This window comes from Penicillium psychrofluorescens (genome assembly GCF_964197705.1).
Source record: "Penicillium psychrofluorescens genome assembly, chromosome: 1".
NCBI lineage: Eukaryota > Fungi > Ascomycota > Eurotiomycetes > Eurotiales > Aspergillaceae > Penicillium > Penicillium psychrofluorescens.
The window spans coordinates 5,226,369-5,756,596 of record NC_133439.1 but is presented as its reverse complement, the minus strand read 5'-3'; the positions used below and the strand labels follow the sequence as shown (position 1 = coordinate 5,756,596).

The 530,228-nt window shown below is 52.5% G+C and overlaps 203 protein-coding genes and 3 non-coding genes across 206 annotated transcripts in view; 96 read left to right on the top strand and 110 right to left on the bottom strand.

Moving 5' to 3' along the window:
* Positions 1–605, top strand: part of PFLUO_LOCUS2188 (uncharacterized protein) — a gene marked incomplete at both ends in the record, with an annotated part of 1,234 nt that extends 629 nt beyond the window's left edge. Inside the window, one exon of the mRNA XM_073779302.1 lies at positions 1–605. This exon is cut by the window's left edge and continues 160 nt beyond it. Coding sequence (XP_073636270.1) covers positions 1–605 — 605 coding nt within the window.
* Positions 606–781: 176 nt separating this feature from the next.
* On the top strand, positions 782–2,408 carry PFLUO_LOCUS2187 (uncharacterized protein; the record flags this gene model as incomplete). Its single annotated transcript, XM_073779301.1, has 2 exons — positions 782–1,063; positions 1,119–2,408. The coding sequence occupies 2 exons, from the start codon at positions 782–784 to the stop codon at positions 2,406–2,408; spliced, it is 1,572 nt and encodes a 523-aa protein (XP_073636269.1).
* Positions 2,409–3,021: 613 nt separating this feature from the next.
* On the bottom strand, positions 3,022–3,663 carry PFLUO_LOCUS2186 (uncharacterized protein; the record flags this gene model as incomplete). The annotated part of the gene is made up of 1 exon (XM_073779299.1): positions 3,022–3,663. The coding sequence occupies one exon, from the start codon at positions 3,661–3,663 to the stop codon at positions 3,022–3,024; it is 642 nt and encodes a 213-aa protein (XP_073636268.1).
* A 1,259-nt stretch (positions 3,664–4,922) lies between these two features.
* On the bottom strand, positions 4,923–5,764 carry PFLUO_LOCUS2185 (Ca(2+)-dependent cysteine protease; the record flags this gene model as incomplete). The annotated part of the gene is given in 2 exon segments (XM_073779298.1): positions 4,923–5,742; positions 5,757–5,764. The coding sequence occupies 2 exon segments, from the start codon at positions 5,762–5,764 to the stop codon at positions 4,923–4,925; spliced, it is 828 nt and encodes a 275-aa protein (XP_073636267.1).
* Positions 5,765–6,802: 1,038 nt separating this feature from the next.
* On the top strand, positions 6,803–8,737 carry PFLUO_LOCUS2184 (uncharacterized protein; the record flags this gene model as incomplete). Its single annotated transcript, XM_073779297.1, has 2 exons — positions 6,803–6,961; positions 7,016–8,737. 2 exons carry the CDS (start codon positions 6,803–6,805, stop codon positions 8,735–8,737), a joined length of 1,881 nt encoding a protein of 626 aa, XP_073636266.1.
* A 512-nt stretch (positions 8,738–9,249) lies between these two features.
* On the bottom strand, positions 9,250–10,708 carry PFLUO_LOCUS2183 (uncharacterized protein; the record flags this gene model as incomplete). The annotated part of the gene is made up of 3 exons (XM_073779296.1): positions 9,250–9,911; positions 9,962–10,386; positions 10,449–10,708. 3 exons carry the CDS (start codon positions 10,706–10,708, stop codon positions 9,250–9,252), a joined length of 1,347 nt encoding a protein of 448 aa, XP_073636265.1.
* A 593-nt stretch (positions 10,709–11,301) lies between these two features.
* Positions 11,302–12,177, top strand: PFLUO_LOCUS2182 (uncharacterized protein; the record flags this gene model as incomplete). Its single annotated transcript, XM_073779295.1, has 1 exon — positions 11,302–12,177. One exon carries the CDS (start codon positions 11,302–11,304, stop codon positions 12,175–12,177), a length of 876 nt encoding a protein of 291 aa, XP_073636264.1.
* A 204-nt stretch (positions 12,178–12,381) lies between these two features.
* PFLUO_LOCUS2181 (uncharacterized protein) lies at positions 12,382–12,786 on the bottom strand (the record flags this gene model as incomplete). The annotated part of the gene is made up of 2 exons (XM_073779294.1): positions 12,382–12,426; positions 12,478–12,786. 2 exons carry the CDS (start codon positions 12,784–12,786, stop codon positions 12,382–12,384), a joined length of 354 nt encoding a protein of 117 aa, XP_073636263.1.
* Positions 12,787–14,456: 1,670 nt separating this feature from the next.
* PFLUO_LOCUS2180 (uncharacterized protein) lies at positions 14,457–15,046 on the bottom strand (the record flags this gene model as incomplete). Its single annotated transcript, XM_073779293.1, has 2 exons — positions 14,457–14,888; positions 14,945–15,046. The coding sequence occupies 2 exons, from the start codon at positions 15,044–15,046 to the stop codon at positions 14,457–14,459; spliced, it is 534 nt and encodes a 177-aa protein (XP_073636262.1).
* Positions 15,047–15,527: 481 nt separating this feature from the next.
* Positions 15,528–17,022, bottom strand: PFLUO_LOCUS2179 (3- dioxygenase; the record flags this gene model as incomplete). The annotated part of the gene is made up of 2 exons (XM_073779292.1): positions 15,528–16,682; positions 16,732–17,022. 2 exons carry the CDS (start codon positions 17,020–17,022, stop codon positions 15,528–15,530), a joined length of 1,446 nt encoding a protein of 481 aa, XP_073636261.1.
* Positions 17,023–17,679: 657 nt separating this feature from the next.
* Positions 17,680–19,408, bottom strand: PFLUO_LOCUS2178 (cysteine desulfurase; the record flags this gene model as incomplete). The annotated part of the gene is made up of 2 exons (XM_073779291.1): positions 17,680–18,102; positions 18,296–19,408. The coding sequence occupies 2 exons, from the start codon at positions 19,406–19,408 to the stop codon at positions 17,680–17,682; spliced, it is 1,536 nt and encodes a 511-aa protein (XP_073636260.1).
* A 494-nt stretch (positions 19,409–19,902) lies between these two features.
* PFLUO_LOCUS2177 (BAR adaptor protein Hob1) lies at positions 19,903–21,202 on the top strand (the record flags this gene model as incomplete). The annotated part of the gene is made up of 2 exons (XM_073779290.1): positions 19,903–20,086; positions 20,142–21,202. 2 exons carry the CDS (start codon positions 19,903–19,905, stop codon positions 21,200–21,202), a joined length of 1,245 nt encoding a protein of 414 aa, XP_073636259.1.
* Positions 21,203–21,799: 597 nt separating this feature from the next.
* Positions 21,800–22,927, bottom strand: PFLUO_LOCUS2176 (pheromone alpha factor receptor; the record flags this gene model as incomplete). Its single annotated transcript, XM_073779288.1, has 1 exon — positions 21,800–22,927. The coding sequence occupies one exon, from the start codon at positions 22,925–22,927 to the stop codon at positions 21,800–21,802; it is 1,128 nt and encodes a 375-aa protein (XP_073636258.1).
* A 918-nt stretch (positions 22,928–23,845) lies between these two features.
* Positions 23,846–25,823, top strand: PFLUO_LOCUS2175 (Suppressor protein stp22 of temperature-sensitive alpha-factor receptor and arginine permease; the record flags this gene model as incomplete). Its single annotated transcript, XM_073779287.1, has 4 exons — positions 23,846–23,896; positions 23,945–24,053; positions 24,113–24,351; positions 24,405–25,823. 4 exons carry the CDS (start codon positions 23,846–23,848, stop codon positions 25,821–25,823), a joined length of 1,818 nt encoding a protein of 605 aa, XP_073636257.1.
* A 449-nt stretch (positions 25,824–26,272) lies between these two features.
* On the bottom strand, positions 26,273–27,695 carry PFLUO_LOCUS2174 (overproduction-induced pheromone-resistant; the record flags this gene model as incomplete). The annotated part of the gene is made up of 2 exons (XM_073779286.1): positions 26,273–27,579; positions 27,653–27,695. 2 exons carry the CDS (start codon positions 27,693–27,695, stop codon positions 26,273–26,275), a joined length of 1,350 nt encoding a protein of 449 aa, XP_073636256.1.
* A 1,763-nt stretch (positions 27,696–29,458) lies between these two features.
* On the top strand, positions 29,459–32,408 carry PFLUO_LOCUS2173 (class 3; the record flags this gene model as incomplete). Its single annotated transcript, XM_073779285.1, has 5 exons — positions 29,459–29,521; positions 29,570–30,071; positions 30,129–30,490; positions 30,541–32,220; positions 32,271–32,408. The coding sequence occupies 5 exons, from the start codon at positions 29,459–29,461 to the stop codon at positions 32,406–32,408; spliced, it is 2,745 nt and encodes a 914-aa protein (XP_073636255.1).
* Positions 32,409–32,984: 576 nt separating this feature from the next.
* Positions 32,985–33,779, top strand: PFLUO_LOCUS2172 (NEDD8-conjugating protein ubc12; the record flags this gene model as incomplete). Its single annotated transcript, XM_073779284.1, has 3 exons — positions 32,985–33,147; positions 33,273–33,562; positions 33,627–33,779. The coding sequence occupies 3 exons, from the start codon at positions 32,985–32,987 to the stop codon at positions 33,777–33,779; spliced, it is 606 nt and encodes a 201-aa protein (XP_073636254.1).
* Positions 33,780–35,214: 1,435 nt separating this feature from the next.
* Positions 35,215–36,319, top strand: PFLUO_LOCUS2171 (uncharacterized protein; the record flags this gene model as incomplete). The annotated part of the gene is made up of 2 exons (XM_073779283.1): positions 35,215–35,479; positions 35,535–36,319. 2 exons carry the CDS (start codon positions 35,215–35,217, stop codon positions 36,317–36,319), a joined length of 1,050 nt encoding a protein of 349 aa, XP_073636253.1.
* A 278-nt stretch (positions 36,320–36,597) lies between these two features.
* PFLUO_LOCUS2170 (uncharacterized protein) lies at positions 36,598–36,894 on the bottom strand (the record flags this gene model as incomplete). Its single annotated transcript, XM_073779282.1, has 1 exon — positions 36,598–36,894. The coding sequence occupies one exon, from the start codon at positions 36,892–36,894 to the stop codon at positions 36,598–36,600; it is 297 nt and encodes a 98-aa protein (XP_073636252.1).
* A 1,584-nt stretch (positions 36,895–38,478) lies between these two features.
* PFLUO_LOCUS2169 (uncharacterized protein) lies at positions 38,479–39,666 on the bottom strand (the record flags this gene model as incomplete). The annotated part of the gene is made up of 2 exons (XM_073779281.1): positions 38,479–39,257; positions 39,330–39,666. 2 exons carry the CDS (start codon positions 39,664–39,666, stop codon positions 38,479–38,481), a joined length of 1,116 nt encoding a protein of 371 aa, XP_073636251.1.
* Positions 39,667–39,920: 254 nt separating this feature from the next.
* PFLUO_LOCUS2168 (Bifunctional acetohydroxyacid reductoisomerase) lies at positions 39,921–41,117 on the bottom strand (the record flags this gene model as incomplete). Its single annotated transcript, XM_073779280.1, has 1 exon — positions 39,921–41,117. The coding sequence occupies one exon, from the start codon at positions 41,115–41,117 to the stop codon at positions 39,921–39,923; it is 1,197 nt and encodes a 398-aa protein (XP_073636250.1).
* A 481-nt stretch (positions 41,118–41,598) lies between these two features.
* Positions 41,599–44,091, top strand: PFLUO_LOCUS2167 (uncharacterized protein; the record flags this gene model as incomplete). The annotated part of the gene is made up of 1 exon (XM_073779279.1): positions 41,599–44,091. One exon carries the CDS (start codon positions 41,599–41,601, stop codon positions 44,089–44,091), a length of 2,493 nt encoding a protein of 830 aa, XP_073636249.1.
* Positions 44,092–44,441: 350 nt separating this feature from the next.
* On the bottom strand, positions 44,442–45,352 carry PFLUO_LOCUS2166 (uncharacterized protein; the record flags this gene model as incomplete). Its single annotated transcript, XM_073779277.1, has 2 exons — positions 44,442–45,171; positions 45,237–45,352. The coding sequence occupies 2 exons, from the start codon at positions 45,350–45,352 to the stop codon at positions 44,442–44,444; spliced, it is 846 nt and encodes a 281-aa protein (XP_073636248.1).
* A 459-nt stretch (positions 45,353–45,811) lies between these two features.
* Positions 45,812–46,318, bottom strand: PFLUO_LOCUS2165 (uncharacterized protein; the record flags this gene model as incomplete). Its single annotated transcript, XM_073779276.1, has 1 exon — positions 45,812–46,318. The coding sequence occupies one exon, from the start codon at positions 46,316–46,318 to the stop codon at positions 45,812–45,814; it is 507 nt and encodes a 168-aa protein (XP_073636247.1).
* A 749-nt stretch (positions 46,319–47,067) lies between these two features.
* PFLUO_LOCUS2164 (TFIIH complex subunit tfb5) lies at positions 47,068–47,393 on the bottom strand (the record flags this gene model as incomplete). The annotated part of the gene is made up of 3 exons (XM_073779275.1): positions 47,068–47,115; positions 47,165–47,316; positions 47,375–47,393. 3 exons carry the CDS (start codon positions 47,391–47,393, stop codon positions 47,068–47,070), a joined length of 219 nt encoding a protein of 72 aa, XP_073636246.1.
* A 331-nt stretch (positions 47,394–47,724) lies between these two features.
* On the bottom strand, positions 47,725–48,438 carry PFLUO_LOCUS2163 (uncharacterized protein; the record flags this gene model as incomplete). The annotated part of the gene is made up of 2 exons (XM_073779274.1): positions 47,725–48,256; positions 48,314–48,438. The coding sequence occupies 2 exons, from the start codon at positions 48,436–48,438 to the stop codon at positions 47,725–47,727; spliced, it is 657 nt and encodes a 218-aa protein (XP_073636245.1).
* A 1,596-nt stretch (positions 48,439–50,034) lies between these two features.
* Positions 50,035–52,396, bottom strand: PFLUO_LOCUS2162 (uncharacterized protein; the record flags this gene model as incomplete). The annotated part of the gene is made up of 3 exons (XM_073779273.1): positions 50,035–51,908; positions 51,961–52,109; positions 52,158–52,396. The coding sequence occupies 3 exons, from the start codon at positions 52,394–52,396 to the stop codon at positions 50,035–50,037; spliced, it is 2,262 nt and encodes a 753-aa protein (XP_073636244.1).
* A 311-nt stretch (positions 52,397–52,707) lies between these two features.
* On the bottom strand, positions 52,708–54,579 carry PFLUO_LOCUS2161 (uncharacterized protein; the record flags this gene model as incomplete). The annotated part of the gene is made up of 5 exons (XM_073779272.1): positions 52,708–53,445; positions 53,496–53,554; positions 53,613–53,917; positions 54,168–54,509; positions 54,572–54,579. The coding sequence occupies 5 exons, from the start codon at positions 54,577–54,579 to the stop codon at positions 52,708–52,710; spliced, it is 1,452 nt and encodes a 483-aa protein (XP_073636243.1).
* Positions 54,580–57,700: 3,121 nt separating this feature from the next.
* Positions 57,701–58,773, bottom strand: PFLUO_LOCUS2160 (uncharacterized protein; the record flags this gene model as incomplete). The annotated part of the gene is made up of 4 exons (XM_073779271.1): positions 57,701–57,856; positions 57,923–58,208; positions 58,263–58,559; positions 58,616–58,773. The coding sequence occupies 4 exons, from the start codon at positions 58,771–58,773 to the stop codon at positions 57,701–57,703; spliced, it is 897 nt and encodes a 298-aa protein (XP_073636242.1).
* Positions 58,774–59,308: 535 nt separating this feature from the next.
* Positions 59,309–60,335, bottom strand: PFLUO_LOCUS2159 (uncharacterized protein; the record flags this gene model as incomplete). The annotated part of the gene is made up of 4 exons (XM_073779270.1): positions 59,309–59,577; positions 59,638–59,677; positions 59,732–59,842; positions 59,898–60,335. 4 exons carry the CDS (start codon positions 60,333–60,335, stop codon positions 59,309–59,311), a joined length of 858 nt encoding a protein of 285 aa, XP_073636241.1.
* A 3,122-nt stretch (positions 60,336–63,457) lies between these two features.
* Positions 63,458–65,434, bottom strand: PFLUO_LOCUS2158 (uncharacterized protein; the record flags this gene model as incomplete). The annotated part of the gene is made up of 3 exons (XM_073779269.1): positions 63,458–63,609; positions 63,666–65,301; positions 65,360–65,434. 3 exons carry the CDS (start codon positions 65,432–65,434, stop codon positions 63,458–63,460), a joined length of 1,863 nt encoding a protein of 620 aa, XP_073636240.1.
* A 324-nt stretch (positions 65,435–65,758) lies between these two features.
* Positions 65,759–66,714, top strand: PFLUO_LOCUS2157 (uncharacterized protein; the record flags this gene model as incomplete). Its single annotated transcript, XM_073779268.1, has 3 exons — positions 65,759–65,841; positions 65,892–66,271; positions 66,323–66,714. 3 exons carry the CDS (start codon positions 65,759–65,761, stop codon positions 66,712–66,714), a joined length of 855 nt encoding a protein of 284 aa, XP_073636239.1.
* A 172-nt stretch (positions 66,715–66,886) lies between these two features.
* Positions 66,887–68,035, bottom strand: PFLUO_LOCUS2156 (uncharacterized protein; the record flags this gene model as incomplete). The annotated part of the gene is made up of 4 exons (XM_073779266.1): positions 66,887–67,022; positions 67,075–67,160; positions 67,208–67,684; positions 67,769–68,035. 4 exons carry the CDS (start codon positions 68,033–68,035, stop codon positions 66,887–66,889), a joined length of 966 nt encoding a protein of 321 aa, XP_073636238.1.
* A 498-nt stretch (positions 68,036–68,533) lies between these two features.
* On the bottom strand, positions 68,534–70,989 carry PFLUO_LOCUS2155 (uncharacterized protein; the record flags this gene model as incomplete). Its single annotated transcript, XM_073779265.1, has 4 exons — positions 68,534–69,868; positions 69,916–70,624; positions 70,703–70,846; positions 70,904–70,989. 4 exons carry the CDS (start codon positions 70,987–70,989, stop codon positions 68,534–68,536), a joined length of 2,274 nt encoding a protein of 757 aa, XP_073636237.1.
* Positions 70,990–72,669: 1,680 nt separating this feature from the next.
* PFLUO_LOCUS2154 (GAL4-like Zn(II)2Cys6 (or C6 zinc) binuclear cluster DNA-binding domain) lies at positions 72,670–74,905 on the bottom strand (the record flags this gene model as incomplete). Its single annotated transcript, XM_073779264.1, has 5 exons — positions 72,670–73,198; positions 73,251–73,580; positions 73,842–73,960; positions 74,052–74,601; positions 74,658–74,905. The coding sequence occupies 5 exons, from the start codon at positions 74,903–74,905 to the stop codon at positions 72,670–72,672; spliced, it is 1,776 nt and encodes a 591-aa protein (XP_073636236.1).
* Positions 74,906–75,662: 757 nt separating this feature from the next.
* PFLUO_LOCUS2153 (DNA-directed RNA polymerase III subunit C1 (rpo31)) lies at positions 75,663–80,082 on the bottom strand (the record flags this gene model as incomplete). Its single annotated transcript, XM_073779263.1, has 2 exons — positions 75,663–79,917; positions 79,988–80,082. 2 exons carry the CDS (start codon positions 80,080–80,082, stop codon positions 75,663–75,665), a joined length of 4,350 nt encoding a protein of 1,449 aa, XP_073636235.1.
* Positions 80,083–80,441: 359 nt separating this feature from the next.
* PFLUO_LOCUS2152 (Translation factor guf1 mitochondrial) lies at positions 80,442–82,495 on the bottom strand (the record flags this gene model as incomplete). The annotated part of the gene is made up of 2 exons (XM_073779262.1): positions 80,442–81,705; positions 81,756–82,495. 2 exons carry the CDS (start codon positions 82,493–82,495, stop codon positions 80,442–80,444), a joined length of 2,004 nt encoding a protein of 667 aa, XP_073636234.1.
* Positions 82,496–83,027: 532 nt separating this feature from the next.
* Positions 83,028–83,708, top strand: PFLUO_LOCUS2151 (Mitotic spindle checkpoint component mad2; the record flags this gene model as incomplete). The annotated part of the gene is made up of 4 exons (XM_073779261.1): positions 83,028–83,034; positions 83,087–83,232; positions 83,286–83,359; positions 83,414–83,708. 4 exons carry the CDS (start codon positions 83,028–83,030, stop codon positions 83,706–83,708), a joined length of 522 nt encoding a protein of 173 aa, XP_073636233.1.
* A 1,786-nt stretch (positions 83,709–85,494) lies between these two features.
* On the bottom strand, positions 85,495–88,513 carry PFLUO_LOCUS2150 (uncharacterized protein; the record flags this gene model as incomplete). Its single annotated transcript, XM_073779260.1, is given in 9 exon segments — positions 85,495–86,103; positions 86,157–86,392; positions 86,441–86,829; positions 86,884–87,395; positions 87,449–87,551; positions 87,614–88,112; positions 88,168–88,265; positions 88,320–88,489; positions 88,508–88,513. The coding sequence occupies 9 exon segments, from the start codon at positions 88,511–88,513 to the stop codon at positions 85,495–85,497; spliced, it is 2,622 nt and encodes an 873-aa protein (XP_073636232.1).
* A 1,556-nt stretch (positions 88,514–90,069) lies between these two features.
* PFLUO_LOCUS2149 (Vesicle trafficking between the ER and Golgi) lies at positions 90,070–92,334 on the top strand (the record flags this gene model as incomplete). The annotated part of the gene is made up of 4 exons (XM_073779259.1): positions 90,070–90,112; positions 90,163–90,388; positions 90,444–90,826; positions 90,875–92,334. 4 exons carry the CDS (start codon positions 90,070–90,072, stop codon positions 92,332–92,334), a joined length of 2,112 nt encoding a protein of 703 aa, XP_073636231.1.
* A 222-nt stretch (positions 92,335–92,556) lies between these two features.
* Positions 92,557–93,221, top strand: PFLUO_LOCUS2148 (uncharacterized protein; the record flags this gene model as incomplete). Its single annotated transcript, XM_073779258.1, has 2 exons — positions 92,557–92,754; positions 92,787–93,221. The coding sequence occupies 2 exons, from the start codon at positions 92,557–92,559 to the stop codon at positions 93,219–93,221; spliced, it is 633 nt and encodes a 210-aa protein (XP_073636230.1).
* Positions 93,222–94,241: 1,020 nt separating this feature from the next.
* On the top strand, positions 94,242–96,479 carry PFLUO_LOCUS2147 (carboxypeptidase Y-deficient; the record flags this gene model as incomplete). Its single annotated transcript, XM_073779257.1, has 5 exons — positions 94,242–94,511; positions 94,560–94,582; positions 94,643–95,133; positions 95,186–95,783; positions 95,837–96,479. The coding sequence occupies 5 exons, from the start codon at positions 94,242–94,244 to the stop codon at positions 96,477–96,479; spliced, it is 2,025 nt and encodes a 674-aa protein (XP_073636229.1).
* A 357-nt stretch (positions 96,480–96,836) lies between these two features.
* PFLUO_LOCUS2146 lies at positions 96,837–96,909 on the bottom strand. Its single transcript has one exon. It is a non-coding gene; the product is annotated as a tRNA-Lys (tRNA).
* Positions 96,910–97,218: 309 nt separating this feature from the next.
* Positions 97,219–98,250, bottom strand: PFLUO_LOCUS2145 (uncharacterized protein; the record flags this gene model as incomplete). Its single annotated transcript, XM_073779255.1, has 4 exons — positions 97,219–97,592; positions 97,660–97,724; positions 97,777–98,186; positions 98,245–98,250. 4 exons carry the CDS (start codon positions 98,248–98,250, stop codon positions 97,219–97,221), a joined length of 855 nt encoding a protein of 284 aa, XP_073636228.1.
* Positions 98,251–104,150: 5,900 nt separating this feature from the next.
* Positions 104,151–104,950, bottom strand: PFLUO_LOCUS2144 (uncharacterized protein; the record flags this gene model as incomplete). The annotated part of the gene is made up of 4 exons (XM_073779254.1): positions 104,151–104,448; positions 104,505–104,623; positions 104,682–104,740; positions 104,806–104,950. 4 exons carry the CDS (start codon positions 104,948–104,950, stop codon positions 104,151–104,153), a joined length of 621 nt encoding a protein of 206 aa, XP_073636227.1.
* Positions 104,951–105,239: 289 nt separating this feature from the next.
* PFLUO_LOCUS2143 (uncharacterized protein) lies at positions 105,240–108,586 on the top strand (the record flags this gene model as incomplete). Its single annotated transcript, XM_073779253.1, has 3 exons — positions 105,240–105,347; positions 105,393–107,981; positions 108,032–108,586. The coding sequence occupies 3 exons, from the start codon at positions 105,240–105,242 to the stop codon at positions 108,584–108,586; spliced, it is 3,252 nt and encodes a 1,083-aa protein (XP_073636226.1).
* A 151-nt stretch (positions 108,587–108,737) lies between these two features.
* On the bottom strand, positions 108,738–109,690 carry PFLUO_LOCUS2142 (uncharacterized protein; the record flags this gene model as incomplete). The annotated part of the gene is made up of 2 exons (XM_073779252.1): positions 108,738–109,119; positions 109,200–109,690. 2 exons carry the CDS (start codon positions 109,688–109,690, stop codon positions 108,738–108,740), a joined length of 873 nt encoding a protein of 290 aa, XP_073636225.1.
* Positions 109,691–109,937: 247 nt separating this feature from the next.
* PFLUO_LOCUS2141 (uncharacterized protein) lies at positions 109,938–110,958 on the bottom strand (the record flags this gene model as incomplete). Its single annotated transcript, XM_073779251.1, has 2 exons — positions 109,938–110,286; positions 110,339–110,958. The coding sequence occupies 2 exons, from the start codon at positions 110,956–110,958 to the stop codon at positions 109,938–109,940; spliced, it is 969 nt and encodes a 322-aa protein (XP_073636224.1).
* A 6,178-nt stretch (positions 110,959–117,136) lies between these two features.
* On the top strand, positions 117,137–118,543 carry PFLUO_LOCUS2140 (uncharacterized protein; the record flags this gene model as incomplete). The annotated part of the gene is made up of 3 exons (XM_073779250.1): positions 117,137–117,168; positions 117,242–118,106; positions 118,163–118,543. 3 exons carry the CDS (start codon positions 117,137–117,139, stop codon positions 118,541–118,543), a joined length of 1,278 nt encoding a protein of 425 aa, XP_073636223.1.
* Positions 118,544–122,664: 4,121 nt separating this feature from the next.
* On the bottom strand, positions 122,665–124,479 carry PFLUO_LOCUS2139 (uncharacterized protein; the record flags this gene model as incomplete). Its single annotated transcript, XM_073779249.1, has 4 exons — positions 122,665–123,257; positions 123,308–123,928; positions 123,978–124,164; positions 124,222–124,479. The coding sequence occupies 4 exons, from the start codon at positions 124,477–124,479 to the stop codon at positions 122,665–122,667; spliced, it is 1,659 nt and encodes a 552-aa protein (XP_073636222.1).
* A 1,166-nt stretch (positions 124,480–125,645) lies between these two features.
* Positions 125,646–126,098, top strand: PFLUO_LOCUS2138 (uncharacterized protein; the record flags this gene model as incomplete). Its single annotated transcript, XM_073779248.1, has 1 exon — positions 125,646–126,098. One exon carries the CDS (start codon positions 125,646–125,648, stop codon positions 126,096–126,098), a length of 453 nt encoding a protein of 150 aa, XP_073636221.1.
* A 6,430-nt stretch (positions 126,099–132,528) lies between these two features.
* Positions 132,529–134,847, bottom strand: PFLUO_LOCUS2137 (glutamate--cysteine ligase; the record flags this gene model as incomplete). Its single annotated transcript, XM_073779247.1, has 7 exons — positions 132,529–133,533; positions 133,584–134,169; positions 134,218–134,343; positions 134,393–134,535; positions 134,593–134,658; positions 134,708–134,780; positions 134,837–134,847. The coding sequence occupies 7 exons, from the start codon at positions 134,845–134,847 to the stop codon at positions 132,529–132,531; spliced, it is 2,010 nt and encodes a 669-aa protein (XP_073636220.1).
* Positions 134,848–136,302: 1,455 nt separating this feature from the next.
* PFLUO_LOCUS2136 (Transcription factor mbp1 (MBF subunit p120)) lies at positions 136,303–138,482 on the top strand (the record flags this gene model as incomplete). Its single annotated transcript, XM_073779246.1, has 3 exons — positions 136,303–136,344; positions 136,397–136,583; positions 136,639–138,482. 3 exons carry the CDS (start codon positions 136,303–136,305, stop codon positions 138,480–138,482), a joined length of 2,073 nt encoding a protein of 690 aa, XP_073636219.1.
* Positions 138,483–139,634: 1,152 nt separating this feature from the next.
* PFLUO_LOCUS2135 (uncharacterized protein) lies at positions 139,635–140,348 on the top strand (the record flags this gene model as incomplete). The annotated part of the gene is made up of 1 exon (XM_073779244.1): positions 139,635–140,348. One exon carries the CDS (start codon positions 139,635–139,637, stop codon positions 140,346–140,348), a length of 714 nt encoding a protein of 237 aa, XP_073636218.1.
* Positions 140,349–142,566: 2,218 nt separating this feature from the next.
* Positions 142,567–143,352, top strand: PFLUO_LOCUS2134 (uncharacterized protein; the record flags this gene model as incomplete). The annotated part of the gene is made up of 3 exons (XM_073779243.1): positions 142,567–142,573; positions 142,606–143,172; positions 143,222–143,352. 3 exons carry the CDS (start codon positions 142,567–142,569, stop codon positions 143,350–143,352), a joined length of 705 nt encoding a protein of 234 aa, XP_073636217.1.
* Positions 143,353–145,302: 1,950 nt separating this feature from the next.
* Positions 145,303–146,994, top strand: PFLUO_LOCUS2133 (uncharacterized protein; the record flags this gene model as incomplete). The annotated part of the gene is made up of 1 exon (XM_073779242.1): positions 145,303–146,994. The coding sequence occupies one exon, from the start codon at positions 145,303–145,305 to the stop codon at positions 146,992–146,994; it is 1,692 nt and encodes a 563-aa protein (XP_073636216.1).
* A 3,576-nt stretch (positions 146,995–150,570) lies between these two features.
* On the top strand, positions 150,571–151,560 carry PFLUO_LOCUS2132 (uncharacterized protein; the record flags this gene model as incomplete). Its single annotated transcript, XM_073779241.1, has 3 exons — positions 150,571–150,579; positions 150,642–150,760; positions 150,816–151,560. The coding sequence occupies 3 exons, from the start codon at positions 150,571–150,573 to the stop codon at positions 151,558–151,560; spliced, it is 873 nt and encodes a 290-aa protein (XP_073636215.1).
* A 2,614-nt stretch (positions 151,561–154,174) lies between these two features.
* PFLUO_LOCUS2131 (uncharacterized protein) lies at positions 154,175–156,832 on the top strand (the record flags this gene model as incomplete). Its single annotated transcript, XM_073779240.1, has 1 exon — positions 154,175–156,832. One exon carries the CDS (start codon positions 154,175–154,177, stop codon positions 156,830–156,832), a length of 2,658 nt encoding a protein of 885 aa, XP_073636214.1.
* A 1,139-nt stretch (positions 156,833–157,971) lies between these two features.
* On the bottom strand, positions 157,972–158,815 carry PFLUO_LOCUS2130 (uncharacterized protein; the record flags this gene model as incomplete). Its single annotated transcript, XM_073779239.1, has 3 exons — positions 157,972–158,533; positions 158,587–158,755; positions 158,809–158,815. 3 exons carry the CDS (start codon positions 158,813–158,815, stop codon positions 157,972–157,974), a joined length of 738 nt encoding a protein of 245 aa, XP_073636213.1.
* A 1,604-nt stretch (positions 158,816–160,419) lies between these two features.
* On the bottom strand, positions 160,420–163,998 carry PFLUO_LOCUS2129 (phosphatidylserine decarboxylase; the record flags this gene model as incomplete). The annotated part of the gene is made up of 6 exons (XM_073779238.1): positions 160,420–160,590; positions 160,639–161,390; positions 161,441–162,937; positions 162,988–163,399; positions 163,463–163,678; positions 163,855–163,998. 6 exons carry the CDS (start codon positions 163,996–163,998, stop codon positions 160,420–160,422), a joined length of 3,192 nt encoding a protein of 1,063 aa, XP_073636212.1.
* An 848-nt stretch (positions 163,999–164,846) lies between these two features.
* Positions 164,847–166,352, bottom strand: PFLUO_LOCUS2128 (Bifunctional purine biosynthesis protein PurH; the record flags this gene model as incomplete). Its single annotated transcript, XM_073779237.1, has 2 exons — positions 164,847–166,205; positions 166,257–166,352. The coding sequence occupies 2 exons, from the start codon at positions 166,350–166,352 to the stop codon at positions 164,847–164,849; spliced, it is 1,455 nt and encodes a 484-aa protein (XP_073636211.1).
* Positions 166,353–166,976: 624 nt separating this feature from the next.
* On the top strand, positions 166,977–168,366 carry PFLUO_LOCUS2127 (cyclin-dependent protein kinase; the record flags this gene model as incomplete). The annotated part of the gene is made up of 3 exons (XM_073779236.1): positions 166,977–166,982; positions 167,085–167,242; positions 167,295–168,366. The coding sequence occupies 3 exons, from the start codon at positions 166,977–166,979 to the stop codon at positions 168,364–168,366; spliced, it is 1,236 nt and encodes a 411-aa protein (XP_073636210.1).
* A 559-nt stretch (positions 168,367–168,925) lies between these two features.
* Positions 168,926–170,530, bottom strand: PFLUO_LOCUS2126 (uncharacterized protein; the record flags this gene model as incomplete). Its single annotated transcript, XM_073779235.1, has 3 exons — positions 168,926–170,269; positions 170,331–170,385; positions 170,439–170,530. 3 exons carry the CDS (start codon positions 170,528–170,530, stop codon positions 168,926–168,928), a joined length of 1,491 nt encoding a protein of 496 aa, XP_073636209.1.
* A 649-nt stretch (positions 170,531–171,179) lies between these two features.
* PFLUO_LOCUS2125 (MCM DNA helicase complex subunit) lies at positions 171,180–174,082 on the top strand (the record flags this gene model as incomplete). The annotated part of the gene is made up of 4 exons (XM_073779233.1): positions 171,180–171,184; positions 171,235–173,707; positions 173,771–173,940; positions 173,989–174,082. The coding sequence occupies 4 exons, from the start codon at positions 171,180–171,182 to the stop codon at positions 174,080–174,082; spliced, it is 2,742 nt and encodes a 913-aa protein (XP_073636208.1).
* A 501-nt stretch (positions 174,083–174,583) lies between these two features.
* PFLUO_LOCUS2124 (uncharacterized protein) lies at positions 174,584–174,988 on the bottom strand (the record flags this gene model as incomplete). Its single annotated transcript, XM_073779232.1, has 1 exon — positions 174,584–174,988. The coding sequence occupies one exon, from the start codon at positions 174,986–174,988 to the stop codon at positions 174,584–174,586; it is 405 nt and encodes a 134-aa protein (XP_073636207.1).
* Positions 174,989–176,142: 1,154 nt separating this feature from the next.
* PFLUO_LOCUS2123 (uncharacterized protein) lies at positions 176,143–177,564 on the bottom strand (the record flags this gene model as incomplete). The annotated part of the gene is made up of 3 exons (XM_073779231.1): positions 176,143–176,939; positions 176,994–177,459; positions 177,511–177,564. 3 exons carry the CDS (start codon positions 177,562–177,564, stop codon positions 176,143–176,145), a joined length of 1,317 nt encoding a protein of 438 aa, XP_073636206.1.
* Positions 177,565–179,967: 2,403 nt separating this feature from the next.
* PFLUO_LOCUS2122 (Mediator of RNA polymerase II transcription subunit 31) lies at positions 179,968–180,402 on the top strand (the record flags this gene model as incomplete). Its single annotated transcript, XM_073779230.1, has 1 exon — positions 179,968–180,402. The coding sequence occupies one exon, from the start codon at positions 179,968–179,970 to the stop codon at positions 180,400–180,402; it is 435 nt and encodes a 144-aa protein (XP_073636205.1).
* Positions 180,403–181,400: 998 nt separating this feature from the next.
* Positions 181,401–185,012, top strand: PFLUO_LOCUS2121 (plasma membrane localization protein; the record flags this gene model as incomplete). The annotated part of the gene is made up of 2 exons (XM_073779229.1): positions 181,401–181,615; positions 181,682–185,012. The coding sequence occupies 2 exons, from the start codon at positions 181,401–181,403 to the stop codon at positions 185,010–185,012; spliced, it is 3,546 nt and encodes a 1,181-aa protein (XP_073636204.1).
* A 669-nt stretch (positions 185,013–185,681) lies between these two features.
* Positions 185,682–187,571, bottom strand: PFLUO_LOCUS2120 (uncharacterized protein; the record flags this gene model as incomplete). The annotated part of the gene is made up of 3 exons (XM_073779228.1): positions 185,682–185,819; positions 185,878–186,977; positions 187,040–187,571. The coding sequence occupies 3 exons, from the start codon at positions 187,569–187,571 to the stop codon at positions 185,682–185,684; spliced, it is 1,770 nt and encodes a 589-aa protein (XP_073636203.1).
* Positions 187,572–189,715: 2,144 nt separating this feature from the next.
* Positions 189,716–191,185, top strand: PFLUO_LOCUS2119 (uncharacterized protein; the record flags this gene model as incomplete). The annotated part of the gene is made up of 1 exon (XM_073779227.1): positions 189,716–191,185. The coding sequence occupies one exon, from the start codon at positions 189,716–189,718 to the stop codon at positions 191,183–191,185; it is 1,470 nt and encodes a 489-aa protein (XP_073636202.1).
* Positions 191,186–191,519: 334 nt separating this feature from the next.
* Positions 191,520–193,526, bottom strand: PFLUO_LOCUS2118 (uncharacterized protein; the record flags this gene model as incomplete). The annotated part of the gene is made up of 4 exons (XM_073779226.1): positions 191,520–192,800; positions 192,851–193,103; positions 193,157–193,167; positions 193,227–193,526. 4 exons carry the CDS (start codon positions 193,524–193,526, stop codon positions 191,520–191,522), a joined length of 1,845 nt encoding a protein of 614 aa, XP_073636201.1.
* Positions 193,527–194,401: 875 nt separating this feature from the next.
* Positions 194,402–195,223, top strand: PFLUO_LOCUS2117 (serine/threonine-protein kinase bud32; the record flags this gene model as incomplete). The annotated part of the gene is made up of 1 exon (XM_073779225.1): positions 194,402–195,223. The coding sequence occupies one exon, from the start codon at positions 194,402–194,404 to the stop codon at positions 195,221–195,223; it is 822 nt and encodes a 273-aa protein (XP_073636200.1).
* A 105-nt stretch (positions 195,224–195,328) lies between these two features.
* PFLUO_LOCUS2116 (uncharacterized protein) lies at positions 195,329–196,326 on the bottom strand (the record flags this gene model as incomplete). Its single annotated transcript, XM_073779224.1, has 2 exons — positions 195,329–196,253; positions 196,304–196,326. The coding sequence occupies 2 exons, from the start codon at positions 196,324–196,326 to the stop codon at positions 195,329–195,331; spliced, it is 948 nt and encodes a 315-aa protein (XP_073636199.1).
* Positions 196,327–196,464: 138 nt separating this feature from the next.
* Positions 196,465–197,460, bottom strand: PFLUO_LOCUS2115 (uncharacterized protein; the record flags this gene model as incomplete). Its single annotated transcript, XM_073779221.1, has 5 exons — positions 196,465–196,617; positions 196,672–197,041; positions 197,113–197,294; positions 197,346–197,403; positions 197,456–197,460. The coding sequence occupies 5 exons, from the start codon at positions 197,458–197,460 to the stop codon at positions 196,465–196,467; spliced, it is 768 nt and encodes a 255-aa protein (XP_073636198.1).
* An 809-nt stretch (positions 197,461–198,269) lies between these two features.
* Positions 198,270–199,496, top strand: PFLUO_LOCUS2114 (uncharacterized protein; the record flags this gene model as incomplete). Its single annotated transcript, XM_073779220.1, has 1 exon — positions 198,270–199,496. One exon carries the CDS (start codon positions 198,270–198,272, stop codon positions 199,494–199,496), a length of 1,227 nt encoding a protein of 408 aa, XP_073636197.1.
* Positions 199,497–199,731: 235 nt separating this feature from the next.
* Positions 199,732–203,685, bottom strand: PFLUO_LOCUS2113 (putative cation-transporting ATPase 1; the record flags this gene model as incomplete). The annotated part of the gene is made up of 4 exons (XM_073779219.1): positions 199,732–200,191; positions 200,241–200,377; positions 200,429–203,586; positions 203,682–203,685. 4 exons carry the CDS (start codon positions 203,683–203,685, stop codon positions 199,732–199,734), a joined length of 3,759 nt encoding a protein of 1,252 aa, XP_073636196.1.
* Positions 203,686–205,451: 1,766 nt separating this feature from the next.
* Positions 205,452–206,162, top strand: PFLUO_LOCUS2112 (nitrogen catabolite repression regulator; the record flags this gene model as incomplete). The annotated part of the gene is made up of 1 exon (XM_073779218.1): positions 205,452–206,162. The coding sequence occupies one exon, from the start codon at positions 205,452–205,454 to the stop codon at positions 206,160–206,162; it is 711 nt and encodes a 236-aa protein (XP_073636195.1).
* A 543-nt stretch (positions 206,163–206,705) lies between these two features.
* Positions 206,706–208,157, bottom strand: PFLUO_LOCUS2111 (uncharacterized protein; the record flags this gene model as incomplete). The annotated part of the gene is made up of 2 exons (XM_073779217.1): positions 206,706–206,744; positions 206,805–208,157. The coding sequence occupies 2 exons, from the start codon at positions 208,155–208,157 to the stop codon at positions 206,706–206,708; spliced, it is 1,392 nt and encodes a 463-aa protein (XP_073636194.1).
* Positions 208,158–211,099: 2,942 nt separating this feature from the next.
* On the bottom strand, positions 211,100–212,293 carry PFLUO_LOCUS2110 (uncharacterized protein; the record flags this gene model as incomplete). Its single annotated transcript, XM_073779216.1, has 1 exon — positions 211,100–212,293. One exon carries the CDS (start codon positions 212,291–212,293, stop codon positions 211,100–211,102), a length of 1,194 nt encoding a protein of 397 aa, XP_073636193.1.
* A 1,920-nt stretch (positions 212,294–214,213) lies between these two features.
* PFLUO_LOCUS2109 (uncharacterized protein) lies at positions 214,214–215,236 on the top strand (the record flags this gene model as incomplete). The annotated part of the gene is made up of 1 exon (XM_073779215.1): positions 214,214–215,236. One exon carries the CDS (start codon positions 214,214–214,216, stop codon positions 215,234–215,236), a length of 1,023 nt encoding a protein of 340 aa, XP_073636192.1.
* Positions 215,237–216,749: 1,513 nt separating this feature from the next.
* PFLUO_LOCUS2108 (uncharacterized protein) lies at positions 216,750–218,849 on the top strand (the record flags this gene model as incomplete). Its single annotated transcript, XM_073779214.1, has 1 exon — positions 216,750–218,849. One exon carries the CDS (start codon positions 216,750–216,752, stop codon positions 218,847–218,849), a length of 2,100 nt encoding a protein of 699 aa, XP_073636191.1.
* Positions 218,850–219,383: 534 nt separating this feature from the next.
* Positions 219,384–219,723, bottom strand: PFLUO_LOCUS2107 (uncharacterized protein; the record flags this gene model as incomplete). The annotated part of the gene is made up of 2 exons (XM_073779213.1): positions 219,384–219,395; positions 219,481–219,723. 2 exons carry the CDS (start codon positions 219,721–219,723, stop codon positions 219,384–219,386), a joined length of 255 nt encoding a protein of 84 aa, XP_073636190.1.
* Positions 219,724–222,941: 3,218 nt separating this feature from the next.
* PFLUO_LOCUS2106 (uncharacterized protein) lies at positions 222,942–223,810 on the top strand (the record flags this gene model as incomplete). The annotated part of the gene is made up of 2 exons (XM_073779212.1): positions 222,942–223,436; positions 223,484–223,810. 2 exons carry the CDS (start codon positions 222,942–222,944, stop codon positions 223,808–223,810), a joined length of 822 nt encoding a protein of 273 aa, XP_073636189.1.
* A 492-nt stretch (positions 223,811–224,302) lies between these two features.
* PFLUO_LOCUS2105 (C-14 sterol reductase) lies at positions 224,303–225,921 on the bottom strand (the record flags this gene model as incomplete). The annotated part of the gene is made up of 3 exons (XM_073779210.1): positions 224,303–225,411; positions 225,475–225,779; positions 225,836–225,921. 3 exons carry the CDS (start codon positions 225,919–225,921, stop codon positions 224,303–224,305), a joined length of 1,500 nt encoding a protein of 499 aa, XP_073636188.1.
* Positions 225,922–226,353: 432 nt separating this feature from the next.
* PFLUO_LOCUS2104 (uncharacterized protein) lies at positions 226,354–227,766 on the bottom strand (the record flags this gene model as incomplete). Its single annotated transcript, XM_073779209.1, has 2 exons — positions 226,354–227,145; positions 227,206–227,766. The coding sequence occupies 2 exons, from the start codon at positions 227,764–227,766 to the stop codon at positions 226,354–226,356; spliced, it is 1,353 nt and encodes a 450-aa protein (XP_073636187.1).
* Positions 227,767–228,980: 1,214 nt separating this feature from the next.
* On the top strand, positions 228,981–229,051 carry PFLUO_LOCUS2103. The gene has a single exon. It is a non-coding gene; the product is annotated as a tRNA-Gly (tRNA).
* A 304-nt stretch (positions 229,052–229,355) lies between these two features.
* PFLUO_LOCUS2102 (uncharacterized protein) lies at positions 229,356–229,892 on the top strand (the record flags this gene model as incomplete). Its single annotated transcript, XM_073779208.1, has 1 exon — positions 229,356–229,892. One exon carries the CDS (start codon positions 229,356–229,358, stop codon positions 229,890–229,892), a length of 537 nt encoding a protein of 178 aa, XP_073636186.1.
* Positions 229,893–229,998: 106 nt separating this feature from the next.
* PFLUO_LOCUS2101 (uncharacterized protein) lies at positions 229,999–230,870 on the bottom strand (the record flags this gene model as incomplete). The annotated part of the gene is made up of 3 exons (XM_073779207.1): positions 229,999–230,065; positions 230,113–230,209; positions 230,264–230,870. 3 exons carry the CDS (start codon positions 230,868–230,870, stop codon positions 229,999–230,001), a joined length of 771 nt encoding a protein of 256 aa, XP_073636185.1.
* A 529-nt stretch (positions 230,871–231,399) lies between these two features.
* Positions 231,400–232,773, top strand: PFLUO_LOCUS2100 (uncharacterized protein; the record flags this gene model as incomplete). Its single annotated transcript, XM_073779206.1, has 3 exons — positions 231,400–231,530; positions 231,592–232,101; positions 232,155–232,773. 3 exons carry the CDS (start codon positions 231,400–231,402, stop codon positions 232,771–232,773), a joined length of 1,260 nt encoding a protein of 419 aa, XP_073636184.1.
* A 281-nt stretch (positions 232,774–233,054) lies between these two features.
* On the top strand, positions 233,055–234,119 carry PFLUO_LOCUS2099 (uncharacterized protein; the record flags this gene model as incomplete). Its single annotated transcript, XM_073779205.1, has 1 exon — positions 233,055–234,119. One exon carries the CDS (start codon positions 233,055–233,057, stop codon positions 234,117–234,119), a length of 1,065 nt encoding a protein of 354 aa, XP_073636183.1.
* Positions 234,120–234,799: 680 nt separating this feature from the next.
* On the bottom strand, positions 234,800–237,246 carry PFLUO_LOCUS2098 (uncharacterized protein; the record flags this gene model as incomplete). Its single annotated transcript, XM_073779204.1, has 4 exons — positions 234,800–235,495; positions 235,546–236,065; positions 236,118–236,747; positions 236,807–237,246. The coding sequence occupies 4 exons, from the start codon at positions 237,244–237,246 to the stop codon at positions 234,800–234,802; spliced, it is 2,286 nt and encodes a 761-aa protein (XP_073636182.1).
* Positions 237,247–237,810: 564 nt separating this feature from the next.
* Positions 237,811–238,843, top strand: PFLUO_LOCUS2097 (uncharacterized protein; the record flags this gene model as incomplete). Its single annotated transcript, XM_073779203.1, has 3 exons — positions 237,811–237,888; positions 237,944–238,314; positions 238,366–238,843. The coding sequence occupies 3 exons, from the start codon at positions 237,811–237,813 to the stop codon at positions 238,841–238,843; spliced, it is 927 nt and encodes a 308-aa protein (XP_073636181.1).
* Positions 238,844–239,321: 478 nt separating this feature from the next.
* PFLUO_LOCUS2096 (Calcium channel yvc1) lies at positions 239,322–241,412 on the top strand (the record flags this gene model as incomplete). The annotated part of the gene is made up of 5 exons (XM_073779202.1): positions 239,322–239,397; positions 239,460–239,787; positions 239,839–240,773; positions 240,831–240,971; positions 241,024–241,412. The coding sequence occupies 5 exons, from the start codon at positions 239,322–239,324 to the stop codon at positions 241,410–241,412; spliced, it is 1,869 nt and encodes a 622-aa protein (XP_073636180.1).
* Positions 241,413–242,249: 837 nt separating this feature from the next.
* On the bottom strand, positions 242,250–244,313 carry PFLUO_LOCUS2095 (Alpha subunit of the F1 sector of mitochondrial F1F0 ATP synthase; the record flags this gene model as incomplete). The annotated part of the gene is made up of 5 exons (XM_073779201.1): positions 242,250–243,500; positions 243,557–243,677; positions 243,731–243,787; positions 243,902–244,071; positions 244,242–244,313. The coding sequence occupies 5 exons, from the start codon at positions 244,311–244,313 to the stop codon at positions 242,250–242,252; spliced, it is 1,671 nt and encodes a 556-aa protein (XP_073636179.1).
* A 712-nt stretch (positions 244,314–245,025) lies between these two features.
* On the bottom strand, positions 245,026–245,780 carry PFLUO_LOCUS2094 (uncharacterized protein; the record flags this gene model as incomplete). The annotated part of the gene is made up of 4 exons (XM_073779199.1): positions 245,026–245,496; positions 245,552–245,611; positions 245,664–245,687; positions 245,748–245,780. 4 exons carry the CDS (start codon positions 245,778–245,780, stop codon positions 245,026–245,028), a joined length of 588 nt encoding a protein of 195 aa, XP_073636178.1.
* An 894-nt stretch (positions 245,781–246,674) lies between these two features.
* On the top strand, positions 246,675–247,367 carry PFLUO_LOCUS2093 (DNA-directed RNA polymerase II subunit; the record flags this gene model as incomplete). The annotated part of the gene is made up of 4 exons (XM_073779198.1): positions 246,675–246,923; positions 246,989–247,069; positions 247,132–247,301; positions 247,358–247,367. The coding sequence occupies 4 exons, from the start codon at positions 246,675–246,677 to the stop codon at positions 247,365–247,367; spliced, it is 510 nt and encodes a 169-aa protein (XP_073636177.1).
* A 668-nt stretch (positions 247,368–248,035) lies between these two features.
* Positions 248,036–249,785, top strand: PFLUO_LOCUS2092 (uncharacterized protein; the record flags this gene model as incomplete). The annotated part of the gene is made up of 2 exons (XM_073779197.1): positions 248,036–248,347; positions 248,403–249,785. 2 exons carry the CDS (start codon positions 248,036–248,038, stop codon positions 249,783–249,785), a joined length of 1,695 nt encoding a protein of 564 aa, XP_073636176.1.
* Positions 249,786–250,605: 820 nt separating this feature from the next.
* On the bottom strand, positions 250,606–252,474 carry PFLUO_LOCUS2091 (uncharacterized protein; the record flags this gene model as incomplete). The annotated part of the gene is made up of 5 exons (XM_073779196.1): positions 250,606–250,798; positions 250,880–251,049; positions 251,114–251,390; positions 251,456–252,315; positions 252,415–252,474. 5 exons carry the CDS (start codon positions 252,472–252,474, stop codon positions 250,606–250,608), a joined length of 1,560 nt encoding a protein of 519 aa, XP_073636175.1.
* A 286-nt stretch (positions 252,475–252,760) lies between these two features.
* PFLUO_LOCUS2090 (uncharacterized protein) lies at positions 252,761–254,503 on the bottom strand (the record flags this gene model as incomplete). Its single annotated transcript, XM_073779195.1, has 2 exons — positions 252,761–253,012; positions 253,070–254,503. 2 exons carry the CDS (start codon positions 254,501–254,503, stop codon positions 252,761–252,763), a joined length of 1,686 nt encoding a protein of 561 aa, XP_073636174.1.
* A 998-nt stretch (positions 254,504–255,501) lies between these two features.
* PFLUO_LOCUS2089 (uncharacterized protein) lies at positions 255,502–257,127 on the bottom strand (the record flags this gene model as incomplete). Its single annotated transcript, XM_073779194.1, has 4 exons — positions 255,502–256,512; positions 256,565–256,845; positions 256,899–256,943; positions 257,004–257,127. The coding sequence occupies 4 exons, from the start codon at positions 257,125–257,127 to the stop codon at positions 255,502–255,504; spliced, it is 1,461 nt and encodes a 486-aa protein (XP_073636173.1).
* Positions 257,128–257,737: 610 nt separating this feature from the next.
* Positions 257,738–258,881, top strand: PFLUO_LOCUS2088 (uncharacterized protein; the record flags this gene model as incomplete). Its single annotated transcript, XM_073779193.1, has 5 exons — positions 257,738–257,828; positions 257,879–258,307; positions 258,364–258,461; positions 258,516–258,587; positions 258,636–258,881. 5 exons carry the CDS (start codon positions 257,738–257,740, stop codon positions 258,879–258,881), a joined length of 936 nt encoding a protein of 311 aa, XP_073636172.1.
* A 223-nt stretch (positions 258,882–259,104) lies between these two features.
* Positions 259,105–259,579, bottom strand: PFLUO_LOCUS2087 (uncharacterized protein; the record flags this gene model as incomplete). Its single annotated transcript, XM_073779192.1, has 2 exons — positions 259,105–259,479; positions 259,535–259,579. The coding sequence occupies 2 exons, from the start codon at positions 259,577–259,579 to the stop codon at positions 259,105–259,107; spliced, it is 420 nt and encodes a 139-aa protein (XP_073636171.1).
* Positions 259,580–260,995: 1,416 nt separating this feature from the next.
* Positions 260,996–261,941, top strand: PFLUO_LOCUS2086 (uncharacterized protein; the record flags this gene model as incomplete). The annotated part of the gene is made up of 5 exons (XM_073779191.1): positions 260,996–261,457; positions 261,518–261,543; positions 261,605–261,699; positions 261,756–261,813; positions 261,869–261,941. The coding sequence occupies 5 exons, from the start codon at positions 260,996–260,998 to the stop codon at positions 261,939–261,941; spliced, it is 714 nt and encodes a 237-aa protein (XP_073636170.1).
* Positions 261,942–262,440: 499 nt separating this feature from the next.
* PFLUO_LOCUS2085 (uncharacterized protein) lies at positions 262,441–264,042 on the bottom strand (the record flags this gene model as incomplete). The annotated part of the gene is made up of 1 exon (XM_073779190.1): positions 262,441–264,042. The coding sequence occupies one exon, from the start codon at positions 264,040–264,042 to the stop codon at positions 262,441–262,443; it is 1,602 nt and encodes a 533-aa protein (XP_073636169.1).
* Positions 264,043–265,540: 1,498 nt separating this feature from the next.
* PFLUO_LOCUS2084 (uncharacterized protein) lies at positions 265,541–266,221 on the top strand (the record flags this gene model as incomplete). The annotated part of the gene is made up of 1 exon (XM_073779188.1): positions 265,541–266,221. The coding sequence occupies one exon, from the start codon at positions 265,541–265,543 to the stop codon at positions 266,219–266,221; it is 681 nt and encodes a 226-aa protein (XP_073636168.1).
* A 252-nt stretch (positions 266,222–266,473) lies between these two features.
* PFLUO_LOCUS2083 (uncharacterized protein) lies at positions 266,474–267,925 on the top strand (the record flags this gene model as incomplete). The annotated part of the gene is made up of 3 exons (XM_073779187.1): positions 266,474–266,507; positions 266,553–266,602; positions 266,651–267,925. 3 exons carry the CDS (start codon positions 266,474–266,476, stop codon positions 267,923–267,925), a joined length of 1,359 nt encoding a protein of 452 aa, XP_073636167.1.
* Positions 267,926–268,015: 90 nt separating this feature from the next.
* Positions 268,016–270,176, bottom strand: PFLUO_LOCUS2082 (uncharacterized protein; the record flags this gene model as incomplete). The annotated part of the gene is made up of 12 exons (XM_073779186.1): positions 268,016–268,361; positions 268,419–268,550; positions 268,608–268,665; positions 268,711–268,923; positions 268,975–269,002; positions 269,050–269,073; positions 269,126–269,313; positions 269,363–269,551; positions 269,601–269,777; positions 269,834–269,884; positions 269,938–270,018; positions 270,065–270,176. 12 exons carry the CDS (start codon positions 270,174–270,176, stop codon positions 268,016–268,018), a joined length of 1,599 nt encoding a protein of 532 aa, XP_073636166.1.
* A 967-nt stretch (positions 270,177–271,143) lies between these two features.
* Positions 271,144–272,784, bottom strand: PFLUO_LOCUS2081 (uncharacterized protein; the record flags this gene model as incomplete). The annotated part of the gene is made up of 2 exons (XM_073779185.1): positions 271,144–272,511; positions 272,575–272,784. 2 exons carry the CDS (start codon positions 272,782–272,784, stop codon positions 271,144–271,146), a joined length of 1,578 nt encoding a protein of 525 aa, XP_073636165.1.
* Positions 272,785–274,141: 1,357 nt separating this feature from the next.
* Positions 274,142–275,237, bottom strand: PFLUO_LOCUS2080 (uncharacterized protein; the record flags this gene model as incomplete). Its single annotated transcript, XM_073779184.1, has 2 exons — positions 274,142–274,614; positions 274,676–275,237. 2 exons carry the CDS (start codon positions 275,235–275,237, stop codon positions 274,142–274,144), a joined length of 1,035 nt encoding a protein of 344 aa, XP_073636164.1.
* Positions 275,238–276,136: 899 nt separating this feature from the next.
* On the bottom strand, positions 276,137–276,715 carry PFLUO_LOCUS2079 (uncharacterized protein; the record flags this gene model as incomplete). The annotated part of the gene is made up of 1 exon (XM_073779183.1): positions 276,137–276,715. One exon carries the CDS (start codon positions 276,713–276,715, stop codon positions 276,137–276,139), a length of 579 nt encoding a protein of 192 aa, XP_073636163.1.
* A 1,018-nt stretch (positions 276,716–277,733) lies between these two features.
* Positions 277,734–278,398, top strand: PFLUO_LOCUS2078 (uncharacterized protein; the record flags this gene model as incomplete). The annotated part of the gene is made up of 3 exons (XM_073779182.1): positions 277,734–277,771; positions 277,830–278,088; positions 278,150–278,398. 3 exons carry the CDS (start codon positions 277,734–277,736, stop codon positions 278,396–278,398), a joined length of 546 nt encoding a protein of 181 aa, XP_073636162.1.
* A 2,174-nt stretch (positions 278,399–280,572) lies between these two features.
* PFLUO_LOCUS2077 (uncharacterized protein) lies at positions 280,573–281,106 on the top strand (the record flags this gene model as incomplete). Its single annotated transcript, XM_073779181.1, has 1 exon — positions 280,573–281,106. One exon carries the CDS (start codon positions 280,573–280,575, stop codon positions 281,104–281,106), a length of 534 nt encoding a protein of 177 aa, XP_073636161.1.
* Positions 281,107–281,213: 107 nt separating this feature from the next.
* On the bottom strand, positions 281,214–282,524 carry PFLUO_LOCUS2076 (uncharacterized protein; the record flags this gene model as incomplete). The annotated part of the gene is made up of 1 exon (XM_073779180.1): positions 281,214–282,524. The coding sequence occupies one exon, from the start codon at positions 282,522–282,524 to the stop codon at positions 281,214–281,216; it is 1,311 nt and encodes a 436-aa protein (XP_073636160.1).
* Positions 282,525–282,891: 367 nt separating this feature from the next.
* On the bottom strand, positions 282,892–283,764 carry PFLUO_LOCUS2075 (uncharacterized protein; the record flags this gene model as incomplete). Its single annotated transcript, XM_073779179.1, has 1 exon — positions 282,892–283,764. The coding sequence occupies one exon, from the start codon at positions 283,762–283,764 to the stop codon at positions 282,892–282,894; it is 873 nt and encodes a 290-aa protein (XP_073636159.1).
* Positions 283,765–286,474: 2,710 nt separating this feature from the next.
* PFLUO_LOCUS2074 (uncharacterized protein) lies at positions 286,475–289,878 on the top strand (the record flags this gene model as incomplete). Its single annotated transcript, XM_073779177.1, has 2 exons — positions 286,475–289,303; positions 289,360–289,878. 2 exons carry the CDS (start codon positions 286,475–286,477, stop codon positions 289,876–289,878), a joined length of 3,348 nt encoding a protein of 1,115 aa, XP_073636158.1.
* A 465-nt stretch (positions 289,879–290,343) lies between these two features.
* Positions 290,344–291,850, bottom strand: PFLUO_LOCUS2073 (uncharacterized protein; the record flags this gene model as incomplete). The annotated part of the gene is made up of 5 exons (XM_073779176.1): positions 290,344–291,244; positions 291,295–291,372; positions 291,422–291,465; positions 291,516–291,641; positions 291,698–291,850. 5 exons carry the CDS (start codon positions 291,848–291,850, stop codon positions 290,344–290,346), a joined length of 1,302 nt encoding a protein of 433 aa, XP_073636157.1.
* Positions 291,851–292,454: 604 nt separating this feature from the next.
* PFLUO_LOCUS2072 (Transcription initiation factor TFIID subunit 2) lies at positions 292,455–296,322 on the top strand (the record flags this gene model as incomplete). Its single annotated transcript, XM_073779175.1, has 3 exons — positions 292,455–294,743; positions 294,792–295,160; positions 295,210–296,322. 3 exons carry the CDS (start codon positions 292,455–292,457, stop codon positions 296,320–296,322), a joined length of 3,771 nt encoding a protein of 1,256 aa, XP_073636156.1.
* Positions 296,323–296,798: 476 nt separating this feature from the next.
* Positions 296,799–297,213, bottom strand: PFLUO_LOCUS2071 (uncharacterized protein; the record flags this gene model as incomplete). The annotated part of the gene is made up of 3 exons (XM_073779174.1): positions 296,799–296,858; positions 296,920–296,994; positions 297,145–297,213. The coding sequence occupies 3 exons, from the start codon at positions 297,211–297,213 to the stop codon at positions 296,799–296,801; spliced, it is 204 nt and encodes a 67-aa protein (XP_073636155.1).
* Positions 297,214–297,447: 234 nt separating this feature from the next.
* PFLUO_LOCUS2070 (uncharacterized protein) lies at positions 297,448–298,716 on the top strand (the record flags this gene model as incomplete). The annotated part of the gene is made up of 1 exon (XM_073779173.1): positions 297,448–298,716. One exon carries the CDS (start codon positions 297,448–297,450, stop codon positions 298,714–298,716), a length of 1,269 nt encoding a protein of 422 aa, XP_073636154.1.
* A 152-nt stretch (positions 298,717–298,868) lies between these two features.
* On the top strand, positions 298,869–300,880 carry PFLUO_LOCUS2069 (uncharacterized protein; the record flags this gene model as incomplete). The annotated part of the gene is made up of 6 exons (XM_073779172.1): positions 298,869–298,942; positions 298,998–299,164; positions 299,215–299,567; positions 299,621–299,902; positions 299,950–300,669; positions 300,755–300,880. 6 exons carry the CDS (start codon positions 298,869–298,871, stop codon positions 300,878–300,880), a joined length of 1,722 nt encoding a protein of 573 aa, XP_073636153.1.
* Positions 300,881–304,398: 3,518 nt separating this feature from the next.
* Positions 304,399–305,673, top strand: PFLUO_LOCUS2068 (uncharacterized protein; the record flags this gene model as incomplete). The annotated part of the gene is made up of 2 exons (XM_073779171.1): positions 304,399–305,388; positions 305,437–305,673. 2 exons carry the CDS (start codon positions 304,399–304,401, stop codon positions 305,671–305,673), a joined length of 1,227 nt encoding a protein of 408 aa, XP_073636152.1.
* A 333-nt stretch (positions 305,674–306,006) lies between these two features.
* On the bottom strand, positions 306,007–307,147 carry PFLUO_LOCUS2067 (bifunctional AP-4-A phosphorylase/ADP sulfurylase; the record flags this gene model as incomplete). Its single annotated transcript, XM_073779170.1, has 2 exons — positions 306,007–306,945; positions 307,022–307,147. 2 exons carry the CDS (start codon positions 307,145–307,147, stop codon positions 306,007–306,009), a joined length of 1,065 nt encoding a protein of 354 aa, XP_073636151.1.
* Positions 307,148–307,481: 334 nt separating this feature from the next.
* PFLUO_LOCUS2066 (uncharacterized protein) lies at positions 307,482–309,443 on the bottom strand (the record flags this gene model as incomplete). Its single annotated transcript, XM_073779169.1, has 2 exons — positions 307,482–308,950; positions 309,005–309,443. The coding sequence occupies 2 exons, from the start codon at positions 309,441–309,443 to the stop codon at positions 307,482–307,484; spliced, it is 1,908 nt and encodes a 635-aa protein (XP_073636150.1).
* Positions 309,444–315,651: 6,208 nt separating this feature from the next.
* Positions 315,652–317,463, bottom strand: PFLUO_LOCUS2065 (woronin body major protein; the record flags this gene model as incomplete). The annotated part of the gene is made up of 1 exon (XM_073779168.1): positions 315,652–317,463. The coding sequence occupies one exon, from the start codon at positions 317,461–317,463 to the stop codon at positions 315,652–315,654; it is 1,812 nt and encodes a 603-aa protein (XP_073636149.1).
* A 440-nt stretch (positions 317,464–317,903) lies between these two features.
* On the bottom strand, positions 317,904–318,848 carry PFLUO_LOCUS2064 (uncharacterized protein; the record flags this gene model as incomplete). Its single annotated transcript, XM_073779166.1, has 1 exon — positions 317,904–318,848. The coding sequence occupies one exon, from the start codon at positions 318,846–318,848 to the stop codon at positions 317,904–317,906; it is 945 nt and encodes a 314-aa protein (XP_073636148.1).
* A 1,024-nt stretch (positions 318,849–319,872) lies between these two features.
* On the top strand, positions 319,873–321,585 carry PFLUO_LOCUS2063 (uncharacterized protein; the record flags this gene model as incomplete). The annotated part of the gene is made up of 2 exons (XM_073779165.1): positions 319,873–320,572; positions 320,621–321,585. 2 exons carry the CDS (start codon positions 319,873–319,875, stop codon positions 321,583–321,585), a joined length of 1,665 nt encoding a protein of 554 aa, XP_073636147.1.
* A 1,046-nt stretch (positions 321,586–322,631) lies between these two features.
* Positions 322,632–324,446, top strand: PFLUO_LOCUS2062 (uncharacterized protein; the record flags this gene model as incomplete). The annotated part of the gene is made up of 8 exons (XM_073779164.1): positions 322,632–322,816; positions 322,878–322,891; positions 322,949–323,021; positions 323,092–323,423; positions 323,476–323,831; positions 323,887–324,112; positions 324,182–324,297; positions 324,360–324,446. The coding sequence occupies 8 exons, from the start codon at positions 322,632–322,634 to the stop codon at positions 324,444–324,446; spliced, it is 1,389 nt and encodes a 462-aa protein (XP_073636146.1).
* Positions 324,447–325,289: 843 nt separating this feature from the next.
* On the bottom strand, positions 325,290–327,000 carry PFLUO_LOCUS2061 (poly(U)-specific 3'-to-5' RNA exonuclease; the record flags this gene model as incomplete). The annotated part of the gene is made up of 3 exons (XM_073779163.1): positions 325,290–325,823; positions 326,080–326,458; positions 326,537–327,000. The coding sequence occupies 3 exons, from the start codon at positions 326,998–327,000 to the stop codon at positions 325,290–325,292; spliced, it is 1,377 nt and encodes a 458-aa protein (XP_073636145.1).
* Positions 327,001–327,468: 468 nt separating this feature from the next.
* PFLUO_LOCUS2060 (uncharacterized protein) lies at positions 327,469–328,203 on the top strand (the record flags this gene model as incomplete). Its single annotated transcript, XM_073779162.1, has 1 exon — positions 327,469–328,203. The coding sequence occupies one exon, from the start codon at positions 327,469–327,471 to the stop codon at positions 328,201–328,203; it is 735 nt and encodes a 244-aa protein (XP_073636144.1).
* Positions 328,204–328,869: 666 nt separating this feature from the next.
* Positions 328,870–329,765, top strand: PFLUO_LOCUS2059 (uncharacterized protein; the record flags this gene model as incomplete). The annotated part of the gene is made up of 2 exons (XM_073779161.1): positions 328,870–329,107; positions 329,161–329,765. 2 exons carry the CDS (start codon positions 328,870–328,872, stop codon positions 329,763–329,765), a joined length of 843 nt encoding a protein of 280 aa, XP_073636143.1.
* A 335-nt stretch (positions 329,766–330,100) lies between these two features.
* Positions 330,101–331,979, top strand: PFLUO_LOCUS2058 (endoplasmic oxidoreductin-1; the record flags this gene model as incomplete). Its single annotated transcript, XM_073779160.1, has 2 exons — positions 330,101–330,196; positions 330,243–331,979. The coding sequence occupies 2 exons, from the start codon at positions 330,101–330,103 to the stop codon at positions 331,977–331,979; spliced, it is 1,833 nt and encodes a 610-aa protein (XP_073636142.1).
* A 133-nt stretch (positions 331,980–332,112) lies between these two features.
* Positions 332,113–333,830, bottom strand: PFLUO_LOCUS2057 (uncharacterized protein; the record flags this gene model as incomplete). The annotated part of the gene is made up of 4 exons (XM_073779159.1): positions 332,113–332,384; positions 332,459–332,667; positions 332,729–333,423; positions 333,480–333,830. 4 exons carry the CDS (start codon positions 333,828–333,830, stop codon positions 332,113–332,115), a joined length of 1,527 nt encoding a protein of 508 aa, XP_073636141.1.
* A 1,564-nt stretch (positions 333,831–335,394) lies between these two features.
* PFLUO_LOCUS2056 (Peroxisomal membrane protein PAS20) lies at positions 335,395–336,924 on the top strand (the record flags this gene model as incomplete). Its single annotated transcript, XM_073779158.1, has 3 exons — positions 335,395–335,446; positions 335,527–336,072; positions 336,125–336,924. 3 exons carry the CDS (start codon positions 335,395–335,397, stop codon positions 336,922–336,924), a joined length of 1,398 nt encoding a protein of 465 aa, XP_073636140.1.
* A 397-nt stretch (positions 336,925–337,321) lies between these two features.
* Positions 337,322–338,929, top strand: PFLUO_LOCUS2055 (uncharacterized protein; the record flags this gene model as incomplete). Its single annotated transcript, XM_073779157.1, has 4 exons — positions 337,322–337,417; positions 337,606–338,442; positions 338,498–338,643; positions 338,707–338,929. 4 exons carry the CDS (start codon positions 337,322–337,324, stop codon positions 338,927–338,929), a joined length of 1,302 nt encoding a protein of 433 aa, XP_073636139.1.
* A 910-nt stretch (positions 338,930–339,839) lies between these two features.
* Positions 339,840–340,945, bottom strand: PFLUO_LOCUS2054 (uncharacterized protein; the record flags this gene model as incomplete). The annotated part of the gene is made up of 4 exons (XM_073779155.1): positions 339,840–340,210; positions 340,282–340,392; positions 340,441–340,679; positions 340,731–340,945. The coding sequence occupies 4 exons, from the start codon at positions 340,943–340,945 to the stop codon at positions 339,840–339,842; spliced, it is 936 nt and encodes a 311-aa protein (XP_073636138.1).
* A 1,388-nt stretch (positions 340,946–342,333) lies between these two features.
* On the bottom strand, positions 342,334–343,958 carry PFLUO_LOCUS2053 (Vacuolar protein sorting-associated protein atg6; the record flags this gene model as incomplete). The annotated part of the gene is made up of 2 exons (XM_073779154.1): positions 342,334–343,823; positions 343,874–343,958. The coding sequence occupies 2 exons, from the start codon at positions 343,956–343,958 to the stop codon at positions 342,334–342,336; spliced, it is 1,575 nt and encodes a 524-aa protein (XP_073636137.1).
* Positions 343,959–344,148: 190 nt separating this feature from the next.
* PFLUO_LOCUS2052 (uncharacterized protein) lies at positions 344,149–345,963 on the top strand (the record flags this gene model as incomplete). The annotated part of the gene is made up of 1 exon (XM_073779153.1): positions 344,149–345,963. The coding sequence occupies one exon, from the start codon at positions 344,149–344,151 to the stop codon at positions 345,961–345,963; it is 1,815 nt and encodes a 604-aa protein (XP_073636136.1).
* Positions 345,964–346,021: 58 nt separating this feature from the next.
* PFLUO_LOCUS2051 (Cysteine synthase 2) lies at positions 346,022–347,452 on the bottom strand (the record flags this gene model as incomplete). Its single annotated transcript, XM_073779152.1, has 5 exons — positions 346,022–346,200; positions 346,256–346,869; positions 346,924–347,042; positions 347,091–347,150; positions 347,204–347,452. 5 exons carry the CDS (start codon positions 347,450–347,452, stop codon positions 346,022–346,024), a joined length of 1,221 nt encoding a protein of 406 aa, XP_073636135.1.
* Positions 347,453–347,595: 143 nt separating this feature from the next.
* On the top strand, positions 347,596–349,198 carry PFLUO_LOCUS2050 (uncharacterized protein; the record flags this gene model as incomplete). The annotated part of the gene is made up of 3 exons (XM_073779151.1): positions 347,596–347,893; positions 347,954–348,924; positions 348,989–349,198. 3 exons carry the CDS (start codon positions 347,596–347,598, stop codon positions 349,196–349,198), a joined length of 1,479 nt encoding a protein of 492 aa, XP_073636134.1.
* Positions 349,199–350,130: 932 nt separating this feature from the next.
* Positions 350,131–352,096, bottom strand: PFLUO_LOCUS2049 (uncharacterized protein; the record flags this gene model as incomplete). Its single annotated transcript, XM_073779150.1, has 5 exons — positions 350,131–350,597; positions 350,642–351,268; positions 351,324–351,481; positions 351,536–351,817; positions 351,870–352,096. 5 exons carry the CDS (start codon positions 352,094–352,096, stop codon positions 350,131–350,133), a joined length of 1,761 nt encoding a protein of 586 aa, XP_073636133.1.
* Positions 352,097–355,359: 3,263 nt separating this feature from the next.
* On the bottom strand, positions 355,360–356,025 carry PFLUO_LOCUS2048 (uncharacterized protein; the record flags this gene model as incomplete). Its single annotated transcript, XM_073779149.1, has 1 exon — positions 355,360–356,025. One exon carries the CDS (start codon positions 356,023–356,025, stop codon positions 355,360–355,362), a length of 666 nt encoding a protein of 221 aa, XP_073636132.1.
* Positions 356,026–356,278: 253 nt separating this feature from the next.
* On the bottom strand, positions 356,279–357,087 carry PFLUO_LOCUS2047 (uncharacterized protein; the record flags this gene model as incomplete). The annotated part of the gene is made up of 3 exons (XM_073779148.1): positions 356,279–356,529; positions 356,583–356,781; positions 356,848–357,087. 3 exons carry the CDS (start codon positions 357,085–357,087, stop codon positions 356,279–356,281), a joined length of 690 nt encoding a protein of 229 aa, XP_073636131.1.
* Positions 357,088–357,577: 490 nt separating this feature from the next.
* PFLUO_LOCUS2046 (uncharacterized protein) lies at positions 357,578–358,634 on the bottom strand (the record flags this gene model as incomplete). Its single annotated transcript, XM_073779147.1, has 5 exons — positions 357,578–357,786; positions 357,851–358,089; positions 358,173–358,243; positions 358,294–358,390; positions 358,447–358,634. 5 exons carry the CDS (start codon positions 358,632–358,634, stop codon positions 357,578–357,580), a joined length of 804 nt encoding a protein of 267 aa, XP_073636130.1.
* Positions 358,635–358,988: 354 nt separating this feature from the next.
* PFLUO_LOCUS2045 (uncharacterized protein) lies at positions 358,989–360,863 on the top strand (the record flags this gene model as incomplete). Its single annotated transcript, XM_073779146.1, has 6 exons — positions 358,989–359,201; positions 359,265–359,454; positions 359,512–359,990; positions 360,042–360,114; positions 360,173–360,540; positions 360,600–360,863. The coding sequence occupies 6 exons, from the start codon at positions 358,989–358,991 to the stop codon at positions 360,861–360,863; spliced, it is 1,587 nt and encodes a 528-aa protein (XP_073636129.1).
* A 552-nt stretch (positions 360,864–361,415) lies between these two features.
* PFLUO_LOCUS2044 (uncharacterized protein) lies at positions 361,416–362,852 on the bottom strand (the record flags this gene model as incomplete). Its single annotated transcript, XM_073779144.1, has 1 exon — positions 361,416–362,852. One exon carries the CDS (start codon positions 362,850–362,852, stop codon positions 361,416–361,418), a length of 1,437 nt encoding a protein of 478 aa, XP_073636128.1.
* Positions 362,853–363,641: 789 nt separating this feature from the next.
* Positions 363,642–365,631, top strand: PFLUO_LOCUS2043 (uncharacterized protein; the record flags this gene model as incomplete). The annotated part of the gene is made up of 7 exons (XM_073779143.1): positions 363,642–364,092; positions 364,144–364,256; positions 364,309–364,532; positions 364,601–364,878; positions 364,930–365,105; positions 365,161–365,455; positions 365,513–365,631. 7 exons carry the CDS (start codon positions 363,642–363,644, stop codon positions 365,629–365,631), a joined length of 1,656 nt encoding a protein of 551 aa, XP_073636127.1.
* Positions 365,632–365,965: 334 nt separating this feature from the next.
* Positions 365,966–367,654, top strand: PFLUO_LOCUS2042 (uncharacterized protein; the record flags this gene model as incomplete). Its single annotated transcript, XM_073779142.1, has 2 exons — positions 365,966–366,181; positions 366,233–367,654. 2 exons carry the CDS (start codon positions 365,966–365,968, stop codon positions 367,652–367,654), a joined length of 1,638 nt encoding a protein of 545 aa, XP_073636126.1.
* Positions 367,655–368,135: 481 nt separating this feature from the next.
* On the bottom strand, positions 368,136–370,151 carry PFLUO_LOCUS2041 (Peroxisomal membrane signal receptor PTS1; the record flags this gene model as incomplete). The annotated part of the gene is made up of 2 exons (XM_073779141.1): positions 368,136–369,926; positions 369,984–370,151. The coding sequence occupies 2 exons, from the start codon at positions 370,149–370,151 to the stop codon at positions 368,136–368,138; spliced, it is 1,959 nt and encodes a 652-aa protein (XP_073636125.1).
* Positions 370,152–370,455: 304 nt separating this feature from the next.
* PFLUO_LOCUS2040 (uncharacterized protein) lies at positions 370,456–371,150 on the bottom strand (the record flags this gene model as incomplete). The annotated part of the gene is given in 3 exon segments (XM_073779140.1): positions 370,456–370,888; positions 370,952–371,132; positions 371,147–371,150. 3 exon segments carry the CDS (start codon positions 371,148–371,150, stop codon positions 370,456–370,458), a joined length of 618 nt encoding a protein of 205 aa, XP_073636124.1.
* An 814-nt stretch (positions 371,151–371,964) lies between these two features.
* On the bottom strand, positions 371,965–374,760 carry PFLUO_LOCUS2039 (uncharacterized protein; the record flags this gene model as incomplete). Its single annotated transcript, XM_073779139.1, has 5 exons — positions 371,965–372,282; positions 372,339–373,049; positions 373,103–374,131; positions 374,181–374,598; positions 374,648–374,760. The coding sequence occupies 5 exons, from the start codon at positions 374,758–374,760 to the stop codon at positions 371,965–371,967; spliced, it is 2,589 nt and encodes an 862-aa protein (XP_073636123.1).
* A 2,942-nt stretch (positions 374,761–377,702) lies between these two features.
* On the bottom strand, positions 377,703–378,458 carry PFLUO_LOCUS2038 (uncharacterized protein; the record flags this gene model as incomplete). Its single annotated transcript, XM_073779138.1, has 2 exons — positions 377,703–378,278; positions 378,336–378,458. 2 exons carry the CDS (start codon positions 378,456–378,458, stop codon positions 377,703–377,705), a joined length of 699 nt encoding a protein of 232 aa, XP_073636122.1.
* Positions 378,459–379,414: 956 nt separating this feature from the next.
* Positions 379,415–380,626, bottom strand: PFLUO_LOCUS2037 (uncharacterized protein; the record flags this gene model as incomplete). Its single annotated transcript, XM_073779137.1, has 1 exon — positions 379,415–380,626. One exon carries the CDS (start codon positions 380,624–380,626, stop codon positions 379,415–379,417), a length of 1,212 nt encoding a protein of 403 aa, XP_073636121.1.
* A 3,001-nt stretch (positions 380,627–383,627) lies between these two features.
* PFLUO_LOCUS2036 (E3 ubiquitin-protein ligase hrd1) lies at positions 383,628–386,078 on the top strand (the record flags this gene model as incomplete). The annotated part of the gene is made up of 3 exons (XM_073779136.1): positions 383,628–383,651; positions 383,704–383,808; positions 383,862–386,078. 3 exons carry the CDS (start codon positions 383,628–383,630, stop codon positions 386,076–386,078), a joined length of 2,346 nt encoding a protein of 781 aa, XP_073636120.1.
* A 999-nt stretch (positions 386,079–387,077) lies between these two features.
* PFLUO_LOCUS2035 (uncharacterized protein) lies at positions 387,078–388,349 on the top strand (the record flags this gene model as incomplete). Its single annotated transcript, XM_073779135.1, has 1 exon — positions 387,078–388,349. One exon carries the CDS (start codon positions 387,078–387,080, stop codon positions 388,347–388,349), a length of 1,272 nt encoding a protein of 423 aa, XP_073636119.1.
* Positions 388,350–388,996: 647 nt separating this feature from the next.
* On the top strand, positions 388,997–391,014 carry PFLUO_LOCUS2034 (uncharacterized protein; the record flags this gene model as incomplete). Its single annotated transcript, XM_073779133.1, has 2 exons — positions 388,997–390,477; positions 390,531–391,014. The coding sequence occupies 2 exons, from the start codon at positions 388,997–388,999 to the stop codon at positions 391,012–391,014; spliced, it is 1,965 nt and encodes a 654-aa protein (XP_073636118.1).
* Positions 391,015–391,835: 821 nt separating this feature from the next.
* PFLUO_LOCUS2033 (uncharacterized protein) lies at positions 391,836–394,106 on the top strand (the record flags this gene model as incomplete). Its single annotated transcript, XM_073779132.1, has 5 exons — positions 391,836–391,892; positions 391,928–392,007; positions 392,073–393,320; positions 393,380–393,662; positions 393,720–394,106. The coding sequence occupies 5 exons, from the start codon at positions 391,836–391,838 to the stop codon at positions 394,104–394,106; spliced, it is 2,055 nt and encodes a 684-aa protein (XP_073636117.1).
* A 991-nt stretch (positions 394,107–395,097) lies between these two features.
* Positions 395,098–396,658, top strand: PFLUO_LOCUS2032 (uncharacterized protein; the record flags this gene model as incomplete). The annotated part of the gene is made up of 2 exons (XM_073779131.1): positions 395,098–395,772; positions 395,840–396,658. 2 exons carry the CDS (start codon positions 395,098–395,100, stop codon positions 396,656–396,658), a joined length of 1,494 nt encoding a protein of 497 aa, XP_073636116.1.
* A 333-nt stretch (positions 396,659–396,991) lies between these two features.
* PFLUO_LOCUS2031 (uncharacterized protein) lies at positions 396,992–397,926 on the bottom strand (the record flags this gene model as incomplete). Its single annotated transcript, XM_073779130.1, has 6 exons — positions 396,992–397,049; positions 397,105–397,328; positions 397,378–397,591; positions 397,645–397,671; positions 397,741–397,856; positions 397,912–397,926. The coding sequence occupies 6 exons, from the start codon at positions 397,924–397,926 to the stop codon at positions 396,992–396,994; spliced, it is 654 nt and encodes a 217-aa protein (XP_073636115.1).
* A 419-nt stretch (positions 397,927–398,345) lies between these two features.
* On the bottom strand, positions 398,346–399,400 carry PFLUO_LOCUS2030 (rRNA-binding ribosome biosynthesis protein rpf2; the record flags this gene model as incomplete). Its single annotated transcript, XM_073779129.1, has 2 exons — positions 398,346–399,336; positions 399,387–399,400. 2 exons carry the CDS (start codon positions 399,398–399,400, stop codon positions 398,346–398,348), a joined length of 1,005 nt encoding a protein of 334 aa, XP_073636114.1.
* An 813-nt stretch (positions 399,401–400,213) lies between these two features.
* On the top strand, positions 400,214–401,744 carry PFLUO_LOCUS2029 (Lissencephaly-1; the record flags this gene model as incomplete). The annotated part of the gene is made up of 3 exons (XM_073779128.1): positions 400,214–400,251; positions 400,319–400,469; positions 400,575–401,744. 3 exons carry the CDS (start codon positions 400,214–400,216, stop codon positions 401,742–401,744), a joined length of 1,359 nt encoding a protein of 452 aa, XP_073636113.1.
* A 901-nt stretch (positions 401,745–402,645) lies between these two features.
* PFLUO_LOCUS2028 (uncharacterized protein) lies at positions 402,646–403,511 on the top strand (the record flags this gene model as incomplete). Its single annotated transcript, XM_073779127.1, has 2 exons — positions 402,646–402,917; positions 402,974–403,511. The coding sequence occupies 2 exons, from the start codon at positions 402,646–402,648 to the stop codon at positions 403,509–403,511; spliced, it is 810 nt and encodes a 269-aa protein (XP_073636112.1).
* A 3,793-nt stretch (positions 403,512–407,304) lies between these two features.
* On the bottom strand, positions 407,305–407,981 carry PFLUO_LOCUS2027 (uncharacterized protein; the record flags this gene model as incomplete). Its single annotated transcript, XM_073779126.1, has 2 exons — positions 407,305–407,636; positions 407,690–407,981. 2 exons carry the CDS (start codon positions 407,979–407,981, stop codon positions 407,305–407,307), a joined length of 624 nt encoding a protein of 207 aa, XP_073636111.1.
* A 563-nt stretch (positions 407,982–408,544) lies between these two features.
* On the top strand, positions 408,545–409,596 carry PFLUO_LOCUS2026 (uncharacterized protein; the record flags this gene model as incomplete). Its single annotated transcript, XM_073779125.1, has 2 exons — positions 408,545–409,183; positions 409,240–409,596. 2 exons carry the CDS (start codon positions 408,545–408,547, stop codon positions 409,594–409,596), a joined length of 996 nt encoding a protein of 331 aa, XP_073636110.1.
* Positions 409,597–409,867: 271 nt separating this feature from the next.
* PFLUO_LOCUS2025 (uncharacterized protein) lies at positions 409,868–413,097 on the bottom strand (the record flags this gene model as incomplete). Its single annotated transcript, XM_073779124.1, has 3 exons — positions 409,868–410,874; positions 410,926–412,935; positions 412,995–413,097. 3 exons carry the CDS (start codon positions 413,095–413,097, stop codon positions 409,868–409,870), a joined length of 3,120 nt encoding a protein of 1,039 aa, XP_073636109.1.
* Positions 413,098–414,231: 1,134 nt separating this feature from the next.
* Positions 414,232–415,421, bottom strand: PFLUO_LOCUS2024 (Casein kinase II subunit alpha'; the record flags this gene model as incomplete). The annotated part of the gene is made up of 4 exons (XM_073779122.1): positions 414,232–414,321; positions 414,373–414,792; positions 414,843–415,216; positions 415,307–415,421. The coding sequence occupies 4 exons, from the start codon at positions 415,419–415,421 to the stop codon at positions 414,232–414,234; spliced, it is 999 nt and encodes a 332-aa protein (XP_073636108.1).
* A 394-nt stretch (positions 415,422–415,815) lies between these two features.
* PFLUO_LOCUS2023 (RNA-binding RNA processing protein rpp1) lies at positions 415,816–416,786 on the top strand (the record flags this gene model as incomplete). Its single annotated transcript, XM_073779121.1, has 2 exons — positions 415,816–415,891; positions 415,942–416,786. 2 exons carry the CDS (start codon positions 415,816–415,818, stop codon positions 416,784–416,786), a joined length of 921 nt encoding a protein of 306 aa, XP_073636107.1.
* Positions 416,787–419,489: 2,703 nt separating this feature from the next.
* On the top strand, positions 419,490–420,278 carry PFLUO_LOCUS2022 (uncharacterized protein; the record flags this gene model as incomplete). The annotated part of the gene is made up of 1 exon (XM_073779120.1): positions 419,490–420,278. The coding sequence occupies one exon, from the start codon at positions 419,490–419,492 to the stop codon at positions 420,276–420,278; it is 789 nt and encodes a 262-aa protein (XP_073636106.1).
* Positions 420,279–420,429: 151 nt separating this feature from the next.
* On the bottom strand, positions 420,430–423,551 carry PFLUO_LOCUS2021 (MutS protein 1; the record flags this gene model as incomplete). The annotated part of the gene is made up of 3 exons (XM_073779119.1): positions 420,430–422,159; positions 422,218–423,148; positions 423,204–423,551. 3 exons carry the CDS (start codon positions 423,549–423,551, stop codon positions 420,430–420,432), a joined length of 3,009 nt encoding a protein of 1,002 aa, XP_073636105.1.
* Positions 423,552–423,911: 360 nt separating this feature from the next.
* Positions 423,912–430,589, top strand: PFLUO_LOCUS2020 (Pre-mRNA-splicing helicase BRR2; the record flags this gene model as incomplete). The annotated part of the gene is made up of 1 exon (XM_073779118.1): positions 423,912–430,589. One exon carries the CDS (start codon positions 423,912–423,914, stop codon positions 430,587–430,589), a length of 6,678 nt encoding a protein of 2,225 aa, XP_073636104.1.
* A 312-nt stretch (positions 430,590–430,901) lies between these two features.
* On the top strand, positions 430,902–431,401 carry PFLUO_LOCUS2019 (RNA binding protein snu13; the record flags this gene model as incomplete). The annotated part of the gene is made up of 3 exons (XM_073779117.1): positions 430,902–430,923; positions 430,984–431,079; positions 431,139–431,401. The coding sequence occupies 3 exons, from the start codon at positions 430,902–430,904 to the stop codon at positions 431,399–431,401; spliced, it is 381 nt and encodes a 126-aa protein (XP_073636103.1).
* Positions 431,402–431,809: 408 nt separating this feature from the next.
* PFLUO_LOCUS2018 (uncharacterized protein) lies at positions 431,810–434,025 on the top strand (the record flags this gene model as incomplete). The annotated part of the gene is made up of 2 exons (XM_073779116.1): positions 431,810–431,841; positions 431,895–434,025. The coding sequence occupies 2 exons, from the start codon at positions 431,810–431,812 to the stop codon at positions 434,023–434,025; spliced, it is 2,163 nt and encodes a 720-aa protein (XP_073636102.1).
* A 1,580-nt stretch (positions 434,026–435,605) lies between these two features.
* Positions 435,606–436,631, top strand: PFLUO_LOCUS2017 (uncharacterized protein; the record flags this gene model as incomplete). The annotated part of the gene is made up of 1 exon (XM_073779115.1): positions 435,606–436,631. One exon carries the CDS (start codon positions 435,606–435,608, stop codon positions 436,629–436,631), a length of 1,026 nt encoding a protein of 341 aa, XP_073636101.1.
* A 92-nt stretch (positions 436,632–436,723) lies between these two features.
* PFLUO_LOCUS2016 (uncharacterized protein) lies at positions 436,724–438,739 on the bottom strand (the record flags this gene model as incomplete). The annotated part of the gene is made up of 7 exons (XM_073779114.1): positions 436,724–436,907; positions 436,964–437,293; positions 437,450–437,536; positions 437,585–438,048; positions 438,100–438,202; positions 438,259–438,275; positions 438,335–438,739. The coding sequence occupies 7 exons, from the start codon at positions 438,737–438,739 to the stop codon at positions 436,724–436,726; spliced, it is 1,590 nt and encodes a 529-aa protein (XP_073636100.1).
* Positions 438,740–439,057: 318 nt separating this feature from the next.
* On the bottom strand, positions 439,058–440,309 carry PFLUO_LOCUS2015 (uncharacterized protein; the record flags this gene model as incomplete). Its single annotated transcript, XM_073779113.1, has 6 exons — positions 439,058–439,194; positions 439,257–439,355; positions 439,409–439,480; positions 439,526–439,661; positions 439,716–440,167; positions 440,231–440,309. The coding sequence occupies 6 exons, from the start codon at positions 440,307–440,309 to the stop codon at positions 439,058–439,060; spliced, it is 975 nt and encodes a 324-aa protein (XP_073636099.1).
* Positions 440,310–440,574: 265 nt separating this feature from the next.
* Positions 440,575–441,987, bottom strand: PFLUO_LOCUS2014 (Serine/threonine-protein kinase env7; the record flags this gene model as incomplete). Its single annotated transcript, XM_073779109.1, has 3 exons — positions 440,575–441,125; positions 441,176–441,785; positions 441,868–441,987. 3 exons carry the CDS (start codon positions 441,985–441,987, stop codon positions 440,575–440,577), a joined length of 1,281 nt encoding a protein of 426 aa, XP_073636098.1.
* Positions 441,988–442,273: 286 nt separating this feature from the next.
* PFLUO_LOCUS2013 (uncharacterized protein) lies at positions 442,274–444,235 on the top strand (the record flags this gene model as incomplete). The annotated part of the gene is made up of 1 exon (XM_073779108.1): positions 442,274–444,235. The coding sequence occupies one exon, from the start codon at positions 442,274–442,276 to the stop codon at positions 444,233–444,235; it is 1,962 nt and encodes a 653-aa protein (XP_073636097.1).
* Positions 444,236–444,729: 494 nt separating this feature from the next.
* Positions 444,730–445,475, bottom strand: PFLUO_LOCUS2012 (3-hydroxyanthranilic acid dioxygenase; the record flags this gene model as incomplete). The annotated part of the gene is made up of 2 exons (XM_073779107.1): positions 444,730–445,276; positions 445,330–445,475. The coding sequence occupies 2 exons, from the start codon at positions 445,473–445,475 to the stop codon at positions 444,730–444,732; spliced, it is 693 nt and encodes a 230-aa protein (XP_073636096.1).
* Positions 445,476–445,541: 66 nt separating this feature from the next.
* Positions 445,542–446,753, top strand: PFLUO_LOCUS2011 (uncharacterized protein; the record flags this gene model as incomplete). Its single annotated transcript, XM_073779106.1, has 1 exon — positions 445,542–446,753. The coding sequence occupies one exon, from the start codon at positions 445,542–445,544 to the stop codon at positions 446,751–446,753; it is 1,212 nt and encodes a 403-aa protein (XP_073636095.1).
* A 764-nt stretch (positions 446,754–447,517) lies between these two features.
* On the bottom strand, positions 447,518–449,062 carry PFLUO_LOCUS2010 (uncharacterized protein; the record flags this gene model as incomplete). Its single annotated transcript, XM_073779105.1, has 2 exons — positions 447,518–448,970; positions 449,037–449,062. 2 exons carry the CDS (start codon positions 449,060–449,062, stop codon positions 447,518–447,520), a joined length of 1,479 nt encoding a protein of 492 aa, XP_073636094.1.
* A 379-nt stretch (positions 449,063–449,441) lies between these two features.
* On the bottom strand, positions 449,442–450,272 carry PFLUO_LOCUS2009 (uncharacterized protein; the record flags this gene model as incomplete). The annotated part of the gene is made up of 1 exon (XM_073779104.1): positions 449,442–450,272. The coding sequence occupies one exon, from the start codon at positions 450,270–450,272 to the stop codon at positions 449,442–449,444; it is 831 nt and encodes a 276-aa protein (XP_073636093.1).
* A 298-nt stretch (positions 450,273–450,570) lies between these two features.
* PFLUO_LOCUS2008 (uncharacterized protein) lies at positions 450,571–452,142 on the bottom strand (the record flags this gene model as incomplete). Its single annotated transcript, XM_073779103.1, has 1 exon — positions 450,571–452,142. The coding sequence occupies one exon, from the start codon at positions 452,140–452,142 to the stop codon at positions 450,571–450,573; it is 1,572 nt and encodes a 523-aa protein (XP_073636092.1).
* A 387-nt stretch (positions 452,143–452,529) lies between these two features.
* On the top strand, positions 452,530–453,864 carry PFLUO_LOCUS2007 (Protein phosphatase 2C 7; the record flags this gene model as incomplete). Its single annotated transcript, XM_073779102.1, has 1 exon — positions 452,530–453,864. The coding sequence occupies one exon, from the start codon at positions 452,530–452,532 to the stop codon at positions 453,862–453,864; it is 1,335 nt and encodes a 444-aa protein (XP_073636091.1).
* Positions 453,865–455,121: 1,257 nt separating this feature from the next.
* PFLUO_LOCUS2006 (uncharacterized protein) lies at positions 455,122–456,223 on the bottom strand (the record flags this gene model as incomplete). The annotated part of the gene is made up of 2 exons (XM_073779101.1): positions 455,122–455,725; positions 455,787–456,223. The coding sequence occupies 2 exons, from the start codon at positions 456,221–456,223 to the stop codon at positions 455,122–455,124; spliced, it is 1,041 nt and encodes a 346-aa protein (XP_073636090.1).
* A 3,109-nt stretch (positions 456,224–459,332) lies between these two features.
* On the bottom strand, positions 459,333–459,405 carry PFLUO_LOCUS2005. The gene has a single exon. It is a non-coding gene; the product is annotated as a tRNA-Cys (tRNA).
* A 726-nt stretch (positions 459,406–460,131) lies between these two features.
* PFLUO_LOCUS2004 (uncharacterized protein) lies at positions 460,132–460,532 on the top strand (the record flags this gene model as incomplete). The annotated part of the gene is made up of 2 exons (XM_073779100.1): positions 460,132–460,200; positions 460,251–460,532. The coding sequence occupies 2 exons, from the start codon at positions 460,132–460,134 to the stop codon at positions 460,530–460,532; spliced, it is 351 nt and encodes a 116-aa protein (XP_073636089.1).
* A 706-nt stretch (positions 460,533–461,238) lies between these two features.
* On the bottom strand, positions 461,239–463,159 carry PFLUO_LOCUS2003 (uncharacterized protein; the record flags this gene model as incomplete). Its single annotated transcript, XM_073779098.1, has 5 exons — positions 461,239–461,771; positions 461,821–462,022; positions 462,084–462,429; positions 462,513–462,957; positions 463,078–463,159. The coding sequence occupies 5 exons, from the start codon at positions 463,157–463,159 to the stop codon at positions 461,239–461,241; spliced, it is 1,608 nt and encodes a 535-aa protein (XP_073636088.1).
* A 2,911-nt stretch (positions 463,160–466,070) lies between these two features.
* On the top strand, positions 466,071–467,220 carry PFLUO_LOCUS2002 (uncharacterized protein; the record flags this gene model as incomplete). Its single annotated transcript, XM_073779097.1, has 5 exons — positions 466,071–466,277; positions 466,334–466,371; positions 466,424–466,461; positions 466,511–466,590; positions 466,648–467,220. 5 exons carry the CDS (start codon positions 466,071–466,073, stop codon positions 467,218–467,220), a joined length of 936 nt encoding a protein of 311 aa, XP_073636087.1.
* Positions 467,221–467,507: 287 nt separating this feature from the next.
* On the top strand, positions 467,508–469,763 carry PFLUO_LOCUS2001 (uncharacterized protein; the record flags this gene model as incomplete). Its single annotated transcript, XM_073779096.1, has 1 exon — positions 467,508–469,763. One exon carries the CDS (start codon positions 467,508–467,510, stop codon positions 469,761–469,763), a length of 2,256 nt encoding a protein of 751 aa, XP_073636086.1.
* A 1,399-nt stretch (positions 469,764–471,162) lies between these two features.
* PFLUO_LOCUS2000 (uncharacterized protein) lies at positions 471,163–472,400 on the bottom strand (the record flags this gene model as incomplete). Its single annotated transcript, XM_073779095.1, has 4 exons — positions 471,163–471,234; positions 471,258–471,594; positions 471,659–472,219; positions 472,270–472,400. The coding sequence occupies 4 exons, from the start codon at positions 472,398–472,400 to the stop codon at positions 471,163–471,165; spliced, it is 1,101 nt and encodes a 366-aa protein (XP_073636085.1).
* Positions 472,401–475,177: 2,777 nt separating this feature from the next.
* PFLUO_LOCUS1999 (cytoskeletal protein binding protein) lies at positions 475,178–478,826 on the bottom strand (the record flags this gene model as incomplete). The annotated part of the gene is made up of 4 exons (XM_073779094.1): positions 475,178–475,206; positions 475,258–477,054; positions 477,106–478,492; positions 478,629–478,826. 4 exons carry the CDS (start codon positions 478,824–478,826, stop codon positions 475,178–475,180), a joined length of 3,411 nt encoding a protein of 1,136 aa, XP_073636084.1.
* A 668-nt stretch (positions 478,827–479,494) lies between these two features.
* On the bottom strand, positions 479,495–481,052 carry PFLUO_LOCUS1998 (Protein OS-9; the record flags this gene model as incomplete). The annotated part of the gene is made up of 2 exons (XM_073779093.1): positions 479,495–480,886; positions 480,936–481,052. The coding sequence occupies 2 exons, from the start codon at positions 481,050–481,052 to the stop codon at positions 479,495–479,497; spliced, it is 1,509 nt and encodes a 502-aa protein (XP_073636083.1).
* A 1,043-nt stretch (positions 481,053–482,095) lies between these two features.
* PFLUO_LOCUS1997 (uncharacterized protein) lies at positions 482,096–482,482 on the top strand (the record flags this gene model as incomplete). Its single annotated transcript, XM_073779092.1, has 2 exons — positions 482,096–482,285; positions 482,349–482,482. 2 exons carry the CDS (start codon positions 482,096–482,098, stop codon positions 482,480–482,482), a joined length of 324 nt encoding a protein of 107 aa, XP_073636082.1.
* Positions 482,483–489,259: 6,777 nt separating this feature from the next.
* PFLUO_LOCUS1996 (uncharacterized protein) lies at positions 489,260–490,942 on the bottom strand (the record flags this gene model as incomplete). Its single annotated transcript, XM_073779091.1, has 2 exons — positions 489,260–489,388; positions 489,458–490,942. 2 exons carry the CDS (start codon positions 490,940–490,942, stop codon positions 489,260–489,262), a joined length of 1,614 nt encoding a protein of 537 aa, XP_073636081.1.
* A 590-nt stretch (positions 490,943–491,532) lies between these two features.
* On the bottom strand, positions 491,533–493,136 carry PFLUO_LOCUS1995 (uncharacterized protein; the record flags this gene model as incomplete). The annotated part of the gene is made up of 2 exons (XM_073779090.1): positions 491,533–492,324; positions 492,381–493,136. 2 exons carry the CDS (start codon positions 493,134–493,136, stop codon positions 491,533–491,535), a joined length of 1,548 nt encoding a protein of 515 aa, XP_073636080.1.
* Positions 493,137–494,274: 1,138 nt separating this feature from the next.
* On the bottom strand, positions 494,275–495,341 carry PFLUO_LOCUS1994 (uncharacterized protein; the record flags this gene model as incomplete). The annotated part of the gene is made up of 4 exons (XM_073779089.1): positions 494,275–494,460; positions 494,519–494,586; positions 494,675–495,039; positions 495,094–495,341. 4 exons carry the CDS (start codon positions 495,339–495,341, stop codon positions 494,275–494,277), a joined length of 867 nt encoding a protein of 288 aa, XP_073636079.1.
* Positions 495,342–495,479: 138 nt separating this feature from the next.
* Positions 495,480–496,265, top strand: PFLUO_LOCUS1993 (uncharacterized protein; the record flags this gene model as incomplete). The annotated part of the gene is made up of 2 exons (XM_073779087.1): positions 495,480–495,498; positions 495,709–496,265. 2 exons carry the CDS (start codon positions 495,480–495,482, stop codon positions 496,263–496,265), a joined length of 576 nt encoding a protein of 191 aa, XP_073636078.1.
* Positions 496,266–497,679: 1,414 nt separating this feature from the next.
* Positions 497,680–498,441, top strand: PFLUO_LOCUS1992 (uncharacterized protein; the record flags this gene model as incomplete). Its single annotated transcript, XM_073779086.1, has 1 exon — positions 497,680–498,441. The coding sequence occupies one exon, from the start codon at positions 497,680–497,682 to the stop codon at positions 498,439–498,441; it is 762 nt and encodes a 253-aa protein (XP_073636077.1).
* A 1,638-nt stretch (positions 498,442–500,079) lies between these two features.
* Positions 500,080–501,859, top strand: PFLUO_LOCUS1991 (uncharacterized protein; the record flags this gene model as incomplete). Its single annotated transcript, XM_073779085.1, has 3 exons — positions 500,080–501,444; positions 501,504–501,548; positions 501,725–501,859. The coding sequence occupies 3 exons, from the start codon at positions 500,080–500,082 to the stop codon at positions 501,857–501,859; spliced, it is 1,545 nt and encodes a 514-aa protein (XP_073636076.1).
* Positions 501,860–502,757: 898 nt separating this feature from the next.
* Positions 502,758–503,663, top strand: PFLUO_LOCUS1990 (RNA pol II transcription cofactor; the record flags this gene model as incomplete). Its single annotated transcript, XM_073779084.1, has 1 exon — positions 502,758–503,663. The coding sequence occupies one exon, from the start codon at positions 502,758–502,760 to the stop codon at positions 503,661–503,663; it is 906 nt and encodes a 301-aa protein (XP_073636075.1).
* Positions 503,664–503,891: 228 nt separating this feature from the next.
* On the bottom strand, positions 503,892–505,838 carry PFLUO_LOCUS1989 (UV-damaged DNA-binding protein rad7; the record flags this gene model as incomplete). The annotated part of the gene is made up of 4 exons (XM_073779083.1): positions 503,892–505,055; positions 505,108–505,650; positions 505,703–505,730; positions 505,789–505,838. The coding sequence occupies 4 exons, from the start codon at positions 505,836–505,838 to the stop codon at positions 503,892–503,894; spliced, it is 1,785 nt and encodes a 594-aa protein (XP_073636074.1).
* A 692-nt stretch (positions 505,839–506,530) lies between these two features.
* PFLUO_LOCUS1988 (DNA repair protein rad16) lies at positions 506,531–509,610 on the top strand (the record flags this gene model as incomplete). The annotated part of the gene is made up of 7 exons (XM_073779082.1): positions 506,531–507,355; positions 507,407–507,736; positions 507,787–507,895; positions 507,950–508,024; positions 508,073–508,131; positions 508,179–509,326; positions 509,379–509,610. 7 exons carry the CDS (start codon positions 506,531–506,533, stop codon positions 509,608–509,610), a joined length of 2,778 nt encoding a protein of 925 aa, XP_073636073.1.
* A 489-nt stretch (positions 509,611–510,099) lies between these two features.
* PFLUO_LOCUS1987 (uncharacterized protein) lies at positions 510,100–511,924 on the top strand (the record flags this gene model as incomplete). The annotated part of the gene is made up of 2 exons (XM_073779081.1): positions 510,100–510,875; positions 510,931–511,924. The coding sequence occupies 2 exons, from the start codon at positions 510,100–510,102 to the stop codon at positions 511,922–511,924; spliced, it is 1,770 nt and encodes a 589-aa protein (XP_073636072.1).
* Positions 511,925–512,349: 425 nt separating this feature from the next.
* PFLUO_LOCUS1986 (uncharacterized protein) lies at positions 512,350–515,971 on the top strand (the record flags this gene model as incomplete). The annotated part of the gene is made up of 4 exons (XM_073779080.1): positions 512,350–512,413; positions 512,476–512,606; positions 512,661–514,516; positions 514,573–515,971. The coding sequence occupies 4 exons, from the start codon at positions 512,350–512,352 to the stop codon at positions 515,969–515,971; spliced, it is 3,450 nt and encodes a 1,149-aa protein (XP_073636071.1).
* A 4,452-nt stretch (positions 515,972–520,423) lies between these two features.
* Positions 520,424–522,430, top strand: PFLUO_LOCUS1985 (uncharacterized protein; the record flags this gene model as incomplete). Its single annotated transcript, XM_073779079.1, has 4 exons — positions 520,424–520,532; positions 520,597–521,259; positions 521,321–521,871; positions 521,927–522,430. 4 exons carry the CDS (start codon positions 520,424–520,426, stop codon positions 522,428–522,430), a joined length of 1,827 nt encoding a protein of 608 aa, XP_073636070.1.
* A 763-nt stretch (positions 522,431–523,193) lies between these two features.
* Positions 523,194–524,018, top strand: PFLUO_LOCUS1984 (uncharacterized protein; the record flags this gene model as incomplete). Its single annotated transcript, XM_073779078.1, has 1 exon — positions 523,194–524,018. The coding sequence occupies one exon, from the start codon at positions 523,194–523,196 to the stop codon at positions 524,016–524,018; it is 825 nt and encodes a 274-aa protein (XP_073636069.1).
* A 448-nt stretch (positions 524,019–524,466) lies between these two features.
* On the bottom strand, positions 524,467–526,428 carry PFLUO_LOCUS1983 (hexose transporter hxt5; the record flags this gene model as incomplete). The annotated part of the gene is made up of 4 exons (XM_073779076.1): positions 524,467–525,216; positions 525,288–525,711; positions 525,776–526,032; positions 526,117–526,428. The coding sequence occupies 4 exons, from the start codon at positions 526,426–526,428 to the stop codon at positions 524,467–524,469; spliced, it is 1,743 nt and encodes a 580-aa protein (XP_073636068.1).
* Between the last annotated feature and the right edge of the window lie 3,800 nt (positions 526,429–530,228).

The following is a 530,228-nucleotide window of genomic DNA, read 5'->3' as shown; positions in this document are numbered from 1 at the left end:
GCACTGTGATGCCCGATCTGGTCGTCGGCTTTGTTCCCAACAACAACTTCTGCTGCCTGGCACAGTGGCTCGCTCTCTACCTGAGTCTGCATCGTGAGATCTCCGGCGAAGGCGCCGAGGTCGCCTTCCCCGGAAATCCGGAGACCTGGACGGTGAAGAGCAACGACAGCAATCAGGACGTGATCGCGCGATTTTCAATCTATGCCAGTCTGCATCCAGAAATCAGCGCCGGCGAGCGGTTCAACGTCGCCGATAGCGCGGAGCCATCGACATGGGAAACCAAGTGGCCGATCCTCTGTGAATACTTCGGACTGACGGGCGTTGCTCCGGACGGAACGTGCGTGGACCCGGTCCAGTTTCTCACCGAGAACAAGGACAAGTGGTTTGCGATGGAGGCCAAGTACGGACTGGAGACGGGACGGGTGGCCAACGACCGGAGCTTTCCTTATCTCCCGATCGGAATTCTCTCCATGATGAAGTGCGACCGGCAGCTGGACTCGACCAAGACGCACGCCGCGTGGGGCAAGGCGACCGAGGAGCTGGACGTGAAGCAGAGCTGGTATACGGCGTTTGATCGGTTCCGGACGGCCAGGATTATTCCCTAGTGGTGTCATGCCGGTGCCGGGGTTGATGTGGCGCGCGACCGGAGAAGGGGCCATCGATGATTGGTGAAGAGAAAGCGCAACCGGGCGACCTAGATGTAGTCTAGGTACTTCACTCAACCCATATTTCTTCGTCGGAAGAAAGTAACGATCCTTTGTACAAGTCTTCCGTACAAGCAATGCCCGACCCGGAGGACCAGATCATCGAAAAGGATCGCACAAGCGACAGCGACAATGCCACCACCCGCCTGGAGCCCGAGGATCGGCCCCGTCCCGATCAGAACCTGGAACTGTACTCGGCCTTCACCGTCGGCCAGAAGAGAGCCATCGTCGCCACGGGTTCGCTGGCTGCCTTCTTCTCGCCCTTATCCTCGAGCATCTACTTGCCGGCCCTCGACACCATCGCCCACTCCTTGCACATCTCCATCTCCCAGGTCAATCTGACCGTCACCACATACCTCGTAGGTTCAGGAAGACAACCGTCACGCTCATTAGTTGCTAATCGATCATTTGCAGATCCTGCAGGGTATTGCGCCCATGCTCATTGCCGGTTTCTCCGACTCGGCCGGTCGTCGACCAGCCTATATCATCTGCTTTACGGTTTACCTCGCTGCCAACCTGGGTCTGGGCTTGCAGAATAGCTACCCGGCACTGATGGTGCTCCGCTGCCTCCAAAGCGCCGGCAGCAGCGGTACTGTCGCGCTAGCCAACGGTTTGGTGGGGGACATGATCACCTCGAGCGAACGAGGCTCGTACATCGCCTTTGCTATGCTCGGAAGCATGCTGGGTCCCTCGCTCTCTCCCGTGATCGGCGGCTTGATCAGTCAGTTCGTCGACTGGCACTGGATCTTCTGGTTTCTTCTCATCTTGGCGGGTGTATTCTTTACCCTTCTCGCCCTATTCCTGCCCGAGACATGTCGCAAGGTCGTCGGCGACGGCTCTATTCCCCCGCCGCGCTTGAACATGTCAGTAGCCGATATGATCCGCCACCGCAGACGCCGCGAGAAAGGTCTCGAACCGGACCCGGAAAAAGTCGCGGAGGTGCGAAAGAACTATGCGCTCCGATTCCCGTCGCCCATCCCGACACTCAAGGTCGTTCTTGATTTCGAAACGGCGGTGGTTCTTTTGACGACTGGATCCTTGTTTGCGGGGTTTTATGCGGTCATGACGGGCGCATCGACCTCCTTCCATGAAGTGTATCACTTCAACAACATCCAGGCTTCCTTGATGTATCTTCCCATCGGCGCCGGAGGAGTCTTGTCGGCTTTCACGACTGGACGAATCGTGGACTGGAACTACCGCCGGCACGCGAAAAAGGCAGGGCTCCCTGTCATCAAAAACGTGCGATCGGACATCTCCAACTTCAACATCGAGCGGGTTCGGCTCGAAGTCGCTCTGCCCCTCTATTATCTCAGTAACATCAGCATGCTGGCCTACGGCTGGGTGCTGGGCCACAAAGTCAACCTAGCCGGTCCTGTCATTCTTTTGTTTCTGGCAGGGTGGACTCTGACCTCCACCTCGCAGGTGTTGAATGCTTTGATGGTGGATCTCTGGCCGGGGAAGTCTGCTACTGCAACTGCAGCAAATAACCTGTTCCGCTGTGAAATGGGAGCCGTGTCTTCTGCCGTGATCAGTCCCATGGTCTCTGCCATGGGCCAGGGGTGGGCATACACCACGCTGGCACTCCTCTCGATTGCGCTGTCGCCCACTTTGTGGCTGGTCGCGCGCAATGGGATGGGCTGGCGACAGAAGAGAAACAAGAAGGAAGAGGCGAGGCAAGAAGCGAAAGCCAACCGAGCCACGTAGAGACGACGACGATGACGATTACGACGTTTGCTTAGAACGGTACCTACCGACCTGCATAGCTTTTGATTGCTCTGTATGAAAAGACAATAATGTACATGACTTGCTCCTTTGATCCAGGTATTTTTAGCATGTAAGCAAGCTTGCGTCCGATCTGACGCACGCCCGGCCCACTCTTGGCTTGCAGCCGTGGCGTAGTTAGCGCTGATGAAGGCAAGAAAAAAAAAACGTCAAAACAATTCAAAAATCATGTAGATGTGTATTTCAACGGTCACTGTATAGAGTAGAGTCTATAAGGTTTAGGAAATGTATCAATGATTCAGTGTGCCGGAATGCACTTCCCAAACTCCAAGCTATGCACAACGCCCCGATCCGAGTCGAGAAAGAAAGAAAAAACAAATATTACATCTTCATCCAATGCATCCAATGCATCCATATACATAGTGACAGGCCGGATGCCGAATAGAAAGCAGAAAATTAAACAATAATGGGGCTCCGAACACCGTGTTCCCTTTTTGATGTATTAGATCGTCGCTGCAGCCGGTACATCATGCCGCCCTGTCGATCTTTGAAAGAAATTCTCCGTATCGAATAATATCAATCACATCGCCCACCCCTAGATGAAGGAGACCTGACTCCGGCCGGCCCGATGAAGGGTCGATGATCCGATCAGGTTGGGCGAGGAAATACTGGCTGTCGGAGGTGCTGGCGCCTTGGAGTGCCGCCAGCTGGAGATGCGGCGGGTCAGGCGCCGACTCAGCCGGCGAGACGGTGATGACCAGGCATCAGTGGACATGATGGACGTGGACCGGGACCGTGGTGGTGCACTCGCCGTCATGGCGGTTTGCGGGCGCGAGCCCGAATCCTCCGCAATGGTGCTGCCGTCGAACAAGAACAGAGTCGAGCGCCGCTTGAGCTTGTCGGCCGTGGCCCGCACGTCTAGCTGCAGCGAGTAGTCTTCCTTGATGTCATCCAGGGCGTGAGAGACTCGGCGCAGCAGTTTCGATGGTCTCTCGATGAAGGATGCAGGTCGTTGTTCGAGGCCATACATCTGTAGTGGTGTCGAGTCCATGCCCTCGTCCACCGGGCTGGAGTAGAAGCGGCGGCATTTGGGCGCCATTGTATCTCGGCGCGGGCCCTGCGAACCCAGCGATAGTGAGGAGACGGGCTGCGGGTGCCGGTAAGGCGAGCGCGAAGGCTCGCCGGAGGACGAGCTGGAGCTTTGGCTCGAGACATCGGTAGAAGATGATGTCAACATGGTGACGGACGCGATGGGAAGAAAGCGAGGATAGTGAGGGAAGAGTGAGAGAAAGGAGAGAGGGGAAAAGAATGGTCCGATCGAGTTTCAAAAGCTGATGTTGAATTCGGAATAAGACTAAGAGTGGATCTTGTCTCTAAGACAGCGCTGTTAGTTCAACTGAACTAGGGGCCCGTGTAACATGTAGATGACAGGTAATTTCAAACCTTCCTGAATCCTAGATGGAAAATAGGTGAAGGATTTTCTTCATCGATGATTTCGGGGCTGTTGGTGACGCGGCATCCTAGCAACGTGCTTCGTCCTAGCTCTCTGTGTGCTCCGTCGTCGGCGTTAGCAAATCAACCGGACTTTGGAGAAGATACGCTTCCGCGGTCTGTGCCGGGATCCCAGCGATGCCGGTGCTCATTAGGCCGGTTAGGGTCAGGGGTGGGGTTAAATGCAAGGTGTCTACGTGTATCTCGATACTATGTACGGAGCTACAACGCGAAACCGAGAGAAGATGCGTGGATCGTAATGACCACTATAGACCCAACCAACACTCCGGGCAACAATAATAATGAGTTTACCGCCCGTTGACATCCGAAACAGCGCCCGGTGATCCCAGTGATTTTTTACAAGTGGGGATAGTTCGCCTAGCGGGATGGGGCCGGATGGAGCCTGCAGGACAAACCAAACGCCGCAGGATGTGTCGTGAATATGGTGATCCGCAATTCAGGATTCAGGGGTCTCACCACGGGATTTAATTCTTGATTATTATATCCCCCATTGACTCTTATGTACATAAAACCCATGGCCCAGCAATAGTACCAACAATGAACCCAATAGGAAAATATAGAACATACACGAAGTGTAACGCGCATAGATAAGAGGCCCGGTCCCTGACCCTCGAACCCGACAGCGGCTGCCTGCATTAAAATTCTCCGGAAAACGCCCTCATCATGTGAAACATACTGCATTGGTTACATCACAAAGCGCAGGTTGGTGTCTAACTTTCAAGTTAGTCGGGGTCATGGGGCCACCGCAGGTCGCTTACCAAGGGGATGGCTGCAGCTCAGCTGCGGCTTCTGGGTATATTTCCCATCGAGCTCTGATCGGATGGTGTTCAACAGTTGTAAGTAGCTCTGCTGCGGCCAGTGCTGCAGTGATTTGATAAACGCCCAGCTCAAGGCGCCCCGCGCCTGTCCATCCTGAAACGTATCCGCCCTAGTAGTAGGGGGACCGTGAGTAAACACTTGACTTCTGGGCATGGAGGAATGTACTTACGACGTCTGGGTGTCCTTGGACCCCGAAAACATCACCACATCGGCCGGTGAGGTCTTGGTCTGGAGAGTGCGCTCGCGTGCAGATCCGCCGTTGGCGGCTTTCTTGAAAAAGCCAATGGCGGTCGACGCGACACTAGACAGATCACCCTGTCCGTACGAGGTCAGGACACTGAATAAGTCCTGGGCGGCCTCCTTGGCCAGGTTCGGCTCCTTCAGTACTCCCTGTGTGGAGTAGATGTACGGCAGGTCCAACGCGGTGCCGGAGTGACAGGAGTCAAAGATAGCCGTCAGTCGCACACCAGGCCGCAACGGGCGAACCATGATCGCATGCATATCGTCGTCCACAATGTGGCCGGCCACGCGGTAGTCGACCGGGTAGATCACATCATCGTACCCATCGTCTTCGTCGCCATCCAGATCAGGCGTGCGACCGCCGTGGCCGGAAAAGTGGACAAAGAGCGAGTCATGCGGCTGTGCATCCAGGACCAACCACTGCATGGCACGGATGATGTTGGCCTTGGTCGGGAGGCTCATGGGATTGCGCTGGTCGTCGGTGAGAATGACCATGTCCTCTCGGCGATATCCGAAGCGCTGGTTGAGGAAGGTTGACATGTTAGTGACGTCGTTGATGCATCCGTGCAGCGAACTAGGCTGTCCAAAGTAGTTGATGCCAATAAGCAGAGCCTTGCGGCGGCCCGTACAGAGCGAATACTGGAACTGGTAGTTGGATGGCGCCCCCGCACCAAAGTGTTGGTACCCCTGGGGCGGGCGCGGCGGCAGATTGGGTGATGAGGTCCGGGACGGTTCTGGGATGGTCCTGTTAGTTTTGACAGCGCCATTTACGGGGGAGAGTCATACCATAGCGAGGAGCGCCTAGATACTGTCGGGGAGGTGGCGGTTGCGGCGAGGGCGTATGGCCATACGGGGACGGAGGTGGCCGTGCAGGAAGGGGAGGGGGGTAAGCACCAGGAGGATAGGGACTCAGAGGAGGCCCCGGGGATGGTGGGTAGGGCGAATGAGGGGGCCGGTGATATGGCGATGGCGGAGGCTGGTAGGGCTGAGACGGAAGCCATTGCGGGGGAGGTTGTTGGGGAGGACCATCCCACCGTGGGGGCCCTGGCGGCGGATAATACATCAAGAACGAGACCAGCAGGATGCGAGTGAGACGTCGAGCAAGAAGAACAGTCGCATGGCGTGGAAAAGTTCACCAGGCTGGATGGTACACGGCTGGCTGACAGGTGGGTCGCACAAACATGCTCCGGCTATGAGGGCCGAACTTAGAGCTAGAGTCGGGGGGAAGATAAGAGTGTTCTAGAAGAGCCGTCGTCTGGTGGGCTTAAGACTGTGTAATCCCAGAGTCCAGTCAGAGTGGCAATTCACCAGTGCCTTGCGAGTAAACAAAGCGTGGCAACGAACCCATACTGTAGTTCGTAGGCCACGACAATCTCCGGGCCAATCAGGGACTGCTGACGTGAAGGGGTCCCGTGACTGCCAGGAACTACAAAGAGCAGAGAAAGTAGAACAGGAGGACCAAGTCCAGGTAGGATTGTATACTTCTCCTGGTTCATTTGCGACACTCAACCCGGTGAGAGGGTTGGTTGGCAGCCGCATTCTCAACATCCGTCGTTCAATAGGTGGTGGTGCCGGTAGTGAGGGCAGCGCCCGGTCCGGTCGAGCAGAGCCGCATGCCGGCCCCCAGACGTGCCCGCGCGCCACTCTGATACTTGCGTGACCAGGAATCCACGAGGCTCTGCGCACAGGCGGTTGGATCATACGTTCGAGTGAGGCTCAACTGGCCCGACATTCATTAAACCCCCCTTCATGCGCCAGGTAGATCGATCAGACAATGCCCGCCTTTCGTCTCCCTGCTCTCTGCAATGACGGCGTTCCCGCCACGCTTGGATTCTCTCCCCTTCGATGTTTTTTATCAGATCGCGACCTCGCTGGACGACCGCGACCTCATTCACCTGAGTCGCACGAACAGATCCCTCCATGCGTCCACCACCAGTGATCTAATTGCTCGCAAAACGGTCGAGGTAACGAAATTCCTCCAAAAAGGCCCCCATCTCCCGCTGACACGGGCTGCGTAGAATGTCTTACTACACAGCAAAGAAGGTCAGGCCGCCGTGGCCGCTCAGGCTGGCTTTCGCAAGGCTGTTGGGCACCGGTTCGACATTCACGAGGCGGTGGCGACTGCCTCGCCGTATTCTGTCTCAGTGCTAGCCTATGGGACGGATTTTCTCTACCGTCAGGGCGTACTCTGCTATCGTGTGCGCCAGGAGATCCGGCTTCTGGATGTCCATGGTGCCGCCCGCCAAGAACGTGTGTTGAACTTGCAGGAGGTGATTCCCCGCCTGTTGGGTCCAGAGTCGGCGGCAGAGACCCAAGTCTCGCTGCTCCACTATAACGATGGAATCCTGGTCTTCCGATTGCACGGAGCCGCACCGGATGACTCGCTGGTGGTTATCGATCTCGAGCGCCGTGCAGATAATAATACGAAGCGCCGGCGACTATTGCTCCACCGACGAGTGCCTCCATCCATTCCAATCGTGGTGCGTCACAGTCGGTCGTACCTTTGGTATGGGATGTTCACGGTGATGGGCAGCTCGGAAGGCGTCTGGTCCATCTTGGGGGTGAACTTGGCGACAATGGACAAGACCGAGTGTGCCCTTCCTCGCTTCATTGCCGGGGATCTCGGTCAGACGTTGTGTTTCGAAATGTACCAAGATCACCTCTACGCGGTTTCAACCCAGATCCAGCTGGATGTCGAGGAGGACTTCTCTTCTTTCTACCATTGGATCTGCCTCACACCGGGCCATCAGGGCCGCCCGTGGCATGGCCGTCTCTGGCGGCGCGAGCACCGCGAGGGCCCGATCAATGAAATGTGGACTGATCTCTCGGTGCGCACCGACGAGGCGACCGGCCGGCCGGTCATCCTCGAGTGCCGCCGTGAGTGGCGGGATGGCAAGAGCGAGAATCATCGCACGTACTACACACAGTCTCTTCCTAGTCCCTCCGAAGCGCTGGCCAGCCTCCCTCAGGGCTTTTTCACAGCCTCCTCCGACACCTCAGACTCAGACAACTTCGATGACCCACTTCTCAAACCCTTCGCTGTCACTCCCCAGCCCAACGATCAGCGGCCTGAAAAGCGGCTACGTCGACATTATCATCCCGAATACGATCCAGGCTCGAACCCTGCGAAGCGACATGATTTTATTGCCGCTCGCACAAAACACCGTGGCTACCATCTAGCGGGAGCTACCTTTGTGGACTTGGTCAATGACCCAGTACCACAGGCTGATGGCGTGCGGCCGCGCGATAGGCTGCGGTTGCGGACCATTTCTCGGAAACGCAGATGTCCGGTTGATGAGGTTGGCGAGGAGGGGCCTCCGGGTTTGCTGTTCCGGCCAACGCAGACCAACGCAACCGGCCTTCCAGTCGACGGCTCTGAAGAGAGGTATAGCTCTCGCGGTATGCACCTGTGGCCTGCCGATGACGCGCCGGCTGCGCTACACCAGCTCCTCTGTCCCAACCCGAATGCTGGCTCGGTGCGTGCTGTCTATGATGATCGCTCACTCCTCTACTCTGTCTCCTGTGAGGGTTTACCGCCAGACCACCAGGCCCTCACTCTCATCAGCTTCGACCCATCCATTCGCTTCCCCACTCTAACCTCTCTCCGTACCCTTCAAACACCTCCCTTTGGGCCTCTCTGTGCTGTAGATCCACCTCGGCCATCACAGTCTACTTCCTCTGGTGTGCATGAAGCGCCGGCTTTGTACCTTGCTCTTCGGCGGGGATATTGGCTGCGTTGATTGGTATAAATGATCTCATAGTGAGACGAGCAAATGTATTACTGGGTAGTAATACACCACTAGCTTCAATATAATAACCCATCAAATTCAGTCCGACAGAGCACCTATATGCAAACCCCTACGAGTAACACGCACACACATAGGGGACAACCCCGCTGCAGGATGTACACGTACTTGGCAAATGATAATTATCAAGATACTAGTTATGTATTTATGCATTATCTTCTGACCGTCTTCCCCGGATCGGGCATGCAGCATCCGCTCGCTTTCTATATACACAACACGCGAGCCCTACCCACGCACCCCTCACTCAGGGAGCAGAATGAACAGGAATAGGAACAAGAACAACCCCCAAGGAACTCAAAACCATACCAGTGTAACACAAAAAAATAAAAATAAAAGAATAACTCCGAAACTCAATCTGCCACGGGGCCATGCTGAGGCTCAGGCAAGGGGAATCACAAAAAGGGTCGTCTCGGCATCAGCGGCGCATCCTGACAGTCAAAATGCACTTACAGCTTGCGTGCTGCATTCCTCGAACGAATTCTGGCCAGAGTGTCGGTCACTATCTCGCGCTTGAGGTGCTCGCTTTCGAAGGTGTCGCGTACGGCCACGTTCCGCTTCAGGTGAGAGGTTAGGCCGGTCATGTTGAGTGAGCCTAGCAGTCCGCCACTGCCGCCCTTGAGTTCCTGCCCAATCGCCGTGAGATTCAGGCCGCCGTTGTGGCTGAGATTTTTAATCGTGTTCTTCAGGATGTCGGCAATGCCGACCACGGCCGTCAGGGGCAGTTCATGCATTGTCTTAGTGTAGTATGGCACCTCAGTGCCATTCCAAACCACGGATCGGGTGATGGTTTTCAGGGAGAGATTCCCGTTCTTGAGGGCCGCGGATTGCGACTTGAGCACCTCGGACAGGTTGCCCAGCACGGTGGACAGGTTGAGGACGCCTTTCAGGGGGAAAGTGTTGCTCCCAGGCACCAGCATGATGTCGTTCAGCGTGGCATTGCCAATGACCAGGTCGCCGCTGTAGATATCCAGCACGATGGTGCCGATCTCAAGAGTCAGCACTGACGGGTTGGGAAGCGTTGCGTTGCCGATAAGATTGGTGCCATCGGCTTCTGGCTTCAGCAGGAGTGCCGCATTAGAGATGCTGAACCCCTCGAACTTGTTGAGCGCTGCAGGACGGTCAGTATCCGTGTGGGATTGAATGCACAGTAGAACCTACTGGGAGAGAAAATGGTCTTATCCATGACGACGTGGGATTTCAGGACACCGAGGTATGAATTGGTTTCGCCATGGACGGACAGCCCCGCTTCCTTTTCAAACACCACATCGTGGACATACTGATTCCAAGTGCTCAAGTTGTGAATGGGTTCCAAGTGATTGGCGACGCCCAGAGTGGTATTGCCCTTGATAGTTTGACCCGGGATCGTGATGTCGCCCCAGTAGTTCTGGGCCCCGAGGTCGTGCACGTACAGGTTCAGCGTAATGGGTTCAATGCGGACGGGCAACGCAATCTTCAGATCCAGCGCGGACTGCAGGGTCAGGATGAAGGAGTCCGGCTTGGGTTCCTTGATGGCCGCATTGACCAGCAGGAGGTCGGACTTGTTGACCACGAGCTGCGAAATGGCGGGGATAGCGACGAGGAAGCTGGGCACGGAATGGTTAGTCCATCGTGATGAAATGAATTAGGGCTCCATCACGCGACTCACAAGACAGGTAGGAGAATCGCGAGGAAAATGACATTGCCGATCAAATACAGGCACCAGAAGCGTTTCCAATGGCGCTGCACTTTCTCCTTGCGCTTTAGCTTCCGCGTCTCCAATGACAGGCCGCCGGCCGAAGTAGTCTGCTCGAGCTTGGAGTTGTCGTCGGCACCTTTGGCAGGCAATGGCCCGCGATGCAGGCCTAGGGAGTACTTGGCATCATCGGAGCTCAGGTATGAAGGCCGGTCGTCGATATTCTTGCCCATGGTGACGGTCTGGCGATATCCGGCGGAGGGGAAGGGAGGGAGGAAGCTAGAAATGGGCCGGGGAGGGTAATATGTATACACTAACCGATGGGCTGGAGCCGAACTACTACCAAGCGAACATGAGAGCGAAAAAAAATCCCCCCGTCATTTTCCAGCAAATGATCCACGGGGAACTAACTTTCTCTCTCCTCGCCCCGTACTCGTTAGTTACGGTTAGTCCGGGGGGACCAGGGACTGCGGTGGAACCTGTTAGTGTCGGAGCAGGCTTCCCCTGTATGGCCAGACCCACGAGCAAGCCCAAGCCCCGGTGCCCAAAGCGACCGCGATCAGCAGCCTGGGAGATGGCGATCAACTGTGAACCGCGGCTAGTCGTCATGCCGGAGGATGGTGGGATTCATTCACATGGGCACCATCGCTTGGGCGGAGACTGATGCCGCTCCGGGATTTTTTGATTTTTTTTTGGGGTTTCTGGAGTCCGGGGTGTCGGGTGGGGGGGACAAACTGCCAGATGATGATTCTTCTTTTCTTTCGTTATATCTTCACGCCCCCAAGCCAGCCCGAAGCTCTACATAGTATTCACCTCTACTGTCGACATGGCTAATGTCTCGAACCCCCCATCGCCCCTGACCTCCCAGGAGGGCAACGAGGCGTACTACCCCAGCAGTGACTCCAGCCGCCTACAGGCCCTGGAGCAGCTGGAGATCCTGCCTCAAATTCTGCAAGAAGGCATCCTGTTCGCGGGATCTGGAGCAACACTCCTACTCCAGGCGGCCATGCCAGCAATGCGACAGGACAATCCCGGCCCGGAGGCCCTGGCGACGGAGCTGCTGGATGCTCTCCAGGCGAACATCAGCTACATCTCTTGCCTGGTTTTTGGCAGCCCGACCGAACGCAAGACACTCTTGGAAATGCTGCAACGCGGCGAGGCACCGCTCATGGGCGGCGGCCGCTCGAACCGGTTCGCCGACCATCCCGCCCTTCAGACGTGGATGGCAGCCACGCTCTACGCCACCTCGACCGACTTCTACCAGCGCGTGTATGGACGTGTCGACTACCCCACAGCTCAGCGCGGCTACAATGAGTTCACCCTGCTGATGAACTGCCTGGGCATTCCCTCGAGCTCCTGGCCGTCCACGCGGCAGGCTTTCTGGTCGTACTGGGACGACCAGGTTTCCAGGCTCACCGTCTCACCCGACGCCGCCCGTTTCGCGCGCGACATCCGTGAGAGCAAGGACATGCCGCCGTGGGTGCAGCGCTTAAAACCATTTCTGCGCTCGGTGACGATCGAGATGCTGCCGCCGCAGCTGCGTGACGGCTACGGCCTGCGCTCAACCGGCTCCACCCGTTTTCTGTATCGCACGTGGATGGGCTTCTCCGTGTCGGTCTACCCGGCCATGCCGACCAAAATGCGCTCGTACCCGCTCCGCTTCTATCAGGACCGCCTGCGCGAGAAGCTGAATGTTGTATGAAGGACGGGGATGGCAACTCTTGTGTGTTTCTGTATATACCCAATGCGTGACGAGATAGTGGAGTTTTGTAATCAAATGTTTTTCTTTTTTTTTGTGGATTTGTATATACAATCTTTTCCATGTCAATTATTACTATATCAACACAAAGAACCCCGAAGTCGTTAATTCATATCCCGAGTGACCAAATCTAGCTAAAGACCAAATCTAGCTAAAGATAGTGCCAAGAAGCTGATTCACATCCGCAACCAACTACAGAGACGATTAGCGGGAGATGGTGAGGAAGCCAGACAGAATACATACCGGAGTGGCATCACCGATCAAGGTGGTCGTGTTTTGCACGAATTGCGGGGTCAGGAGAGTGTTTGCATTGCTCAGGATATTCTGCAGGACATTGAGATTGTCGTTGGACAGCAGCTTGGCCGCGTTGCCGATGATGGTGTCGAGATTGTCGATGTTCGTTTGAGAGAGCAGGCCCTCCGCACTGCTCAGAAGCTGCAGCAGTCCCTCGGATGGCGCAGGGGCGGGCGCAGCGACGGGGTTAGGCCGGGCCTCAGGGGCAGCCAGAGCCAGCGGTGCCAGGGCGAGGAGGAAGAGTGGACGGAAGTGCATGATTGTGGTGATGATTCTGTTTGTTGTCGGGGTTGTAGAGAGAGAAAATCAGATCATCCGGGGTACTTTCTTTCTTTTCTCTCCGTCAAAGTCTTATACGAGGAAAGGGGCCGCGAGGGTACCGCGCCCCCGCCCCCCCACTTAAACTAGATCAATTCTTCCTTGGGTAGCAAGCCCGCCGAGTGAGCTAGCACAGACCGTTTGCCCGAGCCCAGTCCGGCCCACTAAAGGGGAATTCTGGCAGCTGGGTCGCGGGTGCTAGAGGAGACTAAAATGACCGAGGTCGATCGCGATCTCCCATGTGAATCCATTATTGGTGCCCCCGGAAAATGCTCGCTTGCAACAGCCCAAACCCCCCCAGCGGCTCTCCGCATCTCCACCAGACTCACCCCGGACGAACCCCGAACGGCAAAAGATCAACTACCAGCTGGCAATCCACCATCCCTTCGGGTTAGAACAGGACGCCACCCATGAAAAATCAAGGATCGGCGGAGCTATTCATGTGATGCGCTCGGTGCGGTCTCAAGTTCCGCTTAACGACCAGGGCCGGGGGTGAGTTAGTGTTCAGCAATTCTCGTGGCCAGGCCTGGATATTCTTGTTTCCGTCTCCTCTTCCAACTGGCTTAGGAAGACAGTCTTCACTGCGAGATGTGCACGGCTCCACATCGCTAGCCCTCCACCATCCTCTCTCCCCACCGGCAGGCCGAGGTGGATAGGAAAGCGACCAATCAGGGATTCTACAACTACGATCACATTCATCAGCTGAAGACAAGGCTTTATTCGGTGAAAATCTTGAAAGATAGACCCCGCAAATAATTGTGTGCACGGTGTACCAGTACGGATAGAAACCTCCACGTGTAATTTAACCCGAGAGCTTGTAACCAACCCACGGAGCTTGCCGATGACAGGCTCGATCGGATGTATAAGACTACATACAGGTGGTGTACTCTCTACAAAAGAGTCCATCACCGCATGTGCTTGTAACTACCCCTGCCCACCACGAAAACAGTCTTCGTAGCCTTCCTTTTTGTAACAGCCGTCTCTGGTCATGGGAAGAGACCAAATCTTCGACATCATATGCTACATCCTAAATCTCATACTTTTACCCTAACCAAGGACGCTAGTTGATCATTCAAGACACCTTGGCACAAAGATAATGAGACATTTGCGGGGTATCCAATTGAGTATCGGCGTGAGTCGTGATACCTTGGATGCTCCGCTGTGACATAATAGGCGTCTGGAGCAAGAATGCAACCGCTGACACCGAGGTCGGTTAGTTGACCCGAGGGTCAGCAGGGTCAGATGCATCTCGATCGGATGTGCGAAGCGGAGATGCCAGTGTTGCAACGGTGCAGCGATCGCCGTTGATCAGCAGTATGTCAATTAGGGCTACCGGGACAACAACACCGAGAGTCTAGACGGGCATGTTACTACTACGAGATCATAATGATTGAATGCAAGTTTCGCAACGATGCAGTATGTCAATTAGGGCTACCGGGACGACACCGAGAGTCTAGACGGGCATGCTACGACTACGAGATCATAGTGGTTGAATGCAAGAGTAAATTAATCTAGGTAGATGACCGTTCAAATTGGATATCATAGCTCAGGCCGTCATAATAATCATCGCAAATCCTCAAATCCCAAAACTGCAGCTCCCCAGACAACACCTATTGGCCGCCCTTCTTCGCCATATCAGCCTCCGCACCGCGCTGTCTCACTTTCCCTTCATCGTGCATGTCGCGCCACTTCTGTTCCTCCTCGCGGTCGCCCGTAACGGCAGCCTGGATGCCACCCACTGTGCCCTGCGCGCGGTCCGCGATACCCTGACCCCAATCCTTCAGCTGGCCCTTGGCCTCAGCCTCCTTGCCCGCAGCATTCTGCTCCACGCCCGCACGGCGCAGGCTCTCATTTCCGATCATGTTTCCCACGGCCTCCTTGGTCGAGCCGACGGTCTGGTCCCATGAGGCATTGCTGCGGCTGGGGTCGTCTTTGGCGGTTGCGCCGGTGTTGGGGTCTGCGGCAAAGGGGCCCACCTTGGCGGTTGTGTGCGAAGCAGCGTGCTCGTTTTCGGCTTTCTGGAGGTTCGCGTCGGCTTGGTTCTAGGCGGGGGGGTTAGTGGCTGTGGAAGGATAGAGAGGAAAGGAGGGGCATTTACGTGGGTGGCAGAGTCGCCAGTCGCGGCGCCCATGGCTCGCTGGGCCATACCGGTGGCCTGGTCCACGTAGGACTGGAGAGTGGAAGAGTTGCCGTCAGACATGTTGGTAGAAGATAGATCGAGTTGGTAGTGTAGATGTCAAGATGATGGATGAGGAGTTGTAGTTGTAGGAACAAAACTTCCAGGCAAGACAAACAGTACTTATAGACCCCCAGATACACAAACAACCCCCCCGTCATTGCCACTTCCAAGGCACCCCATTGTTTGGTGCTGGAGAAAACAATGATCCATGACATCATGGTCGTGATGTCATGTCGCGCTCTCCCGAACCGCAGCAAAAAGAAGCTTTCAAGAATATTCTAGACGAACAGCCACAGGGATCTACAGTATACAGCAATGATAATCATGATCAAGGAGCAAAAGCGTGAATCTATTCGGTAATCGTAGTCGTTCATGTCATCTTGAAACGCCGTACCTCCCACTGCGCCAGGCTCGAAGGTCAAAAATCCACACAGTCCAAATGCAATAACACGCTGAACAAGGACAACAATAAATAAGAATACAGAAACATAGAACTGTCTCTTCACCAATGGCAGATCCCTCCTTCACTGTCGTCCGCCGTCCAGGTGCCGCAGAGACCCACCACTTCCAGGTGGCCGTCTGGTTGTTCTCCGACTTTACTCAACGCTGCGGAGATGGCATCTGCAGGACCATTGCTCAGCAATCGTCGCGCCCATGCATCGATGGCCGGTTCTCCCGTCTCGTCCCGCGCCTGTTTCAGAAAAGGGATGAGCGCCGTGCCGCCCGTCCCTCGCAACTTCTTGCTGTCTGGCGGAGCAGCGGTAGCCAGGTTCGTGGCCGAGGGGCGACGGCCGGGACTGATGGATTGCGATGCGCGTCGCGCACCGCGCGAGGGCACTATAATGTAGCGCGAGACCATCTGTATGTGCTTGTCGCGCAATGCGCGCAGCATGGCCAGACAGGCATCGTAGGCCAGTCGCAACGCAGGGTCGGTCCGCCGGGCCTCGACGTACTCACGGAGGTTGGCCACGGAATCGATGTGCTCAAGGAACCGGCGGTGCGGCCCGGGCATGTATGCGCGCATCTCGTGAATAAACCCGTGCCGTGATTTCGGGCCATCATCATTCGTCGCTTGGTCGTTGCGGGAGACCCCCGTTGGTCGATGCTCCACTCCAAGGATGATGTCGAAGAACTGAATCAGCGAGCTTTGCGCATTGCTTCCACCGCCGTATTGGCGGTATTCCGGGACACCCCGGCCGTCGTCGTACAACAATCCCTTGGGCAGTCCGGCATCGGCCATGTTCTTGCTGCCAGCCAGATATGGTCGGATACGGTGGTAGAAGATGTATGGATCACAGCTGTCGTACATGCGCTGCAGCAATCCGCCAATCTCATCCAGCATTTCTGCCAATCGTTCCAAGCAATCGGTTACCACGCGGCTGTCCCCAATTCGCGCAGCCGCAATAGCCCGCAGCATCAGCGGAATAGACGGGGCGCCCCGGGCCTCGATGGCGACCGAGACCAGGTAAAACCATTGTTCATCGAGGGATCCGGTGAAGGTATGCAGACAGGCGAGGTTATCCAGGTCGTTGGCTGGCTCGTCGGGGAATATCGGCTTGTAGTTCCAGAGACACACGCCCGCGTATGTCGCAACTGGGGGCACTTCCAGGTGCTCACAGACTTCGAAAAGAGGGACCGTTAGTTGAGGAGGGATTTTCTATTCACCATTAGCATCTCTTTTTGTCATCTGTCCAAAATGATCATACCTCCGCAGGCCGGTCACCACTCCACACATATCCATGCAAAACAAAAACCAACACAACATATGCCCTCCGCCATTCTGCATCCGTGTGTAAATGTGAAGTGGAGAGAACGGGCAGGCGATCCACCAGCGACCGCAGACGTTTGCTCAAGATGAGCGGCTGCAGATTCTGGACGATGGCCTCCCACTTGGCGTAATAAGGGTCTGGCAGAAGTTCCAGCGGCGGCTCCGGAGAGAGGAAGCCGTGGTCCGACGAGATGCCGTAGTCGGTCGGCGAGGGAATTGGAGGCAGCATGTCGGAGAAGGCAGAAAACAGAAGAGAAGAGAAGCGAACGGGCGAGGGCGACGGAAAAGGCAAGAGAAGGCACGTGCCCGTCAGTCGTTGCCACCGGTCATGAATCAGATCGGTGATGAGTAGATGAGATGGGACTGTGAGAAAGATGAAGGCAGGGAATGGCGGAAGAGAGACAATGGAACAGTTGTTGGTGTCCGGCCTTCTCTTATTTGGATCCGGAGCAGAACGGAAGCGGGCGATGATGGGAAAACGTTATTCATCAATGTTTTATTTCTAAGCCGGAGGTATCGGCCGATGGGAGATTTCAAAACAAGGGCTTATACTATAGGCTTGGTCCGGACTCTGACAGCACGTCATGACATATTGTTGGTGAGGTCCGATATAGGAGTGGAATAATATACCGGCAGTCGGTAGCCGTGTCGTCCAGTTAGTCTCTCGTTCGGGTCTGCGGTGAACGGATGATCGACGGGGCGCTCGATCCGGAAAATAATGCCCCTCGGGTAAAGTACGAACAACCGAGGATGAAGTAATCAATGGCAATCTGTGATTCATTCTGTACAGGAAATCGGGCAATGCATGAGGGGTGGGTGTGGTGGTTGCTATTTATTACAGAATCCAACGCCGAACGGAGAGGGTTGCTTTTTCGCGAGAATCAAATCAGTGCTGGCTCCACTCGATCGTGTTCAGATCAATGCCCTCTTGCACCAGCTCCCACAGCGGGCTCAGTTCCCGCAGGAAGTGCACGCGTTCCTGCACCGCCTTGAGCACGTAGTCAATCTCCGCGTCGGACGTGAATCGCCCGATGCCGAACCGGATGCTGCTGTGCGCGCTCTCGTCGCTGCTGCCCAGGGCACGCAGCACGTAGCTAGGCTCTAACGAGGCGGAGGTGCAGGCGCTGCCCGAGGACAGTGCAATGTCCTTCAGCGCCATCAGCAGGGACTCACCCTCCACGTAGGCAAACGAGATGTTCACGCAACCGGGGTAGTGGTGCTCGGGATCGCCATTCAGCGTGGTGTGCTCCATAGACAATAGTCCCTCGCTCAGACGTTTCGACAGGCGCTCGATGTGCTGGGTGTCGTACTAGACTGACTGTCAGTATGGGCTTGTTCGAGGCTTCACAAGCATTTGGGGTTCATCTGGCTCATCACCCCTGCATTTTGCTTCATCGATGCGGGACACATACCCGATGGGTATGAAGCTACCGCCCGCACATCTCGGCTATACTTTTTGCAGTGTATAATCACGGCCAACAAGATAAAAGAATCGAACTTACTTCCATGTCCTGACTGGCAAGTCGGCATGCCTCGCCGAAACCCACAATCAGATGGGGCGCCAGCGTTCCACTGCGCAGGCCTCGCTCCTGGCCACCGCCAGAGATGATAGGGTCAATACGAACACGAGGGCGACGGCGGACGTAGCACGCGCCCATGCCCTTGGGGCCGTAAATCTTGTGGCTGGAGATGGACATCAAGTCGATGTTGAGCTTGTTCACGTCCAACGGGATCTTGCCGAAAGCCTGCGCGCCATCGGTGTGGAAGAAAACCTTCTTCGACCGGCACAGCCGACCAATCTCCTCCAGGGGCTGGATGACACCGATCTCGTTGTTCACGGCCATGATGCTGACGATGCAGGTCTCCGGGCGCAAGGCCGCCTCCAGGTCCTCCATGCGGATCAGGCCGTTGTTCTGGACGGGCAAATAGGTCACCTCGAAGCCCTCATCCTGCAGGTGACGACAGCTGTCGAGCACACACTTGTGCTCGGTCTGGGTGGTGATGATGTGCTTCTTCTTGCCGGAGCGGCCGAAAAACCGCGCCACGCCCTTCAAGCTCATATTGTTGCTCTCCGTCGCGCCGCTGGTAAAAATGATCTCCTTGGGATCGGCTCCAATCAGCTTGGCGACATGCTCACGCGCCTTTTCCACGGCCTTATCCGTTTCCCAACCGTAGGCGTGCGTGCGCGAGTGCGGGTTGCCGTAGATGCCGGTGAGGTAGGGGAGCATGGCATCGAGGACGCGAGGGTCGAGTGGCGTGGTTGCTTGCATATCGAGATAAATGGGCCGGGTGCCCTGGTCCATGACAGTGGCCTGCTTCAGGATGCCAGCTGAGGGACTCATCGCGGTATCCCCGGAGACCGCCGACCCGGGCAATTCGACATTCTGGGCCGCGACGCCGGCCTTCTTCATGAACGACTTCTGCTCCTCCTTGATGGCAGTCTCAACGTTGACCTGGGCCTGTCCGGCCTTGGTTTCGGTCACATAGGACCGGTTGGAAGCGCGGTGCATTGCGGTGGCAATGGGTCGGGAGAAGGGCGCCCGTTGACCGGACGAGGCCAGACGCCGGGAGCAGGCACGGGATGCCTGCCTCCAGGCAGCGGGAGCACTCGACATGATGTTGATGATGATAATGATGAGGTTGTTGGATCGGTTGTGTCGAGCGGATGGCTGGAAGACACAGGACCGGACTTTTGGTTATGTTATCTGATCTCGGCTCGGGGTTTTCCTCCCTGGTTAGTCCGGTGGGCGTGATGCCTGAGGCAGCCACCGGTTCATCATTACAGGCCGGTACCGTACCAAGGCTCCCCGATCACTCGCAAGCACAGTGCCCAAGGAATAATTATGCCCAAGGCTACCAGGATAATCATCATCATCATAATTGCCCAAGCACCGATGCCGCTGCCTGGTTATATTTCATAGAGTGAGACTGTTCCATATTACAGATTGATCGCTGCGCCACAACCTTCAAGTCCCGCCACAGGCATCATCGTCGCATCCCAGCCAAAAGTCTTATGTCATAGGAGGGTTCCCCAACTCTTTTCTTGCTTCCTTCCCTCCCTCCGTCACACTCTCACACACTCTCACTCCCACATTCACCTCCCGTCACCATGAGTTTCAAGGGCTTCCAAAAGAGCATCGCCCGCGCCCCGCAGCAGTTCAAGGTCAAGTTCAACATCGGCGAGCACTCCTCGGATGTCGTCTATTCCGATGCCGAGCGCCGCTTCCAGGAGCTTGAGAACGAGACCCGGAAGCTGCACGACGAGTCCAGGAAGTACTTTGACGCCATCAATGGTATGCTCGGCCTGGGATCGTACCCTCTCACCTACCACTGACATCCGTCGCCCAGGCATGCTGAACCACCAGATCGAATTCTCCAAAGCCATCGCCGAACTGTACAAGCCCATCTCCGGACGCGCCTCCGACCCCAACTCCTACCAATTCGAGGGCAACCCCGAGGGCATCCAGGCCTGCGAAGATTACGAGACCATCGTGCGCGAGCTACAAGAGGCGCTCACCCCGGAGCTGGAGCTCATCGACAGCCGGATCATCAACCCGGCCGACCAGCTGCTCGAGGTGATCAAGGTGATCCGGAAGGTCGCCGTCAAGCGCGACCACAAGAAACTCGACTACGACCGCCGCACGGCCACCTTGAAGAAGCTGGAGGAAAAGAAGGACAAATCCCTCAAGGACGAGAAGGCGCTGTACAAGGCCGAGAACGATGTCGAGCAAGCAACCCAGGAATACAACTACTACAACGATCTGCTCAAGGAGGAGCTGCCCAAGCTGTTTACCCTCGAGGCCGAGTTCATCCGCCCGCTCTTCCAGTCCTTCTACTACATGCAACTCAACGTCTTCTACACCCTGCACGAGCGCATGCAGGGCATGCAAATCCCCTACTTCAACCTGGACCTGGACGTCGAGGAGGCCTTTGAGCAGAAGCGCGGCGACGTGAAGGAGCGTGCCGAGGCCCTCACCATCGTCCACTTCAAGACCAAGGGTAACGTGCGTCGTTCGGACTCAAAGCTCAAGCCTGGCCTGCACAGCAAGGGCTCGGTTAACCGTGCCCGCTCTTCCTCCAATGCCGGCAGTCCTCCACCGCCGTACTCGTCTGCTGGCAGTCCCATCAGTCCTTCCGGTGCCTTTTCTGACGCAGCCAAGAGTAAGGGTGCTCCGCCACCACCACGGGCGAAACCCGCGCATCTCAGCCAGCCGGCCGAGACCGTGACTGCGTTGTACGACTACGAGGCCCAGGCCCATGGAGACCTTGGTTTTTCAGCCGGTGATGTGATCGAGATCGTTCACCGCACGGAAAATCAGAACGAATGGTGGTCGGGTCGGGTTGATGGCCGCGAGGGCCAGTTTCCAGGTGAATATGCAACCAACCTCTCTTCAAATTCGCCCGGCTAATGACTTCTTTCAGCCAATTATGTGCAGTTGAACTAGCATCGGGTATTGCGGTTCTTTCTTCCAGGTTGTTATTCTATCCTTTCTTTCTTTTCCTCTGGGCTGCTTCCGGCACATGTGCTGTTATACATAGAGCGTTCCATCTGTACATATTTCACCATTCCTAATTCGATGCACTGCCTCAGCTCGGCTCTACCGCTCATCATTTTCTGTCTCAAATATCGGCGACTTGAGACGAAAGCTTTCTTTGTCCTGTCACGTCGCATCAATTCCCGTCTTGCCTCCAGGCACCTCGTTTGGCGACTCAAGGACATCGGACATAGTATATGTCGCTAGTTTTCTACAAAGACCACGGCAGAGAGGCGAAATTTTCATGTATTAACTAACTACGCGGTTGCAGTCTCGCCTGTGCCGGACACAATTCAGAGATCTCCGAGTACAAAATGAAAAACTCTCGGAGATGATAGAATAAAGACAAATGAAACGAAGTGTAAGTAAGCATGGGTCTCAACCACTGGAATGAAAGAAGAAAAAAGACGGACGGACGGTGCGAGCCAGATACAACCATGCTATGCTACAGATCCATACCACTCTTTTTGATCAAACCACATCATGGTTCCTGCGAGCGCTCTCAATCGAGATATCATGCTCAACAGAAATCCCATAGGGGACCTCTGAATCCGCTGACTTGGCACTCAACTGCTGATCCGAGTAGCACAGGGTCTGCGCCGCGGTGCTGCCAGAGCTGTCCGATTCCATGGGTTTGCGGGGCACGGTAGTGACAGTCGTGTTCGTGTGGGCGGTAACACCAAAGGCCAGGGCCTGCCACAGATTGCGACGGCCATGGGGATGATTGCCCGTGCGGCGACTATGATGGTCGAGGGTAGCACCGGCCCAGATTGAAGAAAGAGGAAGTGAAATGGTGACGAGGGTGAGGACGTTGGAGGACAGTTCAGGGACGGTGATGGCGTATTGCAGGATCGAGAAGATGGCCGGCACCGCAAGGGTCTGGCAGCCCATGACGAAAATGACCTTCATGGGCCCGAAATCACGCACGCCCAGCCGATTACGCTGCTTGATAGCGTAGCCCAGCTTGGTGACAAACACCGCGCAGAAGAAGCAGATGCTGATCGGGATGACGATGTTGGTCGCGCTCTCCAGCCACCAGACTGGTGCGGTGCTGGCCGCCATCATAATGTACACCGAGTTCTCCACCATCCACCCCGTGCGGAATCCAATTGGCACCAGTGCCATCAGAATCGACACGCCCAGAAGAGCACGGCGGTAGCGACGGCGCAGGGTCGCGCACACGACGTGGACTTGCATGACCAGCGACACCTGAACACAGATCACCAGCAACGTCTCGAGAACGACGGAGATGATAGCAATAGCGTATGCGCTGGGCGGGACGGCAGAGTAGTCATAGGAGAAGTAGGGGTAGACCTTCTCAAAGCCGGTGGAGAAGTGAATCGTCTCGAAGAGCAGACGGAGGATGTTGAATATCAGCGCCAGGCCGTTCAGGAGGAAGACCGCGGAGCTACGCTTCTCGGGCCGGGTCAACAGCAACAAAATGACCAGCAGCACGATGGAAGCGCCCAGCTGGGATCCGTAATTGATACAGATGCGCACATTGTACTGGACGAACTCGTCCAGCATGCCGATCGGCACGGGGAACGAGGTACCATTGGCGTAGTGGAAGATGACGTTCTGCGTGTATGGGTTGATCATGTTGCCGAGCTTCGAGGGAAAAAAATCACAGAAAGAAAGAAAGAAAGGGATAGATGCAGCAGGATCCAGCAAACGGCAGCCGGTCAGAATAAGAGTTTTGTATAAAAAGAGACCGCATGTCGCGCGAGACGGGCAGGTCTCGGAGAAGAGATGTAGTAGGCATGGCGAGTGAATGAGCCGAAACAGACAATGTATATGGGAGTCTTGAGGTCAGCGATTCAATTTCAGACAAAGCAGAGTCTCGCTTTTGTGGCAAAGGTAATTGCATGGATTATGGTGAGGGTGAACAATACGAAGGGTTCGGGAGAACAATATCAAGACGGGAAGGACAAAGCCACACGTCGGGGGGCTCGGACGGGTTCCCGCAGGCAGGGGAGAAGAGACAGTTCTGGCCACGCTTACCTCGTGTTGTTCGAAGGGTGATAGCTGTAGGTGTGTCCTCGAATGGAGAGCCAGTCGACTTGGTTCATCATGGTATCATGTCACGTGGTGAGGGTTGACTTGGAAGCTATTAACTTATCCCTATGCAGACATGGCCAACTCTGAGTATGCTTCACATGATGAATAATTGGCTCGTAGAGAGCAGCTTGGGTATTGGAGACTATGACCAGCCACGGAAATAGCTTAGGCTAAATATGATGGTGAGAACCCTTCGTTGATGGTGGACCTCTAGATCAACAATATATATCGCAGGACCCAGCCTGGGAATAATCAGCATCGACCGGGGCGAAGCGAGGGTCATATGTCGTGTTAATGTATATGAAATCAATTATAATAATATAATCAGCTAATCATCACCGCGATAGTTATCCGCGTACAGGTCACGACCTCCTAGTATACTTCCTCCCTTCGCCAAGCGGCTGCGGGGAAACAAAGGCTAGGCATTTGTCCGACCTTCCTCTTCCTCCGCAACCCACCATGGCCGTCCCCCAGCGGACGCTGACCTGGCTGTACAGCGTCCTCTCCAAGGTAGAAATATATTCTTGCTTCCGGCAGAGTGCAAGCTGACTCCTGCAGGACCACTGCGATCCCCAACAAACCTACCACGACCCCAATCGCTCCTACCACGATGTTGCCAACGCGCTCGCCCAGTATCCATCGCTTTCACCCCGAACCGATGTATATAGTGAGTACCACTGTTCGCGAGATTCATTACCAATGGCTCTAACTCCATCCCCATTCCAGCCTACGAAAATGGCTTCTCGGCGCTCCTCCTCCACCTCGTGGGCACCTTGCCGGTCGTCTTTCGCGGCACCACCTACCGATTCCCCATCGCAATGTGGATTCCCAATACCTACCCGCGCGACCCTCCGATAGTGTATGTGACGCCAACACAGGATATGGCTGTACGGGTCGGACAACATGTAACGCTGGAAGGGCGCGTCTATCACCACTACCTGGCGCACTGGGCGGAAGCCTGGGAGGTGGGTGCTTCTCGCTGCTGGAAGCCACCGTTCAAGACTAACCATGGCTACAGAGGTCTACAATTATCGAGTTCCTCTTGATTCTCCGCGAAGTGTTCGCCAAGGAGCCACCGGTTCAGTATAGACAGCAGGGGCCGCCGCAGCCACAATCGCAGCCGACCAACACTGTGCCGCCGAGGCCACCTTTACCACCTGGGGTCGGGTCTGCGACAATGCAGAACCAGACGCCGCCGCCACAACCTGCAGCCCGTACTCCCCCACAGCCGCCTCCGAAGCCCGGTGCCGCGCTTGAACCGCGAGACCAGCAGCAGCACCAACAACAACAACAACCAGATCTCGCTGAGCGATATCGATCCCCCCCTCCACTCCCGCCAAAGGCACAGCCAGGCAGTATGACCCCCTCCAGCCCTGGAACTGCCGCACCTCCGTCGGGTGCACCTCTGCCGGGTCATACAGGCAGTTCGCTAAATAGCCCTCATCGACCTCCGCAGCCATCGGCCCAATCGATAGGACAAACAATGTCGCCTCCGTCGCATCAAGGTCCAGTGTCTTACCACCGAGATAGCGCTGGACCTGCGAGCCCTGGCTCTGAGCCGAACATACCCGGTCAATTTCCTTATCAGGCAGGGGTTCAAGGTCCCCAGCCAGGTCCGCAGGCTCAGCCATTTCATCAGCCACCGGGTGTGCCTCATCACCCCCCGGGATATCAACCTCGGCTTTCGCAGCAGCAGCCGCCGCCGGGGCCCGCATATCCCCAGAATTCTCACATCCCACCGCATTACCAACGTCCTCCCCCTGCAGCTCCAGCACCCAAGCCAGATGCCCCAGATCTCCTGACTTCACCGTTCGAGCTTGACCTCCCATCATTTGCCGCGGGACCTGCACCGCCGATCCCGCCAAACCCTGAGAAGGATGCACTGTTGCGCGCTGTCTCGCAAGCGTTGGCCGAGACATTAAGCACCAACACAGCACGATCGGATGCAGCGGCTCACTCCCTCATCTCTCAGTCCCAGTCCCTGCACGCCGCGCTGGCCACCTTACAGGGGGAGGTGACGGGACTGAATGCTCTTCATGCAACTTTGCAGTCCAACACCGCCGTCCTGCAACAATCACTCCACCGTGCCGACGCCGCCATCGCCGATGCAAAGACCCGCTCCACCTCCGTCTCCACATCTGTGCCTGTATCAAGTTCCACTGCTGCTGCCACAGCTACAGAGCCCCCAACAGGCCTCCCTCCTATCGACGAAGTCCTCGTCGCACCCACCGTGGTAGGTAAACAGCTGTACGATTTGGTCGCCGAGGAACAGGGTATCCAGCAAGCCCTGTACGCTCTACAAGCTGCACTGGTGCGTGGCGTGGTCGGGGTGGATTCCTGGTCGCGACAGACACGCGGTCTAGCTCGCGAGGCGTTCCTGAAACGTGCTCTGATCCGCAAGATTGGGAGGGGGATGGGGTTGGAGAGTGCGGCGTGAGAGTGGCCCAGATATAGAAATTAGATCATGCTCGTCGGACCAGTATATATACCCCTTTTTGTGGAGACTGAAAGAATGGCTCTCAACGCGAATTCGGGCTGGGCCGACGTTAGCTGGATCGGTCTTCTGCTCATGTAGATTGTGATGATGTCTCTGGATGTAGTTCTACTGTCTACGAGTCAACTTGGATAATGATCGTGCGAAAGATAAACTCCATTTCGGACTCCGTCTCCACGCATGTCATCACTAACTGTACACGACATGTAGGGTCGACGGAAGAAAAGATAATAAACACCATATATAACACAAGTCGCAACCATACATACAAAGAAACACAAGTAGAGTGTGTGTGGGGGGGAAGTGATTCCAACATCAACATAGACAACAGCAAGGAAAAACCAAAAAGAGATTGAGAAAGCCATTGCGCCCGGACCTAAGACACTTGCTCATCAAAGCTCATTTGCGTCAGAAAACGGACTTTCTACCCGCTTTGGGGCCGGCTGGTTGTTTCGGCTTGAGCTCGCGCTGTGTCGGTGGCGGTGACCCGATGTCGATCCGCTCTGATACTTCAGGCCCGAGGATGTGGCCTCCATTGGGATGGAGGCCTGGTCATGAAAGGGACCAGCACTTATAGCCTCGAGCTCAGCGATCGCGGGGGGCACGGGAGAGGGGGAGTGAGTGGGTGGTCGCACGTTGTGGTCACCCTCTTCATCGGAAGAATTGCCATCAAAGGTAGAAGTGTCGTGAGTGAATTGGTGGCTGGCGGGGGAGCTAGCACCGGAAATGACACCGCTGGACCCTTCGGTCGGGGCGCTGCGGTTCGTGTCCGGTTTGCTTCCTGTCTTCTTCAGGGAGGCGCCGCGCACCATCACCGGCTTGGCCATCATCGTGCGCGCGACAATTGAGCTGCTCGAGTTACTGGCGGGTTCCAAAGTGTTGGGAGAACCAACTGCCTCGGCCTTGGCCAGTTGAGCTGGTGTGATGGCCGGCACGGCGGGGGCGTCAGACGGTGTCACTACCACCGGTATCGAATCGCCCTGTCCGTTCCATCCTGGCGTGCTGGGGTTGGACGCGGTGTGAATGCTGACAACGTTGGCACGAGAACGGGCGACCTGCAGCGCCGGCTGTGCGCTGACAATGGCGTCGTTGCGGTAGATGGTCGTGGCGACACTGCTGCGCAGAGTCGGAGAGAAACTCTGGTGGCCGGTGGCTTGAGTCCAGGCCGAATCGCGCAGATCACCGGGCATGAAGAAGTGCTGGTCGGGCGTGGCACCGGGCAGTGGAGGCACCGGAGGCACGAGCGAGGACGGCGTCTCGGGTGGAGAGCGGTTGGTGACACCGGGGATGTAGGCGATCTGGATGACGTTCGAGGCACGCGTGAGAACAGTCGAGGCGATCGACTGCACGGACTTGCGCTGATCCCGTCGGGCGTCGAAGTCGCTGTTCTTTTCCGACTCGCGCTCCTGGCGCTTCTTTCGGATGACAAACCACCAGATCAGAAACACGATGATACCCACGGCGATCACGCCTGCGACCACACCGCCGGCAATGGCGCCGGTATCAGAGCCACCGCCGCTGCTGCTAGAGCTGTCGGAGGAGGTGGAATCGGACCCAGGGATCTTTTGGCAATACGTGCTCGCACATTCGTTGCATGTTCGTAGGATCATCTGGCACTGTGAACCGGAGGGACAGTCGGGACATGGTGGAGCCGATGTTCCGCAGGGCTTGCACTTGTCGACGGAGCGGCGCGTGAGGCCTGAACAGATTCATCGAGTCAGCGGTCGGGGGGCTATGGAGTGGAGACGGGAAATCGGGGGGGAGGGACATACCATTCAGCGTCAAAAAATCGCGATAAACCGGTTCCAGCAGCATGATGGGTGATAGGAGAGATATGAAAACACGACAGAGGATATAGATATATGCAAGAGAAAGGACCGGTCAACGGTGTAGTGAATGTGTACGACTCGGCAAAACAAGTCGAAGACCAGGCGAGAGAGAGGCAGAGCAAAAGCAGAGCAAAAAGGAGTGTGTGGGAGGCTCAATCGGCGTCAAGTCGTGAGCGTCCAGGCAAGATCATCAACTCCGAGCCGCACAAATGGGCGTCGGATGGCGAGGCGGGAAAACGAGTGTCAGGGTGGAAGAGAGAAGCGTCGACAGAGAAGATGGTCTAGCGGAGGGTCATCGTCTGCGACCGTGGGTAGAGGTGGAGACCGGAAGGCTCGAGTGCGGTCGGATCAGGGGCAGGGATTGACAGCACCGTGTCGACCGGTGGGATGTAGAGTATGGATGGAAGCTTGACGGGAAGAAGAAGACGAGAGGAGGTGAAGAGCGAGACGAGAAGGACGGATGACTTGGGCGCCGAGCGAGTCCGTGGGTTTCTCCTGATGGGAAAGGAGGAGGTGCAGCAATCCGCACGGGCTGGGCTTCGCACCACGACCCGTTGGTTTCTAACAATAGGTTGCACCGGCAAGGTACATCCGGTCCTTTCTTGGAGAATTCATGTCTAGACTACTGTCCTCGTACTCGGATGCTCTATTTTCTCATGGACTGACTGCTCTCCCCATCAGATCCGGAGATGTTTGTTATGCTCTGAGCCTGCGCGGGTGTGGCAGCAGCCCAGCCGGGGCCGTGGCTGTTGGCGGTTCGATGGTCTGGACTTCCGGATTATCGTGGGCCCGAAATTAACGACTCGCCCGATCAGGTGACCTGGGCAGATGGACAAGCCCGGGAGAGTATCGCCAGTGTCTCATCCCAGCAAGACTGAGAGGACGCTAGGCCGTGACATGGCTCTAGGTGGCGGGCCCCGCCGGCCGCCCGGCAGGATTTTGCTGAGACAGATTGTCCGTCTGTGTGCTGACATACCATCGAATCTGAAGAATGCGGGTGAGTGGTCGCGTTTCACTAGTGGGTGGTGGAGCGGGAGGGAGGGAGCTAGTGTCGCAAAGAGGAGAGAAAAGACAGCGAGCCACAAGGAACGAACAAGAGAGAGATGATCATCGAGAAGAAGAAAAAGAATAATGAAATGATGCGAATCAAGCAAATCCTCATCTTTGTTATGATCACCGAATTGTGGCGAGAGAATAGTTGTGGTCCAGCACCGGGTGATCCGCGGATTCCAACGCGTTTCCCAGTCCCTGATCGGTCCAGCTGAGATCGGAGGCACCTTACGGTCCCTGACCCAAGGGATGGCCGGCATGCTTATTGTATCATTACTGGCCACCACGGATGTTATTCGGTGGTAGGAAAGGAACCCGTCAAGGCGACCAAGAGAGCCATAGAGAAAAAAAGAGGCACTAGCCCGGGTTGAGGCAAGCCCTGTCTATTTTTGCCGCGACTCAGCCATACGATCTAGTTTCACTTTATCCTCCTTTTTTTTCTTTCTTTCTCCCTGTCCTCATTCTCTTTTCTCTTCTTCCCCCCCCCGTTCATCCCATCCCATCCCATCGCTCTCTAGTCCACCCTTTCGCCTGCCTTTCCTCACTCCCCGTGGGAAACCCTCCCTTTCCCATCGTTCGCTCGCTTCATCCCTGGATTGGAGGTTTATTCTTCTCATGCTCCCTGTTTCCCCGATACCCCTCCTCTGCTGCACTTGACTTTTTTTTTCCCCTGCTTCGATCACTGCTCCCACATAAACCATGGCCTACCAGGGCTCAGGCGCGCACTCGCCTGGCTACGACGGCAACCATCCCACCGCGCCGGTAAGGGTTGAGTAGTCTCACACGGCGACCATTCGCTAACCAGACCAGTATCGCGAGGACGAGGATGCCGCACACGGTCTGCTGTCCCATCAGCAGCAGGGACCCTTTGCAACACCGTTCGATGACCCCCACTCGCGTGGTGTCTCCCCCGTACGACCAGCCTCGGGCTACAGCTTGACGGAGACCTACGCCTCAGATGCCGCGCCCGCTTACAACGACCCCTATGCCACAGGCTCTGTCTACTCAGGCCAGGCAGACAACCCCGCGGCGGCCTTTGGTGTTCCTGGTCGCGTTGCGTCGCCCTATGCTCGCAGCGAGACCTCGTCCGTCGAGGCCTGGCGCCAGCGGCAGGCACCAGGGGGCGGCCCTGGCAGCAGCAATGGCGGTGGCGGCGGGAACCTGCGCCGATATGCGACGCGAAAAGTCAAGCTGGTGCAAGGTTCCGTGCTGAGCGTGGACTATCCTGTCCCCAGCGCGATTCAGAATGCCATCCAGGCGAGATACCGTAACGACCTGGAGGGCGGTAGCGAGGAGTTTACACACATGCGATGTAGGTGATGACTATTTGGCACATACAGAACAACACCCACTAACTCGGGGCTCTTAGACACTGCGGCGACCTGCGATCCGAATGAGTTCACCCTACACAACGGTTACAATCTGCGACCGGCCATGTACAACCGCCACACCGAGCTACTGATTGCCATCACCTACTACAACGAAGACAAGACCCTCACCGCACGCACACTCCATGGTGTGATGCAAAACATCCGCGACATTGTCAACCTGAAGAAATCCGAGTTCTGGAACAAGGGTGGACCCGCTTGGCAGAAGATCGTCGTGGCCTTGGTGTTCGATGGAATCGATCCCTGCGACAAGGATGTCCTGGATGTCTTGGCGACCGTTGGTGTGTATCAAGATGGCGTTATGAAGCGTGACGTTGATGGCAAGGAGACTGTGGCCCATGTGGTAAGTGGATCGACCAGACCCATCAGAACTCCACTAAAAGCGGCATCTAGTTCGAGTACACGACCCAGTTGTCCGTGACCCCAACCCAACAGCTCATCCGGCCCACCGACGATGGCCCGAGCACACTTCCTCCCGTGCAGATGATGTTCTGTCTCAAGCAGAAGAACAGCAAGAAGATTAACTCCCACCGCTGGCTGTTCAACGCCTTTGGTCGGATTCTGAACCCAGAGATCTGTATCCTGCTGGATGCTGGAACAAAGCCTGGCCCCAAGTCGTTGCTATATCTCTGGGAGGCCTTCTACAATGACAAGGATCTCGGGGGTGCCTGCGGTGAAATCCATGCCATGTTGGGCAAGGGATGGCGAAACTTGGTCAACCCTCTGGTGGCAGCCCAAAACTTCGAGTACAAAATCAGTAACATTCTCGACAAGCCTCTGGAGAGTTCTTTTGGCTACGTGAGTGTGCTGCCCGGTGCCTTCTCTGCCTATCGGTTCCGTGCGATCATGGGTCGCCCCCTGGAGCAATATTTCCACGGTGACCACACGCTGTCCAAGCAGCTGGGCAAGAAGGGTATTGAGGGCATGAACATCTTCAAGAAGAACATGTTCTTGGCCGAGGACCGCATCCTGTGTTTCGAGCTGGTCGCCAAGGCAGGCTCGAAATGGCATCTGTCGTACGTCAAGGCCTCCAAGGCCGAAACGGACGTCCCCGAGGGTGCTCCCGAATTCATCTCGCAGCGTCGTCGTTGGCTGAACGGTTCCTTTGCCGCCGGCATCTACTCCCTGATGCACTTTGGCCGCATGTATAAAAGCGGACACAACATCATCCGCATGTTCTTCCTGCACATCCAGATGTTGTACAACATCTTCAACACCATCCTCACATGGTTTTCGTTGGCCTCGTACTGGCTGACGACCACCGTCATCATCGACCTGGTCGGCACCCCCAGTGACGACAACAACCACACTGCCTTCCCCTTTGGCAAGGAGGCCACGCCCATTGTCAACACCGTTGTCAAGTACGCGTACCTGGGTTTCTTGTTGCTGCAGTTTATTCTCGCGCTCGGCAATCGGCCCAAGGGCTCCAAGTTTTCGTACTTGGCCTCCTTCGTCGCCTTTGGTATCATTCAGCTCTACATCATCGTTGACTCGATGTACCTCGTGATTCGCGCGTTCACCGGCAGCGCTCCCATGGACTTTGTGACCAACCAGGGCGTCGGAGCGTTCCTCAGCTCGTTCTTTGGATCGACCGGTGCCGGTATCATTATCATTGCCTTGGCAGCCACCTTTGGTCTGTACTTTGTGGCCTCATTTATGTACGCGGACCCGTGGCATATGTTCACGTCCTTCCCACAATACCTCATGGTGCAGTCGTCCTACATCAACATTCTCAATGTGTATGCCTTCAGCAACTGGCACGATGTGTCATGGGGTACCAAGGGCTCTGACAAGGCTGATGCACTGCCGTCTGCCAAGACAACCAAGGACGAGGGCAGCAAGGACGCCGTGATTGAGGAGATCGACAAGCCGCAGGCGGATATCGACAGCCAGTTCGAGACGACCGTCAAGCGCGCGCTGACCCCATACGTGGCGCCGGTGTCGCACGAGGAGAAGAGCTTGGAGGATTCGTACAAGAGCTTCCGAACGCGCCTCGTCACCTTCTGGATTTTTAGCAATGCTTTCCTCGCCGTGTGCATCACCAGCGAGGCCGCCAACAAGTTTGGTTTTACGGTATGTCCTTTCTCTTCTCCCATGATTGCACGTACTAATACCCATTCTAGAACTCGGCCACCAAGCGGACCGCGCATTTCTTCCAGGCCCTCCTGTGGTGTAACGCCGTTGTGGCGTTGTTCCGCTTCACGGGTGCTGTCTGGTTCCTGGGTCGCACTGGTATCAAGTGCTGCTTCGCCCGGCGGTAGAGTCGATGGCTGAGCAGCCTCGAAGGGGTTAATGAATGCTGGCGCTTTGTCTCTTTTTTTGTTTTGTCACGAACCACTACTCTTGGCATGCCTATTTTTGTTTCCTGCCTTTTCGCGACATGTATTCTAACTAAAGATGTCCGTCCCTTTCTTTCTCGCGTGTTTTTCTTCTCTCTTTTGGGATTCTTACGAGTATGTCCTGTCCCCGGGGGTGACCAGCATCCCCGGGCTGAATTTGTCCAGCGATGCAAAGGGAAGCATTCGGGGCGCAATACATGAGGAGTGAACATGGGATTTTGGTTTCTTGTAGTACAAAGTGTCTCGTAGTTCATCAACTGGTTAACCCACCCAACGTGGAGATGGATTACTCATAGCGGTGGCCAAGGCGGAGATGCAATCATCGATAACCCCGGCCAGCATCCGTCTTTTCTGCCCCTTCAACTCCCCCCCATTCGCCCCCCCAATCTAGCACTGTCGACACCTTCATTCTCGTCCAGCCACCTCTCGGCCTGTGATTCTGTTTTTCCCGCTTCATTCCACCAGGTGGGGTGGCGCCTCGCCTAAGATGCTGAAAATATGGTCGATGGTATGTACGGCGCCCAGCCATCTCCTGGCCCGAACACGAAGAAATGCTCACCCACAGTGCAGAAACAGCAACAGCAGCAGGCTGAAAATGCCGATGGCGGTGCCGGAAAGAAAAAGAAGAAGGTCACGGCGGCGCAGTTGCGCGTGCAGCGAGGTCGGTTCCCCCGACCTCTCACTCTGGTCTCGCTCTGGTCTCGCTCTGGTCTCTCCACACTCGACCATCGATCCAACCAAAGAGCCTGAGAGTGATTGATGATGGCTAATACTAACAACCAACAGATCTCCAAGAACTCACGCTGGGCAGCACGATGAAAATGTCCTTCCCCAACCCTGACGACATCCTCAACTTTACCCTGACCATCGAGCCGGATGAGGGCATGTACAAGGGTGGCGTCTTCCACTTCAGTTTCGCCGTCAACCAAAATTTCCCGCACGATCCGCCCAAGGTCAAGTGCACACAGAAGATCTACCACCCCAACATCGATCTGGAGGGCAACGTGTGTCTGAACATTCTACGGGAGGACTGGAAGCCCGTTTTGAATCTCAACGCCGTCATCGTGGGCATGCAGGTGCGTTTCCTTTCCTCTTTCTGTCCTCTCTCACTAGCTGACTGTGTTCCCTCGACGGATGTAGTTCCTCTTCCTTGAACCCAACGCCTCCGATCCCTTGAACAAAGAAGCGGCAGATGACCTTCGCACGAACCGGGACGCTTTCAAACGGAATGTGCGCTCCTCCATGGCCGGCGGGTCCGTCCGAAGCGTCTCGTATGAGCGGGTGCTACGGTAGAAGATTGCAGGGATTGATCACCACTGGCTAGCCCGACTATGACCAAGCGAGATATACGGAGTGGACGATCTACGGGGCTGCGCTTCTGGGAGGCCGGGGGGAGGGAGGATTACTGCAAGCAATTTCGCGCGTCGGCGCGCTGGTGTGCCACGTACATATATCGGCGTAATTAGCGACTGAATACAATAGATCTGATTCGATCAATATCGACCCGAGGGGAGGAAAGTTGAGATAGCAGATGGTCTGCCCAACACAAGAAAGAACTGAATCCAAGACTCAAATTGTGTGACCACAGGCGTATATGTACAATCGATTCCAGACCAAGCCTTCCTGACTCATACACAACCCGTCGATCCAACTACCCTGCGGAATCCAAGCACAATGGCAATTCCTCCGTGGCGTTGCTTTTTTTTTCTGGATACATTTCAAACAAAGGAAAAGGGAGTGATGATGCCGACGGGCACAGAGGAAAGGCGATCAGTGCCAGGGAACCGATTTATGCCCGCTGGGCAGCGCGCTCTGTCTCCAGACGGGCGTAGTAGGAGTCGCGGGCACGGACACGGGGGAGGTGGTAGCCTGACACGAGAGAATGTTAAGAGCTGGATGCGTATAGTGGGTTGAAGCATGACCACTACTTACCGTACCACCAGAGGTAGCCGAAGGTGGTGCCGAAACCTGATGGGATGCGTGGTTAGCCGACTGTTCTGGTTGCATAACTGTCCCCCCTCTCAATGGAATTGTAATCCATATTCAATGGTCGGTCGTTCCGCCACGAGGGAATATGATCACCACGCCACGACGTATAACCAGGCGACTCACCAAAAGCGGTGCTCAGGTCCAGAACCAGACCCCGGCGAAGCATCTGCATCAAGCCCAACACGTCAGTCTACTGCTCAGATTCTTGTCGTTGATCCGACCAGCCCGTTCGGGCGCAGCCGGAAGGGGGAGGACGGAACACCTACGCCGGTGATGGGGGGGATAGCAGCGGGCATTGTGACAGATCGATGTCGCCAGTCGATTCTCGAGGGGACAATTGACCGGGAAGGGACAGCTCTTCGACTGCCGGTTGTGTTGGTTGGGTGGTGGTGGAGGGGAGAGGAGAGGGATAGATGGATGACAGAGAAAGAGTGAGGTGAAGTCGAAGCTTGCGGGCTAAGCGAGGCGCCGGATTGGTCGACGGGGCCACCGCCTACAGTACAGACAGAGGGAAGAAAATGCGTGGGCGATTATTATTATTGAGGGTATAGTTAGGCATTATTATGACTATTGGCATGGTTGTTTTGATCATTGTCCCTTTCATCCCCCTCAATTCTTCCTGTTTCTCCGTCATGGTTAAGTGAGAAGAGATTCTCTGCCCGAGGCACTCACACGTGACCCCATTCTGTCTTGCCCGTAATCCGGTGAGCTTCCCCTTCACCCTGTGAACACATCGGCCATGGCATCTTCAGGGCCCTCCCTCAAGCGACCATCCTCCTCCTCGATGGGCTCTCATGACAACAAACGACCGAAACAATACTACCATCACCACCACCGCTTGCAGAACCCCTTCACGCTGCCGCCGGTAGCTGAGCCTGCCATGCAGGATGACGCCAGTGTCGACCACCTCATGAACCGCGCGATGGGGCAGCTGTTGCGGGACTCGGGGTTTGATATGGCACGTCCTGCCGCGCTGGCGAGTTTGCGCAGCGCCGCAGAGGAGTGTATGTGATGCGCAACAAGGCATTCACACGAGCAAGAACTAACGGGTCTTTCTAGATCTCTTTCGATTCACAGCCTATGTCCGCCAATCCATGGCATCTTCCCGACGAACTCAACCCATCCCTCAAGATTTCGAGCTTGCCTTGAATCGCCTCCGCCTCTGCATCGACGACCTTCACCCTTATCTCAAATCCCAACCACCCCTAGAACCGACAGCTCCGCTACTCCCCTCCCCGCCGCCCGAGGATGAGGATGTACGCAAGTTCCCGTTCTTGAGCTCGCTCAGCGGGGAAGACGACCGCGCCACCCGCTCCTACATCCCCAAGAACTTCCCAGACTTCCCCAGCAAACACACCTACTCCGCATCAGCGGTATTCACCGAACGGGAAAGCGACACGCGCAAGATCCGCGAGCGCGCTACAGAAGACGGACGCCACGGAGAAGAAGCGCTGCGCAAGTTGGCGCGCGCCGCATTCCGCGATAATCAAGTCGGTTCGACGGGTAACAAGAATCTCTGGGGTCGGCGGATGGAGAGTATGGAGGGCATGTTTGAGAAGACCGTCAAGGGTTTAACGAAGAAAGCACAGAAAGATTCACTGGCTTCTTCCAACGTCCCTGGTGCACTGAGCATGGCTATGGATGTTGACTCGGCACCAGTCCCGGCGGATGCCGATTCCAAGACTCGGTCGAAGATATCATTGAATCTGGAGCTGGGCCCGATTGTCAACTGCGAGCGAGACTTTTGGCGGCGGACGACATCCGCGAGTGCACGACGAGCCGAGGGTGAGGAGCCTCAGCCGACTGCCAGTGTTGAGCCCTTTGAGACTATTGGAGCCACATAATATGGGGTCATGGCGCATGGAAAAAGGTCGGCGTTTTTTGTGAGATTCGATTGGCGCTTTGTGTACACTTCAGGAGCATGATTTAGGAGTTAGGAGATACCCAGACAGTGACAAGCATGATCATTTCGTTCTGAATTGTAAAAGGAAAAACAAAAGACCCTCCACGCTGAACTCCGCCCAGTGCAATTGATCAAGCCACTTTCTTCTTTCAACGTCCCGTTTATGCGCCGCCTCTTCCTCCGCTATTCGTAGTGGCTCCCACGAAGTTGTCTCGACCGTCAATCCGCCAGCACATCTGCAGCCTCGTCAGTAATGTCCTTCGTAATCGAACCAGGAGTTTGTTCCGTAAAGACATACCGCCGGAATAAGCGCACAACAGGTTTGCAGACAACCGCCCCCGGCTGCGGAATACCATCTTGCGGAGGGTTGCACGAGTACTGCATCATCTCCAGCAGCGCGCACTCTTTCAGATCGATCGCGGGACCTTTGCGGCGCTTCTCTTGGAAATTGCGGCGAACGGTATTGACATGGTCTGGGAGGGTTTCGGCGGAGAAGACGGGGACGAGCGGCGCCATTGGTGGCGGTGGTGGTGGTTGAGGAAAGAAGTTGGAGAGCGGAAGATCGCCCGCTTTGGCTTTCTCTCTTCTGCACTTCCCTTGGTTACTGGCTGGGTTCCTCAGCTCAGCTCACCACACCACGCCATTTTTTATTATGTGAAATTGTACATCTTCGCTGATACAAATGATGTGCGATCCTTGATGCTTCTGGCTACTGCCGACTATGGCTGCCAATCTCGGAGCGAGCGCGCTGGCTGATGTGCATCAGGAGGGCCTGGACCAGGTACTCGGATCTGCTCTCCAATGTTGGATTCTCCCCGCGCTGACTTGCGTAGATTCTACATGAGTTGGTGTCTATTTATCCTGACCAGCAACAGCCGCTGGGGATCCCTGTTCTTGACTCTTTGCTCGAAGTGTTCACATCGAGACCACCACGCATCTCGGTCGGCGCTCAAGGCCAGTTTAGACAAGCTTCGGATGCATCTCTACCGGGAGATGGGGGAATACTGCTTCATGCAGATAACGAAAACCGGCCACCAATACAGCTGCCCCTAGCGCAAGGCGACAGTAACCCCGATGCCCGTTCCAGCCGCGGAAACAAGCGACCGGATACGGTCCTGGAGATTTCAAGCAGCTTGTCAGCCGCAGGCAAATCGCACCTGCTGTATTACCTGACTGCTCTCGCCATTTTGCCGTCGACGTACGGGGGTCTTCCAGTAGGCGGCCGGGATGCGGCCGTGGTCTTCATAGATACCGATGGCCGATTCGACGCAGACAGACTACGCACCGTGGCCCGAGAGATTGTACGACAGCGAATTCCCTCAGATGCAGACAATAAACCGGTGACCAAAGACCTCGAAACGCTTCTGGTTTCCTCCATTCAGCATGTCCATGTCTTTCGGCCGCATTCCTCTTCGGCCCTGCTTGCCACAATGTGCGCGTTAGATACCTACCTCTTTGATCTTTCGCGGCATCGCTCTGCTTCCAGGCCGTTGCAAATGATTGTCATTGACAGTGTCACGGCATTCTTCTGGCAGGACCGCCTGCGTGAGGAGGCCTCTCGCACCGAGACTATCGGACGTCCCCAGAAAGAAATTGATAGCCTGCGCGAGTCGAAACAAATCTTTCAGCTTTCTGATCTCTATGCCGAGCTCGTGAAAGAACTGAAACAGCTACAAAGTCGGTTTGGCTGTGCAGTTGTCTACACTGCAACAATCGCAAGTGGACGTCCTGCCAATACCAATGACGCTTCTGGCCCATTCGAACAACACACGTCGCGTCGACCATCACTTCGGCCTGCTCTCCCTGCGCCATGGGGTACATTTCCAGCGCTACGCCTGATCGTTGACCGTAGCCAGGTGCGCCCCTTTCAACCTGGGATGAGCACGCAGGACGCCGAGCGAGAGGCACCGCTGCGGCAGAGCGTGGTCGACCAGGGCAAATTCTCCGCCTGCGTGAATGCATGGGGTAGCGAAGAGTGGCCCCGGCGAGTGATGGAAGGAATTGCCGCCAGAAAAGGTGGGATGTTTACCTTCGTGGTGAGAGAAACCGGAGTAGAGATACCTCTGCCATGAAGGGATTGGGTTCTATATTCGTTTGAATCTACACTGAGCTAAACAGCTTCGCAATGGCTTCGACGGTCGTGTTCCCGCCGCTGAACACGACCGCAACATCCCATCCGTCCTCGCCGCCCTCCTGCTCGACTCGCCGTCGCAAGTCCTCGTCAAATAGACAAGCCGCCAGCCCGACGACCGCGCTCGGCTCAATCACCACCTTCATCCGCTCCAGTACGAGACGCATAGCCGCCTTGATCTGGTTCTCCGTCACGGCGAAGACGCCTTCCACTTTCTTTTTATTCGAGATCACTTCCCAATTGATGAAACCAACCGGCGTGCGCAGCCCATCGGCAATTGTCAACGTGCTCACAGCCTCCACCCGCTGTCCAGCCTGCAGCCCACGCCGACAGTCATCCGCGCCCTCGAAGCTGGGCTCGGCGCCAAACACCCGCGTCTGCGGTTTATCCGAAAAGAATGTCGCCACGCCGGAGTTGAGCCCTCCTCCACCAACCGGTGTAATCACGGCGTCCAATGTTCGAGAACCGGTCAGTTCGGCATGTTGCGCCGCCAGTTCCAACCCGCTCGTTCCCTGCCCGCAGATGATATTGAAGTCGTCGTATGGGGGAACGAGGATGGCGTCCGTCTTTGCCTGAATTTCTTCCACGACCGCCTCCCGCTCCACGCTTGTAGATCCACTGAAAATCACCTCTGCGCCGTGCGAGCGGGTGCCTGCGATCTTGGATGGCGTGCTGATGCGGGGCATGACGATGTATGCGGGGATCTGTAAGGTCGAAGCGGCGAGCGCGAGGGCCTGGGCATGGTTTCCTATGCAAGTTCATATCAGAAAGAGTTCCATTGATAGTTTGTATAAATCCTCGATAATAGTAAGTTACCTACCAGAGCTATGTGTAATCACCCCGCGCCGCTTCACCTCTTCCTCCCCGCGCTCCGCAACCAGTCGGAGCAGCGCATGGAAAGCGCCGCGCGCCTTGAACGCGCCGATGCGCTGAAGATTCTCGCACTTGAAAAAGAAGCGGAAACGCGGGTGTGCGGGTGATTGGCCCTCGAAGGGTGTTCCGAGCAGCGCATCGGGCGATTGCGGCGTGGAGGCGATGGTGTCGAGCGTGTGGCAGGTCAGTAGCGGCGTGCGGTGCACATAGGGTTGGATCAGGCTGTAAGCGGCCTCGATGGCGGCGGGAGTGAGAGATTGAGCGGTTTCTGCTGGGGAAGGCATGGTCGTGGCTGGGAAAAGCTCTAGACAACCAACAACATTTGACGTCCAGGTTGACCAACCCTGGGGTGATTATTAATCTCGACGATACCGGAGTGTACAACTATCGTGTCTGACCTTTCTATAGTTCCGTGCTAGTAGAACAGGGATGGGACAAGATAACTACAACGGCGACTAGACAAGAAGAAAGTCCGAAAGTGTTTAAAACAGTTCATTGTACATCATAGCTTTTGCAACCCTATCTATGGGTATATTATTTATTTCTGGTTCTCGGGGCGCAGGGAACGGACGGCCTTGCCGGCCCGCCAGATCTCCAGATCGCGGATCTCCTGCATCTCCTTCTCGTACTTCTCGCGGTAGTCCTTCTGCGAGTTGTAGTCGAGCGAGCGCTGGGTCTCGGTGCCGTCCCGGACGCTGCTGTAGAGCTCGTTGAACAGGGGCTTCAGGTTGTCCTTGAAACGGCTGGACCAGTCGATGGCACCGCGGCGGGCGGTGGTGGAGCAGGCGGCGTACATCCAGTCCATGCCGTTGGCGCCGATCAGCGGGTACAGAGACTGGGTGGCTTCCTCGACGGTCTCGTTGAAGGCCTCCGAGGGGCTGTGGCCGCGCTCGCGCAGGACCTCGTACTGCGCCAGGAACATGCCGTGGATACCGCCCATCAGGCAGCCACGCTCGCCGTACAGGTCGGAGTAGACCTCCTTCTCGAAGGTGGTCTCGTACAGGTAGCCGGAGCCGACGGCGACACCCATGGCGATGGCCTTCTCCTTGGCCTGGCCGGTGGCGTCCTGGAAGACGGCAATGGAGGAGTTGATGCCGCGGCCCTCACGGAAGAGGGTGCGGACGGTACGGCCGGAGCCCTTGGGGGCAACGAGGATGACATCGACGTCCTTGGGGACATCGACCTTGGTGAGGTCCTTGAAGACGGGCGAGAAGCCGTGGGAGAAGTAGAGGGTCTTGCCCTTGGTGATGAGGGGCTTGATGGTGGGCCAGGTCTCGGACTGGGCGGCATCGGAGAGCAGGTTCATGATGATAGTACCCTTCTCGATGGCGCTGTTGACGTCGAACAGGTTCTTGCCGGGGATCCAGCCGTCCTGGACAGCCTCCTTCCATGACGCACCGTCCTTGCGCACACCGACGATGACATTGAGGCCCTGGTCACGCAGGTTCAGGCCCTGGCCGTGACCCTGCGAGCCGTAGCCGATGAGGGCGAGGGTGTCGTTCTTGAAGAACTCGTGCAGCTTCTCACGGGGCCAGTCATCGCGCTCGTAGACGACCTCCTTGGTGCCGGCGAAGTCAATGGTCTTCAGGCCACGGGTGGTGGGAGCAGCCACCGACACCCGGGTCGCGGCCGACGCCGCGGCCAGAGCAGGCCGGGGAAGAGCGGCGGTGACGACGGAGCGCGGCGCGGCCACGCGGGCCAGGCGGAGGGCACGGGGGAGACCACGAGCAGCCATTGTGTATGTAGGAAAGAGAGGGAGGGGAAAAAAGTAGAGGGGAGAGGGTATGGAAGGTGAGGAATTGACGGAGAGAAAAAAGTTGGGGACGGAGGAGTCACTGGTCTTTTAAGTGGGCGAGGTGGGCAAGCTGTCACGTGAGGGGCTCCCGGACAAGTGCTATTGCTCCCCACCAATCAGAGGTGGTGTCGACTTCCAAAAATCCGAGGTCGAGGCCGCAGGGGCATTTTCAACGACGGAATCAGATCCCCTGGTAGGGTTGATTCAATCCATCCAGCAGTATATAATGGCTTTCAATTGAAGAACACTAGAGGAATGCATGTCTAGGCGGTCTCTTGGAAATGCCATAGTGCCAGTGATGATGTGGACTTATTCCGCCGTTGCTGCCTGAGGTGTCCTCCCCATGCTGCCCCCACTATTCGTGTTGACCTCACCGTGTGGACGCCCCACGCTCCTTCCCCTGCCATATCATGTCCTTACGATGAACATCTTCTCGTTCGGCGACCTGCCTACTATCCACACTCGCAAGGCCCTGCTGCTGCTGGATTTCCAAAACGACTTTGTCCGCCCGTCTGGGGCCCTGCAGGTCCCCAACAGCGCCGACATTCTCGAAACCTTGCCGGGACTTGCAGCCGCCTTTCGTCGAGTCGGTGATGTCGTCTGGGTGCGATCGCAGTTCGAGTCCTCCCAGTCCACCGTCGATTGGGACTTTGGGGACCGCATAGTTCTGGAAAAGGAGCCCCCGCAGCCACCGAAGACGGAGCCGCTGCCGGATATCATAGAAGCCGCGTCGGATCTCGATAGCCCAGAACCGGTCGACGACGAAGCGTTTTTGTCGGCGGACCCTTCGCCATGTTGCAACCCCCAGACGACCGGCTTTCAATTCCCCGCCCCCATTCTGGCGGCTATCGACCGCGACCGGGATACTGTGTTGGATAAAACCGGATATTCGGCGCTGGAGTCGGCCGGCCTGGTGCTGTCATTCCGAACCCGATTTGTGACCGAGGTATACCTGTGCGGCTCTTTGTCGAATGTTTCTGTGTACGCGACTGCCCTGGACGCCGTGCGCAACGGTTTCTCGGTGACACTCATTGAGGACTGCTTGGGATTTCGGGATTTCGGGCGCCACCAAGAAGCCATGCGCCGTATGGCAGACATCCTCGGAGCGACTGGTCTCAGCGCGGAGGAACTAACTCGGGAACTCGAAAACGACGAAACCGAAGCAATTGCGCGCCGAAGCCGGACTGCGCCGCAAACCAAAAAGCCGACCGCCTCTGCTGGCATTGAGAACGTCATGGATGGACTTGAGGTCCAGGCGTCTGACCAGGTCGCGAGTATAGATCCTTCACCGGACGGGGAAGGACGCAGTTTGGACGATCTCATTGGAATGTCACGAGCGCATCGCGGCTCTTCAGCTAGTTCACAGCCTCGAGCTGCTTCAGAGAGCAAGAAGGCAGTACGCGTAAGAGTACGGCGGCCGAAACGTCGCGATCCCACGCCAGATTCTACCATCACCGACGGAGGGTCTGTTGCAGAGTCTGTCACTTCTACCAGGTCTGTGGTATCGACCCCACCCACCGAGATAACCGAACGGAAAATTGGAGAAGGCGACTCGCGCATTGTGCATAACGTCGATCTACCTCCGAACGTCTTTGAGCGCATCCGGGCCGAGGTTGCTTGGCAGAAGATGTACCACCTGTCAGGCCAGGTGCCCCGGCTGGTGGCGGTTCAAGGACAATCTCATTCGGATGGTGCAATCCCTATCTACCGTCACCCAGCGGACGAGTCTCCACCGCTGAAATCGTTCACGTCGGCCGTTGATGAGGTACGCATCGCCACTGAGCGTATCCTCGGGCACCCATTGAACCATGTGCTCATTCAGCTTTACCGGGATGGACAAGATCGCATATCGGAGCATTCGGATAAAACGCTGGACATTGTCCGGGGATCCTTCATCTGCAATGTCAGCTTAGGCGCTCAGCGCGCCATGACTCTTCGCACCAAAGCCTCAGCATTCGAGTCCAATAAAGAGACAGAGTCCAGCCGAATGACGCAACGCATCCCTCTTCCCCATAACTCGCTTTTCGTTCTCGGTGAGAAAACAAACATGCGATGGCTGCACAGTATTCGAGCAGACAAACGACCAGATTCGGAGAAATCACTCGAAGAGCGAGCTAACGGCGGCGAGCGCATCTCTCTTACTTTCCGGAACATTGGTACCTATCTCAATCCGACCGCCAACACCATCTGGGGCCAAGGAGCTGTCAGCAAGACATCTGATCAAGCACGCACGGTCATACATGGCGATCCTGCAGAGACCGAACGACTCATCCGCTCATTTGGACAGGAAAACCACGCCACTGAGTTTGATTGGGATGCTGTCTACGGTGGTGGGTTTGACGTGGTTAATTTTGTCACTGCCTCGTCAGCACGTCTAGCGCTTAGCGGGGACCCGGTAGCGGATCTACGCGTGCTACTCTGTCTCGGGGAGAACGGTCTTCGATACGAAGTGGTTCCTGCGGGTCAGGACATAGGCATTGCAGACGCACCCTCCGAGACGCGGCCATTATATATGCCATCTGATGGAAAGATGGTTGCTGGCGACCATGCCATTCTCACCCATCTGGCTCAGCAAGAACCCACTCGGCCGGGAGTGGAAGTCTTGCGGGGTGGCAGTCGTCTCGCGCAGCTGGACGGGCTCCTGGCATGTTGGCGCGAACATCGTAGGCGCGAGGATGAGAAGCTGTTTGACACAGGTCTGGAGACGTGGGAACATGCGGTCGAAGACCAGCATTACCTGGGCGGCACGATTCTGGCTGTTGACGATTGTTCCCTCTGGCCAATTGTCCGCGAGATGGCGCAGACACAAGACGGATTTGCGGCACAATTTCCTAATCTGCACCAGTACTATCAACGTGTCGGGAAACGAGGAATCGTCCGGGTTATTCTCGAAGAGACCCGGGTGGACGGATGAGAGATATCCTTCGAGTATATATATGTGGTAGTTATAATAGGCAGGAGCAATTGCCGAGTATTCGTCATGGAGAGTATGTTTCTATGCCAGCGTTCCTCTAGGCGCGATCCCCATCATTACCGTCTCCTTCCTCCGACTGCCGAAAACGGACCAACAGTCCTCGGCCACCGGGCTGGCCGAATTCCATCAACTTGACCTGGTAGGAATGGCCCTGTTTGATGGTATGCTTCGTGTTGGCTCTGCAGTGCGGCGGCGCGGAGTATCCATGGAACAGCAAGCAGGTCATGTCATAGTGTTATCAACAAATTTGAACACGGTCTGATATTTGCGTCGCAACTATATATACAACACTACAACTTCTCAAAAGTCGGCGTCCGCTTTTGCAACCCGGACAACATTGCCGCCGACACATCTTTACTTTGAAGAGCAGCACTGTTCCAAACGGCTGTATATCGTAGGCCTTCCTCCACAGTATGATCGCGCGAGTAGTTCAAGATCTCCTTCGTCGACTGCATGGCAAGGGGACTCTTCGAGGCCATCAGCGCAGCCATCTTCAACGCCGCAGAAACAGTATCTTGGCGCGATCCGTAGACATTATTCACAAAGCCAACGCGGAGAGCCTCCTCCGCGCCGAAAGTGCGCGCCGTCAAGGCCACCTCCTTCACCCAGCCGAAATGCCCAACCACCTTGGGTAAACGGCTGAGCGTTCCAATATCAGCTGCAAACCCAAGGTCCGCCTCCTTGACAGAGAACTGAACATCGCGCGAGCAGAGACGCACATCAGCCGCGGTGGAGAGGTCGACCGCCAGACCGAGCGCGAAACCATGCATGGCCACAATGACGGGCTTCTCGCACCGCTCCACGGCAGAGATACAGTCTTGGAAAACACCAATATACCGGCGGAGATGTACCGCCTTCCGTGCTGGATCGTTGGGTGCGTCGGGCGTCAGACCCTGCGACGCGGCTTTGACGTCTAACCCGGTTGTAAAGGCTCGCTCGCCCGCGCCGCTGAGGACGATGGACCGGACGGAGGGGTCGGAGGAGAGCTGGGTAAAGATTTGGCTCATTTCGTGCCACATACTGGATTTCCACTTGTTAGTCCGCTGCAGGGCGAGAAGCAATGAGTGGGGGGCGACGGGACATACGCTTCGACGAAGGCGTTCATCTTCTCTGGGCGGTTGATTTCCACGTGTGCGACATACTGGTGGTCGCTTGGGAAGCGCACTGTAAAATATTGGAAGTTGTAAGACTGGCTGTCCATGGCGAATGAATGAATGAATAGATGGTGGTGTTGGGTTGGTGAAGTTGGCCGGCGAATCTGGGAGGTTGGCGATCGAGACAGCTCTCGGGGTGCGGATGGACCTCGGTAAGTCGGGCGTGGCAGAATGCGACCTCAAATATCAAGTGATGTGACAGATTTAATGACAGACAATGGGCGGCAATTAATTAAAGCAACAAAATAAAAAATCGGACGCTAATACTGTGTTTTCTACGCCGAACTAGTGGACGTCACATTCCGAGGCTCAGGCAGCGTGCTTTCGGATAAGATAGAGCTACGATTTACGTTCTGGGTGTAGACAGATGAATGTATAGACGGAGTATAGCGATAGATTAATTATTCAGTTTATTAACTAGAGTACATAGAGGACAACAACTGCGATCATCCGAAGCAATAATACAATCTCATAACACGTGTACAGGCATCAATCGTCGAGTAAAATTACTCAACCGTGATCTTCTTAGCAGTCGGCGCAGCAGCCTTGGGGACCACAATGGACAGGATCCCATTCTTCAGGTTCGCCTTGACGGCATCCTGGTCAACCCTGGTAGGGAAGGTGAAAGTGCGCTGGAACTCGCCGACAGAGCGCTCCTCGGCCCAGAAGCGGTAGGCGGGCTTGCCGGCCTTGTCGTCGCCCTCTTCAGTCTCCGCGGTGCCATTCGAGGGAGAGGGAGAGTGGTATTCGCGCTCGGTGCGGCCCTTCACGGTCAGAGTCTGCGGGTCAGAGAATTCAATGTCGATGTCCTTCTGTACGATGCCCGGCAGCTCGCCGTCGAGGTGGTAGGCGTCAGTGCTTTCGCGGACGTCAAAGCGCGCAGAGAAGGAGCGCATCGCCGTGGACTGGCCGCTGCGGTTGCTGGTGGAGCGGTGGACATCGTAGTCGTCCAGCAGGCGGAAAAGAGGCGCGAAGCCGCTGGAGGCGGGGTAGCTGGTGTGCCACAGAGACATGGTGGATGGTGGTAGTAGTTTGTAGGTGGTGATGGTTGGAGAAATGGTGTTCTTCAGAAGAAGAAGAAAAGGAAGCTTCAAGAGTTGTATAGCTTGGAGAGAGATGAGTGATCTGGATGAACTGATGAGCAGCTGGGACAGTCGGCGACTGGCTTTATATAGCCCAGAGGCCAGGTTCCAGAATCTCCCATGATGCACCAGAAGATGCAAGTAATGAGGAGGAAAGATGCCACCCGGTGGAACCTAGAAGGAGCTGGTCAGAGGTGGATGTTGCGAGAAGAAGCTCGCAGGTTGTAGAAGCTTCTTCAGGGTTCGATAGGTCACGTGATATGATATGGGAAAGACCGTTGAACGCCAACATGGACAAGGGGGCTGATTGGACAGATTTCATGTTCATTGCATCATTATTATTGACACGGCTGTGTATCCGGCTAAGAAGATACTCCTGGGCCCGAGGTGGGTATGTTCCATCACCGATCCCTTCACCAACCAAGCCGCGATCACGAGTCTCTCCAACTCGGCATCTAGGACATCCTGTATCGTGCCGAGTGTTGCCCGAGTGTTGCCGAGGATGTCCGTTCATTGTGGCCACCATAACTGTGCGTTATCTTGCCAGGGATTGGGGACATGCGGCGGTATCGCGTGGACGGAGATTCATATGGTGGATTGCGCCAGTGCTCAGGTTGTTCGTGCCGTAGGGATTGTCGAAGCTTGGTTCCGGTACCAAGACACACTTCTGAGTTCCCAGACTACTCCGACTCCGACTCCTCCAGCTGCATGATCTTCTCGTCGAGGTCCTGTCCTGATTGTCAGCGCTGGGTATGACCCTACTTAGAGACCTCATACCTGGTCCAAGCGGACCTTCAGATTCTGCAGCTGGCTCTCCTTGATGACCAAATGATTTTCATCGTCTAGGTCTTCCACAATGTAGTCGTGGCGCTCCTCGTCGTATTTCAGGATCATCGCCTTGATCGAGGGATCGCATTCGATGAGCAAGCCTGGTGTGAGGAGTCGAGAGTTAGTGGCTACTAACAAATTTAACGAAGGAAGACATACCTCGGACTGCGCGCGGCATTGTGAGAAAGGGTTGCGTGGGAGGGGAGGAGGAGGATGAGGATGAAGGGTGAGAAGGTAACGGAGCGGGTGTGGCTGCCAAGACAATCAGGCACCAAGGCACCAAATTGAGGTGTCGATTCCAATCTCTGGGCAACTAAACGCAAGGAAGGAGACGGAGAGCAGATATCATATTGGCATCTTAACTCGATGCGACTCTCCTTTGTCTTTTGGTTGATACTAAACATCATGTAGATTGTATGGCCGGTGGACAGGCAGGCTAAGCTTATCTAACGCTATGTATGATGTATTCTTTTTATATGCCTAGGATACAGTATCCCAATATTATTCCCTCAGTCTTCTTCATTGTCGTCCTTATCATCCGTCCCTGCTCGTATCCACCCAGTACCCGCCTGGATCGTCGTTGCAGCCAGCGCCAGCACGCCACCGGCTAGGAATAGCATCCGCACAGCGTGTTCGTAACTCTCAGCCGCGATGACCCTTTCGGAGCCGGTTAATTTGGCTACTGTTGCAGGACTACCCAGCAGCTTGCGAACCAGCTCGGGCTGCGGAGGCAACCCATGAGTAGCAAAGCCGCGCTCCAAGGAGGCTTTCAAGACTCGGGCAAAGAAACCTCCTCCCACGGCCGATCCAAAGCTGCCCGCAAACCCGCGAGACATCGCCATGAGAGACGTGACAATATAATGCGTTGGCACGTGGGTGAGATGAAGCACATGCGACAGAGTATAGTTCACCAGTGCCCCCGCAAAGAGCCCATCGAAGAATGTGGTTGCAAAGTACAGAGCCACGGGAGAATCCGGGGTTGAGAGCAAAGACAGGCCCAGTGTAGCCATTGCAAAGAGAAGGAAAAGAATGATACATGAGCTATAGCGATAGGTATTAGCCTCGGGGTGGTAGTGGTGGTGTAGCTCCACGACTCACAAATAGTAGCTGCCAGTCTTGCGAATATGCAACCAGCCCACCAGCAAGCCTCCAACTCCAAAGCCGGCATTGGTCGGGACCAGGATCAGGCCAGCCGACGCCGGGGACCATCCACGGACCGCCATTGCGTAAACTGGGGTGAAGAACAGGACAGCCCATCGGGCTACCATTATTCCAAGTCCAGCAAGACAGGTTAGCAACACACTGCGAGTCTTCAGAAGTCCGACTGGAATAACAGGCTCGGTAGTCCACTGCGACTCAATATACAGAAAGAAGATAAACAAGACAGCTGACCCCAAGATGGGCCAGAGAGTTATCTCGGGTGATGCGAGGCTGGTCAGCAACAGGACGACCGAGATGGTCTGAGGAGTCAGCGACTTGAGCGATTGAAAGGTCGATGAATCTTACCAGTGTTAGGGCACCCGCATAATCTACTCGGGCCAGCCTATACCACAAAGACTGCTCTTTGGATGGATCGTCACGGAATTGTGGTGGTTTGGGAATCGCAAAGAATAGCAATGGACCCAAAAGCAATGCAACTGGAGCCTGTGTCCAGAACAGAAAGCGCTAGAAAGACTGCGTCAGCAATTGAAGAAATAAATGAATTCGAAAGACTCACCCATCCCAAGCTTGGGGTCAAAACCCCCGCTAGGACAGCCCCCGATGCCACTCCAGTGGTAAACCCCGTATTGATTAACCCGATACACAACCCTCTACGTTTTTTGGTCACCAAGTCCAGGACCAAGATGATCGATATAGTCATCAAGCCCCCGCTACCACAGCCAGAGACTGCCCGCCCCACTAGGAACACCGCCAATGATGATGCAGCGGCGCTGATGAATAGGCCGATAGCCAGTAGGACAGCAGAGAACAGCAGGTAGAGACGTGCGGTGAATATCTGAGCGAGTCGCCCTGCTAGTGGAGTGGTGCTGGACAAGGCGATCTTTGCAAAAGGCGATGTTAGCAATTGATAACTTGTTAGAGAGATAAATTCATACCAGATACGCGGATGTGAACCAGGACGCCTCCGCGAAGGCGTCCAAGTCAGCTGCAATGTCAGATTGGGCCGTGGTCATCATTGACATGTTAGTTGCTATAGAGGTTTACACTCAGCGATGGACCTTCAGGGGGGATTCTCGATGATAGCATACCCTGGACGAAGATAAGAAGGCCCATCAGAACCGCGATGCACAACCCTCGCGACATGCTGATGGTTCGCTCATCAGCGTGAGCAATGAGCGGTGTCTGTTCCGACGGCGGCGTCCGTTCCGACGACGATATGTGGTCTTCTTCTTCCATATTGAAATTGTTGAAAAGAGAACATCGACCAACGGACAGCAGACAAGCACTTACAAGCTGATAATTATTATTGCGCCATCATCGCGCTTGCGGGGGGTCAATCCTTGTACCGGAGATTGCGGAATGCGCATTTCTAATCAATTCTCATGGGGCCACTATTTACCCGATAAGGAGCAATCGGTCCACTGGCGGCTGTTGCCACTGTTGCAAGGGTATGATTTGGACCAAAACTACGTGTTTCCACTGTTTTTCTCTATGTGGGCAAATCCAATTGTTTGCTCGAAATAGGTCCTAATCGAGGTCATGGTTGTTACACAATTCTCGCTGGACCGAAAACACATTCCCCTTCATTTCTCCTGAACCCAGGTCTGAACTGGCCTGCTCAGTGCAATAATAATTGTACAAGTTATCGATGCACGATATCATTTTGCTGTGAAGACAGCAGACCAGTGATGGCGTACAGTCGCCAAAACCTTCTTGAGATCCACGGCATCGCCTGTGGGCTCAGGGTCATCCCATTTCTCCGTTTGCCAATTAAGTTCCAGATCCATCAGCAACGCGTTTAGCCTCTGGTCATCGTACGATTTGGACGGGGTTGTTTGGAGGTATTCGATGAACGTACGCCAACGTGGGATATAGTACGAAGAGACGAGGCCGCCCCATGCCTTGGAGGCGTAGTCGGTGATCTCGCCGCGGGGTCCCCACAGCGTGATCTGGTTACGCGCATTGTATTCAAGGAACGAGGCCGTTTTACTGTTGCCCTGCGCCCAGGAGCGGGCAGCGTCAATCCATGTAGAGAAGCGGGAATTCCGGTCTGTTTGGAGAACGGCGTCGTAGTCCGTGAGAAATCGGATGATCGTCTGGCCCTCTAGCGACAAGGCGGCCTTGGATGAATTTGAGACCGGGCCTTCGTAAGTAGATAGTAGCTGATTGTACATCGTGACGAAGTGATTCGCCATGATTTGACGGGTCACATCGATCATATCATATTTGTACGACGGATTTGTCCACAGTCCAGGCTCCGCAGCGGCAGCGCGGTACATCAGCTCCCCCGCCTGAACGAGCTCGGAGGGCTTGTAGTTGATGGTCGTGGCATCGGCCACGCCGGTCAAACCCTCAATTGAAGGCCGGAGTTCAATGATGGATTTTGTCACCGCAATGGCGGATGTGAGGTTGGTGTTGTCGTATACTGTCGTTCGCAGAATCTCCCAGGCCTTGTACAGCTCCTGCGGAACCGATTTCTCACCAGCATACCGACTTGTCACCCAATTGTGGAAATACTGCTTTGTATCAAGAGGGGTCTGAGACCATGCCTGTTCCAGCAGAATATCGTACACGATCTCATTTCCTTCTTGACCCTCTGGGCTTAGGCCATACCCGACCATTGTGGGAGACTCGATCCGCGCCTGAGTAGCGTTCTGTGTGATATTACGGATCTGGCCGTACAAGCCCTGGCTGCCACCGAAGTCATGCAGCTGGCACCAGATCCACGGCTTGCCATAGTACGAATCAGTCCGCTGCCATTGAGGTCTTGACTCAGAGAACAGGTCCAGGATCAGCATGTCCTTGTTGTCTTCCACACCGGAGAGATAGGCCTTTATTCGCGAATCGGTCCAGAAATCGGGGCTGTTAACGAACAGCCAGCCCTGCATCATCCAGATGGCCGTTGGATCGGCTGCCTTTAGGCTTTTCAACGTGTTGCTGGTGACATTACGCAGGTAATCTTCATTTCCCGAGTAGGGATTGTTTTCATTGTACTGGTCCAGCGTGTAGACGTGGCTGATATCGCCGTACGCGGCCTTTTGCTTGGTGATAAAGCTGCGCTGGAGCTTTGCAAAGTGAGGGTCAGATGGCTCAAGGAACGAATCGTTGGTGTATTGTGCAGGGAAGTCGTTCCATTGAGATCCACGAACAACACTCGCACCCGGCAAAACGCGCGTGATGTTCATGGGCACAAAACCCGTGAAAGCTGGCAATACCGGGGTCATGCCTAGCTCCACCATGCGATGTACAATCTTCTTCTGCAGGTCGAATTGCTGGTCGATCCACGTCTGAGGCAAATCGCCATGCCACGAGCCCTGGATGTTCCCAAACCGATTCCACGCTTGGAAGGCAGGACCGCTTAGGTAGGTTGCAATCTCTGCGTCGGTGAGGCCAATCTCACGAAACGTCTCGACGAGGATTTTCTCTTGGCCAACCCAGGCAAGCGGAAGATTGATCCCGCGGAGAGCCATCCAATCCAGCTGGGTCTCCCATTCTTCCCATTTCCAGAATGCAGCGGTGTAGGAGAAGGTGACTTTAATAGAATTGGTCAGCTGAAATGGAAAATTTAATGGTGTGGGCCATACCGGTGTTGAAGTGGTAACGATATTGAACAGTGCTGGAGCCGCGCAAGGGACTAGACAGATGAGGAAGCTTGGATGGCGCGACGTCCAGACGACTGCCAATATACCAGTAGATATCGACGTGCGCCACATCCGTCAGATATCGATGAAGACTGTCGTGAGATTAATACTGTTCGAACGCTGGATTTGGTGATACTGACCCCGACGACAACGCGCTGAGCGAGTTGCCCTGCACCTGAATTTTCCCATCAGGAGCACTGCTCACAATATAGCTGTCGTGGCTGTCACTTGTAGTGGCATTGGCATCCACCAGCGTGAAATGAAAATTGTCAACGTGATTGGGCATCCGACGCTTGACGAGATCTTCGATACCCTCAGTCGACTGCGCGACCGCTGGTAAGGCCGCACAGAGCCAGAGCAAGGGCTGAGACCACCGCATGACTGCTATTTAGGAATGCAGAGAACCCTTGGGAGGCAGAGCTAACTACCAAGACTGTCTTATGTTTTGGGTAGGAGGCCGCATACCCCACACTTGTAGCTGTCTACAAATGTTGCCGTCGCATTTTCTAGACCACTGCTTATCTGCCTCGGACCCCTGAGGCCCCCCATCTCCGCAGTACATAGTGTAACTGTCCGATCCAACATGCGCCGATCAGTGGGGGCCAGTCGGAATGTACCGCCCCTAGCATTCTATAATAATGTCCCGACGCGGAAGAATTAGTTATCAAGAAAACAGAATGTCACTGTTATTCATCGAGAAACAAAGTCTTTCTGCCCTTTCAATGCCTTGGCCAATACATCCGGATACCATCGTTGCCCGACGTCTTGATGGCTTGTCACTCGGGCGACAAATGTGCCTTCACCAATGCTGCCATGGAACATCTCGTTGAATGTCGCTTCAGCATCGGACTTGACTTTATCATCCTTGACCAGGTCACGAATATGTTCGGGAATAACCAGTGAAATGTTTTCAGCAGAGAGATCAAGACTGACACCCTGGAATACGGGGAAGGAAAACCGCGACCCCAGAGATTTGCCATTTTCATCCAAGAAATGCTCTCGACGTAGACTCACTCGGTGAGTAGTCGCGCTGCAAATTCCTCCGGTTAGAGCCTCGAGAGCTCGGCCAATGTTGACGACCAACGTATTTGGAAGTGGAGGAGCCGGAATCCAGCTTCCGGCCTTATTTTGAACTTCGAGCCCACGATGCGGAGTAGCTTGCAACAGGAAAGTGAGAAATCCCGAGTCTTTGTGAGGGCCGACACCCTGAAATCCAGAGTCATCGCTTTCTGAGGCCGGTGGCGGAGGATACTTGATCAATTTGAGTTTATGTTGCTGGGGATTGTCGAAGACGCCATCCAATGCATCTGAGGGGAGATCTAATGCTTCTGCAATCAGGGATCTGAACTGCTCTGCTAGAGCGCTAACTTCGGACAAATAGGTTTCAGTCGCCTGACGGAAACCAGGAATTGCTGTTTCATCGGGCCACTAGGATACAGTTTAAAATGGCGTACTAGAAGATACGGCTGGAAACATACCTGGTTCGGACCAACGACATTCCTATACAATGGCTCATCTGGGCCAGGCGCAGGAAGCTCTGTAGCAAACTAAGCAGAGAATTAGTGAGATCTTTGGAAAAGTCTGGAAGCAAAAACTTGCATCAAACTGTTCACGATGATCCTGCTTCAGGGCGGTAATCTCGGCCCCGAGTTTAGAGTATCCAAGAAAGTGTGGACTATTGACCATTTCAATCTCAAGCTTCTTCTCCAATGGCAGTTGGAACAGCTCTAAGCCTTTGGCCGTGAAAGCACTTTGAAGATCGGGCGAAATGGGCGCGTTCCGGAGATAGAAGAATCCCACATTAACCAGTGCATCGCGGAGATTTTCAAGGAAGACTGGTTTCGTTGATGGAGACGAGATTTGTTCAAAATCTAGAATCGGAATCGATGTAAAATTCTCTCTGTGCAAAGGTATTTTCAAATCATTAGTGGCTGCCATGATTGTTGTCAGAGGTTCAACAACAGAGAGAGAAGTCAAGGTCGGGGGCGAGGTGGGGTGATTGTCGCCATCGGGTATTTTGGTGAAGGCTGACGCTATCTCCGCGCCTGTTGACGCCAAATGCAAAGATTATATTCATCACATTTTATATTAACATATATCTCTATAAACAGACACGGAACTTATTACCGTCCAGCTTCTACAAAATGTACCTGAAACCGACAGCTCGAGTCTCCAACTCATTGGTGCCAACAGCCAAATCTCCCTGAGCAGTCTCCGCCTCTTCAAGACGTTTGTTCATCCGGACATGAACCAACCGAATGACTAGTGCCAAGACTGCTACCAGAAACGCTATGGCAGCAGTTGCGCTGCCGCCCGGAATATAGCGAGGGCCCGCAGAGTCTGGCCACATGTAGCTGCCGTAAATGGAAGCCGTGTTGCCAATCATATTAGCCAAGGCAATTGCAGCAGATCTTTTAACGAATGGACGAGGGAAAGAGTTGGCGATCCAGGCGAGAATAATCTGGTAGGCGGAAACTGCACCCATCGGCATCCTGGAAAAGTACGTCAGTCAGTCACAGCCATCCTTGCCAGAGACACGGTCATAAAAACCTACAAGAACATGCCAAAGAACTTGGCCCCCGTGTTTGTGGATGCGGTTACAATCACACACCCCACAACACTGACCAGCATAAGGGCGATGATGTGTAGACTGCGGTCATTTGTCTTGCCCGATGTCCACGTCACCAACAAGGAGACCAAAAATGTCGCAATCCAGACCGGGGCCGTGATCAAAAGTGTAACGATATTGTTATATTTCAACTCTTGCACGATAGTCGGGAAGAAATACTGGAAGTTTTGCGACAGGAGTGAAATGTGCTGTAGCAAGATGAAAAGGTAGATGCGTTTATCGGCGAAAACAAGCGCGAGTGCCCCCTTGATAGTGGTAGAGCCAACCTCATCGGCCTCTCCGGTATCATGAATCAACCGCCATTGGGCATAGGCTTGTTCCTGTTCGTCCAGCCAGGACGTTGTAGCGGGATAATTGGGAAGGAAGACCCTATCAATTCAGTAAAGGGCATTCAGACTATCCAAAGGTGTTACTCACGCAGCAAGAAGTGAGACTCCCACTGTGACGGACCCTTCTATTATAAAAAGCCATCGCCAGCCCGCGATATTGTGCGCTCCGTCGAGATTGGCCAGTACTCCTGCCCCAATCAAGCCCCCGAAGGCATTGGCTAGAGAGCTTCCAGCGTAAAACCATGCAATCCGGTGACTCAACTATACCGACGGGTTAACTGTGCTGATCTTAAGTTTTTATTAGGTTCCGTACCTCTTGCCGAGTATACCAACTCGACCTATTTAAGATGGGTTAGCGATAATATCTCATCAGACATGAGCTACGCACATCAACATCACAGCTCCAGGAAAGAATGGCGCTTCGACAAATCCGAGGAAGAAGCGCGTGACAACCAGTCCTGAGAATGACTGCGTGGCTGCTTGACAAGCGGAGATGACACCCCTGAGAAATGATGAGCGTTATATAGATTAATGGATTTTCAAACCCGACACATACCAAATGGCCATGGCAATACCTAGAAACAACGAGGGCCGGACGCGAGTCAAGAATAGATTTGATGGCAACTGCATGAGCAGATATCCAACAAACAGAATACTCGTGGCCAAATTGTAGTCGGTGCCTTTCATCCCAAGATCCTTCTCTAGTGACCCTAGGCGTGCTTGCGATAGATTACTAAAAGCGAACAAGGGTTAGTATTGACGATGGTGTATCCCTCTCGATCTGACTTACTTGCGGTCTAGAAAGTTGAGGAGATACATGACAATCAGGAACGGTAGGAGACGCAGGTCGACCTTTCGGAGAAGGCTGCGCGTCATGTTCTGATGCCACTCTGGGCTTTTGGAAGCATATGCCTGGTAGAGAGCATCCTGTCCCGGGTTAAGACCCTTGTGGGTGATTTCGTGGAACTCGACCTGTTTCGCCGCAGGCTTCGCCATCATGTCTAGTTAATCAAAAGCTGCGAGAGTGTCGCGCTCCCAACTGCAAGCTATTGGTCCAGGACCGGGAGTTTATTTCTTATACGGCTGCTAGGATCGTGGGCGGAGACGGGTCCGACAAAAAAGCTCGCTTTTCGGCCGTCGGTGTACTTCCGAGTGTGCCAAGCGGCCCCTCCCCGTGGGGAGCAGAACAAAGCAAACATGCAATAATAATGGCTACAAACCTAGACAGGCCGCCCGAGCTGATCATGCGCCCTTGACCCAAAAAGAATCGGGGGATGGTGTGAGACCCGGTTAGCTCACCCCGATAGAATCCAAGGCATAGTCTACCAATTGGTCCTTCATAAACGTACTACATAAGAACTGCCCAGAAGACAGACACCCTCTCGACGAGGGCCAAGCACGACAAAAATCAAAACATAGAAATCTGTGTGTGGTGCCTGGGTGCCTAAATGCCTGAGGCAAAGAGACCACTTACCTCAGCAACATCACATGACCACTGTCTCGCCTGGAATGCCATGATGTCATGGGCTGATCCTCGCCAAGCACGATGAGCACAGGGAATCGTGCCTACTCGTCAGATCGGCACCATGAGATCAGATTTGCAAATAGCAATATCTCTGCCCCACCATCGGTAAGAGCACCGCAGTCTATTGGGTCGCGCAGGGCCGACAGGGATGAAGTCGATAAAGTGCATCTGACACACCTTGTGGGGCACTGTCTCTGGGCGCAGCAATGACGATAGCATTCTCGCCCAGGACGAATCATCATGCCCTGATGTGATTACTTGCTCTAGGAGATCTCCGCTCGCGAGGCGTATAAAAAGGCGGTGCTGGCCTACAACCTATTCCATATCTTCAACCCATCATCATCAATCAGATTATTCTTTTCTCAATACACAATTCACAGATTTCAATATGGATAAGATCTCCGGTCTCGCATCCAAGCTTGGTGGTGGCAGCAAGTCCTCCGGCGGCTCGAGCTCCAGCGCGGGTAACGAAGACTACGTCGACAAGGGTATGCTATTGTTGTTAGGGATGAGCAGTCCTTTGAAGCTAACAAGAGTCCAGGCCTTGACCAAGCTGAGAGCAAGCTTAGTGGCGGCAAGACCGACCCCGCGAAGATGCGCAGTACCAACGAGAAGGTCACCGACACTCTCCGTGGGCAGTTTGAGAAGACTACCGGGTAGGTTTCTTCCAATGCTCCCGTGCAGTGAAGACAGATTGAAGCTAATGCACCAACAGAAAGGATGTTCCGGACAAGGTCTCGAACTAGGCCTGCCATGAATTTCGGGTTATGGTTGTGGAGGACTGCGGCCGAGACTTGAGATATGCGCTGCAGAGTGTAATGGTTGAATTCAATGTCCAGTATGATGATGATATAAATTTGCTGTTCCCAAGGACTCCTCGTTCGTAGACTGTAAAGAGGATAGAATTCTGGGCATGTCCTCCGTACAAACATTCGTCCCACGGTACGACGCCCAGGGGGCGTATGACCTCTAAGCGAGCTCTTAGTGGAGCAAAGGCATAGGACTATGAGGGCATAGATAGTCAAGACGTTTCGATACACAACCGTCTTAGGACGCTCTTGGTAGAGACGATCGGAAGCATCTTTAACAGCCTTTGCATCTGTTCAATGCACGGAATGTACTGGCTTCTTGTCAAGAGAGGTCGAGCGAGGCCCACCACGATCGTAGACAAGTCAGAAAGCTTCAAGGAGAATCAGTGTTCTACGCCCGATGCTGATCACTGTCACGACCATCATCTTCATCTTTCAATGTCAGGTTCTGCAGGCATGGAGCATAGAAAAGACTCCCTCGCCATGCCCCTTGCGCGGTTCGCGACGTCACCAATGCCCACAGCAAGAGAACAGCCGCGCTCAATATCTAGCAAAGCAATCGAATCAGCAAAGTCGCGCATTCATGGGACAAGAATGGAGATTAATCACTCACCGTTCCAAGGACTTTGAAGAACATCAGATCCATCTCAGCTCCGAGTTCCATGGTATTGGCGGCATACACACCGAGAGGGAAAGTAAATCCCCACCAACCCATATTGAACGGGAACGGAGAGCTGTGAAACACAGTCGCGAGAGCAAATACTAGCCAGATCAAACCGAAACTCCACATGAGAAGTGAAATGAAAGTACCCAGCACATAGGCGAGTCTGCCAGCCAGGGGATCCAGAATGTTGGAGTTTGCCAGAAGCTCCCGGGCGACCTTGCCCATGAAAATGATACTATAGCTCATCAGCAGGGAATCGAGGCAAAGAGAGTATACGCGCAATTCTTACCCAAAGCCACCGAACCCCAAAGGCCCCAGGGGTAAGAAACAGCTCACGATCATTTCCCGTGGTGGAAGCTTATGCACTGCCAGCCGCTGATAGTACATCACTAACACCACGAGGGCCAAGGGCGTGCCCATGCCCCAGAGAATAAAGGAGACAAGAAGCGTGCCGAGCGCATGTGACTCGTTAGGCAGAATATCGGCAACCCTTGCGCCGACTCCGGCCGCTACAATTGTTGCAGCAATTGGTAGTAGTTGGATGGCGGTGATCCGGTCCAATGAGGTGATATGGCGTTGGGAGATCCTAATAAACCCAAAATCAGCACAAATAACTCCAAGGGCTAGATTCAAAAGACCAACAAAATGAAGGATAGAGAGAGTGTAACCGCTGCCGCCGCAACGACATCGATTATCCACAGCACCCAGGCTACAGTTGTAGCCCACGGGCCCCATAGCGGCACACAGATAAAAATCCACATCTCGATCAAAGTCGCAAAGCCCATGGGTGCCGTCGCCATATACAATGAATTGGTGGGGTCCTGGATCATGACTCGCCAGATCTCCGGGTACAGGGAGTATCGCAGGACCGAGATAAGAAATGCCAGACCAAAGAGCACCACATTCAGCAAGAAAAAGACTATAGAGAGATAGTGGAGGACCGGAGTATGAAATGGCACCGATTCCATTAACACGGCGACGATGCCCGTGCCCATCGTCGCGGAAAACCATCTACCACGTTTCTTAGCTCTGGGTCGCATGCAGTGCGGGGGGGACGTACGAGGGACTGAAATGCCGAACCACGCGCCTCCAGCCAGCATCGTGCTTAGAGACCCTGCCTGATGTGGTGGCAGGTGCTTCGTTTGATTTTGGCATGTTTGTTTGAAGAAGGGCAGGGGGAGAGGAGAGGCCGAGAAAGTATACGGAAGTGGATGCCTGAGGCGGCGGTATCGGCCGAGTCCGACAAAACGACGAAGTGCCTGGAATCACCAGTGCCTTGAATAACCAATGACCTTTTAATTCTCTAGTAGACCATATCCAACGAATATCTACCCTCTACCATGCGCCCACAATACCTGCAATAGGAATGTCAATGCCCGTCGTGTACGAGCTGCCATCACTCAACAGGTACACATATGCGCCGCCCAGCTCGCGTGGGTCAGCCAAACGAGGCATGCCGCCATAGTATTGCATCTTCAGATCCCAGTCCGGCGACTTCTCAACATAGTAGGTCATGGCTGTGCGCACAAACCCAGGCGAGATGCTGTTGACCCGGATCCCATGCTTGCTCCACTCCATTGCGAGGGTGTGGCACATGTTCCGCACTGAAAAAAAAAGGTCAGTCCGTGATAGTACATCTAAAAAATGTGGACTGAATAACTCACCAGCAGCCTTGGTTGCTCCATACGGGGCCGAAGGAGCAGCCTGTTTAGACATGGTCAACAAGCAAATTTTCTAAAAAACTGTATTCAATCTTACCCGGTTTGGCCGGTAGGAAGTCATGCTGGAGGTCATCACGATTGAACCCTTGATACCCAGCTCGATGAATTTGCGTGCGACAATCTGGGCGCAGAAGTATGCACCGAAGACCTACAATACCAGGTTTAGCAAGGCATTGCCAAGCCTGCAGACTGAAGCCACTCACATTCAGATTAAACAACTTCTCCAGCTCTGGACGATCGAAGTTAAGAGCCGGCTGGTGCTTGGTCATGCCAGCGTTGGCAACCAGTCCATCGATTCGACCCGTTTCTTGCACAACCTGATCAATGGCCTTTTGCACGCTCTCTTCCGAGGTCACGTCTGTCTGAATATACCGGAAGTTGGGGTACCGCTTCTGCAGGCCCTCAAAATCCTCAGCAGGCTCCATCATATCCAACGAGTACACCACCTTGGCCGAGTTAGCCAGACAAACTTCCGCAATACCCAGGCCGATCCCACGGTTTGCACCGGTGATAGCCACCACTTTCTCCGCGAGAGTGATCTGCCATGAGAAGTTACTGGAAGGCATGGTGTTTAGATAGGGCGTCGGGGTCTCGATATTAACTGCGTCGGAGGCCGCATTTGCGGTTGCAACTGGAGGCATATTGACGGCTCAGATGTACACTGGGTTTGGTTTCTACGAGGAGCAGAAAATTGATGGTATTATATAGGGACACCCCGCTTGCAGTGACACAAAAACCCCTCCATTACTTCGATTCTTATCCAGTAGATTACTAGATTACATCGTAGGGGTGGGGATGCACTTCGGCACGAGGACGGCGAGAGCTCCCCGCCTGTGTTGGTAGAAGTTTCAGCTCTGTTTCACGCACTAGATCTATGAGCTAAATACGCCAGCTGCCGTCAGCCGATACTTCAACGCCCTCGCTCTCTTCCATTCTGGTGTTAGACCGAAGCCTCTCATATTGACTTGATGAGGCAGTCACTAGCTTTTGTCAACACTCGAAAATTTGATATCATGCCTTTGCATCATTGTTCGGGTCGTGGCAGTGGAGCCATCTCGGCGGCGAGCAACTGTTTAGTTGGTTAGCCCTGTAGACAACCATTCTTGACTAAGCACTCTCGACACGAGGCACTCAACCACACGGGAAATTTTGTGGGGAAATTTAGTAGGTATGGATATTGTCAACATCCCTGAGTCTCGGAACATGGAAGCCGTGTTAGATGATTGCTGCTAAGGTCCTGTCGTCATTACGAAAGGCCTACCACGGTGCTCCGCGCGGCACATAAATATCTTGGACAAGGACACCGGGGAAAATGGCAAGATGCAAGCTTGGGGGTGACCTTGATCTAGGCCCTAAATTACAATGGATTCTGTTGAAATTGACGATCAGACGAAGGCCGATATCTCGTCTAAGGAGATTGAACATGCTACTATGCATGAGGCACCCTCCTTCTCGGCGGAGGAGGAGAAGGCGATCGTGCGAAAAATTGATATGACACTGCTGCCGACAATCTGGATTATGTACCTGCTGTCGTATATGGACCGCACAAAGTGAGTTGATTTCTGATTGCCCCCGAGGTTTCATTGCTAATGTAATGGGTCTGCAGCATTGGCAATGCAAAGATATCCGGCATGGACAAAGACTTGAATCTGACCTCAGGTCAATACTCCATTGCCTTGGTGGTATTCTTTGTGGGATATGTGATTTTTGAGATTCCCAGCAAGTATGATAATCCAACTCTCGTCGTCAGGGGACAGATACACTAACATGTCAGTACAGCCTGGTCCTTAGTCGCTCCAAACCGTCCTTGTTCTTGCCAGGAATAATGATCATCTGGGGCATGCTCACCTGCTGCATGGCCGCTGTTCATAACTTTGCGCATCTTGTTATTCTTCGAACCATTATTGGATGCATAGAAGCGGGCTTCGCCCCTGGTGTGCTGCTTGTCTTGTCGTCGTGGTATAAACGCACGGAACAGTCCAAGCGCTTTGGCGTGTACATTTCAGCAGCCATCCTGTCCGGAGCCTTTGGAGGTCTCCTCGCTGCGGGTATTGTGGATGGCCTGGAGGGTGCACACGGAATTCGTGGCTGGCGTTGGCTCTTCGTATGTTTTCTAAAATTTGAAAATTGTTTCATCTAACAGCAAGCGTTCTAGATCGTCGAAGGGGCAGCAACAATCGGATTTGCGATAATTTCCCTTTTTATTCTCCCTGACTTTCCAGCGACCTCAAAGCGCCTGTCGGAGCGTGAAAGATACGTTGCTGTGGCCCGACTGGCTACAGGAAATGTCACCGCCATTACCGAAGACAGCGAACAGCTATCCAGCTGGCAGGCTGTCGTCATATCAGTCAAAGACTGGCGGACCTGGATGTTTGTCGTGGGATACATGGTGAGGCCTCTTTTTGCGCTACAAGAAGTAATAGTCACCAATGATATAAATGCACATAGGTCATCGTCGGTTCCAGTACCCTCACATACTTCTACCCAACCCTAGTCGCTGGACTTTTCGATAACTCCTCCACCGAGAAGGTCAATCTTCTGACCGTCCCCATCTACGGCTTTGCCTTTGTCTGCACAGCAATCACGGCCTATTTCAGCGACAAGATTCCCTCCTATCGAGGATTGGTAATTGCAGCCTGGCTGGCTTTCTCCCTAGCATGTTCCATTGTGGTCTGTGTTGTCTACGACTTCACGGTCAGATATGTTTTGTTAGTACTCATGGCAGCCGGGTTGTGGGCTACCAATGGAGGAACATTGGCTTATGCATCATCTGCCTTTGCTGGAATGCATCCGCAGGCGAGAGGTGTTAGCCTAGCTTTGGTCAATGCGCTCGGAAATTTGGCGCAGATCTATGGCTCGGTATGTTTGTGTCTATTAATGCCTTGTCACGCCTACTAATCTACAGTTTAGTACTTGTTCCCCGACTCAGATAGCCCCAAGTATATCATGGGCTTCTCTGTCATATCTGTGATGCTGGCATTGGGAGTTGCTGTGTTTCTTGCTCTGCACATTCGGTTTCGCAGAGAGCGTGATACTTTCCAAGCAGAATAGTGCCCTTTTTGTCTTTGGGAGATGATTACGATCATTACTAATGTCCTATTGTATCTGCGTCTCTTTTAATGAGAAAACCGTACGCAACTCTCTCATAATTTATCACAAAAAACAGATGAAAAATATATACCCAGCTCAGCTTTCTTTTCAGAACCTTGTCAGTTGACGTGTTGGAAAGAAAGAAGAACCGATAGAGGGGCCCCTTTCTAATTTGGGAGCACATGAGAGACAAAACATTGTTTATCGGGACTCTGTACCAGGATTTGCCAGAGTCCTGTTTTATTCACTGAAATTCCTGCCTGTACGGATCTTCAATGTACACAAGAGGAGAAGATTTGACACGTCTCCGCCATGAATATTCCTTGAGAAGACGTCCAAAATAATCATTTTGGATTGATGCAATGCAATTTTGGAACAAATAACCTTGTACTAGAGATGAGACAAATATCTCAAAGGTCAGAGTTGCAGGACTGTGTAGGCCACAGATCTGATGATTGATGTGTGATGAGAGACTTCCAATGGGAGAAACACACCGTTCATCGAGGTTGCTCCCCACCAGTAGGTGCTTGCGACACCATTTGTGAACTCTAAGAATGATATGCTGCCAATAATCAAGGACAAGAGTCGTTCCACGACCATGCTTGCCACTGTCGAGAGGACTGATCAAGGTTGTGAACAGGAGAAAGATGAAAACCATTATTATTCGCTGATTTCATCCAGCAAACTCTGAGAGATCATCTTTCTGATATTCCAGTTCCAATTCCCTGCGCAGCGAGGTCAAGGGCCAGCGCACTCGGTTTTGGCACGAGTCGAGGAGATCCAGAACCACCAATCGTTCTTGGGGATCGTAAACGCACATTCCAGCTGAAAGCAGAGTTAGCTATGTTTATTTGCTCCCTAGCCCAAACCACTCAGCCTACCTCCAAAAAGACAGTGCAAAGAAACCAGACTCGCTGCATTTTCTGCTTTGTCGACTGCCCGCGCAATGCCACAAATCGTGTTCATGGATAGAGCAAGAAGTTTTTGCGCTGCGCGATAATCTTGATAACCGCCCGAGGACGGTCGGTGAAGAATGACTAGGACTCGAGCAAGACTGTGAATCTGCAGTCCAGCAGCATAGGATGGTGGATGAACCCAGATAGGCGGGAAGAGCTCGGTGTGGGAGAGAATAGGCAAGGGGTTGAAGTCTTGAGGCAGAGCGTCATGCCATTCCTGTAGCATATAGAGCAGCTCGCTTCCCCGTTCCAGACGCTGTGCCATGTTTGACTTTTCTATCTCCTCCTTGGACGCATAGTTCACGCACTGTGCCAGCAGATACGTGGCCCGCGTGGCCAACTCCGGGCCCGTCAGGGCTGATGCAGGCTTTTTGGGGTGCCAGAAACTGAACACTCGACGTCGCTCGCGCATGGCAACCCAGGTATCTTGTCGGAGCCATGCCCACCACACGGCCTGCCGGAGACCACCAGACTCGCCGTCATTATCCTGAAATCGTTGAATCCAGAACACGCCTTTGAGATGCCTCTCCCAATCTTGATTGGAACCATCGATCATCTCGTACGTACTAATGAGCAGAGCCGTTGCAATCAGTTCTGGGCTGTGGGTATAAGAGGGGTACTGCATCGCTTTGTTCAGATAATGCAGTGTCTCATAGTAGTACTCCACTGCCATATTGCGGTCAATGGTGTCGTGATCGGATCCATTGTCGGTGTCGGTATCGGTGCCTCCAATAGGGGGGTCGAGCATACCAGATCCTAGAGAGAGATGCCGTGCAGAGAGCGCCAGCAACGCTTTCATTAGGCCAAGATTCCGAAGGGCCAGACGTGGAACCAAGCCCGAGAAGTGCTTCTCGGGATCGTAGAAATCCAGCCATTGGCTAGAGATGCGTACAAAATGACGGAAAATGCGATGCTCACGGTCGGATAGCACGATCGGATGCGATGTGCTCCATAATGTTTTTTCGTCAGACACCGTACATTGCCCCTCAGTGTTTCGCGACACTAGATGCGACTCGAAGGCGAAACCTCTGGGGAAAGCGGCGGCCTGGAAGCTCTCGCGTTCTCGCCAACTCCGGGGCTGTAGATTCAACCGGTAAGGATCACGCACCGTGACATCCCCCGGGGTGCCGGGGAACCACTGAGGCGGCGATAGCAAAAACCCATTGTCCGCGTTGGCGGCATCAGTTGCCAATAGCTCGAACCAACTGAGGGGCGCGACCCTCGATGCGACCGAGCTGTCAGTCCCCGGCGACGGGACGAATGGATGTGGTGTCTCGGCAGACGCAAGGGTTGTGGGTGCTGGCATGTGCGTCTCGCCTGCGGGCGCAGGTTGAGGGGCCACCGACCCGGAATCCCTCCGGGTGCTCTCCTCGCGTAGTGGCTGCTCCTGATCGCAAGCGTCCACCAGTACCTGCAGTGGCGCATGCACGGGAGACCGCCTCACATCGTTGGACGCCTCTGGAGACCACGGGGAATCACTACCGGGGCCACGCGGGGACTCGCTTGGCGTATAGACACAGGGCCGACTGCCTTTACTACAGGGCCCGCATTGTGGCCGCGCCTGGGAGAGTGGGTTAGGGCTAGGCTCACGATGAAAGAGAGAGTCATTATAAACATACTTCGTCACACTTGACGTGGCGGCGTTTGCAAATGAGACTATGTCCGTGGTCAGTGACATCTTTGCTCGCGTTCATGATTAACGAATTGCGGGGGGGGAATGCCACCAACCAACCAGTTGTTGCCCGAAGTCCGCGACCCCGGGATTTGCGTTTCGGTCGAATCGAGCCTTGTGTCTTTGTCATGTCTTGCCAATGGGCTTCGGGACGGTGCACATGGAGTTTCAGTCTCACAGCCTGCAGCCGAGATCTGGAAAAGGGGCGGAGAAGATGGGGATCGATCGACCCACTTGGTCGCTCCAGGTCGGGGCCGTGCGCTCGAACTCGGCACGAGTGTAAAGGTGGGCTGCGAGACGGTATAAAGTATCGCGAACTTTGACGAATGTCATCAATTCAGACACAATGAGTTGGCGTGAGAACAACCGGACACTGCAAATTCTCTCCGCGGCGGAAAAGGGAGGCTATGGAGTCCTAGCAGCTATCGTGTAAGTCAACCTCATCGCAACGCCGGAAGATTAAGACTGACATGGCACAGATATAATGTGGAACACATCACAGCATTCGTACAGGCGGCGGAACATTGCCGATCGCCTTTGATTATTCAACTGTTCCCATCATCGCTCAAACAAACGCCCTCGCTAGTTTTCGCCGCCGCCGCTGCCGCGCGAAACGCCTCAGTTCCAATCGCTGTCCATCTAGACCATGCACAAGGATATGAGCACATCAAAGAAGTGGCAGAGAAACTCCCCTTTGACTCGATCATGGTGGACATGAGTCACTATGAAAAAGAGGAGAACCTGGAAAGGACTCGTATCCTGCGCGAGTACTGCCACGAGCACGGGATCTCGGTAGAAGCAGAGACGGGAAGGATAGAAGGTGGTGAAGATGGCATAATGGGTACGGGGGATCTGGCTGGTAAGAAATAACGGGTTCGTTTCAGATTCTATCCGACTGACAGCGTTGTAGCGATCCTGACCAACCCAGAAGACGTTGAAGAGTTCATTGCTGCGGGAGTGGATTTTCTGGCTCCAAGCGTTGGTAACATTCATGGCGATTACGGGCCGAAGGGACCAAATCTCGACATGGACAGACTAAAGCAAATCTTCGAAGCCATGAACGGCCGGGTACGATTGGTTCTGCATGGCACCAATGACTTTTCTCTCGAATTGACACAGGCCTGTATCCGGGCCGGAGTCACCAAGGTCAACGTGAACAAAGTTGTACTGGATCCATGGCATGCCCATCTGAGGGCAAATGTTCATCGTCCTCTTACGGAGCTCATGGAGGAAGGGATTCAGCTCCTGGCTAAGGAGATGGGGAGGTGGATGGATACTGTCGGTAGTAGCGGGAGAGCATGAGGCGAGCACACTCAGGGCTGCGAACAAATAAACCGGAACGGACGGTTATTTCACATTCTCAACCTAAAGATGCCTTGGTTTACTTGCATGGAAAGAATAGAGCTTGGATTGCAGAGTATAGTATTGACGAATCAAGCAAATAGCCTTTAAGAAGTCCCGTTCCGAATACCAACTACACGACAGGCCATCCAGTGGAAAAATCAATCTGGTTCCACCCAAACTGCTTCTCATCGTCAGCATACCCGATATTCGTGTTGATATAGTGGTAGTAAAGAACCGGACCCAGGCTGGGGTCCGTGTAGACGCCTCTGCATTACACGGTTAGAGCGAAAGTTTTCTAAAGTGAGCAATAGTACTTACTGTCCACCAGGACCATAGACATCGTCATGACTTTCCAGCACAATAGTACCACCTCCATCCGTGCAAGCAGTGCCATCTTCGTCGACCTGGGGGGCAATCAGTATCCGTAAAAAATACCCACAGAGCAACTTACAAAACCACCGCTGACAGAGGTCGACCGACACACTTTGATCTTATATTCCTGCCCAGCAGCAGGCATAGAAGTGTCATAACCACAGCAAATACCCGCTGAATAGAAAAGATAGTAGTAATCTCCATACTGATACATATAAGATCCCTCGACAGCATGATCCCCGGTGGGATCGTAAGCAATGTTGTATGACGAGGACGAACTCTCTGTAGCGTCTGAGTTCATCGGCACTTGGTAGATGTCGTCCCAAAAAGAACCAAAGTTCAGGTAATACGTGCCGCCAGCATCAATTAAATTGGGATCAATGGCATTGTATGTCACTGCAGATGTGGATGCGACACCGGTGGATCCGTGGTCTGTCCAAGAATCTGCCTCCATGGTTTCCGATGTGGCCAATCCGATTGCCGAGCCCTGTGAGCCGAATGTAGAGACGGAGTAGTAAACGTAGTAGAGGCCGTCGACGATATGAGCGTCTGGTGCCTATGTTATGTCCATGAATGTTACTCTGATTGCTCATAATAGCATCGGCAATATAACGCATCAGAAATAGAAGAGAGTAAATACCCAGAGATCGGTATTTCCAGCCAAATCAATTGACGACCCCTCAGGCAGCATAGACCCAATTACCGTCCACGGACCCTCAATCGATGACGAACTGGCGTAGGAGATTTCGTTTCCAGTAGAAAAGCGGAAGTAGACATTATCGGAAGATCGCTGGATCAAAGTTGGGTCGCTGACGACGCACTCTCCCGAACAAGATCCCGGGTTAGCGTATGCATCTGCTAATGCGGCGAAAAGCAGCGCAAGATTTACAACGCGGTAAATATTCATGATGGTTATGATTTAAAAGCAGTTGGTTCTATGTCAACGCTCATTGCAAATATTTATCTACAAAAATTTGAGTTATATACGTCCAGCTCATTCGTGGAATATACAGCGCCGGGTCCAGCGCGTCTACGGAGCGGCGTCCTTGTCACAGGGTACTATTAATCTATCAACCTCGGAATACGGGGACTGAATAGCTGGATAGGAAGTGTGGTTGCAGAGCCCGGCGGATGAGTACAGGGTCCGGTGTCCGACTGGTGGGATTTGCGCAGCGCTGCATGAGCCAAGACGGAATACCCCGGACTCAAAACAACTCCACATCCGGGGATATGGTCGCACTGCGGGGAAGTTTCGTCAGTCGGTTAAAAAAGGGCGATGCAATATATATGATAGGATTGATGAATTTTATTAACCGAGTACAATATTAGAGACGCCCGGTGCAGGATAGGGTATGATCCGGAGCTGGCACTGGAGCTCCAGTGATCCTGCGATGCATGCATCCCATTACAATAAGCCAGCCATAACCCGGGTCAATGCATCATCCTCGGCATGAAATGCGTCCAGCGCATTGGATAGCCTTCCGTCATTCGGATGGGACATTCCCACGTCCAACAAGTCCGTACCGCCGCGCGGATCGAAATATAGTCCTCCGGCGATTTCAAAAAAGCTGCTGAGATCTTCACACTCATTCGTCTCTGCATCTCCCACCGTGCCGGGGGACATTGGCCAAAAGCCACCGAGGGGCTGCGACGCGGGGAATTCGTTTGCCTGGTGCAGACTGGGTGTGCGCTGCGCAGTGGGGGATTGTGTGGATGCCGAAACTGGCGTAGACTCCCAGGCATTTGGAGTTATGCTGGAATGCGAAGTTGGCTGGGTGTCGAGATTGGGGATGCGTTTGGCACTGGATGCTTCATGGGCGTCATGAACAGAATGCCGACGATTTGGCATATGATCCCCATGTACATTCAGCTGGATTCGCTTTAAACTGTGAATAATCTTCTGAAGACGACGAGACGTTCGAGCACGGGTTGCTGAGCGCCGCACCATATCCACAGCCGTGTAAAACTCTGGTCGGCAGACATGGCTGAAGCGAGCTGGTGCGTGTAAAACTGCAAGGAACAAAGCGGCGAGAGCCGATATTAAAAAGTAGTTGAATGGCTCTGGTCGTTGGAAGTAAACAGTGGAGACACGGCTAAAATGAACCAGCGTTTGCACCGTGCTTTTCGCGGTCTCCACAGCACTAGTGGCTCCGGTCATATCTTGTGCGATCCGTTCGCTGCTAAGGAGGTTCTGACGATAGACGAGAATGCGAAGTTGGTTAGCCTGCAGGGCCAACAGTACCTGCAACATCATAGTCCGATCGGTGTGCTCTGATCCCACAGGAGAGCGCCAGATTGGATCGAAGCGCAGTTCATGTGGGATAGACCGAATCCACTGCTGAACTTGTGCATCGAGATAGGCACATCCGTCCGACGTGGCCTCGCGTGAGCGACTCCGCCACCCGGTTACTAGCCCCCAGATCTTGGTACTCAGACGCGCGTAGGAGATCATGCAGGTCAAATACGGGGTAGACTGTCCGGGCTCTGGAAGGTCGGTGTCCATGTCCGAGTCTTGGATGGCAAACGGCAGCCCGGTCCCAAAAGACCATTTTCGGTCTAGCACATAGATGCACCAGAACAGTCGGCTGGCCCATGTCTTCTCCAGCTCTCCTGGAAAGACGACATCTGTCTTTTGCCAAGTTTCCTGGCAGTGAAGACCTAGCTCCATGCTGCCTCGGGCAGCCATTCCAGTCAATCGCCATGCAATCACTTCGTCGTCTCTGTAAGCGTGGAAGATGGCCTAATGTCGTTAGCAGACTCTTAGTAATAAGTTAGTGAGAATCGTACGAGTAATGCCAGAATCAAGATCTCTTTCATGTCCACCTCGGCAATCTTCAAACGGCTGGCAAATCGGTCTTCGACGCTGTCTGCCAGTTGAGCGGCACGTTCGCTGCGACCGTGAGATTCGGCCAGCAGCGCAGTAGCCAGAAGGATCTTCAACACCTGAATATCACGCGCAGAAAACCAGACTCGGTCTGCAGTCGTTTTTGACGAGTGCAAGTTTGAAGTCCCTGGGTGATGGAAACGAAAGTAGTCGCGCACGTAGGATCGCACGCTGCTTAAATCAACACATGGATACATTACACCAACCGTGTCTTCATAGACCCGAACAAGCCTTAGGGTTTCTTCCAATCCCAGCATGTCGAGCGGGTCCCCTGTAACCAAGGCATCCCCGTTCTCAGAAGGTGCAGGGCTGTGGATGGCAGTTGACAAGCCGATGTCCTCGTCCGGATCATCGTCGTCGGCTGGGTCATCTTCATGGGAGTGAAATCGATGTGGCCGACTCAAGCCGAACTCTGCACTGGTGGGCCCGACATATGAAGGGGATTTAGGTGGATTTAGAATGCGGTGCAGGCTCGCAGCCGGTGCCGCTGGTGGTCGCGAAGACGATCCAGGACTGGTTGATTCCAGCGACAGCAGACGGGCGGAGAGGTTCCGCACCTCGCGCTGCAGTGTTTCCAGACTGTGGTCGACCGCTTTAAATTTCGTACTCACGCTAGGGGAGTCAGTAACTAGTATGTAATTGTCTGCCGTTGGATAGAGGAAGGTGGCCGGCTATTGAAATGGTGGATACCTTTCATCCTTGACCTCGGGCTCCAATACGGATGTCCCCGGGGTGCGCGGAGTGGTTGCGTAGACACAAGAAACTTGGTCGCGGGCACATCGTGCACAAACGGTTCCGCCGCTACATTTCAATTTCCGTCGCTTGCATTCATTGCTAGGGCCATTATTAGCGACTGGTATTGCGGCGGATCGGGAAGTCATGAGAACGTACCAGGCGACTTGAGTGTACTTGGCTCTTTTCCGGGCGCGCAGGGATTGGATCGAATCACCGTCTCGCTTAGGAGACTCCGGGACCATGCTGTTTTGATAGGGTGCGGATGAGAGATGCAGGAAGCAAGTGAGAAGAGCGGTCGGAATTCGGAAAGAAACCGAGCCAGTCTCCACTTGGGATCGACCAGCAAGTATACAGTTGACGATTGGTTGAGAGACACAATGATGTATTTCAAGAAGAATGCCGATAATAAAAAAAAAAAGCTTAGCATCATCTTCACCAGATAGTAGCCGTGCGGCAATGACGGAAGGAATGGAGTAATTAGTGTGAGATATACCGAAAGCTCGGTCTTATGGTATTTAACCGTTTAAATAATTCGAATATTTAAAAGACCCTCGAGTCTTGGATCCTAACTAATATATTGGGTGGCTTCTTGAACGTTTAAGGTTGGCATCTCTCAACCCCTCTAAACTCCGAAGATAATAATACTAAAAGCTGGCAAACCATCTCTCTGCTATAGTCTTCGCAGTACCTTCGCAGGCACACCGCCAGCAAGACATCCAGCCTCAATATCCTGCGTGACCACAGCACCAGCTGCGATGGTAGTACCTGCTCCAATACGCACTCCGTCTAGTATGGTAGCTCGTGCCCCGATCCAGCAATCCGCCCCAATGACGATCGGGCGAGCAAAAGACGTACCACTCGCTTCTTGTCGGTCCTTCGCCGCAGTCTGATGGGTCCCCGTGCAAATACACACGCCCGGCCCAATAAGGACGCGGTCGCCAATTCGGATGAGCGCGTTGTCATGTAGTGACACTCTGTTTCTCATCAGTCAGGGAAGCTAATCACAGGCATCAAGCTCACTCGCGATTGATATAAACCCCGTCTCCTATGAATACATTGCAGCCCCAGCCGACGAAAAGCGGCGGTTCAATATTAGCTCGCTCGCCTATCTGGCCAAACATGGATTTGGCCACAGCCATCCGCCGTTGTTTTAACGATGCAAGTGTGCTGTTTTCGGGGACCGCCAGATTATTGAAATCCTCCAACTTCCTCAACATTCCCAGTTTATATTCCTGCATTTCCGGAGAGTTGGATGTTGAAAAGCTGCAGAATAAACCTGTCAATCGTAAATCAGAAACCGAGGCAGGGACTTCAACATACTTCAGTCCACTAATCATCTTCTCGTATTCATCACACCAGGGAACGGGAACATGGCTCTTCTGAAGTTCCATGATCACACTTGGATCTTTTGCTGATGATGCCATATTTCTTGAGTTATACGAGAGCGGGGAAGAGGAGGAGACCCCGAACGTAGGTTGTCAAGGGAAACCCCAGTGCCCATCATCGGCTACTTGCATGTCGGGCTGCAAGACATTAACTCAATTAGGAATAGCTCGCTCGAAGGGAAAAGAGAGCAGTCCGAGCCGATGATATCCAGAGAGTGCCGAGTTCACTTATTGATTAAGCCTGCAATCGCGATCCTTGAGAATACTTTTCCCACCCAGAGTATGGACAAGCATTATATAGGCAGACAGGTTAGGGCATCTGAGAGAAACTGTGACTCAATGGACAAACAAACAATAGAGTGGACGCGTTGAACATCCATACCCGTTACCTCCGCCCTTAAAGATTACATGTGTCGCGATGCTCAGGGTAAATCACTTGTCTTAATAAATCATCCACTTCTAATTCTGCTGTCCAATATCAACATTCAACAAAAGCCAGACCCATACATAGATACACAGGAATCAGGACCATAATACTCATAGCCGGAAAAGGTCAGGACTAATCCCAGCCAAATGGCAAGCACCCTCATACATCCTCTGCAGTACCGATCGCATCTTCTCCAAATCAATCGAGTCTCTGGACCAGTACTTGAGCGTACGAATCGACAATCGGATCAACGCCGGCCAGTTCGTCGGGACACGAAGGCCCCAGTCTCGCGCATAACGAGCACTGGTGAGATGGCAGAGCACGGCTGCAAGGATTTGAAGCGCGCACCCGAAAGTGCCTCGCATGACGTTCCATACCCATTCGTGTCGAAAATTATACCAATAGTTAGGAATCAGCTCGGCGCAGTTATCGATGGCGCGCTGGGCTACTTGGAACACTTGCAGCAATACCGGGTTATTGCCTGGTGTAAACCCTGGCACCGACTGGTAGTGCACGGCCAGATAGACGACAGGTCGGTAGATTCGCTCCAAGCCCATGCTGTAGCGGCCACGTAGGAGGAACTCCAAGTCCTCATTCGCGGAATTTGGAGATGGCTGTCCGATTGGGATCATTTTGAACCTGGTCCTCTCATTAGTAGATGTTATAACGAAAGAGTGACCACGTTCCATACCATGAGTCGACTACCGTTTGAGCTTCGGCACACCTCCCTAGAACATGTTGGATATCATTGGTCCAGCTGTGTTCGCCATGCCGCCACAAGTCACAGATGATAGCGTTCACGGTCCGACGGTTGCAGATCGACGCGATGTAGAACATCCAGCCTTTTTCCTCCTCGGTGCCACTGAGTTGGGTCTCGGGTGCTGAAAATGAGCAGTGATCATCGTCCATGTTATCCGGCGATCCGGTTGCTGATGGTGTTTTCGGATATCTTGGAAACGGGTTCAAGTATCGAATGCTATACAGCCCAGTGCTCCACAGAGGCAGTTCACACTGCGTCTCACTTTTTGGGAAGTGTCAGCAACACATGCATGCAATAATAATCAAAGTATCTTACTGTTCGGCTTGAATACATGCCCAGTATAGACGCGATTCAAGATTGTGATAGTCTGTATCTGCCATCCATTGCTCTCTATTGAAAGATCGCAACCGTACTTCCAATCTGCAAGAAGCTTGCTGGAAGCAAAACCACGCCTGTAAAGGGCGCATTACATGTCTCTCGTAAGATCCAGCGAGAAGAAAACATTGGATGTCAGTCGGGGACGTCTGCAACGAGCCCAAGCGCCTCTTGGCAGCATTGAACCACTTTTCTGCAAGCTCAAGCCTCACCGTAGAGGGTGGCGGCGGGATTCCGTCCAGATCGTCGGGAATACCTGCCAGTGGCTTGAATGGGCAAGTGCAATAAGCCAAGGCGCACGCTAGCAGCTTTACAGTTGATCAGCCACCGGACCATACATTAAGTCGGGAAACATACCACTTGACAGGAGGGTCCATCCCACCCAATGCCCTGTTCGGCCACCTCGCCGGCATACTGCATGAGCTTTTCAGCATCGAGGATTGGGTTGCGTCGGTGGTTTAAAATAAGGTATTGCTGGCACAGAGGGATGATATCATCTTGGATAACGCCTACTCTGGACGATTGATTATCCAGCGGCGGCTGGTTATCCAGAGAGTCAAGTAAGAAAGACCGGACATGTCTCTCTGACTCGGTGGTAACCTTGTTGAAGATAGGCCAGCGCAACATGTACTCGGGCGCATTGGCCGTATAATGAAGCAGTGGATCATGATCCAAGCCCCTCTCCTCCTCGATCCCGGTACTACTACTACCGTGGATATTGCTCCCCGAGAGTGGATCAGTCAGGGGGCTGGCATTTTGCAGAGACATATCAATCAGGGAGTCTTTGTGCGAGCGGTTCGAGAAAACGGTCGACCCGCTGCCCCCCTCCTGCTTGATATCCTCCAGCAGGGCGGTGATATGGCCGAGGCGCTGAAGAATCTCATGGTTGGACGAGTCGAAGCCGGTCCTGCAAAGCTATGTCTCAGTGGCTGTTTTTAAATTGAGAAAATGATCAAAACTTACTGGGGTGGTCGCGGAGAAGTCTCGGGGTAGAGACACTGTGTTCCCTGCATGGCACAGTAGCTACAGACCGGGCGGACATTGTCACAGCGCGTCTTGCGATTACGACAAGTCTGACAGGCTGTCGGGGCCCGTGTGCGGCTTTCACGCCTCTTCGACAAGGCCTGTTCCACGTAGTCCATCTCGACTGGAGCATAGAAACTACTGTTTCTGGACAGTGAAGATGCAGCGTCGGGGAGCATCGGGGACATGGGGATGAGAGAAGCGAGGAAACAAATCCATCCTATGGGTATTGAGGCGTACTTAGGGGGACCAACTACCTATGGAGAAGGGCCGAGCCCCGGCCCTGGTCTGGGAGACAAAGAAACACGAGGCTATTCCCATGCTGGGCCGCTTTCGTCCAGTGCTGACGGCAGTGGCGACTAGGGGAACAAAGAAAACGAGGGGCAGGCGATTCCATGACCAGGGCTAGTGCTGCGAACACCCATGACCAGACCAGAGTCGCAGCGTGCTTATTGGAAGGAATTTCCCTGGGTTCGCCATCCTGGCGGTTGTGCGAGTCCCCGACCCCCGGCCTAGGGCTTCGGGGACATCAGCATGCCTCCGCCCATTTGGGTTTGGTGCAGCGCCTCAGCTAAGACAACGAATCGGATCGTAGGTAGAAATGCACTTGACCTTGTCGCCATTTCTATCCCCGGTTCTGAGATGGGGGATGGGAGAAGGGAGTGTTGCTGCTGAAATAGTATAGGCACCCAGCCAACTTGGGATGTACTCGCCGCCAGGAATAATAAATACTTCAACAAAGTCATTTATGCTTTGCACTGCATAGAGAACAGGAGATCAAGTATCTGTTCATATCGCCGTGCATCGCTAATGCGCACAGAAAAAGCCACCGAGCGTCCAAAGTACATGTACATGCGGTGCCCCCGGCATCTTTGCTCGGGCAGGCACAAAAATAAGACTCCAACGCCAATGAAAAATGCACGCAAGACATCATATCAACTACCATCACCGAACCGTTCTCTTGCCTCTCTTCGCAGCGGGCGCCTCACACAGTTCGGTCCAAGCATCTTCAAATACAGTCTTCCGGGATCCAATCTGGCCCTCGTAGAAGTTCAGCTTCCGCACGACTTCCATAGCGCCCGTGCCCAATCCCACCGTCTTGCCCATGATAATACATTCAGACACACCCTCAATCAAATCAGTGCGGCCTGCACCACCGGCGTCGAAGAGGTGGTCGGCTGTCTTCTCGAAGGAAGCCAGCTGCAGCACTGAGTCACGCATCTTGGCCAAACCGAACCGAGTAATTCCCAGAACTTCGCCCTTGTAGGTCATGACATCTGCGAGAAGTTGCATGTGCCGGGGATCGATGTCCATGTCCTTCATGACCTCGCTGATTTCCTTGATGATCGTACTTCGTGCAGCCTCAATACCGAGCACGTCGCGCGCTTCCATGACATTGTTGGTTGTGGTATGCAGACCGTTCACACCGGGGGTAGTCATGCATGCCCGAAGTCCGTAGCCCTCCACCAGCAGCGTGTGCTGGGTTGAGGTCTCGTCGGTGCGAATGATGGCACGGTTGGCATCCGGGTGGCCCCAGACCTGGATGTTGGGCAGGAGACGTCTCAAATGCTTGAGACGCAAGAAGGGATCAACGCTTGTAGCTGCTATCTCTGTCTTCGATAGGGATGACTTGCTAGATGGATCCAGATCGACATAGATCATAATTTTGTTGTCCGCATACGAGAACTTGAGATCATCAGCCTTGAATCGCTTGTGGTTCTTGATAGCTGTAAGGATCTGGCTCGTCTTGAGCTCGAGTTGCAACGCATCAATGGTAGTTTGGTTGATCGTAACGGTAAGGAACGCCTGGCCGTCTGGAGTCCAATCATCGGAAAGCTTAGAGATGATGTCACGCAGGTATGTCTTCTCGATTCGCCCCTTGGTGATGCGGGCAGCGTGGATGCTAGCCTTATTGTCCAGTTCACAGGAGATGACAGGAGTGCTGATCGCCTTCGAGGCGTTGATGATTTCCTTGATACGAGGCACACCTTGTGTGATACTCATACCAGCGACACCAGCAAAGTGGAAGGTTTTCAGCGTCATTTGTGTTCCTGGTTCGCCAATTGACTGTGCGCCGACAGCACCAACAGCGTGGCCAGGTTCAACCTGGGCCCTCTTGTATTTCAATAAGCATGCCGTGATAAAGGCTCGCAAGGTCGTCTCTGTCAGCTTGCCCGTGTGATCCAAGCCCTTCCGGCTTCTCTTGTCGGAAGGATCGATATCTCCACCACGAGAGATCAACCTTTCGGCTTTGGTTTGGACGTATTGTTCAATCGAGTCAAGGAAGTCACGAGCACTTTCAAACTGATCGATACCGTGGTCGCTTCGGTCCGCATAACCAAGTTCTTTGCCCAATAAGTCTTTACGGGACAATTTTGCGCGTTCCGTTGAGAGCATTTCCTCGCAAACATCCATGATTTCAGATGGCAACAAGCTGCGTTCATCATTGTTGTACGTTGTAGACTCGGAGTGGATGAAGGTTCGGTCAAAGTGGACAGGCTTGGCTTTGCCTTCCATATCCACGGGGTCCAGTTTATCATCGCCGTATTGGAATTGCACAATGGCAGCCGATGAATTCCGGACGGTGTCATCGTATCGAGTCGATAGATCTTCCAGGGATTTCATCAGCCGACGAGACATGTAACCAGTCTCGGCGGTCTTGACAGCTGTATCAACCAGACCTTCACGACCGGACATGGCGTGGAAAATGAACTCGGTGGGCTCGAGACCAGAGAAGAAACTGTTCCGCACAAATCCCTTTGAAGGAGGCTGGCGCGCGTTCTTCGGGAAGTGTGGCAAGGTCCGATCTTGGAAGCCATCCTGCACACGTTGTCCACCAATAATCTGCTGACCGACAAGCGCAACCATCTGGGACACGTTGATACCCGAGCCCTTCGATCCAGAAGTGGCCATGATCAAAGGCGAGTTGTACTTGCTGAGCTGTTCAATACATTCATCACCGGCTTGCTGACGAACCTTGCTGAGAATACCAGAGATTTGGTTCTCCATGGTCTGCAATTCATCACAACCAGGATATTTCTCAAGGGTGTTGGATTTGTATTTGGCGATGACTTCGTCACACTGAGCATAAGCGGTTTCGACAAGGTCGTTCTTCGACTTGGTAAGCTTCTCACTGGGGTACACATCTGTGATACCAATCGAGAAACCCATGTTGGTGAACCACCGCGCCGACAATTTCGAAAGCCGGTTCATACCCTCCGCAGCGGCGGCAGGACCGAAATCTCTCAGCATGATGTAAAACACGTTGTCCTTCTTTCCAGAACCAATCGTGGATTTATCCATAACACCACACATGACCTCCGAGTTACGGACGACCAGCCAAGCATCGTTGGGGTCTAGGTCCTTTGGCCGGCCATCCTTGGGTTGTTTGAACTCACGACATGCCGCATCCAGGTTCACAAGGACAGGATCATCCCTGTTAGGACGCATAAGGACATTAAAAACTTGTTTGCCAGTCCAGAGCATCTGCGGCTTGAGGACCGACGGTGGCGGGAGGTCAAATCGAGTTTCCGGACCCAGCATATAAAGGCAAATCTGCGCGAAAGAGGCGCGATCAAAAAAGTTGTCTTTGCTGCTGAGCAAGTAGGCGGCACTGATGAAATCCTGAATGGCAGAAATGATAGGTTCGCCGTTCTTCGGGGTGGCCAAGTTGTTCTTCACACCCATCAGTTCCATTGCCTCTGCTCTTGCCTCCTCCGTCTGGGGGACATGCAAATTCATCTCGTCTCCATCGAAATCAGCGTTGTAAGGATTGCAAACACATTCATTCAGGCGGAATGTTCGGTGCGGTCGAACTTTAGCAAAGTGAGAGAGAATACTGAGTTTGTGGAGAGAGGGCTGGCGATTGAAGAGCACAATGTCCCCGTCTTCGATATGACGCTCGACCACATCTCCCTCTTGCAGCTGATCGGCCATGTATTTGAGGTTGCCGAATTTCAAGTAGGTCTTGTAGGCAGAACCTTTCTTAACAATGTAGTTCGCACCAGGCCATTTCCTCATGCCATTACACACACGCTGTTGCAGTTTTGCTTTGTTGTACCGGGTCACGGTCTCTGGATAGGTCATGTTCTTTGCCACCAGTTCAGGGACGGCAACCTCATCCACACGCAGGTTCGGATCGGGCGAAATCACCGTACGACCAGAGAAGTCAACACGTTTTCCCGAAAGGTTACCACGGAATCGACCTTGCTTTCCCTTCAACCGCTGAACAAAACCTCGAATGGGCTTTCCCAAGTCAGCTTTGTTGAGACCCGGCACATCACTGTTGATGTAGACCGCAATCTGGAGCTGCATGTAGTCCCAGCATTCCATGATTGTCTGCACCGGTACGCCCTTGAGCAAAGCGTTTTTGAGGTTGAGGTTGCTCTGGACGATGTCACCCAACTTTGCAGTCAAGTCATCCTCCGTCGATGCGGAATCCTGACCCACGGAAGGCCGGATACACACGGGCGGGGCAGGAATGAACTGCCAGAGAAACATCTCCGGTCGCGCCTCTTGCGGATTCAGGCCCAAAAGCTCACAATCTGTATCTGAAACCCGCTTGAACAGCTTCAGGACACGCAACGGGTTCATGTCATCCTGAGCCTTCTTGTAGTGTTTCTCCACCTCGCTATTTGATTTTCTCACTTCCTCGAAGGACGCATCGAAAACGACCTTGCTGGGCGGCGGGTGCTTCTTGGCTGAGGTCGAAGCATTGTAGGCGCGGAATTTGTCGTGTGTGATCTTGAGCGCGCTAGAGCCGGTCTTTTTCACCACACCGTTCTCCGTGCCGCAAATCCCACAGTGTCGAGTCTTCCTGCAACGTTCGTTGATCCGTTTCGCGATTTGCATGCGCCGCAAGTTATCCAATCCCGGACGGCGCATTTCGCGAAGGAAGGCTCGACGCTCCGCCTCGGGGAGTAGGATGTGCGAACATTCTTTGCAGATTTCTTGCAAGATTCCGATGACGCGTTTGAAGTAACCAACATGGAAAGCAGGAAGAACCAACCTGACATGGCCAAAGTGGCCGTTGCAAATGTGCAGCCCACCTCCACAAGTCTGACAGGTTCCGGTTTTGTTCGAAATTCCCATGCGCGCGTCCAAAGGACCATGCGCCACGACCGTTCGGTCATGTTCAAGGTCGAAGAACTTACGATCCGAGACTTCGACCACGGCTTGTCCGACGATATCATCGTTTGTCCTGGAGAGCGGCTCATTAGCAACCAATTCTGCGTTGGACTGATGTGTCTTCGCTGGGAAGCAAAACATACAAAACACCGAATTTCAACTCCTTGATCACTTTAGGGACACGGTCTATGACCTGGGCCTTGCCCAGGTCGACCTGCGCACCTTCAGGAGGCTGCATTGCCGGCGTCAGGAACGGGGCATGGCAGGGCGAGCTGGTGTGACTCAATCGGCACGGGCGAAGGTCAGCCGCAACCAGTCGTGAAAGTCGGTGGGGGATAAAGTAAAGCTGCTGAGTATAACAGGTACGGGTTGCAGATTTGAAAGGAAAGCTCAGCAACTCGAGCGACAGGAGCAGGGAAGAGGTAGAGGAGGTTGGCGAAGAAGAAAAGAAGCAAAGACGATGGCGGGGTTGGCCACGAACTTTTTTCTGCCGGCGAAGTGTTCACCGCTCTCGCGAAGTATGAATGGACGGGACTGTTGTCGTGGTTGTGTACATATTTGTTGATTGATGGTTTTTTTATAATACAGGGAGTTCCTTCACTTGGAAAGGAACTTTTGGAACGCTTTATGCTCAATCACCACATTGCCAACGGCCCTCAGCCTCTTGCGGCCCTCCTTCTGTTTCTCCAGGAGCTTCCGTCGACGACTAACATCACTGGCATGCAACTTGGCCAACACGTCTTTGCGGTATGGCTTGATAGTCTCGCGTGCGATAATTTTCTTGCCGACAGCAGCCTGAATGACAATCTCAAACAGTTGTCGATCGACATGTTCCTTGAACTTGGTCACCCACTGCCTTCCCTGGCGGTTGACCTGGCTCATGTGCATGATCCGCGAGACGGCATCCACAGGCTCCTTGTTGACCAGCAGCTGGAGCTTGACGATATTTCCTGCTCGCCAGGCGGACTCCTCGTAGTCCAAAGTGGCATAGCCCTTGGTCGACCCTTTCAATTTCCCGAAAAAGTCGTCCACCAGATGCGCGAGAGGCAGCTCATATTTGAGGATGACCTGAGTCGCTGTGAAGTATTCGAGGCTGACTTGCTCGCCCCGATTTGCCTCGCATAGCTCAATCGCCTTGCCCAGGTATTCTTCTGGGAAGGTCAAGGTGGCGCGGACGTAGGGTTCCTGGATCTCGGCGACTTTGAGACGAACGCTATCGTCGTCGGGAAACTTTGCCGGGTTCGTGATGATCTCCTCGGTGCCATCTTTCCACACCACATTGACCGAGACTGAAGGAGGTGTGATTATAATACTGGCGCCATGCTCCTGGCGCAGCCGATCTTCGAAGACCGAACAGTGAAGGGTACCCAAGAACCCCATCCGGAACCCGGCTCCCAAAGCTTCCGATGATTCCTTTTGCACCGTAATGCTCCGGTCGTTCAGACAAAGGTGATTAACGCTGTCTTCCAGATGCTCAAAAAGGTCCGCATTCACGGGATATACGGCCACGAACACCATCGACTTAGGCTCCTCGAATCCGGGCAAAGGCTCTACGACCTTTTCTGAGCCAACCCGAGTGTATGTATCACCGACCTTGGCTTCCTTGCTTCGCTTCATGCCCGGATTGAAATAAATATATCCGACCTGACCCGCGCGCAAAACAGTTTGTGCTGTCTCAGTGGGATACATGATCCCCACTTCGCCAACATAGTATTTGATGCCCGTTGCAAATGATACAAGCTGCTGGCCGGCACGGACCTCGCCATCGAACACGCGCACCAGGAGGATCACGCCTTTGTACGAGTCGTACCAGGAGTCAACAAGAAGCATGCGGAGCGGTTTTTCGCAATCACCAACTGGTCTATGCAAGGGTTAATATCAGATCAACAGATTGAACCAAGTCCCACATACGCTGGAATTTTGTCCACAACAGTGGGCAGCAAAGATTGCACATTCAACCCAGTCTTAGCCGAGACTAAAAGCGCATTGTCAGTCTCAAGCTCAAAAGAGCTCTTCATCTGCTGCAGAGCCCGCTCTGGATCGGCCGACGGCAAGTCCACCTTGTTGATCACGGGGATTAACTCGAGGCCCTGCGCGAAGGCCAAATAGAAATTCGCGACCGTTTGCGCCTGGATACCCTGGCTGGCGTCAACCAACAGCAAGGCTCCGCCACAACTGGCATAGCTTCGCGAGACCTCAGCGCGAAAGTCTACATGACCGGGCGTATCCACCAAATGCAATAGATAGTCCTCGCCCTTGTGGTTGTAGATCATCGTACACGTCTGCGCCTTGACGGTGATTCCTCGTTCTCGCTCGACATCGAGTTTATCCAAGACTTGTTTGTTCATGCCGGGCTGGATGGTCCCCGTGAGTTCGAGTAACCGGTCGGAGAGGGTGCTCTTGCCATGATCGACATGCGCGACGATGCAGAAATTGCGATAGCGCTCAATTGGAATTGCAGAAATGCGCTGCTCGAGATCTATGTCTGGGGTTCGTACTGCGGATCGCGCGGCATTCCAAGAGGCCGAGCTGGTGAAAACCCGGGCCGAATGGCGATTAAAGACCGAGAGGCCATTTGGCAGCCTCAGCAAATTCGCGGCTGGATTCGGCGCTGCGCTCAGCCATCGGGCTAACTGCAGACATCCTCGCATCGGGATCCGTGTGGCATAGGAGCGTGTGAGTGCAAGAGAGCAAGTCGTGTCCAGGCCCTTTGCGGAGAAAACCCGTGGGCGGTGAGGGTGATTGCTGCGGCGACTATCGGCATAAACAAAGCTCCCTTTTCCCCTCGACACTCTCACCATAACAACAATCATGCCGGAAACAAAGGATTCCAAGGACAAGTCCAAGGTGCACAAGCTGTCTCTGAAAGGTAGGTTCCTTGTCTGTGATTCGCGTATGGCAACTGACACAAACATTTCCAGGCTCGGCCAAGCTTGTGGCCGAGTTTGTAAGTCGCCCTTCTTCCTAGCAGTCTGTTATACTCTACTGACCGCGGTCTAGTTTGAATATTCAATCAATTCCATTCTGTGAGTTGTTTTGATTGCTTTACATAGCAGCAGGAGCTCATGTGTCTAGCTTCCAACGAGGTGTTTACCCGCCTGAGGATTTCACAACGTAAGCCGCTCCAAGACCGTATCGCAACAAATGCTGATTAGCTTTAGTGTCAAGAAATATGGCCTCAATATGCTCGGTGTGTCGTTCATGCCCTACACCTCTAGCATACCGAACCTGACCCCAGATAGTGTCCGCGGACGACCAAGTGAAAGCCTACGTCAAGAAGATCATGTCGCAATTGAACAAGTGGATGGTTGGCGGGAAAATCTCTAAGCTGGTGGTCGTTATCACGAGCAAGGAGACCGGAGATAATGTGGAACGGTGGCAGTTTGACGTACGTTGATTTCCAAGGTGTGAGATGTGCAGGTTTAGTAAAACGTTCTACAGGTCGATATATTCAGCAAGTCGTCCAAGGGCAGCAGTTCACGGAAGTCAGCCGACAAGGAGAATACCTCGCCCGGGTAGGTCACCTAAACTGGCCATGGAAATATCCAGACTAATCTCGCAATCAACAGAGACGCTGACCCGCAAGCCTCCGAGGCCCCGATCGAAAAGACCGAGAAGGAAATCCAGGAAGAAATCCAAGCCATCTTCCGCCAGATCACAGCGTCGGTCACTTTTCTCCCCGTTTTGGATGGAGACTGTACGTTCAACGTGCTGGTATACGCAGACGCAGATTCCGAAGTGCCCGTGGAATGGGGAGACAGCGACGCCAAAGAGATCAAGAACGCCGAGAAAGTTCAACTTCGCAGCTTCAGCACCAACAACCACCGCGTGGGCACTCTGGTCAGCTACCGGCTGGCTGATTGAGGGATGGTGGGCTCATCATTACAAATTGGCGTTTGGCAGGGGAAAGGATGGAATTTTGTTACTGTGTATTGTAGCAACAGCTCAGCATATCTACGTGCACAGCATCTGTGTTTGTCTATCTGTGTATAATGAAAACGATTACGACTCCAAACCAAACCAAGGCAATTCCTCCATTTTAGAAAACCACTCCTGTTCATCCCAGCAGATCAACTCCAACACAACATCCTCCAGTCCATCAAAAGACACCTTTTCCGTACCAGGACACCAACCGCGCTTCCTCCTCTTCGCAGACAATTCCGGCCCAACGCCACATGGATCAGATCTCCATAGTCCAATCCCACTCTTCAATTCCCCCCGGACAAGAGATTCCACTGGCGTCACTTCCTCTGGGGGATTGATGCCAATCACCGCAACGCGAGCGGTATCTCGTTCTGTCGTGGAGATCTCCTCTGCTGTAGATCTTGATGTTATAGGCAAGAATCCCAGTGCAGGAAAATGGCATTCCACGAATCGGGCCCTCTTGAACTCGTGCGTCACAACAGTGACTCTGCGAGGGTAGACGCCTGTATGCAGTCGAAATTGAAGAAGCGAGAAGAGGACATTCTGATAGGAATCCGTGGCGTGGGGTTCTACGATGATTCGTGATGTTGGTATTTCAGACTGATGTTGGAAAAATTTGTTGTCTCGTGCGAGATTCTGGGATATTGAGTCAATAACAATATCAAGATTTATGCTGGAGAGTATCTTCACCAGGTATGATTGCCCTTCGCTAAGTTCAGTGCGTGATCTTTTTGTCGGTCCTCTATAGCGCAACTTAGACGAGATACCGAAACTGGGATTCTGGTCCTTACCCCGAAAACACGAGCAATGCATCTGGGTCCTTGGATAATGCTCTCAGTCCTGCTTTGACGTGGTTCATAAATGTCGGGGTCTCTCCCCGTTGGAAGGGCTCGATTAGCCTATGTGGGCAGATACCGTTAATCGCACACTCCAGGGACATTGATTCTTTCTTGCTTGGGTTTCCAGAAGGAACATGCTCACCATTCATCTTCAGAGAATCCATGCTGAGGTCCCCCGATGTAAATTGCGTGGCAGCAGACGACAATGAGATGGTTGCATCTGCTAACCTTGGAATCACTATTGGAGGGCATTTGCCCGCACTCGTTCTGGACGATCAGTTCCCTTGCAGTGCAGGTAAAGAAAGAAGTCAAATTAAGGACAGGAGCAGATGCAGGTGTTGTCATTACTTAAGCCGGCTAACCGCTAGCTTATCTACTCTCCAAGTATACTTTCGAGATATACGAATGCAAATCACTTCGAGTTCTGCGAATTGAGATAGGACTCGGTAATGTACATATGTCTCCGCCCACTAACTAGAGGCAAAAAACGGAGAAGAAAACATGCGCCATAAAATGTCTTCTAGCATGGTGGAACGCTTGGCGAGAAATGCAACCGTGAATAACAAAAAGGAAAGGTAAACAGACGGGGAAAATGAAACAAGCAGAGACTAGGAAACGCCGATGCCCCTCGAGGAGCATGCATCCATCTGGAACCAATACTTGATGCTTGCTCGACTTTCCTTTTCTTCCATGGCCATGCAGCGTTCTCACCGACACAAATCAACGCCATTCCAATTCCGCCGAAAATCAAAACCCTCAAGTCATTAGCTGATGCAAAGGGAAATAAAAGCACAATCATGACCGAGTGCAAACAGGATGATATGAAAGGGAAAAAATGAGATGAAGTGGAAACAGTGAAGAAAGGGGGGATGAGGGTAGATATCGTATCAATCGAAATTATCGTGGCGGAAAGTGCAGTTAGCTCCTTTTCTGCACTGGCCTTCTTTCCAGAATCTGCAGGCTACTGATCCAGCTTTGGGATGCGACATGGGCCCGTTTTTGCTGCGCTTCTGCCGACTCCATTGCTCTGCGGATTCGTCGTCGTACGTGTTGTTTCCGCGCATGCGTTTGCGCTCAGGATCCTCGTATCCGTGGCTCTGATACTGCTGCTGAATAGCTGGCTGGTTCTGGCCAAGTACCTGGGATAATGTCGCACCAAAACCCGCCAGCCTTTCAGACTGTTGGGGCTGCTGGGCGTTCGCGGGGATGAAGCCTTGCATCAAGCCCAAGAACTGTTGCATATCGAAGCCTTGTCCTTGTGGCTGGAAGGCGGGGAGCTGTGGAGCCTGCAGCGCCTGAGGCTGTTGGCTGAGCATCTGGACTGTCTTCTCGAGATCAAACGCTGGAACCTGCTGATGCTGTGCAGGCTGTTGCACTGCAGGGGCAGGTTGCCCGAGTCTCTTCAGAAGATCGGCGATGTCCGATCCTGGAGCTGCGGTATTGGACTGCGGAGCAGGGTTAGGTTTAACATAGGTGTGGCAGCGTTCCTGGCGAGTCTGTCGCGAAAGTCAGGATTTCAATAATCATTTCAGTCCAGTCAAAAACGTACCTTGATCATGTCAGGCAGTTCCCCGAATGGAACTTCGGCAGTAGCAATTTCCTCGGGGTCAACGGCAGGTGGCTCCTTCGGGGAGGGAGGGATCTCGGCAGGGTTGGTGTAGAAGACCATGAGCGTAGTAGATTCCCGGTGCTCCTGGGCTTCCTTCTCCGGGCTCGTGGGCTGATTGTTGCCGTGACGTTTGAAGAAGTTGGACCCCTTCAGATCCTCACTTTCAATGACGATTTCTGTTACGGTCAGTAAAGTTCTTAGTGCTTGGAGTAATGGGAACATACCAGAGAGACCGCGGTATTCGTGGAAACTGGTCTCTTTCAAGCCAGGATCTTCTTCCTCCAGTTCATCCATATTCTTGTGCAACTTGAGCACGCTACCTTCTCCCTTGACGTCTCCGGCTCCGCGCACTGAGCCGTCACCAGGGCCCATCTCTTCATCGGGATCATGGGTGAAGAGTCGAACTTCAGTCAGAGAAGCATCTGGTTTCCAAGTCACGCGCAGCTTGCGACGAGCTTCTTTCCGCAATCTCTTTTTGCGCTCTTCTTCGGTCTCAGGCGGTTGATCCTCCACGGGCTTGACAGGCTCGGGTTCTTTGGGCTTGTCTAGACCGGCCATGATATCCCCAAGAGAGGTCGGAGGAGGCCTCGGAGGAGGCGGTGTTAGTGGAGTACTGTTAATCATGTCAGCGAATGGCTCACGATCCAGTTAAGGGCAGTTTACGTACGCAGGTTTTGCGGCGGCGGCGGCAGCCTTTCTCTCCGCATTCGTCGTCCCTGGCTTCTTCGAAGCAGAGCTCAAGCTACCAAACAGGCTAGACGGATTGGGGGCGATGATGTTGGCCTTGGGACGCGCAGCTATAGTAGACTTGCCGGGCTGGGCACCTGGTCCTGTCCGCTTCGTCGGACCATTGGTGGCAGTAGCAGTCTTGGGGTTTGCAGTTACAACCATTCGCTTTGCGGGCTGGGCGCTACCATCACCCTCGCGAGTCCGTTTGGAGCCAGCTACTTCGGTCTTGAAGTCATTCACCGCGTCCATGAGACTCTTCATGGGCGAATTCTCTTTAGAAGTAGACTTTCCATTGCTCTGTTTCCGCTTTGTAGCAGCTGCCGCATGGTGCAAGATCTTCTCGGAAAGCTCTTTGGCTTGCCCACCTTTCTTCACAAGTTTCGTCACTACTCTGGTATTATTCGTTTTCTGTAGCAGCTCTTCATCCACAGTTACGAAGCGCGCAAGGAGCTGGCATATAAGTGTGAGTTTAATGGGCCAGATGGCAAGAAAAGGCAACGTACCCTCAGAAGGTTCAAAGTCAATGTGCCTTCGAAATCGGCTGCCTGGAAACGGTCCGCAAGAAACGAGTTGATCTGCGCCATGATCCTTGGATGTTCTCCCAATCTGTACAGATCACGGGCAATTAGCATCTTAAGAAGGGAATCTGAAGGTTGGACACTACATACTTCTCGACAACCGTGGGGTGACCCATCTCTAGCGCCGTGCTCACAATCTTATCCATCATATTCCTTTGGGAAACGACCTCATGCTTGAGCATTGTGGCCGTGACGTTGTCACCCTTGTTTTCGGCAACATTCATCGCTTGCAATTTTTGTTTCCATGTATCTCGGACTGCCTGCGTGATTTGTTGGAATCCAGCTAGAGCACTCTTGACTTTGTCCACGCTCGCTCGCTTGTTCCGTGGGGACCACACTGTTTGAAGCGTGTCATATCCGGCGGCCGCAATAGGCTCGGTCGGTCGGATGGGAGGGATGGGGGATGGCTCGGGAGGGGCTTCAATCTCAAGTTCGGAATCGTCCGAGCTGCCGGAATATGACCCGGGAGACGACGACTTGGATGTCTTTTTGGTGGCTGCCTTGGTGCCAGCCTTCTTCGCCGCGGGTTGTCTTTTGGCGACAGTCTTCTTGGACGGGATCACAACCTGTGGATAGGGGAGTTTGTTCCCTTCTGAAGTCAGCAAACGCAACCTGGAAAAAGTACAGGCTCGTGGAGAACACACCTGACTGAATCGAAGGTCCCTGGGCGCCCGATTGATTCACAGCGGGCGGCTGTGATGGCTGAAGCGAAATCTCGTTTTGAAAATAGTTAAAGTTGAGCCTAGTCCGAGAAAGTAAGCCTGTGTCCTTCCCACGGATGTATAACAATCCATACTTTCCACTGTCTGGCCGTTCAAACTCGGAGGGATTTACGTAGAGGAAGTTGTTGGGAGCATTTTGATAGTGCTGGGTCGGGGCTTGAGGTCCAGAATTCAGGAATTGAGGGTTGATAGTGTTGTGTTCGGGGCCCGCGTAGTCGTTAGCGGTCAGGTCAATCGTATTGTTCTACTGCCAGTCAGCCACGTTCATTGTTAATGTCAAGAATCCACCTACCAGCAACCCATTTTGGAACCCCGGGTAGCTCGGTTGAATCGGCCGATACCCCGTAGGCTGTTGTGGTGGCGGTTGCTGCCGAGCAGCTTGCTGCGAAAACGACTCATGAGCCGGTAGGTGTTGAGGGAGGTAGGTTTGCTGGAACGAGTAGGGTGGAAAGGCAGAAGATTCGGAAGGCGTCAGTGGGCGGGAGTCATATGGCATCGAGCCCTGTTGGTATTGAGGGTCTTGGGGCGGTGGATGGTACTGCGCTGCGTATCTGGCGTCGGGGTTCTGGTGCAATGGGTTTGGCTGCCATGACTGTGGGATGGAAGAGTAGATACCATGGTTTTGGTTTGACAGCTGGCTGGCCCGCTGCTGTTGGAAGATCTGGCTATCCCAGCTCATCCCCAATGGCTCTTGCTGGGACTGGTGCATTTTCTGGGATTGAGGTGGTTGGTCGGCAAAGATGGGGTCCAGGCCCGCCGGCCAGTACTCTGAGGGCAGGGAACCCTGTGGACCAGGAGCAGCCGCATTGTTCATGCCTGGTATGTGGTTCTGGGTAGAGGACTGCTCCATGATGAGCTAGCTAATCGCTTCTTTGTCCCGCTGGAGAAAGAAAGTATGGAGGTCACGTGAGCGATAATCGATCTGCTGTTCACCGCCTTGGCTGGGTGGAGCCGACTGGGGACGCTGATTGGCTGGTGGATTCCTCAGAGAACAAAAAGGGTTTGGCGAAGGGGAAAGGATTTGGGCGCGGTAGAATCGAGCATGGGATCACCCCTGGCGGATGTAGCGATCTCACACAAGAATCACGGGGCAACGAACACTGCTGGCAACCCCCACAACGGCACCAAAACCGATATCTCAGGATTTTGGCCCCCAATTTTCTCCGTCTGTTGCCTGTCCTGACTTATGACGATGGGCTGGGGCACACCCGTGACACCACCAGAGTATGTATAGGTACTGAGGTCCAAGCCTGATGTCCACTTGTCCTTGATATTGAAATCTGTTTCTGGGTCACTGGCTGGGGACCAGTGCCTCTGCGGATTGTATTGCCCCCTTTTCAGCGCTTAAAAAGCCTGCCTCCAGATCCTGGCGGAAACAAACAAGAGCAGGCTCTCATACGACAAGCCACTCTAGAGCCATAGCCCATTCGCTTTACGAAGAAAAGGTGTAGACGGGAGAGCAGTGTAGTGGGGAAGGGGAAGGGGATGAGGGTGCAGGAGTTGGGTGGTGGTGGTGGATGGGGGAGGTGAAGAAGAGAAGGAAGAGGTGAAGTGACCACGGGAACAGACGAGACAGAGAGACGACGTGATTGGGTGCAAAGCATGTGACAGGTTTGTTTGGGTTGTGGCAGAACGGCTGAGTCAGCTCCCGCCCACCGCCAGCAGAGACACCTAGACCGAGAGCTGTCAACAGAGCAGACCTATCTCCTGCGCCAGCTTTCTTTATCTGTTGAGGTCTCAGTTGCCGGCAATTGGTTCTCTATGCTGTGAAGCTCAGTTGAACTCTGCCACGTCATCTGCCCCCCTGTGGTGCCCACCGTTACCATGGCATCGTCGCATCCAATGTCCCTGCGGGACCGACAAGTCGGTAGGTGGATGGTGCTTCTGGGTCTGCCACAGCCATTGACAGTGTTGCAGTCTCCATTCAAAAACTCCTCAACTTGAACCATGACCCCCGTCCGGCTGATGATTCGGCGCTGGACTCGTCCGCGCACGGCGGCCTGATCTCCCACTCTACCCCGATCTTGAATGAAGACGGGGATCCAATCTGGAAAGTCCTGGTTTTTGACAACTTGGGCCGCGATGTCATCAGCAGTGTGCTGCGCGTCAATGACCTCCGGGCGTGGGGGATCACTATTCACCTGTACGGCGACACTCCCCTCTGCGTGTGTGATCATACTTGGCTGATCCCCTCCCAGAAACATCAACTCGCAAAGATATCCTATACCCGACGTCCCCGTGGTCTACCTGGTTGAGCCAACGCCGGAAAATATCCAGGCGGTCGCACATGACCTATCGCACGGTCTTTACTCCCCGGCCTACGTCAACTTCTTATCCTCCGTTCCGCGGCCCCTTCTCGAGGACTTCGCCTCCCAAATAGCTACATCTGGCGCATCCGATCACATTGCGCAGGTCTTCGATCAGTACCTCAACTTTATTGTGGCCGAGCCGGATCTATTTAGCTTGGGACTGGGCAAGGATGCGTACTGGAAGATCAACAGTCCCAAGACCAGCGACGAGGATCTGGACGCCATCGTCGATAAGGTCGTGAGTGGGTTGTTCAGCGTGAGCGTCACAATGGGTATGTTGGAAGGCTCTTTTGCAACCAAGTGCTGGACTAATGAACTAGGTACTATCCCCATCATCCGATGCCCGAAAGGTGGTGCGGCGGAATTGATCGCTACAAAACTGGACCGGAAACTGCGTGATCACATCCTCAACTCCAAAGACAATCTGTTCTCTGGCGGCCAAAAGGCCCTGCCGGGGGTGCCTTCAACCCGACCAGCGCTCATCATTATGGATCGCAACGTCGATCTGGTTCCGATGCTGTCGCACTCCTGGACGTACCAGTCATTGGTGCAGGATGTCCTTGAGATGCGGTTGAACCGGATCACTGTGGACGCAGATGAAGGGGGCAAGAAGTCATATGATGTCAACAGCAACGACTTCTTCTGGCAGCGCAATGCCGGGGCTCCCTTCCCTCAAGTGGCGGAGGACATCGATGCCGAATTGACACGCTACAAGGAGGACGCGAACGACATCACGAAGAAGACAGGTGCTTCTTCGATCGAGGATCTCCAAAACGATACCAGCGCATCTGCGCAGCACCTTAAGGCCGCCATCACTCTACTGCCCGAGCTGCGGGAGCGCAAGGCTGTCCTCGACATGCACATGAATATCGCGACCGCGCTTCTCAAGGGTATCAAGGACCGGCAACTTGATAACTTCTTTGAGCTGGAGGAAAGCATCACGAAGCAATCCAAGTCACAGCTCTTGGAGCTGATCAATGACCCCGCTAAAGGCAATAACCCGACAGACAAGCTCCGTCTGTTTATCATCTGGTTCCTCAGCACCGAGACCGAGCTGAACCGAACGGAGATGTCACAGTTCGAGGAGGCGCTCACGAACGCCGGTGTTTCGGATGTCAGCTCTCTTGCCTACGTGCGACAGGTGCGTGAGATCACTCGTATGACGATGATGACCACCTCGGCACCGCAGCAGCAATCGTCTGATTTGTTCCGCGGATTCTCTTCGCTCTCGAACCGCCTTACGGACCGCATCACTTCCGGCTCCCTGGGTGCCAATTTCGACTCGCTCATCTCCGGCGTGAAGAACTTCCTGCCCGCCAACAAGGACTTGACTGTGACCAAGATCACCGAATCAATCATGGACCCGGCCACGGCATCTAGCTCCGCCATCGCCAAGACAGAAAACTACCTCTACTTCGATCCCCGAAGCGCCAACGCGCGCGGCGCCATGCCCCCCGCCTCTGCATCGCGCAACCCTCAGGCTCCCGGTGCGACGGGTGGGTCGGGTCCCGGTACTGGCGCCAGCTTCGGTCAGCGTCGCCAGGCGTTTAGCGAGGCTATTGTGTTTACGGTTGGTGGTGGAAGCATGGATGAGTACGGTAATCTGCAGGACTGGGTGCGGCGAACCAGCGGCCAATCAGGGCAGGAGGGTGCATCATCCGCTCAGCGTGCTGGAGTGGCTCCCGGAACGCGGCGGCGAGTGGTCTACGGCAGTACGGACTTGCTAAATGCTAGCGAGTTCTTGTCGGAGTCCTTGGCCGCGCTGGGCCGGGAGAGCTGAGTTGCTACAGGAAGGTGGCTGTAAAACATACCTATAATGCAAAACCTTGATATGTCTAGAACTTGTAGGAATCTTTGGATTCAACGTAATCCTTGAGGCTAGATGTGCGAGCATTAGCCTATCTTTTCCCTCTCTCAAAGACCTTGGACACTGCTGGGCTCCACGGTGGTGGCATCGAAGAATCTTGAAGAGTGCTCGCAACATCATCCGCCTCCCGCGGCAATGGCCTGGAACCGCACGCCCCGAACAAATCGAGGAATCACAGTGCAACCCAGGAAAAGGGACCGCCCGCCTCTCGATTCCATTCCAACCATCGATGTTGCCTCGCAGGCGACTTCTCCGCTACTCGCCGCGGGGCTGATGTCAGGGCGGGATAACCTTCCCGACTCGCCCACGCCACGAGATGAAATCTATAAAAGAGTCCGCAAAAAGCGAAAACTGAACGATATCAGATCCGAATCAGATTCTGCAGTACAGATACAAGTTCACTCAAACTGGGCCGCCGTCGCCAAAAATTCCAAGACAACAATCATCTCCTAGCCCTCTTCGCCGCTTCAGAAGAAGTTGAAGAACAAATCATCAAAATGACCAGCCACTACCACGATAACGCCTACGACACGACCTACGACTACGGGGCCACGGGCTACGGCACGACCTATGACACGGGCTACGGGGCTACAGCATACGACCCGAGCACCGGCGCCTACGATCAGCACCTCGACTACCGCACTGACGGCTCGCAGCGGCATCATCGCGAGCGCGTCGATCCCAGCGGCACCTACCGCCACCGTGACGTCGACCGCCGTGACGACGGCACCTCACGCGTGCATCGTGAATACGACAATCCCAATACTGGAACCAGCTACCACCGTGACTATGAGACATAGGTCGGATTTAGGAGGAGAGTGGGAGGATTTGACCCGTTGGGTTTTGATCCAAGCTTGTGAATAGGATGGGGGGATATATGATATGGGATATATGGGCACATATGGCTTCATGGGTATATATGATGAGCTTACGTTTTTGTATAAAGACAAGAAAAACCAAAAAACGGATTAGAAAAAAAGCTAAAAAAGATAATAAAAAGCAAAAAAAAAACGGTTTTGTTTCGAAATGTCAATATGAGGAAATGCCTGATTAGTGTTTTAGTCTTGTTGTTTTAGCGAGCCACATTAGGAATAAATATCACGATCGTTATGCCAACTCTGTACTTCGTGACATACATGGAGGTGGTGGGGACATCTGTGCATTTAAGCTTATTTGATTCTTGGCTTCGCTTGGCGAGGACATGAACCATGTGAAGTGGTAAATCATACCAATGAGTTAATCCTTGTACCATATTGAGATTAAAATCTTCTATCTGGTTCATTCGTTCATGGTGACACACTTGTAGCACCAAAGATATGTAATCATAACGGTTGGCGTGTGAACCAGCGCAGTTAGTGAGGTAAATAACGAGGTTCTAAATTTCAATCCTAAATAACAATGTGTATAAGATAGTACGGATTCGATTAGTATTGGTCCCTTGAATTACTCGATGCGGTGATCAATGCAACTCTATCTGAACGCATGTAGTGAGTAGTGAGTAGTGAGTAGTGAGTAGTGAGTAGTGAGTAGTGAGGTCGTTCAACGGACCTAGATACAGTAACACTATTGGTTCTATAGCAGAAGATTGATAATATCCAATCCGATGAGAACATATCCCATGATTCTTACATCCATTCTACGTGTTGGTGATCAGGCAACAGTGCTGCCTCAGGCACCCACGAGGCTGACTCCACATGATGTTGGTCGTCGTTGGCATCTCAACTTGTCTCGCAATCCACCCAGCTCTGTATGCCGGGCGGACCTAGCTCTCTCTCTCTCTCTCATCGCCCTTGTCATTCTCATGTCCCGGTAAGGTAATCATGTCACGGAGGACGCTGGGAGGAGGGCGTGTGCTGGGTACTCCGAATACTCTCGCAGCAGCAGCAGCTCCAGCCCCGCCGAAGCAACGAGTGCTATCGCCGACCGCCAGCAGCGTCTCCCTCAGTTCACAAACATCTGCATCGCAGTTCTCCACCGAAGCGCAGGATTTGACCTCGCGCATCTCTGTGGAAAATGGCGACACCTCCATCTCTGCGGCACCGGCTGCGCCCGGAGCTCAACTCTCCTGCCCGATTTGCAGCGAGGAAATGGTATGCCACTCCCTTCCGTGCATGCCTGACCATACTAACTGTTTGCAGGTGACTCTACTTCAGCTAAATAGGTACCTACCCATCGATCGTTAACCGAAGCCCTATACCTCCGTTACTGACGCTTAACCTAGACATCTCGACGACATCCACCAGAATCTAGAAGACGATCGACAAGATGAAGTCAAGGACTGGTTCAAAGTGCAGATGGAGAAGGCAAGACGGTTTCAGCCACTTGCCGTCCTAAACCAAAAATTCAAAGGCTTGGATGTGTTTGAATCCAACGAGAATCAGCAGTCCGTCTCTGTTTCAACTCGCCCCCTCGTGACCCGGCCAACCTCGCCCGAACCACCGACACTACTTGACCCTGCAGACCTTATTACGAAGGATCACTGGCAAGTCGGCGCCCTTTACGACGTCTGCCTAGAGCCATCATGTGGGAAACGGCTCAATGGTACCAACGGGTGCGTGAACTGTCGACAGTGCGGGAAGCTCTTTTGCGAGGAACATACAATGTACCAAATGAAGCTATCGCGATCGGCGCAGTATGAGCCAGTGAGAGGTATTTGGGCCAGAGTGTGCGAAACCTGCTACAAATCGCGGGAGGGATACAATGATCACACCGGTGGGGAATCTCCGATTTTCTCTTCATCTCGGCAGAAACTAATGGAAAGTAGGAGCGACGCGAGACCAAACAAATGCTTTCAAGTCTATGCGAAAACAGATCGTTGACAAGGATTTCCTGGAAGTTTCTCGCCTGGAGAAACGGCTCACACGGTTAACCCAACTATTGGCCAACCTACCCGCAGAGCAAATTCAGCCTGGTGCAACCAAGCTCTGGTCCATGTCGTGGCAGAGCGATCAACGAAAAGCTCTGGAGCAGACGATTGTCAGCTGGCAGGATGATGCGAGCGTCTCACGCTGTCCATTTTGCCAACAGGATTTCTCAAGCTATTCATTCCGGAGGCATCACTGCAGGACCTGCGGGCGGGTTGTTTGCGGGGATCCCAACACAAAGTGTTCCAGCGAGATTGGGCTTAGTATTGCTGCTACAGTCACGGGGAAAGCCTCCACAGAAAAATCCAATTCTAGTTTGGTCGACACAGATGTCCGACTCTGCAAAGACTGCAAGGCAACCTTGTTCGATCGACGAGACTTCGAGGCGGATATCGCGCGGAAGCCTCCAGAGATGAGGGCATACGAGAATTTGGTCCAGTTTGAGAGAGGCATCCGTCTACATCTTCCTAAATTCCAGAAACTCCTGGTTGCTTTGCAGTAAGTTCACCATCTCTTCTCCACATGCTTTTGCTAACAGTGAACCTCTGTAGAGATCCAAAGCGGCCGCCTTCATCTCAACAGATCGCAGATGCTTCCAAGGTCCGTAGGCGGCTTATGGACTCCTTTAACAAGTATGATGTGGCTGCACGGCGGATCCGTGACATGCCCACCAAATCACCAACGCAGCAACGGCTGCAGAAGGCCATCTACCAGCAGGCCACCAACTTCCTTCATCTTCATATGTTACCCTTGAAATCTGTGCCGAAGGTCCTCAAGCACGCATCCACCACGGCAGACCGAATACCCAGCCGCACAGCTTCTCCTAACACTCCAACCAATGGCTCACCGGCCCCATCCCGACCCCGAGAGTCAGCCCTCGCCTCAATCAAATACAACAGCGTTGCCACAAATGGTAGCAGCAGCAGCATCGCCAGCGATACCAGCAGCGCCGTTTCCGCTCTGGAAACAGAGGAGAAGTCTCTTCGAGATCGGCTGATCGTGCTCGAAGAACAAAAGTTCTTCGTGTCTGAGATGGTCGCCGACGCCAACCGGAGGCGCAAGTTCGACGAGGTCAGCAGTTTGGCGGTGAATGTCGAGGACCTCAGCCGGGAGATTGACCGCGTCAATGGGATGCTGGCCAATCTCGACTTTGAAGGTGTCTACACCGGCAGCAACCTTCGAGCCAGCACTTGATTTTTTTTCTTTGTTTGCTATTCAGACACCCGCGAAATCATAGCGTTTTAGTTTTCCCTTGTTTCGGTGATTGTTCTCTGTCACTTGTTTCACCTCACCTTACGACGATATGAGCATAGCATCAGGCGTTGAGGGTTCTTTGGGTATATACTGAATGGCTTCGGCCGTTTTTTCCATCCCTTCATTTATTTGTCATTTATCCAATCAATGTCCACTATCTAAGTTAAAACCAAGGAGTAAAATCGGGCCCTAGCTGTTGTTTTCATCTTTTCATCTCGTCGTCGGAAGAATTTGCCCAGGCGCTAAAAAATGTAAAAGAATTTACAAAAAAAAAGGTCTCAAGATGTTCTTAGGAATAGCCGAACGCGGGGGTCGAACCCGCAGCCTTGAGATTAAGAGTCTCACGCTCTACCGATTGAGCTAGCCCGGCAGGGCTTGAAAGGCGTCGAGAAATGTGGATTCATCAAAGAGAAGTCAAATTTTTCGTACATCCCAATGTGGCTAGTCCGTTCCGGGCCTAGCTCCCTCTCAACTGGCTCAAGGAGTACGTAGTTCATCAACGGCTACCCAGCAACCTCACAATACCCAATGAGCACTAAGAATCCAAGGTTAATATAACTCATGTAAGACACAAATGACACATAAATCAAAGATCCAGTTAATTTTTCATGTATATATCTTTACAGAACCCCCGGTCCAACGCCACAGACACGCCAATGGTGAACGAAGCAGACTACATCTAGGAACTATCCTCCGAAACATAAAACGTTTTCTGAATATTGACGCCATGGAAGAACGTGCCTGACTCCTTCGGATACAAATCCTCCTGGCTACTCGCGCGACTATCCGGCGAGGCAGTGTGCACGGTCGTGGTAATATGCGAATCCTCCGGGTCGAGGTCCGGTCTCCAGTACCGTGGGCCCTTGGGATCTGTCGAGTGGGACGCATTCATGCTGGAGAGGGGCATGCTCCCTCCTGTGTGCTTGGACCGAGTACCCTTGCTACTGGGGTCGCGAAACCAGCGGAATAAAGGGCGGAGGGTCACCAGACTGCCTGCTGCGATGCCCAGGCTGGCTTCGACGTTGGACCAGATGGAGATGTTGGCTGTGGCGTCTATTGGGGGGGGGGATGTGGTTAGTTTCTCGAGGCATGGAAAGATAGGTCGAGATTTCGAACTTACATAAGAAGTCTGGGTTTTTGTAATCGTGCAAGTATGGAATGCGGATAATGACGGCTGCGCTTGCACTGCGAAGAAAAGTCAGAGGAAAAATTACAGAAAGCGAGGGCAAAAACATACACACAGCCCAGGCCCAGAATACAAGCCAGCGCCACCTTGGTCTGAGGAGGCATCTGCAAGTTCCAGACTAGAAACATAGGCAACAGTCCCAGGGCAAGATCACAGCACACGGCCGTCACGCTGTAGACGTAGGCGACAACAATGATAATATTGATGTTCATGCACGAGCCATGGATGTCGGCCGTCGGGTCGATCTTGAGCTGGATGCGGTGCCAGAAGTACGAGACCGGTTGACACTGGAGGGTCAGGACGAAGAAGAAGACAATCCCAACGACGGCAGTCACGCCGATGACTGTGTACAGAATGACATTATGGGTCCGGCGAACGGTCAAGCGGAGCAAAGCCACGGCGATTGAGCTCTTTGCGATGGCGCAGACCCAGACGTAGCTGGTTTGGCCGAGCCACCACCACTAGGAGGGATATTAGGTATAGTCCGCGAGAAAAGGTGGAAAAGGGAAATCAACATACAAACATGGCAGTTTGGGCCGTTCCTTTGATCAGAAGAGGCGCCGTCTTCTGCCCGAGACCATATAATGCCCCCGTGATACCACAGAGTGCGAACAAGATGTTCAGCAGCATGGCAAAGACCATCAACGCATCATCCCACCCGAAGGCCTTGACGATATGGAGCCGGACAAAGCATCGTAGACAAACAGTAATGAACGAGATGCCGAGGAAAATCGTCGTGATGATGAAGATCGCCGTGCCGCGGCCTTCCAATTCCTGCATTTTGAATGGCGTTCACTTGTGGTTCATGGCACACCAATCTACCTAGTCTCTTGGAACCCTCGGAACTGGTTCAAGGAAGGGAGGAGGGATTCATCAGGCGACACTAGGCGCGTGCCGTTGAGCTGTGGTGAAAAGAAGGAAGGAAAAGAAGCAAGAAGAAAAAACACAGATGGAATGAAACCCCGCTAGTAACGGCCAGGCCTTACCCTCGCCACTGACAGCGGCGAGGAAACGCAACGCTGCTTACTTGGGTGGGGGGTTTTTTAGGCGGCGCCGGCCGAGGGTGCCTGAACTCGTGAACAGACAAACCCTATTGTCTAAGTTGGGTAAGCTAGCTCGTCCGTAGTGGAGAGGGGGCAGCAGTCGGAGTGGATCGAAGTTTCGAGCTAAGCCGCCAATTTGGCGGAGAAATCGGCAGTGGACGGTACATGCATACCGGTACAGTACACAGTGAGCGATGGCGATCGACTCTTACTTCATGTTGAACTACTGTGGTCGCAGTTCATCAGACAGTTGTCCATGTGGTAGGGTTTCCCATGACGACCTGGCAATGGTAATTAGGTTTGCTAGACTGTGGAGAGAGCAGTCTAGAGAGCAATTCCAAGGAACACGTTATTTGCCTGCCATGTGGGAGCACCACTGTTCCATGGGTGAGGAGGATCTGGAGAACGGATCCTGTGGAAGCCCGCGACACCGGTTCATCTCATTCGGTGGATGAGGTTCCACATGGTTGGGCTTTGAGACTTGATCTAGCCAGATTTAGGGCAAGACCGGTCCGGTTTTTGTCCTGCAGGTCAGGTACCCCCCCTGAAAAGGGGTTCGAGGGTAAAAGTAAAGGGAAACTCAAACCGCTAGTGCCTGTGCGCACCAGTGATTTTGCCGAGATCTGTTGGAACAGAACGGCGGATCAACAAGCTCTGCGCACCGGTGCCTCTAGCCTAGCCCCCAACTAGGGATGATCGGCGATCTCGGAAATGATAGTGAGTCGGAAAGTAATAGCCGACAAGTCTTGCGTAAGGAGAAGGTAAATCCGTGGACTCGATCCTAGATCTCAAAATTAGAATAATGGGTAGAACGCTCCGCTATAGATGCTAGCGTGTCATGTTCCCCTGTTTCATACGTCTTGACGATACAGTCACCTCTCCATGTTCATGCGGAGCGAGTTTCAAGGTAAAACCAGCATTTGTGCCGGAGCTGCCGCAATCCGCGCAATCCTGGAATGATCCTGCCGTCCCAACTAAACTTTAAGTACAAAGCCCAACCCTCCTTTAGAGGCATTCAAAAGGCTTATTTTCGCTGACCTCCTCATGGGTTCCCTTTTTCTCCATCCGATTCCAAAGAACTTGTCAAGATGGAAATGACGGTATAGACTAAGAATGTCGCCTATGGTGCATTTTTGGTCTAGCGGTTATTTTGCCCCTATTCAGAGCGGCAGAACTCTTTAGCGAACAAAGAATATTCTTCCCAAAATGTTTTAAATGAGAGAAAATTAATAAGAGCTTACTTGATTTAGACCAGGAATGCTCTCTGCAGTCTGTGTAAAGAGGTTACCAATTTCAAATGACTGTACCAATTAGCTAGTCAACAGCCTATGGTGCTTTTTGGTCTAGTGGTACAGCAGTTTTGACATAAATAATACCAGACACTACGCCCTACCTTGATAGTCGGCAGATCACCCAGATCGTCTTCCTTTAATTAATGTGAGCATATACTATAAGTCGGCTAAGGCGCCACTTTATGTCAAGAGGTGTTAAATCACATCCAGCTACAAGCCTTCCCACAACCACCCCTCTTCTCTTCCCCTCAATCCATGAATAATTCAGATATTCACATTAGCAGTCTTGGTACGACAGCGTGGTTTTCGTATTCACACCCCGAACGGAGTCAGCCTCCACAATTTCCGTTCGATTTCCCACTCCTTTTCATACGCACTCCCGAACGTACGGTCAAATATGGCCTCCAAAATTGGCTTGCAATGAGCGGCTCTCTTAGCCTTGATGAATTCCCAGTACTCGGGCATATAACCGGCGCACTCCCAATCAACAATACCGCTCAACCGGCCTTCCTCAACGAGCAGGTTAAATGAGAAAAAATCGGAATGTGTAAAGTAGGAACGATGATCCTGGCGCATGGTCAGGCCATCGAGAACTTTGTCTGGGGTGCATCCTAGATGGCTCGTGAGATGGTTGTTGAAATCGGCTTCGCTGTTAAACGGGCCTGCTTGTCCGTCTGGGATACGGTGATCAACCATTGGACCTCCAACAGTGTTTCCGAAGAGATATGGTGTGGGATTTGGGATTTTTCGCAGCTGTGAAACGCAATTTGCCAGGTCGTCGGCAAAACGTTGGCGTTCAGCGTAGGACATGAGATGAACCACCTTGGTAAGTTGCTGTCCGGGTAGACGCGTCATGATAAGATATGTTTTGCCGTTGTACTCCCCAACATCGACGATTCGAGGGGCTGGGATGGTCGAATACTTTTCGACTAGTCTGAGGGCGTTCGGTTCGCTTTGGGGAGCTCGGATGCACTCCTTCATGATTAAACCAAAAGGCAATCGCTGAACCCATGATGGACCTGTAGGTCCCCAGAGTCCGTGTCCAATTGGCCAGAGGAGAAGGTAGAATCGCATGCGTATCCACAGTGGTATGCAACGCGATAGACGGTAGAAAGCTCGTCGGATGAATGGGTTGATGAAATCTGAGAGTCGATTAGCTTCTGCACAACGTAATTTGGAGTATTGTGTATACTTCTTTCTGGTTTCGGCCAGCCAAGTGCAATTTTATCCTCGATGGAAAAGAGATGTAATGCAGTTGCGAATCGACAATGGACCTCGATGAGAAAGCTGCTTGGTAAGCTCAGTGTAGAATCGGGTGTGGACATCTTGAAGAAGCCCGTCATGTTCCCAACTGCCGTTCCATCCGCATAGAAGAGGTTAGATAGTGCTTCGGGATGAAGCGTCTTCAGGATATACTTTAGAGACAAATGTCAGTACTACTACGCGTGTCAGATTTAGTCCCCCCTTACCTGGTTGTTGTACTTTTCGCGCCAACATTCGTCAGGTGAGTACCCTAGTTCAGCCATTCGCGCAGATCTTGTCTGTATCTCTATATGGCCTTCACGAAATGCTCTGTGGATGCTTGGGGACAAACACCACAGGTTCTGGAGAGCAGTCTGAGAATCGTCATGGCTTTCAACCAGGGACTCTAGTCGCACGACACACCGTGGAGATATAAATGCTTCCAGTATTTCAAACAAAGAGCTCTGCAATTATAGAAATATCAGCATTTGGAGTCGGTGAGAGGCTCCATTAATCTCACCTCGTCTGATGCGAGATTTCGAATCATAGACGGGGGAATCACGTATGCCGACTCAATAGCTCCCACCGAAGCGCCCTTTTTCAAAAACTCCTTGGTCATGCAGCAGGATGGGCCATCTCTACGGCGGACTAAACTATCCAGTTGCGTTGGAATTGGGTCGAATGTTGCCACTGTGAATGATTAGTTTGCTGATGGACTAGAGTGTTTCGGAATTCTTACATTTCGAAGCAAGGTTTCTCCAGTCTTGCTTGAACGAGCGTAGACAGGCCTCCACCCCGGCGCCTACATCACGATTGGCTCTTAGCATCAAATACTCCGCGGCTAAGTCCGGATCGACGGCTCTCTCAACGAAATGCTTTAGGATGAGGTGTTCAGTGGGGGAGAGATTCGTCGAGGAGATAACCTCCAGCGCAGTGCTAGAAGTAGCCATGGGTGGTGGATGATTGGCGACGGATGGAGTAAGAAAGGCCAATCTAGAGAACTTCTGGCTATTATTTAGGCAGAGCAATTGAATCAAATACTGGCCAGTAAATAAATAATCCCTCAAGGGCCGTGAAACGGTTATCCTTGTCTCCACGGGGGCGCATAGGTAGTCGCGCTCAAACCCAAGTGGGACTCTTCATTTGACCAATAAATACCTATAGCGCCGTGATGGAGCGATCAAGATGGAGGAAAGCGCAGAGGAGAGAAAAAGATGAGATTCAATGAGTTCCAAGTTGAGCTTCGTTAGCGCCGAAGAGCCCCGTGACTCGGCCTTGATTGGCCGAGGTCGCGCCCCGCCCGCCATCTTTGTTGTTTCACTCTTTCTTTTAGTACAGTTTCTGGTGGCATAGTACCTCATGGTTATAAGAAAGGCAGTCCATACCCGACCAGATAATCTTGTAGACTGTATCAACTTATCATTAATAGTTCTTTTTCGTTCACTCTCCCATATTTATGTTCCTCTTCGTCCGCGGTGTCGCCTGCCTTCGATATCAATACTACAGCACAAGCAAAACCAACCATGCCAGACAATAACATTTCCTTCGACACTAATGGCCTCTACATTCTTGTGTCGGACATTGGTGAAGTTTCCCAGTATCACTGGGGCCTATATCTTGCACTCAGCTCGGGACATGGCATTATATTTCATACAGTCAACAATCGTGACACGAGCTACCAATGGCAGTATCAAACGAAAGCAAGTACCAGTGTCCCAAGCTCAAAATCCTTGCTAGTTGCTCTTAAAATTGCTGTGATGGATCCAGCTCTGCATAGCCCTTTAGCGGCACGATTAGCGGCTGTCCCTGTCATACCACCTGTGACATGTCGCCTGTGGCTGAAACGAGCGCTGTTCGACTTAGATAATGAAGGATATATCAAGCTTACAAAAGAGGTCGATGACATTGAGATAGAGGGAATTATTTTCGCGGAGCAAAGCAAGAAGGAGGACCGGAGAACCACGGTCAATAGTAGGGGCTGTGAAGCATAGTAAGTTAAATGTCATCTTCCAATGACCGACCCCATCCCAATCTAACATCTTTAAGGACTTCAAGTATAAGGGTGTGGTGATATGACCGGAGTGATACTGTGCAAGAGCGAGTTTTGCATTGAAGGGTTCTTCAGTATCTAGAGTTTTTTGGTAGATTCAGGCAGCTATACTCTTGCCTTTCTGGATGTCGAGGACAATGTGTATGCTACAATCCGACAAGACAACCTAAAATGCGGAATGCTGCTGCCAAGCACGTGACGCATGCGCGATATATGTGTTTGATCGCTTCCTGCTCTCCTCAAGTTTCCTGTTTACCTCTCTCATGTGCGTCATCTCGTCAATACTACCGTTTGCTTGTTCTTTTTTCATGAGCGCGAAGTCGCCATTACAGTATTAGAGTCGCCGAAATATTAACAGCTAGTAGAGGGATTCCACAATGAATGGGGTGGCTAGTTCTCAATGGGGCGACGCTTTAAAAGCACACCTCACGTTATTATCTTATTTGTTTAGTTCTACTACGCCTAGCTTATTGCTATTCTTACTACTTCGCGTGGTCGTAGTGGGGAAGTGCGCGAGTGGACTGGGCTGCCACCTTTTTCGGCCTCGTAGAAGGACAGAAACAGCGGCCCTGGCACAATAAGTGCACACGATGGGTGAAATTGAGCGTGGCGTTCCAGTCATACTACGACTGGACCCGGCGGTGAAGCTTGGCGTCTGGACTTCCCCGGTCTACTTGCAGTTTAGGGCTACGCTTGACTGATAAGACTCCAAATCCCTGCATTCGCTCTACGCAACACACATCCGCAGATGAAACCAGATGGAATATGTACAGATCACCACCGTTCAAATGCACTGCTTTACTTCCACTGGGCGTCCTTGCGCGCCTGGAAGGTCTTGAGGATCGCCACCACCTTCTCCAGGGCCTCGACTTCGCGGTTCATGGCCGTTGCGATTTGGGCTTGGTCGTCGCCCATCTTGGCATAGAAATCTTTCCGGTAGGGCGTGGCCGACATGGCAGCGCTGAAGATGGGCTTGATCACGAAGGAGTGGTGGGGCTTGAGGGTGCCGCCGTAGGCCTCGCGGAAGGAATTGGACAGCTCCACCGCAGAGTTGTCCAGATTGTGACGGAGGGCTTGGGCCGTGAAGTCGAGACCGCTAGGTAGTCCAGTCAGTGGAGGGGTTCGGGGGGGAATGGAAACATGAGAACATACCGGACCAGCCACAGCAGACCTTCGGTGGCGGTATGCTTGCCCGCCTTCAATTCGTTCAGAACGAGGGCCTGCAGAGTCTCTGACTCGGCGGGGGCCGCCAGCTGCCTCTCACGGACTTTCTGTAGTTTGAGGTTAGAGGTCGATGCGGGGGGTGGAGGAGGTGGAGGGGCAGCGGACCTTGATGTTGCCCAGCATGTCATTCTTGACGGGCAAGAAGGCCTTGGAGCCGAGCAGATCTAGAATGGATTAGTTAGAAGAGACAATTGATCCATTGATCCCCAGATCTTCTGTGAGCACTCACCAAAAAGAGTGGTCAGGGACTCGGCGGCCTCGAGGAACTCGGCGGTGGAGATGCCATCGTCCTTGGCGGCATCAATGGGCACGTCCGCAAAGGACTTGTTGATGGTGTCGAACCAGGTTCCACCGGGAGGAATAGCAACAGACATGGTGGGAACTAATAGATGGTGAATCAAGTGAGGGAGGAAAGAAGACAACAACCTTGGGGGACTCGGGCCACGCACGCCGGACAAACAGAACAAACAAACAAACCGTGCAAACAGCACCGCCTCTTCTTCAATGACGTCGTGGGGCTGTGCTGGCTCCCGATCTGATCGTGGGGATCGAATGGAAGCTTACTTTCATTACCTTCCCTGAGACCCCTGAAAATACCTACTGTCCGTCAATGTATAGCTCATAGCTAGCTTCAGTCCTGCGGTGTGCTCGCTGATAAGTGCCATGAGCACTCCACCAGCGCCCACTGGTCAATCCAATGCGGATCCTGACACAGCATACCACGAGCACTACCGTGGCCTGCCAGAGGGGTCCTATACGGACCAGAAACTGGTACGTTCTACAATCGGCCTCGGAGACAAGTACTGACTTCCCCAGCGCCATGCCTCTGCCCACCACCTGCACATGACCAGCCGCCGCTACTTCATCGGCCCAATTCCAGAGGGCTGGCTGCACGGCCATCGCAAGGCCTGGTACCGAAGACGGCTCCGCTTCAGGAATTACACCTCGCAAACTCTCTCCTTCACTGCGGATCCGGTCACATCCTATTACCGCCAGCAAACGGGCCAAGACATTGAGACAGAGCAAGAATCCGTTCCACCAGAGGAGGATGAGATCGCTCTGACTCTTACAGATACAAGCGAAGGTGCACCGGAGCAGGACGAAGCTGCAGAACAAGAAGCGGAGGAGGAGGAGGAGCCATCGGGCGAGCTGCGGATACTCTCTCATCCGACCACGGAGGCAGAAAATGTTGACCCTCCGCCGGAACCGGAGGAAGAAGATTCAGACAGCACGCCAAAGGCTAGTACAAAGGCGCGGAGCGAGGTGTACGGCAATACTGTGGCATCTTCATCATATGTCACCGCCAGGGAGGATACGGCCAGTCTTTTGAGTACAGCAGACACGGACGAGACATCATCGACCTTGCAAATCAAAGGAATGGGTCCCGTACAAACGGTCCAGCCGTCACAGTATTTAGACACAGCCGGACCTAGTGAGACGGACGGACTAAGCCCCAAGCCTTCTCAAACTACTACTCAAAGCGAGACCGATTCAACGACACGTCTCTTGAAATCCAAGTCCAAGGGCAAGAGCAAGGTCAAGAGCAAAGCGTCTCGCATAACCCTGGAGCAACAAGAGCCCCAGCAGGAAGGCGACGAACCGTCCACCGAGGGAAACAATAATGTCCAGCGCAGATTTGTCAAAAAGGTGACGCGGTTCAATCTCGATGATAACATCATCGACAAGCAGCAACGATTGCGCTCTCGCATCGCAAGGACCCAGGGCGCGGTGTCTGCTAACCTGCCTCGTCGGCGAAAAGCTCAGGATGGACAGATCATCAAAGCCGAAAAAATGCTCGTTCGCATCGAGGAGACGTTACAAGAAAACCTGCCTGCCGACTACAACGAGAACGACAGTCTTCGGATGGAGACTCGGGCTGTGGACAAGTGGCGCGAATTCCTGGTTGTGTGTCGCAAAAGCTCGTTGGAGCATACTCCGTTTGTTTTGCAGATGTACCGCACCCGCGTGGTTCCCGACATTCACCAGACGAATAGCAAGACAGCGGCTTACTACGAATTGCGACTCAACCACAAGCAGACCAAGGTCAATCTCTACTCAACTCTTGACAAGACGATTGTGGTGTGGCATCCCCGACGGCGGGGCACCAAAATCTACATTATTCGCCCCAAATCGACTGCTCATGCTGCCGAGTGGTACACGTTCATTCGCCAGGTGCTAGGCTGGCGGCGACCGAAATCGCTTCCCATTAATGTTCCTGAGCTTGGGGTATCACTGGTCTTTAAGCATCCGTTCGAGCATCTTGAGACAACCGATGACAACGGACACCACGCTGCCATTCTCCAACGGTCAGACTCCGACGGGAAATACGCTGCCGCCACTATCATCCGATGCTGCATGCAGATGCTTGAGGGTCGTCCCGAGTGGGCAGAGGTACTGAAGAGCTGGTCCAAGACTGAGAAGATGGGGCTTGCATGGAAACGCTACGACCGGCTCGAATGGATATTTGGGGCGAACGAGCAAAAGATGTACGGGACAATTGCGATGCAGTCCTCGCATGAGCTTGAGCTTCGGCCACGACACCACTATCCGACACTCGTAAAGCATTGGGGACGAAGGGACGAAGAGCCATTGCCGGTCGAAGGGTTCTTGGTCAGGCTCACATCCCAGAAAGGCGTGCATCAGCGGACGAACAAGATGTTCTTCAAACGGCTCTACTTTTTCACGCAAGACCATTACTTTTTATTTTGCCGGCCGGCGAAAGCGCACCCACCCGCTCCGCCGAGACTGGTTGAGGAAGACTCGGAAATTCCGTCTGCCCGACAGATCCTGGACGAAATGCCGCAGTCCTGGGATATTGATCCGTACCCCGTTGAGGATGGGGGTGTTGCATGGCTATCTAGTGGAAACCCCGAATTTGTCCAGCGGCACGACGAAGAGGCCTATGCTCAAATGCAGCGGAACGTACACAATATCGGCCACGCAGACGGCTATATTGATCTGTGTCGGGTCCAAGAAGTGCGCAATATACATCGTGGGGCCAGTCCTGCGGATGCCAACATCGATGCAGGCCCTGCCGTGGATTTTGCTCGCGAAGCACCAGATTCGCGACATGATGATGGTGCAACGAAACAATTCGATGATGATAGGACATTTGAAATGGCGTTGGATAATGGCTTGGTGGTTCGGTTGCAGGCCCACGACGCTGCTTCTCGAGCCCAGTGGGTTCAGCGACTCGGTGCACTGGTAACGTACTGGAGGTCGCGCAGCAACCATGACGCAGCAGAGCTCAAAGATGTGCGAGCGCGCAATCTCAAGCTTCTAGATATCGATGAGGAGATGGAGTCGATTGTCGGACAATTCGCAAAGAAGTGGGAAGTGAAGCAGGCAGAGGCGTCACCGCACACGCATAACATGTGTGCGCTGTCTGGTTGTCGGGCGATCAAGGTGAACTGTCCCACCTTTCTATTCTGTCAAATATACTGACCCCCGAGTAGATGTCCGGACAACTATACCGCAAGCCTCGTCGACACGCTACCTTTAATCGCTGCCATGTCATGCTCACGGAGGGTCACCTACTCATCTTCCGAAGCACGCTGCGCCGCAGCAACGGCGCCGAGATCCCACACATCCATCACGAACTCGAGACCAGCATCGACCTGCGCGACTGCTACATCTACTCCGGCCTCCTTGCGGAGGATGACTTGTTATACGCAAACCAAACCTTCGATAGTAACAACCCCGGTCTTCACGCCCTACCACGGGTCTATCTATCTACAGATCGCTTCACCAGCCGCGACGAGGACACATCCATCACCTTCGTCGTGTGGAAACCACTGAAGAGGACCTACTTCCGCGCGCAGGAGAAACTACTAGGTGGCCAGACGAAGAGCGAGCTCCGGCATGTCTCAACGTTGGGCAAGCACGGCCGCACGATCGTATTCAAGGCGCGCAGTCGCGTTGAAAAGGATCGCTGGGTGCTGAGCATTGCTTCGGAAATCGATCGTCTCCAGGAAGAGAAACATGAAGATATACGCATTGTTTCTCAGTAATTTCTTTTAGGGAATAGCATTACCACCCCGGCGTTTTGCTCTTGGCTTTTTTTTTTCCTTCTCTTTTGGATGCATTCAAAATAAACAGATAATAATACACGGTGATATCTATTCCTCCAAGTCTATGTATATGTACAATCCGAAGGAAAAATCATCCCAGTGGCGGCCTCTCAATCTTCACAGCCCCCTTTCCAACCCTCCCCCTAACCTCTTCCCGATAATTCTTCCCAAAAACATCATCCGGCTCCGCACCATCAACCCTTCCATCCTCCCACCCCTCCCAATCTAACCACCGTCGCCTATTCGACGGTCCCAGGACAGCCATCACGCGGCCGGTGATTAGACTGACGCTCACAGGGCCGTAGGTATTACTATCCAATGATTTGCGTGGATCGACGGCGTCGCCTTCTAGCCAGACATGGTTGAAGGGAACGATCTGGGAGAGTTTGGGACATGGTTCCCGCGTTGTGATGCGGTCACCGGGAAGGCCGATTATGCGTTTGATGGCGATGTGATGCTGGTTTGCGGGGGATCTAGCAACGAATGGCCCCATTAGTATCAATACACGCACCACCGAGGGGTTACCCCATGGCAAACGAGAAGGGGGAAATACCGAAACGTGACTACCATCCCCCTCTCAAGCCTCCTCGACGTCTGCCCAGGCCAAATCTTCTCCCACGGCCACATATTCACGAGCACCATGTCGCTCGCCGTATTCATCTCCTCATAATTCTCATTCAGATACGGCGTCATCGACGGCCCACGCACCCACATCACCTGATAGACGTGTTCAGAGACCCAGAGCGAGATGGGGAGGAGTGGCGCGAGCACGCGGGCTACGCGCATCGATCGGCGGATGGGATGTGGGAGGGCCGCGTAGCGGGTGCGGAGGTTTGCGGTGAATTTTGATGTGAATGTGGAGAGCCATGTTCGGCGGGAGAGGGTTGGGCCGACGGGGTCGGAGGCGTGGTAGGGGGATGTTGTTGGGGGTTGTTCGGGGATGGTGCTGGCGGAGCTGGGTTTTTGATTTCGGGAGAGTGCTTTGGCGATGTCTGGGCGGAGGATTTTGGGGCCCGTTGGGGTGTGTTGTGGTGGGTTGCTCATCGTGGTGGATAGGGCCTGGGTGTCAGGCCGCGATTGGAGGCTATGGTGTTGGGACTGTTGCTGGCATTGTGGTTGTAGGTATGTCTCGAGGTGTGCAGTCGAAGTTCCAAAGCGACTCGATCATTAACCCCGATATCAGTGTTTGCACTGTTTGCATTGCTTCTATCAATCACAAAGAAACAACCATGGCATTCATTATGTGTGAAGGAAACAAAAGGTATTCGTAGCTACATGATATGCCATAAAATCACCAGTCCTTTCCCAGGCGATTCTCGGTCTCACTCCCGTCGAGGATTCCGCTAGACTGGACGCTCTGCACATCGCCCGCAGAAGGCGCCTTGTCGATCTCCACCGGCTCGTCGTCCAGCATCTCCGCCGGTTCGCCCTCCGACCGCTGGACCTCCTCCCAGTCCTCGTCAAGCTTGGTGGCACCTACATCAATCCTCTGCTTCTTAGCATCTGGCTGGCCGAAAGAAGCGGGGTCCGCGGTCGGCGCGTCTGGGAGCCGGGCGGCGAGATCCGAGGGTGAGGGCGAAGGTGCGGACTCACTGGGTTCAGAAGGGGAGAGGTCTTTGGTAGTTGGGGGGAAGATCTCACTATACGGATTAGCAGGTGCGACAGGGAAAGCATCGACACGGTGCGCCTTACGGGATCGCTTCCTCGTAGGCATCCTCATCCTTGCGCTCGAAGCTGCAGAACACCACGCGTTCCAGCTTGCCCATGTTGCCTGGCTTCTCGAGGAACCGGCGCACCTCCGCGACAGCTGCCTGCGCGGCCTTGTCGCTTGGGTATCCATATACGCCCGTGCTGATGGCTGCAAAGGCGATACTCTTCATGTCATTCTCGACCGCCACCTCGAGACTGCGACGGTAGCAACTGCGTAGCAGAGTCTCGGGACGCGAGGCATCGACCCTTTTCTCACGATGGTAGATGGGCCCAACGGTGTGGATGACGCGTTTGCAGGGGAGTTCGTAGGCATCCGTGATCTTGGCATCGCCGGTATCGCATCCTTTCAGAGTGGCACATTCCTTGACCAGGCTTGGACCAGCGGCACGGTGGATGGCACCATCCACACCGCCTCCGCCGAACAGAGAGGAGTTGGCGGCATTGACGATGCAGTCCACCTGGAGCTTGGTGATGTCGTGGCGGATGAGCGAGACGATGCCGTTGAGGGTCTGCTGGGGTGTAATGGATGTAGTGGTTGGGACCAGTCTCTTTGTCTGATAGAGCAAAGAGACGGTCGGGATTTCAGAGAGTGAGATGGCCATGGTGGTCTTTCCTCGAGGTGTTTGGGGAGACGTGGGCGAGAAGGGTCTCCGCACACGTGACGGGTATACATTGCGTCATTCCTTCACACCTTCACGAGAATGAACCCTCACTACGGCAAACACGACCCTGAACGACCCAAAAACAAGTCCTGTTTGGTAAGGGCTCAGTATAGTCTGGATTCATACTAGCGGAGTGAAGACTATGTGAATAGAGTCTCATTGCAAGGGTGAAATCTACAGATTGCACATATATATATTTTGGCACATCGAGCCAATCAAAGGATGCAGCATATGACAAATCGTGTCGCACACCAGTCAGCCAGACAAAGACAACTGGCGGCTGGCCGAACACTAGGTCAACCGACAGCTGCCTGTCATATTGGCTGCATCTGGCAAGCTGCATGCTCAATCAACATGCCCCCCTGATCCTCCCAAGGCTACATCCCGCACAAACTCTACTCTTCCCGAAACTTGCCACCCCTGAGTCTGCCTCGGCCGCACATGTTCATACATCCATAGTACAGTATTGCATTCGATTCTCCTCAATCACTTCTCCTCATATTACCACTACTCCTCCCCTTGGCGGTCTACATCTTTGGTCCATGATTATTAATGTTCTCGGGGATCCGATGGAGTCCAATGACGGGGACCCTAGTGGATCCCCCCAAGCCTGACAGCCAGTCTGACAGCCGTTGTGGTTGCTTTGATTGGAGATTGCCGATCCTTCGGCTGTTGTTCTGCCGCCGATCACAACATGGATCGGTCGCATTTTCGCTAGCTCGTCCCAGTCTCCTTCCCCTTGGAGCATCCTCCTCGCCCGTGATTGGCTCGTTATTATTCGCTGCTGACCTCCGAACCGGTTCCTAGTTGACAGAAAACAGTCTGACGCCGTGGGTGGTGGATAGGCCCCTGCTGCTGCTCCACCCCCCCTGGCTGGGATCGCACGGTGGATATCGTACCAGAGTCTTGTTTATGCCAATTTTAGAGACTGGATCTCTCCACTCCAGAAAATTTGCTGAGGCTAGACCACTGGGTACACGGCAGCTGTCATGCCCGGAAACCCAGGGAACAAAAGTACCATGCAACACAATGGGTTCTAGACTCGAGCACGAGCAGCTGTCAAACTCCCAACCGGGCCATGCGTGCAGCTGCAGCGTGCAGACCACCAAAGCATATCCTGACATATGCATCCCCAGCCCTAGACGGTTCGCTTCTCCTTTTCATCAATCTGCGTCCTCTTTTCCCTTCTGTTCATGCAGCAAGAATAATGGCCGTATGACTATCTACTGGGCCACAAGACGAGCCACTTGCTTTGTTCTGCGGGCTTAACCTGTCGAGAGCATATTCTGGCAAACCGACCATTCCGCCTCTACTAGTCCCCCGTATAAACCACCAGGCAGGTAAGGGCCACAGAACAAGCAGAAAACCGGCTTTCAATCTTGACCCTGACGCTATCGGCTCTGCTTGGGCAAGACTCGCCGCGCGAGCCGGGGCCTCTGTAGTCCTAATCGCAGCGGATAGCAGTTCCGATGCATTAGTTAAACCCGGCCATTGCCCTAGCTGGAGTGTAGTGCATGCAATCCATGCTAGCGAAGGTGCCAGATCGGAGGGCTTGTCTTTTTCTCCGCACAGCCTCGATCGATCGCGCTGACTGGGCTTGGGGCGCCTGAGGTTTAATGAGACTCATCATACGATGCGAGACGTCAATGCGAAGACCAAGGGCCACTGACCGAGAACAACGAGAAGGCCTAGAGCATACTACTTACCGTTAAACTGCGTATTGCCCTCTCTTTCGCTCTCGCTTGATCCTGAATCGCGCTCGTCCCGCCGTCCTTTGTTTTCCCATCCCTGAGACACCTGGAGGGGCCAGCCCGAGCGTCCGGGCGCTTTCCATTTCACGCAAGAGGGGCGCTCTGGTCGACTCTCCCTTTCTTTTGTGACTTCGGCACAGCCCTACTTCCGGCTCGTGCGGGAAACGGCCCCGCTTATTGATTGACTGCGTCTGCTTCTCCTTTGAGTCCTCGGTATGCCCTGAATCCTCATGTCTAGCCGAAGAGACAGGTCACAGGAGTATCACCAACCTCGATTCCAATGTGATGTTCAAAGTACACGGGGATACCAGTTGATTGTCGGCGTCGTCATCTCTTGGCTTTTCTCAGAAAAAGAGGGAAAAGGACAGAGAAAAAGCATAGACCAGGTCGGTACCGAGGATGGTCTCCTGTAGTTTTCTCCACGAACTACTGACTGACTGTATATCCATACTCGAATGTAGCTAGTATGTCCCGGATACGGTCGTTGATATGCCTGGAAACTTGGAAATCAGTGGGACAAGAGGAGCTTCGTCGAACGAGAAGCCGACAAAAAGCTCCACACAGCGTATCCACCCAACCAGCGGATCGTAACTGGAATCACTTCTTATTTCTCGCGGGGTCGGCTTTTGGGGCGCAATCTCCGACAGAGTTGCCCGTTCAGAAGATAGGCGGCACGAGTTACTGCGTTGAGTAGTAGGTAGCCAGAGGCGAGAGTTGTTTGTTTGATGGGATGTTCATATTAAGCTTCAGCACGAATCAGTAGCTGTGTCCCTATTCGGATTTACTTTGATTTCCTTTTCGCTCCGATTGCTGTTTCAGACGGCCCGGAAGGATGCTGTTTCCCCTCTCTCAAGGTCGACGGTCAACAAACAGAGCTTTTCTTTCTCTCGGGTCGAGCCAGATTCTGGCGCAGAGAGCTCTAGAACAAACTCCAACCCTGTGGCCTAGCCCTCGCAATCTGCCGTTGCTCCAGCGGTGGTGGGTCTGGGTCGATAGAGCTCCTTTTCTTTTTCCCGGGTCCATGGCCCAAGACAGTCCGTAGTTGGCATCTGCACTGGGTACTGGGAGATTGACGGTTCCGTGCCGTCGATATGCTCTAATGCACAGTCAATTCGATGTTAGCCTCTGTACCGTACCAGGGTGTCCATCCTTCGTGATTTACCGTTTTCTCCTCCCCCGCCGATCAAGGCCCTAACTGTTCCTCCCAGTGGGTCAGCGAACGGCCGACGTGCCACGGTATCTGCACCGGTTTGCCCCTCTCAAAGGAATTATCGTAGTGTCTATGCAATCTTCTTGTCCCAGGCTGTCGGGGAGGATTGCCTCTAGTGCTTGATCAGGCCGTCTATCCCCCTTTGCCCGCTCGCCGTGGTTCGGGGAGGTCAAGGTTCAGCTTTAGGGTGAAGGTGCAGAAAATGCGGTTAGCATCACAGTTGCACTACTGTACATACAATGTACATCAATCAGCATCATCATCATCATCCTTGCCACCGGTGGAGCCGAGTAAGGCGCGGCTTCACGTGTTATGCTGGCAGTGTGGCTAAGCCGAACCGTTGCCAATAGTTCCCCTCCGCCCGAGCTAACTAGTGCGTAGCCAAGAAAGAAATGAAAAAAAAAAAAAAAACAAGAAAGGATCAGGCAGATCTGACACTGAGATTATTTTACGATGAGGAGTTCGGCCCATCGTGGTATAGTACTGTTACCGTACCCTGGCCGACACGGGAATCGAGATTTGCGCCGTTAGGGCATGATTCCGACTGGGGCGCAACCTGACTCAGGAGTATTCCTCCTTTGGTCGAAATGCAGGATTTCCCTGGTTCCCGGCCTGTCAGAGTCGATGTGAAGATAGTTTTCCGTCCTTCCTTCTTTCCACTTCCCCCTGTCTAGTAGTAAGCTCCAGCTGTCAACTTACTCCTTCGAGTCTAAAGATCGGAGAGATTAGCCGGTGGACCCCCCCCCACCACTATGCACTCCCATGTCCTGTCCCTCCCTCCCTGCTTCCCCCCCGGGCCGGGCGAATGACACGAGTGCCCTGCCTGAAACGTTTGGAATGCCCTCACCCATCGGGGTGGCGTGGGGGGAGGCGTCTATCGTCGGAGGTTTTACTCGAATAATAACGGACAGTGGGGATCCAACCATTGTCGGGGGTACTATTGATCGGGATTGCAGTGGTATAGTGTTCCTGCGCGGCTGTCCCAGAGGAACGGTACTTTGTTTCATTCCCTCCGAATCTCACTAGTTATCGGCGCCCCTTTCTGATCGGTCATCAAGAACTGACTCCAGCCGCCAAAAAAGCGATCCGCGCACTAAGATTGGGATCGGATCTTAATCTCTTGCCATGTTCGGACAAGCTTATGTCGCTCCTTTCCTTTGCGGTTAGGATTATCTGATCATCTTGCTTAGCGATTCCAGCTCCGGGCCCACCCCCCGGGACAGACAATAATGGGCAGGCTCGAGTCACCCATCATCAGCGGTGGCGGAGACCAAAAAACGGCTCTAACGGTCTCAGTCCACTGCCGTCGATCCCCTCTTCCTTCTGAGCAGACGAATCAGTCGAGGATCTTCATGAGAGCACTCCCAATGCCAAGTGTTTTCGTTTTCGTCTGTCGATTTGCACCGCATGATCCTGCAGTGCTGGTTGCCTGCTCCGTCAGGAGGCAACCATTCGGAGGGAAGACGAGCAGGGATGGTGCTCCCTCCCCTTCTCTTCCCCCCCGATCTTGTATGACCCATCACTCCTAGTTGCGATTCGGATAGTCCAGATCGAAACGCCCGCGGCGGGAGAGGAAGGGGGGGGGGGGGAATGCCATTGACGATTGTCATCGAGACTGCACTCCACCGACCGGAAAGTGACCTACCGTGCATACGCTAAGAAAATCTCGAGGACGCGCATTACAGGAGTGGCTGAATCGTCGAGCGATGGGGTTGAGGGGGATGCAGATCGATTATTCCCATCCGCAGTGTGGAATTTGAGGAGCCAATAATCCTGGCGTTGGGGAAATGCCGAAGATCTCGCTGGTCTGTCTTTTCTGATCTCCGACCGTTGAACCAGCGATGGGTCTGCGTCTGTGCGCGCCACAAGCGTGACCGTGTGATGGAGACGCTCTGCCGTGCGTGGGCGCTTGGACGGTGTTGAGAGGAACGGGCTGAGGCTGGCGAAACTAGGGCGATGGGACTGGAAGGAATTAGTAGGAGGAGTAGGAGTAGGAGGAGGAGAGGAAGGAAAAGAGGAAGGAAAAGAGATAGGAGGCAATAGGAACGGAGGACAATAGAGGAAGTAAGTGAGTATCGATCGATCGAAGCTTAACGCTTGTTGTGTTCTGACATGGTCTCCACGATCGTAGCAACCATGGAACGTTGACCGGTCGCAGGCTGTGCAACCTCTGCCTCGAGCGTGACACACCGTCTCATTCACCTCGCCCCGAGTACACACGCCCGAGATCGATCGAGGTTCAGGGCACCTCGGTCCGCCATGATGTCAGTCTGGGCGATGGGCGTCATGGGGCGCCACGGCTGTCAGTTTTGGCAGAGCCAGGACAGTGCCCCGGGGGGTTCGATTGTTCTCTGGCAGCCCGCCAGGCACCCCTCGAGTGCCAGGCTCTCCGCGAGGACCGAAATCATAATTCCCGACTGAATAATACCTGTAGATCCGTTCGTACGGTAAAACACCGTCAGGACGGAATACCGATCCTCCATCTCGATCCACCCGCGCCATCTGTAAAATAATAAAGTTCTCGTCCATTTAACCAACTATTATATTATCCCTCGTCTTTCCTCGTGCCATACTCGGATTGACATTCCCCTAACTAATAATATTTCCCCCCCTTCTCTCTTTCTCCCCATCACACGCGATCGATCGCTTCTCTCCCTCTTCCATTGTCCCCTCCGCTCGGCCCTTTTTGACACTCCGATCGATTTGTTTTGCCATTATTTGCCGTGGTCCCGATCTATACCGTTCCAAGGAACGCGCCCGTCAGACTTTCGCATCGGACTTAACTCGCCATCTCGGGTCCATCTCTCTTCACCCTTCGTGTCCATCCCGATCTTTCCCACCGCCACCCCCCATCGGCATCGGCCGTCACGAACTGGTGGAACAGTTTTCCTGCCCTCCAGAAAATCGGTCGCACGAGAGGCGTTGCCCGAGGCGCCTGGGAACTTTTTCTTCTGATCCGGCCGGGTCCTGCTTCAATCTACTATTTCTTCTTGCCACCATCCCTCTCGATCGGTTCCTTAAAATCGATCTCATCCCATCGATCTCTCCCGACGCCACAACGATCGGACTCTTCGCCTTCACACACACACACACACACTCTCTGTTTCTCTCTCATCGTGAATGCCGCCTTAAGAACGGGTCAGCGCAACTGAACGTGATGGGGTCTTTGGAAGCCGCGACAAGGCACAGGTTTGTTTTCCCACCCTCCCCCTCCCTCGCCTTGGTCAGAACTCCAATGCTGACTGGGACTGTCTGGACACAGAGACCCTTTGCCCGCGATCGGTTTCCTCGGCAAAGACGGTTCGGGGTACGCACCCAACCACTCCTCGATCGTGACCAGCACCGGATCGCCTACCTCGCTGATGAGCCCCAACAACATGTACACCGGCCAGCCATACTCGTGCGCGCCGGCCACCAGCGCTCCCTCACAACCAGGATATATCTCATCCCCGGAGTCGCGCCGCGCGCTTGAGGAGGATAAGGACAAACAGGCTCCGCGGCAGTCGCTGCCATCCATCCACGAGGCCCTGGGAAACGACAACCCGCTGCCATATCCGGCACCCACGTCGGCGCCACCATCACAACCCGGACACACCGCACCACCGCCGTCACATTTGATCGGACGGTCAAGCACAGAAGGTCCCTCGGGGCCACCGAACCCTTTCTCGAACCCACCGGCGTTTCCCCATCAACCCCAACTACAGGGAGGCTCGATTCACACCCAAGACTCGCGGAATGCGTCGCTACACTCGCTCAGCTCGGGCAAATCTCCCACACAAAGCGCCAAGACGGGTATAACCTCTGTCTCCGGGTCGCAGAACTCGTCCGGCTACGACTACAGCGCGCCGACTTCCGCGGGCAGCGTGGCCTCTCCCAACGGCTATGGCCATTTCCCTCCGACAAACTACTCCTTCCAGTCTCAACCGCCACCCAACGCCTCTTCGTATCCGCCAGCTCATTACGACGGTCGTTCTTACATGGGCGCCCCATGGAAGCCCGCTGCAGACTCAGCACGGTTGGAGGAAGCCAAGGGCGGATTTGTGGGCCGGTCGATTCCCGGCCAACCGCAAGGCGACAGTGTGAAACGGCATCTAGACATCTACGATGTGGAGACGTCTCTAAATGAGGTATGGCTCGAGATTTTTGGGTTTTAAGTGTGAGATTGATCTAATTTTGGGAACAGATTGCCGAGCTGAGCAACCGAACTTTGGATTTCTCCCGGCATTACGCAGCAAGGGCACACCAGACCCAGCGATCGGGACCGGTCCTTGGGTCTCTGCCCACACTCACCGAAGTGGAGGACATGCTCCATATGCAGCGTCGGAACCAAGATGCCCTGATCCGGATACGAACGGCGGTAGTGAACCAGGAACAGGCGCTGGCGGAGCAGATGGCCCAGCGCAAGGCATTCAAGCCTGGTGGAGTGGACGCCGATGAACACATGGCGATGTACCAAGAAGACTTCAAAGGTGCCGGCGGGTTTGCTGGTGCCGATCCAAAGAAACGGCGTGGAGTAAGTCCCCCTCCCAAGAAGGAAGCTCCCTTCTTCATCTCCACTACTTGATGAGCCAGGTTTGGCTAACCTTGGTCCTGCAGAAGGCGGCCCCTCCTGGTCGTTGCCACAGCTGTAACCGAGCCGAAACGCCTGAATGGCGTCGGGGACCGGATGGAGCCCGAACGCTGTGTAACGCGTGCGGCCTGCACTATGCCAAGCTGACTCGCAAGATGGGCGCTAACAAGGCTGCCACCCTGGGTTCGAATCTGAAGCCCAAGTCTGTCCTCGACTCGGCCTCGCCCACCAGCCATTGAAGTTTGCCTTCCCTTCACCATTCTTGTTATGTGGCGTTCTTGAACCGGCGGGGATTAGAAAAGGTTTCGGAGGCGTTTATTTTATTTTATTTTTTTGTCGGTGGGCATTTTGGATCTATTTCCGACCTTCCTCTTCTGTCTCGGAGGATGTTCTTCTCACCTCATCCCCCTTTTGATTCCCTGTCTCGCTATCCCTCTCTCCTATTATTAATACCCGTTTGCACTCTGGGAGAAAAATGGCTTCAGTATAGATTCCCCCCTTTGGGTTGATGATGAAATTCAGGATTTTGATTTCTAGCCAATTGTCTGATCGTGGAAATGGGCGCCTTTGCTCTTGTTTTGTTTCTTTCTTTGCTGCAATGACTGTTGTTGGCTATACCCTGCATTACCCTGTCTTGCCCTCGTCAATGTGTGTTTTAGTATGTGTCTTCTCTTCTGATGTGTGTACGATCTGTCTCATCTAGCATCAACGAATGGTCCGTGACAAAAAAATTTCTTCCTGTTTGGAAACCAATTGCGGGTGGCGTGTAGTTGTTGTTTCGTTCTGACGTCGATTTGTAGATGTGCTGTTGTTTCGCCACCGCCGCGTGGTTGACAACCCGTATCGGCCGTAGCTTGGCCGACCCGCGCGGCTCCGCTGTCTGGTTCACCCAGATTCCTTAAGATCGCTACGCGCAGAGACTCCTGTATACAGAAAAATTTCATGGGGCAATCACGGCAAGCAATGACGGCACAGATTCGATTTCCGCCTCAAGCCACCGCGTGGCAAACGCTCCAAACCCCCGGTAGATTCAATCGGATCCCGTGTTTTGCGGTAGACTACGCAGACATGGTTGCCCTCAAGGTATGGAACCAAGGGTAATTCCCAAGACCCTTCATCTCGGCATCAGCTGCTGAATTCGGGGTTGAAAGCCGCGGTCCGCACATTACCTTCCCTTGATCATGATCTTCAGTCAGGTGTTCGAATGTACAATACACGCGCGGGGGTTGCTGTATCCCTGTTGCGCGGGATCGGACGATCCAAGCGCGATCCGGCACAGGGGGCGGGCGTCGATCGTGGCACCCCAATCTCCAATCTCAAATCGCAAACCTTAAACATCCCGCTCTTGTCGAACCCGCGGGATGTCTCGATGATTTGGAAGACCCAGTCTGGAAGAATGACAATTAAAAACCAAAGTACACACCGCCACCACCTACTGATCTGGTGGAGACTCACTAGTTACCTCCACACGTCCCGGCGATTTGTCAGGACGAACGAAGGACAAGGCAAGGAACCCCTGTTCGGAGAGATAGTCAGGAATTTGGGGCATGTGGTCCGATCTGGTGGGTTTTGCGCTATGGATGGAGATCGCCCCTTCGTAGGCTAGTCTCCGAATTGGATTGGCTTGTTGCTGCATTGAGAAATTCATACGATCCATTCATTCATTCCTCTCCAATACACCTACCACACCAACCGCCACCCCTGTGCTCGTGGGATACCCCTGTGGAGATCTTTTCGTACAGTCATGGACTGACCGTACCACATCCAAACGGACAGGCCGTGTCTAAGGGACTATTGATGGATTGGGGAACCGCTCCTGTCGCTTACCTCAGCCCCGCCCACCATTCTTCAACACTGAAATCCGGATTGGCGACGATGTCCGGGCACTCGCCATCATCCTGGCGAAGGGTTTGCATTGCCACCGCGCCTCTCTGTCGAAACGACCTCCCTAGAACAGAGCGCACGCCGCGCGCCGATGTATCCGGGTGTGTTCAAGTACATTGTTGCGGAGAACCCCGATCCCGGCCGAGATGTGGCGGACCACCTATGGATGGAACTATGGATGGCCGACTACACACCTTCAACCACAATTCACGAAACAGAAAACGATCGTCTATCGCTGGTTACAGAAATCTCTCCGGTCGTGCCGCGTGGCGGATCGCAGAAGAGACTATCTGCTCCGGGCTGCATGGGAATCTGGAATTAGTTGGTACCGGGAATGAGGTGGTGGAGGGAAAAATGCAAATAGTTTGTCGCATTGCGAAGAAGACCAAACCCTCGTCCCCGCAACGTGCGCCCTGGCCACTAGCGATCGGCAGCATCGTAGTTTTGCCTAGCGCGTCGGAGATCGCGCAATGGCCTCCTCAGGAGTTTGTGGGTGATGAACCCGAGGGGTACTAGTCGTCTGGTCTGTTTTCTGAGCAGTATATCACGACTAGATCACCAGATGTATTCTAGTCGTTCTCATCTGCAGGTTAATATTTACTCCAGACATCTACACCTCAGCCAGTACTGCAGGTGGACCGATCGCTGCAGAGATTGCAGGACTAGGATCGGTGGATCGATATTAACCCGTGCTCTCGGGCCCTCGGCCCCAACCCTAGTCGGGCATGGCCCAATGTTCTTCGGCTTCTCTGCGTTTTCTTCGTATGTTACTCGTGTAACTAAACTATCGATCTGAGATCAACCTAATCATACTTAATCGCGCCACGATCGCAGCCCGAAATACATGATTGCTTACACTGCCGTCCGATTGCGCGCATTCCGCCGCTAGCGCCGGTGAACCGTGGGGTTCCGTCCCGAATTCCCACTTGCTGGGTTGCGCTATTGATTATAGTTTGGTGCTTCGGAGAGATGATGAGGGGCCTAGTCTGCTAGTAAAGACCAGTAGTAGTGCAATCTGGACAGATGAAGAATACTATGATATGTACGGGATAGGGCGACGGCTTGGTGAGCTGGCAGGATTCGGGGACTCGGGGACCCTGACTCGGCATCGCAGGATGAGCGCCAGGTTCAATGCGGAGATTTGCTCCTTTCTTACCGTAGTGGGTGCCTGATAAGCGGTATTTTCGCTTTGCATAAATCTGACGGGAGGGGAGCCACGTCATTCTCTCTCAGACCTAGTGCTGACACGGTTCAAGATGGATCCTGCGCGACGGCGCGCTGTCAATAGTCACGAAAGCGGGTGGGGTGGTGTCAGCAAGCTACTGTAGGTCAATGGATCTGACATTCGGGGCTGAGAAAGAAACTGTGTACAGTATGTATGTATGTACCTTGGAAGGTAATGCGTATTCGATACTGTACAGCATACCGGCTCCAACACTCTCGATCCGCGTTATCCGCTCGCTCAAATGCCGTTAACAGTTGCATTTTTCATCCGAAAGCTTCGTTCGCCTGCTTCCTCGAAGAACAACATCTGCCATCTTCTCAGATCTCTGACTAATCTGATCGATCGGCCGACTGCAGAATCTCGGATCCGAATTTCACCCTTCTTTGGTTCCATGGTTGAATCTCCGCTGGTTCCAGAGATCGTACCTGTTCCCCGGCCGGTGGTCGAAATAGTCACGAATAGAAGATCAACTCTGGGTTTATGCCAGGGGGTATGTTGCTGCATGGCATTCTTGCGAGATTTTCCTTCCCGCATTCCGACTCAAGGTGTGACAGCCATCATTCTTGACCTGTTGCCTAAATCGGAATTAGCTAGTTCAGAAAATGTATGACCCGCTTCAAGGTGATCTGATAGTCGATCAGTTAACTTAAAATGTGGCATTGGCGTCTTGTGCCATGCCTGCCTAAGAAATTGGGATTAAGGGCTTGGCAACAGGACGTTTTAAATAGGAGCACATCGTAGCTGAATGGCTCGACAGGTTAGAACTCTGTCGAAAGTATATTATTATTGTAGAAAAGATCGAGATATCACAGGCTGCTAGATTCTTTGACTGCGGCTTACTATCTAAATGTTAGAGCTGTGGTGGTAATATTGCAATTAGATACATCAGGCTCCTGAGTCCATCGCACATATGCAGCAACATTCGTATCAACATAGACCAACTCATCCCTTAAGCACAACTATGCTCTTTCCCATCGGTCGAGTTCCAACACATAAATAATTCAGACTACCGCCAAAAAGCCTTGGCAACCGAGTTGATATACTCGATCCCCTCCTTCCGCCAGGTATCAGCCTCCATATGGCTAGAGGTATTCGAATTCAGAAAAAGATCCTGCGGCTTGTCACTGTCATAAACACTCCAGTGGACCGATCGATTGACCACACCCGTGTTTGGGTCGAGGTCATGAATGAACGAAGCCCACATGCTGGTCATCATCGTACTGAGATCGATATACGACTGCGGCACGCCCGCAAACGGCTTGCCGTAGTGATATCCCAGACCTGCGATGTTGTGAAAAACGAAGGAAACTTCCTCAAAGTGCGTCGCGCCATCCACCAATGGTACATCTGCTGAGTGCACGTTGAACCGGTAGCAGTATGCCGTTGTCCCCGTCTCGCTCCAGACCTCGCATTGTCGCCGTCGGTTTGCGTGCATTGTCCAGTCACCTGCGAATGCGCTGGTGCGGCGCCATTCCCATCCCATTGATGGTACGCGTTTATTGCCTAGAAATGCGGGAATACCTTCCGATGGGATGTCGGGGTATAGTTGCAGGATGCGCGATGCCACAGATGGTGGCGTTTGGAACCCGAAACCACCATCTAAGTTCATGTCAGTCAACCGAATTGACTTACAAAAATATCTCACTTACCAGTCAGATACTCATAAAACTGCTCCGTAGTGTTTATTCCCACCGGCCCAAACGCAGTACCCTCATCCGTGTTGCTGCCCATGAGGATAGGCACTTTGACAAACTCGCGCCTATCCAGCTGGATACTTCCCCAATTGCGAACCAAGTCGCCATCAATCACAGGCCCAAAGCTGTACTCAGATTCCCCATCTGTACCGTTGAGAACGGCATTGAGCTGTTCAAACGGAACCTTACGCAGACACTGTAGCGAGTCCACCACATTCGAGCAATTCAGCTGGGCTGTCAGGTTATCGTACAGGGGTTGGAAGCCTGTGTAGTTGGATGGGCTGGCACTAATAGATCCTCCAGACTCCATAATGCCCGCTCGGAAGAGTTTGTCGTCGCGCCCGCCGTATGCTGTGAGGTGATAGCCTACGGACATGGCACCCGAGGACTCGCCCCAGATGGTTACCTTGTCCGGATCGCCGCCAAAAGCGCCAATGTTCTCCTGAACCCATTTGAGAGCGAGTCTCTGATCGCGCAGTCCCAGGTTGGTGTTGCCCGATCCCCAGACTTGGCTCGAGCTAATGAACCCCCAGGCAGATAGTCGGTAGTTGAGCGTCACGGCGAGGAACGGTTTCCCTGTGAGAGGTTAGTTTTGGTTCTAGTAGTACAATAAAAAAGACGTTACCAATTCGGTACGAGTTCTCAACCATCGCAGACGTGTTGTAGCGCTGGTCTCTGCCTGACCCTTCAACGAATCCACCACCGTGGATCCAGACACCCACGGGCAGTTTGGAATTCTCATCAACGCATGAGCTGCGGATGACATTCAGTGTTAGGCATGCTTCAGACTGAGGATACCAGATCGAGTCCGTCTTGGATAGGATCGGTTAGTAGGCGTTCCGATCCCTCTAAAAAAAGGCAGTACTCACCCCGTAACCAACACAGATATCCGAGTACTCTTTAGCATCATGCACCCCGTCCCAACTCTCGTTTAACGACTGCGGGACCGTAAAGCGCAAAGCCCCAAGCGGCTGCTGTGCATACGGCATACCCAGGAAGAAATCCTGCTCGTATGTCGTACTTCGCACCCCGATGTAGGTGCCATTACGGACCGTCGCTCTCGGAGACGAGTTCGCTGCGAATGCTGCCGCACAAAAGCAAAGAAAACTGACTGCCAGTCGAAACATGATGATTATCGTGCAGATTTACTCTCACTCTGCTCGCTGGCCCGCACAGCCACCTTTAACCATCATGACTGACGGGGACTATAATGATGATTTTGCGGGGAAAGACCAGGGTCCCATTCTGGGGCTCGCCAGAAAGGGTTCATGATCGGCACTCGGCTTAGCGAAACCTGATGGAAGCCGATGAATTGGAGTTCTAGAGAGTTTTGTCGATATTAATGGGCTTACCGGCATATCCGGGCCTTGGAAGAAGCCTTGTCCCGAGCGGGGGAGAGATGCGGGTTTCGCCGGGGCTTTGTTGAGGCCATCTTTTACTTGTTTCGGGAACGAAAATGTGGAGAAGGCCATTCCAGAGCGTCTAAGTGCAGCGGGACTGTGTTTGTTTTTGGCCTAGGTCGTCGATGCTTGTCTCCAAAATAACACCGAGGATTAACCGGCGGGGGTGTTCAGGGTTGATGACCTCGGAACTGGTCACAGCATTTGAGAACCATCAACTTGAACTTGATGTTGAGAACCGTCGTTTGGGTCAGTAGAACCGGAAAATACGTTGGAATAGGAACAAAATGAGGCTGAATATCAAGACCCATTTGAAGGATTTGGAAAGATGAAGTTCGTTGCTCCTCTTAGGTCAAAGGCGGACTGACGTAGCCTATACGTAGCAACTCAGTGGATGTCGTAAGATACAGGGGCATTGAGATTAACCTATACCATCTATTGATCGAAGTGCGTGCACAAAGTTATGCCAAGTCACTGCTGTTTAGATCCACCCGTAACCATAATCATTGAAGAACAATAAAGCAGCTTAGCACGAATAACTATCCGATAGATCCGAGCCGAAGGAAGGAAAAAGAAGAGAGGTAACGGTACGCTCCATAACTGTTAGCTGCCTAGACTCTGTTAGCGGGTGAGACACGAACTCCACCCCTTTGTCCTACACAAACCCGGATTATACCAGTCATGAGGGTCATACAAGGGTGGAGAGGGCGGTTGGACCAAAATATTGCAACGGTAACGATATTGATCTGTGGTAGGCGTTCAGTAAGGGTCTAGCTAGTCAGTTGCTGCCGTCAGGGATGTCTGTCGATGACGGGGACAGAACAGAACCGAACAATCGAATCGATCTCCAGAGAAATGCCTTGAGCTCATTACTATCACAACAAGTATTCAAAATGTGCTGGACACTACCATCTCCTCGGCTAGAAACCTCCTCATCTACCTCCCCAGGGACAGACGCCATAATCGCCGCGGCCCAGGGCTTCCTCACAGCACTAAACAGCAAATCCCGCGTCGACTTTGAAAAGTACTGCGTCCGAGCAGGTGGCATGTCCCTCTCGCCTCCAGCACCAACAATTCTGCGCTTTTGCACGATCGGGTCATTCGTTGAACACGTCGCCAGCGTTACAGACGAGATCGATGAACGCATCTGGGATCCAGAAGTGAAAGTGCACGAGGCTGGGAACCTTGCTGCGGTGTGGGCGCCGTTCCGAGCGAAAATCAACGGTGTCGTTGATCATGTTGGTGTGGACCTTTTTATCTTGCATAGATTGAATGGCGAGTGGAAGGTGACCGGGTTGGCGGATTCTTGTCAAAGGCCGACTGAGGATGAGAAGCTGTTGGATTAATAGGGCATTTGATCATGTAGAAAAACTGTTTCAGCATCACAGTTTCTATAAGTCATCCCACTGAGTTAGTATGAGATTACAAGTACAAAATTCCCCGTGCTAGCGTTCTCAAGTCTATGTACCCAGTCAGATATCCATCGATAGTACCATTTGCTGCAACTCTGCAAAATCGTCATTTGGCTATTGAGCACTACTGACGGCCCCATATTTTGTATAAAAAGCCCCCGAAGGACTCGAGGAAGAAGTCCGCGTATTCACAGTCGATGATAACCTGAATTTTTAGTGTTTGAGGGTCAACGATAATTTTACGCTGGGACAAATCATTGTGGCAGAACACATATTCGCGGTCATCCGCACAGCACCCTAGTCCCGGATACGTCCTAGTGTGACGTTCGATACAAATTTGGGGTCTTATTGTTAGACACACCCTGTGGTGCTAGTGGCACATACCCGGGTGGCTTCCTGACATGGCCCTAAATATAAGTTTCTATCGACAAATATAACATATCCATGGCACAATCACTTTAAAGCATAGGCACTTATTCTCCGCCGAAGACCAGCTTAATTAGTCATTACCAAAACAGAAGTCATCAAATACAGTTTTGCTTCAAGATTCCATCGTGTTGTTGAGGGTAACCCAAAACGGATCTAAGCAACCCCAGGGTTGGGCCAGGGCAGTTACCGTCCAGGGCGTCTCTATTCATGGCCGAGCTGAGGGGTTTAAATCTTGGGCTCGAGTGAGGGCTGCCGCGCGGTCTAATCGATTTGTTCGCTAGTGGCAGAATGGCGTAATCAATCGCGATAATGAGCTTCGAAGCAACACCTCCGCTCGTGAAAGCTCTCAGTATATAACTAGACGACTGCACTCTTTCCATTAGTTATGCTTAGTGCTTTTGGCTCCTATGGGTCACAGTTTCTCCGCTTCCACTGCCGCCATCTATCGCTTCGATCCATAGTGCAACATGGGATTTTCCTTTTTTCCAAGCCAAGGTGACAGTGGGAAGGGCAGCATCCAGGAGGTCACAGACACCGAGAACATTGAGTCGGGCAGTTTGACATACACTCATGAAGCTGGTGAAAACTCGTCACTGCCGACCTATCAGGAGGCCAGTGGTGCTCCTGTAGAGATCAAGTCTCCGCTGAGATACTCGGTTGGTCCAGCGACCATCATAGCTCTAAATCTGAGCCAAATGATTGGTACGGGGGTCTTCTCAACACCATCCACCGTCTTGGAGGGTGCTGGTTCAGTTGGCCTGGCATTTATCTACTGGACTGTAGGATACTTGATGGCCTTCAGCACTCTTGTCGTGTATTTGGAATTCGCGTCGTACTTTCCTAGCCGATCAGGTTCGGAAGTGGTATACTTCGAGCAGGCCTTCCCGCGACCGCTCTATTTCTTTCCGACCGTTTTCGCGATGCAAACCGTGATTCTATCATTCAGCAGTAGCAATGCAGTTGGTGAGTACACGCGCTCCGTGAAACGTGAAATACTAAACGTTAATATAATCATAGTTCTTTCCGAGTATCTGTTCAAGCTAGGGGACTCTACCGGTACTAATTGGCAGTACAAAGGGGTGGCGATCGCATCATACACTGTGGCTGTCTTGTGTAAGCCTTTATCCTTTGCGTTAGTTAGTTAGTTACATACTTCCGTTTACTAAACAAAAACAGGCCTCGTATTCAACACCAAGTGGTCACTCCGATTGGTAAACGCAATCAGTTTTATCAAACTCCTAACTCTGATCTTTCTTGCAATTGCCGGTTTGGTCGTCTTGGGAGGAAACACAGGTGTGAAGAATCCTGCAGCCAACTTCAAGAATGCCTTTTCCGGAAGCTCTGAGGCCACTCCTTATGGCGCAACGAACGCATTAATGAAAGTCATCTATTCTTACGTCGGTTATGCAAATGCTTTCAACGTCGTGAATGAGGTCAAGAACCCTACGAAGACCCTCCGCTGGAGTGCCCCTTTGTCATTGACATTGGTTGCGGTGCTTTATATTCTTGTTAATGTAGCTTACTTTGCAGCAGCAACCAAGGAAGAGATCCTTGCATCAAAAGTAACTGCTGCAAGCTTGTTCTTTGAGAAAGTATTTGGAAATGGTGGTGCATCCAGAGCATTAAATTTCCTCATTTGCCTCAGCGCATTTGGTAACTTACTTGCTGTCTTGGTTGGACAATCTCGAGTGCTTCGCGAGTGTGGAAGGTACGAGTTTATAGTATTTTTATTCTACGTTTTGCGTTCATTATTAGAGATGCTGACCTGGATAAAAAAAAAAAAGGCAAGGTGTCCTTCCATTCACAAGATTCTGGACATCTACTTGGCCTTTCGCGACACCTCTCGGTCCCTACTTGGTTAAGTGGGGGTTGACAATTATCTTGATCATCGCTCCTCCTTTCGGAGACGCCTTCAACTTTGGTTTGTTTTTCAAAAAAGCTACTATACTTGTGGCATTGCTGACTATTTATCGAATCCACATAGTCGTTGATCTGGCTTTGTATCCCGGCAACTTCTTCCTTTTTCTGCTCAGCGTTGGGTTGCTTGTGACCCGTTGGCGTCGTAACAAGCTCGGTCTTGGGCCCTCTGGCTACAAAGCATGGGATAGTGCTGTGGGATTCTCTATTATCTCGAATATTTATATGTTGGTGATGCCGTGGTATCCTCCCAGCACTGGCCCGGATGGCGGAGATGTTAGTTTCTGGTACGCAACGTATTGTGCCACTGGTCTTGCAATGTGAGTATATCCGACTCAGCTTCCGCTTCCTCACACATCAAACCTTCTTAACTGGCATGACGAGAATGAAAATACCCAGCAAAAAAGGGAATCGAAAACAGATATACTGATTTTTCAATGCCATTAGTGTTGCCGTCTGCGGAGTCTATTTCCTCTTCTGGGTCAAACTTCGCCCAAAGCTTGGACACTATAAGCTTCGTCAGACTGTTATCGAGTTCGAAGGAGGCGGTACCACTCATAGACTGGTCAAAGTTCCTTTAGAAGAAGTCTCCAGCTGGGATGAAGAACACGATGCAACTGGCCATCTTCGTCACCGAAACGTTACAAGCCAAAACCTCGACAGCACCGATGCTTCTGAAAGCGCACGGCACGAAGTTGCTACAGCGGCATAAAGGGGAAATGATAGATGGTGTAATGCCGCTAACGTGATAGGGGCTAAAGCTCAAGTTGCATTAGTTAATATAGTTAGTGAGAAGCGAGTAAGGACGCGATGCCATCCTGATAAATCTACTGATGCATTAGCGTTGGACTGCTATCTATTCACAGTGGCACAGCAAGTTTTTGATTTCAGGGAGTGTAAAATGCTACATCCAGAAACTTAGCTGTCATTACCCTGAGTTGCTAATCATTGTCAACAACAAATAAAAGATAAGGTGAATAGTTAGCTGGAGGATTAGTATTTTGGATTCTCCACATTGGACGTCATGGCTTGCTGATCTGCATGTCTGCGCGTCCTCTCGGGTCTGACGTGCGGCTATCGGAGCTTGGCCAAGAAGCTGATGCCCCAACGTGTTCAGTGCATTGGACGTCCTCGCACGATTGCGCGGCTTAATGTTTCAATTCCTAAAAAGTGGAGAGGAATCCTTGCTCAGACTCTCGGGGTCTTGCCAAAAGTAGAGGGCGGCTCGCCTACGAGCTGTAGTCGAATGATCACCAGCTTTGTTCGCGCCATTTCTGCGCGGATGGTCACATACCTCACAACCACGCAATAATATCCGAGCGGCATTGAAGTGTGGATCTCTGCCGTTATTTCTACTAGCGCAAGATCGGGTCCTAAAGTGCAGGTGTCGTCTCACGGAAAATGATCATCATAGCCAGTGCGAATGATGCCAGGCCTCACGGTATTGCTATGCAAATGCTTCCCTCCACCAAATCAGAATCATAACAATAATTCGAGGAATTGTTCAATGCAATGTGTCGAAGAACTGTGAGAGATTTGGAACTGGAAATATGCCCACTTTTAGGTGGCCTTCAAAAACAAATCCGCAGGGTCTCAATGTCTATTTTACCTTAGACACAAAAAAGGAAGGGCTAGTCTCAAAACGTAAATACACATCTATGTAGTAACTACATCCTCGTCTGGCTTCTTTCGAGCTTTAGGCTGAAACTCCCACCTCCGAGGCGGCTTCGAGTGTATTCCCATACGGAATAGCTCCTTGCCAGATCAGCGTAAGCCTCTCGACTTGTAGTTTCTTTTCTTCCAACCAAGAAGCAGTGTGTCCTTCAATCAACGGCAAGCCATGCGCAAATCTATCTCTATTTACCCAGTCCATAATTTGCTTAACATAGTCCACTTCCTCACCCTTGAGTGAATGGAAACTTCGCCCATGGCCCTTAGTTTCAACTCGGGTTTTATATTCCGTCCTCATGCTCTCGACCGAAGGGAGCTGCGCCGCTCCAGAAAACACTGCTGCAACTGCAATGGCTTGAAACTCGAAAAGAGTGAATGTTGCCGTGTAGAAGGAAACACCCACGAAGGCCAGGGTTGGCTCTGGGATAAAGAATATGTCGCGATGTAAATTGTGAAATTGGGTGCCATCTGTCACAATCACCGAGTCGGGCGAGGCAACCGGCTCGCCGTGGTCGGTATATTCTGGAAGGAATGGCAGAACCATCTGATACCCTGTGCAGAGAACGATTCTGTCAATGTTATTGAGGATTTGGCCAGATTTGAGGCGAATATTAAGAGGTAAGTGGGCCTTCGGGGACGCTGTATCTGTTGAATTCATTTCAAATGACGCCACTTGCTCAATTCTCGTCGCATTATTTGGCAGTGCGCTGGCTGGGACATCAAATGCACCATTTCGGGTACTCTGATATACTGTCCGGACGATTGGACTAATCTCTCGGGCTATATCCACTGAAGATACACCCCCGCCTATTAAAAGCACGTTCTTGTTGGAAAATTAGCGATGAGATCAGGTAAAGCTCATGGATTCAACCAATACCTTTCCTTCGATCCCTTCTGCATTTCGAAAGGATTTTGAGTGTGTAATCTTTGACGGCCACTTAGCTTTTGCTTCAGCTAGTCCAGGGATATCCGGAATCATTGGCGTGTGGTAATGGCCTGATGCCACCACAACCGCATCAAATATCTAGATTATGTGTCAGCAATCTAAATTAAAGCATCTTAAGTGTGTGTCCCTCACTTCTGTTTGTTGATGCTCAACGACACTTTTTGTATGGCTATCTTCACGCAATGAGCTCCAAACCACGTGCCACTTTTGTCCATTTTTGAAAACCCTTGTCACTAAAGCGCCATAAATCGTTGCAGCATCAACACCTGCTCGCCTGGAGGTATCTTGGATGTAGTCCTTGAGCACACGGTGATTGACGTAGCGCCGAGTTCCCTCTGGCCAAGCATTAAGCGTTGTACGTAGTAATGGAGTTGACACGTTGTTCGTGAGACTCTCATAGCAGGGCCTAGTGTCTTCATTAGCATTTCCTATCTGTAGAATACTCAAGTTCATACAAACCCCGGTGGAGCGTGTATCAAATGTTGCCTTTCCCTCTCATCACGTTCATCTTGGCCGTACTTCTCCACATCAGACGGTTTGATACATGGGTACTGAACTTCGATAGGAACTCTCTTATCATAAAGCCTAAAAACATTTGTTAGCATATTGGTAAATCCTGGAAACAATGGAAATCCTTACCACACCCCGCCGGCTGCTCTGCTTCTCTCGAAGACTGTGACGTTTATTTTTGCGGCGAGGAGATGGCCTGCACTGACAACGCCACTGATGCCAGCCCCGATGATAGCTACACGTTGGATCGTACTGTCGGACATAATGTCTTCACTGAACTTGTTCGTAGATAAATTGGAAGGGAGAGATGGTCTTAGCGGATACTCCCTTATTAAAGTTACTAAAGCGCTCCTCGTGGCACTAACGCTCCACGTTGGCACTATGAAGCATTTGGCCCTAGAGATTTCGCAATCCAGGCTACTGCGTTGGAAGTGATTACGCCCCCTCGCAATCTTTGTCGCGGATTGTGAGATGAGATGCTTCCCCGCTCGTGCCCCATCCATTCTATCTATGGATTGCTTCGAGGCCATGGGATCCAAATCGCTCTTCTCTGATTGGAACCAGTTGAGGGGTTACAGTCCAGCCAGAATAATCCTGGTCGTGAATGGAGACCACACTTTGCACTCCGTGGAGGGGATTGTGGTGATTTGGCAGAAGACGCAATGCGATATGGTGATGATGTGCTTGAAGAACCGGAATATCAACCGGTCATCACGGCTGGACGCCCTCGGTCTGCTAGGATGGCTAACAATATCTGAAACATACTATGCGAAAAAAAGGTGAAATGCTAGGACAAAACGTCCCAAATGTATGACAAGAGTAAAAAAGGCCTTCCTCCATCTATGTTTTAGAAATATGCTCAGACATCCATCCACACAAACTCTATCTGCTCTAGGTCTTTCTGCCGCGAAGCATCTCCCACCCCACGGAGCCCTGCTGTCCCTCCTTGCCAGTCATTTCTTCGACCGCTTTCACCAGATCATAGCATATTTCCTCAGATACAACGCTGTCATGCTTGTAGGATGGATGCTTGGCGACGAATTCGCGGATCCATCGCGCGCCAGTCCAGAGCGTGCCGTCAGCGCGCTTGCGGATGAGATCGAGATATGTGGCTAAGAAGCAGCGGGTCTCGACGTCTACGTTCACACTGTTGAGGTACGACTCCACGAGTGGAATCAGCCCCGGGAATGACCCGTCAGAGCAGCCGTTGACAATATCCGCGATAGTCATGAGCTCGTACTCGCTCTCTACGGGACCGAGAGGCGGAGAGGGAGGCGGCGTGTTGACGGCGGAAGATGTCGCAGAGGAGAAAGCACTAGCACCATTCGGCAAAGGCGCGTTCTTCGGTGCTCGTCGGGGGAAGGGATCCTTGCGGAAATAGAATTTCTGGTCCAGGACGGCATTGCGGGCATGTGCTGTCTCCATGTTTTCGGTGGTCCGCGAGATGGGGATGTAGAAACTGAGATCGAAGCTCAAGATGGCTCGGGTAATGAGGACGATGAAGATGCTGAACGCGGCGTTTTCGAAATCAGTGATTTGGATCTCCATGGACCGGAACTCGACTCTCCAGCCAATATCGGACTCTGGTGGCGGTGGCTTGAAGCGCATGTGCTGCCAATTAGTGGATTGTAGGTTTTCGAAATGGTCAGCCTTGTTAACGTCGAGCTCCTCCAGATCCTCGGAGAAGATGACCAATGGGTCGCGGATGAAGAGGTGTGCAAAGTGCGTGGCTAGCAGTTCATCCATGCCGCCGTCCATTAACCGCTTCTTGATGCCCTCGTCGACGACCAGATCTGGATCAAGGTACTCTTTCCGCAGCCGAGGGTCTTGTGAGATATAAGTCGAGTTCGAGGCATATCGGGACTTGGGAATCCTCCACCGATCATTCTTGAGAGGCTATCCAGTTGTCAGTTGAATCATGATGAGCGTATGGTCATATAACTCACAGCTTCGCCAAGTTCTTCACGAGTCCGGTCATCGACTGCTCCTCCGATTTGGTTCCACCGTACATCCGTGTCCACGAGGAAGCCCTTGTAAATGGGAGTCGCCGCCGTGAGAGCAAGCAGGATCGGGCCCAATGGGCTTAACTGATCATAGAGTCGTCTGCCCTCCGTCATATTCTTGGCCTGAAAGGTGATTTGCAGACAGCAACTGCCCATTCCAAATGCCATGGCATCCATATAGACGTGATCATCCTTGGCAGCACCATTGCGCACATCGTCATCCTCGGGCCATTTATGAAGATCGTAATTGACCGTCGGGTCCTTAAAGGGTCGCGGCGTATTAGCATCCTTGAATATAGGCACATTCAGCTCCACTTTTCGCCCCCGTCGTGATCGAATGTTGGCTGCGAGAGTGGGGAATCGGATGTGGGGATTGGCAATCTCGTCTGGAACAAACTGCGAGCGAAGCGCTGGGCCGGACGGAGGATAGTATGGCTGGATATAATCGTCCTTGGTTCCCAAGCGTGGAAATGTGGTGAGAGTAATCGGAAATTCGTTGGATGCCATGTGCGCTTTGGCGACCTCTCGTCTGGCGGCTCGTCAATGAGCGTCATTCATTGAGCTGAAAGTGACTTACCTCCACTTCATGTTGGATTCCACCTTGAGCAGGTCCTTAAACCCAATGCCCCACGGGCGACCGGGAGTCGCTTCCAGCATGAACCTCCCAAATTCCGGGTGAAAATGAGGCGGATCTTCGCCATCACTAGTACATGTCAGGTGTTGGTGTCCATCATCGAGTCGACCCAACTCACTGTTCACTGTTGTTATTATTATTGCAGGAGCCTGTCTTCCACAAAGCCTCGTCTCGGGCAAGTGACTTGAGGATATCCGCTTGGGCGAGGGAGAGCCGGGATTTTCTTTCGCCGTCGTCGAGGGCTACCACGAGATATTCGACCTGCAATTGTCAGTCGCGGTACTTGCTGAATAGGCACACTGAATAAGAGGACAGTACCTCGTCACCCCACAGAAGAGCATCGCGCTCCTTGCCCTTTGCTCTATTCCAGTTTGCGAGCAGTTGCTTTCACCCATTAGCACTTTCATTTCCAGCCGTTTGATTCGAGCCCTACCTCGATCCCCCACTGGCGCACCTGGGGGGCCTTTTTCTTCGCCTCTGGCCATTCCAGCGCGGTGCCGAGTGCTCTGTGGTGCAGGGTTAGTGGTGTTCCCGGGAGCAGTAGAGAGGATGATGCGCATACAAAAGACCCATTTTTTCCAATTTGCACTTTTTCCTTTGTGGCAGTGAGAGTTGGGTACGGACAGCCTTCCGCAACGACCGCGACAGTAACCGTGAACAGATCAGGCCCGTCAGCACATGGCCTTCGGTCGGGTTCTTTTCAATTCTCGATGTGGGGGAAATTTCCCATGCTCTCTCCCCGGCGGGGCGTGAAGATACTCGATTTCTAAGCAGATGGGTCATGTGACGGAGGAATCAATTGGCTCGTTCGTGTTGGAGTGTGACGCTGATTATAAACTGTTATGTATACTAGTTATGTTTCCTAGTTATGTACGATGTATATAGAGATTGGTGCGCCTGCAGCGCAACGCGCGGTGAAACAGACTGGCCGACGGCAGGACTCGGATCCCGGGCCATGCAGCCAGCAAATAATACCGCAGTCTGATCAAATATACGAGGCTGACAGTTATAGAAGTGGCTGGTAAATTCCATAACTATTGATTGGATTTCAACTTGAAAAGATGCACTTACAGTGCACTAAAGATCCGCGAATGTGCCTAGATTAGGTATCTGACGGAAGGGGACGAGGCATCTTGGAGGACCACCATCGATCCCAGTCGGCGGGCGTAGCGGAAAAGCCCAAACCCATAAACATTCCACCGCAATCTCTCCACGTCTCTATATACAAGGCCGGCTGGCCTGACTAGCAGTCCGGACCATCTCCCCGCAAGCTCCGTCGCTCCGTTGTTTAGTTGCTCCGAGCGCCGTCCTTGGCCGCGCGCAGCTCGTCCATCTTGGCCAACCGCTTCTTGAACTCGTCGTACTGGCATTTCTCGTAGGAATGTCTCTCATCCTATAGAAGAAACCAGTTAGTCATGTGTGAACGGGGAGTCATGGTGAGCATGATTGTAGATCGCACCTCGCACTTCCAGGGAAGGTAGTACTCTGCTTGTCGGCATCGGTTCAGCGGAATCAGGAGATGCGCACATGAGTCGCGGTACTGCATGGGAAGACGGGCCTCGGACATTTCCTGGCGGGATGCTGCGAGGTCAAAGGTGTCAGTTGCTGTCATGTCGGCAGGTTGACGGTCGCCAATCCACGTACCGGAATTCTCCCCAAAGCCCACGGCACTCTTCAGCGACTCGGAGAGGGTCATTGTGGCAGACAGTCGATGCACAATGGCAAAGTGTGGAGGGCAGAGACTGGACAACTGGAGGAAGTGCTTTCCTTGCCTGAGTTCCTTCCTTCACCGGATCACATGACTGCTGATCAGGTGACCAACGGGGCAAAATCCATTTACGCGTGTCACGTCGCGTGAGGGAGGACGCCTCACCCTCGGTCCACCAATCTGTGCCCTCTTTGCTGCTTTTTTCGGGGACAAGGCAATGCGCCCACTCCAGCATTCTTACTTCAATTGACTTGTGGATCGTCGCGGGTTGCTTCTAGTCGGAACCTGCCTGGCGCCTATAGCCGCTTACCACGCCCATCATGGCGGGGATGGACTCGATCTACTCGGCCACCTATAGTGGTGTAAGTGCCTCCAAATGATCTCGATGGCTTGATCTGACTCTGCTGTTACTAGGTCCCCGTGTATGAATTCAAAATTGCCAACGATAGTGTGATGCGCAGGAGGGCGGATGACTGGATTAATGCGACCCATATCCTGAAAGCGGCGGGATTCGACAAGCCGGCAAGAACGAGAATTCTCGAAAGGGAGGTGCAGAAGGGCGTGCATGAGAAGGTGCAGGGTGGATACGGCAAATACCAGGGTTCGTGTTGTGCCCACTCGGGGCCCTCTTCTTGCCTGCTAATCCGATCAACCAGGAACATGGATACCCCTCCCAGAAGGCCGCGTGCTAGCGGAACGCAACAATATCCTGAGCAAACTCACTGCCATCTTCGATTACGTGCCGGGAGATCGCAGCCCCCCACCCGCTCCAAAGCATTCATCTGCGCCATCCAAACCGAGAGCACCGAGAAAATCAGCCGCCAGTCGCGCCGCTGCAAAATCAGAGGCCGTCTTCAATGCTGTTCAGCCTCAACGAAGCATGGGCCCGCCAACCCTCCCGCATGATCACTACGATATGAGTGCCCAGTTTGATGACAACGAATCCATCGAGCGAGCCACCATCGATTCATCGTCCATGGTGGCAGATGAGGATATGCTTCAAATGTCTCAGCACGGCGGCCACTCACGAAAGCGGAAGCGCGGGATGAACGAGGAAGCGGCCATGTCCATCAGCGAACAAGAACACATCATTTACGGCGATCAACTGTTGGACTATTTTATGACCGTTGGGGACGCTCCAGAAGCCACTCGCATCCCGCCGCCGGAGCCACCGGGTCAATTCCAGGTTGACCGACCTATCGATGATTCGGGGAACACAGCCCTCCACTGGGCGTGCGCCATGGGTGACCTGGAGATCGTGCAGGATCTACTCCGACGAGGAGCTGATGTCAAGGCACTGTCGGTTCATGAAGAGACCCCGCTTGTTCGCGCAGTTCTATTTACCAACAACTACGAAAAGAGAACATTCCCGGCCCTGTTGGATCTGCTGCTGGACACGGTCTCCTTCCGGGACTGGTTCGGCGCCACGCTTTTCCACCACATCGCCGAAACAACGAGGAGCAAAGGAAAATGGAAAAGCTCGCGGTACTACTGCGAGGTGCTGCTGGATAAGCTTTCTCGGACAATTTCCCAGGATGAGATCGATCTGCTGTTGTCATGTCAGGACTCCAACGGGGACACGGCCGCGCTCGTGGCCGCGCGCAATGGCGCTTTCCGCCTGGTGAACATGCTTCTCATGCACTGTCCTCGAGCGGGTGATATGGTGAATAAGAAAGGCGAAACGACCTCCAGCATCACGCAGCGGTCTCATAATCCCGAGCATGATATTATGCCTGCCCCGTCCTCGGTGACCATGGCAAATGATCAGTTGGACGGCGACACAGGTGGTATTGAAGCCTCGGATCACCCAACAATTGCTCTGCTGCCCGATAACTCTGCGACCTCTGACCTCCTTTCCAAGATTGGCACGATCATGGCGGAGGCGAACCAGAAGCTTACAGTCACTTACGGCAATTCCAAGATCAGCCACCAAGATTCCGATGATGTCGCCAACCCGGAGGCGCTGTATGAGCAACTGGAGTCTGATCGCCAGAAGATTCAGAATCAGGTTGCCGCCCTGGCGGCCAAGGAGGCCGAGTACGAACCCAGCGATAGCCAGGTTGGCCGGTATGAAAAACTAAGGGCACACTACGAGTCCCTGCTTGAACAGCTGCAACATGCGAAGCTCTCCAAACTGCTTAATGCTGGGGCGCTGCGGGTGTCCGAGGTTGCTTCCTCTCCCTCTTCCTCCGACTTGATGGCGCGGTATAAGCTAGCTCGACAGCTCTGCAATGCGCAAAAGGCGCGCCACGAGGCGGTTCGCGACCTCGCGCAGCAAACCGCAGACGCGGGTGTGAGCACCAAGTTCGACGTACACCGCAAGTTGGTGGCGCTGGCCACCGGTCTCAAGGAAGAAGAGCTGGACCCGATGGCGGCCGAGCTGGCCGAAACCCTCGAGTTTGATCGGTTCAACGGCAAAGGCCCGTCGCCCGAACCGGAGCGTCGGCCATTAAAGACCGAGTCGACTACACTTCCTGGCCCGATGTCCGTGGATGCATGATTTTTTTCTCCTTTATGAACGAGCTCTCTTCCGTCTGGTCTTGTCTCCGCATGCCCAGCAGATACCCCGATTTCTTTTCTCTTCTGGTTTGATTTTTTATTGTGTCCGCGAGTGTGCATGACTGACTGACATTGCCATTTCCTTTGCGGGGGTGTTATTTCGTTTGTAGTCTTCCATGGTCGAGTGTGCTTGTACATAGTGACGAACAGCCACCCCGGTGCGATGTATTATTTTTACCCGTGTACTAGTTACTGAACCAGCCAATGATTACCCAATCTTTGATTTACTACTCTTCTCGAATCCGTCCAGCATAGCTGCCGATCGCACCTCACCTGGGCGGTGGAGAATCCCACACAATACCAGGCAGGAAAGCTTAAGTATCCACATCAGTCAGAATGTAGATCAGCCGCAGTGGACCTAATCTAACCGTCCTGCTCGTGCTCTTCACCCAGAAGCTCAACGGAACACACCAAGGCTGAGAAAACTGGTGATGGGGATAGCTTTTGAATTGCTCTTAAGGACATTCAGCTATTGTCTCTAGATGCATAACTGACTGGCTTGCCCCTACTTCCAGCGTGCTCGAAGATCTTGTTCTCTAAATTCCAGGTTTCACACTTTCTAGGCCCAAGCAAAGCAAGATTTAAGTCTTGTCCATCTGGAACAAACTATAATCCAAGCCCTTCATTTGAACAGAACATTTTTAACCCGGAATTCACGACGTGCAATACCCGCCGTCAACCGCTCTCGCTCTACTTATATTTGAGTTTCTCCCCCACGGCTCCCTTCCCGCATCGAGTTTTCTCTACAATTCTGGACCCGAAAACGGGCACTTTTGGCATGAAACCCCGGTTTTAGCCTTCTTTGGCTCGAGCCTTCCCGTCCATGCGTCATCGGCGGCTCAGATCGCCCGTCTCTTCTGTCTTTGCCTTGGTTCCGCGAGAGCAGCAGGTTCTGACCCCGCGTTTGCTTCCAAGCCTTTTCAGACTGCATCAGAACCCTGGTTCCGTGCTATCGAGAGTTTGCGGCTCTTGATCCGGAACCCCCGGCGTTGTATTTTGCGATCGTATATGAGATGACTTGTCCAATCTCCCCTTGTCGGATGCTATTTCCCCAGCCTAACATTGATTTGTCTCCGCTGATTCCCTACTCAACATGGCTACGCTGCTCAACCCCCCGACTATGACCAATGTCTTCTCGAGCACGCCAGATGGACTGCTGCCAACATTCGAAGATCCGACGGGCCTCTGGCTCAATCCTCTCTACACATCTCAGAGCGACAAAGGCCCGTTGATTCAAGGCTTGCACGAGCAAAAAGCTAGCACCGAAATGTATCCCCACGCAAACCAAGAATACAAGCCTCAATCGCAACTCGCCCAAAAGACCCGCCGATATTCGAAGCCCTACATCTCACGTCATGACGTCAGCCCCGAAAGGGCGAGACACCTCGAACGGAACCGCGTTGCAGCGAACAAATGCCGCACGAAGAAGAAAAAGGAGCACAAGCAGATCCAAAGCATTCTAGAATGCGAAACTGCGAAACACGAGACCCTGTTGGCGCAAGTGAACGTGCTGAACGAAGAGATCTGGCAGCTCAAAAACCAGATATTTGAGCATGCAACTAAATGCGACGACCAGCAGATCAACCTACAGCTCCCGCTGATGCCTCAGAATGTGCTTGGAGCAAACACCGACGTGATGCAATGTCTGTCACCGACATTTTCGGGTAGTACGAGGTCCGGCGGGTCGGTCGGGGATGGAGATAGTGGTGTGATCGAGTCGGGCGCGCTTGAAGACGTCGCAGATTCTAAGCACGTGGACTATCCTGATGGCCTCTTTGATAGTTTCGTGGACGTGCTAAACATGTAAATTATCGAGCTCTCTGCGGCCGTTAGCATGGTGTGAAGGTAATTCCTAGCTTCATTTTTGTGATGTCATCCAAATAACAAAGGTACCTACCAACCTATGGTTCGCGATTCCGGGTCCACTGTAAATGACCAAATCCAAAATCCGATCTCGGGGAGAATGAACTAACTCATCTAGCAGCAGGTGCATCAATCGAGCTCGGATTGCCACAAATTTAGTCGGCCAAAAACATCAGTCTAATTATAGGACAGAGCTGATCTGTCAAGCCGTAGAGGCTCTTTCCTTGGAAGAAGCTTGTGTGGAGAATGTAGACCAGGCGACGGCGCGGTTATCTAGCTGGCTGTTTTTCCCGACCAATAAGGTTGGTGGAGACCCGAGATCCCGAAGCGATCTGAGTTCGACTGGGCTTTGGAGGTATGTTCCAAGCGCTGCGAACGGGTCATATGATTAGATTTTTGTATCACTGTCCACTGATGTCACATAGCAGATTAGCCCGCCCGAGTCCACTCGATATAGCGTTGTGGTCCTTTTTTACTTTCATTATAACTATAACAGGATCCCTTATCCGCTTCTGCGGCCTGCATCTTTGACCATTAATATACACGGGGCTGTCAAGATCAAGGACTCTGTCGAGACATCATGCTGCCACCTCTCCACCGTATTTTATAGCCACTGTCATCAAAATATCTCAATCATGCGACATATTGTCCACCCTAGGACGGGAGATGGCCCAACGCCCAAAACATAATCATGAGTGTGACTTTCGAACCCTTTTCACGGTTCGCTTGGACATAACAATAGGCACTCTAGAGATCCCACTGATATCTTTAAAACTCAATGCGAAGGGTATGTAATCCAGGCGTCGACTTATCGATTCTCACGCACTGACATAAAAAGCCGTTGCCTTGATGGAGAAAATGCTCTCGATCGATCTGGACAAACGGTGTTGTGCCACCGAGGCTCTGACGTCCTAGGTGCATGTTGCTCGAACCATAGGATCGGTAGCTAGTGAAATATGAAATGGAATGATAGCAAATCCATTATTTGAATGCAGTCAGTGAATAACGGGCCAGTTATGATAGTCGCCCTTTCCACGGGATTCAAGCCCCTCTCACCGAGAACCAGGTACGCAAACCTAGTGAAAATTACGTGCCCATATTTGATGGCATGGGTCAAATCAGGCGGCATCTTTCAAACCCCCGCGCGGGGTATGTTTGACTGAAGTTTCTCCACATTTAATTGGCTTAACGCTACGGGGCCTTAGATATTCCATCGTGTAACATCTGGAACCAGGGCCTTGAAAATGATGTGATAGTGATTCATAGCTAGATCCTTTGTTGGTGGACATGAAGTTATGAGAAACACGTGGGCAGATCCTATTTCCCTGGTTCTTTCCAGGGGGATCGATGTCATACGTATTCTTATCTATGATCCTGGTCCAGATGATTTCACCTCGACGTCAGAGGCCCATAGCTCACACTTGTCTGACATGAGACTTGTTCTTGAATTAGCTCAATCTACCGGGTTGTGCACACATTTCAAGATATGGTCAATTTGCGATAGCAGAACCATCCGCCGTCTTGCCACCGTGAGAATGCTACCCGGTATTTAAATCCTTGAGGGGCGCAACATAATCAGTGGTAAAATCGTCGAAGTAACGCATACTCCTAAATCTAACCAGTTTGAACCAATTCTTCCTGGGCAACAAATATGAAAGCCGTTCGATTTCACGGACGCGGAGATATTCGCGTGGACCAACTTGAAGAGCCGCAGTGTACAAGAGGCGAAGTAAAGGTAATATGACAATTCTGATTCTTTCAGGTGGTGATAAGAGCATAAATCTAACACTAGCAATCACAGATGAAGCCTGCCTATGTGGGGATTTGTGGAAGCGGTAATTTCCATCGATGTTGTAGTCTTGCGACGCTGCATACTGATGCGATAATAGATCTTCACGAATATACTTCCGGGCCTGTTCTGGTTCCCAAGACCGAACATCCCATCACTGGAGAGAAGTCTCCCCTCACTATGGGCCACGAGTTTAGCGGCATAATAGAGGAAGTTGGAGAGGATGTCAAGCATCTTGTTCCTGGTCAACGAGCTGTCGTTCGACCCACAATTTTCGACGAGAACTGTACAGCCTGCAAGCAAGGATGTAGGCATTGCTGCAAAAATATTGGGTTCATTGGGCTAAGTGGTGAGTTATTCTCCAATGGTTGCCATGTATAGTTTACTGACCATACGCTTGACCATACGCTAGGGTACGGTGGTGGCATGGCCCATCACATCGTCGCCCCGGCCGAACACTACTACCTACTGCCCGACAATGTCTCCCTCGAAACGGCAGCACTTATCGAACCGCTTGCGGTGGCCTGGCATGCAGTCAAGTTGTCTCCATTCAAAGTCAACGATAGTGTGCTGGTCTTGGGAGCTGGGCCGATTGGAATCGGAGTGATCCAAGTCCTCAAGCTGCAGGGCGCAAAGAGGATTATGGTTGTGGAGCTTATGGATAGCCGCAAAAAACTCGCCGAGCACTATGGTGCTGATAACATCTTTGATCCTCGCAAATTAGACATCCCAGAAGAGGTGTTTAAGGTGACCGAGAAGAAGGGCGTGGACGTTGTTTTCGACACGGCAGGCGTTGAAATTGCGCTCAACGGAGTTATACCGGCGTGCCGAGTCCATGGGACTATCGTCAACATCGCAGTTTGGGAGAGCAGTCCGAATGTCAAGGTCAATGATTTGACATACAAGGAAGTGAATTACATGGGTGCTGCTTTGTATGATGAGGTGTCGTTCAAGGAGGTGATTCGGGCATTGGACAACGGTAAGTTCTTCCATCATGAGGGGAGATTGATGTACTAATTGACCTGCAGGTCAGCTGAGGCCTGAAAAGATGGTTACAGCCAAGATCAAGCTGGGCGAGGCAGTGGATAAGGGATTCCGAGAGCTGATTGATCACCGAGATCTTCATTGTAAGATCCTTATTGATGCGCAAACGTCATAGAGGAAGTCGAGCGAGTCATTAGACAGTCATTAGGATTCCATTATCATGTTACAAGCGGGCGTGAGGTACAACAGTTTATTACGCAGATGCACAAGTCTTTATGAAATATATCCAAAACCATCGATAGATCCGCCGCAGGTCCACCCAGATCCGCGTGCATTCATTTCAAGTCAACGTCCTCCCGGGAGGTATTATGATTTAGGTTGCTTTTTTAGAAAACAAATCGGTGCGTAGGAACAACAAGTAGCTCTGTCTTGAGACGTTCTTAAGGCCGATCGCTCACCGGAGACCGGCGGCTAGCGGCTGGATGCTCTGTGTCCCTCCCCCTCTGGGCCGCGCTGCGGGTCTTGCAGACGTGAGTGTTGTGCTTCGAGTTCACGATGTTCACGACAGCGAAGGTATTGGTGAAAGAGGGATAAAAGTGAGCCCGCGATAGAGCCATCGAGGGCTCCTTAGATCTAGACTAGTATTAAGTGAATAGTAAGATATGCCGATCGTTGGGTGGTAGGCACGAGGGAAGCTAGGTAGCCTCTGCCTTGCGTAGTCGCGTGGGCCGGACCCGGAGTGACAATCGTATATTGAGTTAGGCACCGCCAGATGCAGGTCAGACAGGCATCTCTGCCTGACGGTCGAATCATCTGTTAGGCGAATGGCCAGAACTGCGACTTGATTCGCTGGCAGGGACTTGGCGCAGGTCGTCGGCGGCTGAAGCGCGCGAAGGGGGGCCATCCAATCACTGGCGGCGCCGTGTGACGAGGGCCACACTCATCACTCGTGGGGGCTCAACGGAGCTGCTGGACTGGCTGGGCCGGGTTGCCACCATGATAAATCTAAACCCATCAAGAATAACATGAAAGAAGAATCGACCACGGACAGTCTTACCTATAACTACTATGAGGATAGCAGTCCGTGGAGGATGTTGTTGATCGATCGTGTTGTGCATGAGATCTCGTGATCCTCCAGTGTTTCTGCCTCAGGCACTAACGTGTTCCCCACACCGTCTCGTTCTCGCCCTTTCGCTTCTTCTTCTGCCTCTTCCTCTTCTTCTTCACCCCCCTCTCTTCTCCTTCCCCCCATCAACTCCATCTAATCTTCACTTCTTTCGTTTTTTCCTCTCTTCCGTCCTGCATTTATTCCTTCTCTCGGCAGCCATCGTCGTTTGTTTGAAAACTCACTCTTCAAAAAAACACCAAAACCCCCTGCAAATAGTTTCTCCGATTCGTTCCGCCCCTGAGAAGAAAACCGTTGTTGGCTCGCGTCTGGTCGAGATCCCACCCCCAGGACACTTCGACATTGATTATCACACAGCGAACGCCCCGAGCTTCGCTTTTCGTGCCTTTCTTCTCGCCATAGCGTCTGTTGCTACCCTGTTGCTGGGTCGGTGTTTCAGCTTCTGCCGAGTCCCTTTCGCCTCTGCATCGCGTCGACACCTTTTTATTTTTGTTTCATCTGGGGCGTGCAGAGCACCTCCCTTTTGTCTTCCTTTTCCTCTTTCACATCCTCTGTGAAAGTCTTACTTTTGATACCCGCTTAATCTCTTCGGACGTCCGGTCGTGCTTCTCGTCGCTTCATCCAGGACTATCCCTCGCCTTTGTCCTCGAACTTGTTTCCCTGTACAGTTTGATAATACTGGCATTTTTGATTCATCATTCTCATTGAGCCTGCGACTTGCTTTTTCTGCATTCATCGCGTTGCGATCGGGTAAGTGTGTCGATCTTCTCTCAAATGATCCTTGACTAACCGTTGTCTCACTCCTGGCTAGACATCTTGACGCTCGCAACCACACTTCCCTTCGACACTCGGTCTTTTGCCGAGTTCTCGCCATAGACCTCATAATTCCTACCTAATCAGTCTTTCTCTCAGTACCGGCTTTGTGGTTGACCCCAAACGCCCGTGAAACGACCCTGTGATCGAGAAAAGCTCTCAGTGCACATACCCCCCTTTCGAAATATGAGTATGAACGCTGGCGGTCTTGCTCAAATGACGTACAACTCTTCTTTCAACAATGGCAATTCCCTCGGCGTTCCAAGCTCCGGCTTCGCCTCGCGAGGGAAGGGCTCCCACATCAAGCGCCTGAGTATGCCTCCCCAGGTAGCCACCATCGACGAGTTCCAGACGCAGGTCCCAATCTCTACGCCTCGCACCAGCCGCTCGCATCTCTTGGCTGGATTGCGCACTGCGCCCCGATCCGCGACAATTCCCTCCCAGCACCAGCAGCGCAATGGCATGGACAGCGGTCGGCAGTATGGTCTGTCTAACCGTGGTACTGATCGTGTGCCTCAGACTGCGACCGGCACTGGATTCTCGCAGCCCATGTACGCCACGAACCAGACTCAACAAAACCGACCGATGTACATGCTGCCCGAACAGGTGCTTGCCCCTCCGATAATCGATATGGGCGGCGACCAGTCCGTGGATGAAAACATGTACGCGGAATTGATGTCGACCAATCTCTTTCTGGCGGCACAGCAGCAGCGCCTACAACAGCAGTTGATCAGCGTGACGGCTGCGGCTCAGCAATTCCAAGGTCTGAATCTGGGTGGCATGCACGTGCCTCAGCAGCAATCTGTTCCTTCGCTCTCTCTTCCTGGCATGGGTTTCTATCAACAGCAACTTCAGCAAGGTGTGCAGCCCATTGTGCAGCCGGTTCCTGGACAGCCGGGCCTATTTTCAGTCTTCAACCCTCTGACCGGCCAGCAAAGCTACATCATGGACAATGGTTCCCGGGAGGATAGCTCGCCCCAGTTTCAGACCCGATCCCCTGTCCCGCAGGTGCCCCAGTTCCGTGCAGAGATCTCTCCTCCGGCGGAGTCCGCACAGTCGCCGATGCACTTCCCGCAGCAGCCCGTCTCTCCTCCGAATGGCACTCCATCTCCGCCGTATGAGAACTCTAACGCGTTCCGCCGCGCGCACAAGAAGAATCCGTCGTTCAACCCTGCTTTGAAGACTAACATCGACACCACCAAAGCGAACGTCGGGTTCGGTCCTCGATCTGCTGCTTTCCCGCCCACGCCGGCCACTGGAACATTTGGACCGGGTCAAAATCGTGCCGGTGAGCACCCTATCCGTCAGCCTCGTGGACCGCCTTCGCTCGAGGATCTCGTGGCCAAGCCGACCTCCAAGCACGAGGGTAGCAAGAACTTCGCAACCCGTCAACGGCGCCGCGCCGTTCATAACCTCGTCCGCGCAGGACTCGAGCGTCGCGGCGATAATCGCAGCTTCGGATACAACAGTAGCGGAGGTACGAACACGCCAGCGAGCGAGAAAGAATTCACGTTTTCAGACGGAGATGATGCCACTGTCCGCAGCGGTAGCCTCTCCAGCAAACCCAGTCTGGGCAGTCTGCGCGCAGTGGCCAACGGCGCCATCGGATCTGAGCGAAAGGAAAAATCAGGCAAGGATCGCAAGTCTCCCGAGAGCCCGTTCCACAGCGCAACCCCCACCAGCGAGGATGGCTACTTCAGCTCGAAGCTAGCAGACGCTCGCTCCGGCCAAGTCTCCGCCTCGTCCTCGGGCACGTCATCCCCCTCCGTGGCGGCCGTCGTGGCTGGCCAGGGTCCTGTGGCCCAAGCCCCTGAACGGCGCAAGACGCCGATGCTCGTGCTGTCTAGCGCTGAGAAACGGAAGACCCCCATCATGTAATGCCGAATTCCCCCTCATGTGACAAGCGACGTATGATTTTTCTTTTACTCTTCGGTTGGCTTTTTTTCGCCCTTCTTTTGTTTCCCATCGGATATTCCGATAGGGGACCTTTGGCTCTATTCATTCCTTTTATTCTTATCCTTGATAAGTATCCACATTGTCAGCTCTGATGTTCGCTTGATGAAGGACCCGGATCAGTCTGAAACGACTTTTTTCTTCTATTCTTTTTCAACTTCTTCCTCTATTCTTGCTCTATTTGTCCCAGTCAGCCCTGTATTGCAGGCGGGGTTTTCTTTTTGACACATGACACACGTTCCTTATCGCTGAAATCAGCTTCGAGATTGAAATGGATTGAAATGCAAGGAAACGTCGGACAACAGCAATGCTGCCCGTCACTCACTCGTTTTCTTTTCGGGGTTTCTGGTGTGCATCCGGCTATGTACATGCAGTTTTTACCTACTCTCTTATCAATTGTTTCTCCTGTTTTCAGGGACTGAATTGAATCATTACTAGTCAGATAAATATTTGCTAAAGAATGACTATCCCTTGGGTCACTTCGTAGATAAAATAAGTTGGGCAATCTTGAAGGTCCAGCTGGATACTAGATACCTTGCAGGAGAACTATTGCTAGATATATTATTCGAATCTTGTATTCTAACATGGGAGAATCTTAAAAAAAAAAAATTCAGACCACGGCAGCAGTCCCTGCAAGGATCACCTACTGATTCACTCGGAGCGGATTTCATATTGCCGACGGGCATAGAACTCATATCGTGACGCAGATTGATGGCGCCACTTCTTTCCCCAGATCAACATAGGAACATAAGTCGCAATGACGAGCACAGCTAAGCATCCCAAAAGGACAAACATGTTGTATGCACCCATTCCGGCCTCCCATGGAGGAAGGGCGAATACAAGGATTGTAGCGAGGAGATTCCGTATGAACGTGACTCCGACGAAACCATCGCCAATGATCTAAGTTGATTATTATTATACGCCGTGATGGATTATGGTAAACCGATAGGAGGAGATGATGCATACCTTGCTGTAGGAATCCTGGATGTATGTGACCACAATCGTTCCACAGCCTCCGACCCCAAATCCAACAAACCCGGCGCCGACACAGTTGATGATCCAAGGAAGACCCTGGTTGCCACATTAGCCTCATTATCATATCATCTGGCATGGACCATCTTACCACGGCAATTGTTAGGCCATACATGAATATTCCAACCGGTAACGCAACGCCCGGCACAATGAACATCTGAAGCCGCATCTCAGGCTCATATATGCCCCCGTTCCGTCTGGCTAGTTTCAAGATAAGCCAATCAGTCGCAATTCCTCCAACAATAGAACCTAGGATGCCGCCAATTGCAGGTGCGATGATCACATTTCCAACTCCGATGGGGCTGAAATTGTAAGGAGGAGCCGGGTAGAAAGCCGCCTGGGTAACTAGCATGACTGATAAGGAGGAAAAAGCAAAGCCCCATTGGAGAGCACCGAAGGCGATAGCGGGAAAGAGACACAAAACAACAAATGGCTGCCAGAAATGTCTTATAAAGTTGTGGTTTTCATGCTGTAGGCTCGATGGTGTTGTCGTTATAAGGCTCATTCGCTTCCAGTACGACTTGATTGGAATTGAGGAGTCAATATGCCGACGAATTTGGGAGCCAGTGATAATTTCAGTCTCGTTGGAGACTCCGTCGTTGGGGACTGGTTTGGGTTTCTCTGAACTTTGTTCTTCAGATCTCTCCTGGTTTTCGGCAATAGGAGATCCATCAATAACGATGCTTGGCACATATTTTGTCTCTTCCAATAAGAATACCATGGCTAAAGTCAATGCCCCATTGAATATCGCGACATACCAATAACCCCATCGCCACCCTTGGGATGCAGTCACATAGCCTGCTGGCACAGGCGCGAAAAAATTCTTGCAAGAAGTTAGTCCAGGATAACTTGAACGATGCGAAAAATCATACCCCGATCACAACCATCGCATAGTAGATACCATTGAAAGTACCACGCTCATGGACGAAGAACATATCTGCGACCTGCAGTTTCAGATAAGCAATTGACAAGGAAAAGACAAGCCGAAAGGAGGCATACTGAAATCTCGAACAGTGTCTCGTTAACGACACCGAAGAAGCACATTAAGGCTTGAGTTGCGTATAACTCTCCCGTAGTTGTCATACTCGCGGACCAAGCACCCATTCCGGTCACAATAGCCGAGGTCAGGATGTAGATTGGTCGCCGGCCGTAGCGAAGCGCAAACGGGACGAGAATAAAGCATCCAAGGGCCAAAGCACCGATGCCAATTGCATAGCTATCATTCAATGCGGTATACGAGAAGCCGAGATCTTTGTTCATTACCGCCCACATCGGCGTTGCAACCACCAGACTAGGAACGGTAGGTTAGCACGGGGAATCTCGGCCGCGGCTCAATCTTACCATGCATCCACCAGGACCGTGTAGAGACTGAGGAGAGCAATCTGCAGCCATTTCCTCCAGAGAGCCCAATTCTATACCTCCCTAGATTAGAACCTGGTAGTCGTTCGACTTCAAGCACTCACTAAAGGATCGTTCGGGTCTGAAGATGGCCGCGGAGAAAGGACAAGGTCGTCATCATGGGCTTGCAGTCGGACAGTTCCAGGGAAAGCCGTCTCTTGACTATTGTTATATTTACCAGCCTCAGTATCCATGTTTTAGCACAGATGGTTTGAATAATCGAATCGTCGAGAATGAGTTACCACCGGCCGGCCCCCTTTATTACTTGAGTGTCTTTGGACTTGGGACTAACTAAAATGCGGAGTACATCCTTATCTGCGGAGTAATTTACTATTAGCGCCCCGCTTGCGCGGTGTTCGGCTAATGTTCGTTTAAAATCTCCAGAGCAGGCTGGGGCAAAAGTTAAAGAATAGTTTCCCGGCCTGGTGTAATGGCGAAGCGATACAGAATGGGATTGTAGGGACCACTCAAAATGAGAAAGAGGGTGCGAGAGAGTTTGATCCCCGGCCCGGTGTAGAAACGCTTGCTAATTAACTTTTAGCTACTGGCCATTAAATTAACGCTCTGGCTTGACCGGATATGATTGCGGCCAGCCCCGTACGCGCTAAGAGCGTCCCATATGCCGGCCTTATATGCCGGAGTTGTCGCTACGATCTGGCCTTCTCACTCGCATCTACGACCAAAAAGGCCTGTGACTCGAAGAGCGAGCAAATCAGAACAATTACACTAGTATCATGTCTGGAAGCGCAAAAGAGACGGTCCAGCGAGCACTGGACGAATATATTGACAGCCAAACGAAAGCATTGAAGGAACTGAACCACAGTGTGAGTGCAGCTAAGAGGACTATTATTGCTCAAAATAACTGACTCATCAGCAAGATACATGACCATCCTGAACTTGCGTACAAGGAACATCACGCCCACAATGCCATTTGCGATTTTCTTGAGAAACTCGGAATTGAAGTTACCCGGCATGCATATGGGCTATCGACAGCTTTCGAAGCGATCAGTGGCTCCCATGGACGATGCATCAACTTCAACGCTGAGTATGATGCCTTGCCGGGCATAGGTCATGCTTGCGGTCACAATCTCATTGCGACTGCTAGCGTGACCGGGTTCATTGCCCTTTCATATGTTATTCAGAAATTCGGCCTCCCGGGCCGGGTCCAGTTGCTGGGCACACCAGCTGAGGAAGACGGGGGCGGCAAAATCGACCTATTGGAGGCCGGGGCGTATGAGAAAGCAAATGTGTCTCTGATGATGTGAGTTGTTGGACCAAACAAACCGAGTAACGATTTTATCTCATTCTCTTTCAAGGCATCCAATGGCGGAGAGCGAGTTTCTTAAGCTTGGTGCACGGGGCATTGCAGGACGAACCTCGATCGCTTGTTATGATGTTATTGGCGCCTATGAAGGCGTTAGCGCTCATGCCAGTGCTGCACCCTGGGAGGGTGTTAATGCTCTGGATGCGGTGGTGGCTGCGTACAACAATATATCAATGCTCCGTCAGCAAATCCAGCCAACTGAGAGGATTCACGGCGCAATCTTAAACGCGCCTGAGATTACAAACGCCATCCCCGAGAAGGTGCAGACGAAATATACCATACGGAGTCCCACCATCCAAGGTGCTAGAGCGCTTGGGCAGCGGGTGCGCCAATGCCTGGAAGCTGGCGCCCTAGCGACTGGTTGCAAGATCCAAATCGAGGAGACCAAGGCATATGCCAACTTGGTTGTTAACGAACCGCTGTGCGAGGAATTTCGAGACCATTCAGTCGCGCAAGAGGAGAAAATGCTGGTGACAGACGATGAACCCATGTCTGGCTCCACTGACCAAGGGAATGTTTCTCACGCATTGCCAAGTCTACATGCACTGATCGGAATTCCAGCCGCGGCGCAGAATCATACCCATGACTTCACAGCAGCGGCTGCAACAGAGGAATCTTTCCAGCGAACACTGAAGTCGGGGAAATCCATGGCCATGACGGGTTGGGCGCTCTTGACCGATGAGCATCTATATACGCGTGTAATTCAAGACTTTGAGAAGAGTCAAGGTAGCCAGTAGATCCACTGTTCACAAACAGAGACTCATCCCGGAATAGTACTGCCTTACGCTCCGGAGCACTACAGTATCAATCTAGACTTTCTACAGTAAACTTTCCCTCGCTTTGACATTTACATCTACATTGCACCTGCATCGTGTCTGCATCTGCATTCAAGCTATGTCTAGTAGAACAATGATAACACCGGAATTGGATTTGAAAACAAGGAGTCCGACTGACTATTTTGGCATTGTACCCTCATAGACTCCACAAAAAATTATACGAGGCTCCTGACCGTAAGCACAAACGCAAACCTCCGAAGAACAACGTTTCATCTCACTCAGCTGGTCAGCCGGGTAAGATGAAATCATCGATTAAATAATTTGCGAATTAAATATACTGTAGGATACGAAGGCAATCTATGACAAACGACAATCACATTCTGGCAGACTCAAAAAAATAGACTATTTACCCACCCGCACCGGCCAAGAAGAACCTTTGGTCAAAGCCCACTTTAATTCAAATTCGCTGCAGTGACCCGAGGATAGAGACAAACCGGTCTCCGTGGGACATGCGCATGACCATTACAGACGCGACGTTCTGTTCTGTCGGCAAAGATTAGGTATTGGTCCCTGCATCTTGTCTGGTGGTACGGTCATCCTCGGTAGATCCGGCCGCTGAAGGGGGCTGTACGACGAAGAATGGGGCAGGTGGGTTGCACGGAAGAACTACGGTCGCATCGCCGCAGCGAGCACGGGACTATATGTGAAAAGCTGCATGTCCTGCGAATTTTGATATCCTCTTCCGTTCTATTCAAGCCCCAGGGAGCCGATTATACATGGATATTTGCTTTTCGATATGGAAGCACGGGTGAGAATGTCCTAGAAATATCGCAAGATTCACTACATTCGGTAAAAGCCGATTTAAAGCCATGGCTAGATTTTCAACGACCATGAGCACTGTGCCATCGTTTCAGAATGGCCATACGCTCAGCCTAGCATCGAGGGAGGTTGATGATCGCCCCTGAACATTGACCTACACTGATCCAGGTTCGGTCAGCAGCCACACGAAGCTTAAGTACATTCATGTATATCCTGGCAAGTCAGGTTCTAGGCAAGACCCCTATGACTAGATTTCCGTTGCCGAGGTGGGTGTCGCGCAGCTCTGTGGGTAACACAATGACGTGCAAAGAGCCCAACTGCTTCATAACTGGCTGACACCGTGGAAATAGGGGATTAAACTTGCGCATGTGCGTTGCCCGCTTACTGCCCTGGATAATGGTGCGACTTTCTTTGTAGTACTCTGTACGGCCGAAGAACCTCTAGTAAATAGGGTAGTCAATGACCCTGGCTCGTATTTCGCCAGGGTCAGGTACTAAACTGTAAATCGATTCAAGAATAGAATCACATTTTTGATGATCGCGCAATTGACAATATATCTCCACCAGGATACCTACCAGGACGTTGAGAGTACGTGTACCGAATATGTATATATGCAGGGCAGGACTATCATAATCTCTGTTTAAGATAGTCATGATCTGATTGTAAAGCATTCTTGGAACTAGTGGGCCTGTCGGATGTTTTTTCATGATATCAAAGACAAGGGGATTGTTTGGGTTAAGTTGATGATCGATTTAGTCCGATCACCGTTCCATGGACGACGATCTGCGTTTGTCTCGGGCAGGGAACTAGCGCTAAACAAAGTGACAACGTCTATCAATCTCGATCTCTTTCCAACCCTCATTGTCTTAATCCACAGGCTGTGGTACCTCATGATGGACCCCGTGGAACCCGCTGTTGACTGCTGGGCTTTTTGGCAATACACTCGGCCTGCTCTCCCTTCCCGGCCCCGTGTGGCCCCAATAGGCCAAGGCTCTGAGCCGATCATAGTGGATGCCTGCGATCCAGACCGTCTATGAATCCCCTCAGACAAGAAAAGAGCCCGGCTCCATCTCAATCCATGGAGTCGCGAGCCCCTTTGTCTGTAGTCTCAAACCTCTAAAATCCTCTATCAGCCTAAGTGCGGCTCAGGAATTAATGGCATCGTGGCGAAAAAGGGCGCCCTCAAAATTCCATCTGCCGCAGAGCCATTAAGGACGATTTTGCTTTTCTATACTCCAGATCCCTGTCCAACGGCTTTTCTCACCCTCCTAAATACTACACCTTCCCGCCCCCTCGATGGTCACTCTCCTAACGCAACTTTTATATACAAATAGTTAACTGCGAAACCTCCCCTTCTGCACATCCCTTCCTTCAACTGTGCAGATGCTACTAATCTCTGATGCGATATTGCGCGACATCTGATTATGTACCAGTGACATAATTATCATTCCTGGCAGCGGGACTCTCAATTCTACCCCCTCCATAGAGCTCCAGTGAGGCTTGGCCAGGAAATCACTCCAGCTGCAAGGCAAGCAGGTGTCCGTGCCTCTCATTTTTGCCCTGGTAAACCTATGTGGCGCCTCTGAGATGATGTGATTTCACATAGCTGACACGTTGCCAGGCTGCGACCTACCGCGAACCCGCACTTTCCACGCGATTTGCTGGAGCTAGGGCTGGAGTTCCAGCCAAGAAGCTTTTTAAGCTAATTTCCTTTTACGACAAGAAGAATTCGGAAAATTGTTCAGGAGGTCGCGCTATGGCGGGTGGATATTTCGGTCTTCCCACCTCATCTCGCCGGTCGAGTGCGTCCAGCACATCAACTGGATCGAGCAGAGTCTCTCCAGGTACACGGGCATTGCCCACAACCTTCCCCAGTGAAAGCTACCCACCAAAAAAGCAGCAGCAGACCGAAAAGAAGCAGGGATCAAACGACGCGTCCAGCGCTCAGGGCAAGCACCGGAATGCGGGCATTCTAAAAAGCACGAATCGCGTCAAAGTCACCGTAGGTGGGGATGAGTCCCGAGAAGCCACTGGTGGATCTACGATCCAGCCCCGAGTGGATAGAAGGGGTGTGGTGCTGCCGCAAAAACCGGCGCCCACTGCCAGCATTCCATATATCCTGGATAAGGATGCTCAGCTCGCGCCCTTGGCGGAGAACGACGAATCGACAGATATCACAGGCTTGACGATCTCTTCACAGACCAGCTTAGTGGGGATCGTCGGAGACTATGAGAACAAAAATCCCGGTATTAATGACAAAGGGCGGGCCATATACTTGGCCCGAGAAAGAGCTCAACGGCCGCCATCCCTTCTCAGTTGCCCTCCAAAATCTCCGAAGCCAAGTCCACGGTCCAGTCTAGCTTCACTGACCAACTCTTTTCCGACTGAAGGGGTCTTTCCAGTTGAAGATGGGGATGAGATCTCTATGATCAGTTTCCCCGAGAAACAACAGCTCTACGACGAATTGTCAGATGATGAAGCCGGCTCTATAGACGGACTATCAACACCGCACACCTCCGAAGCCCATCATCTCGTGCGACAAATGACTCGTTCAGACTTTAACTTCTTTGCCCGCGCTCGTGCTCCCTCGACTAGTTTGTTTTCTGGCCAGGTCACCCCCGTCGAAGAGAGGGACCCTGATAGCTATGTCGAGCGGCCGAAGCATTACCGTGGAGGAATCCTATCGTCCCTCCTCAAGCTCTACGACAATCAGGCTAGCGGCAACAGCAATAGCAACAGTAAAATGGACCCATATGATTCCCAGGGCCATTATGGTCGATCGAGACAAGGAAGCTCCTCCGAGTTCAGTGGACGAACTCTGTCCCCAGACTCTGTTTGGAAACCAGACCGGCCCAGGAAGTGGTACGAGAAATCGCGCAGCCGTTCTAGCACCTCCCTCAGCGGCTCGACAGCCAAGGGCTCCATCAGCTCTCCGATAAGCATGCTCAAGCGGTCCCGGAGCAGCAGTGCCATTACCAACGTGACCCGCCGCATGGTCAAATCCAAGCTCGAAGATCAGATTCGCATTACAGTCCACATCGCAGCGCTTCTCTCACGCCAACGATATCTGATCCGTCTGTGCCGTGCACTGATGAAGTATGGTGCGCCAACCCACCGCCTGGAGGAATACATGCGCATGACGGCTCGAGTGCTGGAGATCGAGGGCCAGTTTTTGTATATTCCTGGATGCATGATCATCTCATTCGACGATGCCTCCACACATACGACGGAGGTTAAAGTTGTCAGGTCCACTCAAGGAATTGACCTGGGGAAACTCGCCGACGTACACGAGATATACAAGGAGGTGATTCATGACGTGATAGGCGTCGAAGAAGCCATCCAGCGACTGGACGAGGTGATGAATAAAACCAGCAAATTCCACATCCTCTTTCTCATCTTTGCACACGGCTGTGCCAGTGCATCAGTGGGACCTTTTGCATTCAACGCGCGGCCCATCGATATGCCAATCGCCTTCTTGCTAGGATGTCTCCTGGGCGTGCTGCAACTGGTTCTCTCGCCCAAGTCCAGTTTGTATTCGAACGTGTTTGAGATATCCGCCGCGGTTCTGACCTCATTCTTGGCGCGTGCGTTCGGCAGCATTAAATACAACGGCGAGCCGCTCTTCTGCTTCGCCGCGCTAGCGCAGTCAGCTATTGCCCTCATCTTGCCAGGGTATACTGTGCTGTGTGCGAGTCTGGAACTTCAGTCACGCAGCATCATCGCCGGCTCTGTACGTATGGTCTATGCCATCATCTACTCCCTCTTCCTAGGGTTCGGAATCACCATCGGCACAGCAGTGTACGGACTGCTAGACTCCCAAGCATCAACAAAATACAATTGCGCGCCCAGTCCAATCAACAACGAATACCTACAGCGATTCCCCTTCGTGCTCATTTTCACCGCATGTCTAGCAATTGTCAACCGCGCCAAGTGGAAACAGATTCCCATGATGATGGTGATCTCCCTGGCCGGATACGTGGTCAGCTACTTCAGCTCGAAGCGCTTCTACTCGAACACACAAGTCTCCAACGCGCTAGGGGCCTTTGTGATTGGCATTATTGGCAATTTATACAGCCGATTGAGACACGGCCTTGCCGCCGCTGCCATGCTACCTGCGATCTTTGTCCTGGTGCCTTCCGGTCTTGCGGCTAGCGGTTCATTGATTTCAGGCATCACCTCCGCCGAGGAAATGACCCGTTCTCCCTATAGTGTCGTCAACAACGGCACGCAGGGGTTCGTCGACGCGGCTAAGAACTTGTCTGCCGCTGACGCGCGCAATCAGAGCTACGGCGTCGTCTTCGATATTGGGTACGGCATGGTTCAGGTCGCTATTGGGACGACAGTTGGTCTCTTCCTGGCGGCATTGGTGGTGTACCCGCTGGGCAAGAAGCGCAGCGGTCTCTTTAGCTTTTAACCAAGCCAGCGCAAACACTCGTTTTTATTTGTCTCTTTGTCACTCTCCTGTTCCTTCAGCGTCTTCCCGGCTCTCGCGGGGCCCTCTTGAACATTTCGCATCTCCGAAAAATCCGCAGATTGAGTCCTGCTACGCAGCCTTGGGACAGTAATTGGAAAATCGGGCCGTCCTGCTGTTTCTTTTACCAAAAAAACTATACCGACTCGAATAATCTTCGAATATCGATCTTTGTGGACATAGAAGCTTCGATTCTCACGAGCCACGAACCAAGCCATCGAGGTCTCTTCTTCCAATTTTCTATTCTCTTGTTCATTTTACCCTAATTTTGTGTGTGTCCTTCGTCGATTGTGTATTCGGTGTCTTGTGGTGAATAAATCGGTTATATCCTGTTGTGTTGTTTCGTGAGTGATTCTTCCTCTACTGTGATATGCGTCGTCTCTGTGTCTATTCGAAATTGCATCGTGTCTTGCCTCAGTGAAAGCTTAAAAGCATGAGATGCGCTAATTTGTATTGCGTCCTCATTGCCGTTTTCGCTGCTGATGCTGTATACACCCATTGTCATCTATCGCGAGATACCTAGTCTTCAACGACCAGCTTGTCTTTTATTTCATATCCGTTTCGTTTTCTATCAATTGAATGCAAGCTTCGACTATCTCATATTTATGTCCATAGGGTATCGTGTTGGATTGGATATTATAGGCGAACAAGGGAGGATGAAACTAGCACGTAATATCAGATCTGATCAGATAGACATATCAAAGAAGTAGGTAGTATTGGAGACTCTGTTCTTATGAGGCCACTACCTCTACTCGGCTCGACTATCCACACATCCATCGTCCTCCATTCATCATTTGTCCTGACCCGCGCCCTAAAATAAGAAAATAACAACCCAAACGCCGATGCTTGCGGAAACAATGCAATGCATCCCCGAGCCCCATAAGTTAATTACGCCGTCCTCACACATCCCCACTTTGCAGGGGAAGGATTCTTCATCGAGATTCATATCCATCAAATTCCATCCTTAAAAGAAAAACAGAAATAGGAGAAAAGAGAGAAAAGGGGTAGAAAGCCGCTGGAAAAAATAGACAAGAGAGAGAGGGAGGGGGGAGGAGTGCTGGTGGGTTAGTGAGAGACTGAAGTTACCGTCTCTCAACCCGACTCAATGCACCCAGAATAAGACCCAGATCTTCCCGCGGTTTATCTGCTGTTGACGCTGCAGTACTCGGTGAACGCGCTTCGCCGTCACTGCTCTCTATCGCAGCTCGGTTTTGCGCAGTGAGTGCATCACGCTCTTCAAGGCGCTGGGCGCAGATGCGTAGGATCCGAGAGGAAACAGTGTCTGCTGTTGATCGGTACAGTTCAACATCGTGCATTCCTGCAGCGAAAGCGTCGAGATTGGGAGCGAGCCCGGATGTGATTCGGGAAAGGCGCGCGGAGACGGCGGAGGGAGGTAAAGGTGGCAGGGTTATCGGGGAAGAAGACGGAGCGTCTTCGAATGATTTGGAGGAAGGCTGGAGCGATGACAAAATTGCTTGTTGCGAGGGATCGAGGAGGGATGTATCGATGTTCGGCTCGCGCTTGGCTTCCTGCGAGTGTCGCTTTGTCTTCCGCGGGAGCTTGGATGGAGGGTCTGCTTGTGGTATTGAGGGGATTGAGGGTTGTTTGAGGAGAGCGTTGAGGGCTTGCCTCTCTCGTTGGAGTCTGTGAATGAATTCGTTAGCACGAATCAACCCATGATCGAAGCGACTCCCTACTTTTGTATTTGTTCCTCCAGTTCTTTGATCTTGTCCGTATTCTGCACGTTCCTCGGGTTCGGTTTCTTCACCACAACCGCTGGCGGGTTCAGGTCTTCTCGGCCAAACCAGTTGGACAGTTCGGAGTTTGATTCGAGCTCTTTAAGCAGCTCCTCCTGGATCACGCGAGCTAGAAAAGTAAGGTTAGAGCATTCGCTTCGTATATCGGCCGTTAGTACCCACCTGCCATACGCGCACTCTGATCTTCTGAATGCGATCCAGACGGCTTCTCCCCGATCGAACGCGTCGCACACCAAATAAGAAGTTGTCGCATCCTCCGTGGCTCCGGGAGACCGTCGTCGGCAATATGCTTATAGAAATCTGCTGTGCCAACCTCTCGATGCGGTAGCGCTGTACGAGACGTATGTGTTAGCATGGCTGCGGTGATCCTTTTCCTGACCGAAAGTCCTACCGTTGGAAGTACCCGAATCAATCAAAGAGCTGGCTCTCCGTCCTCTCATCTGCAAACTACTCCGCCTCCGCCCTTTGTTCCCTTTCGCCCCTCTCAGTTCCTTGTTCCGCTGGATAACCGGAGTGTCCGCCAGAGGGAGTGCCACTTTCGTACCCGCAGGAGGTGATTCGAAGCCATTTGCCTCACTGGCTTGTGCTTTCGCTGGACGGCCCTTCTTCCTTTTTGCAGGTTGAGCTTCCGCTGCTGTGCCTCGACTTCGCGTGGAGCGCGCATTGGAAGACTGAGGTTCTGGTTCCGCAGAAGGAGCTTTCGCAGTGCCTCGAGTTGATCGCGTCGGAATCTCAGTTGTCGTCCCTTTCATCGGTACCGCGCTCCCCTCTTCCGTGCGTTTCTTCGGCGGCCGTCCTCTCTTCGGTGATGGCTTCGGCGGCGCGTTCTCTGCATCATCGGAAATCTCCGGAGCAGCTTCGAGGGACGGACGAGGCTTCTTCTTTGGACCTCGCACAAACTTGAATCCCCCGATATCCTCTTCGTAATCTACCGCATCACAGTCAGATCAGCACTTGAGGAGAAGGCCGGGGGTAAACTCACCAGCTTTCCGTTTCCCATCATGGCGCGGACTCCCCCCCTCCAATCCCTGCTGGCTCGCGCTAAGTTGCATGGGTCGTCGCTCTCCTCCTCTGCCCCTGCCGGCGGCGGACGACGCAGGACGCGATTGCGCCTGAGAAGCCGCCATGCCGATTGTCCCCAGCGGTTCGCGACGCTTGGTTGTTGGGGCTGCCAGGACCGCGGTGGTCATGTCAGGGACGGGTTACGCGAGTATTTCTTTGGCGCGAGTTCGGGCGCAATGATGGACGCGACGGAGAGTGATCACGGGCAGTTGAGTGACAGCGCAGGATGGGCGGAGAATCCAGGAATGCTGCAATGCAATAATGGGGGACCGTCACACTTGAAGAAGAGACGAGACAAGAGGGGCCGAGAGTCGCGGTTGTTTTGGTGAAGCGTGGGGCGCTAGTCCCGTTTGGGCATCGTGTTGCTGCGACGGAGTATGTATGTGGGCTTCTCATCTTACTTGGTAGTACGGGGACTAATTACAAACAGGCTGTTCATGGAGAATTGAGGTCGAGCAGCCGGTCTGCCAGATACTATATTCCATTCATCCATGTCATTTCTATCTTCGCACAGAACGTCTCTGGCGTGCTCGACAGGTAGGCAAACGCTATGATGATGATATGATGGACTAGAACATCCCCCCTTCGGAGCACCAGTGGGTTAAAAACAACACACGGAATATGTGCATGCAACCAACAAAAGAAGAATATAGAATAAAGTCCCGGGTGCGAGACGGGGGTTGAAGCCCAATCCGCTCAATCGCTGAAATCTCATTTGATGGCCGCGAGCACGGACGGGTCGGTCGGGGGCGCCAGGCTGCCCTCGATGCGCCGCTTGGCCTCTTGCATCTCTTCGGCCGTGACGTTTTCTGCCTTCTTGGGCATGTCGGGCTCGAATTGGGGGATGTCTGGGCTGTGGCCGACAGACATGCCGACTCGGATCTAATATGAATTAGTACGGACGGGAAAGCCTTGAAGGGAATGGCTTACCAGAGTCTCCAGGGGACCCTTCGAATTGGCCGTCAAGTCGCTGTCGAAATTGACCACCCCCTCTTCAAACAGCACAAGCAGCGTACTGCCCCCGAACTTGAAGTAGCCGAGCTCTTCGGCTCGCGCGACCTTGTCGCCCGCTTTTCGGGTGATCACCGTGCTGCCGACCATCATGGCGCCAACACAGACGACCATGACGCGGCCATGTACAACAGAATCAATGGGAACCAGAACCCGAACATTCTCACCATACACGTCCAACGCCGAGCGGATAGCCATGGGATTCACCGTGTAGTACTCGCCCCCGATCATCCTGGGCTCGCCCATGATCCCATCAACGGGAACATGGAAGCGGTGATAATCCTGGGGGGCCAGTCGAAACACACCCAAGGCACCGTTCTTGTACCGTGCTGCATCTTCTGGGTAGGCATTACCCAGCAGTCTTTCGATGGAGAACTCTCGGCCCTTGACCCAGATGCTGGTCGCTTCCTCAAGCCGATCGAAGACGACGGAGCGGCAGTCGGCCGGGGACACAACAACCTTGGGCTCGTTGGGCGCCGAGCACGGTCGCGCATCCTCCTTTAGTGCACGGTAGAAGAATTGGTTGAAGGTTCGGAACTTCTCGATTGGCAGTAAAACCTCCGACATGTCCAGCTGGTGGAAATTGATAAAGTCCCGGATCTGGCCGGCCGAGGCAGGATCGTCGTATTTCCGGCCCTGTTTGATGCTCAAGGAGCGTAAAACGCGACGAACTGTAATGTTGTTAGACAAAATCAAGATAAATGGAGTGACAGAAACATACTTCGCTTCTTCTCCATGTCACGGCTCTTGATCCCCTTGTAGAGTAATCGAATCCCGAGCCGAACATAGACGCTCATGCGCTCCTCATTGATCTGTCCTGTGATGCGATCCTGGACCAGAATATTGGCCGAATTCGCCCCGAGTCGATACCCGCCGTACGATATCTTTGTGATCACCTTCGAATACCACTTGCGCTGGGCCTGGCTGGAGGTCACAAAGCCACCCATCACCAAGTTGTCAACCTGCCGCCAATCGCGACTCGCGCACGTGGCAATGTGTGTGATGATATCGGCATCAGAGCGCTTCGAAAGACGAGGCTGGTGACAAAGCGGACACTCGCGAATTTCAATTACGTGTTCCTCGCCCCTCTCATCCGCGAGATCGTCGGGTTGGAGAAATTCGTCGGTTGAGCTGGGCTGCTCTTCGCTAGGTAAGACTGGAATTGATGTGTTGTCGGGGTCAACATTGGCCGGGTGAGTGGTGCTTGATTCGATGTTTAGCTCATCACCGCTGGATGGCTCTTCACTCGACGATGGAGCAGGTGCATCCTTGCGAGCAGTAGGTCCAACCGCGTTCTTTTTCTGGAGCATCTGGAGAGTATCCTCAAGACAGACCACGGCCTGGTCGAAGGTCAAGTCGACCGTCTCATTCGGCTCGTTGTCTGAGCTAAATCGTGAGAAAAAGCCGTCAATGGTCGATTCTTTCAAGGTGGAGCCCAGGGTGTCGAGCATCGTCGTCATTTCGATCTTATCAATGCGGCCGCTGTCATCCGCGTCATATTGCTTGAGCATCAGTCTCCAGAACTGCTGCCGGAGGGCTTTGTATGGCAAATACTTCGCCTTGATGCGCAACTCAGGCGAATGTTTGTCTTCCCAGCGGTCTCGATTCTTCAGCGTCAGAGGGATAACATAAGACCGAAACCCGTCTGCATCCGCGGTCGAATCACTCTCGTATGCGGCTGTGGTCGTGGATGTGGATTGCAACGTACTACTGCTATCAAGCTCGAAACTCCCTTGTTCGGGGACCGGAGCACTCGTGGGTGGAACGATAGTTGGTGTGTCGAGAACAGAGTTGGTGGACAGCGAAGTAGCGGAGTTTCGAGACTTCATTGTAGGCCGCGGCATTTTCGAGAGATTCGACGATGAAGCTGAAGGGCTGGGCCCATATCGGGGACTCGATTTGCTGACTGGACTAGGCTCGGGCGACGAAGGTGGTTCTACAAAGCGGTATAAACCCGATTCCGGGTCTGCCTCCGGGGCAGACTGGATGAGAGTCTGCAATGGGAAACCGGCTGAGGCGACGAAGTCATTGCCGGAAAACTTGTCTCGGTCCATCACCGTGAAGCTTATGGTGTAGAATCTTTCGTGTCGCATCACTTGGAACACCATCTTTTCATAGTATACCGGGTTCAAGTTATGGCGCACGACCGGGGTCCGAAGCGTTTTCCTCCCGAGAGAAGTCACCACAAAGGGATCCATGTCGAATGAGGTGCGCGTCACTGAGAGCCGATCAATTATTTGCAGTAGTCATGGAAGAAAAAGCTCATACCATTCCGTTCGGGAGGGAGATCAGTCACCCGAACAACTTCCACAAACATGATCCCCTGTACTCCACTCCCCGAGCCCGAGAACTGATATGCTCGAGCCGCCAGGGATTTGCGCTTCAAGCGTGCCATCCGGAGTCTGCGCCGCCGCTTCTCCACCACCTCTGGTTTCGACGGGTCATCGGTCTCATCGGATGTCTCTTCGTCACGGTCGAGTTCGTCGAGTTCGCCCGGAGTGATCTGGTCCTCGTCCTCGCCTGCATACACCAGGCTCCTGAATTTCTGACTGATCTCCGCGGGGGAGGCATCGGGCTTCGCAGAATCCGAGATCGAGAACTGGAGCAAGATCTCGCCGGAGATAACGCTGTCCTTCTTCTTTGACGGTTTCCGCTTCGAGTTTAAAGTATACCATTTTGGCTATTATTGAGGCCTCCGTTAGCATCGTAGCCACTTTTGGGGATTTTTGTCAATCAATCCCACCTGCTGGTCCACGTCGCCTTCCAAGAAGAGATCCTCCAGGGGGATATCGAATTCTCCCAGATAGTCTTTCCCAAACCGGTCATGATCCCAACAAATACACTCCAATAGCGGGACGCCCAGCACGGGCATTTCGAACGAGACATTCCATTCTGGGTTGAGGGTCTTGGGGATTGTTGGCGTCGACTGCCTCGCGTCTCCCAGGTTCACTACCAGATACTGCCAGGTGGCATTGTGAGCGAATTGGATGGGAGGAGGGTATAGGCGAAGTGTCTTACTGGATCACTGGTTCCGCCGCGGTCTTTGGGAGCAAGATTCCTTCCCTGCGGTGACGAGGTCCCGAGTTAGCTCGATGATGGGACAGACAGGGCATTGCCAAAAAAAAAGAATCATACCCGGATCACGGTGATCTTGAGCATCAGAGGCTTGAGCTCCGGCAGCCGCATGGGACTGGTGCTTCTGCTCTGGACCGGGGTCGAGCTCGTGCTCCTCGAGGACAGATGGGAGCTAAGCCGGTGCGGCAGAGGTAACCGGACCATGGCGGGATTGGTGGGCTGGTGCAACCGGGAAGAGGATGAAGAGGGGAAAAAGGCAAGGAGAGAGAGGGGCAGGCCTGTGACCGTCCGAGGCCCGTTGTGGAAGAAAGCAAGTTCAGGGTTGACAGGCCCGGGGTGATCTACGATCTGCTCGGGTCGATCGCAGAGAGCCAAGCGAGCGGACCCAATCGCCGCCTAAACACCGGGCAAGTCGGAGCGACCGGTGAGTTGAGGCCGCGTATGTCGGCGGCAATTGGGTTTAATTAGGTCGACAGTAGTGGGGGCATTGGACGTGGGAGTGGGTGGTGAAGGAGCAAAACAACATGGAAGAAGAAGGAAGGAGAGGGAGGGCCGTCCAGGGGGTCCGAGAGTGTTGAGTGCGTGTTGTTGAGGGGAATTGAGCGAGGCTCGTGGGGATCTCCACCGGTGACATCGGCTGGTGGGGATCCGTGAGACTTGGTTTTGGTTTCGCTCTCCAGGTGATTCGTGTTGCAGGGACGATAGACATACACAGACGGCTTGGATTTACCCGGCAACAGCCACTCCGAGCAGAGAGGCGGTATGATTTAACCATCTCCACAGACCCCACATGGATCAGTGATGGTCGGGTGCGGTCATGAAGGTTAGCGGTCTGGTTCTAGATGTATCTACAAGAAACAGACCCCCTGGTCAAAGGATCTAGGAGTGGAATTGCTCAGTTGGTTTTAAACCTGGTCGATTCCAATAGAACGGTTCGTCAGCAGCTGAATCGCTAACTAACTAACTAACTAATGAGATCCTCGATTGAATACCAACACCGACCGGGATAAGACCAGGCGCCCCTCCCCCCTCATATGGCCCCAGACGGCTTTCTAGTCCTGTCGACGGTCCGCCCGCCCCCACACTTCATCAGCATTCGCCTTGCCCTTGGTCTCCGGCACAAAGTGGTAGATAAAGGCGCCGAGCAGGGCCGCCATCGCCGCGAACACCCAGTACACCTCCCCGCGGCCACCCAGGGCGTGGTTGAGGACGGGGAAGAATTGTGCAACGACAAAAGTCGCAATCCAGTTGGCCGCCAGCGCCCAGCTCTGTGTGGCTCCCACGGCTTCTGGGCCTACAAGCTCCGACGCGAGAATGAACGGCACCGGGCCCAGCCCGACGGCGAAGCTTGCCACGAACAAGAGGGCGGCGATGGCGGTCAGGATTTTCTGGCTGGCGGCCATGCCGATCGCCAGGAGCATGGAGCTGCTGCCCATACCGCAGATACTGAGCAACAGGCACCTTTTCCGGCCGATCCGGTCTGGCAAAGGGGAGCAGGCCAGAGTCATAAGGAGATTGATGGCCGATATGAACACGGTGAGCAGCGCAGCCGTTGTAGGCAGAATACTCTGCAGCAGGGACACGCTATACATGATGACGCTGTTGACGCCCGTGAACTGCTGGGCGACCATCACACCAACCACGGCGACGATGGCTGGCCGGTAGTAGGGGTCCCGTGCGACCTGCATGATCGTAACCGGAGATTGCTTGGGAGGCTGGCTTCCAGACGGTGGAGCAAGAAGAGATTCCTCCTCGGGTGCAACTCCCGAGGAAGCTCTCCAGGCCTCAATTTCGGCTTCGATATCGGCATCCCCTCCCCGGATTCGTTGTAGGACTTTTTGGGCCTGATTGGGCTTTTGATGCTCCGCGAGCCATGCGGGACTTTCCGGCACTGTGAACAGTCCCAATAGCTCCAAGGCACCGATAATACCAGCAACAGCCAGAATCAGCCTCCAAAAGCTTCCTTCGCTCCAGAAATACCCCAGCGTTTGGGCTAACAGAATACCAACGTTGGTCATGACCTGGGTAAATGCTCCAAAGAAGCCTCGAGCACTGGGCGGCGCAATCTCCGAGATAAAGATTGGGCCGACTACAATCGCAGCACCAGAGCCAATCCCGGAGAGAAACCGACCTAAGCTGAGGACAGGAATTGCCGTAGCCAGAGCTTCTGCCACAGGGCCCAGGATGAAAAATATGGTTGTGGCGCGGAGTGCCACTAGGCGTCCATACTTGGTTGAGACGGGCCCCGCCAGCAGGGCTCCCAGAAGACCGCCGAGAGTGTAGATTGAGGACACGAGACCGAATTGGGAAGGGTCCATTGGGATGCACTGCGGTAGGCCATGAGGGGCAATTGCGGAATGGATGGTTTTCTTTTCGCACGTTATCACTGCCTGGGGTGCATTGAGCTCGGCCTAGGACGGCAAGTTAGCGACGCAAGATATTGAGAGTGGGAGGAGAGATACCAGGTGATATCCAAACTGCAGCGGACCCAGCGTGGTAACAAAGACCAGGTAGACTAGGTACGGGGTGACCCTCGACTGGGTGGGCTGCTCAGCCATGTTGAGTATTGATTGAGTGATGGAGATAAGAAGATGATGACATGCGGAAGGTGAACAGCCCTAGCTGACTAACCAGGGCCATCCTCCTTCCCCAGTAACTCATCAACCCTACTCAAACTCAACTCATGATTCAGTCACTCACTCATTACTTTCTTCCTTGCTCACTCACTATCGATCCTCATACCCTCGGTCATTCGTTATTCGTGGAGAAATTCCCTCCTTCGACCTTCCCCACGCCCGAATGGATGCCATAGCCTGATACCCACCGCGCTGCTCCACATCGTCCCCCCCAATGAGCCTGACCAACCCGCCCTCCTCCGGCTCCCTCTCTGCCCGATCACGGCCACCCACGCAATCGCTCAAGAGAAGCTTGCAGGCCACTGTCGATGGTAATTCGCTGTTCCATGAATATTCCTCTTCATTCTGCTTGACCTGGGGAGGGGAAGGGAAGACCAAAAGAAAAAAGAGAAGGGAATTCTGCCGGTGTCCTTGATCGTGACCTCTCTCTGTATCTCTTCCAACATGTTTGGAAGGGGCTTTCCATTCCTGAATTCTGTCGGTGGATTCTATCCTCGTGGTAATTCTTGCCCTCGCGGTTGTTTTATGCTCGAGAAATACGTGCGAATGGGGGTTTGGAAGGACGTCGATTCTCTCATCTCTTTTAATTTGCTTCCCATTGCTTGGTTTTCACTTTGCTGTCGGTGCATGGGCTGACCTTTTCTCGTCATAGAGGCCATCGATTCCAGGAGATCCGCAGGAGGGGGCTATACCAGCAAAGTCCGCGTACGAGACCGGTATCACATCGTCGGGTTCATCAGCAGCGGAACCTATGGCCGGGTGTATAAGGCCGTCGGCAAAAATGGCCAGAAGGGAGAGTTTGCGATCAAAAAGTATGGTCTTTCCCGGCGCCCTCCGAACCCGATTAACCATTTGCTTTCGCAGATTCAAGCCGGACAAGGAGGGCGAGTCCATCCAGTACACCGGCCTGTCGCAGTCCGCCATCCGCGAAATGGCTCTATGCACCGAACTATCGCATGCAAACGTCGTAAAACTGGAGGAAATCATCTTGGAGGACAAATGCATCTTCATGGTGTTCGAGTATACCGAGCACGACTTGTTACAAATCATCCATCACCACACACAACCTCAAAGGCACGCTATCCCAGCGGTCATGGTCCGGTCAATTCTTTTCCAACTATTGAATGGACTGCTTTACCTCCACACAAACTGGGTCCTCCACCGCGATCTAAAACCGGCCAACATCCTTGTCACCTCGAGCGGAGCCATCCGGATCGGCGATCTGGGTCTCGCGCGACTATTCTACAAGCCCCTCAACTCTCTCTTCTCTGGTGACAAGGTCGTCGTCACAATCTGGTACCGCGCACCCGAGCTGCTGCTGGGTAGTCGACACTACACCCCCGCAGTCGACATGTGGGCCGTTGGCTGCATTTTCGCCGAGCTCCTCTCCCTCCGCCCAATCTTCAAAGGTGAGGAGGCAAAGATGGACAGCAAGAAGACCGTCCCATTCCAACGGAACCAGATGATGAAGATCGTGGAGATCCTCGGACTTCCACGCAAAGAGACTTGGCCGGGCCTCGTCTCGATGCCCGAGTATTCACAGCTCCAGTCCCTCGTGCTCCATCGCCAACCATCCCATTTCCATCGTGGCTCCAGCCTCGAGGGCTGGTTCCAGAGCTGCATGAAGAATGGCGGGTATTCCGCCAGCTCGAACACTGGAACCCCGGGTACAGACGGGTTTGATCTGCTGTCCCGCATGCTGGAATACGATCCGACAAAGCGGATCACCGCCCAAGAAGCACTCGAGCACCCCTATTTCGCGAATGGCGGACCCATCAGTGCGAACTGTTTTGATGGCGTCGAGGGCAAGTACCCCCATCGCCGGGTTACGCAGGACGACAATGATATTCGCACGGGTAGTCTCCCCGGTACGAAGCGGAGTGGACTGCCGGATGACTCGTTGATGGGGAGGGTGTCGAAACGGCTCAAGGAGTAAATGAGTCAATCATTGCAGATACGCAGGAGTATTGACTATTACCGGGAAGAGGTCTAGCGCCTGGTGGGCATATTCACAAAGCCCTCCTCACAATTCCGAAGCTCCAACCCAAATTGGTCACTCATGGCGTACGAGGTTTCGCCGGGGACTAAAGGGGGGGAGGCTAGTAGGAATATTCTTCCATTAACACCAACATAACTACATTTGCATTCATTATCGGCATGGCGCATGGGTAAGCAGGGGCTTTTCGGGTTTTTTGCTGGCGTTGGGACTTTCCTCGGTTCTTCAATGGACATTTTACGGCGTATATCATATGGCATACTGTGTCGACAACTACACGTGAGTTATATAGATCAATCAGATCAATCGAATGATGGTTTGTCCTTGTTGAGACGCCTATGTAGTTCCTATTTCCATTTCCATTATCTATTGACAAGCCCTCCATCCAGACCCCCATATCCATACCCACCCATATCCCATGTTCCCAACCAAAAAACAAAAGACATTTTCAGTACCCTAAGAAGAGTCAGGTCAACCACAAAGCTCGCAAGGAAGATACTCAAAGATCAGGCTTACCATTCTGCTCCCGCCGGTTGTCCCCATCCGCATCACCCTGACCATCACCACCACCAAGAGCCTCCACCTGACCAGCCGCATCCTGAATCCCCTGCTCATCCCCACGTAACTTTTCAAAATACCCCTTGATATCATCCGCACTGACGGCCTGCCCGCTTTCCGCAAACGGCTTCAAGAATTCCTTCACCTTATCACGTAGATGGTTATATACCATTGCACCCTCGATAGCGCGCACGCGGTCGACATTGCTTAGCGCTGCTTCGCCGCGTTCCAGAATGCTACCCGTCCCCGTACTTCCCGGACCATTGGCCTCGCCGTCGTCCGAGAGCGGTGGCTCGTAGGTTTCTTCTTCCTCGCGGAGTTGAGGGTGGAGTGCAAGATTTGGGAAGCAGTCTGCGCAGCGGCAGAGTTTGTCGTAGAAGTCTTCTTGGAGGAAGAGGGAGAATGACGAAGTAGGTGCTGAGGATGGGAGGAGAGTATGTTTGGGGGAAGGGGGCTTTTCCTGTTTGCCTGACTCCTCTTGGATGCTAGTGAGTGTGGAGGACTGCTGGCCGTCCTTGGTCCGCTTCGTAGTGGGTTCGTCGTCCGTAGGCCCGTCACTCTCTGCTTTGCGCTTTTTGGTATTGGTCTCCTCCGCTGGCTTTGCGGGAGATGTAGTATTGTCTGCAGATGTGACATTGGCTTCCGGGGTCTTGTTCAGCCCACCCTCCTTGAACACCGGAGGCAGGAAGCCCGGTGTCCCTGCGTACTTCTTCAGCCAAGGGTTCGAGTCAATGCATTTGAAGCAGAGGAATTGATCGAAATCGTCCTCAGCGGGGAAGTGAGGGGGAAGAGGTGTTTCATCTCCATCTTCAGCCTTATGCCAATCCCGCGACAAGCCGATGAGGCATTCTGGATGCCACCAATCCTCGCCGCATCCCCCCGTTTCCACCGTGCCTAGTCCCATACATTGGAACATGGTACCCTTCTCCTGGTGAGGATCATACTTCTCACCACAGCCACAGAATCGGTTCCGGAAGTTGTGATTGTACGTGTTGCTCGCCGCTGGCTCCTGCGAGCGGGCGCCCTTCTTCCCGGTCTTGGGATCATCACGGAGCGTACACGGAGAGGTAGAAGGCAGGCGCGTCGTCCCGCAGTCACAGACAAAGTTGCGCTTGTTGAACAGCTCCACCAAGGTGTGCTCGCCGTGGCAGGCGATGGAGCAGGAGTAGCAGACGCCGGCAGGGGTGTACGCATCGTCGGGGTTCTCCGGAGGCGGGTTGCAGGTCTGGCACGCGAAGAGGCTCTGGCGCAGAGGGCCGAGGGCGTAGGTGCATGAGTCGAAGGACTATTATGTATGAGCATCGTCAGTGATGGGACTCAGTTTGCGATGAACGAGCGACGCTTACATAGGGAAGTATTTCACGCGCATCGGCCTCCAGTCGCATCTGGGAGTCGATAAACCTGGGTAGCACGTCAGTAGACGCGGGAAGACGCGTGGCGTTGGGAGCGCCTACTGCTTCGCGGTCTGCGAGTCTTGCGAGCTCAAGCTCTCGCGACGAGCCTGGTCGCTTTTGCGGAGATCTCCAGCCTGCACAGGTCCATCCATGATGTCAATTCAGCGATGCAGGACAGCTAAAGAAGTCAAAGTGGAAGAAAGGCAGTGACAGGTCGGAGCATCCCTGGCGGATGGCGAAGTGCACGGGCCACTCGCCTTCCCGAGTCGGAGTTGATTGAGCTAGCCCTAACTCGTCCATAGTACAATTGTCAAGGGCGAAGAAGGTGTACAAAACAATGGTAATGAATGACAACCGACCAATTAGTTCCTTGCAGCCATCATCTCAATCTGCACTCACACCCTAACAGGTATGCATCGCACCCGGGCGGGTGTTGAAGGGGTGGTCAACCATCAAGTTAGTTCTACAGGGGGAAAATAGCGAGTTGAGATGCGCTCACCGCGTAATGCAATTAATTAATAGATTCAAGCATTCTTGCAGTGATGGAAATAAGGAATTGCCTGTTGCGATGCGTTAAGAAGGGGAGGCTACATGATAGTCCAGTGTTTCGGTAGTTTGCATCTTTAAGTGGTTTTCGGTCCAACGCGTCGACACGCGCCTGGTCCCACTCCACCACCCGCGTCGACGTGTCTCTCTCGTCTCCCTTCTTCGAATCACCACTTCTGGTTTTTTCTCTGTTGCACACATTCCAGCTCAACTCAACTCACACTACTTTGTGACTGGATTTGAAACACACACACAATGGAGTCAGTATCTGTTTCCCCAGATTGCTCATTCAGATCTAACCTCTCTCCAGTCCTCTCCAACCCAGCGACTCGGCCGCCAACCGCGGTCCGAGAGCGAACACTCGGAAGAGATCGAGAGAGCCAGATGACATGTCCTCGCCCGCGGCACTCCCTCCCTCAAGCCGTATGTTTTTGACCAGTCGTGGAAGTGATCAAACTGACCGTGAGTATAGCCGCCGCGCTGGGCTCTTCCCCCCGCCCATCCCTTTCGACATGGGCGACGACGACGAGGAGGAGGATGACACAGAGATGGTGCAAGACATTGATGACATTGACGAGCTGGCCGAAGATGAGGATGGCATTGACCTGTTCGGAGACAACTTTGAGCGCGACTACCGGGCGGGAGAGGAAGAGCACTACCAGAACGCAGAGTACATTGACGACGAGGAAGATTATCAAGAACTCGATGCTGCGACCCGTCGCCAGTTAGATGCTCGCCTGAACAAGCGCGATCGCGAATTGGCCCGTCGACGCCGTATGCCCGCCGCGTTCTTGCAGGATGACGATGACATGGAGATGGATCTGTCTCGCCAGCCCCGGCGTCGAAGGCACCACTATGACGAGGAAGGTGATGACATGGATATGGCGGACGAAGGCATGGAGGAGCTGTCTCTCGAAGAATTGGCAGACGTGAAAGCGGCCAACATCACTGACTGGGTCACCCAGCCCCAGGTCCTTCGCTCCATCTACCGCGAATTCAAGGCCTTCCTGACCGAATTCATCGATCCCAGCGGTCAATCGGTGTACGGTAACCGGATTAAGACGCTCGGTGAGATTAACTCGGCTTCCTTGGAGGTTTCCTACGCCCACTTGAGCGAGACCAAGGCCGCACTCTCCTACTTCCTCGCCAACGAACCCACTGAAGTGCTGAAGGTGTTTGACCAAGTCGCGCTGGATGTCACTCTCTTCCACTATCCGCAGTATCACGACATCCACAACGAGATCCACGTCCGCATCACCGATGTCCCCATTACCTACACTCTGCGCCAGTTGCGTCAATCACACCTGAACTGCTTGGTTCGTGTCAACGGTGTGGTCACCCGACGAACCGGAGTATTCCCCCAGCTGAAATATGTGATGTTCCTTTGCCAAAAGTGTGGCATCACGCTGGGTCCTTTCCAGCAAGAAGCTAGCACAGAAGTCAAGATTTCCTTCTGTCAGAACTGCCAGGGCCGGGGTCCCTTCACGGTCAACTCCGAGAAGACAGTGTACCGCAACTACCAGAGATTGACTCTCCAGGAGTCGCCTGGCTCGGTTCCAGCTGGTCGGCTGCCACGACAGCGCGAAGTCGTCCTTCTTGCGGATCTGATTGACTCGGCCAAGCCCGGCGACGAAATAGAGATTACTGGCATTTACCGCAACAGCTACGATGCACAGCTGAACAACAAGAACGGATTCCCTGTGTTTGCCACGATCATTGAAGCCAACCATGTGGTGAAGTCGCACGACCAGCTGGCCGGATTCAACATGACCGAAGAGGACGAGCGCCAGATTCGAGCCTTGTCTCGCGACCCTGAGATTGTGGACAAGATTATTCGGTCCATGGCGCCTAGTATCTATGGTCATCTGGATGTCAAGACTGCCGTGGCGCTGTCACTATTTGGGGGTGTCAGCAAGCAGGCTCAGGGCAAGATGTCAATCCGTGGTGATATCAATGTGCTATTGCTGGGTGACCCCGGTACGGCCAAGTCCCAGGTGCTCAAGTACGTGGAGAAGACAGCACACCGAGCGGTGTTTGCGACGGGTCAGGGTGCCAGTGCCGTCGGTCTGACGGCCAGTGTCCGCCGCGACCCTCTTACCAGCGAGTGGACACTGGAAGGTGGTGCGCTTGTGTTGGCTGACCGCGGCACTTGCCTGATTGACGAGTTTGACAAGATGAACGACCAGGATCGAACTTCGATCCACGAAGCCATGGAACAGCAAACCATTTCCATCTCCAAAGCAGGCATCGTCACAACACTGCAGGCGCGGTGTGCGGTCGTGGCCGCCGCTAATCCTCGAAACGGCCGATACAACAGCGCAACAACTTTCTCCGACAATGTCGACCTCACGGAACCTATCCTGTCCCGTTTCGACATCCTCTGCGTGGTGCGTGATCTTGTTGAGCCGAGCGAGGATGAGCGTCTGGCGAACTTCGTGGTCGAGTCCCACCACCGCGCCAATCCAGTCCGCCCGCTCAAGGACAATGATGGCAATCTCGTCGACACAGACGGCAACCGCGTTGACACTGAGGGCTATCGGATTGACAAAGACGGTAACCGTCTCCCACCAACGCCGGAGGAGGCCGCCAAACGCGCAGCAGAGCAGGCCAAGTCAGAAGAGGAGAAGGATGGCGAGATACCGCAAGAGCTTCTGCGAAAGTACATTCTCTATGCTCGGGAGCACTGCCATCCGAAACTGTACCAGATCGACCAGGACAAGGTTGCCCGTCTGTTCGCGGATATGCGGCGCGAGTCTCTGGCCACGGGTGCCTACCCCATTACCGTAAGTTGGCTCCCACCTTACATCTACTCAGAGAAAATGCAAGCGCTGACTTTTGTTCTGCAGGTCCGTCACCTTGAAGCCATCATGCGTATCGCCGAGTCGTTCTGCAAGATGCGTCTATCTGAGTACTGTTCTGCTCAAGACATCGACCGCGCCATCGCCGTGACGGTGGACTCGTTCATCGACAGCCAGAAAGTCAGCGCGAAGAGAACCCTCGCTCGGACATTTGCCAAGTACATCTCTCCGCTTTTGAATCACATCCAAATACTGACTTCTTCTAGGTACACTCTCTCCAGACCCAAGCCGCAATCCAAGCGCCGCGCAGGCGTTGCATCTTCAAGGACGGCGTGGAATAGTAGCCAAGTGCGGGATTAATTTTGTTGCTTTTTGTCTTGTGTCTAATACCATCTTATCGGCATGTTTCTTGTTACGGCGTTTGTTCAAAGTCTCTGGTTGTTGGGTACCCAAGTTTATGAATATGACAATGAAAATATCCTTTCTATCATCGGCATCATGGAGACCGTGAATGCATCCCCGCTCGGATAGTAACATGTTTCTCCGCGATTCCCTTGAAAGGCAGTTTGGTGTTTCTTGCAAGGAGACATTTCACTTTTTGGATTTTTATACTCTTCTTGATGGTAATAATTCGAGGACATAGATGCTGTATTATAGCTAAACTAACTAAACTATCCATAGCTATCCAAATGAAATCAACGCTATGTATCAACAATTCCAGGAAGTGTACCCTATCCCACCGCATCCATCTCTCCGTAACAGCACCATCTCCCAGTACCATACCCATCTTCCAGAGGATCCTCCCCAAATCACCCAATCCGCCACCTTCCCAATCCCTCATCCCTTCGTCACCATACCATCTCAAATAAGCAAACACCCCTTAAGCAAATTCTTATTCTGAAGACGCGGAATGGCGGTGTCCAGTGTCCACTGAGTCGAATACCCAATATCTCTGAGCGTGCTCATATGCAACCGAGGCTTCCCAATACGATAAGTCTTCTGAAACTGGTCCGATCCCAGCACGGCATTCCACTCACCAGGGTATGTCGTCTTGTCGGTATACCCTATGAGTCTCGGGTGCTCCGCCCTGCCGTACTTCGGGTATCCTTGAGGCTCCGGTAGCTTGGTGCCCGCCATGTTGGGGAGGAGGGGATGGCAGTAGCCGTTTCCTGTTGCGCTGTCTGTTTGGACGAAGAGGATTGATTGCCATTCGTCTTCTGCGATCTTGAATTGCACCAGGAAGACTTTGTATCTGTCTTTTGCCATTTTGGCTGTTTTTGTAGATTTCTTTCTTTTTTGTTTGTTGCTGTTGCTGTTGCTGTTTTGAACTGTTGTTTGTTTGTAGACTTGTTCAAAGAGAATTGTCTGTAATGAATGACTCTGAGGGATATCGATAGAATAGTTGAGCCCGAGTAAATAAAAGGGCTTTCCGAAAGGAGTGTGTAGCAGAGACGGAGAGTCTAGAGACAGACCAGACACAGAAGAAGAACAACAATGACGACAAAGATGATTTCAAGGACGAACATGACGATGAGAATAATGAAGAGGAGGAAGAGGAGGACGATGATGAATATGAATATAAAAAGCAGGAGCCCGTCCTGCTCTTTTATACCCTGTTTTACCAGAGGCGAAATCTATAAATGATATACTATACTACTATATAAGCACCCCTCAAACTTAGCCCTGACGCAGCAGCGTTTCTCCAGGCGCGAGTCCAAAGCCACAGCCGCTGGAAATGGAGAAGAAAGGGAGGCTCAAACCGTGCGTTCGTTAGAGATGGCATTGCCCCGAGGGCCTTGAATGGAGGATTGGGCATTTACGGCGACCAAGGGGGTGTTCACATACGGTCATGAGATATTATATCTCGGGGTTTTATATGCTCAGCGCGTAGTTTTTTTCTGTCTACGGAACTGCTGACAGGGCTGGCGGCTGAGAACCATAGGGCTATTCTATGAAGTCGGGTATACTGAGGCTCCGGTCTACTACTATAGGTCTTTCTCTCCAGCCACAGGGGGCTGACGCGTGATCGAAGTGAATGAAACGAAACATGTTTTGAGTCAAGTAGGTAAAAGTAGAATCATCCAAGTACCAAACATAGACACGAATAAGATAAGGACAGAGACGTGGTTTTAACGATACAGTTTTTTTTGTTTTCGCTAGAGAGTGACAAGAGACAGACAGGAAGAGTAACAAAATCGTAGACTCCAGAAACTGCGGCAGCTGGATGTAGCTAGCGCCCCATTTTTCGTACCCGAAAAGGAAAAGAGCAGAAGAAAAGCAAAGAGCAAACCATTGTACTCCATTCAAAATTCAGACGCCTTAGAAATGTGCCGTGAGCACTTGGGGCCCTCTCACGGTGCTGGGTATTACACGTAGGAAAATCATGACAAGGAAAACCAGAAATAGGGACAAGGGTCTGTCTACTCGCTGGTGCGCCTCTCGGGGCGTGGCTTGCGCAGACTCTTCATTCGGTTAAGGAAGCCACCGCCGCCAGGGTTCAGTTTCGAATCATCGCCCACAGTGTTTGAGCGCTCGTTCGTGGTCTTGCGCTCCAGGCCTGTCGACTGCTTTGGGCTGCTCGAGGATCGGACACGCCCGCCCGAGAGCTCGAATTCATGGATCTTCGTCTTGTCGCCCGTCTTGTCCCCCGCCTCGTCGTGGTCCTGGAAGTACGGGTTCCTCTCATTATTCCTGGAGGAGGTAGAATGGCTCGAATCAGGTGCCTGTCCGGCAAAGGCAGGTTCTGTCGGGGAGCCGACGCGACCCGCAGCGCCCGTAGTGCGTCCACGGATGCGCTGGGCCAGACTCTTCTTGCGCTGAAGACCGCCGTTCTGAACCATCTGGTGCTCATTTTCACTTTGGCGGCGAGCAATCGCCGAGCGGCTGGCCGGCGCTCCGTCCAGAAACGTGCTCGTGCCCAAGCCCATGCTCTCCGATCCATGAATGGGATCCAGATTAGAAGTCGGGTCGAAGGTGATCGGCTCGTTAGCGCGACGGGGTGGAGGCGGCGCGGTAGCGGCGCCCTTGGAGAAATCGTTGTACCCCTCTGGAGTGCTGCCATGGAAAAGGTTCAAGTCGATATTGGAGTTATTCGGGCCTGCACCGCCCAGGGCCATGTTTCTAGAACCCTTCGGGAAGGCCTGCATCGGGGCAGTGCGCGCACCCTTGCGATTGCGATGCGGGTTGCAAGCATCAAATGGGCCGTCGTGATGAAACACTAAACACACACAGTCAGCAGAGTTTACATTTCCTCGTGATCAAGTAGACTCACTTCCAGTTCCGTAGATGCCGGTCACATCCAGTTTGTCGATGATATCCAGACGGCGGTTTTTGCGAGAGGACCGCTGCTTGCCGTCTCGGTGACGAGCGTCGCGCTCACGGTGGCGCCTCTCACGTCGCCGTTTCTCGTCATCGTCACCAAACAGCTGCGATGCTCGTTCCATCACAGATGACTCTGAGTTTCGCCGGGGTCGCCTCGATCTCTCTCCACGGCCGGGGCCACTAGTCGCCGACTTGGACAGGGTAGGAGGATCGGCGAATATGTCCAGGGGATCCTTCGATCGCGGGTCTGCAGCATTTCCATTCAGACGGTCCCGTGGCGGTGGTCTGCGTGCTGACGACCCCCGTGGAGTTGGTTGCGGCGCAGCAGGCGCTGGCCGAGTGCCATTCTGTTGTGGCGCGGTCGTCACAGATGCGGCTGCCCGGACGGGATTCGTCTCTTTCAGAGACAGGTTCTCCTGCGATCAATGTTAGCGTACGATAATAGCCACGCAGCCACGAGAACATACAAAAAGCTCGCGAGTGTTTCCCGTCACGTGGGTCTTCTCGACGGGGGAGAACATGGTGCCAGAGGAGAGGCCTGGGGCCGACTGGGGCGACAAAGTCTCCGTTTCGTCGAGGAAAGGGTTCGTCGATCTAGGGCGCTCTGGACGGGTATTGGACGTCGCAGAGCTGACCGACGGCGACAGGGCACGGTTGCGGAACGGATTGTTAGACCCCAGATTGACGGGTGATTGGGGGGATCCTTGACGTTCTGGAGGCAGGCACAGTGAAGAGTCAGCCACAGTTCTGAGAGTCGAAATTCAGAGACTCTAGGAGGTGTGTGTGTGTGTATGGTTTTAAAAACCAGAAACACTCATTTTCACCTAGGGGGTGAAGGACAAAGCGGGGGTACCAGGGACAGGGTTACGCACCTGGCGGAGCCAGCGACACGCCGGTCGGATGGCCAAGCACTGGCGGAGCATTCATCTCGCAGCAGAGCGTGAAATGACGAGGTGGTGTGTGCGTGGCCCGAGGGCGTGTGGTTGGCTGGGGAGTGGCACGCAAGCGGACAAGGACAAAGGCGATGAAACAGCGATGGTCGGAGCCAGTTGGTTGGAGCAAGCGGGAATGGGGGCAGTACGACCTCGGCGGAAGACGGGTTGGTTGAAAGAAGTATTGGAAAGAAGGTAAAATAATGGAGAGAGTGAAGGTGTGCGACCGGGAAGAAAGAACAGAGAGAAAGAAAGAAAGAAGAGGAAGAGAAGGAGGGGGGGGGGTTTAGGCGTACGTAAAGAAGCCAAGTGATCAGCGGCCAGAGGGACGGAAGGGCATGACAGGCACCCTTCTATGGATGTCCATAGTTCCTAGGGACTATTGCCCACGTACATTATGATTATTCTTCGCCAGGGCCATTATTATTTTCTTGGGTCTGTTCGCTGCAGAACCTCCCCCAGACTCGATTAGAGTGTGTCACTCACTATCCAGGGGCTTCCTCCCGATCGCCGAGGGCCCACTAAGTGGACTCGCCCCTTTTCGGCAGACCCTGCCCTAGCCTGTGCAACTACCGGAATGACGTTCGCATTCTTGGTAGATATTCTTGATGTCATGTCTTTCTGGAATGTAGCCAGCAGCGCGTCTGTATACATAGTCCCGGGCACACCACGAAGAAACATCTAGGGTTAGGACAGACAATGCCTTCCTCGCACGGCCCTGGGAAGACCCTACCTCCTGCGTCACTGTATGGACGATGAGACTTGCGTGGCCTGGCTTGGCGATCCCTAGAATGTCTGTCCTTGCCCTGTATGCCTTTCATTATCATCGCAATCCCGTGGTGATATGTATCTGGGGCTGTCTGTAGGTAGGGCTAAGCGCAAATACTCGTGTCCATAGACCAGGTCCTTTGCTAGATGACCGGCAGCTTGCAGCTGTAGCTGCAGGAGAGCCTCTCAGTAGGAGATCGTCGTGTGCGCGAATCCCTATTGTGGGCTACCACTACTACTGTACCACAGGTGTGTCAGTGGATCTGATAAACAGGTGTTTGTGGGCGATGACGATGGTGTCCGACACTTTTGCTATAAATAGAACCTCCCATTCTGACACTCCAATCGGCCAAGAGAAAGTTGAAACTCTTAGCTATGGGATTTTTATGTGCCTTTGGCCTAGGAGAGGTTCGATTCGTCTGCGGTGCGAATTGTCAGGGCAAAAAGCGGCGATTGGGGATTCCGCTTAGGGCATAGACAGTGTCGACATTATCATCACCAACTATGAACCTTATAATAGTCCTCCAGAATCTTACTCTGAATTCTCGAGACGATGTTACAGCGGTGCAGGCATAGAGAGACCTTCTCTGGGTCAGATTCGGTCGCTTATTCCGCAGTTCGGGACGTGCCACCATCTCCTGTACTACTTTGGCTCGAGCTTGACCTCGGCAACGATCCTTGGTGATACAGCGAGATTCTTTGACAGAGCAGCAAGACTCTTGTCCAGTTCTAGACTAACGGACAGAGATTTTGGCATCGAGGCACTGCATCGGCTATGTCGGCATGCACAACAACTCGGCCTTTTTCAATTGTGGCCCTCCGACCCTTGCATCGAACGCGAGGTTGTTCCAATTTGATGTCGAACGTCCAGTCAAGTGGACTATTGTAAACGTAGAGTTTTTCTTGTTCTGGTTTCTGGACTATGTGCTCTTGGTTTGTTTACATTGACCGCATAGATATATATCCGACTGCTCACAAACCAGTCCTTGCTGCAGCAAGGAGGATAGCTTAGAGCCACGTTGAGATCAACATCGGCAATTTGTGCCTAAACGCAATCGAAGACTCTGGACGGATTTACCTTGTGCTAGGCACGTACTGCAATAGTGGGTGAAGGTGATTGGGAAGGGAAGAAACCTGTCCCGCCCCAGCTCCGCCAGACTTGCCTCTGCAACGCCGCCAATTCTCTCTTCTCTCTTCTGCCTCACCACTCCTTCAACCGTCACCATGGAGCCAGCGACACAACCTCCGCCGCCCGCCCTGACCAACCCTCGCTTCACGCTCGAGCTTGAATTCGTCTCCTCTCTCGCCAACCCGTACTACCTCTCGCATCTTGCTGTCACCTACCCCAACTTGCTGGGCATCTCGCAATCCGACGAGAACGACTCCGACTCCTCTTCGTCACCAGACGCCCAGGCCTTCGCCGCGTACCTGGCTTACCTCTACAACTACTGGAAGACGCCGCAGTACGCGCAGTTCCTGACACATCCCGGTCCCACGCTACGGGCGCTGCGCTTGCTGCAAGAGGACGCTTTTCGTCGCGATATCATCTTGCCTCAGGTCATTGAGAGTCTCGCTGGGGTGGGCGTCCCTGGTGCGCCCACGGAGACGGTGGAGGGACAGCAGGAGACACAGGAAGGGCCCAATGGATCGAAGACGTGACAGCTTCCGGTGGGAGTCGGCATCATGAACTTTTATTGGCTTTGACAGGGCGCCTGACTGAGTGTCTCCCGGCCCAACGATCTTTGCCACACCGACAAACAGCACGATACTTTCATTCGACCGGCATGTTGTTCTCAGAGAGCTTCCTCCCCACCAGCCAAGATTGGACGGAGGGACCCGTCTACATCATGTGCGACCGAGGCATTGTCGCCTCCGATTAGCCGCGTCGATCCCGCAGCTACAGAAAACACCCACGACCCAACAGCCGAAAGCGCACAGATATCGTTGAATAGAATTGGCGCAGGGATTGCGGGGGTTCGACAGGTTCGATAGGTTCCTTGGAAAAGCAGAGAGGACCAAGCGCCGGGGAGGCGAACAGTCAGTCTCCCGTGGGCACCAATGTTGACTGGATAGTTCTCGTCCTGGCCGAGATACACACCGTGCAATTGTTCAAGCTAGACGGAATTATTGTAGTCATAGTCATTCTTATTGCATTCTGGCTTTGTAGTGTCATTATCATCATCATCGTCAATCCTATAGTTGTCTTGTTGTGATCGTCCTCGTGTCTACGCCCCAAGCCCCCCGAACCGCCCAACCTTCTTTTTCCTCCTTTCTGCATCCGTCTCTTTTTCTTTCTTTTTTGTTTTCTTTCCTTTCTTTCCTTCTCTTCCATCCTCCCCCTTATCGTTCTCCTTCTTCCTTCTCTCCATCCTCCCTCCTAATTCCAAACTCTCTGTCTGCGACAAACGGTGGATGACCCCACCCCCCTGGTGATCCACCGCAACGACCTCATCGCTCGCCGCCCCCCGTTTCCGTCAAACTGCCCAACGGCCCTGACCCAGAGCTACTGTCGCTGACCACTCCACCCCCTATTGCCCATGGCCTTGCTATCATAAACATCTCGAAATTCTTTGAATATCGCATACACACACAATCTCTCTATCTCTCGCTCTCTCTCGTGCGGTCGCTTCCGTCCTTCCATCTGGCACATTCTTCCGATGGAGACCGTCCGTCAGTCGTGCCGGCCGAAGCACCAGGTCCTGACCCTCAAGTGTTATCCCCGGTACCAGAAAGGCGTGTCGGAGGTGCGCCCAAATCCGAGTGAACTGTCTTATCTGCTGTATTATGCCAGCACACGCCGCAGCAAGCTGACCAAGGTGGGCGCGTTCCTCGAGAAGAGGGTGGCCCGAGATGTCTGGAGACGCAGGCTGGGGTGAGTATCGATGCCACTGCTCCGGGATCTGATCTAGATCTGATCCAGCGGCTAACTGTCAGCAAGAAATGTCCAGGTAGCCCTCCATATCCTGACCGCGCTCATCGAGAAAGTCCCCCGCGATCTGCCCATCTACGCCCGGTCGGTTCTCACCGTCATCGAGACGGTCCTGCGATCAAATGATATCACAATGGTGGAGGACTCGATTGAGACCTTCGAGACCTTTTGCCGTCACCAGGATATGGCCGCTATCGCTGTGGAGCAGGGTCTTGTGCATCAGTATCGCGAGGTGGTGCGGACATATGCAGGCTTCGCCGATCCGTCTTCCCGGACGGTGTCGCGCACCCCGCTGAGCCCACCAGTGGCAATTCGATGGAGAAATGCTGGATTGCGCGCGATCAAGGGCGTGGTTGGTTCAGACGGTCTTGCGGCTGATGGGGGCAACTCGCTCAGGCTCATTCTGCCGGTCATTTTGGAGAATCTGTACTCTGGAGAGGAGGACATCTTGGTCAACCTACAAATGAAGCTCCGGGAATCCGAAAAGCCTGAGCGCGAGGGGCTCCGACGTCGTGGGCTGAGCGTCGCCACAGTCCAAACGGTTGATACGGCGGAAGGCGATGCTACACTGGCAGGGCAGTCCACAGCCGATGCAGATCGCCATGCAGAGATGGATGCCAGGTTGTTGGCCCTGCGCTGCCTGGAACAAATCATTGTTTCAGGTAGTAATCGCGGCCAGATTCGCATTGCCGCATCGATCCTTCTGCGATTCATCTCGCAGAAAAATATTCCGCGACCTGCTGATGATGATGACAACGGAGAGGCCAACACCCCCAAGCCAGGCGGAAACTGGGCAACAACTTTGATAGAGCTTATCGCAAATTGGTGTCCGGTTCAGGTTCGCTTTGTGATATTGATCACAGCGATGGAGACTTTGCACGACACCACTCCCAAGGAGGATGCTCTGGAATCGTCGTTCACCATTTTGTCGGTGGTTGACTGGCTCTTGAAGTCGCCAGTGAACATGATAGGATTGAGTGTTATGGACATTCTCTACGGTCTCATGCACTATGCGTCGGACATCCTATCACCGCGGGACCGTGCAGAGGAGAAGCACGATGAGACCAGCGCCGTATTCATGTCTCCTCGACGAAAAGAACTGCTTGCTCTTCTGGAGCAGTGCATCGGAAATCTAGCGACGCACATATACTATGGCGATCAAGTGGCCGACATGATGAGGGCCATCCTCCGGCGCTTTAAACCTGTCTCCGAGGACCAGGATATGTCCACCAATGTGCCACCTCCCTTGGCCACCGTCCACGAAACTGGCGCAGCGCCTTCAAAGGACGAAAATACGGAAACGAGTGCGGCCGATGGTGAAAAGTTGCCCCATGCCGAGTATCTCTCGCATGCTGCTATCAAACTGACCGCCCTTCGATCTGTCAAGGCCATCCTTACTGTGGCAAACCAAAGGGCACTCGCAGCCGCGGCTGGTGTCGAATCAAGGAATCCAGTGGGCATCCACGTGTGGGAAGGAACCCAGGGGCTTTTGCGAGACTCGGATCGAGAAGTCCGGCACGCCTATGCCGACGCTTTCTTGTCATGGCTGCAGCTTGAGACCAACAACGATAATCTCAAGGCGCGCGCCGATACGCCCAAGTTCATCAAGCCACCTACAAGACGTGATTCGGACATTCTAGACAAGTCGTCGAATCGGCGCAGCACCTCTGTTCCTGGCAACCAGAGGGAGAAAGTGGCGCTGACAGCACAGTCCAATTTCCTGCGTCTTCTTCACCTGGCCATCTATGATTCCGCCCTCGAAGGAGCTGCTGATGTATCCGAGATACTTTTTCTCCATCTCCTTCTGGCAACTCTGGTTGAGAATCTTGGTGTTAATGCTGTCCAATTTGGACTTCCTATGGTTCTCAAGCTGCAAGACGACTTGCTCACGTCTGTTGATCTGAACACAACTTCGGCTCGTGTCAATATTGGCAGTTTGGTGCATGGGTATCTTTCAGCTTTGTCGGAGAAGTTCAGTCTGGAGTCTTCTGCCGTGGGAGCCGAAATTCGCGCCGAGATTGAAAATCGAGAGCGCAAGGGTCAATGGTTTTCCAAGATCAAGTTACCCGCCAGCGGCCTCGAGGCTATCACCGTGGACGACGAGAAGATAATCGTCGACAATGACACGGAACCGCCCGTCTTGGCTCCCTTCCGCAACGTTGAAGGGCTGGTCGATCAGATCGATAAGTCTTACCGTCAATCTGTCTCGTCCCCGCCGCAGAGCCCGCAAACTTCACCGAAACGAGGCTTTAGTTTCCCCGTTTTGAACCATGCTACCTCCCAGCCCCCGCCAGAGGGCAGTCTTCCTTCACCAGTCAAGGAACAAATGCTGTCTTCCTGGTCTCGAGAGGCGGTTCTGGCAGCCGTGGAAAAAGAGAGTGTCAAGACATTATCAATCAACGGTTCTCGTGTGGGTACCATGACCGCGCGCAACAACGGCCCAACCAACGGAGTTGCAAACGGATCTCCTGCTGGCTCGATGTCACAGAAGAATCGCCGCATCAGTGTCCCTGAAGGCACAAGCTCGCCTCTTTACGGCTCCAGTCGAGGCTCTCCCGTCCGTGTCAATGAGCTGCGGCGTGTCCTCTCTGTCAGCAACGAACCTTCCTCTCGGAGCCCTTTGCGAGGACGCCTCGGCACCTCGAACACCAGTATCATCTCTTCTGGCAGCGAGAGTATGGTCAGCGACGCCTTCACTGTTTCTGTGGACGGGGATGCCGGGTCGATCCAGCCGCAGAATGGGGAACTGACCCCCGACGAAGGAGAAAAAAATGGGGATGATGGAATGGACACGCCCCGCGCATCAGCACTTGTACTGTCCGAAGACGGGACACCAAGGGCCGATAATCCTCAGGCCCTGAGCCTGGCCGAACCCGATGCATCGGAAATCCCGCCCGTCCCACCGCTTCCAACATCATTGAACATTCCGGGTATGTTCCCGAACGATTCGGAGAGATCACTCGACTCATTGGACCGCCCGTCTACCGCACCGGGTCCCTCGCGGCAGTCTTCCGTTACTGCAAAGCCTGAGCCCGTCGCGCCACTGAATCGCAACAAGACCAGATCTAACAACAGTCTTGTATTGACACCGGAGATGCGCGCGGACGCTGGACTCGCAGATCTGCTAAGCAATCACGACTTCAGCGGCCCAGACGTCTCAGTTAGTCGAGAGCATCTGAGGAAACTCTTGGATGGTTTCCTATCTCCCGATGATAGCCCCTTAGCAAACGGGAACCATCCGACAACAACAAAACAAAACGGCAAGACTCCAAGGGGCAAAGTGCAACTTGGTCCCAGCAGACACATCAGCGGAGGAGGCATTGGACGACCGCCATATTGATTTCATTCAGCTTGTACTGTACACACCACCATCACTGGATATACATCTTTCTTTGCTTGATCGCTCGCTTTTACCCCTTCCGTGTCTGAACTTTTATGTCTATAATCTTTTGGAAAACCCTGTCTTCTCTTTTTTTGTGTACTCAGCTTCATCTGTAGATTCAAGCATACAAGCGCCTTTCTTCGGGTCCGTTCGAGTCTTAATTGAATGCGCTTTGACATCTTGTCTGTTTCGAAAGTCTCTGCATATGAAACAGAACGTCTCGAAACTAGTGTCACTATTCTACTTATATACTCTTCGATTGTTTCTCAGCCTCTAAGCACCTTCTCATCTCGTTCGGCAAGCCCGCCTCGATGGACGTATCACGAACCAAGCTCAAGAAGTCCACCGGTGAGGTCAAGGCCCATAGCAGTCGCGAGATCGGATATCTACATCGTAAGGCTGTCGGCAAATACTCTTTCGAGAGACTTGTCGTTTAATGTGGGAGTGGAACAAAGCTTGTTCTACCAGCCTTTTCTGTGTGATGTCATAAAAACGACGATTTGGGTCAATCCGGGGGGTGTTTCGATAGATTACTGAATGTTCAGAGCATTCGGTCCTTGTATCAGTTCTATGTTGTCCCATGCTCTACAAACAGTCCCTGAATGTATACCATAGTTCCCATCGCTTCTACTGCGATGCATCGTAGCTATTTAGCCCCTTCTCAATTGCAGCAATCTGCAACGCCAGTATGGGAGCAAATTGCCTCGACCACATAAAGCTGCCGGTCGTGAACCAGAATCCCGGCGTACCGGTTGGCCTCCACACCTAATCAGCGATATTAGCCATTTGCAACCCGAAGAACTTTGAATAGATGAAAACTTACGCCAATTCGTTCTTGGCTGTCGTCTAACTCGCAAATATCCCCGACCTTATCGATAACTTTCTGACCCATGAGCCGGGCAATCAAGTTGACAGTGCGTTGAAAGCCCGTGGCCAATATCACAAGATCAGACTCGATCTTGGTGCCATCACCCAGAATAATTCCATCTGGGTAGTATTCCTGGGCGCCTCCGTCGCATGCCCGTACCTTAATCTGGCCGTCGATGATCATTTGGGATGCTCCTTGGTCAATGTAGAAACTGCCTACCCTGACGAACTGATGGTCCACCACACTGTCTCCTTCAGTTCCCCTCTTCAACTTCATTCCGGCCTTTTCCAGCCCATCCAACATGGGTTTGTCCATTGCCGACATCATCTGGGACCCCCCAACAGCCATAGCGCGAACAACAGCCATTGGCAAAGAGTTGCCCAAAAGGTCTGCATCCTCAAGGCTTACCCCTGGGGTAGCCCATCGCTGCATAGCAACGCTTTCCACTGATTCGCGGGATACAACATATATGGGGCGGCGCTGCACCATTGTGACATTCTGTGCTCCGTTGTTAACGAAATCTTCGGCGATGTCGTGCGCACTGGTTGCAGATCCGATAATAGTGATCTTTTTGTCTCGGATGTCTGGCACCAAGGCCGCCGATTTATGGTCCACTGTGTGGTAGATCTGGCCCTTGAACGAATCCTCGCCAGGGAAGTTCGGGCGAATAGGTTTCTCGTCAAATACCCCCGTGGCCAGCACAAGATGTTTAGGATTAATAGTCTCTATGCCGCTTTCGCTTTGCAGCTCGACTGAGTACCGTTGCGTCGACTCATTGTATTCAATCTTGCTCGCCGAGGTACCATGCCTAATGTTGAGACCCATACTCTCTCCGTAGTGTTTCATCCATTTCACGACGTGCTCTTGATCGAGCCAGCGAGGCCAGTCGCTCGGATACTTCATGAACGGATAGTGGTCTGTGTAAATAGGAGTATGCAGTTTGATCGTGTCATATCTGGCTCGCCATGAGTGTCCGGGTTGGGCACCCTTGTCCACGACAAGATATTTGAGACCTAGAGCTTGCAGATGTGCAGCAAGTGCAAGTCCAGATTGTCCTATTGTGATAATTAACGGGGGTTCTGTTTCTCCATTGATGAATTTGTCGCGGCTGGCTTACCTGCTCCAACTATCAGGACCTGCAGACTACCGTCAGGAGCACTAGACTGGCTCTCTCCCCCCTCTTCCTTCAACCGCTCAAGCGCGGTGAATACAGTCCATGCCTTCCACTGGTCGGGCCCCACGTTGGCCAGCCTCAGAACACCTCTCCCAACGCCGAAATTGGTCTTGAAGCTAAACCCGGATTGAATGAACCGCATTCCCCCCAAATTCGCGAGGTGCGGTTGCAGGGCCCCTGGTTGATCGGCTTTAGGTTCCTTGAATCTGGTTACAGAGGCGCCAAGGTATTTGCATATGGCGTCGGCGCCATTATGACAGGCGATATCCCAGGCGAAAGAAATGAAGTCTCTCCACCACGACTCCTTTTCAAGGAAAAGGTTTGAGATGTTGTCGGATTGGCCACTAGAGAGACTTTGCATGAGCGATGAAAACCAATCATTGACAATCTTGGCCACGTCGAGGTTGTCTGGGTCCACGGATGGGTCCAGAGTAAGTTGCGGAAGAGCCGCCAAGGGCGGGAATTCATCAGACATGGTCGACAACGGCGAAGTACTCAAATATCGCTCGATTCTAGATACTCAAAAGTGAAAAGAAGAAAAGTTCGATTCAGTCATCGTGTCAGTGGGCGAGTGACCTTGATAAACTATTGGTCAGCAACCGGTGTCGGAGCCTTCAAGTAGGGGCCAAATTCTTCGTACCACAGGATTCCACGTCTTTTATTCAGCTCCGAGTGTAGTCGCCCGGTGATTGGTGGGACTTGGATATTTCCAAGTCAAGTTAGTGAACTTACGGCTGAGGGCGTACGTACATTCCAGTTGATTGGGCTGGTAAACCTATTCTAGCACCTGCTCCACTGTTTATTCCAATTGACTCCAGAGTTGGGATGGGTTGCCAAGTTTTAGGCTTCTAAGAAAAAATACCCGTTTTCCTATAGCTGCCCTATATAGCAGAGGAATAAGACAGCCTCGATTTCGAAAAATCATTTATAAGTAAAAGAATCTAACAACACCCTCAATAGACACAGTAGACTCCTTGGTCCTAGGGATTGATCAGGTAGGGGCTGCTGAATATTTCATACATTAAATTCTGCTATATCATCTATTTTTGAACAACCGGTCGGTTGCGCGAGTGTTAGAATTGGTTGGCAGATTTTCAGCCCCCGACCAACTGTTCGAAGTCAAGCGAGCGACCAACGAAAGTATTTGGCTATAAAGTTTCTGTCTCCTACTTTGATGCCTTATCTCTCAGTTGGTTGTCTACGTTAAAGGCTACTTTGGTGCTTTTGATGTGGCTGGCAGGGATGTACACACCCTGGCCAATTGTCCCGCGAGTCATTTCTGATACGGCACAGCAAATCCACCCATGTCTCCCCAAACCTGTACAAATGTCCTGACCCAAAGTGCAAGAAGCCATTTGACCGAAAGGATACAATTCGCACACATGTTTTTAATGGTTCAGACAAGTATGTTACGTCATGGGAATAGAGAAAATTGACCCTGCTCTCATGTTTGATGGGTTTAAAGGTTTCTTTCTTCGTGTAAATGATCCATCCAGGTGGCTATTTCTATCCTTCATAATTTTACTTATTACTGACTCTATAGACATAACCCTTCTAGTGTGTAGCGGTCTAGAGCTAAGCTCTTTTGTTGTCTAGGCTTGATTCGAGTTTTAGTATGCAAATAGTAAAAAACAAAATAATGTGTCCACAATTTATCTAGTAGGAGACTATAGTCTCAAATAAAATAGTGAAAAACTTATAATATTTTTCTAAGATTTCGAGTCGAAGCGTAGGTCGCCTAACGGTGGCCTCGAGGTACTAAAAAAGGTCCTTCTATATATGATTTAGAACAGGCTCTACCACGCACAACCATGGCCTTTCCATCGTCACCTAGAGTCACTCTGTAGTCTCAAGTAATAGCTTTATGCCAGGAGCGCTTTCGCTGTGCACCTGTTTATTTTTCTTCAGTTCTAGTAAATGGTTTAATAATGTCGACTTGGGGTAAGAGAGTGTTGTTGTCTTTTGAGTCTGGATTCCGGCCATTCGGGGTGACTCCAGAAACCCTAAGCTAGATGAGCATCTCAACTGTAGTTGAAAACTCTCAAAGTGGAAGGACAAAGCGTCTGAAAGGTATCCCAGCTATAGCCTGTGGACTGAAATATTCATGGCATTTAATAATGAAAACAGATCAAGGGCCACCACATCCTTCACATCCCTACTCCACTTGCTCATGGCGAACATAGTAGCCACGACCACGCCATCGACGATTCAATATAAAAGAACACATATGCAACTCTGCAGACCCGGGCTCGGCAATTGTAGCTTCTTATCGTAACTATCATCCCACCTCAGCCCCTCCATGCATTATTGTTGGCCGCGGTTCTGCCCCTCCTACGCTACACCCTCGCTCCTGTTGTTGACGCCATCGCTCTCCAACTTCACGCCTTTGCTTCGCCTGCAGCGACAGCCGAACTAGCGTTAGGCTGCGGGGTCCGTACGGGATTTGTTTCTCTCGGTCGAAACAGAGATTGGTCTGTATGCAGGAACAGATAAATATCGTCATTTGAGCTCCTCTGTGAGATAAATTCTTAGACTCTCCCCCTGGCTCTGAAATATCTAACTAGCTTGGAGATATAACCACCCATACTTCAGAATTAAAATATAGACAGAACAGCTACCATGTCTTCAGAGAAGAAACAACTCATCCTCAATGCCTTCGCAATGCATTCCCCCTCCCACCTGAACCCAGGTCTATTCCGATACCCGTCCGACCAAGGCGCGCAGTACAAAGACATCAAGACCTGGATCGCACTCGCGCAAAAGCTCGAGGCAGCTAAATTCCACGCCATTTTCTTCGCAGATGTCTTAGGAGGCTATGATGTGTATAAGGGGCCCTCAAACCTAGATCCGACCATCCCCTCTAGCGCGCAATTCCCCATCAACGACCCTCTATACAGCGTGCCCGCCATGGCAGCCGCGACAGATAGTATCTCGTTTGGAATCACCGCGTCAACGACCTATGATGCGCCGTACGCGATGGCCAGACGGTTCTCGACGGTTGATCATCTCAGCAATGGACGCATTGGATGGAATATCGTTACCTCGTACCTAGATTCGGCGGCAAGGAACTTTGGGCTGAACACCCAGGTCGAGCATGACGAGCGCTATCGCATTGCCGATGAGTATTTGGATGTTACCTATAAGCTGTGGGAGGGGTCATGGAGAGACGATGCAGTCACTTGGACGAAGCAGCCAGCCTCTTCGAATGCAGCTGCGGATGTTGCTGGAAAGGGATACGCAGACCCAAAACTCGTCCGACAAATCAATCACAACGGGAAATACTTCCAGGTCCCTGGTCCGCATCTCTGTGAACCGAGTCCGCAGCGCACGCCTTTCCTCCTGCAGGCTGGGACATCGTCCGCGGGCAAGGCTTTCGCAGCTAAGCACGCCGAAGCGGTCTTTGTGCATGCTCAAAAGCCAGAACTCGCTCGTCCGTCTGTCGACAGTGTGCGCCAACAGGCTGCAGATCTTGGCCGCAACCCGCAGGATATTAAGGTGATTGCGGGAGCATTGGTCATTGTCGCGGAGACGGACGAAGCGGCACAGGCCAAGTTCGACGAGTTGAAGAAATACGGCGATGAAGAGGGTGCGCTCGCTCTGTTTGGCGGGTGGACGGGCTACGACCTTTCTACCTACGCCGACGACCAGGACTTCCGCTTCGTGGAGCAGCCCGCCGTGCGGAGCATGGTGAACCACTGGGCCAGCACGGTTCCCGGAGGCGAGGGAAAGAAATGGAACAAGCGGACGATCGCCGAGTACCTGGTTCTGGGCGGGAACGGCGTCAAGATCATTGGTAGTGTGCAGAGCGTGGCGGATGAGATGGAGCGGTGGGTGAGTGTTGGCGATATCGATGGGTTCAATCTCAGCTATGCTACTCTGCCTGATACCTTTGATGAGACCATCACTTTGCTACTGCCTGAGCTGCGGCGGAGGGGTCTCTTTTGGGAGGACTATGCGGTTAAAGGTGGTACGATGCGTGAAAACATGTATGGGCAGAAGGGGCTCAACAGGTTGCCTGAGTCACACGCCGGTGCTAAGTTCACTTGGAAAGCTGGAGAGGAGCTTCCCAAGTATCAGGAGAAGAATTAGTCTTTGCAATATGACTGCTTTAGTTATATAGTGGATGACCGTTCTCCTGATGAGTCCAGTCAATTCACTCACTCACGCCCGTTTCTCTCATACCTGTAGTATCATCTAGCAAGATAAAACCTAATATGTACACAAAATTGTCACTTTTTATCTAAGTTCTTACAAAATACCTTAGTCGTTGATGGTCAATTTCGGTAATGTCTTTGATAACTTGCTGCTTCCTGTCAGTAAACTTGGCTAGCTACCAGAGCTCGACACATTTAGAAACCGTTCTTGGATATGGATTTCGCTTCTCTATATTATCCTTGCACTCCCTTTGAAACTATTCTACCATCTAGATATCCCACCACCCCTCCATATAAGACTTCAGATCAACCTCCTCCGGCAGCTTCAAATGGGGCGTCAGATTCGCTCCGGGCGTCAGCTCCCTCGTCGACCAGCCATTCCCAAAGTACGCAAACCGATTCCCACTGGGGTTGATATATGTATACTCCCAATCCTCCCAACGCGGCTCTCTGCGAATGATGTTTGCATGCGTGGCACTTCCGGGGAACAGGCCATGGATTCTCCCGCCTGGCTGGCCGCCATTATACCAGGAGCTACAGTTCGCCGACCAGACAGTGCGCGGGTAGAACTTGTCACAGTATTCGACAAAATCATCTGCGGCTTGCTTGGTGGGCACAACAGACTTGATACCTTGGCTGCGGATCTTGCGGAGCAGTTTGGCAATGTAAGTCACTTGGTTTTCGACATTGTTCGGCACTGTGCCACTGTGGCCAGAGGAGAACGGTCCGCCGAGCCAGAGGAGGTTGGGGAATCCTGGTGTTGCGAAGCCGATGTATGTGTAAGGAAACCCGAACAAACCGTCCTTCTTCCAGGCTTGTTTGAGGTCCACGCCGTCGGCAATAATAGAGAAGGGCGGCGCGTGGTCGACGTTGGCTCCAGTAGCACAGATAGTGATGTCTGCTTGTCTCTCGACGCCGTCTTCTGTAACAATTCCTGTCTCAGTAAATCGCTTGATGCGAGTTTGAATATAGTCAACGTTCTTTTTGGTCAAAGCCTCCAGATAGCCTGGACCAGGGGTGGGACGACGGCAGTTAGGCGGGAAATCAGGTATGATCTTGTCTCCCAGCTCAGGCTTTTCCGCGATGCGCTTCAGCATCAGCTCCTTCCATTTCTCTCTCACGGCATTGTTCTCAGGAGTATCTTTGAAAATAGACCCGAAGCGCCGGAAGAAGTTGACTTCAACGCCCTTTCGGTATTCTAGATACGTTTCAGGGTCCTTGAACGAGTCCAACTGTGCGGGTGTGAAAAGATTGGCCTCCAGTCGACGGACTCCCGCTGTTTCCCCGAATGAGTCTGCAATCCAAGTAGGATTTCGAGCATAGTGGTCGACGTGGCTGGCGATTGTCTGGGCTGAGGGAAGAACCTGCAAGCCTGAGGCGCCGTTGCCGATAAGAGCCACTCGTTTGCCTTTCAAGTCGACAGTGTGGTCCCAGTTGGAGGAGTGGAAAAGTGAGCCCTTGTATTGGTTGATCCCCTCATAGTCCGGCAATTTCCAAGCATTGAAATGGCCGATGGCATTGATGAGAACATCCAGTTTCTCTTCGTAGAGCTTCCGTAAAAGTCAGTCATCTTGCAAGATAATACGTAGAGAAGCCCTACCTTATTTGAGCCATCTACATGCTCAATTGTAACCTTCCATTGCCCTTCGTCTGCTAGCCACTCTGCTTTTTGGACCTTTTGTTGGAGGCGCAGGTACTGGTATACATTGAACTTGCGCGCCACTCCCTGCCAGTAGTCTCTGATTTCGTGTCCTTGGGCAAACTCTTCGGTCCACTGGGTATTGGGCGCGAAACCGGATTGGTAGGCATGTGCGGGGATATCACAGCGGACCCCGGGATACGTGTTTTCGAACCTGTTGAGAATAGTCAGTATAGCTCAATACTTGAACCCAATAAGGGGATATACCAAGTTCCGCCCTAAAGGTTTGTTAGCTGTTGTTATCTACGAATCCTGCTAGTTTTAGAGAGAAACATACCACGTCTGAATTCTTGTCCCAGATTCGGAGATCCAAACCTGGCAGTTTCGCCGGTAGTATAACGCCAGCTGTAATACCAGCAAGACCAGCACCGATAACACCGACCTTGATAGGTCTCAATTGATCAATTGGATGTTCCTCAAGCTCGAACTGGTGCTGCGCTGTTGAATATTCCGAGGCAGAATCATTGACCACATTATTCTGCACGGTCGCAGTTGGCGTTCCATTCGAACCCAGGGGGTTCTTAACTCCGTTAATCTTCGACAGATCATGGACCGGAAGATCTTCCACTAGTGCCATAATGAAGTGAATTCTCAATGAATGCCCCGAAGGTCAAGTAAAATGTTGCCGTTGGAGAGTAGCGCAATAGTATATATTGCCCCGCACGCGGTTGCACGCCATCCAGAACACCGCACACGCCATGGACGCGTCCCTCGTATCAGCCCATATCAATCCGATAAGCGACGATTCAAGTGGATGTACAACTAGGTGGCTCGTTACTCGGCCGAGCAGATGATATCAGGGGAGTGATTTGACGTGGCTAACACCATCTCGGTCCATGATGATGTGCAGGGTAAGTTGGGGTACTTTTCTTCCACCGCATCATCATCTCCACCCGCAACGCCATTGTGGAGTGCACGTTTTGACGAGGAAGGGTCTCAAGAATTCTTTTTGTAGACCGGTCATTCTATACTCAATCCAGTCCGTAGGGATGTTGTTCTTTCGGTTTGTAGTTAATGACTGGTTCTTTAGGTAACCATGTGCGTTTGAGGTTTGAAATAATGCATGGAAAGTGTCTGAGAAGCATGATCAGCGTCAAAAAGCAACGAGGTCGGGATTTGGACGTGCTAGCGTTGCTATGCAAATGCCGAGTCAAGTGGACTAGTTAACTAAGTAGGGCTTTCAACTAGTAAGTAGTCATCCCAAGGACTGATCTCAGCTGTGTAAGATCATTGTTTTAGGAAGATATTGTTTTGATGTTCGATCATTTCTGCTGGTGTTGAGGAAGCATCCGTAGAAGAGTCCCAAGTATACAGGCTCAGCATGATTAGGGACGCCTATCTTCTGCCCCACCATAGAATTTCCCTCTTCACCTCCATCCACAACCAACCATTTATTCCACCACTCCTAGAATTTGCGCCATTCACAATCCACAATCCCTTCATCCAACCGCCATGGCCACCCTTGACGAATACAAACCCCCACCGCTCCCCGCGCCCTTCACCAACACCAATCCCCCACCAATCCTCCTCACCCAAGGCGCCGAAGCACACCTCTACAAAACCACCTCCCTCAACCCATCCACGCCCGCGGCCCTCAAAATCCGACCCACAAAACCCTACCGCCATCCAATCCTCGACCGCCGCCTCACACGCAGCCGTATCGTGCAAGAAGCGCGATGTCTCGTGAAACTCGTCAAGGAGGGCGTCAGCGTGCCTGCGGTTCTGGCACTGGACTGTGAGGGACAAGGCGGCGAGGAGGCATCGTGGGGTGGGGCTTGGCTGCTGATGGAGTGGATTGAGGGACCTGTTGTGCGCGTTGTACTGGAGCAGTGGGAGGCGTGGATGAAGGCCCAAATCCACTTGGAGGAGACAGTGCGGATATCGGAGGAGGACCGGGTACGTGGGCTGATGAGGCGGATGGGGGAGACGATTGGCGCTCTGCATAAGGCCGGTGTTGTGCATGGGGATTTGACGACGAGCAATCTCATGCTGCAGCCTTTCGAGGGGGAGTCAGAGGCAAATGATTCGGTCTCAATGGAGGGGAAGATCATCCTCATTGATTTCGGGCTGGCATCGCAGAGTGCCCAGGACGAGGACCGCGCTGTGGATCTGTATGTCATGGAACGCGCGATCGGGAGCACCCATCCGCGGACAGAGCCGTTGTTCGATTCTCTTCTACAGGGATACCGGGAGAGCTATAAGGGTGCTGTCTCAGCGCTGAAGAGGTTGGAGGATGTGCGGTTGAGAGGCCGCAAGAGGAGCATGCTTGGTTAACATTTCCATCTGAATGCATTTGGGATATGTATTTCAAAAGAAGCAAAAACCAACAAACAAACTCCGCGCTCAGCAAAAGACAAGAAAAAGAAAAAAGAAACGCCCCTATGACCGGCCCTTGACGCATGTGCCGACATCCGCCAGAGCGAAATATCCCTTGTTCTCGACTACACCGCGGTCCTTGACCACCGCCGTGTACTTGACGACCCACTGCGGCTCGACGTCGCCCTGGATGCCGTCTTTTTCATCCGGCGAAGAGGCCAGAATGCCGGCACCTTTGTCGGCAGGCCCCAGGAGCTCGCGGGTGGTCCCGACGGGGAGGATATCATTGCAGTCGTTATGAGTCAACAGCTGGATGTGCTCCTGCTTGGCATACAGGATCAGTGACTTGGGCACCACGCAGCAGTCCTTGAGATTGATCTGGTCGACCGAGGGCTTGACCTTGGTATGAGGCAGGAACCGTGTTAGCCGCTCACTGCCAAACTCCGCCACGCCCAGCTGCGCAATCATGCCCTTCTCCTGCAGCGACTCCAGGACCCGCCATGTCTGCACCATGCTGTCAAAGTCATCGGCCTCTTGATCGGAACTGCTCTCCTCTTCCTCGCTGTCATCATCGGCATCGAACAAGATGCCGGGGAACGACACGATAAGCAGATCAATCGATTCCACATGTAGTTCCTTCAATACCAAATCAATCGCCTCCCTTGTATGCGCGCAGCGTCTTGACACAGGTATGCCCGGTAGATAGAACAGTTTCACCGTAATGTCGTACTGGTCACGCTCCTCCGCCAGGCCGGGCTGCGAGAAATCGATCGCGGGGATGTAGAGGGCGTCGTCGCCCTGGAGGGTCCAGGCGGTGGAGGGCGGGGGATGGGATCCGTTGGTGCTGCCGTTTGTATTTGATTCACCGTTCGTGTCGGGCTGTTGCGAGGCAAGGAAGTTGGAGTGCAGCGAGTTGATCAACTCGATGTTGGATTTCTGGGTGGGTGGCTGGCGGATGACGGACGGACGGCCGCCTTTCATGATATTGCTTCGAGAGGGAGTTAGTTGTCGGACAAATGAGAGGATCAGGAGACCTACGAGGTGGACAGGATCAACTTCATGGTGGCGGATTAATTACTGAAGTGAGAGTTGGAGTGGGAGAAGGAAGAAGACTGAAATTCCCCGCGGAACCTGACAAATCCGACAAATCACTCAACCCTATTCTACTTTTTTCTACCTATCTGGCTACCCTCCTACTACTAATCCTCATCTACCGTCGGATCCCAGTCTGTTGGCGAATACTCCCCCGTATCCAAATTCTTCATATCCTGTGCGTCCAGCTCGAAATCGAACACGTCCGCGTTCTCCCGGATGCGCTGCGCGGTCACCGATTTGGGCAGCGGCACGAATCCCTGATAAGCCACCAATCAACACATGTTTTGATAAATTAGGAATCAAAGCCTTACCATCTGCAAACTCCATCGAACAAGGACCTGCGCCGGCGACTTTCCATGCTTCTTCCCGATATGGTGCAGCACGTCCTCACCAAACCGCGTTCCATGCGCAAGAGGCGAGTACGCCTCGACCACGATATTGCGCTGCAGCAGCCACGCCGTGATTTCCGAGCGGTCGAGCCACGGGTGCAGCTCGTACTGGCCGACATCGATTTGGCTGCCGCCGCCGGATTGGATGTAGGATTCTAGTTCTTCGAGGTGGTGGATGCCGTAGTTGGAGACGCCGATGGATTTGGTCTTGCCTGCTTTCTGGGCTTCGACCAGTGCGCGCCACGAGCCTAGACGGGCTTCTTTGCCGCCGTAGGGTGCGTGGATGAGGATTCTGGTTGGGTTAGCTGGCTGTATTTCCCCCGCAGCAAGTACCGAGGGAGGTCAAACAACGTGGAGACGCACAGATCGAAGTATTTCTGTTCCGCATCACGAAGACTCCCGTCAATAGCCTTCTTAGTCTGCTCATACCCCATAGACCCAGGAGGAATCTTGGTTGTGAAGAAGATCTCGGAGCGATCGATTCCTGATTTCTCGATGGCCTTGCCGCATGCTTTTTCATTGCGGTACATGATTGCGGAGTCGACCTGATTCAGAATGTTAGAATTGAGACGTTGGATAGATGGACAAAAGCGTACATGGCGGAATCCAACTTTCAATGCTTCGAGAGTAGGTTTCTCCGTTGAAGATTGAGGACTGGCTAGATTTAGTTGAAAGCCAAGGAGAGACATAGTGAGATGAGACGTACACCATATAGACCTATTGCACAGAGTAACATTAGCGACTATAAAGGAACTGAAGATGATAAAGTGCTCCATGGCCAGCTGGACTCAAGCACTTACCCCGAATCCTAGAACCGGAATCTCATGACCCGATTGTAGGCGATACTTGGATTGCAGATTCATTTTGGCAGCCATTCTGGATGATAGTCGTGCACCGTGAGTGTGTAGAGGAAGAAGTGAGAGACAACGCAGACAGAGAAGTGTCGGTGATGAGATCATAAAGTGGGGGGTGTGGGCGATGCGGCGAATGATTCAATGGTGACAGCTATACACGTAATAATAATATGCAGTGTTTACGGGAAAGAGAAAGAGCGGATTTACTTGCAATTGGAAAAACAGAAGTCATGGAGGAGTGCGAGAGGGAGAGGTGGCATGGATCAACGCCAGCTGCTCTTTCGGGGCAATGACGCCGAGAGAGTCCTACAAGCACAAAGTGACATCAAAGTGACATTGTTATTAACAAAAGCTATGTGTCTATTCAGCCTGAATGAATAATATACTCTCTTCTCGCAATTTTTATTTTCCGAGCCTTTGTGAGACAGGCTAGCCTAAAATGGCTTATCTATAGGCCGTGGAGGCTGAGCTAGTTGACTTGGTGGATATGGATAAACCTGACTCACGTTCACTCACCCTGACCCATTCTTGTGATTGGTTGCTCTATTCAAAATCTATAAAAGCAAAACCACCACACTTAGCAGTACCAATTCAACCACATTTGTGTCTTGACAACAGCATATGCTTGCCTCTAATACCACTTCCACTTCCACTTCTGTCGTTACCATGGAATACCCCCTTCCCTCCGGGGTGCACGCCATCCCCTCGGAGCTACTCGACCTACGCCCCGATGCAGACATCGACTTTGATCTGCTGCATCCCCCGCCAGTCACAGACGTCAAGAATGTTTGGTTCTTCTGGCACTCAGGCTACGCGCACATGCATCCGTACACACAGCGCAGTGTACGCGCATGGCACCGCCGGTTCTCTAAGCAAGGTTGGACGATTCGCATCATGGACCGACTACCCGGGTCGAAAGGCAACGTCGCGAATTTCCTAGATGTCACTGATCCAGCGCTTTTCCCACGCTGTTTTATCGATGAGACCATTACCGGCACCTACGCACTACAGCATACTTCAGACCTTGTGCGCTGGCCGCTGCTCCTGCAGCATGGCGGCGTCTACGCAGACGTGGGGATGATGCAGATTGGCGACCTGGATAAACTATGGAATGAGACCATTGCCAATCCGCACTCCCCCTATGAGGTCCTCTGCTATAGCGGCGGGGATACCGACAAATACAGCATAACCAACTACTTCCTCGGCGCGCTGCCGGATAACGCGTTCTTCGCACGCTGCCAGAAGCTACTCCTCGTGCTTTGGGGAGCCGATGGCGGCAAAACGAGCACCGATGGAATGCATGCCAGCCCACTGCTGCGCGGCATACCCCTGATGGGCGGCGAGTTCACCATCACCGAGGACGATGGAAGCTTTCTCGGGCCCGACGAGGTGAGCCGCCTGCTGACGGACTACATCATCCAGGGCCAGGCGGCCACGGCAGTAATGGGACTGGTTGATGCCCAGGATAGCTGGGACGGACCAGCGTATAGTGTGGCACACGTGTACGCCATCGACTTCATGGAAGGATCGCAGCTCATCAACGACTTCACGGCGTGGGATGGACAGAGGGCATTTGACCTCCTGTCGTTATCTCTGCCCAAAGATGGGGAGCAAGAATCTGATGAACAAAGACAAGCCCGCGAGATCGTTGAGGCCTGTCTGTCGCGCAGCTTCGGGTTCAAGCTCGCACATGGCCTCATTCTGCGCGTCAACAAGGTTACTCTCGGCTCGCTGTGGCGGGACAACCCGGGCGTTGATATTGTGCTGGGTACCTACGCAGCCTGGCTGCGACATGGAATTGTCTACTGGACTCAAAATTCAATACCGGGATCAGTGAAGCTTCCGGTGCTCCCCCCTACAAAGGTTGGGCGGTTACTTGAGGATACAGAATAGAGACAAGAAAGCATTTTTTTTTCATAGATTATACCCTGTTACACAATTGAGATCTACAAGCAAAAGCATTGACAAAAAAAGCCATATATTAAATTCATCATATCTGGTCGACATGGACATTTCTATGAACCCTTCGTCTCACCAAAACAAAACAACAGAAAAGTGAATCCACCTGGGTTCTATGTATACTCATCACCTACTCGTACATCCCACCCAATCTCTCGCTACCGTCAAACTAAACCTTCCGCTGCGACTCCTGCTTCGCCTCAGCCTCGAGCTGCTCCTGCGCCTTGCGATCAGCCTCGCGCTTCAGCTGGTCAGGACGGCGGACAGCGATATCCTTGGGACGGAAGTCACTGAAGAGGTTCTTGAGGACGTTCTCGATTATCCAGCAGCCACCGTAATCGAAGATCATCAGCACGGTTAGGGTGAGCTTGAACTCATTGCTGAAGGGGACCAGGCGCAGCTTCTGGTTGATCTCGGGGATGAACTCCGTCGCACAGGAGAATGCCACACCCGACGCAGCGACGAGGCCCCAGTACATGGCCTTGTTCTCGCGAATGGACTCGCGGAAGGGACGGCCCTGGTAGTTGATTGAGAAAGTGGAGATTTGCTGGATCAGCTGGAGCAGGTAGATCGCGCTGTTGAGCAGGGATGGCTCGAACTCGCCCTCGAGGTCGACGTCGCTTTGTCTTCTGGGAAAGGTTAGTACATGGTTCGGGGGAAAAAAAAGACGTCACATACGGCTCAATGGAATAGACGTAGTTTGACAGATAGATCAGAGTCGCAATGTGGATCGCAAATTGTCCAAGAACGGATCCGATAATGTACACGTTGAAGATGTTTGGCTGCGGGCGTTCCTTGGAGAGTCCCTCGACAGACTATGAAACTATTAGCAGGTGCAATATAGAAGAGAGACAAGACAAACATACCTTTGCGCGAGAGATGGACAAGAAACACACACTCATCATCATACCGCTGATGGTAACCTGACCGTCGCCAAACTTGATTCCATCCAAGTAGATAACACTAAGACTGTACGCACTGATAAGACAGTTCAGCGCCAGAATCTTGTACATCTGGATCGTAGCCACCAGAGTGCAACGACCTTGACGGATAATGTTCGGGATAGCAATAACGTTGGCCAGCTTGCTCGTGAAGGGGGCAGCCACAGACGCGTCGCCCAGCTTGATGGTGGGGGGCTCGCTTTCGTCCAGCTCCTGCTCCAACATGGACGAGGTGAGCTTGTCCGCAAGACCAGCTGCAGCCGCAGAAGCCTGTTGATGTCTCTGCTGTTGAGGAGTCATGGCCGAGGAAGACTGCTGTAAGGCCTGAGCGCCAGGAGAGGTGATAGTCGGGATCTGCTCGGCGTTGGGAGCAATGGCGGTTCCCTTCTTCTGCGCCTCTCTTTCAATGGCCTTCTCGTAGTGCGGGTTGCTGGGGCCAGGCGGGTAGAGATGAGCGATCTGAACAGGCACGGGAGGCGCAGGCTGGTTGAATCGTTGCATCATGCTACACTGCTTCTCGTAGAGCTCCTTCATTTTGGTGGTCCGGTAGTGATCGGCGATCTTGACCAGGTCATCGGGCGAGCCATTCAGAAGAGCAACACCGATATGAGCCTGTTTCAAGGCACCAACGTCGTTCGTACCGTCGCCACACATCAGAGTGGTGTAGCCAGCATCCTTCAGTCCGAGGAGAATATCTTCCTTCTGCTTGGGGGATACGCGGGCATAGACCCAGGTATGGCGAAGCAGATCCGGGAGAGCCTTCTGCCCCTTGAATTTTGCGAGGGCATATCCAGTGATACAGATATCCTTATTGTTCAAGATCTGCGGGTCCAGAGACTGAGTGGGATCCACGGGGGTGTTGAGCTTGTCATCGATAGTGCGCCAGACCAGCTTGGTTCCTGAATTGTCGTGTTCGGGAGCATCCAAGATGACCACCTCCCGATCCACAATTTCGACTTGACGGGCGACGTGCACAGCAGTCAGCGGGTTATCACCAGTAATCATAACAACACGATGACTGCTCTCATTCAGCATGCGAACGGAGTTAATGGCGTCATCCTTCAGAGGGCATTGCAGAACAAGGAAACCGGCAAAGGCCAGGCCCGACTCGATATTCTCTCGAGTATAATCGTTGATGCGACCTTGAGACAGTTCGGATTCCGTAGAGAGATACTTGTACGCCAGGGCGAGAACACGAGCGCCGTTGCGAGTAAAGTGCTTATAAGTTTCTTCGTAGTGAGGCGGCGTGTTGACCAACATGCCCAGAATGGTTTCGGGAGCACCCTTGACGCCAACGAAAGTTGCCTTGCTTTTCTTGGAGGTCTTGCGATCAGTTGAGGTAACGGTAGCGATGGTGCTTTGGCGTTTGAGGGCAGAAGAAAACTGAAAGCGGCGCTTGATCTGAACAGACTCAACAGGACGCGAACCGACAGTCGGGGCAACACCCTTGGAGGTAAGGATGTCCTTCTTGCCCAAAGTCCAGCCAAGCCACTGCAAGGTGGCCTTCTCCATGGGGTCACCAACAACCTCACCCTCATCTAATTTCACGAGGGCGTGGGCACTAGCTAGCACAAGAGTCGTGTCAGGACCAACGGCTGTTGCCTTGGCCAGTTCGGTATGCGCACCATCTTGTTGCACAGCCGCACCGGCTTGACCCAAAGTCAAGCCTGCGATGCCGTCCACAACGAGGTCCTCGCCGGTCAGAGTACCGGTCTTATCAAAGCACGCAACGTCCACACGGCCAGCGAAGGGGATACGGAATGGTTCAGTGCAGAAGATGGCAAATTTGCTCAGGGCTGCCAGACTGGTGTTGACCGCCAGACTCAGTTCCATGGGAAGCTCCGGGGGAACAACGCTCGTGACAATGAGAACACAATCCAACAACAGCTTCGATCGCTTGCGGTCCTTCGACACACCCTCTTGCCACACGTACCACGAAGCGGCGATCGCGAAAATCAGAAGGAAGAGGATGAACAGCAGGGCTTCGACGTTGTTGGCGGACACACGTTCGGTGGAATAGATCATGGTGCGCACGAGACTGCCTTGGCTGGTTTCAAAGCCAGTCTTGACAACCACTCCCAGAGCACCATTGTCCGGGGGCATGGTTATACCAGTGGCCATGTTCTTGGCAGTTTCTTCTCCGTTCGCGTTCGGGTGGGTGACCTGCAGGACCTTGGTTCCTCCGTGGACAAACGAGTTCTTGTCCAACCCATCGGGTTCAATCAAGTCAGTGCTGGGCCGAAGCTGGACCGAGTCTTTCAGGAGAGGGGTACTCTCGCCAGAAAGCATGGCCTCGTTCACGATCACGCTGCCCTCGACCAGAAGAATGTCACAAGCCACGCCACTGTCCTCTTTGGTGCGATTGACAGACATCAGATCGCCGGGGAGAAGCTTGTCACTGGTGATTTCTTGCCATTTGCGATTGCGGTACACCCAAACATCGTACGGCTTGATGCTCATTCCACGGAACTCATTCAGAGTCCTCTGGCGCTGCCAAACCACCGTACTTTCGAAAGCCACCAGCATAAATAGTGTGAACAACGAGTAATACCAGTATTCGTCCAGCATCCAAAGTCCAACACAGAATATCTGGAAAACGAAGAATGGCGCCACGGCATGCTCCTGGAAGAGCTCGATAAACGAGGGGACCGGGATGTCAAAAGTGTTGTCTCCATAGTGGTGCTGCACGCGTTCAATGTCGGCTTTGGTTGCCAAGCCCTGGCTCTCCTGGAAATGGCTGAGGGCGGGCTTAGGTTCTGCATCGAGGACATAGGACAAGGGCGCGAAAGAGCGGCGATCAGGGTAGAAGAGAAATCGGCGCTTCTGGAACAGGAACGAAATGGTCTTCTTTCCAGCGGTGTTGTCACGGATCAGGGGGCAGATCTCCGCGGTGCCGGCGTTGGTGACGGGGATCACTTTGATCAACTTGGCAGAGTCAATAGACTTAGCCTTGATTGTGGTGAACAGGGCGTTAATGTTGATGTTCCACTTGGTCATCAACCATAGGAGGGATTGGACCGTGATGATGGACCCGCTCCAGACGAAGGTCCATTCCTGGCCCTGAATGTAGGTATCATAACGCTCTGGAGAGAGGTAGAAGCCGAAGAAGATGGGCCAGATGATCAGAAAGGGCCACACATATGTGTGCAGCTGCAGCGGGAGAGGGTTATGCAGGGACGCATATTGGATCTGGGGGTCGTCGGCCAGTTTGACCCTGAAGGAATGAGTTAGTGAATGTCGAGGCTGTGCAATGAATGATCTTACATGGTGGCGCTTGAAGGACCACACTCAGGGGTCCAACACACACGCGAATCGAAGATATTGACCCTCCAGCAACAAACGGGCAAAAAAAGAAGGATGAGCGAAAACACGAAGAAGCCACGGAGAGATTAATTGGATTCGCCGCCGAGCGCACGGGCCTAGTTGATTATGTAAGTGCTATCGATAAGGGACGTGCGCGGGACTAGAAGTATATCGAAGTATATGGATGCTGAGGGTTGATAGTGGTGACAAGACCTGCTATTATTATTGTTAGCGTGATCTTCTAACAGATAAAGCTGAGCTTGGAGTGAATTAGTACATTGAGGGAAATGCGTCTACTAGGGCTGTCCAGGAATCTTTCCACGAAATCGACTCAAACTTTTACACGATTAACAGAGAACAAATGAGATCCTGAACGCTTTTAATGCTGGGACAACTTCCATCTGCAGACAAATATCGATTGAAAAAAGCATAGCATGATTAGGAGTTATATACTTACACATAACAGTCAAGATAAGGCCTGTTTAGTAATTCCCAAGGAAAGGTACGCCTCTGATCCATTCTCTATCTCCGATCTCTCCTAGCACCCAGCGTGCTAAGCTTCTTCGAGACAGGTTCAGGCCGCCCTTTTGATCCGGCCCTGCATAGCCTGCCCCGACGGGAAGATCTGCAGGCCCATCTGTCAAGTGTGGAACCCGAAAAATGGTCCACTCCAGATCCGTGCCGTTCGCATTCACCGTTTCCGCAATCCGAACCATTTCCGCATTGCCCTGTGGAACAAAGATTTTTGGGACTGTACCAATGATTGAGAGCTTCCAGGTGGGGGTATCTCTCTCTTCCACCCAATAGGATAGGGTTGAGAGAACTAGTAAACGTCGAATGCCATTGGCCTTCATAGCTCGAATGATTTCAGGGAACGAGTCGGCAATAGGTGTATCCGTAGATCTTGTGACGATGGCGTAGAGTGAGACATATGCCCCGAGGAAAGAGACTACCGTCGTTACAGAGTGATCTCTCATAGCGGAGCTTATTTTGTCGAAGTCTGCGAGATTTCCCACCACAATAGAAACATGTGAATTGGATGCGAAGGTAGGAGGAAGCTTGGACGGCGTTCGAACGTAAAGTACCAGGCCAGGGGGATTGGGCCGTCCTAGGGCTTCCTCCACAAAGGCAAGGCCAGAACCGCCTAAGGCAGGTTAACTGATCACTTCCAAGGCTTTGCAGCAAAGTTCTTCTAGTTCACCGTCTATTTGAGGGGTCTTACCAGTTGCACCTAGTACCAGGATTGTATCGGATTTCATGGCGAAAGTGATGTCATTGCTGCCGGTGAGGTAGAGCGAATAATCAAGTCTGAAGAAGCTTCGATAACTAACAAAAGTAGATATTTTACGGCACCCTGAGAATAAGTCCGTCTGTTGCTCAGTATTGAGACAAAATATGCACCATGAACGTTCTAAGTCTATACCGTCATTTGACGCTTGCATAGTAATATGCGCGGTTTCGGCCTTACGCATGTCCGAAGGATTAATAATTATTGGTAATGGTTAAGAAAGTTGGCGGGAACCAATCAGAGCCAGGAATGTTTTTCCGCAGCTCTGTATTTAAGATCTAGAAATTCAACCCCATTGCCATTCTGTCCTTTCATTAATCTCGATTGTGAGTTCATATCTTGATCAAACTCGTAACAATGCCTCAAAATCTCCAGCCCATCAAACTTTACGGTGGAATTCTTGGTCCAAACCCATTGAAAGTCGGCATTATCCTCACTGTTCTCGGCTTGCCATTCGAAAGCGCGCCCATCAAATTTGACCAGATCAAGGAGCCCGAATATGAAGCTGTCAACCCGAATGGACGCCTGCCTTCCATTTATGACCCCAACACCACTCTCACCATCTGGGAGTCTGGCGCCATTATCGAGTATCTGATCGAACGCTACGACAAAGAAGAGCCGCGCAAATTGAGCTTCCCACCGGGAAGTGCAGAGGCCGAGCTTGCTCGCTCATTCCTCTACCTCCAGGTATCGGGCCAAGGCCCTTACTACGGACAGGGATACTGGTTCAAAAACCTTCATGCCGAAAAGGTTCCAAGCGCTGTAGAACGCTACGTTGGAGAAGCCAAGCGTGTCAGCGGTGTCTTGGACAAGTGGCTGGGCAAGCAGCAAGAAGCTTACAAGGAGCATCTTGGGGACGGTCCATGGCTTGTGGGCAACAAGTTGTCTTATGCGGACCTCGGATTCATCCCCTGGCAGAGAACGGCACATACAGCGTTCACCGAAGATGGCTTCGATGTGAATGCTTTCCCTTATGAGAAAGAGTGGCTTGAGCGCATGGTTACCAAGGAACCGATCAAAAAGGTTCTCGATGAAGCGGCACAGCAGATGGCAAAGATGTCTCACTAAGAGTGATGGGCGGTCTAAGACAGATCGTGGACTCAGACCGTTCAACAATGCCAAAGGCTTTTCGGAGAGACAAAATCGCTGTTAAGCATTAAATGAACAGAGCACCTGCCATCAATCAGATTTCTTTGCAAACGGGCCTTTAAGTAAGCGAAGCTGTCGCATTTAGGACATTATCTGAGCGTACATGCAGGTTAATGGCATTCTTAGCGTAAGAAGAGTTCCCAGAAGAGTAGTTAGCGACAACCAGTATGCTACATTATCTCGACGTTTCCACCATATGGCTTACATTGTCTGTGTCAGCTACTCTAGCGCATATTTTGAGGCTCTACACTGATGATAGCTATCAATTAATCTATAAGGGGCGTGAATCTGCCACGTCACGAGGATCGGAAAGCCATAAGAGGTACCGCTACGAACAGACACACCACTATAGTCACTTAAGAGTTCATATGTGCAACAACGGCATCACATTTAATATGAAACAGAGAATATTAACCACCCGAAGTAATTACTACATCAGCATAGAAATTATAAAAAATCCCCTTACATCTGGCCCAGCAGCTTCATGAGAGTCGGCAGCAGCTGTACAGTAGAGTCAGCAAACTTGGGTCAAAATAAGTCATGGAGAAGAATATAACGTACGTCAGAAACGTCCTCAATGAGAGTAGACGTCTCGTGGACAAACTTGCCGGTCAACAGGTCGTTGGCGTTGCCCAGCAAGGCGCCCAGCTCCGAGAATGTCGCGGGCTTCAGGAAGGACTTGAGCTCGGGCATGATCGGGGTCAAGGCTCCCAGCAACGACTTCAAGTCACCGACGACATCAGGGGTCAGCAGGCTGTTGGCGTTGGCCAAGAGACCGCCGATCTGCTTGACGGTCGCAGGAGTCAACAGAGCATCGGCGTTAGAGAGCAGACCGCCAATTTGCTTCACTGATGCAGGGGTCAACAGAGCATTGGCGTTAGAGAGCAGACCAGCGAGCTCCTTGAAAGTCTCCGGCTGGAGGAAGCTCTTGAGCTCGGGCATGATAGGGCCCAAGCTTTGGAGCAAGGATTTCAGGTTGCTGACAACGGCGGGAGTGAGCAACTCGCTGGCTCCAGAGAGAAGCGTGTTGATTTCCTTGACCGAAGAGGGAGTCAACAGGTTGTTGGCGTTGATCAGGAGAGAGTTGATCTCCTTGATGGTCGCGGGTGTCAAGAGAGTCTTCAATTCCGACACAACCTCAGGTGTCAACAGGGTGGTGGCACTCTTGAGGAGGCTGTTGATCTCATTGACGGATTCGGGGGTGAGAAGTTTGCTGGCGTTGGCCAAAAGATTATAGAGCTCCTTGATGGTCTCCGGGGTGAGGAGTTCCTTGAGTTGGTCGATGAGAGCAGGCGTGAGGAGATCAAGCAGCGAAGACAGCTGGTTGACTCTCTTCTGGGTCAGGAGGTCCGAGGCGGCGCCGATCAGGGACTTGGTCTGATCCGTAGTCTTGTCATCCAAAAGATAGGCAACGTGGTGGAAGAAGGACTCAATATCCTCCAAAAGAGTTGGCGAGAGCAGGCCCTTGACGCCATTAAGCTCATTGGTGAGGCCACCGAGTCCATCCAGGAGCGTTCCACTCGGAGACAGAATACCAGCCAGGCCTCCAGGGGGAGAAGTTTGAGAAGGATATCCACTGCTAGTGGTGCTGCTGGTAGTGTCACCACCAGCGCTTTGGGTGGCAGTGTTGGCGTCAGAGTCGCCGCCGCCGAGAATGGCGCCAAGAGGCCCGGCGCCGCTGCTAGTAGGCTTGGTTGGATCGGTGTTGGCTGCGTGGGAGGCAGTCACCGTGTTGTCAGAGTTGTCATCCGCACCAGCGGCATGAGCGGCAGCATTGTTGGAGGGCTTGACAACGTTAGCCTCAGGCGTTTGTGTCGGAGCGCTTCCAGTCGAGGAAGTAGATACCTGAGCCGGGCCGGCGAGCGCAGTGCCGGAAAGAACGAGCGTGGAGAGAAAGGCGGTGGTGAAACGCATCTTGACGGATTGCTATATACACACACACACACGATAACGAGAGACTGAAATGACAGGAATGGACGAAAAGAATGGACGTCTTGGGGAGCAAAACGGGCGGGCGATATGGGGCCGCTCCCCTTTTATGTACCCCGGACATTGTTCTCCGCAGATCTCTTTGATGGAGCAGACCGAGGAGATGGCAGCGGTACTCCACATGTGAAGCCAACGCAGGGCCGCTCAGATCTAGTTTGCCCTGATGTAAGTGGACAGGAAGCGTTTAGACCCGTTGAGGCGGAGAACTTCCCCTTTTCGATCCGTGTGTTGATGATAATTTCCCCTTAGGTTGACCTTCGCGGAGCCGCCCTGACCTGTTCCCTGGGCCTCAGGGACCAGCTCAGGCTATTGTTACGTTTTGGCCAATGCGAGCCTAGTAGGGCTGCAGCTAGCGGCTTGGGAGCGAATGATGGAAGTGGGAAATTGCGACGTGCGATATAGCAACTCGTTCGGTCCAAGCTCGAGGGCCGGGGGGTTTGTTTTCGCCCGGCGATCGGCATGGAGAAGCATCGTGCTGGGTATAGTGAGCATTTGCCAGTCCACTCAATCTCGTCGCGACCATGGACTGACCCGCTCCCTTGACTTGCTGATCGCGGGCCAAACGGGCGCATTGTTAGAGCCGGACCTGACAGGGAAGCAGCTTTTCGAGATACAAATGCGGTGAGACAGGGTCCAGGAATCCACTCGGCCCCCGGACAGCGCCAACTTCGCTTACCCTTAGGCGTTCGGCACAGTGCAATCTCTATTGTTCGTTGCGGGGAGGAGCTGCCTACGGGGATTTCAACACAGTGGGGCTGAAAACGACATCCTCTTAACACGAGTCGGCTAACAAGTTCTGCTACTGGTTTTTCATTGCAGCTCTGACCATGGAACGCACTCTCTAGTCTTGCAAACTGGCGTTCATCTGTTTATATTACCCCTGAACGCCCCACCCCACGCCATCTCGAACTGGACCCTGCCGCCTCCCCAGGGGCGCGCAGGCAGCGTCCCCGCCCAAAGTGCCGAACAATAAAATTAATTTGGTGGACCCTAGGGCTTGGATCGCTAACCATGCTAGCAAACTTTCCGGAAGGGTTTATTCTTTCAGCAGCATGTGAACTGGAGAGAAAATCAACAGGAACCGCGAACTTAGGGCTTCTCCCTAGCGCACAGATCGACAGGGGGCGGGGTTTGCCGGTTGCCTCGATTTAGTTCGAGAACGAACGAGAATCGAGTACGATTCATGTCGTGGATAGTTTATTGCTGTTTATTGTTGACTCTCCAGTAACAACAATATGATCCCCATGCGAGCTACGATAATAATCTTCAAATCTCAACCCGTTTGATCACTGATACCCGTTGTGAGTACGGAGTAAATAGCGACGTTAGGCAAAATGCGCCCGCCTGCCTCTTGGAGTAGTGAGGTCGCTTAGAGTTTTCTGCAAGGTCTCCCGTCAGACCTTCATAGTTTGTACCTGGCCGATCCTCATAATCTTTACCGTTGCGTCCCATGGTCACGGAGACCAATCAAGCTCCGTCCATAATGATAACTTTGCAAGTCTTTTTCTCCATCCCGGCTCTGCCCCAGAGGTCGTGAGGGATGACTTGTGACGGGATGCCTTTTTCGTATTATGGTGGTGGGGGAAAGGCTGGTGGATCCTTCGCGGGGTCTCTAATCCCTGTCCGTATCCTGATGTTGGTCCAAGAAATGATCAACATCTTGCCCCGTGAGATGTAGTCTTTACATTAGCGCATTTTTCACGTCATAAGGACTTCCTTCAGATGTGTAATCGATCGGTTGAACTGCGGGTGCTTGCATGTGGATGCGATGATGAGAATAACACGTGTGTAACAATCGCTTAACCTCGTTGCATCCTTTGCCCCGGTGCGTGGGGCCAGGTACAGCCCGCTCGCGATGCTACTCTATGACAGCGACAAATATCCAAATTCCTAGCGAACGGTCGCAGGGCAATCCAATGCGAGGCATGAAAGCTTTGAGGCTCCATTTTCCATCCCACTTTGGGCAACACAAAGGTGGACGCGAGCTCCGTGGACTGCGCCTGGCGTGCCCTGTCGATCCTTGTCTCGGTAAGTGAAGACGGCCGGCCCTCCGACTCAAATTTTTGCAGATGATCTGTGGGTCTGCACCTGCCATGAGTAGTGCTATTGCTTTGTACTCCGTAGCTCTTCGAATAACACTAACGCCACAAGCATGCTAAACGAAGATCATTGGATTTAATATTGGGCTGTTGATGCTCTAAATCAACGCCAGGACCAGATATCATTCACTGCTTGATCGATTGGCTTAAATGCACTTACAGCTGTTCCCCACCACAGTGCCATCGCAGGCGGCAATTTGCATCGAAGATCGTACTCCTTAGATCTTGCTAATTCATCGGGCGTGTAGGTGCCGTTGTCGAGATTCTCTTTACCGACTCAGTATTCAATGTCAAGGAAGATATCAATTCACGACATTGATATACACGCCCAAATGTTCTATTTGTGTTTCTGGATTTTGACTAGTCCCATTGAATATGGGTCGAGTTTGTTGATGTGTTTATTGACTTTATTTGCCAAAGGAAAAAGGTGAGTTGAGATGCGTTAAAAGGGTGATCAACTCCACTCACTTGATTGTTCCTAGTGCTAACGGTGATCAAATTGAATAGCTCGATCATCCCTTCTAGGGTATAAATGATGTGCTACGGAGGCAGCAAAATGATATGTTCGCCAAAGCCTGTCTAGCAAGTACATGGTCCTGTGGTTCCAACATCCCCAGACCAAGAAGACTACTGAATTGATAATCTGCAACAGAATTATCTGTTGACAAATATCATACAAGCTTGAGACGCGAGACGGACATCTGCATGCCAAACGCTTTTCAAATCTTCGATTTGCTAACCTTGGACTGTGATTTACTTTCATCTGCACTACTTCCCCAAACAAGCACTCTCTGTCTCTTGGAACTTTGACATGATTTCCGCCACTCTCTGTAAGGGCAGAGCCTCGACAGTGTGATTTTGGTTTCCCGTCATTGTCTCTGCCATGCAAAGGGCATTATAGATGGCTTCCTCTGTGGCATCTGCAGCCGCTTCAATCAACCCATTGATCGACTGGTCGTCAATGAAGCGCATGTCCAACTCCCTAGGTTTGAAACGATCGACCTGGCCCTTGTCGGTTTGGACTGGAATTGAATTGCCTGTCGAGAAGGCAAGAAAGATGTCTCCGGATGGGTTATGGCCATAACCGCCCACGCGAGCAAGTCCGACTGTGGCTCGCTTCGCGAGACGTTGAAGTTGGGTGGGATGGAGCGGGGCATCGGTCGCCAGGATGATAATGATTGAACCGTCCTTTTTATCTTTGGCAGCGTCATACTCGGCTTTTCTTGCTGCCGAAGCCGCATCTTTCTCTGCTTCTGCTGCAAGGATCCGCCCAACTGGGATTCCGCACATATGAAAGTCTCCCATTCGCCCGTAGTTGGCCTGCACGAGAGCTCCGATGGTGTATGATTTACCGTCGAGGCCGGGGACTACTCGGCTGCTTGTTCCTGTCCCCCCCTTGAACCCTTGACACAGCATGCCCGTGCCGCCGCCAACATTGCCTTCCGGGACTGGGTCACTCGAGGCTTCTGTCAAACTGTGAACCACATGGTCTGGTGTCACGGCAAACTTGCTAACATCATTGAGGTGGCCATCGAATGTCTCTGTGACCACAGGGAGTAGAAACCAGTCTACTCCGGACTCCCCCTGTCCGTAATGTTGAATGGCATATTTGTAGATTCCGGTGTAGCAGGCACCAACAGAAAAGCTGTTGGTGAGAAGGATGGGTGAGTGCAGGAGACCTGTTTCTTCAATCCAATGGGTGCCAGTCATCTCACCCGAGCCATTGAAACGGAAGATACCCGCAGTGCAAGCTTGGCGGAACCAGTCTTTTCGCGGCACAATTGCTGTGAGGCCTGTGTTGATGGATGCGCCATCTCGGATGGTCGTGGTTTGGACCATCACACCCTCCACGTCTGTGATGCCATTCTTGGGGCCAGTTTTCCATTTACCAAGGTTCGCACCCGGAACGACATCTCGAAAGCGTCCTCGGGGCGAACTCGACTGTGATGTCGTCAAGGCCATCCTGCTTGTTTCGAATATACAAAGGACTGTTGAGACAAAGTTGCTGACAGCTTCGAATATCTATTTCTCGGACCGGGGTGACTCATGAAGCGGGGCTACTGTGCCTGGTCCAAATTGGGTTGGTGCAACGGGCACAGGCCATACCGAAGGTGCCATGGTTCCTCTCGATAACTGTACTATCATCATGGATATTGTTCATATCTGGAATGAGAATATCTTGTTGGAATGAGAATATCTTGTTGGTTTGGTTGAGTCGTGGCAGGTGGTCTCGGATCCGAGCCGAGTGTATGCTCATTTCTATTCTGGTCACTTGGTTTCCGGAATGGAATTTTTTCGAATCCTTTGGCCTGCATGACGGCTGGCTCTGCTGTTATCTCCTCATCTCGGAAGCACCGTGAAAACAGTCCAACGAACCGTGCCAGGCGGATCGACAATCACAGCCACCGTGTGGCAAAATAACGTGGCGCAGTCTGGATGGAGCCACGAAGGATGAAGTGCAGTGTGGCTAAGAGATCAGACCAGGTTGTATCCCCCCGACAATAGCCGGTCGCCGGTTTTGCTATTCCTTCATGACCATCCATCTGGCGCGCCTATCTTCTTCGACACACTCCCGAACTAACCCCTTGCGCCGACCATGTGACCGAACTCGTCTGCATGACAAAAGAGCCCGTGGAGAGCCACAAAAGAACCCTGTACAGTATTCTGTATGTAAGTAATGACGGTGGCGCCGGGGGAAAATCTGGTAGATGACGGTGCGTTCGCCCTTCAGCCCAATCGCAGATCGTAGCAGGGATTGTTCAGCTTTAGTGCGTCGGCCGGACTCGGTTGCCGTCAGCGAATCCGATGGCTGAAGCGGCCCAAGACCAACGGTGCCCCACGTCTGCTTGACCCTCCATCAGCTGAGGTCGAGTCCTTAGCGGCAGTTGATACGTCGGAAAGACATGTTCTCCTGTAATTTTTCTTTTCTTTTTGCGAGTTTCTTTCGAGAACGTTGTGGTGGTGGAAATGCACGTTTGTGTACTGTGCAGGGCTAGTTAACTCTCCGTCACGGCTTACTCGGAGTGCACACGAGGCGATCTGCGAGACCGGGATGTCTGCGATCTGGACCGTACAGGCTTTCCCTTTTCGGGCATTGTACATGACGGTAGAACACTGGGGTGCAGCATCCCGCCCAGTGGGATCGACTCGTCGGATCGGAGATGCCAGCTGAGGGCGACTCCTTTTGCGATGCAGCCAGGAGTGCGGATCATTGGGGCTGAGCAAGTTTGGTTCTGCAGACGCCGACGGTCCTGGCCAAATGGATGCACAACGCGCGGTCCCAGGTGAGACCGGGAGACGGTTGCGAAATTCGGATGAAACGGGTGTAGAATTCCTTGTTTCAACACCCGCTCGGGGAGTGGCGAGGCCGCAAAGGTGCAGATCGGGGAGTCCGAGAGTGGCCATTACTTACTTGTACCGTACGCCGGGTACACTTCAGAAATGGAAGGACTCCATCGGCCTGCATGATACGAAAGTCTTAATGCCGTGGGCTATTATTGTAGGGAGAGAAAACTCGAAGTGGGGAGATCCTAGGCATCCGCCCTGGGATTCTTATTATTCTTGGTTTCGTCCTTCTTTCACCTTTTCCTTATCCATGAACTTCATGTCCTCTCCTTATTGACAGTTTCCTTTTTCTTTTCTCTTTATTCTCTTCTTTCTACCGCGCATTCGCCCGCACATTAATAGAAATCCCCCGCCACTGCGATCCCCCCAACAACAACTGACTATACCAAGAGTGATGCGACATCTCTAATTCTTCCAACAACGACAACCTGGATCACCGTGTGGGCGAATGTCGCCTTTTATGATTTGCTTTCTACATTCTTCATTCTTTTATATATCTGCAGACGCTGGTCGTGTCACCTATTGCACAGAGTCATAATGCCTACAGTCTTACTGCCCTCGTCGGCCGCCGCATTTGCGCCGCGGTCGTCGCCCAATGTCGTGCTGAACCGGAAGGTCGTGCCATGGCTGACAGCAACCTTGAAACGAGTCAACCGAGTCAAACGCCCCCTGAACAACGTCACGCAGCACACCCGATGCCTGACCGAGACGCTATCGTCAACCAACGCCATCTGGACATTATGTTCCATGATGTTTTCCAAAGCCCCCGAGACGGAGCTGCGCAGAGATGAGAACCCACTAGTCGAAGGGCTCTTCAACTTCCAGATGATCCACATCGAAGCCTATGTGGTACATGTCGACATGGTTTCGCGGAATGAAGTAGCATTCAAATTGACGCCGGAGACGATCGAGGCCCTAGTGGATTATCACAAAGATATCTACTCGGTCGACGTCGTCGCCAAGACGTGGGACTGGTCAGGCAAGCAGGCGCAGCTGAAGAAACTGCAAGAGGAGTTCGTGCAGGCCGCCAACAGGTTCGTGTATCGCGCCAACGCCGAGGCGCTGGAAGGCCTGGAGGAGGACGGCGCCGGGGAGCTACTGTGTGGCCGCAGCGAGGAGGCCAAGGCGGCGATCAGCAGTTTGTTTGTACCGCTGCTTCCTCCTCCGCCACCGGTGGTGGATGTCATGCGCCCGGTGCCTCTCCTGCCCAGCTCGAGCGGTCCCGAAACCTGGTGGCCGAGCGCAATGTCCCAGCCCGCCGAGTCGTGGAAAGTACTGCCGCCCAGCCCAACCCCGGCCAGCGATGATTCTAATGCGAATCTGTGGGCCAGTATCAGTTTCAGTGATGCCCAGCTGCCTTCGCCGACCCCGTCCTACAGTCAACCTTTCACCACCTCCTACGCCCCCTTCGACAGCATGGCAGCTACATCCGCCGCGCTCGCGACGCTTCCACTCCCCAGCATGCTGGTGCAGCCCTGCGCCACCGCAGCGAACATGGGTTTCGGCTTCGGCTGGAACCAATACCAGGAATGCGCCCTGCCCTACGGCGTGATCATGTAACGCACCGCTCTACGCAGTCCGACTCCTCCGTGATCTCGATGTGCCTCGCAGCTTGTCCTCTCTCTCTCTCTCTCTCTCTCTCTCTCTCTCTCTCCACGCGCCCGCTTTCCGGCATTGCGGCATCTCGAACCATTGGCATTTACTTGACGGCGTTACTTGATTTTGACTCTGTGCATCCGTGATACTCCATCCCGCGATTTGCATTTATACCCAGAAATAATTTCCGAGACGGCATCTGCTTCCTTTTTATTTCTTTTATCGTCTTTTTCTTTTCAGCCAGCGTCAGCGTTTGATTTTGCTTTACTTTTTCATTTCTTGCATCAAGAAGCGGCAGGTCGGCTTTGTCTCCTATTCTCTGTCTCTTTGTCTTTGTTTTTTCTTTCGCGCATATATCTCATGAAGACCCGGTCAGCCTCGCGGCATGGGATATGAATTTGGATGTGGAATGTCCAACATTATGCGTTCCTTTCTTGGAGTCGTGGTTCGACAGAGACGGGAACAGAAGGAACAAGTCGCTGAACTGGGTTCCGGCACTTGTCACCCTTTCTCTTCCCTCCATCGAGGATCATCCTTCTGGTACAGGATACCAGACTGGCAATTCTCCTCCCCCTGGATATTGGGGAGAGATATTGAGGGTCTATCTACACGACGGTGTGGTTCCCATCTGACATCTGGAATGTCTGGATGGACCGTGCTACTTTTTCGAGTCGTCTATGGTCTATGAAGATGAATGATCCTGCAACTTGGATGAGAACACGCCTTAACTAACGGGCCTCGTCAGTCTGAGCCGTTAACCCGCCTGTGGCGGAGGCCAGCCGCATGAAGGGGTGGGATGCTGAGGAATAACAACCCCCTCGATGGGTCTGTGACCCGGGTGTTTTCGTCAAATCCTGCCTCGGTTTGCAACGAGTGTTACGAGTGAGGAGCGTTCATCCCACTTCGCTACGATCTCGTCGGAATATGGCTGTAGGTGGCATGTTAGGCTCATCCCCTAGAGTCCAGGTTGGCCCTGGACAAGCTCGGTTTGTCGGGAACTCTTCCACAGGTTGGAAGGGTTGTTTTTATGTTTTTTTTTGTCTCCCCGACACCGAGAAACGGATGCTTGGATCCTTACATTCTTTTGAATCTCTTTTTTTTCTGCCGTCGATGGGTCTGTGTCCCTCGCGCTTCCATTCTGTCCTCCTGTTTATTTCCTGTCAGTACAACATGTATCCAATCTCTCTGTATGTCTTCTTTTTAGCCTAGTTATGAAAGATGCATACATACAAGCCCGACCCTGTTTTCGTGTATTGAATTGTAGTCCAACCCGGTTGTATAGATGGTACGTGCCGACCATGACGTCAATCACCGAGCGCCAAGGAGCCGGATTCCATCGTCATAATCGCCCACGGGGTAGTTTCAACCTTGGACCTAACTAGAATTCCGCAGCGGTACATATTCATCCATGCAAATCAAGTGTTGTATCTGTTCACATTCCCTGTCCATTCCAAGGCCTTAATCGCAAAACTTCTTCATGGCCGACCTCCACGACGCCCTCTCGTGTCTACAGCCGACTACATGGGACGCGGTCCCGCAATCGCCGAACGGGCTCCGCGAATATGTCCGTGATATGTTCAAGAAGAGCCGATTAATCGCCGAGTCGCTTCCGGATCCTCCGCCTTATGAGAATCACGATGCTCACAACGGCGGACAGCCAGACACCCCGCATGTGGTCCCTTCCTCTGCACGGATAGCCGAAACAGATCCAGAGATCACCACACTCCAAAAGCAATGGGGAAAGCCGATCAAGATGGGTGGACCAAAGGACAATCCACTTGGGGTGCATGTGTATAAGCTGGCCGGCGGTGACGGTGGTGGACATTGGTTCGGGAGGCGCAGTGTGCACGAGGGACTTCCATTTGTACGGTGGCGGGACAAGCTCTCGACGGAGTTTGACGAGACACTAAAGGTAAACCAAGAAAAGATGTCCAAGGGCGAGACGCCGGACAAGTGTATTCGGGGCATCGGCGCTGAGAACAAAGTCGAGATCATCGAGGTCACCGATGAGGATGGTTCTACACTGGGAACAGTCACAGTCTATCATGTCTCTGCACAGTTTCCAAAACCCACGGCACCGCGCGACTTTGTGGCGCTGGTAATCACGTCGGACGTTGGATTGAAGGTTGGCGGGACGAAGCAGCCTGGCCGAAGCTGGATGATGATCTCCAAGCCGTGTGAGCATCCGGATGTACCGCATAAAAATGGTTATACCCGGGGCGAATACGAGTCTGTGGAACTAATCCGCGAGATTCCCGTGGACAAGACGAGCAGTGAAAGCAACACGCCAAAAGGCACAGGGGGCGCTACTTCTAATTCACAACATCCGGATCTATCAACAGACCCTAGTCTCGAAAATGAGGACGCTGAATCGAATCCAGTCGAGTGGATAATGGTGACTAGGAGTGACCCAGGAGGCAATATTCCACGCTGGATGGTGGACAAGGGCACACCGAGAAGCGTGGAAGCAGATGCCGCCAAGTTTGTCAATTGGGCTGTCCAAGAAGACAAACCACAGAAGAAGGCTCGCTCACAGGCCAGTTCTTTGCAGTCCTCAAATCGAGTCTCTAAAACAGGGGAAACCGACGAACAGGAATCTAGTGAGGACGAAGATTCGGACACCGAATCGACCGACACAGACATCCAGGATGTGCACCACGGCCTCATTGCCAGCATCGGAAGCCTTATCAACAGCGGTGTGGAGCGATTTGCACCACAAGCGGTGTTGGATTACATCCCACATCACCAGGAATCACCGCAGCATCTCCCCGAGGCGGTGCAGGTCTCCCAGAGTCCTTCCAACCTACATTCCCCCACAGATCCAGTAAACAACACCGAGTCACAGGTCGAGCCAGACCATGCCTCCCAATCCTCTGGAGTGGCCGCGCCCACAGCCGAAGAGATAGCGCAGCACTCTCCCGCAGAAATAATACAGGCAAGCACGACCAGCAAACCCACGCACAACGAAAAGGAATTAGCGAAGTTGGCACTTCGCAAACGCGAGGTCCAGGCTAAGCTCGACACCGTGCGTTCCGAGCTCGACAAGATGAATATCCCGCCCCAGCACAGCCTCTCATCTGCACTACCGAGCAAGGTCCTCAACAACGGGATGGATAGTGACAGCAGCGCGGTAATCAAACAAGCTGCCGAGAAGCGCTCTTCAACGCCCGCTAGTTCCCATAGTCAGCGCGGAAGGAGCAACAGCGACGGCCAGTCATCCACACAGACGCCCAAACGGGACCAGACGCCAGAAACGCCGGCGCATATGCAGAAGGCAGCAACACAGCTTTCCAATGAGGAAGCCAAACTGCTGAAGCAGATTGGCAAGATTGAAGCCAGTCAGCTCAAAATCGCAACTAAAATCGAAGCGCGCCGCCGGAAGGAAACTGAACGTTCTGAAAAGAGCAAATCTCGGTCAGAGACTGAGACCCTCCGGCGTGAGGTGGAGGATTTGCACAAAGAGGTCGCAAAACTGCGCGATGAGCGCAAGAAATGGGTGGATTTGGTTGCGTCGTTGCAGGCTGAGAATACGAAGCTGACTGCTGCGGAGGAAAGCAAGGGAACGAGTGCTTCATAGTCTGGTTTTAAAGTCGATGATACAATGTTCGCAGTACATACATGTGAATACGTTCCCAATACATAGTCAATGGGCTGATTTAACAAGCCATGGATATGGTTCAAGCAGTTTCTGCTGTCTATACAACCAGGTGCGGTAGGCACCTATGAACTTCAATCGACATATCGTGCAGATTGCCAACATTATCATTGCACATACATAGCTACAAATAACATTCGCTGGCTCCGCCCCGCTAGCGCCCCCCTCGCTAGCGCGACACATCTCCGCTTCCGGTGTCGTGTGGGTATCATATCGAGTAGTTTGGGCAAATATCTCTTCCAGCCTAGCACGTCTCGCAGGAAAAACGTGTCGGAACAACCCTTGGGAAGCGTGGTGTGTTATCCCGTAATTGGCTGATCTCAGAGGACCATTGTCGGAACAGAGGTGCTCTGTTGTATCGAGCGAATAGAAAAGACTTGCTAGGATCAAACGGAGTTGCAAGTCCTCTATGAAAGAAAGTGGGAGTGTTGAGAAAGAATCCGTACGCGAAGCGAATTAATCTTGTGTCTATAAAATAAGCAAGAAAATCGTCAGCCACCCGCAGTCACCAGTAGTCAAGCCCTCCACGGCTATCGGGCACCGAGACACATACCACAGGAGGATTCCCAGCCCCTCGAACCATCTTCTCCAACATCATTGCGCGAACCTTCTCCTTAGGCTCGCCCATGCCGACGGCCATGTAGGAGAGCAGCGGTGGGTGGCCGACATACGACGAGTAACTGTCGCGGAGGATGTTGGACGTCCATTCGTACTTGGTGGTGTCGGCGTGGCCAGTACCAACATGACGGGCCTGCAGAGCCTCGAGGTTCTGGAGAGTGCGAAGTTTATCGGCCATTGCGGGAATGTGAAGAGGAAAAAGCGAAAGCGTAGGTGTTGCTGATGGGAAAGAAAAAGAAAGGAACGGAAGGAAGGGTTTGGGTGAAGTTGCGACGGGACTCTTGATCACGTGGTCCGATACAATATTTTCGGGCAGACCCCAATGGGCCTCATTTCATACCTCAATACCTCAAGATTTCAATGTCTGGCCATTCGTCTCTATCCTCTCTACCATCCCGCATAGCTTCACTGGTCCATGCTCACTTCGATGCACTACCCAAACGCAGCAAGCCCACCATCTTCCCCGATGGATCTCGAGAGTGGATCCCAATGACGGGCATTGTGGCCGTTAAGGGTGTGTAAATATTTCCCTTTTTTGTCTCAGGATTGGATAATAATATGATACCAAAGGAGCAAATACGCCTGCCGAGACATTAACTTGCATTGCCGTCACGTAGGTCTCGCTCTGAACCTCCAAGAGGAAAAACTGACAATCTTTTCAGGAGCGGAGCCAAGTGCTTGCCAGCATCTCTCATCCCCAAGTGTCGGGGTCTCGTACTGCATGATTTCCATGCAGAAATATTGGCCCTACGGGCTTTCAACTACTGGCTCCTGACGGAATGCCGCAGTGTCTTGGTTCAAGAAGAACATGAGACATTGAAGTATGCTCCAAATGCCAATATGACGATGCCGGGCTCTCCATTCATTCGAAGAAGGGCAAATGATGCACCTGAACACGACATTACATGGCCTCCGTTTGAGATTCAGCCTGATGTCAGGGTGTACATGTACTGCACATGTGCACCATGCGGCGACGCAAGCATGGAGCTCTGCATGGCGGCCCAAGAAGACGCAACGCCGTGGGAGGTTCGCCGGCCAGATCCAGAGATAGGAGATGGCCTTCTTGACGGCCGAGCACATTTCTCTCTCCTCGGTGTGGTCCGTCGAAAGCCTTCCCGCATGGACGCTGAGTCCACAAGGAGCAAATCTTGCTCTGATAAACTCGCACTTCGACAGGTATCATCACTGCTCTCCTGGGAGACTAGTACACTCGTCGCGCCTACCGAAAATGCCTATCTTGCTGGGCTTATACTACCTGAAGACGAGATTAGTCGGGTTGCCTGCGACAGATCCTTCGGAGAAACCGGTCGAATGCAGGCTCTCGTGGGACGAACATGGCCCGAGACTCCTGGTTCGGTTACTGCGCTGTATCAATTTCGTCCATTCGAGGTTCTTTCAGTGCCAGAAGAAGAGATCAATGTATTGTGGCGTTTTGCAAAACCGAAATCAAGAATGACAGACGAAGAGAATACCGCAATTTCCAAGAAATGCAAACCGAGTAACACGTGCGCAATATGGACATCTGCGCCATCATACTCTCATCCATGCGCCACCATTCTCGGCACCGGTATCAAAACATTGCCAACCTTGTGCCGGTCAAAGACAGGTCTATATGAGACCATTATCAACGGAGTGAAACAAGGGAACAAGGCAACCACGCCGCTTCCACGCGGAGCATCATGTCTGTCCCGAGCCGAGATTTGGGCTCTTGTCCGAGAGATTGTTCAGTGGCCAGCCTCTCATAGTTGCCAAGATGATTTGCTAGAACAGGAGCCATCTCCTGGATTGTCAAAAGGGGTTGGTTTGCCGAACCTCTCATTTATGCAACGATGTACCGATGAAGTTATGACATATCGGGATGTCAAACGCGCTGGAAGCGACTTGGCCGATCCGCTGCGAGTCCGGCAGCAAGCTATATGGGATACTAAACAAATTCTCAAAGGCTGGATATCCAATGCGGGGGATGAGAGCTGGGGCTTGGACGCGCTAGAGGATCCTAAAAGGAGAAAATGCTGAATCACCTCCACGTTACGGCTCACTATTGTTTCAGTATATTAAACTTCGAAGAGTATGGACAGGCTCCGCAGTATCCCATGATTCTGGAAATCCGCATTTCTGTCGTGGACGAACATCCTTACACCTCAGCTCGCAAGCCAGGATCCTCATTTTCTATCAAGGGAAAACTATTCTCTCGGTAGCCATCATTTTTTCGAAACTTGTATGTTTACGTGGCTATTTATTGGTGCAGCTGGTCTACGGGCTTTGACAGCGGATTGGATGGCTTGTGGCACAATTCGGGATTGTTCGATTTGAACCCATAGGACTCAGAAGAGCCGGGAGGACATTTGGACATAAATGAAGCCCCTCATCGGCTTTTTACGAACCTACTATCCCGTGTTGTAGCTTTGAATCTATCCTGGCGGAATACGCTGTGTACCAATAATGATGGATGGGCAGTCTTCTCTGGTGGAGAATAAGCTTAAATATCCAGTACCAGAAAATGGCACTAAACCTTTGGTTGATCAATCATCCACATTGAATTTGCTAAATGAATTTAGATCGCTCGGCTGCTGTCCGCAACCGCGGACCTTATTACACCACCGTCGCTCCGTGGAAAGGGTTTTGGTAATTTCTGTGAATAATCACGGTCCCCACTGGCTAAGGGTCCACCCTAGCAGTCGGGATAAATTGGAGGATGCTCGCCATCGCATCAGCGTAGTGGACCGGTCTTCACTTTCTTGGCACATAGCTGCCTAGGCCTTGGCTTGTGACGGCTGTGGCCGAGCCCTAATCGCACCCAGGAACTGACGGCTTCGTCAGAATTCAACCAGGCATCTTCCCAGATTCTGAACTTACTCGTTTTCATTCCTTTACACAACCCTTCGCAATGACAATCCAGGATCATCATGGGAAACGCTCCGCTCTTTTCCAGCCTCTTACCATCGCCAATGGCTCGATAACTCTTCGTCATCGCGTAATTCATGCGCCATTGACCCGCAATCGCGGAGTGCCAATGAACCCAATCAGTACTCCTGAGCACCCCAATTGTGTTTGGATCCCTGGAGATCTTGTTGTAGAGTATTATGCTCAGCGTGCTACCGAGGGAGGTTTGATCATTTCGGAAGGTGTTCCGCCATCTCTGGAGGTATGTATTCCCCTTTGGGCTCCCTCCCCAAAACAACATTGTTTTTCTCCTCTATTTTTTCTGGCTATTGTTCATCAGTGAACTCTATTTTAACATTTTATTTCTACCAGAGCAATGGTATGCCCGGAGTACCTGGTCTTTTTACCCCCGAGCAAGCCGAGGGTTGGAAGAAGGTCGTGAACGCAGTGCATGTCAAAGGAGGCGTTATATACTGTCAACTATGGCACACTGGCCGAGCCACGATCCCACAAATGACAGGCTCACCTGCAGTCTGTCCCTCGGCAAGTGTCTGGGACTCTCCCACCGAATGCTACTCGCACCCACCTGTGGGCTCCACCAAGCCCGTTCTATACGCGAACCACCCGCCCATCGAAATGTCCGTAGAGCATATCAAGCAGACCATCCGTGATTACTGTACCAGTGCCCAGATAGCTATGGAAATTGGTTTCGATGGTGTGGAAATCCATGCTGGCAATGGATACCTCCCGGAGCAGTTCCTTAGCTCTAACGTCAACAAGCGCGTAGATAGTTACGGTGGCACACCTGAAAAACGCTGTCAATTTGTGTTTGAGTTGATGGATGCGCTGGCTAAAACTATCGGCGAACAGAACCTTTCGATTCGACTCTCGCCATTTGGTCTGTTTAACCAGGCTCGTGGAGAACAGCGGGTTGAGACCTGGACTTACTTGTGTGAGGGCCTGAAGAAGGACCACCCGACCTTGTCGTATGTCAGCTTTATCGAGCCGGTATGTTTTTGTCTCTATCATTATTTGTCTATTGCTGACTGCTCCAGCGATTTGAGCAAATTTTTGGCGTCGAAGAGAAAGACAAGTTCCTCCAAAGCTGGGGCCTGCAAGGTGTCACCCTTGATCGATTCCGTGATATCTTTGGAGATACTCCTTTCTTCTCGGCTGGTGGCTGGGACGACACAAATTCTTGGGGAGTTGTGGAGTCCGGCAAGTACGATGCTCTCTTGTATGGCCGGTTATTTATCAGCAACCCGGACCTGGTGTATAGGCTTGGGGAAAGGCTTTCGCTGGCATCCTATGATCGTAGCCGCTTCTATGGGCCGTTCGAGGATAATGCTTTCCATTATACTGATTATCCCACTGCGAAATAAGAAGAGATCGGCTCAACTGATTATTACTACGGCACTAAGTCAACCAAAGCGATGGCGGTGTATAAAGTACTCAAGAAAATGATGGCAGGACCAGGGTCTAGTGGATCATCCGACTTATGTATCCGGTGAGAAAACCTTCAACGATCAATTGGCTCGCATATCGGCAAGATCTATGCGGCTTTATGAAGGGGTGAATTTCGCGATGTTATTCTGAACTGCTGTGGTATTTTCGATAAGGCGGTCTAGCGCCTGTCTCGCGATAAATGGTCCATTGAGGTGGTAGAATATTATGCATATCTTGAAGAGAAGGAAGTTGTTAGGTAGCCAAATTAAGCTGTAACCTAAGTACATAATGTGTTGGGACGGCATGGAGGACATAGGCCGACAGAATGAAAACCTGGCCCCGACGAGCAGAAATAAAAATAGTTCAAGGCCCAAGTTTGAACCGAGGAAAAGCACCTTTTAATGTTTCACAATAGTAATAGTACAGTATTAGTAAATTCCGGGAATGATCCGGCTGCGCACCATGGAGGTGTACCGATCCCAGTCAGCGCCATACTTCCTCTTGCACTTTTCCTCGTCACGTCTTTCCCGGTGAATCAACAAGATCGCAAAATAGAGCATGTAGAAGTATGTCAGAACCATACCCCAGCCGCGGGCCTCGGGGGTCTGTAAGGCCTGCTTCTGAAGGCTTCCAGTGCCCGGGTTGATGCTCTCGATGATAACATAGCCGGCAACACCGGTCGGCAGACAATAGGCCCACGACATGGTCCAGTCACCCAGATAGTTGATGTGCCGCGCCAAGCCCCACCAGCCGGACGTCATCAGCTTCGATCCACTGGCAGTCTCAATGTACTTGATGTGCTTCAGATTGGGATCATCGGGATTGGTGCGGAATCGATTCTTCTGGTTGTTGGCGCCACGGAAAATCGAGTACCCGACAGCGACGACACCCAGCACGAACGCCCTGCCAGTCCAGCCGAGTTCATAGGGGAAGATGGACAGATACCGGCTCTGGACAGAGTACAGGTGCGGAACCCAGACCACATCGCCAAAGGAAAGCATATAACCAAAGCCATCCATGATAATGTCCATTGTGGTCATGATGGCCGGTTCCATGTACAAGGCATCCAGGATGTAAAAGCCCTGGAAAATAGTGACCAGCACAATGGAGTCTGTAACGTACCCGTAGGTCCGGTACTGATGGGCAACGTTGGAGAGGTTCAGGATGGTCCATCCAAGCAAACCTGGTCTCATCTCCATAAACACCTTGATGTCGATTGTCCGGGAAGCCTCGCTGACAAAGGGAATAGGGAGGCGAATACGTGGGTTGAGCTCCCGCCCGATGAAGAAGTCGTAAAGGGGATTTCCGGTGTGGCCGCCGGGAGCCAATTCGCGCAGAGTGGGGTTGGGCTGTCCCGGCGCGGGGACGGAGAAGCTCCTCACATACACGAAAATTGCGACCAGCGAGGATATTATCAGATTTGCCGTGATCACCTGCAGGTAGTTGTCCCACAGGAACGTCCACACCACAAAATCCGCGCCATACATGTAGGTGCCGCCGGCCAGACCAGAGAGAACGACGATCGCAGAAAGGAATGCTGTGGAGAAGAGGGGAAGAAAATCAGAATGAAGCTCCGCAGATTCAGAAGAAGTGCACATACCGTTGAACTTGTACTTGAGCCGACCTCCACCAGCCAAGACAATGCCCTCCGCCTCTTGTCCGGGCAGGAAGACCTGCAGAAACAGACTCAAAGCATAATAGCTCAGCGTCCATAGCGTGACCTGCGTGTCATAGAGCGCGACAATTCCCTCCTTCGGCCAGCCGACCTCGCGTTTCAATCGATCGAGCGACAGCGAGGACGGGCGAAGGAGCGACGGTGCAGGACAGCCAGAGACATCATTACAAACGAAGTAAAAGACATAGACCAGGACGGGTAGACCGAAAATAATTCCAAACGCGCCGAGCCTGTCGCATGGTCAGCACCCATCCGTGGGGTCGTTCCGGGGGAGAACAAAACATACGGGCCTCCGAATTCATAGCCTCGCTTCTCGGGAACAGGCTGAACGGGGGATTTGGACTTCGAACTTTGATCTTTTTTGGGCGCCATAATTGAATTGAAGCGCAGGAATCTGCGCGATCAGGCCTGAGGTAGTTATAGGGGGAAGAGGTGAGTTGCGCGGGAAACAATAGTAAAGGTCAGCAACGTACGACGCCGGATCCCGTGCTCCCTGCTCCGCAGCGCCAATCAGAGCCCTGCTGATGTAAGCCCGGATATGTATGGACATACAGTACGTCTCGATGCAGTTGTTCACCGACTTAGCTTTTAATTCTTGCTAGCGTTTTCTATCTAATTGCTCGATTCTGGATATCTCGCGACTGGTAGATCTGAATGAACCACTATGCGCTTTGGCGGAAACACCAATTCTGGGGTAAAGAGGCTGTAGATCATCTCCCACATTTTGTAGAATGAACCATTCTGTTCTACCGCCCACACGGGTTAATATTGCGCCTCTTCCAGTCAGCGGACCGATGAATCCGATTATGCCGCAGGATTGGGAAGCACAGTGGGGGTGTCCTTGCGAGGGGTAGTCTGGATCAGATGTTCCCACGAGGCAGCGTCTGCAACACGAGGAGTGAATGGTGCAAAGTCCCAGAGGTAACCGAGAGTGCGGAGGATGGAGCTGGCGGAGTAGGACATCGTTTCTCCATGGTGGTTGGTACCCTTTTGCTCAACAAATCCCTTGCTGACCCACGGAGAAATAAGGAGAGTCGGGATACGGCCGCCCAGACGATTGAAATCCAACGTATAGTTCTTCCCGTTTGGTGCTGTCTCGGTATACGTGAGGTTGTCGGGGCGCGTAGCAAGGGGAGGAGGCACATGGTCATGGAAGCCACCAGTCTCATCGAACGTCAGAATGAAGAGAGACTCCTCCCACTGAGGGCTGTTACGGAGAGCGTCATAGACCTTCTTGATGAAGGCTTCGCCGTCAGAGATCAGACCGCTGTCGTGCATTGAGGTGGTACCAACCCCACAGCATGAGGGGTTCAGGTAAGAGAACTCGGGCAGATTTCCATTACCAGCATCGGTGTAGAATTGCTCCATTGGCACAACCTTGCCAGTGTTGTTGGTTTCTTTAGTCCAGGAGAACCAGTGGCTCTCAGGACCAGTTCCGCCATCCGTGTCCCAATAGTTGAGCCAGGTGTGGTTAGTTTCATCCACAGCCTGGAAGACAGAGCGCTCGGTAAACGCATACGTCCCAAAGGTTTCATCATTGGAACCATGACCGGCAGAAGTGCCAGCAACAATGGCGAAACGGTTAGGATCAGTAGGCTATGTATAAGTCAGTAAATTGATTGCCCAAAAATGATCGGACGACCTTGTTTCACTTACCCCAGCGACGTCGGAGTGCCAGTGATTGAAGGTCAGGTAGTTCTGGACTAGCGAGGTCAGAACAGGGACCTGCTCCTCGGTGTAGTAGTTCATGACATCCTTAGCCAGCTTGGCTTTGTTGGCAGACGAGCCGTAGTTGTGAATCTGCTCGTGGATGAAGCCGTTGTTGTTCGGGACCAACTTGCCCGAGGCAATCAAGGCATTGTCGGGGGTCCACTCGCTGAAGAACTCCATGGTGTTACCAGTGACAGCGTGGCTAGGGTCATCGGACACTGAGTTGTAATCTCTCGGGGCAGTGCAATGGTGTCCCTGGGAAGGATCGGTCACATTGTATGGGTTGCAGAAAGGGCCATTGTTGATGGAGTTCTCTAGGCCCTTGTGCTTCTGACCACCCAAGAGGTTGTCCAGAGAGCGGTTCTCCATGGTAAGAACAACGACATTCTTGATCTTGGACTTCAAATTGCGAATGGAAGAAGACGAATGAGCCTGGCGATGGCTGGAGGGAATGGCCGACGCAGCGGCGGCGAAGGCCAAGAGCCCGACAAGAGTGCTGGGATGCATGTTCGGCAGTTTATCTGGCGCAATTCTCTTGAACAGGGAAGAATCTCTTGTTGCACAGGTAAGGGGCCTTGCTGATCAGGAGCATACCATGTCGCTTTTATATTTGAGTACCGGGTACGGGATCTGTGCCATCGCCGGAGTTTCTTTTTAGCCTGAACCCACAATTGTACGTTACATCTAGATAGGAGATTTACTAATAACCCCATTGGGAAGTGCTTCTCGCTTATATCTATTCGTTTCCAATGGGATGAACTGGAAGGAACACGGTGGACTCGAGGAACACGGTGGAATTGATTAGCGCAAAGGAGTAGTCGCGAAAGATCGGCGACAACCATTAGGAGACATATTAACAACCCCACTGAGAAATGCTTCTCGCTTATATATCCATCGTCTCCAATAGGATGAATTGAAAGGAACACGATGGCCTCGATCAGCGCAAAGGAGTAGTCGCGAAAGATCGGCAGCAACCATTAGGAAACATATTAACAACCCCACTGAGAAAAGCTTCTCACTTATATATCCATCGTCTCCAATAGGATGAATTGAAAGGAACACGATGGACACCACTAGCGCTAGTCGCGAAAGACTGGCTGCAACCATTAGGTGACATTTCCCCTCATCGTCAGGACCAATGTGAATAAGATAATTATACACGCCCCCTGAGTATCCCTCTGTGGGGCATGGTTTGCGCCGATGTATCGAATCAGCAAGTGCTAAGCAACGGCGTGCCTGTCGGCCCTGGCACCGACGTTTCGGCCCTGGTCCCGGCGGTCCACTAAACCAAATTAAACAGTCAGTTAGCTTTCTCCACTTAGTTAAGAAGAATTCGGCAGCGAATAGAGTCGTGGTTATTGATTTAGTACATCTCTTGGCTGCAACGAAATTTCTATCCATTTATTGACTCGTCTGTCTGGATATCATATTGGCATTGTTGGTTGATGATCACGTCCCGAGCCACGAGTGGCCGTACTCTATTCTACAGTTCAAATATATGTTCACAATGGCACCCATTCATATTTTTCAAAATGCCTACAATTACTCACATTCTATCTTTTACCCTCACAGTATAGGAAGCGGCGATGGGATATGTAATCTCCTTTCCAAGATACCGAGCATATCCAGTCGAGTGAAAGCTGAATGCTAACCATTCTATTCTATCAAATAAAAGATAAAGCGATAATTACAAGTCTTGTATCAGAAGAACGATAAGGACAGCATCATTGGTCTAGTGGTAGAATTCGTCGTTGCCATCGACGAGGCCCGTGTTCGATTCACGGATGATGCACTACTTTTTTAGTTGTTTTTTGTTCACCATCACCTCCTCCAAAATAGAAAGCCATTACTGGATAACATAGAGACAATTTGGTGGAACTGAACGTGCTGTGTGGCTAAACCAGATTTAACAAACATTGGCCATAGTCACTCCTAATTCATGAACAAAGTGAGGCATCAATAATAAAAAGTGCGTATTACTGTAGCCTGTCATCTGAGTCATCTATGAAGATTAGTTAAGTATCGCGGGTGCCGATGCTGATCCTTAAGACCTTCTACCCAATTCTTCACAACGATCCTCATCTTATTCCTAGACCATGTCTTCTTCACACATACCAGCCATCGCCTCTCAAACATGGAGACGCACCGAAGCTGACGACGGATTCTTTATCTCGACTGACCCAGCACTTCTATCAGTCGCAGCTGTCAACGAGGCCTTCGGGAGGGACTTTCTATACTGGGCAAAGCCAGTCCCAGAAAAGGCTATGCGACAGATGCTCTATGGCTCGCGATGCTTCGGCGCATATTATACAGACCCCAACGGTGTACAGCAACAGATCGGTCTCGCGCGCATGGTTACTGATAACGCTACTTTCGCGTATCTGACCGATGTCTACGTTCTCCCCGAGCACCAAGGCCGGGGACTGGGCCGCTGGCTTATCGAGTGTGTGGCTGAGGTATTCCATCCGACCAACATGCCGTGCCTGCGGCGGATTATGCTTGTCACTGGGGACCAGCGCATGCAAGATTTTTACCAAAGGATCTTTGGTATGAAGGTCGTGGGCCACGAAGTGCGCGAAGATATGGGGAAAATGTTGACGTTTCTGTGTGCGAGACCTAATGCTCAGTCATGATTTTGGGGAATGAGACATGTATACATAGTAGTGACATAAGGTGTGCATTAACTATAAACTGCGTTGAATAGAAGCAGCACGATTCAAGTCAGGACGGCAAATCTCTCTACCATGGCAGCTGGAGAGGAGTAGGCAAGTTTTTGCCCAAAACTTTTTCCGCTGTTCCAATATCCCTGATAGAATCAGCACCATTTACTCAAAGTGGAAAGCAACCACTTACCCTGGTCCTCTCGGTGCCCAGAACTCGCCAGTCTTGCTGAGATCAAAGCTTTCAATGAAAGACAAAAGTGAGGTAGCAGCCTCGTCGGGGGTCACGGCTGTTTGAGAATTGAGCTAAACCCAAGCCAGAAAGAAAAGGAGGATATACTCACCACCGCCCGCATCCCAGTATTTGTCGAATCCAACACCCTTGGTCATCTCCGTTCGCATGAATCCAGGATGCACAAGACCGACGGCAATCCCCTGCTCCTTCAGATCCAGACTGAGAAGCTTACCCACCATATTCAGCGCAGCCTTGCTAGCGTGATGTCCAAAATTTCCTCCCCCTTCTTCCTCATGACGCAATGTGATACTGCCACTCTCGCTGCTGACCAAGATCACCTTGCTCCCTTCTCCCAGTAGGCCTGCTTTTACTAGATGATGTACCACGAAGACGGGCCCAACGGCGGAAGTTGTATACATTCGCACCTGCTTATCCCAGTCCGGCGAATCAAACGTCTCAAGCCCGAAGTAACCCGCGGAGATGATGGCCGTTGAGACTTTGGTTGATCCAAGCTGGGTGATGAGTTTGTGGCCCACGTCCGGCTGAGACATGTCAATTCCCGTCAGCCAGGTGACGGACGAGTTGGGCTTTTCTTCCGAAGTGGCCGAGCGGGTAGTTCCAAACACATGAGTGGATGGTTTGGAGGCGTAGAGCGCCTTTAGAGAGGCACCCAGCCCTCGAGTGGCGCCTACAATGAGAATATTGCTGCTGCTCATATTGAGGAAAAGGGCATGAGAAGTGCACTGTTGGGAATCTAGTCTCCTGTTGTTTGACGGTAGGGAAGGCAAGAATGACGTAATTCCCAACTGTCGTTGCACTAGGACTTTTCTTTTGGGGCACTTTCAGATACAGAGGTAGATCGAGGGCTCGCTCAGGTTAGTTTATTTTGTTCAAGGTCAACCAATACACACACGAATACTCATAGTAATCCATGTCGGGAAATCTAGTTTTTCTTCATAGGTCAAGTCAATCTATAGCTCGCGGTTGCCATCCTCCATGCAGGAGTTGAATATAATGTCGATTCATCCTTTTGATCTGCCATCTGACCCAGTGTCACTAATATCGTCGCACACAGATCTATCTACTCGACACACTACATACTTAGTACTATTTTTATCATTTGTATCCGTTGTTGACCCGAAGATCCTCGAGATTAGTCAGCTGCATTCTCTCAGTCAGTGAAGGTCACTCCAGGTTTCAGGTTCAGCCTTGAAGGGCGTCTCCCCATGGGTTGCAGGGCTGAGGATGACCGGCCTGGCCAAATTCGTAAATTCCGTCAGACAATTGCGCGCGGCCATCAAAGCGAAGAAGGTGACTAAGGATGGCCTCGCCCGCGACATCCCCGGAGACATCCCCGGATCGTCTTTGTCGCTGGGGTAAGCTTCAATGTTCCGCTCGCGCACCCTCGTAAAAAGCAATTTACTGACGTGCCTGCAGTCTGGAACAAACTGTGGCACCTATGACCGCCTCACCATGGAAACTCCCCGTCGAGATCCAGATCCAGATATTCGCCTACTGCGGCATCTCTGACTTCCTGCAGCTGAAGCTGGTCTGCAAGGCCTTTTACGAGCAGCTCCTCGTCCACGAGCACTCGATCGTCCGCATGTACATGCGCCTTCGTCGTCACGGTACCCTTCCCTCCCCCATTGACTCGGAACGAACATACACGCGCAGCCCGGAAGATGATGTTGTGCTCCTTTCGGATCTGTTCCCTCCTGCGAAGAGCGCCAAGGGCGGCCACCTCTACACCTTCAAATACTTGTATGGCTTGCGTCGGCGGCAGAACCTCTGCTCTAGGCTGTGTTATTATCTCGCAGATCGCGTCATGGACCGCTTCGTGCAGTGTGAACCGGCCTTTGTCCGCGCTTCGTTCCCGTCACGGAATGAGCGCAATACTCTTGTCCGGCGAGGGAAAATCAGCGTGTCGTTTAACCTGACACCTCTCATGTGAGTAGAGCAGTCTTTCTTTTCTTTAGTGAGCTTCAACTAATATCGGTTAGGTACTACACGCTCTATTTCCTAGAATCGTACACCTCGGCAAGACGTGAGCACACCAACATGCTCCTGCTCGATTTCGAAGCCGGCCGAATCCCAGTACCCATCCCACTAAGCGTTCGTCAATCCATGTACCGAGATTTACAAACCCGCATCCTCCGCGCTCCGCCGTTTACCGATACAGCTACGCTCGTGGCGACGCATCACTGCATGCAGTTGCTAGTCTCATACATCCGCTACACAATGTCCTCCGAAGGTGGTCATGACGATTCCTGGATTAGCTCCCTGCTCACGTTGGCGCCGTTTGTGCGAATCCTTGAATTCTTCTCCGCGGAGATCGGTGATGGGGGCAACCAGCTTAGGCAGCGCAAGGATTTTATGTATAATTTCCATCGCGATATCAAGAAGCACGAGAAGGATGACATGAATTCCGTGGTCTTTGCACACGCGTCGGATGAGCACATGCATAGCAACGTGCGGGATATCTGGTTCGATGCGGCTCATGCGGAGATGGTTGCTAGGGAGGCGATTCCTCATGATGTTGAGCATGTCTGGGTCTGGAATGGTGTTCCGATTCTCTTTGGGTGTCAAGATTGCCATTTTGAGGAGGGTTGGCGGGCATGAGTATGGTTGCGTCCGACGCTTTCTTTTCTTTCGGAGCATGGGCGGTGGCGTTGGTATTGGACTTGAATTTTATTATTCCCCGGGGTCTAGCATGAATGAATCCCATTTATCTTTCCGTATTATTGAACCAACCATATTTAAAACCGGGCATACTTTCAATATTGTAGTATGTATGCGTGTTTGTTGTGTTTGCACGTCGATAAACAAGTTGCAGAACACCCACCTTCTTCAACTCACGATGGCAATGCTCGCCGAATAGACAATAATCACTCCCAGTCGCCATGGAGCAGGCCGACCCGCGCCAGCTGCTCAACACTTCCTGGACCCTCCACCGACTCTCGCCTCTCCACCATGGCAAGGACTGTGAGACGCTCCTCGACAACCCCGCCGCCTTGAAGACTTACGCGACGCGCCTGCGTGACCATCTCACCGGCGATGTCCTCGCCGGAATCCACGCCAGTGCGACCACCGCAGACGACGACGCGTTGTCCAAGACGGGCGCGCTAATGGGATGCCATTGGCAGTCGCTGTCAGGGTGGGGAGCGCTCAACAATGACGACGACGATAACACCTCGTTCTCCGGGATTCTGGTGTCCCTGGAATATGAAAACATCACCTACAAAGCAGCACTGCTAGCAGAAACGCAGACATCGCCTCAATTCCAGAGAAAACAGAAAGGGCAAACGGCTCTCCCTCTGCTCTTGACGCGCTTTCCCACCGCGCTGCGCCAGACATTCATCATCTTCCTCTCCTCAAACTTCGACACATACTGCTCATCCCTGCGCCTACAACCGAGTTTTTTATGTACAGGTCTCGAGATGTACATCGATGTGCTGCGCGATGGCAGCGCGACGCACCCCAGCGGCTCCGCCGATCTCGTTGAAGATGTGATCAAGGAGCTACAGCTGACCCTATCATTCTCACCGCTTGTCGCGCCGGCGCTGCGAACTCTCAACGTGAACGTGTCACGATCCTCGCTGGGCGGGTTCCTGCATGAGCCACCTACCGCGTCTCGGGGGCGCTCGCTGCGCCAGAAACTGCGCAGTCCGCTAATTGGCAATCTGACTTCTTATCTGGAAACGCATCTCGCTATGAAGCTCGATCTCGATGGCTCCAATATTGGCAACCAGCCATCTAAACAGCATGTACGCCTGTCCAAGATTGCTTGTGCGGCTTTTGTGCTTGGTAGCGAAGGGCGCATGAAGCTGGTTGTAAATGCCGAGCGGGGGGATGAGGATGCTGAGGCGAGGAGTGAAAGTCGAAATCATCTGGCGCTGCGGGCGAGTCAGACTCTTTTAGGGTCGGTAATTCGCAGGGCGATTATTGGGGACCAGGCGGCTACTTGAGTCTGACTGAGAAGGCCAGGTGCAAGTCAATTGCCTCCGCGCAAAAGTCACCGGTGCACTGCAACAATTTCTCTAGTCAGGAAAAGGATCACTATCTCGTCGGACTCGAGTGCTTGGCTTGACCCTTTACTGCTGCCGACATGTCCCTTATATGGACCCTCACGGGAATTACCGCCCTCATTCACCAAGTCAAGACGAAAGGCAGCGATGTTGCCATCTTATGCCACGGTATTCTCGTGTCCGCTTCTCTCTCGTGGCGGCCAACCACGCGCTATGCCTTGTTCAGAATGTATTTTGGCCGATACTTTAGTTGTGCAAGGAGACACAGAGCACGCCGTCGATAGATCAAATCAAGGAGCCATGACTCTGCTGTCATCGGTTCTCTTCACTTGTCTGGCTCAAGGCTATCCGAGCTTCTTTCAACGGCAGTGAGCTTTTTTGCCGAACGGTAGACCTACTGAAGATGAGGTGACCTATTATAGTGAAAAGCAGTGCATATCTGGTTATCGCTGGCTAGTTTAGCAGTAGATAGGTGGAAACAGAGCACAGCAGAGCCAGTCTTGTTATAAAGAAGAAACATCAATTTTCTACAAGTTAAAACTCAGTACAATCTTTTCTCAAGAAACGGTCGTCTCGTCATCAAACTGTACAAAAAGAACAAACTGCCAACCAACCACCCTCTAAATCTCGTCAATGTGCTCCTCCGTCTCAGCCAACCGAAGCGCCTCATCCACACTGGGCACAAAATGCAAAAGCCCACCACACTGCTCTACAATGCCACTGCGCTCAAACATCGAAAACACCTCTCTATTCGACAAGCGACAGAAGAACACTCTCGACCCGTTCTCGGTGTACGTGCGTACAATTTCCCAGAGCACCTGCGTGCCCGAGCCATCGATGCTCGTCACGCCGTGTACGTCGAAGACAATGTTCTTGTTATTTTCCGCAGGGCGCATGCGCGGCAGAGACGGGTGTGCGCGGCTCGAGCCGTATAATTCCAACCGGCGGAGACGGTTTTTCAGATCGCCTGTGTTGGCGAAGGTGAGGGGTTCGGGGATTTTGACGATCAGGGCGCCTTCGATTAATTCAATGTCCTCCGGGCGGAGTTCTGCGTTGTCGAAGCGCGCTGTGCCGGGTACTTTGCCTAGAATCTGGATGCGTGGTTTGGTCGCGTGTCGGATGAGGATTATGACTGACAGCCCGATGCCGAAGGCCATGCCTAGTTCGAGGGAGTAGAAGATGGTGGTTAGGAAAATGAGCAGCATGAGACTTAGTTCGGTCCAGCCGCGGAGACGGAAGAAGAATATAACGTCTGAGGGGCATTCTTCTACAAGGGTGAAAGCCACGACGGAGATCATGGAACAGAGGACCGGTTTCTGGGTGGTGTGGTTAGTGGCGAGACTTTTGAAGAAAAGGATGAACTCACGGGAAGGTAGTAGAGATACGGCAGAAGCACCAAAATACAGACTAGCGTGATAGCACTCAGAAAGACATTGCTCATGGGTGAGCGCGCGCCGGTCTGCTGATTGACTCTGCTTCGTCCGTACCCGCCAAACGCAGGGAGAGCCATAAAACAACCTCCGGCCACATTTGCTACACCTAGAGCGACCATTTCCCGATTTGCACTGATATTCATGCCCTTGATGCCGTCGGGAGCGCCATCGCCCAGACCTTTCGCTGCGACCGACGACTCGAAGAAGCCAAGAAGGGCAATGATGAACGCCTTGCTCATGGCGGTGCGAACGTGTTTCATATGCGCAACCTGGAAGGGCCATTGAAAGGCAAACAGGCGGCTGGAGCTGATCTCAGTATGGCCCAGCAGCTCGAGGCCTTTGTCCTCCCAGTCGAGCTTCCAAGCGAGGATGGCAGAGAGGACCACGATGAGGAAGCGGTCGGGGAAGTAAATCACTTGTGGATAGCGCGGCATCAGCCACTTCTTCAGTGTTCTATGGGAATAAATTAGTAGTGCTACATCTGTAACATGCTTTGGGTACGCACCGGAAGATCATAATGACGACGAAACTGACAACAGACACCACAGCGGTGAGCACATGCGAGTCTTTGATGTTCCGGACAATGAATGCCAGTTTCTCCACTGTGCTACCGTGGCTAGCACCAGACTCTTGGGCAGAATCTGTGAGTCCCAGTTCCGGGATGAGCTGGTCCACGAAGATCACAAAGCCAATAGCGGTAATGAATCCTCTCAGGAACGGCCGGCTGAGAACATTGTCCAAAAAGCCCAAGCGAGTCAGGCCCGCAACGAGAATCATGGCACCGGCCATGGAAGTGGCTACCCCTACAATCATGGCGCTAGCCATACTATCGTCCTCGCCCGAGTGCCCCTGCGAGATGCTCGCCTTGACAATTGCTCCTGTCAACAGAGAGCCGGCAGCTTCTGGGCCGACAATTAAGAGCGGACAGCTTCCGAGCAGCGCATAGATCAGAGGATTGATCACAAAAGAGTAAAGGCCGTTGACTGGTGGTGCATGTGCAAGATTAGACGCTAACGACAGCGCCACGGGGATATATATGGACGCGATCGTCAGTGCCGCGACGAAATCTCCCCGGATAAATGACCAGCGATATTGCCCAATCCAGTTGAAGAAGGGAATGTAATATGAGAAGTACCTGCAGGAAAAAGAACCGTTAGTCTCTTTCGGCTGGACGACAGTGGAAAGCTGGCTTACAATTTCTTCTGGTCATTCATGGAGAGAGCCGAGAGAGAAGACTTCATTTGCGACAGATTCTCCGAGTCCGGCCGGTCGTCGGGCCCGGACCCGTCGCCGCCGTCGCCTATCCCGTGTTCAAATCGGAGGTTCGAGGATCCCAGCCATGATTGCCGTTCTCCGTCGTCGACCCGTGGAGAGAAAGTGCCATGGCTGCACCGATTGGAGCCACAGGCCGGGTCTTGTCGGTAATACGACTCCAGCAGGCGTGTTCTCGCATCCGGTTCACTGGTATTGCCCACTGGTGGTGTCCTCCTATGACTCCTCGGTGTTCCATCCCCAACAGATTCCTCTGGCGGCGGGGTCGAGCTGCTGGTCTGTCGGAAGGCATCACCAATTCGGTCTCGCAGGGAACGCCGGGCTTCGGGCTCTGGACGGAGCAGTGAACTGGACTCCGACATTTCTTCTTCCTGGCGTGAAGGAACAGGTTGGTCAGTATTCAACGCGGGTCGTTGTCCGCCATGTGTATGTACCGTCCGAGGAAATTAATTCCCTTCCGAGTTAGCAAGGGCGGTTGCCACTAGCTTAGCGGGGAAACCAGTATAGCTTGACCGCTGAGACTGGGGCATCGCAGACGGGGTTGCGAGAGCTGTAGCGGTGGAATGCTGCTTGGGGGAGAGTGGACGGCGGGTCTCTCCGCCACTGATCTCATTAATATAATTCTCAGTCATGATAATCAGGCACCTAGGATCGGTCCATCATGATACCGTGAGGATCGATGCGGGCGGTGAATCCATCACGTGACCCGCCGTGAAAATGTGGGTTTGGGGCACAAAGAGAGATTGATTCGATTCATATTGTGCTTCCCGTGCAACGGTCTTTCCCCCTTCCCTTCCCAGTCTGCCTCCCGAATATCTCTCTTCGGCTTCGACTGTCTCGCTCTCTCTCAGACCACCGTTTCTCCCCACTCTTTAAACAATCGCCTTTTCTCCCTGACTGAAGACGCAACACTCTGCCCCGCCACGATGTCGTTGACAAATTGTCGGTTCTACGAGGAGAAGTACCCGGAGGTGGACAGCTATGTCATGGTCAACGTGAAGCAGGTAGGTATCTTCACAACAGGGTTGGCAGTCTCGTCTAATTTCGTGAACCCGGTAGATCGCCGAGATGGGCGCATACGTCAAGCTGCTCGAGTACGACAACATCGACGGAATGATCCTGCTCTCCGAACTCTCGCGAAGACGTATCCGCAGTATCCAGAAGCTGATTCGCATTGGGCGTAACGAGGTGGTGATTGTTCTGCGTGTCGACAAGGAGAAGGGTTACATCGATCTGTCGAAGCGTCGCGTCTCGCCCGAGGATGTGGTCAAGTGTGAGGAGCGGTACAACAAGAGCAAGGCGGTGCACTCAATTATGCGCCACGTCGCCGAGGCCTCCCAGGTGCCCCTCGAGACCCTATACCAGCAGATTAGCTGGCCATTGAACCGGAAATACGGCCACTCGCACGACGCCTTCAAGCGGTCCATCACGTAGGTCTATCCCGACGCTGGCCGCGAACACCACTAACTGGGATCGTTTAGGAACCCGGAAGTGTGGAAGGATATCGAATTCCCCAGCGAAGCCGTGAAGAAGGAGCTGCAGCAGTACATCAGCAAGAAGCTCACCCCGCACCCCACCAAGGTCCGTGCCGATATCGAAGTGACCTGTTTCGGCTACGAGGGCATCGACGCCGTGAAGGAGGCTCTGCGCACCGCCGAAGTGGAAAACACCGCCGAAAACCAGATCATGGTCCGGCTGGTGGCCCCGCCGCTGTATGTTCTGACCAGCCAGTGTCTGGACAAGAACCAGGGTATCCAAATGCTGGAGGCTGCGATCGAGCGGATCGCAGCCAACATCAAGGGCGCCAACGGCAACTGCTCCGTCAAGATGGCGCCCAAGGCCGTTACCGAGCACGACGAAGCCGTTCTCCAGGAGCTCATGGAGAAGCGCGAGCGCGAGAACATGGAGGTCAGCGGCGACGAGAGTCAGTCGGAGAGCGACGAGGGTGTTCCCGAGTAATGGAAGCGTAGTACTCGGAGTCGCGGGGCATCTCTTTTTTTTTAGCATTGGGGGAAGGGAAAACAAAACCATCGGAGGAGGAAGATAGAAAAAAGTCTTTGCACTTTGACGCGATCAACCCGCCCTTCAGTCCGGGCAGACTGCCTGAACGCTGGGCCTGGGGATGATGAAGCCATCATCCACCAGCGCTGGCCGAACAGAGTGCCAGCTGTGGTCCATCCACTCCTGATGTACATATGCTGTGATGCAACTGAAACGTTTCAATGCCTGTGATACTTGAGAGCTAGAACGATCGTACTCGTATGCATAGCCTGACTAGCGGTGACTAGGAGGAGGATCCTGATCGCAGATCTCCTTACGATTTTTCTGGGGCCGATCGGGTTTCCTTTCCCCTCTCCTCTCTCTTGGCTTTCCACTTCTTCTTCTCTCTTCTTGCAACATCCCCTCTTATAGCCCAACTTGTCTTTTCACTGAAACAATGGGCCTTTGGAGAGACTTCTTCACCACCGATCCTCGTCGCACGCGGCATCGCGTTCAGGGCGAGCGCCGTCGCCGTACGTCATCAGAATAAACACCGCCCTGAAACTCCCCACTGACGCAACTAACGAGATTGCAGTGCTCCCCGCGTACGCTGCCGACGAGCCACAACCATCGCAGTCTTCCAAGGAGAATGCCAAGGTTGCGCTCCGGCTGAAATACCAGATTGAGCAAATTGTCGTCTGCGAGGTGGAAGAAAGCGCCCTCACCGATCCCAATAGCACGCTCATCACGCCGGCCGTGGTCGAGACGGCTAAGCGGGCTGGCGGGGAGGACCACAAGGCCTGTGTGATTTATTGTCTTCTGGTTTGTCTGCGCTGGTTCAAGATCCAGGCGTCAATTGAGCTGTGGAATGCGGATCTTCATGGGATGCGCGCCCTGGCCTGTGAGGTCATTGCCAAGCAAATGTAATATTTCCCGCCCGCGTTTGGGACATGAAACGCTAATGGGCTGGACAGAATTGACGAGGAGCAAGACCAGGAGTATCTGCTCAAGGAGCTCTTGCTCAAGCGATACTCGATTTTCATTGAGGGTGCCGAAACCGACCCTGCCAATGTCATTGAGCGGTCCGTCGACCTCCACGCATTGCGAATCATCGGATCTGCTGGATATCAGAAATGTATCCAGTACCTCTGGCGTGGCTGGATCTGCCAGGAAGAGGGCAATCCAACCAACTTCGTTCCGTACGAGGACAAGGATAACGTCGACTTTTGGGCTCACTTTCATCCTGACCGCATGAGAACCCCGGTTTACCAGAATATCTGCCAGATATTTTTCTCTCTGATCTACCTGGCCATCTACACGGCTGTGATTAACACTGTGAACCCAACTGGTGATATTGACATCGCGGAGGGTATCCTCTACGGGATGACTCTTGCGTTCATCTGTGACGAAGCAGTGAAGTTCTGGAAGATCGGATGGAATTACCTGGAATTCTGGAACGCGTTCAACTCAACCCTATACACACTGCTGGCTGTTTCATTGATCTTGCGCATTGTGGCTCTCACGCACTCGCCTTCCGCCGATGATGAAAACAGACAAGTATTCAACACGCTCAGCTACAACTTTTTGGCGTTTGCAGGGCCGATGTTCTGGATTCGCATGATGCTCTATCTGGACTCCTTCCAGTTTTTCGGAGCCATGTTCGTCGTCCTTCGCGTGATGATGAAGGAGAGCTTGATTTTCTTCGCCCTTCTCTTCGTCGTCCTGGCCGGTTTCTTCCAGGCTTTCATTGGAATGGCCCAGGTTGATGCCGATATTCCCATGTCCAGAGCTATCATCCAGGGCATGGCGAATAGTGTCATGCAGAGCCCTGAGTTTGAGACGTTTCAGAGTTTTGCGTTTCCTTTTGGCATTATTCTCTACTATGTCTTCAACTTCATTGTCATGATCGGTATGTTTTTGGTTTCTTTCCGTTTTTCTGTCCGTGCTATCAACTAATACCCGCTAGTTCTCCTCAACATCCTCATTGCGCTCTACAACAGCGCCTACGAGGACATCTCCGGCAATGCCACGGACGAGTACATGGCCATCTTCGCGCAAAAGACAATGCAGTTCGTCCGTGCCCCAGACGAGAATGTATTCATCCCACGTACGTGTTCCTCCCCCAGAACACAGAATCACCACTTACTAACCCTTTCTAGCATTCAATCTGGTGGAAGTCCTATGCCTAATCGCCCCATTCGAATGGTGGCTACCGCGCGAATTCTACGCCAAATTGAACGACATCGTCATGGGCATCATCTACTCGCCCCTTCTCTTCCTGACCGCCTGGCTCGAAACCCGGGAGGCGCATCGGATCCGCTGGAACCGCAGCCGAGGCGAGGAGGATGATGACTCCACACAGGAATGGGAGCGTGTAGCCGAGGATGTGGACTTTGATCTGGATGATACCTGGAAGCTGCAGGTCAGCGAGTCGAAGCCCGACACGAACACTGATACTACGGCGCTGGAAATAGAGCAGCTCAAGGAGCAGATTAAGGCATTGACGGAGATGGTCAAGAATATGGGTCAGGCGAATGGCGGGAATTAATCTGTGTTTGTTCGTTGCGAGTCGTCGATCTAGCTGGCGAATTCTTCCCACGTTGCAGAGGTGCAGGAAATTCGGAAAGAATGAGTGCGAGGTGCCACCACTCGCTGCCATTTCTGTCGAGTAGGCAGGTAAGCACGAGTGATGGTTCCATGGAGAAAGAAAAAGAAGCAAAACAAAACATACCTCCAGTGTGGCGTTTCATCCTTGTTTTCGAGAGCGTTGATGATGGACCTGGCCTGTGTGCTTCAACCCATCAAATGGTATTTTTGATGGTTGTATATGTATATAGCAGGAGGTGGAAGAAGAAGGAGAAGAAAAAGGAAGCAGTGGTTTGGTGGGGGAGAAGGGGATTTTTATACCTTTGGCAGACAGGTGCTGCCACCACAGGCAGGCATTGAAGTAGCAAACAGAATCTACCTATTGTTGACAACAAACAGTCTTCTTTTATTGAGGAGGATCTACAGCTCCAGCAGATTTAATTCAAGAACAAAAGAAATAGATTGCGGTACCAACATGCGGACGCGAGGCGACCAGACACAGAATCAATAAGAGATCCTGCGCGGTCACCTCAGCGCGAGACGATCTAAACGTACAGGGTAATAATCACATTTTGGCAGCCCCTGCTCCTTTCAGCTTTCGCTCAGCTCCGGAGAGGCGCTACACGATTAATGGGCACCCGGCACCAGAGGACGATGACGAAAAAGAACAAATGGCTTCAAAATTGTACAAGCTATCTTCACCCAAGTCTATGCAAGCAATAGAACAGAAAAAAAGGGGGATGATCAGGAAAACAAGCACAACCCCATTTTCCGAGCCTCACACCTCAAATTCTCGCATCTATGCGTCGAAGGACTTGTTGAAGGCGACGATAACCTCCTTGAGCTGACCCTCAAGCTCCTTGCTGACCTGGCCCTCCTTGTCGACGGTCTGCTGGATCTCGGGGTGGGAGCTCTTGAGGTGGGCGAGGAAGTCAGACTCCCACGTGAGGATCTTGGCGACCGGGATGTTGTCAAGGAGACCGTTGACACCAGCGAAGATCAGGGGCACCATGTCGGAGACGGCCATGGGGCTGTACTGCTTCTGCTTGAGCAGCTCGGTCAGACGCTCACCACGGTTCAGGGTCTGCTTGGTGGAGGCATCCAGATCGGAACCGAACTGGGCGAAGGCAGCGACCTCACGGTACTGAGCCAAGAACAGCTTCAGGGAACCGGCGACCTGCTTCATGGCCTTGACCTGGGCGGCCGAACCGACACGGGACACGGACAGACCGACGTTGATGGCGGGACGGATACCCTTGTAGAACAGCTCGGACTCCAGGAAGATCTGGCCGTCGGTGATGGAAATGACGTTGGTGGGAATGTAGGCCGACACGTCACCACCCTGGGTCTCGATGATGGGCAGGGCCGTCAGGGAACCAGCACCGTGGGTCTTGTTCATCTTGGCGGCACGCTCCAGCAGACGGGAGTGGAGGTAGAAAACGTCACCGGGGTAGGCCTCACGACCGGGGGGACGACGCAGCAGCAGGGACATCTGACGGTAGGCAACGGCCTGCTTGGACAGGTCATCGTAGATGATGACGGCGTGGCGGCCGTTGTCACGGAACCACTCACCCATGGCGCAACCGGTGAAAGGAGCAATGTACTGCAGGGGAGCGGCCTCCGAGGCGGTGGCAGCGACGATGATGGAGTACTTCATGGCGTCGTTCTCCTCCAGGGTCTTGACCAGCTGGGCAACGGTCGAACGCTTCTGGCCGACGGCGACGTAGATACAGTACAGCTTCTGGGCCTCGTCGCTGCCGCTGTTCCAGCGCTTCTGGTTGAGCATGGTGTCGACGGCGACGGCAGTCTTACCGGTCTGACGGTCACCAATGATCAACTCACGCTGGCCACGGCCGATGGGCACCATGGAGTCGACACACTTCATGCCGGTCTGGACGGGCTGGTTGACGGACTGGCGGGGCAGGATACCGGGGGCCTTGAGCTGAGCACGGCGCTTCTCGGTGGTCGCGATGGGACCCTTGCCGTCAATGGGGTTACCCAGAGCGTCGACAACACGGCCAAGCATCTCAGGGCCGACGGGGACATCAACCTGATTCATCATGAGTAAAAACATTCGTCATATGTGGTCAATAGCATATAACTTACAATCTCGCCGGTACGCTTGACAGTCTCACCCTCCTTGACGAGACGGTCGGAACCGAACAGCACGACACCGACCTGGCCGGCCTCGAGGTTCATGCACATACCCTTGACACCAGAGGCGAACCTGTAGGGGGAGAGGTTAGCAATGCCAAGACTTTTTCGGGGGCTGAGACTTACTCGACCAGCTCCTCAGCCTGGACGTTGGTCATGCCGTGGACACGGGCGATACCATCACTATGCGAGGTTCGATTAGTTTCAGGTTCCATGTCGAATGGCGTTCATCACGATCGGATTCGAAGGGATTGGCGCCGAGGGACGAATTTTTCTTTTCGAGGGGGTCAACCATACCCGACCGACAGAACACGACCAGTCTCAGCGAGACCAGCCTCCTCCTGAACACCACGGATACGCTGCTCGAGGATGGATGAGACCTCGGTAGGGGCAGCCTTGGCCTCGGCGGCGTAAGAGCGAATCTGCTTCGAGGCACCGGAGAGGGGGCCGGGAACAGCCGCGCGAGCCTGCCAGGTAGCGAGAGAAAAACTTGTCAATGACCGAACCAGCAGGCAAAAAGGCATTCAATCCATCGTCACAGGGTCGGCGCATGTCCTCCACATCGATCGAGCTCGAGGGCGAGATGGAATGGGTCGGACTGGCGATGGACGAGGATGGCCATTGGGACTGGACTCACCGAGGCGATACGGCCAGGGGCCGAGACGGCCGCGACAGAGCGGCTGGACTGCCGCAGAGCGTTTCTGAACATTGTGATTCGGGGGTTCAGAGGATTAGAGGATAAATTCTCTGGGTAAGAGATGGAATTGGGGGGGAGGGGAGAGGGAAAAGACGGGAGAGAGGAGAGGTTGTGGACGGGAAGGAGAGCTTTGTTCGGGGGGGGTTGGATTCTCAGGACGGCGCTAAGCCTGTTTGGACGGACGGGTTGGGTGGTCCGGTCCGGCAGGGCAGGACTGTGGGATTCTTCTTGTATACCTACACTGACTACAGTCAAAAATATCTCGACTATGACTGTCCATTGGATTGTGAGTTCTATGCGGTCCAGGGGTGGCAGCTTCTGTTCACCCTCGTGGTGTGTTGACCACACACTGCGTGCCCGTTTTTTCCCGTCTCTCGTCTCGGATCCGCGGATACGGCTTAGGTAATGCTGTTCATTCCAGCAACCACGGATGCCAGACGGTTTGGATATAATATGATATACTTCAGATGAAGCACTGGGATGAATATTCAAGCTATAACAATAAACTCCAACTCTGAACGCACACACCACGCAATGCCCCAGAAAACCGTCGAGGGAGGTCCCTCACATAATGCACAATAGAGAACTTTGCCAGGCAATTCCGACCTCGTTGATTGAAGATTGAAAGCCATGTCGGGTCGGGTCGAGCCATGTTGAGTCAATGCAGAACATGGTCGCGTGGTGGCAATGTTGTGCCCCAATATGTAACTATAGCCCTGGCGGACTATTTACCCGCCTTCGCCGGCTGCTTCTTCTGCTTCTTCTGCTGGCGAAACTTCTCCACCTCCACCTCGACGCTCTCATCGAAGCGCTTCTTCAGTTCCGGCCGATACCCGAAGAAGAACAGAATCTCCATCCAGACGAATAGCGGTGCCAGCAGGAGGGCCTGCACGAGGTTGTCCAGCAGCGCGGGCGCGCGGCCCTCGTACACGCCATGGCCAACAAACTGGGCTAGCCACGACACGACGTGGATGCCGCCGGCGTAGTAGTTCACGTCAAACCCATAGGTGCTCAGGAGATAGTTGCCATAGGCCGCAGAGCCGACCACCAACGGCGCGATCATGCCGCCCGCGACGGGTTCGAGGAGGATGTAGAACGTGGCGTAGATGAGGGCGCCAATGGTGCCTGCATTTGCGGGGAGGTATTCATATTGTAGTGCTTCGGGGAGGGTGAAGAGGGGAGGGCAATTGCAGGCCTGGGGTGAATGTCAGTAGGATGCTGCGTGGGCTCGCTGGGAGGAGAGCACGGACGAGGATGATGCCAGTAAACAGCAGAGTCGGGACACACGTGATGTGGATGGCGACATTAACCTGGGATTGTTAGGGAAGGGAAGGTTGGCTGTTGGCAGGCCAGACTGCATACTGGGTTATTGTGGTAGGCTCCATACTGTTAGAGGTCAGTGGTGATCTCTCGTCTTGACAGGAAACAGCTCGGAAGGGGACTCACAAAGAGCAACTGTTTTTCTAAGTTGAGGGCCATGCTGGCTGGATGTGATGGACGAAAGAGAGGAACGAGGCTAAGGTGGGGGACAGTGATTATTGTCTTCCTGCGCGACGTGTTCGTCATGTGCTGAACCGAGGATGAGACGGCATTCGTGTTTTGGTACCGTATTTATGGAGAATTGTGCGGATAATGCTTGTGGTAATGATGTATGGTATGGTCATATAGGTCTGGCAGCGAACTATCAGACAAAAAGGAAATGCATGGCTGCGAGTGAGTGTGGAATTGATTGGAAAGATGATATAGCTGATATGAGTCCTGTCAGTTAACTGTTTCAATAGAGAGCCTGTGTGCTAGTCCACCGCACACCGGAGTCCGCAGAAATATATATCATCACCAACATGAGAAGAAGAAGACATGTCAAGGCCAGGAAGACCCACACCATTAATTGAAGGAATTGATTCATTTTCAATAGACATCCGTCACCAGGCTTTATTCTTCACACCCCAACAATCGAATCGAGACCCCGTCTACGCCTGGTCAGATCACGTGACACCCACCGCCAAACCTCCCACGCGCGAGCTCGACCTGTCTCGACCTGCCGAGCCAGCACCCGCAGCACTGTATCTGCCTCCCCGCGCAAAAGGCAGCCCTCTTTGCCATCGCCACTCGTTTGTCTGCTGCCCGGTCCTATTTTCCCCCGTCTTGCTCCATCCACACCGTGGGGTCATGAGCTTGCGGTGGAACACACCGTCGCTTGTCCTCCATTGACCGCATTGCGTCTCCGTTGACCGGCAGCAATCGCGACCCTTGAACCCCTGCCAGTCCAGATTGGATGAAACAGGGCAGTGGGACACTGGATTCGTGATCTCTTCCTGCACGATCAAGGCGCAGTCCCTGCTCAGCTGCTGAACCTCTTCTCCTGCGGCGAACATGTTCTTCCTCAAGGAAGAGACCAAGGTCATTTCCCTGCACCCATCTTACTTTGGACCCAATGTGCGAGAATACCTCATCACCCGGCTGAATGAAGAGGAGGAAGGGCGGTGTACCGGTGACCACTTCGTGATCTGTGTAATGGACATGGTGGATATTGGCGAGGGGCGCGTGATGCCGTCGAGCGGACACGCTGAATATACCATCAAGTACCGCGCGATCATCTGGAAACCCTTCCGCGGCGAGACGGTATGCACGGAAACCCGAGCTTTTGAGTCGCAAATGGGTCGCAAAAAACTGACAAGCGATTGCAGGTCGATGCCATTGTCACTTCTGTCAAGCCGACGGGAATCTTCACTCTGGCCGGGCCGCTGTCCGTTTTCATTGCGCGAAAAGTATGGGATTGCTCCCTTGCACGGGAAGATCGCACTGACTTTTTCTTCTTTTTTATCACCAGAATATTCCCTCCGACATCAAGTGGGAGCCCAACACCGTGCCTCCGCAGTATACCGACCACGCAGACCAAGTGATCGAGAAAGGAACCAGTCTGCGTCTGAAGATTCTTGGTGTGAAACCCGACGTGGCGGCCATCAATGCTATTGGCACTATCAAGGAGGACTATCTTGGGTAAGTTGACCGGGATCATTTTTAGGATCTGATACTGACGCATTCGCGACGAATAGTCCCCTGTAATGAACAACGACGAGCCACATTCCTCATTACGATCATGTACGATGCAGTCGCGCTCTACACTCGAGGAGGCGGCGGAAAGAAAAAAAAAAGTGGCCGGACAACGACACGCAAAAAGGCGTATATCCCGGACGAGCAAGTAAGTGCTCACAGTGACTGGCCGGTCTTGGGGCATCGCAAAGACGCACACTGCTGGCTCTGGCTCATTTTGGCGGTCCTGATTTCTGTCTGCGCGTCCGGATAAGCCGACCTCCGTCCAGCGACCTGTTGATCAGCCGTGGGGCAATAGTACCTGTGCCAGCACTTCTTTTTTGTATAGTCCACGGCCTGAATAATGTACAATACTATCTACTGAAACTTTTTCTGGCACGATCTTCGCTTCTCGTCTGATAGTAGTGAGCATTGGAAGTGTAGTATTTCCCGAGACCATTAATAGACAGGGGTTGCCGTAGAGACCCGTCGGACACTGAACGGTCTTGTCGGGGCACGGGTGAAACACCGGCGTATTTTTCGAACCGTTGTGTTGTTAGGCGGTGCTGCAGTTCGTCATTCCCCTCCACGCTAACCACCGCGTTTCTGCCCCTGACTGTAAACAACAAACCCCTCACTTTCCTCTTGTCTACAACCACGTCTTACTTCCCCTGCTTTCATCTCCCCCCCCGGTCAGCACCATGACCTACCTTCAGGACGTTTACCAGCAATTCCTGGCACGCCCTCAGTCGGCCCCACTGGCGGCCGACATCTCGCTCATCTATGTTACCTCCACCACCCAGTTCGACCGGCCAGATGCCGTCATCACGCACCTGTCGCGACAAGCCAGCATTGCCAAGAAGAAGTCCGAGAACGTCCTCAGCGTCGTCGAGGGTACCCACTCCTTGTGTCTGGATATCGAAACCAAGGTTCAATTCCTGGAGGGCGGAGGCGCCTGGCTCTCCTCAATCGACGATAACTTCATAATCGATCGTGTCGTCACTTTCCCCACGGTAAGTAAACAAGAGAAATTATTCTCCGACGCGCGGCGCTAATAACCCTCTGCAGGTCCACATTGTCAACTTCAATTCCGAGAATGAGATCCAGCAGGTCCGCATTTATTGGGACCAGGCCTCCCTGCTCAAACAAGCCGAGGTGATCGGGTCGAGTGGTCGCAATTGGCCCATTCGTGACGCGAAGGACCAGATTCGTTACATCAAGGCTGCTGAGGCTGCCAAGTCGGCTGCGCCGCCGTCGCAGCGTGGCGAGACGAGCGACCTGCCGCATCGACCGGCCTCCCCACAGAAGAGACACATCAAGGATCCGTATGCGGCTGATTCTCTGTTCGATCTCTTGTCGCCCAGCAAGGCGGACGCGGCACGCGAGCAACAGAACACGTCTGCTCCCGCCCCTTCCTCGCGACCGGCCTCTGCGCAGAGGGATGCTCCGGAGGCTGCCAGACCCTCCTCCCCCAACAAGCGGATTACCCGAGACCCGTACGCGCAAGAATCTCTGTATGATATGCTGTCGCCGAACAAGGAGGCCGAGTCCCGTGAGCCAATGCGCCCCTATGCTCCTTCGGCCGCGAGGCCTGCTGCCCGTCAATACGGCGAGCTGTTCGTCGGTGATGATGAGCAAGTTTACCCCGACTCGCCAACCAGGTCGGCTGCTCCCAAGGCTGGTGCGGGTCGATCTAACCCCAACCGGATCTGGGGCGATGAGGACGTGATGGCTGACGAGCGCAACCCGGGCGAGAACCGATCAATGTACAAGAGCGACCCCCGCAAGTACGGCCACTTTGATATTGGCGGCGAAGCTGTTGAGAACCAGAGCAAGGCAACCTCCCGATCCGGCAAGTCGCGTCACCAGTCGCAGTGGGATTTCAGTGACTTCACGGCCCCCGAGAAGTCCACAACGCGCGCTCCCTACTCCCAGGAAGTCCGCAATTTCGGCTGGAGTGATCAGGACGAGGGCACCGAGGCCCCGCCACGCAAGCCTGCCGTCCCTCAGCCCCGTCCTGACGCTAATGTTCACTTCGAAATGACCGACGACAACGGGGAAGATGACTCGGGCCGTGTCATCTCCGCCTACCAGAACCGCGGCCAGAAGCTGTACGAGAACCGTCTGTGGGATGAGAACGGCGAGGCCGCGCCCACCGAGAGGGAGATTGCGCGCCAGCAGCCCCTGTCCAATGTGGCCAACACCCAGAGCCGCCGGAAGGACTTTGGCCCGCATTACGAGATGACCGATGACTCGCCGCCCCCGAGCACGACCGGCAATTCGGAGAACTACCCTGTTCCCGAGGACCGCCAGAAGGCCGTCAAGATGATGGAGGCGAACTGGGAATCGTATGATGTGTCGCCCCAGCCCAGCAAGCCTGCTTATTCGCGCAACAACCACGACCTGCGCAACAACCATAACCAGCCTAGCTGGTCGATGAGCGGCGAGTAAACCGCACCGTGATATCCACCATCTATTCATGTTATTACTCCCCCTTCTACTGTACGACAATGCACGGCCGATTCGACCGATCACGAGCAAAGCAATGTGTATCGATACCCGATGAATTTGGAAGAAACCAAAAAGAACCAAAAAAAAGGGGGGCAGCGGTTGACTGCGTCCACTTACATCTCTGCTTGTATGGATGAGTTCCAATGCCTTCATTGATTGCCCTTCTTCCCATCTTTTCTCTTATGTCCCCCCCTCCTGCGCTGGGTCTTATCCCAGACCATTCCCTATCCGTGCTTGTCATATTTGTTTCTCTCTATGATACCTTTGCTTCCTGTACGAATTACTGTCACGAGAGCGAGGTTTTTTAGTTTAATTGGATCCCAGATTGTACGATTGACTTTTCTTGTTGAATCATGGCATTTCCCCAACAACGCCTATCGGGCTTGCCTCGTAGCAGACTACAGGGTGCCATGAATGCTCCTATTTCTACAGCGATGCCGCAGCTTGAGTAGCTACCACCACTGAATCGAAAGCCCTCTATTTCTGATACCTTGCAGCCTCATCACTTATAGCAAATAGAAAAAAAGCCCTCCCACTAACCCGCAACTCCACCCGTGTACAAGAAGCTTTCGAACTGCCCAGCTAGTGCCACGCACAAGACAACAGAAACAGACAGACAGTCATGACCCTGCAATAATAAGCATCATCATAAATATCATAAGTGGGTTCGTTAGCTTGTTCTTCTGGAGGAAGGGAGCATAAACAAGCTCACTGTACCACCCAAGCAGATCGACCCCCCCCTTCCCAGCCTTCAGGTGGACTAGCTACTACTCGGGATTTTACTTATGCTTTCCTTGCCGGCGAGACGGTCTGTGAGTGTCACGAGGAGAGCGGGCTTATCCCAAAGGAAATACACTTTCTGATCTGTCCAATTGGCGCTTTCCGGGCACAGGGCCAGGTTGAAGTGGTACAACAGTTTGCAGAGGATCAGGCGCATTTCGCAGTAGGCTAGGCTACACAGATAGTGAGCACGTAAGCAATGAATCACGAATGATATCTACGGAAAAAAAGGGTATCAAGCAAGAACAACGCACTTTTTCCCAATACAGTTTCTGGGTCCCAAGCTGAAAGGTTGTAGGACATCCTTCTTGTCCTTCTTGAATCGTCCGTCGATACCCAGCCATCGCTCGGGGATAAATTCGTTAGGCAAGGTGAAGTTAGACGAGGAGTGGTATGAGGCGTAATGGTGGCAGGCGACAACGGTCTAGAATTTCGAGTCAGAAAAACAAGAAAATAGGGCTGTTATATAGGGTTTGAGCTGTGCATACACCCTCTGGCACGAAGTGGTTATCTATCATTGCTCCGCCTGCAGGTACAATACGTGCCAGGCTCGTCACGAACGGTGGGTATAATCGCAGCGACTCTTCGATGACGGCCGTTAGATAGGGTAGGCTGGTGATGGTGCGGAACGAGATATCCGAGTCCGTGGCGAAGGCGGAGCGGATCTCTGTGACGAGTCGGCTCATGACGGCTGGGTTTGTAGAGAGGTAGTAGATGCAGCCCGTTAGGAGGGTTGCGGTTGTTTCGCTGCCCGCCACGATGAGACTAAGGGCAGTGAATTAGGTCAGTCTGCTGAAGAAGAGGAAAGGAAAGAAAGGGAAGGGACGGACATAAAAGCATTGGAATGGATCTCGGCCCTGCTCATAATGCGTTCCCCCTCTCGATACTGGCCCTTGGTCTCACTCAATCCATTTTGCAGAATTGCAGACATGAAATCTGCGCGAGGCGGGTTTGTTTCCAAGCGCCGGTCGACCTTTTGAGCGGCCAGGTTGAAGTGATCATGGGCTTTGCGCTTGACTTCGTGCGGGATGAGGGCGTCAAGCAGAACACCGAGCAGGGGAAATTGGCGCACAACTCCATTGATAGAGAGGGCCTTGATGGAACTGAAGATCAGGTTGATCCACGGGTGCAGCTGGCTGTCCTTCAGGCAGTCAAAGGACTCCCCAAACATCAAATCGCCCGTGATGTCGAACGTGGTATAATTCATCCAGTTCTTGATATCAAGGCGGGGAGAATCTTGCGTGGTGATCTCATTTCGCAACTTGTTGATCAGTGTGTCGACATATCCCACCACCAGACTCTCTTGATCTCTCAAGGCCCGTTCCGAAAAGGCGTGTGCCAGCAGGCGCCGCTGGCGAGCATGTTCAGCATTGTCGATCGCACAGACGAGATGGTCGACTCCATTCACTGGAGGCAAGTAGTGGCTGCGGTCCTTGGAGAAGCAACCGCCAGGACGAGCACCGTAGATATCGCGGAAGGCCTGCGTGGTGTTGAAGGCAAGTTCATTAGGGCTGATGCGTACCACGGGGCCGAACCGGTGATGGAGAGCGGTAATGTCCAGGTGAGTATAACCGCGCAAAACCGAGAGCTGCGAAGGAATGCGGGAGATGGCCCACAACTTTGGACCGGGAAACCGCCTCAGGGGCGACCAACAGAGCGGGTAGATGATGCTATACGCCCCGAACAGCACCTGGGAGCATCGGTTAGGGCAACTCTAGACGCTGAGTGGTAGAGAGTACATGTAGGGTCCTGCAGCTGCTGCAAACAAGGGCGTACGGATGCGACTTACCAGGACTCCTGCAGACACACTCCAGAACAGGCTGCCCGAGGTTGCCCACGACAGGAGCATGGTGAAGTTGAAGGAAGGTAGGATGAACCCGAGGATACTGTTGTCTCTGTCCATCATATTTACTGCTTTTGGAGCGCATCCAGACCCTCTGCAGTCTGCCATTACTTGACTACGTTGTTCCCTGTATCGCTCCAGGACCAGTGAGCTGGGTTGATTGAGTGCCGAGCTAAGACAGAGCCGAAGTTGCACCGGTGAGAATGAAGGATAGGAAAAAGCGGGGTACATGCGGTGGCACAAACGAGCTGATGGCCGAAATGGAAATGTCTTTTATTTACAATGGCTGGTTTCACCCAGCCAGTCCGTCTCCTAACGGCCTCCGTCCGTAAACAACATGCAAGTTGCAGTACGTGTGCACGTCCGGGTTCTTCAGGTCTCTACGCACACCCGCCAGGAACACCTGCGTCTCGATATTCGACCAGCCTAGGACCCGCGTAAAAAGCGCCAAGGAATAGCTCTCCACGGCCATCAGCAGCGAACACAGGTTGTACCGACCGATCTGCTTCTGCACAGGGTCGCTCGACCAACCACTACCAGGGACCTGGGGAACTATCTGTCAGCGCTGGAGCAGAATGATACCAATCTCAGCAGGTCGCACCTTGTACATCTCGTCTCGGACCTCTTCAAAACCGGCCTCGATTAGCCGCTGCCGGTGTCCCTCGGCGATATTCATGGGCCGGTGGAACGCCTCGCTGGCCTGATGCAGCCTGCCAAGGAACTCGCACAACGTCGGCGCGAGACGCATCGACTCGTCGTCGGATTTAAGCGTCACCTCAAACTCTTGCAATTCCACCCAGCCCCCAGGCCGCAGGTGTTCGCGGGCCTGCCGCAGCAGCCGCGGCCAGTCGGCGATGGCGCCGCCCAGATCGCGAGCATGGATGAAGTCGAAGGGCCGAGTTGCGCTGAATAGCCACTGTGATTCGGCATCATCCACCAGGAATTGGAGATTGGGCGGTACCCATGATGGCTGGATGGGGCTCAGATCGGTCCCGATTACTTCGGCGCTGGGGAAGCTGTCTGCAAAGTCAATCGCCCAGATCCCGGTGCCGGTGCCAATATCTAGCACTCGTTGGACGTGCTCGCCGAGTGGTGCGCGGAAGAGTGCACCGTTTAGGACCAGGTTGCGGACGTGATGGAGCAGGTCCTGTCGGTCTTGCTCTTGGTCGTCGTTGGGGAGAACGTAGTGGCCTTCTCGATATGAATGGTAGCGTCGTCCATTCTCGTACGTGTAGTTCTTCACGTCCGACAGTAAGGATGCGGTGTAGTTGGAGGTGTCGGAGTGGTAGTCCTCATCAAAGATAGACTCTCTGTCTTCGTGTTCGTTGTTTGTAGATACGGTGGAGGATCCATCTTCAACATCTTCCGTGACTGGCTGCTCCACAGCTGCTGGTTGTGTATCGGTCGGTGCTGTCGTGCTTTCTTGTGTAGAATAATCAGGTGGCAAGGTTGACACTGGCGTTGGAATGGGTGGTAAGGGCTCGGGTTCAGGAGCTTGTCGCAGGATATGATGCTCTGCGATGTTCGCATCTGGCTGCAGTAATGGCGATTCCAGGTCCTTTCTCTCAGACTCATCCTCTTGTAATATTTCCTCCAATAATGCATCTTCCGGCGGTGGTATTGATATATTGACTTTGGAATCAACCTGCCCATCGAGAGTGGTGTGTGAATCTGGCTCTAGCAAAGGTGATGATGGCAATTCCAAAGTTTCCGGCTTCACATGACCATTCTCAATTGTCTGCTCCGCAATAAAAACCGGAGATGGCGAGTAATCTGTAATTTCTGGAGTATCATCCAGCACCAAAGTCGACCCTGGCGGCGAAACCTCGAGTGGAGAGTGTAACTGTAGCGGAGAAGGTAGCAAGTCCATTGTGTCTGGCGGAACATCTTCAACACGAAAAAAGGACTTGGACGGTGAAGTCGAGGCTGAAAAATCTTGCGACTGCAAAAGTGGCTCCGACTCCATAACCTTGTTGTTCACACATCCATCTTTCTCGGGAGTAGAGTCCGAAGGCGAAGAATGCGAGGAGCCCATTTTGTTTGAAGCTCGTGCAGGGTCGCAGAAGAGAGGATGCCAAGTAATCACGAAAAATTAAATAGAGGCAGGTGATGGAGAGACCAAAACGTTCCGCGAGTGGTTCATGGGGGACGAAGTTAACTTATGCATGCGCGTCTCACAGGATGGCCGTTAGTTAGGCTTGGTTTGTTCAACAACAGTAGCAGCAACAAGCGAATGCCGAACATGATCAGCGGAGCTGGCGAGTATATATCGAATTTAAATTAAATCACCCACCCGGTCATCATTAGGCTGGGGAGAGAAAGAGTAGATAGGGTTGGTTTGGGTCCAGTCGTAATGCAGGGCAGGGCAATCCCCAAAAGAGTAGACCGAGTTGAGTGTGGGAAGTACACTTCTAGGGACTTTTCCAAAGCATCTGGCAGGTAAATACTTTCCTCTCATATCTATACAAGATTAGAGACCAATCGAACGGTTATGCAGCAACCCACCTTGCCGTAACCCTAACCCGTCTCTCCTTCCGTTCTTCCAAACACGTTTCTTTTTCCACAATTTCCAGATTCTGCGCAGCACTCAAAGCGAATTGGGAACGACATAAGATGAGGAATTTGTACTACGCAGAGCCATGAATGTGGCACCGCTGCTCAGCCCGGCTGATTGTGTAGCATTTCGTGCAGCAGCAGGCTCGGGGGTTGGATTGGGTCGGCGGTCATATTGAGAATTTGCCGGGGGTGAGCAATCGGTGCGATATCGCATCTTGTTTTGATGTCATTATAATAGAGAGCTTGTTAACTTGTTAAACAGTTGGATCAGAATGATGATACGTGTTTGCAGTGGATTTTATTCCAGCGTGAGATAGGCTATCAAGCGAAAAAAAGCTGCTTATGCAGCAATAAAGTTGCATTTCTCTACCGAGTCATGTATTCATCTCTGCAGATGTTCAATTGCAGCAATTCAGGGCATTATCGTCTCGTTTCCTCATTTACAGATCATGAGGCATGAGTTCTTCTCATACGCCTCTAACCAAGTATGCCGGCGCCGCGGGAGAGTCTCCCTGCCAGTCCCTTTGCCAATGGTGGACCTTCCTTTCTATCATGAGAACGAACCTCGAGACCGGCATGAAGGACACTGGTGCGCAGGATCCGCATGTGAGCCTTTTCATTAAAGCTGCGCAGGCTCTCGAGCGTGTTTTGCTGCACTTCTGTTCGCAGATCAGTCTCGTTCGAGACTAAAACCCCTTTCTCCAGATCAATTCGAGCATCCAGCACGCCGTCCTTGATGAGACGGATGAGTTCCTGCACGAAAGGTGAGGTCGCACTGGTTGGTCGAGCCTCTCCGCCGACAACCTCGGGAGCAAAGACGGTGGCCATAGACTCGAGAGTCACGCGGCTGAAGGGAACTAGATACTGCTCAATAGACTTGGTGCGGATGTGGGAGTACAGAGCGCTAACATGGCGCTGAAGATGGAGATCGAGAAGGTAATCAGCCCGGTAGGCATCGAGGATATCTAGACAGAGCCGGAATTTAGAATTGCAGAAGAAGGTGATCGCACGACGAATATGCGGCTCCAATTCAAGGAAGTTGCGGAAAGAATTGTTTTCCAGCACGCGCCGTTGAAGTTCGACTCGGTCCATGGAAGCTAGCGCGCATAAGCCACCATACACAGCGATGTCGTTCGGGGTGATGGTTTCGTTATAGGTGTCGCCCAGAGACGGATCGGTCAATAAGAAGCTATTCGCAGCCTCGAGGAACGATCCGGAATGCATCTGTGCCAGACCAAGAGCGGCGGAAATCTTGGGCTGATTCTTGGCTTGGTCTTCCGGTTTGGATTGAGCGTTGCGCAGTCGGTGCACGTTGGACTGCACACTCAGCCACTCCCCACGCTCAACCGCCACATTGATTAGTTTGAACAGCATAGAGGCGATATGGTTTGGTGTCGTGCAGTAGTCCCTCATGCGGGAATACGCTTTCGACGCTGAGACAGAGTCTCCCGTCTGGTGGTAGTGAGTTCCCAATTCTTCATTGCCCATCTGTATGTCATTAGAAAAATCCCGAAAGGCTTTAAAAGACGGCGCCTCCTACCCGTATGCTCTCCTTGATCAAGTTGTTCTTGTATCCTCGCAGTTCGAGTTCCAGCCGATCGCCCTCGGCCCTCACCCGTCGCTGAGTGTCCTTTACCCACGCCAAGTCCAGCTTGGCGTCAGGCTCATTCGGAGCCACCTCCGACAGGGCACGGACTGCTTTTTCGTAACGACCAACATCTTTTCCGGACTTGGCTTCGGCAACCGCGACTTTGAGCGCGTCGGTGGATAGCAAGGTGGAGCAGGTGCCAATGAGATAGAGACGATCGAATCGGGTTCGGCCTGGATGGATATTAGGAGGAACAGACATAGAAAAAAAAAAGCTCTCAACTGACCGGTGTAATTTGCGATGTATGACTCTAGATCAAACTTTGGGGGATCTATCGAGATCAACTAGTCAGCTCTGGCGAAGCCCTGCAGGGGGAATGAGATCAACGCACCATCGACTTTGACGAAGGGAGCAGCTCCATTGACGTTCGCGGTATCCTCAGGGACTTCATTTCCTTGTGCAGCAGAAGAGCTTGATTGCGGGGGAGCAAAGGCATCAGGCAATGTTGTGTCCATCTCGCCAATACTCGCCGGAAACGACCGCAAGCTCCGAATGCACGAGAAATTTGCAAGCTCAAATAAAAGAGAGAGAAAGAGATCAATCTATGAGGTGGGGATGGTGAGGTCGGGATCCAGGAAGAGGGAGGGAGTGGTGGTGTTGTTGTTGAGAAGAGACACCGAGCCGCACATCAGTGGTGATGGAGATGACAGGCAGTATTACACCGCCTATTGCACCGCCCTCCACCAGGAAGGCAGTAGAAGGTTACGAAGCATCAGCGACATAAATGTGTGATTAAATAAGTAATACATAATCTTCAAAGAAGGTGTGTTTTAGAGTATACCTAGTAGGCTTGTTGAAGAGGCTCGTTGGGGCTTAGTCATGACAGCAGATCATCGCCGAGGCCGGGATGCCATGCCTCGGCGGAAGCATGAATAATCACGAAATGCATCGACGACCGACCTACCTTCCCACTTCCCCGGATTACTATTCTGATGACCTACCGAATAATTGATCACTAATTTGCCCCTTATCCCGGGATACATATATTAAAGCTGTAAAACGCTCATTCTTTTCACCCTTCAATACATTTGATAACTTGTTCACATCTACATCTTCACGGCAATAATGGGTGACCGACCTACTGCTCTGATCATCGGCGCATCTCGCGGCATCGGTCGCCAAGTCGCCATTGATCTAGCCAAGAACGACTACGCTGGTATGAAGCAGCCAGCCACTTTCTATCAACAATCCTAACATCTCGCCCAGTAATGCTGGCCGCCAAAACCACCTCGGATGCATACAAAACCAAACCATTCCCACCGGATCCTAATTCCTCGCAGTCAACAATCAACACGGTAGCGCGGGAGATCCACGAAGCTGGCGGAAGCGCCGCCTGCATCGCCGTGGACGTGCGCGACGCAGCACAGATCCAGCGCGCAGTCGATGAGACGGTGCGGACTTTTGGAAAACTGGATGTCCTGGTTTACAACTCCGGGGCAATCTGGTGGTCGTCTGTAGAGGATACGCCACTCAAACGATTTAAGCTGATGCAGCAAGTCAATCCCGAGGGATTGTATGCGACTATTCAGGCGACTTTACCGCAGTTTCAGAAGAATGGATGGAAAGGGAGAATTGTGGTTGTCTCGCCACCGATTTATTCGCGGTTCTTTCGGGGAAAGACGGCGTATGCAATGGGTACGGCTGGGCTTGATTAATTTGACTGAGATAAAGCTGACTGAATGGGACTATAGGCAAGGTTGGAATGAGTGTTCTCGTCAAGGGTCTCGCCATGGATTTTGTGCGTCAGGGTCATAGTGGGATGGCTGTGACGAGTATCTGGCCTGCATCGGTATGTGATTGACTTGCAAAACCTTTTGAAGCCGAGGCTGACTGTATCTACTAGTCGATTGAGTCAGCCGCAACAGAACACAACAGAGCCTCGGATCCCTCTCACAAGAAGGATCTAAGAAAGCCGGTTCGTTATGTGCTAGAAATGGTCGTCCAGCTGTTTACATTTCTCTAGGCAATTTTCTCCGATGCTATCCTGGGCATGCTACGTGCACCTCCAGCTAAAGTGAATGGGCTGCTAGACACAGACGAAGATTTTCTTCGTGAAAAGTGTGGCGTGACTGATTTCTCAAAATACTCGGTAGTGCCCGGGTCGACGCCTCGGCGGATCATGCCGGAGAAGTTCCCGGTTTTGGAGGTTGCAGAACAAGACGATGAAGGACAGCGGATGGATAGTACGAAGTTGAGAGCGAAGATGTAACGCGGATGGCTGCGGGAACATACACCAGGTGTGTTTATTGAACTTGTCATCAGATATTGCATACAGTACTTCAATGTAATGCTAGAAACGTAAATCATTATCACACACCCTTATTATTGCTATTATGTAGAAGAAACGCTCCACGTTGAGGATAAAAAACAAAGATAGAATGACCAGATTAAACCCTCACGTCTGTCAAGGAGATCAATAACCTCAGATCACCTCACAAAAGAGCCGCAAATCCAGCAACAAACCCAGCAACCAAAATGCAAAGCCCATAAACATGGCTAGTCTCCACTGAAACTAGCTTGGGCGCAGCACCAGTAGCATCGCCCACCATGGTGTTGGTCACGAAGGCCGAGGTGGCGCTAGTAGCGTGGGTTGTGGTAGCAGTAGTGATGTTGACACGAGTTGGAGCCTGCGCACCACATGGGTTCTGAGTCCGGCAGTCGGACTGGCAGATGGAGTCACCGGAGGCGCAGGCATTTACGCACTGGTTGTTGTGCTCGGTGCAGACGAAGTAGGGGATCGTCTCGGAGTACTGCGATGCGTTCGGGGAGAGGTTGTTGCTACAAACGCAGTTGTAGGCGAGATTTTGCTAGAGGCATTCGTTTAAAATAAGCTTCTAAAGCTTGTTTGATGGATTGACTTACCGCAGAGCAGTTGTTGGCCAGCGGAGCTGACGAGACGCCGGGCATTTGCAGGCAGAGAAGTGGGCACGATGAGATTTGGGAGAAACACCAGGACTCTGAAAAGGACTTGTTAGCGCCGAGCTTTATTGGAGGAGCTTGAATAGTCACGTCTGGTAGTCAGAAGGACCGTGTTAGGGTCGATGGTGACGACCGACTGGCCGCACACCAGCGTAATGGCCGAAACAAGAGCCAGCAAGAGCTGCGACAGCATGGTGACGGTCAAGTTAGTTGATAATTTGGAAGAGAGAGATGCTGGAAGGTCTGCAAGTGTCAGAATTTTTATTTCCTCGCGTGGATTCCAGCCACGATCTGGTGATCTGGTGGAAGGAATGAAGGGGGAGGTGGAGCGGACTGAAAATAGAAACAGGCAAGAATAAAAACCTACAAGGAATTCCCAGGGTTGTTGAGAAGGAAGAGGCAAACAGGCACAAGAAACGAGTAAATTCTGGAACGAGAGTGAGAGAGCAAGAGAGAGAGAAGCCGACCGAAGGCAGAGGAAAGTACAGAAGAAAGAAGAAAAGCAAGACCACGACATTCCTAAATTTCTCTGCAGTGGCACCTCGCGCACTATCTATACATTATCCTGTACACAAGCTGCAGCAAGCGAGGCATGGGCATTATTATTGGCTGCCACATTCCTTCTCAAGCCTAATTGAAACGGATGTGTTCGTCTAGGGATCTCGGTACCAGTCAGGGTCTACAGGCCGTTGGCCATTGCCATCGGTCCTAGGGTGGGTACCCGCTTGTTGTTGTTTCGGCGGACCGGGACTACAATCTGAGAAAGAGAATGTCATGGAAACTAGATTATACTGTGTAAGAATGGAGATATGTCTCAGTTACCTCAGCCGATGGGCGTTTTGAGGATGGTCCGGAGATGGCATGATTAAGGTTCGGCAGACAGGACCCGGACAGGAAAATATGTGATAGATCATCTAAGATATCTACCTCGGTAGGTGCTTACCTAGCAATCGAAGTATATCGATGACCTCCGTTTCTACATGATATCCTTCAATATTTGGTCACTTCGTTCCTCTACACAATGCTAAATCCAGACAAGAGGTGGTCCATGCGGGCTTACTAACGGGCCCCGTGACCCATCCCCGTGTCTTGCTTTCTCCCCGAATCCGTTGATTTTCGACGCTTTAGAGCTGGCGTCCCGTCCATTTTCAACTTAATATCCTGGAATCCACTTCCACTCCGCAAGGTCAGTACATCCCTGTAACACATCCCGACCTCACACAATCTGGCCCGGCGTTATCGGACCGCAGGGCAGATCCTTGCGTCATTTCCCTCCTCCCAGAAACCTGTACCACCCGTTTCTATAATTAACAACCATGGGCTGACAGACCCTACTAGCGAGCCAACTTCCGCACAGCGGACTAAATCTCACAACCCGTACGTTCCGCCTCAACCGTCTGATGGATGGAGCCAGCGACTGAGGAGGCCGGTCCGGCACCTCGGCCACACCCGCCGCTCTCCCCACCCCCGGACCTCCAACAACAGCAACAACAACAAGAGGAAACCCCAGAATTTCCCGCCGGAGCCGATGATGACGTACCAACCAACATCACCAACACCAATACAAACGGAGCAGTTCGACCCTCGCTATCCCAAAGCCCTGCCTCGTCCACCCAGTCCCGCCCGCTCTCCGGTGTAGTGCCGCCCTACTGGCGCCGTCACGAGCGCAATGCCTCCCGTGCATCGCAGACCTCATTGGCGCGGTCCACGCTCATCACATTGGAGGATCACACGGCAGACCCGGACTCGGAGACTACTCGCGGACTGTGGGCACGGAGTGTCGCTATTGATGACTATGCCGTTGTGCAGGGTATGACGGGGATCGGTTCGTATGTGGTGTGGAACTGTACTATACAAACACTGGATGTGAGTTTGGCGATGGTATCTTCGGGGTTTGCTGTATTAACATGGTTTGATTGGATGTAGGGAGGTCCAATTGTTGTTCGGATGAGGTATGTTTCTATCCAGTGCGTTCCAGGCAGTTGTCTACGGAGATACTTACCCAGTAATCAGATACTCTGAATTCGACGACCTGCGCCAGCGGCTAGAGTCTTCTTTTCCGCACGCTAAAAGTGCTCTCCCCGCTCTGCCGCCTAAGAGCGTACTCTGTATGCGCTATCAAAGCCTACATTCCGTGCTTCCCGCTAATATGGACTACGCACAGACAAATTCCGGGCCAAGTTCCTCGAAAACCGGCGCGTCGGCCTACAATATTTCTTGAAGTGAGTGCTGACTGCACAACAACTCTGTTGTGGCTTGACTGACATCCGTTTATAGTTGTGTCCTTCTGAACCCGGAGTTCTCAGGCTCACCTATTGTCAAAGACTTCCTCTTCGGTCGTGTCTCTTAGGCTTATCATCCATTGCATCTAGTCTTCTGAGCACGACAATATGTATATTACCTCATAACAACTTGAGCAATAATTATTCTGGTCTTTGGAAATGGTCACCTAAGACTGACTCTATCTGGCAGTGCCTTATGCAAATACATTTTCCTTTTCAATTCCTTCAGATATCGAAAACTGAGACTGTACAGCTTATTCCTAGGAGACCGAAAAATGAACTCCTCTCGAATGACTTCAATGAGAATTAGGAAATACAGACTGACAGAAAGAACAGTATAGATAAAAGTGTGGATCGAGGTAAACGCCGTTTTAGCCATGAGGAGAACGCCTTGCCTATGATACAGATCACTTTCGCCGGCGCTACTGCAACTAAAAACAAAAGAGAAAGAGGATAGGAATCACCACACACCACAACTTCGACCAGATGTGCCCTTTTGCTTTGCTGTTCCCAACTCTTCTGCTGGCACAACGGCCCCGACCTCCTAAACTACAAACCAACTCCAGGTTATGCCTCCCTAGTAATACCAGCATCACTTGCATCGGTCACAGGCTTCTCCGAAGACTTGCGGACATCTCTCACAACCAAGCCTCGGACATCGGCCCAGACGATCTTGCGCAGACTGATATTGGCCATATGAGCGATGGCGAGCAAATGAATTGGGCCGGGAACGCCTCGAGGAAAGACAAGGTAGAGACCCGAGTCCTGGGGCGCATCGGGGCGGAATCTATCGTGGTAGGCCTTCTTGCCGTGGATGGGAAGGCGATGAAACGCATGGTCATATAGGTCGCGGGTGAGATGAATGAATGGACGAGGCATACCGGTGATCTCGCTTGGATCGAGCGCGTGCAGGGGCTCGAAGCCGAAGCCCAGATACGAGACACCGGTGCGGTGGAGGAGAGCCATGGCGGCGATGAGGAGTAAGTCGCTGATACCCTTGGGGCTACCGGGCGCGGCAATGCACGGATCGACGTGATAGCCGCCGGCGGCCAGCCGGCGGAGAGCGGCGAATCCATTGACGTGGCCGTCGGGGCCCCGGGTATACACGAACGTCATGAGGCTGGGCAGTGCGAACAGTTCGTACACCGTGATGAAAGCCTGCGGGGTAGCGGAGCGGTTGCGTTCGGCGCGCCAGGCGTCGTAGATGGCGACTAGAACAGTTTGCAGCTCGGTGTCGGTGCCGTGCGTTGCGGGTGAGTATACTCCCAGTGTGATCCCGCCTTTGTGCTGATGCAACAACTGTCGGTTCTGCACTGTGATCCGCTTTCCGCCCTGTTCGAGCAACACGTCGTTCGTTTGTGGGTTCAGTACACGCTCGGTGCCGAAGCGAATGGTTGTCCAGCCCTGTGACTGGGCGTAACCTCGAGCAAAGGACTCGCTGGCGCCCATGAATGCGATGCCCCAACGATGCCGTCGACGGTACACTTCAAACTCCTCCAGTAGATCTGGGACGGCACCAGTAGCACACAGCGGATCGCCGCCTACGATTGCCACCCGATTTTGCACTTTGAAGGACAGCGCAGCCGTCCGCGCCTGGTTGACAAAGAACCGATAGCTGCGGTCGAGGATGCCCATATGTGCCACGCGACCGTACTGTGCCGCCAGGTGCTCGATGGTGGTGATCGTGGAGAAATCGTCCAGACTGAAGACATCCGCATGTCGTCGGCGCTTGGTCTTGCTGCAATGATCCTCGCCACTGCGGGGTGCTGTGGCGATGGTCTGTATTGGTTTTGAGGTAGGGGACTCCTGGGAGGTGCGACTGTCCACGCTGGTGGGCGGCGTGCCGTCGAACACGGCCAGCGTCCGACTGCTGTTGCTGCTGCCTGAGCTGGCACATGACGAGGCCGTGATGATGGTAGCGAGAGTGCTGCGTAAGTGATCAACCGCAGCGACGGGGGCATTGTGAGGTTCCACCGGGGCAGAATGGGCGTAGAGCTGCTCTACCAGCATCTCACCCAGTTCGTCGAGGAGCAATGCTTTTTTGGGCTTTGCCCTGGCATTGGGCATGCTCGTGATTTTCCCTTCACGTCGTGGTCGCTTCTTCTTGTCTGTAGCCACGACTGGCAGATCTCTCGTCGAGGGCAGTGCATCCGGGTCTGCGGTGAGCATGGTCAAACGCGGGCTAAGCGCTGGAGGGGAACGAGGGAGAGAATGTCATGAGGTATGGACGAGGATGTCACGGCCTGAGTTGAGCGAGAGCAAACATGACATGACACACTCGTGCCTGCCCAAATAAGCTTACCTGCTGGTCCGCCCCGCCCAGCGGGACCCTCGTTTGGTGCCACGGCAATGGACTCGGTTCGGGCTGCGGTGAGTGGCTGCGACCGAGTGTGTTCCGTGGGAAATGCGGATGCCTGACGATTCACTGTTACGCGGCCGATTAAGCTTTGCTCCGATCATGGCTGCCTGGCGATCGAAGGCAGCATGAGCTGGATTGCCGGGAAGCAGTGGAGCGCCCGGGTTTCGAGAATCTGGTCGCCTGAGGGCGGTGGTCTACGGTGGTCGACCTGACCAACAGTGCCAGTCTTTCTGCAGATATCCCCCAAGGCATGATCATTGAAGAAAAAATAAGGAGCATGGTAGACACTGGCCAAGTCACAGAGCTCACATGCTGGATAGCGTCAAACCCTCGGCGATTACATACCTGTTGCGTCACGATTCACCAATCTATACCATATACTCACCATTGGACCCCTGTCTGAATCAAGGGGATCCTCTTCTGACTTATAGATGGGAGGAGGAGGTGCACATAAGATCTCTGTACGGAGCATGCAGGAGGGCTGTAGTTCGCAGCTCCACCCTCGCAGTGGGTCAGCTAGCTTGTTTTGTTTGGGCTGAATTGTCACGTTCTGGTGCAGACCGACTTGTCCAATCTCCGCTGGGGGACTATTTCATACTCTCAGCCTTCTGATCCTTCTCTCTTGCCTTGATCGGACTGGAGAAAACCCCTTGTTACGGTGGAACACTGCCAACCCGCGTCACCAATTTAAACTCTTCTGGTAACTCGGAGCCCCACCGCCAAGGCGCTAGTTCGGAAAGTGGGTATACGTCAGGACGGCGGTCTGACAGCTGTTTAAAAAAAAATGTCCCAGTAATCTTCTGGAAGGCATCCTCACCCTCGGCCTTATCCTCGCCGCCGTCCCGAGTCGTTGAACTAATGCCACATGAAAGTGTTGTTTGGATCATAGTTTGTGCTGTTTGGTATTGATGGCCAAGGACCAATAGTTGGCTTTGCTCCCGCAATTATTAACGCCCACTCCAACCAAGGTGTGTTTGCATCACGGTTTGTGCTGTTTGTGTTGATGACTAATAGCCAATCATCGGCTCAAGGTCCAGGGGGCTGGCTGCATAGTCCGTGGGTGGTGTTGATAACGGAGGCCTGATAAACGCCGATGAAATCATAAGAGAATCAAACATCTAGCTTACGGGACAATTCAATATCCAGCTTACCAACCGTTCGGTCTTCTCGGGAGCCGAACTGAATAATTCAAGTCCTGATGTGTCCGCCACTGAAGTATACCACTTATAAACAGACTAACCCTCAATTCTTGGAGTCTCTGTATCGAACTCTCTTTCTCCCAATCAATCAATCTATCATTCACTCGCCATGTCTCTCAAACCCCTCACTCTCTGGACCCTCCTGGGCCACGCCGGCACGCCCAACCCCTGGAAGGTCCTTATGATCCTAGAAGAGCTCAAGGTTCCCTACGAGCCCAAGCCGGTCGATCTCGACGACGTAAAGAAGGAAGCCTACGTGTCTGTCAATCCTAACGGTCGTGTTCCCGCCCTCGAGGATCCGAACACCGGGATCACCATCTGGGAATCCGGCGCCATCCTCGAGTACCTAGTAGACACATACGACAAGCAGCACACCATCAGCTTCCCCGCCGGCTCAAAGGAGTACTACGAAAGCAAGCAGTGGCTATACTACCAGATGTCCGGCCAGGGACCGTACTTCGGGCAGGCCGTCTGGTTTACGATCTACCACCCCGAGAAGCTGCCCAGTGCGCTCGAGCGCTATGTGGACGAGATCCGTCGTGTTTCGGGCGTGCTCAACCGATCCCTCCAGAACAAGGAGTACCTCGTGGGCGGTAAGTATAGCTATGTCGATGCTGCTTTTGTGCCGTGGTTCGAGGTGGCTGCGCTTTTCTGGTCGACCGAAATGGATCTCGAGAAGAGCTTCCCGCATGTCAATTCCTGGTTGAACCGTATCAAGGCTCGCCCGGCGATTGCCAAGACCATTGATGATAAGGAGAAGGCAAAGGCCGCGGCTGCGGAAGGAAAATAAGGCAATGTGATGGTGGATGAAACTCCTAGATACGATGGCGAAGTTTGTTTAAGTTTTTTTTTTATTTAATTGAATGCAAACACATATACAGACGTTGTCTTACCAAAGCCGCAGTTAGAAAATAATCCTCCATGAGAGGCTTCTCCTAAGTTTGCCACTGTGCCCAGATGCGCAGCGAAACAGATGCATGTCCCAAGACGAGTAGTACGATGCGTAATTGTTGCAAGCTAGCCCACTGAAAAACAGCCAAAAATGGCCAGCCTCATGTACTTTCGTTCAGGACCAGGTTAGTCAGCGCGCCGCCCCTGCATCTGATGTTCACACCCCAAAGAATCCATCGACCCACAACGTTTGATCCACTGGACAGTTACTGCACAGATGGTATGGTCAGATTGGCCCGAAGAGCTAAGCACAGCTAACCTAGACTAGCGTCGTTTATCCGCGATATCCTTTGCTCTCCTCCGAGGCAACCGCCCCTGTGCCCATGGCTACTTTGCCGCCAAAGTGTCTCGCGCCGCATCCACTGATACGGCCCCACCATCTTTCTTCACAGTCAAGGTCCAGGGTCCTCACGAGGAATCAAAAGATGGTCACAAGAGCGCCTTACAAAATCAACTCCTGTCTATCCCTTCAGATGTAACCAATCTAAACATTGACAACGATACCCCATCTGATACGGAATGGGCATTGCTTGGAAAACACTTTTCCAAAATCAACAATCTCGAAATGGACACAGGATTTAATGAAGAGCTCAACGATAAATACATGCCTCTTCATTGGCCTCTCCAACGTTTGCTGCTAAGTTCTGCTTGCGGTGAAATCATCGAAAGCCCCTGGGTGCGGCAAGGCCGAATATCCCACTTGATCATGTACCTGACACATGGCCTTCGCTTTGAAGGTCCCACAAGTAGGGAGCTGACACGCATGAACGAGGAAGCAATTGCGCGCGGAGAAAAAGAACAGCAATTCTTCACTGTCAAGAAAGGCACACCCGAGGAGAGAAAGATCAGCGTTGTTTCGATTCCGGAACTGGTGAATGAGTGGATAAACAACAAGTACTCGAACCCAGATGCGACAGTGGAACCGGAGAATATGCCTCCGTCTGATCCTGTCAACCTGCACACTTTGGAAATCCTGGAAAATGACGCACTGGATACGTTTTCGAGGATGATAATGGCACTGCCTCATCTTGTGACCAATTTGCACACGCTGAACTTGCGTTCGACAAGTGGTTTGGACTTTAAATATCTTGACGAGAGAATGTTTCGCCAGTTCCCGCCCCAACTGAGCAACTTGAGGACACTGAGATTAACAGTGGGAGAAGTTTTCCAAGACCCATCCTATCTGCCTACACTATACGCCTACCTCCCACTCAACCTAGTCTCGCTGTTTTTCCGCGGTCCGGTGTCGCTGTGTAGGTCTGAGCAGTGGGGCGAATGGCTGAAGGCTTTCGAGTCAAAGGATTTCCTTCCCAACTTGCAGAATCTCGGGTTTGTTCTTGATCTATACTATCAGCCATGTGAGAGTGACTGGGTTAAAAATGAGGAGGTCAGAGCACCGGAGGAGGCTCTCTGTGAGGCGCGGGAGGCTTGTGAGGATCTCTATGAGGTTGCCCGGCGGCGCGGTATCACTATCTATCCAGTGCATGATGAGTGGGCCGTGAAATACCCCTATCTCAAACAGGTGGATGATCGATGGCGGTGATGATTTGTTTCGATACACCCCTCTCCACTACATGTACGTACTCGATGGACCATCAAACCATAATTCCACTCCATGAACATAGTTACTAATCTATGCCGTATCCTTTCCATCAACAATCACCGGCGAGTGCTGATTTTCCTCCCGGGCTCGCTGTACAGTCCTCGAGTATTTCTTGCCAGCAATAAGCCACCAAGACAGTTCGATGAGCAAAAACCCACCAACGACAGCGCATGTATAGTTCATATTTGACGCTGTGACCGGCTTGTAGTATGGGAATGAAAAGAAAATAATAGCAAAAACCAGCCAGGCGGCGGCAATACTGTTCACGAGCATTCCAGGCACAAAGCCCATGAAGAAGGGCCCCCGGTGCATGGTTTTCCGGAGCAGAAGGACATTGGTTAGAATTGGGACGATATATGCGATGTTGTTGATTGTTCTGGTCTGGTGTCAGTGGCTCTGTATAGTTACCAATTCCAAAGTGGTCAGCACGTACACTGCAGAGCTCATCATGGCATTGAACGCGGTGCTTGATCCTAGGTAGATGCACCCCAGAAGAGCGACGATCACGTCAACGCAAAGCTGAGCGTTAAACGGAGTACCAAACCGCTTGTTAACACGCTTCCAACTGTGTGAAAGTCAATGACACAGTCTCAGAATCAATGAGGCGTGAATATCTACTTACACGTTCGACATCGGAAGACCATCATCTCGCGCAAAAGCCCAGAATACTCGTCCGGTACCTATCTCAGTCAGAAAGAACCTTGAGCAAAGACCAGGTCACTGACTTAGCTGAGAGCCAATGACGCAGGGGCCGAGAGCAACCCAGATCATAAAGACTAGTCCAAATGCACCTCCTCGAGTTGAAGTGGCCTGGTAGAAAAGCTCAGCGAGTGGTAGCCCGGTGCTTGTGGTGGCGAGTTTGCCATAGTTTTGGGTAGAAAACATTAGAGTGATCAGATAGGCTATCCCCGTTACAAATGCAATGGAGAGCGTGATTGCTAAGACATTGTCAGCACTGCTAAAAGTACATGGGAATAGCTCGAGCATACCGAGACCTAGAGGCGCATTTCTTCCGGGCTGTTCAATATTAGCAAAGGGCGTGATAACCCTGAATGGCAGCTTACATTGGGCATCTCCTCAGTGATATGCTAGATCCAATCAGCAAAAATCCTGATTCCAAACGAAAAAAGAAAACCATACCGAAATCCCGTCCAATCCACCTAGCGAATAAAGCGGATTCACCAGGCCCGTGATGAAACAGATCGCATTATTCTCCCATCCCGTCTTATTCATCCAGGTTCGAAATACAAACTCGCTGTCATTATGGGCGGGGGCCATCGCAGCCACAGTGACCATGGTAATAAACCATGCCAGCTGCAGATAGACCACTAGAGCTGCATTAGTCAATGTGAGACCCATAGGATAAAGCTCACGTACACGAAAATTTGTTGATAGTCGGAATCAACCGATTTCCAAACATGACGATTCCTGAAGTGAAGATATTCAGGATTTGATACGCCACAAATGTCATCCAAGGCTGAAGCACCAGATCATCATGGTATAGGGCGATCAGAGCCATCAGCGTGGTGGCATAGATCAGGTTCGTGGAGGCGGTAGTAAAGATCCCTGTAGCCAATCAGAATCGTTCTCTTTTCTCCGTTTATGGGAAACTTACATCCAAAAACCGTAGACCACCCAGTCGCAAAACTCAGAATACTGTTGTATCGTTTCGGTGCGATGGCCGCAATCCAATGGTACATCCCTCCCTCGGTCGGGTATGCAGACACAAACTCTGCCAGGGATGCACCAAGGAAGGACTGGAGAATAAACACCAATATGAAGCCGTAGATAACTGGAGGAGAGTCAAATCGGGCACAGACTTGTGCGAGGAGTTGGATTTGGTCATACCCGCACCAGGGCCGCCGGCGTTGACTTCTGTTATCAACCCAAGACCGAGACCTATACCTTGGTCAACAACAAAAATGGCATGAGTCAGATATGATTGAACTCACCTGTCCAGGAGATCGTACAATTGGCCGCTAGGCCGATCAAGCTCCAAACCGAAAAGTGTCGCACAAGTTCTTGCTTGTGGCCTGACCGGAAGTTAGATCCAAGCCGCAAGATAAGCAATTTACTGACCCATCTGCGCCAAACGCAGCTCATCCTGATTTTGAACTTGAATGATCTTGTCATTGTGTTCGTCGGCGACCTGCGCTTGCGAAGCAGCGTCGGTGATGTCGGAGGCAGCCATCCTTGACCACTTTCGTATAGGAAATAGAACTGGCGACGACAAAGGAATTGTAGACGCGTAGCTGCCCCTAGCAAAAAACGGGCCGCAGTGAGCTTAAAAAATACGGATGTTGCGGTCTTTATCAGGCACTGCAACAGTTCTTATCACTGCACAACGCACGTTATCACGGTGATAAACCCCGGGTTTGCCGACAGAATACCCGGAAAGCGGGGAAGCTTGCACAAATCGAGCTGCGTAGACCCCTAGGGCCCTAGAGCTTTAGCAGCCGGCGATTAGGGATTTCACCGGTGCCAAGTGATGGGGTTGCGATCTGTGTTCCCTCGAGTGACAGAAGAAGATCTGCAAACCGGGCCGGGAATGCCTATCGTCAAATCTCCATTGAAAACATCCCTTTCCCAGTTCCCCATCTCAATTATTGGCCCTGTGTCGGACATCGACTACAGCTCTCATCTTACATTTTTGAGGGCTCTTTTATCTCTTTGCAAGTATTTTATTGGTCTCCACTTGCTACCTACAGGTTTCTCAGCTCCAAGTCGCGTGATGCTCTTTGATTATCAAAGTAACAAATAATAGTTAGTGTCGAAGGAATTTTATAGCAATTACATTGATTATAATAAGGTGCGAAGTTAAGGTTTCCTTAGTCGCCGTTCTAAGAAGGACGTGTGATGGCGCATTTTCGATAGTAACGTATATGGCTCATGTCCATAATATTTAGATGAAAAAAGTTAAGTAAAAACTATTTCCTAGAGGATAATATCCAGCAAATCAAGAACCACTTTACGGAAACGATAACACTGCGAATGTAAAAGGGCAACGAGGAAGGGCCCTACTTCTCCTCCCATGTTTAAGGCCGAAGCCCTGATTCGACAGTAGCAGATATTGATCAGGACTGTGTGATAAGACGCTCAGCGGAACTGTACAATAGGCAAGGCAAGACAGTATTCATGCGAAAGAGGTCTGTCGCACTTCATCGGGTATAGATGAAGAAGACGTTCTCTCTGTCAGTGAGGTCAAGAAACGCTGCCCTTTCTCGCTCACGATCCACATCTTCCTCCGTCCAGCCGTTCTCAGCAATGAGCAGATCTAGCTCAGCTTTCTTTTGTCTGTTCCACCGTACATTGATATACGCCATTACAGCACAGCAGCACATCATCACTACTGTCAGAACAACGATGGCCGCCTTGCCTGGGATGTAGCCCGGAGCATCTTTTGGCAGGAATATATAGGTACCGACCACGGAACCAGCGCCAAAAGTGAACAAAGTAAAGGCGTTGACAGTGACCTTTTTGGTGTGACCACCTACGTTGCTCGCGTTCCAGGCGTAGCAGAGCGGGAACCCAGGTGCGGAGAGGTTCTGGAATAGCTGCGCAAATTGAAGCACACCCTTCTGGCCGGAGTATTGCATGGTTGTCATGATGATCATGCCAATGAGCGTAGGAAGCGTGAAAAGCAGGGCTAGAGTCATGCGATCATGGATCCGATCGGAAAGCCAGCCGACAGCGACGACAGCAACACCACCGATAGCGGCACGAGGCATATCTAACAGTAGAGACTGACGGGAGGTCCAGCCAAAACTCACGGTGATGATGTTGCTAAAGGCAGAATTACCGCCATTCGGAATACCGAGGCACATGATGATGACAAACATGAGCCAAGTTCGAATATCTTTGAAAGTCTCGAAAACCTGGTATTTCTTGATGTGTTTATTGTGAGTGCCCGCTTGGTCCAAACGGACGCGCTCGAGAGCCGCGATCTTCTCCTGTTCAGATAGGAAACGAGCGCTGACTGGGGAGTCGGGAAGGAAAAGAATAACAATTATTCCGTTGAGTATTGCGAGCGCGCCTAGAATGATGTAGAGGAGCTTCCACGGCTGGAGGGAGCCGTTGAAGAAGGTGACTCCGTATGCGACGCCACCTCCTACAACAGATGTGCTGAGGTTACCGGCGTAGAACCAGCCGATGCGAGAGGCACGCTCGTTCTGCTTGTACCACATCGTGACTATAAGTATAAGACTGGGAGACACACACGCCTCAAGCACACCAAGAAAAAATCGCAGGGCGTAGAAGGCCGAGAAATCGTGACATACGGCGTGGAGCATGACAAGAACGCCCCACAAGGTGATATGGCAACCAAGGTATTTGGCGATTGGGAACTTTTGCCCTATGTATTGAGTAGGAAACATCCAGATGATGAACCCCATGTAGAACGCCTGCGCAACATCGTTATACCAAATGCCAGTGACTGGAAATCCCATTATGGACGCGTAGGAAAGGATGTTCTTGTCCAAGAATTGGGTGAAGTAGATAAAGACGAGAATGGGCATGATGTGAAGGTCCTAGAGAAAATAGCATAATCAGTTATTATTGAAGCCGCCCAGTTTTTGATTGAATTAGCTTACAATTTTCCGTCGCAGGCGGAGATAGTACTTTTCATCAAACTGGTGAGCATGAATACCTGCCAATTTGAGTGCCTCATCGCCATCTGAATAGCTTGCGTCCTCCTTAGAAACGGCAACGTCAGTCATATCAGCCTCAGCACTATCATTATGGGCCGATATTCTCTTCTCATCATCAATGGCGATCACAGAAACGGGTGTCACTTCAGTCATAGTAGGCAATCAGGAGCAGATGAGTGAAACCTTCAACAAATAAAACGCTGATCCGGGAGCAGCTTATATATATGGCTTGGAGGTACTTAAGGAACTCAGAACTTTGCTTTTGCTTTTATCCCGTACTTCAGTTTGCACTACTGTATATTCTAGATAAGCAAAAAATACGACCAATCGACAATGGGATGCGTTATCGTCGCGGGAAGACGGCAGTACAATGCCGATGAACGAGTAAAGAGATACACAAGCCGACATTAGGATCCTATCATAAAGAAAACCGTGCCATAGGAGAGAGGGGAAGGGGGATGGGATCATCGGTTACTAGTTTAGTGTCAAAGATAAGCCTATTATAATCGATACTACCCCCTCCTATCTGAATCCCCGCGTACCATGCCACTCGGTACTTTTCTCCAATGCCCTTATTGGTCCGCCGTCGTATAACTTGCTAGATATAGTTCTCAAACATCTTCCTTTTTTGGGACTAGGCCTACCTTCGGAAATGCTCGCCCTCTTGCGGACTGAGAAACCTGCCAAATTCATAGTATCAGAGATAGGCACGCGCTAGCTCTTTCGAGGCGAAGACTTTAGCCCCGTCGTCGGGTCAGGCCGCTCAGGATTGTGCTCAGCTCTATTCAGGGAGCGAGAGGTGAGCACTAATTGGAAGGAACAAGCCAAGGCTTGTTAGAAATTATCCAGCATATATGCACCTATCTATATTTACAGGATAGTGTCTGGCGGTGGGGCCTTTCCTATCTGGGCTGCAGTCGCTTTCGTGAGGGCGCTCAGGCTCCGGCTCACTGGGTAGATGTTAGCACAGGCTCCGACTCAGTGATCATGCCCAGGGATAGTCACGTAAGACATGAGAGCTCAATGAGTGCTCATTGGATGCTCACGAATCACTCAACAACGCTTAACTAGTGTCTAATCAGTGATCTACTTTGGTAATATCACTTCTATAGGCGGAATCTTCCCCTTGAGGTATCCTAAGATTAAGTATCTACTATCTAAACTAGATGCTAGTAAGTATAGAAACAGTCCCCTAATCTAAAGCATCCTACGACTGATAGATATAAGCCTCAAAGAACTCCTAATTAGCCTCTGATTGCCCTATATTAACTGATTTAGGATATAGTTTAAAGATTTTTAATTTCAAAAGTCTCTAAACTAGTTTAATTGGGTTTAAATTAGGGAAATCTATTACTTCTTTTGAAATATCATGGCCTAAAGTCATTCCTCTCGGCTGAAACGCTGGGTAAGTACGTGGCGCCGTGGGAGGCTCGAGAGAGTACCTGGGAATAGGTATGAATTTCGTTCGCCTAATACTTAGCTCGTACCGCAGTGAATTCTGTCAATAGCTCTAAAACCCGTTGTGCTCCAGAATCTGAATCAGCACCCCCTCATTCTCATCCCGGCAGTTTCGAATGACCTCGTCAGTTTGCCTCCTCAGAATGTCGGAATTGGTCACGCGCCAGGGCAGAATGGAGCCAAGCAGGGCATCGACGTCGGCCACCTTGTCGATCCCCGGTATTGTCATCGGGCGCTTGCAACCCGCCTTCTCTAGCTCGTCCTCCCAGGCCTTGGCAACATTCCACTGTACACCACTGTCGCCGTCCTTGTCATCCGGAAGAGGGTCCTGGAAGCCGTGTAGCTTAGCTTCCTTGAGCGCCTTTTGCTCACGGCCCTCGATGCCGGACCAGCCGCGAAACTGGCCCCCAACTCCATCAAAGGAGCGTAGAAACTCGTACGACGGATGAAGAATGCACGAGAAGTCGTAGTCAATTAGCCCCGTGATGTGACCCGTGGAGGCGTCGAACAAGAGGTTGTTGGGCGCTGCGAGAAAGCACGTATGAGGACGAGCGGTTAGAGCGAGGCAAGAGAGATAGATACTTACTGAAGTCCGCGTGAACAATTACCTTCTGGTCGCGCGACTCGAGCGGCTCGAAGGATGCTGGGAGCCCTCGCTCCACAAAGGCCTCTAGCCGGGCCCGGACGCCGTTCGCGTGCCAGCCCTGGATGTAGGAGTTCTCGTCGGCTTTCCTGAGAGCTTGCTCAAGCCGTTCTTTGAATGCGGCCTCATATGAGGGCCAAGGTCCGATGCCGGTGCTAGTCATTGGAGCGCTGATAATATTGCCCTCGTTGTCAAAGGTGAGACCTCCGAATTGGGTGATGGAAGCTGGTAGCGGAAAGTCTTGAAGCCCTTTGAGGAGCTTTGCGATCTGTGCGAAGATCTTTTTCTTCTCCTCGAGTCCCATGCCCTCCAGCTTTTCGTCTAGAGGTGTGCCTGGCATGAGCTCCTGGAGGATCCAACCTTGCTGGCGCTCTCCCTGCTTGGACGTGCTCCCGACCCAGCCATAGAGGCGGGGCACAACGTGGGGCTTGAAAATGGGGTCTAACGCAGCCGCGGCAAGAGTTATCATGGCAACTTCATTTTCAACACGATTCGCGGCTCCCATGCCTGCGGCGTCGGAATTTGTAAGACGAATAATCAATTCACTGCTCCCGGAAGGAATAGCAACACAGCCAGGCTGGCTCTGGCAGGCTCCATTTCCCTTGTCAAGAGGAGACGGCAGAGAGATGCGATAGACAAAGTTGTTGTATTTAAAGGGGCACTCAGGGTCATAGGCGATTGGTTCAACTTTGGTATTCTCCTGGCAGGCCTCTTTAGCAGAGTTCAACATTCATTCCTTCCCGAGACACGTGCCGGCAGATCAAACTTTTCCCTCAATAAGCCATGAATGAAATCAAGGCGGACTTGATAATTGGAATGATTGTGATTCATTATGGGCGGTTGTCGTGATAGATGTGCGTTGAGGAATCCCTTGTTCGCAGGAATTTAAATTGTAGTCAAAATGCGGTGTGAGCGCGGCTGGCTGGCTGCTGGACCGGGCGCCATCCTTATTATTATCAGACAGGCGCCGTGGGGTTCCCAGCTGAGAGTAGCTGAGCGTGGTCAGACACACGCGATGGCGGACCCACATAGCTTATTTGGGTTACCCTGAACGCAAGGAAGCGCCTTTCTTTTGCTTCCTCGCGCTACGTCTTGTATCTAGAGTCAAGGATAGTTCTTCTGATATTGCTTACTCATTTCTGGGACACGCCCTCCACCTCGATGCTTGAGTGAGACCCTCACACGGAGCTCGCAGCTTCCATTTTTGACACTTATTTGTCTGGCCGTTTCGGCCCCAGCGGCTAGATTCAGGCCATTCAATGATGCGGGCGACAGGGGCCTTGTGTCTATGCGATAGTTCTGGCAAGGGATCCTTTTATTCAAAGAGAATCATTTACCCAGGGAAAGCCCGAGTAAGACATAGTTTTTTGAGAATGAGTACAATTGAACAGAAAACCCCCGGCATCACCAGTAATACGAAGAGCTTGTCAAAGCGGCCAGTGCACGTTCACATTTCAGTTCCGCCAAATACGCGCCGCCCCCAAGGTCGATAACAAAGTTATACCACCAGAAATCCTCCCGCGTGAATCGCAATGCTGTAGTGAAGTCCCAGTATTCTGGATACCAGCCTGCCGATTCCCAGTCAAGGAAGCCTGTGATCCGGCCCCCCATTATCAAGATATTATGGGGTTTAAGATCGCCATGGGTGAAAACAACGCGGTGCGGTAATTTCTTCATGTCTTTAGCAACGTCGTGAGCTTGGTGATATGCGGAATCTGATTCAAAACCACCCGACCAAGAAGGCTGTATAAGGTATTCGTTGAGTTCCTCCTCAGACTCGAATGGGCCGAGAAGGTGGTTAGGAACGCGAACACTTCTGATGGCAGTTCCTAGCAGAGAGCAAATCCTGCTATTGCCCCATGGATTCGACCACCCGCGCATCACCTCCAAATAGGTTTTAAGCTCATGTAAAATCGACTTCTTCTCTTCCATACTTAAGGTCTCGTAAGCTTGGCCCAGCTCTCGACCAGGAATGCGAGTCATCAGAATGGAAACCGGTGCATGCGGTGTGTCGGAATGCTCTCCATAACATATCACTCGCGGTACCGGAAAGCCGGCCCTTCTGGCGACTTGCATGGAGAGAACCTCCTCTATCCGCGTGCCATCGGACCATTTCAATATAAGCCCAAATGGAAGCTGAGCAATCTGATTGTCGTAAGGGATCCCAACCCAACTGCAATATGATCGAGAGAATCGTCTCACGTGCTTATGCAAGAAGCCCCAAAAACGACGGAGTTGGGGATTTGTTGGTCGAGGCGTCGATGGTATTTGTCCGTTTGCGATTGGCCGAGTGTCGTCAGGCCATGTAAATCCAGGTAGCAAGAGGCGTGGTATTAACCAAGATGTCATATTTTGGAGAATGTCTTGGGAAAATGGCCGATTTTAATTTTCCAAATCAGATAAGCAGCCGAGAAACTTGTCCTTCATTTCACGCATATGCTTCGAGAGGGGGAAAAAGAGAATGAGAATCAGCGCGACGCGATTCGCTCTAGATGAGTCTGATTTAAAATGAGACCCGTAGTCGCATCCCTCACGTGAGTCCCCTGCTTTGTTTTGTCGTATTTCTACCGCTTTCCAGCGGTCACTATCAAATTATGATGTGCTGGGCCCCAATTTTAGAAGTTGCTGTTAATGGCAACATATTGGACATATCTCCTAGACCCTCAAATTATGGATATTCTCGGACATACCATGTTTTGTACTGGTCTTTTCGCCCAAGAGGTGCAGATTAAGCAATAAGCCCACTTTTCTAGGCCCAAAAATCCAACGTCATATTCCATGCCCCGCGGCTAACGAGGCGCCAGACATTGTGCTGTGTGTATGTTCCCGCCACGACCACGTGACCAGGCTTGAAGCCCCAGCGGACAGACGCTAACCAAGATCGGTACAGAAATGTGGATCAGGTGCCCTGGGCCTCGGTAAAGTCAGGCTAACGACAAGCTGATTGTCTTCGAAAGGTGCTTGCGTTATCCCCGCCAATATAACACTTGTTTAACTCACCATGAAGGTCGAGGGTAGAACTTTTGTCATTTCTGGAGGGTATGTGCTAGCCTACCCAACGTGAACTGCAAGGGCTGACGGATGCATCACTTTGCAGAGCTTCCGGCCTTGGCCGAGCATGTGCACAGGACATATGTCGCCGTGGTGGCTATGTCGCCATTCTGGACATGAATGCAGAACTTGCTGAGGAGCTCGTGAAAGAGATCGGAGAAGAGAAGTCCAAGTTCTTTGAAACCGATGTCCTAGAGACGGAAAGCATTGCCGCTGCTGTCAAAGGGGCTCTAGCCTGGTCCAAAGAAACCGGAAAGGAGATTGGAGGCGTAATTGCAGGCGCAGGTGTTTCTTCTCCAGCAAAGGTGTGTTTCTGTACACCCCCAACCGATTGAATCCAGAACTGCAGATTGATCCGATGTCTAGATTCTTGACCGCGACGGAAACCCCTTTAGCCTTGACGATTTCGAATTTGTTATGAACGTGAACGTCCGAGGGACTATCGACCTCGTTCGTCAATGTCTCCCTCACATGGCCAAAACCACACCAGTAGGGGAGGACGGTGAACGTGGAATCGTCATCATGGTAGCGTCGTCAGCTGCATTTGACGGCCAACCTGGCCAGGGTAATTCTCCTCTCTCGAGTGTCCTCGAAAATATTGACAATGTGCTTTAGTTGCGTACAGTGCTTCCAAGGGTGCCATCGCATCTCTCACCCTGCCCCTGACAAGAGATCTTGCTCGATACGGGATCCGAGTTGTCACAGTTGCACCTAGTCTTTTTGAGTCAAGGATGACCTCGGTGATGTCGGACAAGGTTCGCGCAAGCTTGACTAGAGTCATGGAATTTCCATGTAGGATTATCCCATCCCGTCGACAGAGTAATGGTTACTGATTATGAATAGTGAGACCCGGACAGCCCCATGAGTTCGCCCAGTTGGTCATACAGAGCATAGAGAATATCATGCTTAATGGTGTCGTGCTCCGGCTGGATGGAGGCATGAGAATGCCAAGCAAAATGTGAAGCCATGGAAAAGACTTATGTGAATCTCCAATGGAAAAAGGGAGCCAATATGTGCTGGATTTTACAGTTACGTCCATGTCGGCAATTTTCGAGTAGACCTCGTGAGATTCTTTGATAGTTGGTCCAATTTGTTTTCTTGCTTGTTGCGTCGCCCTTTCCCGGGATCTTGCATGAAAAGAACGGCGTTTTAGGACCAAACGCTCCTGCCGCACCGTATAAAAAGCGGCAGGGATAGACTGAGCTGAGCTTCGATCACACATTCATTGGCTGATGGACACCGCCACTCTAACTAAATGAGGCTAGCGCATGTAAGCAAAGCTCCCCCCCACCCTCCGACGGCCTTAATGGGTATGAGACAAAAGGCAAATTCCGAATAAAACGGAGTGGGAGCCACGAATATAATTGAATATCCTCGATCGTTCTTAACCACATCCAATCTTTGCTGATTATTGTGTCCCATCCTCCCTCAGCAACTTGGACATGTACATTTTGACGAAATGCGTCTCATATTAACAGGAGCAACAGGCCTCATTGGGTCGGCCGGTCTATCGCATATTCTCTCGTTACCTGCTAAACAAGTCTCACACCTGTTCATTCTTAGCAGAGGCCCTGTTCCGATGGCAGAAAATCGACCCAATGTTACCGTCATAATACACCAGGACTTCACTCAATACCCTGCCGACTTGCTAGAGAAGCTTAAAGGTACCGATGGTTGTATTTGGGCCCAGGGCATATCTCAAACACAGGTATCGAAAGAGTAAGTTTGCTTGTTTCTGGCCTTTTATTCATCAACAGCAAGCATGGAACATTTCTGACGTATGAACAGAGAATATGTGAAAATCACCCTTGACTATCCCTTGGCCGCCGCAAAGGCCTTCGCGGGGCTATCTGATTCCTTCAATTTTGTTTACGTATCTGGAGAAGGGGTAACGATTCTCGAGTCCTAAACTTGATATGGGCTACCGATAGCTAATTTCAAATTCAGGCGACCCAGAAACCAGGGAGGTTCACGCCTTTCTTCGGCCGCATCAAAGGCCAATGCGAATCCGCTCTGATCGACTTATCCCACAAGTACCCCGGTCTCAGGCCATACTCTGTTAGGCCCACCTTAATTGACCATCATCTTGATACAAGAGTGGAGGAACATGTGCTGCAACGACCGGATCAGCAGACTTTTGGAAAAAAGCTGGTCCGTAATGTTCTCTTGCCTGTTGCCCGCACCTTGTCCAAGGAGACATCGCCTACTAAGGAATTGGGGAAGTTTTTAAGCAATCTGGCGAGTGGTGATGGGAAGCCACTGAGCGGAGAAGGAGTCTCTGGCGATGGATGGATCGTTTCCAATGCCGCTTTCCGACGAATGAGTGGGATTTAACAAGAATGCAGGGTCATGAGTCTGTGCAAGCATCGGTCTGTATACAGATCAGGCTGTCAGGGCAACAACCCTCCCCGGCGAGACACGGCTACGATGGAAATCTTGTTATCGCATTTGAAAATGAAACCCCAGGGTAGGCAGGAATTGTATTCCACTATTCATCTCAGCAAGCCAACAGTGTCCCAGCTCCTGGCTCATGCACTACCATTTAGCCTGGCATTCGAGTCAAGATTTGGCACTGCAATTTGTGGAGCCGCAGTCAAAAATTCCTAACTGGTGGGGCTGATATTAGAGAATTTGAACCAATTTGTGAGAACTGGAAGGCATACTCGACTACAAGAGCACGATATACTCGTAAGACGGCTCGGGCATCTAGCGGCCAGCGAGATGACGTCACGCGACAGAGAGTCGACCGTACATCGACCGTAATATTTCCTAAGCTACCTACCACCTCAATGAAACGGATCATGACAATCAAAAGCTACGACAAAGTTCTTGACTTTTGGTTCGGTCCTAAATCATCCGCCGACTATCTGAAACCAAAGTCCTTCTGGTACGGCAGTCCTACAGACGACGCCTACGTGCGGACGCACCTAGGCGACTGCTACGAAGCAGCGAGAAACGGCACTCTAGATGAATGGAAAGACACCGGAAGTGGTGAAGGGGCTCTGGCTCTGATTCTTCTTCTCGACCAAATACCCCGCAACATCTTTCGAGACACCCCGCAAGCATATGCGACAGACACCAAAGCAATTGGGGTTGCGCGACACGCAGTAGACAAGGGCTGGGATAAGAAAATGCCCGATACCCAGAAACGATATTTGTACTCGCCGTTCAATCACTCTGAGAATTTGGAGGATCAGGAGACGTCTGTCAAGTTGTTCACAGAGCTAGGGGATTCTTATCATTTGCACTGGGCAAAGGATTTCCATGGGCAGATTAAGCGGGATGGACGATTTAAGCACAGAGATAAAATTCTAGGGAGGTAGACGGAGGCGTTTCTATTCATGTGCCTGAGAAAGAGTATTTGAACTGGATATATTTGGACCTTTCTTGTTCTGAGCTTCAACTACAAGTCCGACAGTTCCTCCACCGTTTACACCTTTACCTTCCATTTCCAATTCCAATCCAAAACTGCCCAACGAGACAGGGTAATGCTCACCAACCCAATGAATAGCACCGCAGAGTAAAATCCCACAAGAGCTTTAGGCGTGGTCGATTGAATCAACTCTCCTCCAATTGGGACAGTCAACAAAACCCCAAACGCTGCCACGCAGTAAATAGTACCGTAGAAACGACCGTATTCTTCCGTACGACAGAGCTGGCCTGCACAAACCGGAGCAAGAGAAACCCACCCACCAGACCCAAACCCATAGATAGCCACAACAGCATAAAGGGTGGCTTCGTTGTGCGCTCCAAAGGGCAACCAGACGCCCGCCATGACCACCAAGGTAATCACCACCAATGACAGGAGAATGTTAAAGCGGCCAATCTGGTCCGCTGCAAAACCTGGAATAATCCTTCCGACAAGGCTCATGCTGTTCAGAACCGTGAGCGAGTAGAATTGGACGTCAAGTGACAGACCGGTGTAGCGGACATAGGTGGGCAGCAGCGCAGCGCATCCAAAAATGATAAATTCAAAGGCAAATACAGCGACAGCGAGAAAGCAGAGTCGCGGCGACTTGAATGCCCGGAAGTCAATAAGTGCTCGACTTTGCGTACTGATTGGCAGCCGTCCCTTTACGAGCATTATCCCGGTGGCGTAACAGGCCAAGGCCATAAAGGCAATAATCCGGATTGACCATGTCCAGCCGTACTTCTGGAGAAGTGTTCGCAGGACCAGTGGGATGATGGCCCCGCCAGCTGAGGAGCCTGCCATACAGATTCCGGATGCAAGCGCACGGCGTCGGTAGAACCAGTGACTGAGGGCGGCGATGGCGACAGTAGTCACAACCGCAGAAGAAATACCACCAAGGATACTGAGGCAAAGCATAAAATGCCAGTACTTGGAGCATTGCGCAAGAAGCATGTAGGACGAAAAACTGGCGAGCGATCCACAGATCAATAGGCCGCGTGGTCCATATCGATCAAACAGTGGCCCGACTTGAACCCCAAGGAAGAGAGTCAAGAAGACCAAGACCGCAGTGATCATGCCCACATCACGAACGCTGTAGTCAGCGAGCTGGTGAGTGCTGATATAATCTTGGACTACTCCAACTGCCGTCTGGAATCCAAAAGAAGGGAAGAGGATCAGGAATGACCCCAATAGACAGGTCCAGGCATCCCGGCCGCCCTCAGGGAAGGCCAGACTCACGCCTCCATCCGGAAGATCTTCGACAGGTACGGTGTCGAGCTCGCGTGCCAATTCCGTTAGTTCATGGTTGATCGGGCGGGCGGCTTGGTGCATTATGCAATTAAAGATAATGCTTCTAGGTTGTCTGGTACAATATGGACTGAAAATAAATGCCGGTGTGAAGAGAATATGGAAAATCGAAGTGCGGAGGGGGTGCGTCTCGCGTGTCGCGGGAAGGGCGTGGGGCCCCACAATCATCTGTGAGGCTACAGATGCGAACGGCCTATATCGTATAGAGAGTATCTGCTATAAGAGAATGTCAGAAGGACGATGTATACATATCCCGAAAGGCCCAGCAGAAAGCAATATATTTGGGAGTAACAAGACTTCTGAAGGTCGTTTCCGCAATGACATTATCAACCAGCTGGTCGATGGGAATTAAATATAACGCTATCTAAGATAGTCTAACAGGTCCGATGTATTATATACCATGCGCCGCTTTCCAGCTATTCGAAATTTTACTCCAATATTGTTCAGGGTGCAGCCTCATGTGTCCGACATGCGGCGAGCCCTCGAACATCTCCAGATCGACCGAGTAGCCCCCGGCCTTGACCCTCGCAACATTCTGCTCCAGATCCTCCCAGCCAATGATCTCGTCTTCCTTGGAGTAAAGGTAGAGCCTCGTACAATCGGTTGTCGCGATTGAGTGATCCATCATTACCCTCGTGGCCCAAACACCCGACGGCTCGGAGCCGCGCAGTTGTTCCCATCCCCAATTCGCCCAGAGGAAGGAATACCACAGGCCCTGGGTGACACAAAAGGGCCAGGGGAAGTATTTCGACGTTCCAACTGCCATTGCTCGCGACCAGCGACCAACTTGGGATGCAAAGTCCAAACTGCCCGGCGTGGAGTCGCAGACGAGTAGCTTGTGAGGAAACTTCTTGTCGGCGCCGTGTCGCTGCTGATATGCGGCGACAGAGGCAGCCATGAAGATCCCGCCAGTATTTGACATGGCATGCAAGAGGACGCGCTCCTGCTCGGTGCCGTCGCCCGCTGGAGTTGGGAACACCAAGTCAATGACCGGCATCATGGCTTCAATCCTAGATTCGAGGGGTTGGTTCGACGCCTGGAATGTCCCCGATATGACAACGATGATCCTGGCGCATGGATAGAGCTCATGGTAGCCATCGGCATATTTGGAGACGTGTTTCGGCATGCCGTCGCCCCATCCAAAAATGATGATGGTCGTTGGCTCGTCTGCCGGGGCACGCCGGGCCTTCTCCTGCCCATTGCGAAGATATACCCGGTCAGTTATCGGGCTGAAGCCGGGAAATGGCAGTGGCTGCGGAGCCATTGTGGTAGGTGTGAATTGTGGAGTGATCGCGACTGGCAGGGAGGTGGACGGATTCCCTCAACATCAGTTTTAGTAGCACAAGACGCGATATGTACGCGTTGCTCTCTTCTCTGTGCTATCTAGAGGAAGACAAGCGATAGACAGATCAATTTCGTGGCAGAGCGCAAGGCGACTATCCTCATGAGCAGATTCTACAGCATTGGGTGCAGGTTCGTTGGGGAGCGGCCGCAAGTGGGGTCGTTGGGAGGAACGAAGGCGCATCAGCGAATGATATGGCTGCTGGTCTGATGAACCTCGGCATCTCCATTATGTCGTTTACTCATCCAACTCATTAGGTTAAATATGGTGTTCAGCAGGAGAAGCTTAACGACTATGGGTTCCTGAGCTAGTCACTAGCGTTCTGCAAAACAACGGGAGACCCCTGAAGAAACGAAGAACACCTGAACCACGACGCACCTAGAGATTCCGACTGGATAATAGGCCGACCGCTTCTGCTAGGTTTGCCTCGAATGAATGCCTATCAGACTAATTCCGATAATACCTAGTAAAAAACCTTCGATTCAAATGACTTGGTGAATTCGACAAAACAAAATATTAGCTATGGTGAGTAGTGGGAAGGGGCTTAGTGGCCTAATTCTCGGGGCTGCTAATGATGCGCTAAGAAATTCTCCGATGCGATCAATCAAGGTTTGGGCTAGCAAGTAATATAAAACTCCTGCTACATTGGGTAATTCGATCTCACGGTTGATCGCGCCCTGAGTCGTTTCATACGGTTCACTCTTGTAGATAAAATCTCTGCTTGCCTGACGTCATGTCCGCAGGTAATCGATGCGAATCGGCGCCAACCCTGATCGATCATCGTGAAACCGTTAAGTGTCAAACTTAGTCTGTTCTCACTAGTAACCCACCCGGAGAGAGCGGTAGGTATCTTCTGGACGGATCTTTTTTTCTAGCGGAATTGGACTATCTCACGAACAGGCACTAAACGCGCATATACAGGTGTGATCTCAATAATCAATGCAAGACCTCTAGTGCCATTCTCGAATGTTTCAGCTGCGGGGATGCCTTAGCCCGGGAACTATGTTTGGTCGCTGTCTGGTCACCCCACGTCATCGTGAGCCACGAGCTGTGGCACAGCACCGATAACTTGTCCCGGCATACCCCAAAATAAAACATCCTGCCTGCCCGCAAGCAAGTTGTATGGTAGAGCCAGGTCGAATCTCTCCAATGATATCGGCTGCCGCTCGGGATGACCTGTGTGGCTGCGCTCTCCACTTTAATAGATTAAAAATGATGAATCGGGCGATCGGCCATGATCTCATCCCCGGCCAACTATCCGGAAGCACGATAACTCGTCTTGCTCCACCGGCTAGCGACACGGGTTAGGGTGATCCTGGTCGATTTGCGATCGTTGCGGTGCCCTGTGCTCTTCTCGGTGGATATCGCGGTGGCACGCATAGTATCAGCTGTGGCTGAGGAGATATCGTCATAGTTAATCTAATCTTCCTCTTGTGCTTCTCGTGTATCGGGAGTGCCTGAAGAGGGGAAAGGGGGGGAAATCCCAGGTTACAGTTTCGTATTGCCTGGTTGGCCGACTGGCTCAACAGGTTGGCTCGATCGCGGTTCGATCCTGATGTAATGATGACCCCGTGTTCCCTCGACCACGAACAATTAATTTGGGACAGGCCAGGGCAGCTACAGGGCAGGCCAGCGACAGGACCGTGACAGCCCTGCGAGACCCATCGGGGGCAAAATCAGGGCAGGGGCCTCGCGTTGCAGACGCTGATTAGTCGAGCCGTGTTTGATATTGATGGAGTCGCAGGGGTTCCATGGATCGCAACATCCGGATAACCTGTCATGTTGCAGTGACTTGGCACCCGCACCACCGAACGAGTGAGGAGAAGTCTTGCGTTCTTGTAGTTATTGTGTTTCTTGTTGATATCTGGGGTGTACGAGTAAGATATCACCACCACTCCAGATCCTACAAACTGCGCTTTTAGTTCAATCAGATAGTACATCTAGAGACTTGCCCATTGCGTATAGTACAGATAGAAATTGGACTACTATACCGTGCTCCACTTCCCATCCGAGGAGTCCACACGCTAGCTGGCCGTAGCCACACCGTTAACCCTCGTCCACGCTCATTCGCGAAGACATGTGGCGTTTCCCCAGCTCATCTCTGGCTAGGCGCATCGGTTAATCACATCCTGACCCGCAATGATGATACCAATGATGCGACTCGCCCGGTCGGTGTGGCGGGGTGGCGCAACGTCCCCCAGTCCTGGCACGGTGCAGCATGCAGAGAAGCACAATCTGGATTGTCCCACGCCCCGTCGTGAGAGCAGGCGGAGATGATATCAGTATCGTATGACGTAGCGGTGAGGCTTGCCCTCTTGTGTAGCTATATAGCATCGCCCTTCCCGGGATGGTTGGGTTGCTATATCAAGTTCAGACTTTTCTTTTTTTGTCTTTCTTATTTCTCTACTCCAATACCTTTTACACTCCTCTTATCTCGGATACTGTAATAATTCCTCTACATCTCACCACGATTCTATCTACACGATTCTATCTACCCATCATCTAAACACCTCACGCACTCTCACGAACTCTACGTTTTACGCTTTACCATCAACTCTCTCTCTCTCTCTCTCACGAGCTCATCACGACTATCCCATACATACTCAACCCACGCCAAAACAGTTGAAGCAAGATGGCGTCTCCCTCAGTGAACAACACAGCACCCCCCAAGCTCGGCCAGAAGACCGGTAACTCGGTCGCCAAGTCACGCAAGGACTCTGCCTCCAGCGCCGCCTCGAGCAAAGCCGACACAACCCCCAAGTCCGTCAAGAAGACTCCGCTGCGCAAGAAGGAGCCCGCACCCATCCCCGACGGCGAAGAGGCATCGGTGCCCGAGACCCCATCGCCCAAGTCGAAGAAGAAGCTTGATCGCTCGGAGCAGCGTCTTCCTAGCTCTCAAGCTGACGACACCGCGTCTCAGGCGTCCAGCTCGACGACTCGTGCTGCGTCGGGGCTGACCAGCAAGGCAAAAGATACCGCCAACGATACCGCCGGCAAGGCCAAAGATACCGCCAAAGATACCGCCGGCAAGGCCAACGATGTCGCCGGCAAGGCACAGGATGAAGCCGGCAATGCAAAGGATACCGTCCAGGATGGTGCCGAAGCTGCCACCGACAACCTGCCTCTGGACCTGTCCGCGCTCAAGGGTCTCGAGGTCGGAGATGGTGGCCAAATCCTAGGCCAGGACGGTAACCCCCTGGGTGAAGTGGTCGAAGGTGATCCCGAGGACCTGGTTGGCCAGACCGTTGGCGATGATGGCGAGATCTTGGACGAGGAGGGCGACCTCATTGGCCGTGTGGACCTCCTCAACGACGCTGTCGACCAGGCCAAGAATGCTCCCGAGGACGCCCAATCGAAGCTCGGCGATGCCAAGGACCTGGTTACGGACCTCGCTCAGCTGGAGGGCCTGCCTATCTCCGAGGGCGGCGTGATCAAGAACGCCGCCGGCAATGTCGTCGGTCAGATTGTCGAGGGCAATCCAGAGGATCTGATCGGATACACTCTCAACGACGAAGGCGAGATTGTCGACGACGATGGCGATGCTATTGGCCGCGCGGATCTGGTCCCGGTCGAAGAGCAGCAGAAGGCCATTGAAGAAGCTGCCAATGATGCCACGGAGGAGGCTGACGATGCCAAGGGCGACGCTGAAGATCAGTTTGAAGATGCGCAGGATGGCATCCCTGACGCTGATGACGCCAAGGACACCGCGGAAGACGCCGCCGAGGACGCCAAGGACACTGCCGAAGAGACCGGCGAAGACGCCAAGGCAACCGCCGAAGAGACCGCGGAAGACGCCCAGGACACCGCCGAAGAGACTGCGGAAGACGCCCAGGACACAGCCGAAGATGCCGCCGAAGAAGCCGAGCAGCGAATCCCAGGAATCGAGACCCTCGAGGGCCTGAAGTGCAACAAGCGCGGCTACATCGTCGACCAAGAATCCGGCAAGCCCGTCGGCGAGGTCACCGAAGGCGACCCCAAGAAGCTGTCCAAGATGGGCGCGACGCTGGACGACAAAGGCCAGTTCTGGGACAACCGCGGCAACGTGATCGGCAAGGCGAAGGCGCTCCCTGTTGAAGACGACAACGACGAAGAAGGACCGTTCTCAGGCCTTGAGGGTCTTGTCGTTGGCAAGGAGGGCTGGGTCGAAGACGAGAACCAGACTCGCGTCGGTAAACTTGTTGAGGGAGATGCGAAGAAGCTGATTGGCCGTGCCGTTGATGAAGACGGTGAAGTCCTCGATCGCAATGGTAATGTCCTTGGGCGGGCTGAGCGATATGAGGAGCCCGAGGAACAGGAGGAGGAGCCTATTGATCTCTCTTCCCTGAACGGCCTCTCCTGCAACAAGGCCGGTTTTGTCATCGGCTCTGAGGGATTCCCCATCGGACGTGTCGTCGAGGGTAACCCGAAGGAGCTGGTTGGCAAGAAGATCGAGGATGGCGAGATCTACGACGGCAAGAAGAAGGTTGGTCGCGTCGAGCTCATTCCCGAGGACGAGCGCGAGAGCAAGGAAGAAGGTCCGTTCGCCGGCATGGAGAGCCTCGTTGTCAACAAGGACGGATTCGTTGAAGACGAAGACGGCACTATTGTCGGCCAGCTCACCGAAGGCGACCCCAAGAAGCTGCGGGGTCGTGCTGTCGATGAAGATGGAGAAATCACCGACAAGTACGGCAACGTCAAGGGCCGTGCTGAGCCGTACGAGCAACCCGAGGAGGAAGCCCCCGAGGAGGATGACCTGTCCGCTCTCGAAGGCAAGGTCGTCAACAAGATGGGCAACGTCGTGGACCCTGCCACTGGCGCTGTCGTTGGCCGCATTGTCGAGGGTGACAAGCGACTGGCTGGCCGCAAGGTTGACGGCAAGGGCCAGGTCTGGGGTGACAATGGCAAGGTCGTCGGCCGCGCCGAGCTCATCCCCGGCGCCGAGGAGCAGAAGGCCGAGGGCCCGTTCTTTGGCTTCGACAACGCAGAGGTCGGCAAGGATGGTGTGGTCGTCGATGGCGATCGCATTATCGGACGTCTGACCGAGGGCGATGCTAAGCGCCTCATGGGTCGCAAGGTCGATGAGGACGGCGATGTCATGGACAAGAACGGCAACACCATCGGCAAGGCTGAGCGCTGGGAGCCCGAGGAGAAGCAGCGCGATGTCAACCCCATGTCCGGCCGCAAGGTCAACAAGGAGGGTGAGGTGCGCGATGCCGACGGTAACCTCATCGGCAAGCTGACCGACGGTAACCTGGCTACCTTGGTTGGAAAGGCCATTGACGACAACGGCTTTGTTGTTGACAACGACGGCAACAAGCTGGGAGAGTGCACTTTGCTCGAGAACATCCCCGAGGAAGAGCCGGAGGGCCCTACGGAGGAGGAGCAGAAGGCAGAGAACGACCGCGAGCTGGCCAAGAAGATGACTGGCATCCTCCGCCAGACCCTGGAACAGGTCAAGCCGGTTTGCAACATGATCACCGAGGTAAGTTTCTTTGGTCCCCAGAAAACACGAATCATCCACTAACATCGGCATTGCAGCACCTCGAGAAAGCCGACCGCACCCCGAAGGAAGAGCTGGATGAAGAAAAGCTCGTCGAGAACGTCAAGCCCCTTCTGGAAGAAGGCGGCCGCATCCTTGGAGAGTGCAATGGTGCCATCCGCGCTCTCGATCCCGATGGTCGCATCGCCTCCACCGCCAAGGCGCGCGCTGCCTCGAGCGAAGCTTCGCCGGAGGAGTACCAGCTGGCTGATCTGCTCAAGGAGCTGACCGAGACGGTGGTCAAGACCATCGACAACGGCCGCAAGCGCGTTGCCGACATGCCTCATGCCAAGAAGGAACTGAACCCGCTCTGGGGTCTGCTCTCCGAGCCGCTGTTCCAGATCATTGCCGCGGTGGGCTTGTTGCTCACTGGTGTTCTGAATCTGCTGGGTCGTCTGCTCGACGGCCTTGGCTTGGGCGGCCTGTTGGATGGTATTCTTGGCTCGCTTGGTTTGGACAAATTGGTTCAGGGCCTGGGACTCGGTGGTGTCACGGATGCCCTGGGACTAGGCAAGTAATAAGCGCTGTCTATTGTGTCTGTATTATTATGTTGTCGTGCATGTTTCTGCTTTCTGGTGTTCCAAGCCCTAATATGTCTTGATCTTTCCATGTTTTCCTTTGTGATGTTTGGCTTGGTGTAAGTATATTGCGATGAGATTCAAAATTTCCAGTTCTTGTTCGGAATAGCTGAACAAATTTCATTTAACACATCCTGATGCTTTCTGAGAACTATTCACAATTAATAATGACGCACGTACATGTATGCAAAAGCCCAAATTTGGTTCGCCAACAAGTTTCCCATAAAAAGACGGCAAGGACGGTAAGCGGCCGAAAAAGAAAAGATTTCGTAATTACAATGCAGCAGTGAATATTGACAAGAAGAGGAAGAAGCATCGTCAAAAGCCTGTGATGACGCCGGTAAGAAGCCCAATTGGTGTGCGATCATCAGGCGTCGCATTTAGCAACAAGCCAAGACAAAAGATTTAATGGCTCTTGATCCCATCTGAGCTGTCACTAACCTCGCCGGGTTCTGCCTCTCCAAAATGTTGATAAACTCGTTCCCGAGCGACGGCCTTGTCTTTGCGAATGGTGAGGCAGTTGATCCCTAGGAACGTAGTGATGCGGTTGATGACGAGGACTGCCCAGTGCATATAGATCACAAAGGCAAACAGACAGAACAGGCGCAGGTACCACAACTCAAGCCCAGCGCTGATCGCTGGCAACCCAATCCGCGGTAGATTGGCTAGGACAGCTCCAAAGACAACCGGAGCCTGTAGGACAGTCCAGTACGGGAACGGCTGCTTCAGCAAATGCGCCAAGATGATCATAGTGGTCATCCGCCCAAAGACAAACGAGATGGCCCAGCAGTAAAGGACCAGATGGTTCTCGCTTAAGATAGTCGAGTACGGCGAGAAGAGCCATGCAATGTTGCACAGGGTGAACAGGACCATGGGCAGCCATTCCTTCAGCAACGGGGTGAACGGCAACCCCTGCTTCTTGCGTGCGGAAGCCACATTGTACACACACCCCGGAAGGTGGGCGAAGAGAAATCCACCCAGAAGAATTGGGAGCCAAAGGTCGCGGACGGAGTTGGTGCCGAAGAGTTGGGGGATGTTGATAAAATCCGTGATTGGCTGCGACCAGATACCGGGACCCCAAATGCCAGAGGCGACCATGATGGCGATGGCGATGAGAAGACCCTCAGTTGGACCATTGAAATAGCCGAGGTAGAGAGTATGCGTGTGGAAGGTTTCCCAGGTCGAGAAATACATCGCCAGACAAGGTACCAGGGCGGTCCAGGCACCCAGTTGCGAGGCACCGAATCCCATAGCAGCCGTCTCCAACAGACTGGCAAGAGCGCAATTCAAAGAGTCAATCCCGTGGCTGTCGAACGTCAGCACGTGTCCCTTCCATCGGGGAAAGGTTGTACGAACTCGAAGAGCTCCCCGAGTCCGCTAGATGTCCCCGTTCGTCGCGCCTGTTTACCATCGACGTTGTCCAAAGTTGAGTACCTGTTGAGAGTGAGCGTAGATCTTACGGCGCGGACTGTTCTCCACTGACATCCAAACCCCAAGGGCAAAGCTAAAGTACAACCAGGCGGGACCCTGCGTCGAAATCAGCATCCTAGCACGTTTCATCCATCAGACCTACTTACCGGTCCCACAAGATCTGGCATGAAAATCCCAATGAAAAACACGTTGACCACAATGAACACGAACCCAAGAAGGGTCACCATGTTGGGAGCCATCCACATGGGCAACACTTCGACAAAGGCATTCCACTAGATGAAGGACTGGTCAACCACCGATCTTATATCTAGATGAATTGTTGCCATACGTAGTGCTTCAGAATATACCGCGAAATGAACGACTTATCCACACTCGAGTACTTGTAGGACCGCAGGGGTAGAAGGGCGTCATCCGAGAGCGAGTCTTGGGTCTCTGCAAGAAAAACGTCCTCCATAAGCCCCCGAACATAAAAGCCGGTCATTCTGCTCGCCACTCACCTTGGACCATTCGAAAGATCGCGCTCATCCTGGCAGTAAGAGCCCTATTGAAGGCGCGCGTGCTTCAATGCTGTATACTGGGGATTGCAAACAGACAAGACAGAGCACTGCAAAAGCGCCAGGACAATCAAAGAAAGTATCGAGTCAGTCAGGTCAGCGCACTGGGTCCGCAAATAACGGCGTCGTGGTGGTCCAGGAAAGAGGTAAGAGGAATGAATGGGTCTCGCTTTTCTGTCCGGCGACCACGTGACTAGAACCCTCTGCTAATGGAACGCGATCAGTGATTCCCTCGATCGACTGATTCATTCACTAACCAAACTATTGTGAGCGTTTCTTCTTTTATTTCTTGACTGCTATCCGCCAAATTCCGTCCTTCACTCCTTCACACTCCGATCGCTACGCAATCACTCCGCGCCCTCACTCCGCGCCCTCGTTTGCGCGCGTGCTGCGCAGTCTTCGCATCCACATCGCTCCCTAGTCTTGCGCTGCAACCTCATCCGCTATGGTCACCTGCTGAATTGGATGGATATGCCGGTGGATGGTCCACACTGCGCTCCCCACGCATCTCATCACTGAGGATTCTTCATCATGCCTGGTGTTGTCGAAACGCCACTTGGGGCTGGGGCCCAACCGGTGGACTTGGGATACAGCGTTGCTCATCAGAAGGTTGAGCTAGAGATTGACTTTGCGAACAAGGGTCTCAAGGGCAGGACAGAAATTACAATCCATCCGCGCACCAAGGACTTGAAAACAATCCGCTTCAACTTTCGACAGGGCGAAGTCAAACGCTTGAACGTCAATGGGAAGGCAGCAACAACGAAATACGCAGACCCCTGCGAAGCGCTTCAGCTCTACGGACCGCACTACCACGAGCGCCTGACCCCCAAAATCGATGCCCTGTTGCAAAGCCCACCAGAACCGGAGTTATGCATCACAATACCCAAGAGCGTCCGGATTGAGGAGCTGGACCCGTTCTCTGCAGAGGCCCAGGACCAGATGGCTTTGCAGGGTGCTGGGGACGACGTGGACGGACCAGCAAGCGCCAAGGTGCCCGAAGCCAACCTTCCGCGATTCACTGCGGTCACCGTGTTTATCGAGTTTAGCCTGGATCATATTCGCGATGGGTTACAATTTGTCGGGTGTGAAACTGGAGACTGGCGATATCCACACGCCTATACCTCCAACTCTCTAGAATCCGGGGTCGGATGTCCTCTGTTCCCATGTGCGAACAACCCCGCGTCGCGCTGTACATGGGAATTCTTGATCACTTGCCCCTCCTCGCTGGGGGATGTCTTTGGATCGGGCTCGACCACGCCATCTCGCTCAAAGAAGCAAAATCGCTACATTTCTGCAGATGACGAGGGCCTGGATATGTCAGTCGTGTGTTCTGGCGATCTAACGGACGATATCGTGGATCCGAACAATCCAAGCAAGAAGACTGTTTCATTTGCTTGCTACTCGCCTCTTTCCGCGCAGCAGATTGGGTTCGCGGTCGGGCCTTTTGAATATGTCAATCTGGCCGACTTCCGTGAAAGCGACCAAGATGAACAGCTTGGGCAAAATGCCATCCCTTTGCACGCCTTCTGTCTACCGGGCAGAGGCGACGAAGTCCAAAACACATGTTTCCCAATGGCCAAGGCCGTTGACTTCTTCTCCCTATCCTACGGATCATACCCTTTCTCCAGCTACAAAATCTGCTTCGTGGATGATGTCGCAGAGGACGCCCTGCCTGCAGCAGGCATATCAATCTGCAGTACCCACCTTCTCTTCCCCATGGAGATCATCGATGCGATGTACGATTCGACACGGGCCTTGGTGCATGCGCTGGCGTGCCAGTGGACTGGGATCAACATCATTCCAAACGAGCCGGTAGACACTTGGGTGACAGTTGGCGTAGCATGGTACATCACCGACACATTCATGCGGAAGCTGTGCGGGAACAACGAATATCGGTTTCGGCTCAAGCAGATGTCGGACCAGGTTCTCGAGCTGGACTACGAGCGACCATCAATATACGAGATGGGAACCATCTTGAAGATTGATGCGTCGGAGACCCGCTTCATTGCACTCAAGGCACCCTTGGTCCTTTTCATTCTCGATCGACGACTCACCAAGGCGAGTGGAAAAGCTACCATGTCACGCATCATCTCTCGTCTTTTCTTGAACTCCCGGATGGACGACATTCCAAACGGAGCCGTTACGAGTTCAATGTTCCAGAAGTTATGTGAACGCCTTGGCCACGCAAAGTTAGATGTCTTCTTCCAGCAGTGGGTGTACGGGGCCGGGTGCCCGCGCTTCCAAGCCACGCAGCGCTTCAACAAGAAGAAGCTTGTTGTTGAAATGATGATCAGACAAGTCCAAGGGGACCAGCAGGGGCCTCGTGATTTGGAGAAGCACGCGTTCTTGCGGGATCTCAAAGAAGAAGTTCGGCACGTCTATGCCGGGTCAATCCAGCCAGTCTTTACGGGCTCGATGACTTTACGTATTCACGAAGCCGACGGCACCCCGTACGAGCATATCGTTGAGATCAAGGAAGGAGTGACCAAATTTGATATCCCTTACAACACGAAGTACAAGCGGCTTAAACGAAACAGGAAGCAAAGGGAACGAGCCGTCGCTGCTGGCGATACTGCGGATACCCAAGAGGACGTCTTGCTCTATTGTCTAGGCGATGTTCTTCAAACCGAGGAGGAAACTCAGGCCTGGCGTCTGGCAGACTGGAGCAAAGAAGACGAGGAACGAATGGGCCAAGAATCCTACGAGTGGATTCGCATGGATGCGGATTTCGAGTGGATATGTAAGCTTTCGCTGGGCATGCCAGGGTACATGTACCTGTCACAACTCCAGCAAGATCGAGATGTTGTTGCTCAATTGGAGGTTTGTTATTTTCTTGTTCGGTTCTGCGCTCTCGGCTAATATCTACAGTCTCTGCAATACATGGCTGCCCAACGAGAACACCCTCTGATCTCCACTATCTTTGTTCGCACACTCATGGATAGTCGATACTTCCACGGGATCCGCGTTGCTGCGGCATGGGCGTTGGTGAAGCACGCCAAAGATGAAGTTGACTGGATTGGGCTGTTCCATCTGGAGAAAGCATTCCAAGACCTCTTCTGTCTTCCAGATTCGCCCATGACCCGGTCGAATGATTTCTCTGATCGAGCTGCCTACATCCTCCAACAGGTCATCCCAGAGGCGATTTCGAAGGTGCGCGACAACGGTGGGAAAACGCCGATGCGGGTGAAGCGATTCCTCTTTGACAAGCTGAAGTTCAACGACAACTCCACGAACGAGGTATGAAGAATGAAAGGAAGTTTACGGGCAGGTGCTAACGCTCTTACAGTATTCTGATAACTTCTACGTCGCCTCTCTGATGCGGTCACTATGCGATGCCATGCTTGGTAGAAGTGAACCGCGACCGGAGGAAGAGCTAGATCATTTCGATATGGAGCGCGTTCTTGAAGCCCAAGCCGAAGAACAGCTTGAAAAAGACGCCATTGCCGAAATTGATCGGTATCGGCGAATTGATGATTGGTCTAGCTCTTTCCAAAACATATACGCTCGCGCTGCTTTGCAATGTCAGATGCAATTCATGCAGGCACGAATGATAGAGCTTGATCCGATGCGATTCATTCCCTACACACGGGCCGGCACATACGATCTTCTCCGGCTGCAGGCTTTCGAGTGCCTCGTCAACCTCGACCTGTTTAATAGCCCCGAACTGATGCGGTGGCTTGTCTTCACTTTGTCGAGTGACTCGTCTGCATATGTCCGTCAACACTGTCAGGCTCTGTTTGGTCAAGCTTTGGCGCAGATCGCCTTCGGGCGACCCCAGCAAGAAAATACTCAGGCAGGCGGACTGATCATTGAACAAGAGTCATCCACGGCAGTGCGACAAGCCGATCTCGCACGCCGGCAAACTGTCCCAGGCGCCATCGAAGCCCTCAAGCGGGAAGTTGCTACTGACACATCTCTAAAGGAATACCTCTGGGCCGCTTGCAACTCTCCGTGCCTGGGAATCTTGGAACTCTCCGAGCTAAACGACATCTGCCGGGCATTGTATGACCCAAGCAGATCCAAGGTAGTCCGGTTGAAGCTGCCTCGCTTCTGGAAAGCGGAAAACATGGGCCACGGAAAAGTGCGGTTCTACCGATCCACCAACGTCCGCAGCAGCGTCGCCTCCAAGGATGCTACATCCACCAAGCGCAAATGTGAGGAGCAAGGCATGCCTCCTCCTCTTCCGAGGATCACTTTCAAGCAGTCCAAGACTGTCGCTGGTCCCGGTACCCCGAACTCCACTCGTCCCAGCCCGCAACCCTTCCCCAAAATCACCATCCCCAAACCCTCGCCTACCCCCACCGCGGCACCAAGCACTCCCGCCCCATCTACTCCTTCAACCCCGGCTAGCGGTGGCGGGCTCAAGCTCAAGCTGAAGTTTGGTTCGAAGCCGAAATGAGCATTTCCTTCGTCCGCGATATATTTTCAATCTGTCCATGTATTCTAATTTCTTACTTTTGTTGTGTGGTGGTCCTTTTTTTGATGCTGGGCGGGAGAAGGGAATTTCAAGCATGGCTTCTGGCGTGAGGTCGGCAATACATTTGTTTTTTACTTTTTGATTCAAGGATCAATATCTTTTTCTACTACGCTAGCCACTGCCCTGACCAAGCGACGAAGTAGAGTGCAAAATAGTAGTTTTTGTCCAATCAAAAGATTTACCAATATATTGCGAGACATTCCTTTTGCCGACGAGCCAAAAAAAAAGGTTGGGGAAAAACGAAAAAGAAACGGTTTTTGATTGTTCCCGTATGAGCAACCGACCCAGAAACTCCCTATATCATTATGGACGATGGTCTTGTCTTGTCTTCCCCAGCAGTGCAGCCTCCAGTCCATCTCTCCGCAAACAAAGAAACGTCGTAGATCATGGCGTGGTTCTCATTTATCGGATATCCGTTCGAGGGCCTCAAGCATCACAACCGAGTTACCGCGGATCACCTATTCGAGACATTAGTTTTCAACTCCAGTGCGCGTCGCAATATAGGAGAAAAGAACGTACAACCATGCCAATGGCCACTTTCTCGCCGCCTGCTTTCTCCTCGAAGGCCTCGTCTAGGACGATGTTCATGAAGACCTGCGCGAAGAAATGATCAGTTTATGTTCTCGCACTTCAAAGCCACGCGCTGCCTCCGCTCCTCCTGCGATTCAGGTCGGAGTGCATGATATCATGCCAGGCAGTGCGAAATCGCAGCCCAATCGCGCTTATGTGGGTTGTGGAACGTACATCGTAGCCTCGGAGGATGCCAATGACTTTGCGGTTGCCGTTGAGTTCGCAGAAGACCCGCTTTTCCATGTACTGTTTGGGGGCAAATTGTTAGCCAAACTCTTTGCGGCGAAAGCCAATGGCTCACCTTCTTCAATTCTGGCTGAGCTTGAGGCATCTTGGCGGGTGTGTTGGTGGTTGATGGGCCAGAGGGAAAGAGAAGCGCAGTTTGAGTTGGTGCAAGCTGGGCCGGACTAACGATATTCCCGATAGGCGATAAGAGCTGCCACTCGACTTTCTCTTCTCTCTAACATCGTATACAACATGAGTTCGTTTGCCAATCGTCGAAAGCCGCGCAAGGTTGGTGGGGATGAGGATGAGGACGGGGACACTACACAAGGTCTGTCTACTTTCTCTAGCTCATGGTCCTATCTGACAGTTGCAGACAATGAGCCAGTCGTCAAGCGGCCCGCAAGCTCGAAACCGAAGCAGAAATCCAAATTGCGACTCTCGTTCGGAGCGGGGGAGACGTCGATGAATGATGGTGGTGACCAAGAAAGCGAAGTAGTCATCCCCAAACGCCATGGTCTAGGTCGAAAGGCGATGGAACGAAGTGCTTTCCAGCGGACACGGATTCCGACAGGCTCCTCAGAACAACTGTCCACGCGATTGGGCCAGGACAAAGATCGGCCGAGCTACAGCAGCGACTACCTGAAGGAACTGCGGGACTCTACACCATCGACACCGAAAACGAGCACCGACGACGAAAAAGATCGAACGGTGGACGTGGCGGCCAAATTCGGCGAAGTGATGACCGTCTCCGGTCCCTCGGCCATTCCCAGTGAAGCTGAGATCAGAGAGAAGAAAGCGCGCCGGGCCAAGCTGGCTATGGAACATGGTGCTCAGGAGGATGATTACATTGCGCTCGACGATGAAGACGGCGTTGCCCATCATGATGACTGGGATGTGGCGGCACGAGGGGAGAAGGTCAAAGACACGAGACTAGTCAGAGACGACGAGGACTTTGCGGAGGGATTTGAAGAGTATGTTGAAGACGGCAAGATCTCACTGGGCAAAAAGGCAGAGCGCGAGCAACAACGCAAGCAGCGTGCAGCCATGCGTGAGCTTATTGATGACGCCGAGGGTGTATCGGATGAAGAAGATTCAGATATTGAGGAGAAAGCCGCCTACGAAGCTACTCAGACCAAGAAGGCGATGGGCAATGGCCGTGCAGACCGTTTCGATCGGCCCCGGACGCCTCCCAAGATGACTTCTCTTCCCAAGTTGGCCCACAGTCTAGAGCGACTACGAACCTCCCTGGCTGATATGGAAACGTCGAAAACGCAAATGATCAGTCATATGGAAGATTTGAGGAAGGAAAAGGAAGAGGTTTCTATGCGCGAGGTGGAGATTCAGGCGCTGATTCAGGAAGCGGGTGAAAATTATGAACGACTTAAGAAAGAGGCCGGAGTTGACGCCAGTGCTGATGGTGATGCCTCGACGAGTGCGCTGGAGCAACCGCGAGGCTTGGAGAGTATCGGTGCGCCGATGGCTTCGTCTGATTCCAGCGCTGACAGCACTGAGGAAGTTTGAAGAAGCACGTCTGCCTCGCTACTTCCACGTCGGCGTGGGCTCTTTCCTCCGACGCCGTTCTCTCTCTCTCCTTCACATTTCTGGGTTTACGTGGAGTCGTTGTTCTTTTGATACCCTGTGGGCTAGTTTTTCTTTTTGTCTGTATATTCCTGATGCCTCCTTCACGCTTCTTGTCTATATTCCGTCCCTCGCCGTGTAAGCCTGCATTTGACGACGATGCCCTGCTGTAAGTCTCCCTTGTCAGGGACTTCAAGTTCATTGACCTCACAAGAGACTTGTAGACGACATATCACATTGCCTTGGATCGCGAGCCCTATCGACAACGATCAAGACCCTCCCCGGCTGTACCGCCATCCGGATTCAACACCCATCGAGCTCTTCTTCGATCTGTTCTTTGTGGCCAACTTATCCACCTTCACTGATACACATGAGATCAACAACATCAAAGGTGTGTATTTTCCGTCCAATCCTGTGTTTAATGAACTCAATGGCCCCAAGTCCTAGGAGAATATGTCGGCTTTCTCGGCGTCATATGGTTTACCTGGTTGCAAGTCACCCTGTTTGACATCCGATTTGCTCGCGACTCCATCTTCGAGCGGATTTGCAAGGCCATACAATTGGGGGCAATGGTCGGCTTTGCATCAGCCGGGACTCGTTTCACGACGCGGATGCACCAGGATAATATCTGGGTTTTCCAGTCTCTCAGCTTAATCCTTGCAGGCAGTCGGATGGTGCTGGCTATTCAATATGCCATCAATGTCGGGTTTTTGTATGGACGGTTTAGAACTGCCGCAAAAGGGATTGCAGTCACGGCAGCTATACTTTGGACAACGAGCCTCCTCTACCTTGGGGTATGGCACTTATTTGAAAAGACTTGAAACGCAGAATACTGACGCTTTCATAGATGTACTTTGTGTTTAGCAACGCCCATTTATTTCATACCCGGATCTGGACCGTCTGGTTTATTCTGTTTGGCGCCGAGATGTGGGCTGTCATGGGAGTTTCTTGTATATCTCCGGGTATCGAGTTCCAAGACACACACCTGAACGTGCGAATGGGCCTTCTCACACTGATTATTATCGGTGAAGGGGTCATCTCAGTCACTCGTATTGTCAACAAGACCGTGCGGCCCGGCGGGTGGACCAAGTGGTCGTTTGTCCATATCCTAGGGGTGACTACCAATGTGGTGAGTATCCAGCCCAGCTAGTTTTGACCATCTCTAAAGGGAAGCAGTATCTGCTTTGGCAGGCGTATTTCGATTTATCTGCTCGAGGTAAGATGAGGAAAAGGGCTCAGCATGCATGGGCTCAACTGCATTTCCCGTTCCATGTGGCTCTCATTCTTCTTCTTGAGGGATCACAGATCCTGGCTTTGACCTTGGATGTTACGCTGAAACTGAAGTATCTTGGGGAAACTATCCAGTTCGCATGCGAGGAGCCGCGTCCAGATCCTAACAAGGCTGTCGGGCTCATCCGGAGCACAATTGCGGACATGGAGATCCCTTTCAGTCGCGGTGCGACACAGGAATGGGCCGCCATATCAAGTCTATTGGATGAACTCGCCCAGAACCCCCTGTGTCATGAACCGGAGTTGCGTCCCAATTTTCTTTATTCGGAAGATTTGATTAACGACCTGATGGGCAACGTGACCGCGGCTCTTTTCTCTAGCATGGGGATTACACCGACAGTCAAGGGCGATATCAGTCGTCTTAACAATGAGGAGCTGCTGCAGATGTACATGAAAGTGTTGGCTTTTGTTTACGAATACTTCTTCACCGTTGCCAGTCTGTGCATGTGTCTTTTCGCCGCCTTTCTCGCCCTAACACGCCGCCACCGGCAGCCACTACTCCTTGGTCTTTCGATCGGAACGCGGATCTTGCTCGCTGCGTTTCTTGCTAGCCTAGTTTCCTTCGCGAGTCACTTCTCGCTCGCATACGCTTTCATGACCTCTCCGGTTATATTATATGCCTTTACGTTGACGCTTTCAGCGGGTGAGTCTTGTTGTTCTGTCCTCAGAAAAGTGTCCTAATTGGTTATAGCACTTCTCGCTGACCGACTTTTGGACTCTTTGGCTGCCCGAGGAGATGCACCTGACCGGAGAAGGGGGCGATGTTGCGCATCTCAAGCGTCGACCCCCTTTGCAGGGAATGGTTCGGATTGACTAATCCACGCCGGTTCGTATGACTGAAGGGCATGTATCATAGATGCTTGAGTTATGGGGTTGGGTATCATATCCAAACCACAGCCATCATTCGTTGCAACGGCCTCCTTACTTCCATAACAAAGGAAATAGACAATCCGCCACTGATTCTACTATAAATGGCAATGGAAAGGCAGAGATCGGGGAGAGAAGAGAATATCTGGACTAAGATTTAGATAAAAGCACTCCGCCGGAAACCTCCGGTGGAGGTGTAAATATGAGAAACAAAGAGAGATTCGGGCTGGAGGGCTATTGGCTCTGCAACCCGCGCGGCACACATATCTACATGATCCTGCAGCCGTTGTGGGATGTTGGATCTGCAGCGAGCCATAATTTTAGAACGGGAGTTGCTACCGGGCTCGGCAATTCCTTCGAGGCCATGCTGTGTCTTGGGAGAAAAGATTGTTTTAATTTTCTTTTTGCTTGGGGGTAGATAGATGGATGCATGGCTTCAAAGATTGGGTTCTATACTTACGTTGGTGTCGATGAGTAGAGTAGATGGGCATTCTCACTGTCAGAATAAAATCATGTCTATGGAATAGGCGGTGGGGAGAAAGACTTCCCTGAAGATGGTGAAGCTTTGGGGATGGAGACTTAATCAGAATAGAATTGGTCTGCTCATGGTCCAGAACCATTCCAATCATGCCCTAATTCCATATGCAAACCTCCAACCTCGCACGAGGATGGAAGGTAATTTCTTACTTCACAGTTTCAAACGCTTCTCCCCAGCCCCCGGCTTATCCTTCTATGTTTCATTCTCTTTATATTTACAAGAACCCGAGTCCGGGATTACCATCCAGCATGTTCGACCCTACCGTTGGCATCCCCAGTTCCCCGGGGCTCAAAGTTTCGGATGAAACCCAAACATAAATAAAATAGCCAAGACGCGAGCAGAGGCAATGGAAAAGTAGTAGAGAAATAAAATAAAACAAGAATGACCTGCATAGGCAGCCGATCTGCCCATTATCCCGCCGATCTAGATCCCCATCTATCAGCCCTAAACTTTCCGTAAGGCTCACACACTCATCTACCGCTTTGACCTGCAGTACAGTATATGTATTTCATGCATACTCAATGCAGAAACATTGCAGCAGACGGGACAGGATGTAAGACAATAGCCGGCCGGGGGATCGACAACGCACAGGTTTCTTGTTGGCCCGGCTTCTCATCCGGGTGGATGGCGGGCCGTTCGTTTCTCCCTAGGCCCGGATAAATTGTTGCAGAGGCAAAAGCCAGTTTCAACGCCACCCGTGCCATCCCTCCTCAGGGAGAGAGGCTTCTTTGAAATAGGCCTGCTTGTTGGGACGTTGGATTCCGGGCCCAGGATCGGCAGTTGTGTCCGGGGAAGGGCGGGTTGGGTTCCTTCTTGAAGGTCTTGGCCCGATCTGTTTGTATTGGTTTACTGTGGAGCCCTATGATGTACAGACTTGGGGAGATAGGGATTTGCTAGTAAGAGTGAGAGATAGACATATATCACTCTAAGGGCCTGTCTGCTCCGTATTTATGTAAGAATTGTCTTCCACATACAGATGTAGGTAAAAACTCTTTACTAAAACCTGCGCACTATGGAAAGCTCGTGGAAAGAAAAAGGATGGCACTGCCATCCCCAGGTGACAGGTCACCTCCCGTCAAACAAAAACCTTCCGTGTCCCAGAGAAGCTAGCTGGGCATGCGGCTTCCTATGAAAATTTGCTTTTGCACTCAGGTTTGATTGGTCTAGGTGTGCGCGGATGGTGTTGGGGCTGTAGAAGAACGAGCCCTATGTGGCTAACCGTCCAGGATGGGACATTGTCAACCTGGCTGGGCATTGCCAAGAGATGGAGACGGCTCTACTCTGGACTGTTCATCAGGTTCTTACTGCTTTGGGATTGATCTGCTGTCTTTATAACTGTGTATAGTATGGCTTGGGCAGGGATGTGACAATTCTTGGGGTAATTGTTAGGACGTATTCGGCCGTGCAGAGACGGAAGGCAACAGCAGTATTGTTCTCTTTGTCTGGAAATCCCTGTGCAAATCCCAAAGGAATGAACGGAGAAAAGCAAAGCGAGAAGGAAGCTACACATCAGAAAAGAATCCAAGTCTAAATTGACTCTTCGCATCGAAGCCGATGGAGAATTGGGACTTGGCCCTGTCCGCATCTGTCTCTGACGCTGTTTCACTCAACAACCTCATCCACTATTCCCGCTCCAATCCCCAGCCCAGGTCGAGGATACGATAAGACATCATCGGATACAATAAACCGAGAGAAAGATCTGAAACGAACGACGGCAAGTGGATTTTCTCCCGATTTCTGGCCTGGCCAGGACTGAGCGTCATTTCGGCAATACCCATGTCCATGTCTATGGTCTTCTTCCTGCTCACCTTCACCCCTTGAGACATCATAGAGAGCTTTTGCACCGGGCTCAGAGGCACGGGCCTAGAAGGAAGGCAATAGCCGGGCCAACTGGAGGCGATGAACTGAAATAACCCTGGACCGAACAAGAGGGTGAAGATAATCTAGGGTGTTGAGCAGGCCATATAATCTGCAAACAGTCATCATTTCTTCGTCTCCCCAATGGGTTCAGTTCTTCTCTCCCCATACTGTCTCTCAAACAATCTCGTCCCTTTGGCAGTGGCGATCTGGGGGAAATAGGTCGAGAAAACATAGAAGAATAACGACTCAAAGTTGATTCAGCCACTGGCTAATACACTCCCCGACAGGGCTGAGACCGCATTGCATCTAACGGCTCAACTGACACTTCGGCTGCTCTCGCCACTTTGAGAACCACTTGGGGAGGAAAGTTGGACATCACTGTCCGCGCCCGGCTCACTTGCACCCTCTATTGCGGCATTTGAAGACGAACCACTCTTTGTTGAAAAGAAGAGGCGGGAATCCAGAGAAAGTAAGTGCCTAAAGCAACCTGCTTCGATCTCGCAGGTGAAACCTCTCCATGTACAGCGAGGCACTAACGCCTTTCATAACGGTCAGCCCTGCAGGTGTCCCTTCGCAACCAGCAGTCCAGCCAGTAGGCGGTACTCCCAGCCCTCAAAGGCTCATGTACAGACGGTAGTCCACACGCAGTGACAATCCGCCGTACAACAACCAACCTGCAAGTAATTGCGGTGAGGTCTTTCTTTCTGATCGGGACCATGGTTGACGTGCTGGTCGGCGGCGGCTCTGGGGCCCCAAAGCCATGGCAGAAAGAAATCCCCGCCATGGCCCCCGGGTTTATTTACTCTTCTGCAGACCAGTGGGCGAGTTTGGGTGGTAGGGCTTCTTCATTTTCTCCAATATACCACCACCACTCAGACACCGCACTGCATCGACGGCAACAACAACAACAACAACACCTACCTCGAAGACATCTTTATTCTCGAAACAACACCATGTCAAGAATGTCTCAAAAACGACCATATACTCTCCCGATGAGAGTAGAACTTCCATATATCCCAGAAAATCTGGCGCTTCACCACCAGCCAGTCTTGCAGACTCCGAGCACTGCTATGATGTCCGAGCCAGACATAAAGGCTTATCCTCAAGCAAAATACATCTACGAATCTCTGGAACACATCGACCAGTCCTTCAACACAATGGCAGCCAGTAACACTTGCCCTCTAGTTCAACCAACTCCCGTCTTTCAAACATCAAACAACTTTTCTCTCCTCACCAGGACCGAGGAGATACCATCACTCTCGTCATCCTTTGATTTTGTGGACTTGCCGCAAGACATACCCGCCATTCCTAGCGGTGTCTGGTTTCAGCCTCTGGCAGACGATGATATCCAGAAGAGCTTCGGCTCGACATGCTCTACAGCTGACAGCAGCAGCCCCGGCTGGCTTCCATTGACAATGACAAGCAGTGCCGAGATGTGGCGCTCGTGCTCCATCCCAGACTCTTCAACCGAAGATTTAGGGCTGGCAAATGCTGGGTATTACAGCGATGACTGGTCCGTGCCGAATATCAGCACCGCCAGTGAGCAGCTCGTGGCTAGCCCAGTTGTCACTCGTGCACACGAGATGCACGCCCTACAACAGTATCCTGTCTCCTCCATGTCTCCATCCTCGCCAACAACCAGCGATAACAGTCACCGCTCATTTGTTGCACTCAGGCCCTCCTTCAGTCACGGATGGGAACTGCAGCCTTGCTCTAACCATAACCACCCAAACACCGAGTCGATATTCGTCGACAACAGTAACAGTCACGCCCTTGACCAAAAGTTACAGGAGCGCAGCCAAACCCCCTCGGCAACAGAGGACGTCCATTCATCCTCTTCACAGCCATGTCAAGACACATCAGGAATCACAGTCGGTCTGCACTACACCGACTCGCGCAACGCCTTCCTGATCGACTGGAAGCGGCGCGGACTATCGTACAAGGATATCAAGCGCCTTGGCGGGTTCAAGGAAGCCGAGTCGACGCTTCGGGGCAGGTTTCGCACTCTCACTAAAGCGAAAGAGCAGCGGGTGAGGAAGCCGAAGTGGCATGAGGAGGATGTGAGTTTACAACCCTACCCTGAAATGATTTTGTATGATCAGTTATAGTGGCTGACCGACATGGTGGATCAGGTCAAGCTCCTCATCGAAGCAGTCAACGCCTGCTTCTCGGAATTCAGTGGGTTTTCGTCTTCTCGGGGCCCACCGCGCAAGAGCGCAGAGATCCTGCCCAAGGTGTCGTGGAAGAAAGTCGCGCAGCATATCTGGAGCCATGGCGGATCGTATCATTTTGGGAATGCGACTTGTAAGAAGAAGTGGTGTGAGCTTAACAATATCCAGGTTTAATTTTTCCACTGCATGTTTTTCAGATGCGTTGATTGTGGGAGTGTCTTGTCTTGTCTTGTGTGCACTTCGTTTGGGAACACTCTCAGCTGGTCAGGTCGGTACTGCTGTGTCGGATTACCATGGTGTTTGGGGTTCTTGCCAATTGTGTCTGTTTTGCTTCTGTCATCTGTATGTTTTAGACTGGTGGTAGAGTTATTTACCTCTTCGAGGTTAGAAGAAAAGAGGCTTTACACATCACTGTTCCACTCAAAGTCATGGACAAGGCATACGTATTCTGCTTTTTCTTTTTACAGTTATTCTCTGCTCCACATCTAGCCAAGCACTATGTCATAATCACAAATAAGACGATCCCCTCGAGTCAGTCCTGGGAAACCCGATCCACTCCAGCACCTTCGTCAAAAGCTCCGGGTTCTCCCTCAAAGTATCCCACTCACTCTCGGCTTTAACCATAAGCGTGCCCGCCAGAATCGTGCCGTTCAAAGAAACAACACCAAAGTCAAGAATATCGACCGCCGCGTCCGAGTCAACTGGCACGGTAGCAGTCTCATGTCGCCGGGGACAAATCATCATCGTTGAGAGCGTCATGGCCAGATTGTAACTAATCAACGACGGTCCCGTCGGAGGAGGTTGTGTGGTAGGGCCTTGGTGTGCGTCTCTCCCTTGTGTCGCTGCCACAGCTGCGTGGTATAATGTCTGATATATAGAGAAGAGGGTATCTGGCGATGGATTGGACGGAATGGGTAGAGCGTAAGCCGCAATTGGGAATTGTTGGAGGGTTAACGGGACGGACTTGTTGGAGTGCGATTGGGTAGGAGAAGAAGAGAACTGGTCAATGAGAGGACTCCATCCCTCGCACTCGGGCTGTTGCCGCATCGCCTCAACGGGGAGGAACTGCAGATGTCGATGTGGCTGACTGGCCCCGCTCTCATCTCCAGAGTTGAAAAAGGCAAATAACCTCCCCTCGGGGTTGTGGTTTTGAGCAGGCCACGCCCGCAAACACTCATATGTCGCCTCGAGGTCGTCTTTGTCCAGCAGATCTGTCTGGGATCGCCATTCTGTTGTGGCGAGAATGAAATGGTCCGGAATAACAGGGAACTTGTTCAGCACGAGCGCGTGCGTTGGCCGAGAGGGCGGGAACTGCGCTACCAGCAGATCCGGGGATGGGTCTGCAAAGGGGTCCGGTTTCGGGGGTTTGGGGTTGGAGCCTGCGGAGGGCTTTGCGGCGGAATTGGTGGGTTTCTTTGCGAGGGCTGGGCAGTAGCGGAGTTGGTACTGGGTGGTGGCCGGTCATGTTAGTTGAAGGTCCGGTGGCAGCTGGGGTCAATGCCAGATACATAGATAGACATACTGATATCCCTGCGGCATTAATTGTGGACAGATGGGTTGAGGAGAAGACTAGATGGCCACCCTCTTTGGCTGCAATGAAGCGCCGGGCCACTAGGGCAGAGAGATTCTCGGACAGGCCCAATTGCATGGCTGATGTTGAAGGAGATGCGGAAGGTAAGATGAGGGCGGGGATCGGCGGCAGATCGCTATCCGATGTATAAACAAACCCTCACGAAGGAAATTTACATCATGCCACGAACATGAACAACTTGGAAGTCTCAATTGATAATCCTTGCCAGAAGGAGATGCATTATACATATTGGTAGGTGTATGGCTAATAGTGAAAAACAAAATCATGAAAAAGGTATCATCCATCAATCATCCCGTATTCAGTCAGTCAGAATTCGCTCATCCGAACGCCGCTGCTATACGGAAAGAAACCCAAAAGAAAGGAGAAATCAAAATAAAAGAAACAAAATGTATCAGCCCATCAAGTCATGGATGGAGATCTCGTCATCGTGCGCGCCCAGCTCCGGCAGGAGCATCGCCGGCTGGCCCATCATGTGGGCCTCGGGGCCCTCAAACCAGGGGCCCCGCTCATCATCCGTGGCGTCGAGGAGGCCCTCGGCGCGCTTCATCGTCTCCATATCCAAGTCCGTGACGTAGGCGTCGCGGTTTGTACCGTCACCAGCGCCGCCGGGGAGACGGAGGCGCACCTCGAAGTCGTTGTTGAGCATCATCTCATCTTTCCATAGACGACGCTGGCCGTCAAAGACGCAGAGCACGCGCTTCTTGGTCTTCATGCTGCCGTTAGGGCAGCCCCACGACTGCGGGTAATTGCCGCGGTTGTTGCGGCGACGTGTCGGTACGGTACGCGCGCCTTTGGTGTTTGTGTTGGACGATGATGGCTTGGAGACGGCGTTGCCGCTGCCGATAATAGGACGCGAGGGAGCAGAGGTGTTTGCCTTGGAAGACTTGAGGGCGCCTCGGCCAGCCCGCCAGTTCGAGGAGTCGTGAGAGTCATCTTCGTCGTGATCGTAATTGTCGTCCGAGTGGTCGACGGGTCCTGCCGCGTCGACCAGCTGATGCTTCTCCATCGTCTTCTTCACCTCGTCGTCCGCGGCGACCTCGGCCAGTCGCTGCTGGTTGATGGCCTCGGACGGTTCCTCTTGTTGCACCACGCGCAGGACACAGTCGTCCAGATGCTCGTAGAAGTCCTGGGCGTTGCTGAACGTGGCGGAACAGGTCGAGCATTTGCCTGTCGCATCGCTGCCGTAGTTCATGCCCTTCTTGGTGGACGCGGTGGGGCTGCGCTTGCGGCAGTTGGGCGGCGTTTGTTCCACGCCGTGCACCGAGGTCAGATGGCGCTTGAACACGTCCGCCCGGTTGAAGCTCTTCTCTACGGACGAACCAGATCCCGGGCAGAACCCGCACACCATCGTGCCCTTGTAGTGGGTCAGCGTGTGGCGGTTCTTATCGTATTTGCGGGCGAAGCCCTTGATGTGATAATCGCAGTTCACGATCGGACATTTTTCCGGCCGTTCGGACTGGTGTGTGAGCATGTGGGCCTTGAGGTCTTTGAAGACCCGTCCGCAGTCCGGGTGCGGGCATTGGCCCTTTTCTCGAGTCTCTTCGTCTGGCTCGAGGCTACTCAGAGCCGGGCTCTGCTGTGTGTGCCGGGAGCGGATGGAGGAGATGGAGGACCGGCGGTCATAGGCCGACACGGGCCGGGAGTGAGAGCTCGCCGACAGCATTCCCGGCCGCGGCTCGGGATGTAATTGCGGAGAGAACCGATCTACATTCTCGCCGTAGGGGACCGACGATCCGGCCGGCGAGTGAGGGAGGAAGTTGTTTGGCACTGCCGAGTACGTTGGGTTGGGCTGTTCGGGGTAGGAGATGAGCGGTGGTGAAAATCCAGGGGCTGATTGCACGGGCTGGATCAATGAAGGGTCTATTTTACTTGGTTAGGGGTAGATTGACCCTGCTGTCCACCGGCATCACTTACCGACAACAAAATTGTCCGGGAATTTCTCCTGGTAAAACCCGTCCATATCGATAGTACTGCCCATGTACTCATTGGACATGGGATCATTCATGACGGCCGAGGGCAAGCCCAAGCCGTAGCCGGTGTTCACCCAGTTGTCCTGGAAGGCTTGAGCCGTTCCGGAGTATGGGGAGCCAATGGCGGAGGAAGAGGCGCTGGGGATAGAAGGGGCGGATGAGAAAGGTTCTGAGGGTTGCGCGGCAGGCGGAGTAGTGGGCATGGAAGAGATCTTGTGGAGGTCGGACTCGGCGAAGATCGCCGGGGTATCGTAGTAGGAGGTAGTGTAGGGCACAACGCTCTCCATGGGATGGGCGAAGACGTCGACCAGGTTAGGGTCCATTGCCATCTGCTGGAAATACTGCTGCGCTGGTCGCGATCTGGTAGACTCCATAGCCAGCATGTTGGGAAAGAGGTCCGGGGAGGGCATGCCACTCTGACGAGAAGTTTAGCGCCGTGTCTTTCCGGTAGACATACAACGGGGCAATCAGGATTTCACAGACAACTCATCGAGTCAGTGGTGGCACCTGTCAAGTTCGGAGCCTGAGGGGGGGGGGAAATGGGCATTATAACCCTAGAACGAAGCATTGTTCAACAATGATAGCCCGCCCTACCGCGTTAGTTCGGTCTAGTTCTGCATAGTTCGTGAATGACAAAAAGGATAGGAATTAAAAATAAAATAAAAATAATTCCGACCGCGCAGCCGTCTGGGGCTGTGCGTCGACAGGGACAGGGACAGGGCCAACTAGTTCGTTGCTGACACGCCAATCATCACCCGTGTCAGGCGTCCAGGCTGCGGGTTCTGCCGTTCACTGACGTCCTGCCCTGTGGCCCTACGAGAAATAATCTTGCAGTAACATGATCAATTGGTCCCCGGTCCCTGTCGAGTTTCTCTCCCTCCTCGTCCGACCAACGGCGATCGCACCATCTGACAACGTTACATGGTCATCCCAAAGACCCGTCCGTCTGGGTCAAACCCTATGAGGACCCAAAAAAGAAAAAACAATCGACCCGGCATTCAGCCACCGACACCCTAGACAGGCAAATGATTCGTCAGGGAAGTGAAATGAGGCCCAGAACCTCTCGTCCCAATCGAGGCCGCTACATCACTTCCGAGCAGTGCGGACATCGGCCGCAGGGTGGATCCCGGCGTCGCTCGGGGTCACGGTCTAGGCGATTTTGGTGATAGGCGGGTCGGCGATCATTCCTTTGTCTCGCTTTGTCGTTGTCCCAGAGCCGCATAGGATCGGTCCATCGGGAGAAGGATCAGTTCAAATTTCGCATGATGGTTGCACATGTCAGTCGTGACCGGGAAAAGGGGGAATGCCTTTTTCAGTCGGGACGGACGGTTGACTCCTACCCAGTGGAGTGTGTACAGCGCGTAAGGCACAGCGGTGGATAACGGACGGGCACCCCGAATCTCGTGGCTTCGGCATGGCGTCAGTCCACCGGGGGTAACTGCAATAGTATAACAGTATCTATCGGTGAGGACAACTCCACTGGCGAATCGAACCGCGCCACACTAGCCGTCCAAGCCACATCCCACCGCCGTCGAGACCAATCACGGCCCATGTCCGGGTCTCTCATGGCCTCTGGTTGGGCCGGCGGGAGGCGCAGTCGGGCTGCATTCACCGACTTGTTCGGTGATGCCCGTTTCGCTGCATGAGATGATGCTGGGCCTCGTATTAGTATGATGGATTTGCTGTCCCTGGTGCCTTAGTCTCTTTTTCACCCTGGAGGGTAGGCCGACTCCATCCTACCAGTACGACTTCCAGTGGTTGCCTTGAAACTAGGCGCCGGCCAGTCAGCACCACGCAATGGCCTGTCCCGTGTGATGATGGGGCCATCCAGCGCCCAATCCCAGTACCGGAACGCGCTGCTGGCTCTCGGCGCCCCCATTTCCACCCTGGAAAACAGGATGATTAGGGTAGGTCTAGGATTGCTCCGCGCTAGCTTTACCACGGCCCTGGGACGTCGTTTTCCATCATCATCCGGACTGGCAGGATCGGCGACTCCGAGATTATTTTATTTCCCTTTCTCTCTCCCGTAGGGCTGTGTGTACTTTGCAAGGGGAATCACAAACACGCCGATCACGCAGGAGTTCGCCGGGTCCATGGTTTGCTCGACCATGGTACCCTCGATCTCCCGTTTTTCGGTCGATACGCATGGAGATATGATCATGTCTCACCCCATAGGGATAATAAATGGGAAAGAATGTAGCCCTCGCTAACTAATCCACGTGGAATCGTTTTCAAGGCATTCCACCCCGTGCAACTCAACTCCCGGCAGGTAACTCTCCCGGGGTCCCCATGATTCATGACCAAGTCTAAGCCCTACGGCCCCCCCGGTTGATCCCTGTCGTCCATGTGGTCTGGCTAAAAACAGTAACTGATTCAAGCAGGTTTTGTTCCAGACTTGTCCATCCGCCCACCATCCATGCTTGCTTGCTTCATGTCGGTCGCACAAAATAATCTTCTCGTCTGTTTCACATTTCAAAATGATTTATAAAATAAAAAAATTCTCTTAATGGCCCCCAACCTTCCATCCTGGTGTCCGCGTGGAACACGATCTGCGGCTTCGAAAAAACGTGGCTTCGCTCTGACGGTCGGGTTTTCCAGGAGCCCAGACGGCTAAGTAGCCTGCTCTTTCTCGAATTGGATTAGATTAGAGATTAGTTCCTTAGTTAGTTAGTCGCTGTCGTAAGACAGCCTTACGAGAATCTCTTGGCTTTTCGTCCCGACGATCAAGCATCTAGACTGGGTCCGGATTGGGGGTTTACCGGCCGGTGCTCACCCATTAACTGTTGACAGATGGCTCATGGTCTCCGCTTATCAGGGGCATTCTTCCTATTTGACAGCCCTGGAGATTACCTACTCATACCGCTACTCCTGAGCCACGTCTGCATTGGGCCGTTTAACATGACATTCACGCCTCGCCGGTGCCGGCTTCCGTGCTAGAGTATGTAGCGTCCTTTCACCAGCCTCGGGCTAGTACGACCGCGCGAGCTATGGTTGCAAATCCCGTTTGGGCCTGGTTACGACTAGGAGGATCTAGCGGCTCTAGTGATATGCACTGGTGCCTCTGGGGCGACCGGGGGACAGCGGATGTTGAGTCAACAATTTGAGTGTCTTGATGTGACAGGTCATAGTGTGTATAGTGGACACTCCCCGGTCGTTTAATCCTACCCTTTCAATGTGGAATTTAGTTCATTCAGGATTACATAGTGCTCGCGGTGCATATTCAGGGGTCTCTTCCGGCCCCTTTTCCCTTTTCCCCTTTTTGTCGAACACGATCTCATCCATCATCACATGGCCCCGGCATCTTGTCTCACATCCTGCAACTGCGCCAGGTGGACCATGCGGTCCGATCCTCGCCAACAATCCATGCGGTCGGAACCCCTTTGTTTTGCACTCGCTCGGCATCAACATAGAATGGCCTCCTGTCCAATCACCCCGTCCGAGAACTGACCATTGGCGACACTCTGCAATAGATAGGATTTGCGATCTGAGCGCTGGTTGTGTTGAGTCTGTGCGCTCCCTTTTTCAAAGCACCCATGACATGACTCGTGCTGAATCTCAGTTTGACTTTCTCCAATTGTGTTGTGTCTCGGGATCAGAACCAGAATAGGAGTCATCTGATGACTGTGTACGGAGTATACAATGTGTAACCTCCCCCCTTCATCATTTCAATAGTAGATCTGTACATGGTAGCACAAAGACAGTTCCAAGGCAATAGCGTGCTATCCTACCTGGAGGCGCTTGTGGTCTCCCGTCCGTCGGCCCTGTTCATTAGGACCAAGGAAATACTCTCGCCATCTCCTCCAATAACACATGGATGATCCAACGCACCGATCTACGTACAACCAACACAGGAGTATATTTGGCGAGGCAGATCTATCGCGGGAGACGCACAGTCCCCCAGACTCCACCACTATGGATGTGTCGATTTGTGCTCGTTCACCGCTAGCTCCATGATTCCTTTTCTATCTCCGAATCACGATCATCCTTATCCGATGCAAATGTGGCTGGGAATAATAGTGGAGTACTAGGTCCACTTGAATCGGTGGCATAGAGGGCACAATAGCCATATCCACCGAATCCGGACTGTGCGAGCGAAAGCTGCATCTCCATCCTATACCCACTTAAACAAGCGCCATCGCCGTCCCCGAGACGCGGCGATCGTCTGTCAGGTGCGTGGCTCCGACTGCTGCTGTGTTCGATCTTCATCTTGCTAGTTGCATATTCACATAATTCCATATTCCACATGCAAATCTACCATGTATGGAAAAGTAATAATACCTTATAGCGCACGATCGAAGGTGACACCACGCCACACCACACCCCACTATAGTTCCGGACTGATCCTTCGCTGTGGGTCAGGTCAAGGCACGGTGGATCTAAGGCAGTGGACGTGACATCACCTGTCGAGGATTGTGTTTTGCCACCAACAAAGCACAGTGGATGTGTCGCGAGTAATCCTGATCGTGATGCGCGGGCGATCACCCGGATAGATCGGGAACAAAGAAAGATGGCTAGGTTCTATAGTCGCAGATCAAATGTCCGTCGGTGATGAAAAGCCTGCGTGTGATGGGCGATCGATGCGAGGTGATCCGCTGGGTCCTGAGTTCTGGGTATCATCCTGTGGCGCAGGTTTGTGCGCGAGAAGGTCAAGATGTGATTACGTCCATCACGTACATATTGATTTGTATTAGAGTTATACAAACTCGGAATCTGAAGGGAGATCACCCGCATGGCTCTACTCTATTAGTGTATACAGGGGAGGAGATGAACTATGGACTTGAGTTGAAACCAGGCTCACAACTTCAGTCCCAGCATTGCTATCTACATTTTTGTTAGACAATTATGTTTCCCTCACTGCAGCCAAACAGAATCACTCTAATTTAATATAAGAACAGTAATAACTTCCGCCATTCAATATATCTTTTCTATCTGAGAATCACGAAACACTTTTAAACAGGGCCACCCAAGTAAGCGATACAAGGACACCCCAGCCACCAGGATAAGGGGCCATATACCTCCAGTCTCGAGTTCAATACATGCGAAATCGTTGTGGAAGGGTGTGTCTCGTGGTAGAGCAGAGGGGAGTTCTTTGGATGTTGACTGGATGCGACTCGGATCCGTCGATATCCCTCTTTTTGGAAGGCTACTAACGTGGTTGGATAGATGACATTGTAGAAATATATCATAGATCAGAGCATAGTCCGGGGATGTAACATGGAAAGTAGTAAGGTAAAAACTATCTTTTTCCTGATAAATTTTTACCCATCCTCATTGTCAATGGTTTTGCTCGAGATATATATCAACACCTCAACACCAGAAATATAGTATTGGTGACAGCAAAGCTGCCGCTTCGGGTTGCGATTAGTTCTGAGATCACGGAGTGATACAAAAGAACACAGACTCCATAATCCATCACTGTTTCGATAACCAATTTCCTTAATTCATGTCCAACACTGACGAAACTGACCATATCGCCGCTACAATACCCAATTTCCCTTAATGTCGAGGCCTAGGCAGTAGGAATGCAGACATACCCTTTGCAGACAGATAATAAAATAGTTGACTGCTCATTTTCACATTTCCCGCTCCTAAAATCTGACAACATGACATATTATCATCCCACTCGACGAATGAAAAGTATGTTATAAGCTATCCCCCAGCCCTCGTTTCAGAAACCGACCTAGGTCAGCCCGAGTCCAGACCATTTCAGTTCCAGGTACATTCCATAGCAAACCCACCCGCTCCAAAGAGCACGCAGTTGTCGCACATGCTGCACATGCTGCATGTAAGAATAAGAATAAGAATTTTCCACATGTATCCAGGTCAGAGACGTGGCAAATCCACGAAAGAAGAAAAAGAAGATGCCAAGCTAGGATAAGCATAAGCATAAACTATAAACCATGTTTCCGGTAAGTAGCAGCGAACCTTCACGCCCCCCTTCAATAATATCAAAAGAGTTGATCATTCCATCTGCATCCTAAATCAGTCTGTGGTACACGTGGAATTGGGAACCGGGCTTTCTTCAGAATGGTACAGCAGTTGCTCTTTTCGGAGCTACATCAAACTTCTGCAATGCCTTCTACATGATACACTGTAGCACACACCCAAAAGAAGAGGCTGTGTCCCGGAGATGCTCGGGTACCACGTTGTTTTGAGTGAGCGGAGATCGAGATGCGCGATCTTGTATTACATGTGGACATGGCATGTGGCAGTTTGCGTAACGGCATTGCTTCATGTCCGTGGGGTGTTGTAAGGGAGAGGATATCCACATCTAGGTACTGGGTAGAGGGGCTGTATTACCTGGTGTTTCGAGTTGATGACCTTAGATTCCTTCCATCTCTCCACCCTTCCTCCGTGAAGGAATATTGTGGTAATTAGTTGGATCCTGCAAAGCAAGCCAGCCCGTGGATCACTGTGCTCATTCGTACTACATTTGTAATAAGGAAAGGTCAATATCACCAATAGAATTGGGTATCAAAGTCAAGGCTAAAGTATGTACACAAAAACAAGGATGAGAAGTGAAAAGAGAGTCACAGAAAACATGATGAAGGTCAAGCCTACAATCCTCCGAACCACGACCTCATTCATCCACTAGACAACAACGTCCTGGTTATAGTACAGATCGCAAGCATGAGGATGCTGCAGACAATACTTCGGCACAAGCGCGGTCGCCATCACACCATTCGCCACGAGATACTCGCGGAAATTGAGGATGCGCTGGGTCATCTCCGTGGTGCGCTTCTTGCCCGTTTTCGGGTCCCGGTTTCCGGACCAGAGAAGCTCGCCGAGAGCAGAGGCGCGAGGCCAGAACCCGCTGGAGACGGTCACGTCGTCGACTTGTTCGGACCAGAGGGGTGCTTCGCCGCCGAGGATGTGCTTGGCTTGCGTGGCAGTGAGGTTGGTGGTAAAATCATAGTCGTAGATGCGCTGCCAGGTCTTGTACGGCGCGCACCACGATCCGCCATTGCCGCCGTAGTTGAAGGTCACGCCGCCGGAGGGGTTCGACATCACGTCGTAGCGGGGGTCGTTGGTGACCGCTCCGCCGTGACCGCAGTCCAGATACAGCCAGTCGGAGGAGGAGACCACGACATCATAGCCGCGGGCAGTCAGGTTGTCGATGTTGGCGATGCCGTTGTTCCAGCTCTGCAGGACGATGTTCTTGGGGACATCGTTCGCGGACACAGCGCCGAGGGCGATATCCTCCCACATCATGAGGCGGCGCGAGGGCGGAGCGGCTTCGTGGAAGATGGGCACGGCCTTGTCGACCCAGTACTGGGCGAGGTCATTGTAGGTACGCGAGGGATCCTCCTTGAACCACTCGGTGACGTACTTGCTGAAGTTGTAGCAGCCGGTCTGGAGCTCGTCCGCGCCGACGTGGAACCAGTTGTCGGGGAAGATGCCCGACAGCTCGTGGTACACGTTGCGCACGACATCGTAGGTGCCGTTGTAGATGATGTCGAGCTGACCCGGGTTCGGCTCGACGGCGGTGTGGTACGTCCAGTCGTCGTTGGACCACCACGAGTTCGCGCACGCCACAATGTTCGGGTCAACCTGCTTCCATCCGGACTCCGAATGGCCGGGCATGTCCACCTCGGGGATGACCCGGACACCGCGAGCGCGAGCATAGGCAATCACCTGCTGCATGTCACCATGGGAGTAGGTCTCGCTCGCGGAGTAGGCATCCTTGGTCATCTGTGGGTAGACGCTCATGTGCATCGGCCACGACTGGGAGTCGTCCAGGTGCCAGTGCAGGACATTGAGCTTGGACAGGGCCATGCCGTCGATCTGCTCGAGGATCTTGGGGAGACTGATGAAGTTGCGGCCCGAGTCGAGCATGATACCGCGGTAAGGGTAGAGCGGCTTGTCCGTGATGCGGACGGGCTGCTCAACCATCAAACCGCCATGACCGTCGGAGATGATGATCTGCTGCAGGGTGGTGAACGCGTGCAGCGCACCCCATACCGTCTCCGCGTTGATTTGGACGGTGCTGGATCCCTCGCCCACCTCCAATGTGTACGACTCGTCCACGCCGTGCTGCAGGTCGGCATTGCCGTCGGCGACAAACACGTCCACGGAACGGAGCCGGGCGGCAATGGCACGCTTGTACGGTATGGGCGTGATGGTGGGTTCGCCGGGGAAGGGAGCGAAGTGATTCGCTTGGATCGGGGCCTCGGTGGCCGCGGGCACCCACTGGAGGGTGGTGATGGCCTTCCATGCGCGATCCCAGGCACTGTCCAGGATTGCGGCGTTGCGGCCGTGGTACTGAGCGCGCAGGGCTAGGCCCTCGACAGGGACTGGGCCCGACGAGCCCCACGAAATGTGGCGTGGAGCGGGAAGTGGGTTGACCTTGACAGCCACGGCAGACGCAATGGCCGCGGCCACGCTGAGGACGGAGAGCTTCATCGTTGAAGAAGAGGGTCGGGGGGTTGAGAGAAGGAAAGAAGGGGCCAGGGGGAAGGGATTGTACGTATTTAAGGCTGGCCGATCAGTGGGATCAATTGGAATGCCATTAGCCTCGTTCCTGTTCGAGATCAGTTACTACTGTCGTGTTTGTATTTGATTGTTATTCTCCCGATCGAATCGAGTGTAACCGTCCAAACAGCCCTCGCTAAACCCTAATCTACGGTTTCGTACCCCTGAAAGTGCCCCGAAAAGTGCCCCGAGCGGAGTCTAGTTTCGCTTCACGAGGTTACATCCCCTGCCTGTAACAGTGTTGGGCCCGATTTTAGCCATTTTGCCCTAACTGCGACCTCCACATACGACCGTGGGGAAAGCAAACAAGCTTTAAAATGACTGGACGGATAACCGGGTGCCCGGATGATATGATAGCATGAACCATTAAGTTACTTCTGAAGCGACCGCTCCATCTCCATCCCCTCCCGGAACTCCTCCTGAATGGCCGCCGCGGCCTGTTCCGACGGAGGCACACACGGCCGACGTGGCAGGCCTCCATAGCCATGGTAGGATTGCAGTGCACTCTTGACCGCCACAAATCCCCCATGGATGGCCGCCCAGTCCGCACGGGCAACCACCGCCTGAGCGCGTTGCGCTTCTTCGACCTTGCCGCTGCGATACAGCTCCATGACCCGGACACTCGAGCGGGGAATCAGGTTGGCGACACCGCCAATGACGCCCGCGCCGCCGGCGACCAGGGTCTGGAGCGTGAAATCGGCAGAGCCGCCAAACGTGAAGAACCCGGGCTTGGCGGCGGCGGCAACGCGAGCCAGCTTGCCCGTGTTGCCGCAGGTGAGCTTGCAGCCGATGATATTGGGGTGTTGCGACAGGGCCAGGATATCATCCGAGCTGAGGTCAAGTCCCGACGACGCGCCGGGGAAGTTATAGATGAGGACCGGCACGGGTGAGGCGTCAGCCACGATGCGGAAGTGCGCATATATGGCCTCGGTGTTTACCAGCGCCTTGTAGTAGCTGGGCGGCAGCACCAGCACGGCATCGGCGCCCGACGCCACGGCATCCTGGCAGAGCTGGACCGTCTCGCGAGTAGATGAAGCGCCACAGCCGGCAATCACTGGCATCGACGGATATCCCGCGGCATCCACGGCACGTCGTGTGGCGGCGGTGATGGCCTTGCGCTCATCGCGGTCCAGATGGACGGCTTCGCCATTGCTGCCCTGGGTGACCAGGCCGGCCACGCCTGTGCGGGCGAGGTAAGCAGCGTGTTTCTCAGTTGTTGGCAGATCGATCTCCTCATCCGGACGGAAGAAGGCCACGGTGGGCACGTAGACGCCGCCGGTGAGCGGATTCCGCTTGGAGCTGCCGTTGGCCGTCATCTTTTATATGAGAGATGTCTGGAAGAAGAGAGATGAGGAGATCAACATGCGGGCATCGAACAAATAAATAGTGAATGAATGAACTAATGAACTCTGGATCAACCCCCACGTTCACCCACCGTATGCGTGGGAGACACTTGAAATATCCCCCACGCTGGTGTGTATGCGGGGTTGGTCAGTTACTGCTCAGGGCTATTAACTATTAGCCGGGCCTTACAGAGTGGACTGGTCGGAATGATGTCCGTCATGTAGTAACTATGGTTGTCCGACACTAACTACTACGACTGTGCAGTCTCCGACAGTGTGCCGTTTAGGGTATTCCTCGGCCGCGGATCCCTTCTCCCCCCACACTCCGTGTTTGGCCGTGGGGGAACGTGGAATTGAGAAATTGATCCCCATCATAATCGACGTTATTGTCTGCAGTCTTATTGTAATGAACTATATGACACGTTGTCTGTTGCGTGGCCACTATACCCGAATACAACAAAGGCATCAAGAATAGACCTCGACGGAAATGTGTTTCAACTGCCGGTGCCCGTGACAGGTAAATGGTTTCTTTACTGGCTGTGGATAGAACCCTGTGCCACAGCCCGTAAAACAACCTGTGCATACAGTAGTTGCGCTAGACATGATGCCGATAGACAGGGTGGTAGGCGTAAGTAGACAATGATATGATTCTCTCGTCAAGTAAAGGAATGGCTTGGGGTTTGGGCCTCCTCATGTTGATCGTGGCACACTTGGCAACACGACACCTCGCTGAAGACCGAATCGATTAGTAGCCTCAATCTGGACCAAAGGGAGCGATTCATCCATGCGATTCATTCACTCTCGCTGTGCTAGATATACCCTCGTCTCGCCAAGACTAAACCATCACCATCTCCGCCGTCCTCGCCCTTGCCCCATCAGTCAGATCTTTTTCTGCGCCCGACCGAGTCACCTCACCCGTCTCCCATTAATTAATTCCTTGCTCTCTCCGTGCTGCGCTCCAGCATGACCGGCGACTGATCCTTCTGCCCATTGAGCAATGGCCCTGCTGTCGCGGTCCTCGCTCCGTGGCTCAGGGCGAGCGACCGACGACCACGACCACTCCGACGGCGACAACGACGGCAGACTGGCACCGGCGTTGAAGAATTCCGACGCACCCAAGAATCTTCCTTCGCGACGCCGCAGGAGTTCGCCGGATTGTCTGGACACGACCACCACCCTCGAGAATCCTGACGCCACCGACCCGCCGCCGCCCTTGAAGCCGTCGCACCCCCGTCCCTCCGCCCGTCGCCGTGCCTCGTCCTCCTCCTCTTCTGCCTCGTCCTCTCCCGCCCACACCCCTGCGTCCTCGGCAGAACTGGCCGATCCCCGTGTCAACGGCAATAATGGCATCGTCAAGCACGCGCACCTCGCCGATTTGCAACCGGGCGCGCGCGAGTCTCCAGATCCATTGGACACCATTCTCTCGCCCAACATGACCTCCAAGGCTGTGGATTCGTCGGCTGCCGCAGCTCGCGCCCAGCACAGCCGTGACCAACCCGTCACAAATGTGGACAAGACAGACCCAGTGGCGGCGACGCGGTCGACTCGATCCCGCAAGAGCGATCCTGTCGAAAACCTCGAGCAATCGAGTGGTGGCAGGCGATCGCTGCGTTCGACGGATACTCGATGCAAGAGCGAGCTGGCACAATACATATCCAATTACGAAGTGCTGATTGGGTTGGAGGAACCCCAGCCTGGTAAGCATGAGTGCCACAAGACGAGAACAGCCGCTGACGGTCGAACAGAATTCTTAACTGCGACGACGACGATTACACTGATTGATGACCTTGACGAGCCACTACCCTTTCCAGACGAACCAGACACAATGCCTTTCGGCAACCCACTGAAGAAGCTTCACGACTGCGAGGTGATCAAACTTCCCGAGCCGAAGGGCGCAACACTCGTCGATCCACTGGGCGAAGAGATATACTTTCGCGCACACCGCAAAGTCGAGCGCCAGGAGAAACAGCTCCGCAACATTGAGCGAGATCGGTCAGACCATCAGCAGCAGACATTGGAGCGTCTTCTGGAGGAACTTCGCAGCCCCGACTGGCTGCGCGTGATGGGCCTGACGGGCATACATGAGAGCGAAAAGAAGGCCTTTGAGCCCAAGCGGGACATCGTGATCCAGGAGGTGGTGGCGCTGGTGCGCAAGTTCCAGCTCTGGAAGGACGAAGAGCGTCGGCGCAAAGTGGCCAAGGATAAACCGACCGACACTGACCTGCGCTCCCGGAGGCAGTCCCAGCCTGTTGAGGATCTTGACGGTTCCCCGGTCACTGACACCACGCCTGATCCCAACGACGTGGACGCATTAGCTGCTCGGCAGTTGCACCAGGAGGCCCGCTCGGCAACTGTCGCTGGCAAACAGGCCAAATCGGATGCAAGCTCCGGCCAACCAAAGGAAGAGGTTGGTAAAAGCACCAAGGACAAGAAGTTCCGCCAAACTACCATCCCATTCGCACCCCTTCCACCGCCGCCAGACAAACCGTTTACTTCATTCTTCGCCAAGTCATCCCAGCGCGCGGCCGCTATCGCTGCTTCCAAGGCCACAACCAACAAACCCAACCGCTCCATCCTCGCATTCGGCCGTCCAGTCCCCGAAATGGAAGAGCTAAACTTCGAACCACCTTCCGATGTTCTCACCGAGGACGCAATCCAGTCCGCACAGCGGAAGCGGCGCCGACTAAGCCGGCGCAGCGGTACAAAGTGATGACTTGTTTTGATTCTGTTTCGTCTCCTTTTTTTTTTTTTTTTGAATGGATCCCATTCTGTACGATAGCATTTCACCGATCAAGCATGGCGTGTGTCTTTTTTTGGGGATTGTTTTGCACGTTGCACCTGATGCGGGCGTTGGGCGAGTGGCATTTGTTGTCTGTCTGCGATTGATTGTATCTGGGTCTGTACTACCAGTCAATCGATAATATTCTGAGCATCCATTGTCGTTCCGGTAAGGCTTCCCGCCAAAGGTAGAATAATCTATACGATTGGGGCCGTGTGTGCCTCGGTATTATGGTTGTTGTTTTCTCAATTTGCGCATACAAGCAATTCACCCTTGTCTCTAGTAGAATGTAGGGGATCAGTCAGTAATATGAAGAAATGAAGAAATCTTCCTACAAGTCTGGAATCCAAAACGAATAGCGGCTCAACTTACTTCTATCAGTTGTGTACAATTACATACTACACAAGTCATACCAAACCAAAGTGGCAAAGCGGCGCCCAATCCGGAGAAGCACACAAACTCCGGCGATGACGGCTTGACCAACTTCAGCCGTGCAGAAGATCGACAACTCTATCTGATCTACGTTCGATCACCCTTTCTCACACACTCATTTATTCATCTTCTATCTCTTCATCATCATCTTTTTGGCTCTAATAATACAATAAGAGTATCCTAAGAAGAATACTTAGACTCTTCGCCGGCATCGGCGAACCACCTCTCTTCCCCGGTTTCTGCAGGGCCCATCCGAACCACAGCGACCCGCCGACTCTCTTACGTCTCGAGGCCGTGATTCGCGCTCTCGGTCCGACGCCGGGGTTTTCAGGTCCCACTTTTCACTTTTACTTTGGAGGTCGACAGCCCAGTCATTGTTGGATTGGGTCCAATTTTTTCTTATTTTCTGCGCGGGTGGTCTCTGCTGTTTTGTGTTGCTGTCACTCTCTTTGCGACCTTTGTTTGATCTCTGTAGATATATCAGAGACTTGACTTTGGGTGCATCGCTCACTCGCGGAACTGCCACCCGCAGAATCGCTGCCGTTATGACCGTCGAGATTGTGGACGTGCCTCCTCCATCTGATCTGGAGGTTGGTGAGCAGCACAAAAACAGCACCCAGGTCGATCCGGAATACCTCGATGATGAGAAGGTCGCTTCACCACCATATAGGCAGGACCCATATGGCGATGAGGAGTTTGCGGAGGTGAAGTATAAGGTGTTGAAGTGGTGGTAAGTTGGCATCCTACCTTGAGAAAAGTTGATCGGAGCTAATTTATGTTCGACTTTCCAGGCAATGCGGTTTACGTACGACCTTTTTCCCTTCTCTCTGATATTTGATCCCATCCTAACCCCTTCACACAGTGATGGTCGCCGAAACCGTCTCCCTGGGCGTCTTGTCCCTCCCCGCCGCCGTCGCAGGCCTCGGTCTAGTCCCGTACGTGACATACCTTATACACCCACCTCCTCGGTGCATACACCAAACACTGCTAACACGGCCCACACAGTGCAATTATCATCCTGATCGGTCTCGGCATTCTCGCCACATACACAGGCTACGTACTCGGGCAAATGAAATGGAAATACCCGCACATCACAACAATGGCCGACGCCGGCGAGGTGATTGGCGGCAAATTTGGACGCGAGCTGCTCGGCATCGGCCAGATGCTGTTTCTGATTTTCATCATGGCGAGCCATTTGCTCACGTTCACAGTGGCGATGAACACTATCACCGGCCATGGGACTTGTTCGATTGTGTTTGGGGTTGTGGGATTGATCGTCTCGTTCGCGTGCTCGTTGCCGAGAACATTGGTGAAAATGTCGTGGCTGTCTCTCGTTTGTATGTTCTCCCATCTTTCCCAAGATGTTCAGACAGACTGACCCCTCTCCAGCATTCGGAAGTATCATGACCGCCGTCCTAATCACCATGATCGGCGTCGGCATCGAGAAACCCGACACGCACATCGTGCCCGTCGTCCACACAGATCTGTTCCACGGCTTCTCAGCCGTGTGCAACATTGTCTTCGCCTTCTCGGGCCACGCCGCCTTCTTCGGACTGATGGCTGAACTTCGCAATCCCCGTGATTTCCCCAAATCCCTGTGCTTGCTTCAGGGCATCGATATCTCGCTCTATATCATCGCTGCGCTCGTTATCTACCGCTACGCTGGAGATGATGTCAGTTCGCCAGCATTGGGCTCTGCTTCCCCAATTGTTGCTAAAGTTGCGTATGGAATTGCCCTACCTACAGTAAGTTCTTTAGTCACTCCATTACCGTGGATCAATAGTTTCTGACTCTTTATAGATTATCATCGCCGGCGTGATCAACGGCCACATCGCATTTAAATACGTCTACACGCGCATCTTCACCGGAACAGACCGCATCCACAAGCGCGACTGGGTGGCGATCAGTTCGTGGGTGGGCATCGCGCTGGCCCTGTGGATTCTCGCGTGGATTATCGCCTCTGCCATCCCCGTGTTTAGCAGTTTGCTTAGCTTGATCACGGCGCTGTTTGCTAGCTGGTTTAGCTGTAAGACATTCCCGTTGCACCAATCCCCTCTTGCTTCCAAAAATAACCTGCTTTGCTAATAACTTTTAGATGGATTGAGCGGTATCTTCTGGCTGTACATGAACAAGGGTCTTTGGTTTTCATCTCCGCGCAAGATCGCGCTGACGGCCCTCAATTTTACACTCATCGGGATTGGCGCGACTTTGGTATGTCCATGTCTCTTCCTTATTTCGGGAAGGGTTTCTTGACGCTAATTACAATGTTTCAGTGCGGTCTCGGCCTTTATGTCTCCGGCAAGGCTATCCATGATAACCCGAGCAGTGCCAGTTTCTCGTGCGCGAATAATGCGACGTGAGATGTTTTCTGCTCGATCTTGCTTATTTGCTTCATTTCTGTCTTGGCTATAGGCGTCACGATACCTTGCTTTTGAGCCTGAACTACCTCGCCATTCTGGCTTCTATTCCCAATCGCTTGTGCTGGGGGTTGCTTGCATTTCCTGCATTTTGCATGGCTGTTTGCTTTGCGTTTGGGGGTGTACACTGTGTATTTGTATATCGACACGGGGAATATAAACCAGCATTTGAATATTTTAATTTCGGATTTGAGAGCAGATGCGAAATGCTCGCAGGGAAGATTCTGCGGAGTGATGCGGGACAGCAACATGGCAAGTGCACCGAAGTCCTCGATCAGCCGGCGGATCTGGTGCCACGAAGAAATTGGACATCTCTTCTCGGAAATCATCCAAAAAGCGCCATTTCCACGTCTCGTTTCTGGGACGTGCAAAAAATCGATCCTTCCAGCGGCTCGAGCATAGATGGATAGCTTGCAAGCCAAACTCACTGTTCCAGGAGTGGCTTCCAATAATACCTAACTGATCTAGCGCACAGATAGTACTCCAGACCGTACGACCAGTCCTTCTTTCGACCAAGTAAGGAAGGATAAACCTATAGACGACCAGTTAGATCTCCATTGAAAAAACCGCTAGAAAACAAATCCCCGCGAGTAACGCCATCCCACTCAGAGAGAAGATTGGGTCGTCAAAGCCTTACACATGCGTGGATGGTATGGCATTCCGACTAAGGATGACTATACGATGATTTTCATCATTGTGGGAGAGGGGCTCGCGGAGAAAGATAGAAAGAGAGGCCTGTACACGTACCTCGATGTCAGAGAGAGGTTGATAGATATCCCCAGTCAATCAATCATCGTACGAGACGATCCTGCGCCCAGAGTATGGTGCATTCGAAACCGGTCTCTCTGTCTGCGGTGTATCATGTCCCACATTGTCTTCGCCATAATCCAACGACTCGGAGACGGGCGCTGTCTCACTGCTGTTCTTGGTCGTTGACTTTTTCTTCTTCTTCTTCTTCTTGCTCTTCTTCTCTTCATGCACACTCTTCAACTGCGTATCCCCGTCTATCGCCTCCTGATGAGATGATTTTGTAGGCTCTTCACCTCCTTCCTCATCCTGATTTTCATCATCAGTCAACGACTTCCCCATCCGAGCCTCGTACTCCTCATCATCCTCCCTCAACTGCCTCGCGCGCAGAACGGCATGGATCTCACTATGCCGGAAGATCCGGATCTGCTCATCTGTCAGGGTGCGCCGCACGCCGTCGGGGTAGAAGCCTAGATCTGAGTCGTCGTCTGCATTTTGGTCGTTGGTGTATTCGGGGAGTGTGGCGGGGGGTTGGTGCGGGAAGTGTTTTGTGTGGAAGGTTTGGAGGTCTTCCTATAGAGACGATTAGTTTGTGAGTGGTCAAAAAGACGAGGGACATACACTGGTGATCGTTGGGACCTGCATTGGGTGGTGGAAGAGGAAAACACGAGTGGACGCGCGACGGGGTGGAAGATTACCGTAATTACATTACACTAGATGGGCATCGTGGGATCCGAGTTTACAGATCTGTATGAAGATTGATTCTATCCCGATGCCATGTCTTTCTATGTGCAGCTCTCGTTCACTCCCTAGGGAGTGGTATACTAACAACATGATTTCCAATCTTCGCCTTGACACTGTCAAATCCCACCCTCAATCCCTCCAGCGCCTTCAGATCTATCGCCCTCACCCTCTCCCTCTCCTCGGGGTCCGGTTCATCCAGACTCCACGCAAGCGAGATATGAAAGCAGTCCGAGTAATCTATATCCCCAGCCGCTAGACCGCTCTTCTGACCCGCAGACGCACGGGAGGCGCGGGTGTCTCGCTCGTAAAGCGGCGGCTGGTGGAAATGAGCAAGGGCGTCGTTCGCCAGCCGCAGCAGCTGGTTGAGACTGTTACGGGCGGGGTTCTGCACGCGGAGCACGAGGAACCAGCGCGTGCGCTCGTGGTTGGAGACCCAGTCCAGGTGGGCGGGCTGGATGGTAAATCTGGGGGAGGTTGGTGGGGTGTGTCAGAATCTGAGACACGATGCGCCGACGAGGGATCTCGGGAGACCGAAAACTTACGGGGCAATCTGGGCGGTTTGGATCGCCGTTTCTACTCTCTCTGTAAACGAAGCCCGCTGTTCCGTGCGCAGAACTACCGGCCGCGACAGGCTGATGTGGAGGGGCAATTGCGCGCCCAGATCGGAATGCAGCAGACTGTGGTGGGAGCCGATGAGATCTGCAAGGAGTGGCAGCTCGGCTTTGGCGGGATACCCTAGAACGAAAATGAGCGAATGCGACGGGACTGAGACAATTGCAAGGGAAGACCGACACTCGAGGTAGAGGTGCGTGGGCCAGTTGCCCTCGACATGGGGGATGACGCGCTTCCGTCCGCCGTGGAGGGCCGGGTCATCTTGCACGCTGACGCGGGTGCTGGAGGCGTACAGGTCGTGGAAGGAGGACGGCAATGGCGGGAGAGCCGAGTGACACTTGGACTTTTCCTCCCCGTCATCGGAGTCGGAGTCGGAGTATTGGACCAGGGACATCAAGGGGGGATGTGATGATGCGAGGAAAGTCCGTGGTGGGGGATCAGCCGTGGATCAGCGTGTAGTCGGTCGCACAGTGTTCCAGGGCCGCAGGGTCTGTGCCATGCATCCTTCTAGGTCTATCTCAGACGTACTTAACTAGACCGAACTAAACAACTAGGCCCATCCAGTACGTCTTAGACCCGACTAGAGCATCCCGACATAAGCTTAAACCGTTATGGCTGATCGGGTGCCTCGGAAGGGAATAGTATGTGGGGCAACCTTAATACGCAAGTCACGACGTCACCTGCCACTAACTATATCCTGCGCCGACTGACCATCCCTACCTTCTGCTTCTCTCTTTCTCTCTCTCTCTCGCTCATCCCATTTCATCTCGTCTCATCGGTTCGGGTCACCCCAAGGAAACACCGATATTCTCACTCCTCTTCCTACTCTGATCTATACCAGTTATTGGTTATACTCTTATAGATGGCCGCCGTCGACTGCATGTCCATGGCCTCTATGGCCTCGTGCCATCATCCCCATCATCCCTTCAACAACCCAGACCGCCGCCTGAGCTACTCCAGCTTTGGCAGCAACAACCCCTACGCCCGATACTTGTCCCCTTCTCCGTCGCGGCACCGTCGGATGCGCTCGGATTCGATGCCCTCGAGCTTTTATTCCGGCACTCCCGAGAACCACCTCATGGATCCCCGACGCTGCCGCGACGGATCCACCCCTCGGCGCCGCGCGAGCGCCCGCCAGCCACGGTACTCGCAGCTGGTGCAGCCGGATATCATCGACGAGCTGGATAACGTGAACCTCTATTCGTATCACCACGAAGGTCCGTATGACGCAGTGCGCCCAGAACGAAATAGGGACGTCGCATTCAGTCCCCTGGAAGCCGTCAAGGAGTCCAACGCCGAGGCGTTGAAGGCCACACCCCGCGACAAGATCGTTGACAGCATTAACGGCCACCGCCCCCTCGACGGCACGGCGTTCTATCCACCCGGCACGACGGATCGCAACGGCCAGACCTATGAGTATGAAGAAGGTGCCAACATGATGACCGACCTGAGCAACTTCTTTCGCATCCCGGGACTGCGTTTCACCGACAAGGACTTTGAGAAGGATCCCTTCTATACCCGGCCCGTCTCAAATCCGTTTACGCAGCTTCGCAAGAAGTTGAGTCTTCGGCGCAAGCGACGCAGTAATACAACCTAACTTGATGGTTATCCTACGACATTATACTTGACTTGACTTGACCACGAACGACGCGACACCGATGAACGAGCCAATGACTTGAGACTCGACACTGATGACCTGGGTTTCTTTTTATTTTCTTCTTTTCTTTCTTTCTTCATTTCTATATTTAGAATGAACCTCTCTCCTTGCTCTTGGATGCGTTTTTGGGAAGTGAATTTCCAATGTACCTTTCTTTTGTTGCTTGCTCCGGTGTTTAATAGGGGTCTCGGTGTACAAGGCGTTTCCTGTAGAGGGAGTTTTGACATGTACAGTTTATCCAGAATCAAGGCTTTTGTTTTGAACTTTAATCAACTTCATCTCGTTCAACTCTACTCCGTATCTAAGACTGTAGACTTTCAGACCGAACAGAATTAGCAGTACTCGAAAAGGCATAGAATCGAAATCAACCTCCCCACGAGGCATACAAGTCATAGATGATGCAAATCTCCTCGCCTCCACCCGCCACGCCCATCGTCAGCCTGATCTCAGTTCCGATGCTCAAATAGACACGCCACGCCTCAGCCGCGTCAAAATCAATGACCTCCATGAACTTGTACACTATCCTCACATTTCCCATCACTGTAGAGATCAAACTATTCTTCTCTCATTGCACACCCGCACCCTCGTACGTACTTGATCATCATCATGGCCGAAGTCCAACGCTACTCCCTGCAATCCCTCGGCCCCCTGCACCCACCTCGAGTCGAGCGTCAGGCTATCAAGCCGTCTATCGCGCGCCACATCAATATCACGGTCTCAGATCCGCTCAACCATGAAGCTCCTGCCATCCTCCACGAGCCGAGAAGCTACAACGCTACTGAGGCGCGAGGAGCGGCGGTGGTGCTTGTTTCTGGCGCTGGAGGTGGTGTTTCTGGTCCATCTGGTCCATCACCCATATGGTAATCCTATTAAACCCTAACTAACTCTGGCATTCAGGAATCTACCCATCCCTCGCCGATAAACTCGCCCTGCTCCTCTCCATCCCCTGCATCCGCCTAGACTACCGCTCCCCCGCACAGACAGAATACTGCGTCTCCGACATGCGTGCATCCTTCGACTACCTTCGCGACCAGTACAACTCCTCCCGCTTCGTGATAGTGGGCTGGTCCTTTGGCGGAAGCCCGTGCTTCACGGTAGCAGCGACCGAGCCAGTCCGCGTCGTCGGCGTCGCGACAGTGGCATCGCAAACCGCCAACACGGACGGCGTGCGCAAGCTCAGTCCGCGGCCGTTGCTACTGCTGCATGGGGAGAATGACCGGGTTTTGGCGCCGAGTTGTTCGAAGGCGCTGTTTAATTCGTATGGCACTAGGGGGAAGAGGGAGATGATCCTTTCTCCCGGTGATGATCATGGGTTGTCGAGGCATGCGCCTGAGGCTGAGAGGAGGATTCTAGTTTTTGTGGCTAAGACGTTGGGGATGGAGGCGTTGTTGGATGCCACGGTGTTGGATCAGGCGGGCCAAGATTTGGTGGCGAGTCGGAAAGAGCGAGTGCATGAGATGGAGATGGGACATGATCTGGAGGGAGGCGAACGGTTGTTCTAGTTCTAGTTTTTCCTGATCGTTCTAGACATACTCAGGTATGTAGAAAGATATTGATTGTTGTATAGATCATGATTGATTCATCAGCGTCACTAGTAGTGGTACCGGGTGGCCAATCAGGTTCGGCCACTGCCATGTTAGGGGCGATCATCCGATTGATTAGTTATTGGCCACCTGGACTCTTTCCTTCCTGGACTCTTCTTGTTTCCCTTCTTACTGACATATATTCCCGTCTTCTTTTGCTTTTGTTTTTCTTCCCTCCCAGACTGATATTGTGCGAGTGGCTCGCTCGAAATAGAACCTGCATATCACGGCGATCCAGATCGCGCCCAGGCAAAATGCGTGGCGCAACGAAGCTTTTCTATGCCGCCATCTTTGCCTTCCTAGGCGTCGGCCACTCCCACCAGCCGAGCTCCAGAGATGACACCTGTGCGGTGAGTATGTCTCTCCCCATCCCTTGTCCGTAACTGACCCGTCTAGCTCGACCCAAGGGCCATGGTCTCCGATGCGTGTGTCTCGTACGGCACCATTGATTCCACGAACGACCAGATTTACACCCTCCTCCACTCCATCACCCAAGACACAGACTTTTTCTCCTACTACCGCCTCAACCTCTTCAATACAGAGTGTCCCTTCTGGTCCGACGCGAATAGCATGTGTGGCAACATCGCCTGCTCCGTCAATACCATCGAATCCGAGGAAGACATCCCGCTCATCTGGCGTGCGGAGGAACTAAGCAAGCTGGAAGGCCCCAAAGCACACCACCCACCCCGCCAGATTCAGGCGGAACGACCGAAAGAACGGCCGCTGCAGGGCATGCTGGGTGAGGATGTCGGGGAGAGCTGTGTCGTCGAGTACGACGATGAATGCGACGAGCGCGACTACTGTGTCCCGGAAGACGAAGGGTCTGCGGCTAAGGGGGACTATGTGAGTTTGGTGGACAACCCGGAGCGATTCACGGGATACTCCGGGGAAGGGGCGCACCTGGTCTGGGACGCCATCTACCGGGAGAACTGCTTCATGAAAGCCGACGAATCTCAGCAGCAATCGCTCGTCATCCCCGGGGTAGGCGGCGCCGTGTCAGATTTCCGAAATGTAATCCAGAAGGGGTCGCAGCGGCTGGACGGCCTCCCGCTGGACAACGAGTGCCGTGAGAAGCGGGTCTTCCATCGCCTCATCAGCGGCATGCATGCCTCGATCTCCACACATCTCTGCTGGGACTATCTCAACCAAACAACGGGGGAATGGCATCCCAACATGCAGTGCTACAAAGACCGACTGCACGAATACCCGGAGCGCATCTCCAACATGTACTTCAACTATGCACTCGTGTCGCGCGCCGTCGCCAAGCTGCGCAAGTACCTGCAGAGCTACACCTTCTGCACCAGCGATCCCGCACAGGATCTGGAGACCAAGGACCGGGTGACAAAGCTCACCAACGCGCTGGCGGACCGCCCCCAGATTTTCGACGAGAACCTCATGTTCCAAGATCCGGACTCGATCGCTCTGAAAGAAGACTTCCGCAACCGCTTCCGCAACGTCAGTCGACTGATGGACTGCGTCGGCTGCGACAAGTGTCGGCTGTGGGGCAAGGTGCAGGTGAACGGGTACGGCACGGCGCTGAAGGTGCTGTTCGACTACGATGAGACCAAGAACGGCGAGAACCCTCCTCTGCGCCGGACTGAGCTCGTGGCGCTAATCAACACCCTCGGCCGGATCTCGCATAGTATATCTGCTGCGCGCAGCTTCCACCTTGCTCTGGTGGCCGGCCAGGACCAGGCTTTCCCGCTGCACGGTGATGCGCCGTACACGCATAATCACAATCACAAGCAGGTCAAGGAGGAGCTGAAGCCGAAACGGCTATTTCATGACGGCGGCTCTGTGTTCTATTACGAAGAAGACGATGACGAGTTCGTCTACGCTGACGGAATATACGAGGGTCGCCGCCTGCCATGGGAACGACCCCCTCGCGCCCCGGACGCCACGTTCCTCGATTCTCTGGGCGCAGAGTACACGCTGTTTCGCGATACATTCATCTATGTATTGAGGAGCTGGGTCCGGCTGCCGAACACACTATTGCATATTGGCACATCCGAAAGCTATCGACTATGGAACTACTGGCTTGGCCTGCCGGTTCCTCCGCGCGAGTGGAAGATCCAGGTGCCTGGGACACGGTCTGTTCCTTTCTCCAAGGACGAGGAGCATACCGAACTATGATTTTGCGTTTTATGTCTGTCTGTATATAGTATCTCGCATTAGGGCGTTTTTGTATTTGGAGATTCGGAGGCATTGATGAATTCACATACAATTCTCTATACTAAGTTCGAGGAGTTTCTGAACTACCTATAGCTCACATGCCCAGCTTAAATCCACCCCAGTTCAAACGCGAAAAAGTCTTGCTCGGGTCATAAGCCGCCCGAATGTCGCGCATACGGTTGACATTCTCCGCGGGAAACCCTACAAAAGGATCCTGCCAGCCACCAGCATCACCCATGTAGACAAACTCCGACGCAATGCCCTTCTCCTGATTGATGGCGTGGAGACGTTCAGTCAGCTGCTGAGACCAGGCTTCCACGCGAAGATCGTCCTGGGAGAGAGCCCACCCCGTGCTGAATTGCCAAACTGGTAGAATTCATTCGTTAATCTATGTGCTTGACAGGCGTTGCATTGTTAGGATCAAGAAGGACTCGACTCACTCATCAAGGGCTCTGCTTTAAGGCCCCAGACATTGCCAACGCCGTTGGTGTTGGCAACCCGCAGCGAGGAGGGAGTTATCTCGTTGAGCACGAAAGTCGGATACAGGCCTTCGACATCGGAGATTTGTTCAACGGCCGCCTTCCAGGCTTTGTATATAGAGAGGATGGTCTCGGAGTCGGGCTTCATGGTCTTGTGAGAGAACATGACACTGGCAATGGGTTGTTAGTACATAAGAAGGAATGAAGAAGCTGGATTTGAAGTCAACATACCGGAACATTTGCTTCGGCGAGTCAAGCTCTGACGACCACTGGCCCATCGTGGTGACGTTGTTTATCCGCATAGTCGCAGGGATGCTGGAGAAATTGGCAAACTTGGACGGCGGCATGCTAACGCCCTCCTGAACCCCAAGAAGCGAGGCCGACGCCACTTTCGTAGTCACATTATAGGAGACTGTTGCGATCATGCCCGCTGCCGTGGGATCTTCCTCGTCCACCATGGCAGAGTGGCACATGGCATCGAAGAACTGGGGGAAGGCACTCTCGTTGAACATCTGGATGGTACTAGTAACTTTGGGGACACTGTAGGTCTTCAGGGTAAACTTGGTAACAACGCCGTAGTTATTGGCACCGCCCTTGAGTGCCCAGAACAGATCAGGATGTGAGTCCTTTGCCGCAGTGACTTGTGTGCCATTGCCAAGAACTACATCATAGCTGAGGACGTTGTCCATCGCGTATCCGTACTTGTTGTTGAAATAGTGGAACCCCCCGATTAGAGTCAGGCCCGGAACGCCGATGGTTTTCATTCGACCGCCAATGGCGACTCGTCCGTGGGACTCTAGGGCCGTGTATACATTGTACCAGTTCAGGCCGGGACCCACGTCGATCGAGTCTTTATTCACGGTGTATGAATTCAGGCTGCTCAAGGCCACGAGAACGCCACCGTCGATGTTGTTGGATCCCGGATACTAAATGTGACGGTCAGGTTACTATCCCATTCTACGAGCCTGTTCGAACGACTCACGTTCATATGGCCCCCGCCACGAACTGCAAACTGGGCATTGCACGAGCTAAAGATCTCAATGGCACTGGCCACTGCATCAGCGGTCTCAGGCACAAAGACGCATGCCGGGGACAGATCCGCTCGAACGTCCCAGTAGTAGTCCTTGGTCTGTTCCGTGTAATTGGCTTGCCCTGGGAGAATCACATTCTTTGCAAAAGATGCCCGAAGCTCTCTGCATGCGCATTGTTCTTCCTTGGTGATCTCGACGGTGCCCGCAGGCGTGCTAATCGAGCCTGTTTGAACAACCGAGGCACTGGAGCGAGCAGATGCAAGACTCCAGAGAGAGACTCCAGTAAACAAAAGAAGCTTCATCTTGTCTTGGGCATATATCAGGATGAATTGACCAGAGAAGTTTCGCCCTCATGGGACAATAATGAAGGATTTGACCAGACCTTAATAGCCATCGCGATCGTGCCCGCTCTTCTTTCACTATACGTACTAGGCGATACTTGCGCCATCGTCCCGAGTCCGGTCCCAGTATCACGAGCGGTGATCATCAGGACCGGCAATCGGATCATCATCGTCTAGCCGGTCTAATCTCATACAAACGTGGACATTATGCCCATGTAGTTTCCACAGCTAGGCTGCGTCCAAGGTAGAAAGGCACACTGTGGATTCAGGCAACAGTAAATTGAGTTAGATGGCCACTTCGTGAACAAGATCCATGGGCTGCACTTGATAACTAGTAGTCAGGGGTTATGAGTAGTTAGTGGTTATGATCAAGGACGGCCATTGAACGCGGATCATACTCGTATTCGGGTTCGGGTTGGTCCTCCAATCCCTCGGTGTGATAGCTCAGGACCCACGTGCCTTGTAATTACATGTCGTGCCCTTTTCGCCCAGAACAGTTGCACGACGCGCGACAACTACATTTTGCGCTAAGCAACCATGTTTACTTTGAAGGCTACGCTTCATTATAATACGACACAAAGTCATCGTTCACTAGCCACTTTTCGAATGGCTGACGCGGCCGAATGCAGCGAGCGCTCGACCCAGAATTTGTATAGGAACTTGCGACAGTTCGAAGGTTCTTTGGCGAAATGCGTAGGTACAAGAAAAAGGAAGCTCCCTACTTGCGAAATTCACGGAGGTATTCTTAAATACTAAGCCAGTAGGTTCATGAAGTCGGACAGTTGTTCGTGTCTAGGCCAAATGCAGTCAGATACATCTGCAGGTAGGAAACTGGAACTTTTCGAACTTTTAGAAAAGGCGCACTGCCATCGGCTTAGTGCGTTCTATAAAGAAGATGCGCATTCCTTTAACATACTCTGCTTCCGAGTGGCATTCTAGTTAAAATCACGGTATCTTGTTGGGCTATAGGATGCTGCAAGGAGTTGGCATTGCCTTTTCCATAGTTCAATACTTCTCACCCGTTGAATTGAAGAGTTCCTGCGCCAGGTTACACATGTACAAGACAAGATCGCCCTACATTGTGTATGGCACCGGAGGTGGATTACTCAGGCTCCGTCCCGTCTACTCTGAATTCTCTATTCAGATTTGCCACCACCGACGGGCACACCACCACCACGAAGACAAAAAGACAACAATAAAAGAACATGAAGATCCAAATGACAGCAATAATAATGAAAACGAATAAGTAATCATAACCACGCCTATAATCCTACCTTATGAACCAGGTAGTTAACTGTTAACAATGGTTTACTCGGTTAGTCATCTTTCCCCAGTCCGGTCCCTGTCTTCGGCCAGCCCCGACCTCGGCATCTCCGTCTCCGCCCACATGAAGCCCGTTTTCCTCCTCTTCCTCAACCTCTCTCCGTCATCCGCTCCACTCTCCTCCATCTCTCCATCGCTCCCTTCTCACCCTATTTTCTCCTTTCATCCCCGACACTCGATGTCCGATCGCTGATCGCTCCTCATGGCGTCGGTATCGCCACCAAAGCCGTGGGAAAGGGCTGGCGCTGCTTCGGGTATGTCCCCATTTCCAGTCACCATCGTGATGATAATACCCCAGCCACATCAACCCTCATGCTAATACAAACTTGCCTAGGAAACGCAATCCCCACCGCTCCCACAGCAGGCGTACCCTCATCCTCAACCGCGATGACTGCTACCAACCCAATCTCTTCCGCGGGAAACCCCACACCCACCACATCATCAGCAATCCCTGACCTCCCCTCCCGCCCCAGCACCCTCAACTCTGTCGTCAACAACACCGCCTCTAACTACTCGCCCTACGGCAACTCGCGCTTCGGTTCTAGCCCCTACGGTGGTGGCTACGGCGGGATGGGCGGGATGGGCGGCATGGGAGGTTACTCATCACCGTATTCCCGGTTTGGATCAATGGGGTCCATGTACGGCGGGATGGGCGGTTATGGTGGTATGGGCGGGATGTATGGCGGCATGGGCGGTATGGGAGGCATGTATGGCGGCGGCATGCAGGGCCAGGATCCTAATGATCCCAACAGTCTTACCAACTCATTCGGCCAGAGCACCCAGGCGACGTTCCAGATGATCGAGAGTATTGTCGGCGCGTTTGGAGGCTTTGCGCAGATGCTGGAGAGTACTTATATGGCTACCCACTCATCTTTCTTCGGTATGTACATTATCGTCTTCCGGGTGCGATAAAAATATTGACGATTCTGCAGCCATGATCTCGGTCGCTGAGCAGTTCGGTAATCTGCGCAACACCCTCGGCTCGGCTCTGGGCATCTTTGCTATCATTCGGTGGTTCCGTACCCTGCTTGCCAAACTCACCGGCCGCCCTCCACCAGCAGACGCCACGTCCTTGACGCCGTCTGCCTTTGCAGCGTTCATGGGTGGTCGCTCCGTGCCCGCCACTCTGCCCGACGGTAGTCCGGCACCGCCCAAGCCATCGAAGAAGCCATTTTTCATGTTCCTGGTCGCCGTGTTCGGCCTTCCCTATCTGATGAGCAAGCTCATCAAGGCTCTGGCCCGGTCACAGGAAGCAGAAGCCCGCCGCCGCCAACAACTTGTCGGCCCCAACGGCGAGCCACAGTCCGCAGCACTGGATCCCTCCAAACTCGACTTCTGCCGCGTGCTGTACGACTACACGCCCGAGTCGCAGGATGCCAACGGCATTGACCTCGCCGTGGCGAAGGGCGACATCGTCGCCGTCCTCAGCAAATCAGACCCCATGGGCAACGCCTCGGAGTGGTGGCGTTGCCGCGCCCGCGACGGCCGCGTCGGCTACTTGCCCGGCCCCTATCTTGAAACCATCCAGCGGCGCTCCGCACAGCAGGCTATCACGACAGGCAGCGAGCCTGTCACCCGCACCAGCACGATGAAGGGCGATAGTGCCGTCGACGGCCGCGCGCAGAGCATGTCCTCGCTGTCCAAGCCCGCCGTTGAGAAAAAGCCCGAGCTTAAGGGCAAGATGGGCGATATTTCGCCGGAGAGTTTTCAAAAGAGTACTTTCTACTCATAGACTGTCTTCGTCTCCTAACCTACTACCTATGGATCTTTTCATCTCTATATATCCCTACTTTTTTCAGGTTGGCATTGTTGGATTATTTCATTTTAGCGACGGTTTTGGTATTTGGTCTATTTTTCTTTGACTGCCACATGTACCTAGTACTTATTTTTCCCAAAGGACGGAATGGAATGGATGCAAGCCTTGAATATTTCTCATTACAAAGAATCGTAAAGAGCACCTCCTCCCCCCTCCGATTGGACCGGGCCCAGCCACTATTCCTATTTAGGCCAGCCCAGCAGTACATGACCCTGGATCCAACTGCTTCCACGCGTCCACGGTCACCCCCACATGTCTTCCATCTTCCAACCCTCTCAACGTTCAGACTTTTGGATCTGACAACTCATCCCTCATGGTCGCGATCCCAAATGCGGTCCCCGCAGCCTCGCAAGCCACAGATAGTGGAGATGACGTCACGGAGAAGGAACAGGCTGCAAAGACAGTCCAGGTATCAGTCCTCGGAATTCGTGATGGTAACGGTGAATGACTGGTGAACAGAGGACCTATCGTGGATACCGAACGAGACGAGAACTCAGCGGCTTGGGAATATCGGCTGGTAACCGGTGGACGGAGGTAGATATATTTCTCAATGTCTAGAAGAAAGCAGGATGAGAAGGACTGATAGTTGAGTGTCAGGTTCTGAAAGATATTCACTGGAATCAGCTTCACGACCCGACAAAGTCCGGTGACGTTCCCAATCCCAGCGAGGAGGGCAATGACACCCCCAAAGCGCGCCAGAAATGGCACCGCGCCGTCAGCGTGGCCATGCAAGCCGGCAGCAATAATGACTGCAACAATGACTGCAACAACAACTCCAACCACTCAGCCCAAGAACACAATCCAGATGACCAGTCTGTACCACGCCACGACATGCTACCAGCCCAATCCTCCAAACAGATGGACCTCCAGTACTTTCTGGAAATGGTGGACCTCAAACACCGACACGGCAGCAACCTGCGCGCCTACCATGAAGAATGGAAGAAATGCCCCACGACTCAGAACTTCTTTTACTGGCTCGATTACGGGGATGGACGGAATGTCGACCTGGAGAAGCGTCCGCGGGAACGTCTTGAACGGGCCCAGGTGAGGTATTTGTCTCGTGAGGAGCGGGGGAAGTATCTTGTCCTCGTGGATAGGGCGGGACAGTTCAGGTGGGCGAAGAATGGGGAGCTTGTTAATACGGATGGGAAACGGTTCAGGGATTCGTTGGAGGGAGTTGTCCCTGTTGATGATCCGGCGCCCCGGTTCAGGGGGAATGAAAAGGTGGGAACGTCCTCGGATACATCGTCAGTGTCGTCAATGTCTTCAGCGTCGTCAGCGTCGTCAGCGGAGGGGGAAAGCCAGGATGAGACTGGGCCAAAGGATAGTACGGGAAAGCAGGTGAAGAAAAAACTCGGCGCGAAATTGCCTCATCCAGCAGCCATACTCCATCACCTCGTTGGCAAGCCATCCAAAAAAGAAGAATGGATCTTCGTGTGTATTACCCCCAAAATCAACCACCCACACAAGCTAACACCCAACAATCCAGGTCGCAGACACATCCTTCAGGCTATACATCGGGATCAAAGCCGCCGGCACATTCCAACACTCCTCCTTCCTCCGCGGCGGCCGCATCTCCGCAGCGGGGACGATCAAAATCCGCGAAGGACAATTACGCAGCCTGAAACCATTAAGGTATAGTATAGTATACCATCTCCATTGGCTTCATCAATACTGATTATGATTTGTTTCAACCAGTGGGCATTATCAACCGGCCGCCGCCAATTTCCGCGCTTTCAACAACGCCCTCCTGAACCAGGGCGTGGACATGTCTCGCGTGTCGACGAGCAAATCCTACGCGATGCTCGCGGGCATTGCCGGGTATTCGAGGACGAGAAAGAAGGTAAGGGGGCTGCAGGATACGTTTCAGAAACCAGGGCCGGACGAGGAAGGGGACGGGCGAGAGGCGCATGGTCCGTAAAAGGGTGTTTTGGCGAATGTGGTGAACCGGATTGTTTTTAACTGTACTGCTTGACGAGATAGACGATTCTACACATTGATAACATGACTACACTACATATTTGGAATCTATTGCATGGAGTTAAAGAGTTGTTGTTGGAATTGCGACTACCGAGTGGAGCGCAACAAAGGTACAGTGGTGGTAAAAGTACGGAGATAGAGTTAAGTGTCAGAAATAGTGTTTGGCGTTCCATGGACGAAAGGATCGCTTATTTGCACCTAATGTCTATCCTACGCACCGCAGCCACCAACCTTAGAGCCCAGATTGATTTGAATAGGATACCTAATAATAGCCGGACTATAGTGCAAGCCAGAATGCAGCCATTAATATACAACGAAACCTCGGAGCCGCATTCGGAGCCGGTGCCAGCGGTAGTAATAGAGCGGGGTACCAAAGTGGTAGTAGTGCAGGCTGAGACTCAGACATAGAGACCGAGACAGAGGATCTAGCTCCAATTCCGAACGCAGGGGCTGTCCCAGCTAGTACATGGAGATAGAAATGAATAAACAACAGCGGATATGCGGACGCTGATGCATGCATGCACAAGAAAAATAAACAGACAAGGGGATATAGAAAAGACAAGAGACAAGGCAAGGTCGTGGTCGAGGAAGAAGAGCAAGCGCTAAATGACATGCAACCAAGCGAAACGACCAGACAAACAGTAAACGAATATCCCAGTCTAGTAGTGCTCGGAACAAAGCCGGTGTAATCGATGAAACGCCCATGCTATGACTTATTTCCTCGTCTTTGGAGGCGTGTACCGGAAGGCGACAAAGAAGGCTCCCAGAAAAAAAAAGGAGAACCGAAAAGGCTCGGAAGAAACAATGTACAAGGAAAGGTTAAAAGATTGACAAAGAAGGAAGAAAGGAATTCACATCCCCAGTCCCTCGTGGCCGTTCTGGCCGTTATGGCCGAATTCGTGGTTGGGATCGTTCTCGCGGGCCCATTTGGACATGGTCAGGTCGAGAGTTTGTTGGAGACCCTCGAGACGGGTCTGGAATGATTCGAGCCGGTTCCATTCTTCGGGATGCGTCTCGGGTTCGCCCTCGGCATCTTCGTCGGAGCCGAGGGTTGCCGTTGCTGTTGGCGTTCGTGGGATCGCTACTGGCGGTTGTGATGTGTGTAGCACTGATGGATACGAACGGCGGGATGGGTGCATGGATAGTGGTGGCAGGCCTTGGTCGTCGCCCACGACCAGGTTGGGAAGGGAGTCCAGACGGGATTGGGTTGGCAGATACGGGTCTGGGGGATAGGTTAATTCTGGCCACGCCACAAAAAGGGTTGATCGGTCCAAATACCAAAATCGAACGAACACGATCCCATCTCCCGAGGGGTGGGCGAGTGCATCTCGGTCATGGGGGAGATGGGCGCTGACGACTCCTCCGCTGGCTCGGGGGTGAAATAGGTCATATCAGACGGGGTTTCTATACCAGAATGAGTGGATGGCTTCCAAAACCAGAGACTGAACCCACCCGGCTCAGGACTCAGCTTGTCGGCGGGCGTCTTCTGAACATGATTCCACACATCCGGGTACCGACGGCCGAATCGAGTGATGCGCTTCTTGTCGACGACCTGGCCGTGCAGCCGAAAGGCCGTCTGCTTGCCTTGGGCGGCGCGCCTCTTTTGCTTGCGGAGCATGACGTGGACTTCTTTCTGCTTCAGGTTCTTGCGGAGATTCCACTCGGCGAAGCGATCTTTGTACTGCTTTTCTCTGATCTCGGCGTTAGGCGCGGACCATCTTGGCCGGGAAGATCATAATTACGAGGCGTAGAAATTGTAGTCCCGCTCCATGATGCGTTTCACATCGCGTAGTTTCAGCTGGTCATTTCGGTAGAGCTGCTCGATCGTCTCGCGGTAGTTCTGCCAGTCTTCCGACCGGCGGGGGCGGAAGATGGAGGATGAGGAAGAAGAAGGATTCGGGAGTGGCGGAGACTGAGGCGACAGCGTGAGTGACGCCGGTCGAGGATTCGGGTCCATGGTTTCGGGGGAGGGGAGGAGGTGGAAGTTGTATCTCCCTGGCCCTCCACGGATGATGATATACATCTGAAGGGTCCAGATCCTCCCAATAATAAGCAGAAGAATGCGCCATCACGCATAGTCAGGCAACCTCCGATCTAGACGCTCGGGCCAGGAATCTCTCTTTGCGGCGAGCTGCACCGGACGCACGAACCCCTGCTTCCGCGGGCGAATCAGAGGGAGGGCCCGGTGGATCCCTCGTCGCTGCCGATCGCCCAACGGCGGCGTCACGGGGGAGAATATCTCCGCCGTCTGCGAGCCCAGGCGGGGGGCCAAAGTACGATTACAGAGCATGCAGCGCACTGGCCACGGGGTGCATTTTCCGCTGCCTTTTGTCCTTCCCTGCGAGGGCCGACCGCTGAGCCACTCCGAACTGGGCAGGAGTCTCCCATACCGTCTGGACTGTCGATGCCTCGTGCAGGGCGGGAGCGGGCCGAAACTCCCTGACAGAAAGCAAGACGCCACCCTCCCCGAGGGATGGGATTCGAAAAAATCGGAATCTGGAGAGAGGGCCGCCCGTGATGGATCCGATCGACCGTTGGGACACGATGCTGCTGTCACAAAACAGTCCCTCCGCCCCCTTGTTCTTACCGCAGACATTCCTGCTTACGCTCCACCCAAGTCCAAAGTACACGGTCCCATCATTTCCTCTTCGGCCAGAACGTCCTCGCTTCCCCCTGGCCATGCACGTCAGGCGCCACTCGAGACTCTTGCTGTCTTGGGCGATGCTGCAGTGATCGACGCGGGCTGTCGTCGGGGAGAACATCCGGCCACCCGTACTTTGCGCCTGTCAAGAATAGTGCCATCGGGCATTACCACTAGTGACCCCGGTGTGCAGATTTCGATATACATCCGCTAGTCCTCCTCGAACGGATCTTGCTCCCGTGCGGAGATCGCGTCCTTCCTGGAGGAGGGACGACGACCGGTCCGTCTGGGATGGTACATACATGGTCTGGCCAAAAGCTAGGGTCCTTCCCGCGTGGGTCCAAGGCCCACCAGAAACCGGGCGGGCGCCCCGTTGAAATCTCGCGGAGAAAGCTGCCACGGTCTCTGCCATAGGCCCACGGACCACCGTTCACCGGGTCGGCTCGCCTGCAGGTACTGGGATGTGAGTCGCACGCCGGATCGCGGACGATGGACCGCCGCATGGCTCACACCCTCTCCCACACCCTCTCCCCCACCCACTTAGGTATCCGGGTACGTCAGAGCGTTAAAGAATAAGATTCGGGTGAGGGCTGGGTGGGCACAGGGGAGACCGTTTTGACCCACACGCGGGAGTGCCGTGCGCAACCGGTCAGCCCCGAAAGGGGCCTTCGCAGACGAGCATGCGGCGTCAGGGGTGGACATTGTCAAGGTCGTCCCTTGGCGGAGGAGGCGGTCGGCGGGTGAACCTGGTCGGCGGCAGCGACGGCTGCAGCCGCAACAGCGGCGGAGTTGCTGGAACTGGCACTGGCGACATTGCTCGCGTGCGCCAGGAGGAACTTGCAGCACGTTAGGGTGTACTTGCAGGCGCGCGTCCACGTTTCATCGTTCTGGTTGAACCCCAGTTTGATGCTGGCATCGCCAATCCGGTCCCGTTTAATCTCGTAGGGCAGCTTCAACCCTGGAGCGGTGGCGGCGGCCGGGCCGCGCCGTGGGGAGGCCACAGGGGCAGAGGTGGATTCGACGAACTGGCCCAGCTGGCGCAGACACTCGAGGAACGCCACCATGCCCGCGTCAAAGCGGCGGTGGAGCCAGGGGAGATTGAGTGGCAGATCACCCGAAGAAAAAAGTTCCAACTGCGTGATTTTTGGGCTGTCAGTGTTGGGCTGACTCGCAGACTGCTGCACGTATTCGATCTTGTCAATCCGCGAGGTGGACCCCAGGGGTCGGATCCGGTAGCCCTGAAAGTGATAACCAAGACGCTCCGCAATCGTGGCCAGGAGCAGCGCCGTTTGGCCCCATGCAGCGTTGATCTCCGGCCATTCCACAGATGGGTTGGCCAATCTGCCAAGGCGGAGTCCATTGATCGTGCCGAAATATCCATCATGCCCGATGCAAAACGCGTCATTGTAGACATTCGTCCGTTGCAGTCGCTCGAGCTGCTGGGAATCGTGGTCGTAGCGCATGTTCAGCGCATCCCGTTCGTTTTGGAATTCAGAGAGCGTCAAGGCAAAGCCGTTGCGATCCCGCCAGAAGGTCTCTTCCTCCACATCCAACTGCCGTGATTCTTCTTCCAGGGCTGCAATCTCCTCGTCCAACGCTGCTTTTTCTTTCTCCAAGCTTTCAAGCTCAGCAAACCCCGCTTCTTCTGCTTCCAGACTCCCCTTCAACGCTTTCTCTGCGGCCTCGAGCTCCTCGGTGGTGGGCACAGATGCATTCAAGTTGCGCAGAAATGAAATGTACGCATCCCGCTCTTTCGTCGCTCCCGTCAGTCGTTTTTGGAGTGCCTCCACCAACATCTCGGTACATTCCACGCAGATCGGGTGGTCAATATCCGAGCGCGCCGAGATGACCTCAAAGAGCCGGGTCGTTTTCTCGACCTGATCCGAGTAGGACACATCTTCCTGCTGCGTCTGCACACTGCTTGCTGGTTTGTTCTGACCGGGTCGCGAGGGAGTGTCGGTCGGCGGCACGACTTGGGATTCTGTAAGCATCACGAATGACATGTTCCCACTGTCCCCGCGCGGCATCCCCGGCGGGTTGGACTGGCTGCTGCGGCGCGGGGCCGGAATGGATCGTCTGTAGACGGGCGACGTCGTTTGTTTGGATACTCGATCGTAGAGCTCACGTCGTTCGGGGGGATAGGATGGGCGGGCTGGTGATGGGCCATGCTCGGGGACGGTCTTGCCGGTCGAGTCTACGACACTCTTAGTAGTGATTCAAAATTTCTGGAGAAGCTTCACTTACTGACAAGCAAGTCAAAAGCCGCTGGGTTGAGCGACTCCAGCGAGCCGTCTAGCCGTAGTGGTGTGCGACACTTCTGGCAATACATGATGATGTGATGGGATCGGGGGGATGATAAGGCGAAGTTGGGGAAGGCGGGATCGGCGTTTGTTTGTCTCGTCGGTTCTTCTCCCTGCGACAAACAGCACAACAACTACGTCAACATACCACTTCTTCTTCTTCTTCTTTCCTCGATGTAACAACACTCCTTTTCCTTTTTTTACACACGCTTTTTCAACATGGACGATGCCCAGGAGAGACCAGCCAAGCGCCCGCGTCTCTCCTTCACCCCCGGCTCGCCCTCCCCAGACGAAGTCCCCGAAGACTTTGACCTGTCCACCGCACGCGCGCATAATGACCAGAGACTCAAGTCGATCTTCGAGGGCATTTTTGACAAATATGGCAAGGATTTCACCGAAGTAGGCGATGAGATTGACTTGGAAACGGGCAAGATTGTGATCAACAATGGCCATTTAAATGGGATGCACGCCGAGGACGATCCGGGTGATCAGGCGCAGGAGTGGCTCTTCCATGATGTTGTTGTCTCGGACTCCGAATATACAGGTGACCACGACCCAGAGGCTCGAAGCTTGGAAGAAGGCGAGAACGAACGGGGCCTGGCGACGGAGACTGGCGATGCGCCGTCCGGCGTTGCGTACGAAGCTGCCGACTCTGACGACGACGGAAAAAGTGTGGACTCGCTGTGTGACTCTGCACTGGCATGCAAAGACTCAACTGCTCCAGATAGTCCTGTCATCCTGCAAGACTTTAGGCCCAAGGACCCCCTCTGGCAAGTCCCGGACATCGAAGCCAAATTCTCCACACCCACCACGACCAGACGAGTCCATTTTGCTCCTGTTCTAAACACTCCCCGCTCTGCCTCTCCACCTGGCGCAGGCTCCTTATGGAGTCTTCCTAAACGAGGTAGACCGCGTACCGAAGGGAAACTCAGGACCACTCCGAGCAAGCGCAAGCCACGAGCAAAGCGCAAGCGCGACTGGTCCTTTGCACAGACACCGGACCCTGACAGCAGCGAATCCGATGATCCGTTGCAAGAGAACCAGGCGTCGCCGACGCCTTCAAAATTGATCAATATCAGAAGAGGGGTCATGCTGAAAGCCGATCGTGCGCAGACCAGCGGCCAGGCATTCGATCTCGACAAGCCAACCGCTGCATCCGAAGATAAAAAACCAGATACACACAACAATTTGACATTGGAAGCGCCTACTGTACATGACACTACTCCTATCCGTCAACAAACCGAGACCGTCCCCGCTCAACCTCCATCAAACACTCCAAGTACACCTAAGCGCGGCCTGACGCCCGACGCAGCAAGGCAGACCGCGCGCATGCGACACATTGATGGCCGAAAATGGAAACAGATCTGTGATTCGCTGCCCGAATTTACTTGTAGGCAGCTTACCTTTTGGTACCGACGTCACTGGATCGAGCGCCGGGCGAACCCTCCCCTTCTTTCTGTGCCGTGGTCACAGACAGAGCAAGAGACGCTGGCTCGGTTGAAGGATCAGCGCGGTCTCTCCTGGACGGTAATCCATGCTGAATTCCCAGAACGCACGTTACCCGAGATTGAATTCGAATTGCTGCGTCTCTGGGTCGGGGATGCTGTATGGAATGACGAGGGCATGGAGAATTCTGTGGTGGATGAGCAGGAGCAGGACCAGCCTAATGCCGGGAAGCCTGCGAGCGAGACGCTCACGCCTTCTGCCGATCAGGTTTCACCATCTCAACGCCTTCGGACCGTGTCAGTTCGAGATGCGCCGATACCAGATGCTCCAGTGCGGGAACTCTTGAAACCAGTCGGCGCCAGAGCCATTAGTTCGATCGAGTGTCCTCCAAATCGAGCCCGGAAAATGCAGGACGGTTTCGAGAAGCTCATCGAGGACGATGAAGATGACATCGTGGTCATCTCCAGCCAAGCATCCTCGCCTTCCAAGCTGTCGGCAATCCACCTCGACAGTCCTGCTCGCAGCCGCATCAGCTCCAAATCCCCCGGGCGCCCATCGCCCGCGAAGCGTTTGAAGATGACGTTCTAGCTGAGCCCGAGAGAAGTGGCTTCATCATCACACCACATGTACTATGTATGTAATAGGATCACTGAAAATCCTCATCCCGCGCATTCAGGACATCTTCCAGCTTCGTATCAACAGCGCCACCCACATCCCCAGCCGTAGCCCAGAACCGCGACAGGTGCCGCGACCCCGAATCCGAGAGCACCGTGACAATCCGGTGTCCGGGACCGAGTTTCATGGCTGTTTTGACTGCCGCAAAACCTGTAAAGGTCAAGTTAGACAAGAAAGACCCGATGGCAACCAAGACAAAACTCACAGTTGACCGCACTACTACTCCCAATAAAAATCCCATCCTTCTCAACGAGCCATCGCGCCATAGCCAGCGCCTGTGCATCCGTCACGCGCACTGCATCATCAACGAGCTCCTTCCCAGCCTCAAAGTTCGCCGTAACCCGATTGATCCCAATTCCTTCAACGATAGTATCAACCTGCGGTCTCCGCCGCGTGCCCTCCCGCTCCTTGGGATCAAACATCACACCATACCTCACCCGATTATACAACCCACTACCCTGTGGGTCAGCCAGCACGACCGTGATATGCGGCAAAAGAGGCTTTAAGTAGCGCGCCACACCGGAAATGGTCCCTCCCGTCCCGGCACCGGCAACAAAGGCGTCCATATGTCCATTGCATTGGGTGTATAGTTCGGGCCCGGTACCGTGGTAGTGCGCGCGCCAGTTGGCTTCATTTTCGAACTGGTCCGCGAAGAAGCCGCGGCCGGTCCCTGATGCTGTGTGGGCGCTTGCCAGGGCGCGGGCTTTGTTGACGAAGTTGTCTTTTTCGACAATTGGGGCCGGCGGCACGCGGTCAACGATTGCGCCGAGTTTGAGAAGGAGGTTAGATTTTTCGATTGCTTGGTCGGAGGGCATGCAGCTATACAGTTCAATTAGTGTGGGAGTGAGCAGGGTAGAGAAAGTGAGGACTTACATGTGCGCGAGGTAGCCCTTTGCTCGGGCTAGGGTAGCTAGTGAAATGCCGGTCGACCCGGAGGTGCCTTCGTAGATGGTGTCGCCGGAATGGGGAGCGAGTATACCGTGTTCCTCTGCCTGGATTTAAGTTAGAAAAAGTATGGCTGGATGTCAATACGGTCGTACCATCTCAATCATGCTTAATGCGACCCGGTCTTTTGAGCTCTGTCCGGCGCCGTTGAGGAACTGGGCGCAGTTGTCAGCTTTGTTGTAGTTGCAATATACAATGGGATACACACCTCTGCTTTACCTAGGATCTCACATCCTGTTTCTTCGGAAAGGGACTTGATTCGAAAGAGCGGCGTGTTTCCGATACAGCCTTCAATGCCCTCTACAATGGCCGGGGGACCAGCCCGCGCAGTTGGCTCCGACTTGTCTGCGGTACTCTCGGTGTCGCGATGCCTCGGTGCAATCAAATCGCGACACGCAATTGCAAGACAGACACCAGCCACAAAGGCAGTGCCAATATAGACCGGCGAGTCTGGCATGGTTGGTTGGTGAAGCAAGAAGTTCAAAAGAAATGCAGCTCACTAAGATAAGAAGCTCGGGCCAAGTCCTTGCGGTCCCTTTCTTTCTCCCTCTTCTTTCCCACGCTTCTTTTTGTCTCTCTCTCCCAACCCACCCACCCACAATGGACTCGCCCGTCCTCACCCAGCTGTTCCGTCAGCTTTTCCGGCATCCGGCCTGCCAGTCCCTGCGCCGGCAACCCCCGTCGCTGTCGCGCACGCAGTCCCGCTCGTTTCTCACGCGACGCACCCCGAACAAACGCAAATCACAGGACGATGGCATGCTGTGGACGAAACGGGGGGATATCTCCAAGGACATTGACAAGGAATACTGGTCATACCCGACAGTCACAGCCAAGGAGCTGCGGAATCGGAGAGAGCGGCCGCGGCAGGTGAAGATGCTGACGCGCGAGTTTATCGATGGTGAGTCGAACGACCACTGGCCGTGTGCGCGTGGACGCTGACATATTCTTTGCTTTTCAGACAGTCTCTACAATCCGCATTATGGGTACTTCTCCAAACACGCAACGATCTTCAGCCCCGGTGAGCCATTCGACTTCAACAATATCGAGGACGGGCCGGCCTTCCTCCGGCAACTGGGCCAGCGATACATCGAGTTCGAGGATAAGCTGGACGAAACAACACCGGATATAGCACGGCAGCTATGGCACACGCCCACAGAGTTGTTCCGGCCGTATTATGGCGAGACGATTGCGCGGTACCTGGTGTCGAACTACAAGCTGACGCTGTATCCGTATCACGATCTGATCATATACGAGATGGGTGCGGGCAATGGTACGATGATGTTGAATATCTTGGATTTCATTCGGGATACGGACTTTGAGGTGTATCAGCGCACGAAGTTCAAGATCATTGAGATCTCGCCTGCGCTGGCAGACTTGCAGTACAAAAACTTGTTGGATAGCGTCAATGCCGCAGGTCATCGGGACCACGTCGAGATCATCAATCGGTCCATATTTGATTGGGATACCTATGTGCACTCGCCATGCTTCTTCCTGGCGTTGGAGGTATTCGACAATTTCGGCCATGACTCCGTGCGCTATAACTGCCGCACGGAAGCGCCCCAGCAAGGCGGCGTGCTCATTGATGCGGATGGCGACTTCCACGATTTTTACAACATGCAACTAGATCCCGTCGCCGCGCGGTTTCTGCGTGTGCGCCAAGCGGCAGCCCGCCAGCCGTTCCCCAGCCCCTTAGGACCGCGTGTGTTGCGTGGCTTGCGCAATGCCCGGCCCTTCAGCAAGGAATTCAGTCAGCCGGAATATATTCCTACCCGACTGATGCAATTCTTCGACGTTCTGAACCAGTTCTTCCCGGCGCATCGGCTGGTAGCTAGCGACTTTAGTTCCTTGCCCGATGCTGTGCCGGGTCTCAATGCACCGGTCGTGCAAACACGATACCAGCGGAAGACGGTTCCTGTAACCACTCCATTCGTATGTCCCCGAGCCTCCTCTTCGTCATTTCCCTCTCTCTCAGCTGACTGGCTCTTGCGTACAGGTCCACCAAGGCTACTTTGACATCTTCTTCCCCACGGACTTCAACACGGTTGAGGACATCTACCGCGCCGTGACGGGCAAACTGACCAAGGTGACGAGCCATGAGGACTTTGTGCACCACTGGGCGTACATTGAGGACACGGAGACGCGGAATGGGGAAAATCCGCTGCTGAGCTGGTATAAGAATGCCAGCATGCTGTTGACGGTGTAAACGGCGGACTTATAAATTCCCTTCTATGGCAACACTTCGTGGGGCCAGTATGCCTGTCCAAAAGCGATCCCACTGGTAGCAGGCATGTCTACTTTAGACGAATCGTAGATTTTGGGTTTGCTCAATCTCTCCGATGCCATCATTTTTAGTAGAGGTTGGAAGTAAATATGATGAGTCATTATAAAGTACGTGCCTCACAAACGTAGAGAACACATATTTTGAACCCCACACCTAAGAATATCAGGATAAAGCATTCATCTTCTAAAAGGAGAGCATTGTAATGCCGTCCTTTCAATCCGCAATGCTTGTCCCATTGAATCTTTCTCTAAGCCGCTGGATCCTGCTGTAATCTGGATCGAGAGCCTTCTCCTTTGCTTGACAGTAGCATCTGCACCATCGTTTCATGGCCCCTGAGTGACGCTGCCCGGAATCGGCTACTGTCGTCTCGGCCAGATCTACGAGATTTTCGGCCTGCTGCCACCCAATGCTCAATTCGTCTTCCGGATCCCACGAAACTTTCGCTTAACGACGGAAGTTGCCAGGTGTTGGTGTATATTGTGAAATATCGTCCCAAGTTTCACCTTGTTGAATGCCGTAACCATCATGGCTGACGAGAGAACTGGGCCTCATTTTCGCGGCCCTACTGTAATGACAGAAAAAGGGTAAGTGGTTATTAGTTGAGGCCTACGCCATTAGAAGCAGTTGAAACCGACAACTGGCCAGGACGGTCGTCTGCCGGATGTGATCCCTCGTTAAAGTTCTCTGAGCCAAAAAGATACCCTCACGAGTGATAACAAGCACAATTTATTCGCGAATTAGCTAAAAGATGCTACTTCATATGGTGTGTCTGGCTTAGCAAAGTAGCGCATAGAGCCGCTCCACTGGAGCGGCTCTTTCGGCTTGTATATATAAAAATTCATGTGACAATTTTTTCAATCATATAGTTCTGGCAAAACAAACAGCCTCCAGTATTCATCGAAGTTCAAGGTCTGCGTATCAGCTACAGATCCGTTCGTAACCTCTCTCGTGGTGAAGCCATTCCCGAGGTATGCAAATCGGTTCGGGCGTTTCATCGCAATAAGCTCAATATCATAATCCTCCCAGCGTGGATTCCGCAGCGCTTCGATGTAGTGGAAACTGGTGCCGCCATAGATCGCAACGACGGGTCCGTTGATTGTCCCACGCTTGTACCAGCTACGACAGTTGCCAACCCAGACTGTTCTGTCGAGGAACCTCTGTACATGCGTGTAGTAGTCGCTGGTGGCAGACTCTCGGATAGTTAGGCTTTTGATGCATTCTGACTGGATCTTGTCGATGCATTTCCAGATGTATGTGCCCATTATTTGGATTCCTTGCACTAATGAGCCGTTGGAGATCGGCGAGGTGGGGCCAATGAACACTGATTAAATTAGTAACATGAATTCTGTCTGGGGATATACACACTGAAGTAGTTTGGCATATCTGGTGCTGCTATTCCAAAGTAAGACTTTGGAATCCCCTTAGTCCACTTGTCAGCAAGATCGACCCCATTTCTGCCCGTCATTGGGAATCGTGGCTTGAAAGTAGTATCGAATCCAGTCGCGCATACGATGACGTCGAACGCTAATTCCTCATTGCTCTTGGTATATATCCCATTCTCGGTAAACCGCGCAATGTCATCCCATCGCGTCTCGACATTGTCTTGCAGTAGGGATTCTAGATATCCAGGCCCAGGTGTCTGCCGTCGACAGCCAACTGGGAACTGTGGAACAAGAAGGTCGAATAAAGCTTTTCCCTTTGGACTGTCACCCAGACGCTGTTGCATGTTATTCTGGAAGAGCTCGCGTGCCGCCTTTTGTTCCTCCGAAGCGACGTGTGTTCGGCGGAAATTGGTTAGTCGCCTGTCGATAAGATTTCGGCAGTGCTCTTGACAGGTCTTGAGGTCGGACTTAAATCGTTCGATTACGTCTGGAGCGTAGTTGTATTTCTCGTCCATGTCGGGATCCTTACCGGTTGGTTCATTGATGCCCGGTGCCGGAGATATCCAGGCATGCGAGCGGATGAACGAGGTAAGCTGAGAGGCAACTTTATCTAGTCAGTTGAGAATTCTAGATTTGCGATGGCCGGGGAAGATATGCCAACATACTCTCTGCAAGCTTGGGGACAATTTGAATCGCAGATGAGCCATTCCCAATAACGGCAATCTTCTTGCCTGAATAATCAAAAGAATCGTCCCAGTCTGCCGAGTGAACGAATTTGCCTTGGAATTTCTCAAAGCCTTCAATGTCCGGCCATTTCCAATTGCTAAACAGAACCACGGTCAGCTCGTTATCGCATTTATGAATGAGGACATTTTACTTCAGAACGCCACCAGCGTTGATGAAGACATCGCATTTATCTTCGAATGTCCGATCTTTTGTCTGCACGGTAACGATCCACTTCCCTTCGTCTCCATTCCAGCAAGCGTTCTTAATAGTATGCTGATACTTGATGTATTTTTCAACATCGTACTTCTCTGCGGTTTTCTTGAGATATGTGTATATCTGACTAGAAGTCGCATAGTAATTGGGCCACTCGGGATTTGGCTCGAAAGAATATGCATAGTTATGAGCCGGAATATCACACTGGCAGCCGGGATACCTATCACAAGTTAGAATAAGAACATAAAAGTGGTATTGTACAGGGTTTTCACCGATTCTCCAGCCAAGTTCCGCCGAGATCGTTGTTGCGTTCGTAAGTGACGAGTTCTGCATTTCGATTCTGCATGCGCTGGTTCCAGATGATCCCCATGAGAATGCCGGAGTATCCAGCGCCCAGGCAAATCACACGGATCGGCCGCCTAGTGTGAATTGGTTCTTCGCGAATTTCGTATGTAAAAGTTTCATTATCGCGCGAACCAAAAAGAGACTCTGGCTCCATAGGTATCGCGTCTGAGGAAATTACTCCAGGAGCCATTTTGACTGAAAGATTTGATGAGGTGATAGCTTTACTGTGTTTATAATGCGTAAAGATACTTATTTCATTGCCACAGAAGAGATTCTTTTGTATATTCAAGATTTTTAGCACCGTCGGATCTCAACATCCGGCGAGCACATGTCGAACGCAGAGACAGGCTTGAACGGCGTTTTATTTGTGGACTTTGAATACCGGGACTCCGACTCCACCAGCCCTTGACAAGCTAGAACTGTTGTAACGTACCCACTACCAACAAAACGTCTGGCGTATCCTGGACTGTCAGTGGTTGATTACCCCGCAGAGTCACAAGACCGGATATAGAGCCTCCGTCCAACGCGGACATCGGATTCCCTACGTATACCTCCGCATTTCCATCCTGCATCCTGCGTTGTACATTTCCTTTCTATTGTCCTTCGTCGGTACATCCCCCGGGCCTACTGTAACTTACTGCAATCTGCCGAAAACAGACTACTCAAGCACGCAACTTCCACTCCCGAGTAGTAACATCTATGCCTCGACGCACTAGTCCCGAAAATGGTACATCGAAAGGTGCGTCACGGAATCAAACAACCGAGACACGATCAGTGGATTCGCTGAGACGCGACGGCATCTCCAAGTCTGCATTGCTCTGCCGAACATGCCTTAGGTGTCGAATCAAAAAGGTGAGCTCCAATTCAAGTACCAAGCCCCCACCTAGGGATAGAAGATTTGTCCAAATACCACATATGGCCGCGGTTAAATATGTATATCAAGTCTAACTAGTTTATAATTGTAGATAAAGTGCAGCGGCGTCAGGCCGCGATGCACTTCTTGTATCGCATCGAACGAAGGCTGCAAATACCCCGAAGATGCTAGGCGGTCCGGCCGAATGACGAAGGCAGATACACAAGCTTTGCAAGACGAAATCTTTATTCTGCGGCAAATAATAGCCGGACAGCAACAAACCGACCACCAAGTGTCGGAAACACAGCTTTCGACGGTGGCAAATTCGCATGTCGAAGAGCCTACATGTCAACAACTAGAGAACTCTTCAGGATACTGGGGCTATACTAGCAACGCTAATGGAGATTCTCGGCTAAATCAGGCTCATGCCTCGGTTGACGTATCTGAATTTAGACCAAATGCATTGCAATCGCCGGTTTCCGAGACTCAGGCGCAGCGGCAAGGATCATATGGCCCTGCGCCAGCCGATAATCAGAGCCATGGGCGGTCTAGTGACGCTAGGCAGGAAGCAGCAGAGCAGGGACCATCTCCTCAGGATATTAATATTGCTAGCAGCATCACCGAGGACGGTCAAGTGAAGGCATATGGGGTGACGAGCACACTGCACGAGCCGGCAGCCGCGATACCCAATGCGACTGGCGAGGGAAACCCAACTGCAGAAGATGACATTGAGAAAGAAAAAAACGCGCGGGATCAGCTGGTACGAGATCAATTAATTTCCAATGCTCTAATTCAGCGGCAACGAGAGACTTCGCTTCACCTAGCGCCGCGAATTGAAGAGAAGATAGACCTTGACGGAGTTGCCCCGGACGTGGCATTTCATCTACTGAATCTTCACTGGAACAGGCAACACTATTCGTTCCTCCTCACATACCGACCAGCGATTATGGACAGTTTGATAAACGGTGGCCAGCATATTAATAAACTCCTCTTAAACGCGATCTACTACTCGAGTTCTCTCTATAGCGATCGAATTGATTTGCGTTCCGACCCCACAGAGGCGAACACGCTCGGCGGGCGGTTCTACCATCGGTTCAAAGAATTGCTAGCGGACGAAATTGATCAACCCAGTATACCAACTGCGGTCGCATTGCTGCTGTGCGGTGCAAGTTTGGTGTCACATGGGAAGCAAAGTGCCGGTTGGGTGTTTTGTGGGATTGCTTACCGGATGATCATCGATCTTGGATGTCATCTCAGCATGGAAGAGATGCAGCAGCATTCTGGGGGTCCCAGTAAAGACAAGCCACCGTCAAGGTCGACGGTAGTTGAATTTGAGATTCGCAAGAGAGTGTTTTGGGGTGCATACATGACGGATAAGTTCCAGTCTCTCTATCTCGGACGTGCTCCGGCACTTCGATCCTCGGAGGCCCAACTGCCTAAGGAGCTTCTGGATTGCTATGAGGAGCTGGAGCTATGGGAGCCATATAGAGGACTGGAAGCTGCCTCAGTTGACATGGGTCAACCAGCGTACCAGCCTCGGCCGGCATATGCAGTGAGCACATTCTCATCCCTGCTTGAGTTGGCCGAAATCACGAGTCGAGTTATCGATGCCTTCTATTCCAAAGGGTGCATGAATATTTCCAAAGAAGATATCCGACCAACAAAAACAGATATTGAGCGTCAGCTAGAAAATTGGGCACGTAGCCTGCCCTCTCATCTACACTTTGACCCTGATACCTGTCCGACACCTCCACCGCATCAGATTACACCTCAGTAAGTTCCCTTCAGCATGATACGGATTTATCGAGTGACAGGCTACCTAGTGCAATATATTGGACATTGACAATTCTCCTCGAGCGGCCTTTTTTGAGTACCGGTCATCTTAGTTTCATCTCTGACCCTGCAGACCAGGTTATCGGCGAGGAGAAATGTGCTACAGCCGTGTTTAAAATCTGGGGTCTCGTCAAAGCTTACCAAGGCACATTCACTCTCCGACGGGCACCGTACCTCCTTTGCTATGCTACTTACTCTGCCGTCCTCGTCATCCTTTGTCAGACCCAACAAGGCCGGGCTAGGTTTTCAGAATGCATCCCATTTTTCTGGTCAGCGCTGTTGGACCTCCAACAAGGCTGCAACGCTGGGTTGAAGAAGCCACTGTCTATACTGAGAACCCTTATGAGGAGATTGGGTGAAGACATTCCTCAGTTCCATTTAGCAGCGATTGAGAGGAAATCCAGGAGTTTCCCGAACAATACCTCTGGGGGGGAACTGGGAATGCCTACTGCTGGAGCGACCAGTCTCCCCAACGGCGCCCCAGATTTTGACCTTCAAGGGTACACTGGCTTAGGTGAAAGTCTTATAACTGCTGAGATCTTGGAAAGTCTAGAGCTAGGTCTTGGGAATAGTGAGCATTGGTTCAACACGGTGGTTAATGATGAAGCTGGCTTGATAGATGATTCTATGTATGGCCTTTTTACTTCGTGAAGTCTGGTCAAATACATCGCTCATTCTTGGGTAAATAATTCAAATAATTGTTTGGTGAATATTCTTAGTTGAAAGCTACATCAGAATGTCTGTTTCTGCGGCTTGAAATTCCGACGCTCATCAACAGTCCGATCAATTTTAGGCAGAATCTGGTCCCGCCACGGGGTACTAGTTGCGTGCTTGAACTCAGGCAGTGAAAGCGATTCAATGCTCTCCCACTCATGAACGGCAAAATACTGCGACAACCTTTTATCTTTCTGCTCCTCGCCATAAACAATGGCTTTCGCCTCTCTCAACGTCCACCTGGTCGATTTGAGCCAGCCCGGCACGACCGAGAGAAGGGGTACATGTTCTTGTTCGTACCAATCGTTGTAATCCTTTTCCGACAGATCCGGCCCTGGTTGTAGAGCAAGCGTGCGGAATATACGATTATTGGACGCACTTGCATACTTTGGTGAAGTTTTCTCGCTAAATAGATCGTATATTCTCATGTCAACAGTTTCGAAGCTTGACGCTGCTTCCGCTTCTAACTGAGACAGACGGACAATGGCTGGATTTGCGAGCTCGTAGACGGCAAGGAACTCGGGCTTTTGGTTGTCGACAGCTTCATATCGGATTGCATTCAATACATTAGGAATGTTGCGTGTCCATTCCCCTTCGAACCAGGCGTATAGCTCCTGTGGGGAGACGAGTTTGCCGGGCGATGCTAAAATGTATAGCAAGCCTTTTGCATGGTTGTTTGCCATTTTGTGAAGAATGATTGTGAAAGGAAGATTTGGTTGCGCAGTAATATAAATGGTCCCGGTTAAGTACCAATTAGGGGAACTTATTGGTGAGAGTTGGTGGGGTTAACAAAAAGCTGACCGGACATTGATTATCCGTGCTAGACAACCATGTCCTAGCATGCTAATCTAGGATAATACTATTTTGTTCATTAAGTTTCAATATTCTGATTGGCCTTTATCGTGTCTATTTCCGGTTGTTGTTTACCGTGGATAATTACTCAATATCTGGTACTGCTATCGGATTCCCCGACTTGAAGCTCACATCCAGCTTCCTTGCTACTTTAACGACAATCTCTCGTATCATTTCCACTTCTTCCTTGCGCGCCCCGTTATACTGCATCCCTTTCATGTGATTCCGCAGCTGCTGCATGCAGTCAATCCCGATCAGACACGAAATTATGACTTGCGAGGTCTCCATATCATCGATAATCCCATCGTATGAGAAGATCCGTCCGTAGAAATAGTCTGAATTGTCAGATTAAAGATAACATAAAAGCCAGACTGGCAAGCATACTTACTTCTCACGATATAATGATAGTCCGGCGCGGCCAGATTGTTCGCATTATCTTCGTAGCTCGGGTTCGGTCCGTAAATTCTCTTATGAAACTCCTCTCCACGTGCAAAGGCAATTTCATCCGTGTCGTTTTTTCGGTATCTGGTCGGATCGAGCAGGTCTTTCGGCGTCGCATTGTAGAGATTTCGCAGTGCCGAGCCAGTCTTTTTCTTGGTTAGTTCTTTTTCTACAGTAAATTTGAAGTGAAAGGAGAAACAATGGCATTCAACCTTTGCAGCACCCTGAATCCCACAAAGCTTTGTAAACGCCTCACGGATCTTCCTTGTTTCTGAAAATTGCTCCTCTTTTGGAATGTATGACGCTAAGAGTCGGGTATACAAATTGGGAATCTCTTCGGGGTAGTTCATGGCGCCAAGTGCGACCATTGCCGAGAGATACCATTTGTATCGAGGGTAGGGGGCTGCGAGTGAGGCGAGTTCCTTCAGGAATTGATCGTCGAGGACAGCCATGTTGAAGGGACATGTAAGTGAGAATGCGTGAAGATGACCAGGGGAGATAACGAGAGCTCCAACTTAATAATAAATAATACATAACTACCGGGTACAGAGACAGAGTGCGGGGTATAGCGAGCTTTTCGTGAATCTGGGGTTTAATGTCCGATCCATTAGTCGGAATTATAGTTCCGTACATAGTTAGTACTTCGCTTACGCTAACTATCATATTTTAATAACTAGAGAACTGCGTATCATAGTCGAGAAAAAATACTTGATTGTCATCAATGAACCTAAGCACTAGAAAAAAGCAATCGAATTCGGTGGCGAGGCTACAGCCCCAGTATAGTTCAATGGCGCGGAACTCATGAAAAAAGACCACCTTTTCAGTTGCTTGCACGTTGCCGAAAGCTGCTCCAAATCAAAGAGCTCTCCAATCGGCGTGCCCCATCCAGCTAGCAAAATTGGATGTAAATGATACTCCGGATCAACGGGGGCTGATTTCCCATCAGAACGCAATTCCCGACGTCAACGGACGTGGAAGGAAAGACTCACGAGAACATTCAAAAGCAACAGAGTCAGCAACTACGGCGGCAAATTGAGATTTCCAGAGCCATTCTGTTGTTTCTCTCCCTTGACCAAGGCCTGGCGAGCCACGCCGCTTGCTGAGGTCTTCACGTTCCAGTTCAGTTAATTTGGCATACGCCTGGACGTAGCCTGCAATAAATTAGCAATTCTCCTATATTTGTGTTGCATGTATGTCTTAAACAAGGAGACATACCTGTCCGCATGAAGAGAATATCTCCCTGGCGGATAGTGATATTTTTCTCAGAAATAATCTCCTTGACATGGTCCACTGGAATGGGATGATTCGTCAAAGCATCGTACTGGATGCCCCTTTCATGCGCCCAATCAACGTAATCAATCAAAATGCCGCGTCCGGCAATGCCCTTGGCAGACCATGCATCGAGGCCATTGATTGTACTACACGGATCAGAGTGGATATCGTCTTGAGTGACTCTGCAGAAGTATATAGGTGTTAGTCAAAACTCTGCGTGCTTAAAGACGCATGTATTATTCAGGGAACTGGCCCATTATAGAACTTTTTCTCAGCCTGATATGCAAAGTGCCGGAAACTGTCCCACTGCGAGCTGCATTGAGTGTTGAATGTGATCTGTTCAGTGTTAGTTTATTATCATGGATAGTCAATGAATTAAAGCCAACAATGTCATCATTAATTACTCGAGGTGCCTTGTTGTGAATGTTTTTCGAAAATCCCACCCGACCTAACAATGCCGGGCTGATGAAATCCACAGGCAGGCTGCGAAATTAGCCATCAGCTCATCACCGAAAGAACATTGAACAATCTATGCATACTTCAATCCAACACGTATTCCAGTCCGGAATTCATCCCGCGCAGTAGCTAGAACGACTTCATCGGTCAGATAGTTGAGACTGCCAAGCTGCGTGTTCTCCCAAAGGCCCCAGGCGGAAAACGGAGGATCGCCTTTGCCCAAGGGGAGGTCTTTCAACTCAGGGAGAGGCCTGCGACCAGGAACTTCCATAGTGAAGGGAAATAAAATAATTTTCGAAAACTTTGTTTTCGACCTCGGCGGATTTGCACTATTCTGCATACGTGTGTATTTATAAGTACGTGCAAGGCGGGGTAAATGACTTACATTCTGGGGTTTGAAATCCGGGGTAATTAGTTAATGGTGACCTTCGGCAATCCAATTCCCAGAGTACTTGGCACACCGGCCGGGAAGGAGGTCATAGGATGAGTCTTCCAAAGCTTATGCCCTCCATTTTCGTTAGATTCTTTTGATCTGGTGCATAAATAGACGCACCCCGTCTCTCCTCACCAAGTGAGCCAACGGCACTCCCAACAATTGAACTCATTGAATAATAATTGTCCGATAATGGGCTGTGTCAAATTACATTTCCGATGGAAGAACTTCTTCATCTGTGTAGCTATTTCCCTCGGGGCTCTTGCCTATGGATATATCTCCGCCATTATCAGCACCACCCTGGCCAAGCCAGATTTCTTGGTGTACATGGGACTTGGTGATGAAAGCGGCACTATCTACCCCGACAAGGAAAATCTTGAAGGCGCAATCACAAGCGTCTTTCAGGTCCGTCTACAAGATCTTGCGGTCCCTAGATGAAGATGTGTGGAATTATACTGACAGACACAGGCCGGTGCCATTGTTGGCTGCCTTTGCAGTTGTTATATTACAGACACCTATGGCCGCAAATGGGGGATGATCTACTGCTCGGTTCTGTCTATTCTAGGAGCAGCAGGCTTGACTGGCAGTCCTAATATCGGCGCCTTCATCACTTTTCGCTTCTTTGCTGGTGCTGGGAGCTGGGGATATGTAGCAGTTGGTATGTACCACCTCACCTACTGTATGGGTCTAGTGCCATCTCACATCTATAACCCAGTACCTGTATATTGCTCCGAGCTCGCTCCACCATCTGTTCGTGGCTTCTTCGTCGGCATGACCGGCACTATGCTCGGCCTGGGGTATGCGCTAGCAAATTACTTTGGTCTCGCCTTTTACTACGACTCCAACCTAACCATCAGCTGGCGTGCTCCGCTGGGACTGCAGCTTATTTTCCCTCTTATAATCCTTGGTCTGTTGCCTTTCGTACCCGAGTCTCCTCGCTATTTCTTGATGATGAACAAGAAAGAAGAGGCATGGTTGGTGATCAAGAAAATCTACAAAGGCTCTAACGACTCAGACGACGATTTCGCTCGTCGGGAGTTCTACCAGATGGCCCAACAAGCTGATTTTGACCGGACGGTTGATTCGTCCTGGGTAGAGTTATTCAGGCGGCCATCTTACAGAAGGCGGGCGCTGTTTGGCATCTGTCTGATGTTCTTGACGCAGAGTACGGCTGAATTGGTGATTAACCAATATGTATGAAAAATACTCCTTCTGATTAAAGACTGCATTTAACTGTTATTTTAGGAACCGAAGTTCTACGCCAAGTTGGGGTTCGACACATTGCAAATTCTGATTCTGCAGGCTGGCAGGAATTCCAGTACGCATTTCCTTACGTGTCCCGGAGGACAATAAAGGGCATAACTAATATAATGCAGTCGCTTTCCTAGGAAATCTCATTGGCTCATTTATAATCGACCGCGTCGGCCGCCGCATACTCCTCCTGGTAGGCCTGGGTGGGTGCATAATATGTCTCTGCGTTGAGGCCGCCATGGTCGCGCAGTACGCAGAAGCCGGCACAAACAAGGCAGGTCTCGGGGTGGGCGTCGCCGCGCTGTATATATTCCTCGTGTTTTTCTCCTTCGGCATGGATGCTGCCTCATGGGTGGTTCTGTCCGAGATCTTCCCCAATTTTATTCGAGCCAAGGGCTATGCGGTTGCAGTGTCAGCCAAGTCGTTAATTAACCTTGTCTATCTGCAAGTTACACCGCAGGCATTTGCGAATCTCGGATGGAAATATTTTATGGTGAGAGTTCCTTCAGCCGTTGCTTGGTTGCATCTAACGACTTATGTACGATATGCTAGGTCTATGTCAGCATTTCTGCAGTCGGTTTTGTCTTACTGTATTGGGTTATCCCGGAAACGAAAGGAATTCCGCTAGAAGAAATTGCCGCTCTCTTTGGTGACAAGGACGATATCATGGTCTACCAGTCCCAGATTCATGTAGATCACACCACGCACAAACTCGTTATCGAAGACAGAGGAAGCGAAATTGAGACGGCAGAGCGACAGACAGAGCAGAAAGAGCGCCCCGTTCAAGGAGATGTCATTCATCGAGAAGATGTTTAAGATACTCTGAAATTCTTATAAGTACATTACAGAACTGTTTCAATTTAAGTTACTCCTTTCCTTCCTACGCGATAGCGATGGGGCTGCATCCGTTTATCCAGCTTGGGTTTATCCGTAGGGATATAGAGTTCTCGGTGTTCCTTCACTAACCACAAATGGCACGAAAAATCGAGAATGCGCAGCCTAGGTGCGAAGTTCAATAAACAGAACAAGATAAACAAAGCGGTATAGAGATACATTCTCTTTTCAAGTTTCGACAAATAACTCTCAGATCACGAGAGATGGTAGACTTTCTCAACCAATATCAGATGGTAGTCTTGTATAGACTAAACCTTTTCTGCGACTTATTACGAACACGACTTGCTACTAACATGTCTCTTTTTGACTTTAACAACGCACTATGTATAAAGGCCTATACGTTTTGTATGAATTCGATGGATATATTATCCCTTATAATCTAGAAGTAATATTATTTCAAATGCCTCTAGGGGGCTCTGGAAACCTGAGTAAAGACTCTTGCCGCTGTCTGAAAGCGATATAGCATATTATATATCAAAGTAAAGGGGGTTTCAATGTCTCCACCTCATCAGGCTCCCAGGCTAAAACCCTCGCTTTCGTTTCTCCCAGTTTCTTCTCGACTACCTTTTCCATGTTTGCTCTTTCATCTTCGGTAAGAAGATCTATCCGTTCTTTCCAACGGTCGTCTTCGGTGCTCATTCCGGGTCCAAAGAATCGGCAATCAAGCTTTTTCCAGAAAACAGCATCGAACGCGACGTTTTTCCTCACCGCATAGGTGACCCAAAAATCACCGCTCTCCCAGCTTTGTTGCATTGGCTTGGAAAGCCTTTGTTCATCTTTCAGTCTGCCGCGGTCTATGGCCACGTCTTTCTGTTCGCGTAGCACTTTCAAAAACGTCTGAAGGCGTGACTCAAACACCTCCGCCCACTCTTCCATCCCATCCGGCCAATACTCTGGTTGCTCAAGAAGCAGCCACCACGGCGGGGTGTGAGAGAACTCCACTGGTGCAGCATAAGTGAATTCCCAGTCCACAACCCCGACTATTTGAAGATGTTCGTTGACCAAGACGTTAGAGGGCCGAAGATCGTCACACCAGATGTTGAATGGTCCGAGATTCGTGGAAGAAGTCGTTAATCGACCCTCCCTCGCGAGCTTGCGGAATAAAAATCTTGCAATATACCTTCGTCGACAGTCATCCGCGGAATCGACGGCATCGTTCTGCTGGTGTGTGAGATGCTCGAGGTGGAGATCTGCCAGTGTATTGAAGTAGGATGACGCTGATTGAAAAGTTTCGTTCGCCCTTGGCAACTTCGAGCGCGGAAGAGTCCCTAGACGGACGAGTTCATTCGCGTTATAGGATAGTGGTCTTTGGGCCACCTCCCAGGTGAAATCGTCAATCTGAACCAATGATCCTATATTAGGCAGTCGTAGCGTGGACAACTGAAGCAAAACATCCGCAAACTGTCTGTACAGCAGTTGAAGCTTAGTGTCATCAATGTTTGGGTTGAGAATCGGACGATCCGCAGTCGCAAATCCGGGAGTGTTAAGGACGTCGCTCAGGTCCAATGCATGGTCAATGTATTCCATGATGATAAATGGGCCAAGGCCGAGAGGATTTTCTTCTTTTGTGCCCCAGTGCAGGACAAATGGTACGGGAATCGTCGTATGCTGGTGAATGTACCTAATTATAGCGACTTCATTGCGCACCTTCTCTTCGGGAAACATCGTAGCACCGGGTTTGGGAAATCGAATGATTGCAGAACCGCCGTCCTCAAACTTCATTCTGAAGCACACATTGAACGCCCCAGCTTTTGGATCACCCAGCTCAACGGGCACTCCTCTTCGATGTTTCAGGATAAACCTACCAATAGCCATCAAAGTCTCTTCCTTGAACAATTCGTGTATCCAAGCGTCTTGGATGGCCTCACTTCTTTCCCATGCGACATCGTCAAAGTGCATGCGTGGCCTCATTTTTAGGCGTTATTTGGTACAAAGGAAAGGGAGAAGAAGGATGTGCTTGGAATATGGGGAATTTTGGGACGCAGAAGGGGTGATGCGGGAAGGGCGATGCAGGGAGGGGCAATGCGGAATTGCTTCTGTTCATCAGGCTATTTTGGCACGCAGACGGCAACCGCATACACTGGCGCAAGCCCAGCAAGCGAGTTCAGAACGAAATCGAAAAATCAACTTTATGGGATCATTTGCACTTCTTTATTACGATAAGCAAACTGGCAAAGTTGAGCACGGAATTTCGTGTGCCGGTTGTCAACTTGCTCTTGAAAAATATATCGTTGGCACTAGGGGCGAGAAATAGGCATTCGAGGCTCGAGGCAAAGTATATGTGCGAGTAATGGGGAAAGTAAAGCCTCACTTGCACTATCGAGAAACTTGTATGGTGTTGTTGGGAGGGCCTGTTCTGAACGGTTGATTATTTTCGGCGTCGATTTCACAGGTCCTCAGATTCTAGTTGTAAGTAGTGGACATCCAACGTGTCTGGTATCTACATCTATTGCATTAGGTGCCTACATCCAGTACAAATGATAGCAGATATGAGAAGAGATCTCACCATAGCTATGATCTACGCGATATCTTATCCCTTGGGCGGCCTGCTCCGCACAGTTCGCCCCACGGAGGATTCCCGAGGTACCGATCCAAGGAGAGGGGGAACTATAAGTTAAGAGACGAATGATAAGGACTCGTTCCCTATCTCTCCCTACCTCCCATCCATCTTCCATTTCATCATCTGCAAATACCCCGAACATGACAATCGACGCGACCATGCCACACTGGAAACCCCACGTTCACCGCAAACGCGCCGCCCAGCACGAATGCATCCCGCCCGCTTGGCTCCTCCCCGCCTCGGTCCAGGCCAACCCACCTTCGAACAGCGTGGACGCCATCCGCGCCAGCGGGATTCTCACTGCGGATGAGCTAGCCTGGACCGATACAACCGATATCCAAGACCTCGTGGCCCTAGTCGCGAGTCGGAAAGTCAGTAGCGAGCAGCTCACGACGGCATTCTGTAAGCGCGCGGCGATCGCGCAGCAATTGACCAAATGCTTGACGGAAATCTTTTTTGAGAGGGCTCTGACTCGGGCGCGAGAGTTGGATGAGCATCTTCGGACGACAGGGCAGGTGATTGGGCCATTGCATGGTGTGCCGGTTTCTATCAAGGATCGGTTTGATATTGAGGGCGTGGATAGTACTGTCGGTAGGTACAGAACGATGCTCTTCAATGAAATATACACTTACTTTGTGTTAGGATGGGTCGGGCTCGTCAATAAACCGGCGCAGTCATCCAGCTCGGTCGTGCAGCTGCTCGAATCTATGGGTGCCGTGTTATACGTCAAGACGAACGTGCCGCAGTCTCTGATGGTAAATAGTACCTTCAGCTATATTATATACGGACCTTTTACTGATTCTGCAGATGTCCGACTCCTACAACCACGTCTTCGGGCAATCCGTGAATGCTTTCAACCGTGCCCTTATTTCTGGCGGTAGTTCCGGCGGCGAAGGAGCTCTCGTCGCTGCCGGTGGTAGCGTGCTGGGTATCGGCACGGATATCGGCGGCTCGATTCGTATTCCTGCAGCGCTGCAGGGGTTGTATTCTATTAAGCCGACAAGAGGCAGGGTGCCGTGGGATTGTTCCTTGTAGGTCACCCCTTTTCCTCCTCCTGGACGGTATTTCTTGGAACTTATTATTTACGTGTTTTCTACAGTCTGAATCAGTTCTACATGGTCCCACCCGTCGCAGGGCCGTTGGCTACATCTCTTGCGACGACGGAGTATTTAATGGACCATTTACTCGCTTCACAGCCGTGGAGAATTGACCCAGCCGCTATTCCCATTCCATGGAGGAAGGAACTGGCTGCCTTGCCCACAGACCGCAAGCTGCGACTAGGTGTTGTATTCGATGACGGAGTGGTCAGACCTCAGCCGCCAGTTATGAGAGCGATGCGTGAGACTGTTCAGGCGTTGCGGGATGCCGGCCATGAAGGTTTGTTCCTATCTCCTTTTTCTATTTCTTTTCTCTGACACATTGCTCCAGTCATCGAGTGGGACGCCTCACTTCACAAGCAAGGCACCGATCTCTGGACGAAATCCATTCTGGCCGATGGTGGCCGTCACTGTAGACACTTGTGTGAGATCGTGGGCGAGCCTTTGATCGAGGGTATGGTCGTAGGCACAGAGAAAGATCTACTGGATATCGAAGAGAGGGAGAAGGTAAGATCCTTACAATTATATTATTATCAGGTTCTATACTGACTGATATATAAAGCTTGAGAAAGAAAAAGTCGCCTTTGAAACCACCTTTTTAAACCAATGGGTCACATCCCGCATCGACGCCCTGCTAATGCCCGTGCAGCCATGGGTAGGCTACAAACCCAAGACATGGGTGAAGAGCAGTCAGTGGCTGGGGTACACGGCTATGTGGAACATGTTGGACTACGCGGCTCTCACGGTTCCGATTGGGGCGGCACATCGGAGCCTTGATTCTGTTGGTAATGGGGCGAATGCTGAGTGGGAGGGGCATCAGGTTAGGAATGAGAGTGATCAGTTCAACTATGAGCAATGTAGGTTTGCCCCCATCTATAAGATGAAGATTTTTAACGTGCTAACCTCTTATTTAGATGACATTGATCTCGTGGATGGAATGCCCATCTGTGTACAGATTGTAGGCGAGAGATTTGGTGACGAGAAGGCTATGGCGGTTGCGAAAGTGGTGGATAAACTGGTGAATTTAAAGTAGAACATAAGCTAGAGTTGTTAAGTGACAAAGACTAGGAAAATGAAATATAGACATCGGCATAACCCAAAACCTAAAATTAGGTGCGAGCAAGCTATCTATATACGGGCTCTTACCCGCTCGTCCATATGACCCCACCCATCCTTCACTGAAGCAAAACATGATTAATACTTGGCCAGCTTCTTTTGTAACATGATGACAAATTGATCAGCTTGCGCCCCCAAAATCGAAATGGTCTCTAGGCTGCTCACCCTTGCGTCCAAAACCCGTTGCGTATAAGCAGCGGGAGACTCGCACAAAACCACTTCCAAGACATTGGTGATTATCAGCACTTGCCATGATCTCCACTCCATCCTCTGCCGACTATATAATTGTCGGCGGTGGCACCGCCGGTCTGGTGGTCGCCAACCGACTGTCCGAAGATCCCAATATCCACGTTATCGTACTGGAAAGTGGCCCAGACTGCACCACCGATCCTCGAGTGCAGGATCCAAAAGCATGGCCAACTTTGCAAGGTTCGGATCTGGATTGGCAGCTGAAGACAGCGCCGCAGGTGGGTAAATGTAAACCAAAGCCACAATGGCCATACTAATTATAAGTCTAGCCGGGCTTTAACAACCGTGAACAAACCTTTCCTTCCGGGAAGGTTCTGGGAGGTTCAGCTGCCATCAATGGGTTGGCATATCTGCCACCATCACCAGCCAGCATCGACGCCTGGTCCCAGCTGGGAAACTCGGAATGGAATTGGGACTCGCTTCTTCCGTATATGCACAAGTCCTATACGGTCTCTGCGCCCGATGCAGAGACCTGTAAGGCGATGAACGTGAATCTGCAGACCACAGGCTCCGGGCCCATTCAGGTATCTTACCCGACTCTGGCAGCGAAGACAAACCATGCCCTCCTCCAGGCTTGGACCGATGCCTTCCGGGCCCAGGGGTATGAATGTGCGAGCGACCTCCTATCTGAAAAGAAAACGGTCGGTCCTCGCCACTACTCAGCGGTGATTGATCCCAAGTCTGGTCTTCGGAGCAGTGCTGATGGGGAGTATGGCACTCCAGCTGCGAAGAGGCCCAATGTTGAGATTGTGACGGGAGCGCATGTTCGTCGTATTGTATTTTCCACTCTATCCTCCGCTCTGCCCATTGCAACCGGTGTCGAAGTTTGTGTAGGTGGCCACGTTCTCATTGTGGATGCAACAAAGGAGGTGATCCTCGCTGCGGGTGCCCTTCACACCCCGAAGCTGCTCGAACTCTCTGGCGTTGGAGACAAAGAGGTGCTCGATCGTCTTGGGATTCCCCAGGTGATTGATAGTCCTGGTGTCGGAGAAAACTTGCAGAACCACGTCCTCACGGTGTTGCCTGTGCCGTTGAGCGACATTCCCGAAGCTACAAACGCGGTGCCAGGCATTCAAGCCACGGCGTTTGTGCGCTTAGATGCGCAGGAACAAGCAGAAGTCTTAGCCCACGTAGCCCCATCTGGCCACGATCACGACCGAGTCATTCGCTCAGTAATCGAGCAACCCGACGAAGCATCCGCGCTGGTGCTGCTCATGGTCGCGCCGGGCAACCTGGGCGTGTTGGTGGTGATTCCCTGTTTCCCTCTGTCCCGTGGAAACACTCACATCAACACCACGGACCCGAACGCTCAGCCGACTATTGATCCGAAATTCTTCAGTCAGGAACTGGATCTAGAGGTCATGGCCAGACACGTTCAGCGCGTGCGGGAACTACCATCTGCGCCGGCCATACGAAGATTCTTCAAGACGCCCGATCTCGAGGCCATGGATCTGAGTGCGATCAAGGAATCGCTGCGATCGAGTGCGCAGACAGCGCATCATTACTGCGGCACGGCGAGCATGTTGCCGCGCGAGAAGGGAGGCGTAGTGGATCAGAATCTGCGAGTCTACGGGACGCCTAATGTGCGGGTGGTAGATGCCAGTGTGTTTCCTCTGATTCCGCACGCGAACCCGTTGGCGACGGTGTATGCGGTGGCCGAGAGGGCTGCGCAGGTTATCGCGAACAAATAATATGAATGCAAGAACCGTCCTGTTACCACCGTGAGAATCTAGATAGAGGTCACTAGTTAAGTAAGCGTTGCTTTTTTTATATCAGTGGGTTAACAAAAAGATGACCATGGTTGCGCCTCAGTTTGCGGAGCGGGTTGGGGCTAGCATCGGCCGCCATGGTGAGAAAGAGAATTGACGGCGATGCGGTTGCTCGGATGCAGAGAAATAATCCAAATCGAGAATGCCACCAGATTACCTACGCCGCCTGGGCAAAGGCAACCCAAGGTGGGATGGAAGTGTTGGGAAGTTGGCGGTCTTCAAGAGCATAAATGCGTTCAATATTCATGAAGCTAAAACGATGCCTATCTATATACCCCTTATGATAACCAGCCCCGAGTTAGATACAATGCAGCCAGAAACCAGTCGGCGGTTTCCGTGGGGTTCAAAAGCTAAACAAGAAAGAGATCATATACATCCTCCTCCCCAATGCCCCTGCACCAACCTAAAACTCAAACTCCTTGCGGAAGACATTCACGTCCATACCGGCAACAACCTGATCCGCCAGGTCGCGACGGCCCATCTGGCTAAAGACCCGGCGCAGTGTATCGTACAGGTTCGTGCTCTGGTTCTGGCTGATATGCAGCATGCGTTCGAGCCGCTCGTCGTCCAGACCATCAGGCCCTTGACCGTCGCCGATGATCTCGCGAGCGCGCTCGCGACCCTCTTGTTCGACAACGCGGTGCATGGACAGCGCGCCGAGCAGATGCTGCGCGGCTTCCGGATAGCAGCCAATGTTGATGCAGGACACGCCTAGGTTGTAGCGGGCGCGTACGAAGTTCGCGTTGATGGTGAGGGCTTGCTCATATGCCTCAATTGCTTCTTCCGAGCGGCCTGAGTTGGCGAGTGTCGCGCCTAGTCGGTTCCATAGGAGATGGAGCTGCTCGCGCTGGTTGGTGCTGCCGGACTCGGTTGAGGCGAGGGCGGATGAGAAGCAGTCGACGGCTTTGTCGTATTCCTCTGCGCAGTAGAAAAGCACGCCGAGTCCGACTTGCACGTCCGGGTCCATCTGTACTCCAGAGGGAGAGAGCTGAGCGGCTTGGATGAAAAGGTCTGTAACGCGGTCGTGCAGGAGCTGCCGGTCTGTGAATCCCAAGTCGGCATCACCGGACACATCATTCGGGTTGATGATCTGCGGATATTTGTGGGATAGCCAGCGCTCGAGTGTGCGGTAGGCGGTTGAGTCGTAACCTTCGTTGGTGTATGAGACGGCCAGACCCATCAGTGCGTCCAAGTTATCAGGATCGACCTTGAGAGCCTGCTCCAGTGCCCGGATGGCCGGCAGTTCCTTTTCGTTCTGCGCCTGCGCCGAACCCAACATCGTCCAAGCTTGCACGTGTTGCGGGTCTTTTTGAACAGCAGCCTCAAACGCCAATGCCGCTAGCGACAGATTGCCGCCCTCGCGCATGATCTTCACGCCTTCCTCAAACGGGTTGTTGACAGCCTGGTAGACATTGTCCTCTTCAAACATGTAATCGCCCAGCTGCGGATCCCGGAACCGCGTGTTGAGGCTATCGAAACCCTCCCAGTCATTCAAGTCCCCGACATGCAAGCTATCGGTAACCTCAAAGTCATCTACCTCCTCGGCGAGTTTTCTGTTTGTCGCCGTCTCAGCCTGGACCCGTTGCCACACGGTCTCGAATTCTGAATTGGGCACTGACCTGTCCAGCTCGTTCAGCTCCGCCTCCATCGCCGCATTAGCCTCGTCGTCCGTGCGCGTCTCGTTGCCGGCCGTCTCCATCTCGGCGAACTGTGCCTCCCAGTTCTCGTCGTCCAGTTCCACCATCCGGTCCTTGCCCTTATTCTGCGTCTGTCCTTCCACGGGTTGCTGCTGCATACCCATCGGCCCGCCATATGACGGCTGCATCATGCCCATTCCGCCCATGCCTCCCATACCTCCCATATACCCACCCATCCCCATCGGCCGCTGATACCCGGCCATAGCGGGCGGTGTGGCGGAGGTCGCCGGGCTGGACATACGGCCTTGCTGCTGGAAGCGCGCGAATTCGGCAGGCGTGAAATTAGATCCGTTGTTCATTTGTGCCGCGCCGGGGAAGGCCGCCTCCATGCGTGCCTGCTCGCCGCCATCAAACTCCGCCGCCCACCCGGGCGACCCGGTTCGAGGCGGTGCAGTCTGGAAGTTCTCGAGCTCGCGCCGCATGTGCTCCATGGCGAACGGCTGAGGGGTCGGGCCGGGTATTTGCTGGCCCGGTTGCTGCATGAAGTCGTCCATCATCTAGATATTGTGTTAGCTTGCTTCGGCTTTGTTCGGGAAAACTATCAAACTACGTACCTGGTCCTGTCCGCCCATCATCCCTCGCGACCGCATGCCCTCTTGCATTCCGGGCCCACGGCCCACGAGCCGGTCGCGCTGGAGTGACTTGTCATCTTGAACGTGCTTGGTGAATTGGGTCAGAGGGTTTCCCGCGGTAGAGCATTCGGCGCCACCGAGGAACGACATGGTCGAGGAGATGTGATGCAGACGAATACGAGAGTCAAAAGGGAGAACAAATAAAAAGGGAAGCAAATATAAAGACAGAGAAAGGAGAAAGAGTCTGCCTGGCAGGGAGAATGTTGAAGGAGAATGAATAATCGACGAGCCCCGGACTCAGACGTGGGGTTGGCCGAGCCGAGGTAGTCCGTCACGTGGATTAGTCATGGCTTTGTATAAAATTGCAGGGAGATCGATCAGAGGGAGAAACCATATTAAATAAAAATACATTCTAGGCACATGTTTTCTACGAAGACCCATCAGTGGCCCCGAGTTACATCTCCGGCTCCTCGGGAATGGACCTCCGCTGCTGCATCTTCATAGGCGCCGCATAGTTGATCCGCAGTTTGCGGCCATAGGGGTCCCTCAATGATAACATCTCCTTGGCCCGGACAGCGCTGGGGATATCCAGGAATTCGACATGCAAGAACCCACGAGGCATGCCCGACCGGCGGTCCACGGGAATGCGCACGTCGACGATATTATGGATATCCTCGAATAGGGCATTCACGTCCTGGTCCGTCATTTCGTAGGGCACATTGCCGACAAACAGCGTGAAGGTCGGAGCAGTCTTGTCAACTTCGGAACGCGACATCGCCGTGTTGGCAAACTGCACAACGGTGGTTCTTCCTTCCAGCACCTGCATATTCTGTTGTGCGATGGCCGTCTCAGCCTCTTCGATGGTGCTGAAGCGGACATAACCGAATCTGGGCAATAGTCAGATGGATGAATTCGTCTCCAAAAACCAAAAACGGATATGTTGAACGCACCCTTTGCTCAGCCCCCGGTTATCATGAATAATACTCGCCATCTCCACAACCCCAAATTTCTCCATCGCCGTCCGAAGATCGTCCGCCGTCATATCGAAGAACAGATTGCCCACGTACACCGTCTCCTTGCGTTTTAGCGACTTATTCAGCATTTGATGTCGCCGCGCGCGCTTTCCTTCCTCTGGTGTCTCGGACTCATAATCCGCTCTGACGGGGCCCCGTTCCCTCTCCGCCCTCTTCGGGTTATGCGCTTCGGATCTCGTCAAATTCGCCAAATCTTCTTCGGGCCGGACTGAGTCAGGCCGATCCACCTGGGACTCTTCCGGCTTTTCTTGATCCAATGGTCTCGGTGAACTAGAAGAGTTCGATCGTGTCTGGAGACTGGACGGGAGAGCGAAACGGCACTGCGCAAAAGGGGGCGCAGAGGGAAGAGAAAAGGCGCATCGTGGTCGTGCAGCAATAGTGGACTTGAATGTCAACGATGATGTTGACTTGAAGAGCTGCGTGGCGGCACGGCTGAGAGGATGCCTGGTACGGACGGTGGCTGTTAGCAGTGATTCTCGGATGCGATTCTTTATTGCGGAAAACGCGACCCGACCCGAAGGTGTGGAGTAGCGACGGGTCAGAATGCAATGGCAAAGGGATTATTCTCACATCGTTGTATACACCCGTCCTTTAGGTAAAGACGAAAAGAAGAGTTCGGGGGAAAAGCCAAGCGCTGGAATCGCAACTTCCCGCTAAGGAAAAAGTCCCTGGGGATAAGGCTCACGTGACCCAGCTTATCATAGATGGAACAGAGATCCAGCGAGTTCACCATAGAGCGGAGTAGATTTAATAAAACGTAGTAGGTATGATACAGAGGAACCACAAGAAACAGTAAGCATAGCTTTTTCCACCTTGATGTCCTCCCATGTTTGCAAAACCCAAAAACTCATTGATCTCTCCAATCCGTCTCAAGACCAGGTCATTAAGTAATTTTTCATAAAGAATCCAGAGGAATATCATACTATAATTCACGCATTTCCTTGGTCCTGGCCTGTACTTCCGGGCTGGGATGTCGTGGGCGTGCTAAAACTATTACCACCGCTATCGGGGCTGTTAAATGGCGGTGAAAACATGCTGGGTGGCCGCGCATTCTTGCCCTCCGATGGGATGACGCCCATGGCAGAGGGATAGGGTGTTGCCAGCCGTGTTGAGGCTAGAGGAGTAGGCATGGCTGGTTGGGACATGCCGACGGTCTGTGGTGTTGGCTGCCGTTGTACATCCATCATGTGCCAGAATTGGTTGGTTGTGTCAAGCGTTGGATTTTGGATGTAGGTGTCCCATGCATCCTATAATCAAACAATGTTAGATTTGCTATCTCGACGGATAATTCATGAAAACTCACCCAGTCGAGGTTGGCCTGCATGTCCGGCATCTGGCCGAACATGCTACTGAACGGCGAGAGCGCACCCGAGACTTCGGTGGGATTGCCCACTCCCGCAGTTGGCATGGGCGAACCCGCCATTTTGAACATTGGATCCGGGAAGGAAGCCGGGCCTGAGTTCATCGGGCTCATCCCACTACTCAGCAGGCCAAGCGTCATGGCGGCATTCTGCTTCTCGTCTTGCGGCTCAAATGATATGTTCGGCGCAGCCCCGTTTTCCAGACCCGGGATCGTGTTCAGTTTTCCGAGCATCACGCCCAGCATGTTGGCTGCTTTCCATGCTTCCATGCTTTCGTCTCCCAATTGATCCCAGATTTCTTTCGACTGCTGGATCGCCGCCATCATCTCCTCACGACGCTCTCGGCCCCAGGTGTACGTGTCTCCGGATGGTCGTCCACTTGCTTGAAGCTGGGATCCTTGGTATAAATCAAGACAGACGATGGAGGCTGCAAGCAGGAAATCTGCTGATGTCAAAGACGACACTCGGCTCTGGCCCCTCCGTAGGCGCCCGGTCGGCTCATGTTCTACGGAAAGGATCTTCTGGTAGCTCAAAACATCCATGGCCGAGTCGATACACGTCCGTCGGGAGTAAGTGAAACGGGGATTATCACGCGCCCGAACCAGGTACGGTCGATGCAATACACATTGTGCCTTGTTATACACACTCATGATCTAAAGATTGTCAATATCTAAGCCAGGCCGTCAACAAATTGACGAAAACTTACCATGAACCGTGACGCGATGAGATTGGCCGGATCCAACTGGCACTCTTCCATGGGTCGAATTTGCAGATGCTCAGGAATCAAATCCCTTGCACGACGAAGATCGGCGTCGATTTCCATCACCTTGTCGTAAGAGCTAGATGCAACAGAAGATGTGTGTTCGACAACGCGGCCAAAAGCCTGTGTCAGACGGCCTTTGGCGATCAGATACGAAATTGAGGTCGGCTCATTTGTCGGCCGTGAAGGCGGCAGCTCCTTGCAGGTTTCATCAAAATCGTCATCATAGAGGTTTCGCGGTAGGTCCGTGTCACTGTCGGTGCTGCGAATCATGCTCGGTAGTCCAACCTGAAATGAAAACAGCAGATCCGCAGAGCGGACAAAGGTCCATACCCGTCGTCGCATCTCGCCCTGGAACGGGGTTATGTTAGGGAACATCTTGGAGTCCCGATGATATCCCATCCGCATTGCCAGCCGAGTGATCACACCCGTCAGCACCCAAACGGAAACAGAGGCCTCTCGAGTCTGGGAGAAATCGCCATGCAGGTGGAACACTAGCGATTCGATGAGATAAGGGTAGGGCTTTGTGTAGTCAGCTAGCGTCAAGCACTGTGCCACGGAGTTTCGAAATGAGCTGGCCATGTCCATAGACTTGCCCCGGAACTCGGGAGGCTCGTCGCCTTCCCGACTATAAGACAGCATGGCCAGTCGTATCATGCCAAAGAGCATGCTGATCCAGACAATACAAGTTTGAGACGTGTCTTCCCAGTGCTTGTTGTACTGTGCTTGGAATGTAGGAGCATGAAGAACATGAGTTGCAGGGTCGTAGGTATTGAAGTAGCGGGCAACAAGCATATCACACGTGTACTTGGACGGCAAAGACGACAGAATTTCAGGCCGAGTCATGGGTTTCATGGCACCAAATAGCAGTGTCGACTCTGAAACATCAGTGGGCGGCTGTTGGCCCTTGACCTTCTCTGCCTGCTCCTCATATTGTTTCTTGTGGGATGCGAAGAAATTCCGCACTTCAGAAATCTGCCCCACAGTTAGTACTAGGAGGGCCAATCTTTCCAGTATAACCTACATCATTGAGCACAGAGGCCCAGTGAGCATCACTGATGTAATAGGACTTGTTGGCGTTGTCCACCTTCATGATCCCAAAGGACTTGGTAACCTGCTCTGTATCACTTTCCTCCGGGCCATCATTGCCGTCGTCGTCAATATCAATATCAAAGTCGTTCGAAGGATGAGCCGAGTCCGCGCTGCTGTCCCCTGTGATAGCCGCCAGGGCTGCCGCCGGGCCGGCCGACTGAGAGCCGTTTGTCATCAACGACAACACCAAGCCCTCCAGTCGGTCGATGCGGTTTTGCATATCATCGGGAGTAGTCGACGTCTGCGGAGGGGCGTTCTTCTTGCGCGTATTTGTCTGCGCATAGGTACATGAAGCGGCGTCGCCGCGTTTGACGCAGTTCTCACACGGGTGGGAGCGGTTGCATTTCAACCTGGACCGCCGTTAGTCAGATCCAGAGATCGAATCTCTGAGCCACTTACTTGCGGTGACGGCACGCCCCACACGACAGAGGCACGCGGTTGCGCTTGCGTATCACTCGAAACTCGGGCGACTCCACGCTCGAGGAAGTTGTAGAAGGTGGTGTCGGAGACATCTTTTCGGTTGGGTTGGTGATCAAAGGGAAGAAAACTGGTAATCTGTGTCGATAAAGGCCGCGCTCTTTATGGTCGGGCCCCAGGCGCGGCGAGGGCCGCAGGCTGAAGTGTTCGTGAGCTCGACCCGGACTGCGTTCTCAGCCTGGTTGTGAGCCCACAGACGACTGTCACCGATCGTGGTTAAGAAGATTTTGTCTTCTGCGCCTCTATCCTGACCGGAGAGAGATCCGTAAGATGTCGCGCGAATCCAATGTCGCTGGCCAGGAATTGCGCGGCAGAGGAAGTCGACAGGGAAGACTGCAGTTCGCAGCGGGCAAAGCTCGCAGGACAGCGCCTCGGGATGGACACGGTGATGATTTGTCAAGCTGACACGCGGTGCGCGCAAAGAGAAGCTGGCTAATCGAGGGGTCGAGGGGCTTTAGGTTTAGGTATAGGGGAAGATGGGAATGGAAGGAAGAAGGACTGGGGGCCAAAAATAATAATTCGCCAGGCAGTCAGGCAGGGTCGCTCTGATGTCTGCTGGGGAGCCGGTGAAAGAGAATCACCATTAATATTAGGCTGGAAGGCAGGACGACGGACGAGGATGATGATTAATCCTCCTTCCTCCTATCTCCGTTATCACCTCATGATCTCACCCACTCTCGATCGCTAGACCAATGGGATGCCCGCCAGCCAACTGGATCGCAGGGGTCCATGAGTCATCCCCGCGGATCTCACCGCCTCGTATACCACCTCAGGTGACTGGCCCCGTCCTCTCGGATCTATCCGAAATAAGACGTCAACGCATGGTAAGATATGGTAAATTCCACACTATCTCATCGACCTAGAGACTAGACTTTCTAAGTAGGGTGGAGCCCTTCTAATATTGGCGCCGTTATGCTTCGTCTCCTACCGAAACGATTCGAGGAGCACAGACGCTTCTAAATAGCCGCAAATTTCTACAAACGGTTGAACCATCTAACAGGTTCTTTGTTATGGAACATGCTGGGCTATTGGATACATTAATTCCCTGTACTTTACTATCATAGGCTCCAGCAGTATGACTGTGGCATCCATACAAACTACCGCGTCATCCCTTGACGTGATGGCCTCGTCACCTAGCACTCGCGATCTTACATATGGTATCCATTCGCTGCTAGATATTGAATGGCATCCGCAGAAAATGCGATAAGTGACCTCTCCTGAATTTGTTCCAGTGTCCATATTGCTTCTCCTGCCAATATAGCACCCATTAACCCACATCCAGGCCACATTTTCGTCTTCAGTGACTTCTTCATGGCCCTAGTCCTCCAAGCTGCCAGTTATATACAGCAGTACCTCTGGTCATGGCTGCATGTAGCACCGAGTAAACGGCCGGACGCCTTGAAAATGGGTGTTATCGCGGAGTCGGATCTTGATCCTGAAACAGGTGAGTGCATAGCCTACAGCCACTACCACATATCCTTGCCATCTTATGTCCTGGCTCGGAATGGCAACATTGACAAAAAATTGTGCGATTCGAAATGTGCTAATCATCCCAGTAAGTCCTATACCCAGCAAGCTCCCACCCAGGCCTAACCCTCCACGCCATCGCCGCCCCCGACGCGCCAACAGCAGAGCGTCTGGCCTCACGCTTCCACTTTGCAAAGGCATACGGGTCCCGCACCGCGCTGCTCGATGATCCCACCATTGCCGCTGTGTTCATTTCTGCTCCCATCGGGCTGCGTTTCTCTGTTGTGGAGCTGGCTCTTAGAAATGGGAAACACGTTCTTTGCGAGAGTCCCCTCGCCGCGAATGCGAGTGAGGTGAAAATCTTGGTAGACTTGGCGAAAGAGATGGGGGTTGTGTTGTTAGAGGGTGTAAGTTGCGGTTTTATTCTCCGTCTTTACTGACCGGATTGGAGTAACTGATGTATGAGAGAGAATAGGTCGATTGGCAGTTCCATCCGGCCGCGCATGCATGGCGCAAACTTGTTGATGCGCGCGAATCCGGACGCATTCTTCGCTCTGAGGCTGTGATGACATCGACTCCGAAAATCCCCTTGAAAGATAGTCGATGGAAATTCCATTTAGGAGGTAATTAACGCCCATCTCCATTCTAATCAGATCGTATGTACTCTATACTAATTGGGCATCTCAAAGGCGGCTCAACCTTAGCCCTAATGCCAGCACTAGAATGCACGCGTTTCTCTTTACACGCGACAACGCCCGCAACCGTACTCTCTGTAACGGCGCGACCAGCCCAGAAAGACCCGCGCATCGACGCAGCAGTACACGCACACCTGGTCTTCGAACATGCACACGATCACTCCGTGCACAGCCGGATATACACAGACATGGCGCGACCCTGGGTGGGCGGATTCGTGCCGCGCGTGTGGGAGCTGCCCTCTATCGAGATAGAGACGGAGACGACGGTGCTGTTTTTCTACAACTTCACGCAGCCGCATCTGTATCACTATATCAGCGTCACGGATAAGACGACTGGAGAGACGAGGTATTGTAAGCAGTATGACAGGGGTCCGTTGTGGGGTAGTGTAACCGTTTCCACTGGCGACAAGGGCGGACAGAGCGGGTGGAGTACGTATCGATGGCAGTTGGAGGCGTTTGTGGATGCCGTGTTGGGGAAAACACCTGCTTATTGGATCCCTGCGCAGGAGAGTGTGTGGAATATGGAGTGCGTGGATGCTATCTACAGGGCGGCGGGGTTACCGATGCGCGAGTCAAGTACTGATGGAAAAGAAAAAAACAAGACTGAAGATGAAGGAGTAGATGGAAGCGCTGCTTGAGAATTGGTAAAAAGTAAAAGGTATCAACGTAAAATTATAATAAATTAGATGTGCGTACACATATTATGTTCATATGCATAATTTACATCCGTGAGAGAAGAAGTTCAAAGTCCACCAACCCCTTGCAAAAGAAATAACTCGTTACCAGGATGCGATATCCGTATGGTGCCAGACCTATCATGCCAGGGCAGCGGCAAGCGCGAAGAGCGCACCGCCCATAGCCAGCATGTTGGAGGCACCCAGTGCCGGAGCGGCGTTGGCGTTGGCCGACGTGGTCTTGGCAGGAGGCGCCGGCGTGCCCGAGGGAGCCACGGGAGTCGAAACAAGAGGAGTCGAGGAGACCCGGACAGAGCTAGACGGGACAACAGAGCTGGTCGACCACCGAGGGGTAGACGTGGGCGTCACCGTCGGGGTCCAGGTCGGAGTCGAGGTTGGAGTGGGAGTCGAAGTGGGAGTCGGGGTTGAGGTCGAGGTCGGCGTAGTGCTGCAGGTGACCGGCATCCAGTTCAGATCCTTCGAGTTCAGGGTGGACATGCCGCCTGTGTGGGTTTGACCGTTGGCGATGTCCATGGCGGAGCACAGCGCATAGGTTTGGCCGGCGATGTTGCAGGACACGGAGGCTGACGCAGTCGAGTACGAGTACATCAGCTGCATCGACGTCGGCGCCGACATGGCCGTCATGCCCGAGCTAGGAATGCCACAGTTGGTCACGCCCTCGGCACAGCTGACAAGATAGGTGATCGTATCGCCAGACTATAAAGTCGGAAGTCAGAATTTGATATTATGTCCCAATCACCGATCAGTACGCACCTGGCCAATCTCCTTAGCAGCAATTTTGCTTTCGTATCCGTGGAAGCCGGGCAGAAGCAGGTTCACCGTGTTAGCGGAGACCGCAGCGACACTCGCCAGAAGGGCAAGAGTCGGAAGACGCATGGTGATGTTTGTTTGGCGCGTAAGAAATGATCGAGAAAAAATCCGGTTGGGAAATTGTGTTGGTGGGTATTAAAAGGAAAGGGCCGTACGCTGTACTCTGGTAGGATCAACTACCGATGAACGAGAGACTGGAAAGGACCAAAAGAATGGAATGGTAGCAGCGTCGTGCCCCGGGTACGGATTGGGAGAGAATGAGAGTGAGAGACAACTAGGGCGGTCGCGCCGGGGTAGGGGGGCTAATCCAGCATATAAACGGGAGGGGGCCGCGGACCGTCACATTGGCATTAATTAGCCCAAGCGAAATGAGCTTGGCGTGAGCCCTGGTCAGGATCCGGTTCCTGGCCAACTCGGCCTAGTGATTGGCGCAGGGGCAAGGTGGATGGTCCAGGCACAGGGCCGCGCTGATCATGGAGGAGGGGATGTGCAGTTCGAGTTGGGATTTAGCGCCCACTGGAGGAAAAGGGGCACCAGACTATCCCCGAGCAGGGATAGTCGTGGGTTGATGGGCGATGGGGCTAGCGATGAGGCCCCTTTTGCGCAGATCCTGAGGCTGGATCGACACACAGAACGCGCGCCAGGATCATGATTCTTCTTTTTTTGTCCATGCGGTGGCTTTAGAAATTTAGCTAGTAGTATGTGATATAGTTCGTAAAGGATTGGTGGGGGGCAATTTGTTGCCGTTCGTCTCAGAAACCCCTGTGTTTGTTGTTGTCAGGAACGGGTCAGGGGAAATTAAACGGGACCCGTAGTGAGCCACCCGATCCCGAGTTGGGACTAGTCAGGGCGCCTCGTAATCGTAGTCGTTCAGTGATTGCGGGGCCAGGATTCGTCATCGGAAAATTCATGTCGATATGGTTAACTAGTGATATTTTGTTGACAATATTGACTAGGGATGGGAACGCTAACTCCGGAGTACAAATCATAATAATCTTTCAATTCGCCAAGGGTCAACCAGTTCACCAAAAATGATTCATCACGCCGCATACGATGCCTGTCAGGAGCAGGATCCCGTTGAACCCCGCCATAATGTAGAACGGGGTGCCCGACGACCAGACATCAAACAGTAGCCCGCCCAGTTTGGTGAGCAGCAGGATTCCTGCCCCTCCATACAGCGAATAGACCCCCGCGATGGATCCCTTCAGGTTGGACAGGTGCTCCAATTGCTGCAATTGCTGGTCTACAGAGCCCGAAACCAGAGGCTGGTTCTCGTTGGGCTCTGGAGAACCGTCATCATCTGACCGGGCGAAAATCTTGCGCAACATCTCGTCGTCAATGCTGACACGAAGAATGCCATTGCTGAGCACGGCTAGACTGCAAACAATGGCCCCAATCTGGCTGATCCCGATCAGGGCCATCACCACGAACACGCCTGCATTGCCGTCGGGGCCCTTGTACTGAGGGCTTGGAAGCATCGCAAAGACCAGGTAGCCCACCACACCCACCAGAGCGGCAAAGAGAAGCGGGAAATTGTAGCGTCGGGACCTTTCGGTTAAGAATCCAAACAAAGGTGCTGCGATCAACGCGACCAATTGAGATGCGCCGGTCAGAATCGAAGCGAGGATGTATGCACGCGGACAGAGTCTTTTGATATCTCCCAATCCTGAACCAGGAGCCGGTTCATGTTGCTCGTCACATAAACCTGATGCTCGGAAGTAGTGATTGACGGCCAGAGGAATGAACAGGGAAATGCCCACAGAGGATGCTCGGGCGACAAACCCTCCAATGTAGCCAAGGGCGATACTGCGATTTCGGAATCCCAAGAAAAGCGCAGTCGTCAACTGCTTCCAGTACGGGAGCCGGGTCGGTCCATTCGCAAATTGATCATCTTCTGATGAGGATGGCTGTTGTGATGTCTTCCACAAAACGCTCCAGCCCTTTCCGTCCTCCCCAGGGAGACCTCGAAGACCGATGAAACAGCTGAGACTGATTACAAGGGCCACAAGAGCGACCAAGTAGTAACTGAGCTGAATAGCCTGTGATGGCGAGAGACCCAGTTCCTCGAATCGAGCTGGAAGAGGGAGAAATGCCGCCAGAGACACGAGAGCACCACAGCCGGCAAACATGCCGACAAACCCAGACAACCGGGCAGATGGAGACGACGGGGAGGCATTGGAGTCACTTTGTTCGGGATTGGTCTGGTTTGGCGCAACGGTTAAATCAGAAGACATCGAAGCTCTATACGCTTCAGATCTGAGCGATTTTCCAGTGACTGCAGGCAGGACTGCGGTCACCATCGTTGACACCGCAGAGCCTCCGACACTAAAGAGTAATCTTCCCAGCAGAAGCTGCGGATAAACATTCGTGGCCTGCACAAAGAGAACCAGCGAGAGTGCTATAATAAAATAACCAGCCGTGCAGACCTATGCATCTATCATCAGCCAATGTGGGTTTTGTTGATCGAATTGGGAAGCTTACATGACGAACACCGATACGATCGGAGAGAACGCCCCAAAGCGGACAGGCGACCAGCGCAAGCAATTCATCCGCGAACCCTAGCGTGCCCACTGCGTCTCCCTCGCCATCATGGATGCCAATTAGATCAGTCACCACGAAGGAGACGGATGAGTTGACGAATACGAGGAAAGCGATGGAGAACGGGCAGACGGCTAGCAGGTAGGTTATCGTCTGGGTCCGCGAGGCCGTGAACATTGCCGGAGTGGACGCCATCATCTTATATCGACCATTGCGCTGTAGTGCTGATTGCCTAGAGCTCCAAGTAACTGAAGATCAAGGCGGGTTGTACGAGGGATGGTGGGACACGGATGGATCGGGCAGGGTCACATGACCTCAAACTATAAACTCCTCACGGATCAAGGCTGAGGCATGCTCTGGTTACCACTAGTGATGTCGAGCGGTGTTAGTGCTCCGGCTCAATCCATAACGTACGCCAATATTCCAGCGTGTTTCGAAGAGGGGCTGAGTAGGAAAGTGACGCTCCAATTAGCTGTGCTCCGAGTAGACAACGCTTGAGATTACGATTTGTAGCAGCACTAATCTACTCAAGTCAAATATGCCAGCAATCATAACATTCCGTTCATCGTTGTCAATGACGGCCAGGCGATCAGATCGCTTTGTAGGATCAAAACTGGCATCGAGATTTGGCTCGACCAGTTGTATTATGTTGCAGTCGCAGACATGAGCATTCTCAAGGCAAATCACAGATTTCCCTCTGGAGGTCCTCTCCAACCAGAACGTCTTAACCAGTCTTCGAAGGAACTAGCTCGTAGGTGGAGATCTTCCCAAGAAGAGTCTTCGGCAGGAGCAAGAGCTCCATAGCAAATCCTGTCCTCTGGCGCTATCGAGATCCATTCCATCATTTGGCGAATATCCTCTTTGAACCCATTTCCTACCGGTTTAGAAGCCAAATCCGCCCACTCATCCATCGAAATTGGGGAATAAATTGCTGGCTGGCCAGTGACCCGTGTAAAGGTGGATGCAAATTCGTCCATCCGTAATTTCGGACTGCAGACGACATAATTTTTGTTCCTTGTTTTCTCAATGCCTAAACCAAATACCTCTGCGAGAGATTTTATCAGTTTTGTACTTCTCATGAATCACGTGTCACTTCTCTCTAGTCTCCTATTGCAAGGAGATGGACATCACACCAGGTCTTCCTTGGCGGAAATGACTACAAAGAATCGATATCACAACTTACCTGCGGCGAAAACACCCATATCGTAAACAGGATCAACCCATTCTACTAATTTTGTCGGCGGAATCGGGGTACAAAAACGAACGACCCCATTTGCTGCAACAGTAAGAATGATTCTCCATGGGGAAATCGCTTCAAAACTGACCTTCTCTGCGGCAATACTGTGGACGATCCAGATTGGTGAAGAAGAGACCTTTAAGAATGATTGGTTGCAAGTTCACACGGACGCTCGGGGTCAGAAGGGAGGCTCACCAGGAAGAAGGCAAGTGACCGCAGACAGCTCTTGCTTTGCCAACTGCTCAATGATAAACTTATGATCCATGTGGAAAAGCTTGTCAAAGCGACTTGAAGTCGCTCGTTTCATGTCTGGCAAGCTACTTAGAACAAAGTGCTGAATGCGACAGGTCCTCGCGGCAGAGATAATGTTCTTCCCGCTTTCCAGCTCCTGCTTCAAGTCATCCTCGTTTTCAATTGTTCTTGAATTGGTTTCGCTCGTCACCGCAAACACGCCATAAGCCCCGTAAAAAGCGACCTGAAGGCTTTCCACATCAAAGATGTCTCCGGTAAAGAGGCTCAGACGGTGGTCGGGGGTTTGAAAATCATTCAAAAGACGTTGAGCGGAGACGGAGTTGATATCCCTGGTGACAGCGCGAACGTTCCACCGTTCCCGCGCACGATCACTTAAAAGTGAACTCACTACGCCTTTTCCTTGGTGTCCTGTAGACCCGAGTACAACGATAATCCGGTTCTGCACATTGGATGTCATTTCAATTCGATAGGAAAGTAGATAATATCAGGGGCTTGATAGTTTTTGAATAGGAAATAAATTAATGAGCAGAAAATGCTGCTCCAAGGAAACTCATATAATGTTTTCTTTCCCACCTCTTGGCCAGTCCCAATCACTACGGTAGGAATGAACAGATTTGTCGAGCGGATTCATTATTAATGCAAGGCTGGTAAAGGTGGCCGACATGTTGAGCGGAAAGCCATCTCTCCGTGTCGGAGACTTTTGATCCCAAGCTCCCACTTCCGGACTGACGTCATTTATGTAATCGTGTCCGGGGAAATTTAACGGAAATTCCACAGATCGATTGATATTTAATAATGAAAGAGAATAATTTATGAGGACCAAACACACACGAGTGATGTGGTCAGAACCAGGGGCTGGTGGAGAGCCACCAAAGATAATGATACATGTACAGGATTGCCGGCTTGAGAGCATTCGATCAAGATTCTCCGACACCAATCATCTTGAAGTCTTCAATCCACTCGCTATTTAATACCAATGAACTATGATTCTATATTGATTAACATCTCCAGAAGTACGTACGACTATACCAAGGTCAGGTACTTCCGCCCGAGTACTGTACACTGCCGGGCACGTGCTCCCGGCTGACATAAGATGCGGAGTGAAAGCTGTCCAGATCGTCATTCATTGCCTGAACGGCTCCGCGTTGTTTGCCCTGTCGAGGCTCTTTCTTTTTCTCATGATTCTCGACCAGAAGTAGTCAACAGTCATGAGGATAGCTGCGTACGCCGGGGTGAGTGACACGATTGGAAACGCGAAGCATCCGCGCTGACACTCGTTTGCAGGCTTCGGTGGCCCTGGCCACGGGTGTGTTTTTGAAGGCCATCCATCAGAGAGCCAACTTCTACGCGGCCTGCGTATACCTCTCTCAAAGCAGCGCGAATCTCATGGTGAGTTGAGCTGACCCTCAGTGACTTAACGCGTTCTCATCTCAAACACCTAGATCCTGACCAACCTGTGTCTTCTCGCCTCCGGATTCCTCCTCTTCTGGCTCCAGCGGCTGCTCTATGGCCCTCTGAGAGCTATCGAGACCGAACAACTCTACGAGCGGGCATGGTTCGCCATCACGGAGACATGTCTGGCGATGACCATCTTCCGGGGAGAGCTAGGCGGCTGGTTTCTGGTGATGTTCATCTCCCTCTTGGTCGGCAAAGTCTGGGGTTGGATTGGAGAAGGCCGCGTGGAGTATCTGGAACAACAACCACCGGCAAATCCGCGCCTGTTTCATACGCGGTTGGCGGCCTCGTTGGTGCTTTCGGTCTTGTTCGACTCGTTCATGCTGAATTACTGCGTCACGACGGTGCTGGATCAAGCGAGACCGGATATGATGGTGATGTTTGGCTTTGAATTTGCCATTCTGACCATCCTGTCCACTTCGACTGCTGCTCGGTATGCGATTGCCTTGGTTGAGATCTATATCACCCGCCAGCAAGTGAAGAACAAGATGGAGGAGCGGCGAGCTGAGATCCGTGAAGCTCGCGCGGAAGCTATCCGACAACACGCCATTTCTGGGGCTAGTGCTCCTCCCACCGACCTGCCAAACGAGAACGACGTCGACGAGATGGAAATTGATGTTCCAGGATGGGAGGAGAAAGGCCGATGGGTTTTCTACCTGGACCTTTTGACTGATTTCTTGAAGCTCTCGGTCTACCTGACATTCTTTGCCATTCTCATCACTTTCTACGGTTTGCCGATTCACATCCTGCGGGATGTTGTCGTCACGATCCGCTCGTTTGGTCGGCGAATCATGGATTTCCTGCGCTATCGCAATGCGACCAGGGACATGGATGAAAGATATCCGAACGCTACAGCGGAAGAGGTCGCTAGAGAAGAAGTGTGCATTATCTGCCGGGAAGAGATGGTTTCGGTGGAACCGGCTGCTGATGTTCCTGAGAACGTTGGTCAGCAACCACCGGCAGCAGGAGCTCAGCAACGCGTGCCTGACCGTCTTCGCCCTAAGAAACTACCATGCGGACATATCCTACACTTTGCATGCCTCCGAAGCTGGCTTGAAAGGCAACAGAACTGCCCCACCTGCCGACGTCCGGTGGTAGTGCCATCAGGCGCCCGAGGTGCTGTTGATATCAATAACGCCCCCGGTAATGGCGGCGGTGGTGCCCAGCCTTTCAACCAAGCTGGGGGACAGCCAGGTGCCCAGGGACAGGAACAACCCCGTGCTCGGGTCTATCAGCTCGGACCCTTCCGGATCGGCTTTGGGGCTGTGCGTGGAGACCTCCTTCAGAACCTCCACCAGCAAATCCACCGAGGCAATGCTCCATTACCACCAGCGGACAATGGGAACCCTCCCGGTGTACGCCAGATCGGCTTTGGCTTTGGCTTTGGACGACGCCCACCAGCGCCAGAGGCCACAGCTCCGGGGACGTCGAACATCACCAGTATCCATCAGCAGTTGGAACGTATCGAACAACAGATCACGGAGGAGATCAACAGCCTCCGTATTGCCACGGAGCGGCTACATCATGTTCGCCATCTCCAAATGGAGCTGAACCAAATCCGGCTTCAGCAAGCTTCTTTGGCGCCCCAACCGACACCTACGATTGCCGTTCCGCCACAGCCAACGCCTTCAACCTCTGTTCCTGCTCCATCATCTGTAACCACTTCTACCACTATCCGCCATCAGTTTGTCTCCAACCCGGCCATGTCAGCCATGGGCTCCGATGATGCCCGTCTTCCAGAAGGACTTACTCTACCACAAGGATGGACTCTTGTTCCTCTTCATCCCAGCGACCAAGGTACGGATCCTGCGCCTACCGTCCCAGAATCTTCGGCGGCCCAGCCGGCTTCAGACAGTGCCACAGCTCCTCAACCTGTTCCTGGCCCCGAGGCCCCTGTTCCTCCCCAAAGCAGCGAAGAACCCGAGGCGTCTACGGTTGACACCGGTGCTAGTATAGCGACAACGGCTCCGGTGGCTGACACCCCGTCCAACTGGCAGTCTACGCCCAATGTCCCATCGACAATCCATCGCGCAGAATCACCTTCGCAAGAATGGACTGACATTCCCTCTGAGCAGCCTCCTGCAGGGCCTTCCTCCGCCGCTCCGCCTTCCTGGGGATCCGGCTCCGGTTCCGACTCCGAGTCCCCTTCCAAGGGCAAGGGACGCGCTGCCACCGTGGAAGAAGCAGCTGACGATGGAGCCTGAATTCAGACTCCCTTGTATTATTTCCCGCCTCTCATTTGGCTTCCCCCACTTTGCATGGCGTTTATGAGCAAAATATCATACCCAAATTCCGTGTCTATAAGTCAGACCGTCTATACCAAATTTTGTTGTCCCGATTGTATACATTTCCCGTAGTGCCGTCTTGGCCAGCTATCGTGGCTTGTGAGGCGCTCAAGCCTCGACCGCGTGGGTGTCGATTCGTGGCCATCTTCACACGGGCCGATCAGGGGGCGATCGTCAGCCGCATTGCACCAATTGGGTCGAGAATACGTGTTGCCCACTTTGGGGGGTTTGCGATTCTACTCACATTCCAGACCGACACCATTTCTCATTCCGCGCCAGGGTTATTATGATTGTGTGTTGTCCGCCAGTCAGTCCACATCAGCACCGGAATTCGAACCCTGTTGTCCCTTCGTCATCATCCGTGCAACTGTAGTGGACTGGGGGGCTCCACCGGTGCCCGGTCTTTTCACTGGCTCGGCCCCCCGCGCAGCCCTAATTTGGTCTCACTGGCCGCCACTCGTCATAGGATTTTCCCTTGACCCTGTCTGACAGTCGGGTCAGCTTGTCTTCTTACCCTCTTTCTGATTTTTCCCTTTGGTTGTATATTCAATTTTTCTTCGAGGGCGCATTTTCTCCTCGCTCGCGCTCTTTCGGATATCCCGGAACCCGACGGTCGCCCCTATTAGCGGGCCCTTGATACCCTCGCTGCGCTTGCAGGCCAATGGTCGGCCCAATGCTGGTTCTTTGAGTCGCAAGTACGTTGCAACGAACTCCTTTCTGGCCGAGACCCCTTCTAGCTGTGTTGGATATTCGGCCTAGCATCTACATGTCCCCTGGGCGATGTGGCGAATGAGATCCTCACCTCTCCCGGTCATTATATCTCTGCCCCGTGCCAAGCTGACAGTCATCTCGTGCGACAGACTTATATCGCCGAAGCTATTCTTATTCGCTATCTAATTACTACGCCGATCTTGACCGATGATTCTCTCACGGCGGGTAGTCCCCCTGCTCGGCCTGTGCTTCTTCGTCGCCTTCTTCTTTACGGCCCGCCAACTCTCGCGACCATGGGGCAAGATGGGGCAGGTCGTCGGCATGGGGGACGTAATTGGCCAGGGTGGTGATTTCAGCCAGGAATCGCGGTTTGGGATGTCGTTGAACGGGACATGGAATATCACGATGGCGCGCCCGAAAGCCAAGGAACAGAAAAACCTCTTCGCGCCGCATCCCCATTTCGAGCCCGGCATCCCCAAGCCGCCGGGCCAGGAGTACACGAAAATCATCGTCGCGCCGCGCACGAGATACGAGGATACCTCCTGGATGGAAGAACAGCTGCCCGAGTATGGCACCGCGGTCTATTGGGTCGACGATCCCACCGCAGTACTGCATGTGCCCAAGAATAAGGGCCACGAGGTCATGGTCTACCTCACCTATATCATCGACAACTACGACAACCTGCCCGATATTGCGGTCTTCGTGCACGCACACCAGTATGCATGGCACAATGACCCCATTTTCCAAGGCGATGCCGTCGAGATGCTGAAGCGACTCAACCCGGCACGCGTGATCCGCGAGGGATATATGAATACCCGCTGCGGGTTTGGGCCCGGCTGTCCGGACTGGATGCATCCTGGCGCCTTGGTCGAAGACGGCAATAAGCAGGAAGAGGTCCTCATGGCCCGCGCGTGGGCCGAGATCTTCCCGGACGACCCGGTTCCCTCGGTGCTGTCGCAGCCGTGCTGTGCCCAGTTCGCCGTGTCCGGCGAACGCATCCGCGCCATTCCCCAATCCCGCTTCATCTTTTATCGGGACTGGCTGCTGCAGACGGATTTCAGCGACTACATCGCCGGCCGCGTGTGGGAGTACATGTGGCAGTATGTGTTCACCGGCAAGCCCGTCCTCTGTGTGGACGAACACATTTGTATGTGCGACGGCTACGGCTACTGTTTCGGTAGCGACGATGGGTTCCGCGCCTACCAAGACCTGGAAAAAGAGGTAGCGGAACTCGGAGACCGGGTGATGAACTTGGAATTCTTAAATAACGATTTGGATATCGCGGAGGAAAACAACGACCTTGATGACTCCATGCCCGTGGAAGCCCCGGAAAAGAAGGAGCCGGGCGTGTACAAACTCCACAGGGAAAAGCAGAAAGAGCTCAACGATATGTGGGATGAAGCTATCGAGCGTGGCAAGAACCCCAAAGACCGTGCCCTGGAGGCCGGGAGGCCGTGGAAGGAGGGCGATGGCTTCTAAGGCCGTGTGAATATTGTGACTATTTTCCATGGATACATATTGGCGTTTTGGATTATGCGCTCGTTGATGCTTTCGTTTTTCTTTCTTCCATCCCCCTCATGTTTTCTCTGCTGTTCGAGGACTGATGTATACTGCGATGTTCGCTGGCATAGCCAAGTACATATATCGTTTCGATGTGACATTAACATTATTGAGCCAATTTATTGACATGGTGCAACTAATTTCTCACCACTCATGTTTGCTCTTCGACTAAATTATTCAAAACGTGTTGGTCTGGCTCCCCATTCCGGGCGGGTGAGGCACTGTGAGGCACTGTGACATTGTTGCCTGAGGCACCATGATCACATGACCGCTGCAAGGTTTGCACTGTCTGCCATTCCTTCAAACCACGCAAACACCGTCACAACCAAACGAGCATCGCGAAAGTTGCTCTTATCGGCAGAATCGCGTTTCTGATTCTCCGCCCTTGTCAGATCAACTCTTCGTCGCGATTTCCACATCTCCTCCCATTCTGGGGTGTAGCGGTGGGAGCATCGCTCGAATTGCTGCACCAAGCCTGCGACGCGACTCATCACCGCGGAGCTTCGCTGAGCTTCTCCACTACTTTATCGCGCTAAAGATCTAAAGATTCCACGACTTTTGGAGATATGGCATCCACGTCCTCCAGCGGCCAAAACCCGCCTACCACGTCGAGTAATGGCCCGACACAATCGACGACCAATTCGTCTCACCTCGATCCCAATGCGCAACTGGCGAACAACGGCTATGCGTCGACTGATAATCAACTCGCTGGTTTAGTGGAGGCGGCCACTGCTGCCGCCGACCAAGACATCTCTAATTCCGAGTGGGCCGCTGCTGCTGCTGTCGCGGCCGCAGCGGGAGCAGCGGGACATCATCAGCTGGATGGGTATGGTGGAGACATGCACCTCGGCGATGATGGGTTTGGCGATCCGAATTTTGGGACGGGCATGGCTGGTGGAAGACATCTGAGAGCGCACAATGAGACCTCCAATACTGGGCTGACGCGGACGGCCACGAAAAAGCGGAAGAGGAATGAAGATGCCCTCGACCCTGCTCTGACAGGCATTGGCGGCTCGCAAAACCAGCACTCGCATTCCTCGCAACAAAATGCACATGGCTACGGCGGAGACAGTCTTGATATTCGCTCTATGTCGACTCCCTCCACCGACGCGCGCGCTGTTGGGGTTCACTCTGCCGCGGCGTTGTTCCGCCAACCTTCTAGCAACAAGAAGTACACGCGCCCGCCTATGTCGAACCTTTTCACCTCACTCGAGCTGTCGCCGGAGAACTTCTTGCACCTTCAAGCTGCTGCGAAGGCATACATGCTGGACGAGCGGCATCCGGACAGACGCGAATGCGTTGGCCAACGGGGCAAGGGAGACACAGAGATGGTGAAGTTGAAGCTGTTGGAGTGTGTCCGCGACTTCCTGGAAGGCGAAGGCAACGGAGAGAAGTTCTTTGGGAGGAATGTTGTCAACGAAAACATGGGTCCTCGAACTTATGTTTGGCCAGACCACCAGGCAAAGATCATTGCTCTGGTCATCCCATTGCTCAGACGCATGGTCACCAACGAACGACAGCGCCAATATGCTATCGAGACTCGGAAGGGAGGTGGCATGGAAGACCGCCGACGCCGCAGAACGGACGAGGGGCTTTCGACCCAGCAGAGCCCCCGCTTCTCTCCTGACCAGCAATTCCATCTGCATGGTCAAACTCATCGCCCGGAAGATCTGGGACATGCCATGCCGCCGCCATCGGACTCGCAGCCGCCCATGGATTCCACCCAGGCCCTCGTGCATCCTGGACTGGCGGATCTTTGGTTGGACGGATACACCACAGACTGGAACGAGATCAGCCGTGCCTACGACCTTTACAACCATGACTTTGAACTCGACAATCTGTGTTCTCTGTCGGGTTTGCAACAGCCGGATTGGCGTGGTGTGGTTGCGGCAGTTGACAGCCACTACCAGACGGTCCACAATGGGGATTATCATTGTTCGCCGCAGTGCGAGAACTACAATGTTGACCGGATCGTGCACGCAAACTCTACATCTGATCTGCCTTGGAGGATTGGTGGAGGGCGTCCTGTCCCCGCACGCGACGAATTGTGAGTATTTGTTTTTCCAGTCTTCTGTCATACAGCTCTAACTCTCTCAACAGTGCCAGTAGCATCACCCGTGACGTCTCCCGAATCATCCGCGAAACCATCGCCGGTCGACAAGGTGGCGCCCCAGTGACATCGGACCAGCAATACAACCACACCCAGCAACCATGCCCCGCCCCAACAAACGAGAACGGACACAACCAAGTCTCCCTCCGGGTAAACGTTCTCCAGCGCGGAAAGCGAATCCTGCCACGCCTGGATCTCCCTGCTTTGCAATGCAGTAATGCCGACGCGGTCAAGCAGCTCATTCTACGCCGCTATCCCGGTCAAATCCCAGGTGCTTCTTTCACGGACGGCTCTGATGCTGCCGCTCAGGATGCGATTGCGGACTGGAAACTGCGCGTCTGGCTCCCTAACGGCCTGACTCCGGTTCAGAGTGAGCGGGATTGGACGATTGCGCTGTTATCTGCTGATACGGTGGATTGGATGGATGGAGAGTTGAAGTTGTTGATCGAGATCGATGGGGAGTTTCAGCAGTAGCCAAACCAGGGCTCTCTGATCCTGTGATTCTCCACGCTCTCCTCACACCTTATGTGTTACTATGTTGGAGTCGGCTTTGCCTTTTGTTTCCTCATACCCTTTACGAATACTACTATTAGAGCTCGCTGAAAATCTTACGAACTTTTGTTAAACCCCAAAAAGGAAAACCAAAAGAGTAGTGTTGCACAGTGGCGCGTCAGGTTAGGACTGATACACCGATGGGAGAGCTAGGGGATTCTAGCTGTCACTAAGCCGAATGCTGCGACCGAATAGAACAATAAAGTAATCGAACGTCTTATTAGAATCGAATAATGAGTTTTAGTTGACAAGGCGGCGAGATAAGGTGTTGTAACATCGAATTCTGAAGTCTACGACAGATTAGCTTGAACCAGTATCTTTTGTCAGGGTCTACGGGCGGCCTAATACGTGATCGTCGATAGAAGTGGCAAAAACACCACTACCAGATACATCTCATGTCTCACTCTGTTCCTTATGAGTCGAACAGGTGTTCTTAAATCTCTTGGAATAGCAGCAGTCCGCGGTACCGATGCCACTACTCCGTGTGGGGGAAAATCCGTCGGAGTACTCCACAACCCCATTTGGCTTAGAACTCCGATGGTCCACCCCGATAACGACGAGGCATCGCAATTATTGGCTTTGATCCCAAGGATAAGTACCAAGCCCCCCAATACTTGATGGACGGATCTGTCGCAATTCTTGAGGCATTCATGAATGACAGGAACAACCTGTCAGTATCAACCAAAACCCCTCAAGTGTTCCTGAGGACCAAGGCCAGGAAATGACCGACAGAATCCGCCGCAATGGCACGCTCTCGTCGTGCGAGCCCTGTCGACGCTCCAAAATTCGCTGCGATCATGGTCGGCCAAGTTGCTCACGCTGCCTGCGTCGCAAGATTGCTCGACAGTGCTACTACCATCCCTCCCCGACGAGACGCGACAAAGCGGAGGAGCCGAGTATTCCTCAACTAACCTGGTAAGCACGCCCTGTAGCTTTATTTGAAGACGTATTTTGACGGACATCCTGACGTCGTACCGCAGGACTCCGAAGAGCACGCCTGTCTCGATCTCGGTGGCTGGTGATCTCCCTAGGGGGACCGACAACTCGCCGGAGAGTGGGTATAATCGCGGTACGGGATTATCGACCATGGAAAACTTGCTAGTGCCTTCTATGACATCGCATTATGACGATGATGGTGGGCTGTTGCACCACTCATCACCGCACCTAACCCGGACTGGCATTTCCGTGCCCGCGCAGTCATACCCAGTGACACCTGCGCTCATTGTCAAAGGGGTGGAAGTGCTCCGATTCTTCCTAGACGTAGATCTTTCCCCCCATGGCTTATGTGAGAGCCTGGAGAAGGAGATTTCGCCATGGGGCGGGCCGCTTGCCAGAGCAGCATGGCGTGCAGCGCAGAGTACTATGCGGAAGCTGGAAGCAGGCTCTTCTATAGACCGACTGACCAGTACGGTGTTGGCCCTCTTCGAACAGACGGCCCGGCCGCTGCATCTGCCGGCGTCCGCTGCAAATGACGCACTCGTGGATGCTCTCTCCGGGGAGAGCTTACGCTGGGAGACGATTGGAATGTGCTGCGCGCACATTGGCAGCTGCAGTGCCAGGGGGATGGTGAGGCTAAGAACAGAACAGGTTACGGCCTCGAATTCCTATCCGGGCTCAGCCCATCATAGTCGCCTGCGTATGGACATGGACGGCCGGGCCACCACCATGCTCAAAGCCCTCGACGCCAGCACCCAGTGCCGGGCGTTCTGTGGCGAAATTGAGCAAGTTAACGACCTAGTGCTGTGGCTGTTGACCATGACATCAAGCTTCAGTACCTGGTGCTGTGGCGATGACTCCTCTCGTTCATGGTGGCTGATGGGCGACTTGGCCTCCGCCATAACCGCTATGGGCCTGCATCGAGGCTTCGACAATGCAGAGTCAGCAAACGTTCCCCCTTATCTGCTGGAGCTCCGCAAGCGGGCAGTTTCTCTGGCTCATGAGCTTGACAAGGGATTGGCGACATTTGTCGGTCGACCGCCGCGGCTCCACCGGCGATATTTTGTGCTTGATCTGCCGCTGGATCTGTCCAACAAAGTTGTCATGGGTCCGGTGGAGGAATTTGAAGCTGCGAAAACAGAGTTGCTCGATGAAAAGGGCTGGAACCGTCACGAGGTATTGGTGCACACAGCCTCACGGCATCGATCCCTTTGGCTGCTGAGTGTGATTCGCGAGGAGGTCCTGGAGCTCCTACTTGGCCCGCCGCTTCCTGAATCTGTTTCTCAGGCAAGGTACCGTCTTCTCCGTTTCCTGTACAGATTCAGTTGTAGATACTGACCTCATGCTGTAGAGAAATTCTTCAGAGAGCGTCCACTGTCTGGGAGTCGATTCCCTCGAGGCATTACGATGCATCCATGCGAGACAGCCTGCCATTGAAGACTCTTTGGCATACCATTGGCCCTCGAATGGAGTACCGCTATTCTGAGTTCCTCCTGCATAAGCTACTCATTGGTCAGAGCGAGGGAAACCGCGACTTGATGATCCAGACTTCCCATGAAGTCCTGGACTTGGCGCTGGCCCTTTTGAAGAAGGAAAATGCATTCGCTCGAGAGAGACTAGATCTCGAATTCATGGTAAATTACCAACACAACCCCTCTTCGTTCGAGCTAGCAAACTAACATCATCCTGAGGTGGCGTTTTACGCCATGCCTTGCGCGAGCGTTCTCATTATGGAGCTGCTCCGGCAGAGTGGCCAGCTCCAGCAGTCGCCGACACTCAATCGCTCGACCGCAATTCAGAACATCAGCGTCCTCATCTCGTACTGCGACTCTCTGGTTGTCTCGGGTCAGAGCAACTATCGACTCTGCAAGCAGGCGCAGACCACCTTCTCGCGATGTCTCGATCAAATACTAGCTGGGCCTACGCCATCTTGCCAGGACACCATGAGCTGGCCTAGGCGGCCGGAAATGCAAGATCTCGTCTCTCTGGGCTCCATGGACTTTGGCATGAAAGATTTGTATCCCCAAGATCCTGAGTGGTTGGCGTGGCTAGAGACTTTTGACATGGACGGGCTTTGAAAGAGGCAGGGACCTCATGGCAGTTTGAGATGGAAGTCATGCTTTGCAGTGCAACGTGATGGTGACCGTCAAAAGAAGTTATCGAAGCTCTTGATCAATAGCTACCACGATCATGTTGTGTCTACTACCAGCTGGCAAAGTCAAAGGTCACCGCTAGGCACCGCCTCATTGAGCCGAGCAAGAGCGCCGACGGATCGGCGAAACTAGTAGTAGAAATCTTGGATGTGAGTGGGCCGGTGGAACTCTCTGTCAGCCGTCTGATGAGCGCGATCGGTTTTCCACCCAGTGGGGTATCAGCATACAGCTGTGCATACCAGCCAACCAATGCGTCTACATGGTTTTTTTTGTTTTTCGTTTTTTTGCAGCGGAGGGGAGGGGAATCCCTGGAGGCTATGTGCTTGGAAGAACTCGATTAATTCGCATGCATCCTCTGTAAACCGAGATTGGATGTGATTGCCGCCCCACGTCGGATGGTGGCTATTGAAGTCGCCGGAAAGCACAATACTGGCTGCTCTTCTGTTGCCCTGGAGAACTGTTCGAATTGTGTTCCGAATAGCTTCCAGCGCTAGTTCTGCCGAAGCTTCCTGGGGCGTATAAAGCGGCACTAGGGGGATGTGCACTCCCAAGAGAAGAATCTGCGACTCGCGGCTGCAATAGGTTGGATGTGAGGGGCCAGCTGCCACAGATCATCTCACTGCAACGAACGCAAGGATCCACTATGGCGATCGGAGTACATCTATGCAGAGACGAGGTGGGGGGAGGCTTAGTACTAAGTTGCCTGGTCAATAATCATCTCCGCCGGTGCTAGCTCTTTCTTTCTTTCTTTCTTTCTTTTTCTATTTCTTCTTCTTCTTTTTCTTCCTTGAAAAAAGTGCCTAGTAGGGCCCACAAGCCGACCGAGGGCCCTACGGACCAGACTGTCCGACTTGTGATCACTACTCTGCTGGATAGAGTACAACAGGGTTTCGACTAGAAAACGTAACCTCCCATGATGGAGTATTTTGGAGGGGCCTCTGCTGCGAATAACACGACGACGACAGAGACAACCCCTCTACTACTGGGCGAGCCAATCCCAGACCCAATCCCAGGCCCAAAATCCGCCGACATCAAACCCTCAGACCCAGGATCATGGCAACAAGAAATCAGAATCATCCTGCGGTACTCTGCGCCGCTAGCCCTAGCCCTCCTGCTACAATATGCCCTAACGACATCCTCCATCTTCGTCGTCGGCCACCTCGGCAAGCGCGAGATTGGCGCCGTCAGTCTGGCCAACATGACCGCCACCATCACGGGCTACTCGGTCTACCAGGGGTTTTCGACGTGTCTTGACACGTTGTGTCCCCAGGCATACGGATGTGGCAAGAAGACGCTGGTGGGACTGCATCTGCAGCGACTGACGATGCTGCTGCTATTCCTCACGGTGCCTATCGCGGCGTTGTGGTTGAATGCAGACCGGCTCTTTGCGTTGATATTGCCGGCCCAGGACGATGAGACGGCGTTGCTCGCGGGGCTTTATCTTAAGATTGTGCTGGCTGGGGCACCTGGGTATGCTTGCTTCGAGGCTGGAAAGCGCTTCCTCCAGGCGCAGGGTATGTTTGCTGCTTGTCTTTTCGTCCTACTGGTTTGCACTGCGTTTAATGCATTCCTGGGCTGGTTCCTCGTCTGGGTAAGTACATCCCTTTCCTACTACTTCTAGCAAGGAACGAAACGGCAAATCAACCACTAACACCCAGTCCGTGCAGAAACTGAACTGGGGTTTCATCGGCGCTCCGATCGCAGTAGCAATCACCAACAACCTCCTTCCCATTCTGCTCGCGCTCTACGTCTACCTAATCCGCGGCCGCGAATGCTGGCACCCGCTCTCCGGGCAGATCTGGCGGAACTGGGGCCCAATGATGCGCCTCGCGCTGCCCAGCTGGCTCATGATGGAAGCCGAGTTTATCGTGTGGGAGCTTCTCACGCTTGCGTCGTCGCATCTCGGTCCCACAGAGCTGGCGGCCCAGTCGGCCCTGATGACTGTTTCTTGTTTTGCGTTCTATATTGGTTTCTCTGTTTCCGTTGCGGGCGGTACGCATATCGCTATGCTTGTTGGTGCGGGTGCATTGCGTCGCGCAGCGGTTGCGACTCGGGTGGTTCTCTGTCTGGCACTGACCGTTGGAGCGAGCGATTTGGTGCTTCTGATTTCGTTGCGGCATGCTGTGCCTGTTCTTTTTTCGAATAACCCGCAGGTCTGCCACCTGATCACGAAGGTGCTCCCGCTATGTGCGCTGCTGCAGATCCCGGATGCCTTTGCCGCCTCGCTGAATGGCGTGCTTCGCGCTGTGGGGAGACCGGATCTGGGCAGTTACGTCCAAATCCCCGTTTACTATCTCTTAGCGTTCCCGCTGAGTCTGGGTCTTGCCTTTGGGATGGATTGGAGTTTGATTGGTCTGTGGACGGGGCTTTCTCTTGGTCAGGTGCTGAATGTTTTGATCGAGGGTGGTCTGTTGTGGTTTCTTGTCGACTGGGAGAAGGCCGCGAGAGATGCATCTACGAGGAGCATGTTGCCTTGACCTGCTGCTTCACCTGGCTTCTAGTCTTGAAAGGGGGTTGAAACAATGCTGGTATATCTCTTAGATTTGGAAATGAATTGCTTATATACACGAACAAAACAAGTGCTCTCAAATTGTATGCATGTGGCCAGCAACTGTCCCAACCGCCGGCGGGTGGGTCGGTTTGTATTTGCGCGATTGCCGTTTTACTTGAAAAGCGGCTCTTCTGGTTGTCCTCCATCATAATACAGGGGAGGGTAAGGGTGATAAGGATAGCAGGAAAATAAAAAAAAACACTCCCGTTCTATAGTTCGTATACCATCGAGAAAGGCAGAATGTGACTGGCTTTCCCGCTCATTTGTTGTGAATGAAAAGGTTGCGGAACGAATCCCAGTGGTCGGAGTCGGCGTAGCTGTATCATAAATGTCAGAATACAATTCCCCAGCAGATCACCAACGACGACTTACATGTACACCATACTGCTCCGCAGACTGTTTACCAGAGTGTCAGGGTACCACCGGAAGATGTACATGACAAAGGCCCAGGTCAGACTCGCGAACACGGGCCAGGCGTTATTCGTAATCTGCGCGCGGGCTTCCGGGGTGATGAGAGAGGAGAGGGGGTGCATATTCTCCTGGATGGCCAGCTTGGCGAGGGAGAGCATCACGCGAGCGAAGACGTAGATGACAATCTATGATGGTTAGTCTGCCAGAACCAAAGAACTGGGGTAGGCTTCGTACCTGTTGGCTAACGCTCCCCGGCTGCCGTCCGAACACAGTGTATCCGCCCATCAATCCGGCGAAGAAGCTATCGTATCGGCCCTCCTTCCCAGCGCCGGTGGGACTTATGTGCTTCAATACAAGCATGGAGGACTTGTAGACCACAGCGAACGTGGAGAGGTTCCGCGCATGTTGACGGGTGGCTTTGAGGACGAGCTTGAGCTTTTCCCGGAATCTGGAGATCGATCAGCGGATAATCCGAGGAATATGGGCGACGAAATCACTTACGTTCCAGACCGGAAGAGAAATATCATCCTATTCATCAACAGCGCCGGTTAGTCTCGGGTGCTCTCGGTCCAAGGGGATGTTTTCCGAAGCACATACACCAAAGCATGCGGGAACCGCACTTTGGACCCGTAGACGATTCCATTGCGCGCGCCCTTGAGGATGGCCAGAAACGGGGCAAGATCTGGGTTGAGCGCTAGGGCGTCCAGGCGGGACTGTTTGGTCGGTGTTAACGGTCGTGATGCTCGGAACGGAAAGACGGCCACTCACCAAGACTATGTCCATGGCGACGCGGGACCTCGGCAAGAGGTCGGAGGTGGGAGGGAGGGACTAGGAGAGCCGTGAACCAGAAGATGAGGTATGAAATGTAGTAGTGCCGGTCACGAAAGAGAGATAGGAGGACTAGGAGCGTGAAGAGAGAACAAACAAGACAGCAGGGAGGGGAGGACGGCAGTTCCGCAAAGAGCAGGCCTCGGCATGTGAGACTCAGCCGAAACGTCATGTCACGTGACGGTCATCGTGAGGATCAATGTTGACTTGCAGAGAGGCAGATAAAGGGAAAGGGGGAAAGAAAGAGGAATAAATCATGTAGATGTTGGAAGTACTAGAAGTAAGACTTTTCATGTACACCGTGGAAGAGTGATGGCCCATCCATCCCAAACGCCGGCAAGCAAACCCGAAACAGAAATGCAATAGATCCTCCTCTACTCGGTCCGCACACGCTTGTGGCTCTCGTCCTCATCCTCAGAGATCTCGTCCACCTCCATCATATCCTCATCGCCACCCTCATCCTCATCGTCTATCCCCGCGCGACGCTTGAGACCCTTCATTTTGCGAGTCTGCAAGCCCTTCAGATCCTGCTTGCCCAGATGCACACGACCAATCTTATCACCGATCGAGTCCATTGTGATATTCTTCTTGGTCCTCATCTCCTCATTCGGCCGCTTGCCCTGCTTCATGGCCTCCTTCATGGCCTCCGCGGAGGCCGGGCGCACGCGGCCGACCTTGAAATCGAATTTGGGTCCGACCTCCTCCAGCTCCACGCGTGGCAGCTTATGGCCACTACGCTTGGTGACCACCTTGTACCACCGCAGATGAACCACTGGCGACAGGTTGTCACGGGGCTCCTCGGCACCGACCATAAGCACATACTGCAGACCCTCGACGTCGATTCGGTCGGCCTCTTCGCCCTTGAACAGGTCCAGGAACATGCTCTTCAGCATCACATGCGCTGAAGAGGTCGGGTCATCCCAAGGACTACCCGCGAAAAGCATCATCGGTCGCAGTTCCACGCCGATGTGCATGACAAGCTCGTTGATGGGCGGGATGGTCTCGCCGTCCGCAGCGGGGAGAAGGAGGAGCTCGCACATATCCAAGAGCTGGGTATTGTAGATCCGTGCAATCGTCACGCAATTAGGTCGCTTCTTGTTGCTGCTCCCGAACACAACCAGGCCGCAATCATTCTTGTTCGCCAAAAACTCGATGCTCTCCGTGTTCTCAAAAGGGCGGATGTTCTCGTTCTTCTTGTGGAACATAATCGAGTGAGGCTTCGTCAGGGAGTGAAATGTCTTCAGCACAGTGTCCAGCACTTGGGGACATTTTGCGCCGTGCAGGAGGAGCGTCTTCTTGGGCGGCTCGATGAGTTGCGGTTCCCGCGCCTTGAGGATGCGCGCAATGCGCGGGTTTTTGGGCTTGCTGGAAAGGAATTAGTGAGTTTCCATGACACATCGAGTATAGATACATACACTTCGCGCAACATGGTGTGGAAGTGGTCGAGGCAAGTTGGTGGTCGGGGTTAGAAAAAGATCGAACGAGAAAAGTTTTGGGTGAGGCTTGGCGAGCTTATCGATAAGGGAGATGTTGTAGCCTGAGGCACCAATATTTAAATCTATACTTCACTTTCTCAAGAATCCAGGCAACGAGCAGATGGGATGTGGACTGACAAGCACAAATAAACCACATTATTATCACATCTGTGCACATGATCTGAAAACACGCGGTGGCATTGATACTGGTGTCTGGCCAATCATCCTCAATACGGGTGCCCAAATAAATGGAGAAACTCAAGTCCTTACGTGTTGGTAGTTGGCAGTCTTTCAATTGATGGCCGATATATATACTAGGCTCGTCTTTGCTAGTATCACGTCTTTGTTAGGTTGGCGTCCAAGGGTAGGACCTACAAGTATATACTTTCCGAAAGAGGGGGAGAAAATACCCCTGGACACGTGCCGGAGTCGGATTTTGGTATTTCCGCATCGGCCATAACATCACAGAGAACCCCTCCAAGTTACCCGCGATAACACTCAACCACCGGGCGGAGATAGGGACCTTCTTTGCAGACAATGACCTTGATCTCCAGTCGTTACCAAAACCTCTTCTACTACCTCATATTTGCCCCTCGGACCCAGAATCAGTCACCCCGCACCGCGATTTCTCGTTGAACATTTCCGCTGCACGACCCCGGACCTGCTCAACCGTCCCACCTACCGCCATTGTCTTTGCAAAAGCGTCGCACTAGCTTTGACCTCACGGGAGCTTTTCAGCCTTGTGGGATCAGGGCCGGTGATCCAGCATGGTCCGTTTGTTAACGGATCGGCAAGCTGAAGAGCTGTAAGTAGATGTGGACGAGCTCTGATGATGTGTTGCTTTTGAAAGTCGATGCTGAGCACGCTTACAGGCACAAGTCTATCATAGCGTACCTCTCGGCGAACGACCTACCGGAGACGGCTGCGACCCTCAGGAAGGAACTGGCCATTGCCGAGGACAGCTTCGATGCAAGTACAGTGAAAAAGTATGAAACACTGCTGGAGAAGAAATGGACAAGCACGGTTCGCCTACAGAAAAAGGCAAGTTGGAAATTGCAGATTATCTGTGACGCGATGTGCATCGGCGCATTGCTTTTCTGCGACAGCGCTGACAGTTTCCCCCTACAGATAATGGATCTTGAGTCCCGAAATGCAACCTTGCAATCGGAACTTGACAGCTCGACGCCTGCCTCCCTCCGTGCACGCAATAAAGACCCCGAATCCTGGCTTCCGCAGCAGCATCCCCGGTACTCACTGCATTCGCATCGCGACACCATCAATTGTATCGCATTTCATCCCAAATTTTCTTCCATTGCCTCCGGGTCTGACGACTTCACGATTAAAATATGGGACTGGGAACTGGGAGAATTGGAGATGACACTGAAGGGTCATACAAGGGCGGTGCGCGGACTCGATTATGGCGGACCTCCAGGGGGCATCCTTTTAGCCTCCTGCAGTTCCGACCTTACCATCAAGCTATGGAATCCGACAGACGGGTATAAAAATTTTCGGACGCTACAGGGCCACGACCATATTGTCAGCGCTGTGCGGTTCATACCAAATGGGAGCTTGCTTGCCAGTGCGAGCAAAGACAATGACGTAAGGTTATGGGATGTAACTAATGGGTATTGCGTGAAAACGATATCAGGGCACACGGGCTGGGTGCGAGACGTCTGCCCATCTATTGATGGAAAGTTCCTGCTCTCTACCGGAGACGACATGACGGTCCGACTGTGGGACATTTCTTTGGCAAAACCGGAGAATAAGCTGACCTTGATCGGCCATGAGAACTTCAATGAGTGCTGCGCGATTGCTCCACCAACATCCTACCGCTACCTTGCGCCTTTAGCCGGATTGAAGGTCTCATCTGCAGGGACTACCGCAGAGTTCATGGCGACTGGATCGCGCGACAAGACCATCAGACTATGGGACGCCCGCGGGAAATGTCTCATGACGTTGATCGGCCATGACAACTGGGTACGGGCGGTTGTTTTCCACCCCGGAGGGAAATATCTTCTCTCTGTCTCGGATGACAAGACAATACGCTGTTGGGACTTGAGCCAAGAAGGGAAATGTGTGAAGACGCTTAGGGATGCACATGAAAGTTTCGTCACTTGCTTGAAGTGGGCTCCGGGGATAGCCAAAGATATACACACGGATCCAGCTAGCGCCTCAGGGGCACAGACTGCGGACGGCACAGAGGCACCGAAGAGTAAGGCCGGCGGAGAAACCTCACAGATCCGTTGTGTTATTGCGACTGGCAGCGTGGATCAGAAGCTACAGATATTCGCGGGCTGATCAGACAAGGCATGAAAGGAAGTGAGTAGCCTTGTTCATCTCATCCGAACCAAATTCTTATGCACCTAGCTAGCACCTTACACAGTTTCGGTATGGACTAGATCAATGTACCTAACTTGCACATATGCAGAGTGCTGTAACTGCGCTTCGTCCCAAAGTACTGATGCCCTGAGACCCTTCAGCCTGCGCACAATAGCATCTTGGGGATATAGCTCACCCGATAGCATGAGTAGAGAAAAGGACGATGGTCCATATTTCTATTTCGTGCTAGCAAGTTCGGAGAGAACAGTAGAAATATGTTTTCACCGCCGGCCACCGAAGTGGGGAGGGAGTAAGGTCCCCCCCCCCCCGCGGGCCGTATAGTTATCAAAGTAGAAGAAATTAGCCAGATCTGGCGATGGTGTCCACTTTTATTTCTCTCCGCAAGACCAATCAGAGAGCATTATTCTATAGACAGAAATTTAGCATTGGGCGATCCCTGCGCAGATCCTGAGAATGCAGCGCCCCGGTCGTCCGAGCGCGTCATGAGAAAAAAGACATCCTTTTGAGGTGGCCTGGTGACCGACTTTCCACCGATAAATGACAAAACTCAGATGAATTGGCAATACCATAGTTGGTTCCATCGCGGGGTAGAATTAAGCTTCGCCACTCGTTTGGTATGACATCAATCGAGGTTGCTGGGAAATGGAAGTGCAAGCGTCATTTTTCCATGTTCCCGCGAAGAGCCTATGGAGGTCTAGAGTAGCCCCCGTCATCCATTTAAACCCCGGGCTTAATATGTAGCGTGATCTCAAGATTCTTGGTATATCTGCGCATCCCAGACGTCCAGGTCGAGAAACCGTGACCTACGTATAGATATTCATCTTTCTTACACAACACCACCCTCTTCTGCTGCACCATCATGGCCGAAAACGAGAGCTCGATGGCCGCTGCTCAGGGTGCCTTCGAACCCGAAAGAAAAGTGAATGGCACACATCCAGATCGCATGGATCATGCGCCTCACCACCAGTCCACTGTGTCACAGGTGCCCGGTCAGGGGCCTCCTGTTCATCGGTCCACTGTATCACAGGTGGCCAACCCGGAGTACATGAAGCTGGCGAACCCTGGTCCCCTTGGTTTGCTTGCTTTCGCGATAACAACGTTTGTAGTTGGTCTTTATGAATGCGGTGCTGGGTACGAGTGGCTCAACTCTCTCTCCTGTTCTCTCGGGATACCTAACTTTTTCGCAGACTGCCTCACTCAAACCCGGATGGCAACGTCGGGCCTAACCAGGCTTCTTTTGGAATTGTGGTGTTCATGGGTGGGACCGCTCAGATTCTTGCTGGACTGATGGAATTCCGTGTCGGTAACACCTTTGGTACCACGCTTCACTGCTCGTACGGTGCATTCTGGCTGAGTTATGGAATGTTCTCTCTGCCAGAGATCGGCATCGAAGCCGCCTACAAAGGTGACAAGAGGGCATACACTTTTGCCATCGGAATTTACCTAATCATGTGGGGGTTTTTGACATTTCTGTTTCTCATTGCCGCGCTCCGGACGAACGTCGCCATCCTGCTCGTCCTCTTCTTCCTGTTCCTTGCCTACTTCTTTCTGGCCATTGCCAACTTCACCGCTACCGAACATGCCACTGCCAGCCTGCATCTAAACAAAACAGGTGGGGCCTTTGCCGTGGTCTGCGCCTTCTTTGCCTTCTATGCCGGCGCATCCGGTCTCATGGTGCAGGACACCACCTGGGTTCGCTTCCCACTCGGCGAGATCCCGGTGTAGGTCAGACGAGGCGAATTTGATTTGGAATGGAAGTATACGCTTCCGCCGCTTGGGAAAAGTAATTGCTCTGCGACTGAGAACTGTGCGCTGAGGTCAAGGTAATCCGATTTTGGTTGAACTTGTAATATGGATGTTATCAAGTGTTACTTTTGTCCATCTATGTATGCGGCACGGGAGATGAAAGTCTTGGATATCGCTTGTTGTTGCTTCTACGAAGTGCCATAACCAGATTATTCGCTAAGTTTGCGACTACGTCTAATTTTGTTGGATTTCAGTGGATCCAATTGCAATTTTTGTCAAGTCCTTTCGACCCGTCTTAATTTGATGAGAATATACTGGCTTTTGTGAACCTATCATACTGAACGGTATAATTTTCTTTCTGAAACTTCGATAGTAGTGCGGCTCCCACATGCCCACGGCCGTTCCAGTCTCTCATGAGCGATCAAAATGCCTGCAGATTGTGGCATGGTATAAGTTCACACTCGCGTCGGAATGTTCAAGAAAAGAGAACTACCATTGTCGAGCCATCCTTCTATCATCCTGCCCGGCATACCTGCCCGGTGGGAAATTGTACTCATCATCCAGATTCTCCTTAGCGGGCAGAAGGGGTCCCCATGTCTTCTGAATGTTTTCCATGCGACTTTTGAGGCGTAATAAAATTGTCGAATTTTGCGGCTCCTTGGTGGAGTTGAGCTCTTTGATGCTATAGGTAGGTGTAGTCTTACCCATACTGCAACAAGAACCTTGGGAGACGGAGAGTGGGAAAATAGTTTAATAAGGGTTAACTTGCTTGTTTGTGCTTCCTACTAGTACGCTTAGAGAATTTTATATAATAAAAGTACTGTTCAGAGGCTGTTTTGACTATCCAGGTTTTCTCGCGGAACCACAAAGGTATAGTATGGGATGACGTGTCTGATCGAAAGTAAGTGGGCTCATTTCCATCCAAGTGTCCGGACGTCCGGACGACGTTTTGACAGGTACTGGTCAAGTTTCTTGAATGCTGGATTGCTACTCGCCCTCGTGAAGACTGGTTGGTCACGTTACTTCGCTCGAGCTAATGACGTCTCCTGGCTTCTACATGTCCACGACGGACCCGTGGTTATACCATGATTCATAAATTGATCATTGGCTAGTACTTGGCGAGCCTGTTTCGATCTTATGTACACTTTTACTAGTCGATACCATTTGACTGTTACGCCCTACACATTATTATGCCCCATGGTTGACTCCTGCCGTTCGCCGAAAAGGTGGCAATCATCCATAGTCCGCGAGTGCAATATAGAAGTATAGTAATCCTGAATAGGTTAGTATAATGCCTGAGGGAAGGTGGAGATGGGCCCATCTGCGGCGGACGGACCGACCTAGCATGGTGGGTTCGACAAAGCTGCGATCATACCCACATTTTAGTCAATCTGCTGTCGAGATTCCTTGAACACAATTCGTTGACTAGTCCAACCAGTTTGGAATCTCATCCCAGGAATAAGGGCGGGGGGCATATGGAAACAACGCGGGAAGATGTTGTTATGGCCACTACACTGGGTCATGCGTTACTTAATAAAGTAGTGAAAAAATAAGAAGAGATAGACAACTCAGAATGAAACTGGAAGAACATGGCTATCCCCTTTTCGCAGAGTGGTATATGGAATGGAGGAAGACAAAATCGAGGGACTCAAACCGACTTCGCTATGACAACATGTGGAAGATTTTGAGGGCAGCAAATATAAGCTTTGTTACTACGCGAGACTCCTGGAAAGAGTAACTAGGTAATAATGCTTAATATAACAAAGGAATGGACGCAAATAATTTGCCATGTCTTTCTGACAATCTGTACGCATGTCGAAACGAGTGAGCTTATCCTCCGAGACCTAGCGGGCGAACATGAGGCTGAGTTTGGTTGCAATCATTTGAGCTGTACGTACCCACACAGAGTTTCCATATTGTCTACGCAGCTTGAGGCAGGTCTGCGCCGCACCTTTCACAGGTCTCTTTCCTGGTGATATTGTTGAGACCGCACTTTGGGCAGTCAATTGTTGCAAGACTTTAACAAGGGGGAGTTGCCTGCTAATTTTCAGCTTAGAAGATTTTGCATCATTAGAAAAAAGTGACTAACGTGATCGATCAAGCCTGATTCAGGTGATTCACCGTTGGCATGGGAGCAAAGATAGGACTTAGAAGGGGACTTGCCGCGTTTAAATAATGGCTCTCCATATCGCGCACGCGAGGCTACTAAGTCTCAATAGTGATAATATTCTGTATATTTCTCAGGAAATGTTATTAGTCGTGATTGACATGACAGGTTTGTCGGGCATTCTGCTTTAATCGTTTCGACACGAACGAAAAAAGGGGTCCCAGCTGAGAGTACCCAGGAATTCGCTGAGAGTACTCTGCCTATCAAAACTTGCAATACCTGCCTCCTCTTGTACTCCTATTTCCCACCAATTAAGGTGTTTAGGCTTAGGAATTTAGTGATTTAGGGACTTAGGGAGGTTTAGGGAGGTTTAGGCTTGTTTTTTGGAAAGATTAGGGTGATTCAGGGAAGTTTTATGATCTCTGGGTACGCTCAGCTAATTCCTGGGTACGCTCAACTGGGTGCCCACGAAAAAAGAATTCGAAATGGTTTGATCCTCGTCTGCCAAAATCCAGCCAATAGTCTTCCAGAGAAGAAAACCCGCGGTTTTCTTCTCTGATGTATTATTGGCTGTCCGCGAACAATTAAAACTCCACACTGGCGCCCGGACCTTCAGCCGTCCTACGTCGATTCGGTGACGCGGGAGAACAGCCCCCATCCTTGCGAAATGATCACCCGTGCTACATAGTCCGTATTCGCAAAGCATGCCTTGGGTCGCATCATCCATAATTTTCAGATAATATAATTGTCGCAACCGAGATAGCCTGTACTTGTTTGCTACTTTAACGAAAGTGGACCTAGAACAAGCCCTTCTCCAAATGTGTCCTGCAAACCTCACGTCGCACTTGCTTCTAGATCGGACCCCAGACAGGGATATGCCGAGTAGCTCATCAAAAGAACATTTGAAGGCCTGAAAAGAAACCCTTTGTTTAAGATTCCTCTCATATTGATCATGTAGTATTCGCCAAACAGCGTCAGTCCCTCCACGAGGCTGCCTAAGGAATCCAATGAGTCTTTGCGACGGCAAGTGAAACGAAGCATCAAAATGCTAATTCAATAGCGATAATTTGAGAAGAATGGTATAGGAAAGACCTCTTACTACTCTTCTAACGTAGGTATTAAGAAGCTTATTCTCGTTTAGGCGGTTAATTTAGTCATCCTGTGTTTAGAGGACAAACCTTTGTTTATATGAGAATAATAACAATATAACTAATTATGTATATATCAACTAAACATTTGTTTTTATACTTGGCAAACAGCGCCTACTGCTTACACAAATGTAGTGAGGATATTATGGATCAACCTAATGTCTATTTAACGTGTGTTCTGTAAAGTCTTGAATTCCCTTCGATCTATATACAAATGTACACAAAATACCTCAATCCCCAAACTCCGCCACCAATAACCCAGTACTTCCAAATGTGTCCAAAGCTAAGGCCCCAAATCTGAACTGACCTGATTATCCCAGGGTATCCTGACTTGGATGCCGACCGTACCTACTACCTTAGACAAAAGATTGGAAAGAAGATGCTCGAGCAGACCATCCAAACCGAGCGTTTGCGGGCCACCTTTCAGTCCAACCATCCTAACAGCTCCGTCGACATGGCGCTTCAACATGGGTTCATCGTGGATAAATAACTAGCGGTTGTCAGCAGTGTTACTTATTCACGACAAATATCCTACCTCGTCATAGGCTAGCATGATCGCCTTTGCAACAGTCGAGTCACTATAGACCGGTGTCTCCGCGGAGATCGCGTCTCTCAATGACTGCAGGCTTTTGAGCTTATATTGAAAGGCCAGCCGCGTGAAGAATTGTTTTTGTTGTTGTTGTTCTTGGTGATGATAGCTCGCAGATAAATGCCGACACGACGCAAGAAATAGAATATCCAGCAGATTTGCTTCCGTCAGCGCAAGCGATACCCATACCCTTGTCATCCGTTGGGAGAAGTCGACAGCGAGCTCGGTGCAGCGCATTAGGGGGATTACACCTGTCACATCTTTGGGGACCGGTTATCTCTGCAACAAAGCTGGCGTTTCGGCCAAAACATACAGTGATCAAATAGCATTTGCTCCAAGGGCTGCAGGGGCCTTGCGAAGCTGGTGAATGGGTCCTTTCGGGAAGCCGGAAGAACAGTGCCGACCTCGGTTAGCCTGTTGAATCTGCGGTTTGCGTCATTCAGCTCTTCGCGCTTCTTCTGGGCCTGGTATTGCGAAGTCCGAAGGCGCCGTGCCTTGGCGTGTGCCATGCGCGCGGCGTGCGCACGGGCGACTCTCAGCTGTGAGGTGGATGACGTGGCAGCGTCGGAAGCTGTGATGATAAATTGCAGTTCCCGCGGCGGCATGCTGAGACAATACGTCTGCTATGAGCAGAGGAGCAAATCTGGCAGGGCAGAGGACAGAGAAGGCTATGATACCCCGGTAGTTACATCAACTGTTGGTGAAGAAGTAGCCAACCAGAACTAGTTAGTGAGCTGTGGGTCATCAACTTTCGCCAAGTCCTGCGCCTCCCCGATGCGGTTTAGATGCTCTACTGTGTAGATGCCAGGAACAACTCCATCGCCTCCCGTCCCACTGCATGGGCAAAACTAAACACCGAAAACAACGGAAGCTAGGGATATAGATCCGAATGACGGGTTGTGTCTGGACAGGCTACCTGCTCCTGATCTTTGCTTGGTCAGCACTAAATTGAGCTGACTCAAGCCTGTGCCGAGACCGGCGCCTACTCATTGCGGGACAGATCACCGACCAACAGCCGCACTGTTGGTCCGTTGGAGATAATGCAACGGAGATAATATGACTTTATCTGTAAGGCGGCCGTAGTGGCCTGTGCGTCAATCTATATAAACAAGGAGCATTTCCCGGCATTATCCTCACCAAGAATCTCAGCCAACAAAACTCGCCTACCATGATTGGAACAGTTATCATCACCGGAGCCAATGGATCCCTGGGCCTGGGCTTCGTCGAGTCTTTCCTCTCAAAGTACCCTCAGCATACATTGGTAGCCACCGTGCGAAACCCATCTCCAGACACAGACCCCAACACCGCCAAGCTTCTGAAGATAGTGTCCAAGTACCCCACAGCCAAGGTCCATGTAGAAGCCCTCGACCTCGGCAATCTAGCTGGTGTTCGTTCCTTCGCTGAGAAGCTAGCCGTCCAGGTCGCCTCAAAGGAACTTCCGCGCATCGCAGCGATCGTCTGCAATGCCAGCACATGGTCGCTTGAGTCGGGGCAGAAGTTTACGTCGGATGATTACGAGTCTACCTTCCAAGTCTGCCATCTATCCCATTATCTACTGGTCCTGAAGCTGCTCAGTAGCATGGACACCACATCTGGACGCATCGTTATGCTTGGCTCCGTCGTTACTTATGATAAATATAATCCCTTGTCTTCGCTTGGACCATGCTTTCCCGACAACTTTGAAGAGCTGGTTAAACCATCATCGGACCCACCAAAGCTTGTCCATGACAGGGGATTCCAGAGATACGCAACCGCCAAACTGGCAAACGTGACGTTTGCAAACGACCTCAGCGAACGACTCCAGAAGGTATGCGTGACCTGGTTGTGGACATCCAAAAGGAAGTGGCTCACATATTCCAACAGGATTCCAAACTATCGAAGATAACCGTAACATCCATGGACCCAGGCGGTCTTCCCTCATCCAGGGCCCAAGCAGGCCAGAAGAAATCTGCAAGAATTATGATGGCGACAATCAACCAACTCATGCCCGTCCTCAAGTACTTCACTACAGCATTCCGCACTACGGAAGACTCGGGACGAGATCTGGCCATTGTGAGCGTGGACCCGGCATTTGAGGGTAAGAGGGGATATTATGTTGGCCAGAACCTGGACACGGCAGCCCCGGCTAGTCAAGATGCTCGTATGCAGAAGCAGCTCTGGGAGGGGTGCTGGAGGTGGGCAGGTCTAACGCCCGCGGAGACAGCTCTCCAGAATATCTGAAGCTGATATTCTTGAAGAGTCGTTGGGCTGTGTGTGATAACTAATACAGCTCTTTAATTTTGATTTGAATGTACCTAACCACTTATCCATCATCCCGCCGTCTGCAGTCTCAGATTACTATAGTTACTTCGGTCATATATTGCTTAGTGAACAGCGCCTACTAAATACTTACAGAAACGTAGAGAGGATATTATGGATCAAACCTAACATTCCATTTAACATTCAAGGTGTCAGCATTGTAATTTTATATCTCGATCCTACAAAGAAACACTTATTCCAAGCGCAGCTTCTCAAACTCCTTGATCTGCTCCTCAAAGCGCGCAGCCTCGCTCTCCGCATCCCGCAGGCGCTTCTCCTCCTGCTCCTGCACCTCAAGCTTGACCTTGTCCTTCCAACCAGGGGTGGCCATGATGCCCTGGCTCTTGCTCACAGTATCACGTGCCCGGGCTAGGTTCTCCTTGGCCTTTTCTTCCTGCTCAAGCGCAACCTCCTTCGAAACGCGGAGGTACACGGCGGCCTCGGCGCCAACGGCGGAGACGACGCACCCAGGGGGAGGAGTCTTGTTCTCCGGTCCAAGGATGGACACCTCGCCGAGGGTTTTGCCGCCCAGGGACTTGATGCTGTTCACCTCCTCGGAGACGGTGGCGTGGCTGGTTGCGTCGTAGGTTTGGATGATCACGTCGCCCTTTGTCTTGACGTCGTACTGCGACAGAATGGAGCGAACGGCCTTGGAAGTGTTCAGGATAAGCTCGTAGGCTCTCTCAGCAGCGGGGTCGTCGAATTCAGCCCGGAACTCAGGGAACGCAGCCTTCATGATCGAGATCGTCTTGTCATCAGGTCGGCGGGGAAGGCGCTGCCACAGATGTTCGGTAACGAAGGGCATGATGGGGTGGATCAGGGTCAGAGCGCCCTCCAGTGCGGTGTACAGGGTCTGCTTGGCGGACTCCTGAGTCTCGGCTGAGGCATCGGCGGCGAGTAGGTACTTGGAGTTCTCGATGAACACGTCGCACAGCTGGGAGTACCAGTACTGGTAAGAGAGTGAGGCTGCGACAGAGAACTCGCGCGCCTCGAGAGCCTCGTTCATTTCCTTTGCAGCGATATTGAGCTTGTGCAGGATCCACCGCTCCGAGAGCGACTCGTGGCCAGTCTTGCTGGGGGTAGCCTGGGGCTTGAAGTCCTCGCCCAGCTTACCAAGGACGAACTTAGTAGCCTGGTAGATTTTGTTACAGAAACGGCGGTATCCGTGGATAACCTGGATATCAAAAGCAATATCGCCACCTAGAAGAAACAGTTAGCATGAGAAATGTAAAGTTGATGGACACAACATACCGCCAGTAGTGTAAGAAACGAGGGCGAAGCGAAGCGCATCAGCACCACACTCGGGAATACCCTTGGGGAAGGCCTTCTTCTGATACTTGGTGGCAGTGGCAACCTCCTTATCAGCCAAGTTACCAAGGAGCAGCTTAGCGTGGAGATCCTGCAGCTGAATGCCCTCCATAACGTCCAGAGGGTCAACGACGTTGCCCAGAGACTTGGACATCTTTCGGCCATCGGAGTCTCGGATCAGAGAGTGGCAGTAGACCTCCTTGAAAGGAATCTTGCCGGTCATCTTGATGCCCAGCATGATCATACGGGCAACCCAGAAGAACAGAATATCCCAGCCGGTTTCCAGGACAGAGGTCGGGTAGAGGTTCTCGAAGTCGTGGGTCTGGCGAGGCCATCCCAGAGTGGAGAAGGGCCACAGGCCAGAAGAGAACCAGGTGTCAAGCACATCCGGGTCTCTCACGAGCGAAAACTTCTTGCCCGGGAACTTGGCCTCGGCCTTCTTCTGGGCATCTGCCTCAGTGCGGCCAGTGACCCAGAGGTTCCCATCACTGTCATCGCCCTCCTCGCCTTCGATCTTCACGAAGTAAGCAGGAGCCTGATGGCCCCACCAGAGTTGACGGGATAGACACCAGTCGTTCAGGTTGCGCATCCAGCGGAAGTAGCTCTTCTCGGCGCTCTCCGGGCGGATGATGATCTCGCCATCTTCGACAGCCTTGATAGCAGGCCCAGCCAGGCTCTCCATCTTCATCCACCACTGCGGCTTCAGAACAGGTTCGATCACATCGTTGGATTTGGCGCAGCGCGGGATCTTCATGGGGTTGTTCTCCCACTTCACATACAGACCCTTCTCCTTCAGGGCGTTGATGACCGCGTAACGAGCATCGAAACGCTTCATGCCAGCGAAGGGACCAGCATTTTGTTTGAAGGTACCGTCGTCGTTCATGACAGAGATGAACTCAAGGTTGTGTTCTTTTCCACGGTTGAAATCGTTGAAATCGTGGGCAGGAGTGATCTTCACGGCACCAGTACCGAACTCAGGATCCACACCCTCATCAGGCACAATGGGGAGCAGCCGGTCCAGGAACGGATGGCGGGCGGATTTGCCGATCAGGTGCTGGTAACGCTTGTCGTTGGGATGCACGGCAATACCAGTGTCGCCAACCATGGTCTCCGGGCGGGTGGTAGCGACCTCCAGGCGCTCCTTGGTGCCATCCATCTCGTAGCAAAAGTGCGTCAGAACACCGAACTCGACCTTGCGCTCATAGCCTGGCACATCGAGAAGCGTGCGGCCCTCGACCTCCTTGTTCTCGACCTCCAAGTTGGACAATGAAGTGTTCAGGGCCACACACCAGTTGACCAGGCGGTTAGCACGGTAGATGATACCCTCCTCGTGGAGACGCACGAAGGTCTCCGTGACGGCCGCCGACAGATTGGGGTCCATGGTGAAAGCCTCACGACTCCAATCGAACGAACCACCGACTCTCTGCAGAGCGTTCTTAATGTTGCTGTGGTACTCGTCCTTCCATTTCCAGATCAAGTTCGTCATAGCCTCGCGACCCAGATCGTGACGAGTCTTCTTCTCCTTCTTCCACAGCATCTTCTCGACCACACTTTGCGTCGAGATACCGGCGTGGTCCATCCCCGGCAGCCACAGGGTAGTCTTGCCCTTCATTCGTTGCCAACGGATCATAGTATCTTGCAGAGCGTTGGTCAGGGCATGGCCCATGTGCAGCGAACCGGTGACATTAGGAGGCGGAATCGGAATGACGAACGAGCCCTGGGGCTTGACCTTGCCGTCGGGTCCAAACTCGGGCTTGAACAGATCGCGCTCTTCCCACCACTGGTACCGAGAATCCTCAATGACCTTGGGGTCATATGCGTCTGCTGTCTTCTCTTTCTCCACTTTGGGCGCCTTCTTGTCGGCTTTGGGCGCTGCCGGCTTGGTGGCTGCGACCTTGGCCTGCTTCTCTGCGAACTTCTTCGCCTTCTCGGCCTTTTTGCGTTCGCGTTCCACTAGAGATCCCGCAATATCAGCAAGAGACCTCCCTCATTTCCGCATGATTGTCACATACACTCCTTCTCGCTCTTCACCTTGGGCGCCGCGGCATCCTTGATTGCGCCGTCGGCAATCTGGTTGCGCGTTTGCTCGTCAGCCTGCGGAGGCCGGTCAGTCATGGTGCTGGAGGGCTCCCCAACTGCGTTCAGAATGGATCATTAGTATCGGCGCGTGCGGCGTGAGTCATAGCGGGCCCTATACGCACTGGGATTGTGGGAGGCAGAGTCCTGAGACATCCTTGAGAATGATCGATAGGTCGGAGTAAAGCTCCAAGGCGCCGATCGCGCCACGAATCGCCGGATGAGTATCTTGAAGAAGGAAGTGGGATCGGGGGGGAGGGATTGGATGTGATTGTGCGAAAATGCGGGCAAATAAAATTGAAGGCGGCGGGGCGGGAGGCGGTGGAGAAACAAAGCAAGACCGGGACCACGACTATGTATAGGGTTAAGTTACGGGACTGTCACCCAGTTGGTCTCGGTCTGGGTATCACTCATTACCTGCTCCCTCAATCGCGAAATTCAGTCGATAATGCCCCTGTCACGTGATTGTCGCGGGAGCCAGAAGCTGATCTGAGCTGCGTGTCGGGTGGGGGTCTATATACCTACTATGAGGTCGCTAGATCTACAGGTTGGCTCAGCGATGGATAATAATAGGCGTTACGTTGCAATGCATTGTCTCTCCTCAAACCCCACGTAAAACCATCATCAAGCCCCATGTTCACCCCCCAATACAGACCGTTGCTCCTTGAATGTACCTGTGTATCCAAGACCGCGGAACAGCAAAAGACAGCAAACGGGAAAGGACATTAAAGCAAGCACGGGGAAAGTCTCATAGAACAAAGGGAAAAGAAGGAAAGAAAAAAGCAGCGCTTTACAATTAGACAGCATGAGAGAGAAGAGATGATGCCCCGGTCGAAAGTCGACAACGGATCGCGTGTGCGGGAAACGCCAGAAGTGCCGAGGCATAGGTGGGCCTGGGGTCGACCCAACAGATTAGATGTCATATCCTTGTCATCAACGTCGTCTCTGTTCGGTTACTCGGTTCACTTCGTCGCAGCCACTTGCTCGAGTGGTTTGCGTAAATCATCCTCCTGTCGTGTTCTCAATCATTATTGCCCCGTTTTCAGTAGCGGCGTAGGTGTAGCTGGGAAAGGAAAACAAACGAATATGCCGTGGTTTCGGGGATAGCGGGAGCGGAGAACAAAAAGACGGAGAATTGGCAGATGGAAGCTGGGGAAGCCACATGGGAGGCATTCAGGACTGGACCACGTTGTTCCGTTGTGCGTCCGCCCGCACTGGATCAAAGTAATGGTGGGCCATGGCCTCTTGAGCCGTCAAGCGTTCCTACAGGGTGGGTCAGCATCATGCAAGATGGTTCATCGGACTGAAACCTACCGCGTGGTCATATCGCAGCAGCTTGTCAAGGAAGTCAATTGCCTCCTCGCTGACGAAGCGCTGGTTTTCTGCCGTGACAAACGAGTGCCACGGCTTGCGAGGGAAGCGAGAGAGAATCTCGTCATACTGCGGGTCCAGCTCAATGTCGTACTTGTCCAGATACTCGAAAAGCTCCTCGGTTCCGAGAACCTTGGCGATTTTGACCAATTGGTCCGAGTTGCTGTTGCCATGGAAGAAAGGCTCCTTGCGGAAAATCATGGACGCAAACATGGCGCCCAGGGACCACATGTCCAGGGAGTAGTCGTATTCCTGGAAGTCCACGAGCAGCTCCGGGCCCTTGAAGTACCGAGAGGCCACTCGCACGTTGTACTCGGTTCCCTTGTGATAGAATTCGGCGAGACCCCAATCGATCAACCGGAGCTAGACAAAAGTCAGGTCAAACACGCCGGAAAAAACGGTCCACAACTTACCTTCCGCTTCTCATGGTCGATCATCACGTTGTGTGGCTTGACATCTCGGTGCATGATACCCTTGCTGTGGCAGAAATCCAGCGCCTTCAGCAGCTCATAGACGTAGAACCGGACATCGTAGTCCGTGAAGCGCGGGTATAGCGTCCGGAAGTCAGTGTTGTTGACGGCTTCAAAGACGAGACTTGGTGTTTTGCTCTGGTTGTCGCGAACGACATCCAGCAGCGCCACGACATTGGGACCTCCGGCAAGGTTCTGGAGGATCTTGATCTCTCGCTTGATCTTCTTCTTCTTGACGGGCTTGAGCACCTTGATAACGCACTTCTGGTAGTTGATGATGTTGATACCCTCGAATACTTCGGAGTACTTTCCTCGGCCTAGGTGAAGGGAATCAGCAACAGACGTGCAACACCATTGCGGCAGGTGACGATGCCACAGGCGGATGAGAACTCGGATCGGGGAATTACCTATTTTGCGGACCACCTCGTAGTTCTCGAGCACACCCCAGGAGATGTTTACGCTGTCGTAGTCCCAGTAGGACCGCGGCATATGCTCGTTGACATCAGCATAGACGCGCGCCATGGTGCTCGGCTGCCAAGTCCCACAATCGAAAACGAAAGGCGGCGGGGTGACGAGAAGGGCGACCGTGCGACCCCTGAGAAGAGGAGGTCGAGAGAAAAGAGACAGAACAGGACCGCTGTTGATGCCCAGCAATGAGCTTGATCTCAAAGAGCGATGCGCGAAGGCAATGGGGGAAGATAGACCAGGTGGGATATTACGATAGACCAGGTGGGATATTACGGGTGATCAGAGTGGGAATCACGGGATCTGCTGTGGTGGGGAGGGACGTCGGAGAAAGGTTGATCCGTCAGATTTAAACTGTCAAGCTAAAACAGCTGAAAGAGGCAAGCGGCTGCTGCTGTTTTTTCTTCCTACAACCCACCGGGCAAGTCGGCCTGCTTTAAAAGGCCGCACCATGTTCTACGACCTGAATGTCCCTTACAGCCCGGATGATCCAGAGGTGTCTGCCACTCTGGACTTCCTCGCCGAGTGTCAGTCATTCCCATCTCCACCAGACCACATGAGAGACTGACCTGCTTAGTGGGTTACACCACCGTTGCCCTGTCTCAAACGATCAGCGGCAAGCTCCCCCCGAGCCTCACCCCCCCTCCGTTACCGCCAAATCCGCCCAAATCCCTTCAGCTGCTGACCCGCCTGAACCTGACGCTGTCCGATCCCGCACAGAATCAGCGGCTCGCGTCTCTGACGGGAAGCTATGACCTGGTCGCCCTTCGTCCTACCAACGAAAAGGCTCTATTGAATGCGTGCACCAGTCTCGAATGTGATGTGATCTCGCTAGACCTCTCGGTGCGACTACCCTTTTATTTCAAATTCAAGATGCTGTCCGCTGCGATATCACGTGGCATTCGTTTGGAGATATGCTATGGCCCGGGGGTCACGGGAAGCGGTCTCGATGCCCGCCGAAATCTGATTGGTAATGCTACAGCCCTGATCCGCGCAACACGGGGGCGAGGCATTATTGTGTCCAGTGAGGCCCGCAAGGCTTTGGGTCTCCGCGGGCCGTGGGATGTGATCAACCTGTCTTGTGTCTGGGGGCTGTCACAGGAGCGTGGCAAGGAGGCTATCTGCGAAGAGGCGAGGAAGGTGACCGCGCTAGCCAAGCTCAAGCGCACGAGCTGGCGGGGGATCATCGACGTTCTCCATGGTGGGGAGAAGAAGCATGCCGAGTCGGGACAGAAACAAAAGAATGCCACTCAGTCGACGAAGGCTGCACCGTCGGAGACTGGTGCCGAGAACCTCAAGCGCAAAGCCTCCCTCAGCTCTGAAGTTGTTACCGAAGAGACTGAGAAGCCCTTGTCGAAGAGAGAGATGAAGCGACGGGCGAAGAAGGCTCGACTGGAAGCCGGGGGTGACGATGCCAGCTGAACATGTTTCGTCCAGTCGGATTATCCCCCTAATGATTGTCCTACGTCTATTTGATCAAGACCCCGTGGCAGCTGCTGCCCTTGGCTTGCAATCTATCCGCTGGGTGGAGCAATCTTTCTGCCGCCATGTGCCTGGCGCTGATGGAGCTACTCAAGACACGCCTTTTTTTGGCAGTCGATTTCCATCACCGCTGAGGAATCCTGCTGCGCTATGGCTGATTGACTCTACACCCAAATCGGATGCAGCACGGGGTCCGCTATACTCCCCGCTCAACTATATGAGCGCATGACAGGAAGCCATGGAAGGGCAGGCAGCAATTTAAGCACCAAGGCAGGTAGCTTCATGCGGCCGTCACGATCCCCTCGTGTGTGGAAGGGTACATTCATGTACAACATATGATTCCAGCGTATTATTTTTAGTTGTTGCAAAACCGAAATTCGTCATGAATGTCCACATGAGCACCTCATACATCTCTGTCTATTCTCCTTGATAGTGCAGCACCTTCGAAATATTGAGGCCTGTCTGAGATCTATCCATCATGGAAACCATGTATTGCCTGGTTCTAATTTGAACAAGACGTTGCAGGACTTAAAGCTATTCTAGGGAACCCTCCTAAGCATCTACCTCTAGCCCTAAGCTTGGCATCTAAGATAGTCATCGCCAAGTTGCATCTTGAATGCAACTTGACGTGCTCGACCCATGATGTTACATCTATATCATTTTAAATACAGTCTGGCGTCGATCGAAGGGTAAACCCGGACGAATATCATCCGGGCCAAGCAAACGGATTTGGTGGTGAAAGAGGGGCAAGCCCTGGTCCTCCACATCCACTTACAAGAGGAGCATTACTATTGATTACCGGTGTTTACAATGATTGACCAATCTCCGACTTGACAATTTAGTTTCTCCGCAATTGCTTTCAGTATATCCACCAATACTCTTGTCCGGACCTCAGGGTGCCGGTTGCAATAAAGCCTTGGTTAACGCAATTTCCCCATACCCTATCTAACTCCTCTGCATATTTCCGAATGAAGTTTCCATACTCCGGCCCGTGTTTCTTTGGGCCGCTGCCAAAAACAAAGTATCAAGTCCGTTGAAAATGCGTCGTATCCATCTGCGTCTCGTAGATCAACGCCTGATCAAAGTCTCCAGCTATTGCTCCGAGGCTTACCGTATTCCCAAATCCTTCATGGAAGTCAGACGCAAAACTGCTTTCGGGATCCCGAAGCCTATTTCTTATTTGTCTGGGTTGATGAGAAGATGGACTCGTTGGAGACCCGGGGGGTGTCTTTGCCTACCCACGCACCAATCCCCTGCAAGTCCTGTTGCATTGTTGTAGACCTTGCAGATGGGGTTCTGTACACTTCGTTAGCCATCGTGGATAGCGAACCGCTTAGCTTCCTGTACAGTACCTTTGAGGCGGGTCCCCGGACCTTTGACTCGACGGAGAAGTGGACTGCCCCGCAGACGTGGTATAAGAGCTGCCCTTCTGGGGGTTCGAGGTACTTTGGGGGGAGGTGGGGGAGATAGCCGAAGATGCAATAGACTGCTTAGGTGGACTCATGGTTGCGAAGAATGGCACAAGCGGGTGGTTCAGGGGGGGATATAAATGCCAGGGTTCTGCTTCCATTTTATGGATGCCACGAGGACCGGCATGAAACGGAGGAATCATCCGTCTTTTTATATTCCAGGATTTGCCTCAGGAGCGCGGTAGCGAGTTCCGCATCGAATGTAACTATTCCGCTTCGTCCTTGACGGGATGTTGGGCTGCACTGCTTGCTTTTGCTCTGTACTACACGACCGCATGACTGCTGCTGATCAGTGCCAGTCCGGTCTGATCCAACCCAGTTTCCTGTCTGACAGCCAATCACCCCCGCGCGCCAACTAACCCCGACGCGCCGCTTCTCCTGCCCACATGGCCCGTTGCACCTCTTCAGAGCCGCATCGGCTTCGGTATCATATCTAAATGCAGGCTGCAGGTAGTCGGTTGCCTTGTCTCGATGCGAACCAGGGACTCATTCTCGTCGGGGGTTGTGAGATCAACAAAAGCATGTCAATCTTATAGCGGTATACCTCATCCAGAGTGTATTATTCGTCAGTCCGGCAACGGATCGGACCGGGAAAAACGCATAGTCGCCAGAATTATTGCGCAATGTGCCATTTACTGCAGATATAGTTTTTGAATGTCTTTTTGGAGGCCGGCTATGGCCCACACGGGAAGGACAAGAGAGAAAAGAACAGCCACGGCGGGGATATTATCCCGGCTATCAATAGCAAAAGTCCCACGTGGCAGTTGAGGCATAAGCGCTGATGAGCTGTCGCCATGGTGGACTGGATGATTGGGTTGCCCATGCTGCACGGCGTAACGCTAACAAACAACATCGGAGAAGATATATATTGTGTACGCCATGGATCCGTCGTACTGCCTCGGGGTCAACGCACATACACCACGTGGCAAAAGATACTTTTAGAGTCTGTAGTATACTTCAGATCATGGTATTTCACCCTCACTAAGTACTATTTGTATGGCGAGCCCTAAGCTGCCCCCACATCGGCCCTCCCCGTTTTATCCTTATCGCGCGCCCACCCCGGAGTCGGCCGACCAATCCACTTCTCCGCGGCGCCTTATAAACCTCCCCAATTATCCCAATATATTATTCCTCTGCGTTACCGACCTCTCCAGACCTGCAGTCATCATCAGCCATGGCGCCAATTCTCACCACCACCCCATCCCGCACTCTCACCCCGGAGCCTCTCACCCCCGAAACCTTTGCTCCCTTTGGCACAGCGATCTGCCCACCTCTCCCGCGCGACATCAGCATCCCCCCGCAACCGTCGCACCTCCCCGCATACAACCCAGCCCCGATATTAGCAAACCAAGGCTCCGCGCTCAAATACAGTCCCATCTCACCACTGCTAGATCGCTACAATGCCTGTCCCAGCGGCAAGGCGTCGGCCGCGCGGATGACCATGTTCTGCTGCTTTCCGCGCAAACTGCGCAGTGTCACCACGGGTCCGCAACAGGCTGATAAGGAGGTTTTCGACGTGCGCATCCTTGAGCGACACCCGTTCACGAACCAGACGTTTATTCCTGTTGACCTGTCGAGCCACGCCCAAGTCGGAGGCAGTGGAGAAGAAGAGCCCGTGTTTCTGGTGGTTGTGGCGCCAACGCTGAAGGGGGAGACTGCCACCGCCAAAAATGAAAAGGGGGAGACTGTTACTATTCGTGATCCTCCCGATCTCAAGAATGTGAAGGCGTTTATTGCGCGCGGCGGGCAGTCCGTTAATTACGGCGTGGGGACTTGGCATGCGCCGATGGTGGTCCTGGGTCAACGGCGGGTTGATTTCATGGTCGTGCAGTTTGTGAATGGCGTTGCTGATGAGGATTGCCAGGAGGCGGCGTTTGGGGAGGGCGTTGTGGTTGATCTTGGTGCGAAGGGGCAGCATGGACGGGCCGAGAGGGCTCCGAACAGATTGTGGTCGAAGCTGTGAGGACCGATGGGAAGGAAAGGTTCATGTATCGCTAACGAATTTCGCATTTCGGTGGTATCTTGGGCAAAAAAAAAAAAAAAAAAAACGCCAATGAATGTACATACACATAGATGCAACATAGTACAGTGCCAATGAAAATACACAACGATATCTATACAACTTGGGAAATGCCTTGATGCACGGGCGGTGTCACGATGTTCATCTCCTGCCGGACACGAGTAGCCAGCTTGAGCGTTTCTGCTGGCAAGCCGGCCAGCTGTGCAACCTTGAGGGCGTGGGATTGGCGATTGACGCCTTTGCGCAGTCGATGAACAAACGAGAATGACCCCGATGACATTTCCTTGACATCTGTACAGTACCGGCCCAATCTCTCAAACGAGCCAGTCATCTCCGCCAGGGCATGGAAGTGTGTCGCAAAGAGCGTCCGACACTGGTTCTGGTAGTGCAAGTGGTGCAGACAAGCAAAGCTGAGCGCGGTGCCATCTTCGGGTGTGGTGCCCCGGCCCACTTCGTCCATGATCACAAAGGATCGCGGCGTGGCTTGCTTGAGGATGGCTGCCGTTTCGAGCATCTCGACCATGAACGTCGACTGGTCACGGAAGAGATCATCTGCTGCGCCGATGCGGCTAAAGATTTGGTCGACGATACCAATCTCCGCATATGCCGCAGGGACGAATGAACCAACCTGAGCTAGAATCGTGATCAGTGCGTTCTGCCGCAGGAACGTACTTTTACCGGCCATGTTTGGCCCGGTGATGAGCCAGATGCTTTCTGCATCACCCAGGAAGCAGTCGTTGCTCACAAAGGAGCGCCCTTGCTCCTCAAGCCCGAGCTTGACTGTTGGATGCCTGCCTCCGACGATCCTGTGGCTGGTCCCTTCGTTAAGAATCGGCCGCACTAATTGCTGCTCCTGGGCCAGCGTGGCAAAGGAACATGCGACATCCAGTTCATCCATGACAGCTGCGTTGCGTCGGATTTTAACCAAATTCATAATAACTTTCTTCCGCAAGGTCTCGAAGATAGCCTGTTCTTCTTTTCGAATCTGGAGCTTGACATGGTCCATCCGGGTTCCCAGGGTGGTCCAATCTGGAAGGTAGAATGATCGAGTCGATTTTGTTGACGAGACGTTTCGTGTAACCCCCAGTTCTTCTAATGTTTTCTGCGATACTTTGGCGCTTCTGAGGTGGCAGATGTACCCGAGACCTGCTGTCCATTTGAGATTCAACTGCGATGAGCTCACGGAATCACGGAGGCGTTGAGTCAGCGCGTCTTTCTCAGTGAAGAGCCGCTCCAATAATGTGTGAAGGGAGTTTAGGTTTTTGCTGGCATTGCGCCTCATAATCCACATATCAATAGACCCGGAACCTGCATCTGTCGCTGCAGTTTGGGTATTGGTTTTGGACCTCACCTTTTTAGGCAAGCTCTCAAGCTCGTCAGGTGTGCCTTCGCTCATAGCAACATCTTGCGCCAGACTAGCTGCCTCTGAGGCGGTGTCGTCTTCGATACGTTGCTTCTGCAGGAGCCCTTCTTCATCGATGGCCGCAAGGATCTGTTCTGCCAGCACAGTCGGTCCGTCGAGCTGAAGTCGACCGATCATGAGTTCGAGGCTGTGGTGGGCATCAAGCGCTTGAGCAGGGGAGTGGCGCTGGTTATGATTAGAGAGGACTTGTCTGACCTCCTTGGACGCCTCGATGGCGCGGGAAAGACAGATCAGGTCATCGGCTTCACCTTTACCGAGAGCAAATTTCTGCACCAAGCGCTGGGCGTCATAGCTTCGCTTCAATAGCCGGACCGTATTTTCCTGGAGGTGTTCGTCTTGAACAAATACCGAAACAAGATCTAGTCGCTCATTGATAACTTGTAGTGATGTAGATGGAGACGCTGCACAAAACATGTTAGTCATCGCGGACTAAAAAATCTAGGGGAAATGGTTCCATACTGAGTCGGTCTCGGAGTAGGCGTGCTCCGCTTTTTGTCGAAGTCCTGCGTACCGCATGGAGAAGGCTGCCCTTCCCAAGGCCGTCACGCGCTGTTTCCAGAATCTCCAGCCCTCGCAAGCTATTTCGATCGATACTCATTGACTCATCCAAATGCCGGCGACGAGGAGGTTGAAGTTTCAAGCTCGAACTTTGCAATCGCTCGCGAAGGTACTCCAGTAGACTGTATCCGGCGGCGACTTCTTCTGCAGCAAAGGACGCCTGGATGTGTTCCGGGACTGGGGCCTCCAACATTGTCTTCCATTCAGACATCGGTGCAACTGTATCTGGAAACCCGAAGAAAGTGACAAGTCGATGATCATGGCCAACCAGCAGCTGCAACTCCGAGCCGACGAGATCGCGCACATTTTGATCCACGAGAATTTCTCGAGCACCAATCCTCGCAATCGCAGATGGGAGCATTTGGGCCGTGGTAAGCTGGGTAAAGAAGTCGCCCGTCGAGAGGTCCAACCAAGACAGCCCTACGCGCTGAGGCATGGAGGATAGTACGTGCTGATGCGAGTGTTGGGGATGATCTTGCTCGTGCTGCTTCAACCGTGCGTCCAAAGATGGTACATCCAAGTATATGGCCAGCAGAAAGTTGTTTTCGGAGGGATCCATGAATTTCTCGTCAATCAATGTCCCGGGCGTGATGATTCTGACTACCCGCCGGTCGAAGAGCAGGCCCCCTGATCGCGCTTTATCCTCTACCTCATTGGCGAATTCCTCACTGATCGCCACGTATTTGTCGAGGTCTTGGACAAGGGACTTGAGAAAGCGGTCCAGTTGAAAATGGGGGAAGCCGGCCATGGGAACCGGTCCGGCGCTGGTCCTCTTGACCGCAAGTTTGATGTTGAGCAACGGCGCAAGCTCCTCTGCTTGTTCAAAATATAGCTACAGAAATGATATCATTTAGCATTGGTTCTTTGCAGTCACCAAATGTCCGTACCTCGTAGAAGCCTCCGACTCTGGTCAGGATAACACAGTTCCTGAACTTTTGCATGTTGTTGCGGTGTTGTTGAACGACGGTCGGGTACCGAGGAGCATCGTCGTCCCCCTCATCGCTGTATGTTTCCAATTTCAGGGCACCCTGAGGAAGGTCTTTCACCGTCATGGTCGTCTGGGTTTTGGCGTTCCTTCGTGGATCGACTGGCGCTGGTGCGGCCGCGACGCGAGGGCGCGAGGGCGAGCAGGTGTGTAAAGCATGGCGGCAGATCGTCCGATGCACTGAGCAGCGATACGACCGGACGATCCCATTGCCAGCAAGAACCAGTCCCACGGGTCGACCGAAGCGCATCACGGTACAGTGTTGCGTTGGTAGCAAAGGTGCTTGCTTCTGGGGAACATTCGATGGATTTAACCGGCAGAATCCAAGCTCCCACTCCCTTCCGCCTTCGCCACCGAAATCTTCAACCCGCGTCCTTCGCTTCCTACTTATCCATCAACCCTGGCGTCTTTCATTCTCTCTCAAACCAACGTGAGCTTGCTTGCGCTAGGAGAATGAGCCAGGTTTGTGAGACCTTTTGAAATCCTTTCTTTGACAATCCATTGTCGGCCGCGACCCTGTTTCTGAGCCCCGGACTCGGATCCTGGTCGCGACTCATTCTTTTTTTCTTTTCTGTTGCTTGCCTGCGATCCGTTCGCTCCCACCACCAAAATGGCGGACCAAAATATTTCGCAGTACAAGTACTCGGCGATGTCCAACCTGGTTCTCCAGGCGGACCGTCGTTTCATCAGCCGCGTCAACGATGAACCCACCGGAGACCCGGAGTCCCTCGCAGGCCGCATTGGAATTCGAGAGATGGGTGGCCAGGTAGCGCGCGACCATGCGCCCAAGTCGAAAAAGAAGGCAGTCGGTCCAACAGATATTGAGCGCGGCAGCATCCGTGAAGGCGAAGACGTTCTTTTGCGAGAACAGAAAAAGCGCGTGCGCGGTCAGCCAGCGCAGCAACGAGGCCAAGGCATCCTTTCCGCCGCCGATGCACTCGTTGAAGGCTTGAAATATCGCCCTCGGACACCCGCCACACGAGCCACCTACGACCTTATCCTTACGATCACCGGTGCCCATTTGGGCGATGTCCCGCACGAAGTCGTTCGCAGTGCCGCCGATGCCGTTTTGGAATACCTGAAGGACGAGGAGATGAAGGACTTCGACAAAAAGAAAGAGGTGGATGATCTTCTGGGTAGCTCAATGAACCCGAAAGAGTTTAACGAGCTCGTCAATCTGGGCAAAAAAATTACGGACTACGAAGCCCAAGATGAAGACGAAGAAATGGAAGGCGGCATGGAGGAAGAGGGCGCTGAACTCGATGAGCGCCAAGGTGTCGCTGTTGTCTTCGATGAGGAGGATGAGGATGACGACCGCATGGGAACCGTCGACGAAATCCGAGACGATGACGAGCTCACCGATGAGGAAGAGGCCGATGAGCAAGATCGGCCTGATCTTGAAGCCGCCGAGGAGCTTGAAGATGGCGATGAAATGGTCATTGATGGCGGCATGGGTCCAGGTGATAAGGCGCAGGATAAAACCGGGCTGAATGTTCCTGCTCGTGAAATTGACGCCTACTGGCTGCAGCGTCAGATCGGCGCCATATACTCGGATGCCCACACCCAGCATGAGAAATCTCGTGACGCGCTTGCGATTCTTGGTGACACCGCGGAGGGTGGCACTCTACGCCCATTGCGCGACGTCGAAAATGACTTGATGGAGCTTTTCGATTACGACCATCCCGATCTTGTTGCTAAGTTAGTCACCAATCGCGACAAGGTCGTCTGGGTCACCCGCTGGCGAAGGGTCGCCGAGGATGCCGATGCACGCAACCTCGTGGAGAGTGAGATGGTTGAGACCGGCCACCGGGCAATCCTGGACGAGATCCGTGGCAAAACTCGTGATGAACTTGCGGAGCGGCCCGAAAAGAAGATCAAGCTTGACCTGATGGACGTCGACGTTCCTTCAGGGCCGGCAGAAGAGAAGCCTCCTGCAGCTGCGGACGGTGGCTTGGTCGGCGGCCTGCAGCCGCAACGGCTGATCAACTTGGAAAACCTTGTCTTTCACCAGGGCAACCACCTCATGACCAACCCCAATGTTAAACTACCCCAGGGTTCTACGAAACGGACGTTCAAGGGGTACGAGGAAATCCATGTTCCACCACCCAAAGCCAAGAAAGAGGCCGGCGAGAAGAACATCCCGACCACTGAGTTGCCTGATTGGGCGCGTGTCGGATTTGGCAGCTCCAAGGAACTGAATCGCATCCAAACCAAGTGTTACCCGTCAGCTTTCCACGACGATGGCAACCTGCTTGTTTGCGCTCCCACGGGATCTGGTAAGACCAACGTCGCTATGCTCACCATTCTTCGTGAAATTGGCAAGAACCGCAACCCCGAAACAGGAGAGATCATGCTTGATGATTTCAAGATCGTATACATCTCCCCTCTGAAGGCTCTGGTGCAAGAACAGGTCGGAAACCTTGGCAAGCGTCTCGAGCCTTACGGGATTAAGGTCGCCGAGCTTACAGGTGATCGACAACTCACAAAGCAGCAAATCGCCGACACTCAAGTCATTGTCACCACCCCTGAGAAGTTCGATGTCATCACGAGAAAGGCCTCGGAGACCAGCTATACCAGGCTCGTCCGTCTCATCGTCATCGATGAAATTCATTTGCTTCACGATGATCGTGGTCCGGTAATTGAGAGCATTGTCAGCCGGACAATCCGGCGGGTCGAGCAGACCGGAGATCCAGTGCGGATTGTTGGTCTTAGCGCTACTCTTCCAAACTACCGTGATGTCGGCAACTTTTTGCGGGTTGATCCTGTCAAGGGATTGTTCCATTTCGATGGCTCTTATCGGCCTTGTCCGCTCAAGCAGGAGTTTATTGGTGTCACCGACAAGAAAGCAATCAAACAACTCAAGACGATGAACGACATATGCTACAACAAGGTCTTGGAGCAAGTCGGCCAGCGCCGGAACCAAATGCTTATCTTCGTCCACTCCAGAAAGGAAACGGCGAAGACTGCAAAATACATCAGGGACAAGGCGCTTGAGATGGAAACTATTGGTCAGATCCTGCGCAGTGATGCTGCCAGCCGCGCTATTCTATCAGAGGAAGCTGAGTCTGTCGATGATCCTTCGTTGAAGGATCTCTTGCCTTACGGACTCGGTATTCATCATGCTGGTCTGGGACTGGCAGATCGTGATTCTGTCCAGGCTCTGTTCGCCGATGGCAGTATCCAGGTTCTCGTGTGTACAGCGACTCTGGCTTGGGGTGTCAACCTTCCCGCGCATACCGTCATTATCAAGGGAACCCAAGTTTACTCTCCCGAGAAAGGTAGCTGGGTTGAGCTGAGTCCTCAAGATGTTCTGCAGATGCTCGGCCGAGCTGGCCGACCTCAATACGATACATTCGGCGAAGGTATCATCATCACATCTCAAGCTGAGATCCAATACTACCTCTCGCTCCTGAACCAGCAACTGCCGATCGAATCACAATTGGTCAGCAAACTTGCGGACAATCTGAACGCCGAAGTCGTACTCGGCAATGTTCGCACCCGTGATGAGGGTGTTGAGTGGCTTGGATACACGTACCTCTATGTTCGCATGCTTCGCTCTCCTGGTTTGTATAGCGTTGGTGCCGACTACGAGAACGACGATGCCTTGGAACAGAAGCGAGTTGATCTCGTCCATTCGGCTGCCGTAATTCTTGAAAGAGCCGGGCTTGTCAAGTATGAGAAGAAAACGGGACGTCTCCAGCCGACTGAGCTTGGACGGATCTCCTCGCACTATTACATCGGCCACAACTCGATGTTGACCTACTCCCAGCACATACAGCCCTCCATCACCACCATCGAGCTCTTCCGGATCTTCGCCCTGAGTGACGAATTCAAGTACATTCCTGTTCGCCAGGATGAGAAACTCGAGCTCGGTAAGCTTCTGGGTCGCGTGCCGGTTCCCGTCAAGGAGACTATCGATGAGCCGCATTGCAAGATTAATGTCCTGCTGCAGGCCTATATCTCGCGACTTAAGCTTGATGGTCTTGCGCTGATGGCAGATATGGTTTATGTCACGCAGTCCGCGGGGCGTATCATTCGAGCCATTTTCGAGATCTGTTTGAAGAAAGGGTGGTCCTCGGTGGCCAAGACTGCCCTTGACCTCTGCAAGATGGCCGAAAAGCGCATGTGGCCAACGATGTCCCCGCTACGTCAGTTCCCAGGCTGCCCCCGAGATATTCTGCAGAAGGCCGAGCGAATCGATGTACCGTGGGCCAGCTATTTCGATTTGGACCCCCCTCGCATGGGCGAGCTTCTGGGCATGCCAAAAGCTGGGCGGGTCGTCTGCGACCTTGTCTCCAAGTTCCCCCGCCTCGAGGTCCAGGCTCAAGTGCAACCCATAACGCGATCGATGCTGCGGGTGGAGCTCACCATCTCGCCAAATTTCGTCTGGGAAGATGCTGTCCACGGCACCGCGCAAGATTTCTGGATCCTCGTTGAAGACTGTGATGGAGAGGAGATCTTATTCCACGACCGCTTTTTGCTGCGGAGGGAATTTGCGCAGGCCGAGGTGAATGAGCATCTTGTCGAATTCACGGTCCCGATCACTGAGCCGATGCCGCCCAACTACTTCATCTCCTTGGTGTCTGATCGGTGGATGCATTGCGAGACGAAGATTGCAGTATCTTTCCAGAAGCTGGTTCTTCCTGAGCGCTTCCCTCCCCACACACCGTTGCTCGATATGCAACGTGCACCAGTCAAAGCCTTAAAGCGTGCGGACTACCAGCAGCTCTATCCCGATTGGGAGCACTTCAACAAGATCCAGACCCAGGTTTTCAAGTCCATCTTCGACTCTGACGACAATGTGTTTATTGGTGCCCCAACTGGTAGCGGCAAGACGGTCTGCGCCGAATTGGCCCTGCTACGCCACTGGTCATCGGCAGAGAGTGGCCGGGCTGTTTACGTTGCCCCCTTCCAAGAGTTGGTTGATCAACGACATGCAGACTGGGAGAAACGGCTGGGCAAGCTTGCTGGTGGCAAGACAATTGTCAAGCTTACTGGAGAGACCACGGCCGACCTGAGACTCCTTGAACGCGCTGACCTGGTCCTTGCCACGCCTGCGCAGTGGGATGTGCTGTCTCGTCAATGGCAACGACGCAAGAATGTTCAGACTGTGCAATTATTCATCGCCGATGAGCTTCACATGCTTGGTGGCTACGGCGGATATGTGTACGAAGTGGTCGTGTCTCGCATGCATTACATTGCTCTCCAGACTGAGAACGAAATGCGCATCGTTGGCCTGAGTGTGCCCCTTTCCAACGCCCGTGACATCGGCGAGTGGATCGGTGCCAACAAGCATACGATCTACAACTTCAGTCCCCATGCTCGCCCCGTGCCCCTGGAGCTTCACATCCAGTCATACACCATCCCACACTTCCCCTCTCTCATGGTCGCAATGGCCAAGCCTACCTATCATTCGATCCTACAGTTGTCTCCCGATAAGCCTGCTCTTGTCTTCGTTCCCAACCGCAAACAGACACGGTCAACTGCGATAGATCTTTTGGCTGCTTGTGCCATGGACGACGATGAGGACCGCTTCTTGAACGCCGATGCCGATGAGCTGGCTCCAATCCTCGGCCGTGTTCAAGAACAAACTCTCGCTACCTCGCTCTCTCACGGTATTGGTTATTACCATGAGGCCTTGAGTCAGACCGACAAACGCATCGTCTCCCATCTTTTCACCATTGGCGCCATCCAAGTCCTGTTGGCCTCGCGTGATGTCTGCTGGGAGCTGGACCTGACTGCTCATCTGGTAATTGTCATGAACACTCAATTCTATGACGGCCGTGAGCACCGGTACATCGATTATCCTATCAGTGAGATCTTGCAGATGTTTGGCAAAGCTTCTCGTCCCGGCCAAGACAAGAGCGGTCGTGGTGTATTAATGGTGCCGGCTGTTAAGCGTGAGTACTACAAGAAGTTTTTAAACGAGGCACTGCCCGTCGAAAGTCATCTGCAGGTGTACTTGCACGATGCCTTCGTGACCGAAGTCAGCACGAAGACCATCTCGTCGACGCAAGATGCGGTCGATTGGATGACGTACACCTACTTCTACCGGCGTCTGCTTGCCAACCCAAGTTTCTACGGTCTAAGCGATGTGAGCCATGAAGGCCTGAGCACGTTCCTGTCGGAGCTCGTGGAGAACACACTGAAGGAACTGTCCGAAGCCAAGATCATTGACTTGGATGAAGAGGATGACACCGTTTCGCCATTGAATGCTGCTATGATTGGCACGTACTACAACATCTCTTTCATCACTATGCAGACCTTCTTGCTGTCTCTCTCGGCTCGCACAAAGCTCAAGGGCATCTTGGAAATTGTCACGTCGGCCACCGAGTTTGAGTCCATCCAGATGCGTCGTCACGAGGATCATATTCTTCGTCGTGTGTATGACCGCGTGCCTGTCAAGATGTCAGAGGTCGCATTCGACTCGCCTCACTTCAAGGCACTTGTTCTTCTCCAAGCGCACTTCTCCCGAATGCAGCTGCCGATCGATTTGGCCAAAGATCAAGAGGACATTATTCGCAAGATCCTCAACCTGCTCAGCGCGTGTGTCGATGTTCTTTCTTCTGAAGGTCACCTGAACGCAATGAACGCCATGGAGCTGTCGCAAATGGTGGTCCAGGCTATGTGGGATCGAGACAGTCCGCTCAAGCAAATCCCTCACTTCGGCACGGAGGCGATCCAGGCTGCTCATGAGTACAAGTATGCATCCTTCCGCTCCATTTTCGAACTAGCTACTAACCTAGTCTTGTGCAGTATCAATGACATCTTTGAATTTATGGAAGCCATGAACCCCGGCGAGAACAAGGACTACGCGACGTTGGTCAAACGCCTGGGACTCAACAACAAACAGCTGGCGCAAGCAGCAGGCTTCACGAACGAGAAGTACCCCGATATCAATCTGGATTTCCAAGTCGAAGAACCCGAGAGCATCACGTCGGGCGAGCCAGCCTACCTGCAAGTCAAGATTGAGCGTGAAGTGGAAGAGGACGAAGAGCCCGACACCACGGTGCATGCGCCCTTTTATCCCAACCAGAAGATGGAGAATTGGTGGCTCGTGGTCGGCGAGGAAAAGACCAAGAACCTGCTGGCTATTAAGCGGGTTACTATTGGTCGGCAGCTTGAGTTGCGCCTGGAATATGTGGTGCCCACGCCTGGCGAGCATGAGCTGACGCTGTACTTGATGAGTGATAGCTATGTTGGAGTGGATCAGGCGCCGACGTTTACAGTGAATGCGGCGGAGGGGATGGAAGAGGATGAGAGTGAGGAGGAGGAGGAGGAAGAGTGATTTCTGGTTCTTTCTGTCTGTCTATGTACTAGTATCGAGTGCGCAAATAATGGTTTCATTCAAAAATATACTCTTATACTTCTTCATGGTACTTATTCTACCAATGAGAATCTTGACGACCTGAGAATTAAGGTTGCACCCGGAGGGTCGATCACGTGATGCGACCCACGCAGAAAATGTCTTTTCCCACTTCGGACTTTTTTGCTCTCTTCAATCACTCTCTCCCACACACTCATCCACCTGACAACCACCTCAGGCAGTGAACCTTTTGCAGGCGAGCCTACTTTGAAAACAAGGCTATTTGAAAAGAAAATGGAATCCGCTGAGAACGCAGGTAAGATATCCTGGCCTGTGGCTGAAGAATTTCTGTGACCTGACAATCTGCGGTATACAGCCTGGCCGATGGCCGATGCCACCCTGGCGCAAGAGCTCCTGGATGTATTGCAGCAAGGAACTCATTCCCGACAGGTGAAGAAGGGCGCGAACGAAGGTGAGTTGCATTATCCCTAGGAATTTCGGTGCTTCTGGAACTAAGTCTTGTCTACACAGCCACGAAGTCTGTGAACCGCGGCGTCTCTGAACTTGTCATTCTCGCTGGAGACACGACCCCCCTTGCCATCGTCATGCACCTTCCGCTTTTGTGTGAGGACAAGAACGTCCCGTACGTTTTTGTGCCAAGCAAGGCTGCGCTGGGACGGGCCTGTGGTGTGAGCCGACCCATCATCGCTGCTAGCATCAACTCGAACGAGGCTAGTGACTTGGCTCCCCAGATCCGGCAGCTCAGGTCCAAGGTGGAGAGACTTGCCATCTAATAGCTTTTTCAGAGTCGTGAAGCAGGTTTGGTCAGTACTAGGTAGTCGTTGTGCGACATCGCTAGGATACCGAGTTTCCTCTCTGTGCATAGCTTCTGCCTCGGTAGCTTTTAATTAAGTCGCTGGCTCTCATACGGAATTGAATCTTTTGATTGTCTTGACCTTGTCTACTCCTCGTAGTGTATAGTTTAAATATTGGCGCTAAGATAAGCAACCCCGCATACCTCCAACCCCTTCCTTTTTCCCTTCCTTTTTCCCTTCCTTTTTCCCTTCCTTTTTCCCTTCCTTCAACTCTTCAACCTCTTCCCTGTCTTCCGCACAAGCATTCACTCTTGCATACTTTCTGCGGTTTTTCTCCTACCATATCTATTCACCTTCGTTCAGCCGTAGAAGCTTGATCGTACCCTGATGGCCATCCGCTCCATGAGGTTCACACCCGAGTAAGTGCAGCTCACTTTTATCGTTGAATCATGAAATTGACTGGCCTTTTAAGCGTTCTTCTTGGTGCACCACGACGGTCCTCCGCTGTCCCTAACACAGCGGGGACTCTGGCGGTGTACACCCAGACGTCCTACTCTTTCGAATCGCATTCCAAGACCAATGAGATCCGTGTGCTTGATATTGACTCTGGCCAGTCGGCACTCATTACCAATGACCCCGGCGCCAGCAACCCGCAGTGGCTCGGTGACAAGGACCAGCTGGTCTGGCTGAAGACCAAGGGCAATGGGAACACCAGCTTTATCGTCGGTGATGCGCGCGAGGTAGACAAGACGTACATGGCAGGCACTGTTCCAGGGCCAGTTTCAGATCTTAAAATCACGAACATCGAGCCTGGGAAAATCGGCTTCGCTGTGAGCGGCAAGGCCAATCCGGACGGCTCGTTATACAATCCGCATGACGCTAAAAAGCCCTACACGACGGGTAAGCTGTACACGTCACTCTTTGTCAGACATTGGGATGCATATGTTGAGCCGCAGAAGAACGCAATTTGGTATGGTCTGTTGGAGAAAGCGCCCTTATCCCCTGCTCGCAGGCAGGCGGGCAAGTATTCTGTCTCGGGACTCACCAACCTGATTGCGGTCTCGGGACTGAATGGGGTCGAGTCCCCAATCCCACCATTTGGCGGCACCGGAGATTTCGACATCAGCCCGACTGCTATTGTCTTCATTGCCAAAGATCCCGACCTAGACCCGGCTACTCACACTGCTTGCTCGTGCTACTATGCACCTATGTTTTCTTGGACAGGGATGAGCTCCAAGGACTCAGTCTGCCGAGTTCAAGGATTTAAAGGCCTCCAGGGCGCGATGTCATCTCCCGTCATTACTTCGGATGGTGGCTCTATTGCACTTTTGGCTATGCAAATTGATGGATACGAGTCTGATAAAAATCGGATTCTGTACGTTCCGAACCCATGGAATGCGGAGATGATTGAGGTCTTCGAGTCCTCGGACGGAAAAGGATCCTGGCAACTCAGTCCTTCAGCCATCTCCTTTGCCCAGGGCGACCAGTCACTGCTCATTAATGTGGAAGAGACTGGGCGCGGGGTGCTTTATGACCTTCCATTGCACAACATCCGCAGCGCCAAACCCGATGCGTTGAAGCAGTTGACTCGTTCTGGATACGTCAATGATGTGGCTCCAGCTGCAGCCAACTCTTCGAAGTTGTTCGTCTCCGGCAGCAGTCTGGTCGACAACAGCTTGTGGACCATTATTGACCCAGCAAATCCAGATGATGTCCGTGTTGTATCGTCGAACAGTCGGAGCGGATCAACATTCGGGCTCTCCTCGTCCCAAGTCGATGAGACATGGTTCCGTGGAGCAGAGGATCATCCTGTACACGCTTGGATCGTCAAGCCGTCTAACTTCAAGCCCGGCGAGAAGTATCCTCTTGCGTATTTGATCCACGGAGGTCCCCAAGGTGCATGGAATGACCAGTGGAGCACGCGCTGGAATCCCGCCGTCTTTGCCGAACAAGGTTACGTCGTTATTACACCTAATCCCACCGGTAGCACGGGTTACGGGCAGCCGTTCACGGATGGTATCCGCGGCGAGTGGGGCGGACGCCCATACGAGGATCTGGTGAAGGGCTTCGAGCATATCGAGCAACAATTGAAGTATGTTGATGTCACCCGAGCCGTTGCCCTGGGTGCCTCCTACGGTGGCTACATGATGAATTGGATCCAAGGCCATCCTCTCGGCCGTAAATTCAAGGCCCTGGTCACCCACGACGGAGTGTTCAGCATGACCTCCCAGCTCGCCAGCGAGGAGCAATACTTCCCTCTGCACGACCTCAAAGGACCAATCTGGAAGGTCCCCGAAAATTGGGCGAAGTGGGATCCGTCGCGTTTCACAGAGAACTGGTCGACTCCGCATCTGATCATCCACAACGAGCTGGACTACCGTTTGACCATTGCGGAAGGTCTCGCTGCCTTTAATGTCCTCCAGATGCGCGGCGTTGACAGTGCGTTCTTGACGTTCCCTGATGAAAATCACTGGGTTCTCAACCCAGAGAACTCACTGCTGTGGCACCGCACTGTCATCAATTGGATCAATAAGCACGTTGGTCTGCCAACTTTGTCGGAGGAGCCTGATCTGTCCCAGGGGATGGCTAGTATGTCTGTCTAGGGGGTGCATCAATTTTCTTCGTGATATACGAATGATATGGGCTCAGATAGGAGACATACAGAGCGTACCTTGACCAAGCGCCGGAGATTTCGGACTGAATTCAGTGTTTAAGCACGAGTATGCAACGGCTCTATTCAAAAATGGCTGCATTACGCAAGGAAATTGGCAAAGTCACCCAAGGACGTAATGTTAAGCTATCTGTACTTCCGGAGTTCTACCCAGCATCTTCTGAAGATAGCTATGATAGTTAGTAATTTTCTAGGGTCGTTGAGACGTGCTTATTTGATGACATCCGTTAATGGAATCCCTTAGTCTACTTGAAATGGTGGCTGAGCCGCGTACACACAATGAGTTGCATGAGTGTCTTCCCTTTGACAAAGCCACGACTCCAGTCTTGCTTGGAACAAAGCATTCTATTTTCGAAGAGTTTCAGCTTGTTCCTGCCTGCACTTCCATTGTGCATCTGGTTATATATATGTGTAGCTTCCCCGATGTTGATTTTATTTCATCCTACCTTCCAAATTAACGATACCTGAAAATGCGAGGCACCAGATCTCTCTCGGTCTCCGACCATTCCACACCTTCCTCTTCAAACTTCCCTAAACTCACCAACCAACCGTCACCTCCATTCTCAGTCCCAGGGACTCACTCACAATTTCATTCAACTTTTGTTCCTCTCCTCCACCACCTGTCTAGCCTACTACATCCACTAGTCTCCAGCACAACGGGTCGTCCGCACCCAGACTTCCCTGCAACATTACTGGCATACCACCTTCTCACGGCATCGCAACTCGACAGCCTAGCGGTTCATTTCCACCAAGTCTGGCCACCCGTCCCCGCAACATCTTGGTATCCAATCCGCATTGCGCCGTGGATCGGAACGCCCGAGGAAAAAGACGTCGATCTAACTACGAAACGAAGGCGGTTTGGACAGTTTATTGGGTTAAAGGGCTGTTACGGTCCCGCCGCTGAGAGTGGATTTGGGGGGAATGGCCATGCTCTCGGACGGACAAGAAAGTCAAGCCGGCATCTGACCGAGAGGGAGGCGATGGAGATGACGATGGGATGGATGGAGAGGGAGTGGCAGAATAGTCTGGCAAGGGCTAGAGAGGAGGCGAATGAGATGCGCGTGGGTTATAAAAGAAATCACTGATGTCTTGTTCATCTTTGTCTTTGTCTTGGAATTGGTTTTGAGGTTGAGGTTGAGGCTGGTGCTATTTTTGTTTCTATCTTACAACAAAGAATATATAGACTCTAGGCCTTCTTTCCCCAGGTTTTGACTTTACCCGCCCGAATTGGCGCCATGCCGGGACCAACGTTGTGGCGTTGGACGGGATGAATCTGGGCTGGTTTAGCCGGCTCGCGGGTAAACACTGCCCATGAAGAGGAGCATATATAACCAGGAGTGTACCATTCCTAAATAATTCTCCAGTTTTTCTTTGCGGGGAGACTCCAGATTTGTATTCTTCTCATCGCCATTATTACCCACTCCAGCCCTAACTCCGGCGCCTACCTAAGTACAACTCCCATTTTACCAACAACCAAATCATCTCCACACCCCAACAAGACAATTAAAAAGGATGGCCTCGGAACCACTAGTAAAGCACATCTACACGGCCGACCCTTCGGCCCACGTCTTCAACAACAAGTTGTACATTTACCCGTCGCACGACCGCGAAACCGACATTGCCTTCAACGACAATGGCGACCAATACGACATGAACGACTACCATGTCCTCTCAATGGACAGAGTTGGTGGAGAAGTAACCGATCACGGCGTGGTACTGCACCAGAAAGATGTCCCCTGGGTATCGAAACAGCTGTGGGCGCCCGACGCAGCGCACAAGAACGGGAAATACTATTTGGTATTTCCGGCACGAGATAAGGAGGGCATTTTCCGGATTGGCGTTGCCTCTTCTGCGAATCCGGAGGGTCCGTTCAAGGCCGAGGAGAGCTATATTCGGGGCAGTTATAGTATTGACCCCGCTGTGTTTGTCGATGACGGCGAACAGGGAGATGGGGAGGCGTATCTCTATTTCGGTGGCATCTGGGGTGGGCAGCTCCAGTGCTGGGTGGAGCCCTCGGTCCTCGACAAGAACGAGGGCGAGAATGAACTGAATACTCTCGTCTTTGATGCCAGCCGCTCCGGGCCCCAGGAACCATCCGGCAAGGGAACACTCGCGCTTGGTCCGCGCGTCGCAAGACTAAGCAAAGACATGTTCTCACTTGCCGAACCGGTGCGCGAAATTCACATTCTCGATCCGGAAACAGGTGAGCCCATTGGGGCAGATGATCACGCCCGCCGCTTTTTCGAAGCCGCCTGGCTCCATCGCTATAACGGGACGTATTATTTCTCTTATTCAACGGGAGATACGCATTACCTGGCCTATGCGACGGGGTCGTCGCCTTACGGGCCGTTTACCTATCGTGGACGCATTCTGGAGCCTGTGCTCGGGTGGACGACGCATCATTCTATTGCGGAGTTCCAGGGCAAGTGGTGGCTTTTCTATCATGATTGTGAATTGTCCAAGGGCGTGGACCATCTTCGGTCCGTGAAGATGAGGGAGATTGTTTATGATGAGCAGGGGGCTATTCGACTTGCTTGATTTATATTCCCTGTTATCTAGGGTTCTGGCTGTTTAGATAATATTCTGGGATGTGTCAATGGGCAGGGATATCCGAACCAACTGCCTGACAGCTAATGCCCCATGCCCTTCTCCCAGTTCTCCTGCACGATCTTCCAGTACTTCTCCCTCGTCCGAATACGACATGCCTTGCCCCATTTGATCATCACCAGGAAGACAGACGCACAAGCCATGCCGATAAAAGCAGCAGAAATAAAGCAGTTCTGGTAGCCCATATTGTCGATCCACGGCGTAATTCTATCCGTTCCAAAGTTAGATCATATTTCCCCAGAGATCAGATGAAAAGTACTTACCCATAACCAATAGCAAAGGACATGGTATTGCGCACCAGAATTACAGTGGCGATAGCAACCCCGCTCAGTTCGCGGTAGCTATCGACCATGTAGTTGACACTTAGTGTAATGCCACACGTGTTGGTAAACGACAGCATGCACATCGCCACGATCAGACCGAACCACTGGACTTCGTGGGCGGCGCCAACGCCCCAGAGGATCAGAGAGCCGGGGACAAGGATTAGACATGCGATGAATGGCCATAGACGGTGCTCTGCTTCCATGACGCCGTTGTTGCGCCGAGCTAGTTTGATGGTGAGCCAGTCGCTGAAACGGCCGGTGAAGAGGGATCTATCTGGAGTCAGTATTTGGAGTGGCATGGACGGTAGAGAAAGGTATATTACCCGAGTGTGACGCCTAGACAGCAGGCAAGGTAGCTGACTCCGACCATGGAAGAACTGACACTTATTAATATCGGGGTTTCCGTGTTATGAGATTCCTGCTTACCTGAAATTGTAAGGTGACGAGCCTAGAATGATGGACGCGGTGCCGTTGAGGATGTTAAAGAAGACAAGGTAGGAGCCGTACGAGAATCTGCATTAACATTAGTAACCGGATATCTAATTTGGTTGACATACATACCCAGCGTAGAAGATAACCGGCCATGAAAGGTAATATAACGTCTGCCGCACTCTCCGAAGCATCGTATTCTGACTCTGCTTCGGCCCAAGCAGAGACAGCTTCTTCAAGTATGATTTCTTGGTGTAAGCCGCGCCAGACTCTGTCGCAGGAGCAGACTGTTTCGAGGTATGTGCTGCTTTTTCTGGATCGAGGTCACCGTTCTGCGAACTTGTAGGAGATGAATTATCAACCCGGACGTTGGCGATTGTCGTATCCTCGATATTCTGTCGCACGTAGTTCGTTTCTTCCATGAAGAAGAACAGGAAGACCATGATGATGCCGACGAAGACACTTGGCCAGTAGAACACCCATCGCCAGCCTTGGTATTCCGCGATGAATCCACAGATGACGGGTGCAAAATAGTTGCTGCCTGCAAGAAAGAATGCATAGAGACCCATGTATGTTCCTCGCTCGTGGGTGAAGTACTAGCCACTGTGAGTGAGTGGATTGGCGGGAAAGTTACGGACGACACTCACGACATCTGTGACGGAGATTTCTGGGAGGGCTTCCACCGGGGCCGTAAAGAACCCCTGAAGAACATTTCGAGCTATCCATTGCCCATTAGTGGGCGCATAGGGTCTGACCGTGATCCGTTAGCAATAATACTCCCTCTCATTCTTCTCTAGCAACCTTACCCCCACATTGTAACTGCCTAGAGACCCATCGTTAGCCTCACCCAGCACCTGAAGAGGGCAAGAGAAGAAGAAGTACCAAGATGCCCGCCAGTGACAATATATAGGTCAAGCGTTTGCCAAATTGCATAGCAAACGGCTGCCAAAAGAGCAAACCCCACCCCGCTAGTAGAAACATATACCCCGTCCCCTCATTCAGCGTACTCACAGGCAACCCGGACTGTTGATGCAAGGGCACGAGCACAGAGTACACGACTGAACAGGCGATGCCCGACGCTAGGACGTACATGCTCACACAGACCGTGGACAGCAATTTTCGGCGCCGACTCCAGTTCAAGGGATCATCTGGGTCATTCGAGGGCGAAGGGATGAGCACAATGTCATGGTCTCGTCCATGGTCCAGGTGCCGCGCTGCCATGACATGGTCCACGTCTACTAGGGTGACGGTGCCAGGGATGGCGAAGTGGTCGAGTACCGGCGCCATGGTGGAAATAGGACGTGTGGTGGCAGACCAGGATAAAGAGTGAACAAGGCGAGAGATATGCCTCCCTGGCCGAGGGACCGGTCGGCTAATAACAAAACAGTCGGAAGCTTTCCGCAGATAAGCTCAGCTGGCTGCCCGAACGAGTTAAGGGAACCAGAAGGCTATCAGGATCGTCGCATTCCCCGCACAGGAAGTAGACTAGAAGGGTTTAGGGCAAAGTGTGAAGGGAAGATGCCGATAGGAGTGAGATAGGGAGTACTAGGAGAGCAGAATAGAGAATAAAACAATAGATGAGAAAAGAAAAATAATGGTGATGGTCTATGCAGTACGAAGTAGTTCTCCGACCAGCTGCTCGCTCCGTCTCCACAACGCCGTAGCACTGGCTTCACCCGCTGGGAAGTCGATCCGCGGCAGCGTGAGGACCTGGCTATTATCCAGGAACGCTCCGGACTGACCTAGTTCATTGTTTCACCAATCAGTCTCTGTTCTAAACTATGTGGGATGGTATGATTCTCACCTCCCAGAATCGGATCCAGCAATCCACGCAGTATAGTCGCGCTGCCCTGCGCCTGTGACTTGGGCGCCTGCTGAAGAAGAATGGGCAGGTCCTCGCCAGCTGGGAATGTCAATCAGCGAGCTTTATGTTGTGAGTTTGATGCAGCGACCAACCATCTTTCTTCCTCTGTAGCCAAGATGAGACCTCTTCCGGCGAGACATAGGTCTGGATGTTGGTCTTTGTATCTGCAAAGGGTCAATATGATCCTCTACAAAGAAAGGAGAACTTACTTCCCGGATTCGCAGAAAACGCCCCAATGGATCGTCCGACGCATTGGCTGGCGAGAGACTTGACGAACAAGATGTTGGCGAACATGGACTGCGCGTACCCGTCGAGAGGATGGTATGTCTCCCCATTCTTGCCTCCCTCCCATACGTCAACAGTATTCAGATCAGAGAGAAAAGAAAAGAACACACGCACCGAGAATCCCACATCCTCCCACCCCGGCGGCGGCGCCTCCCTCCGCACACTGGTAGTAACAAGCACAACCCTCGAATCAGGCGACATCGCATCCAATAGCAGATTCGCCAACAGGAAATAAACCAAGTAATTCTTCTGAAAATGCGACTCAATCCCATCCCTCGTGGTTCCGTACGGCGCCGCCATGACAGTGGGAAACCCAACGATGCCATCAATCGGCACGTCGAGTTTCTTGATTGTCAGCGCTGCGTCGTGCATGGAGGCGAGGCTGCCCGTGTCGGCGGTGATGAAGATGATTTTCGTTTGCGGGTGCTTGCGGTTCAGGTGGTCAATTACGGGCTGGCAGTCGGATTGCAAGTGGCCCGTGAAGATGATGCAGCCTGCGCCGCCGTGGGAGAGGGCGTCTCCTGTGCATGCGGCCAGTTCGCCGCGGATTAGGCCGCTGAGGAGGACTATGCACCACAAAAATAGGGTTAGGTTGAGGTCAGAGCCGGTGAGGGAGATGAGAGTGTTACAGGTCTTTTGTTTCACCCTCTCGGGGAACATGTCTACCACGTCGGTTCCCTGCATGTCATTTTTGAACAGTTGGCTCATCGTGTTGGGTGATCTTTGGTGGGAAGATGGTAAGATAAGGCTTGGGCAGTGTATACGGGCTGTACTCGAACGTGTCGTCATGATGAGTTGAGGGCGATTACGTCGATATAGTTGCAATTGATTGATGGTAAACGCTACAAAAGAGACCAGGAAGACTCAAGCCGGCATCCCGGCTGTATAACCAATGTCCATCCATACTGTACAGATCAACCCACAGCAGTGTCCGAGCCTGCCGGAGTGCTGACGGGTCAGATAAAAAGAAAACTCAGTGAGACGCGCCGGCGAGGTCATTATCCTCTGGCAGTTGCTCAATAACACCTTCCATGATCTGGATGAGCTCATCCATATCAGGACGGTCCGCGGGCTCCACTTGAAGGCATTTGCGAACGACTTCCTTGACGGGGGTGCTGATCAAGCCTGTGTTGCCGCGAGAGGGATCCTCGTTGTTGCCGCCAACTTTGGCCTTGCCCTTGGACGCGCCGGTGTTTTCGTCGGGGAATCGCCAGTCGCCGCCGAGCACGCACATACTCAAACTGCCCCCGGTCTCTTCACTGCGCGCCTCGAAGGGACTCTTGCCGACAAGGCAAGCATATAGGGTGCACCCCAACGACCAGACATCGACCTTGGTATCGATGATGGAGCCGGTCTTCACGTCGAAGAGTTCGGGGGCGCGGTAGGGCATGGTGCTGTGCTCCGCAGCGGTGTCTTGCACCGCCAATGCCAGGGATCGCGAAGTAATGGCGATTGGACTCAGTGACAGAGAGCCGAGATCCATTAGGATCGGGGTTTGGCCATCGTCATCAATCATGATATTCCCTGTGGCATGTCAATAAATTTGTACGACGCTTAAGAGGCAGGGCACTCACCAGGCTTGACATCGCGATGCGCATAGGGACGCAAGTCGCCATCCTGAACTCCTTCCTGGCTGCGTGTCACCTCATCATCCATCAAAGGTTCCTGCTCCTCATCGTCGTCATCGCGACGGCTCGCGCGCCGCTTAGGTTTCATCCGCATCGTCCTTTCCTCATCGGCGTCCTCGCCCTCTTGCCGGATCGCTTGCGCCGCGCGCGTAGATCCAGCGCCGCTCTTGACCCGATACTGGTGCATGGACCGGAGCGCATGGGCGACACCCAGCATCAGCATCATCAGCCGCTTCTCGGGAAACCGGGTGTGGTTGACCAGATTGGCGTTGATGGCATCCTGGAGGTTTCCACGCTGGTAGTAGGGCAGCAGAATGTAGACCGTCTTCGATCCGGCGTCTCCGCCATCGTTGCGGAACTTCGACCCCGATTCGGTTGAGACGCAATGGTCGATGGAGTGGATGATGTTGGTATGCGAGTTGAACAGCGTGTAGGCTTCGACTTCCTTCAGGGCTTGCGATACGGACTCTTGACCAAATGGACAGCGGATCTTCTTGAGGGCAAACAATTCTGAGGATGTTTTGTCTTGGACGAGATAGACGTAGGAGAAGCCGCCCTATTGCGAGTGGATATTAGCGCTGTACGTCAGTCGGTCGGCCGATCGGTCGGCCGGTCTCGGGGAGCGACAGGAATCATACTTCACCGAGCAAACGCAGGAGCTTGAAGCTGCGATTGTTGATCTTCAGCTGCGGTGTGCTGGGGAAGCAGCACATGCAGTCTGTAAAGTTGTAGAGCAGGTCGAAGAAGTACTGCGCCATGGTGCAGACGGATCGCGACCAACGGGGGCGGGCGCCCGACGAGGAGTGGGTGACAGGTAATGTGAAAGAGTAATGGCTGTCACTTGTTGCCAGATCCAAGTCAATGCAGGCAAGGGAGAGCACTGGATGATGTGACAGGGGAGAGAAGGCAAGCAAGTGAGTGAGCGGAGGGAGAGAGGGAACGATTAAGTGGACCCAGCTTTGTTGTCCCCCTTTCTACTGATGTATTGATCTGAGGGATCTTCCTACTTACTTCACCACCATTGTTACTTGTTTAACCGCAACCATGGCCCCCCTCGAGGAAGTCCAGGTTGGCGACCTGGTTAATGTCCCCGGTGGCATGTACGGCACCGTCAAGTACCTAGGCCCCGTCGCTGGCAAACCCGGTCGTTTCGCGGGCATCGAGTTGGGCGCCGAACACGCCGCTCGGGGGAAAAACAGCGGCGACGTCGACGGACGAAAGTATTTTGCAGCTACAGTCCCCGGCTCTGGGATCTTCGTGCCCATCAACAACTCCAAGTACGTAACGCGACGATCGACTTCTGCAGCCACAGGCTCGTTTGCGACTCCCAAGACCCCGGCGCGACAGTCCAATTTCAGCAAGTCGGTTGGCCCTGGCGCGAGCCCCTCGGTGTCTCGACCTCAATTTCGACGACCGTCTCTCCCTCGTCCCGAGTCGCCTCGCGCGCCGCCTCCCAAACTCAGCCTCGGCGGTTTACGCACGCCGTCCGCTGCCTCGAGGACTGGCGGCTCCAACGGACTCCTGCGCAGCCCCGTCAAGCCCCCCTCACGACTGTCTGATCGGCCATCGTCACGGGTCAGTGTGGATGACGATGCCTCGTCCTATGGAGGGAGGGTGTCCGACTTTCCGCCGACTTCGGGGGCTGCGGGAATGCAAGAGCTGAGAGACCAGATCAAGAGCTTGGAAAAACAGTTGAGCGACCGCGACAAACAGCTGAATGAGCAATCGACGACTCTGGGCGATTTCCAGAAGACGCTAGAAGAACTGGAGGGTTCCGACACACTTTCGATCCGGGCACAGCTACGCGAGAGAAATGAGCGGATCACCCAGCTGACAGCCGAATTCGACGGCCACCGAGCGGACTTCCGCAGTACCCTCGATACACTGGAGATTGCTGCTTCCGAGACAGAGCGGGTATACGAGCAGCGCCTCGATGAGTTGCTGCAGCAGAACAAAGAGCTGCAGGATCGAGGCGAGGATGTCGAGGCCGTTGCATCACAACTCAAGCAGTTGGAGGAACTGGTCTCGGAGTTGGAGGAGGGACTCGAGGATGCACGGCGCGGTGAGGCGGAGGCTCGAGCTGAAGTCGAGTTCCTGCGAGGCGAAGTCGAAAGAACCAAGCTGGAATTGAAGAAAGTGCGTGATGATTCAGCTTCTGCGCTCAAAGATGCGCAAACCTCGGCAGAAGGCCCTCGAAGCTCGCACGAACTGGAGCAGAAGGATGACGAAATACGCGGCCTGAAGGCCATTATCCATTCGTTGAGCCGTGGGAATCCCAACGCGGCGAACTTGAGTCCGGCGGTTGCAGAGCAACAGAACAACCAGCAAATCACTCAGCTGGAGCAGCGCATCCAAGAAGCCGAAGGGTTCGCCAAAAACAAAGACACTCGGATTGAGGAACTCGAGCGAGAGCTCCAGGGGTTCAAGGATGATGGTCGTGCTCGCAGCTCGACGATCACTCTTTCGCCGTCGAAGCAGCACAAGCCGACTAACTCTGGTGGACTGAACCAGATCAATCATGCCCATCGTCTCTCTGACCGGACGGTGGTACCAAACGACTGGCATGATGAGCCATCCAATAACGCTCAACACCACCGTGGTGCATCCAGCTCGTCCCAACGGCGACTGGAACCCATGCCCGAATCTGAGCGTTCCTCCGACGATGATTCTCTGTGGTGTGAAATCTGCGAGACCGGTGGCCATGATATCCTGAACTGTACCAGCATGTTTGGTTCTGGCAATGGCCAGCAACCCGTGCCTGAGATCAAGACCGAAAAGCCTGCCCGACCGTCGGCTGCCGATTCCAAGAAGCCCCAGGAGGGGAACACTTCTTCGCAAAAGACCGGAAAAGATGTCGTCTTTGAGGGACTGAAGGGCATCGGCGGACTGGGATCCTCCATGGCTCCGATTGCGGGCAAGTCGTCTGGTGTCATCGACGAGTCCAAGTGGTGTGCTCTGTGCGAGCGAGACGGTCATGAGAGTATTGACTGTCCTTTTGATGAATAATGTTGCATGGATGTGGTTTGGGTTGGGTTGGTATTGGTATGTGCAGCATCTAAAGCCATCTGGTTTTATCCCTCTTCTAGTATATCTTTTTCTTTCTTCAGTGTCCGGAAACTATCTGGCCTGGCTTTTCCCCTTTGTGTATTATTCCCTCGGTCATCTTGACCTTTTCTTCATTCATTTCGAAGCCCGTGTGCATAACTTCTTTCCCTTCACTTCATTTCTGGGCATTTTACCCGGCTATTTCCCCGGCTTTCTCTTCCTTTTTCCATCATTTACTTTCTTGCCATCCTGTGCCACGGTTCTCTTTCTGACGCATTCATGGGCTGGGATGACGATCTTGGATATAATACCCCGCTGGATGATCTAAAGATCATTTCCGTCTAAATCTAATCCACAATAACTATCCCAATCACTCACTTGTCAAGGAACAATGAATATCGTCAATCATAGCATGCCACTCAAACATATAGGACACAAAATCCCCAGTGTCTTCTTCAGTTCGGGTGTGTCGGCGGTTGGACAATCTCCCCGTCCTGGTATTTGGTATCTGCAACAGTCCCGCAATTCTTACACTTCCTCTTCTCCTCGTCACCCGCAAACTCCTCCACAACCGCCTTGACCTGCGTCCCCAGATCCACACACACGAACTTCTTCTCCCACACAATCTCAACACAGTTCTTACAGTACCACCGCATGATATCTACCGCACCCTCTATGCGTGGCTGCTCCATCACCACTCCTACGGTATCCTTGAATCGCACAGGGCAGTGCGGTGTATTTGGGGGAAGAAGAAATAGCGATCCTTCATGGACGGGGATATCCTGGAAACTTGGGGGGGTCGTGGAATTGTCCACCGTCTTGAGGAGCATGGACCCGCGGTACTGGTAGAAAAACTCCGGCGTGGTGTTGATGTGGTAGTCTGTTCGTGCATTGGGTCCCCCGACTATCATCACGGTGTACCCTGCTGTTGCCGGGGAGGAGGGGTGGTAGACGCAGTAGTTGTTCACCGGGGGTTGGAGGAGGTGGGCGTTGGCTTCGAGCCTGGATGATGCTTAGTCTCGGATATACCGGGTTTTGGTTGCTGTAAAACATACCATGTTGGAATGTTCAGCGCAGGAGGCAGCATGGTTACCTCGCCGGGGATGTGCGGGACGAAGAAATGTAGTTCGTCCGTAGTAGGAGTGACGTGACGCATCAAGATAAGATAAGCCTTATCGCGGATCAACGTTGCGCCGACCATTTTTTATTTTCTTCGGCGAACGGAGAACAGAAAGAACATCGAACAGCACACTCCCACAACCTCATCATGGCCACCTCCCAGCCTCCCCTCCGCTTTGTGTCCCATCACAATCTACTGTATCGCCTGGTCCTAGCTACCCTGACCGGCCGAACAGTCCACATCTCCCAAATCCGGTCAAACTCGCCCACCAACCCAGGACTTGCACCTCATGAAATCTCCTTCCTGCGCCTGCTGGAAGCCGTGACCAATGGCTCCCAAATGGAAATCTCCTACACCGGTACCATTCTAGTCTACAGGCCGGGTCTGATCACCGGCAGCTCGTCCGGTACCGGCGCCAGTGGCGGCATGATCAACTACGAACTGCCCGCAGGATGCACCCGCGGTCTGAGCTACTATCTCATCCCTCTGTGCTTGCTCGCCCCATTCTCAAAAGCACCCATGAAAGTCCTTTTCACCGGGCCCGGCGTCATCACCTCTTCCACCCCGACAGGGGACATGTCCGTCGACAGCGTCCGCACTGCGATTCTGCCGCTGTACAATTCCTTCGGGATTTTCAACAACATCGAGCTGCGCATCTTGCGCCGGTCAAATCCCGGACCGAATGGCAGAGGTGGTGGTGGAGAAGTGCAGTTCGTGTTTGGGCACCAGGTCCGTCTGCCCAAGACGCTGCACCTGATGAACCCCGGCCGCATCAAGCGCATCCGCGGTGTGGCGTACTCGGTCGGTGTCACGGGCTCCAATAATGCACGCATGATCGAGACGGCGCGTGGTATCTTGAATCCCTTGAGTCCAGACACTTATGTCTTTTCGGATGTGGCATCTGCGCCTTTAGTGCCCGCCCCGGAGAAGAACAATCCCTCTGCGAAAAAGAAGATCGGACTTGGATTTGGTCTGTCTCTGGTTGCAGAGTCATCAACAGGCTGTCTCTACTCGGCTGATGTGGCCTCCCCACCGTCTGGGGGTCAACCACCGGAGGATATTGGGAAGCAGTGCGCGTACCAATTGCTCGAGACGATTTCCAAGGGCGGGTGTGTGACTCCCGCGGCTGCGACAACCATGCTGACGCTCATGAGTATGGGCTCAGAGGATGTGGGTCGTTTGCAGATCGGGAAAGATGTCATTGCCGACCCGACTCTGATCCTATTGGCAAGGGACTTGGCTCAGTTTGGTGCCCCCGGCTGGGGTATTCGGGATGCTAGCGGCGAGCATGAGCAGAGCGATGTGATTGTCAGCGTGGTTGGCCGTGGTATTGGCAATGTTGGCAGAAAGGTTGCTTAATCGGCGGCTATTGCGATTGCCTGCCATTCTGCTGCATTCCATCCGCTACCAATGCCTCACACGGCCAGTGCCTCGCGATTCTCCGCACAAGCTTCTCGGTCTTGGCTTCTTTCACCAAACAAGGCTCTTAGGATTCAGTCGGTCCTTACACCTGCGACATGGCGTCAAACCGTTTAATAGAGTGGTCTATTTCGATTCCAGAGACCATTCGACCAGTCACCTTTGTCGGTCCCGTCATGATACCCTCAGCTGACGTCCTGTCTTATTCTGGGCTAGGACCCAGACACTCCCGCCAATGTCCCAAGCAGATTTCTCTACCTCTGCATACCACGATACCCAGAATTGTTCTACATTCCTGTCTGCTAGCTGGACGTCTGTCTCATTGTACTTGTATACCATGCTGGACACTCAGTGTACAAAGAATATAGATTGATAAATATTTCAAACAAGAAGAAGCCGTTAATGGCCCGTCCCATGAATAGAAGCTCTTTTAGGTAACTACGGAACTACTTCCTAGCACGTCTCCTTTTATCAGGAGCCATTATCGATGAACACGGGTGAGGCTCTGCTCATTTCTATATTTAGAGTTTGTATGGAAGTCGCCTTTTCAACAACCACAACGACGGTTCGTTTCTATCTTGTAGAGCAGTTAATAATAAGATTGGAAATCCAAGGAATCTTGGTCAAAGAAGGAGTGGGCTCATGCCAGTAGACGTTGCTTGAAAACAAAAACATTTCCAAAAATACACAGCAAATGGAAAACATCACATCATTCGATAAATAAGATCAGAGGCCAGTTCCCTCGTCGATTCCAACAGTCCCTTGAGAGTCATTGGCACAAAGTCTCTCCCAGTTTGAGCTTGAGCATCCACTGGCCTCATCGAAGGCGTCGCTATCACACTATCTCCCGCCGAGGAACACTGCGCCAGCTCCCTCACCTTACAGGCGGCGTAATGTGCGACCAGTCTGCGCAGCTCATTTTCCCGCAGCTGCGTGGCCGATGTGGGTGAGATGGGCTCGAGACGGGTAGTTTGCGCGTAGACATAGTGCAACAAATCCAGGACCACCTGGACATTGCGTGCGGCCAAGCCACTGGATGTATTCTGTGGCTCCAGGCTGGGATTTGTCGACTCGGCATCTGAGAGAGGCAGAAGAAGTAGATCCCTGTGCAGCTTTTGGAGACAGAGCTGTGCGAGGGCTGGGATGAGGTAGCGCGTAGCAAAAACATAGACTTTCGCATGGAAGGTAAGGTATGGAATGGACGCTGTGGTATCACTAGAAGGGTGTGGGCTGTTTTGGCGGTTTTCCGATGGACCATCGGTGTATTCGATGGCCTTAAATTCGTCCCACAGACTCAGTCCCGACTCACGAGGTGCCCAGTCATGCTGCTTCGCGAAGGACATGTCGATGACTGGTCTTGGGGTCTTGCTTTGCTCGTCTGAGACAGTCTCGCCGTTTTCTTCTTCGCCTTTGTCTGCCCCCATGGAAGTCGATTCTGGTGCCGTGTTGTGTTCAACAGCTGTATCTGTAGCTGTGGATTCCTTCAGATCGCCTCTTGCTTCACTAGCATCTTTCCGGGGGGTCTCATCACTGTCGTTCGTCCGACCTTGAGGAGGCGTTTTCGGTGGTGTCAAATGACGGATAGACTGGTCCTCAACCGCTGCTTTGCTCATACTTGCTTCTTTCTTCTTCGTTTTGTCTTTTGTTTGTTCTGCATGTTCAGGCCAAGGTATCCATTCATCGGATTCCTCCTCTGCTGCGACCTGCGGGTGGTCAAGAGCGTCTTCAATGCCTCCTTCCTGCGCATGTACCTCCATTCCTTCTCTGTTCAGAGGCTTATCTTCATCAGCTTTCGTATTCAGATCAGCAGCCGTCTTATCAATCTCGCGACTAGTCTCCAATGAAGCGAAAGATGGGATTGTTGATGAGACAGAAGCCGACATAAGCGTTTCAGCACCACTATCCGCGCTCTCCGTCTCCTTTGCCTTGGGTCTCGATGGCACGGTGTAATTGCCTGTGTATGCATACTCGCAGAACGCCACAAAGGTCTCGACATCCTCTTCTTCGAGCACCGCGATGCGATGCTTCGACTCTCTCGTATGCCCATTCATCAGGTCATGCATCGGCCTCGAGACATGCTCGACCAGGCCCGACTGAATGGTCAGCTTGGTGTGTTTGGGCCCGACGAGAAAGGTGAAAGAGGGAGAAAGGATTATCCTGCATTTTGTCCGTGGGTTAGTTCCAGTAGGTATGCAGGAGCGGAGGTTGGTCAGTACTACACACCGGCTATAATCTTGAGCAGAGCCCATGGCTGCGAATTCTGGTGAGGATGTATTGCTTTCGTTCTCAGAACGCGTAACAAGAACTATATATTCGGAGGTGGTTGGCTTCGTCACTGGTCGGCGACGTGTTCGGTGGGTTTCATGCCCAACGGGCCTCACTTTGGATTATCGGCCTGGTCGGCGGGAAAGATGCGTCACTTTCTCTTCTGTGCACAATACTATTGTTCAGATGCGGCCTTATCGCCATGATTTCGGGTACTAATGTTTAGGGCTGAAACTCGCCAGAATACGACCAGGATGCGATAGCAGTCTATAGCAGTCGCTAGACGATTGGATTGGAGTATGTACTGTCAAAGGACTATAACTACAAATACATATAATATGCCTATCGGGGTACTCCCGACAATTAGGAATTATGCACGAGCCGGATCTCCGTATTCCCCGGCTCCCATTCCCTCAGTCCCTCACCGACACTGTACCAAAACCTCAGCCTGATACATTCCTTTCGCGCCCATTCAAGGTCGCCATCGTCAAAAGCCCTCGTCAACGCCCCAACACAGCCCAGAACCCGCTCTTCATTTTCTTCCTTCAGTGCATTGATTTGTGTCTCCGCTTCCGGAGACGCACCCACTTCCTCAATCGTCTCCTGCACCTCCATAACCTCCATCAGTGTCTCAGCGTCCAGCGCGTGCTTTGTGGCTGCGTCCTCGGCCGTCACGTCGATGCCGTGCCATTCGCGGAGCAGATACTGCGCGCGCTGGAGCGGGTCGGCGAGTGTGCGGTATGCTTCGTTGATGCGCGCCGAGAGGGCTTCGGCGTGTTGCTTTGCTGCACCCGCCGGGTACTTGTCTGGGTGGACCACATTCTGGAGTTGGAGGAATTCGCGGCGGAGATCGGCTAGAGAGATTTCGAATGGTGAATTTGGAGGTGGGCCACCGGGGATGGTCTTTGGGAAGATGGTGTAGTAGTTGGTTATATCTGGGGCGTTGGTGATTGGTACTTGTTCGCCCTGATTTGTTGCCGGGGCGGAATTTGTAGAGGCATAGCGACGAAGTATTGTAGGCTGTGCCGTAGAAAAAAACTGTCTTTGCGCGGGTTGGACGCGGTATCGGCACAACACGCACGCTTCGGACTGGCTGTTCAGCTGAGAGAGTGGCCGTGTGGGCCTGGAGATGTGGCGAGATATCTGTTTTCGGCAGAATTGCCGTACAGCACCCTGTCGGAGAGCGGCTGCCATGTTGGTCGAGGTTGAGAAGAGAAGGGAAGAGGAAGGAAAGAAAGCAGAAAGCAGAAAGAACGAGCATTACATCATCCTCCGTATCCCGCACGTGACCACTTTTATACTGCTAAATATCAAGTTGAGACTGTACGTTCTGTGACTCTTAGCATATACTGAGATTATCCCGAACAGTTGCTAATGTCCAAAATGAGAGGTCATCTATAATCCATAGAGGTAGGGAATCTTATAATTCATGGAGAACGAGAAGGTAGGTAGAGAATTAAGCTTGTTTTGATATTAGAAATCTTTTAAGGGATCAGTCAATGCCCCAGAGCTTCACTGTGCGGTCATGGCCACAGCTGGCAATCCATCTAGCATCGTTACTGATATCTGTACTGAGCACATTGCCCGAGTGCCCGCTCAGCGTCTTGACGAGCGACCAGTCGTCCGCGCTGAAGATGTTCACATTCTTGTCGAACCCGCTGGTCGCAAAGAACGTGCCGGATTTCTTGGGTTGAACAGCCGATGATTGATCAGCCGGAGCAGCGCCATCAATCTCCATCTGTCCATTCCCATCGGCCGACGGCAGATGCGAATCAGCCGATTCGGTTCCCTTGTACCAGCGCAGATCGGACACGACGCTCTTGTGCGCGCCAATACCTCCCGTATTCCGCACTTGTCGAAGATCCCAGCATTTCACCCAGCCGTCCCCTGAGCCGGAGAGAATTCGGTAGCCATCCACGCCCCAGTCCAAGCCGTAGATCTCGCCGATATGGCCCTCTAGGATCATCACGGTGCGCCCTGTCCGAAGATCCCAGATCCGCCCAATGCTGTCGAGGCCTCCACTTGCTAGTAACGAGCCGTCGTTGTTGAATGATACTGTGTACACCTCTCTGGAATGACCCTCTTGTAGAAGCAATTCGGCCGTTGTTTCAACATCCCACAACCGCCAGGTGGTATCGAAAGATGCGGACGCCGCATACCGTCCAGACGGATGCACATCCACACGGCAAACGCGCCCAGAATGCCCAGACAGCGTGGCGAGCGGCTTTTCTTGGTCGAGAGCCCAGAGATTCACGTTCCCCTCGCCGCCTCCCGAGATCAAATTCACAGACGATGGTGAGACGTTGGAGCTGGGTAGCGTCGCCCCGGGAAACCAAGCCAGACCTCCGACGCGATCGGTGTGGCCCTTGAAGTTGGCTTTCTCCTCCAAGTTCGGTACGGTGAGAAGCTTGATCCCACCGGCCCAATTTCCAGCAGCAACAGTCTGCCCATCCGGCGCGAACCGGCAGATACTGACAGGCCGATCCCCTGCAATCTGGGACCCGTATAGCTCGAATCCCTGCAGCTTCTCCTTGACGGCTTTCCGGTACTTCACATGCGTTCGGAGTGGAATCGTTGAATCCTCCTTCAGTCGAGCGACGCGGGCCTTGGCGCGCGGCAAAGAAAAACGAGCAATCGCCTTGCGCGCCTCCAACAATTCATCTGTGCCCAATGTGTAAAACTCCTGCTGTTCTTCCTCCTCCGGTTCCTCCTCTGCTTCTTCCATTTGTACATCATCTTCGCCCGCTTGCCGTTCCGCCAGATCGGTCAACAATTCGCGCAAACGATCTCGTCGATCCGCAGGGCCTTCGCCGAAGAGTGTGATGGGCTCGCCGAACTCTCGTAACCGTGCGCGCACGCGGGCATCATCTGTCGGGACTACTGTAGCGGCTGCTCGCCGTTTCCGCTCGAATTGGGATAGAATGGCGGACGCGCGCTCGGCGGGGATGCCTGCTGCCGAAGCAGGGAGCTCATAGTCTTGGTCGACTGGGATATTGGCCAAGTCGATTCCCATGTCGGCGTCCTCGGCCTCCTCGATGTAGGCGTGTCTGGAGGGGTGCATCATCTTGGGCGAAGCTTAGAAGCTTGCGCTGCCCCGTGGCAGAGCAAAAGGAGTGGGAGGGTGGTGGTGGTGGAAGAAGAAGAAGAGGCGGCGGCAGAACTTGATAAGCTGCGAACTTCTCTTCTTTATCGGCCATCCTTTACTTATCTATCTTGGGACGAAGCTCCCTCTTCTTCTTTTTTCTCTTCTTTCACTTGCAGCTCATTTATTCCCACTCTGTCCAAACCGAACATAGGTGGCATCATCGTCGATCAGGGCAGGTTCCTCTTATCCGGCCACTCGCGCTGGCCCTGAATTTTTGATTTTTAATCCTTTCTTCTGTCTGATCGTCCCATGCTCCCACATTTATCATAAATAGGGAGGGTGTCCACGACTGGGACTGGGCCTGCGATGCTCGCAAGTGTTTCCTGCCGGTGCAGTCCCGCCTGCTGCAGTCTCCAGGCCGGGGTGTTCTCGGCATCCGCCACGTCTCTTTTCCTCGCCCTAGCTCGGCCTTCCACGCCTAGTCTGAAGCCTCGCGCTACTGCGGCTGCGCGCAGAACATTTCACTTCACACCGGGACGCCGCTCCTCTGATGCGCCGCCCTCGTCCTCATCCCCACGACTCTCTTATCGTGTCGCTGTGTCCTCATCCGGCAAAGGCCGCCGGTTCCACCCTCTCAAGAATGCATATAACTTCGACCCGAACGCCCCTGACGCCCTAGGCGTGCTCACATTAGACAAGAGCCCCGCCAACCGACGGCGCCACCGACCAGACAGCGGCGAAGATGCCTTTTTCGTAAGCCGCATCGGGTCGCGGCATTCCGAACAACAGAGACAAGAAGGCGCGGACGCGATCGCCTTTGCGGTAGCAGACGGCGTCGGCGGCTGGACCGAGTCGCGCGTTGATCCGGCGGATTTTTCACATGGGATATGTGGCTACATGGCACACACAGCTATGGCCTGGGATGAGCCTGCGCACAAACTGCGGCCTAAACAGCTGCTACAGGCCGGGTATGACCAAGTGGTAGCCGATCCCAGCATTCGCGCTGGTGGCAGTACTGCCTCCGTGGGCGTGGGTCTCCCCGATGGCCGTGTCGAACTGGCGAACTTGGGAGACTCGGGCTCAGTGCTGCTTCGGCTGGCGGCAGTGCACCACTATTCCGTCCCGCAGACGCACGGGTTCAACACACCCTACCAGCTGAGCATCATCCCTCCTCGCATGCGCGCACAAGCTTCGGTCTTCGGGGGTGCTTTTCTCGAGGACTTCCCGCGCGACGCAGTCGTCACCAACATCCAAATGCAGCACGGCGATGTGCTACTGCTCGCCACGGACGGCGTGTTCGACAATCTCAACAACCAAGACATTCTCAAGCTGATCACCAGCCGCATGGTTCTGACTGGAGCTTGGACAGCCACGCCCGAGCTAGGCATCAGCGTTGCAGATAACCTGCGCTCTCTAGCGGCTCCAGGCGGACTGGCGGCTGCGTTCCCTCCGCCATCTGAATCTGCCGATTCGGCTACCCGTCCCGAGGCTTCTCTCACGCTCCAATCGCTCCTCGCAGCCACTGTAGCCGGTGAGGCCAAGATGGCTAGCATTGACTACCGCCGTGATGGGCCTTTCGCCAAGGAGGCCCAGCGGTCTTATCCCGGAGATCATTATCGTGGTGGCAAGGTGGATGACATCTCCGCCTTGGTCATCGTCGCGGTGGATGAGAGTCTGGCTCGGGAAGAGAAGGGTCTGTAATAATATGCCATGTTGCAAGATTCAATACTCAGTGTTTGAGATTTTTTTGTTATAGAAATGCCTACTCTATAGATATTGATGATAATTTCCTTATATTACTTCTAGGGAAGGTTTGAAATCCTTATTAACCGATGTAGTGAGTTAGGTATTTCCTTGAGACTCCGGCCACCTACCTTACTTCGCAGGCACAACTGCTACAGTCCCCTTACTATACTTTCGAATCGATTTTCGGTAAACTTGAATATGGAATAAGGTACGCCTTACGTGAGTTCTTCTGTGGAACCTTGAGTTCAGTATGTACGAAAACATTCAGGTAGCTGGCTGCGTGCATGGTGTGGTCAGCGTATGTTCCGTCTTGGCACCCTTCTTAGACGTGCCTGATAAGACATGACCGGAAAAGCGTCGAATTATTGAACGTAAAATTATTTGTTATTCATTCCGAATATACCAAATAGAAATTCAATCAGTTAATGGGGATTTTGCTAGTGAAGCATTAACAGGGGTGGTTTCAGCTAGTAATTTAGGATGTAGTTCAAAGATTTTCAATTTTAAAAGTCTCTAAACGGGTTTAATTAGGTTCAAATTGGGGGAGGACGGAGGCTAATCTATTATTACCTCTATACTATGCCTTTTAAACTACTCTCGCGCATCGTATGATTTATGAATCTTCGCATTATCTTGTTAATAGATAGTACCGGATTCATAGTCATTAACAAGACCCTCTTCGAGTATATTAAGGTATGATTTTGTGGTATACCTATTACGAGGAGAGTTAGAATCCCGGTCTATAATGATCAACTTTGTACGAGTTACAAGATGGGCCTCTTACGAATCTGTCCAGCGTTGGACCGGGATTCCTTGATGAATTCTTCGCGTATATTCTCAACAACAATCTCACCAGCCTCATTGGCCTCCAAGTCCTTGGCTGCGAAGATGGCTCCATGGAGGAGCTTATTCTAGATGAAGGAACTGTCATGGTGGATTTTCTTTCTCTGAAAAACACTCTGCCGACCCGCATTACAGGCTGGAAATTCGAGACTTCCGATGGCAACCCACGTGTTTGCGCATCAAACGAAACATATGCGAAAATCAACACGGGCAAGCACAGGGTCTTCAATGCAGGAAAGCCTATCCCTAAGTTGGCGAATGTCGAAGACTTGAAAGCCGCTCTTGCTATTGCCGGTGTCCTTTAGTACTATGTTTTGTATCCAGCTGCCTAGTCATTTTCAGATTCTCTTTTCTCTCTAGTTCATCTAATCATACCAAGTCCGTGAACCTCGTAGCTGGGTTAATCAAAAGCCCGTCTAAATCACGTATGCCATATGCTCCACTTTCATCATCATCAGAAATCGGTACTGGCTTCGGCTCATTCGGAAGGCGACTTGTGAAGCCAAGCCACAACAGTACTCCAGCAATCCTTGCGGCTTTGATGGTTTGAATCGTTTCATTATCCACTCCGGTTTCTTGACTAAACGTGCTCCAGAATATCTCATCCAAAAGGCGATAATCATCATACCTAGACCAGCCGTGTTTTAAGTGGATCTTACTTATCAAACGATCATGAGCATAGAGATTTATGCCGAATGGAGCAATCTCAGCTTCGGCCCAATCAACCACGCCGAGCAGATTGCAAGACTTTTCGTCCACTAGCATGTTGAAGGAACCAAAATCATTGTGCAGTAGCACCATAGGAAGTGAAAAGATGGCCGGCAACGAGTCAAGAGACTTCTTGATCAATGGATGGAATCGAATTGGGAGAGAAGCAAGTAACAAATTAAGGTCTCGTTCGTACTGATGGCTTAGGCTCTCGCGGTACGTTTGATCAACATCCTGAGGGCCTTTCCAAGATAGAGCAAAGAATCTACATAGTAAGATATATAATCAGCAATTTTGTACATATCACGTAGAAATGGATTACATACTTTGCGTTGTCGGCCACAAGATTTTGGCGCCAGCGAGAGAACTCGAGTGAGTTTTCAGGTACATCACCGTTATGGGCTAGGATGAAATCTAGGTGAGAGATGCCTACCATTCGGTTCATCACGTATATATAAAGCGGTTCTTTACTCTCATGGTCTTCTCCAATCTGTCCCTTGAAGGAGATCTCGGGTATCAAGGTACCGTAAATGGCTTTGGCAAGGTTCATAATGTCCATGTTCAGCGCTAGCGACTTCAGACGATACTGCACGACGAATTCGGCGTTAGGGCCAGCATAGACGGTGTAACTACACACGCCTTGCACGTCGACTGGAGTGACATTGCCACCAAGATGCTCACTCGCGTAGTTGTCACAGGCTGAGCGAGTCGTCGTAGTCTTCTCGAAGAATGCGACAATTTCTTGTTCAACCTCATAATTCATATCGCTGATAGTCGTGGTTCTGTGTTCGAATAGTTTGGAAATAGAGCAGATTCAGTAGAAGAGCTGTTAGGAGAAGGAAACCAACTTAACAAAGGACCAGAATGACGAGAGAAAGAGCGGTGTACTGACAAATAGGGGCTAAGCTGGTTTGCCAATCCAGGTCTTATGCATGAGACAGCTATACAGTCATTTTTAGAAGTAGGAATTTATGCCAGGGAAGATGAGCTGTTCTACGAGCCATCCGGCTGAAGTAACCCGCACGAGGATCGCGCGACTTCTACTTCAAGGTGGAGAATGGAGATAAAGAAAACCAATCACGATTGTTCATTGCATGTAAGGCCCCCTTGATTCCCACCCTTGTTTCAGGGGCGCGACGTTCCAATTCAGTCTATGATGTATAAACTAAACGGACCCCAGAATAAAACCATGCGCTATTTGATGTAAAATCAGTAAAACTCATAAATTCTGACAAATCCACTCATCCTGTGCTAGTTCCTTAGCAGAACTTCGCATTCCTGGCTCCCACTGCAACATCTTCCTTATTAAATGCAAAAACTTTGATTTGTCCTCTCCCTCAAGTGTACTTTCTCTCTCCTCCAGTGGGATCCGAGCTCGGAATTGGGTTTCAACACAGAAGTCACCTAGAAAACCAGATAAAGTGAGCGGATGTCGGACTTGACCAGACAAAAGAAGCAATTTTCCAACCTTCATTAGAGAAGAACTTGTGGCTTGACTTCCCTTGGGCAAGCAGACTGAGTGGAGGGGGACCGAGGAGGCTTATCATCTCGCTGAGATGAGCTCGACTTCGGTAAGTCTGAAATTCTGGGTCGTATCCAGTGAACAACGACTCGGTTTCAAACAGGTCCCAAATCTGTGATTGAAGACTTAGAAATATTGTACCGGTATCACCAGACCTATCTTCTTACCATACATCCCACATTCCATATATCGACACTATAAGTCCATGGTGCTTCCAGAATCACCTCTGGAGCACGATAGATATTAGGCTGGATGTCTTCGAAATGCTTTATGCCGCCAGGCATAGCAGAGCCAAAGTCGCATAAGACGGGGGCTCCCCATTCCCTAGGCATCCTAAGTTCCCGGGACACATATATTATTCTTCCATCTAGTTCCTTCCTTGGGGAGGGGGTTTCAAGCTCCCTTTCTTCAAAGTCAGTGAGGACTGAATCATCAGCGATGCCGAACATGATGTTGTCGGCTTTGATATCTAACAGAATGATCGCATCAGTTAATACAAGAAGTAGGTGACGATAGGAGAGCACGGACCAGCATGTACGATTTTGCATTCTGTGTGTAGATAATCTAGCGCCAAGAACAAGCGCTGAAGCACAAATGCCAGAACTGGTTTCGGTAATTGGCGTATTGGATTGCGGTGCAAAAATGTCAACACACTCTCCCACAATGGAGGATGCACGAGACATCTATGTTTGTCTTCGGGACCATCAACATCAAACGAGTCAAGTAGCGATCTGACAGCGCTGCGACCTGGGTGGAATTTCGAGGCTTTCTCTATGCGTTGGTACATCTTGAGCTCGTCATCCAACTGCTGTCCTAAGGACGTGGAGTTAATGAAGATTTTAAGGGTAACGTAACGACGACAACTGTAATACAGTGTGATATGTTCAGGATTGGCCATATCCTTGGATACTAGCGCTAGATGAGCCTCACTTCATGTCCCGCGCAAGCCACGCAGTCGAACTAGCTCCAAATCCTAGCTTTCCTACGACCTGATATCGGTCCTGAAAGACTTGTCCTATTCGAGTAGGATAATACCGCGAAGCAATATAATCTGGGATGGTCTCTTCTTCAATTCTCTGACTGTCATTTATCCGTGTGAAATTTGGATTGGAGAAATCAAGGGGTCTCCACGACCGTCCAAGCCGAGAGAAAGACCGTAGAAAGGATGGAAGCATGGTCTGAGAAAAATGGATGATAGGTAAGATACCTGATTTATTTGGTGACAAAGGAGGAGAGTTAAATTGTTCATCTTTGTGTGTTGTTGGAGATAATGCAGATATTAAATACAGATACCAAATTCCATGATGGACAGAGGCGGAGACTATCAGGTCAGGTGATCTGCCTCAAAGACCACACGATTGTTCTAGACTCGCCAGCACGTTCTGCCAAGCGTTACAAAGAAAAACTGATATTCTAAGCTTGAAGCCCCTATCAAGATGGAAATAAATAGGGAAACAGGAAGTGAGAGCTGTACGATATCAGGTTGCATTGGGTGATTCATGGATGCCTCATGAATTGGGCAACAACCTGTCGACGCCTAAGTCAACTAGTTAGTTATATTAATTTCTAGGAGCTGCAGTAGAAATGAGTACGTAGTATTAATTAATTTCTAAAATAACTACATAGCCACAAAGTTCCTCCCTTGCCGCGCGGGTTCTCTGCACGATCTCCTAGGTCATATTGTTGATTGGTTGCGGACTCTATGCACGAGCATCATTATGCAATATGTGGTATTAGAAATGGAAGATTATTGGATGACTGCAGACAAGTTGGAAAAGGAGAGGCGCGCACAAGCAGTTGTCCCACCGTCTATCTTTGACCTACCCTGGGCTGATGACTCAAAAAAGCCCCGGCCTTCTTAGGCAGTCAAAAAGTGAAGCAATTGATAACCAACAGATAAGTGATGCAGCTTTGGCTGGCGCTTCGTCTGTGTACGCTTGACTGTACCGCCTTCTGGGCGGCAGAGAGGGATCTAAGGGCGTGATAAGGGTAGGAATAGGAAATAACATTCTGCTTGACGTTTTTCATCCAAGGCTTTTGGTTGCCGCTCCTCTCTAACGATGTGTTTTTGTTCGCGCTAGCTACTAAAACCTTTGATGATCAAAGGACATCATGTTGATTGGCGAGAATATGTAGGAAGTACAGATAAAGTAGGAAGGATTGAGTCCTGGGCGCAACACCAAGAACCCCATTCAAAACCTGTTCTGGTTTTCTTTCGAGGTTATTTTCGTATCATATGTAAATCCCTAATAATTAGAAGATGATAGACATGTAATCGTGAGCTATTAATAAGGAAAAGCAAATGTAATGAGCTTTGTGGATAGAGAGCAGAGGGTTAAAAAAAAAAAAAAGCACCGAGGGCGATTTGAACGCCCGACTTCGGACACTGCAAATCCACACGCTAACCCCTGCGTCATCGGTGCTATGTTAAGTGTTTTTATTCCCTGAAATCATACAATAGGAATCGACAAAAGACCAATAATAGCGACCAACTACTTCCAAAGCTTGCAGACGAGGGATAGTTATTTACGATACAGCTTTACTAGATATATTCATTTAATAAAGAAAAGACCCTAGAGCGAGAATAATGACTATCTATTAATATTGTTTGTTTTCAATGATGACTAGCTCGCTCTACATGTTTGATGACCAAGTAAGTGAGGCCATGAGACCGCGAAAATATAAATATCTATGCTTCCTTCTTCCTTCCACATCTCCATCCATCTTCCTTCTTTCCAACTCCATCGACTCACCAACACCCTGTCTATCCATTGTACTCCTATATAGTAAGTTCCTTTCTATCAGGATCTTTGAGTCTGGGTTCTGACACCCATCTGCTGGTAGTATACTTCATCATTCGCGCCATCCTTCGACCAACAGCCCACTGCTTCTACGTATTCCTCCACCATGGAAAACAAACTCATTGTCTTTATCGCTCGAGCGAGCTCTGCCATCAATATGGAAGCGAAGCGAGCATAGTTAATTGGTACGCTGGAGCTTGTAAAACCAGATCTCGAACGTGCCTACGGTACTCTTGGGATCCATTCTCTCGAGAGGTTCAGGTTCATTCACGGCTCCAACACTCCCTGGTTTACGTCAAAAACACAAACGCCCACCGGCAATGATAGCCACAGTCTGAGCAAGAGATAATGTCGAAAGCCCTCTTTCTCCCCTTGAAGAGGAACATGTACAATTACATCAAGCACAATTTATGCAAGGTAAGTTTTCAACCTCTCTTTACTAGAGGCGCTTGGTCTAATGCGTCAAGAAACACAAGGCCAAGATCGAGTGGGAACGCGTGGTGTGCGATGAAGGGCATCGCGTGAAAACTATCCGGACCCGCCTGCACCAGTCGGTTCGTCTCCTGACTCGCCGATCAATCTGGTTCCTAACCGCAACTCCCATGAAGAATAGAGCATTCGACATGTGTGGCTATCTGGCACTACTCTGTAGTCAGCCGAACCAGTTCAGCAAGCTCGGGGAGATCGACCTAACCGACAACAGACTGCCAAAGCCGCGCAATGTTTACACCAAGGATATTTCTCACTAGAAGCCTACGCCAAGATGACGACCTGGGACACATCGGATGGGATGGCCTACCGTATGAGCTGTGTCTCTTTGTATTGAGCTGGATGGTCTACCTTGATCATTCCCCCCTACATATCTTCAGACAGGTACTGGCATGGACGATAATGGAACACTGTACTTGGTTCAACATTCAAATAAAGAAACTTACCAGTGCTAAAAACACAAACATTCATTCCTCCCACTTTTGCACCATCTCCCATAGATAAACCAGACAGAAAAGTACGAACAGGCATTCTCCTTCATCACGCATCCATATCTCTGACAACAAGCAATTTTTCTTCATTGCCTCCAAATTCTTCATTGCCTCCAAAGAATTCCACTCCCTCCCTCCACACAATTCAAATAACGTAGCAGAATTAGAAGAAAAAAGACTAGACCACGCGTGGTTGGAACCGCCAGAGTGGATTCCGATGTGACTTTCGCATAAAATGGCCAGACGGATGTGAAAATGTACACACGCAACCAGAAAAGACCAGAGAAACAAGATTTGTTGGATACGCCCACTCCAAGGTCCGAGTAAGGCAATTCAGCAACAAAGGTGGAATATCAAAAAAAAAAAAAAAAAAAAAAAAGAACCAAAAGAACTCAACAGAAAGAAACTTGGAGGGCATCAGTATCGCAAACGTAATCAGAACAGAACCGCGCAGAGCAAGCTCTTGAAGATTTGCTTATGCAGTAGTTTCCGCGGTCTTCTCCTCAGCTGGCTTGTCGTCCGTAGGCTTGGTCTCGCCCTCTGCCGGCACTGCTTTCTCCTCTGCAGTTGCTTTATCGGCACCAGCGTCAGGCATCGGGATGTCCACAGCATCCTCCTTGGCCGGCTTAGTCTCGGGTTCTTTCTCTTCACTCTCGATCTTGGGGGTGTCCGCGCTCTCGTCATCCTTGGGGGCACCGTTGGCCGTTAGCAGTGAATCCTTGCTGGCCGACTCCGGGTGAATATCACTGTCCAACACGTTCTTCCAGCTGCTCAGAATGTCCATAGCACGGCGACGGAATTTGAAATCCTCATCCCGGGGAATCGAGTTGAGTCTGACGATCATCTTCAAGACCTTGTTGATCTTCGTGGTCCGAATGATCGAAACTTCCAGATCGGTGTACTTCTCAAGCTTGTCGAAGAAGGTAGCCATCGTCTCCATCTCCTCTTCCTTGGGCGGTGCGTCACGCGAAATGAATCCCTTTTGGAGCTTGTGGCGAAGGAGGAGAACTAAGATGGAGTTAGCCATTGCGTTCCATCGGAGGAAGGAATTACGTACCCTCCCGCTCCTTCTTCTTCTTCAATTCCTCTGGATCGATGGGCTTCTCAGGCTCCGGCGCAGGCTCATCATCGCTGGCAGCCTTGCCCTTCTTGGGAGCGGCAGCCTTCTTCGATTTGCTCGCAGGGGTCTTCTTCTCATCTCCAGGGGCCTTCGGAGAGGTCAACTTCAGCTTAGTGCTAGTCTTGGGGGTCTTGGAGGGCTGTAAAAATGGTAGGAGATTAATGCCAGGGCAGCCGGGCAGGATATTTTGGGGTACTCACCTTGCTCTCGCCATCCGTCTCGGCATCCTTCTTTCGCTTCTTCGAGCTCTTCTTCTCCGCATCTTCCATGTCAACATCCGTGTCGGCACCCTTGCTCTTCCGCTTGCTCTTCTTGGCTTTCTCCGCCTTGGCCGCGGCCTTGGCAGCTTCCTGGGCCTCGCGCTCGTCGATCTCCTGCTGCAGAGCAGCCTGGTGATCAGCCAGAAGAGACTTGAAGTATTCAAGGTCGTGGCCCTCGGCGGCAATCTTGTAAGCGGCGATGAGTGGTTTGGCCTTGCCCTTCTCCGAAACGTCCTTGCATTCGGCTGGGTCCAAGGGGGTCAGCTGAGTGTTGGGGATCCAGGCACTAGCGAGAAACAAAAGGCGTCAGTGTTGAGTTCCCGACCACATAAAGGTGTAGTAGACTCTAAGGGGGTTGCGATCACTCACAATTCGTTGGTCTCAAAAAACATCACAGGGAACGTCCGGTCATGGGTTCGCTTGCCACCATCGACAAAATCTCCCTTGTAGGTCCCATCAGGCTGCATGGCAGTGACGGGACGAGTCTGCAGCAGGCTCTGCGGAAGCATGACCTCGTCACAAACAATCGCGGGCCATGGCGCGTAGCTGCGCAGGCGCGCCAGGTAGTACTCGCCGGGCTTCGCGTTGACGTTGGTAATTTTGCTCTGAGACTTCTTGCGACTCAGCTTGGAGTTGCCGCCCGCGACACCGCTGGAGCGGCGACGGTCCTTTGAGGACTTCTTTGCCGAAGGGGTGCCGTTGGCCTGCGCGTCCGCAGCAGCAGCGCCCTCGCCCTTTGTGTCGGACGGCCCGTCAACAGCGGCCGGCTTCTCGGCGGGGGTCTCGGTATCTTTCTTCTCCTCGGAGGCAGGCGCTGGGACGGGAAGAGAAAGGTCAGCATTTGTGGATCGCACAATCACCGGGATGGCAGCAGTTCTCCGTCCCACCGACAATGGAAAGAAAGATTCGAAGTTTGGAGCGCATGTAGACTTACCAGCAGGCTCGGTGGCCGGGGCGCGCTCAGGCTGCGCACCAGCCTCGGCGGTGGGCACAGCAACAGGGATATCCTCGGCCATGATGGGAGGCAGTCAACAGCAGGGATCAATGTAAGGGAGGAATTGACGAGAAGAGTGGTCAAGTGTCGGGGTGGTGGTGGGAGGAATGAGTGATGATGAGGTCAAGGTGGAAGAGGAAGAGCGAGAGAGTGTGGAGAAGGAAGAAGCGCGCGACGGGCGGGAAGCACGCGATGGTTGGTGGGCGGCGCCACTCGGGCCCACTTGAGCTACACTGCTGTAGGGTAGTTCTGTTATCGGGCAAGTGTTCGAGGATGGCTATAGTTACTGTGTATTGTTTTTATCCTAGTTGATCTGCTTAAAAACGTGCCAGTAAATAGGAGGTTTTATCACCATGACGTTTGTGGTGCCATGATTGAGCCCAATTATGATTAAGGTCAAGGTTAGGGTTAACCATCGGAACGTTCCATTCTTGTACAAAGGATAAAATACTCATAGGAATAAGGATAGACACACGTGGGTTATAATCCATAACAAACTTCCACCCAGTCAAGACGGAACGACAGCATAGGCGGGTGTGGCCTCGTCAACGTCTCGATCATTCTCCTCGTCATCAATCATCTTGCAGAGCAACGGCTCCGGTTTGTGAATCCGGACCAGACACAGCAAGTAATCCTCCAGAGGCAACAGGTTCAATAGGATTCCATTGCACCACCACGCCAGGGCACAGACCAAAGCTCCGACAACAGCGTCGAGGATGAAATGATTGGCGGTCGCCACGATGGCCACTAGGATGATGAATGGATAGAGAAAGCCGAGCACAAGACAGAGAAGACGGCGCCATGATGGTATTGGCAGTCTAATGGCGCGGGCCAGGCGAGTTCGCAAGATGGAACACTGGTGGTGTGGTGGGAGAGGAATCGTCATGACGGTGAGCCCGATCATTAGAGAGTAGCCGAAGTGCAATGACGGCATCGCAGCTATAAGTCCGAGTTAGTATCTGCTCATAGTGGATATGTCATACAAAATCACCATATTGGTTGCAAAACTGGTTCGCAGTCCACACACTGCCTGTGCCATTGGCGCCATGAACCGTGTCGACAAAGCCATAACTTCGGGCTAGCTCTCCCTCTGGGCCCTCCACGTTTGGGTCACTCAGCAGACGGGGTGGCATACACGGCCACAACGTAAACACTACAAATGCGAGTAGGTTGCACACAGCCAGAGTTCGTCGTCGTTCTCGATACAGGAGCGGCCCGGCTGGCGATCCGCCAAGAGAACCAGAAGACCTCCCTAATTGAAACTCGTCGATGCGGTGGCGTGTGGTGGTGTAGAAATAGAGCCATACGAGGAAGGCGATTGTCCCTGGGATGTGAATGAAGGAGTAGATCCAGTTGATGCCCACCATCAAATGAGTATGGCGGAGGAAGTGCTTCTGAATTCCAACCTCCCAGAACATGCCTAGGCGTTCCTCGATCCTTATCAGATGAAATGCATGCTCTCTCGCAACAGCAATGGTGCCTTTTTGGAGAGTAATAGCGGTCAGTGCGCGGCCTATTTGGTATGTCTGCAAATATGTGAGTCTCTGGTTCTCATGAAAGGAACTTTTTCGACATACCCAGTATACCAAGGCCCAGTACCAGCATTCCACCAGGAAGGGAAACCTCCAGAGTATTCGGCTGAGCAGTCGGTCACGAAAAATGGCCGTATTGGGAGTCGTCACTTCGCAGGACATGCCCAGCATCGCAATCTTTCGCTGGCGCCATCCTTCGCCTGCGTCATCAGACAGCGGAGAACGAGACCGAGAGCTTAAAAGCGCATCTTTCGAAGTCGGGCTGGAGCTTCCAGATTCAAGGAAGTCTTCTGGCACTGAGCTGATAGAGTTTCGTCGAGAAGGTAAGCACTCGCTAACGCGATTGATCCAGGTGCCTCCGAAGAGAAGGACGATGACCACCAAGGGCTCTACAACCGCACCAATACCCATGGTGAATTCTAGAATGAAGGAGAGGGTGACCGGCAGGAGGAGTTCAAAGAGAGCTCATGAGTATGAGCAATATCTGTAAGAGTAATAATGCGAAGGGAGAAATGTTGGATGGCAGCAAAGCATGTCCGAAACAGTGAAGGTGCCCTGCCCGGAGGTTCTGTCCGGAGGTTCTGCCCGGAGGTTGAGGCGCGCAAGGCAGGAGCCAGGAAGGCTGGTAATGCTTGCCTCAGCGACAATAATTAATTCATTATATGAGGCGGATAAACATTAACATCCTCCATCTAGAATACCTCTTGTAATATGCTTGACGGTCGCCCAATCTCGAATTCCAGTATAGTTCCCTCATGGAAGGCCTGCCATCCAACAATGCGATCAACGGGGCAAACATCTTTCAAAAAGGCCAGAATAAAAGTAGTCTTCTAGTCATATCAAACCCTCAAATAGTGGGTATCACAAATTCAATGACCTTAGCATAAGGAAGGCGCAGGAACTGCCGAACGGTTGATTAGGTACCATTGAGTATTCCAATTAACGTGACTGTTTCGCTCTCGACGTTCAGGCTTGGTGCGTTGGTCGGCGTCCGTGGAGGCAGGAATGTCAGGTTGGCACTTTGCGTTATGCATCTTTTAGAAAACAATGGGGTCATTGAAATGCCCAAATGGATATCTTGTCCAATCCGATGCTTTATTAGGATCAGCGCAGGATTCGCTGGTCTCGGCTGCGGCGTTCGCTCAGCTCTCTTCCGCCAGTCTTTATTGGAACGATGGCCTGGTATAAATAGATTGCCTAAAGGTGAGAAGACGACTGTTTCACGGTCTGTCCTCATGAAGTATGATCAACGTCAATAGACTGAGTTTGGGATTCTGCATCCTTACTCATCAGTTGATGAAGTATACTTGACGTCAGCCCCCTGCAAAAGTCCGGGGAGCGGAGATATTTAAATGAAGTCTACTAGTTTTTAGCTCTTCAATCGACTACCATATCTTAATCATGTTTCTTTCAAAGTTTCGTCTTGGACATATCTCCCAGCAGGCCATCCCTGGCGGAGTCAGAAGGCTATCCACCACAGCGCCTTTGCGCCAGGGGGTGACTCTATTACAGGACAAGGAGAATGGTTTTGGGTTTGCAAGGTCTAATCCAAGGCCAGCTAAACCGAGAAGCAAGGGCGTGACAGAGATCCGGGGCCCGTACTACACAGTATGTATTGATTCATCCTCATTCTCCCCAGGATCCAGAAACTGATAATAGTCAAGGTCATGGGGAAGCGATATCTTGCAGATGTTCTCGAAACGTAATGTTCTTCATGATGGGCAGGTATAACAGCATCTAACTGAGACGTTTAGGATGGGCAATCATGTAGACGGTCTGAAGTTTGCTGGAGGTTGGTACGGTGCACCCTTGAAGACGGCGGGTACTCACTCAAAGACCAGGTTCATTCTCCTTGTTCGAGGAGAAACCTTTACGTGAATTAATTGATCTCGCCCACGACCATGATGTATATGTGTCGACCGTATGTGTGCCCACTTGCCCCAGGACTAGCAGTGGCTATATGCTGACAGTGTCATAGGGAGGCTGGGCTGAGCATCTGCTCACACACCCTGATGCGAATACCGTGTTTGACCGCTACCTGAGCAAGTGCAAGGACTTAGGCTTCGATGTCATCGAGCTTTCCTCTGGATTCCTGTCGATCCCCGAGGATGACTGGCTTCGGCTGGTTGACAAAGTCCACTCGTACAAGCTCGAGGCCAAGCCGGAACTGGGCATTCAGTTTGGGGCTGGGGGTGATACCTCGACCTCGGGCCTGGAAGCCATCGGAACTTCTGACCCCGGAAAGCTCGTCAATCTGGGCCATAGGTTCCTCGATGCCGGCGTGAAGCGCTTGATGATTGAGTCGGAGGGCATCACGGAGAACGTGAGCTCATGGCGGACGGACGTGGTGTCGAAGATCATGAAGGAGCTGCCCCCGGATCACGTCATGTTCGAAGCGGCGGATCCCAAAGTGTACGACTGGTACATCCGCGAGTTTGGCATCGACGTGAACCTGTTTGTGGACCATAGCCAGATTGTGCAGTTGACAGGCCTCCGGTCGGGAATCTGGGGCACCGCAGACACATTTGGCAAGGTGGTCTCGTTCCGCTAGGTTAGGATTAGTGTCAGACAAAGCAATGTAGTTATGCTAGTTAACTTTTAGGTAGTTTACGTTAAGTTAACACGCGCGATCTGATTAATCATCCGCGGAGTATTGCCTCCGTCATTTCCCCACATGAGAACATCTCTCGGCATGTGCTGAGTTCTTTTTCGCAATCCTCCGCCGGTCGGTCTGGCTTCAACCTCCAGAAATTTTCCAATGACACCTTGACACCCTCCGACCCGTTGAGAGAGAGAGATCACTCGGGTCCCCGCAAAGCCAAGCCCCTCGCTGCCGGGATGCCGCGAGCGAACACTTCGGCCGGAGCGCGGCTCCGGTGTCGACGCGCCTGCGACAGCTGTAAACGGCGAAAACAAAAATGCAACGGCGAATGCCCCTGTACAATATGCATCCAACGACACAAGGAGACGGAATGCCACTTCTCCGAAATACCCGCGCGTTTGCTCAAGCCGGGCGGCGGCGACACAAAGGACGCGACAATGCTGCTCAGTGAACGGATAGTGCCTTCACCGGAGAGAGAAACAGCTATGGATCATCTGTTAAACTCGCTCGAGGATCACGGAATGAATTTGGAACAGCAGGTCAGGGACGAAAAGGAAGGAACCGCACCAGTACCCAAAATCGCGCGACTCCTCCGCGATGGTCAGGGCAAGTTCATGTATATTGGCGACTCGGCCAGTCTGTCCTTCCTGCAAAGTGTGCGCCGGGTTGTTTTTTCCTCAATTGGCCGGTGCGACTTCACCGAGGATAACTCCCGACACTCCATGCTCGAGGCCTACCAAAATAATCCAAGCACCCAACCCAGTGCCCTCATTGACCCTCCACCAAACGACGACGCTCAGCGACTAGCCGGCCAGTACGTACTTGCCACAAGCCCTCTACTAGACTTGTTCGACCTAGAAGAGTTCTATCCACGCTTGGCGAACTGGGTTGCAAACCCACCCGGTGATGAAGATACCGTAAGCTCCATTTTCTACCTGGTTCTCGCCATCGGAGCGCAGGTTTCTGATACCAACCAAACATTGGCGGAGCAATACTTTGGCAGCGGCCGCCAGCTGGCCTTCTCCGCATTCCAAGACACGCCCAGCATCCTCACTATTCAATCGTACATCCTAGTGTCCATGTATATGCTTGGCGCGTGTAGACGCAACGGCGCATTCATGAACTTGGGTATCGCTCTTCGCGCCGCATACGCCGTTGGAATTCACCGCAAAGAGGCGAATGTGCTGTTCTGTGGCCGCGAGCGACGAGCCCGAGAGCGAGTATGGAAAAGTCTTCGCATGATCGACTTATTCCTCAGCGCTTCATTAGGCCGACCTCCAGCGACGTCGGAGTATGACTATGATATTCGCGACGACCTGCTCGCGACTGAAGAGCAACACCGACACATGAGCCCAGAGGAACAGATTTCACATGCGGTGACCTCCCTGTGCCGAATCTTCGAACGGATCCTTACGGACGTGTATATGAAGCAAGTGATATCAATCACTGTCGCGGAAACAATATCCAATCAACATCGGGCCTGGGTTCGGACATTACCTGCAGTCCTCAAGATGCAAACAGAACAGCTCGACCACAAGACCATGGAGGGAAACCTAGCCGCTGCCCATGTCTTTGGATCCTACTATTGGTCCATCATTCTACTGACGCGGCCATTCTTGATCTACCGAGTGGCTCAATATGTCAAGAGCAGATCCGATCCGTCTAACTCTTCCGACTCTCGAAGCGGCAGCTCTCGTATTGCTCTTTTCGCAGATGCGTGTGTCTACTCCGCTCTCCGTGGCCTAGACGTGGTAGAGGACCTCAGTCAATTTCCGGCTTTGCCTCGGCGATTGCCGTTCTTGATCAATTCGGTCTTCAACTCAGCCATTGTGCTCGGGGCTGCTTTCTTTGCCGATTACGATAATCTCTTGCCTCTCGCAGAAGGCATGAACAAGGCGGAACAGTTTCTTGGTCACTTTGTTCCTCACGACCCACATGCATGCCGTTTCTACCAGATCATCAAGTATCTGAGAGGTGCTGTAATGGAGTACGTTCAGCGCCGCAATCGTCAATGGATGGAGCGCCGCAGCAGACAGGTCGATCAATTGTTCGGCCAAGTTGGAAAGGACAATCTGACTTCTACGTCTGGTCGTGAGATCCCCCCACTCGGCCAGCAACCTGAGTCACAACAACAACAACCGCCGACTGCATCTTCTCCAGTGTCCCCAAACAAACTTCCCGGCGAAACCCCGTCTTCTTTCCTCGTCACCAATCAACCAACGCCACAAGTCCCTCCACTTGGAAACGATGTTTGGGATACCCTGTATAATAGTGGAGACGCAACGGCTCTTTCTTATGATGCCGCCATCTCCGCGCTAACCACCTCCGGAATCCCCGTCGACTGCTCTCCTGGTGGAACAATTCCCCCCGGCGCAGGACAAATCAATATCTCCGGCGGCCCGTCTCCGCTGTCTGATATGATATTCCCTGAAAACGGTCTGCTGTACATGGCGGAAGATCTACCCATGTTTGGAATTTGGGAGGATACTTGAAGCAGTCGGGGACGTATAAATTTCCCTCTTACGCGCCTACAGCACAAGCATACGCCGGGTGGAACTAGGATCAAATGAACAGATTTATCCTGGATACTACCAATACATCCGCTTGCTAGAAAGATACCTAAAAATGGCCAACTTTCGCCCTCGAAGTTTCGTGGTCTGAGCAAAGACCCAAACTTGAACAGGATATCGGTTTCGAGTTTAGTGAATCCAACGGTCAAGGCACAATGGCCCTTGCGATCACAGTCCATGCTCGGAGGAGGATTGTTATTATCGAGACGTGGGATCTACAGCCCACCTCTACTAGAAGCGTTACGGCTTCTAGTTCTTCACAGAAGATCGAGGTTGTCAAGTCCAGCGCCAAATTTTCCTAGAGGAAAAGACGATCAAGACTTTGGAGACATTTTCTTCGGCATCTCTCTTTGAGGTAAACAAGCGACGGAGACCGACTTCGACCTTTCGTGCGGCGATATAGAGGAGATCGAGATGGGTGAAGAGCTTATTGTAGCTACTAAAGACTAGGTGGATACTAACATCCTTAGTCTTTGAATGAAGGGCTATGAACTTGAAAAGGATTGGGTAGTCCAGAGAAGATCAGCTTGCCCGATGACGGCAGACTTCCATCAGAACAATAAAAATGCTTGATTCCTAAAAAGTGCTGGGTATAACTGGTAGGCAATAACTAATACAAAAGTAGCACGAAGCAGACAGAATTGCATGAAACTAGAACTTCCATTATTTGTAAACATTCGTATAAGTTCATTTTAGTATATCAGAACGGGCCACCGGCTTCCGAGGAATACTGTTCACCATCCTGGGCGGGAACGGTTGTTCATATCCTGTATGTGGTTCATATTGTTCGTATATTTCTGGTTTGGGTTCAACAATAGAGTACTGTATGCGCTTGCGGATATAGAAGCTGAAAGAAAGGGGAGTGAGTAAGTTAGATTGAGGTGTAGATGGATGGAGGACATGTTCTAACCTGATTCCAATGATTAGAGCTACGAGAAAAGGGAAACCCAGACCGATACATAGACCTATGATTAATTTGCTGTTTGCCTTGTCGGTCGTTCCGCCGAGGAGGCTGCTTCCGGTCGTGCCTCCGGTCGTGCCTCCGGTCGCTGATGGAGGAACATAGGATGTAGGTGCTCCGGACGTTGCTTCCAGTCTGTGCACATTTGTTCCGAACGGGATAGCACTACTGACTGAGGCAAAGGTGTTCGCTGGGAATGTTGCCGAGGATCCAGATTGGACTGTGACGGTGGACGTCACAGTCCTTTCATGGGAGGTGGTGGTTTGGAGATTGACGGGACAGTTTACCAGCGGAGAGACACAGTTGACAATGGTATATGTTTCTTCCGACACCATGGATGTTACGGACGAGCCGTACCGTCTATACAGCGCTGCTGGAGCAGTGACCAGAGTAGATGAAGAGGCTGGCGTTGCTTTTGTTTTCGCGCACGTACTAGCCAAGGTCGTATACCAGACTGGAACGGTCGTGCTGACAGCCGGGCCCCAGGAGTAGGTTTCGACCGCGACTGTTGCCCCAGCTGCCGCGCCAAGAGCAACAGTGTAGTCTAATTCAGCGTCCAATTCGCAGTCGCCGCTGTCAGCGGACGTAGAACCGTCGACTTCCACGTGAAAGTCAGCAATGTAGGCAAAGACACCAGCCTGAACACCAGCACTAAACTTTGGCAGGAACTCTGATTCGAATGGTAATTTATCGGATAGATCTATTCCGAGGTTCGCTTGTAGGCTTAAGGCTGCCCGAAGGGATCCTGAGCCCTCGATCGTGACAGGCAGGAACTCGTAAGAGCCACCGGGACTTTTAAGGAAGAAATGTTCTTGTTAGTATCGGCTTTAGATTGGTTAGTCACAGAAACACTTACATTGTAATTCCCGACACGTTAGAATTGAACATCTCCAGGTCAAAGGCAAGCCCGTCGTCGAGCTTGATATGGATGCCACTCCCAATATCAACCTCGGCATCTGCGATTAGGATCAAGTCAACGCTGAACACTGCTCCTACTGTAAGGTCCGGGACAGAAAATCCCGCCGGAGTTTCGGACGTGTATAAATTGATCGTGTAGGTAGATTGTGCAGACAACTGGATGTCAAGATCGAGATACAGCTCCAAGTCCTCAAACTCGAAATGCACCTGCGCGTCTGGGAGGGCTGTCATATCATCTAAGTTAAAGTCCAGGTGGAGTGTGGGCCAGGCCGGAATGTCTTCAATATCCCAATTTTCGAGATTTTTCAACTCCTGTTCGGCATAGTTTTCCAACTGGTCAAAGGCCTCGGTGGTGACATTCAAAATATCATTCCTGAAACCATCAACTGCATCAGTTAAGTTGAAGTCGCCGGTGAGAGTCAGGTCGCCGGTAACCAAGCCCTTAACGTAGCAAGTAGAGCAGATGATTCCGATGCTTGGATTCATATTACCCACAGCACTGCGAGGTTTGTAAGTGACATGTCTTCCAGTATCAAGGTAAATCCCTACGGGAACAAAGTAGCATCGTTCCAGCTTTTGGAAAGAGACGTCCTCTTCATTGAATAAACCGTATTGCGAGATTGGTGTCTGGCCGCATAGAGGGCCCGTTTTACTGCATTGAGAGTATCGGCGTCGGTCATCCCAGGGAGGTTTCTAGTCTGCAGTGCGACATTTCCCGCATCAAAGGCCGTAGCAATGAGGCCCAAATTAGGGGCCAAACACAATAATATGGTCAAAAGAAAGACCAGCATTATGAATGCCAAAAACTTTTGAATTTCCGGGATAGAGTATGTCTGTGCAAAATACCTTCGACATCAAACCCCGAAAGGGGAGATCTTATACAAAACAACAATCTCTACGTCAAGTTGCTGCAGCTTCGTGGGGGCTAAGATGGCGCAGTAGTCACTATTTTTACATTCTCCATTTGGCGCAGTTTCGTGGCTGCAGGGCCGAACACGCACTTAAACGATTGCGGGGAACTGTTCCGCCGGCTAGCTAGGATTCGAATCCCTTGCTAAGCAATCCAGCCCGCGCTGGGTGCATAGAGTAGGAAAAGCAGAAAATTGAAATTGCCGAGCTGTAAAATCCTCAAGGAGATTTTCATCGTACCCTAGCTGCCTTGTAAGACACAAAACCGAGCGTTTTATGTGTTAACTTTTACTCTCTTTTATGTTGGAACCATGACCTTGATTCAGTAACAGGCTAGAATGGAGGCGGGAAATGCGGCAGATGAGATTTGGGGCAATGCAGCTAAGGAACGTGCCGTTCCATGGCGTCGGCAACCTATGCAATGTCCGTGCACGAACGCATCGCCCTCTAAAATGGGGGGCCAGGAGAGGCGTAGGGGTCAAGCTTATCAATCCTGCTCTTTTTGTATATTCCTCCGGGAATGGTATAATGGGAGGCCTTAAAATGGATACCATGCTAGTTCCTTAGTACATACACACAGTACGACCTTGTTTAGAGCCGCACTAAGCGTCTTGCCTCTCAGTCAAAGGTTCATTCTGATTGGTGAGCAGGCCGCAGACCCGTTGCTTCGCCGATCGGTTCCACACTTCATAAGTCCATATATGGAGGAGGATGGAGAAATTCCTATCATTTTCTCCACCAGCAATAAGCTATAGAGGAATAATATCAATGCATGTATGCAGAGACCTTTACCTATAGGCTGAAAGCAGAACTGCCAAAGTGGAAAAAAACAATTGAAGCTAGAGGCTGACTATGGTTCGGGAGGATGCCTGAAAACAACCGTGTACGACTCGAGGATGCCGGCGAAATGCAGTGTCACTACGACCATCTCCAAACTGCCAGAGAGCTTGTACGCCTATTGGTGCACTTAATTAGCTTATTTTCATATTACTATTCTACACGACGGCAAGCGGGGGGCCAGAAACCGATCCCTAAAGAGGTGAAACGTATTTTTTGCTGAAGTGGCTGAGGTTCCCTGTCGACATGCCGATCTAATGCTCACGCGCTTGCTCCATCATGGTTTCCAAGCGTGATCCCTTCACGACGAACCAGAGATCTCGCGATATCCACTTACTCCAATCATCCTTTGCCAAGAGGAGACTATCTACGCCCTCAACATCGCCAAATATTTCAATTCACATTCTCTTCTCGTATGACATCCCACTTTCTATTCTAAATTTTGTTTGTATTTCTAAATTTGTTTGGCCGAATCAAGATCAGCGACCATATTAGAAATAGTTTCATCTTGTGAGCGGCAGTTGGCTTTTACATGGCCCGGATGAAGACGAAAATCGAAGGCTGCGGGATTCTGATCGTTTGATTCTGGAAGGGGGCATTATCAATTCTTTGCAGCACATCAGAATTTCTATACAAGTGCCAATACAAAGAAAGGAATTAAGAACATTCCGAGAGTCATCTGTGTAGATGGGTGATCTTGAAGATGGTTTCATGAGTCGGTGCATTTTCAAGGCCACAGGAGAACATCGCTTCAGCAAGGGGTTGGGGTAGATGCAAAGCATCATAATCTTCGACTGAAGGTCAGTAGTTACGCCCAGCTGCGCGCAGAGAACCATAGACCGTCTGCTGTAGGTGGCAGACAACGTGGTGTGCATTGGAGAGGACAGTCTCCCCTTGTCATGGTGAAAATGTGGGTCAGAGAGTAAGAAAGGTGGACCACGCGGTGCCTTTCCTCACTCCAAAGCCTGTAGACCGACAAGACGAGGGATGCACGAGCGGGAGAGGGGTATCGATATTAGACATGCTCAATTACACACAATCGCTCACGATTCAACGGCCTATCACTATGTACCATTCACACATCATCGGACAGATAGCTAATTATAGAGGGCAAGACAGAATCGAAAGAAAAAAGAAAGAATTATGTATGGAACAGCTAACACTGAAAAACATGAACATCAGACATCAAAAGCAGACCGTCCAAGCAAGACAAACGAAATGGCGATGGGGATGGCAGAAGAGGAGGATCGGACAGGGACATCAAAACAATCTAAGAGAGGAAGGAACGAAGGGATTATATGACGCAGACAGAAAAGGGAAAAGGGAAAAAAGAAATGCAAGATATGAGAGACAAAACATCTTCATACTGTGTGTTTGTGGAACATACACATACATACAAAAATTGATGATGGCTCGCTAAAGGGGGGTGGGCTGGGCTGGCTTTTGCAATGATAACAAGGCTCAAGGCATTGCTAGATGCGCGCTGCGTGAGATGAATAGGGATGGGGCAGGGTGGGTGTTGCATGGCTGATATGTACGCAAAGACAAATTCAAGAGCGCAAGGTTGGGAGCGACAGGTTGCGATATGTAAAGATCTGATCTCCGAGGATATCAGAAGAAACAAAGACAAAGTAAGTGCAAAGCAGAGGAATTATGCCCAACCGCCCCAAAAACCCACGGAGGGTAGTTATAGCCAAAGCACAAAGGCAGCTTAATCGAATCCAAACGGATTGTGCGGAGCTGTATAAAAGTTAGTTATCGAGGTTCATGAATGGCTGAAAAGCAACTTACTAGCATGAGAAAGGTTGGCTCTAAGTCCTGTTGGCTGTGGCGCGAGTTTCTTGGGCGCGTCTGGCTTAACACCAAAGCGGATCGAGGGCGGGGGTCCTGTTTTCTGCGGCGACAAGGGGGTGGCAGTTGGTTGTTGAGGAATTGGCGGGACCGGAGGTGCACCCATCTGGTAAGATGTGTTTCCGAAACCATTCGCGCCGGTGGGCTGCGGCTGCAATGCTGGCGGCAATGTAGAGTTGATTCCTGTCTGCATCGGCTGCTGTGGCTGCGCATATCCGCCAAAGCCCGTCGGCTGCGGTGCCATCCCTTGGAATCCGGGTTGGTTGGGGCCTGGCTGGCCATTTGCAAAGGAACCTTGCTGTTGCTGCTGCTGCTGGATCCCAAACTGTGATTGGGGTTGAAAGCCTGTGGGTTGGGGCATCATTCCGTTCTGGAACTGGTTGAAACCAGTTTGTTGCGGCTGCATCTGCGGTTGGAAGCGTTGCTGGTTCAGCTCGTTCATACTCTGGCCAGGAGGAGCGATTGGTGGGCCCGCCTGCGGAAAGCCGGTCAGTTGAGGTTGCAATGGAGGTGGACCGAAGGAGGTGGGTTGTTGTGAGAAGTTCTGTGGTGCCGAGAGCGGGCGCTGCGGAGGAGGAGGGAGGATTGAATTTTGACCCACGTTCTGCGGAGGCTGTGGGCGCTGTCTTGGCTGCGACTGCTGGAACCCGGTCTGCTGAGGACTGAAGCCCTGCTGCGGCTGCTGTCCAATCTGTGCCACCTGGGAGAAGAAATTGGGAGTGGCACCCGTCGGTTGGGGCTGTACTGTCGCCGGGGACTGCACAGCCGTTTGTTGAGGCTGCAGAGCAGGGATGCTGATAGTAGGCTGAGATGTACCTGTTGGTTGAGCTTGAGTTGGCTGCAACGGAGTCTGGAGCAAGGACAAGTCTGCCATGGCTCCCGTGACCTGCTTCTGGGCCGGGGCTTGGGCCGGAGCCGGTGATATAGTGCCAGACGGCGGTGTTGCAGTAGACGGTGTGGTGGCGGTCTTTCTTGGTTGTTTCACTTCCCATGCATCGTCGTCAAATCCAGTCCTAACGGGCTTTTCAGGCACCGCAGGAGCAGGGGGGCTGGGAACTCGCTCTGGGGATTTGGAAGAAGCAGCTTTGGGCTCGTCTGCGATTCCGAACGCCTTGGCATCAACAACATCACTAGCTTGTACCGCCGGGGCCGGTCTGCCTTTGCGAGTGTTGTTGCGTAACGTGCCACCAGCTCCAGCAAACAACCCACCGCCGTCTCCGTCGATGACTTCTTCCCCGCCGAAGCTGACATTACGCATCTTGGCCTTGCCACCTGTGCGGGTGAGCGTGGCATCCAGGTGGCGCATTACTCGCAGAATATCGCCTTCCTTCAAACCCAGAGAGCGGAGAGTGTCGGGGGTAATGTCGGGCAGCACGGCTTCATCCATCGAGTCCTTGAAGAAGTTCTGCGCATAGCGCTCGCATTGATGCGGGTTGACACCGGCCTTGAGGAAGAAATCGAACCAATCGTAATCGGATCGCTGCACTGAAGCACCAGCTTTTGAGGAGGCTCGAGCTCGGATGCTCGATAGGGGTTTGTCTTCGTCCAGTGAGATTCCGGCCACCTTTTCCACATATTCCAGGTCCTCGACACACATCTTAGAGACTGGGACGGCAATTTTAATGCCATTCACCTTATGAAGATGAATCTTCCCATCCTGAATGCCAATGAATTGTGCTTCCACCGTGAATTCTTTGGATCGGTCCGTCCACTTCCTCACTCTACTAGAGTCGGGCTCTAGAGTCTTGTTAGGCTCTGAATCTCGTGTGACAAAAAGGGCCAACTTACTTGACTTGGATTTGCTGTCGCGTTTCTGACGCTGTGAATGATAGCGACTCTTCAGCATCGGTATATCAGGCGTATGGGCGTGAGTTCTCACCTCTGAGGAATCAATCGAGTCCTTTCTGGGCTTCACGGCTTCTTTGGCCAGCCGGGCTTCCTCCTTGCGGTTCTTCGCGATCGTTGACTTCGCAGATTCCGTGGGCGGTAGTGGCTCTTCGGTCGCGAAACCTGTTATCTCGACAAAGCTGCTGGGAACAACCCCTTCCTTGCCGTTCTTCATCCGTCGCACCATCCACCACTCCTCGGACTTGTGTTCATCCAAGATAACGACCTCGTCGCCCGTGGCCACGGTCACCTCGTCATCGCCCTGGGCCATGAAATCATATAGCATCTGGCCCTTCTTCTGGCCACCACCTCCTTTTTCGCCTGCCTCAATTATCTCCCGTAGCCCTTCTGCGCGGTAAGCACCTGCAATCTCGCCAAGCGCGGCGACAATTTCTTGGGCAGTGTCTTTGGCTCCCGCATGGAAATCGATGCTTTTGCTTGGTCGAACCAAGTCCACAAAGACATGTTTTCCTTCAATCGAATAATGAGTCAGTTTCTCGGCGGTCCACTCCTGCTGGCTGTCATCTCCTTCTGGGGAAATGAAGATGATTCCAGTAACCATATTGATCCCCAATGTGGTAGGCATCTTCTTCCTCTTGCCCATTGCTTCTACCATCTCATTGATGTTGTACATATGGTATCCGGATGGTGATCGCGGCGTCATCGCCGAGGCCTTGTTGTAAGGAGGGGACTCTTTGAGTCCTCCTTCGCGGCCCGCTCCAGGACCTGGTGGCGGACGAGGGAGAGGAGAGGACTCGGGTGACTCTTGGCGCATGATCGGAGTTACCTGCTGCGACGGCGGTCGCCGCGGAAGGGCAGGCCCCGGTTCCTCTTCTTCCTGGTCGTACGAGGGCCGAACGGGAAGATGAGGCGGGGGCGACTCGTCCCTGGTGGACTCGACAGGCATCCCAGCTGGAGCATGCTGCTTGTGTATGATGTCCGCAATAGCAGCTGCCGCCGGGTTATGAACGGTATCAATCGGAGACGCTGCGGGACTTTCATATTCTTCCGTGCTCGTCTTGGAGGGCCGCTGCGGGAGAGCTGGCGCCGGGGGCTCATCTGGGATAGGAGGTGATGCGACGGCGGTACCGGCAGTGGGGGCAACATCCTCGGTGATTTCAATGTAATTGGAGGGCGCAAATCCAAAGTCGGAGTTGGCGCCGACCAAAATCCAATCCGGGTCGGAGGTGTCGTACACCATCAGCTCCGCATCTTCGGTGAAGGATACTTCCTCGTCCGTCTGCCGCGTGTAATCGAAGAGGGCTCTTGCCGCGTGTAGGGGTTGCGCCTGTTGAGATCATCCATCGTCGTCAGCAAACTCGGTGTTTTGTTGGTCGCGGTCATCCAATGCGCCGAGTCAAACCCCGGAATAGTGTATCACAGCTCCAGCGCCCTCATACGTGCACACTAGGGTATGATCCTACCTCTTCCACATAATTGTTTGGGACGAGACCCTCGGGTTCGTCCTCATCCTCCCGCTCTGCCTTCTTCTTGGCCTTCCACCAATCATCCTGTGTGCTCTTCTCCAAGATATAGAGCAGATCACCCTCTCGAATCTCGAGTTCGCCCTCTCCCTGGGGCTCGTAATCGTAGAGAGCTGAATAGACGCCGAGGAAGCCCATGGTGGGAAGTGATCGGGATCTCCGAATATCACAAGGCCCGCACTGAGCGGCAGCACCTAGTGAGTGTGCAGCTCCGGGTTAAGGTGAATTGTGATTGTGGTGCTGTCTCGGCGAGGTCGGGTGGTCGGTGACGCTGGCCGTTACGCGATCAGCGCTTGGCAGGGATCCGGCTGGGGTGCGCGGACGAACAGGGTAGAGGCAAAGAAAGAGGTCAAGAAAGAGAAACGAGAGATGAATGCGCAAGAGAGAAGAAGAAGAGACAGCGCCAGGCGCAAGACTCGGGACGGGGGAAGAGAGGGAGGGAGTGGAGTGAGAGAGTGTGTGAGGTGCAGTTGAATCAGGGAGGGCGGGAAGGTGGGCCGGTCGCAGGCTGGCTCGAGGAGAGGGTCACGTTCTCTTCACTATGGACTCTCTGCCACACACCAACCTGACCTGACTTGGCCATTATTACTATGGCTACTGCTGCAATGCCTACGTATTTTTTCTTCTTTCCCTCGGCTCCCTGTCGTGCGGTCTGCAGTGTCGCCCCGATGCCGGCTTCCCCGACTGGGTCCGACGGGGTCAACTGCGGACCGTGACGTCTTGGGGCATGAAGCTAACCGGCTGTACCTGACGGGGATTGACCAAAAATAAATACATGAGAATCATCTACTATACAACGAACCACCTCACAGCTCGTCTTTGAAAATCTCCTTACTGCCCTCTTCCTGGCCCTCAGTCTGGTCTTGATCCGACGGCGGTGGACGCTCCGAGTTGGTCTTCGGCGTCTCGTCCGGGGCTGGTTTCTGAGCAGGCTCATCCCCGTCTTCTGCATCCTGGCTGTCCTTGACATCCTTCTTGTCGACAAACACGCGGTATTGAATATCCCCATTGATCTCCACCGCCTCCAGCGTCCAATCTCGACCTTTGGCAATCTGCTCGACCTTCTGCTTCATGGTTTCGAGTCCTTCCTGATCGAGATCATACTTCTTCAGCTCCTGCTTGGGAAGCCACCACTCCTCGCCATCCTGGCGCTTTCCAATCAGCTCCACTCGCTCCTCACCCGCCGAGGCCACGCGTCCCTTCTCAATCTCCTTGCCCGCCATCCCCACCAGTTTCTGGCCGCCGACTGTGATCCCGCCAACGGTCTGGATGCCCGATAAATCGGCGGCGGCTTCGGCGGCGGCGGCAGCTAGATCCTGGACAGTATGCCAGCCTTTCATAGCCGCCCATTCCTCAACGTCCTCGGGCATCAGAATCTCGCGGCATTCGATGTGGTGCACCTCGTCCTGCTGGGGCGGCAGGAACGCAACGTCGTCACAGAGACGCGGTGTGTAGATGACCATTAGATACGAGCAAGTGGAAAGCTCCTTGATCCATCCGATTTGATCGGTTCCCTGAGGATGGCAGTGAAACTGTACCTCGACCCGGCGATCGCGCCCCGTGAGGTCGCACTTGGTTCCGCCACGTAGGTGCTGGACCAGATACCGCGAGCCTCCCTTGGTGTGCAGCTCCGCCACATCAGGTTTGGCCTGCTTGTGTTCTGTCTCTCCATCCATCTCCGCGTCGTCGCCGGGGAATCTCCCCAGGATGAAGGAAAGCGCGTTTGTATCCTCAACCGGTGGATAGTGCGGGGTCCCACGCCCGGCAGGGAGAGCATGGAATTGCTTGATTTGTTTGCGGTAGCAAAAAGAGTAGGACCACCACCCGGAGAAGTAGTACATGCATCTGCCTTCCATCTCGCGGAGGAGCTCAAGACCGCGGTCGGTCGCCCGAGCCAGTTCTTTCTGTTCTTCGGCTTTGGTGTCGCCTTGCGTGGCAGCCGTCGCGTTCAGGTCATCCTGCTTGACGTGGGGGATTTGGCAAAGTAGGCGCCGGTCGTCGAGAATCATTTCTTCGTAGGTATACATCGGTGTCTCCCGCTCTTCCGTATTCTCCGGGTTGGCGGCCTCCTTGTCCAGAGAGACCTGCGGGTTCTGGCTGGAAGGGTTGCCGCCGGTTAGGTCGAATTCGTCCTGCCATTGTAGCAGTTCTTCTGCCTGGTCATCGAGGATGTACTCGCGCGGGAAAATCACTTCGTACTGGGAGATATCAGTATCAGTTGCAGCCGACACAAGTCATCAAGCGCACCTGAGGAAAGGCCAGCAAGTCATCATTGATGCTGAACGCCCGCTTAGCTGCCCAGGTGCCAGACGCGGCGCATGCCAGGACGAGCCAGGGGGCCAGACGTGGTATTGATCGGTGCATGGTATGGATTATCTTCGTCGGATGGTAGGGTGGATAGGGAGAACGCGACTGGGGCGACCGTCGGTCTGCTGGAAAGAGCTTCCCCCGCGGGGTGTGCGGTCAATCGCAGCTTGGAGTCGGGGGGAGCAGGAGTTTAATGTGCCATCAGAAGAGCGAAGATGGGGATTAGAAAAAGAGGTCAATAGGCAGAGTCGAGCATTATCCAAGGAGAGACGTTGGTAATGGTCTGACGCGAGAGGGCCAGCTGGATCGGAGAGTTCGGGGGATCCGCTCCGTGGCCTTATCAGATCTATGCCTGCTGTCCACCATAACATGTTTCGAGACCCCATTATACTTGACCGTGGCTTCAACATGAACCCCATGGCCGGTCGCGAATATAAATCGTCATGGCAATTTTATCACTTTGAAGCCTTCACCACATTCAAAATCTACGCATTGCCTACGAACCTGGGTCAATTTCGGGCTTTGCTTTCCTCAGATTATGTGGAAGTCGGCCAAGAGTGAATAAAAGAGATACGATATCTTGGTATAGCCGACTGTGTTTACTCCTTTTCCCATTAGAAACTTTCTATAGTAGGCCAGAGCCGTGACCTGGCCCTATGTGTACCTCAATCCGGGCAGGGCAGCCAGCCAAAGCCCTCAACAACGATACTTTTAAAGTTCTGTCTCAAATGGGTATGCATCATCTGATGTGCCCAAAAACAGCTACATGCTTTGGGAGGCGGCTTTAGACCCAGCTTCCCACCGCGATCCTCTAAGACGTTCTCCACATATGATGCGTGCATCCCACTGCTCCCAAAGTTATCGATAATCTACTGGCGGTAGTGGCGATTCTAGCTACCTTATTTCTCTATAAAATAGGGTTAAGAGGACTGATCACGAGAACATTTGGACCAGCTAGGCCATATGATGTCATTCGCCTGGTGGCAGGTCAATTATATATATTGAGCGTAGGGTTACTACCGAAGTTAGTCCTCTACTAGTATCACCAAATAACCCCACACAACTTGAACCGATTTAGTGGAAACATTGATATTCTCACCATGTCGGATTTCTTCCGCAGAGCATCTGATGCGCTCCACCATCGTCAGCGTCAAGACTCAACCGACTCAACGGACGCACCCAAGTCCACCGACGCAGGAGAGGCTCCCCAGCAAGAGCCAGTCAATCAAAAGTTTGAGCCTGCTCAGCCTGAGTCTCACGTCAACGAGGCTTTTGCTGGTACAGCATCTGGTACGACCCCACCTTCCCTCGTTTGGATATCTGCGTCTGGTATATACTAACAAGGTCATACAGATGATAAAGCCGGTCCGAAGCAACGCCGCCATTGGGGCTGGCCGCGTCACGAGGAAAACAAACCCGAAACAAAGCAGCAACCTAACCAGGCTGGGGAGCAAAGAGACAATACTGACTGGGTTGTCGGGTCGTAAAAATATAATCGTGTTCGGCAGAGGGGCCGAGAGATTGGCGTCGGGGTTTGGAGGAGGCTAGCAGTGACTGGGATACGGCGTATGTGAGATTGTGAAGATAATTTGGTACTTTTCGAATTCAGTTATACCCGCCCTCCACAGTCTAATCATCGATTTTCTTCCTCATAGTAAAATGTATTTGTGCTGGGACGGCCGATTCTCGGGAAAAGGTTGTCATGATTCGATGGCATAACCCCCTAAAATCTCATGGACCCATCACGGCTAGTAACAGTTCTTCGAACTCGGAGTTCTCAAGGTGCGAGTTAAAGTCCGACATGTCTATATCAGCATCGTAAACTGAAAACGTCTCATTCTGAGTTTCCGCAGGGTATTGTATCTCCTGTGGGTCCCGAATGTCTATGTCGCTGCTTCCATATTCATGCTGATGAGACTCTGTTGGATTTGGGGTCTCCGCAACAGGAAAAAGTTCACTCTCTAGAGTTGGTGACGTCTCGTGTGTTTCAGTCACACTTTGATAAGATTGCTGCGGGCTAGTAGGTGGCGGAATATCGCTCAGATCGAAGTTTCTTCTTGCAGCCACGCGGCGGAGACAGCTATGGCCAAACTCGAAAGACCGTCGAGCTGCCCCGGAAGTTTTTCCCAGACAACGTAGCCAGAGAAGTCCTTTCTTCGCTCCATTCAACACAGCATCAACCGATTCAGAGGCGACAGCAACCTCTTCTGGCTTCGTCGGCACTGGACCAATGAAGATGTCGAGAAGCAAGATAGTAGTCGCTTGGGTTATAATGCGAACAAACTCCCACCATTGATGGAGTTCATAACACCAATCTAAAGAAGCCTGATCCGGCAGCAGTGCTATAACAGCCATGGAAGCTTGGAGACAAGCTAAGGCTGAGAGATTACTTATTCTCGAACGGGCAACCCGTAAGCCGCTTTTTCTTTCAAGTGCGGGGCGATTTAAGCAGGGCCGATTCAAAATGATTCGAGTACTGTAGTAAGTCAAAGCGAGCGAAACCTGCATGGGAGATTCGATCGATGGCAGTAGATTACCGCGACTGTCTTCGAAGCAAAATGATGGATGTAAAACTGATACCCAGTTATCCATCTTCTCGCTATATAGAAATATGCGGCTTTCAATTCGGGCCCAATCTTTTCGATGACTTCCCGTCGCATACACCCCACTGCTAATGGCATGAGAGATCAGCGACAGATCTGCCATGTAGAAATGATAGAGGGATGAGCTCGGCGTTATAGACCTAAGCAGAGATCTTTGGGAATCCATCTTTCTTTGATCCGTATGAATTGTCCATTGAAGGTTCTGAACCTGCGTAGGTGTCTCATTGTTTGTCTGATGGCTATCAGACTCCGCATGGGCCGGGCTAGGCAGTGGAGTTGGCGGAGATAGAGAGCTCGAAGCTGATCCGAGACAAGAAACCCTTCCAGTCATAACGGACAGGAGGTGTTCCAGACGGAATATTGACCACCATAGCTGCTTTCTGGCTTCTTCGGAAATTTCGTCGGTCCCGTCTTTCTTTTTCTGAAGATTGATACCTAACGAGATGGCCGATCGCGCGGCGATACCAATCATTTTCCAAGACCTAAAACGTTAGTTCTAAAGAAACAGGATAGTACCCACTCAAAATCTCTTCAAAAAACATACCTATTTATCTGCGATATAGCCAGGAAGAAAAATGCCATCAAGGCTTCGAATTGCACTTGCTGCAAATCATCATGCTCATAAAGAATATTTTCTGGAACACTGAGCGACCTAGCGCGTGTGAAGAAGAGGTTCTCGTCGGCATTATGTATGTTCTGCTCGGCGAGTCGGGAAAACGCGCAACCGATGGCAAGGATGAGGTTAAAGATGGCTAGCCATTTTCTACCGGGGTTGACAGTACTCGTGAGATAGCAGCGATGATATTGCTCGCGGAAAAGGTCCTGTCGGATGAACGGCAAAGAGATTTGGACTTTGTCCAGGTACACCTGGAATAATCGGTCTGATAGAGCTCTTGGAGGAAGAACAAAGGCGTTGGTCACGTTTGCCTCAGATAAGTTCCGATCGTCAAGATGATAATTCATTGACGCAATTGATTCATTCATTGAACCTTGGTGTAATGGTGTATGCGCCGAATCTTCGTCGCTACTCTGCCGCGTTGCCTCGGATTCCAATCGTTGCATCCATACAATCTCAGAGTTCTTGCCCATATAACCAGTCGCCCGACTTTGCTCATCCCGATTGAAATCTTCGCTAGCAACATCATTATCTTCAAGCGAGCCAAGTGACGATGAGGACGAGGCGTTGGAACGTTTTCTTTGATGCCTTGCGCCTGTGGCGTGCGAGCTTCCCTAGACCTCGTTAATGGACGGATATGTTGGATTGGTATGCGAACACACTTTTAAAGCCTTCCTGACCCGATTTGCGATAGGTTCTTCGATTTCGAGAGAAATATTCCGAAGCAGTTCTTCATAGCCCTCATTCTTTCTTCGCTCGGATTCCAACTGTTTTTGCAGTCTGATAAGCTTCCCCTCCGGAACAAAACAATTCGTCAAGCCCTGTGAGAGACACTGAGAACACCTTGGCTGTTTGCCGTCACATTTCGTCTTGCGTTCTCGGCAATTGTTGCAAGCGCGACTTATACGTCGTCCGCTACTCTCCCGGCTTTCGTGTTGTAGGCGTGGGATTGGAAGCTTGCTGGACATTTAGTTGAAGTGATCGGACGATAAAAAGAAAATCGGCATCGAAGTGTCAAATTTTTAGCGCATGAAGTTGAAATAGTGTCTGAAAGAGCTGAGCGGGGCTTGACAGCTACGTCATGCTTCATATGCGGCAATATAGCTGCTGAATAATATTATGAAAAAGGTACTTATAGTTAGGTATTTGGTCAAACAGAATAGAAATTACGCTTCTAAAATGCAGTACCAAGCTAATCAATTGGTGTGAACTACCATGAATAACATGTGTAGTGTGCATGAAAAGTTGAGGCTGGATATCAACCTTCCTCGCAGGCAGACCGTCATCATAGACTGGGAGGGAAAAAAAAGAAAGAAAAAATTTTTGGGGGCCCCCGACCTCAGGAAAAGCCAGCCTCGTGAATCAAAGCTGCAAGATACAAAATTGAAAAAGGCATCTGTTCGGTCGCTTGATGACATTTGAAGCGCTCGTAACAGTATAATTTTAGGTCATGTCACCTATCTGCGACACAATGAAGGAATCAAACGAGGTTTCCTGGGAACTCTCTCTTCGTCTGAGCCACTAAGAGTACAAATGGCCCTACGGTTCTGCACTTGGCTACCAAGAAACACCAAATGACATAGCATGCTCAATACTATTAGCATATGATCCCACGTAGGGTCGATCCTATCGTAATACTTTCATCACGTAAGGGGTATATAAAAAAAGTCTCAATCTATAGCAGTTTTGCTAGGGGGCTTTTTACGTACACCATAAAAACATCATACACATGCACGTAAGGGGAAAATTAGCAAGTAAGGGTTGGGAAGTGATTACATTGCTGCTCAGCAACGCCGGAATTGTCGTTTCTCAAGCAGAGATGATCTTCATTATTGTGTCATCCAAACTAGTGGTCCAAACTACATATTTTGGTTATAACAATAGCGCTCTGGTAATAATTTGATTGAGACCGCATGCTTCGAATGTTATGATCGTGGGTAAGACATCAACACGGCTAGGGAATTCACCCTATAAATAATTAGCCAATTGCCTCAATAAGCTTCCACGCTCTACTGTTTAAATTTCTTCGGTGGTGCCTTGAAAATATCTTCCATCCATCACCATGCGTTTCACACTGCCGTTATCTGGTAAGCGCAGCCTGTTCCATTCTTATGCTCGACAAACGAAATGATAAATATACTGATCTCTTAGTGATTTTGCTCTGCACCACGTCGACGTGCTTAGCTACATCCGCAAACCAGCCCAGCTACCCGCAAGTCGAGATTGAAGCTGCTAGCACAGCAAATGCAGGTAAGGACCCACCAACAAAGAGACCGTATATCCATACACCTACTGACGAAAACAACAGTGAAAGCGCATTTTTCGATTTCGGCTCCCACTTCTACTCCAGTTCTGATGGCAACTTTTACCAAAAGAGCACTGCGTCCAAAGCGAGATGGCGCTTCGTTGTAAACTAGAAGGAATAGCAAGCTTCCGTATTCTCATACACTACACATAGACAATGATGATGATTTCCGGGTTTGTGGCTATCCATGTAATTCAGTTTATTGCAGCAATAATGGCCATCAACGTTGCAACACAGGCGGCCAGTGTGCCTGCTGTGATCGTTAGTCCCATTTATTTTGGGTGGTAGGATGAGATATGAGACGCAGTCTCCTAGATAACACCATTTTGATCCCAGATTGTATTTCCTTGTGCCATTTATGAGTCTCTTATTTATACTGAAATAGAGAATTAGTCTGATAGGGAATAGAAACACGCCGATGTATATCGCCGCTTAGTATAACGACCTACCTAACGATTAGAGAATCAAAATTAGCAACAATAGCTAGACTATAGATTAAATAAGGCTTCGATAGTTAGGAAAACATATTATCTCTATAACTACTAGTCGTACTAGGGGTAATATCGACTGCGACTTATTAATGGCTATAGGAGTCATTTAACGTCTATTATTAGGTATCCAAGGCCACTGAAAAGACGGACCTATAAACTCATCTCTCTTCTTTCATCGAGTTAGTAGGTCAGCTTTATAATCGGGAATAGGATCCAGTGCTTTGCCCTGCGAACCACTAGTTAAATTGAGATCTGAAGCAATATCGGACATTAACCAACAATGTATCGGAAACTAGGTCAGTGCAAATTCCGGAAACCAAGAGCCTAACGGAAGCTAAATTGGCTTACATTGTAGCGCAGGTTGCGGACCTTCATAATCCGGGAATGGAGTAAAAACTACAGTTAGGACCTGCACTGTGCTCAACCTCCAGTATTTTATAAGGTTTTCGCTTGTGCGGAGGGGTAAACACCCGATCCGATCTTCCGATGTAGTCAGATCCGCGGAGTTGAGGTAAGCCGCTAAGTCTGCGTTGTTTCGTCAAAAACCGACTCAACATTTTCTCAGACTCCGAATGTTCTCGTCGACAGATCCAGTCCCGGAACTCGGTTTACAGGCAATTACGCTGGCAATAGTGATGGAATGGAGTCTGCACCATCGCGGCCTTCGTGGGAGCTGCTTGCTCTCGATTACCCAGCGTCAAGAGATATTGATGACTCTATTTCGGAGCATGTTAGCATCCTTAGTAATAATAATGACGCACCTTGGTCAGGTATTTTATCACAGTCCTTCCTCTACCACACTTTCGAAACCTGGTCTTGGTCGCACACTTGAAAGTGGTCTGGTGGGCAGTTGACAGCATCTTAGCCTCTAGGATTTACGGGCGCTCCCTCTAGCCAAATACATATTATTCTTTATATGCTGATGAGATTCATTCAAAAGGTGGCTTGCTCTCCGAATTCTTGGCGTGGAGTGGTAGCTCCAAATTGTTATCGGAGTCCGAGACTGCAAACTTTATTTACCACATTTGTCCGAAATGACATCCGAAGCAGTGCAGTTCTTTTCGTTTCTTCTCCTGAGAACTTATTTAAAGTAAAGCAATACTTTTAGTTTGGAACTCTCTGCTCTGTCTTGTACAGTATATCCATTCATTTTCTTGAATATGGCACAAAACTACGCAGAATCCTGGCTGCAGGTACGTGCCCAATCTCATGTAATCCCGGTCCATCCACGTACTGATTGAACCTGCCGTATCAGCTGGAGGCGGCAACTGGTGGCAGAGTGGCTCTTAATGGGAGCTTCTCGGATATACGGAAGCAGTTCGCGAGTCTCTTGGAAGCCATTTCGCCAGGTTATCCTTCTGCCTCGGACTCAGTTAGCGTGTCCGATAGTATCGTACAGGGTGTTCGGTATCGGGTCTATGCTCTGTCTTGTGCGAGTTGTTCCGATGGGTTGGCGCGGCTGATAAAGACGCCAGCAGTTTTATATTGCTGAACGAGAGCATCTTCCCTAAATTTCCGCCAGTATATATATCGACTGCAGAGTGTGACCCTTTGCGAGATGATGGCAAAACTCTGGCAGTCGCCTTAAGTGACGCTGGGGTGAACGTTCGTGAGGACTTCTACCGAGGCATGCCTCACTGTTTCTGGTTCTTCAATACCCTCCCCGAATGGTCCGTCTTTATTGAGAATACGGTTTCATCGATTGCGTGGATTCAAGGAGGTGGCCAACGTTCTTAGTCTTGCCAGTCCTCTGCGTTGACACATCTATTGATGTAATTGACTCTACGGATCGCAAGTGCAATTTTGACAATTTCAACATGACTAGGAACCCATAAATGTAAACTCTGTTGGCCTTACTCCAGATCACTCATGGAGAGTTATAACTCTATGGAAACACCTGTTTATCAATAATTAGCTGTACATACAAAGCCCCAATCAGGCCTCATGAAAGCGTAAGTGATCGCTTCTGACTTGCAGTCTATCACCGAAACTCTCTGGAAGTTTGCTATTGTTTTCGCAACTTCGAGTAGTTTAGCGTAGTCATACTTCAGGTTTTACGTATTGTTAACGTGCATATATTGCCGCTATTTTCTCCATAGCATTTAAAATTTCGTGAAGAGCATTGTTCTTGCTGACTATACAAACACTAACAAACAAGCGTGACGGACAATAAACAAAGTAACTGCTTGAACATAACCATGACGAGTACATTTGACATCCTGAAACCTTGTATCTCGAGCATAATCGGGTTATTCTTGGTGGAAATCGGCAAGACTTCCCTTCAGAGATTTCTCAAGACTGCTGTAGTAGTTTGGAACACCGCCTAAGTAGATGAGTGGCTCCCGAACTTTGCCGGGAATATTCGTTCCCATATACCACTGAGTCACAAACAAAAAGATGTTAGAAAAAAAAATACCCTAGCCCATGGATAGATAGGTGTTTCTTACCGAGTCTGTCTCTGGAAGCAATGAAGAATAAGCGAACTTGCGAACGTCTTCTCCCCACAGGTGCTCCGCATCAGCTCTAGCCTCAATACGTTGCAGGCCCAGTTTCTTCATGTGGTTCATCGCCCCGACTATGAAGTTCCCTTGATACTCCGCACATGTTGGCCCGTTACACAGCGCCGTGGGTGCCTGGGGCCCGTAGATAAAGAACATGTTGGGGAATCCTGACACTGCCATCCCAAGGTAGGTCTTGGTGCCGTCTTTCCATTTATCGGTAAGAGGCTGACCCGCCTTACCTTGGATACCCATTTGGAGCAGACCGCCAGTGACAGCGTCGAAGCCCGTCGCGCAGACGACGTAATCGAATTCCCACTCTTTCTCGGTCGTCTTGATTCCACGCTCTGTGACTTCAACAACTGGCGTAGACTTGACGTCCACAAGCGAAACGTTCGGCTGGTTGAATATCTCGTAGTATCCATTCTCCAGAGAGATACGCTTGCATCCAAAGCCATGTGGCTGAGTCTCAGGCGCCAGTATCTCCCGAAGACGAGGATCCTGGACTCGCCTTCTCACCTTCGCTTTCCAAAAGTCATAGGCCTCCTTGTTGGCATCTTTTGTGAAGAGCATATCCTGGTAGGTGGCAAGCCAGAAGTGGAAATCACCGTGCTTCCACAGTTCTTCGTATGTTTCGTTTCGCTTCTCTGGCGAGTCCTCAAATGTGGAGCGGGGTATGAAATTAAAGCTGAACCCGCCGAAGCTATTCCGGCGGTTTTCAAACAAGTCTGGATACTCCTCTCTAGGCATTGCCTGCTCCTTGCCCCTGAAATCCACCTGTTTCATAGGCAAGGCCAAATTCGGAGTTCGTTGGAAGAGAACGAATTCACTTGCAGTCTGACTGAGCTCCTGAGCGAGCTGTACTCCCGTCGAGCCCGTTCCAATGACGGCGACCTTTTTACCGCGAAGATCCGGCTCTTGCTTGGGCCAGTATGAAGGATGGATGAATGTGCCCTTGAATTTGTCTATGCCCTTCCAGCCTGGGATATGTCTCTTGGCCGAGAAGCCGGTGTTGAGAAGGAGATACCGAGCCACAAACTTCTTTCCGGATGAACCCGTGACATGCCACAGATTATTCTGTTCATCAAACACCGCCTGCGAGATAAACATGTTGAATTCCGTATCCCGTCTCAAATCCCATTTGTCATCCACGAAAGAGAAGTAGTCACGTAGTTCCTGACTGCCAGGAAAGCGTTGCTTCCATGACCAATCTTTCCATAGTCCAGGATCGGAGAATTCATAATGTGGCACCGTACTGTCGACTCGGGCGCCGGGATATCGGTTCCAGTACCAGACACCGCCGAAGTCTGATGCAGAATCGACAAGCCTCACCTTGTAGCCATCTTCGCGAAGCTTTTTGAGTTGGTAGACGCCTCCGAAGCCCGCACCCACAATGAGCGCGTCCAAATAGTCATTTTCCGAGGTGGGACTCATGAGGAAATTCAATAGTCAAGACCTGAAAAATCACGAGATAAAATAGAAAAGGAAGACTGAATTGAACTTTGAAATTGCAGACGAACTGGGGATGATATAGGATATACGGGTTCTAAGGCACTACCCCGGAAATCCACATTCTGTGGCAAGATGAGTAAGCTACTCAGGATAGGATTGTAGTGAGTATGCGGGGGAATTGCAATGACTTCCCGATTCAGTATACGCACATGAATCTTATGCGATGGAGATGCCATCTTTCCGATTCGGATGCCGATAGGGTGGAGTTTCCGAAAGCGAGAGCCAGGATCACTGCTTGGCCTTTGGAAGCCAAGGGCCCCACTTCGGACATCTCTTCGGAGTTCACAATGATCAACGTGGATTTACCGGTGTCATCTTCAGCGTTTTCGGACACAACGAAGTGGTAAACTCCGAGCCAACAACTGTGAGGGCTTATTGCGATACTGATTGTGGAACAACTACCTTAATAAAAATAGTGGACCGCAATAATTGAAGTATCTGACAATATCTTAATCAATCACCATTATGTACAAACGTTTGAAAACATATCAAGAAGAAATAGTATAACACTTCTACGGCCATTCAAAGGGGAGTCTCCCAGACTCGACATTCGATTCCCAGAGCGAACCCGGAATGGAGTCGCAGAACAACTGGTTCCAGATGGTATTGCTCTCCTCGACTTGCAGACCATTTGGGAGTTCCGAGAACTGGGTCTCGATCATGCTATGTAGGTCTCGGCTTTCCAACCCATTATCCAGATCCTGCAGCACATTGCATGGGGAAGTTTGGGAAGCAGGTGACGGACGGACCTGACTGTCAAAAGGTTGCACGTCACCAAATAGGTCCTTTACCAGAGCTCCATGATGCTTCAAACGACGATCACGTCGTTTTTCCATGAATCGATTGCAAGCCTGGCGAAGATCCCGCACAATCCGGAGGTACCATCGTGCCAGTATATCATTCGACTGGAAGCGATCCATCAACCTCTCAGCCAAATCCATAGCATGACCCAGAGGAAACAAACGGTCCAGATCCGCGAAATAGCCTATCCCTAATATGAGAGCGGAATTAAAGAGCGAGTTCACAACATAGGGAAGCCGTTTCGGTATCTCATCCGCGTACAGGAAGCACTGCAGGAGATTGATTGTAAGTACGGCCGAGTTAACTGAAGCATGAGCTAGCAGCGTATCGGACGGTTGTGTCGATGGCGAGAGCGTGTCATCGCTGGTACTCATGAGCGGTAAGGCGGCGGTGTCATTGGCCACATGTCTTTGGACCAGGTCTATCAGATATGGGCGAGTCACCAGCATGATGGTCCAGTAATAAGCCTCCTTGAGGTGGCAGAGTCCAATGTTGAGTTGGGTCTTTCCATCTTGAATGCCGATGTATTCCTCGGCGGAAATGTGATCCGCCAAAAGACCTTCACGGAAATGAGAAGCCCATTCCCGATGAGTCGGCTGACATGCTGTAGGACGGCAGGAGAGACTTCCTGCTTTGAATAAACTTCAGAGAGAATCTTCTCAAAGATGTGACATAGATCGGTGGACGGCGAATACCCCTGCTGCGACATTGTGTCCCGAGTTTCCGTGGTGGATGGCAGTTGTCCAAGGGTAGTGCTCAGGAAAAGATCCTGTACGCGTAAAACCTTCCATATGCGCTCGCGCTTAGAGCTCTCCGCTGCTGAAAAGAGTGCGTTTATATCAGCTCGGTGGATGCCCAAGGAGTGCGCTACACGGACGGCCATCCCGACATACATGCTAGCTGCATGGGGACATGCCGAGTTGACAAGATACGTGGCAATGAGGCAATATATCTGCACTGTAGCAATGTTCGCAGGTTCGAGAAACCTTGTCGATGACAGGTAGCGCCCGTAGGCAAAATATGCATCTGCTTGCTCATCATGGTTCTTAGGTCCGCATTGAGCTCCAATAGCGAGGGCAAGGAAATTGATGCAAGTGCTGGAGTCGGCAGAGGCCGGTTGTTGGAGCCAAGGAATAATCTCCGTCGCCAACTCTTCATATCCGAAGAGATCAAAGACGCAGCTTGTGGCGCTCGCATACCACTTGAGATAATAACGAGCATCCTCTACCGAAGGCCGCGGAGGCTCCATGTTTGCCTCATCCCAGTTGATCGAGATGGTAGAATCTTCATCGAGAACGTCGTTCTCTGCAGGCATTTCTGTGAAGTAGCTTGCCCCAAGCGCGCTATGGACAATGCTCCGGATACTTTGAAGCGCAGACAGATTGGCGGAGGGCCCCAAAAATATGTAGGTTCCCTGACGATTGCGGATTAATCGCGAAATGTGAGACACCATGGAGCCAAGCGGGGATGAAATCGAGAGATTCCTGGAGATCGTTGTATGAGATGGAGAACTCGACTGGCTATGCGACCCCTGCCAAGAGTCCAGAACGCCAGGGCCGTATCCAGGAGCATCAGCATCCTGACTGCCGTCGCCATTGGGTTGAGGATATAAGAAGGCTGAGTTTTTTTCGCCTTGCGGCGGTTGAGGCGCGTGACGCGCAGAGAGACGTCGTCAGCACTGAGCCTCGACCTTCCGAGTACGACATCTACCACACGGATGAAGCCCATCGCACTTTTCTTTACGTCGCCTGCAATTTTCGCATGCTTTCCGGCGACGGAAAGAACTTTGTCGTTGGCAGGGGCTGGTAGGTTGTGCCATAGAAGTTTGCGTTGGCTCACATATCATGAGAGTATCCATTAATTGTGACATGCGTTTCGTGAGGAACCTTATGGCTGGGTAACGATGAAGATTTGTATTTTTATGCCGGATCTCAAGCGTGTTCTCTATCCGATCCGGGGAAAGAGCGGGGTTGTGGGGGGGCGACGCCAAGATAACTCGTGGTCTGTTAGTCAACGATGGTTGCCAACCGGGGAGACACGAAAACCCAATCACCCGAGATTGAAATCGTCATCAGCGGACATGGGCCGCAGCTTATTGGTAGAACCCGCGAATAGAACCTAGGTAACTTATATCCAATCAACATGAGCAAAATACGGGGGCAGAACGCGATTATGCTTGTGTGAGCAAGGTGGGTCTCAAGATGCAGAGAGATCTTTACGTGCAGTGAAGGGTTAAAGATCGGAGATTCTGCAGCATATCTTTCTTCACTCGAAGTAACGAGATCACTCAAGTATTTAAAAACTAATAACTGATATACACCAATATCAAATGCGGAAAAGCTAGTCAAGTTTTCAGACTGCCGCTCCAATTTCCATCTGTTCGGAGCCTTGCTATACATCATTTCACAAACTATATTGCTTGACCTAATAGCGCGCTTTACTCAAGTCATTTCCTAGCAGGAATTCCTCACCAATTTTATATCATACTCGAGCTCAAGGCTAGCTCGGCTGTCCTCTTTACGCTCCACAAAATCCACGACCAGAGAGTCCTTCACCGCGAAGACAGAATCATTGGCTAAGTACTTATCCTTTCGGTCGAAGATCTGTGTCGTCAAAGGACGATATTCTTCGTGAGTCGCCTGGCCTCTGTTAGTCGGGGTTATAATAGATTGTCCTTGCTTGCTGATCAAAACGTACGATGATGTGGATGTGGGCCGGGCGGAAGGGGTGACGGTCCAACAATTCGAGAAGCTTACCTGCTGGTCCTGTTGATCACATTTCCCTGTCAACACTGCGTAGCAATCCCAATTTCGGGGCCCCAAAATGATGGTTCGTAGGTTTTTGTATACATACCGTCATCCGGAACAGGATACGGTGTCGGCCTTAAGCAGTAGAAGGAATATCTACCTTCCTTATCCGTCTGGAACTTGCCTCGCAAATTGAATTCGGTTTGTTTTGGATCCTGCTGTTCATAAAGCCCGTTCGTCGACGCTTGCCAGACTTCGACCGTTGCTCCCGCCAGAGACTTCTGTGTCGAGAAATCCATTACGCGACCGTGCATGAATGTCATCTCACCGTCATCGGGCTTGTCAAAGACGATATCATCTCCATTCTTACGATAGGGAGTGTCCGCGCGGAAGAATGGACCTAGAATAGCAGTGGCGGTTGGCGCATCTTTCGCTTCTTTGGCTAGTTTGAAGGTGATTTCATCGACGAGACTGTTCGAGTGAGTGATCCAGTTATATCCACCGAGCCTAGGTGAGGAAGCCTACGATTCAAGGCCAATCACATCGCAGATTAGCTGTCCTTCGTTGCGCTTGTCGTCGCTCATCTTGCCCGCCCAGTTAAGTAACCGGACTCCGGACATCCACTCGTCGACTGTGAGCTCATTCTCACGCGCAAAATCGTGCACATGTCGGATCAAGCCGGTCATGAGCTGGCGCAGACGTGGTGAAGCTCTCGGGCCCATCGATTCGATGACATGGTCCGTAAAGTCGGGGTCGAAGCGGTGCTGTGCCATTGTGTATTTCCTCGAATATTTGCCGCGGATAATGTCAGGATAGCCACGAGTGAATGAACCGGCAGTAGAATATTTCTCATTCTTATTATTATCTAGAATTCGTCGACGTTTCCCAATATTCACAGTCCTTGCAAGGCTATGGCGGTTGCCACCAAGGGTCCGAAAAACGGGGTTGTTTCCTTCGGGACGGGTGGTCTTCCGATCGGCAGCCTTCCAAGCTCTGGCTTCCGAGCTAAGCCCCGAAATCTCACGGTCCGCAAGTAGGCTTAAGAAGATTGGGGCAAACCTAAACCTTCGGACTCCGAAAGGAGACTGACCTGTGCAGGAGAGTCTCTGGCCCCTTCTTGTGGGGAATTCTGGGGCATAGCGGAGCATGTCAAGGCCAAATTTATGGTGGGTTGCGATGGTGCCCACTCTTGGGTACGCCGTCAGGCCGGTTTCAGCTTAGAGGGAGACTCAACCGACCATATTTGGGGTGTGCTCGACATTATTCCCATCACGGACTTCCCAGATATTCGCCATCGATGCGCTATCCGCTCAGCGAACGCGGGCAGTGTCATGGTGATTCCTCGCGAGAACAAACTTGTTCGGCTCTACATCCAGCTCCAGGCGACTGACCATCACAAGAGCGGCTCTAAGACCGACCGGTCTTGGATCACTCCGGAGATCATCCTGCACTCTGCTCAGCGCATCTTGCACCCTTATAAGCTTGATTACGCGTATTGCGACTGGTGGACTGCGTACCAGATTGGACAACGTGTGGGCAATCATTTTTCGCTACGCGATCATGTCTTCCTAGCAGGCGATGCTGTCCACACGCATTCTCCAAAGGCAGGACAGGGTATGAATGTCAGCATCCAAGATAGTGAGCTCCTTCCTTCTGACGAGCCTGCATCCGGTACTCACACTTGGAATAGCGTATAACTTAGGATGGAAATTCGCACATGTAATCAGCGGCCTCAGCGAACCATCTATCCTCCAGACTTATGAATCTGAGAGTTGACGTCGAGGGCAGACTGCCAGTCTTTGAGGTGTTGTTTCTCGGATAGGCTTTGCTGAACCAATGACTCCTGGACGAAGAAATTCTTCAGCGTTGATGCAGCGACGATTTGACAATGGCAGCATCGTAGCCTCGACATGTCAACACTTTTGGTCTTACCAGCATTATTCACGCAGCCGTCAATCCTTCCAAATTTCTCCCTAGTCTCTTTCATTCAGGCGTCTACGGAGTCAGCCCTGCTGACATCCACAACAGAGTGCATAACCTGTGCATTGGGAAACTCTTTTACAGTGGACTATACAACTGCACTGACCGTTCGGATATCGTTTCGGGCTATTGGGCAATTTAGGTTTGCAGCGCACCGCGGCCTTTCGGCTTCCGATAGCATTTCCGAGACGGTAGCTCCACCACATTCAGCGACGAGACAGGTCTTCTTTTACGACTACACTCGCAGAAATGTCCCAACGGCATACATTTTTCGTCATTTTATGAGGAATACGACGCGATTTCGGAGTTATAGGGACTATGGGACAATGGGTCCACAGGTCTCAGTCGTATCTGTACGGTTGCTGCGTCAAAATAAAGATTTTTTTTCTTGAGAACTTTCTGTCGTATATGGCACATTTAAGTCAATCCCCAGCCATTAGATAACGTGCGATTTTCTCTTGGACCCAATGGATACGTCGGACCCTGATCCGTACCCGCTTCACTTAGGAGCTGCTGAGACAGCCGACGGATCTGTCGGATTGCAGATCATTCCGGGGAAAGCCGAAGGAGGTACCAAATCCGACACCAAATCCCGTTCTTTACCTCAATGTACAATAGCAAGTGGCGTTATTTCAGAATAGATTTATATTGGGGTCTCTTCTCCATTGCCAACAGAGCAATTTTCAGTTCCCTATTTTTTCTTATCTCGAACGCAAACATTAAATATAAAGTACCAATATCTTTCGCATTAGATGATACCTGACAAGGATGGAACCCATTACATCCCGTTGTGCTGTCATATCTCCGGACCCCGGGAGTCCCGTTACGATTCGAAACTTCCAAATTGACTCGCCGCCTGTTGATTCCATTCACGTCAAAGTCTTGTTAGCCGGAATCTGTGGCACCGACCCTCACCTTTGGAAAGGGGATCTTCCGCTCAGCACATCCATCGTTCTGGGACACGAAGGTGTGGGGGAAGTTGTCGCATTACACTCTAGTGTAACAACAGACCATGCCAACCAACCGCTTCGCAAAGGGGATCTAGTCTACTGGACGGCCATAAGGCCCTGCGGTAGGTGTTATCGTTGCACTGTAGCTGATGATCAATGCGGCTGTTCTTCCAACGGATTCATGCATGCCTATGATGAGCTGGCAAGCTCCAAGGACGGCACTTGGGCAACATACACTGAATACGCAACCCTGGGTCCACGTAACTCCTTCTACCGGGCCTCCTCACATGTGCCTCCGGAAGCTTACATTGCGCTTGGGTGTGCACTGCCAACGGTAATTCAGGCCACGAGCCGGTTACGACACTCAAGTATCGAATCTTTCGAGAATGTTGTTGTGCAGGGTTGCGGCGCAGTAGGACTGGCGGCGATCATGATGGCCAAGATATCTGGCGCGCAGACAATCGTAGCCATCGATGGCAATCCTTTACGTCTGGCTAAAGCGAAAGAGTTCGGTGCTGATGAGTGCATCAATTTGAAGCTTGTGACGGATGCAGACGACCGCGCTCAAAGGACATTTGAAGCTGTGGGCAGCCGCGGCGTTGGGCTTGTGATTGAATGTAGTGGTCACGCGAGCGCCGTGACAGAGGGGTTCAATCTCTTGTCTCGCAATGGCACTTACCTTCTGATTGGGACTTGGGCTGGAGAGGGCACAGTACCATTCGACCCCTTTGCCGCAGTCAATAAGGCTATATCCGTTCATGGGAGCACATATTGCGCTCCTCGCGATTATTACCGTGCCATGAAAGTCGTGGAGCAGAACTGGCAAAGGTTTCCGCTGATTAGTTGTGTTACACATCGATTTAGCCTTAACGACACACAGAAAGGGCTAGAGGCGGTAGTGAGTGGAGCGGTAGTGAAAGGGGTGATTGAGCCACATCGTTAGTTCTCTTTTGTTATCATAAGTGGCATTGTCTCATTCCACTTCATACCTTACTCTTTTGTCTTATGCCTTAACAGGTTGATTAAATTAGGTAGTCTTGAGAATTCCGTTACACACTAGTACCGAACGCAGCCAGTAAGGCCGAATCGGAAGTCACGAAACGTCTAATGATGAAGCTATCAAATCTGTGGAAATGCAATATATGATGCTAGATTTTGTAGGGGCAGAAAGCGGAAAAAAAACTGCTAGAATGTGGAAATTGCGCTAGACGCCTAGATTCCCTAGAATATTAGGTGATCAGGACGCGGAAGATGAATCCTTAAAAAACTACTAGTGAGAATTCCACTCCGACAGAATACACTAATTGTCAGCAGAATAATTAACCCGGTACAAAGGATGGATGGAAAGTTTCGGAACACACACTGCACTACCAAGACACCGACGTCTGTTCTGGAGAACCATCGCTTACTCCCAGAATCGCATAACGTGTTCCCAAGGGACTCTACTGTATTCCTAGGAACCATCACCTCTCTCGGGAAACTGTTTTAGATCTCCTGAGAACTGATCTGTTTGATCTCTGTTTGATCAAGCAGAAGGGAGTGGAAGGCTTCACTCCTCGATGCACAGTTTGCAAAGATGCTCGCACTGCATGGAGCGCTGCCTGCCTGCCCAGAACGGAGGAAGGAGATGCAAAGAGCGGAACAAGCCAAGGAAGCCCGCAGAATCTACTGGCATGTCCCTCCAAAGGAGAACTCCCCGCGACCAGTACCGCATAATACACAGCCTGCCAACGCAGACTGAGAAATGACGTTCTCAACCTGCATGACGGCACACACCGAGCGATCAGCTCAGTGATCACCCAAATGCGCACAGACAAGATCAGCCTCCGGGCCTACCTCCACGCTATTAACAAGGCCGACACCCACCAATGTCAGTGCGGCCACGGACGCCAGACGGAACGCCATATCTTACTGGAATGCCGAGACTGGATCAACGAACGACACTAGATGTGGGCAGGCAAGCATCCATGCATGGACATCAAGCACATTCTCTGCAACGCGCCAATGGCAGTTCAAGCAGCCAAGATGATCCTGAAGACGGGACTCCTGAAACAGTTTCGGGCCGTCCCTTCCACCGTACTCAATCTCTGTTTGATCCCAGGAGACGTTCTGATTCCCAGGAACACATCAAAAGCGCTAATCAGGGGGCAAAAGCAGAGGGCCTAAAAGTAGAAGGGCTCAAATTTGCTGTTTAGCCACTGCCCTCTGAAACGAGAGGAAGGGATGCGACAGGAACCCTTGCAACCTGACCCTGGGCAACGCATAGCTCCTGGGAAGTGGTTGGCTCTCAGTAGCCCGTCAACTTGTTGGCGGCTGCAGCCTGCATCCGTAACAGGCAGCTGAATATCGAACTATCATTGGTCATTAAAATCTGCTATCTGCAAGTGTGGCTTCGATTGGGTAGCAATATGCGTGAATTGGGCACTAGGGAATCTCATATAGTGGGCTTCCAGAGAGGAATATGAAGGATGCACAGAACATGAGATAGATCCCATGATACCAGTCCATTCAACACTGCACTGCAACGGTCCCGTTCCTCTCATTCTCAAAGAAAGCTGTTCAGAACCCAGGAATTCTCGGCATGTCGACCAAAAACCCCGAAAAGCTATACACTATCAAAGAAATCCCTTATAAGGGTTTGGGCTTCATAGCCGCTAGAAAGATTAATAAAGGAGAACGCATCCTTTCTGAAGCTCCATTGATACGGGTACCAAGGTCCACTGTCTCCAAGACGCAGGTACAAAAATCGATATCTAGGGGCGTCGCCGCGCTCAGCGAAGACGAGCGGCAGTCGTTCTTTGCTCTACACAACGCGTTCAAGGATAAAGAAACCCGCGAGCTGGGCATTGTCCACACAAATGCCCTGCCATTTGGATCTAACGCTTCTGCAGGCGGTATCTTTGTTGAAGCGTCTCGAATCAATCATGCTTGTCTGCAGAACAGCCAGAACACATGGAATGAAGACCTTCAGCAACTGACTATCCACGCTTTTCGTGAAATTGAAGAAGGCGAAGAGATCACCATATTTTATCTCCATAATCGCACGAATTATTCCGCACGTCGTCAAGCTCTGCAGCAGCGCTTCCGATTTACCTGCTCCTGCCAGCTATGTTCCATGCCACCGCCCCAACGAGCTGTCAGCGACGCAAAACTAGATGAAATACAGCGGCTAGACGAATCGATCGGCGACGGGGCACGTATGATTTTTTCATCCCTAAATGCTCTACACGATGTACATAAGCTGCTCCAGCTATGCGAAGAGGAAGGCCTTGAGGACGCGAGCGTGCCGCGAGCATACTATGACGCCTTTCAGATCGCCATTTATAATGGAGATGAGGCGCGAGCAAGAGTATTCGCTGATAGAGCCCGTACATCTCGGGCTATACTAGAAGGTAGGGACAGTCCCACAGTGCGCAAGATGAATGACCTAGCTAGAGATCCCACTAAGCATTCATCCTATGGCTCCTCTTCGCGGTGGCGAACCTCGACCGAAGACATCCCTTCGGGTCTGCCATCGGAAGGTTTTGACACCTGGCTTTGGAAGGAAAAAAATAAAACGCCAAGTCGTAATCAGACAATAGGCGGGACGCCGTATGCCAATCTACGTAACGACGCGACGTTTCCTTCGTTTGATGCACTGCCGGAGGAGAACGGCCTCGACCTACGTTTTTTCGAGTCCGACGACGGATATTCTTATCACCCCCGCAAGCATTGGTGCTTCCTTGCAGAGATTGTCGGTATTGAAATGTTCATGCGGCTTAGGCTCGACATTGAGGACAAAACCAAACAGAAAACCTCGGTGCTTTTCTACACTGAGGACCGTGGCCGTGAACTAAGACCCTCAACCTTAAAAGAGGGATACACAGTTGCCATTATTTACCCGGAGCAGCATGGATTCCTTGATATGACAGTAGGAATCCGGCATGAAAATCGCAGCTTGCTGAAGGTAAGCTTGCATGCATTTCTACCTTGTGAACTCATTTGCCCACCTGCTAACTATATAAGGTCCTTCCTGTCACGCTTAACAATTTATTCAAACTGAGCGATAAGGTACGACAGTATGCCACAGGGGCGGATGGGGAGAGGATTTGCCAGGGTTGTGATCAAAAGGCAGCTAAGCTAAAAATGTGCGCCAGGTGCAGCTTTTTCTCGTATTGTGACAAGGCAAGTAGATCCTTTTGTGTCAACTACCAATATAGACTCTGCTGACTTCGCTTGTTGATCAGACCTGCCAGACTCTTGCCTGGAATGAGAAGGGCCACAAGGCGGATTGCAAGCTGCTCAAAGATCCGGATTTGCGAATGCTACTTCTTCTTGAAGAAGAAGGCTTTGACCAGCCTCACCACTTTTCGGCCCTGTAGTGTGCACGGATATGTTCCAATCTTGTATTTGCAGCAGAATACGGGCCGGGTCCTTTAGACGATAGCCCCGTTTGGGCAGCTGGGATCAAAAACAATGCTTCGCGAGCTAGCACGGTCGAGGCGGTGCTAGACTTCGCCGAGGCATCACAGCGATTGACGAGGCTCTAAGTTCGTTTTCAGAAAGTGGTACACTCTATTTGTACGTACAAAGATATATATAGTTGTGGTAGCTGCATATCGCGTTTTGAATTGGATCCCCAGGCCACGTGATGTATATAGACCTGTAGGAGTGTTCCAGGGGCCTGTGCTTTTTCATTAGGAAACAGGTAGGCCCCTTTTACAACTCACCGACTATAGGGTGGCACCTATATGTATAAAAGAAATGCGAAGCCTTAAGGAGGGTGTGATTGGGTCGATTCTAGGCGGTGTATGTGATCGAACGCTCTGCAATTGGCAGGTCAGATAATTACTCCTCCTCCAATCAGATCGACCTGGGACTCTGGCTGACACAGCATTTGTAATGGATTCCTCATTTCTGAGGAATCCACACCTAACCAATCAGCATCCCGATGAAACTGGGGCCTTTGTCAAGCTGACCGATTCCTCACCAAGCACCTATTAATTGACCCTTAGTCGTCTTTGACTAACGCTGAGTGAAGACTTTGATATATGTGCTGGAACATTCGGACTGATCTGCCCCCGGGTATAAAAAGCTGCCGTCTCATCCATGAGAATCCTTCTGGCTATTCTAATTTGCATCACTGCAATTGTTTTCTCTACGAAAGACAATCTACTTGCCTATCTCAAGTCGAGTTCGCTTCTAAAGACCGACAACACCGACATTTCAAAAAACCCCGACTCTTTCCCTTCTCCTCTCACGGTCGACCCCATAACCAACATGTCCGTCCCCCGTGCAATCCGGCAGGCTTTCCTTGCCATCGAACAAGCCGAAGGCTCCGGCGCCCGCGTGCGCCGCTCCATCGGCACCGCCAAGCTGCGCAACTTCAGCCCCTTCCTCATGCTCGACCACTTTACCGTCGGCAAGGGCGCCGGGTTCCCAGACCACCCGCACCGCGGCCAGGAGACCATCACGTACCTTCTCTCGGGCGGAGTCGACCATGAAGACTTCGCCGGCAACAAGGGCACCATCGGGCCCGGCGACCTCCAGTTCATGACGGCCGGCCGCGGGATCATGCACGCCGAGATGCCCCACGAGAACGAAGACGGCAGCCCGAACGTCGGCATGCAGCTGTGGGTTGATCTGCCGCAGAAGCTGAAGATGTGTGAGCCGCGGTATCGCGACCTGCGCGCGTCGGAGATCCCCGTTGCGAGCGTGGACGACGGCCGCGTTACGATCAAGGTTATCTCGGGCCAGTCGCATGGCATTGACTCGGTGCGCGACCTTGCCTACACGCCTGTCTGGCTGCTGGATGTGACCATCCGGCCTGGTGGGCGGATCTCCCAGGCCCTCCCGAAGGGCTGGAATGCTTTTGCGTACACCTTGTCCGGCGACACGGTCTTCGGGTCGAATGACTCTACGCGCGTTGTTAAGGAGTTCCACAATGTGGTCTTTGACCAGGAAGGCGATTTTGTTGATGCCTCGGTGCCCGATAACGCTGACGCCGAGGGCCGCTTCATTCTTGTCGCGGGCCAGCCGCTGGACCAGCAGGTCGTGCAGTACGGTCCGTTTGTGTTGAACACCCAGGAGGAAGTCTACCAGGCTATGATGGACTTCCAAACCGCGTCCAATGGCTTTGAGAAGTCGCGTGGGTGGCAGAGCGAGATTGGAAAGAGAATGACATGATAGATTGTTTTGGTTGAATTTTTTTCTTTGTTTTAATGATGCACTACGATGGCGTTCAGGTTGTACATAAGTTTGAATGAGATTTGCGAAGAAAGAATATTTTGATCTTGAAAGAGATGTCATAATTCGTAGAAATGCCTTAACAGTTAAGGTACAACACTGGCGGCCATGAAGGCTCGCAGGATAAAAGATATCGATCGACGTGTAAACAGTCCCCTTCTAGACGATCTAATCGACCGTGACCTTTGCAGTTACAAGGCCGATGAGTGCAACTCCCCGGTGAATATGAAGATCTCGAATGCCGAAGCACCCGAAGACAACCAACCTCGTAAGAGCCGGGCAGCATCGCACAATACATTGAGCCACGTAGTCATCCACCGCCAATTGGAACGAGATATCCAGAGATTTGAGTGCCGGGTACCGCTTCTTCTCGCTAAACACCTCTTCGAACGCGGCGTGTGTGATGTGACGACATGAGGCAATGTTCAAGGTCTCAAGCTTAGACCCCGAGTGTTCCATAAGAGCCTTGAATCCATCTGACGCGAGACCGATCGGGTCCGGAGGACCAGCGGGGTTGCCCGTATCAACGTCTCGGAGCTTTTGGAAATCCACAAACGTCAGAGGCGGGTTTTTCCAGTCTCGGAAGAGATCAGCCAGTCCCTTGTCGGTAATGGTTGCATTGCTGGTGAGTCGCAACTTGGACAAATGGTGGCAATTATCATGAATGTTTTGAAGCAGCTGGTCATCGACTTGTTGAAACTCCTCCAGAGACAAGGTCCGCAAGTTCGGGCCCAATTGAGAAATCATCTGGAGAAGAGGCTCGTTGGTGGTTTCTTGCTTGAGGTTGAGTGAGAGATGCTCAAGGGATTTCAGCGACGAGATTGATTTGAGGGCGGCATCGCCGATATTCCAGAGGTGCTTCAACTTCAGCCGCCGAAGGCCAGTGCAGTTGTTGGACATGATTTCCGCGGTTTCGTCGTCAAAGGCCCAATCGAGGTTCCAGAGCTTCAGAGTCTGTAGCTGAGGACCGAGTTTGATGAAAAGCTGGCGCCAGCAACCGTTGGAGACCAGGTTCGGCGAATCCAACTGCAGATCCTGGATTTTCAGATCGCGGTCGAGTATGTACTCAAAAACGGCGTCCTTGAACGGGGTGACGAAGCGGAGATTCAACCGAGTCAATCCGGGCATAGAGGCGAGAATTTTGTGAAACGCGTCGGTGTCAAGTTTGGCACAGTCATAGAGATCGATGGATCTGTACTGAGGCCGTAAGAAAAGTTCCAGCGTCCTCGAGTTCACCGCTCGATTACGGGACAGAATTTGGCTGAGACGATGCATCAGCTGCGGAGGCAAGTCGCCAAATTCTTCGATATTGTCAATGTTATCGCCCACTTTCTAGAACGAAGGTCAGTACTTGATCACAAACACGGTGGGCTAACGCTCGTACTTTGATGCACGTCTCCAGCAGACTCGGAGCACCATTCGAAACATCTCCATCCAGCAAAGTTTTCTGGTTTTGACGGCGTCCAATCCCTGAACTTCGCTTTTTTGCCGGTGCCTTCTTGCCCGGGGCTTTCTGCTTCTTGGAGCAGTCGGCACAGAGTAGACCTCCTCTGGGACCGGTCTTGCTGTAGGGTGTGACCGTAAAGCGCTTCTTGCAGATCTTACAATTCGCCAGCTGACCTGGATTCATCGGCCGCTGCTTCTCGTCCACCATCTCATTTGCCAGCGCGTCATCATCATCATCAGGCTCCCCAGCACGTCGGGCCTTGCGACGAGCGAACTCCTTGCTCTTCTTGGTCTTTTCGATTGCCTGTTGTCGCTTCCGCTTCTTTGTCTGCTCTTCGGGGGAATCCGGTTGGTACTCGCTGTCCTCGACTGCATCTTCGGCCTCTTCCTGCTGAGCGGCCTCTTGTTCGGCCTGTTGCTGGGCTGTCTGCAGCCGTTGCTCGTAGTCGTCACGGATTTGTGCAGCTGAAATATTATTTGACTGTCTTGTCAGCTGAAACTTCTAGACAGAATAAAGACACCTCTAAACTCACAGCCAGGAAATCCGTCAGAGCCGAGTGCCTGTTATTGGATTGTCAGTGTACGAACGGCTAACCGGTCGCTGAAGGTGGATACGTACGGGCCCCTGATGGGGTTTCTGGCTGTTCGCCTGCCAGACCTTTTTCTCATAATCAGCATCAATATGTATTCCGCAGGCACGGATTACTTACATGGTGAGACAGGAGGGCAGGTGTAGGTGATGGCAGTGTCAAGGACGGACTGTGATGGCAAGTCACTGGACCGTGGCGATTTCGCGTTGCACTTAACGCGCCTGCTTATCAGGGGCGATAAGTTGGGACGGATGGATAGGAAGGGGGAACAGCAGAACAAGGGCAGAGGGAGAATGAGTAGACGGAGGAATAATGACGAAGGGGACAAACAAGAAGAGAGTGTAGGTAAATGGAGCAAGATTTCCGTGGAAAGAGCGCGTGAAGAGTTTTCTGGCTCAGGCACTGACTGATCCATCACTTGTTATCATTTGCCTCCTGACAATTCCCTTCCTTCCTCACCTCTTTCTTTTCCTCGGCTTCCCTTATCTCTTTCGTCGCATTTTCTTTCCTGTTTTCTTTCGTCGCGGCCCTGCTCGTCAGATCTCTCTTTCTCATCCACCCGGTTTTCGTCGCAACTACTCTCTCCGCTGGGGAATCACCTAGTGTTCTCGACTGACCAGGGTATTTTTCTCGCTGCCATCAAGACTTGCTCCATCAACTAACACATCCATCCTGCTTCTATCCATAGTACAATCGAGCCTCATCGCTGTGCCCCTGTCTATTTCCCTACCTATCTGCAGCCCTCCTAGTGGGAGCTAACAGGTTCCCACCATGAAACTCTCAACCACTATTCCTGATTCTGAGGATGACGGATCTATTGGAACGTCATTGCAGAATTCCTCGCCCCTTCCTCTGCGCAGATCTCGCCGATTGCCCCAATCCGTCCCTTCCAAATCACAAAACACACGCGTCGTCCAGGATTCTGAGGATGATGATCCCGGCCTGTCTAGTCCCGCGCCAGTCAAGACCCAGGGCCCCGACAATTTCAAGGTGGTGATCCCGCTGAAGAGCGAGTCACCCTTCGATTCGGGGTCCCGAAGCTCGACTGGGGATCCTTCTCTCTATGGCGCGACCGGGGTCAGCACGCCGGCCACGAGCGTTAGCGCTGCACCGGGCGAATCCGACACCAAGAAACCCCGGGCCCGTGTCAATGCTTCTGAACGTGCCCAGCAGCTTCGCTCAAGTGCACTGTCCATGGGTAGCTCTAGCCGAGGAACCAAGAGATCTGCGGCTGCGATGACGGCAGACGAACCCGAGACGAACCTTGTCACGGATGAGGAGTTTGCCCGTGCAGTCCAGCTGAGAGAATATGACAGGATCTTGCCCAAGAAACAGAAGCGTTTGTCTCAGGCCGAGAGACATCAGATTGTGAATGATCGACTCGACAACTCAGACCTGTCTGGAGACGAGTTGCTGGATGTAATCGATATGATCTCCATGGCGACATCCGAGTCTGATGCAGAAATCTTTGACGACGAAATCTCTGACCTGACTGAAGATGAAGATATGGACAACGATGGAGGACGGAGGGCTGTTGATTCGCGTACTCCCAGCGAAGAGCCACCAACTTGGTGGGAGCAGCGGAAAGCTCGTCGTGTAAGTTTGTTGCATAGACTCTGTCATCTTGCAGTATTAACCATTTTCTAGGCGCAACTCAACCAAGATAAGCTGGAAAGCAAGCATCCCGGCCTCAGGACAATGTGGGATGATCTGAAAAACACGCCTGTTATCACCACCAAAGAGGCCGAGCAGCCCGCCTCCATCACTCGCCGATTGAAGGCGTTCCAGCTGGAGGGCTTGAACTGGTTGATGGAACAGGAAAAAACAGAATACAGAGGTGGCCTGCTGGGTGACGAGATGGGCATGGGGAAGACCATTCAAGCTGTGTCTTTGATCATGTCCGACTTCCCTCAGAAGATTCCAACCCTGGTGGTTGTCCCTCCCGTTGCTCTGATGCAGTGGGTGTCTGAGATCAAGGTTAGCCACATCCTCACATATACCTCTTCATCGATTAATAAGGTCCACAGGAATACACCGACGGCAAATTGAATGTGCTCGTCTATCACAACTCGGACTCCAAGGTCAAAAAGCTAACCGAGGCGGACCTGCGAAAGTACCATGTAATCATGATATCCTGTACGTGAAACTCTCGCATTGCTTCTATAGGGGCAGGATTGACTCTTCATTTAGACTCGAGCCTGGAGTCTATGTATCGCAAGCAGGTGAAAGGGTGGACTCGAGCTGGAGGAACTGTCAAGGAAGACAGTAAGTCCTGAGATCCAGTCTGCCAAGTCAATACTAACATAACTCAAGGCGTCATTCATGCCATCGATTATCATCGACTCATCCTAGACGAAGCACACAGCATCAAGGTAAGTGTGTTCGCGTATGCTACTCCGAGTCCCACTGATCTCTGTAGCAACGTACCACGGGCGTCGCCAAGGCTTGCTTCGCTTTAAACGCCAACTACAAGTGGTGTCTATCGGGAACCCCTGTGCAAAATCGGATCGGGGAGTTCTTTTCACTTCTGCGCTTCCTTCAAGTCCGGCCCTTTGCCTGCTATTTCTGCAAGGAATGCGACTGTGAGAAACTGCAGTGGGATTCAAACAAAGAGGGTCGCTGCACACACTGCAAGCACACGGGTTTCAACCACGTGTCGATCTTCAACAAGGAGATTTTGAAACCTATCACCGAGGGAAGAACCCAAAAGGAACGGAAAGAAGGATTGCAGAAGCTCCGTCTCATTACCGACCATATCATGCTTCGTCGATTGAAGCAAGAGCATACCTCATCGATGGAGCTGCCCCCCAAACGGGTCATTTTGCACAATGAGTTCTTTGGCGAGATGGAACATGACTTCTCGCGAAGTATCATGACAAACTCCAACCGACAGTTCGATACCTACGTTAGCCGCGGCGTGATGCTGAACAATTACGCCAACATCTTCGGCCTGATCATGCAGATGCGACAAGTGGCCAATCATCCAGATCTGATTCTCAAGAAGCACGTGCAGCCCGGGTTCAATATTCTGGTGTGTCGCGTGTGTGATGAGCCCGCCGAGGATGCCATTCGGTCTCGCTGCCGTCACGAGTTCTGCCGCCAGTGCGCTAAAGACTACATTCGGTCGTTTGACGATGAATCGATGGTGGACTGCCCGCAGTGCCACATTCCTCTGTCCATTGATCTCGAGCAGCCCACTATCGAACAGGCCCAGGAGTCCGTTAAGAAGAACTCGATCATCAATCGGATCCTCATGGAGGACTGGACCTCTTCCACCAAGATCGAGATGCTGGTCTACGATCTTTACCAGCAACGAAGCAAGAAGCACAACCCGAAGTCGATTATCTTCTCTCAGTTCACGTCGATGCTGCAGCTGGTCGAGTGGCGACTGCGCCATGCAGGACTCACCACCGTCATGCTGGATGGCACCATGACGCCGGCGCAGCGACAGAGGTCTATCGAGCACTTCATGACCAATCCCGATGTCGAGGTGTTCCTCGTCTCGCTCAAAGCCGGTGGTGTGGCGCTCAATCTGACCGAGGCATCGCGAGTTTTCATCGTTGACCCGTAAGTTCTTTTCCTTCTGTCCCAGACCCGTGGCTGACGCAGCAACCTCTAGGTGGTGGAATCCCGCGGCAGAATGGCAAAGCGCCGATCGAAGCCATCGCATTGGTCAGCAGCGGCCGTGTGTGATTACGCGTCTCAGCATCGAAGATTCGGTGGAGTCGCGCATCGTGCAGCTCCAGGAGAAGAAGGCGAATCTGATCCAGGGAACGATCAACAAGGACCAGGACCAGGCGTTGGAGAAGTTAACCCCCGAGGACATGCAGTTCCTCTTCCGGGGTAACTAGATCATCACGATCACCATCACATCGACGGATTACAGCGAGCACCTTTTTGTCAATTTTTATGCTGTCACGAGCTCACGATATTTGCTGTTTTGTCCCCTTCCCGGGGTTTCTGTATGATTATGCCGTCCATAGTTGATATTCTAGGCAGCCATGGAAAAATTTCCCAATGAGGTCATCGGGCCTGATCTTGGCATCGCATTTCCCCAAAGTGGGTAATCTCGGCTTTGCCAGCGCTGATCGTTTCCCTTCTTCGCAAGGCTGAGAACCAAGCAACCACCCACTTGGGTTATCGTTTTTGCCAAGCACGTATCTCGCTTCTCTTTCTCTCTCTCTCTCTTTTTCTCCGTCTGTTTGTCATTTCGCTGTCTCGCTCTCTCTCCCCTCTCTCTCGCTCTGTCAGTGTATACGCCGGTTGAACCTACTCAGCGAACCGGTCTGACAGCACTTGGCGCATGCGCCTTTCACTCTACAAAAATCCATCCCCACATCATGGACGACAAAGAGCCGCGATCGCTGCCTGTTCGCCCGATCGACAAGTATGGCCCAAAATTTGTCGAACGGGCCGACAAGCTGCACGAACGAGTCAGCACCCTGAAAGAAAACGACGACGGACCAGCGGGGGGGTTCGATGCGACACCCCTCCCATCCGCTCCACCGGGTTACACCGTCAAGTTCACCTTTCACCGCGCTGAACAACTGCCTTTCGCCGACTTTGCCTCCTTCTCCTCCGACCCCTACGTTTACGCACAGTTGCACGTTGACCTGCCCCGCCGCCATAAGCAAGATCCCATCATCAGCTTCCGCTCTCATACTGTACACAAGAATACAAACCCCACGTGGGACAGCGAATGGATCGTCGCCAATGTCCCCGCGTCCGGCTTTCAGTTGAACGCGTCTGTTTACGACGAAGACCCGGCGGACCACGATGACAAGCTGGGGATTGCGTTCATCGAGGTGCCGTCCCTGCAGGAGGATTGGAAGGGAATCAGCGAGCAGTCGTTCAAGGTCAAGAAACGTTACGGCAGCAAGCGCGTCTATGTTTTCACCAATGTTTCCGCTTTCGCGACGGGCCATCACCCGGAATCATCCTTGGTGGTCAGTATTCAGTGCTTGGGACCGACCCCCGGCAACGAAGGCGCCCAGATGTACACTGTTGGGCCGAATCGCTGGTTCAAACATTTCTCGCCTTTGATGGGGCGACTGGCTGGAACCAAGGTCAATAGCGAGAATAAGGATGGCAGTGGAAAGTCGAATACTCGCTACAAGTATGTTGTATCTGTCTCGTCCATTGTGACCAGTGATCTAACCATCCCCCCAAAGCTTTCAAGCGATTCAGATGCAGCTCACGGGCCCCGTACCCTCCGAGCTCTACCACCGATATGTTGAATTCAGGCCATTTGTGGCCGGCATGTTCCAGGCGCAGAGCCTCCGAGGGCGAATCCTTCATAAAGCCCTCCATCATCAACATCAACGAATCTACAACTTTGATCGCAGTACAGAGCACGGAGAGTTCGCCACCCCCTGCCACGAATTTGCACAGAAGTTCCTGGAATTTGTACTTTACGGCAAGGGCGGACGCATTTTCACCTACGTGTTGACGCTCGACGGACAGTTGCGCTTCACCGAGACCGGTAAAGAGTTTGGTATCGACTTGTTGAGCAAGCATACCATGCACAGCGATGTGTCTATCTATATTGCCTATTCGGGGGAGTTCTTCGTCCGACGGCGCAAGCACCAGCACCGACGCCATTCTTCCTCGCGCCCCAACGAGTTCCTTGTGGAAGAAGACGAGTCCACCCAGGAAGTGCACGAAATTTCGACCAACCCCGCGGACTACGAGCTATTCATCGACAACGATAGCGGTACCTATCGTCCCAACCCGGAGATGCTGCCCCTGCTCAAAGAGTTCATGTCGTCCAACTTGCCAGGCATCCACGTCACGACGCTGGACTGCCAGAAGGATGCCGAGCGGCAGCAGCAGCTGAAGAACGAGCAGCGCGAGTGCAAGGAGACGCAGGGCAACCAGGTCATGTACCAGCAGCAGAGCAGCGCCTCGTCGCTGTCCCTCTCGAGCTCGGACGAAGAGCAGCTCCAGGAACGGAGTGGCGAGTCGACCAAGCACCGCAGCGATTTGGCGCAACGGGTCCACGAGATGCGGGATGTGAAGGGCCAGATGATGCGATGGGTCGAGGCCGACGGGCATGCGGATCGCCCCAAGCACAAGTATCACTCCGGGCGCGAGCGGGCCTCGTCGGCTGGTGAGGTTAAGAATCGCACGAGCAGCACGGCGGGGACCCCTCGAGCGGCCGCCTGAGAGAGCATCCTGGGAATTGTGCACCCTTTGTTGGGTTGGATATTTGAGGCTTTGTTGAGCTTTTTCACGATGTATGCGATATCACAGTATTCTATTTCTGTCTAATGTTTAGTACGTACTAGGAGCAGTAGTAATTGAGACATGAATAAATCGACCCCAACCCATCCCGCATCCTTGCCGTCATAATCGATCGATCACCCCGGGCCTTTGCCAGCACCGCCCCATCATCCATCCATCCTTTCATTTGTTCATTCCTCCCCCACCCCACTCACCACTGTTCCTCTTTCTTTCCCCCAGACAATCATCATCACCACCACCACTCTCACATGTTCTAAGCCTTCCCTAATGCTTGCCAACGCCTGCTTCGGTGCCCGGACTCCTGCTCGTGCCGTCACTTAATTCTCCCCTTCCTACCGCCTCCCACCATGGGCACTGTCGCCAGCCGTCTGGACGACGCGGGAAATCTGTTCTTTAAGGACCAGAATAGGTGTACGTTTGATCCGGTCCTCCCATCCCAAGTGACCCATGCTGATGCACTCCCCGATACCTAGTCTCGGTCGCGTCGATTACGATAAGCAACTCAAGACGCCGACTGCTGACCCTCGCTCCCAACGCGTTCCCGGCGGCGAGATTCACGGCAAAGCGAGATGCTGGCGACGACACCCCGATCGAGTATATCCAGGTGCGATCCATCCGTAACCCAAAGCCTCCTGGAGACTGACCCTCACCATCGCAGGATCCTGACATCCCTCCCTCCGCCGCGGTCCCGACGTTCCTGCTCCGCCTGTCGAACGATGACGAGCTGATCTTCAACTTCACTTTCATCCTCCGGCAGACACAAACCGGGAATACCGCCGGCTCTACGGTAAATGGCGTTGCGACATCCCTCCCCGAGGTGGCCGACACATCCCTCACAGGCCTCACCTTCGCCCACGCGTCGAACTCGAGGGAGCTGGACAACCTGATCACGCGAGAGTTCCACGCGAACCCGAACCTACAAAACAACTCGAATGTGCAGCTGATCGGGGACTTCTCGACCGAGGGCACGCCGTCGGTGGCGTTAGACTGGACCTGGACATGGAAGCCTCCCAAGGTAACCGAGGACAAAGGCGGCGGATGGCGGAACAGCTGCAGCTTCCTGGACTACGATCAACGGACGAACCGTCTCAATACCCTCGCGCATTTTTCCTTCTGGGTGCACAACGCTGGTCGCTTTGCCCCAAGCCCCCAGACCTTGTCGCCGAATCTGGAACTGTCGGTCCCCCACCGCAGTCGCGTCCCTTCCACCCAATCCGTTCTCTCTCAGATCAGCGACGCCGAACCTATCTCCAATCCGCATCTCCCTTCTACCACTCCCCCCGACACAGCCGAGACCCTAGTACCTCCCCCGCCGACGGCCGTCGGGCCACCACCGCCTTTCAAGGTGGACCTGCCGCATTCTCGGCCGGGAGACAATATAAGTGCTGTGGAGGATGGGCCTCTATTCCGCGCGACGATGAAAGCCCTGGAGCAAAAGACCGGCAATATGCGGACCAAGATCAAGAAGGTCCTTAAAAAGGCGGAGGCAGCTCAACAAGCTCAGGCGAACTGCAATGATGCCATGGAAGCCTTCCTGGGATCCTTGAACGATGCATCCACATCCAATGCAAACGCTATCCAGCCGGCATTGGACCACTACTTTGAGAGGATTGCCCGCCAGATCCTCAATTACGAGCAGCTCAACACGCTCCAGCTTCAGAAACTCGTTATCGAGCCTCTGATCAAGCTTTACAATAACGATATTAAACAAGCAGAGTCGAAAAAGAAAGATTTCGACGAGGAGAGTCGCGACTACTACGCCTACGTTAGTCGCTATCTAGGCCAGCGCCAGGACTCTCTGAAAGAGAAGAAGCGTGTCGAGAGTGACTCGAAGTATCAAGCTAAACGACGGAATTTCGAGCTCAGGCGCTTCGACTACTCGTCCTTCATGCAGGACCTGCACGGTGGCCGCAAGGAGCAAGAGGTCCTCTCTCATCTCACCAAGTACGCCGACTTCCAAGCGAAGAACTTTTTAGCGGCCGCAAAGAAGGTCGAGGATATGGTCCCTCAACTGGACGCCCTCATCCACGAAGTCAACCAGGCAGATAAAGAGTTCCAGTTTCAACGGACCGAACGTGAAGAGAAACGCCGGACCCTGGAGAAAAACAGCAACACGTACCTCGAACCCGAGGTTGTGACCGGCCCCACGGGGGTCCCATCTTCCTCTTCCGGATCTGCGAATGGAGGCTTCCCTCCTACCGAAACTGAATTGGGCCGTGCCGACAGCACCTCATCTCAGCTCCGTGGGGTGGCTAGCAACACCTCATCGGTTTCATCCCAAGTAAATACAGGCTCGGTCAGCTCTGCTACCGGAACATCTGCACCTACAGCGAGCACTCCTAGCGGCGCCTCGGGCCAAAATCGATTCAAGGGCATCCGAGACCTCGAGGAGGGGAGTTCCACCGGATCTGACCGAGCTGCGGGTCAACAACGAAAAGAAGGTCTGCTGTGGGCACTCTCGCGTCCGGGTTCGCATATCGATCCAAAGGGCATCAACAAGCAAGCATGGCACAAGTAAGTTTTCTTTTTGTGTCAATTCGTCGCATATGCCGTGCTAACTACAGCTACAGGTTTTGGATTGTGCTGGACCAAGGAAAGCTGTCTGAGTATAGCAACTGGAAACAGAAATTGGATCTGCACATGGAACCTATCGATCTTCGGATGGCTTCGGTCCGGGAAGCTCGAAATGCAGAGCGACGATTCTGTTTCGAAGTGATTACCCCACAGTTCAAGCGCATCTACCAGGCGACTTCAGAGGAAGATATGGCGACCTGGATCAGATCCATCAACAATGCGCTCCAGAGTGCGGTCGAAGGGCGAAGCGTGACGCCTGTGCCCCCCGTGTCATCCAAGAGCGATCCCGTCCGGGATATCGGCTCCATTCTGACTGGCAAAAGCTCGTCGATGTCCGGCCAGCATTCCTATTCGAACAGTTCGAGCAACAACAGCGTGAACCGCCGGACAACTGTTGGAGCGCGGCCCAGCTACGTCCGCAATGATAGCAATAGCTTTGAGGAGAATCCATCACGACTGCTACAAGTTGTCCGGGATGCTGACCAAGGCAACACTTGGTGCGCTGACTGCGAGTCCTCGTCCAAGGTTGAATGGGTGTCCATTAATTTGGGAATCATCTTGTGCATCGAGTGCAGTGGAATCCACCGGTCGCTGGGGACGCACATCTCCAAAATCCGGTCGCTCACGCTGGACGTGCACTCCTTCTCGAACGACATTGTCGAGATCCTCTTGCAGATTGGCAACCGCGTCAGCAACATGGTCTGGGAGGCGACTCTTGATCAGACCCTCAAGCCAAACGCGGGATCAACGCGCGAGCAGCGCCTGCGCTTCATCACCGCCAAATATGTCGATCGAGCCTACGTCGAACACCTCCCATCCCCACGGTCCCGCTTCGCGACTCCCGGCGAGACCCTCCTCGCTTCGATCAAGCGAAATGACATCCAAGGCACTTTGTACGGCATTGCCCTGCGCGCCAATGTGAACATCGCCGACCGCTCCCGCAACACCCACGCCGTGTTCTTGGCCCTTGCCGCCGCCGACCCTGCCTCCCCCGGCTCCACGCCGTCAAGCTTAACCGCCCGGTCCACTACCAAAGCGATCCCATTCCCCATTGCCGAACTGCTGGTCCAGAACGGCGCCGACATCCCCCCGCAACCCCCTTCCATCCCGCTCTCCCCCGCCGCGCAACTCTACCTCAGCCAACGGACCACCCGGAACTCGGGCTTCAGTTCCCCGGCTGCGGCACCAATACCGGGCAAGTCCGCCGCCAGCGATACCCTCGGCTCTCTGCCTACTATCCGTTCATCGAGCAAGGATTCCAATCCCAGCAGTTCGGGGTCCACGACCCAGACTCCTAGCTCCCTGGATAGCAAGGAGAGGGAGAAGTTGTCCAAGAGAGGTAGTGCCGGCGCCCGTTTTGCTGGGAAGGTGGCTTCCCTTGGCATCGACCGATAACTCCTTTTTTGGAATGCAGCGTGTGCACTGCAATTCCCTAATCATAATTATATTCACTCTAATGAGGTTTTGCATGAATGTCGCTTTTTGTCTCATCCTGTTCCTTCTCACCCAACTGGGTCTTTTGTGTGAGTGTGTGGTTGGACCAGCAGTTGCTTTCTGCGTTCTTCTCTTGTCTATTTCCACCTCTCCATTCCCACCCCTTACCCCCCTATATTGCATCCACTGCTCTTTTTGCTTTGCGAGGCTGTGTGTGGTGCTTGCTTTTTTCTTCTTACTTCTCTCTTTCCTATTCTTTCTGTCCTGTTCTGGCTACCATCTGAGTGAACCCTGGGGCGGGACCAAGTCGTGTATGGATACCCAGTATACCAGCTTTTTTGTTTTCAGTTGTCTCACGACACAATCGCAATGATAGGATCAGTTGCAATGCATGATGCTCTCTTCTACGTGAAATACTATGTTTACATCGCTGCTTACCTAACGTCTTTGCCCTCCAGTAGTTACTTCCCTGGAGCTATAGCTGTCTATACACACACAATCGCAATTATAAAAGTGTTGATAAGAGATGATGCTCTCTTTTCCAGATGAAATGTGTCTGCGCTTCCCATACTATAGCTCTCTGTAGCTGTTTGGCTAGCCCGTCTCTCCCCGCGAGTACCCCCCCGCCCCCACCCAAATAGATGTCTATAGCTCCCCCCCCCCCAAGGGCCTGCCTCACCTACCCTCGAGTACTCTCGACATTACTTAGTTGCCTAATTGTGGCAATATGACCTCTATCAGCTGCTCAGCCGACACTACTAAAGAGCGCAGACAGAGCACATTTACTTGCACATGTGGGACCTGTGGCGTTCCGCCGGTGAGAAAGACTGTCGATGAAGGGCCCAATTGGGCATCTCCGGCAATTCCAAATCCCAACTTGGGTTTTAGTGGCTTCCAAACTGGGCGATGATATCCACTGCTCAGCCACTGCACAGTAGATGAATGTGAAACATGGCGAGAGGAGAGAAGGGTAGAGAAGCTCCGCCGGTCCCATTGATCCCTGCGGAATTGCTTGGCAGCTTTTATTTCGCACCGATCAGAGCACCAGCCACCACGGACGGGGTGGTGGATCGTCAAGCTTTTTCCTCGGCACATGCTTCCGGAGCATTCGTTCTCAGTCGTTCTCGTTCTCGCGCGTTAGTCTCTGCCAGAGGCTGTGTCTGTAGTGTGGGCTGTACCGTGACAACATGGTCCGGCCCATCTTACAGGCTAAGCTCCCAATGGAGGTCGACGTCAATGGCTGTGGGTGGAGAATCCACGCTGGAGAAGATATGCGCGGGTCCTGGAGAGAAAGCATGAAGCCAACTGGGGTGTGATTGCGTAGGAGTTACGCCTTGCAGTCCCGTCCACAATGCGACGGTAGTTTGGGCAGTGATGGGCAGTGATGTCAGGAACGTGGAGAAGTCGAGCGCGCCATGACGTCACATGACCCATGAGTTTCCAGCGGCCGTTGGTCTTCGTTAGAGGCCCAATCCATCGGACGCTTCGAGAAATTGTCCGTGGCCAGTCATCGTGCGTGGATCCGTTCTTCTCCATCGGGTGATCGCCCTGCAGGGCCGCTCGCCATCTTATGATTGCCGGCGCTGCTGCAGGGCTATTCAGGGCGCCTTGATGGTGCCATCCGATCCAGGAGGGGCGACACGGGAGAATGCGCTACTGCAGGATGTTTCACGAGAGAGTTTGGAATGCTGCGAGGAGGGAAGGTAAAGGCACGGAAAAAAAGGGCGACAACTGGGTTGGCCTCGGTCACATGATCATATACTCGGATCAAAGCCTTGGGAATTATAGGGAGTTGATTCGTAGCTAAAAATAATAGACTCAACGTGACTCAACTAAACTCCCCCTGCACAGTACGTGAGTCTCCATTGGTGATACCTGAGGTGTATACCAATTACTGCCTGAGGTGTATACTAATGACCTCAGGAGTATACACTTCCGTCCCGGTCTCGGGCATTGATTGGTGTATCCTCTGAGCCCAATCAATCATGCTTCATGTGATTGCCACATTGTCCCTTGGATTGTGGCTGTGACTGCTGGAACAGGAAGGAGAGTAATCGATCGCGAAAGGAACCAGAATAAATAGATTGCTGACATAAGACATGTCGTTGACCAAGGCACGCTGTGAGTGGCTGGCATCTCATCCCGTCCAACAACGGCCCCTTCTGCAAAAGTCCTTCTGCTTCGACCAAGACCAACGAGATGATTCCTCGAGCTGCACAGGCACGGACAGTCAGTGTGTGCGAATCAGCCCGTGACCATGGATCGCCCCAGCGGTCCCTCGTCATCCCCTATTTACCTGAACAGGTAGTTACCAGTCTGCCTATTCGGGGAGCCCACTAAAGAATGTCCGGACGCCACATCTCCACCACACTGAGCCGCCCGATGGGGATCGTCTCGTCGTTATTGGCGGATTCTCGATCGAAAACTAGTGGGAGTGTACCACAGCTTTATCCGCCCACGGCGGCCCTCCGGCCAGAGTCAATTGGCTACCCTCGAACACTGTGGCTCCTTCACAAGCCTTTGACGCAAATGGGGCTTGAATCACTGAGATCATGGAGCCCGCTACATATCGCTGGTTTTGATTCGTTCATCTGCCAATTCCTTTGTGGCTGCATTGTTGTTTCTGGTCCCCATCGTCGCTCCACCCCTGGAAGTGGCAAATACCCGTCACTGGCACAGCTGGAGGCTCTCCAAACGTAAATGCATTGACCAGTCATCCAATCGGGAAAGAGGACCAGCTGTCTGCCCTGATTTTCTCCAGGAAAGATCTGTCAGTGGCTTGCTCAACAGTGTTACCATTCCCGCCACAGTGGTTATACGTTCAACCTTTTTTAAATGTCTGGCGCAGTCTCAATCGCTGGGCACCAATTTTTTTAAATCCTGTCGCCTCGGAGACAGGCCAATCTGTTCCTCACGGAGTCAAAACGGGCTTGTCAATCTCTCACGGACCATCCGGTACGTTTGGCTCAGATCTCCTCCACATGTCAACCCCCTAAAAACTTTCCAGTAGGAAAAGGAAGAAATAGTAACAGACCCACCAGCTCTCACGGGAATACTGTTGAATCATTGCCACTGAGGATCTGCAAAGGGCGTGTCCGTGACTATCCTCAATTGGCCTTGGCCGCGCCACAGTGGAAACACCCGTTGTCTGCAAGTCACCCCATCTAACAGGCTGTCTGGGCCCTGCTAAGGCTGATGATGATGATCTGATCACTAACGCCTCTGGTTCTCAGCCACAAACCTGGTAGGGGTGTAATTCTTCCCTTTCGCTTCTTTGCGCTAGCGGATTTAGCCAACGTTGCTGTCACCCACAGTCGCGCTTCTTACTGAGCTTGGCCTTCCTTCCGCTCAGTAGCAGGATACAACTATTTTGGGATCCCGTCCTTTCTCAGCCCATTGAACCTTTATTTCCCTGTCAGAGACGCCCCCCAACACAGGTACTAGGTATATCCCTAGTTGGTTCTTCGGCCCCCGCCTAGCGTCTCGCGCCGGAAAGGACCTCAATTCTTAGTTTGCGGCTTATGCGCGTGTGTGTTCCCCTATAACTGCAGTCAGCCCAGGCCTCGGTTTTGCATTTATCCTCTCCAGCTTGTCCGGTAGCAGTGTTCTCTTGAGTCTCGGATTTTGGTTGCAGCACTTACTTGGGCTTTGATTGACCCTATCTCGGGCCACGTCAACCAGTACACCACTCATTGGGTATGTGCTAACTCTTTTTCACTCTTCTTTCGTCACGCATGATTGTGCGCATTTCCCCCTGTTGGACACCTGCCCTATGACCACACGGCCCAATCCGCCTTATTAGCGGCATTGTGCCCTGTAGGTAGGGAATTCCCCTTCCACGCGCTTCGCCACTACTACCCTTGTTTGCCTTTTCGAACCCATTCGTTCTATCGAGTGTATGCCCCCACCTTATATCGTCTTTTCCCTGTTTTGCCCGCTAGCCCACTGATTGTTAAGAGGGGGATTTCCTGCAGAGATGCCGCACAATCCAGTTTTGGAAAATTCTAGGCCCTGAGCACAAAAGGAAAAATGTCTGCAGCGCCTCTTTTCTTCTGACCTTTTTTGTCTCCCTCATCCACTCCGCCGATTCCCCCGTGGTTTCGGCCACGCCCTTCCTCGTCACTTTGGTTCGCACTTGATTTTACTTACGCTCTACCTTCTTCGTCACCCTCTTTGACGAGACTGTGATTATGGATTTTTGTTGACAATTGTGATTTCCTGTAGCACTCAATCTTGGAGTCTCATCTCTTCATTTGTGTCCGATTTCGGTCAAATCCGTGCGCATCGCAACGAAATCTGTCATTTGAACCCAAGAGGTCTTCGGTGGTCTCTAGTCAAGCAGTGATATAGACAGGAAGTGCGTTCGGAAGCGTCATTCCAGTGTCTGTTTTTCGCCGAGAAGAACCGAGCCCCATGGGAGATGTTCCACCAGGGAAGGTCAATACATCTCCAGGGATTGCAGATACGACAGCCCCTACATCCGACCCGCCAAATGTGTCTACGAGACCAACTCCAGCGCCTGGTAAGTTTCCTGGCTCAAATTGGGAGAATGAATATTCAATACTGACTCGACTGCTTTACTATAGGTTCAACCAGTGTCAGTCTGCCCTCGCGGCCCGTTGGCCGTCACTCCAGTCCCAAGGGAGGGAGGGGACATGGACAGTACGGACAGTCGCCGACACCATTGAACATGAACCATATGGCCTACACCCTACCAAGACCGCCGTCGCAGGCATCGCCATTCGAACAACATTCGCCACACCAATACATCCCCTCAATCCACCCTCAAGGCGCCATATACCCCATGCAGCCGATGGGGCCCTATCCCGGGCCGAATCCCGGCGGTAGCGTTCCCTATGGCCTTCCCTATGCACCACCGTACCCACCATACGGCGTTCCTCAGCACCCAGGATCGCCTATTCAGCACGGTAGTGTGCACTATCAACCTTATGGATCCGTGCAGCCTGTCCCTGGTCCAGGGCAGGTGCCCGTTTATGGTTCTGGATATTACCCACCAGCGCCATACACAGCACCGTATGGACCGGGGGGCCATGTTCCTGGTGGTTCCATGCAGCCGCCGTCTGGGTTTCCACCTTACCAAGTTGGCCCAAGCGGTTCGCCAGTGACCGACCCGAGTGTACGAAGGGACGCAGGGAAAACACCTGCGGGCTTCGAGTATGATGTCTCCAAGACAATTGTCGATGGCTCGAACCCTAAGAAGTCGGCGCAGGCTCAATCCCATCTTGCAGGTACGTGGAGTTATCGGAAGGCCTTGGGATGATATTTTGTGCTGACCAAATCTGATCACAGGGGTACTCTCCTCTTCTCCCTCGACCCCTAACCGCCCCGGCACCCCCCGAGGGCCACCTCGCAAACCGAAACAGTCCGGCCATGCCCTTTGGGTGGGCAACCTCCCGACGGGCACCGGTGTGCTCGACCTCAAGGACCATTTCGCGCAGGACGCTACCGAGGACATTGAGAGCGTGTTCCTGATCTCCAAGAGCAACTGCGCGTTTGTGAACTACAAATCTGCGACTGCCTGTGCTACGGCGTTACAGCGATTCCACGATTCCCGGTTTCACGGCGTTCGCCTTGTCTGTCGGTTGCGCAAGGGTTTCACTGTTCCTGGGTCCGGTCCCCCAGTGCCGACGGACGATGTTCCGACGACTACTTTGCCCGGCCCTGAAGGTCAGGGCACGTCTGAAGCGGTTTCTACCGGGCCGCAGGACCCGCCGACCCGCATGCCCGAGCGATACTTTGTTGTCAAGAGTCTGACGGTGGAAGATCTCGAGATGAGCAAGCAGAGTGGTATCTGGGCCACGCAGAACCATAACGAGGCGAGCTTGAACCGGGCTTACGAGGTACGTTTATCTATTTCTGTTTTTGCTATCAAACCTCTCCCCTAACCCGCTATAGACGAGCGACAACGTCTACCTGATCTTCTCAGCCAACAAGTCCGGCGAATACTTTGGGTATGCGCGGATGATATCGCCCATCAACGACGACGAAGCGTTAGCATTGGAGATGCCCACCCGCCCAGAACCAGTACCCAGCAGCGCGCCCGAGGAGACGGACATGACCCTGACCGCCGCCACAGCCACAGCGCCCAAGGGTCGAATCATCGACGACTCGGCGCGGGGCACGATCTTCTGGGAGGTTGAGTCGTCGTCGGGCGATGAGCTAGACACGCGCAGTGAGCCCAGCGTGGTGGCCGAGGCTGAGGAGGAGGGCCAGTCCTTTGGCAAGCCCTTTCGTATCCAGTGGCTATCGACGGAACGGGTGCCGTTCCATCGCACGCGCGGGCTGCGCAATCCCTGGAACGCCAACCGGGAGGTGAAGATTGCGCGCGACGGGACCGAGATCGAGCCGGCGATCGGCCGAAAGCTGGCGCAGCTGTTCCATTTACCAGCGAGGCCATAATCCAAATAGTATAGTTTTAGTAATTTAGATCTATGTTGAAGGCAAGCATCAACACAGCCTACTCCTACTGCCGGGGCTGGATTAATCGGGTGTCACTCATCCGTCGTAACTCACTCTTCACGTTGGCGGGGAACCCAGTCGTCTCGAGTGGAGAACAATCTGGGGTGAGCATCATCGACTCCACCCAATCATTCATCCTCTGCTCCCGCTCTTCTTTCTTTTCTCTCTTCCCTCCCTTTCTCCCTTCACATGTGCTCTGCTGTAAGTCCCTTGTTCTCTTCTCCTTTCCGTCTCTCTCTCTCTCTCTCTCTCTTTCTCTTTCTGAGATCTACCCATACACACACTCTCTCTCTCTCTATATCCCCTGCTGGTACTTCTGCCTACCCACCTCCTCCCTGCAGTGGCGCCACCTCCCTCCCCCCCTGCGTCTCCCTATCCGGATACTCTCTCCATCCATCCCGACTCACCATTTCCTTCTAGTTTCCATCATCGCACTGAATCTCCTCTTTTCCCCCACATTTCCATTGATTGGACTATCCAGGTCCGAGCGGCTTTTGACGTCACCCACACACGACCATCCGCATACGATAAGCGACACATTGCAGCTTCATACTGCTGCTTTGGCCTTTGTCCAGAACAGACGGCCTTTCTCTCCATCGGCTTCAGCTCCATGCGAAGGGCGGCGAGTCCGTCCGAGCTCTGCTTCCTCTGCCTGACCCCCCACGCCTGCCTCTCATAACTGAATTTCTCCCGGTCCACCACCATGTCCGACGATCGCTCATCCTCCCCCATCTCCGTCCCCAATTCCCAATCTCGCCAGCGGCGAGGCTCCTTGGGTGCCACCTTCACCGACCTCTTTGCGAAGCAGAACAACCAACCCCCCGCGAACGGCTCCCAGGCGACCGGATCCAACGCCCAGACGAATCAACAGCGCCGGCTGTCGATTTCCACCCTCGGTCTGTCCGGCTCGCCGACCCAGACGTCCGCTTTTGGAAATGCCTTCCGCCGGGGCAGCATGTCGAGCTCCATGGGGTCCAACGCCCCCACCGCCGAGGATGCCATGGGCGAAGAGGCAGAGAGTGCATCCCCCGGCGCGACACCCAACTCTCCGTTCGCGCGACGGGTCTCCTTCGGCGCCCAGGCGCTGCGGGAGGCTCGCACAGGAAGCATTGGCAATGGTAGATATCCCCCACCACCCGGGCAGCCGACCAAAGCGGCCCGAGCCAGCGGGTCCTCGCCCGGCTCGGCGTCGGTCCGCAGCCCACCCCGCTCCCCTGCTGCTACTGCAAGTACAAACACGGTTGCTCCCCAGGATGAGATATCTAACGTATCGCGCCGGCCTACAGGCGAAGGCTTCAACTGGACCGAGGCACTCCGCTCGCGTGCCGAGCGCGCCCCGTCCATTGGAGGCCCCATCTCCCCGCAGGGTCCGCAGGGTCCGTCGGCGGTCCGTCAGTCGGGCCAGCATCAGCGGGCGGCTTCCGTCGCCACTATGGAGCAGCCCATTCGGGAAATGCCCAAGCAGCCCAAGCAGAATAAGCCGGACTTCTTCCAGGAGAAGATCCTGCGCGGTGACTTTATGGACTAAACTAGTGTGACCGACTGGTCATTCCTTGTTGGTGTGTGCCAAAAGTTCTACTACGTTCACAACATTGATGATTGTGCTCTTATCCACATCCATGCGTTTTTTCCCGTCTGCTTTGCCCAGTCGATCTTCAGGGAATCGGAATGAGTCTATTTGGGTGGATTGAGTAAATTGCAACTGGTGGATCCGGCGCCGTTTCTTTTGTTTTTTGTTAGTTCTCATTGCGGTCGTGTTTCCTTTCATCAGTTCCATCCTGGAGATGTGTTCATTCTTGTTTTGCCTGCCTGTACTTCTTGATATATGAATAGCCAAATTGACATGACAGATATCTACTCCTTCCATAGTAATCACTACCGCTGGAGATCTGATCTCCGTACAAGGATAGGGATATATACATCTACACTTGCCCACTTTATATACCACCACCAGCACTCCCCTCGTCCTCAATAAATCACGTCGCCGTTGACGGACCTGCCTCCGGAGCCTCCGCATGGTCATGAATCGGCCCGCCACCCTCCATACTCTTCTTAGCCGCCGCGTCCGTTTCCTCCTTGTCGTATCCTTTTGCCACGCGCCGATCCATAAGCTGATCTGTCGTGAGCCGCTCTTCTGGCGCCGGCGGCGTCCAGTTACTGCTCTTCCACGGCGGCACGTGCATGACATACATCATATCCATCTCCTCCAGGGTCTTATCCTTACCCTCGATAACAAAGAAATAAACCACCAGCACGGCGACGAACAAGCACCCGGCAAACACATACCCGTAGGCAAAGTCGATATCGCCCGTGATAAACGGCGTGAAGAATCCAATCAGGAAGTTCCACAGCCAGTTCGACGCCGTCGCCAGCGCCATCGCCCGCGCGCGGTAGCGCGAGGGATACAACTCCGCCACAATCGCCCACACCATGGGGCCCCAGGTCATTGCGAATCCCGTGATAAACAGACAGGCAAACACGACGAGTGCCGTTCCGGCGCCCGGTGTATTCTGCGGGTGGTTCACGTCGAGCGCGAAGTGGCCCACCGATGCGAAGACCATGAAGCAGATGAACATCCAGATTCCGCCGGTGATCAGAGACTTGCGTCGACCGTAATGCTCAATGATGTACAGCCCGCCGAAGGTCGTGCCGAAGTTCACTCCGCCGAGAATCATCTGCGTCACGTACGAGTTGTTGATGCCGGCACCTTTGAAGATCACCGTTCCCTGCATAGGAAATGGGTCAGTTAGCGGATCCTAGCCCCCTAATGTTCAGAGAGAGATAGAGGGAGACATACATAGTAGAAGAAGTAGTTAGCGCCAGTCAGCTGCTGCAGCGCTTGAAGCACGACACCAAGCGCAATGCGATAGGGCATGCGCGGCGCCTGGAACATCTCGAACCAGCCATAAATGCCGCCGTGGCCACCCTTCTCGGCCTCGAGCTGCTCCTCGATCTCAAGGACCTCGTGCACAATAACCCGGTGGTTCTCGGGAACACCGTATAGCTTCGCCATGGTGCGCTTCGCCCGGTCGACGCGGCCATGCCGATAGTCGTACCGAGGGCTCTCTGGGAAAAAGATGATTCCCACACCGAGGACAATAGCCCATAGAAAGGTGATTCCCAGCGTAATCCGCCACGAAGCAGTGCTGTTCATCGACTCCGTGCCGAAGTTAATGCAGTAGGCGACGAAGATGCCCAGGGTGACGAATAATTGGTACGAGCTGGATGTGTCAGTGGTTGCCCTGATGGCAATTCAATAGGATTGCCTTTTCATTCTTTACTTACCACACCATGGCACCCCGGATGTGTCGCGGCGAAACCTCACCCTGGTACATGGGCACCAGCAGCGAGCAGGCACCCACGCCGAACCCCGTCACAAAGCGGCCCATCATGAACTGATACCATTTCCCAGACGGCGAGGAGATCTGGATAATGAGGCCAACATTCAGAATCACGCACCAGCAGGCAATGCTCCATTTGCGGCCAATGCGGTCTGCCAATGGGCCGGCCATGAGAGCACCGAGTAGGGTTCCAATCGACAACTACATAGTAAGACAATCAGCGCGAGCCCGGAAGAAAAAAAACCAAAAACCAAGTCGACGTTCAAGCAAATTGCATATACATACCAAGGAAACAATCAGCCCGGAGCGAACATTGCTAAACGCAAACGAGCCATCACCCTGCCTTTGACCGAAGCGCTGCTTGAAGTTTTTCATGTCGAGAAACCCGGAGATCTGACCCGTGTCGTAGCCGAAGATGATACCGCCAATGGACACGAACGCGCCCAGGATCAGAGAGCGCCATGTCACGAAGGGGATCTTTGTCTCGTCGAACGAGCTGCTGCGGCGTCGTTTCTCCTGATCGACCGATTCCCCCGATAGATCGGTCAATGGCGGGGACTTGTTGCCCTGGCTGTGTCTATTAAAGAACGACACCATGGCGATTGTGCACTGGACGAATTGGACTGAAGAAAGAGTCGAATCGAGAAAGCATCGGAAATGCAATAGATGCCAATTTAAAATGTGAAGCAGAGCATCAGTCTATGAGATCTGTAGCTCCGTCCTCGGCTGGCCACGGGGTCTCTCGTTATATGGAATTCACGACGTGAGCTTGAAATCATAGGTCATCGGTCGCCACAATGCCATCAGCTCCAATTCCATGGGTGAAGTTCAGCCCGTCATTGACCGTGGTGCCGTCATGGCTCGCGATCTTGTTTCGGCACAGGTATAGTCAACTATCTATAGTTACCTACAACACCCCCCATTCGGCGCGGCCAGAGGGAGGTCAGCCACTGTTTCTCCGATTGAGCAATTTACGATCGTTACGGTCCATCCTTTGGTTGCTTACCATTGTATTTTTTTTTTCGAGCTCGTGGCTTCAATCCAAGGGGTTGGGGTAAATCCGGCAATGCGCGGGAGTGAGTCGTTTACGTCAACCAGCACCGAGCGACAGGTCTTCCGATCCGCCCGGCAAGATTCTACCCGGCCGGGGGAAGAATCTCGGGGATACAATGGAATTCTATTTGCAACTATACGTACCGAATTTTCCCTGGCTGCCGCCGCTTTAATGAGGGCGCTCATGGTCTGGCTCACTGAGTAGATTTCAGCAAGCAAAACACTGAAATAGAGAAGCTTTCTAGGACTTATTTTGGCACAAAACATGCTAAAAGCTTGCTTTACTCGGCAAATCTGTAGTACTCTATTCTCATTGCTCTTTAAACCCAATATTCTTATATCAAAAATGACCTTTGTACGCTTCCTCCTCTAGCTCCGACCACATCTAAGCTCTATCCACGGAATTTTTTAAATTTGTAACCTATGTTTTTCGGCTGATCTTGTCTCGTAAATGCTTTAAGCTCTATAAAGAGTTCTTCGACTAGATACGGGCGGAAATATGATAGCAAATACTATACAGTACAGATAGTAATCTCTCAGATCCGCATTTCTTTCTTGAACAGTAGGCATTAGCCCTTCTCTGGTTTGCCCCACTAGCTTGCTCCGGCCAACCAGCAGCGTAGCAATATCGTCTCGTACAACAATTGCCGTTTCCCTTTATACGTTGAAGGGGTCGCAGATGTCACTTACTTAGACACAGAGCTAGAACCGCAACAGAGCTTCTTTCGTGAAATATCCCCCAATCCACACCTATGTTAGAAAATTTAGAAAATGCGGAACCTATAGCAGACACGAGGAAAGGCTAACAACCCGTTAAATATGATACTAAGCAAGTCTGCAAGGTCTAAAATCATTACTTCCACCGCACCAGCCAAACAAACCACGCCATCTCGCAAATTTGAACCATAATCTCCAAGTATAGTGTCTCGCTCAACATGAGGTCTACTATAGGATCAACTTAGGTTTGTTGCAAAAGATTCCGCAATAGAATGTAGATCAGGATTCCTCAAGAATGGTCCAAGTGACCTGCCATTTGGTAGAGCCATTCTGGAGCTCTCCAAACCTGCATTCTAGAGAATCTGTAAGGGCTCAGCATTTCACGATTTGATCAATGATCGCATACACGGGCTTGGCAACGATGGCAAGGGGTTTGAATCCAGAGAATGCCTACCTATTACGTGGTTCAGCAAACTTGTATATAAATTATTGGTGCTCACTGGTTCAACTTCATACCCAATCAACAAGCTGCTCAAACATTAAAATGACAGTGACGCTAGATCCGAGCGTTTTCACAAAGCACAAAGTCTTCCTCACAGGCAGCACTGGAGCTCTTGGAGCATGCTTGCTCTACAAGCTCGCAACGCAAATTCCCACAAAGAAAATTTTCGTTTTAATACGATCTTCCCCTGATGTCGCTGTTGATAAATGGCGCCATTTGATGCCAGACCACATTCAACAGGTGCTCCAGTCTGGGAAAATTCATTTTGTGCGTGGGGATATTTGCCGGCCCAATTTTGATCTCGACGATTATTCCACAAGTCTCCTTCGGCGAGAGATAACTCTGATAATAAACGCCGCTGCAGATATTAATTTGAGCTCTGATATCGCCGATGCTTTGTTTACGAATTGTCTCCCGGCGCTGGAACTTGCGCGAATGGCGTCCCAATTTCCACGCTTGAAGCTGTTCATTCAAATCTCCACTGCATACGTGAACAGCTTCCTCCCAGATGGCCAAATTAAGGAACGAATCTACGAAATTGCGGATAGTGATCCCGAGGATGAACTGGCTGCAATCCTTGATTCCGGGAGCTCTCCTGATACGATCCGATTCTCTTCATCATACGCCCATGCCAAATATTTGATGGAACGGCTTCTTCTCAAAAGATATCCTCTGCTCCCCTTGATGCTTCTTCGTCCGGCGTGTTTCAGCCCCGCGATTCGTCAACCATATGCATCGTACGGCCCCGACAATTCACTTCCGATGAATAAATTCATGAAACTCTTTCTCGCCCTCCGTGACCCCGCGCAGATTTGGCATTCAACTGGAGGATCTTCAACTGGTACGAACGTTCTGGATGAAATCCCGGTGGATTTTGTCGCAAATGCTTGCCTGATACATGCAGCGTACAGAACGCAGGGAATTGTTCATATCGGCTGCCAACTCCATGTGACAAAAACTTTCGACGATTTTTTCGTCTTATATCGAGAAGTGGTCCCAGTGGAACAACAATTGTCGGGTATTATCTTTGTGCAGGACCGAAGTCAGCCGCAGTGCTTCTTGGCTGATTTGGTAAAGATTGGGACTCGCGACTGGCGGTTCGATTGCGACCGCTCCAAATGGATCAAAGATGTTAACGGTCCACTGAGCCTGAATATATCTAGACAGCAATTTTTCGAAATGCAGAAGAAAAGAATAAGGAGAGTGGCCTCTATCGTTTCTCGTCGAATGGTGAAGCTTTGAATAAATCTCTTGGCTGAGTACTAGATGTGAATGTCGAGAATTATCGCCCGTTCATCAATTTGAAGATTTCATGTTCGTCACGGCAAGTCTTCTTCAGCATACCCCTGAGCTTCAATTTCAGGGTATCCCATGGTTTTACATACATGGGAAACATTTAGACGTATTTTAAATTTATTGATAGTTCCAGTTTAACGCGCACAATGTAATTTCAGACAAAAAACTATAGATGATACTTTTGCAAAATGCTCCTTGGGTGGTAACCAAGCTTCAAGATGCCACCAAGACGCGATTACCACGCTGCCAAAAAGACAGACTCAGACAGATGTAACCGATTACTCGGTAACAAGAGCCAATCAAGATCAGCAAACTGACAATTTCATAGCTGTTAGTTAGATCTTTTGGCACTGCACCAGATTGGTTTGCACTGACTCACCCTATGTCAAAGCCAGTTCTCCCTAATGTGTAACCGTTGAATTCTGCTGCAGCATTGATGTCGTAGAGGTAAGAAAATGGCGCGACATGTTTCGTGAAATAGGCTTCGGCAAACCAGGTCTAGCCGTCCACAACCCATCCGTGTTAATGCCCGCTGCAGGGATTATTGGGAACGCAAGATAGAGTTTTAGGTACTTACTCCTGGACAAAGATACCAGAACCATTCAAGGTTCCAGGACCGAACGCGGGATAAAAGAGGGCCATACCCGTTACATATTCCCACGATGAGACATGTAAGAAGGGAAATCAGCAAGGCATTCTCACGTCGTACAATGGAGGTCACTATTGTTGCAATTCCGAAGACGCCTGGCAGAAAACAAATTAGCCTTCATAGGTTCTCTTTCTAGCTTGAGCTGGATTTGTACCGGCTGGACTCACAGTAAAAATAAGC